General features: G+C 43.4%; 2 protein-coding genes across 10 annotated transcripts; both read right to left on the bottom strand.

Annotated features, from left to right (window-relative positions):
* Window positions 1-84,696: 84,696 nt before the first annotated feature.
* On the bottom strand, window positions 84,697-204,978 carry rbl1 (retinoblastoma-like 1 (p107)). Of its 3 annotated transcripts, XM_073062282.1 has the most exons (22): window positions 204,561-204,978; window positions 190,189-190,322; window positions 186,034-186,234; window positions 172,995-173,059; window positions 170,472-170,600; window positions 167,431-167,591; window positions 165,177-165,241; window positions 163,215-163,401; window positions 161,963-162,129; window positions 152,470-152,582; window positions 151,168-151,271; window positions 150,797-150,934; window positions 132,936-133,100; window positions 123,034-123,166; window positions 121,824-122,108; window positions 115,818-116,038; window positions 115,432-115,608; window positions 101,111-101,182; window positions 99,060-99,153; window positions 90,827-91,026; window positions 88,628-88,792; window positions 84,697-88,210 (listed from the first exon to the last, which is right to left on the bottom strand). In XM_073062282.1, the coding sequence occupies exons 1-22, from the start codon at window positions 204,693-204,695 to the stop codon at window positions 88,040-88,042; spliced, it is 3,282 nt and encodes a 1,093-aa protein (XP_072918383.1). In that variant the 5' UTR covers window positions 204,696-204,978; the 3' UTR covers window positions 84,697-88,039. The 3 variants fall into 3 exon arrangements, with proteins under 3 accessions (XP_072918383.1, XP_072918384.1, XP_072918385.1); XM_073062283.1 differs by lacking the exon at window positions 115,432-115,608; XM_073062284.1 differs by lacking the exons at window positions 165,177-165,241; window positions 167,431-167,591; window positions 170,472-170,600; ... (2 more) ...; window positions 190,189-190,322; window positions 204,561-204,978 and adding an exon at window positions 163,507-163,723.
* Window positions 204,979-206,248: 1,270 nt separating this feature from the next.
* chd6 (chromodomain helicase DNA binding protein 6) lies at window positions 206,249-556,495 on the bottom strand. Of its 7 annotated transcripts, XM_073062265.1 has the most exons (39): window positions 556,210-556,495; window positions 552,076-552,138; window positions 523,228-523,284; window positions 446,444-446,997; window positions 394,774-394,909; window positions 365,267-365,419; window positions 353,910-353,978; window positions 348,029-348,084; window positions 344,354-344,471; window positions 342,012-342,098; window positions 330,136-330,270; window positions 329,344-329,465; window positions 325,303-325,546; window positions 323,547-323,723; window positions 318,240-318,383; window positions 314,775-315,030; window positions 313,680-313,890; window positions 311,565-311,760; window positions 307,071-307,235; window positions 305,565-305,744; window positions 304,238-304,348; window positions 301,579-301,781; window positions 299,012-299,211; window positions 293,814-293,973; window positions 293,331-293,420; window positions 287,699-287,802; window positions 277,350-277,479; window positions 276,689-276,755; window positions 264,528-264,588; window positions 262,304-262,523; window positions 261,139-261,344; window positions 257,711-259,240; window positions 255,782-255,936; window positions 254,516-254,737; window positions 252,073-252,507; window positions 244,015-244,203; window positions 243,443-243,583; window positions 223,820-223,924; window positions 206,249-215,598 (listed from the first exon to the last, which is right to left on the bottom strand). In XM_073062265.1, exons 3-39 carry the CDS (start codon window positions 523,252-523,254, stop codon window positions 214,708-214,710), a joined length of 8,250 nt encoding a protein of 2,749 aa, XP_072918366.1. In that variant the 5' UTR covers window positions 523,255-523,284; window positions 552,076-552,138; window positions 556,210-556,495; the 3' UTR covers window positions 206,249-214,707. The 7 variants fall into 7 exon arrangements, with proteins under 7 accessions (XP_072918366.1, XP_072918365.1, XP_072918363.1 ...); XM_073062264.1 differs by lacking the exon at window positions 552,076-552,138; XM_073062262.1 differs by lacking the exons at window positions 523,228-523,284; window positions 552,076-552,138; window positions 556,210-556,495 and adding an exon at window positions 467,014-467,337.
* Between the last annotated feature and the right edge of the window lie 20,221 nt (window positions 556,496-576,716).

The following is a 576,716-nucleotide window of genomic DNA, read 5'->3' as shown; positions in this document are numbered from 1 at the left end:
CCATACCGAAGAGTATAACTGTAAGCAGCACACTGAGCAATGCTTCACTCCCTCAGAGTATAACTGTAACAGGCACACTGAGCAATGTTTCCATACCGGAGGGTATAACTGTAGCCAGCACACTGAGTAATGCTTCACTCCCTCAGAGTATAACTGTAACCAGTACACTCAGCAATGTTTCCATACCAGAGAGTATAACTGTAAGCAGCACAATGAGCAATGCTTCACTCCCTCAGAGTATAACCGTAACCAGCACACTGAGCAAAGTTTCTCTGTCTGAGAGTATAACTGTAACCAGTACACTGAGCAATGTTTCAATACCAGAGAGTATAACTGTAACCAGTACACTAAGCAATGTTTCAATACCAGAGAGTATAACTGTAACCACTACTCTGAGCAATGTTTCCATCCCGGAGAGTATAACTGTAACCAGTACACTGAGCAATGTTTCAATCCCTGAGAGTACAACTGTAACCAGCACACTGAGCAATGTTTCAATCCTTGATAGTATAACTGTAACCAGCACACTGAACAATGCTTCACTCCCTCAGAGTATAACTGTAACCAGCACACTGAGCAATGTTTCCATACCAGAGAGTATAACTGTAACTGGCACACTGAGTAATGCTTTACTCCCGGAGAGTATAACTGTAACCAGCACACTGAGCAATGTTTCACTCCCGGAGAGTATAACTGTAACCAGCACACTGAGCAATGCTTCACTCCCTCAGATTACAACTGTAACCAGCACACTGAGCAATGTTTCCATACCGGAGAGTATAACTGTAACCAGCACACTGAGCAATGCTTCACTCCCTCAGAGTATAACTGTAACCAGCACACTGAGCAATGTTTCCATACCAGAGAGTATAACTGTAGCCAGCACACTGAGCAATGCTTCACTCCCTCAGAGTATAACTGTAACCAGTACACTCAGCAATGTTTCCATACCGGAGATATAACTGTAAGCAGCACAATGAGCAATGCTTCACTCCCTCAGAGTATAACTGTAACCAGCACACTGAGCAATGCTTCACTCCCTCAGAGTATAACTGTAACCAGCACACTGAGCAATTTTTCCATACCAGAGAGTATAACTGTAACCAGCACACTGAGCAATGTTTCACTCCCAGAGAGTATAACTGTATCCAGCACACTGAGCAATGTCTGACTCCCGGAGAGTATAACTCTAACCAGTACACTGAGCAATATTTCACTCCCTGAGAGTATAACTGTAACCAGCACACTGAGCAATGTTTCACTCCCGGAGAGTATAACTGTAACCAGTACACTGAGCAATGTTTCACTCCCGGCGAGTATAACTGTAACCAGCACACTGAGCAATGTTTCACTCCCGGAGAGTATTACTGTAACCAGCACACTGAGCAATGCTTCACTCCCTCAGTGTATAACTGTAACCAGCACACTGAGCAATGTTTCCATACCGCAGAGTATAACTGTAAGCAGCACACTGAGCAATGCTTCACTCCCTCAGAGTATAACTCTAACCAGCACACTGAGCAATGTTTCCATACCAGAGATTATAACTGTAACCAGCACACTGAGCAATGTTTCACTCCCGGAGAGTATAACTGTAACCAGCACACTGAGAAATGTTTCACTCCCGGAGAGTATAACTGTAACCAGCACACTGAGCAATTTTTCCATACCAGAGATTATAACTGTAACCAGCACACTGAGCAATGTTTCACTCCCGGAGAGTATAACTGTAACCAGCACACTGAGAAATGTTTCACTCCCGGAGAGTATAACTGTAACCAGCACACTGAGCAATGTTTCACTCCCAGAGTGTAGAACTGTAACCAGCACACTGAGCAATGTTTGCATACCGCAGAGTATAACTGTAAGCAGCTCACAGAGCAATGCTTCACTCCCTCAGAGTATAACTGTAACCAGCACACTGAGCAATGCTTCACTCCCTCAGATTATAACTGTAACCAGCACACTGAGCAATGTTTCCATACTGGAGAGTATAACTGTAACCAGCACACTGAGCAATGCTTCACTCCCTCAGAGTATAACTGTAACCAGCACACTGAGAAATGTTTCACTCCCGGAGTGTATAACTGTAACCAGCACACTGAGCAATGTTTCCATACCAGAGAGTATAACTGTAAGCAGCACACTGAGCAATGCTTAACTCCCTCAGAGTATAACTGTAACCAGCACACTGAGCAATGTTTCCATACCAGAGGGTATAACTGTAGCCAGCACACTGAGTAATGCTTCACTCCCTCAGAGTATAACTGTAACCAGTACACTCAGCAATGTTTCCATACCAGAGAGTATAACTGTAAGCAGCACAATGAGCAATGCTTCACTCCCTCAGAGTATAAATGTAACCAGCACACTGAGCAATGCTTCACTCCCTCAGAGTATAACCGTAACCAGCACACTGAGCAATTTTTCCATACCAGAGAGTATAACTGTAACCAGCACACTGAGCAATGTTTCACTCTCTGAGATTATAACTGTAACCAGCACACTGAGCAATGTTTCCATACCAGAGAGTATAACTGTAACCAGCACACTGAGCAATGTTTCCATACCGGAGAGTATAACTGTAACCAGCACACTGAGCAATGTTTCACTCTCTGAGATTATAACTGTAACCAGCACACTGAGAAATCTTTCCATACCAGAGAGTAAAACTGTAACCAGCACACTGAGCAATGTTTCCATACCGGAGAGTATAACTATAACCAGCACACTGAGCACTGTTTCCATACCGGAGAGTATAACTGTAACCAGCACACTGAGCAATGCTTCGCTCCCTCAGAGTATAACTGTAACCAGCACACTCAGCAATGTTTCCATACCGGAGAGTATAACTGTAACCAGCACACTGAGCAATGTTTCACTCTCTGAGATTATAACTGTAACCAGCACACTGAGCAAAGTTTCACTCTCTGAGATTATAACTGTAACCAGCACACTGAGCAATCTTTCCATACCAGAAAGTATAACTGTAACCAGCACACTGAGCAATGTTGCCATACCGGCGAGTATAATTGTAACCAGCACACTGAGCAATGTTTCCATACCGGAGAGTATAACTGTAACCAGCACACTGAGCAATGTTTCCATACCGGAGAGTATAACTGTAACCAGCACACTGAGCAATGTTTCCATACCGGAGAGTATAACTGTAAGCAGTACACTGAGCAATGTTTCACTCTCTGAGATTATAACTGTAACCAGCACACTGAGCAATGTTTCACTCTCTGAGAATATAACTGTAACCAGCACACTGAGCAATGTTTCCATACCGGAGAGTATAACTGTAACCAGCACACTGAGCAATGTTTCACTCTCTGAGATTATAACTGTAACCAGCACACTGAGCAATGTTTCCATACCGGAGAGTATAACTGTAACCAGCACACTGAGCAATTTTTCCATACCAGAGATTATAACTGTAACCAGCACACTGAGCAATGTTTCACTCTCTGAGATTATAACTGTAACCAGCACACTGAGCAATGTTTCCATACCGGAGAGTATAACTGTAAACAGTACACTGAGCAATGTTTCCATACCAGAGAGTATAACTGTAACCAGCACACTGAGCAATGTTTCCATACCGGAGATTATAACTGTAACCAGCACACTGAGCAATGCTTCGCTCCCTCAGAGTATAACTGTAACCAGCACACTGAGCAATGTTTCCATACCGGAGAGTATAACTGTAACCAGCACACTGAGCAATGTTTCACTCTCTGAGATTATAACTGTAACCAGCACACTGAGCAATGTTTCCATACCGGAGAGTATAACTGTAACCAGCACACTGAGCAATGTTTCCATACTGGAGAGTATAACTGTAACCAGCACACTGAGCAATGTTTCCATACTGGAGAGTATAACTGTAACCAGCACACTGAGCAATGTTTACATACTGGAGAGTATAACGGTAACCAGCACACTGAGCAATGTTTCACTCTCTGAGATTATAACTGTAACCAGCACACTGAGCAATGCTTCGCTCCCTCAGAGTATAACTGTAACCAGCACACTGAGCAATGTTTCCATACCGGAGAGCATAACTGTAACCAGCACACTGAGCAATGTTTCCATACCGGAGAGTATAACTGTAACCAGCACACTGAGCAATGTTTCACTCTCTGAGATTATAACTGTAACCAGCACACTGAGCAATGTTTCCATACCGGAGAGTAAACTGTAACCAGCACACTGAGCAATGTTTCACTCTCTGAGATTATAACTGTAACCAGCACACTGAGTAATGTTTCACTCTCTGAGATTATAACTGTAACCAGCACACTGAGCAATGTTTCACTCTCTGAGATTATAACTGCAACCAGCACACTGAGCAATGTTTCCATACCGGAGAGTATAACTGTAACCAGCACACTGAGCAATGTTTCCATACCGGAGAGTATAACTGTAACCAGCACACTGAGCAATGTTTCCATACCGGAGAGTATAACTGTAACCAGCACACTGAGCAATGTTTCCATACCGGAGAGTATAACTGTAACCAGCACACTGAGCAATGTTTCCATACCGGAGAGTATAACTGTAACCAGCACACTGAGCAATGTTTCCATACCGGAGAGTATAACTGTAACCAGCACACTGAGCAATGTTTCCATATCGGAGAGTATAACTGTAACCAGCACACTGAGCAATGCTTCGCTCCCTCAGAGTATAACTGTAACCAGCACACTGAGCAATGTTTCACTCCCAGAGTGTAGAACTGTAACCAGCACACTGAGCAATGTTTGCATACCGCAGAGTATAACTGTAAGCAGCTCACAGAGCAATGCTTCACTCCCTCAGAGTATAACTGTAACCAGCACACTGAGCAATGCTTCACTCCCTCAGATTATAACTGTAACCAGCACACTGAGCAATGTTTCCATACTGGAGAGTATAACTGTAACCAGCACACTGAGCAATGCTTCACTCCCTCAGAGTATAACTGTAACCAGCACACTGAGAAATGTTTCACTCCCGGAGTGTATAACTGTAACCAGCACACTGAGCAATGTTTCCATACCAGAGAGTATAACTGTAAGCAGCACACTGAGCAATGCTTAACTCCCTCAGAGTATAACTGTAACCAGCACACTGAGCAATGTTTCCATACCAGAGGGTATAACTGTAGCCAGCACACTGAGTAATGCTTCACTCCCTCAGAGTATAACTGTAACCAGTACACTCAGCAATGTTTCCATACCAGAGAGTATAACTGTAAGCAGCACAATGAGCAATGCTTCACTCCCTCAGAGTATAAATGTAACCAGCACACTGAGCAATGCTTCACTCCCTCAGAGTATAACCGTAACCAGCACACTGAGCAATTTTTCCATACCAGAGAGTATAACTGTAACCAGCACACTGAGCAATGTTTCACTCTCTGAGATTATAACTGTAACCAGCACACTGAGCAATGTTTCCATACCAGAGAGTATAACTGTAACCAGCACACTGAGCAATGTTTCCATACCGGAGAGTATAACTGTAACCAGCACACTGAGCAATGTTTCACTCTCTGAGATTATAACTGTAACCAGCACACTGAGAAATCTTTCCATACCAGAGAGTAAAACTGTAACCAGCACACTGAGCAATGTTTCCATACCGGAGAGTATAACTATAACCAGCACACTGAGCACTGTTTCCATACCGGAGAGTATAACCGTAACCAGCACACTGAGCAATGCTTCGCTCCCTCAGAGTATAACTGTAACCAGCACACTCAGCAATGTTTCCATACCGGAGAGTATAACTGTAACCAGCACACTGAGCAATGTTTCACTCTCTGAGATTATAACTGTAACCAGCACACTGAGCAAAGTTTCACTCTCTGAGATTATAACTGTAACCAGCACACTGAGCAATCTTTCCATACCAGAAAGTATAACTGTAACCAGCACACTGAGCAATGTTGCCATACCGGCGAGTATAATTGTAACCAGCACACTGAGCAATGTTTCCATACCGGAGAGTATAACTGTAACCAGCACACTGAGCAATGTTTCCATACCGGAGAGTATAACTGTAACCAGCACACTGAGCAATGTTTCCATACCGGAGAGTATAACTGTAAGCAGTACACTGAGCAATGTTTCACTCTCTGAGATTATAACTGTAACCAGCACACTGAGCAATGTTTCACTCTCTGAGAATATAACTGTAACCAGCACACTGAGCAATGTTTCCATACCGGAGAGTATAACTGTAACCAGCACACTGAGCAATGTTTCACTCTCTGAGATTATAACTGTAACCAGCACACTGAGCAATGTTTCCATACCGGAGAGTATAACTGTAACCAGCACACTGAGCAATGTTTCACTCTCTGAGATTATAACTGTAACCAGCACACTGAGCAATGTTTCCATACCAGAGAGTATAACTGTAACCAGCACACTGAGCAATGTTTCCATACCGGAGAGTATAACTGTAACCAGCACACTGAGCAATGTTTCACTCTCTGAGATTATAACTGTAACCAGCACACTGAGAAATCTTTCCATACCAGAGAGTAAAACTGTAACCAGCACACTGAGCAATGTTTCCATACCGGAGAGTATAACTATAACCAGCACACTGAGCACTGTTTCCATACCGGAGAGTATAACTGTAACCAGCACACTGAGCAATGCTTCGCTCCCTCAGAGTATAACTGTAACCAGCACACTCAGCAATGTTTCCATACCGGAGAGTATAACTGTAACCAGCACACTGAGCAATGTTTCACTCTCTGAGATTATAACTGTAACCAGCACACTGAGCAAAGTTTCACTCTCTGAGATTATAACTGTAACCAGCACACTGAGCAATCTTTCCATACCAGAAAGTATAACTGTAACCAGCACACTGAGCAATGTTGCCATACCGGCGAGTATAATTGTAACCAGCACACTGAGCAATGTTTCCATACCGGAGAGTATAACTGTAACCAGCACACTGAGCAATGTTTCCATACCGGAGAGTATAACTGTAACCAGCACACTGAGCAATGTTTCCATACCGGAGAGTATAACTGTAAGCAGTACACTGAGCAATGTTTCACTCTCTGAGATTATAACTGTAACCAGCACACTGAGCAATGTTTCACTCTCTGAGAATATAACTGTAACCAGCACACTGAGCAATGTTTCCATACCGGAGAGTATAACTGTAACCAGCACACTGAGCAATGTTTCACTCTCTGAGATTATAACTGTAACCAGCACACTGAGCAATGTTTCCATACCGGAGAGTATAACTGTAACCAGCACACTGAGCAATTTTTCCATACCAGAGATTATAACTGTAACCAGCACACTGAGCAATGTTTCACTCTCTGAGATTATAACTGTAACCAGCACACTGAGCAATGTTTCCATACCGGAGAGTATAACTGTAAACAGTACACTGAGCAATGTTTCCATACCAGAGAGTATAACTGTAACCAGCACACTGAGCAATGTTTCCATACCGGAGATTATAACTGTAACCAGCACACTGAGCAATGCTTCGCTCCCTCAGAGTATAACTGTAACCAGCACACTGAGCAATGTTTCCATACCGGAGAGTATAACTGTAACCAGCACACTGAGCAATGTTTCACTCTCTGAGATTATAACTGTAACCAGCACACTGAGCAATGTTTCCATACCGGAGAGTATAACTGTAACCAGCACACTGAGCAATGTTTCCATACTGGAGAGTATAACTGTAACCAGCACACTGAGCAATGTTTCCATACTGGAGAGTATAACTGTAACCAGCACACTGAGCAATGTTTACATACTGGAGAGTATAACGGTAACCAGCACACTGAGCAATGTTTCACTCTCTGAGATTATAACTGTAACCAGCACACTGAGCAATGCTTCGCTCCCTCAGAGTATAACTGTAACCAGCACACTGAGCAATGTTTCCATACCGGAGAGCATAACTGTAACCAGCACACTGAGCAATGTTTCCATACCGGAGAGTATAACTGTAACCAGCACACTGAGCAATGTTTCACTCTCTGAGATTATAACTGTAACCAGCACACTGAGCAATGTTTCCATACCGGAGAGTAAACTGTAACCAGCACACTGAGCAATGTTTCACTCTCTGAGATTATAACTGTAACCAGCACACTGAGTAATGTTTCACTCTCTGAGATTATAACTGTAACCAGCACACTGAGCAATGTTTCACTCTCTGAGATTATAACTGCAACCAGCACACTGAGCAATGTTTCCATACCGGAGAGTATAACTGTAACCAGCACACTGAGCAATGTTTCCATACCGGAGAGTATAACTGTAACCAGCACACTGAGCAATGTTTCCATACCGGAGAGTATAACTGTAACCAGCACACTGAGCAATGTTTCCATACCGGAGAGTATAACTGTAACCAGCACACTGAGCAATGTTTCCATACCGGAGAGTATAACTGTAACCAGCACACTGAGCAATGTTTCCATACCGGAGAGTATAACTGTAACCAGCACACTGAGCAATGTTTCCATATCGGAGAGTATAACTGTAACCAGCACACTGAGCAATGCTTCGCTCCCTCAGAGTATAACTGTAACCAGCACACTGAGCAATGTTTCACTCCCAGAGTGTAGAACTGTAACCAGCACACTGAGCAATGTTTGCATACCGCAGAGTATAACTGTAAGCAGCTCACAGAGCAATGCTTCACTCCCTCAGAGTATAACTGTAACCAGCACACTGAGCAATGCTTCACTCCCTCAGATTATAACTGTAACCAGCACACTGAGCAATGTTTCCATACTGGAGAGTATAACTGTAACCAGCACACTGAGCAATGCTTCACTCCCTCAGAGTATAACTGTAACCAGCACACTGAGAAATGTTTCACTCCCGGAGTGTATAACTGTAACCAGCACACTGAGCAATGTTTCCATACCAGAGAGTATAACTGTAAGCAGCACACTGAGCAATGCTTAACTCCCTCAGAGTATAACTGTAACCAGCACACTGAGCAATGTTTCCATACCAGAGGGTATAACTGTAGCCAGCACACTGAGTAATGCTTCACTCCCTCAGAGTATAACTGTAACCAGTACACTCAGCAATGTTTCCATACCAGAGAGTATAACTGTAAGCAGCACAATGAGCAATGCTTCACTCCCTCAGAGTATAAATGTAACCAGCACACTGAGCAATGCTTCACTCCCTCAGAGTATAACCGTAACCAGCACACTGAGCAATTTTTCCATACCAGAGAGTATAACTGTAACCAGCACACTGAGCAATGTTTCACTCTCTGAGATTATAACTGTAACCAGCACACTGAGCAATGTTTCCATACCAGAGAGTATAACTGTAACCAGCACACTGAGCAATGTTTCCATACCGGAGAGTATAACTGTAACCAGCACACTGAGCAATGTTTCACTCTCTGAGATTATAACTGTAACCAGCACACTGAGAAATCTTTCCATACCAGAGAGTAAAACTGTAACCAGCACACTGAGCAATGTTTCCATACCGGAGAGTATAACTATAACCAGCACACTGAGCACTGTTTCCATACCGGAGAGTATAACCGTAACCAGCACACTGAGCAATGCTTCGCTCCCTCAGAGTATAACTGTAACCAGCACACTCAGCAATGTTTCCATACCGGAGAGTATAACTGTAACCAGCACACTGAGCAATGTTTCACTCTCTGAGATTATAACTGTAACCAGCACACTGAGCAAAGTTTCACTCTCTGAGATTATAACTGTAACCAGCACACTGAGCAATCTTTCCATACCAGAAAGTATAACTGTAACCAGCACACTGAGCAATGTTGCCATACCGGCGAGTATAATTGTAACCAGCACACTGAGCAATGTTTCCATACCGGAGAGTATAACTGTAACCAGCACACTGAGCAATGTTTCCATACCGGAGAGTATAACTGTAACCAGCACACTGAGCAATGTTTCCATACCGGAGAGTATAACTGTAAGCAGTACACTGAGCAATGTTTCACTCTCTGAGATTATAACTGTAACCAGCACACTGAGCAATGTTTCACTCTCTGAGAATATAACTGTAACCAGCACACTGAGCAATGTTTCCATACCGGAGAGTATAACTGTAACCAGCACACTGAGCAATGTTTCACTCTCTGAGATTATAACTGTAACCAGCACACTGAGCAATGTTTCCATACCGGAGAGTATAACTGTAACCAGCACACTGAGCAATTTTTCCATACCAGAGATTATAACTGTAACCAGCACACTGAGCAATGTTTCACTCTCTGAGATTATAACTGTAACCAGCACACTGAGCAATGTTTCCATACCGGAGAGTATAACTGTAACCAGTACACTGAGCAATGTTTCCATACCAGAGAGTATAACTGTAACCAGCACACTGAGCAATGTTTCCATACCGGAGATTATAACTGTAACCAGCACACTGAGCAATGCTTCGCTCCCTCAGAGTATAACTGTAACCAGCACACTGAGCAATGTTTCCATACCGGAGAGTATAACTGTAACCAGCACACTGAGCAATGTTTCACTCTCTGAGATTATAACTGTAACCAGCACACTGAGCAATGTTTCCATACCGGAGAGTATAACTGTAACCAGCACACTGAGCAATGTTTCCATACTGGAGAGTATAACTGTAACCAGCACACTGAGCAATGTTTCCATACTGGAGAGTATAACTGTAACCAGCACACTGAGCAATGTTTACATACTGGAGAGTATAACGGTAACCAGCACACTGAGCAATGTTTCACTCTCTGAGATTATAACTGTAACCAGCACACTGAGCAATGCTTCGCTCCCTCAGAGTATAACTGTAACCAGCACACTGAGCAATGTTTCCATACCGGAGAGCATAACTGTAACCAGCACACTGAGCAATGTTTCCATACCGGAGAGTATAACTGTAACCAGCACACTGAGCAATGTTTCACTCTCTGAGATTATAACTGTAACCAGCACACTGAGCAATGTTTCCATACCGGAGAGTAAACTGTAACCAGCACACTGAGCAATGTTTCACTCTCTGAGATTATAACTGTAACCAGCACACTGAGTAATGTTTCACTCTCTGAGATTATAACTGTAACCAGCACACTGAGCAATGTTTCACTCTCTGAGATTATAACTGCAACCAGCACACTGAGCAATGTTTCCATACCGGAGAGTATAACTGTAACCAGCACACTGAGCAATGTTTCCATACCGGAGAGTATAACTGTAACCAGCACACTGAGCAATGTTTCCATACCGGAGAGTATAACTGTAACCAGCACACTGAGCAATGTTTCCATACCGGAGAGTATAACTGTAACCAGCACACTGAGCAATGTTTCCATACCGGAGAGTATAACTGTAACCAGCACACTGAGCAATGTTTCCATACCGGAGAGTATAACTGTAACCAGCACACTGAGCAATGTTTCCATATCGGAGAGTATAACTGTAACCAGCACACTGAGCAATGCTTCGCTCCCTCAGAGTATAACTGTAACCAGCACACTGAGCAATGTTTCCATACCGGAGAGTATAACTGTAACCAGCACACTGAGCAATGTTTCCATACCGGAGAGTATAACTGTAACCAGCACACTGAGCAATGTTTCCATACCGGAGAGTATAACTGTAACCAGCACACTGAGCAATGTTTCCATACCGGAGAGTATAACTGTAACCAGCACACTGAGCAATGTTTCCATACCAGAGAGTATAACTGTAAGCAGCACAATGAGCAATGCTTCACTCCCTCAGAGTATAAATGTAACCAGCACACTGAGCAATGCTTCACTCCCTCAGAGTATAACTCTAACCAGCACACTGAGCAATTTTTCCATACCAGAGATTATAACTGTAACCAGCACACTGAGCAATGTTTCACTCCCGGAGAGTATAACTGTAACCAGCACACTGAGAAATGTTTCACTCCCGGAGAGTATAACTGTAACCAGCACACTGAGCAATGTTTCACTCCCGGAGTGTAGAACTGTAACCAGCACACTGAGCAATGTTTGCATACCGCAGAGTATAACTGTAAGCAGCACACAGAGCAATGCTTCACTCCCTCAGAGTATAACTGTAACCAGCACACTGAGCAATGCTTCACTCCCTCAGATTATAACTGTAACCAGCACACTGAGCAATGTTTCCATACTGGAGAGTATAACTGTAACCAGCACACTGAGCAATGCTTCACTCCCTCAGAGTATAACTGTAACCAGCACACTGAGCAATGTTTCACTGTCTGAGAGTATAACTGTAACCAGCACACTGAGCAATGTTTCCATACCAGAGAGTATAACTGTAACCAGCACACTGAGCAAAGTTTCACTGTCTGAGAGTATAACTGTAACCATCACACAGAGCAATGCTTCACTCCCTCAGAGTATAACTGTAACCAGTACACTGAGCAATGTTTCCATACCGAAGAGTATAACTGTAAGCAGCACACTGAGCAATGCTTCACTCCCTCAGAGTATAACTGTAACCAGCACACTGAGCAATGTTTCCATACCAGAGGGTATAACTGTAGACAGCACACTGAGCAATGCTTCACTCCCTCAGAGTATAACCGTAACCAGCACACTGAGCAAAGTTTCTCTGTCTGAGAGTATAACTGTAACCAGTACACTGAGCAATGTTTCAATACCAGAGAGTATAACTGTAACCAGTACACTAAGCAATGTTTCAATACCAGAGAGTATAACTGTAACCAGTACTCTGAGCAATGTTTCCATCCCGGAGAGTATAACTGTAACCAGTACACTGAGCAATGTTTCAATCCCTGAGAGTACAACTGTAACCAGCACACTGAGCAATGTTTCAATCCTTGATAGTATAACTGTAACCAGCACACTGAACAATGCTTCACTCCCTCAGAGTATAACTGTAACCAGCACACTGAGCAATGTTTCCATACCAGAGAGTATAACTGTAACTGGCACACTGAGTAATGCTTTACTCCCGGAGAGTATAACTGTAACCAGCACACTGAGCAATGTTTCACTCCCGGAGAGTATAACTGTAACCAGCACACTGAGCAATGCTTCACTCCCTCAGATTACAACTGTAACCAGCACACTGAGCAATGTTTCCATACCGGAGAGTATAACTGTAACCAGCACACTGAGCAATGCTTCACTCCCTCAGAGTATAACTGTAACCAGCACACTGAGCAATGTTTCCATACCAGAGAGTATAACTGTAGCCAGCACACTGAGCAATGCTTCACTCCCTCAGAGTATAACTGTAACCAGTACACTCAGCAATGTTTCCATACCGGAGATATAACTGTAAGCAGCACAATGAGCAATGCTTCACTCCCTCAGAGTATAACTGTAACCAGCACACTGAGCAATGCTTCACTCCCTCAGAGTATAACTGTAACCAGCACACTGAGCAATTTTTCCATACCAGAGAGTATAACTGTAACCAGCACACTGAGCAATGTTTCACTCCCGGAGAGTATAACTGTAACCAGCACACTAAGCAAGGTTTCACTGTCTGAGAGTATAACTGTAACCAGCACACTGAGCAATGTTTCCATACCAGAGAGTATAACTGTAACCAGCACACTGAGCAAAGTTTCACTGTCTGAGAATATAACTGTAACCAGCACACTGAGCAATGTTTCCATACCGGAGAGTATAACTGTAACCAGCACACTGAGCAATGTTTCACTCCCAGAGAGTATAACTGTATCCAGCACACTGAGCAATGTCTGACTCCCGGAGAGTATAACTCTAACCAGTACACTGAGCAATATTTCACTCCCTGAGAGTATAACTGTAACCAGCACACTGAGCAATGTTTCACTCCCGGAGAGTATAACTGTAACCAGTACACTGAGCAATGTTTCACTCCCGGCGAGTATAACTGTAACCAGCACACTGAGCAATGTTTCACTCCCGGAGAGTATTACTGTAACCAGCACACTGAGCAATGTTTCCATACCGGAGAGTATAACTGTAACCAGCACACTGAGCAATGTTTCCATACTGGAGAGTATAACTGTAACCAGCACACTGAGCAATGTTTCCATACTGGAGAGTATAACTGTAACCAGCACACTGAGCAATGTTTACATACTGGAGAGTATAACGGTAACCAGCACACTGAGCAATGTTTCACTCTCTGAGATTATAACTGTAACCAGCACACTGAGCAATGCTTCGCTCCCTCAGAGTATAACTGTAACCAGCACACTGAGCAATGTTTCCATACCGGAGAGCATAACTGTAACCAGCACACTGAGCAATGTTTCCATACCGGAGAGTATAACTGTAACCAGCACACTGAGCAATGTTTCACTCTCTGAGATTATAACTGTAACCAGCACACTGAGCAATGTTTCCATACCGGAGAGTAAACTGTAACCAGCACACTGAGCAATGTTTCACTCTCTGAGATTATAACTGTAACCAGCACACTGAGTAATGTTTCACTCTCTGAGATTATAACTGTAACCAGCACACTGAGCAATGTTTCACTCTCTGAGATTATAACTGCAACCAGCACACTGAGCAATGTTTCCATACCGGAGAGTATAACTGTAACCAGCACACTGAGCAATGTTTCCATACCGGAGAGTATAACTGTAACCAGCACACTGAGCAATGTTTCCATACCGGAGAGTATAACTGTAACCAGCACACTGAGCAATGTTTCCATACCGGAGAGTATAACTGTAACCAGCACACTGAGCAATGTTTCCATACCGGAGAGTATAACTGTAACCAGCACACTGAGCAATGTTTCCATACCGGAGAGTATAACTGTAACCAGCACACTGAGCAATGTTTCCATATCGGAGAGTATAACTGTAACCAGCACACTGAGCAATGCTTCGCTCCCTCAGAGTATAACTGTAACCAGCACACTGAGCAATGTTTCCATACCGGAGAGTATAACTGTAACCAGCACACTGAGCAATGTTTCCATACCGGAGAGTATAACTGTAACCAGCACACTGAGCAATGTTTCCATACCGGAGAGTATAACTGTAACCAGCACACTGAGCAATGTTTCCATACCGGAGAGTATAACTGTAACCAGCACACTGAGCAATGTTTCCATACCGGAGAGTATAACTGTAACCAGCACACTGAGCAATGTTTCCATACCAGAGAGTATAACTGTAAGCAGCACAATGAGCAATGCTTCACTCCCTCAGAGTATAAATGTAACCAGCACACTGAGCAATGCTTCACTCCCTCAGAGTATAACTCTAACCAGCACACTGAGCAATTTTTCCATACCAGAGATTATAACTGTAACCAGCACACTGAGCAATGTTTCACTCCCGGAGAGTATAACTGTAACCAGCACACTGAGAAATGTTTCACTCCCGGAGAGTATAACTGTAACCAGCACACTGAGCAATGTTTCACTCCCGGAGTGTAGAACTGTAACCAGCACACTGAGCAATGTTTGCATACCGCAGAGTATAACTGTAAGCAGCACACAGAGCAATGCTTCACTCCCTCAGAGTATAACTGTAACCAGCACACTGAGCAATGCTTCACTCCCTCAGATTATAACTGTAACCAGCACACTGAGCAATGTTTCCATACTGGAGAGTATAACTGTAACCAGCACACTGAGCAATGCTTCACTCCCTCAGAGTATAACTGTAACCAGCACACTGAGCAATGTTTCACTGTCTGAGAGTATAACTGTAACCAGCACACTGAGCAATGTTTCCATACCAGAGAGTATAACTGTAACCAGCACACTGAGCAAAGTTTCACTGTCTGAGAGTATAACTGTAACCATCACACAGAGCAATGCTTCACTCCCTCAGAGTATAACTGTAACCAGTACACTGAGCAATGTTTCCATACCGAAGAGTATAACTGTAAGCAGCACACTGAACAATGCTTCTCTCCCTCAGAGTATAACTGTAACCAGCACACTGAGCAATGTTTCCATACCAGAGGGTATAACTGTAGACAGCACACTGAGCAATGCTTCACTCCCTCAGAGTATAACCGTAACCAGCACACTGAGCAAAGTTTCTCTGTCTGAGAGTATAACTGTAACCAGTACACTGAGCAATGTTTCAATACCAGAGAGTATAACTGTAACCAGTACACTAAGCAATGTTTCAATACCAGAGAGTATAACTGTAACCAGTACTCTGAGCAATGTTTCCATCCCGGAGAGTATAACTGTAACCAGTACACTGAGCAATGTTTCAATCCCTGAGAGTACAACTGTAACCAGCACACTGAGCAATGTTTCAATCCTTGATAGTATAACTGTAACCAGCACACTGAACAATGCTTCACTCCCTCAGAGTATAACTGTAACCAGCACACTGAGCAATGTTTCCATACCAGAGAGTATAACTGTAACTGGCACACTGAGTAATGCTTTACTCCCGGAGAGTATAACTGTAACCAGCACACTGAGCAATGTTTCACTCCCGGAGAGTATAACTGTAACCAGCACACTGAGCAATGCTTCACTCCCTCAGATTACAACTGTAACCAGCACACTGAGCAATGTTTCCATACCGGAGAGTATAACTGTAACCAGCACACTGAGCAATGCTTCACTCCCTCAGAGTATAACTGTAACCAGCACACTGAGCAATGTTTCCATACCAGAGAGTATAACTGTAGCCAGCACACTGAGCAATGCTTCACTCCCTCAGAGTATAACTGTAACCAGTACACTCAGCAATGTTTCCATACCGGAGATATAACTGTAAGCAGCACAATGAGCAATGCTTCACTCCCTCAGAGTATAACTGTAACCAGCACACTGAGCAATGCTTCACTCCCTCAGAGTATAACTGTAACCAGCACACTGAGCAATTTTTCCATACCAGAGAGTATAACTGTAACCAGCACACTGAGCAATGTTTCACTCCCGGAGAGTATAACTGTAACCAGCACACTAAGCAAGGTTTCACTGTCTGAGAGTATAACTGTAACCAGCACACTGAGCAATGTTTCCATACCAGAGAGTATAACTGTAACCAGCACACTGAGCAAAGTTTCACTGTCTGAGAATATAACTGTAACCAGCACACTGAGCAATGTTTCCATACCGGAGAGTATAACTGTAACCAGCACACTGAGCAATGTTTCACTCCCAGAGAGTATAACTGTATCCAGCACACTGAGCAATGTCTGACTCCCGGAGAGTATAACTCTAACCAGTACACTGAGCAATATTTCACTCCCTGAGAGTATAACTGTAACCAGCACACTGAGCAATGTTTCACTCCCGGAGAGTATAACTGTAACCAGCACACTGAGCAATGTTTCCATACCGGAGAGTATAACTGTAACCAGCACACTGAGCAATGTTTCCATACCGGAGAGTATAACTGTAACCAGCACACTGAGCAATGTTTCCATACCGGAGAGTATAACTGTAACCAGCACACTGAGCAATGTTTCCATACCGGAGAGTATAACTGTAACCAGCACACTGAGCAATCTTTCCATACCAGAGAGTATAACTGTAAGCAGCACAATGAGCAATGCTTCACTCCCTCAGAGTATAAATGTAACCAGCACACTGAGCAATGCTTCACTCCCTCAGAGTATAACTCTAACCAGCACACTGAGCAATTTTTCCATACCAGAGATTATAACTGTAACCAGCACACTGAGCAATGTTTCACTCCCGGAGAGTATAACTGTAACCAGCACACTGAGAAATGTTTCACTCCCGGAGAGTATAACTGTAACTAGCACACTGAGCAATGTTTCACTCCCGGAGTGTAGAACTGTAACCAGCACACTGAGCAATGTTTGCATACCGCAGAGTATAACTGTAAGCAGCACACAGAGCAATGCTTCACTCCCTCAGAGTATAACTGTAACCAGCACACTGAGCAATGCTTCACTCCCTCAGATTATAACTGTAACCAGCACACTGAGCAATGTTTCCATACTGGAGAGTATAACTGTAACCAGCACACTGAGCAATGCTTCACTCCCTCAGAGTATAACTGTAACCAGCACACTGAGCAATGTTTCACTGTCTGAGAGTATAACTGTAACCAGCACACTGAGCAATGTTTCCATACCAGAGAGTATAACTGTAACCAGCACACTGAGCAAAGTTTCACTGTCTGAGAGTATAACTGTAACCATCACACAGAGCAATGCTTCACTCCCTCAGAGTATAACTGTAACCAGTACACTGAGCAATGTTTCCATACCGAAGTGTATAACTGTAAGCAGCACACTGAGCAATGCTTCACTCCCTCAGAGTATAACTGTAACCAGCACACTGAGCAATGTTTCCATACCAGAGGGTATAACTGTAGACAGCACACTGAGCAATGCTTCACTCCCTCAGAGTATAACCGTAACCAGCACACTGAGCAAAGTTTCTCTGTCTGAGAGTATAACTGTAACCAGTACACTGAGCAATGTTTCAATACCAGAGAGTATAACTGTAACCAGTACACTAAGCAATGTTTCAATACCAGAGAGTATAACTGTAACCAGTACTCTGAGCAATGTTTCCATCCCGGAGAGTATAACTGTAACCAGTACACTGAGCAATGTTTCAATCCCTGAGAGTACAACTGTAACCAGCACACTGAGCAATGTTTCAATCCTTGATAGTATAACTGTAACCAGCACACTGAACAATGCTTCACTCCCTCAGAGTATAACTGTAACCAGCACACTGAGCAATGTTTCCATACCAGAGAGTATAACTGTAACTGGCACACTGAGTAATGCTTTACTCCCGGAGAGTATAACTGTAACCAGCACACTGAGCAATGTTTCACTCCCGGATAGTATAACTGTAACCAGCACACTGAGCAATGCTTCACTCCCTCAGATTACAACTGTAACCAGCACACTGAGCAATGTTTCCATACCGGAGAGTATAACTGTAACCAGCACACTGAGCAATGCTTCACTCCCTCAGAGTATAACTGTAACCAGCACACTGAGCAATGTTTCCATACCAGAGAGTATAACTGTAGCCAGCACACTGAGCAATGCTTCACTCCCTCAGAGTATAACTGTAACCAGTACACTCAGCAATGTTTCCATACCGGAGATATAACTGTAAGCAGCACAATGAGCAATGCTTCACTCCCTCAGAGTATAACTGTAACCAGCACACTGAGCAATGCTTCACTCCCTCAGAGTATAACTGTAACCAGCACACTGAGCAATTTTTCCATACCAGAGAGTATAACTGTAACCAGCACACTGAGCAATGTTTCCATACCAGAGAGTATAACTGTAACCAGCACACTGAGCAAAGTTTCACTGTCTGAGAATATAACTGTAACCAGCACACTGAGCAATGTTTCCATACCGGAGAGTATAACTGTAACCAGCACACTGAGCAATGTTTCACTCCCAGAGAGTATAACTGTATCCAGCACACTGAGCAATGTCTGACTCCCGGAGAGTATAACTCTAACCAGTACACTGAGCAATATTTCACTCCCTGAGAGTATAACTGTAACCAGCACACTGAGCAATGTTTCACTCCCGGAGAGTATAACTGTAACCAGTACACTGAGCAATGTTTCACTCCCGGCGAGTATAACTGTAACCAGCACACTGAGCAATGTTTCACTCCCGGAGAGTATTACTGTAACCAGCACACTGAGCAATGCTTCACTCCCTCAGAGTATAACTGTAACCAGCACACTGAGCAATGTTTGCATACCGCAGAGTATAACTGTAAGCAGCTCACAGAGCAATGCTTCACTCCCTCAGAGTATAACTGTAACCAGCACACTGAGCAATGCTTCACTCCCTCAGATTATAACTGTAACCAGCACACTGAGCAATGTTTCCATACTGGAGAGTATAACTGTAACCAGCACACTGAGCAATGCTTCACTCCCTCAGATTATAACTGTAACCAGCACACTGAGCAATGTTTCCATACTGGAGAGTATAACTGTAACCAGCACACTGAGCAATGCTTCACTCCCTCAGAGTATAACTGTAACCAGCACACTGAGCAATGCTTCACTCCCTCAGAGTATAACTGTAACCAGCACACTGAGCAATGTTTCCATACCAGAGAGTATAACTGTAAGCAGCACACTGAGCAATGCTTCACTCCCTCAGAGTATAACTGTAACCAGCACACTGAGCAATGTTTCCATACCAGAGGGTATAACTGTAGCCAGCACACTGAGTAATGCTTCACTCCCTCAGAGTATAACTGTAACCAGTACACTCAGCAATGTTTCCATACCAGAGAGTATAACTGTAAGCAGCACAATGAGCAATGCTTCACTCCCTCAGAGTATAAATGTAACCAGCACACTGAGCAATGCTTCACTCCCTCAGAGTATAACTCTAACCAGCACACTGAGCAATTTTTCCATACCAGAGATTATAACTGTAACCAGCACACTGAGCAATGTTTCACTCCCGGAGAGTATAACTGTAACCAGCACACTGAGAAATGTTTCACTCCCGGAGAGTATAACTGTAACCAGCACACTGAGCAATGTTTGCATACCGCAGAGTATAACTGTAACCAGCACACTGAGCAATGCTTCACTCCCTCAGAGTATAACTGTAACCAGCACACTGAGCAATGCTTCACTCCCTCAGATTATAACTGTAACCAGCACACTGAGCAATGTTTCCATACTGGAGAGTATAACTGTAACCAGCACACTGAGCAATGCTTCACTCCCTCAGAGTATAACTGTAACCAGCACACTGAGCAATGTTTCCATACCAGAGAGTATAACTGTAACCAGCACACTGAGCAAAGTTTCACTGTCTGAGAGTATAACTGTAACCATCACACTGAGCAATGCTTCACTCCCTCAGAATATAACTGTAACCAGTACACTGAGCAATGTTTCCATACCGAAGAGTATAACTGTAAGCAGCACACTGAGCAATGCTTCACTCCCTCAGAGTATAACTGTAACCAGCACACTGAGCAATGTTTCCATACCAGAGGGTATAACTGTAGCCAGCACACTGAGTAATGCTTCACTCCCTCAGAGTATAACTGTAACCAGTACACTCAGCAATGTTTCCATACCAGAGAGTATAACTGTAAGCAGCACAATGAGCAATGCTTCACTCCCTCAGAGTATAAATGTAACCAGCACACTGAGCAATGCTTCACTCCCTCAGAGTATAACCGTAACCAGCACACTGAGCAAAGTTTCTCTGTCTGAGAGTATAACTGTAACCAGTACACTGAGCAATGTTTCAATACCAGAGAGTATAACTGTAACCAGTACACTAAGCAATGTTTCAATACCAGAGAGTATAACTGTAACCAGTACTCTGAGCAATGTTTCCATCCCGGAGAGTATAACTGTAACCAGTACACGGAGCAATGTTTCAATCCCTGAGAGTACAACTGTAACCAGCACACTGAGCAATGTTTCAATCCTTGATAGTATAACTGTAACCAGCACACTGAACAATGCTTCACTCCCTCAGAGTATAACTGTAACCAGCACACTGAGCAATGTTTCCATACCAGAGAGTATAACTGTAACTGGCACACTGAGTAATGCTTTACTCCCGGAGAGTATAACTGTAACCAGCACACTGAGCAATGTTTCACTCCCGGAGAGTATAACTGTAACCAGCACTCTGAGCAATGCTTCACTCCCTCAGATTACAACTGTAACCAGCACACTGAGCAATGTTTCCATACCGGAGAGTATAACTGTAACCAGCACACTGAGCAATGCTTCACTCCCTCAGAGTATAACTGTAACCAGCACACTGAGCAATGTTTCCATACCAGAGAGTATAACTGTAGCCAGCACACTGAGCAATGCTTCACTCCCTCAGAGTATAACTGTAACCAGCACACTCAGCAATGCTTCACTCCCTCAGAGTATAACTGTAACCAGCACACTGAGCAATTTTTCCATACCAGAGAGTATAACTGTAACCAGCACACTGAGCAATGTTTCACTCCCGGAGAGTATAACTGTAACCAGCAGACTAAGCAAGGTTTCACTGTCTGAGAGGATAACTGTAACCAGCACACTGAGCAATGTTTCCATACCAGAGAGTATAACTGTAACCAGCACACTGAGCAAAGTTTCACTGTCTGAGAGAATAACTGTAACCAGCACACTGAGCAATGTTTCCATACCGGAGAGTATAACTGTAACCAGCACACTGAGCAATGTTTCACTCCCAGAGAGTATAACTGTATCCAGCACACTGAGCAATGTCTGACTCCCGGAGAGTATAACTCTAACCAGTACACTGAGCAATATTTCACTCCCTGAGAGTATAACTGTAACCAGCACACTGAGCAATGTTTCACTCCCGGAGAGTATAACTGTAACCAGTACACTGAGCAATATTTCACTCCCGGCGAGTATAACTGTAACCAGCACACTGAGCAATGTTTCACTCCCGGAGAGTATTACTGTAACCAGCACACTGAGCAATGCTTCACTCCCTCAGAGTATAACTGTAACCAGCACTCTGAGCAATGTTTCCATACCGCAGAGTATAACTGTAAGCAGCACACTGAGCAATGCTTCACTCCCTCAGAGTATAACTCTAACCAGCACACTGAGCAATGTTTCCATACCAGAGATTATAACTGTAACCAGCACACTGAGCAATGTTTCACTCCCGGAGAGTATAACTGTAACCAGCACACTGAGAAATGTTTCACTCCCGGAGAGTATAACTGTAACCAGCACACTGAGCAATTTTTCCATACCAGAGATTATAACTGTAACCAGCACACTGAGCAATGTTTCACTCCCGGAGAGTATAACTGTAACCAGCACACTGAGAAATGTTTCACTCCCGGAGAGTATAACTGTAACCAGCACACTGAGCAATGTTTCACTCCCAGAGTGTAGAACTGTAACCAGCACACTGAGCAATGTTTGCATACCGCAGAGTATAACTGTAACCAGCACACTGAGCAATGTTTCCATACCGGAGAGTATAACTGTAAGCAGCTCACAGAGCAATGCTTCACTCCCTCAGAGTATAACTGTAACCAGCACACTGAGCAATGCTTCACTCCCTCAGATTATAACTGTAACCAGCACACTGAGCAATGTTTCCATACTGGAGAGTATAACTGTAACCAGCACACTGAGCAATGCTTCACTCCCTCAGAGTATAACTGTAACCAGCACACTGAGAAATGTTTCACTCCCGGAGTGTATAACTGTAACCAGCACACTGAGCAATGTTTCCATACCAGAGAGTATAACTGTAAGCAGCACACTGAGCAATGCTTCACTCCCTCAGAGTATAACTGTAACCAGCACACTGAGCAATGTTTCCATACCAGAGGGTATAACTGTAGCCAGCACACTGAGTAATGCTTCACTCCCTCAGAGTATAACTGTAACCAGTACACTCAGCAATGTTTCCATACCAGAGAGTATAACTGTAAGCAGCACAATGAGCAATGCTTCACTCCCTCAGAGTATAAATGTAACCAGCACACTGAGCAATGCTTCACTCCCTCAGAGTATATCCGTAACCAGCACACTGAGCAATTTTTCCATACCAGAGAGTATAACTGTAACCAGCACACTGAGCAATGTTTCACTCTCTGAGATTATAACTGTAACCAGCACACTGAGCAATGTTTCCATACCGGAGAGTATAACTGTAACCAGCACACTGAGCAATATTTCCATACCGGAGAGTATAACTGTAACCAGCACACTGAGCAATGTTTCACTCTCTGAGATTATAACTGTAACCAGCACACTGAGCAATCTTTCCATACCAGAGAGTAAAACTGTAACCAGCACACTGAGCAATGTTTCCATATCGGAGAGTATAACTATAACCAGCACACTGAGCACTGTTTCCATACCGGAGAGTATAACTGTAACCAGCACACTGAGCAATGCTTCGCTCCCTCAGAGTATAACTGTAACCAGCACACTCAGCAATGTTTCCATACCGGAGAGTATAACTGTAACCAGCACACTGAGCAATGTTTCACTCTCTGAGATTATAACTGTAACCAGCACACTGAGCAAAGTTTCACTCTCTGAGATTATAACTGTAACCAGCACACTGAGCAATCTTTCCATACCAGAAAGTATAACTGTAACCAGCACACTGAGCAATGTTGCCATACCGGCGAGTATAATTGTAACCAGCACACTGAGCAATGTTTCCATACCGGAGAGTATAACTGTAACCAGCACACTGAGCAATGTTTCCATACCGGAGAGTATAACTGTAACCAGCACACTGAGCAATGTTTCCATACCGGAGAGTATAACTGTAAGCAGTACACTGAGCAATGTTTCACTCTCTGAGATTATAACTGTAACCAGCACACTGAGTAATGCTTCACTCCCTCAGAGTATAACTGTAACCAGTACACTCAGCAATGTTTCCATACCAGAGAGTATAACTGTAAGCAGCACAATGAGCAATGCTTCACTCCCTCAGAGTATAAATGTAACCAGCACACTGAGCAATGCTTCACTCCCTCAGAGTATAACCGTAACCAGCACACTGAGCAAAGTTTCTCTGTCTGAGAGTATAACTGTAACCAGTACACTGAGCAATGTTTCAATACCAGAGAGTATAACTGTAACCAGTACACTAAGCAATGTTTCAATACCAGAGAGTATAACTGTAACCAGTACTCTGAGCAATGTTTCCATCCCGGAGAGTATAACTGTAACCAGTACACGGAGCAATGTTTCAATCCCTGAGAGTACAACTGTAACCAGCACACTGAGCAATGTTTCAATCCTTGATAGTATAACTGTAACCAGCACACTGAACAATGCTTCACTCCCTCAGAGTATAACTGTAACCAGCACACTGAGCAATGTTTCCATACCAGAGAGTATAACTGTAACTGGCACACTGAGTAATGCTTTACTCCCGGAGAGTATAACTGTAACCAGCACACTGAGCAATGTTTCACTCCCGGAGAGTATAACTGTAACCAGCACTCTGAGCAATGCTTCACTCCCTCAGATTACAACTGTAACCAGCACACTGAGCAATGTTTCCATACCGGAGAGTATAACTGTAACCAGCACACTGAGCAATGCTTCACTCCCTCAGAGTATAACTGTAACCAGCACACTGAGCAATGTTTCCATACCAGAGAGTATAACTGTAGCCAGCACACTGAGCAATGCTTCACTCCCTCAGAGTATAACTGTAACCAGCACACTCAGCAATGCTTCACTCCCTCAGAGTATAACTGTAACCAGCACACTGAGCAATTTTTCCATACCAGAGAGTATAACTGTAACCAGCACACTGAGCAATGTTTCACTCCCGGAGAGTATAACTGTAACCAGCAGACTAAGCAAGGTTTCACTGTCTGAGAGGATAACTGTAACCAGCACACTGAGCAATGTTTCCATACCAGAGAGTATAACTGTAACCAGCACACTGAGCAAAGTTTCACTGTCTGAGAGAATAACTGTAACCAGCACACTGAGCAATGTTTCCATACCGGAGAGTATAACTGTAACCAGCACACTGAGCAATGTTTCACTCCCAGAGAGTATAACTGTATCCAGCACACTGAGCAATGTCTGACTCCCGGAGAGTATAACTCTAACCAGTACACTGAGCAATATTTCACTCCCTGAGAGTATAACTGTAACCAGCACACTGAGCAATGTTTCACTCCCGGAGAGTATAACTGTAACCAGTACACTGAGCAATATTTCACTCCCGGCGAGTATAACTGTAACCAGCACACTGAGCAATGTTTCACTCCCGGAGAGTATTACTGTAACCAGCACACTGAGCAATGCTTCACTCCCTCAGAGTATAACTGTAACCAGCACTCTGAGCAATGTTTCCATACCGCAGAGTATAACTGTAAGCAGCACACTGAGCAATGCTTCACTCCCTCAGAGTATAACTCTAACCAGCACACTGAGCAATGTTTCCATACCAGAGATTATAACTGTAACCAGCACACTGAGCAATGTTTCACTCCCGGAGAGTATAACTGTAACCAGCACACTGAGAAATGTTTCACTCCCGGAGAGTATAACTGTAACCAGCACACTGAGCAATTTTTCCATACCAGAGATTATAACTGTAACCAGCACACTGAGCAATGTTTCACTCCCGGAGAGTATAACTGTAACCAGCACACTGAGAAATGTTTCACTCCCGGAGAGTATAACTGTAACCAGCACACTGAGCAATGTTTCACTCCCAGAGTGTAGAACTGTAACCAGCACACTGAGCAATGTTTGCATACCGCAGAGTATAACTGTAACCAGCACACTGAGCAATGTTTCCATACCGGAGAGTATAACTGTAAGCAGCTCACAGAGCAATGCTTCACTCCCTCAGAGTATAACTGTAACCAGCACACTGAGCAATGCTTCACTCCCTCAGATTATAACTGTAACCAGCACACTGAGCAATGTTTCCATACTGGAGAGTATAACTGTAACCAGCACACTGAGCAATGCTTCACTCCCTCAGAGTATAACTGTAACCAGCACACTGAGAAATGTTTCACTCCCGGAGTGTATAACTGTAACCAGCACACTGAGCAATGTTTCCATACCAGAGAGTATAACTGTAAGCAGCACACTGAGCAATGCTTCACTCCCTCAGAGTATAACTGTAACCAGCACACTGAGCAATGTTTCCATACCAGAGGGTATAACTGTAGCCAGCACACTGAGTAATGCTTCACTCCCTCAGAGTATAACTGTAACCAGTACACTCAGCAATGTTTCCATACCAGAGAGTATAACTGTAAGCAGCACAATGAGCAATGCTTCACTCCCTCAGAGTATAAATGTAACCAGCACACTGAGCAATGCTTCACTCCCTCAGAGTATATCCGTAACCAGCACACTGAGCAATTTTTCCATACCAGAGAGTATAACTGTAACCAGCACACTGAGCAATGTTTCACTCTCTGAGATTATAACTGTAACCAGCACACTGAGCAATGTTTCCATACCGGAGAGTATAACTGTAACCAGCACACTGAGCAATATTTCCATACCGGAGAGTATAACTGTAACCAGCACACTGAGCAATGTTTCACTCTCTGAGATTATAACTGTAACCAGCACACTGAGCAATCTTTCCATACCAGAGAGTAAAACTGTAACCAGCACACTGAGCAATGTTTCCATATCGGAGAGTATAACTATAACCAGCACACTGAGCACTGTTTCCATACCGGAGAGTATAACTGTAACCAGCACACTGAGCAATGCTTCGCTCCCTCAGAGTATAACTGTAACCAGCACACTCAGCAATGTTTCCATACCGGAGAGTATAACTGTAACCAGCACACTGAGCAATGTTTCACTCTCTGAGATTATAACTGTAACCAGCACACTGAGCAAAGTTTCACTCTCTGAGATTATAACTGTAACCAGCACACTGAGCAATCTTTCCATACCAGAAAGTATAACTGTAACCAGCACACTGAGCAATGTTGCCATACCGGCGAGTATAATTGTAACCAGCACACTGAGCAATGTTTCCATACCGGAGAGTATAACTGTAACCAGCACACTGAGCAATGTTTCCATACCGGAGAGTATAACTGTAACCAGCACACTGAGCAATGTTTCCATACCGGAGAGTATAACTGTAAGCAGTACACTGAGCAATGTTTCACTCTCTGAGATTATAACTGTAACCAGCACACTGAGCAATGTTTCACTCTCTGAGAATATAACAGTAACCAGCACACTGAGCAATGTTTCCATACCGGAGAGTATAACTGTAACCAGCACACTGAGCAATGTTTCACTCTCTGAGATTATAACTGTAACCAGCACACTGAGCAATGTTTCCATACCGGAGAGTATAACTGTAACCAGCACACTGAGCAATTTTTCCATACCAGAGATTATAACTGTAACCAGCACACTGAGCAATGTTTCACTCTCTGAGATTATAACTGTAACCAGCACACTGAGCAATGTTTCCATACCGGAGAGTATAACTGTAACCAGTACACTGAGCAATGTTTCCATACCAGAGAGTATAACTGTAACCAGCACACTGAGCAATGTTTCCATACCGGAGATTATAACTGTAACCAGCACACTGAGCAATGCTTCGCTCCCTCAGAGTATAACTGTAACCAGCACACTGAGCAATGTTTCCATACCGGAGAGTATAACTGTAACCAGCACACTGAGCAATGTTTCACTCTCTGAGATTATAACTGTAACCAGCACACTGAGCAATGTTTCCATACCGGAGAGTATAACTGTAACCAGCACACTGAGCAATGTTTCCATACTGGAGAGTATAACTGTAACCAGCACACTGAGCAATGTTTCCATACTGGAGAGTATAACTGTAACCAGCACACTGAGCAATGTTTACATACTGGAGAGTATAACGGTAACCAGCACACTGAGCAATGTTTCACTCTCTGAGATTATAACTGTAACCAGCACACTGAGCAATGCTTCGCTCCCTCAGAGTATAACTGTAACCAGCACACTGAGCAATGTTTCCATACCGGAGAGCATAACTGTAACCAGCACACTGAGCAATGTTTCCATACCGGAGAGTATAACTGTAACCAGCACACTGAGCAATGTTTCACTCTCTGAGATTATAACTGTAACCAGCACACTGAGCAATGTTTCCATACCGGAGAGTAAACTGTAACCAGCACACTGAGCAATGTTTCACTCTCTGAGATTATAACTGTAACCAGCACACTGAGTAATGTTTCACTCTCTGAGATTATAACTGTAACCAGCACACTGAGCAATGTTTCACTCTCTGAGATTATAACTGCAACCAGCACACTGAGCAATGTTTCCATACCGGAGAGTATAACTGTAACCAGCACACTGAGCAATGTTTCCATACCGGAGAGTATAACTGTAACCAGCACACTGAGCAATGTTTCCATACCGGAGAGTATAACTGTAACCAGCACACTGAGCAATGTTTCCATACCGGAGAGTATAACTGTAACCAGCACACTGAGCAATGTTTCCATACCGGAGAGTATAACTGTAACCAGCACACTGAGCAATGTTTCCATACCGGAGAGTATAACTGTAACCAGCACACTGAGCAATGTTTCCATACCGGAGAGTATAACTGTAAGCAGTACACTGAGCAATGTTTCACTCTCTGAGATTATAACTGTAACCAGCACACTGAGCAATGTTTCACTCTCTGAGAATATAACTGTAACCAGCACACTGAGCAATGTTTCCATACCGGAGAGTATAACTGTAACCAGCACACTGAGCAATGTTTCCATACCGGAGAGTATAACTGTAACCAGCACACTGAGCAATGTTTCCATACCGGAGAGTATAACTGTAACCAGCACACTGAGCAATGTTTCCATACCGGAGAGTATAACTGTAACCAGCACACTGAGCAATGCTTCGCTCCCTCAGAGTATAACCCTAACCAGCACACTGAGCAATGTTTCACTCTCTGAGATTATAACTGTAACCAGCACACTGAGCAATGTTTCCATACTGGAGAGTATAACTGTAACCAGCACACTGAGCAATGTTTCACTGTCTGAGATTATAACTGTAACCAGCACACTGAGCAATGTTTCCATACCGGAGAGTATAACTGTAACCAGCACACTGAGCAATGTTTCCATACCGGAGAGTAAACTGTAACCAGCACACTGAGCAATGTTTCACTCTCTGAGATTATAACTGTAACCAGCACACTGAGCAATCTTTCCATACCAGAGAGTATAACTGTAACCAGCACACTGAGCAATGTTTCCATACCGGAGAGTATAACTATAACCAGCACACTGAGCACTGTTTCCATACCGGAGAGTATAACTGTAACCAGCACACTGAGCAATGCTTCGCTCCCTCAGAGTATAACTGTAACCAGCACACTCAGCAATGTTTCCATACCGGGGAGTATAACTGTAACCAGCACACTGAGCAATGTTTCACTCTCTGAGATTATAACTGTAACCAGCACACTGAGCAAAGTTTCACTCTCTGAGATTATAACTGTAACCAGCACACTGAGCAATCTTTCCATACCAGAAAGTATAACTGTAACCAGCACACTGAGCAATGTTGCCATACCGGCGAGTATAATTGTAACCAGCACACTGAGCAATGTTTCCATACCGGAGAGTATAACTGTAACCAGCACACTGAGCAATGTTTCCATACCGGAGAGTATAACTGTAACCAGCACACTGAGCAATGTTTCCATACCGGAGAGTATAACTGTAAGCAGTACACTGAGCAATGTTTCACTCTCTGAGATTATAACTGTAACCAGCACACTGAGCAATGTTTCACTCTCTGAGAATATAACTGTAACCAGCACACTGAGCAATGTTTCCATACCGCAGAGTATAACTGTAACCAGCACACTGAGAAATGTTTCACTCCCGGAGAGTATAACTGTAACCAGCACACTGAGCAATTTTTCCATACCAGAGATTATAACTGTAACCAGCACACTGAGCAATGTTTCACTCCCGGAGAGTATAACTGTAACCAGCACACTGAGAAATGTTTCACTCCCGGAGAGTATAACTGTAACCAGCACACTGAGCAATGTTTCACTCCCAGAGTGTAGAACTGTAACCAGCACACTGAGCAATGTTTGCATACCGCAGAGTATAACTGTAACCAGCACACTGAGCAATTTTTCCATACCGGAGAGTATAACTGTAAGCAGCTCACAGAGCAATGCTGCACTCCCTCAGAGTATAACTGTAACCAGCACACTGAGCAATGCTTCACTCCCTCAGATTATAACTGTAACCAGCACACTGAGCAATGTTTCCATACTGGAGAGTATAACTGTAACCAGCACACTGAGCAATGCTTCACTCCCTCAGAGTATAACTGTAACCAGCACACTGAGAAATGTTTCACTCCCGGAGTGTATAACTGTAACCAGCACACTGAGCAATGTTTCCATACCAGAGAGTATAACTGTAAGCAGCACACTGAGCAATGCTTCACTCCCTCAGAGTATAACTGTAACCAGCACACTGAGCAATGTTTCCATACCAGAGGGTATAACTGTAGCCAGCACACTGAGTAATGCTTCACTCCCTCAGAGTATAACTGTAACCAGTACACTCAGCAATGTTTCCATACCAGAGAGTATAACTGTAAGCAGCACAATGAGCAATGCTTCACTCCCTCAGAGTATAAATGTAACCAGCACACTGAGCAATGCTTCACTCCCTCAGAGTATATCCGTAACCAGCACACTGAGCAATTTTTCCATACCAGAGAGTATAACTGTAACCAGCACACTGAGCAATGTTTCACTCTCTGAGATTATAACTGTAACCAGCACACTGAGCAATGTTTCCATACCGGAGAGTATAACTGTAACCAGCACACTGAGCAATGTTTCCATACCGGAGAGTATAACTGTAACCAGCACACTGAGCAATGTTTCACTCTCTGAGATTATAACTGTAACCAGCACACTGAGCAATCTTTCCATACCAGAGAGTAAAACTGTAACCAGCACACTGAGCAATGTTTCCATACCGGAGAGTATAACTATAACCAGCACACTGAGCACTGTTTCCATACCGGAGAGTATAACTGTAACCAGCACACTGAGCAATGCTTCGCTCCCTCAGAGTATAACTGTAACCAGCACACTCAGCAATGTTTCCATACCGGAGAGTATAACTGTAACCAGCACACTGAGCAATGTTTCCATACCGGAGAGTATAACTGTAACCAGCACACTGAGCAATGTTTCACTCTCTGAGATTATAACTGTAACCAGCACACTGAGCAAAGTTTCACTCTCTGAGATTATAACTGTAACCAGCACACTGAGCAATCTTTCCATACCAGAAAGTATAACTGTAACCAGCACACTGAGCAATGTTGCCATACCGGCGAGTATAATTGTAACCAGCACACTGAGCAATGTTTCCATACCGGAGAGTATAACTGTAACCAGCACACTGAGCAATGTTTCCATACCGGAGAGTATAACTGTAACCAGCACACTGAGCAATGTTTCCATACCGGAGAGTATAACTGTAAGCAGTACACTGAGCAATGTTTCACTCTCTGAGATTATAACTGTAACCAGCACACTGAGCAATGTTTCACTCTCTGAGAATATAACTGTAACCAGCACACTGAGCAATGTTTCCATACCGGAGAGTATAACTGTAACCAGCACACTGAGCAATGTTTCACTCTCTGAGATTATAACTGTAACCAGCACACTGAGCAATGTTTCCATACCGGAGAGTATAACTGTAACCAGCACACTGAGCAATTTTTCCATACCAGAGATTATAACTGTAACCAGCACACTGAGCAATGTTTCACTCTCTGAGATTATAACTGTAACCAGCACACTGAGCAATGTTTCCATACCGGAGAGTATAACTGTAACCAGTACACTGAGCAATGTTTCCATACCAGAGAGTATAACTGTAACCAGCACACTGAGCAATGTTTCCATACCGGAGATTATAACTGTAACCAGCACACTGAGCAATGCTTCGCTCCCTCAGAGTATAACTGTAACCAGCACACTGAGCAATGTTTCCATACCGGAGAGTATAACTGTAACCAGCACACTGAGCAATGTTTCACTCTCTGAGATTATAACTGTAACCAGCACACTGAGCAATGTTTCCATACCGGAGAGTATAACTGTAACCAGCACACTGAGCAATGTTTCCATACTGGAGAGTATAACTGTAACCAGCACACTGAGCAATGTTTCCATACTGGAGAGTATAACTGTAACCAGCACACTGAGCAATGTTTACATACTGGAGAGTATAACGGTAACCAGCACACTGAGCAATGTTTCACTCTCTGAGATTATAACTGTAACCAGCACACTGAGCAATGCTTCGCTCCCTCAGAGTATAACTGTAACCAGCACACTGAGCAATGTTTCCATACCGGAGAGCATAACTGTAACCAGCACACTGAGCAATGTTTCCATACCGGAGAGTATAACTGTAACCAGCACACTGAGCAATGTTTCACTCTCTGAGATTATAACTGTAACCAGCACACTGAGCAATGTTTCCATACCGGAGAGTAAACTGTAACCAGCACACTGAGCAATGTTTCACTCTCTGAGATTATAACTGTAACCAACACACTGAGTAATGTTTCACTCTCTGAGATTATAACTGTAACCAGCACACTGAGCAATGTTTCACTCTCTGAGATTATAACTGCAACCAGCACACTGAGCAATGTTTCCATACCGGAGAGTATAACTGTAACCAGCACACTGAGCAATGTTTCCATACCGGAGAGTATAACTGTAACCAGCACACTGAGCAATGTTTCCATACCGGAGAGTATAACTGTAACCAGCACACTGAGCAATGTTTCCATACCGGAGAGTATAACTGTAACCAGCACACTGAGCAATGTTTCCATACCGGAGAGTATAACTGTAACCAGCACACTGAGCAATGTTTCCATACCGGAGAGTATAACTGTAACCAGCACACTGAGCAATGTTTCCATATCGGAGAGTATAACTGTAACCAGCACACTGAGCAATGCTTCGCTCCCTCAGAGTATAACTGTAACCAGCACACTGAGCAATGTTTCCATACCGGAGAGTATAACTGTAACCAGCACACTGAGCAATGTTTCCATACCGGAGAGTATAACTGTAACCAGCACACTGAGCAATGTTTCCATACCGGAGAGTATAACTGTAACCAGCACACTGAGCAATGTTTCCATACCGGAGAGTATAACTGTAACCAGCACACTGAGCAATGTTTCCATACCGGAGAGTATAACTGTAACCAGCACACTGAGCAATGCTTCGCTCCCTCAGAGTATAACCCTAACCAGCACACTGAGCAATGTTTCCATACTGGAGAGTATAACTGTAACCAGCACACTGAGCAATGTTTCACTGTCTGAGATTATAACTGTAACCAGCACACTGAGCAATGTTTCCATACCGGAGAGTATAACTGTAACCAGCACACTGAGCAATGTTTCCATACCGGAGAGTAAACTGTAACCAGCACACTGAGCAATGTTTCACTCTCTGAGATTATAACTGTAACCAGCACACTGAGCAATCTTTCCATACCAGAGAGTATAACTGTAACCAGCACACTGAGCAATGTTTCCATACCGGAGAGTATAACTATAACCAGCACACTGAGCACTGTTTCCATACCGGAGAGTATAACTGTAACCAGCACACTGAGCAATGCTTCGCTCCCTCAGAGTATAACTGTAACCAGCACACTCAGCAATGTTTCCATACCGGGGAGTATAACTGTAACCAGCACACTGAGCAATGTTTCACTCTCTGAGATTATAACTGTAACCAGCACACTGAGCAAAGTTTCACTCTCTGAGATTATAACTGTAACCAGCACACTGAGCAATCTTTCCATACCAGAAAGTATAACTGTAACCAGCACACTGAGCAATGTTGCCATACCGGCGAGTATAATTGTAACCAGCACACTGAGCAATGTTTCCATACCGGAGAGTATAACTGTAACCAGCACACTGAGCAATGTTTCCATACCGGAGAGTATAACTGTAAGCAGTACACTGAGCAATGTTTCACTCTCTGAGATTATAACTGTAACCAGCACACTGAGCAATGTTTCACTCTCTGAGAATATAACTGTAACCAGCACACTGAGCAATGTTTCCATACCGGAGAGTATAACTGTAACCAGCACACTGAGCAATGTTTCACTCTCTGAGATTATAACTGTAACCAGCACACTGAGCAATGTTTCCATACCGGAGAGTATAACTGTAACCAGCACACTGAGCAATTTTTCCATACCAGAGATTATAACTGTAACCAGCACACTGAGCAATGTTTCACTCTCTGAGATTATAACTGTAACCAGCACACTGAGCAATGTTTCCATACCGGAGAGTATAACTGTAACCAGTAAACTGAGCAATGTTTCCATACCAGAGAGTATAACTGTAACCAGCACACTGAGCAATGTTTCCATACTGGAGATTATAACTGTAACCAGCACACTGAGCAATGCTTCGCTCCCTCAGAGTATAACTGTAACCAGCACACTGAGCAATCTTTTCATACCGGAGAGTATAACTGTAACCAGCACACCGAGCAATGTTTCACTCTCTGAGACTATAACTGTAACCAGCACACTGAGCAATGTTTCCATACCGGAGAGTATAACTGTAACCAGCACACTGAGCAATGTTTCCATACTGGAGAGTATAACTGTAACCAGCAGACTGAGCAATGTTTCCATACTGGAGAGTATAACTGTAACCAGCACACTGAGCAATGTTTACATACTGGAGAGTATAACGGTAACCAGCACACTGAGCAATGTTTCACTCTCTGAGATTATAACTGTAACCAGCACACTGAGCAATGCTTCGCTCCCTCAGAGTATAACTGTAACCAGCACACTGAGCAATGTTTCCATACCGGAGAGCATAACTGTAACCAGCACACTGAGCAATGTTTCCATACCGGAGAGTATAACTGTAACCAGCACACTGAGCAATGTTTCACTCTCTGAGATTATAACTGTAACCAGCACACTGAGCAATGTTTCCATACCGGAGAGTAAACTGTAACCAGCACACTGAGCAATGTTTCACTCTCTGAGATTATAACTGTAACCAGCACACTGAGTAATGTTTCACCCTCTGAGATTATAACTGTAACCAGCACACTGAGCAATGTTTCACTCTCTGAGATTATAACTGTAACCAGCACACTGAGCAATGTTTCCATACCGGAGAGTATAACTGTAACCAGCACACTGAGCAATGTTTCCATACCGGAGAGTATAACTGTAACCAGCACACTGAGCAATGTTTCCATACCGGAGAGTATAACTGTAAACAGCACACTGAGCAATGTTTCCATACCGGAGAGTATAACTGTAACCAGCACACTGAGCAATGTTTCCATACCGGAGAGTATAACTGTAACCAGCACACTGAGCAATGTTTCCATACCGGAGAGTATAACTGTAACCAGCACACTGAGCAATGTTTCCATATCGGAGAGTATAACTGTAACCAGCACACTGAGCAATGTTTCCATACCGGAGAGTATAACTGTAACCAGCACACTGAGCAATGTTTCCATACCGGAGAGTAAACTGTAACCAGCACACTGAGCAATGTTTCACTCTCTGAGATTATAACTGTAGCCAGCACACTGAGCAATGTTTCCATACCGGAGAGTGATACTGTAACCAGCACACTGAGCAATGTTTCCATACCGGAGAGTATAACTGTAAGCAGCACACTGAGCAATGTTTCCATACCGGAGAGTATAACTGTAACCAGCACACTGAGCAATGCTTCGCTCCCTCAGAGTATAACTGTAACCAGCACACTGAGCAATGTTTCACTCTCTGAGATTATAACTGTAACCAGCACACTGAGCAATGTTTCCATACTGGAGAGTATAACTGTAACCAGCACACTGAGCAATGTTTCCATACCGGAGAGTAAACTGTAACCAGCACACTGAGCAATGTTTCACTCTCTGAGATTATAACTGTAGCCAGCACACTGAGCAATGTTTCCATACCAGAGAGTATAACTGTAACCAGCACACTGAACAATGTTTCCATACCGGAGAGTATAACTGTAACCAGCATACTGAGCAATGCTTCGCTCCCTCAGAGTATAACTGTAACCAGCACACTGAGCAATGTTTCACTCTCTGAGATTATAACTGTAACCATCACACTGAGCAATCTTTCCATACCAGAGAGTATAACTGTAACCAGCACACTGAGCAATGTTTCCATACCGGAGAGTATAACTGTAACCAGCACACTGAGCAATGTTTCCATACCGGAGAGTATAACTGTAACCAGCACACTGAGCAATGTTTCACTCTCTGAGATTATAACTGTAACCAGCACACTGAGCAATCTTTCCATACCAGAGAGTAAAACTGTAACCAGCACACTGAGCAATGTTGCCATACCGGAGAGTATAACTGTAACCAGTACACTGAGCAATGTTTCCATACCGGAGAGTATAACTGTAACCAGCACACTGAGCAAAGTTTCCATACCGGAGAGTATAACTGTAAGCAGTACACTGAGCAATGTTTCACTCTCTGAGATTATAACTGTAACCAGCACACTGAGCAATGTTTCACTCTCTGAGAATATAACTGTAACCAGCACACTGAGCAATGTTTCCATACCGGAGAGTATAACTGTAACCAGCACACTGAGCAATGTTTCACTCTCTGAGATTATAACTGTAACCAGCACACTGAGCAATGTTTCCATACCGGAGAGTATAACTGTAACCAGCACACTGAGCAATGTTTCACTCTCTGAGATTATAACTGTAACCAGCACACTGAGCAATGTTTCCATACCGGAGAGTATAACTGTAACCAGTACACTGAGCAATGTTTCCATCCCAGAGAGTATAACTGTAACCAGCACACTGAGCAATGTTTCCATACCGGAGAGTATAACTGTAACCAGCACACTGAGCAATGCTTCGCTCCCTCAGAGTTTAACTGTAACCAGCACACTGAGCAATGTTTCCATACCGGAGAGTATAACTGTAACCAGCACACTGAGCAATGTTTCCATACCGCAGAGTATAACTGTAACCAGCACACTGAGCAATGCTTCGCTCCCTCAGAGTATAACTGTAACCAGCACACTGAGCAATGTTTCCATACCGGAGAGTATAACTGTAACCAGCACACTGAGCAATCTTTCCATACCAGAGAGTATAACTGTAACCAGCACACTGAGCAATGTTGCCATACCGGAGAGTATAATTGTAACCAGCACACTGAGCAATGTTTCCATACCGGAGAGTATAACTGTAACCAGCACACTGAGCAATGTTTCCATACCGGAGAGTATAACTGTAACCAGCACACTGAGCAATGTTTCCATACCGGAGAGTATAACTGTAAGCAGTACACTGAGCAATGTTTCACTCTCTGAGATTATAACTGTAACCAGCACACTGAGCAATGTTTCACTCTCTGAGAATATAACTGTAACCAGCACACTGAGCAATGTTTCCATACCGGAGAGTATAACTGTAACCAGCACACTGAGCAATGTTTCACTCTCTGAGATTATAACTGTAACCAGCACACTGAGCAATGTTTCCATACCGGAGAGTATAACTGTAACCAGTACACTGAGCAATGTTTCCATACCAGAGAGTATAACTGTAACCAGCACACTGAGCAATGTTTCCATACCGGAGAGTATAACTGTAACCAGCACACTGAGCAATGCTTCGCTCCCTCAGAGTATAACTGTAACCAGCACACTGAGCAATGTTTCGATACCGGAGAGTATAACTGTAACCAGCACACTGAGCAATGTTTCACTCTCTGAGATTATAACTGTAACCAGCACACTGAGCAATGTTTCCATACCGGAGAGTATATCTGTAACCAGCACACTGAGCAATGTTTCCATACTGGAGAGTATAACTGTAACCAGCACACTGAGCAATGTTTCCATACTGGAGAGTATAACTGTAACCAGCACACTGAGCAATGTTTCCATACTGGAGAGTATAACGGTAACCAGCACACTGAGCAATGTTTCACTCTCTGAGATTATAACTGTAACCAGCACACTGAGCAATGCTTCGCTCCCTCAAAGTATAACTGTAACCAGCACACTGAGCAATGTTTCCATACCGGAGAGCATAACTGTAACCAGCACACTGAGCAATGTTTCCATACCGGAGAGTATAACTGTAACCAGCACACTGAGCAATGTTTCACTCTCTGAGATTATAACTGTAACCAGCACACTGAGCAATGTTTCCATACCGGAGAGTAAACTGTAACCAGCACACTGAGCAATGTTTCACTCTCTGAGATTATAACTGTAACCAGCACACTGAGTAATGTTTCACTCTCTGAGATTATAACTGTAACCAGCACACTGAGCAATGTTTCACTCTCTGAGATTATAACTGTAACCAGCACACTGAGCAATGTTTCCATACCGGAGAGTATAACTGTAACCAGCACACTGAGCAATGTTTCCATACCGGAGAGTATAACTGTAACCAGCACACTGAGCAATGTTTCCATACCGGAGAGTATAACTGTAACCAGCACACTGAGCAATGTTTCCATACCGGAGAGTATAACTGTAACCAGCACACTGAGCAATGTTTCCATACCGGAGAGTATAACTGTAACCAGCACACTGAGCAATGTTTCCATACCGGAGAGTATAACTGTAACCAGCACACTGAGCAATGTTTCCATATCGGAGAGTATAACTGTAACCAGCACACTGAGCAATGCTTCGCTCCCTCATAGTATAACTGTAACCAGCACACTGAGCAATGTTTCCATACCGGAGAGTATAACTGTAACCAGCACACTGAGCAATGTTTCCATACCGGAGAGTATAACTGTAACCAGCACACTGAGCAATGTTTCCATACCGGAGAGTATAACTGTAACCAGCACACTGAGCAATGTTTCCATACCGGAGAGTATAACTGTAACCAGCACACTGAGCAATGTTTCCATACCGGAGAGTACATCTGTAACCAGCACACTGAGCAATGCTTCGCTCCCTCAGAGTATAACTGTAACCAGCACACTGAGCAATGTTTCACTCTCTGAGATTATAACTGTAACCAGCACACTGAGCAATGTTTCCATACTGGAGAGTATAACTGTAACCAGCACACTGAGCAATGTTTCACTGTCTGAGATTATAACTGTAACCAGCACACTGTGCAATGTTTCCATACCGGAGAGTATAACTGTAACCAGCACACTGAGCAATGTTTCCATACCGGAGAGTAAACTGTAACCAGCACACTGAGCAATGTTTCACTCTCTGAGATTATAACTGTAGCCAGCACACTGAGCAATGTTTCCATACCAGAGAGTATAACTGTAACCAGCACACTGAGCAATGTTTCCATACCGGAGAGTATAACTGTAACCAGCATACTGAGCAATGCTTCGCTCCCTCAGAGTATAACTGTAACCAGCACACTGAGCAATGTTTCACTCTCTGAGATTATAACTGTAACCATCACACTGAGCAATCTTTCCGTACCAGAGAGTATAACTGTAACCAGCACACTGAGCAATGTTTCCATACCGGAGAGTATAACTGTAACCAGCACACTGAGCAATGTTTCCATACCGGAGAGTATAACTGTAACCAGCACACTGAGCAATGTTTCACTCTCTGAGATTATAACTGTAACCAGCACACTGAGCAATCTTTCCATACCAGAGAGTAAAACTGTAACCAGCACACTGAGTAATGTTTCCATACCGGAGAGTATAACTGTAACCAGCACACTGAGCAATGTTTCCATACCGGAGAGTAAACTGTAACCAGCACACTGAGCAATGTTTCACTCTCTGAGATTATAACTGTAGCCAGCACACTGAGCAATGTTTCCATACCGGAGAGTATAACTGTAACCAGCACACTGAAGAATGTTTCCATACCGGAGAGTATAACTGTAACCAGCATACTGAGCAATGCTTCGCTCCCTCAGAGTATAACTGTAACCAGCACACTGAGCAATGTTTCACTCTCTGAGATTATAACTGTAACCATCACACTGAGCAATCTTTCCATACCAGAGAGTATAACTGTAACCAGCACACTGAGCAATGTTTCCATACCGGAGAGTATAACTGTAACCAGCACACTGAAGAATGTTTCCATACCGGAGAGTATAACTGTAACCAGCATACTGAGCAATGCTTCGCTCCCTCAGAGTATAACTGTAACCAGCACACTGAGCAATGTTTCACTCTCTGAGATTATAACTGTAACCATCACACTGAGCAATCTTTCCATACCAGAGAGTATAACTGTAACCAGCACACTGAGCAATGTTTCCATACCGGAGAGTATAACTGTAACCAGCACACTGAGCAATGCTTCGCTCCCTCAGAGTATAACTGTAACCAGCACACTGAGCAATGTTTCCATACCGGAGAGTATAACTGTAACCAGCACACTGAGCAATGTTTCCATACCGCAGAGTATAACTGTAACCAGCACACTGAGCAATCTTTCCATACCAGAGAGTATAACTGTAACCAGCACACTGAGCAATGTTGCCATACCGGAGAGTATAACTGTAACCAGCACACTGAGCAATGTTTCCATACCGGAGAGTATAACTGTAACCAGCACACTGAGCAATGTTTCCATACCGGAGAGTATAACTGTAACCAGCACACTGAGCAATGTTTCACTCTCTGAGATTATAACTGTAACCAGCACACTGAGCAATGTTTCACTCTCTGAGAATATAACTGTAACCAGCACACTGAGCAATCTTTCCATACCAGAGAGTATAACTGTAACCAGCACACTGAGCAATGTTTCACTCTCTGAGATTATAACTGTAACCAGCACACTGAGCAATGTTTCCATACTGGAGAGTAAACTGTAACCAGCACACTGAGCAATGTTTCACTCTCTGAGATTATAACTGTAACCAGCACACTGAGCAATGTTTCCATACCGGAGAGTATAACTGTAACCAGCACACTGAGCAATGTTTCCATACCGGAGAGTATAACTCTAACCAGCACACTGAGCAATGCTTCGCTCCCTCAGAGTATAACTGTAACCAGCACACTGAGCAATGTTTCCATACCGGAGAGTATAACTGTAACCAGCACATTGAGCAATGTTTCACTCTCTGAGATTATAACTGTAACCAGCACACTGAGCAATGTTTCACTCTCTGAGATTATAACTGTAACCAGCACACTGAGCAATGTTTCCATACCGGAGAGTATAACTGTAACCAGCACACTGAGCAATGTTTCCATACCGGAGAGTATAACTGTAACCAGCACACTGAGCAATGTTTCCATACCGGAGAGTATAACTGTAACCAGCACACTGAGCAATGTTTCACTCTCTGAGATTATAACTGTAACCAGCACACTGAGCAATGTTTCCATACCGGAGAGTATAACTGTAACCAGCACACTGAGCAATGTTTCCATACCGGAGAGTATAACTGTAACCAGCACACTGAGCAATGTTTCACTCTCTGAGATTATAACAGTAACCAGCACACTGAGCAATGTTTCCATACCGGAGAGTATAACTGTAACCAGCACACTGAGCAATGCTTCGCTCCCTCAGAGTATAACTGTAACCAGCACACTGAGCAATGTTTCACTCTCTGAGATTATAACTGTAACCAGCACACTGAGCAATGTTTCCATACCGGAGAGTATAACTGTAACCAGCACACTGAGCAATGTTTCCATACCGGAGAGTATAACTGTAACCAGCACACTGAGCAATGTTTCACTCTCTGAGATCATAACTGTAACCAGCACACTGAGCAATCTTTCCATACCAGAGAGTATAACTGTAACCAGCACACTGAGTAATGTTTCCATACCGGAGAGTATAACTGTAACCAGCACACTGAGCAATGTTTCACTCTCTGAGATTATAACTGTAACCAGCACACTGAGCAATCTTTCCATACCAGAGAGTATAACTGTAACCAGCACACTGAGCAATGTTTCCATACCGGAGAGTATAACTGTAACCAGCACACTGAGCAATGTTTCCATACCGGAGAGTATAACTGTAACCAGTACACTGAGCAATGTTTCCATACCGGAGAGTATAACTGTAAGCAGTACACTGAGCAATGTTTCACTCTCTGAGAATATAACTGTATCCAGCACACTGAGCAATGTTTCACTCTCTGAGATTATAACTGTTATCAGCACACTGAGCAATCTTTCCATACCAGAGAGTATAACTGTAACCAGTACACTGAGCAATGTTTCCATACCGGAGAGTATAACTGTAAGCAGTACACTGAGCAATGTTTCACTCTCTGAGAATATAACTGTAACCAGCACACTGAGCAATGTTTCACTCTCTGAGATTATAACTGTAACCAGCACACTGAGCAATGTTTCCATACCGGAGAGTATAACTGTAACCAGCACACTGAGCAATGTTTCACTCTCTGAGATTATAACTGTAACCAGCACACTGAGCAATGTTTCCATACTGGAGAGTATAACTGTAACCAGCACACTGAGCAATGTTTCCATACTGGAGAGTATAACGGTAACCAGCACACTGAGCAATGTTTCACTCTCTGAGATTATAACTGTAACCAGCACACTGAGCAATGCTTCGCTCCCTCAAAGTATAACTGTAACCAGCACACTGAGCAATGTTTCCATACCGGAGAGCATAACTGTAACCAGCACACTGAGCAATGTTTCCATACCGGAGAGTATAACTGTAACCAGCACACTGAGCAATGTTTCACTCTCTGAGATTATAACTGTAACCAGCACACTGAGCAATGTTTCCATACCGGAGAGTAAACTGTAACCAGCACACTGAGCAATGTTTCACTCTCTGAGATTATAACTGTAACCAGCACACTGAGTAATGTTTCACTCTCTGAGATTATAACTGTAACCAGCACACTGAGCAATGTTTCACTCTCTGAGATTATAACTGTAACCAGCACACTGAGCAATGTTTCCATACCGGAGAGTATAACTGTAACCAGCACACTGAGCAATGTTTCCATACCGGAGAGTATAACTGTAACCAGCACACTGAGCAATGTTTCCATACCGGAGAGTATAACTGTAACCAGCACACTGAGCAATGTTTCCATACCGGAGAGTATAACTGTAACCAGCACACTGAGCAATGTTTCCATACCGGAGAGTATAACTGTAACCAGCACACTGAGCAATGTTTCCATACCGGAGAGTATAACTGTAACCAGCACACTGAGCAATGTTTCCATATCGGAGAGTATAACTGTAACCAGCACACTGAGCAATGCTTCGCTCCCTCATAGTATAACTGTAACCAGCACACTGAGCAATGTTTCCATACCGGAGAGTATAACTGTAACCAGCACACTGAGCAATGTTTCCATACCGGAGAGTATAACTGTAACCAGCACACTGAGCAATGTTTCCATACCGGAGAGTATAACTGTAACCAGCACACTGAGCAATGTTTCCATACCGGAGAGTATAACTGTAACCAGCACACTGAGCAATGTTTCCATACCGGAGAGTATATCTGTAACCAGCACACTGAGCAATGCTTCGCTCCCTCAGAGTATAACTGTAACCAGCACACTGAGCAATGTTTCACTCTCTGAGATTATAACTGTAACCAGCACACTGAGCAATGTTTCCATACTGGAGAGTATAACTGTAACCAGCACACTGAGCAATGTTTCACTGTCTGAGATTATAACTGTAACCAGCACACTGTGCAATGTTTCCATACCGGAGAGTATAACTGTAACCAGCACACAGAGCAATGTTTCCATACCGGAGAGTAAACTGTAACCAGCACACTGAGCAATGTTTCACTCTCTGAGATTATAACTGTAGCCAGCACACTGAGCAATGTTTCCATACCAGAGAGTATAACTGTAACCAGCACACTGAACAATGTTTCCATACCGGAGAGTATAACTGTAACCAGCATACTGAGCAATGCTTCGCTCCCTCAGAGTATAACTGTAACCAGCACACTGAGCAATGTTTCACTCTCTGAGATTATAACTGTAACCATCACACTGAGCAATCTTTCCATACCAGAGAGTATAACTGTAACCAGCACACTGAGCAATGTTTCCATACCGGAGAGTATAACTGTAACCAGCACACTGAGCAATGTTTCCATACCGGAGAGTATAACTGTAACCAGCACACTGAGCAATGTTTCACTCTCTGAGATTATAACTGTAACCAGCACACTGAGCAATCTTTCCATACCAGAGAGTAAAACTGTAACCAGCACACTGAGTAATGTTTCCATACCGGAGAGTATAACTGTAACCAGCACACTGAGCAATGTTTCCATACCGGAGAGTAAACTGTAACCAGCACACTGAGCAATGTTTCACTCTCTGAGATTATAACTGTAGCCAGCACACTGAGCAATGTTTCCATACCGGAGAGTATAACTGTAACCAGCACACTGAAGAATGTTTCCATACCGGAGAGTATAACTGTAACCAGCATACTGAGCAATGCTTCGCTCCCTCAGAGTATAACTGTAACCAGCACACTGAGCAATGTTTCACTCTCTGAGATTATAACTGTAACCATCACACTGAGCAATCTTTCCATACCAGAGAGTATAACTGTAACCAGCACACTGAGCAATGTTTCCATACCGGAGAGTATAACTGTAACCAGCACACTGAAGAATGTTTCCATACCGGAGAGTATAACTGTAACCAGCATACTGAGCAATGCTTCGCTCCCTCAGAGTATAACTGTAACCAGCACACTGAGCAATGTTTCACTCTCTGAGATTATAACTGTAACCATCACACTGAGCAATCTTTCCATACCAGAGAGTATAACTGTAACCAGCACACTGAGCAATGTTTCCATACCGGAGAGTATAACTGTAACCAGCACACTGAGCAATGCTTCGCTCCCTCAGAGTATAACTGTAACCAGCACACTGAGCAATGTTTCCATACCGGAGAGTATAACTGTAACCAGCACACTGAGCAATGTTTCCATACCGCAGAGTATAACTGTAACCAGCACACTGAGCAATCTTTCCATACCAGAGAGTATAACTGTAACCAGCACACTGAGCAATGTTGCCATACCGGAGAGTATAACTGTAACCAGCACACTGAGCAATGTTTCCATACCGGAGAGTATAACTGTAACCAGCACACTGAGCAATGTTTCCATACCGGAGAGTATAGCTGTAACCAGCACACTGAGCAATGTTTCACTCTCTGAGATTATAACTGTAACCAGCACACTGAGCAATGTTTCACTCTCTGAGAATATAACTGTAACCAGCACACTGAGCAATCTTTCCATACCAGAGAGTATAACTGTAACCAGCACACTGAGCAATGTTTCACTCTCTGAGATTATAACTGTAACCAGCACACTGAGCAATGTTTCCATACTGGAGAGTAAACTGTAACCAGCACACTGAGCAATGTTTCACTCTCTGAGATTATAACTGTAACCAGCACACTGAGCAATGTTTCCATACCGGAGAGTATAACTGTAACCAGCACACTGAGCAATGTTTCCATACCGGAGAGTATAACTCTAACCAGCACACTGAGCAATGCTTCGCTCCCTCAGAGTATAACTGTAACCAGCACACTGAGCAATGTTTCCATACCGGAGAGTATAACTGTAACCAGCACATTGAGCAATGTTTCACTCTCTGAGATTATAACTGTAACCAGCACACTGAGCAATGTTTCACTCTCTGAGATTATAACTGTAACCAGCACACTGAGCAATGTTTCCATACCGGAGAGTATAACTGTAACCAGCACACTGAGCAATGTTTCCATACCGGAGAGTATAACTGTAACCAGCACACTGAGCAATGTTTCCATACCGGAGAGTATAACTGTAACCAGCACACTGAGCAATGTTTCACTCTCTGAGATTATAACTGTAACCAGCACACTGAGCAATGTTTCCATACCGGAGAGTATAACTGTAACCAGCACACTGAGCAATGTTTCACTCTCTGAGATTATAACTGTAACCAGCACACTGAGCAATCTTTCCATACCAGAGAGTATAACTGTAACCAGCACACTGAGCAATGTTTCCATACCGGAGAGTATAACTGTAACTAGCACACTGAGCAATGTTTCCATACCGGAGAGTATAACTGTAACCAGTACACTGAGCAATGTTTCCATACCGGAGAGTATAACTGTAAGCAGTACACTGAGCAATGTTTCACTCTCTGAGAATATAACTGTAACCAGCACACTGAGCAATGTTTCACTCTCTGAGATTATAACTGTTATCAGCACACTGAGCAATCTTTCCATACCAGAGAGTATAACTGTAACCAGTACACTGAGCAATGTTTCCATACCGGAGAGTATAACTGTAAGCAGTACACTGAGCAATGTTTCACTCTCTGAGAATATAACTGTAACCAGCACACTGAGCAATGTTTCACTCTCTGAGATTATAACTGTAACCAGCACACTGAGCAATGTTTCCATACCGGAGAGTATAACTGTAACCAGCACACTGAGCAATGTTTCACTCTCTGAGATTATAACTGTAACCAGCACACTGAGCAATGTTTCCATACTGGAGAGTATAACTGTAACCAGCACACTGAGCAATGTTTCCATACTGGAGAGTATAACGGTAACCAGCACACTGAGCAATGTTTCACTCTCTGAGATTATAACTGTAACCAGCACACTGAGCAATGCTTCGCTCCCTCAAAGTATAACTGTAACCAGCACACTGAGCAATGTTTCCATACCGGAGAGCATAACTGTAACCAGCACACTGAGCAATGTTTCCATACCGGAGAGTATAACTGTAACCAGCACACTGAGCAATGTTTCACTCTCTGAGATTATAACTGTAACCAGCACACTGAGCAATGTTTCCATACCGGAGAGTAAACTGTAACCAGCACACTGAGCAATGTTTCACTCTCTGAGATTATAACTGTAACCAGCACACTGAGTAATGTTTCACTCTCTGAGATTATAACTGTAACCAGCACACTGAGCAATGTTTCACTCTCTGAGATTATAACTGTAACCAGCACACTGAGCAATGTTTCCATACCGGAGAGTATAACTGTAACCAGCACACTGAGCAATGTTTCCATACCGGAGAGTATAACTGTAACCAGCACACTGAGCAATGTTTCCATACCGGAGAGTATAACTGTAACCAGCACACTGAGCAATGTTTCCATACCGGAGAGTATAACTGTAACCAGCACACTGAGCAATGTTTCCATACCGGAGAGTATAACTGTAACCAGCACACTGAGCAATGTTTCCATACCGGAGAGTATAACTGTAACCAGCACACTGAGCAATGTTTCCATATCGGAGAGTATAACTGTAACCAGCACACTGAGCAATGCTTCGCTCCCTCATAGTATAACTGTAACCAGCACACTGAGCAATGTTTCCATACCGGAGAGTATAACTGTAACCAGCACACTGAGCAATGTTTCCATACCGGAGAGTATAACTGTAACCAGCACACTGAGCAATGTTTCCATACCGGAGAGTATAACTGTAACCAGCACACTGAGCAATGTTTCCATACCGGAGAGTATAACTGTAACCAGCACACTGAGCAATGTTTCCATACCGGAGAGTATATCTGTAACCAGCACACTGAGCAATGCTTCGCTCCCTCAGAGTATAACTGTAACCAGCACACTGAGCAATGTTTCACTCTCTGAGATTATAACTGTAACCAGCACACTGAGCAATGTTTCCATACTGGAGAGTATAACTGTAACCAGCACACTGAGCAATGTTTCACTGTCTGAGATTATAACTGTAACCAGCTCACTGTGCAATGTTTCCATACCGGAGAGTATAACTGTAACCAGCACACTGAGCAATGTTTCCATACCGGAGAGTAAACTGTAACCAGCACACTGAGCAATGTTTCACTCTCTGAGATTATAACTGTAGCCAGCACACTGAGCAATGTTTCCATACCAGAGAGTATAACTGTAACCAGCACACTGAACAATGTTTCCATACCGGAGAGTATAACTGTAACCAGCATACTGAGCAATGCTTCGCTCCCTCAGAGTATAACTGTAACCAGCACACTGAGCAATGTTTCACTCTCTGAGATTATAACTGTAACCATCACACTGAGCAATCTTTCCATACCAGAGAGTATAACTGTAACCAGCACACTGAGCAATGTTTCCATACCGGAGAGTATAACTGTAACCAGCACACTGAGCAATGTTTCCATACCGGAGAGTATAACTGTAACCAGCACACTGAGCAATGTTTCACTCTCTGAGATTATAACTGTAACCAGCACACTGAGCAATCTTTCCATACCAGAGAGTAAAACTGTAACCAGCACACTGAGTAATGTTTCCATACCGGAGAGTATAACTGTAACCAGCACACTGAGCAATGTTTCCATACCGGAGAGTAAACTGTAACCAGCACACTGAGCAATGTTTCACTCTCTGAGATTATAACTGTAGCCAGCACACTGAGCAATGTTTCCATACCGGAGAGTATAACTGTAACCAGCACACTGAAGAATGTTTCCATACCGGAGAGTATAACTGTAACCAGCATACTGAGCAATGCTTCGCTCCCTCAGAGTATAACTGTAACCAGCACACTGAGCAATGTTTCACTCTCTGAGATTATAACTGTAACCATCACACTGAGCAATCTTTCCATACCAGAGAGTATAACTGTAACCAGCACACTGAGCAATGTTTCCATACCGGAGAGTATAACTTTAACCAGCACACTGAAGAATGTTTCCATACCGGAGAGTATAACTGTAACCAGCATACTGAGCAATGCTTCGCTCCCTCAGAGTATAACTGTAACCAGCACACTGAGCAATGTTTCACTCTCTGAGATTATAACTGTAACCATCACACTGAGCAATCTTTCCATACCAGAGAGTATAACTGTAACCAGCACACTGAGCAATGTTTCCATACCGGAGAGTATAACTGTAACCAGCACACTGAGCAATGCTTCGCTCCCTCAGAGTATAACTGTAACCAGCACACTGAGCAATGTTTCCATACCGGAGAGTATAACTGTAACCAGCACACTGAGCAATGTTTCCATACCGCAGAGTATAACTGTAACCAGCACACTGAGCAATCTTTCCATACCAGAGAGTATAACTGTAACCAGCACACTGAGCAATGTTGCCATACCGGAGAGTATAACTGTAACCAGCACACTGAGCAATGTTTCCATACCGGAGAGTATAACTGTAACCAGCACACTGAGCAATGTTTCCATACCGGAGAGTATAACTGTAACCAGCACACTGAGCAATGTTTCACTCTCTGAGATTATAACTGTAACCAGCACACTGAGCAATGTTTCACTCTCTGAGAATATAACTGTAACCAGCACACTGAGCAATCTTTCCATACCAGAGAGTATAACTGTAACCAGCACACTGAGCAATGTTTCACTCTCTGAGATTATAACTGTAACCAGCACACTGAGCAATGTTTCCATACTGGAGAGTAAACTGTAACCAGCACACTGAGCAATGTTTCACTCTCTGAGATTATAACTGTAACCAGCACACTGAGCAATGTTTCCATACCGGAGAGTATAACTGTAACCAGCACACTGAGCAATGTTTCCATACCGGAGAGTATAACTCTAACCAGCACACTGAGCAATGCTTCGCTCCCTCAGAGTATAACTGTAACCAGCACACTGAGCAATGTTTCCATACCGGAGAGTATAACTGTAACCAGCACATTGAGCAATGTTTCACTCTCTGAGATTATAACTGTAACCAGCACACTGAGCAATGTTTCACTCTCTGAGATTATAACTGTAACCAGCACACTGAGCAATGTTTCCATACCGGAGAGTATAACTGTAACCAGCACACTGAGCAATGTTTCCATACCGGAGAGTATAACTGTAACCAGCACACTGAGCAATGTTTCCATACCGGAGAGTATAACTGTAACCAGCACACTGAGCAATGTTTCACTCTCTGAGATTATAACTGTAACCAGCACACTGAGCAATGTTTCCATACCGGAGAGTATAACTGTAACCAGCACACTGAGCAATGTTTCCATACCGGAGAGTATAACTGTAACCAGCACACTGAGCAATGTTTCACTCTCTGAGATTATAACAGTAACCAGCACACTGAGCAATGTTTCCATACCGGAGAGTATAACTGTAACCAGCACACTGAGCAATGCTTCGCTCCCTCAGAGTATAACTGTAACCAGCACACTGAGCAATGTTTCACTCTCTGAGATTATAACTGTAACCAGCACACTGAGCAATGTTTCCATACCGGAGAGTATAACTGTAACCAGCACACTGAGCAATGTTTCCATACCGGAGAGTATAACTGTAACCAGCACACTGAGCAATGTTTCACTCTCTGAGATCATAACTGTAACCAGCACACTGAGCAATCTTTCCATACCAGAGAGTATAACTGTAACCAGCACACTGAGTAATGTTTCCATACCGGAGAGTATAACTGTAACCAGCACACTGAGCAATGTTTCACTCTCTGAGATTATAACTGTAACCAGCACACTGAGCAATCTTTCCATACCAGAGAGTATAACTGTAACCAGCACACTGAGCAATGTTTCCATACCGGAGAGTATAACTGTAACCAGCACACTGAGCAATGTTTCCATACCGGAGAGTATAACTGTAACCAGTACACTGAGCAATGTTTCCATACCGGAGAGTATAACTGTAAGCAGTACACTGAGCAATGTTTCACTCTCTGAGAATATAACTGTAACCAGCACACTGAGCAATGTTTCACTCTCTGAGATTATAACTGTTATCAGCACACTGAGCAATCTTTCCATACCAGAGAGTATAACTGTAACCAGTACACTGAGCAATGTTTCCATACCGGAGAGTATAACTGTAAGCAGTACACTGAGCAATGTTTCACTCTCTGAGAATATAACTGTAACCAGCACACTGAGCAATGTTTCACTCTCTGAGATTATAACTGTAACCAGCACACTGAGCAATGTTTCCATACCGGAGAGTATAACTGTAACCAGCACACTGAGCAATGTTTCACTCTCTGAGATTATAACTGTAACCAGCACACTGAGCAATGTTTCCATACCGGAGAGTATAACTGTAACCAGCACACTGAGCAATGTTTCCATACCAGAGAGTATAACTGTAACCAGCACACTGAGCAATGTTTCACTCTCTGAGATTATATCTGTAACCAGCACACTGAGCAATGTTTCCATACCGGAGAGTATAACTGTAACCAGCACACTGAGCAATGCTTCGCTCCCTCAGAGTATAACTGTAACCAGCACACTGAGCAATGCTTCACTCCCTCAGAGTATAACTGTAACCAGCACACTGAGCAATGTTTCACTGTCTGAGAGTATAACTGTAACCAGCACACTGAGCAATGTTTCCATACCAGAGAGTATAACTGTAAGCAGCACACTGAGCAATGCTTCACTCCCTCAGAGTATAACTGTAACCAGCAAACTGAGCAAAGTTTCCATACCAGAGGGTATAACTGTAGCCAGCACACTGAGTAATGCTTCACTCCCTCAGAGTATAACTGTAACCAGTACACTCAGCAATGTTTCCATACCAGAGAGTATAACTGTAAGCAGCACAATGAGCAATGCTTCACTCCCTCAGAGTATAAATGTAACCAGCACACTGAGCAATGCTTCACTCCCTCAGAGTATAACTCTAACCAGCACACTGAGCAATTTTTCCATACCAGAGATTATAACTGTAACCAGCACACTGAGCAATGTTTCACTCCCGGAGAGTATAACTGTAACCAGCACACTGAGAATTGTTTCACTCCCGGAGAGTATAACTGTAACCAGCACACTGAGAAATGTTTCACTCCCGGAGTGTAGAACTGTAACCAGCACACTGAGCAATGTTTGCATACCGCAGAGTATAACTGTAAGCAGCACACAGAGCAATGCTTCACTCCCTCAGAGTATAACTGTAACCAGCACACTGAGCAATGCTTCACTCCCTCAGATTATAACTGTAACCAGCACACTGAGCAATGCTTCACTCCCTCAGAGTATAACTGTAACCAGCACACTGAGCAATGTTTCACTGTCTGAGAGTATAACTGTAACCAGCACACTGAGCAATGTTTCCATACCAGAGAGTATAACTGTAACCAGCACACTGAGCAAAGTTTCACTGTCTGAGAGTATAACTGTAACCATCACACTGAGCAATGCTTCACTCCCTCAGAGTATAACTGTAACCATTAAACTGAGCAATGTTTCCATACCGAAGAGTATAACTGTAAGCAGCACACTGAGCAATGCTTCACTCCCTCAGAGTATAACTGTAACCAGCACACTGAGCAAAGTTTCTCTGTCTGAGAGTATAACTGTAACCAGTACACTGAGCAATGTTTCAATACCAGAGAGTATAACTGTAACCAGTACACTAAGCAATGTTTCAATACCAGAGAGTATAACTGTAACCAGTACTCTGAGCAATGTTTCCATCCCGGAGAGTATAACTGTAACCAGTACACTGAGCAATGTTTCAATCCCTGAGAGTACAACTGTAACCAGCACACTGAGCAATGTTTCAATCCTTGAAAGTATAACTGTAACCAGCACACTGAACAATGCTTCACTCCCTCAGAGTATAACTGTAACCAGCACACTGAGCAATGTTTCCATACCAGAGAGTATAACTGTAACTGGCAGACTGAGTAATGCTTTACTCCCGGAGAGTATAACTGTAACCAGTACACTAATCAATGTGTCACTCCCGGAGAGTATAACTGTAACCAGCACACTGAGCAATGTTTCCATACCGGAGAGTATAACTGTAACCATTACACTGAGCATAGTTTCACTGTCTGAGAGTATAACTGCAACCAGCACACTGAGCAAAGTTTCCATACCAGCGAGTATAACTGTAACCAGCACACTGAGCAAAGTTTCACTGTCTGAGAGTACAACTGTAACCAGCACACTGAGCAATGCTTCACTCCCTCAGAGTATAACTGTAACCAGTACACTGAGCAATGTTTCCATACCGGAGAGTATAACTGTAACCAGCACACTGAGCAATGTTTGCATACCCGAGAGTACAACTGTAACCAGCACACTGAGCAATGTTTCAATCCCTGATAGTATAACTGTAACCAGCACACTGAACAATGCTTCACTCCCTCAGAGTATAACTGTAACCAGCACACTGAGCAATGTTTCCATACCAGAGAGTATAACTGTAACTGGCACACTGAGTAATGCTTCACTCCCGGAGATTATAACTGTAACCAGTACACTAATCAATGTGTCACTCCCGGAGAGTATAACTGTAACCAGCACACTGAGCAATGTTTCCATACCGGAGAGTATAACTGTAACCATTACACTGAGCATAGTTTCACTGTCTGAGAGTATAACTGTAACCAGCACACTGAGCAATGTTTCACTCTTTGAGATTATAACTGTAACCAGCTTAGAGAGGAATGTTTCAATCCTTGATAATATAACTGTAACCAGCACACTGAGCAATGTTTCACTCCCAGAGACTATAACTGTAACCAGCACACTGAGAAATGTTTCACTCCTGGAGAGTATAACTGTAACCAGCACACTGAGCAATGCTTCACTCCCTCAGAGTATAACTGTAACCAGCACACTGAGCAATGCTTCACTCCCTCAGATTATAACTGTAACCAGCACACTGAGCAATGTTTCCATACTGGAGAGTATAACTGTAACCAGCACACTGAGCAATGCTTCACTCCCTCAGAGTATAACTGTAACCAGCACACTGAGCAATGTTTCACTGTCTGAGAGTATAACTGCAACCAGCACACTGAGCAATGTTTCCATACCAGCGAGTATAACTGTAACCAGCACACTGAGCAAAGTTTCACTGTCTGAGAGTATAACTGTAACCAGCACACTGAGCAATGCTTCACTCCCTCAGAGTATAACTGTAACCAGTACACTGAGCAATGTTTCCATACCGGAGAGTATAACTGTAACCAGCACACTGAGCAATGTTTGCATACCCGAGAGTATAACTGTAACCAGTACACTGAGCAATGTTTCATACCCTGAGAGTACAACTGTAACCAGCACACTGAGCAATGTTTAAATCCCTGATAGTATAACAGTAACCAGCACACTGAACAATGCTTCACTCCCTCAGAGTATAACTGTAACCAGCACACTGAGCAATGTTTCCATACCAGAGAGTATAACTGTAACTGGCACACTGAGTAATGCTTCACTCCCGGAGATTATAACTGTAACCAGTACACTAATCAATGTGTCACTCCCGGAGAGTATAACTGTAACCAGCACACTGAGCAATGTTTCCATACCGGAGAGTATAACTGTAACCATTACACTGAGCATAGTTTCACTGTCTGAGAGTATAACTGTAACCAGCACACTGAGCAATGTTTCACTCTCTGCGAGTATAACTGTAACCAACACAATGAGCAAAGTTTTACTGTTTGAGAGTATAACTGTAACCAGTACACTGAGCAATGTTTCCATACCAGAGAGTATAACTGTAACCAGTACACTGAGCAAAGTTTCCATACCGGAGAGTATAACTGTAACCAGCACACTGAGCAATGTTTCACTCCCGGAGAGTATAACTGTAACCAGCACACTGAGCAATGTTTCACTCCCGGAGAGTATACCTGTAACCAGCACACTGAGCAAAGTTTCCATACCGGAGAGTATAACTGTAACCAGCACACTGAGCAATGTTTCACTCTCTGAGATTATAACTGTAACCAGCATAGTGAGGAATGTTTCAATCCTTGATAATATAACTGTAACCAGCACACTGAGCAATGTTTCACTCCCGGAGACTATAACTGTAACCAGCACACTGAGAAATGTTTCACTCCTGGAGAGTATAACTGTAAGCAGCACACTGAGCAATGCTTCACTCCCTCAGAGTATAACTGTAACCAGCACACTGAGCAATGCTTCACACCCTCAGATTATAACTGTAACCAGCACACTGAGCAATGTTTCCATACTGGAGAGTATAACTGTAACCAGCACACTGAGCAATGCTTCACTCCCTCAGAGTATAACTGTAACCAGCACACTGAGCAATGTTTCACTGTCTGAGAGTATAACTGTAACCAGCACACTGAGCAATGTTTCCATACCAGAGAGTATAACTGCAACCAGCACACTGAGCAAAGTTTCACTGTCTGAGAGTATAACTGTAACCAGCACACTGAGCAATGCTTCACTCCCTCAGAGTATAACTGTAACCAGTACACTGAGCAATGTTTCCATACCAGAGAGTATAACTGTAGCCAGCACACTGTGCAATGCTTCACTCCCTCAGAGTATAACTGTAACCAGTACACTCAGCAATGTTTCCATACCGGAGAGTATAACTGTAAGCAGCACAATGAGCAATGCTTCACTCCCTCAGAGTATAACTGTAACCAGCACACTGAGCAATGCTTCACTCCCTCAGAGTATAACTGTAACCAGCACACTGAGCAATTTTTCCATACCAAAGAGAATAACTGTATCCAGCACACTGAGCAATGTTTCACTCCCGGAGAGTATAACTGTAACCAGCACACTAAGCAATGTTTCCATACCAGAGAGTATAACTGTAACCAGCAAACTGAGCAATATTTCACTCCCTGAGAGTATAACTGTAACCAGTACACTGAGCAATGTTTGCATACCGGAGAGTATAACTGTAACCAGCACACTGAGCAATGTCTGACTCCCGGAGAGTATAACTGTAACCAGTACACTGAGCAATATTTCACTCCCTGAGAGTATAACTGTAACCAGCACACTGAGCAATGTTTCACTCCCGGAGAGTATAACTGTAACCAGTACACTGAGCAATGTTTCACTCCCGGCGAGTATAACTGTAACCAGCACTCTGAGCAATGTTTCACTCCCGGAGAGTATAACTGTAACCAGCACACTCAGCAAAGTTTCACTGTCTGAGAGTATAACTGTAACCAGTACACTGAGCAATGTTTCCATTCCGTAGAGTATAATTGTAACCAGCACACTGAGCAATGTCTGACTCCCGGAGAGTATAACTGTAACCAGTACACTGAGCAATATTTCACTCCCTGAGAGTATAACTGTATCCAGCGCACTGAGCAATGTTTCACTCCCGGAGAGTATAACTGTAACCAGTACACTGAGCAATGTTTCACTCCCGGCGAGTATAACTGTAACCAGCACACTGAGCAATGTTTCACTCCCGGAGATTATAAGTGTAACCAGTACACTGAGAAATATTTCACTCCCTGAGAGTATAACTGTAACCAGCACACTGAGCAATGCTTCACTCCCTCAGAGTATAACTGTAACCAGCACACTCAGCAAAGTTTGACTGTCTGAGAGTATAACTGTAACCAGTACACTGAGCAATGTTTCCATACTGGAGAGTATAACTGTAACCAGCACACTGAGCAATGTCTGACTCCTGGAGAGTATAACTGTAACCAGTACACTGAGCAATATTTCACTCCCTGAGAGTATAACTGTAACCAGCACACTGAGCAATGTTTCACTCCCTGAGATTATAAGTGTAACCAGTACACTGAGAAATATTTCACTCCCTGAGAGTATAACTGTAACCAGCACACTGAGCAATGCTTCACTCCCTCAGAGTATAACTGTAACCAGCACACTCAGCAAAGTTTCACTGTCTGAGAGTATAACTGTAACCAGTACACTGAGCAATGTTTCCATACTGGAGAGTATAACTGTAACCAGCACACTGAGCAATGTCTGACTCCTGGAGAGTATAACTGTAACCAGTACACTGAGCAATATTTCACTCCCTGAGAGTATAACTGTAACCAGCACACTGAGCAATGTTTCACTCCCGGAGAGTATAACTGTAACCAGTACACTGAGCAATGTTTCACTCCCGGCGAGTATAACTGTAACCAGCACACTGAGCAATGTTTCACTCCCGGAGAGTATAACTGTAACCAGCACACTGAGCAATGCTTCACTCCCTCAGAGTATAACTGTAACCAGCACACTGAGCAATGCTTCACTCCCTCAGAGTATAACTGTAACCAGCACACTGAGCAATGTTTCACTCCCGGAGAGTATAAGTGTAACCAGTACACTGAGAAATATTTCACTCCCTGAGAGTATAACTGTAACCAGCACACTGAGCAATGCTTCACTCCCTCAGAGTATAACTGTAACCAGTACACTTAGCAATGTTTCCATACCGGAGATTATAACTGTAACCAGCACACTGAGCAATGTTTCACTCTCTGAGATTATAACTGTAACCAGCACACTGAGCAATGTTTCCATACCGGAGAGTATAACTGTAACCAGCACACTGAGCAATGTTTCCATACCGGAGAGTATAACTGTAACCAGTACACTGAGCAATGTTTCACTCCCAGAGAGTATAACTGTAACCAGTACACTGAGCAATGTTTCACTCCCGGAGAGTATTACTGTAACCAGTACACTGAGCAATGTTTCCATACCGGAGATTATAACTGTAACCAGCACACTGAGCAATGTTTCCATACTGGAGAGTTTTACTGTAACCAGTACACTGAGCAATGTTTCCATACCGGAGAGTAAAACTGTAACCAGCACACTGAGCAATGTTTCACTCTCTGAGATTATAACTGTAACCAGCACACTGAGCAATGTTTCCATACCGGAGAGTATAACTGTAACCAGCACACTGAGCAATGTTTCACTCCCGGAGAGTATAACTGTAACCAGTACACTGAGCAATGTTTGCATACCCGAGAGTATAACTGTAACCAGTACACTGAGCAATGTTTCCATACCAGAGAGTATAACTGTAACCAGTACACTGAGCAATGTTTCCATACCAGAGAGTATAACTGTAACCAGTACACTGAGCAATGTTTCAATCCCTGAGAGTACAACTGTAACCAGCACACTGAGCAATGTTTCAATCCCTGATAGTATAACTGTAACCAGCACACTGAACAATGCTTCACTCCCTCAGAGTATAACTGTAACCAGCACACTGAGCAATGTTTCCATACCAGAGAGTATAACTGTAGCTAGCACACTGAGTAATGCTTTACTCCCGGAGATTATAACTGTAACCTGTACACTGATCAATGTGTCACTCCCGGAGAGTATAACTGTAACTGGCACACTGAGTAATGCTTCACTCCCGGAGATTATAACTGTAACCAGTACACTAATCAATGTGTCACTCCCGGAGAGTATAACTGTAACCAGCACACTGAGCAATGTTTCCATACCGGAGAGTATAACTGTAACCAGTACACTGAGCATAGTTTCACTGTCTGAGAGTATAACTGTAACCAGCACACTGAGCAATGTTTCACTCTCTGCGAGTATAACTGTAACCAGCACACTTAGCAAAGTTTTACTGTCTGAGAGTATAACTGTAACCAGTACACTGAGCAATGTTTCCATACCAGAGAGTATAACTGTAACCAGTACACTGAGCAAAGTTTCCATACCGGAGAGTATAACTGTAACCAGCACACTGAGCAATGTTTCACTCCCGGAGAGTATAACTGTAACCAGCACACTGAGCAATGTTTCACTCCCGGAGAGTATAACTGTAACCAGCACACTGAGAAATGTTTCACTCTCGGAGAGTATAACTGTAACCAGCACAGAGCAATGTTTCACTCTCTGAGATTATAACTGTAACCAGCATAGTGAGGAATGTTTCAATCCTTGATAATATAACTGTAACCAGCACACTGAGCAATGTTTCACTCCCGGAGACTATAAATGTAACCAGCACACTGAGAAATGTTTCACTCCTGGAGAGTATAACTGTAACCAGCACACTGAGAAATGTTTCACTCCCGGAGAGTATAACTGTAACCAGCACACTGAGCAATGTTTCACTCCAGGAGAGTATAACTGTAACCAGCACACTGAGCAATGCTTCACTCCCTCAGAGTATAACTGTAACCAGTACACTGAGCAATGCTTCACTCCCTCAGATTATAACTGTAACCAGCACAGTGAGCAATGTTTCCATACCGGAGAGTATATCTGTAACCAGCACACTGAGCAATGCTTCAGTCCCGGAGAGTATAACTGTAACCAGCACACTGAGAAATCTTTCAGTCCCGGAGAGTATAACTGTAACCAGCACACTGAGCAATGCTTCAGTCGCGGAGAGTATAACTGTAATCTGTTCTCGCTGGCTGACGTCCACGCACTTCTTCAAACCGATGATTAAATAATTCCACTCTTTATGAAGTGAGAAAGGGAAAAGAAATTGTTGGCCAATTAGCCTAATCTCAGTGGTTGGGAACGTTTTGGAGTATATTATTAAGGATGAGGTTTTCTTGTACTTGGAGACGTCAAAGTCAGTATTGTTTCTGTGAAGGGAAATCTTGCCTGACAATCTGTATGAAATCTTTGAGCAACTAACAAGCGGGATGGACAAAGGAGAGGCAGTGGATGTCATTTATTTAGATTTTCAGAAGGCATTTGATTAGGTGCCACACAAGGCTGCTTAACAAGATAAAATCCTATGACATTACAGCTAAGATACTGGCAAGGATAGAGAATTGGCTGACAGTCAGAAAGCAGCGAGAGGGAATAAAAGGGGTATTTTCTGGTTCGCTGCCAGGGACTTGTGATATTCCTCAAGGGTCAATATTGGGACCACTGTTTTTCACATTTTTGTCAATGATTTGGATAATGGAATTGCTGGCTTTGTGGCAAATTTTGTGGATGATACAAAGATAGGTAGAGTGGTAGGTAGTGTTGAGGAAGCAATGTGATTGCTGCTGGACTTAGACAAATTGGAAGAATGGGGAAAATAATGGCAGATGGAATGCAGTGTTGGGAAATATATGATAATGCATTTTGATAAACGGAACAATAGTGCGGACTATTATCTAAATGGGGAGAAAATTTAAACATCACAGGTGCAGAGGGACTTGGGAGTCCTTGTGCAAGATTCCCAGTAGGTTAATTCATAGGTTGAGTCTGTGGTAAAGACGGCAAATGGAATGTTGGCATTTATTTCAAGGGAAACAGAATATAAAAACAAGGAGATAATGCTGAGGCTTTATAAGACACTAGTCAGGCCACAATTAGAGTATTGTCAACAGTTTTGGGCTGCTTATCTCAGAAAGGATGTGTTGTCATTGGAGAGAGTCCAGAGAAGATTCATGAAGGTAATTCCAGGAATGAAAGGGTTAACATATGAGGAGTGTCTCGCAACCTTGGGCTTGTACTCACTGGAATTTAGAAGGATGCATGGAGATCTCATTGAAACCTACCAAATGTTGAAAGGGCTAGAAGAGGTTGATGTGGAGAGGATGTTTCCTATAGTGGGGGTATCCAGAACTAGAAGGCACAGCCTCAAAATTGAGTGGCAGCTCTTTAGAACAGAAGTAAGGAGGAATTTTTTTTATCTGAAGAGTGGTGAATTTGTGGATTGCTCTGCCACAGACTGCAATGGAGGCCAAGTTCATGCGTATAGTTAAAGTGGATGTTGACAAATTCCTGATTGGTCAGGGGTCAGGAAATATGGTGAGAGGGCAGGTGTATGGGGTTGAATCGGGTCTGTGATCAGCAATGATGAAATGGCAGAGAAAACTCGATGGGCTGAATGGCCTAATTCTGCTCTGTTGTGCGATGGCTCTGAAGGTCTTGCCACTATCTGTATAACTGGTGAGGAAGGGGAAGACATTCCATAGACAACTGGTGGCAAGGATGGAAGCAGAGAGTTGTGGTATTGTCACACAGGGAGAGGACTCTCTGCAGAGATAACATGACTAAAGGTCCATGTAAGCCAGATGGAAGGACGTAGGAGCTGGTCAAAGAGCAGGAATGGACAGTGGATGCCCAGAGTCTGCTGACCATTGGTAATAAGAATACCAGAACAAACTGCAGATGCAACCAATCTGAAACAAAAACCGAAAATGCCAGAAGCACTCAGCAGGTCAGGCAGCATCTGTGGAGAGAGGAATAGAGGTAACATGTCAAGTCAAAGATCCTTCAGCTGAACTGGGAAAGTGAGAAAACAATACATACAAGAGATTCTCCAAATTCTGGAAATCCAGAGCAACGCACACAAAACGCTGGGAGAACCCAGCAGTCAGGTGGCTTCTACTGAGTAGAGTAAATGGGTAATATTTCAGGCCAGGACTCTTTGTCGGGACTGGAAAGGAAGGGGCAAAAGCCAAAATGGCTCCTGCCATTAATTCCTGCCTCTTTCCTTTGCAGTCCTGATGAAGGGTCTTAGACCAAACCATTGACATTTTGTTCCCCTCCATAAATGCTGCCTGACAGCAATTTTGAGTGTACTACTCAAGAGAGAAATTTGCAGACGTGGTGGAGAGGAACAAAAGGGCACAATGGAGTGAGGCCAGGATTTCTGTGTGGATAAGTTGGAGAAGAAATCTTTGAGGAAATCAGACAGATAAATGAAGAAAGTAAATAAAGGAAAGTTTGGGGCTTCACGGTTGCATAGTGGTTAGCCCAATGCCATTACAGGTCGGGGCATCAGATTTCGATTCCAATTCCAACATTCTCAGTAATGAGTTTGTATGCTCTCCCCATGACTGAGAGGATTTCCTCCAAGTGCTCCTGTTCCCTCTCACAGTCCAAAGACATACGAGTTAGAATCAGAATCAGGTTTATTATCACCAGCATGTTAACGCAGCAGCAGCAGTACAATGCAATACAAAATTCAGAAGAGAAAAAAAATAAATAATATAAAATAATAATAAGTAAATCAATTACAGTGTATGCATATTGAATACATTAAAAACATGCAAAAAGCAGAAATACTGTATACTTAAACAAATGAGGTAGAGTCCAAGGGTTCAATGCCCATTTGGGAATTGGATGGTAGTATCATAAGGAGGTCATTGGGAATGGACCCAAATGCAGGACACAGACACTGAAGCACTAGGAACAGGATGGGACAAAACTAAAGGATGGAACAGGTGCCGCAGACTAGGCTAGGGAAGCAGGACCAGGACGGGGTACTGGGAACAAAAAGCCTGGGCATGGACTCCAAGCCCGAGACTGGACAAGGACCCGGAACCTGGGTCTTGACTCGGGCTTGGACCACAAACCAGGCAAAAACATGATGAGACCTGGGTTCTTGGAGCTTGAGACTGGGGTCTTGAGGCTTGAGACTGGGGTCTTGGAGGCAGACTAGGAACTGTACATTAACATAGAGCCGGGACTTATCCTTCGACAAGACAGGACTCAACTTTCACTCCACACCAAGGTGGGGCAGGTCCATCGGTCGGGTAACGGCAGAACAGCCTGACTTACCCCCACAGGGTGAGGACAGGAAGAGACAAGCACTGAAGAATGACAGACAGTTCCATCTCTGCATCGGAGTTGCTCCAGGTCACAGGTACGTACGGCCAGCAACCTTGGCTGGCTACGGAAACAACCGGATCCCTACCTAGCTCGGAGTGGCTGACGACCACCTAGCTGGCCCGGGAAATGGCCAGATCCATACCACAATGACAGCTCTAACTACTGACAGCAAGGCTCCAAGAAGCAATGGTTCTCCAACGCAGCCTAAAGATGGCAAGTGGCCGTTCTAGCCTTCCACCGGCCATTTGCTCCCAGAGAATCTTGACAAGATGACCCCCCCAACCACACTCAATCTCAGGGCCACTGATATTCCCCACCCCAAGTTGAGCATCAGGTGCTTATGGTTTAAGTCCAACCGAAACAAGGGACAGCTGGATGACCCAGAGTCCGCGGACCAGAACGTGAACCGGAATGCAGACTTCGGACGGACCATGACAGGTAGAGGGGGAAGAAGCTGTTCCTGAATTGCTGAGTATGTGCCTTCAGGCTCCTGTACCTCCTTCCTGATGGTAACAGTGAGAAAAGGGCATGCCCTGGGTATTGGAGGTCCCTAATAATGGACGCTGCCTTTCTGAGATACCTGTCATAGAAACATAGAAAATAGGTGCAGGAGTAGGCCATTCAGCCCTTCGAGCCTGCACCGCCATTCAGTATGATCATGGCTGATCATCCAACTCAGAACCCTGTACCTGTTTTCTCTCCATACTCCCTGATTCCTTTAGCCACAAGGGCCATATCTAACTTCCTCTTAAATATAGCCAATGAATTGGCCTCAACTGTTTTCTGTGGCAGAGAATTCCAGAGATTCACCACTCTCTATGTGAAGAAGTTTTTCCTCATCTCGGTCCTAAAAGGCTTCCCCTTTATCCTTAAACTGTGACCCCTCGTTCTGGACTTCCCCAACATCGGAAACAATCTTCCTGCATCTAGCCTGTCCAATCCTTTTAGAATTTTATACATTTCAATAAGATCCCCTCTCAATCTTCTAAATTCCAGTGAGTATAAGCCTAGTCGATCCAGTCTTTCTTCATATGAAAGTCCTGCCATCCCAGGAATCAATCTGGTGAACCTTCTCTGTACTCCCTCTATGGCAAGAATGTCTTTCCTCAGATTAGGGAACCAAAACTGCACACAGTACTCCAGGTGCGGTCTCACCAAGGCCTTGTACAACTGCAGTAGAACCTCCCTGCTCCTGTACTCAAATCCTTTTGCTATGAATGCCAACATACCATTTGCCTTTTTCACCACCTGCTGTACCCGCATGCCCACCTTCAATGATTGGTGTACAATGACACCCAGGTCTCGTTGCATCTCCCCTTTTCCTAATCGGCCACTGTTCAGATAATAATCTGTTTTCCTGTTCTTGCAACCAAAGTGGATAACCTCACATTTATCCACATTAAATTGCATCTGCCATGAATTTGCCCACTCACCTAACCTATCCAAGTCACCCTGCATCCTCTTAGCATCCTCCTCACAGTTAACACCGCCGCCCAGCTTCGTGTCATCCGCAAACTTGGAGATGCTGCATTTAATTCCCTTGTCTAAATCATCAATATATATTGTAAACAACTGGGGTCCCAGCACTGAGCCTTGCGGTACCCCACTAGTCACTGCCTGCCATTCTGAAAAGGTCCCATTTACTCCCACTCTTTGCTTCCTGTCTGCCAACCAATTCTCTATCCACATCAATACCATACCCCCAATACTGTGTGCTTTAAGTTTGCACACTAATCTCCTGTGTGGGACCTTGTCAAAAGCCTTTTGAAAATCTAAATATACCACATCCACTGGCTCTCCCCTATCCACTCTACTAGTTACATCTTCAAAAAATTCTATAAGATTCGTCAGACATGATTTTCCTTTCACAAATCCATGCTGACTTTGTCCGATGATTTCACCTCTTTTCAAATGTGCTGTTATCACATCTTTGATAACCGACTCTAGCATTTTCCCCACCACCGATGTCAGACTAACCGGTCTATAATTCCCTGGTTTCTCTCTCCCTCCTTTTTTAAAAAGTGGGGTTACATTAGCCACTCTCCAATCCTCAGGAACTAATCCAGAATCTAAGGAGTTTTGAAAAATTATCACTAATGCATCCACTATTTCTTGGGCTACTTCCTTAAGCACTCTGGGATGCAGACCATCTGGCCCTGGGGATTTATCTGCCTTTAATCCCTTCAATTTACCTAACACCACTTCCCTACTAACATGTATTTCCCTCAGTCCCTTACTATTTCCGGAAGATTATTTATGTCCTCCTTAGTGAAGACAGAACCAAAGTAGTTATTTAATTGGTCAGCCATGTCTTTATTCCCTCTGATCAATTCACCTGTTTCTGACTGTAAAGGACCTACATTTGTCTTGACCAATCTTTTTCTTTTCACATATCTATAAAAGCTTTTACAGTCAGTTTTTATGTTCCCTGCCAGCTTTCTCTCATAATCTTTTTTTCCCTTTCCTAATTAAGCCCTTTGTCCTCCTCTGCTGGTCTCTGAATTTCTCCCAGTCCTCAGGTGTGCCACTTTTTTTTGCTAATTTATATGTTTCTTCTTTGGACTTGATACTATCCCTAATTTCCCTTGTCAGCCACTGGTGCACTACCTTCCCTGGTTTATTCTTTTGCCAAACTGGGATGAACAATTGTTGTAGTTCATCCATGCGATCTTTAAATGCTTGCCATTGCATATCCACCGTCAACCCTTTAAGTATCATTTGCCAGTCTATCTTAGCTAATTCACATCTCATACCTTCAAAGTTACCCTTCTTTAAGTTCAGAACCTTTGTTTCTGAATTAACTATGTCACTCTCCATCTTAATGAAGAATTCCACCATATTATGGTCACTCTTACCCAAGGGGCCTCGCACGACAAGATTGCTAACTAAACCTTCCTCATTGCTCAATACCCAATCTAGAATGGCCTGCTCTCTAGTTGGTTCCTTGACATGTTGGTTCAGAAAACCATCCCACATACATTCCAAGAAATCCTCTTCCTCAGCACCCTTACCAATTTGGTTCACCGAATCTATATGTAGATTGAAGTCACCCATCATAACTGCTGTATTTTTATTGCACGCATTTCTAATTTCCTGTTAAATGCCATCCCCAACCTCACTACTACTGTTAAGCGGCCTGTACACAACTCCCACCAGCGTTTTCTGCCCCTTAGTGTTATGCACCTCTACCCATATCGATTCCACATCCTCCAGGTGATGCACCATCAATAACTCTCTCTGAGACGTGAAGTCGAGATATCGGCTTTTATTGACTGGAAGAAAGAACAAGCAGTAGTTGACCACCATACTACATCCTGGAGAATGAGGCCGGGCTCAGGCCTCAATCGCCTTTATACCGGGGTCTGTGGGAGGAGCCACAGGAGCAGTCAGCAGGGGGCGTGTCCAGACAGGTATATGTAGTTCACCACACCAGGCTAATATCCTTACTTTCTATTGCGTTAATCTCCTCTCTAACCAGCAATGCTACCCCACCTCCTTTTCTTTCCTGTCTATCCCTCCTGAATATTGAATATCCCTGGTTGTTGAGCTCCCATCCTTGGTCACCCTGGAGCCATGTCTCTGTGATCCCAACTATATCATATTCATTAAAAACTATCTGCACATTCAATTCATCCACCTTGTTACGAATGCTCCTCGCATTGACACACAAAGCCTTCAGGCTTGTTTTTACAACACTCTTAGCCCTTATACAATTATGTTGAAAAGTGGCTCTTTTTGTTTTTTGCCCTGGATTTGCCTGCCTGCCACTTTTACTTTTCACCTTACTACTTTTTGCTTCTACCCTCATTTTACACCCCTCTGTCTCTCTGCACTTGTTCCCATCCTCCTGCCACATTAGTTTAAAGCCTCCTGAACAGCAGTAGCAAACGCTCCCCCTAGGACATTGGTCCCAGTCCAGCCCAGGTGCAGACCGTCCTGTTAATACCAGTCCCACCTCCCCCAGAACTGGTTCCAATGCCCCAGAAATTTGAATCCCTCCCCCTTGCACCATTTTTCAAGCCACATATTCATCTGAAATATCCTCCTATTTCTACTCTGACTAGCACGTGGCGCTGGTAGTAATCCTGAGTTTATTACCTTTGTGGTCCTACTTTTTAGTTTATCTCCTAACTCCTTAAATTCACCTTGTAGGACCTCATCCCGTTTTTTTACCTATATCGTTGGTACCTATGTGCACCACGACCACTGGCTGTTCACCCTCCCATTCCAGAATGTCCTGCAGCCGCTCAGAGACATCCTTGACCCTTGCACCAGGGAGGCAACATACCATCCTGGAGTCTTGTTTGCAGCCGCAGAAATGCCTATCTATTCCCCTTACAATCAAATCCCCTATCACTATAGCTCTCCCACTCCTTTTCCTTCCCTCCTGTGCCGCAGAGCCACCCATGGTGCAATGAACTTGGCTGCTGCTGCCTTCCCCTGATGAGACATCTCCCCCAACAGTATCCAAAACAGTATATATCTGTTTAGGAGGGAGATGACCTCAGGGGACTCCTGCACTACCTGCCTACTGCTACGCTGTCTAGTGGCCACCCATTCCCTTTCTGCCTGTGTAGCCTTTAACTGCGGTGTGGCCAACTCACTGAACGTGCTATTCACGACTTTCTCAGCATCGCGGATGCTCCAGTATGAATCCAATCGCAGCTCCAGCCGCTCAATGCGGTCTGCCAGAAGCTGCAGCTGGACACACTTCCTGCACACACCATCGTCAGGGACACTGGAAGTATCCAGCTGGTCTAAAGCCGTGTGGAGAGCCATTGAGATTGCATCTGCCATTGTCCTATTGTGACGATTGGCAAAATGTAATGGGTCCAGGTCCTTGCTGAGGCAAGAGTTCAGTCCAATCATGACCAACCTCTCAAAGCATTTGAATTGAATTGTCTTTATTTCTTACATCCTTCACATACACGAGTAAAAATCTCTACGTCCCCATCTATATGTGCAATCATAGTAATTTATAATAATTTAGAATAAATAGAACAGTGAACGTAGTATAGAGTGCACTCAAATCAGCACAAGTTAATCAGTCGGATGGCCTGGTGGAAAAAGCTGTCCCGGAGCCTGTTGGTCCTGGCTTTTATGCTGCGGTACCATTCCCAGATGGTAGCAGCTGGAATAGATTGTGGTTGAGGTGACTCGGGTCTCCAGTGATCCTATGGGCTGTTTTTACACACCTGCTCTTGTAAATGTCCTGAATCATGGGAAGTCACAACTACAGATGCTGTCCGCATCACTCTCTGCAGAGTCCTGTGATTGAGGGAGGTACAGTTCCCATACCAGGCAGTGATGCAGCCAGTCAGGATGTTCTCAATTGTGCCTCTGTAGAAAGTTCTTAGGATTTGGAGGCCCATACCAAACATCCTCAACCGTCTGAGGTGAAAGAGATACTGTTGTGCCTTTTTCACTACACAGCAGATGTGTGCATACCACGAGGTCCTCAGTGATGTGGATGCCGAGGAACTTAAAGCTGTTTACCCTCTCAACCCCAGCTCCATTGATGTCACTAGGGGTTAGCCTGTCTCCATTCCTCCTGTAATCCACAACCAGCTCCTTTGTTTTCGCAACATTGAGGGAGTGGTTGCTTTCTTGACACCACTGTGTCAGAGAGATGACTTCTTTCCTGTAGGCCACCTTGTTATTGTTTGAGATAAGGCCAATCAATGTAGTGTTGTTAGCAAAATTAATTAGCAGATTGGAGCTGTGCGTGGTGATACAGTCATGGGTATACAGAGAGCAGAGGAGGGGACTCAGTACGCAACTCTGAGTGCTACTGGGTGATAGTCATTAAGGCAGCATACATTATTCTTCTTAGGCATTGGTATAATTGTTGCCTTTTTGAAGCAAATGAGAACTACCATCCATAGCAGTGTGAGGTTGAAAATGTTCTTGCATTATTCCGCCAGTTGGTTGGCACAGGTTTTCAGAGCCTTACCAGATACTCCATCAGGACCTTCCAACTTGTGAGGGTTCACTCTCTTTAAAGGCAGTCTAACATCGGCCTTTGAGACAGAGATCACAGGGTCATCAGGTGCAGCAGGGATCTTCACAACTGTAGTTATTCTCTTTCAAAGTGTGCATAAAAGACATTGAGTTCATCTGGTAGTGAAGCATTGCTACCATTCATGCTATTGGGTTTCACTTTGTAGGAAGTAATGTCTTGTAAGCCCTGCCAGAGTTGTCGTGTATCCGATGTCACCTCCAACCTTGTTCAAAATGGTCTCTTCACCCTTGAAATCGTCCTTTGCAAATCATACCTGGTTTTCTGGTACAGGCCTGAGTAGCCAGACTTGAATGCCACAGACCTAGCCTTCAGAAGATGATGTACCTCCTGGTTCATCCATGGCTTTTGGTTTAGGAATGTACAGTAAGTCATTGTACGTAATTGGTCATTGCAAGTTGCCCTGTGATTAGACTTTAAATAGGTGGGTTGCTGGGAGGCACGGCTCATTCGGCCAGAAATGCCTGTTCCGTGCTGTATCTTTAAATAAATAAATAAATAACATTTCCCCTTCAGCACTCATGCCACAAAACTTTACCTTTTATAAGACACTACTTGGCTGAAAATGGGTCGATGCCTCTATTGGACTTCACTCAATGGACGCATCTCTATCACCTCCCTGTGGCAGTTTCAGGTGCTGCAGGCAGGCAAATTTGCCAAGCAAAAAGAACTGAGCGTGTTTCTGCAAGGATGTAACAGGTAAAAAGGTTAGTGAAGACAAATGGAAGTTGCCTCCAGTCAAAAGTGGGAGAATATATAATAGGGAACAGAAAAATTCCAGAGCAATTAAATACAATTTGGGTGAGTGTTGATGGACAAGTTTACAGGTCTCATTTCCTTTAATTGTCACTCCACTCTTCAAGAAGGGAGAGATGTAGAAGAAAGGAAATAGCAGTGTGGAGGATTAGAGGGATCTTGGGGTCTGAGTCCATAGCAGCTGCGTACGTTGACTCAGTGGTTAAGAAGGCATACAGTGCATTGGCCTTCATCAATCGTGGGATTGAGTTTAGGAGTCGAGAGGTAATGTTGCAGCTATATAGGATCCTGGTCAGACCCCACTTGGAATTCTGTACTCAGTTCTAGTTGCCTCACTACAGGAAGGATGTGGAAGCCATAGAAAGGGTGCAGAGGAGATTTACAAGGACGTTGCCTGGATTGGGGAGCATGCCTTATGAAAACAGGTTGAGTGAACTCGGCCTTTTCTCCTTGGAGCGAAGAAGGATGAGAGATGACCTGATAGAGGTGTATGATGAGAGGCATTGATTGTGTGGATAGTCAGAGGCTTTTACCCCAGGGCTGAAATGGTTGCCACAAAAGGACACAGGTTTAAGGTGCTGGGGTGTAGGTACAGAGGAGATATCAGGGTAAATTATTTTACACAGAGTGGTGAGTGCGTGGAATGGGCTGCCACCAACGGTGGTGGAGACAGATACGATAGGGTCTTTTAAGAGACATTTGGATAGGGACATGGAGCTTAGAAAAATAGAGGGCTATGGGGAAGTCTAGTTATTTCCAAGGTAGGGACATGTTTGGCACAACTTTGTGGGCCGAAAGGCCTGTATTGTGCTGTAGTTTTTCTACGTTTCTATGAAATGGTGGGTGAAGTTACTAGAGAGAAAGTTCTTGGGAAACTGAAAGGTCTGCAGTGGATAAGTCACCTGGACCAGGTGGGGTACACCCCAGGGTTCTGAAAGAGGTGGCTGAAGAGATTGTGGAGGCATTAGTAATGATCTTTCAAGAATCACTAGATTCTGAAATGTTTCTGGAAGACTGGAACTGTCACTCCACTCTTCAAAAAGAGAGAGAGGCAAAAGAAATGAAACTATTGGCCATTTAGTCTGACCTCAGTGGTTGGGAAGATGTTGGAGTCGATTATTATGAATGAGGTCTCAGGGTACTTGGAGGGATATGATAAAATAGGTCATAGCCAGCATGATCTTCTCAAGAGAGAATCTTTCCTGACAAATCTTTTGGAATTCTTTGAAGTAATAAGCAGGATAGACAAAGGAGGATTGATTGATGTTGCATACTTGGATTTTCAGGTGGTCTTAGACAAGGTGCCATACATGCGGCTGCTTAACAAGATAGGAGCCCATGGCATTACAGGAAAGATTCTAGCATGGATAAAACAGTGGCTGATAGGCAGGAGGCAAAGAGTGGGAATGAAGGGAGTCTTTTTCTGGCTGGCTGCCAGTGACTAGTGGTATTCCACAGGGTTCTATGTTGGGACCAATTCTTTTTACATTATACACAATGATTTGGATAGTGGAGTTGAATGCTTTGTTGCAAAGTTTGCTGATGATATGAAGATAGGTGGAGGGGCAGGTAGTTTTGAGGAAATAGAGAGGCTACAGAAAGACTTAGATTAGGTGAATGGGCAAAGAAATGGCAGTTGGAATACAGTTGTCAGGAAGTGTGTGGTCATGCACTTTGGTGGAAGAAATGAAAGGGTTGACTATTTTCTAAGTGGAGAGAAAATACACAAAAAATGAAGCACAAAGGGACTTGGGAGTCCTTGTGCAGGATTCCCCAAAGATTAATTTGCAGGTTGAATCTATGGGGAGGAAGGCAAATGCAATGTTAGCATTCATTTCAAGAGGACTAGAATATAAAAGCAAAGATGTAATGTTGAAACATTATAAAGCACTGGTGAAGCTCATTTGCAGCATTGTGAGCAGGTTTGGGCCCCTTATCTTAGAAAGAATGTGCTGAAACTGGAGAGGGTTCAGAGGTTCAAGAAAATTATTCCAGGATTGAATGGTTTGTCATACGAAGAGCATTTGATTGCTCTGGGCCTGAATTCACTAGAATTCAGAAAAATGAGGGGTAATATAATTGAAACCAATTAAATGTGAAAGGCTTTTATAAAATGGATGTGGAGAGGATGTTTCCTGTGGTGGAGAGTCTAAGACCAGTGCACACAACCTCAGGATAGAGGGGCGCCCCTTCAGAATGGAGATGAGGAGGAATTTCTTTAGCCAGAGAGGGATGAATCTGTGGAATTCTTTGTCACAGGCAGCTGTGAAGGCCAAATCTTTATGTATATTTAAGGCAGAGTTTGATAGGTTATTGATTGGTCAGGGCATGAAGGGACACAGGGTGAAGGCAGGAGATTGGGACTGAGAGGAAAATTGGATCAGCCCTGATGAAATGGCGGAGCACACTTGATGGGCCAAATGTCCTATTTCTGCTCCTTTATCTTATGGTCTTAATTCAGCTCTCTCATCACAACACGGACTGCTGAATGGTCCAAAAACCCATGAGGTAGTCCTCGTTACTCCTTTTTTTTGCATTTATTTCTGTAATTTATAGATTTGTCTTTGCACTGTACTGCTGCATAAAAATAACAAATTTCATTTGATATCAGTGAAAACAAATCAGATTTTAAATCCCACATGGTTAATTTGAGCTAAATGGTTCTTGTATATCCCTGGATGCACCATAAACCTTTACCACCCTGTATTTCTCCTTGGTTTGGCTGTGAATGAAATTCTCTTTTCCTTCTGCTGTGCTTTATGTCTCAGATGTTTATTTTCAATGTTACCATCTTGTGATGACACTCTCATCCACCAAATCCATTTACACCTATACAGCTTCCTGTCAGACACATTACCGCTTGGTACAGCAACTGCTCTGCCTGAAACTATAGGGTTGTACGCTTGGCCCAGCACATCACAAAGAGCAGCTTTCCCTCCATGGTCTCTGTCTTCACTGCTATGCTGAAGCAACAAGTGTAGACAATGAACCTCTCTCCCATCCCCATCTCAGACATTCTCTCTTCTCTCCTGCCCATCGGACAAGAGGCAAACAGCTACATCAGGGTGAAAGGCAGCTTCTATCCTGCTGTTGTAAACATTACTTAAGTTTTTTTTCCCACTTTAGCTTAGTGCATGTGAGAATAAGAATGCAACCAGTTAAAATCTCCCCAAAAATAACATTGAGACTTTCCAGGACACAGGTCTGAGCTTTGTTGAGAATGGCCCTTCAGTGTGTACAAATCCCACATCCTCAATCCAAGGAATAAAAAGCTCTCCTACCTCTACCATCTCTCCAGTCACATATTTATTAATAACTTTCCTTCCTATACTGACATCTGCCGTCAGAGTAATCGGAGATTCATCCCTTTCAGATACAGATTTTTCATCTCTGCTGATTATATAAAATCTGCCCACAGGACTTCATTTGAAACTGGAATTCTGAAACAAAGGGAAAATGCCAGTCTATTGTTTATGGCAGGACTCCATCTTTCTCTCCATGTCACTGGTTCTGATTTGGACCATGAGTTACACTTGTTTATCCTCTCCAGCCCTGTTAGTTAAGGACAATCTTCCAGTCCTCTGGGACCATGCCAAAATCAAGTGATTCTTGAAAGATCATGACCAATGAAACCTCTCTCAGAACCCTGGGATGTAGACCATTTGGTCCAGGTGACTTATCCACCTTAAGACCTGAGTTGCCTTCACTTTTTTTCTTTGTAAAAGCAATAGCACTCATTCTTGCTCCCTGACACTCAAGGACCTTTGGCACACTGCTAGAGTCTTCCACAGTGAAGACAGATGTGATACTCATTCTGCATTGTATTATTGGATATTATATTATCTGCCATTTCTTTGTCCCCCATTACTTCCTCACCAGCATCATTTCCCAGTGGTCCAATATCAAGTCTCACCTCCCTTTTACTCCTTATATAACTGGAAAAAAACCCATGATACCCTGCTTTATATTTTTGGCTAGTTTGTCCTCATATTTTATCTTTTCCCTTATAGCTTTTTAGTTGCCTTTTGTTGGATTTTAAAAGTTTCCCCATCATCCAACTTCCCACTCACTTTTGCTACCTTATATGCCCTTTTATGCATTCCTTAATTTCTCGTCAGCCACGATTGCCTACCCCTGCTTTCTGAGAACTTTCGTGGGACATATCTATCCTGCGTCTTGTGAACTATTCCCAGAAACTTCAGCCTTCTCTTCTCCGCTGTCATCCCCATGAGTATCCTCCTCCAATCCACCTGGACAAGCTCCTCTCTTGTGCCTCTGTAATTCCCTTTATTCCATTGCGATACTGATACATGTGACTTGCACTTCTTCTTCTCAAATTTCAGTATGAATTCAATTATATTATGATCACTGGCTCCTCAGGGTTCCTTTATATTAAGCTTGCTAATAAGATCTGGGTTGTTACACAACACCCAATCTAAGATAGCCTTTCCCTGAGAAGACTCAAGCACAAGCTGCTCTAAAAAAAAAGCCATCTCTTAGACATTCAACTAATTCCCTCTCTCGCGATCTGACACCAACCAGATTTTGTATGTTGAAGCTCCCCCATCACAAGCTCCCTCTCTTGTGATTCGACACCAATCTGACTTTGCAAGTTGAAGTTCCTCCATTACAATTGTGACATTATCCTTATTACATGCCCTTCCCAGCTCCCTTTGCAATCTCAACCCCACATTTGGCTACTATTTGAAGGCATATATATGATTCCCATAATGTTTTTAAAAAAATCCTTACAGTTTCTTAACTCCTCCCACAAATATTCAACATTCTCACACCCTATGTCACCTCTTTCTAAAGACGTAATTCCATCTCTTGCCAAGAGATCTTACCAGAGTCACATCACCACTGATGCCTTCCTGGCTGTTTTTCCTATACAAAGTATATCCTATGATGTTAAGCTCCCAACTATGGCCTTCTTTCAGCTACATCTTAGTGATGCCCACAATATCATACTGACCAATCTGAAATTGCGCCATGAGTTTGTCCACCTTATTCCAAAAGCTACGTGCATTTAAATACAGAACCTTCAGTCCTGCATCCTTCGCCCTTTTGAATTTTGCCTCTGTGGTACAATTTACTTCTTTGCTCTGTACTGAATACTTTGATTTATGAAGGTCAATATGCCAAAAGCTTTCTTTACGACCCCATCTACCTATGATTCCACTTTCAATGAATTGTGGACCTGTATTCCCAGATTCCTACTGTTCACTGTGTAAGACCTACCCTAGTCAGTCCTACCAAAGTGCAACACTTTGTATTAAGTTCTATCTACCATTTTTCCAGCTGGTCCAGATCCCACAAGCCACGATCTTCTTCCTCACTGTTCACTACACCCCCATTCTTGGTGTCATCAGCAAATTTGCTGATCGTTTTAACCACATTATCATCCAGATCACTGACCTAGGTGACATCAATGGGCCCAGTACCTCACTAGCTGAGTTCACCAGTCTGACTTGATAGAGCACTGTGTGACATTTTCCCTAACTAGTAACACCACCTGTCCTTTAATCTTTCCCACTGTTGCAACTAAAACAAAAGAACCCCAGAATAATGAGCTGCCAGTCTTGTCCCTCCTGCACCCAAGTCCCACGAATAGCTACAATGTCATAATTCCAGGTGTTGACCCATGCCTGAGATCACCCGCCTTTCCTGCGATACTTTTTGCATTGAAATATATGCAGTTTAGGACACTAGTCGCATCATTCAACAACATTCCTAAATGGACATAGAACCCGTGAACACTACTTCACTTTTTAAAATATATATTATTTGTGGGTTTTTTTTGCACGATTTTTAATCCATTTCCAGTGCACCAATTGTGAGTTGGAGAGTAGAGGCAATGCACAGGTCTGGGAGCTAAGTTTAAAAGGGGAAAGCTTTGCAGGAACTCAGCTATAACCAAAGCACCAATGTGTGTTGGAGAGCAGGGAAGGTTCAAGCATAAAAGGAAGACACTGCCTAGAGGAGCATCATCAATGGAGTGGTCCAAGTCAGAATGGGAGGGCTTTGTTTCATTCAGGCTTTGGCAAGGAAAGTGAGTAAGTGGACTACATTTTTCTTTGCCTTCTTTGAGGAATAGAGAGCATGTCTGTAGGGTTAGTACTTGGCTCTAGGTGTCAGATGTGGGAATCCTGGGAATCTTCCAGTCTCCCAGATGGTCACATTTGCGCCAGGTGCACCGAGATTTAGCTCCTGAGAGACTGTGTTAGGGATCTAGAGCTGTGGCTTGAGACCTACAGCTTATTAGGGAGAATCAACAGGAGACAGAGAGGAGCTACAAAGACTTAGTCACCCTGAGGCTGCAAGAGTTAGGTAAGTGGGTGAATGTCAGGGAAGGGATGGGAAGAGCTCAGATAGTAGAGAGCATCCCTGTAGCCATTCCCCTCAGGAATCGTTATCTCCTTTTGGATGCTGCTGAGGGAGGTGACCTGAGATGGGAATTGGGTCTCTGGCACTGAGCCTGGTTCCGTGGTGCAGAAGGGAGAGAAGATGAGGAATGTGGTAGTCATAGGGGATTCCACAGTGAGGGGAACAGACAGGAGGATCTGTCAGCTTGATAGAGTTACCCGCATGGTGTGTTCCCTCCCAGGTGCTAGGGTACAGGATGTCTCAGATTGGGTGCAGAAAATTCTGAAGGGAGAGGGTGAACAGCCAGAAGTCTTGGTACACATTGGTACCAATGACATAGGTAGGAAAAGGGAGCAAGTCCTGAAGAGAGAATTCAGGGAGTTGGGTAGGAAGCTGAAAAGCAGGACCTCCAGGGTAGTAATCTCAGAATTGCTGCCTGTGTCACATGCTAATGAGTGGAAGAATAGCATGAACAGGTTTATTAATGCATAGCTGAGAGACTGGTGTAGGGGGCAGGGCTTTGGGTTCCTGGATCATTGGGGCCTCTTCTGGAGGAGGTATGACCTGTACAAAAAGGTTGGGTTACACCTGAACCCAAATGGGTCCACTTTCCTAGCAGGCAAGTTTAATAGAGCTGTTCGAGAGGGTTTAAACTAATTTGGCAGGGGGATGGGAACCGGAGTTATAGGGCTGAGAAAGGGGAAAACAGAAATAAGTCAAAGGTAACATGCAACAGAGATGGTAGAAAGGAGATGAGGCATAATGACAGCCAGTGGGATGATTTACAGGGGAAAGAGGCATGATGTAGTTAAAATGGAAAGCAACAAATACCAGACTGAAAGTGTTATATTTGAATGCATGCAACACAAGAAATAAAACGGACAATCTTGAAATTCAGCTACAGATTGGCAAATATGATGTTGTAGCCATCTCTGAAACTTGGATAAGGGATGGCTGCCATTGGGAGCTGAATGTCCAAGGATACATGGTGTATCAAAAAGATAGGTTAGTAGGCAGAGGGAGTGGTGTGGCCCTGTTTATAAGAAATAATATTAAATCATTAGAAAGGGATGACATAGGATTTGAAGGTGTAGAGTCTCTATGGGTTGAGTTAAGAAATGGCAAGAGTAAAGGGACCCTAATGGCAGTTGTATACAGGTCTCCAAACAGCAGTCAGGATGTGGATTACAAATTACAGCAGGAGATAGAAAAGGTGTGTCAGAAGGGCAATGTTATAATTGTTGGGAATTTTAACATGAAAGTGAATTGGGAAAACTAGACCAGTACTGGACAAGAGAGAGAATTTGTAGAATATCTAAGGCGGGGTGGCCAATCTTTTACATTCCATGTGTCAATTTTTTCACGCACGAGTTCAGATGTGCCATACAACTCTCGTACCCCTATTCAATTCTTGTAAAAATATGTTAATATAGACACATTTAGCATTTTTACATGATATATTGATTTAATATAAAATAAGATAAACATTACTTACCTTAATGAGACTTCTAACAAATATATTTTGTCTTCTTTTGATTTCTTCCTTTTTCTTAATCACATATTCTTTCCGTAACTCAGACCCAAGCATTAGCTTCAGTTTTCCTTCTATTTCAGTCAGATGTTGTGTTTTATAGTGTCTATTAAGATCATGTCTTCTACTACGTGAGAAAGTGTTTTCACAAACAATGCACAACTGTTTTCCTGACGGACTGCTATAAATAAGAACTCATCTTCCCACTGTTCATTGAATTCATGCTAACTATCACTTTCTGCTTTTCTTTTGCACTGTGAGGGGCAACTGAATGTGAAAACAAGGCTTAATTTTTGATAAAGTACAAAACTGCAAATGTTCACAAAGGACGAACAAAGCACAACTCCGTAGCACATGAGTGTCATTTGTAAACTGACTGGCAAATGCCTGTGACGCACCGCTGGCACAGACGCCTCAGGATCAAACAAGTATCAAACGTGTAATGAACAGTTATGGAACGACTGCAGAACAGAAGTCCTTTTTTCCTAGTTTGATTCATTGAACATTTTTAAAAATTGAAAACACATTAATGTGAAAGTAGTAACATTCGCCAAAGATGTGCACGAAATAGTCGCTAAAAATAATTGCTAAGTTTTAGATTTATTCACATTAAAACCCACTTCTAGCTCTAAGCTACTTGAATTCCTGTTATAGATTCTTTTGCTACAAATTGGTTTTTGGCTAATACTTATTGCATGAGTATTATCACCAGAGTGCAATGCACCACTTCTAATCATCCAATGCTTTTTAGAACAGCTTGTTGTTGAGTCCACTAGGGGATCGGCTGTGCTGGACTGGCTGATCCGGAGATGATAAGAGAGCTTAAAGTTCAGAAACCCTTAGGGAACAGTGATCACAATATGATCAATGTGATTGAGGCTCTATAAAGCACTTATGAGAGCACACTTGGGAGTACTTTACGTAGTTTTGGGCTCCTTATTTTAGAAAGGATATACTGACATTGGAGAGGGTTCAGAGAAGATTCACGAGAATGAATCCAGGAATGAAAGAGTTACCGTATGAGGAACATCTGGCAGCTCTTGGACTGTATTCCCTGGAGTTCAGGAGAATGAGGGGGAAATCTCATAGAAACATTCCGAATGTTAAAAGGCCTGTACAGATTAGATGTGGCAAAGTTATATTCCATGGTAAGGGAGTCTAGGACAAGAGGGCACGACTTCAGGATTGAAAGATGTCCATTTAGAACAGAGAGGTGGAGAAATTACTTTAGTTAGAGGGTGATAAATCTGTGGAATTTGTTGCCATGAACGGCTGTGGAGGCCAAGTCATTGGGTGCATTTAAGGCAGAGATAGATAGGTTCTTGATTAGCCAGTGCATCAAAGGGTATGGGGTGAAGGCAAGAGAGTGGGGATGACTGGAACAATTGGATCAACCCATGATTGAATGGCAGAGCAGACCTGATGGGCTGAATGGCCTACTTCTGCTTCTATATCTTATGGTCTTATTCAATATATGTATAATGTAATTGATTTACTTGCTTATTATTATATTATATTTTCTTCTTCTATATTATGTATTGTATTGATATGCTGCTGGCTAAGCTAACAATTTCATGACAGATGCCGGTGATAAAAAACCTGATTCTGGTTCCTGACTTAGTCTGAGGTCTTAAGAACATCTGTCTCTACAACTTCTCCACGAACTGTTCTGGCACTTTGGTTCCCATCCCCTGCAACTCAAGTTTCCCACCCCCCGTACCAGTTGTAATTGCATCCACTTCTCCCACCTCCTCTGGCAGCTTATTTCATACAAGACCATAAGATATAGGAGCAGAAGTAGGCCATTCAACCCATTTAGTCTGCTCCACTATTCCATCATGATTGATTTATTATACTTACCACCCTGTGTGGAAAAGTTGTCTCTCAAGGTTCCTTTTAAATTTCTCCCCTCTCACTTTAAACTTATGTCCTCCACTACCCTGCAAAAAGACTGTGGTCAATTACCTTATCTGTGCCCCTTGTGATTTTATAAACCTTCAACACCCCACGCTCCAGGAACAGGCTGAGTCTGGCCACACACTAATAAATGAAAACCTACAGTCCGGCCTCAATTAGCCTTAAGTGAATGTTTTCTCTATCCTTTCCAGCTTAAAGACATCCTTCCTACAACTTGCTGACTAAAACTGTACACAGTACAGTACCTTGGGAGAAATTAAAAGAACAGATCTAGTTTATAAGTTCAGCAGTGCCAGGGGATACCCACTTTACAAAATGTTCTTGCCCACAACCCTAATGGAAACTCTGTATATTTTTACCAAGTGTTCATGGAATCAGAATCATCATGCACACAAAAAGCCCCAAGTCCTTCTTAAATTTCTTCCCCTCACCTGTGTTATCTAGTTCTCGACTACCCTGCAGGAAAAACTACCTACCCTATCTATGCCCCTCAGTTCTATACACCTCTTTAAGGTCACTCCTTGGTTTCCTATGTTCCAGAGAATAAACCAGAATCAGAATTGGGTTTATTATCACTGGCATGTGACGTGAAATTTGTTAACTTAGCAGCAACAGTTCAATACATAATCTAGCAAGGAGAGAGAAAGAAATAAAACATAATAATAAATTAACAAGAAAAACAATTATATATATATTGAATAGATTAAAAACATGCAAAAACAGAAATATTGTATATTTAAAAAGTGAGGTAGTGTCCAAAACTTCAATGTCCATTTAGCAATTGGATGGTAGAGGGGAAGACGCTGTTCCTGAATCACTGAGTGTGTGTCTTCAGGCTTCTGTACCTCCTACCTCAGGGTATCGGTGAGAAAAGGGCATGCCCTGGATGCTAGAGGCCTTTAATAATGGACACTGCCTTTCTGAGACACCGCTCCCTAAAGATGTCCTGGGTACTTTGTAGGCCAGTGCCCAAGATGGAGCTGACTAGATTTACAACCCTCTACAGTTTCTCCCATCTATCCAGTCTATCCCATCTCTTCTTACACACTGGTACCTCTTGTACTAGTAACACACTGATTGTGGACTTTAGGAAGGGTAAGATGGGGAACATGAACCAGTTCTCAGAGGAACATATTGGTGCAGCTATAAAGGTGGCAGAACAGCAGCTATATTTCATTTGGAGTTTGAGATTTGGTTTGTCTACTACAGTGGTCCCCAACCACCGGGCTGCAGACTGATGGTTGGGGACCACTGGTCTACTAAAACACTCAAAAACATCTGTAGATGTACCATGGAGAGTATTCTGTCAGGCTGCATCACTGTCTGGTACAAGGGGGGCTACTGCACAGGACTGAAAGCAGCTACAGAAGTCGTAAAATTAGTCAGCTCCATCTTGGATACTAGCCTCCATTGTACCTAAGACACCTTCAAAGAGCGGTGCCTCAGGAAGGTGACATCCACTATTATGGACCCCCATCACCCAGGCCATGCTCTCTTCTCATTAATGTCAGGAAGGAGGTACAGAACCCTGAAGGCACACAGATTCAGAAACAGCTTCTTCCCCTCTGCCATACGATTCCCAAATGGGCATTGAACACATGAACACCTCACTTTTTAAAATATGTATTATTTCCATTTCTGCACTTTTTTAAATCTATTTTTTTCCTCTCTATATTATCATGTATTGCATTGAACTGCTGCTGCTGAGTTAACAAATTTCACGACACATGCCTGTCGTGACCTTCTGATTTTAAGTGCATTACCTCACAGTTAGTCAGAGCACTACATCACAGAAAGTCTTTCTGCCCTTGCTGAACTTATCTGGATTAATTTCCAATTGTCAACATTTTGCCCAACTTTCCAGTGATCTATGTCCTGCTGTATGCTAGCTAGCATCCCACTAACTCCTGCAAACTTTCTAATCATACCACCTACATTCTCATCCAAATCATTTAGATGCTTTACTAACAAAGGTCCCAGAACCGATCGTTGAGATACATCACTTGTTACAGAACCACGCTTATCCACCACTACCCCAGTGTCCCTTCACCCAGCTGACTCAGGTTCATCAATGTGCCTTGAATTACTTGTGCCTCAACCTCTGGTCTAGCATATCATGGGGAACCTTGTCAAACACCCTACTTGAGTGCTCATATGGAGACAATTTACAAACATATATAAAGGCATCTTTCAAATCTTAAGGAATTGCTAAACACATTTTGGCTGATGAATTAGAGGGGCTTAGTCATTATTGTTGTATAGTAAAGACAGCAGCCAATTTTAACAACTTTTACAGCAGCAAGGTGGTTGTGGTGTTGTTGTTGGTCAAAGGATGGATAAGACCAAAAGAAGGAATGATCAACAAGTGTTCCCAAGGAACCTGCAGAGAGCCGACCAGGGACAAGACTATTCTGGATTTAGTGTTATGTAATGAACAGGATTTGATAAGCGATCTCGCAGTAAAGGAGCCATTAGGAGGTAGTGATCACAATATGATAAGCTTTTATCTGCAGTTTGAGAAGGATAAGGGCAGCTCGGAGGTGTCAGTGTTGCAGATGAACAGGGGAAACTATGGAGCCATGAGGGAGGAGCTGGCCAAAGTTGACTGGACGGATAGCCTAGCAGAAAAGACAGTGGAACAGCAATGGCAGGTATTCTTGGGAATAATGCACAAGGTGCAAAATCAGTTCATCCCCCAGAGAAGGAAGGATTCAAAGGGGGGAAAGGGGCCTCAGTGGTTGACAAAGGAAGTCAGAGACTGCATAGCATTAAAAAAAAAAAGGAAATATGACAGAGCTAAGGTGAGTGGGAGGACAGATGATTGGGAAGTTTTTAAAGGAACAACAGAACTTAACTAAAAAGACAATACGGGGAGAAAAAATGAGGTACGAACGCAAGCTAGCCAGGAATATAAAGGAAGATAGCAAAAGCTTTTTTAGGTATGTGAAGAGAAAGAAGATAGTTAAGAACAATGTTGGGCCCTTGAAGAATGAATTGGGTGAAATTGTTATGGGAAACAAAGAAATGGCAGAGATAATGAGTACTTTAGATCTGTTTTCACTAAGGAAGACACAAGCAATCTCCCAGATGTATGGATGGGCCAAGGACATAGGATAACAGAGGAAATGAAACAGATTGACATTCGGAAGGAAACGGTGATGAGAAGACTGATGGGACTGAAGGCTGACAAATCCCCAGGTCCAGATGGTCTGCACCTTAGGGTACTAAAGGAGGTGGCTCTGGAAATTGTGGATGCATTGGTAATCATTTTCCAATGTTCCTTAAATTCAGGATCAGTTCCTGTAGATTGGAGAATGGCTAATGTTATCCCACTTTTTAAGAAAGGAGGGAGGGAGAAAACAGAGAACTATCGACCTGTCAGCCTGACATCGGTGGTGGGAAAGATGCTAGAGTCCATTATTAAGGATGAAATAGTGGCATATCTAGATAGCAGTGATAGGATTGGGCCGAGCCAGCATGGATTTACCAAGGGTAAATCATGCTTGACTAATCTGTTGGAGTTTTTTTGAGGATGTAACCAGGAAGTTAGACGGGGGAGATCCAGTGGATGTAGTGTACCTCGATTTTCAGAAGGCATTTGATAAGGTCCCACATAGAAGATTGGTGGGTAAAATCAAAGCTCAGGGCATCGAGGGGAAGGCATTGACATGGATAGAAAACTGGTTGGCAGATAGAAAGCAAAGGATAGCGGTGAATGGGTGTTTCTCGGAATGGCAGGTGGTGACTAGTGGGGTGCCACAGGGCTCGGTATTGGGACCACAGCTGTTTACCATTTACGTTAACAATTTGGATGAAGGCATAGAAAATAACATCAGCAAATTTGCTGATGATACTAAGCTGGGTGGCAGTGTGACATGTGATGAGGATGTTAGGAGAATTCAGGGTGACTTGGATAGGCTGGGTGAGTGGGCAGATACTGGGCAGATACTTGGCAGATGGCGTTTAATGTGAATAAGTGTGAGGTTATCCACTTTGGGAGTAAGAACAGGAAGGCAGTTTATTATCTGAATGGTATAGAGTTGGGTAAGGGAGTAATACAAAGAGATCTCGGAGTCCTTGTTCATCAGTCACTGAAGGTGAATGAGCAAGTGCAGCAGGCAGTGAAGAAGGCTAATGGAATGTTGGCCTTTATTACAAAGGGAATTGAGTACAAGAGCAAGGAAATCCTCTTGCATTTGTACAGAGCCCTGGTGAGACCACACCTGGAGTATTGTGTACAGTTTTGGTCTCCAGGGTTAAGGAAGGACATCCTGGCTGTAGAGGAAGTGTAGCGTAGATTCACGAGGTTAATTCCTGGGATGTCTGGACTGTCTTACGCAGAGAGGTTAGAGAGACTGGGCTTGTACACGCTGGAATTAAGGAGATTGAGAGGGGATCTGATTGAAACATATAAGATTATTAAGGGATTGGACAAGATAGAGGCAGGAAATATGTTCCAGATGCTGGGAGAGTCCAGTACCAGAGGGCATGGTTTGAGAATAAGGGGTAGGTCATTTAGGACAGAGTTAAGGAAAAACTTCTTCTCCCAGAGAGTGGTGGGGGTCTGGAATGCACTGCCTCGGAAGGTAGTGGAGGCCAATTCTCTGGATGCTTTCAAGAAGGAGCTAGATAGGTATCTTATGGATAGGGGAATCAAGGGATATGGGGACAAGGCAGGAACCGGGTATTGATAAGGAATTGATCAGCCATGATCTCAAAATGGCGGTGCAGGCTCAAAGGGCCGAATGGTCTACTTCTGCACCTATTGTCTATTGTCTATTGCAGATAAAGGAAGGCCCTGCATTCAACTGAAGGTTTAAAATGCTCCTACATTCAACGGTGACATTTCATCCCAACATGAGAGGTTTGTAGGTTTAAGCCTCTCTTCAGTAAGTTGACAGGACAGTAGCAGGATTTGTTTTCACAATTGAGATGGACTTCATCAGAACTCAAACAGAATTAGTGGAAGAACTCAGATGGGAGAGAGAGAGTAACTTTTCGGGTAAGGTCACTGGTGAGAATTTCTCTGTTCTTCAAAATATTCTTCACCTCCATCTGTGGGATGGTGTTCGACACCTCATCTGCGCAATAGTCTGGGTGACTACAGTGTGACCAGCGACAGTGAGACCAGCAAGTGCCACAGCTTCATGCTTACAGCTTTAATGTGAAAAAATGAAGATGCCCAATAAGTGGTCAAATCTAATACTACTTCATATCGAGCACCCAGGGATGACAGCACAAAGCAGTATTCACTGAAAGAAATTGGCATATTGTGGAAAGATTGCAGGTAAATACTTTATTTAAAAACCATTCCTCAAAAGTAAAAGATATTTAAGATAAACAGTATTACTATTCTCATATGGGTAAAAACAAAACTCATTAACCAAAATGGAAAGTTATCACAAGGTGAGCAAGTATTAAAGTGTGCAATTTGGGTTCACTGTTGGACAATTCCTGTAGGAATCCAGTAGAGCACCGACAACTGCTGATTCCTGATGGGTCCAGGAGCAGAGACTTCCTCCACACATGATATGTTGGCAAGGATAAAGCAATATTCCTCTGGGTCATTACATCCTGGCAGCTCTAAACTTCGTGGCAATATTTAATCCGATTATAGTGTCACTGATCAATGCCATGTATGGAACAGTTCTCAACTGCATCAGAGACAATTTTATTGGGAACTGCATTCCCATGTGAGAATAGAGTAAACAGTACTCAACTGTTCCTCTGGCCATTCTGTTGTAGTTAATGCAGTCTGGAAACCCCTGCAGAACATTAGCCATAAGATATTTACATTATGGTACTGAACTAATCTAGGAAAATCATTCCCTTCAATGGGCCAAAGTATAACTGATACAAGAACACCACTATTGGATAGTAATGCCCAGGACCCAATGCTCAAAGCTGAGGCTTAGAGTGAAACTTTCACTCAACCAGGAAGGCAGAATATGAGGGACAAACCTGGTTCTCCAAACCCTCTGGCCTGAGATAAAGCTGGAAATAGCAGACTCGCTGTCAACATCTCAGAGAGGAACAAAAATCCCAAAAGGAACAAAATTCCAGAGGTAAAAATTTAAACTGATAATTTTCTTAACATTTTCATTCTCATTCAAAAGCAGAAATCGTCTCTCAATTCCATATATAAAGCGTTAACTCATAGAATAATCTAAACTATACAAATATACACTCTATTCTTCAAAACAGGAAATTAATGTAAAGGGAATTGTGTGTAGATGCTACACAATAGTTAAAAAAAACACAGCATATTGCAGACCATGCAGGAGTAAATTTAAAGCTTGTGTGAACCTTCTGAGATCTGGTACTTTTGCTGCAGGTTAGACCACCAGTAGAAGGCTGTAACATTTACATTAGACAAATACAGATTGAATCAGAGTATCTGAAATGGAATACTGGGATGTCAGTGAGACCTCCCTATGCACAGGGCAGGTGTGATTAATCTTGAGATCAAAAGGAACTGAAGTCCATATATTTTCTCTTGTTTCTGTTGTCCACAGAGGTTCGCACTGGTAGAACCCGACTTCCCTACAGGGGAAGTATCTCATTTCCTGACAACATGGAAGACGACCATTTGGGCCTTTGATTATATTTCAGCATGCAGAGCATTCCCATTCCCTCACCTAGTTTCTGATACGTCAACCCCCAATTCTCCTGGCATCCAGCTACACTGCAGATCATGGGAGGAAACCAGAGCTTCAGCAGAGAACAACATTCTCTGCAAACTCCACACAGAAGTAATGGAGTTCAGGGTGAGTTCCAGGTTGCTGAAGCCACAAGGCAGCAGCACTATCCGATGCACCAGTGACCCAGAAAGTTACAGAAAAGATCCCTATACAAATTTCATGACATATGCCGGTGATATTAAACCCGAATCTGATACTGTTAGTTCATCTATTTAATGCATTTTTGTGATAAAATCAGCCCCAAGCATTCCAGATCACGTTTGCCTTGGGCCCCAAAGTAAAGCAAAGCACTCCCTAAACTGTATCAACATTGTGGTGTGGTGCTACTCCCCAACCTGTGGTGACAGAGAGGTGAAGAATCTGGAGCAGCCTATGCCACAGACTGTGTTCTGAATGTGGATGTGAGGCTCTACCAGAGATTGGATCACTAGCTGGCTCACTGCCTGAGCTTCAAGGACTGTACCATGGCAAAGTCCAAATGGGCACACAACTATAAATGGATCAACTCGGAAGTGCAGCACTGGGCTAGAGAATCCATGAACACAAAAGATGGCACTTGGAATCCAAACTGTTGTCTCAATGCTCAAACTGTCCCTGATCGTATGATTAATAAATGGAAGTCGTCACACTTCCTATCAACCTGGTTTGCATTCAAGCACCAATTCCTGGCCTAACTCACTGAGTCACCATCACATACTGCAGATAGGCAGTGTCTATGACACTTTGGGACAACACATGCACAGGCCCTCGGGATGGAGAACCATGGTTACACTACGTTAACACACTACACTTCTGCAAGCTACACATCAACATTTCACAACGTTGGAAGTAAAGGGAAAGTGCACTCTCTTCATGACTGAGAACCTGGCATTATATTGCAGAAAGGTAAGACTTTCAGTAAAGTTCTGTCCTCAAAGCCACTGTGCAGGCAAACTCATTGCTAGAAAGCTGATGGACCCACTGAAGTCTCCATATAGTGAAGACCAAGTGCAAGTTGCACATTATTCTTGCTTTCCCCCTTAAAAACAGTGAAGGAAAGACAATAAGGCACTTTATAGCTAATGTCAGAGTGACACAATACTGACACTGGGCTCACAGGATGGGCTGGGAAATGAGAAAATGTCCCCCTGATGCAGTGTGTTCCAGTGTTGATGCTACAGGAAAAGTGACAGAACAGAGAACATCTATCTCCATTCTGCAGCACTGATTCTCTCTCCAATTAAATTCCACCAGACTTCCAATTCAGTGCTCCAAGGCACGTAAGAGTGACCTGTGCATCTGTGTTTATTTAAGAAATGGGAACCATTCATCTGCAGAATCCAAGAATTGGGGGACTATGTGGTTATTCTTTGGGATCTGGTTTGTAAAGTGCTTTCACTGCACCAGGTGTCGGTATAATGTTAGTGATTTACTGAGTACTGTTAATCTCCCAGTATGGCTATTATATCCTTTGATTCCAAACTCTAAACCCCTCTGTATGCTTTCAATAAAATACACACATCATTAAAAAATTCTGTGGATCGTCTTTGTACTTACCCAACAACCTAAATCCAACCTAGTCAGAGAACACACAAGTGGATCTAAGCCCAGCAAAGACTTGCTTGCTGACTGAAGCTGTTATTTAACAGTATACAAGGTTGAAACAAGCCAGTAGGTGATGGAGTAAACGACACCAAGATGAAATATTGACTGCCACTTCTTCCCAGACACATGCTGAGCTGTTTGAAGTGCGATGTTTGTTGATTGATCAGGAGAGATTTGTTTATTCCTGGCGACTCTGCGCATACAGAATCTGTACCTGAAGAACAGGAACCAGGGTTCTGGTAATGGTTGAATGTGGGAGGGAGTCTAGATTCTTTCCAGACAAACCTGATTCTAGCAACTCTACCTAATAAATTCTACATAGATGCTTTATGCTCTCAACGGTTTGCCCGCTCGCTGACAACATCCTGCAGCCGTTTCAACAAAATGTCGTCGTTTTCTTGGCAGAGGCATTTTGTTGGTGATTCACTGTCACTTTCCATTGTGAAGGCTCGCTTCCTGCTCAGTCGTTCCCCTTGCTTGATCATGCAGTTTATGTCCCTAAGGTTCTGAGGAAAACATCACAAATGGGAGAGTGAGCAATGTGTGGAGGAATTGGCTCTTTCACCCTTCAAGTCTGCTTTGTCATTCAATAAAACCATCACTGGTATGACCCTGGCTTCAGCTGTACTCTTTGCCTCCTCCTCATAACCCCTGCTTTCCCTGGCAGATCTCAAATCCACCTAGCCTTGAAAACATTTAACAATTCAGTCCACAACTCTCTCAGATGTAGAACTCCACAGGTTCACAGCTTCCAAGTAACCCTACCTGCAGGACAGCTTCAACATTCTTGTATAGAATAATTCACATAAGCATCTTATCACAACTCAAATCATGCTAGAATGTTTGACATTGACAGTCATCTCCCTGCTAAATAACTTCAAAACAGTAATTATGACCAATGAGGTATAGAAAGAAAGCCTCACCTTTGAGGGGCTCCTGTTAAACCTGTACATCATTGCAGTACGTGGAGTGAGAGAAGTGCCGTTCTTGTGGGGGGAGATATACACTGCGTGTTGTTGTGATATCCGTCGGGGAGACACGGGATGTGGTTTCACATTTGGAAAAGGAGAGAGTGGTGGTGCTTCCACCTGTCGAGGTAAAACTTAAAACTGTAGTAACTGTAGTTAACTGTACATACCAGCTGTGTGGTGAACTTCCCTCTATTCAGGACATTTACAGCAGGTGTGTAAAAAGGGCACAGTGGATCATCAAAGATTCCATCCACCCCAACCACAAACTGTTTCAGCTGCTTCCATCTGGCAAACAGTATCACAACATTAAGGCCAGGACCAACAGGCTATGGGTCAACTTCTTTCACCAGGCCACAAGATTTATCAATACACATTAATCTGACTGCATATCTGACTGTACATACATGTACACAAAACAATTATGTATACAATCCTAGTGTTTGGGCAATATCCTCTCACATTTCCTTTTCTTATTGCTTGTACATAGCAACGGAGAAGCAAAAATGATCTTTATTCCCTCATGTTGTGAGATGGATGTAAGAAATAAAATTCTAATTTTAATGTTGAAATATTGGAATGAAACCTGACAGAGACAGCCTCAAGGTGAAATTGCTCATCAATCCTAAATTCATGGTGTCTGGTCTGTGTGTCGTGGAATGCACAGGGTTCCAGTTAGAGATTTCCCAAACCAGACATCCTAAAAGCCCAGTCAATGATCACCAACCAGTTTCTAGAATCACTACCCATCAAAAGCTGAAGCCACTTCACTTATCAGGGCATCTTGCTAAAAGCTGGCTCAAAAAGGACAGTTTATGAGGTCAAGAGGCACAGAAGTTTGGGAGTACAATTCCAGATTTCAGATCGTGGCTTATGAAGACCAAGAGTTATAGAATTACAGAGATTGCATCAGTTGGAAGGAGTTTACATAGACAGGAAGGAAGAGGAAAGACCAGAAACTGTTTGAAAGCAATTGTAAAAAGGATGAGAGGTGAATGAAGTCCAGTATGAGTTAGGACATGACCGAGAGCGAGCTCAGGTGTATGGATAAGACAGCAAGGAAAAGCTAGGTGAATACTGGAAAAGTCTGTGCTGAATTTACACAGGATATACCACACAAAAACAGGTCAGTCCAACAATTCAATGCTGGGTTTATGCTCATTTTCTTTATTCAAGAACACTTGGTCCATTCCTTTTCCCCTCATGCATTTACCTTCGTGTTTCTAGTATCATGCTCGTTACTCTTCTCCGGTGTCTCAACTCTTGACAACCAGAATTGTACCAAGTGTCGTCTACCCAAGTTCTGATGTAGGTGTCACATAATTTCTCTACTTTTCAATTTCACTCTTTTAGAAGTAAGCCCCAAAAACTGGCACACTGCTTAGCATCCAAGCCATATTCTGAAGAAATAACGCGCTAACAGAATCAGCGATAAAAGGGATCATTATGGTGCATTATATGAGCCCCTGCCCACCCCATCTTCTCTATCACCCGATTTAAATCCCTGCTATTTACACTCACACAGGAATGAGAAGCACATGATCTGTTGCAAATGGTAGATGTAACACTCTTGAAATTGTTCTATCATATAGTTGATGAAATGTTATTTTTCCAGCTAGTAATTCCTAAAATACATGAATTAATATGGTTTGTGGTTATTATTAAAGGTTCTCACCTCTCAAGAAACATCCTTCTCCTTCAAAATCGACAGAATACATCCCTCCTCAGAAAGACAGGTTAACGTGTTACCTTCTAACACCATTCCATTTCCCACTCCAAAGGCCTTTAGCATTGATGTGCATCCTAAATCTCTAAGCTGAAACTCCTTCACAGCACCATTTGTAAGGGATGTAAACTATCCTTTGTCTTCATCTACTGGTCTGCAGACTGACAGTTCACCACACCATCCTTTACAAGCCTAATTTTAACATTTTCTTGACAGGTGACAAGCTGAAGACAAGAATCTTTGGCTGGAATTCACACTCTAAACATCTATGTTTCCTTACCTTCTAATGTTTTTAAATAACTAATCTTTCGCTCTCACCTTATGTCCTTATGTGGCTCAGTATCATTGCAACTATAGAAGTAATTATTTGCATGTTAAATATCGACATACACTCATTGTGGAATGCTAACAAACTCATGCTTGCTTACCCCACACTCCAGTTTTACACTGGAGTACTTCAATGCAAACTCTTTAATTCTATTCACATAGATAGTGTTATAGAACTTAATGAGATCACCACGCTCTTCTTCCATAGGGTCTGGACACTTGGATATGCTGGCAGGAGTCACTGGAGGGCTTCTCATCTCAAAACCGCCATTGTTATTTGTGCTGGGATCACAGCTGGATACTGAAAGTGTCATAAGAGAATTATTATTCTCAATTTTAAATCAGGCTCCCTAAAATAACTGATCATTCTATACTGAAAGATCTTTTGTTTCTCTAAAACCAGTGAAAGTCATAGTGATAGAAAATTACAAAACTTCTACACCTCCAACACCCTCAGATCAGTAAGGTGAAGAGCTTTAAACTTTGTCTCAATGATGCAACTTAGCTGCAGTATTAGAAAAGCAATCAGAACTATTAATTCCTCCTATCAGTCATCTAAATTGGTAGCTTGAAAACTGTGCTCCAAATGCTTAGGATGGAAAAAAGCAATATAATGATCAAACAGTGTAAAGGTGTCTCACTCCTTAAACAGTGATATGCAGAATTCTGTATATTGCAGATATGTAAAAGAAAAATATATAGATCATAAGTCTTCTGGTAAGATGGCAGCATACTTGGCTGTCCATCAAATGGTGCACGTGAGTCTTAAATGAAAAAGGATCTAGTGCTTTGCTGGTATAGATGACACAAACTCTTGCTTCCAGCAGGAACAAGTATCGATTTTAACTAATGTTTCGACAACAGACTCTGCCATCTTCACCAGGGATGATGCCTGGGTGTGTCTAGACCAATGGTACTTATACCCCCATCGTCTGTCCCACCAGGATAGTGGAAATGTGATTGGATGATTGGGCATTAGTTAAAAAAAACTGCAAGTCTGGTTCAACTGACTTGACCCAATTGTTATGAGAACAAGGGCCTCATGCTGAGGTATCATCTGTTACAGCCACTCAGTGGAGGAGGTGCTGTGGGAGAGAACAGCGACGCCGTTGGGCATCCTTGAATACGCGCTGGCCCCTGCAGGCCAGCATTACTGTTGGTGCTGCTCTTCAGTGTTCACTCACTGGAAGACAAGTTAGACTGCTTTTGTCTGTGGCTGATCCAGCGCGAGATAAGCTGATTTGCCTTTGTATGCAGCTGATCCAGTGCCATACTTGTCTTTGCAGAAACGTGCCTCCAGGACAACATCCCATAACACCAATAATCTTCAGGCCGTGCTACTCAGGAACTTGCTAATATTATGTTTGCGACATAGAGGGCGGGGAACATTATAAAGGACTCCTCCCATCCTGCGCACGGACTGTTTGATCTGCTTCCGTCTGGTAGGCGCTTCAGATCCCTCCAGACTAAGACTAATAGGCACTGGAGAAGTTTTTTCCCTACTGCGGTCACTTTGCTGAACAGTTAACTGCCGGTTAACTGTCGGCTAACTATTACTTGGATTGCACTACCTGTATGTATAATCTATATTTTCATTTATATTTATCATTATTATTGTTATGAGCAGAGAGACAACATCTGCCGGAAGTAAATTCCTTGTATGTGCATAGGTACTTGGTGATTAAAGTCTGATTCTGATTCTGTTATGTCTTATCATAACTGTGCTGTGTAACTGTATGAACTCTGTTTTCCTCCTTGGCTCTGGAGGAAAACTGTTTTGTTTAGCTGTATATATGTGCATATTTGAATGACAATTAAACTTGGACACGAGGTTCTTAAGTCTATTGCATGCTTGGTTAAAATCTGCATTTATAAAGCATTTGTATTTATAAAGTAAAACAAATTGCACCCCTTGAAAAAGCAAAATTTGAAATCCTAGAAAGTGTACATTGAGAGAGATGACAAAAGACTTGTAAAACAGGTGACAATTCAGGAGGGCCTCAGAGGGAGAAGTTGGCCAGATTTGATTGGAAAAGAACACTGGCAGGGAGAACAATAAAACAGCAATTTCTAGAAGCCATTCGGAAAGGACAGGATATATATGAGGGTTGATTGATAAGTCCATGGCCTAAGGTAGGGGGAATCAATTTTAGAAAACCTAGCACATTTATTTTTCAACATAGTCCCCTCCTACATTTACACAGTGGTCGTGGAGCATACGGATCTTAGACCTCCAGAAAGTGTCCACAGCAGGGATGATTGATAAGTTCGTGGCCCCAGAAGGGGATGAGTTATACAGTTCTTGTTACATGCACATACAGTTCAACTCCTTGAGTGATTATGCAGAAAGTTTGAAGTTAATAAGTCATCAGAGGTGATTGATGAGTTCGTGGCCTAAGGTAGAAGGAGATGGGTTATTAACATAGAACATAAAATAGTACAGCACATTACAGGCCCTTTGGCCCACAATGTTGTGCTGACCCTCAAACCCTGCCTCATATAAAACCCCCCACCTTAAATTCCTCCATATACCTGTCTAGTAGTCTCTTAAACTTCACTAGTGTGTCTGCCTCCACCACCGACTTAGGCAGTGCATTCCACGCACCAACCACTCTGAGTGAAAAACCTTCCTCTAATATCCCCCTTGAACTTCCCTCCCCTTAACTTAAAGCCATGTCCTCTTGTACTGAACAGTGGTGCCCTGGGGAAGAGGCGATGGCTGCCCACTCTGTCTATTCCTCTTAATATCTTGTACACCTCTATCATGTCTCCTCTCATCCTCCTTCTCTCCAAAGAGTAAAGCCCTAACTCCCTTAATCTCTGATCATAATCCATACTCTCTAAACCAGGCAGCATCCTGGTAAATCTCCTCTGTACCCTTTCCAATGCTTCCACATCCTTCCTATAGTGAGGCGACCAGAACTGGACACAGTACTCTAAGTGTGGCCGAACTAGAGTTTCATAGAACTGCATCATTACGTCGCGTCTCTTAAACTCTATCCCTCGACTTATGAAAGCTAACACCCCCAAAGCCACCACCATGGCTTGAAAAATGGTGCAAGGGGGAGGGATTCAAATTTCTGGGGCAGTGGAACCAATGTCCTAGGGGGAGCGTTTACTACTGCTGTTCAGGAGGCTTTAAACTAATGTGGCAGGGGGATGGGAACAAGTGCAGAGAAACAGAGGGGTGTAAAATGAGGGTAGAAGCAAAAAGTAGTAAGGTGAAAAGTAAAAGTGGCAGGCAGGCAAATCCAGAGTAAAAAGCAAAAAGGGCCACTTTTCAACATAACTGTATAAGGGCTAAGAGTGTTGTAAAAACAAGCCTGAAGGCTTTGTGTGTCAATGGAGGAGCATTTGTAACAAGGTGGATGAATTGAATGTGCAGATAGTTATTAATGAATATGATATGGTTGGGATCACAGAGATATGGCTCCAGAGTGACCAAGGACGGGAGCTCAACATCCAGGGATATTCAATATTCAGGAGGGGTAGACAGGAAAGAAAAGGAGGTGGGATAGAATTGCTGGTTAGAGAGGAGATTAACGCAATAGAAAGGAAGGACATTAGCCTGGAGGATGTGGAATCGATATGGGTAGAGCTGCATAACACTAAGGGGCAGAAAACGCTGGTGGAAGTTGTGTACAGGTCACCTAACAGTAATAGTGAGGTTGGGGATGGTATTAAACAGGAAATTAGAAATGCGTGCAATAAAGGAACAGTAGTTATAATGGGTGACTTCAATCTACATATAGATTGGGTGAACCAAATTGGTAAGGGTGCTAAGGAAGAGGATTTCTTGGAATGTATGCGGGATGGTTTTCTGAACCAACATGTCAAGGAACCAACTAGAGAGCAGGCCATTCTAGATTGGGTATTGAGCAATGAGGAAGGTTTAGTTAGCAATCTTGTCGTGTGAGGCCCCTTGGGTAAGAGTGACTATAATATGGTGGAATTCTTCATTAAGATGGAGAGTGACATAGTTAATTCAGAAACAAAGGTTCTGAACTTAAAGACGAGTAACTTTGAAGGTATGAGACGCGAATTAGCTAAGATAGACTGGCAAATGATACTTAAAAGGTTGACGGTGGATATGCAATGGCAAGCATTTAAAGATCGCATGGATGAACTACAACAATTGTTCATCCCAGTTTGGCAAAAGAATAAACCAGGGAAGGTAGTGCACCAGTGGCTGACAAGGGAAATTAGGGATAGTATCAAGTGCAAAGAAGAAACATAAATTAGCAAAAAAAATGGCACACCTGAGGACTGGGAGAAATTCAGAGACCAGCAGAGGAGGACAAAGGGCTTAATTAGGAAAGGGAAAAAAGATTATGAGAGAAAACTGGCAGGGAACATAAAAACTGACTGTAAAAGCTTTTATAGATACATGAAAAGAAAAAGATTGGTCAAGACAAATGTAGGTCCTTTACAGTCAGAAACAGGTGAATTGATCATAGGGAACAAAGACATGGCCAACCAAATGAATAACTACTTTGGTTCTGTCTTCACGAAGGAGGACATAAATAATCTTCCGGAAATAGTAAGGGACTGAGGGAAATACATGTTAGTAGGGAAGTGGTGTTAGGTAAATTGAAGGGATTAAAGGCAGATAAATCCCCAGGGCCAGATGGTCTGCATCCCAGAGTGCTTAAGGAAGTAGCCCAAGAAATAGTGGATGCATTAGTGATAATTTTTCAAAACTCCTTAGATTCTGGATTAGTTCCTGAGGATTGGAGGGTGGCTAATGTAACCCCACTTTTTAAAAAAGGAGGGAGAGAGAAACCGGGGAATTATAGACCGGTTAGTCTGACATCAGTGGTGGGGAAAATGCTAGAGTCGGTTATCAAAGATGTGATAACTGCACATTTGAAAAGAGGTGAAATCATCAGACAAAGTCAGCATGGATTTGTAAAAGGAAAATCATGTCTGACGAATCTTATAGAATTTTTTGAAGATGTAACTAGTAGAGTGGATAGGGGAGAGCCAGTGGATGTGGTATATTTAGATTTTCAAAAGGCTTTTGACAAGGTCCCACACAGGAGATTAGTGTGCAAACTTAAAGCACATGGTATTGGGGGTATGGTACTGATGTGGATAGAGAATTGGTTGGCAGACAGGAAGCAAAGAGTGGGAGTAAACGGGACCTATTCAGAATGGCAGGCAGTGACTAGTGGGGTACCGCAAGGCTCAGTGCTGGGACCCCAGTTGTTTACAATATATATTGATGATTCAGATGAGGGAATTAAATGCAGCATCTCCAAGTTTGCGGATGACATGAAGCTGGGCGGCGGTGTTAGCTGTGAGGAGGATGCTAAGAGGATGCAGGGTGACTTGGATAGGTTAGGTGAGTGGGCAAATTCATGGCACATGCAATTTAATGTGGATAAATGTGAGGTTATCCACTTTGGTTGCAAGAACAGGAAAACAGATTATTATCTGAACAGTGGCCGATTAGGAAAAGGGGAGATGCAACGAGACCTGGGTGTCATTGTACACCAATCATTGAAGGTGGGCATGCGGGTACAGCAGGTGGTGAAAAAGGCAAATGGTATGTTGGCATTCATAGCAAAAGGATTTGAGTACAGGAGCAGGGAGGTTCTACTGCAGTTGTACAAGGCCTTGGTGAGACCGCACCTGGAGTACTGTGTGCAGTTTTGGTTCCCTAATCTGAGGAAAGACATTCTTGCCATAGGGGGAGTACAGAGAAGGTTCACCAGATTGATTCCTGGGATGGCAGGACTTTCATATGAAGAAAGACTGGATCGACTAGGCTTATACTCACTGGAATTTAGAAGATTGAGGGGGGATCTTATTGAAACGTATAAAATTCTAAAGGGATTGGACAGGCTAGGTGCAGGAAGATTGTTTCCGATGTTGGGGAAGTCCAGAATGAGGGGTCACAGTTTAAGAATAAAGGGGAAGCCTTTTAGGACCGAGATGAGGAATAACTTCTTCACACAGAGAGTGGTGAATCTGTGGAATTCTCTGCCACAGGAAACAGTTGAGGCCGGTTCATTGGCTATATTTAAGAGGAAGTTAGATATGGTCCTTGTGGCTAAAGGGATCGGGGGGTATGGAGAGAAAGCAGGTACAGGGTTCTGAGTTGGATGATCAGCCATGATCATACTGAATGGCGGTGCAGGCTCAAAGGGCCAAATGGCCCACTCCTGCACCTATTTTCTATGTTTCTATAAGCTTTCTTAACTACCCTATCTACCTGTGAGGCAACTTTCAGGGATCTGTGGACACGTACCCCCAGATCCCTCTGCTCCTCCACACTACCAAATATCCTGCCATTTACTTTGTACTCTGCCTTGGAGTTTGTCCTTCCAAAGTGTACTACCTCACACTTCTCCAGGTTGAACTCCATTTGCCACTTCTCAGCCCACTTCTGCATCCTATCAATGTCTCTCTGCAATCTTCGACAATCCTCTACACTATCTACACCACCACCAACCTTCGTGTCGTCTGCAAACTTGCCAACCCACCCTTCTACCCCTACATCCAGGTCGTTAATAAAAATCACGATTAACTTCAAACTTAATAAAAAATTAACTTCAAACTTTCTGCATAATCACTCAAAGAGTTGACCTGCATGTGCATGTAATGAGAGCTGTATAACTCATCTCCTTCTACCTTAGGCCACAAATTTATCAATCACCCATCTATGGACACTTTCTGGAAGTCCAAGATCCGTATGCTCCACAACCACTGGACTAAGTGTGTAACTGTAGGAAGGGACTATGTTGAAAAATAACTGTGCTAGGTTTTCTAAAATTGACTCCTTCTACCTTAGGCCACAAACTTTTCAATCACCCCTCATACATCCCAAAGAGGAAGAAGTATTCCAAAACAAAGATGATACAACCGTGGCTAACAAGTCAAAGCCAACATAAAAGCCAAGGAGAGGGCACATAGAGCAAAAGTTAGCGGGAAGTTAGAGGATTGGGAAGCTTTTAAAAACCAACAGAAGGCAATTAAAAAATCATAAAGAAGTAAAGATGGAATATGGAAGTAAGCTAGCCAATTATATGAAAGATACCAAAAGTTTCTTCAGACATATAAAGTGTAAAAGAGAGGCGAGAGTGGGTATCGGGATGGCTGGAAAACAATGCTGGATGGGTAGTAAAGGGAGACAAGGAAATGGTGGACGAACTAAATAAGTATTTTACATCAGCCTTCACTGTGGAAGATACTAGCAGTATGGTGGAAGTTCTAGGTGTCAGGGGCATGAAGTGTGTGATGGTGTACACCACAGGATTCCGTAAGAGGTGGCTGAAGAGAATGTGGAGGCATTAGTAATGATCTTTCAATAATCACTCGATTCTAGCATAGTTCTGGAAGACTGGAAAATTGTAAATGTTACTCCACTCTTCAAGAAGGGAGAGAGGCAGAAGAAAGGGAACTATAGGCCAGTTAGTCTGATCTCTGTGGTTGGGAATATGCTGGAGTCGATTATTAAGGATGAGGTTTCAGGGTACTTGGAGGAACATGATAAAGTGGGCCATAGTCAGCATGGTTTCCTATTTTCTAAATGGAGAGAAAATACAAAAAACTGAGGTGCAAAGGGACTTGGGAGTTGTGGAGGATTCCCTAAAGGTTATTTTGTAGGGCGAGTCTGTGGTGAGGAAGACAAATATAATGTTAGTATTCGTTTCAAGAGGACTAGAATATAAAAGCAAGGACGTAATATTGAAACTTTACAAAGCATTGAGGCCTCACTTGGACTATTGTGAGCAGTTTTGGGTCCCTTATCTTAGAAATAATGTGCTGAAACTGAAACGGTTGAAACAAGATTCACGAAAATGATTCCAGGATTGAATGGCTTGTCATATGAAGAGCGTTTGATGGCTCTGGGCCTGCATTTGCTGGAATTCAGAAGAATTAGGGGTGACCTCAATGAAACCTATCGAATGGTGGTGAAAGGCCTTAATAAAGTGGATATGGAGAGGATGCTTCTTATGGTTGGAGTATCTAAGACCAGAGGAGACAGCCTTGGAATAGAGAGGTGTCCTTTTAGAACAGAGATGAGGAGGAATTTCTTTACCCAGAGAGAAATGAATCTGTGGATTAGTCAGGGCATGAAGGGATATGGGGAGAATGCAGGAGATTGGGGCTGAAAGGAAAACTGTAATCAACTATGATTAAATGGCAGAGCAGACTTGATGGGCCAAATGGCTTAATTCTGCTCCTATATCTTATGGCCTTAAAGAAAAAGCAGTCACGATGAAATGAACATCTTTTTTGAAATTCTTCCCCATGTTCAATCTGCACCAGAAACTGAGTAAAGTTCCAAAATGGTCAATGGATATTCAAAGTCTCAGTATAACTTACCACGGGTTTCCATGTCCACATCTCCCTCTGAATGTTCATTAATACTCATACTCCTTGACAAGCCTTTCTCTTTCAGCAGAACACTCCTGTACACCTGAACAACATAGATTATGTGAAGATGACATTGTTTCAACTAAAGTAATTAATGAGACTTTAGCTGATAAAAGTAATAGTCAATTAAGGACGAATGCAGAGGTGTGGTTAGCAAGGTTGCAGATGACACAAAGTGGCGTTCTGCATTGGGAAGACAGTCTTTGGTTACAGAATGATATTGATCAGCTAGACAAATTTAATCGTGAAAAAATGTGTGGAGTTACATTTTGGGAAGACTAATAAGGTTAGGATATACACAATGAATGGAAGGACCTAGAAGACGCTGAAGAGGGATCTTGGTGTGCATAAAGCATTCTTGAAGGCAGCACAGGCAGACAAGGTATTTAACAAAACATACAGCTTATGTCCTTTCATTAGCTAAGCATATAAGGCAGGAGAAGAGAAGTCATGGTACAATGGCATAAAACAATTACACTACAGCTGGAGCACTGTCTGCAGATTTAGTTACCACAGCACAGGGAGGATGAGATTGCATTGGAAGAGCTGCAGAGGAGATTCACCAAGATGTTGCCTAGAGTGGAACATTTTACCTATGAAAACACTGGTCTGAGTGTTTACTTTTGAGTTAAAAGGGTCAAGGGAGAATCCAATTGAACTATACAACATTATAAGGGGGATAGGTAGGTAAAACTAAATTATTTTTCACTGAGCAGAGGTGTCATAAGTTTATGGGGGAAGTTACAAGAGAGGGCATTTGAAGAATAGTTTGCTTCAGCCAGAAACTTGCAAATCAGTGTTAGGGTTGGTGGAGGTAGGTATTCTCACTTAATAGTGTTAGAACACCATGGCATAGAAGGCTGGAGCCTGGGGCAGAGATGTGGGATTACAGTGCCTACAAAAAGTATTCGCCCCACTCCTGTCCCAGAAGTTCTCATGTTTTTACAACATTGAATCACAGTGGATTTAATTTGGCTTCTTTGACAGAAAAATTAATTGTGTCAAAAAGACAACAAATCTCTACAAAGTGATCTAAATAAATTACAAATATAAAACACAAAATCATTGATTGGATGAGTATTCACCTCCCTTCAAGTCAGTAGTCCCCGAGTTACGAACGTCCGACTTACAGACAGCTCGTACTTACGAACTGAGGAAGGAGAACGCAGTCCGCCAAATTAAGTCGTTGCCATTGACACTGTGTTGAGTGTTTAACTTTATATTTGGCTTAAATTTTTTTTAGTAAGATTCACCCAGCCCCCCCCCGTTCCAGTCGGCTGGTGGCGCAGTGAGATCAGCAAGTTCGAGCCAGTGACAGAACGCTCCCGTGCTGGGTTGATGTCGATCCAGTGACTCCTGTACCATCTGTGCCGGGTTGATGTCGAGCTCGCAACTCAACCTCGTAAAAAACACTGCCACCTCCAGTTTAAATACCCATGCAGAATATTGTGGAGGATTAAATACCCAAGCCCAGCACAGCCCCCACTTGTCCCATTTAGCCTGTCTCTGTGTGGTGGTCCTTAGGACCCAGCGGACCTCGGGAGCCGGTGGAGGTTGGGACCCGCCGCCTGCAGTGTTTCTGTTCCATTGACGGGAAGTAATCGCGATTGAAAATAAAGTGGAAATAATAAAGCATTTGGAAAGAGGTGAAACGCCATCGGTCATTGGAAGAGCGTTAGTATACTGCCTGTATATTAAAGGGGGTGAATACTTATGCAACTATTTTGTATTTTAGATTTGTAACAACTTAGATCACTCGTAGAGATCTGTTTTCACCTCGAGTCTTTTTCTGCTGATTAGTGGCAAAAGAAGCCAAATTAAATCCACTGTGATTCAAATGTTGTAGAACAATAAGAATGAAAACTTTCGTGGGGGGTGGGAGGGATGAATACTTCTTATAGGCACTGTAGTACAGACTGTATGTGAGTCAGTGTTGGCACAAGAGCCATTTTCTGTGCTATATGAATCTATGATTATTTACATAAACAAGGCAAACTCACATGGCTGCTGGCTTGCGGTTGGCTTCTGTAACACTTCATGATATCCGTGAAAGACCTATCTTCCTTAGTAACCTATAAAGACAGATTATGCTGATGAAATACCATTGAACTCCTGTCACACTGCCGAGAAACCTTCAGAACAAAAATTGCAATGCCTACCCAGTACAAAATCTAATTATAAAATTAATTCTTCCCACTTTGGTTATTTCTTACCCTTATGATGGCACATTCTTTGTTACAACTTCTCATGTCTTACCTCCACAGAATTTTCCTTGGCGAAGAGTTCCCTTCAAGTCTAGCATCAGCATGTATGTGATAACAAGCTCCCTTAGCATGTTATTGCAGTCCAAATGAATCCAGACAATATGCACCGACTACCCAGATTTGTCAGTCTGAGAAACTGAATTAAAAGTGTGGATTCATCAGTGCTAATAAACTGTGTTAGAGAGAGAACTGCATACTTCGGGAGACCGCCTCAGTCTGTCGATGGAGTAGCAGTAATTTTGTGCTGCTCTTAAGTTTTCTCTCTCTCTCTCCCCAGTTTAAATTTTGAATTTAAAATTTTTAATTGCTGATTCTTGAAGGGGAGTAATAGGTCTATGTCTACGAGAAGTGGGAAGAATCTGTATGAACCTACTGACAAAGGTAATGGAAAAGGAAAGATGCCGAAGTAAAGATCTGATGAAATGCCATCATTGGCTGAAGATATCGTTCAGACACTGAATTCAATTCAAGATCAGAATAGGGCAATTAAAGATCAACTGGAAAAGAATAATAATGAAATGAAGTTATTTCTGGGAAAACTTAAAGATGTGGAAACTCAAGTTACTAAACATGAAGAGGAATTGAAGTTAACTAAGCAAAAATTGTCTGAAACTACAACCCGTTTGGAAAAACATCAAAATAAGATTATAGACTTGGAAACCAGGTCTCGCTGAAACAATATACGAATTGTTGGATTGCAAGAATGAGCTGAAAATGGAGACTTAACGGTTTACTTTGGTAAGCTCTTTCATACTCTATTTCCGACTATTTTATCACAGTCGCCTGCTACTGAAAAAGCATATGCAGCGTTTACTTCAAAATTTAAAGATTCAAGCAGACCAAGATCTATTCTGGTTTGTTTTCATCACTTTAAAATTAAAGATCAAATAATGCGACAGGCAAGAAAACAGAGAGTTTTCAGATTCAACGAGTCTCAGCTCCGTTTTTATGAAGATTATCCGAAAGGAGTAATGGAACAAAGATCAAGATTTGTATTGGTAATGAAATAGTGGTATACCTTTATGTGTTATGCTATAACATTTTGATCAACTTTATTACAATATATGAATGTACACAAGTTATGTTGAGATGCATCTATGTATTGCACTCTGTAAAATTTTTTTTCTTCTGAATAAAAATATTGTAAAAAGAAAAAGGTAATGAAACAAGCATATGATAAGAAACTACCGTAGATTCCGGATTTTAAGCCGCTACTTTTTTCCCACATTTTGAACAGCTTTGAACTCTGCGGCCTTTAATACGGAGCGGCTAATGCATTATTTTTTTCATGCCGCCAAAAACATTTTGCCTCGTAACAGTAGACCAATAAAATTGATGAGTAGTTCACAGAGGTCCAATGAAATTGTACGATAAATCAAGCGCACTTTCACAATTAAATTATTGTAAATCAGTCATTTGTACTCACCCTCATCAACATGGAAAACACTCGAAGAAAAGCATTGTGCTGCCTTTATGGCAGTTACTTAGTTTATAATATTTTCGCTTAGTAATTCATTTTCTAGTTAAAGTTAGAAGAGTTTTAACTATATTTGTTTTCTGTACTACATCGCGGGATGCTATGACGTCACACCCGGTTTCGCCGCGTCTTGTGGGAAATATACCGGTTTGCGATAAATGGGACGACGGGGGGCGAGCGGCGGAGCGGCATTAGACCCGAGCGAAACGCTGCTTTTAAGTTAAAGGCGATCAATAACTTTTCCTGGTAGGCTGCAGTATATATATTTTTTACCAGTCGTTAGGAGATATTGGAATGTTGTTCAGTAAAAAAGTATACACAACGTATATTTAAAAGTAGCCGCGTTACAGGCACGGTTCGAAAAAAAGCATTTGCAATATGTATTTGTTTATGTTACCATATGGATTTAATTAAAAGTTAAAAAATCCTCACGTGTAATATCTTTCTGTGTAAATATCTCATATTACAACGTGGGACACCTGCGGCCGAAAATCCGGTGCGGCCTGTACAAGTAAAAAATTGATTTTCTTTCTAAAATTAGAGCCAGCGGCTTTTAATCAGGTGCGCTCTGTAGTCCGGAATCTACGGTATTTCCCTCTCTGAGTTACCCAACAAGAATGAAAGTTTTTCATCCTAATTCTTCTCCACGCATTTTCTTTGACCCAAAAGCGCTCTGGATTTTTTTCAAGCTATACCTGTCACTACTACCCGATGAACTATCTGAAAAGCTGTTTGATTATCTCTATATTATTCACATTTCAAAAAGATATATGAAGGTTATTTGGATATTTCATTGAGAGATTAATAAAAGGTAAGAAAGCCTGCTCATTATTGCATCATATTGGACTTTTTTTTGGAAAGAAGATTTACGGTTCAAGCTTGACTGTGTAAATGGCTAATTAGATATTTGACTGAGAAAAGAGGATAAAAGGATTTGTTCCTTTTATCTAACATTTGGTTTGATGTTTCTTTTTGTTGCTTCTTAATTTACTAATTGGTAGTCTTTTCCTACTAATAGGGTTTATTTTTATATATGTCCCGGAGGATTTAGTAACTTATGATATCACTAATTAATATTTTTATAAATTTAGTTCGGTTAGATATACTACTAACCTCTTTTTTATCTGTTTTATTATAGCGTCATTTTATTTTTTTGTGTGCTGGCTGTGGGGGGGGGGGGGGGAGAGGGAGATAGGAGACTGACAGAGTGGCCCACGGTTTTGTAATCTATCTTAGTTCGCTTGCCTTTTTTTCGGGCTTTTGGGAGGGTGGGTGGGTCTAGAGTTAGTTTTTTCCCCATTGGGTGGTTCCGAAGCATGCCAATTTTTTATATGGTTGTACTCTTCATCACAGCCATCTTTGATAATCCCGTATTGGTATGTGTTCTGCGCATGTATAAAGTAAATTAGAATAAAATTATAATATGGATTAATATAATAAGTTGGAATCATCCTATTAAACAAAAAAAAAGACTTTTAAAATTATTAATCGATTCCAACCTAATATAATTTTTGCTCAGGAGACGCATATCAGGGCAGGAGATCAAAATAGGTTTTTTGGATGGTGGAATGGATTACAGCTCCAAGCTACTTTTTTTTTATTAGTTTTTCAAAACATTTTACAAAATTAAAAACCCCAAATCCCAATGAGGAGCATTAATACAGAGCAAGGTTAAGCATACAATAACAATATGCTACAGAGGAAGAGAATTTAACAAAAAAGCACCTAAATTAAAGACAAGTGAGCTTAGTGTCCTCCCCAAACCCCACAACACAAGAAAAAACAACAATTCCAGACCAACCACCACACAATATAGAGAGCATAAGTCCGGACAGTCAAACTCCCAGACTGTGAATACACTTAGCAACAGAGGATAATAATGCCTACTACCAGAAAAAAAAAGGGAGCTGAAAGCAAGGGACCGAAAAGAAAAAAAAACCCTAGTCAAGAGGAAGGTTATGAAAGTACTCGATAAAAGGCCCCCAGATCTTATGGAACTTTAAATCCGAATTGAAAACTGAATAATGAATTTTTTCGAGGTCCAAGCAGGCCATAAAGTCGTTAAGCCATTGCGCATGAGTGGGTGGGGCAACATCTCTCCATCTGAGGAGGATCAAGCGTCTCGCCAGGAGAGAGGCAAAGGATAGTATTCGGCATTTGGTCGGACCCAGACATAAATCTGTCTCGCCCCAAAAACCGAACAGAGCAATTAAGGGGTTAGGTTCTAGGTGCTGATTCAGAATACCCGATAGTGTAGTGAAGACATCTTTCCAGAATTTCTCCAAGCTAGGACAGAGCCAGTACATATGGATGAGAGAGGCCACGCCCCTCTTGCATTTATCACAGAGCGGACTAATGCCAGGGTAGAATCGAGATAGTTTAGATTTAGACATATGGGCTCTATGAACAATCTTAAACTGTAAGAGACAATGGCGAGCACAAAGAGAGGTTGAGTTAACCGATTTGAGAACTGAGTCCCAGCTCTCCTTGGATAAGGAGATATTTAAATCCTGCTCCCAGGCCATTTTAATTTTATCCACAGGGGCCCGTCGTAAGGCTGCTAGTTTATCTTGGATAATTGAAATTGAACCTTTACCTAGTGGATTAATGGAGAGAAATAGGTCTATAGCATTTTTCGCAGGCATTTCAGGAAAGTTAGGAATTAAAGGAGCAGTAAAGTGTCGGATTTGGAGATATCTGAAAAAGTGAGCGTTAGGCAGGTTGAACTTAACAGAGAGCTGTTGAAAAGAAGCGAAGCGGTTATCAATGAAGAGATCTTCAAAATGTCTAATGCCCTTCCTGTACCAAACATGGAATGCTGAATCGAACGTGGTAGGTAAAAAAAGGTGATTATGTGCGACAGGGCTAGAAATGGAAAACCCCTGGAAACCATAGCATTTCCTGAACTGAGCCCATATACGCAAAGTGTGTCTAACCAGAGGATTAGCTATTGATCTGGGCAGACTGCTAGGGAGTGCAGATATAGATAATTCTTTAGTGGAGCTCAACTCCATTGCCACCCAGTTAGGGCACTCAGGTTGACCGTGGAAGAAAGACCAGAAGGCAGCACAACGTATATTAGCTGCCCAGTAATATAAGCGAAAGTTAGGTAAAGCCATGCCACCCTCTTTTTTAGATTTTTGGAGGTGGATTTTATTTATTCTAGAGCGCTTATTCTGCCACAGATATGACAAAATAATAGAGTCTAAGGAATCAAAAAAAGATTTAGGAATAAAAATTGGGATAGATTGAAATAAGTATAAGAATTTGGGGAGAACATACATTTTGACAACATTGATACAACCTACCAAGGACATAGATAGAGGTGACCATTGTACCAGACTCTGTTTTGTAGCATATGAAAGATTGACAAAGTTTTCACGAAAGAGATCTTTAAACTTCCTTGTGACTGTAATTCCAAGATAAGTAAATTGACTATGGACTACTTTAAAAGGGAGATCACGAAATATTAGTTCTTGTGCTTCTTTATTAATTGGGAAAAGTTCACTCTTATGTAAGTTGAGTTTATAGCCAGAGATCTGGCTAAACTGGTCAAGAAGGGAAAACATTAGAGGTAAGGATGTAGATGGATATGAGAGAAAGAGAAGTAGGTCATCAGCATAGAGAGAGACTTTATGCTCAACACCCCCTCTCCAAATCCCGGTCAGTTCAGGACATTTTCGAAATGCTATCGCCAGAGGTTCTATAGCCAAATCAAAGAGAAAAGGACTTAAGGGGCATCCCTGACGGGTGCCACGTTTGAGATTGAATACTTGGGATTTCTGAAAGTTAGTTAGAACAGAAGCAGTAGGACACAGGTACAGCAATTGGATCCAAGAGATGAAACTTTGGCCGAGGTCAAATTTTTCTAAGACTGCAAAAAGGCAGTTCCACTCTATACGATCAAATGCTTTCTCCGCATCAAGGGAGATAACACATTCAGGGGTCCCAGTTGGAACTGAGTATAAAATATTAAATAGATGCCAAATGTTAAAAAAAGGGAGACGGTTTTTAATAAAGCCTGTTTGGTCATCAGAGATAATGGAGGGAATAACGGTTTCTAATCTATGAGCCAACACTTTAGCTAAGATCTTTACATCAACATTGAGCAGAGAGATCGGCTTGTACGAGGAACACTCTGTTGGGTCTTTGCCCTTTTTTAAAAGAAGAATAATAGATGCCTCATTGAAAGAGGGTGGCAATCTGCCGTAGTTAAACGAGTCAGATAATACTGAAAGTAACTGAGGAGAAAGAAGTGAGGAGAATGATTTATAAAATTCCACAGGGAACCCATCAGGTCCAGGAGATTTCCCTGAGGACAGTGCAGAAATTGCAAAAGATATTTCTTCTAGTGATATAGGCGCATTAAGTTTGGCTTTGAAATCAGATGAAAGTGAGGGGATATTCAGATTCTGTAAAAATTGATCCACAGAGATATTGTCATTCAGGGATTCAGAGGAATAAAGCCGAGAATAAAAATTTTTAAATGCGTCATTAATTTCTAAATGATCCGATGTAAAGTCTCCGTTCTCCTTCCGGATCTTTGTAATATGTTGTTTGGCTTTGGAACGCCTCAGCTGATTGGCTAGGAATTTACCAGACTTATCCCCATGAATGTAAAAACGGCTCTTGCTTTCGAGAAGTTGACGTTCGACAGGTTGAGTGGACAGAAGGTTAAATTTAGTTTGGAGTTCAACGCGCTTCTTGTATAATTCAGGGTTCTTAGTTTGGGCATATAATTGATCCACATCTTTAATCTGGTTAATGAGGTCTGCTCGATCTGCACGGGATCTTCTATTGAGATTTGCTGTGTAAGAGATTATTTGACCCCTCAAATATGCTTTCATGGCATCCCAGACAATCTGGGATGGCACTTCAGGTGATGTATTAGTGTTAAAATAGAAGGTTATCTGGTCTTTAATAAATTTTACGAAATCATCATCCGATAATAAAGTTGAATCGAACCGCCAGTGTTTGTTCCTCTGAGGGAGACCGGGAAAGTTCAGAGAGAGGGTAATTGGGGCATGGTCAGAAATCAGTATACTCTGATAGTCACAAGTGTGGGCAAATGGGATAAGTTGGTTATCGAGTAGGAAATAGTCAATTCTAGTGAAGGTATGGTGAACATGTGAGAAAAAGGAATAATTTCTCTCCGTAGGATGGAGGGAACGCCATATATCAGAGATACCAAAATTAGAGAGAAACGACTGAATAGCTAAGGCAGATTTGGTAGGTGGTCTGGTAACAGAGGACGATCGGTCCAGTTTAGGATCCAACCAACAGTTAAAGTCACCACCCAATATAAGAGAGTATGAGTTTAAGTCTGGTAGTGAGGAAAAGAACCGTTCAAAAAAGTTAACATCATCAAAGTTGGGGGCATACAGGTTTGCTAGTGCAACTTTAGTGTTATATAGTTTACCAGAAACAATAATAAAACGGCCATTTGTGTCCGATATTTTATTATGGAGTTCAAAAGGAATATTTGAGTTAATAAGAATGGAGACTCCCCTAGCTTTAGCGGCAAAGGATGAATGAAAATGCTGACCTGCCCACTTGGACAGAAGCCAGGAGTTATCGAAACAACGAATATGAGTTTCTTGGAGGAAAGCAATGTCAGCTTTGAGTTGTTTAATATGTGAGAATACCTTCCTCCTTTTAACAGGGTGGTTCAGTCCCTTTACATTCCAGCTCACAAATTTAAGTGCACTAGCCATTATCAATTACTAATGCATAGAAGGCAGCAGGCATATAAAAAATCAAGCGGTACAATAGCAGTCTGGGAGCAGAGATGTAAACATAGATTCGTAAGGTCAAAATATAAACATGTCCTAAACAATAAAGAAATGTTGGAACTGGAAAATCCACCCCACCCACACAACCCAAAACTAGACGGCTACCAAAACAAGTAGCTAGCTCTACCAAAAAAATTAACCCAAATACAACTTCCAGATCTGTGTCATTGACAGCAGTTCCGTATAAATGCTATAACAAACAGTAACTAGTTTATGCACTAGAAAACATAACTACAGATTAGAACACCTTCTGCCGAGATAAACAACTTAATACAGAGAAAATCGGAAGAAAACCAAAACTAACCTACCCGCGAAATATTATAGAAGGATAAAGTAAGAGAAAGGGAAAAAAAAAGGTAAGAAGGAAAAAGAAAAAAAGAGGAAGGGGAAAATTATAAATTCAAGACGAGTATTTATCAACCGTTTACCGAGAAGGGAAGAAAAAAAACATTCAGAGAATGGAAAAAAAGGGGGTGAAGAAAAGAAAAAGATAAAATAAATAAGTATTTAAAACAGAGGAAAAATAAATCAGCAGTTGAACTGTGAACCGACAAACAGGGAGGCCTTCACTAAAGACTTCAAACCTCCAAAACAAGTTAGATTTAGTTGTAGAACTCTGTAGGTAAAGTTATACAGAGGTGAAAATAGATTACTCACACACCAAATCCCGGGAGAGATTGTCAACAGCCTTTAGAGTTTCAGTGAATAATGTCTGAGTGATTCAAGTGAAGTCAGAGTCCAGAGAAAGTAATTTTACTACGAGGAGTACTTATCCACCATTTTAGGAAGTCCGATCAGATTCCGAAGATGACTGGATGACTGGATAGCCGGAAGACTTGCCACAAACGCTTCAGCTTCCCTCGCTGATTTGAACCACTTGAATTCCCCGGTATTAAACTTGATTCTTAGGTCAGCAAGATTAAGAAAGGTAGGTTTGAAACCACGATCAAAAAGCACTTTCATTACGCCTTTATACTCAGCGCGCATCTTTAAGGTCTGGGGTGCAAAATCTTCCACAAAGCGAATGGTTGTATCCTGGAAAGAAAAAGAGCCTCTGCGACGTGCCTCCACAATCAGACTGTGTTTTACCTGGTATTGATGGAAACACAAGATTACTGGTCGCGGACTGGTGCCCAGAATTCCGGGGGGGGGGACGTTAACTCTGTGTGCCCGTTCGAGCTCAGGCGGGTTTGGAAGCAGATCCTTCCCGAATATCTCACAGAGAAACTCGGCGAAAAACTTCACGGTTGACCCCTTCTGTTGCCTCTGGTAATCCCAGAATTCTGATGTTGCAGCGTCTGCTGCGATTTTCGAGATCCACCATTTTGGAAAGAAGTTTATTAGATTTTTCCTCTAAGCTGGAACAGAGAGTCTCCAAGTATCGAACCCAACTTTCTAAAGCTTCAGAAGTCGAATCGATGCAAGATAAGTGTTCAGCATGTTTGTCCACTTTATCGTTGATCCGATCCAGTTTGTCTTCTAACTGTTTGAAAGCGGTTTTAATTTCCTTTAAGATTTCGTCTCGGAGATTTGCAAGCGCCTCCATCGTCACGTCCGACGAGGTCGTAGTTTCTTTTCTCCCGGATTTAGAACTCTTGCTAGACATTGTAGGTTAGATATATTCACAGGCAAGTAAGAGATACCGAAATAGATAGATAGATAGATACTTTATTCATCCCCATGGGGAAATTCAACTTTTTTTTCCAATGTCCCATACACTTGTTGTAGCAAAACTAATTACATACAATACTTAACTCAGTAAAAAATATGATATGCATCTAAATCACTATCTCAAAAAGCATTAATAATAGCTTTTAAAAAGTTCTTAAGTCCTGGCGGTAGAATTGTAAAGCCTAATGGCATTGGGGAGTATTGACCTCTTCATCCTGTCTGAGGAGCATTGCATCGATAGTAACCTGTCGCTGAAACTGCTTCTCTGTCTCTGGATGGTGCTATGTAGAGGATGTTCAGAGTTATCCATAATTGACCGTAGCCTACTCAGCACCCTTCGCTCAGCTACCGATGTTAAACTCTCCAGTACTTTGCCCACGACAGAGTCCGCCTTCCTTACCAGCTTATTAAGACGTGAGGCATCCCTCTTCTTAATGCTTCCTCCCCAACAAGCCACCACAAAGAAGAGGGCGCTCTCCACAACTGACCTATAGAACATCTTCAGCATCTCACTACAGACATTGAATGACGCCAATCTTCTTAGGAAGTACATTCGACTCTGTGCCTTCCTGCACAAGGCATCTGTGTTGGCAGTCCAGTCTAGCTTCTCGTCTAACTGTACTCCCAGATACTTGTAGGTCTTAACCTGCTCCACACATTCTCCATTAATGATCACTGGCTCCATATGAGGCCTAGATCTAATAATTCCTATCTAAGCTTTATAAAATGGAGACATTTAGTGCAAAGGTAGCGACAGTAACGGAACAAAAGTTCGGAGCAGCTAAACAATCGCCATCTTACCGGAAGTCCCCCAAGCTACTTCTCAGAGTAAAACTAAAGGCATATCTATCTTTATTAAATCTAATATATTTACTCAAGAGGATATTGAATCAGATTCTAATGGCAGATTTTTAATTGTTAAAGGCGTGATTTGTAATAGAAAGGTTGTTTTGGTCAATTTGTATGGTCCTAATTTAGATGATCCTTTTTTTAAAAAAGTATTTGCTTTATTGCCAGATTTAAGTGAATATATGTGGATAATGGGTGGGGATTTTAACTGTTGTTTAAATCCTATGATTGACAAGAGCTCAACTAATCAGCAACTTCCAAATCGTTCTGCGTTAGTTATTAACTCCTTTCTGACCGATTTTGGGTTGATCGAATTATGGAGGCATTTGCACTCTGATAACAGAGAATATTCCTTTTTTTTGCATGTCTATAAAAAATATTCGAGGATTGATTATAATTGATCCCCGCCTTTTGCTTAATGTTAAAAACTGTGAATATGACACTATTGCTATATCTGATCGTGCACCTTTGAGTTTGTCCTTTGAATTTGATGATGTCTTTTTTGCCCGTCCACCATGGTGCATGTCTCGGACTTTATTGCAAAACTCTGATTTTATCAGTTTTATTGAAAGCCAGATAAAATAATTTTTTCTTTTTAATGATATAGGAGGTATGTCCGAATTAATTATATGGGATGCATTTAAAGCATTTTTACGTGGTCAGATTATTTCTTATTCAGCTAAACTTAAAAAACAGACTAAAGCAGAATTAGATAAAATTTCAAAACAAATTAAAGATTTAGATAATATTTATGCGGCTTCCCCTAATATTGACTTATTTTAAAAAAGGGTGGAACTTCAATCACAATATAACCTATTATTAACTCATCCAATTGAAGGTTATCTACTTAAGTTAAAGAGCCAATTTTATGTTTGGAGATAAAAATAATAAACGACTTGCATCTCAATTAAAATCGGCTGGAGCCAAAAGGCAAATTTTGAAAATTCGTAGAAAGGATAGTACCCTGGCTTGGGAATATGAAGAAATTAATAAGATTTTTCAAGATTTTTATACTGAACTTTATAAATCTCAATGTCCAGTAGATCCTTCTGAAATGAATGCTGTTTTACGAAAGATTGCTTTTCCTAAAATTTCTGCTGAGGATCAAAAAACTTTTGATGCCCAAATTACTGAATCCGAAATTCATAAAGCTATTTTTTCAATGCAATCTGGTAAGGCCCTGGGGCTTGATGGTTATCCTGTAGAATTTTATTAAAAATTTGGAAAATTGCTTTCTCCATATATGTTGGAGATGTTTAAAGATTCTTTTGGAAAAGTGATTTACCCTCTACTTTTTAATGAGGCTTCTATTTCTTTAATTCTCAAAAAGGATAAAGATCCTACTGATTGTGCCTCAGACAGACCTATTTCATTATTGAATGTTGATGCTAAGGTTCTCTCAAAGATAATGGCCAATCGTTTGGTGAGTATTTTGGGTAAAATTGTTTTTAAAGATCTAACAGGCTTTATAAAGGGTCGTTATTTTTCAAATGTTCGGAGACTATTTAACATTATATATTCGCCCTCTTCTGACACTCCACAATGCGTTGTATCTTTGGATGCTGAAAAAGCATTTGATTGAGTCGAATGGAAATATTTATTTAATGTTTTAGAAAAATTTGGTTTTGGTATTAATTTTAATAATTGGATTAAAATGATATATAAAGCTCCTATTGCTACTGTTGTCTCTAATAACTGTAGGTCTCCTTTTTTCCAGCTAACACAGGGGACAAGACAAAGTTGTCCATTAAGTCCTTTGTTATTTAATTTAGTATTAGAACCCCTTGCTATTGCTCTTCGTGAAGCCAAAAATATTCATGGGATTTTTGTGAATGAGACCATGCACAAGATCTCTCTTTACGCTGATGATTTATTGGTATATATATATCTAAGCCTGAAGAATCTATTCCTGCTTTGCTAAAATTATTTGACAAATTTGGAGATTTTTCAGGATACAAAATAAATTTTAGTAAAAGTGAATTACTTCCTTTAAATGAATCTGTCTCTATATATGATAATATTCCTTTTAAAGTTACGGATTCTTTTAGATATTTAGGTGCCATAATTACTAAAAAAAAAATAAGGATCTTTATAAAGCCAATTTTCCTCCTTTAGTGGACTCTATGAAATACTCATTTAGTAGATGGAGCCCACTTACATCTTCACTTGTTGGTCGTATTCATGTGGTTAAAATGATGATTTTACCAAAATTTCTATATTTATCTCAGAATATTCCTGTTTTTTTGACTAAGAAGTTTTTTTGATCGGATTGATTCTATTATTCTATCTTTTATTTAGAATAATAAAAGACCAAGAATTAGTAAATGTCATTTACAAAAGTTGAAAAAGGATGGAGGTCTCGCTTTGCCTAATCTAAGAATGTATTATTGGGCTGTTAATTTGCAATATATGTCCTTTTGGTTATACTGGGGTGATAGGAATGATCCACCAATTTGGGTAGACCTGGAACTGAGAGCTGTGAAACAGTTTTATTTAACTTCGTTATTAGGAGTTGCTCTACCTATACAATTAGCTAAAGTTGCTAATTTAAACCTATATCCTGTGGTTAAGCACCCTTTACAAATTTGGCTCCAGTTCCGCAATTTTTTAAATCTTAAAAAATTGAAACTTTGTAGTATAATTTATCGTAATTACTTATTTAATCCTTCCTAGAGTGATCCAATTTTTTTTTACTTTGGAAAAATAAAGGTATTAATTCTTTTTTGGATTTATTTAAAGAAGGCAGATTGATGTCTTTTGAAAATTAGTTGATAAATATTCTCTCTCATATTCATACTTTTTAGAATACCTTCAAGTTAGACATTTTTTACAAAAATATTTAAGTAATTTTCCTTACATATTGGAGGCTGACTTGTTAAGATACTATTATGAATATTAACCCTTTGATGAAAAGTTCTATTGGAAGAATTTATCATTTATTATTACAATGGGATAAGCATCCTTTACTTAAGATTAAACAGGATTGGGAGAAAGAACTCAATTTGACTTTTGTATGGGAGGATTGGACGCGGATTCTGAAGCTGGTTAACTCTACTTCGATCTGTGCTAGTCACTCACTGATTCAATTTAAAATTGTACATCATTACCATTTGACGAAGGAAAGACTTTCTAAAATATTTCCCAATGTTGACAAGTATTGTGATAGATGTAAAACTGAGATAGCTACACTGACATATATGTTCTGGTCATGTTCTATATTAAAACAGTTTTAAAAGTCAGTCTTTTTGACAATTTCTAAAGCACTCAGAATCAACTTACAACCTAATAAACTGACTGTGCTTTTTGGAATAATTCCTCAAAATATCCATGGTGTTTCTGTGTCTGACCAACATTTTATTGTTTGTTACAATGATAGTGAGGAGGGCCATCTTGCTGAAATGGAAGGATTTATCAGCTCCTACTTTGTCACAATGGTTCTCTCAAGTGATGCTGTGTCTTAGCTTGGAGAAAATTAGAAGTTGAACCTTTATTTGATTTTGAGAAGAGATGGGGCTCATTTGCTCGTTATTATCATTTCAGTTAACTGATAGAATTCCTCCACGATCTAAGTGTAATTTTTTTTTGATATATCTTTCTTTCTTGTTGGTGGTTTGATGTTTATTTTTAGAAGCTTTTTGTATGACGCATGACTCTGGGGTTGTACCCCCAATGGGTTCCTTTTTTTCCCCTCACTTGTCTTGCTTAGTAGGGTTTTTTTTAATTCACAAAAATTTTCAATCTTTAAGATGATTTTTTTTTTGAGGCATTGTAAGTGTTGTTACTTTGATATACCTGTTATTTTTGAATAATAATAAAAAGATTTAAAAAGAAAGTACTGCATACTTCAAATCTTCTCATCGTCCATTGAAAATGCAGATATTATTGTCAGTAGAAGTACATTTAGAAGCACTAAATGTTGTTTGCTACTACACATATTTCCTTTTAGTTGCCTCAATTTCCAAAGAAAAGGAAAAATTGGGCCAGCCAGGATTAAACCTAAATTGAAGGAAACACATCTAAAAATATATTATCAGAATATTTACATGAAAGTGTACAGAAAGGATCCTGGTAAGTTTTACTGAGACCTGGCTGTGCAAGTCATTCACTGTCCTTCCTGAAGGCCTGTTGCAGCTGAAGAGGTGCTGGAGACTTGGTGTTACACATTCTTGGTATAGACCTTCCCCACAACCTCCTCCTTGCTAAGCTCCAAATTCAATTAGCTCTACATTTGAATGAAAGAGCAACAAAAGCTGAAAATGTAAACATACCTTTGCCATTATGTAGACAGCACATAGGAGAAGTTGATCAAGGTGTCGGTCAGTCATTAAATCTGTGCAACTGACCAAAGAAAACTCAAAGCAAGTCCAGATCTTCCTGCGAAGCTCTGGTGACACATCCAGCTTCAGACACAGGTCACGCAGGCGGACGCTGGCCAGGTGATACACCTGGAAGAAAGGTATGCTCCAACACTTGGTCAATCAGTAAGAAGCAATGGAGTCATAGAAATTGGCTCGCTGGCTCAACTCATCCATGCCGCGTTGCCCAGTGAGCTAGTCCCATCTATCCACATTTTGCCCATACCCCTCTAGTGGAGCACCACAACTTAAGCATAGCAGTACTAAACCAATGTAAAGGTCGGTGTTTGGATGCTCACCTTTCTGAAGAATAATGCCAGTGAACCTGTCTTCTTTGGCTTGCTGATTGTTGCTACCTGAGGCTCTTGTGCTAATGCAATTCCCCCTGCCTTGGGGGAAGAGCTGAGTAACGCCTGGGCAGAGAGAGGCACTTGGGCCGGTTCTTCTGCAACCTGCGTTTGCTGGGGTACAGTCATCTGGACGGGGATGAAGGTGATCCCTCCAATCTCATTAGCAACACCTGAAAGATAAACAGATTTAAGGAACCTTTCCCTACTGAGGCTGAATGATATACTGCCAATCTAGTAGGAACGTGAAAATAGGAAAAAATTAATAAGACCATAAAATATAGAAACATAGAAAACCTACAGCACAATACAGGCCCCTTGGCTCATAATGCTGTGCCGAATAAGTCCTCACTTTAGAAATTACCCATAGTCCTCTATTTTTCTGAGCTCAATGTACCTATTCAGGAATCTCTTAAGAGACCCTATCGTATCCGCCTCCACAACTGTCGCCGGCAGCTTATTCCACTCATTCACCACTGTGTAAAAACTTACCCCTGACATCTCCTCTGTACCTACTTCCAAGCACCTTAAAACTGTGCCCTCTCAATGTTAGCCATTTCAGCCCTGGGAAAAAGCCCCTGACTATCAAAATGATCAATACTTCTCATCATTTTATACACTTCCATCAGGTCACCGTGCATCCTCTGTCTCTCCAAGGAAAGAAGGCCAAGTTCACTCAACCTATTCTCATAAGGCATGCTTCCCAATCCAGGCAACATCCTTGTAAATCTCCTCTGCACCCTTTCTATGGTTTCCACATCCTTCCTGTAGTGAGGTGATCAGAACTGAGCACGGTACTCCAAGTGGGGTCTGGCCAGGGGCATGATCCTATATAGCTGCAACATTACCTCTTGGCTCCTAAACTCAATCCCACAGTTGATGAAGGCCAATGCACCGCCTGCCTTCTTAACCACAGAGTCAACCTGCACAGCAGCTTTGAGTGCCCTATAGACTCGGACCCAAGATCCCTCTGATCATCCACACTGCCAAAAGTCTTACCATTAATACTGTATTCTGCTATTATATTTAACCTACCAAAATGAACCATCTCACACTTATCTGGGTTGAACTCCATCTGCCACTTCTCAGCCTAGTTTTGCATCCTATTGATGTCCCGTTGTAACTTCTGACAGCCCTCCACACCATCTACAACACCCCTAAGCTTTGTGTCATTAGCAAATTTACTAACCCATACCTCCACTTCCTCATCCAGGTCATATATTTTTTTAAAAAAAATCACAAACAGAAGGGTCCCAGAACAGATCCCCGAGGCACACTACTGGTCACTGACCTCCATGTAAAATATGACCCATCTACAACCACTCTTTGCCTTCTGTGGGCAAGCTAATTCTGGATCCACAAAGCAATGTCCCCTTGGATCCTATGCCTCCTTACTTTCTCAATAAACCCTAAGCCGTGCATGGGGTACCTCGTCAAATGCCTTGCTGAAATCCATATACACAACATCTACTGCTCTACTTTCAATGTGTTTAGTCACATCCACAAAAAATTCAATCAGGCTTGAAAGGAACAACCTACCTTTGACAAAGCCATGCTGACTATTCCTAATCATATTATGCCTCTTCAAATGATCATAAATCCTGCCTCTAAGGATCTTTTCCATCAACTTACCAACCACTGAAGTAAGACTCACTGGTCTTTAATTTCCTGGTCTATCTCTACTCCCTTTCTTGAATAAGGGAACAACATCTGCAACCCTCCAATCCTCCAGAACCTCTCATGTCCCCACTGATCATCAAGAGGACAACATCACCTGACTGTGCGGGTGATGCCTCCCTCCCAGATGCACTGAACAACTCATTTTGAGGTGGAAAATGACGTGGTGGCAAGGAAGTCCGCCCCTCCTCCAAATGACCAGGTGCTGTGTCTCACCGTGGCCCATGTGAGAAGAACCCTGTGCAGGGTCAACCCATGGAAGGCTGCTGGACCAGACAACATCCCTGGTAGAGTGCTTAGAAGATGTGCAGACCAGCTAGCAGATATTTTCACTGACATCGTCAACATCTCCCTGAATAGTGCCATTGTTCCAACGTGCTTCAAGGCCGCCACCATCGTCCCCGTGCCGAAGAAGTCTTCAGTGTCCTGCCTCAATGACTACCATCCCGTTGCACTCATATCCATCATCATGAAGTGTTTCGAGAGGCTCGTCATGATGCATATCAAGACCCTGCTGCCCCCCTCACTAGACCCCCTGCAGTTTGTGTACTGTCCCAACCATTCAACAGATGACACCATTGCCATCACCCTCCACCTGGACAAAAAAGACACTTACTTTCAAATGCTGTTCATAGACTTCAGTTCAGCATTCAACAACAATCATCCCTCAGAAACCGATTGGAAAGTTGAGCCTACTGGGCCTGAACACCTCCCTCTGCAACTTGATCCTAGACTTCCTGACTGGGAGACCTCAGTCAGTCTGGATCGGAGGCAGCATCTCCAACACCATCATACTGAGCACAGGGACCACCCCCCCCAGGGCTGTGTGCTCAGTCCACTGCTGTTCACTTTGCTGACCCACGACTGTGCTGCAACACACAGCTTAAACCACATCATCAAGTTCGCTAATAATACGACTGTGGTGGGTCTCATCTGCAAGAATGACGAGTCAGCTTACAGAGAGGAGGTGCAGCAGCTAACAGACTGGTGCAGAGCCAACAACCCGTTTCTGAATGTGAACAAAACAAAAGAGATAGTTGTTGACTTCAGGAGGGCACAGAGCAATCACTCTCCGCTGAATATCGACAGCTCCTCAGTAGAGATTGTTAAGAGCACCAAATTTCTTGGTGTTCACCTGGTGAAGAATCTCACCTGGTCCCTCAACACCAGCTCCATAGCAAAGAAAGCCAAGCAGCGTCTCTACTTTCTACAAAGGCTGAGGAAAGTCCATTTCCCATGCACCATCCTCATCACATTTTACAGGGGTTGTATTGAGAGCATCCTGAGCAGCTGCATCACTGCCTGGCTCAGAAATAGCACCACCTCGGATCGCAAGACCCTACAGTGGATAGTGAGGTCAGCTGAGGAAATCACCGGGGTCTCTCCTCCCGCCATTACAGACATTTACATTACACGCTCCATCTGCAAAGCAAACAGCATTATGAAGGACCCCATGCACCCCTCATGCAAACTCTTCTCCCTCCTGCCATCTGGGAGAAGGCACAGAAGCATTTGGGCTCTCACGACCAGACTATGTAACATTTTCTTCCCAAGCCATCAGACTCAATATCCAGAGCTTGGACTGACACCAATTTATTGCCCTCTACTGTGCCTACTGTCTTTGTTTATTATTTATTGTAATGCCTGCACTGTTTTGTGTACTTTATGCAGTTCTGACTAGATCTGTGGTCTAGTGTAGCTTTTTTCTGTGTTGTTTTTACATAGTTCAGTGTAGCTTTTGTACTGTTTCATGTAGCACCATGGTCCAGAAAAACATTGTCTTGTTTTTACTGTGTACCAGCAACTATGGTCAAAATGACAATAAAAAGTGACTTGACTATTGCCAGAGGCTCAGCAATCTCCTCCTTCACCTCCCATAGTAGCTTGGGGTACATTTAGTTCGGTTCCGGTGACTAATACAACTTGGATGCTTTCCAAAAATTCCAGCACATCCCTCCCATAATAGCTACATGCTCAAGCTTTTCAGTCCGCTGAAAGTCATCACTACAATCGCCATGTTCCTTTTCCATAGTGAAAACTAAAGCAAAGTATTCATTAAGTACCTCTGCTGCCTCCTCCAGTTCCATACACAACTTTCCCACTGTCATACTTGATTGGTTCTATTTTCTCAATCTTATCCTCTTGCTCTTCACATACTTGTAGAATGCCTTGGGGTTTTCCTTAATCCTGTCTACCAGGGCCTTCTCATGGCCCCTTCTGGCTCTCCTAATTTCATTCTTAAGCTCCTTTGTGCTGGCCTTATAATCTTCTAGATCTCTATCATTACCTAGTTTTCTGAACCTTACATAAGCTTTTCTTTTCTTCTTGACTAGATTTACAACAGCTTTTGTACACCATAGTTCCTGTACCTTACCATCCATATAACCATATAACAATTACAACAAGGAAACAGGCCATCTCGGCCCTTCTAGTCCGTGCCGAATGCTTACTCTCACCTAGTCCCCCTGACCTGCACTCAGCCCATAACCCTCCATTCCTTTCCTGTCCATATACCTATCCAATTTTTTTCCTGTCCTTTCCGTCTCACTGGAAAATACCTATGCAGAACTCCACGCAAATGTGGCAAATATCCCCTGAACATTTGCACATTTCTGCCGTACATCTGAGAACATCTGTTTCAATTGATGCTTCCAAGTTCTTGCCTGACAGCCTCATATTTCCCCTTACTCCAATTAAACACTTTCCTCACTTGTCTGTTCCTATCCCTCTCCAATGCCATGGTAAAGTACAGCCTGTCCTCTTGTAGGCTTATCTACATATTGTGTTAAGAAACATTGCTCCTTAGTAAACCCCTCACTCTAGGGAGATGCCAATCAATATTTGGGAAATTAAAATCTTCCACCACAAGAACCCTGTTATTATTACACCTTTCCAGAATCTGTCTCCCTATCTGCTCCTTGATGTCCCTGTTACTATTGAGTGGTCTATAAAAAACACCCAGTAGAGTTATTTACCTCCTCCTGTTCCTAACTTCCACCCACAGAGACTCAGTAGGCAATCCCTCCATGACTTCCTCCTTTTCTGCAGCCATGACACTATCTCTGATCAGCAGTGCCACGACCCCACCTCTTTTGCCTCCCTCCCTGTTCTTTCAGAAACATCTAAAGCCTGGCACTCTAAGTAACCATTCCGGCCCCTGAACCATCCAAGTCTCTATAACGGCCACACCATCACAGCTGCAAGTACTGACCCATGCTCTAAGCTCATCCACTTTGTTCACAGTACTCATTGCATTAAAATGGACACATCTCAGACCATCAGTCTGAGTGCATCCCTTCTCTATCACCTGCCTATCCTCCCTCTCACATTGCCTACAAGCTTTCTCTATTTATGAGCCAACTGCCCCTTCCTCCATCTCTTCAGTCCAGTTCCCACCCCCAGCAATTCTAGTTTAAACTCTCCCCAATAGCCTTAGCAAACCTTCCCGCTAGGACATTGGTCCCCATCGTATTCAAGAGCAACCTGCCCTTTTTGTACAGGTCATGCCTGCCCCAAAAGAGGCCACAATTATCTAGAAATCTGAATCCCTGACCCCTGGTCCAATCCCTCATCCACACATTTATCATCTACCTCACTCTATTCCTATACTCACTGTCACGCGGCACAGGCAGTAATCCCAAAATTACTACCTTTCAGGCCCTGTTTCTCAACTTCCTTCCTAACTCCCTGTAGTCTGTTTTCAGGACTTCCTCCCTTTTCCTACCCATGTCGTTGGTACCAATATGTACCACGACCTCTGGCTGTTCTCCTTCCCATTTCAGGATATCGTGGGTGTGATCAGAAACATCCCTGGTCCCTGGCACCTGGGAGGCAAACTACCATCCATGTTTCTTTCCTGTAGCATAATTCGGCCTATTGAATCTGCTCCACCATTCCATCACGGTTGATTATCCCTCTCAACCCCATTCTCCTGCCTTCTCCCCATAACCTTTGACACCCTTACCTATCAACCTTTACTTTAAATATGGCCAATGACTTGGCCTCCACAACCATGTGTGGCAAAGAATTCCACAGCTTCACTACCCTCTAACGAAAGAAATTCCTACTTATTTCTGTTCAAAATGGTTGATGTCCCTTTATTTTGAGGCTGCACGCTCTGGTTCTAGACTTCCCCCCACTATATGGAATATCTTCTGCACATCCACTCTGTCTAGGCCATTCAATACTTGATAGGTTTTAACGAGATCCTCCCTCATTCTTCTAAACTCCAGCAAGAACAGGCCCAGAGCAATCAAAAGCTCCTCACACGTTAACCCTTACCTTGCACAGGTATAGTCAGCATTTGACCATTGGTCGCGGTTACAGTAGCAGTTGCCATGGTTACAACAGTCTGCCCAGGAGCAAGAGCAATGTTTTCATTGTTCATACTTTGTGTTTGAAGAATCCTCAGTCCAGATGACTGGGTGACATTGACCTTATTCTGTGCTATAGTCACAGGAGCATCCAATGAACTATCATCACCAAAAAGTCTCCGTTTGGCACTTCCTGCAGAAGGCGAGGTGAATCGATCATGGACAGACAGTGGTGATGCTGGAGGAGGAAGATCTGGAAGGAAACAGATCAGCAAATAAACAGTAAATTGCTGCTTTTTCAAAATTTTGTCAAAAATCTTCAAGTTTTTTTTCATGGCTACAAATCATTGGCATTCACCATGAAGAACACTTGTACATACAAATACAAAACATTGGTCAGCTTGCACGTGGGAGCACTGTGTGTAGTTCTGGTTGCCACTTTACAGAAGGATGCAGTAGAATTAGAAAAAGTACAGAAGAGGTTCACCAGACTGTTGTTTGGAATGGAGGGCTCTGGACAGGTTAGGTGTATTTTCACTGTAAAGCAGGAGGCTGAGGAATGACCTTACTGAGGTTTATCAAATGAGAATCACAGACAGGATAAACAGAATCTTTTTCTAGGTTTAGAATCCCTCACCCCAAGAGTACACAGGTTTTATATGAGAAGGGAGAAACTTAAAGGAGATCAGAGGGGCAAATTCTTTGCAGAGGATGATTGGTTTATGGAATGAGCTGGCAGGTGGTAGCAGTAAGTACAACATCAGCATTAAAAGGGCATTAGGATACGTTGTAGGGATATAGACTTAATGTGGACTAATGGGATTGCATAGGCATTATGGTCAGCTTGGAAGAGTTGGGCTGAAGGGCCAGCCTGCTGTGTTGTACAGCTCTATGACTCATGGTTCAACACAGAAGATTTTTGGACACCATGGGTATCAAGCAGAAAACAGAGTTACAGTACAGATTAAGCTACGATTGTACTGAATAGCAAAGCAGACCAGGACTGCAGTCAATATTTGTTTGGGGCTGTTAGAGAAACAAATCTGATGTAGGATTTTATAATGATGGGCAGGAAAGGGATGCTTCAGTGACAGTTAGTCAAGGGTGCGTTTACTTCAGCAACTATTAATGGCAGTTTCAGAAAGAAGGGAGAGTCAAGAGAGAAAAAAAGTACTTACCACGTTTGTTAAAATTCCCAGCCATATCTGTGCGGACCTCCTTCACCCGCGGATGCATTATAGGAGACATAGGCATCAGTGGGAGGTGGGTGGGACCACTATTAGCACTTTCAAAATTGGACGGGAAGGTCACCTGAAAGCATATTTGACTTTATGATAGATAATAGTTAACAGTCAATAAGAGATACATTGCAAACAGAAAAAAGAGATTCTGCAGATACTGGAAACCCAGAGGAACACACACAAAATGCTGGAGGAACTGGAGTCAGGCAACATCTTTGGAAGAAAATAAGCAGTCAACATTTCAGGGCAATACCCTTCATTGTGAGTGATTCACTGAGTTCCTCCTGCATTTTGTGTGTTACACTGCAAACATGTTCCACATTAGTAATATGCATCAAAACTATTCTCATGTAGATCTGTGTTAACGTGGTGGACTGACAATTTGAAAAATTAACATCTCAGATGGAAGACAACTTCAGAAGCGAGGAAGAGGGAAGGGATACAATACCATAAGACATAGGAGCACAATTAGGCCATTCAGCCCATCGAGTCTGCTCTGCCATTCCATCATGGCTGATCCCGGATCCTACTCCATCCCATACACCTACCCTCTCACCATATCCCTTGATGCTCCAACTCATCAGGAATCTATCAACTTCCATTTTAAATATACCCACGGACTTGGCCTCCACCGCAGTCTGTGGCAGAGTATGCCATGGATTCACTACTCTCTAGCAAAAAAATCCTCCTTCTGTTCTACAAGGTTGGGTCTCAATTTTGAGGCTGTGCCCATAGTTGTGGACACCCCCACCATTGGAAACATCCTCTCCACATCCACATTATCTAGTCCTTTCAACATTCAGTAGGTTTCAATGAGATCCCTCAAGCATTTTTTTAAAATTCCACTGAGTACAAGTTCAAATCCACCAGAAGCTCCTCATGTTAATCCCTTAATTCCTGGAATCATCCTCATGAACCTTCTCTGGACATTAATGATCTGGAAGAGGGGGCCAAGTGTAGTGTATCTGAGTTCGCTGCTGATACTGAACTGAATGCAAAAGCAAATTATGCCGAAGACATGGAGAGCCTGCAGAGAGAAAAATAGGTTAAGTGAGTGGGCAAGCGTCTGGTAGATGGAGTATAATGTTGGTAAGTTCGAGGTCATCCACTTTGTAAGGAAAAATGCAAGATCGGGTTATTATTTAAATGGTAAAAAACATGCAGCATGCTGCTGTGCAGAGGGACTTGGGCGTGCTCGTGCATGAATCACGAAAGATTGGTTTACAGGTGCAGCAGGCTATCAAGCAGGCAAATGGAATGTTGGCCTTCATTGTAGAGGGATTGAATATAAGAGCAGGGAGGTTAAGACCATAAGATATAGGAGAAGAAGTAGGCCATTCAGCCCATCGAGTCTGCTCCGCCAATCATGGACTGATCCAATTCTCCCACTCATCCCCACTCCACTGCCTTCTCCCCATACCCTTTGAAGCCTTAGCTAATCAAGAATCTATCTATCTCTGCCTTAAATACACTCAATGACTTGGCCTCCATAGCCGCTCGTGGCAACAAATTCCACAGATTTACCACTCTCTGACTAAAGTAATTTCTCTGCATCTCAGTTCTATACGGACATCCTTCAATACTGAAGTTGTGCTCTCTTGTCCTAGAATCCCCATCATGGGAAATAACTTTGCCATATCTTATCTGTACACAACTTTTAACATTCTGAATGTTTCTATGAGATTCCCCCCTCATTCTCCTCAACTCCAGGGAATACAGCCCTCGAGCTGCCAGACGTTCCTCATACAGTAACCCTTTCATTCCTGGAATTATTCTCGTGAATCTTCTCTGAACCCTCTCCAATGTCAGTATATCCTTTCTAAAATAAGGAGCTAAAAACAGCATGCAATACTCCAAGTGAGGTCTCGCAAGTGCCTTATAGAGCATCAACATCACATCCCTGCTTTTATATTCTATACCTCTAGAAATGAATGCCAACATTGCATTTGCCTTCTTCACAACCAACTCAACTTCGAGGTTAACCTTTAGGCCATCTTGCACAAGGCCTCCCAAGTCCCTATGCATCTCTGCATTTTGAATTCTCTCCCCATCAAAATAATAGTCTGCCCGTTTATTTCTTCCACCAAAGTGCATGACCATACACTTTGCAACTCTGCATTTCATCTGCCACTTCTTTGCCCATTCCCCTAAACTATATAAGTCTCTCTGCAGGCTCTCTGTTTCCTCAACACTATCGCTAATCCACCTATCTTTGTATCATCGGCAAATTTAGCCAGAAATCCATTAATACTGTAGTCCAAATCATTGACATAGATCATAAAAAGCAGCGGTCCCAACACCGAACCCTGTGGAACGCCACTGGTAACCGGCAGTCAGCCAGAATAGGATCCCTTTATTCCCACTCTGTTTTTTGCTGACCAGCCAATGCTCCACCCATGCTAGTAACTCCCCTGTAATCCCATGGGCTTTTATCTTGCTGAACAGCCTCATGTGCGGCACCTCGTCAAAGGCCTTCTGAAAATCCAAGTACACCATGTCTACTGCATCTCCTTTGTCTATCCTCCTTGTAATTTTCTCAAAGAATTGCAGTGGGTTATGTTGCAACTATACAGTTGGCTGCACCTGGAGTACAGCGTGCAGTTGTGATCTCCTGACTTGGAGAATATACTGGCTTTGGTTCACCTGGGTGATTCCAGAGATGAGGGGGTAAGACTATGAGAAGAGGTTGAGGTGCTTGAGACTGTACTCACTGGAATTCAGAAGAATGAGAGGAGATCTTATAGAAACATATAAAATTATGAAAGAGATAGAAAAAATAGAGGCAGGAAAGTTGATTTCACTGGTAGGCGAGACTAGAAATAGGGGACACAGCCTCAAGATTCGGGGGAATAGATTTAGGACAGAAATGAGGAGGAAACTGCTTTTCCCAGACAGTGGTAAATCTGTGGAATTCTCTGCCCAATGAAGCAGTGGAGGCTACCTCAGTAAATATATTTAAGACAAGGTTAGATAGATTTTTGCATAGTAGGGAAATTAAGGGTTATGGGGAAAAGGCAGGAAGGTGGAGATGAGTCCATGGTCAGATCAGCCAAGACCTTATTGAATGGTGGAGCAGGCTTGACAGGCCATGTGGCTTACTCCTGCTCCTATTTATTATGTTCTTACGTTCTCTCCAATGACAACATCCTTTCTGAGATAAGTGGCCCAAAGTTATTGACAATACTCCAATTGCAGCCTGACAAAAGTCTTATAAAGCCTCAGCATTATCTCCTTGTTTTTATATTGTTTCCCTTGAAATAAATGCCAACATTGCATTTGCCTTCTTTACCACAAACTCAACCTGTACATTAACCTTCTGGGAATCTTGCATGAGGATGCCCAAGTCCCTTGCACTTCTGATGTTTCAATTTTCTCCCCATTTAGATAATAGTCTGCACCTTTGTTCCTTTTACCAAAATGTATTGCTAGACCATAAAACATAGGAGCAGAATTCAGCCATTTGTCCCATTGAGTCTGTTCTGCCATTTAATCATGGCTGATCCTTTTCCCCTCTCTTCAACCCCACTCTCCAGCCTTCTCCCTGTAATCTTTGATGTTGTGTCCAATCAAGCTCTGCCTTAAATACACCCAATGACCTGACCTCCACAGCTGCCCGTGGAAATAGAATCAGGTTTATTATCACCAGCAAGTGTTGTGAAATTTGTTAACTTAGGGACGTTGGTAACAAATTCCACAAATTCACCACCATCTGGCTAAAGAAATTTCTCCGCATCTCTGTTCTAAATGGATACGAGTCTGTGCCTTCTTGCTCTAGACTCCCCCACCATGGGAGACATCCTTTCCACACCTCCTCTGTCTAGGCCTTTCAACATTTGAAAGGTGTCAACGAGATCCCCCCCACCATCCTTCTAAATTCCAGGGAGTATATTCCTCATTTGATAATCTTTACATTCTTGGAACAATCTTTGTGAATATCTTCTGAACCCTCTCCAATGTCTGAACATCTTTTCTTAGATGAGCAGCCCAAAACTGTTAACAATACTCAAGGTGAGATCTCCAGTGCCTTATAAAGCCTCAGTATCACATCCTTGTTCTTGTATTCTAGACCTGTTGAGATGAATGCTAACATTGCATTTGCCCTCCTCACCACTGACTCTACCTTCAAGTTAACCTATAGAATGTTTTGCAAAAGGACTCCTAAGTCCTTTTGCTTCTCAGTCCTCTTCTCCCCTTTTAGAAAATATTCTGCACATTTACTCCTACTACCAAATTGCATGACCATGAATTTCCCAACATTGTATTTCATTTGCCACTTTCTTGCCCGTTCTCCTAATCTGTCTAAGTTCTTCTGCAGCCTACCTGTTTCCTCGACACTACCTGCCCCTCCATCAATCTTTGTATCTTCTGCAAACTTAGCAATAAAGCTATCAATTCCATCATCTAAATCATTGTTATACAGCATAAAAAGATGCAGTCCCAACACTGACTCCTGCAGAATACTAGTTACTGGCAGCCAATCAGACAGTGATCCTTTTATTCCCATTCACTGTCTCCTACCAATCAGCCAATGCTCCAACCATGCCAGTGACTTTCCTGTAATACCATGGGCTCTTAACTTGCTAAGCAGCCTCATGTGTGGCACCTTGTCAAAGGCCTTCTTAAAGTCCAAATATACAACATCCAGTGTATCCCCTTTATCTATTCTACTTGTAATCTCCTCTAAGAAATCCAACAGCTTCGCCAGGCAGGATTTTCCATGAAGGAAAACCATGCTGACTTTGTCCTATCTTGTCCTGTGTCACCAAGTACTCCATCAGCTCATTCTTAACAACTGACTCCAACATCTTCCCAACCACTGAGGTCAATTTCCTTTCTGCTGTCTTTCTCCTTTCTTAAGGACTGGAGTGACATTTGCAGTTTTCCAGTCCTCTGGCACCATGCCAGAGTCCAAGGATTTGTGAGAGATCATTCCTTCAGCAATCTCCAGTGCTATCTCTTTCAGAACTCTAGTGTACAGTTCATCTGGTCCGGGTGACTTGTGTACCTTGGGTCTTTCAGTTTTTTGAGCACCTTCTCCCTTGTAATAGTAACTGCACTCACTTTTCTTCCCTCACATACTACAACATCTGGCACACTGCTAGCATCTTCCACAGTGAAGACTAATGCAAAATACTCATTTAGTTCATCAACCATCTCCTTGTCCCCATTATTATTTCTCTGACTTCATTTTCTAGCGGTCCTGTATACACGTTCACCTCTCATTTATTTATTACATATTTGAAAAGATTTTCTTGTTTGCTAGCTTGCTTTCATATTTCATCTTTTCTCTTCTAATGATCTTTTTAGTTGCTCTCTGTAAGTTTTCAAAAGCTTTCCAATCCTCTAGCTTCCCACTAATTTTTGTTTTGTTGTATGCCCTCCTTTTTGTTTTTTTACATTAGCTTTGTGTTCCCCAGTCAGCAATGGTTGTACTATTTTGCCAATTGAGTATTTTTTCGTTTTTGGAATACACATGTCCTGAACCTTCCTTATTTTCCCCAGAAACTCACATCATTGCTGCTCTGCTGACATCCCTGCCAGCAGCTCCTTCCAATTTACTTTGGCCAACTCCTCACTCATACCACTGTAATTTCCTTGACTCCACTGAAATACTGCTAGGTCAGACTTTACTTTCTCCTCAAATTTCAAGTTGAACTCGATCATATTGTGATCACTGGCTCCTCAGGGCTCTTTTACCTAAGCTCCCTAATCTGCTACTATTTTTTGCCCCTGCTTCCAATTTTTCCAAGTCCTGCTGCAATCGCATTGCTTCCTCTTCATTACCTACCCCTCCACCCATCTTCGTATCAACCACAACTTTGCCAAAAGCCATCACTTCCAAGTAGTGGTCCCAAAACTGACCCTTGAGGAACACCACTAGTCACTGGCAAACAACCAGAAAAGGCCCCATTTTTGCCTCACTCGCTGGCTCCTGCTTGTCAGCCATTCCTGTCCATGCCAGTATCTTTCCCGTAACACCATAGAATTTTATCTTGTTAAGCAGCCTCATGTGAGGCACCTTATCAAATGCCTTCAGAAATCGAAGTATATGACATCCACTGCCTCTCCTTTGTCTGCCCTCATTACTTCCTCAAAGAATTCTAACAGATTCAAGAGGCAAGATGTCACTCGACAGAAATCATGCTGACTTTGACTTATTTTATGATTAGTCTCTAAGTAACCTGAAACCTCGTCCTTAATAATGGACTCCAACACTTTCCCAACCACTAAGGTTAGGCTAACTGGCCTACAATTCCCTTTCTTTTCCCTTCCTCTGTTCTTAAAGAGTGGAGGAATTTTCCAGTCCGCTGGGACAATGCAGGAATTAAGTGATACTTGAAAGATCATAACCAATGCATCAGCTATCTCTTCAGCAACCTCTTTCAGAACTCTGAGATGTAGTCCATCTGGTCCAGGTGACTTATCCATCTTAAGACCTTTCCGTTTGCCTATTAATATCAATGGCACTCACGGACCTCAGGCAAACAGCTAGTGTCTTCCACAGTAAAGACTGATGCATAGTACCTACTAAGTTCATCTGCCATTTCTTTGACCCCCATTACTACCTCACTAGCATCATTATCCAGTGCCCCAATATCAACCTTCACCTCCTTTTTATTCTTTATGTAACTGAAAATATTTTAGTATCATGCTTTATATTAGCAGCTAGTTTGCCCTCATATTTAATCTCATCCCTTCTTATAGCTTTTTAGTTGCTTTTTGTTGGATTTTAAAAGCTTCCCAATCATCCAACTTCCCACTCACTTTTGCTACTTTATATGCCGTTTCCTTGGCTTTTATGCAGTCCTTAACTTTCCTTGTCAGCCACGGCTGTCTAGCCCTGCCATTTAAGAACAACTTCTGTTGGACATATCTATCCTGAACCTTGTGAACTATTCCTGGAAACTTCAACCACCTCTGTTCTACCATCATCACCCTCCAATCCACCTGGGCAAGCTCCTCTCTCATGTCTCTGCAATTTCCTTTACTCCATTGTGATACTGATACATATGACTTATGCTTCTCCCTCTCAAATTGCAGTATGAATTTAATCATATTATGATCACTGCCTCATAAGGGTTCCTTTATATTAAGCCCCTTAATAAGATCTGGGTAATTACACAACACTCAATCTAAGATAGCCTTTCCTCGAGTAGGCTCAAGCACAAGCTGCTCTAAAAAGCCATCTCATAGACATTCAACAAATTCCCTCCCTAGCGATCTGACATCAACCTGATTTTCCCCATCCCCTTACATACTGAAGTCCCCCATTACAATTGTGTCATTTTATTACATGCCTTTTCCAGCCCCCTTTGCAATCTCAACACATCTTGGCTACGATTTGGAGGCCAGAATGTTTTTTTTCACCCATGCAGTTTCTTAACTCCACCCACAAAGATTCAACATTCTCTGACCCCATCACCTCTTTCAAAAGTTGCAAATCTATTTCTTACCAACAGAGCCACACCGACACCTGTGCCTTTCTACCCGTCCTTTAACATCTGCTGGACGATGCTGAGGATGTTCTACGAGGCTACGGTGGTCAGTGCTATCATGTTTGCTGTTGTGTGCTGGGGCAGTAGACTGAGGGTAGCAGACACCAACAGAATCAACAAACTCATTCGTAAGGCCAGTGATGTTGTGGGGGTGGAACTGGACTCTCTGACGGTGGTGTCTGAAAAGAGGATGCTGTCCAAGTTGCATGCCATCTTGGACAATGACTCCCATCCACTCCATAATGTACTGGTTAGGCACAGGAGTACATTCAGCCAGGGACTCATTCCACCGAGATGTAACATTGAGCGTCATAGCAAGTCATTCCTACCTGTGGCCATCAAACTTTACAACTCCTCCCTCAGAATGTCAGACACCCTGAGTCAATAGGCTGGTCCTGGACTTTATTTCCACTTGGCGTGATTAACTTATTATTAATTAATTAATTATGGTTTTATATTGCTGTATTTCTTCACTATTCTTGGTTGATGCGGTTGTAACGAAACCCAATTTCCCTCAGGATCAATAAAGTATGTCTGTCTGTCTTTCGATACAAAGCATATCCTTTGATGTTGAACTCACAACTATGACCTTCTTTCAGCCATGAATCAGCGATGCCCACAATGTCATACTGACCAATCTCTAATCGTGTCTCAAGTTCACCTACCTTATTCTGAATTCAAAGTGCATTTAAATACAGCACCTTCAGTCCTGCATTCTTTTGCCCTAATGATTTTTGCCTTTGTGGTACAACTTAACAATTTGCTCTGTCTGCAGTTGTACCCAAACATTGGCTTGTCCTTCCTCACACATTCATTACATAATCTATTTGAAAATCTACTGTTCCTCAGCTCTATCATACTGGTTCCTATCCCCCCTGCATATACAGAATATGATATACAAGAGAAGACAACAATGGAGAAATTCCCTTTATATCTGAATGGTTCTGACAGGAGCCATACAAGGATAGTTCTGTGGAATTAGATGAACTGACGGTTATTGTCGAGCAACAGCCTGATTAACCATCTTGAATGATTTGAGAGGAAAAGGGGCATGATTAATTGGTGACAGACCCACAGGTATGGCTCTAGTGCACAAAACATTTTGTAGTGAAGTGGTTTGCTGGCAGTAGCATTACTGGGGAAAGGCAAGTTTTAAAGCATCTGGGGAGGGGGAGGGCAGCTGGGTGTCAATTAGAATTAAGATAGATGAAGAATGGAGTTTTTAATGAGTAAACATTGAATTAACTTAATTTTTTGCATCCTTCACATACGTGAGTAAAAATCTTTATATTACATCTCCATCTAAATGTGCAATCATAGCAATTTATAATAAATAGAACAGTCATTGCAACATAGAAATACCCTCATATCAGCGTGAGTTAATGAGTCTGATGGGCTGGTGGAAGAAGCTGTTCCGGAGCCTGTTGGTCCTGGTTTTTATGCTGTGGTACCGTTTCCCAGATGGCAGCAGCTGGAAAAGACTGTGTGGTTGGGGTGACAGGTCCCCAATGACCCTACGGGCCCTTTTTTCATACTTGTCTTGTAAATGTCCTGAAGCAGGGGAAGCTCACAACTCCAGATGCACTGGACCGTCCACACCACTCTCTGCAGAATCTTATGATTAAGGGAGGTACAGTTCCCATACCAGGAAGTGATGCAGCCAGTCAGGATGCTCTCAATTATGCCCCTGTAGAAAGTTCTTAGGATTTGGGGGCCATACCAAATTTCTTCAACCGTCTGAGGTGTCAGAGGCACTGTTGTGCCTTTTTAACTACACAGCTGGTGTGTACAGACCACATGAGGTCCTCAGTGATGTGGATGCCAAGGAACTTAAAGCTGTTTACCGTCTCAACCCCAGATCCATTGTTGTCAATAGGGGGTTAACCTATCTCAATTCCTCCTGTAATCCACAACCAGCTCCTTTGTTTTTGCAACATTGAGGGAGAGGTTGTTTCCTTGACACCACCGTGTCAGAGAGATGACTTTTCCCCCTGTAGGCCACCTCGTTATTGCTTGAGATAAGGCCAATCAATGTAGTGTTGTTGGCAAATTTAAGTAGCAGATTGCAGCTGTGGGTGGTGACAGAGTCATGGGTATACAGGGAGTGAAGGAGGGGACTTAGTACACAGCCCTGAGGGGCTTTTATGTTGAGGGTCCAACACAGCAACCCAAAGAACCGCAATCATTTTAACTCAGTGAAGAAGTAAGTGGAAAATTTACCAGGCTACCTATGAATGAAAGGGAATTTCACTTTTTAACCCTCTTGAAACACTTTGTGTAGGGGATTGGATATAATACTACTATAACCCAGCAGGGATAGGCTACTGAAAGGAATACACGCACCTCTTCACATGTCGGAACCTGGCTGTGTGCTCCATGCAAAGCCTTCCAAAGGGCTGAATCGTGGACCCAAGCTCGACTTTCCAAAATCTGCTCTTCGATGTTGTTAAGGTGTTTCACCATATCACGGGAGAGACCCTCTTCTGCCCGAATCAACACTTCTATCACCTAATGAAGAGTATCATCAATGTTAGTTTTTCAGTTGGACATTAGCTCAAATGAACCTATCATAGTATGCCTCTTGGAACGCAGCAGGCCAGGCAGCATCTATAGGGAGAAGTGCTGTTGACGTTTTGGGCCGAGACCCTTCGTCAGGACTAACTGTTAGTGCTGATGAAGGGTTTTGGCCCGAAACGTCGATAGCGCTTCTCCCTATATATGCTGTCTGGCCTGCTGCATTCCACCAGCATTTTGTGTGTGTTGCTTGAATTTCCAGCATCTGCAGATTTCCTTGTATTTACATGGTATGCCTCTTGTCCAGTTAAGAATGCGGACAACACGGCAGTGTAGCAGTTAGTGCACAGCCACTGGGATTCAATTCCCATTGTTGTTGCTATGGAGTTTGTACGCTCTCCCTGTGATTGACTGCGTGAATTTCCTCCGGGTGTTCCAGTTTCCACCCACATTCCAAAAGACGAATGGGTTAGTTGTGGGCATGCTATGTTGGTGCCTGAAGCATGATGACACTTGTGGGCTGCTCCCAGCACAATCCTCACTGATCTGATTTGACACAAAAAACATATTTCATTGTGCGTTTTGATGTACAAATAAAGCTAACCCTCAAGTGTAGTTACCATGCACAGAACACAGCAGTCAATTTGCACAGCAAAGTCCCACAAAAATCAACAAAGTAACGACTGAATAATCTATTTAGCTCTGTTGGTTGACGATGTCTCCATAGCATTCACAAGTGCCTCAGTACTAGTACTGATGATATTGTCTCTGGCCCAGCACAGAGTACAAACCATTGAAGCTCAGCTGCCAATTTAAATCTGATAGCACACTACATCACCTCAAAGGCTTTGGTGCCAATTCTTTTTAACATCACTAGAATAAATTCCCAATTATTAAATTAAAGTTTACCTATTATTTAATTCTGGTGTCATTACTGAGGGTCAGCCTAACTCCAAGCCACTAGGGGAGGTTAGGCAAAGAAAGAGATTAATCCTATTTTCCCAGGCCAGACTGGAGGGACAGGTTCTTCAAATCACAGTAAAAATTAATCTCAAGCCATGCTGGAGATACTAGGCCTTGAATGCAAAAACTCACTGGTTTTAAGTGCAAGTTTGTGGAGCTAGCTAAATAAATCAAAAATCCCACTGAGTTATTAATAAATCAGATTAAAAAGATGCAACAAGCTCAAATTCTACAAGCAATAGAACAATGATTCTCAAACTGAAAATATTTAAAGTATCATAACGTCCAAAACAAAAATACTGTGATAAAATTGTACCATCAAAGCACAGGACTTAATTAGCAAAATTAGAAACACAGAAAACCTACAGCACAATACAGACCCTTCAGCCCACAATGCTGTGCCCTCTTGTGCTAGCCACTTCAGCCCTGGGGAAAAAGCCTCTAACTATTCACACGATCAATGCCTCTCGTCATCTTATACACCTCTATCAGGTCACCTCTCATTCTCCGTTGTTCTCCAAGGAGAAAAGGCCGAGTTCATTCAACTTATTCTCATAAGGTATGCTCCCCAATCCAGGCAACATCCTTGTAAATCTCCTCTGCACCCTTTCTATGGCTTCCACATTCTTCCTGTAGTGAGGCAACCAGAATTGAGCACGGTACTCCAAGTGGGGTCTGACCAGAGTCCTATATAGCTGCAGCATTACCTCTCCGCTCCTAACCTCAATCTCACGATAATGAAGGCCAGTGCAGTTTACCTTAACCCCAGAGTCAAATTGTGCAGCAGCTTTAAGTGTCCTATGGACTTGGACCCCAAGATCCCTCTGATCCTCCACACTGCCAAGAGTCTTACCATTAATACTATATTCTGCCATCATATTTGACCTACCAAAATGAACCACTTCACACTTATCTGGGCTGAACCCCATCTGCCACTTCTCAGCCCAGTTTTGCATCCTATTGATGTCACGCTGTAACCTCTGACAGCTCTCCAAACTATCCACAAGACCCCCAACCCTTGTGTCATCAGCAAATTTACTAACCCATACCTCCACCTCCTTATCCAGGTCATATATAAAAATCACAAAGAGAAGTGGTCCCAGAACAGATCACTGAGGCACACCACAAGTCACCGACCTCCATGCAGGATATGACCCGTTTACAACCACTCTTTGCATTCTGTGGACAAGTCCATCCTGGATCCACAAAGCAAGGTCCTCTTAGATCCCATGCCTCCCTACTTTCTCAATAAGCCTTGCATGGGGTACCTTATCAAATGCCTTGCTGAAATCCATTTACACTACATCTACTGCTCTACCTTCATCAAAGTCTTTAATCACATCCTCAAAAAAATTCCATCAGGGTTGTAAGGCACGACCTGCCTTTGCCAAAGCCATGCTGACTATTCCTAATCATATCATGCCTCTCCAAATGTTCATAAATCTTGCCTCTCAAGATCTTCTCCACCAACTTACCACCACTGAAGTAAGACTCACTGGTCTATAATTTCCTGGGCTATCTCCACTCCCTTCCTTGATTAAGTGAACAATATCTGCAACCCAACAATTCTCTGGAGCTTCTCCCGTCCCCATTGATGATGCAAAGATCATTGTCAGACAGTCAGCAATCTCCTCTCTCGCCTCCCACAGTAGCCTGGGGTACATCTCATTTGGCCCCAGAGACTTATCCAACTTGATAAATGGTTCGGCACAGCCAAGAAGGACCAAAAGGCCTGTTTCTGTGCTGTAATGTTCTATGGTTGATGCTTTCCAACAGCTCCAGCACTTCCTCTTTCCTAATGTCTATATGCTCAAGCTTTTCAATCCACTGTAAGTCATCCCTACAATCACCACGATCCTTTTCCATAGTAAATACTGAAGCACAGTAATCATTAATAATCTCTGCCATCTCCTCCAGCTCCAAACACACTTTTCCACTGTCACACTTGATTGGTCCTATTCTCTCGTCTTATCCTCTTGCTCTTCACATACTTGTTGAATGCCTTGGGGTTTTCCTTAATCCTGTCCACCAGGACCTTTCTCTGGCTCTCCTAATTTCATTCTTAAGCTCCTTCCTGCAAGCCTTATAATCTTCAAGATCTCTATCATTACCTAGTTTTTTTTTTAAACCTTTCATAAGCTTTTCTTTCCTTCTTGCCTAGATTTACAACGGCCTTTTTACACCACGGTCCTGTATCCTACCAAATATACCGTCTCACTGGAATGTACCTATGCAGAGCGCCACGCAAATATCCCCTCAACATTTGCCACATTTCTGCCGTATATTTCCGAGAACATCTGTTCCCAATTTATGCTTCCAAGTTTCTGCCCGATAGCCTCATATTTCCCCTTACTCCAATTAAAAGCTTTCCTCACTTGTCTGTTCCTATCCCTCTGCAATGCTACGGTAAAGGAGATAGAATTGTGATCACTATCCCACTGAGAGACCTGACACCTGACCAGGTTCATTTCCCAATACCAGATCAAGTACAGCCTCTCCTCTTGGAGGCTTATCTGCATATTGTGTCAGGAAACCTTCCTGAACACAACTAACAAACTCCACCCCATTTAAAGCCCTCACTAATCAGTATTTGGGAAATTAAAATCTCCCACCACAACAACCCTGTTATTACTACACCTTTCCAGAATCTGTCTCCTTATTTGCTCCTTCATGTCCCTGTTACTATTGGGTGGTCTATAAAAAAGCACCAAGTAGTTATTAACCTCTTCCTGTTTCTAACTTCCACCCACAGAGACTCAGAAAACAATCCTTCCATGACTTCCTCCATTTCTGCAGCCTTGACGCTATCTCTGATGAACAGTGTCACGCCCCCATCTCTTTTGCCTCCCTTTCTGTCCTTTCTGAAACATCTAAAGCATGGCACTCTAATGTAACCATTCCTGCCTCTGAGCCATCCAAGTCTCAACGGCCACAACATCTTAGCTCCAAGTACTGATCCACGCTCTAAGCTCATCTGCTTTGTTCATGATGCTTCTTGCATTAAAATAGATACATCTCAAACCATTGGCCTGAACACATCTTTTCTCTATGACCTGCCTATCCTCCCTCTCGCACTGTCTCCAAGCTTTCTCTATTTGTGAGCCAACACCCTCTTCCTCCATCTCTTCAGTTCGGTTCCCACCCCCCCCCAAGCAGTTCTGGCTTAAACTCTCCCCAACAGCCTTCGCAAACCTCCCTGCCAGGATATCAGTCCCCCTTGTATTCAAGTGCAACCTGTCCTTTTTGTACAGGTCATGCCTGCCCCAAAAGAGGTCCCAATGATCCAATGTCCCTTGCTCCAATCCCTCAGCCACACATTTATCATCTAGCTCATTCTATTCCTATTCTCACTGTCACATGGCACAGGCAGTAATCCCAAGATTACTACTTTTGAGGTCCTGCTTCTCAACTTCCTTCCTAACTCCCTGTAGTCTGTTTTCAGGATCTCCTCCCTTTTCCTACCCATGTTGCTGGTACCAATATGTACCACCATCTCTGGCTGTTCTCCTTCCCCCTTCAGGATATCGTGGATGCAATCAGAAACATCCCAGACCCTGGCACCTGGGGGGCAAACAACCATCCGTGTTTCTTTCCAGTGTCCACAGAATGGCCTATCTGACCCCCTAACTATAGAGTCCCCTATCACTGCTGCCTTCTTCCTTTCCCTACCCTTTTGAGCCACAGGGCCAGACTCTGTGCCAGAGGTGCAGCCACTGTTGCTTCCCCCAGGTAAGCAGTCTCCCCCAACAGTACTCGAACAGGAGTACTTATTGTTAAGGGTTACAGCCACAGGGATACTCTCTAGTATCTGACCTTTGCCTTTCCCTCTCTTGACTGTTACCCACTTATCTGTCTCTCGAGGCCCCAGTGTGACTACATACCTATAGCTCCTCTTTATCACCTCCCCACTTTCCCTGACCAGACAAAGGTCATCAAGCTGCAGCTCCAGTTCCCTAACACAGTCCCTAAGGTGCTGCGGCTCAACGAACCTGGCGCAGATGTGGCCTTCTGGGAGGCTGGGAGTCTCCCGGACTTCCCACATCTGACACCCAGCACAGAACACCGGCCTCATAGACATACTTCCTGTTTCTATTATACACAGGCAACCTACCTCACCCTTGACCCATTATTGCCAAAGTCCTCATACTCTGTCTACCTCTACCTTGTTGCCTGCTCTATAAAGCTGTCTTCTTTTTGAACTCTTCCCATTGGTCTAACTCGCTGTCATCCACGTGATAAACTGAGACTGATTTCCTTTGATCAGTGGATAAATAACAATTGTAATTGCATTCCTGGGAGCCTTTGATTAAAATGATTAATCTTTCACTGCCACATAAGCCTTCCACTTCCCCACATCTATAAACTCCTCCTGTTCCAGTGAGGTATTTTATGTTCGCCATTCTGACAGTTTCTTCTGGAGTCTCAAAGCAGAAGAAGAGCTGTATTACTAAACTAAGTAAGGAACAGCACATCGTTAAATGAACGCAGCAGAAAATGCATGGCTGTAAAAGACTTCATTCATTGATGTACAGTACTGTGTAGAAGTCTTAGGCACCCTAGCTATATACAAGCTATATACAGTACCATAGTAATTTTATATAATCACTGCCATAAAAAACTTTCATGACATACGCGAGTGGTGATAAACCAGATTCTGATATGGTCTCTATTATGGACTGAGTGGAAAGGGAACACAGAGAGGGGAATCTTTTCCTTCTTCAGCCCTTAGCTCCCAGTGGAGCACAGGCCATCGATGACCTCCTGTCTCCATCATCCTCTGTTCTGAGCCAGTTCCGAGGGTGGACAAGGAATGTTCCTATTGTGTAATTTTGGCAACATCTCTCTTCCATGTGTTCTTAGGACATCCCTTTTTCCACAGGTATTCCATTTTCACACCTGCCCGGTGATGTCAGTCGGCTTCCTGAAAGTGTGGCCAATTCACCTCCGTCTCTGTTTGCGTATTTGTATCTCTATAGATTCCTGGTTAGTGTTTTCCCCACCATGTCTGGTTGGTTACTTTGTCAGTCCACTGAGGTTTAGGATCCTTCTCAAGTACTGATCGATGAAAGCATGTTTTCTCCAGGTTTCAAAGCCATATAGGAGCACTGTTTTAACATTTGAGTTGGAAGATTCTGATCTTGGTTTACTTTAATCTGACTCTGGACGTCCACACATATTTAAAGATTTTGAAAACTACTCTGGCCTTGTTGATCCTGGCTTTGACATTCTCAACCATTCCACCACATATACTTACAATGTTTCCAAGATAGACAAGGAAGTCACCTCCTTCAGGGTTGTATCTCTCATCACTGTGGGTCTATTGCTGGTGCAGTCTATCTTCATCACTTTTATCAACATTTAGTCTTAGACCCAGTATGGTGGAGTTATTGTTCAAGAGTGCTGATTTCTCCTGCATCTGCTGGTTAGAGCTAGACAGAATCAGAATTAACCGGCAATGTTGTGAAATTTGTTAACTTTAGGGCAGCAGTACAATGAAATACATGATAAATAAATATAGAGAAAAGGAACTGAATTACAGTAATAGAGAAAACAAACTGAACTACATAAGTATGTATGTCTATGAAAATTGAGTGCAGAAAAAAAACAAATTAAAAAAAGCAGTGAGGTCGTGTTCATGGGTTCAATGCTCATTCAGAAAATGGATGGCACAGGGGAAGAAGCTGTGCCTGAATCACTGAGTGCATGCCTTAAGGCTTCTGTACCTCCTTCCCGATGGAACAGGGCACGTCTTGGGTGGTGGGGATCCTTAAATGATGTGCGCCACCTCCCTAAGGAATCACTACTTGAAGAGCGATGCCTTGCAGTGCAGGGTGATGTCACCTGCAAACTCTAGGCCATCAGGTTGCCGCCACAAAATCCGCTGGATTACATTTTGTTTTTCACTTGTCTGTTTCATTGTCCAGTGCACTGCCAACAGGAACAGGAAAGGAGCCATCAAAGGGCCCTGCTTCACCCAAGTGTTGACATTGAAGTTGTCTGACCGTTTTCCTACATGTATGACTTTGCATGATATCTTGTTGTAGGACTTCCAAATGATATAGATACATTTCTGCAGTAATCCACAATGTTTCATAAGTTTCCGTAGGGCGTTTCTGTCTAAGTAATCAAAGCCACTCTTGTAGTTGATGAAATTGACATAGAGAGAAGTATTCCATTTGATTGACTGTTTTATGATCATTCTTAAGGTAGCTATTTGGTCTGTGCAGCAGCCATCTTTCCAAAAGTTTGCTTACTGGTCCCTTAAGTGCTATGTCAATAGCTTGCTGAAAGTGCTGAAGAATAATTCTATTTAGCACCTTTCAGACCACACACATGATTGCCAGCATTATACGAAACAGCACATAATGATGATAATGAATCATAAATCACTATCAGATCTCCCTCGGCCTCCGCTGCTCCAGAGAAAACAACCGAAGTTTGTCTATTTTGATGTTAAAAATTAGTCTGTGGCATTGCAGCTCACAAAAGTAGTTGCTTTAAACTGGTTAATTTTGCATCAAGTTATTTTAGACCAGGTGGCAATTTTAAAGACACAAGAAACTTCCAAGGGTTGAGTTGTCCAATACCATTTAAAGACACATGCATATTTCTACAGATGTAATATGGACAGCATTTAAATGGTTCTATCACTATATGGCATGGATGGACTACTGTACCAGATAGAAGTAAGCTGCAAATTTGTAAATTTAGGTAGCTCCATCATTAAGGACCCCCATCACCCAGGTCACATCCTGTTCTCATTGTTACCATCAAGGAGGAGGTATCGAAGCCTGAAGACACATACTCAACAATTCAGAAAGTTTCTTTCCCTCTGCCATCCGATTTCTGAAAGGAGTATGAACCCATTAGCCCTACCTCACTAATATATTTTTGCACCACTTATTTAATTCAACTATTTAATATATACTAACTGTAAGTAATTTTTTCTATGACTATATATTGCATTGTACTGCTGCCAAAAAGTCAATAAAATTTCACAATGTATGCTGGTGACTTACGCCTGCTTCTGAACACTTGGTTGCAATTTGCTGCCTCAATTCATTGTTGGGAATGTAACATAGTGGTAGAGTTACCTGATTGATAACACACAAGATCCTACTTCAATAACCGATAAATCAAACCTTCTCCAGTAAACTAATTAAACCAAGTTTGCAATTGTAGTGCTGACAGTGAAATTAATACTTTATTGCAAAACTAGAGATGACTAAAGTGATAAAAGCAGCGGCTCTCTCGGTGGATGGGTGTAATAACCACCCTTGCTGTTGCTTCTCACATCTGGAGACAGAGAAAACTGCAGCAGCAGGCTCAATTCACAACACTCGAATTCATCCATCTCTGTTTACACTCCTGGCTCACCATAAAGAACTGGGGAGTTAGATTACAATCAAAACCCAGTCTAAGTAATCAGCCAGTTACAAAAGAATGAGATGACACATTTTGCCAGAGTCAGAAAAATACAGCACAGAAACAGGCCATGCAGCCCATGCCAAGCCATTTAGAAACATAGAAAACCTACAGCACAATACAGGCCCTTCGGCCAAGAAAATTGTGCTGAACTTGTCTTAACCGTAGAAATTACCTAGGGTTATCCATAGCCCTCTATTTTTCTGAGCTCTATGTACCTGTCCAGGAGTCCCTTAAAAGACCCAATCGTATTCGCCTCAACCGTCACGGCAGCCAATTCCTTGCGTAATCTCCCTGCGTAAAAAATTTACCCCGACATCTCCTCTGTACCTACTACCAAGCACCTTAAAACTGTATCCTCTCAATGTTAGCCATTTCAGCCCTGTGAAAAAGCCTCTGACTAGCCACACAAGCAATGCCTCTCATCATCTTTTAAACCTCCATCAGATCACCTCTAATCCTTCGCCACGCCAAGGAGAAAAGGCCAAGTTCACTCAACCTATTCTCACTAGGCATGCTCCCCAATCCAGACAACATTCTTGTAAATCTCCTCTGCACCCTTTCTATGGTTTCCACATCCTTCCTACAGTGAGGCGACCAGAACTGAGCACAGTACTCCAAATGGGTTCTGACCAGAGTCCTATATAGCTGCAACATTACCTCTTGGTTCCTAAACTCAATCTCACGATTGAAGGCCAATGCACCATATGCCTTCTTAACTATGGAGTCAACCTGCGCAGCAGCTTTGAGTGTCCTACGGACTTGGACCCCAAAATTCCTCTGATCCTCCACACTGCCAAGAGTCTTATCATTAATACTATATTCTGCCATCATATTTGACCTACCAAAGTGAAGCACCTCACACTTATCTGGGTTGAACTCCATCTGCCACTTCTCAACCCAGTTTTGCATCCTACTGATGTCCCGCTGTTACCTCTGACAGCCCTCCACACTATCCACAACAGCCCAACCTTGTGTCATTAGCAAATTTACTAACCCACCCCTCCATTTTCTTATCCAGGTCTTTTAAAAATCATGAAGAGTACGGTTCCCAGAACAGATCCCTGAGGCACACCAATGGTCACCGACCTCCATGCAGAATATGACCATTTCGCTACTCTCTTTCTTGAACAAGGGAACAACACCTGCAAACCTCTAACCCTCCGGAACCTCTCCTATCCCCATTGATGATGCAAAGATCATTGCCAGAGGCTCAGCAATCTCCTCCCTCGCTTCCCACAGTAGCCTGGGGTACATCTCATCCGGTCCAAGTACTGATCCACGCTCTAAGCTCATCCGATTTGTTCATAATACTCCTTGTATTAAAATATACACATCTCAAACCATCGGTCTGATCGTTTCCCTTCTCATCACCTGCCTATCCTCCCTCTCGCAAACTTTCTCCAGTTGTGATCCAAAAGTCTCTTCAGTTTGGTTCCCACCCCAACAAGCAATTTTAGTTTAAACTCTCCCCAATAACCTTTGCAAACCTCCCCACCAGGATATCTGTCCCCCTGTGATTCAAGTGCAACACGTTCTTTTTGTACAGGTCATGCCTGCCCCAAAAGAGGTCACAATGACTCAGAAATCTGAATCCCTGCTTCCTGCTCCAGTCCCTCAGCCACACATTTATCATCCACCTCATTCTATTCCTATACTCACTGTCATGTGGCACAGGCAGTAACCCCAGATGACTTGGTCCTGCTTCTCAACTCCCCCCCTTTTCAGGACCTCCTCTCTTTTCCTAACTATGTCGGTGGTACCAATATGTACCACGACCTCTGGCTGTTCTCCTTCTCACTTCAGGATATTGTGGACATGGTCAGAAACATTCTGGACCCTGGCACCTGGGAGGCAAACTACCATCCATGTTTTTTTCCTGCGTCCACAGAATTGCCTGTCTGACCCTCTTATCTATAGAGTCCCCTATCACTGCTGCCATCTTCTTTCTTTCCCTAACCATCTGAGCCACATTTAAACTGCCTATTCCCATCGAGCTGCACTGGAACCATAACCCTCCATTGCCCCTAACATCCATGTATCTATCCAAACTTCTCTTAAACGTTGAAATCTTGCTTGCTTGCATCACTTGGCAGCTTGTTCTACACTCTCATGATCCTCTCGAGTGAAGAAATTTCCCCTCATGTTCCCTTTAAACTTTTAATCTTTCATCCTTAATCCATGTTCTCTGGTTGTAGTCTCACCCAACCTCAGTGGAAAAAGCCTGCTTGAATTTACCCTATCTATACCCCTCACAATTTTGTGTACCTCTAATGAAACTTTCTCACTCTTCTATGTTCCAAGGAATACAGACAGACAGACATACTTTATTGATCCCAAGGGAAATTGGGTTTCGTTACAGTCGCACCAACCAAGAATAGTGCAGAAATATAGCAATATAAAACCATAAATAATTAAATAATAATAGGTAAATTATGCCAAGTGGAAACAAGTCCAGGACCAGCCTATTGGCTCAGGGTGTCTGACACTCCGAGGAAGGAGTTATAAAATTTGATGGCCACAGGCAGGAATAACTTCCTATGACGCTAGGTGTTGCATCTCGGTGGAATGAGTCTCTGGCTGAATGTACTCCTGTGCCTAACCAGTACATTATGGAGTGGATGGGAGTCATTGTCCAAGATGGCATGCAACTTGGACAGCATCCTCTTTTCAGACACCACCGTCAGAGAGTCCAGTTCCACCCCCACAACATCACTGGCCTTACAAATGAGTTTGTTGATTCTGTTAGTGTCTGCTACCCTCAGCCTGCTGCCTCAGCACACAACTCCTAACCTATTCAGTCTTTCCTTACAACTCAGGTCCTCCAGACTCAGCAACATCCTTGCAAATGTACTCGGTACTCTTTCAAAATTGTTTACACCTTTCCTGTAGGTAGGTGACCAAAACTGCACACAATACTTCAAATTAGGCCTTACCGAAGTCTTATACAACTTCAACTACCATCCCATCTTCTGTACTCAAAAAGCTTTCTTTCCTAACCTATTTACCTGTGATGCCATTTTCGATTAATTATGAACCTATATTCCCAGATTACTTTGCTTACCAGACTCGTCAGTGCCCTAGAGTTTACTGTGTAAGACTGATCCTGATCGGTCCTACTGAAGAGTAGCACCTCGTACTTGTCAGCATGGAATTCCATCTGCCATTTTTCAACCCACTTTTCCAGCTGATGCAGATCCTTTGGCAAGCCATGATAGGCTTCCCCGCTGTCCACTACACCTCCAATCTTGGTGTCAACTGCAAAATTGCTGATCCAGTTAACCACATCATCACCCAGATCATTGATATAGATGACAAACAAAGGACCCAGCACTGATTCCTGTGGCACTCCTCTAGTCACAGGCCTTAAGTAAGGATCAGCACATCATTAAATGAATACAGCAGAAAATACATGGCTGCAAAAGATAGAGGGGCATCCATTCAAAACAGAGATGCGGAGAAATTTCTTTAGCTGGGGGTAGTGAATTTGTGGAATTTGTTGCCACATGCAGCTGTAGAAGCCAGGTCATTGGGAGTAATTAAGGCAGAGATTGACAGGTTCTTGATTGAACACGGCATCAAAGGTTACAGGGTGAAGGCCAGGAAATGGGGTTCAGAAGGAGAAACCAAAAGGATCAGCCATGATGGAATAGTGAGCAGACTTGATTGGCCACATGGCCTAATTCTGCTCCAAGTCTGATGGTCAAGATAGCAAACACCTCCTCTATAATTGGTATAGGGTCCAAGAAATTGATACCGCTTTGCATCACTTCTGTAGACTCTGTCTGTCTCCCGAGTAAATACAGATGTAAAAAATTTATTTAAGATCTTCCCCGTCACTTTTGGCTCCATGCATTTTGATCTTCCAGAGGACTAATTGTCCCTTGCAATTGTTTATCTCTCATGCTTTGTTTTAGCCTTCTTGATTTCTCTCCTAAGTGTTCTCTTGCATTTCTTATACTCCATAAGCACCTCATTTGTTCCTACCTGCCTATACCTGCTATACACCACCCGTTTTTTTCTTAACCAGGACTTCAATATCTCTTAAAAGCCAATCATTAGGGTTTAATCTGATAGGCATATACAAGCTTTGTGTTCTCAAAATTTCACTTTTGAAGGCCTCCCACTTACTAAGTACACTTTTGCCAGAAAAACAGCCTGTCCCAATTCACACTTCCAGATTCTTTCTGACACCATCAAAATTGGCCTTTCTCCAATTTAGAATCTCAACCCAGGTAACAGACCTACCTTTTTGCATACTTACATTGAAACTAATGGTATTGTGGTCACTGGATACAAAGTGTTCTCCTTCACAAACTTCTGTCACTTGCCCTGTCTCATTCTCTAATAGCAGATCAAGTATCACGCACTCTCTTGTTGGGACTTCTACATATTGATTAAGGAAACTTTCCTGAACACATTTGACAAATTCTACCCCAATCAGTCTTTTTACAGCAAGGGAGTCCCAGTCAATATGTGGAAAGTTAAAAATCACCTACTATAACAGCCTTATATTTCTCACAACCGTTGGCAATCTCTCTGGAAATTTGTTCCTCTAAATCCTGTGGACTGTTGGATAGTCTGTAATATAGCCCCACTAATGTAGTCATGCCTCTCTTATTTCTCAGTTCCATCCATAACTTGATTCTTGATCTTTCAAGAATCACTAGATTCTGAAATGGTTCTGGGTGACTGGAAAATTGCAAATATCACTCTACTCTTTAAAGGAGAGAGGCAGAAGGAAACTATAGGCCAGTTAGTCTGACCTCAGTGATTGGGAAGACACTGCAGTCGACTATTAAGGATGAGGTCTTAGGGTACTTGGAGGCACATGATAAAATCAGCATGATTTACTCAAGGGAAAATTGTTTGGGTGGGTTTAAACTAATTTGGCAGGGGGATGGGAACTGGAGTGATAGTGCTGAAGATGAGGTAGTTGGCTTACAAATAGAGGCAATGTGTAGCGAGATTCCTAGCAAGGAGAGGCTGATGATAGGGCAAAATTGCAGTCAATAAGATGAGTTGCAATGTGAAAGGTGGACAAAATCAAAAAGGCTGAATGCATGACTAAAGGTGTTATATTTGAATCCACGCAGTATACAGAATAAGGTCAATGAACTTATAGCACAGTTACAGATTGGCAAGTATGATGTTGTAGGCACCACTGATTCACAGCTGAAAGATTACAGCAGGGAGTTAATGTCCAAGGAGAACTATTGTATCGAAAGGAGAGGCAGGAAGGCAGAGGGAGAGGGAATGGTTCTGTTGGTAAAAAAATGAAACTAAATCTTTAGAAAGAGATGACATTGGGTTGTAAGGTGTTGAAACATTCTGGATAGAGCCAAGGAACTTCCACAGTAAAAAGATCTTGATGGGAGTTATATGCAGACTCTCAAACAGCAGTAAGCATGTGGTCTACAATTTATAATTGAAGATAGAAAATACATGCTAAAAAGGGCAATGTTACAATAGTCACGGGGGATTTCCAAAATGCAGGTAGATTGGGAAAATCAGGTTGGTGCTGGATTCCTGGAGGGGGAGTTTTTAAAATGCCATTTCTACCAGATGACATTTGAGAGTAGCTCCCACTAGGGGATCAGCTATTCTGGATTGGGTGCTGTGCAATGAACCAGAATTGATTAGAGAGCTTAAGGTAAAAGGACTCTTAGGGCAGGTGATTATAATATGATCGAATTCACTCTGAATTTTGAGAAGGTAAAGCTAAAGTCAGATGTATCAACATTACAATGGAGCAAAGGAAATTACAGAGGCATGAGAGAGGAGTAGGCCAGAATTGATTGGAAAAGAACACTGGCAGGGATGATGGCAGAGAAGCAATGCTGGAATTTCTGGAAGCAATTCGGAAGGCACGGGATGGATATATCGCAAAGAGGAAGAAGTCTTCTATAAGAAAGATGACACAACAGTGGCTAACAAGAGAAGTCAAAGCCAACATAAAAGCCTAAAAAGGATATATAGAGCAAAGATTAGTGATAAGTTAGAGGATTGGAAAGCTTTTAAAGACCAACAAAAAGCAACTAAAAATTCATTAAAGATGGAATACAAAAGTAGGCAAGACAATAATATTACAGAGGATACCAAGTTTCTTCAGACATATAAAGTGTAAAAGAGAGGCAAGTGTGGATATCAAACCACTGGAAAACGATGCTGGAGAGGTAGTAAAGATGGACAAGGAAATGGCAGACGAACTGAGTAAGTATATTGTATCAGTCTTCACTGTGGAAGACACTAGCAGTATGGTGGAACTTCAGGGGTTAAGAAGTGACCATTACTAGAGAACATACTTGGGAAACTGAAAAGTCTAAAAGTAGATAAGTCACCTGGACCAGATGGTTTACACCCCAGAAATCTGAAAGAGATGGCTGAAGAGATTGTGGAGGCATTACTAATGATCTTTCAAGAGTCACTGGATTCTGGAATGGTTCCAGAAGACTGGAAAATCACAAATGTCATTCCACTCTTCAAGAAGGGAGAGAGGCAAAAGAAACTGTAGACCAGTTAGTCTGACCTCAGTGGTTGGGAAGATGTTGGAGTTGTTTAGTAAGGGTGAGGTCTCAGGGTACTTGGAGGATAGGCCAGTCAGCATGGTCTCCTCAAGGGAAAATCTTGCCTGACAAATACGTTGGAATTCCTTGAAGAAATAACAAGCAGGATAGACTAAGAAGAATTGTTGATGTTGCTTACTTGGATTTTCAGAAGGCCAAGGTGCCACGAGGTTGCTTTACAATCTACGTACCCATGGCATTAAAGGAAAGATTCCAGCATCAATAAAGCAGTGGCTGATTGGTAGAAGGCAAAGAGTGGGAATAAAGGGAGCCACTTTTGGTGGCTGCCAGTGACAGTTGGTGTTCCACAAGGGTCTGTGTTGGGACCGAATCTTTTTACGTTACAGTGCCTATAAAAAGTATTCACCTCCCCCCACCCCCGGAAGTTTTCATGTTTTATTGTTTTACAGCACTGAATCACAGTGGATTTAATTTGGCTTTTTTGATCAACAAAAAAAGACTCGTGTCGAAGTGAAAACAGATCTTTACAAAGTGACCTAAATAAATTACAAACATAAAACACAAAATTATTGATTGCATAAGTATTCAACCCCCCCCCCCTTCAAGTCAGTATCTGGCAGATATATACCTTTGGCAGCAATTACAGCCTTGAGTCTGTGTGGATAGGTCTCTATCAGCTTTGCACATCTGGACACTGCAATTTTCCCCATTCTTTACAAAACAGCTCAAGCTCTGTCAGATTGCATAAGGATCATGGGTTAACAGCCCTTTTCAAGTCTAGCTACAAATTCTCAATTGGATTGAGGTCTGGACTCTGACTTGGCCACTCCAGGACATTAACTTTGTTGTTTTTTAAGCCACTCCTGTGTAGCTTTGGCTTTAAGCTTGGGGATCATTGTCTTGCTGGAAAACACATCTTCTCCCAAGTCGCAGCTCTCTTGCAGACTGCATCAGGTTTTCCTGCAATATTTCCCTGTATTTTGCTGCGTTCATTTTACCCACTACCTTCACATGTCTTCCAGGACCTGCTGCAGTGAAGCACCCCACAGCATGATGCAGCCACCAAAATGCTTCATGACAGAGATGGTGTGTTTTTGATGATGTGTGGTGTTTGGCTTATGCCACAGTGTTTAGTCTGATGGCCAAAAAGTTCAATTTTGGCTTCATCAGAACATAGAACCTTCTTTCAGCTGAATTCACGTCTCCCACATGCCTTCTGGCAAACTAGCCGACATTTTATGTGAGGTTCTCCCCCCCCCCCCCCCCCCAACAGTGGACACTCCCCTGTAAAGCTGTCACTGGTGAAGTACCCGGGTAAAAGTTGTATGCCCAGTCCCTTCCATTTCAGCCACTGAAGTTTGTAACTCCTCCAAAGTTATCATAGGTCTTGCTGGCCTGCCTCACTAGTCCCCTTTTTGCTTAGTGTTATGTACCCCTAGGGTTCATATTTTCTGTGGACAATCACTTTAAAATGTCAGGAGAATGAGACTGGCTTTTGGACACTGTTTGAGCTGTATTAAGAGAGAAGGAGGCGTTCAATGCAATGGAGAGAGACATAAACTGCTCGAAAGATTGATGTTATGGTTTCTCTGAAAGTTGTTTACCTTTCCACAAGGACACTTGCCTGCTTGTTAAAGTTCCTGCAGAGAGAGGAGGGTGGAGCAGGTTGATGGACAGCTGGTGTCCAACATGTGGAGATAAAAAAACAGGTCTGCTGATACAGAGACACACACGGTTTTGGAGACGAGATGAGCTTGTTGTACCCACAGGAAGGTGGGGGTTTTGGAGGATCGATTCAGGGAAATCAATCAGCGGCTCTCGCAGTGCAAAAAGGGTGTGACGGTGGGGAGTTATTTGTGTGTCCACCCTTGCCTGGGTGATAATTCCACCACTGAAGAATGGTCGTACGTGTTGTGGTCACATTTGGTGACTTTAAAGGAAGAGAAGAGGGGAGAGGAAGGTTTGAAACAGAAGAAACCTAGTGACAAAGAGGTCACTGTTTGGAGTGTGGAATGAGCTGCTAGTTGAAGTGGTGAACGCAGGCTCACTTTTAACATTTAAGAAAAACTTGGACAGGTACATGGATGAGAGGTTTATGGGGGGATATAGTCTAGGTGCAGGTCAGTGGGACTAGGCAGAAAAATGGTTTGGCACAGCCAAGAAGGGCCAAAAGGCCTGTTTCTGTGCTGTAATGTTCTATGGCTCTATACCTTATGGTCTTATAACGCCTCTATCTGAGCACAGCTGTGACATTTTCCCTAACTAGTAATCCTTGCCACTCTTGTGACATCTAACACAACTGAACCCCAGGATATTGAGCTGCCAGTCCTGCCCTTCCTCCAACCAAGTCTCACTAATGGCTGCAATATCATAATTCAAGGTGTTAATCCATTCTGATCTCTCTGATTGGGCATTGTTCGAAGCTCCAAACTGCTGCGAGTCACTGCCTTTTCTACTCAATTGGTGAACCTGAGTGAACTATGTCTTCTCAAACATCCAGTCTCTCCAATTGGGCACTGTGCAAAGCAGTGCATATCATGTGCACATAAAAATAATGTATAACATTGTGTGTGTATATATATATATATACACACACACACACATATATGAATTATGTATCTTGTGATTACCTATGTCAAGGCAAATGGGGATGAGATTAGGATTGATGCTCTGACAAGCGTGCATAAAAAGGAGCAGAGGGAATTGCCCACAAGATGCTAACATCAAATGAACCTTCTCATCTATATTTCTTAAGGGCTCAATCTTTGGACTTGCCTTGTAGAAATAAAAAGGGCTAAGGTTCAGGATGTCAATAATCCATGGAAAGGTGCGCTGGGAATTGTAGGAGGACAGGATGATCTCAAGACAGCATGCCATCAGCGACGAATGGAAAATATCTTGCTCCAGTAAAACCTGGAAGATTTAAAATAAACTGTTAGTCTGAACAGAATGTACAGCATGGAGTCATGCTGAGGTTAATAGGTTCTTGATTAGTCAATGTCAAAGGTTATGGAGAAAAGGCAGGGGAATCGGGTTGAAAAGGATAATAAAACAGACATGATGGAAGGATGGAGCAGACACAATGGACTGAACAGCCTATTTGTGCTCCTGTGCCTTCATGATATGCAAAGCTGTCAGTTACTCACTGTCATGTCTTTCCCAGGGTTGCGTCGACTTTCCTGCACCATCACTGTCTCCAGAATCTTCCAGTACAAGATTTCAGCAAGCCGTAACCGTTTGATGGCAAAATCTGCTTCAAACAATCCCGATAAAAAGGAGGATTCCCATAAGTTCATAGCATTTTTTTTGAAGGCAATGTCAGACAGTTATATCAGGATAGTACAGTAGAGGTAAACTACTTTTAATAATCACATGCTAAACAATAACTGGTCAGAAACCAACTGGTTTGAAAACAGAAACAAGGATTACATGGGATAAAAAGAGAAACTGTTTCTAGCTGGACGGTGATATAGGTTGGATTCATTGCCTGGTAGAGTTTTTGCCTCCACCAATCACACTATAATAGCATTTGGACATGTATAACAGAGTCATTGCCAAATTAGGCTTGGGATTGAAACCTGGTAGGCAAGATGGGGCAAATCATCTCGTGTTGCTAATTTTCTAGGTTTCTAGTTGAGAGCTGTCTACAGAAATATTAGGCCAGTAGGTGAGGGCAAATCTAGAGACACGCAGACAGACAGACACAGAGCATTCCCAGTATTTTCTATTTCAAATGACAACACATTTTTGACTGGCACAAACAGGTCAAATGGCATCCTGTTGGAAGGTTTTTATGTTTCTAGGATAATATTTAAAAGCAGCACCCCCACAGCATACAAATTGCTTAGTGCAAATAAATTACTCTGCTTTACTCTTTGATCAAAAAGGGCACAAAATTTCTCTCATTTCACCTGTCCCATGGTAGCGTAGTGTCAGCGTGACTTTATTACAGCTTGGGGCATCTGAACTCAGTTTAACCCTGTAAGAAAGTTTGTATACACTGATCACTACGTTAATTGTTCTGTGATTAGGCTAGGCTTAAATAGGTGGCTTGCTGGGCTGGAAGGGCCTGTCTGTGCTGTATCTCTAAACTTAAAAAAAAAGATATCCTGCCTCAACCCAATTACTCAACCACTGGAAAGAAACCATGGCTCAATGTGAAGTGAGGGATTAAGTGGACTGCAGTTGAATGACCACTACACAATCAATGGCACATGGACAGTACGTAAACCAACGTAGGAGGTATTCAGGCAGCTCTGGGTGGTGGGGGGGGGAGGAGAGAGAGAGAACAGGTAACTGTTTCACATCAGCAGATTTCTAAATGTTTCTCCCTTCACAAATGCTGTCCACATCCTCTAGCACTGTCTGTTTTCAGATTTTCAACAGCTGTTTTCCAACACCGGTACTTTGGGAGAATATGAAAGCTTACGTCTCATTGAGTTTCTCACCTATATGAGAACCAGCCTGGTTTTCCGTAGATTGAGAGTAATGTTGGCAGAAGATGTCACCGATCTCCTTCACTCGGGCTGATATTGCTTCAATTGGGTTCCGTGAACAAGAGCTGAAATCAGTACATGAAGTTTTATAATTATTCAAAACTTGTACAATTGTCACATTTTACCTGATTTACCCTACAGGAGTGGAACCTGTATGGTCTTCTCCTGTTGTAACTCATCCACTTCAAGGTTCGATGAGTTGTGTGTTCAGAAATGCTCTTCTGCATTCCATTGTTATAACACGTGATTACTTGAGTTACTGTCACCTTCCTGTCAGCTTAAACTGCTGGCTATTCTCTTTTGACCTTTCTCATTAACAAAGCTTTTGAGCCACAAAACTGCACTCATTTGGATTTTTTTTTTTTGCTTTTCACACCATTCTCTGCAAGTCCTGGCGACTCGTGTATGAAAATCCCAGGAGATCAGAGGTTCTGAGATACTCAAACCACCCTGTCTAGCACCAATCATTCCATGGCCAAAGTCACTTAGATCACATTTCTTCCCCATTCTGATGTTTGGTCTGAACAATAAATGAACCTCTTGCCCATGTCTGCATTCTTTTATACATTAAGTTGCAGGGGTACAGGTGTACCTAATAAAGTGGCTACTGAATACAAGTAGGTGAAAGAAGTGCAGTGGATGTACAGGCTTTTTCCCCAGGGCTGAAATGGTTGCCACAAGAGGATACAGGTTTAAGGTGCTGGGGAGTAGGTACAGAGATGTCAGGGGTAAGTTTTTTTTTTACTCAGAGTGGTGAGTGCATGGAATGGGCTGCTGACAACGATGGTGGAGGCGGATAGGATAGGGTCTTTTAAGAGACTTTTGGATAGGTACATGGAGCTTAGAAAAATAGAAGGGCCTACATTGTGCTGTAGGTTTTCTATGCTTACTATGATTCTGTTAATTGGGACACATCGGGACCAGTAAGTATATTTTGCCCCAATTAGCCGAAGTTTCATGGAACTAGTTAAAGAGGTACAAAATAAAAAGACAAGCTACTCTTTAACTGAGTAACAATTTGTGTATTTAAATGACATAGAATAAATTAGAACACTACTAAAACTACTACAATACTATAACTATGTATTAGTTCCCAAGTTATCAACTGAGGAATTGATCTAGTGTACACTGCCGTGTTCTTTTAATTTACTGAAAATGAACAAAATCAATGCAGACACCTAGTGCAGATAGTTGTTTGCCTTCAGGCAGTGCATTCGAAAATTGCTAGCACCAAATCTTCATTTTAATTGTAACGTTCATTTGATTGTTGATAACGTCAAATTCTTTGTAGTCCCTAACTTGAAGTAGTGAAATTGTTTCATTTTCATTCCGGATGTTTCAGGCATCTTGAAGCTTGAGTAATTGAAACCACAAAGAGCAAAAGAGTTCTGAATTATCTTATTGTTTATTACTTGCCAACTATCAATAACAAGAATCTTTGCTTTTTGAGCACCATCACCCAACTGACACTATTTAAAAACTGTTCACTCTGAAGGCCAATTTATACTTCTGCGTTGAATCTACGCCATAGGTATGGCATAGCTGCGTACCCTACACCGTAGCTTGACGCGCACCTCCCAAAAAATGCAAATACGTGTTGTGGCGACGCAGACCACAACAATCGTGATTTGTCCGCTTGACAGCATTGCCATTTCTGGTTGCTTCTTCTTCTCTGCCATTTTCAAATTGAGAAACAAGAGAGAAGAAGAACGTGAGTTGGAAAATGGACTAAATCGAGCAGTGGTTAATTGAGGAAGTCCCAAAATATGTACATATGAACACGAAGAAACGCACAGTGGCACAGAAACCCCACCGCCAACTAGTGTTTTGGTGGTGAATCGCAGAGTGATGTAGACACACCAATGCACAAGTATAAATGCTCACAACAGCGTATGCCACTTGCGTAGACTATGGCATAGAGCCTACACAGAAGTATAAACCAGCCTTAAGCATGGTGTATTGCCTAACTGCCACACATGTGCATGTGATTTTCACAAGATGCAAAAAATTCAGCCTGACCCAATTAAGCAGCATAGTGTCTCAAATAATGTGATGGAAGATGCTGGAGGCTGGTCCTGTCTTACAATGGACCGCAGGTGAGATCTTCATTGGAACCTCTGCAGTTTGCCTACCAACCTCATGTGGGCATTATCTACCTGTTGCAGAAAGCTCACTCCCCCTGGATGATGCTGGTGGCACCGTGGGAGTCACATTTATTTGATTTCTCCAGTGCCTTCAATACAATCCAGCCACCTCTGAGTGAGAAGCTGCAAAGGATGGGTGTAGACAAATCCACTATCTCCTGTATTACTGACTACCAGACAGATAGACACCAGTTTGTATGGCTGGGTTGTTCGCTGTCTGAGATGGTGGTGAGTGGCATTGGAGTGCCACAAAGGACTGTCCTGTCTCCATTTCTGTTCACATTGTACACCTCAGGCTTTCAGTAGAAATCTGAGTCTTGTCACCTGCAGAAGTTCTCTGATGACTCTGTGGTGGTTGGGTGCATCAGCCATGGACAGGGGTCGAAGTACAGAGGACTTGTGGACAAGTTTGTAGAGTGCTGCAGGAGGAATCACCTCCTCCTAAGTGAGGCCAAAACCAGGGAGATTGATTTTAAGAGGAAGAGGACTGTGACAAGTTCTGTATACATTCTGGGAGAAGTTGTGGTGGGGAAGTACACATATTTGTGTGTTCACCTCAACAACAGACTTAACTGGAAACCAATACCAAGGTTGATTACAAAAAGTGGATGAGCAGCCTCTATTTTCTAAGGAAGCTGAGATCCTTCAATGTGTGCAGTAGGATATCGGAGCTCTTTTACCAATCTGTTGTAGCGAGTGCAGTCTTCTTTGCGGCTTTATGTCGGTGCTGGTAATGCAAAAAGACTAAATAAACTCATCAAAAGGCTGGATCCATCTGCAGCTACAACCCAGACTCTTTTGAGTTACTGGTGGAGAGGAGGTCACTAAACAAACTGTTACCCATCATGGACAATCAGACACATCCTCTCCAATGAATAAGCAGCAGAGCACCCTTTTGAACTGATTCATTCAGTTCTGCTGTTACAAGATTCATTACAGAAATTTCCTACCAAATGTAATGAGCACATACAACAGTTCACCTCTGTGCGACACGAGAACATACATCACAGAAGAATAGTCTGTTTTATTATTTCGTACATCATTATTGCACATTGGTAAATTGTGTACATTATTCTGTACTTTATTATTAGTTAACATTATATTCATTATTGCTAAGTGTACTTTGTTGCAGCTGCAACAAAATAGTTTCCGACTTGGGATCAATAAAATACTTATTATAATAAACAAAGGGAATCCTGGCTACTTCTGCAATTAGTTTTTGTTCTTTAAGAGTTGTCCCAAATAAGCGGCTGTCCCAATGAACTGATGGCCCAATATACTGGAATCCACTGTATTTGCGATAGCAAGATCTGTCAGCCAATTCCCTTCCAACTTAAGTTAAGTTCTTTACGCGTTTAAAATCTCTACTTGTATGGGTGACAAAGAGAATACTATGACTTACAAAATTCCACTCTGCCCTCAATTTGCCTTTGTTTCCATTTCTATCTCTACAGTTGCTACCTGGCCTTGTGAAAACTTCCATTTTATTGCAGTCTTTCAAGAACTAGAACAAGGGGTTTCGATGGGGTGGAGGTGTTAGTTGTGTTCAGGGAGGTTTCCTGACACAATATGTAGATAAGCCTCCAAGAGGAGAGATCTGGGAAATGAACCTGGTCAGGTGTCAGGTCTCTCAGTGGGATAGTGATCACAACTCTATCTCCTTTACCATAGTATTGGAGAGAGACAGGAACAGACAAGTGAGGAAAGCGTTTAATTGGAGTAAGGGAAAATATGAAGCTATCAGACAGGAACTTGGAAGCATAAATTGGGAACAGATGTTCTCAGGGAAATGTACAGCAGGAATGTGGCAATTCAGGAGATATCTGCCTGACGTTCTGCATAAGTATGTTCCAATGAAACATGGAAAGGATGGTAAGATACAGGAACTGTGGTATACAAAGACTGTTGAAAATCTGGTCAAGAAGAAAAGCTTACAAAAGGTTCAAAAAACTAGGTAATGATAGATATCTAGAAGATTATAAGGCTAGCAGGAAGGAGCTTAAGAATGAAATTCGCAGAGCCAGAAGGGGCCATGAGGCCTTGGTGGACAGGATTAAGGAAAACCCCAAGGCATTCTACAAGTATGTTAAGAGCAAGAGATAAGATGTGAGAGAATAGGACCAATCAAGTGTGACAGTGGAAAAGTGTGTATAGAACCTGAGGAAATAGCAGAAGTACTTAATAAATACTTCATTATTCTTCAGTATTTATTCAATATTCACTACGGAAAAGGACCTTAGCGAAAATAGGAATGACTTACAGTGGACTGAAAGGTTTGAGCATATACAGATAAGCTTTTGGAAAGCATCAAGTTGAATAAGTCACCCGGACCAGATGAGATGTACCCCAGACTACTGTAGGTGGTGAGTGAGGAGATTGCTGAGCCTCTGGCGATGATCTTTGCATCATCAATGGGGACGGGAGAGGTTCCGGAGGATTGGAGGGTTATGAATGTTGTTCCTTTATTCAAGAAAGGGCGCAGAGATAGCCCAGGAAATTATAGAGCAGTGAGTCTTACTTCAGTGGTAAGTTGATGGAGAAGATCCTGAGGGGCAGGATTTATGAACGTTTGGAGAGGCATGATATGATTATGAATAGTCAGCATGGCTTTGTCAAAGGCAGGTCATGCCTTACGAGCCTAACCGAATTTTTTGAAGATGTGACTAAACACATTGATGAAGGAAGAGCAGTAGATGTAGTGTATATGGATTTCAGCAAGGCATTTGATAAGGAACTCCATTGAGAACGTAAAGAGGCATGGCATCCAAGGGGACCTTGCTTTGTGTATCCAGAACTGGCTTCTGGATACCCACAGAAGGTAAAGAGTAGTTGTAGATGGATCATATTCAGCATGGAAGTTGGTAACCAGTGGCATGCCTCAGGAATCTGTTCTGGGACCCCTACTCTTCGTGATTTTTATAAATGACCTGGATGAGTAAGTGGAGGGATAAGTTAGTAAATTTGCTGATGACACAAAGGTTGCGGGTGTTGTGGAAAGTGTGGAGGGCTGTCAGAGGTTACAGTGCCACATCGAAAAGATGCAAAACCAGGCTGAGAAGTGGCAGCTGGAGTTCAACCCAGATAAGTTTGAGGTGGTTCATTTTGGTAGGTCAAATATAGTATTAAATGGTAAGAGTCTTGGCAGTGTGGAGGATCAGAGGGATCTTGGGGTCCAAGTCCATAGGATGCTCAAAGCAGCTGCGCAGGTTGACTATGTGGTTAAGGCGGCACACAGTGCATTGGCCTTCATCACCCTGTGGGATTGAGTTTAGGAGCCGAGAAGTAATGTTGCAGCTATATAGGATCCTGGCCCTGGTCAGACCCCACTTGGATGACTGTGCTCAGTTCTGGTCACCTCACTACAGGAAGGATGTGGAAACTATAGAAAGGGTGCAGAGCGGATTTACAAGGATGTTGCCTGAATTGGGGAGAATGCCCTATGAGAAAAGGTTGAGTGAACTTGGCCTTTTCTTCTCGAAGTGACAGAGGATGAGAGGTGACCTGATAGAGGTGCATAAGATGATGAGAAGCATTGATCATGTGGATAGTCAGAGGCTTTTCCCCAGGGCTGAAATGGCTAACACGAGAGGGCACAGTTTTAAGGTGCTTGGAAGTAGGTACAGAGGGGATGTCGGCGGTAAGCCTTTTATGCAAGGAGCGGCGAGTGTGTGGAATGGGCTGCTGGCAACAGTGGTGGAGATGGAAATGATAGGGTCTTTTAAGAGACTCCTGGATAGGTACATGGAGCTGGAAAAAAAAGAGGGTTATGGGTAACCCTACGTAATTTCTAAAATAAGTACATGTTTGGCACAAGATTGTGGGCCGAAGGGCCTGTATTCTGCTGTAGGTTTTCTATTTTTCTATAAATGTGTGGCTGCAAAGCTGGTGTGGTAGGGCAGGGCTTCAGGCTCTTGATCATCAAGATCTCTTCTGGGGGAGGTATGACCTGTACAAAAGGGACAGATTACACCTGAACCAGAGGGGGACCAATATTCTTGTGGGCAGGTTTGTTATAGTTGTTGGGGAGAGTTTAAACTAAATTTGGCAGGAGGAGATGAGAACTAGACTGAAGGGACTCAGGATAGGATGGATGGTAAAGAAGCAAAGATAGTGTGCAGTCAGACTGTCAAGATGGACAGGCAGATGATAGGACAAAATTGCAGACGGCAGAGTAAGTATCAGCGCATTAGGATGCAGAATCAAAAAGGGTAACAAATACATTACTTAAAGTGTTATATCTCACGCACAGAGTACAAGAAATAAGGTGGATGATCTTGTTGCACTATTACAGTGTGTCAATTATGATGTGGTCATCAATGAATCACGGCTGAAGTAAAGTAGGCAGATGGGGTGGCGTGGCTCTACTAGCAAAGAACAGCATCAAATCAGTAGAAAGATGTGACATAGGTTCGGAAGATGTTTAATTCTTGTGGGTGAGTTAAGAAACTGCAAGGCCTCCCAAAAGTAGCTGGGATGTGGACAACAGGAAATAGAAAAGGCATGTCAAAAGGATAATGTTATGACAGTCATGAGAGATTTTAACATGCAGGTCGATTAGGAAAATCAGAAACTGGTAATGGATCTCAGGAGAACGAGTTTGTTGAATCCCTACAAGATGCCTTTTAGAGCAGTTAGTCATTGACCCTACTAAGGATCAGCTATTCTGGATTGGATGTTATGTAATGAACGGGAGACGATTAAGGAGCTTAAGGTGAAAGTAGCAGAAAGGAAATAATAGACCATCAGCCTGACCTTAGTGGTTGGGAAGATGTTGGAGTTAATTGTTAAGATTGGAGTTATGAAGTACTGATGACAAGATGGGAGAAAACCAGTACGGTTTCCTAAAGGGAAAATCATGCCTGACGAACCTGCTGGAATTCTTTGAGATTACAAGTAGGAGAGATAAAGGGGATGCAGTGGATGTTGTATACTTGGACTCTCAGAGGCCTTTGACAAGGTGCCACATATGAGGCTGCCTACCAAGTTAAGAGCTCATGGTATTACAGGAAAGTTATTGCATGGTTAGATCAATGGCTGATTGGTAGGAGGCAGTGAGTGGGAATAAAAGCATCCTTTTCTGGTTGACTGCCAGTGACTAAAAGGTGCTCTGCAGGCATTGGTGTTGGGACTGCTTTTTATGCTGATATCAATGATTTAGATGATGGAATCGATGGCTTTGTGGCCAAGTTTGCAAATGATACAAAGATTGGTGGAGGGGCAGGTGGTGTTGAGGAAACAGGTAGGATGCAGAAGGACTTAGACAGATTAGGAGAATGGGCAAGAAAGTGGCAAATGAAATACAATGCTGGAAAATGCACGGTCACGCACTTTGGTAGGAGAAATAAACGTGCAGACCATTTTCTAAATGTGGAAAAAATCCAAAAATCTGAGATGCAAAGGGACTTGGGGGTCCTTGTGCAGAACACCCTAAAGGTTAACTTGCTGGTAGAGTTGGTGGTGAGGAAGGCAAATGTAATGTTAGCATTTGTAATGGCCTCTCTGTTTCACTGCTAATGTAATGGTTTCTCTGTAGCAACAATGTTTGGGTTATGACTAGAGATAACGGGGCTTTGGAACGTATGCTATCCAATAGGAAAAATGTTGTTCTTTCTTGCGAGTCTGGAAGACAGATTTTCCTGGTCTTTTGTCGGCAAGAGGAGGAGGAGGAAGAAGCATGTGGAGAGAGCTGGTACACCACTGTACGGAGTGGACTGCGAGCGAAGGTCAGAAGTGTGGTGATGCTCAGAAGGTCAATGGTTGATGCATAACTGTATAAGTGAGCTCCAACGTGCACTTTTGACTTTTTCCTTAAAATTGGCCTTTTTACTTTTTGTTTTCTTTACTAACCCTCTATCTAGATTAAGATTTATAAAGTTCAATCATTTAATTGCATATGGTGTACCGTTGGATATAATGTGGTGCGGACTTGTAACCGGACAACACATCACGCAGCATCCACACAAACGAGATTTCTCAGTTTGGCGGGGCCAGAAGATGTTTTCCCCTAGACGAACATGTGCTGGCTGAGCCTGAGGGTTACACATTCATTTCAAGAGGTCTTGAATACAAGAGCAGGGATGTGATGCTGAGGCTTTATAATGCACTGTGTGTGAGGTGTCATCTTGAGTATTGTGAACAGTTTTGGGCCTCTCATCTAAGAAAAGATGTGCTGGCATTAGAGAGGGTCCAGAGGCAGTTCACAAGGATGATTCCAGAATTGAAAGTGTTAACATATGAGGAACGTTTGATGGCTCTGGGTCTGAACTCACTGGAATGTAGAAGGAAGAGGGGGAGGAGGGATCTCACTGAAACCCTTCTAATGTTGAAAGGTGTTGACAGAGTAGATGTGGAAAGGATGTTTCCCATGGTGGGGGAGACTAGGACAAGAGGACACAGCCTCAGGATAGAGGGATGTCCCTCTAAAACAGATGCAGAGAAATTTCTTTAGCCAAAGGGTTGTGAATTTGTGGAATTTGTTACCAGAGGCAGCTGTGGAGGCCAGGATATTGGGTGTATTAATGGCAGAGCTTGATAGATTCTTGACTGGATACAGCACCTAAGGTTACAGGGAGAAAGGTGGGGAATGGGGTTGTGGAGGGGGAAAAAAGGATCAGCCATGATTGAATGGTGGAGTTAACTCGATGGGCCATATGGCCTAATTCCGCTTCCATGTCTTCTGGTCTTATGCCCACACTGTACAACGCCAATCTTTAAATTTCAATGTCTCAGAGAAACCAAGGTTGGCAATAAATAAACACAAAAAATTCTGCAATTGCTAGAAATGCAGAGTAACACAAAAATGTAGGAAGAACCTAGTAGGCCAGGCAGCATTTATTGAAAGGAATAAAGAGTCGATGTTTTGACCCAAGACCTTTCATCATGACTGGAAATAAATGCTATCTTTGGAACACTACTGTTGAATAAACAAATAATTTAAAAATATATTTATTCCCACCTTCCATGCCTTTCACACCTTCCTACCCAGACCACAACAGGTACAGGCAAGAACAATCAATCTGCTTCCTTGGTCACTGCTTAAAACAGACTCCATGGGCCAGATGGCCTAATTCTGCTTCTTTGTCTTATGGTCAGCACAATTCCATAGCTCTCCTCTAGAAGAACTAAACACTACAAGACAATGGCTAACAGCTAAGCCAGGAAAGAAAGGAAGGGGGTGGGGGGGGTGGGAAGAGACAGAGAAAGGCAGGGAGACATCTAAATGTGTTGTCTGTCAATGGCACAGCAACCAAAACTACTGCACTTCTCACTATGGGCAGGTGAAAAAAAAACAACATGCTTACTTGAATATTTGCAGCAGATGTTCACTAGGAGTATTCTTGAGTCCCATTACCATGGTCTGTAAACGGCTGACACTCTGCGTTGCTGAGGACACTGGTGTCACTACAGGCTCTTTCTCTTTCAAGTAACGTCTTCCCGTCAGTGGCGTTGAAGGCGTCAAAGATCTTGTCTATGAGAACATTCAAGAGATTCATTTATTTTGCTTCTTTCACCCAAAATATTCAAGGTGCAGGCCTCAGCAAAATGTTAGCAACTGCAGAGTGTATGTATATGAATCTTAACTGACACAAGGAATCAAGGGCTCAGTTTAGCATCTCATTCAAGAGTACTGCATTCCCTGGGATACATAATGAACACAGAGCCTTTGGATGAAGCTTCTATGACCACTTCCCAGTCTCAGAAATTCTGACTGCAAAGGACAGATTAATTGCCAGCCTACATCAATGGACAAACTATTCAGAAGATCCTCTGAGGGATTCTATTAATTGCCATTTACAAACCATGATTTGCCAAGGTCAGAAAGTATAGATTTGATATGGAAACACTATATCCAACTAAAAATAGAAGATCTTGAATATATTCAGTAAATCAGTTAAGCACCTATTGAGAAGACAGGACAAAGATCAGAGCCCAGAATAAGTTCAATGCTGGATCCAACGTTACCCCAATGCTTGGAAGGAAAGGGCAATAGTTGATGGCAATTTACTGACTGGAAAGCCTGCTTGTCATGGGGTTCCACGTGGTTCATACCAGACTACTTACTTTTTGTACCTCACTGAAAGATGAAGGAAATTGCAGGTAACTCAACAACTGTGTGTGTGAATGACAAGTAAGCAAATTGTGGACCAGAAAGGTATTTATGGATTGGTCAAGTGGGCAAATGTAATTCATTTCAAAACACATGACACTAATTCCAAAAGGAATTAATTTTGGACAGGTGTACAAGTAACTGGATGAACATCTGATGTGTCATGATACGAGGCTATGAAGCAACCTCAGTGGGAGGAGATTGATTTATTCTTGTTCTGCATGGTATAGATGCAACGGAACACCATCTTCTAGTTCACCGTACACTTATGATTCTGTAGAGCAGGACATGGGCAAGAGCATTCCATAAAATCAAGATTATAAAGGGAGCAGAAAGAGTTGGTTAAACAACATAACAAGTACAGAAGCTATGGGCACGACAACTCATTTCTTATCAGTATGGTGCAAAGGATAATTGACTGCTAAGAAGGTAGGTATCTGAGTTACTTTTTCAAAGTGCTGTTGCAGGTTGCACTCAACTTGCATTCTTGCCGACAATTTGCCAACTGGAACATCTGCTGCAGCTTTATGAGGTGTCCCTATCTCCTCATCCGCATCTTCTCCCAGAAATATTCGTTCATCAAAATCACCCACTGTCAGAACATATTCTTCATATTCCTTGTTTACTGCCTTGCTATACAAAAGAACAATGGCAAAAAAATTATGCAGAGAAAATGGGCTCATTTTGAGTAACATGTCTTTCAATAAGATCTTGCCTTAGCAAGATCACAGCACGTACTTATGAGGTGCAATGTTCCTCAGTCTCTCTTTACCGTACAAATCAGATTCTGTTAGGTGGGGATCTTGGCTGGGCCAAAGAGCCTGTTTCAGTATGACTGATAACTCCATCACCCCCTCAGAAAGCAATCTGGAGTAACATCAACTTTGAGAGAAGGTATATTTTTAACTAAATTAAATCAAAAATTGTTGATACCAGGAAATTAAAAACATACAAGTGCTGGAAATGTTCAGGTCAGACAGCATATGTATATGAAAAGAGACTGGTTTTGACTTCAAATCTTGAGCTTTTTCTTCCCCTCCCCCCCCCCGACTTTACTCTGAGTGTTTTCAGCATTCTGCTTTTATATTCCTCATTAACTCCAGAGCCAAAAACCACAACTTATTCCGAATGAGGTCTCACCAAAGCCCCGTACAACTGGAGTCAAACTTACCATACTTCTAACATTTTACTAATAAAGATCAACATATGATTTGTTTCCTTAAGTCTTTGTTTTCCTAATTATTTTGGCACTTTTTAAACCACTGGTTAGGAATACATTTTCTATTTTTCTTACCAAAATATGAAGCCTTGCATTTTCCCACATTAGATTCAATTTTCTATCTATTTGCCCATTCATTTGCTCATTTCCTTTTGCAGATTCTGTACTCAATTATAAAACATATCAATTTATCAAGTTTATTTTTAATAGCACTGTAGAGCCAAAAAACTCAGCTCCTTCACAAAATAGCAAAAGATACACGGGGACACCACCAGTTCTGAGTTTCTCTGCAAGTCACACACTATCCTGGCTTGGAGATTATATCACTCTTCCTTCATTGTTGCTCAGTCAATATCTTGGAAGTCCTAACCCAGCACAACCAACAAAGTATCTTCAGCAGACAACCTGCAGTAGTAAATGCAGCTCATCACCATCACCTTTTGCAGCGAATTTTGAAAGGGCAATAAAACCTGGTCCTGTCAGCCCACATGTTGTGTGAACAATTGAAAAAAAACCCTCAAGGTATATCTATTCTGTTTAATCATGTCCAAAGCAAAACAATTTCTATCAGTCAACACATATTCCTTATGGATCCAATGTAAAGCCGTATGAAAGTGAAAAGGAATGATAAACCAAGTGCAATTTGTAAACCATTTTGTTGTTAATTGACAGAACAAAGAAATTCCCAACATTTCAGACAAGTCCAAACTGGTAAGTCTTTTAAATTAATTTGAGCTCCCCTCCCCACACAATGAGACACAATAAACCTTACTTAGTGCTACCTCATTACAATAATCTTGGTTCTGCATTCAGAACATTCACAGGTACATACCAACTACAAATTTTAAAAAAACGTTCACTTAGGCCACACACTATGGTGCCCAAAATGTGGCTTTAACTCCTCCTCCCCACTGCTGTACACTAACCAATGCTTTCAAGATGAATGGTTAGATCGAGGTTTGGTTTCCATAATCTGAACCACAGACTCAGTCAGCTGAAATATTTGACTGAAAAGTCATCACTTTGCACGTTAAAAACAACTATCTTTTTCCACCAGGTTATCCATCGCAGGCAGATTTCCTTTTGATTCAAGCATATTCACTACCTTCAGTTCACCACCAACCATGCTACTGATGTGAGACACTGACCCTCATTCTACTTTATCTGTCACAATCACATTCAAACTCACTTGTTGTCTGTGAAGTTGGTAATGTCCAGAAGATCTACAAAGAGCTCGCTGTTTCCTTTCAGAATCTGCAATTAAAGCAAAAACAATCATCACAAACTGGATTCAAAATGTTCGTGCACCCGAAACATGTGGGTGTTTGCCAGATTAGTCCATCTCAAATAACAGCACAATATAGAAGAATCAGGCCCCATCATTCCCAGGGAAAAAAGGTGAAGTTCAAGTAAACTTATTATCAAAGTACACGTCACCACATACATGAAAAAGGCTGCAGATGCTGGAAATTCAAAGCAGCACACACAAATTACTGGAGGAACTCAGCAGCTCAGACAACACCTATGGAAATGAATAAACAGCTGATGTTTCAGACTGAGACCCTTCTTCAGGACCTAGAAGGAAGCAAGAGGATGCCAGAATAAAAAGCTGTGGGGAAGGGAAAGAGACTAGCTGGAAGATGATAGATGAAGCCAGGTGGGTAGGAAAGGTCAAGGGCTGGAGAAGAAAATATCCAACAGGAGAGGAGAGTGGACAATAGGAGAAAGGGAAGAAGGGAGACCCAGGGAAGAAATACGCAGGGGAGAAGTAGTAAAAGGTCACAGTGAGGAATAGCCTCACCTATCACCTTCTAGCTGACCTCTATCCCCTCCCCACACCTTTTTATTCTTATATAATCCCCCTTCCTTCTCAGTCCTGAAGAACAGTCTTGGCCCAGAATGCCGACTGTTTATTCTTTTCCATAGGTGCTACCTGACCTGCTGAGTTCCTCCAGCATTGTGTGTGTGTATGTCACCATATACTACCCTGAGATTCATTTTCTTGCAGGAACTCACAGTAATGTGTGAGAAAATAACAAAATTCTCAGCCCATTACCTCACCAGCACCAAGGTCCAAACTCTGCACTGACCTCCAACAGCCACAAACAGTTACAGCCATGAAACCAGATAGGCAGGCTCTGGTTTTCGAAGGACAATGGCAACAGAAAGGACGTTGAAAGTTTGGAAATACTTAAATAGCTAAAAATCAGGGGCACATTATTTCTAAATATGAGGCATAAAATGAAGTATTAAGCATCACAAATTTTTATAACTAGAGCATTAATGCATGATCAAAACATGGGCACTGAGCAAATAATTTATAAAACTATTTATAGACAATACTGTAGACTTGGAAAATTTAAACCCAATTAAATACTAATGGATAGACTGGACAAAATACCGTGATACCTATTGCACACCATCTGCTTGCATTTAACCACTTCATGTAGAGAGTGGCTAATGTGTGAATACACTGAAGGTCAATACAAGGAGTGAAGAATGTTTTTTCACACAATGTGTGTTAAAAGAGTGAACATGTATACAGTCGGCCCTCCTTATCTGTGGGGGATTGGTTCCGAGACCCCCTGCGGATACTCAAGTCCCTTATTTAACCTGTCTCAGTGCCGTGGTCTTTAGGAGCCAGCGGAACCCCGGACTTTATTTAACATGTTCAGTGTGGTGGACATTATGACCCGGTGGCGCAGCTCTGAATCCACAGTGTTTCTGTTCACGAAAATAATCACAATCATGATTGCAAATAAGGTGTAAGTAATAAAGCCATCCAAAAGAGGTGAACCGCCATCGGTCATTGGAAAAGCATTAGGCTACAGTCGGTCAACGATTGGAACAATTTCAATGGAGCATGTGAAAGGCCCTACCCCAATGAAAGCTACAATTATTACTAAGCAATGCAGTGATTTAATTATTGAAATACATATGTTTCTTAAGTGTTTTATAAGCATAGAAAGGTAAAACATGTACTATATTCTAAGAAAAATGTTTGACAGACTGATGCTAAATAATACCGGATGTACCTGTTCCGACTTCAAATCCGATTTAAAGACGGACTCAGGAATAGAACTCATTCATAACCCGGGGACTGCTCGTACTTTTAAGACATTTCTAGATTACTTATAATACCTAATACAATGTAAATCTACGTAAATAGTTGTTATACTGTATTGTTTAGGGATTAATGACAAGAAAAAGTAGTCTGTACATGCTCAAACGACAAGTGCTGGAGAGAGAACTTACGGGTTTTCCTCATCCACGGTTGGTTGAATCCGCACATGCGAATCCGTGGATAAGGAGGGCCAACTGTATGCACAGTATACTTCAAACACTAGAAGCAGCTATAACTCTTGCCTGATCATCTTTATTCCCAATAATGGCACAGTAGGTAGTGAAAGTGATTCAAATGTTTATTTCCCATTTTAGCTTACCTTCCTTTCAAATAACTTCTTAATGTAAGGTTTCCAGTAGTGCTCTTTGATACCCTTTGCTTCTACTATGAGCCCATCATGCAGGTCACATAGCTTCTCAATGATACATGGTGGTTGCACCGGGGGTTTATAGTCCTGGCTGCCAAACTCTGGTGGCAAACCTGTGCAATGTACAGAAGAATATACTTTAGAGAATTTAATTTACCGGGGGAAAATAAAACTTGACATTTCCAATTGAAAATCAAAGTTGAAGAACAATGTCATTAGGTGGCACAAAAATGAACTGGAACTGGACTACAAATTTGAGCTGGTTATTAGTTCTGAGCCCACCTGTTCCCCTACAGCTGATCCGCACCCAAACTCCGTTCACTTGCCTGTTCTACATTTTCCTGGATGTCATTGTAGAAGGGCTCAAATATTTAAAAAAAAAACCTGCATGAGAAACACTACTTCACAATTTTATTACTAGATTGCTCGATCACCTTGAGCTCACACTGCTGAGGCTAAGGCAGCAACTGATCAGCACCTTTTCAAGAGCCAAAGGGTAGAAAATAAAATCCAAGATACACCAGCAACAGCTAATAAACTGATTTTAAATCTTCTTCCAGTTTGCTGTGCTTAAAGTACTAAAGCCCAAATAGTCCCCTTTTACAAATAATCAAAAATTGTTTTACAAAGTAAACCATTGAGCCACAATTGATATGTTTTAGAAAGCAAGTTTAATTTAAAAAACAATGAGTTTAAAAATTCACCAGTGCCCTTCTCCAATGACTTTCATTTTAAACGTAGGTTGTGGAGAACTTCATTTCATGCACAACTCTGCAGTTTGAATTTACACCCTGATTTTAAACTTAAAATGAACTGGTAACACCCAGGAGTGATTTCTAAACCAGGGAGAGGGGACATTCTTACCAGAAACAAAATCCAATTGAAACCAGCCAGACTATACATTGCAGTCAAAACTGGCTCCGTTTCAAGATACCTGGATCAAATCTGCTGCTTCCGATGGCAAGCTAAATAGATTCAGTTGAAAAAATGAATCAATATTTCCTATTTTTTTGCAATAATAAGTCAATACAATCCTGCAAATCATACCAGAAGACACAGTAGTGCATTAAGATCTTGTGAATCAAATGTATGGAACCAGAGGTACTTAATGAATACTTCAGTATTCACTATGGAAAAGGATGTTGGTGATTGTAGTGATGACTTGCAGCAGACTGAAAAGCTTGAGCATGTAGATATTAAGAAAGAGGATGTACTGGAGCTTTTGGAAGGCATCAAGATGGATAAGTCGCTGGGACAGGATGAGATGTACCCCAGGCTACTGTGGGAGGCGAGGGAAGAGATTGCTGAGCCTCTGGCGATGATCTTTGCATAATCAATGGGGACAGGAGAGGTTCTGGAGGATTGGAGGGTTGCGGATGTTACTCCTTTATTCAAGAAAGGGAGTTGAGATAGCCCAGGAAACTATAGACCAGTGAGTCTAACCTCAGTGGTTGATAAGTTGATGGGGAAGATCCTGAGAGGCAGGATTTATGGACATTTGGAGAGGTATAATATAATTAGGAAGAGTCAACATGGCTTTGTCAAGGGCAGGTCCTGCCTTACAACCCTGATTAAATTTTCTGAGGATGTGACTAAACACATTGATGAAGGAAGAATAGTAGATGCAGTGTATATGGATTTCAGCAAGGCATTTGATAAGGTACCCCAATGCAAGGTTTATTGAGAAAGTAAGGAGGTATGGGATCCAAGGGGACATTGCTTTGTAGATCCAGAACTGGCTTGCCCACAAGCAGGCAAAGAGTGGTTGTAGACGGGTCATATTCTGCATGGAGGTCGGTGACCAGTGGTGTGCCTCAGGGATCTGTTCTGGGACCCTTACTCTTTGTGATTTTTATCAATGACCTGGATGAAGAAGTGGGGGGGGGGAATGGGTGAGCAAGTTTGCTGATGACACAAAGGTTGGAGGTGTTGTGGATAGTGTGGATGGCTGTCAGAGGTAACTGCGGGATATCAGTAGGATGCAAAACTGGGCTGAGAAGTGGCAGATGGAGTTCAACGCAGGTAAGTGTGAAGTGGTTCATTTTGGTAGGTTGAATATGATGGCAAAACATAGCATTAATGGTAAGGCTCTTGGCAGTGTGGAGGATCAGAGGGATCTTGGGGTCCAAGTCCATAGGACACTTAAAGCTGCTGCGCAATTTGACTCTGGGGTTAAGGTAAACTGCACTGGCCTTCATTATCGTGAGATTGAGGTTAGGAGCGGAGAGGTAATGTTGCAGCTATATAGGACTCTGGTCAGACCCCACTTGGAGTACTGTGCTCAGTTCTGGTCGCCTCACTACAGGAAGGATGTGGAAGCTATAGAAAGGGTGCAGAGGAGATTTACAAGGATGTTGCCTGGATTGGGGAGCATGCCTTATGAGAATAGGTTGAGTTAACTCGGCCTTTTCTCCTTGGAGCAATGGAGGATGAGAGGTGTATAAGATGATGAGAGTCATTGATCGTGTGTATAGTCAGAGGTTTTCTCCCAGGGCTGAAATGGTTGCCACAAGAGGACACAGGTTTAAGGGGCTGGGGAGTAGGTACAGAGGAGATGCCAGGGGTAAGTTTTTTACCCATAGAGAGTGGCAAGTGTGTAGAATGGGCTGTTGGCAACTGTGGTGGAGGCGGATACGATAAGGTCTTTTAAGAGACTTTTGGATAGGTACACGGAGCTTAGTAAAATAGAGGTATGTAGGTAAGCCTAGTAATTTCAAAGGTAGGGCCATGTTCGGCACAACTTTGTGGGCCGAAGGGCCTGTATTGTGCTGTAGATTTACTATATTTCTATGTAAATGCATTTAGAATGTGTAACTCAAGGAGAAATTTCCCCAAGCTTATACTAATACCAAGTACGAGTTGCATATTTAAAATGTTGCATTATGTGGGGAACTTACATGGCCTAGCAGAACTGATAAAATTGTTTTACATTCAGAGCTCATAACTGATACAACAGTATGCATCATAGTGTGGACTGAAACAGCAGCTCTTACCTTCAAACTCTGGGTTAAGTAGATCTTTTCTGTTAGGGCACAATAAAGCATTTCCAAAGATCAGATCCAGGCAACACAGCAAAAGGTGGTAGGAATTTACAAGGTCATCACCAATCATACTAAAATTACCTGAAACACAGCAATATCAGTGACATAAAATGAGGGCCTGAAGATTCTCCCTTTACAGATATTACCCAAGTAGCTGCTTCCAGCATTTTCTGTTTTTAAATTGCTAATTAAACATTCTTTTAGTAGAAAAGTAATTATCTCAGAATCATAGCTGGAATATTACAAGTGAAGCATTCCTTGTCATGTTAAAACAGTTGCTCATCTCCTAACATATCCAATTGCTTGGAAAGTAATGGTAAATTGCATAGATACACAGATGTACGTGTTCAGGAGCTGTAGTATCTTGGGTAGAAGTTGGAATTTGTTTGAACATTGGAAAAGGCAGAAGGGTAATTGCTTGACATGGGCCCAAGATGCACTCAGAGGGACAATGCTTCCCACTTGCAACTGCTTTGAGATGCTACCTTAAGCTCTTGTTTTCAAACCATCGGTGAATCATATGAACAAACACGAGGAAATCTGTAGATGCTGGAAATTCAAGCAACACACACAAAATGCTGGTGGAACACAGCAGGCTTCACATATGACTTCACATTTTCCAATTGACTCTTGTACATTTAGTTAAGCTACAAAGAATACAAAATGTCAGGAAACAATTTAGAGGAAAAGTGTCGAAAAGTTATAAAACAGAAAAATTTAAATTCAAATACATGATTTTCAAAAAATGCAAGTATAAAGTTTAAAGATACCAACAGAACTTGAGTGTTTATGAATGAAGCATAGAATACGAACAAAATTAACAAAGAAATAATCTAAAAACTGTTAGAGGCACTTAAATTTTCAGTATATCAAGTCTATTCCCAATCTGCGCTTTTCTAAAACAACAGTACAAATTGTTTTATCAACTGTGATAGCAAGCTTTGATATAATTTAAAGCATTTTCATGATAGGGGAACAGTGACAAATGGCTCCTAAAGATAGTATCTTTACATACTAGAGAAAGTATTGCGGAGTAGCAATTTAAAACTGGATATACTTTTGTAGGCTGATGCATGCACGTTGGCAAAACAGGGCAGGGGAGTGAGGGATGAGTTTCTACATTGGTAGGGTCAGCAAAAGTGAAATGGCTGAATGGTCTCATTCTACATGCCGAATTTTTTCGTATGTGTAGCAAGAAACCAGAGTTTTGTAGAGAGATCTTAGTTTTATTGGATAAAAAAAGAGAATCATAATCAGGTTTAATATCACTGGCATGTGTCATGAAATTTGTTGTTTTGTGGCAGCAATACATAATAAAATCTGTAAAAGCTATATAAAGAAGAAAAGTAAATTAAGTTGTGCAAATAGAGAGGAAGAAATGTAGAGAAGTAGTGTTCATGGGTTTGTTGCCTGTTCAGAAATCTGATGGTAGAGGGGAAGAGGCTGTTCCTAAAATATTCAGTGTGCACCTTCAGGCTCCTGTACCCCCTCCTTGATGGTAGCAATTAGATAAGGTCATGTCCTGGATGACGGGCGTCCTTAATGATGGATGCTGCCTTTTTGATGCTTCGCCTTGGGAAGGTTCGGGGAGGCTAGTGCCCATGATGGAGCTGAGAAGAGTTTACAACTTCCTGCAGTATTTTCCTACCCTGTGCAGCAGCCCCTCCATACCTGATGGTGCTGCAACCAGTTAGAATGGTCCATCTGTAGAAATTTTCAAGTGTTTTTGGCGACACATCAATTCTCCTCAAACCCTGAATGAAATATAGCTGCTGTCAATTACAATTTTTAAAAATTGTATCAATATGTTGGCACCAGGACAGATCTTAGAGATGCTAACATCCAGGAACTTGAAATTGCTCACCCTTTCTATTGCTAATCCCAGGAGGATCGTGTGTGTTCGCTTGACTTCCTCTTCCTGAAATCCACAATCAATTCCCTGATCTTAATGAAGTGCAAGGTAGTTGCCCCAACACCACTCAACCAGCTGATTTATCTTGCTCCTGAATGCTTCGTCATTATCTGATATTCTGCTAACAATAGTTGTCTCTCCAGAAAATTTATAGATTGGCGTTTGAGCAGTGCCTAGCCATACAATCGTGGGTGTAGATACAGTATAGCAGTGGGCAAGTATGCATCAATGACTTACATTTGTGTTGATTGCCAGAGAGGACAATTCTCACAGACCGTGTTCTCCTGTTTTAAGAAGTCAAGGATCCAGTCGCAAAGGTATAGAGATCCAGGGTGTGGTGCTCGTTGATTAGAACTGAGGGTATGATTGTGTGGAGTTCTGACATGTAGCTGCACAAGCTTTCAAAACGTAATTTAACTTCATATCTCCTACGTTAATAGTACCATCATTGAAATGTAGTGTGAAAGAAGGCAAACTGACAAAGTTAGAAGTTTACTCTATACCGTGCAAATTGTACACTGTTTGAAACTCACATAACTAATGAGAGAAACAAAACCCCGTACCTTTAATGTACACAAATAAGGTCCAGCAAAAACTGAAAGCATCTGATACACTGCATGGAAGACGCCTGTAAAATAATAAAAATCACAATATAAATCAAAAGCAAACAGTAGTTCGGCATTATTGCGAGTGGACTGCAACAGTAACCAACTGTAAATGTTTTTTCGACCAGCAGGTGGAGTTTAGATCTTAGTATTTAGGGAAGGCTACACCCGCCTTTGAAGCAATACAGTACAGATTTACTAACACAAGAAATTCTGCAGATGCTGGAAATCCAGAGCAACACACACAAAATTCTGTGGAGTATCTATGGAGAGAAATAAACAGCAGATGTTTTTGGCTGAGACCCTTTAATCAGGACTGGAAAAGAAGGGGGAAGAAGCCAGAACAAGGTGGTGATGGTGGGGGGAATGGAGAAAGAGGAGGAAAAGGAGTACAAACTGACAGGTTATAGGTGAATCCAGGTAAGGGGGAAATATGGGTAGGTGGATGTACTACACTGATTTCCAGGTGAGGATGTGAGAAACTGAGTATGACATGTTATGCCTGCAGCCCCCTCCTTTGTGAGAATCGCAAGATCACTATTGGGTTGGGTCAGGGGACCCAGGAAATGAGAGAGACGTGCAGAATGTCTCGTTCTCCGGCGATGTAAAGCTACGGGACATGGCCATTATCTCTTGGAGACAAATTTGTGGATTGAGATACTATGCTACGTGAACGCCCTCAGGCAAAGTGGACTGGGTGAGAAAGAGATTGCATCACCCCAACCTGATTGATATCTACGACCCTGCGAGTCAGGATAAAAGAGGGTCTGTAGGAACGGCCCCTCAGACGCACCAGAAGAAACGCTAGCGATCCCGTAATAGCGGGAAGCCATTTGAAGGAGGCCACGTGCGTTCAGTTCCGTTGCCTGGGACTGGTGGCTGGTACCACGGAAAACGGCTTTTAGCTAGCAACGGGGAAAATCAACTCCCCCGACTCAAAGGATTGGCATCATAAACGACCTGGGCAAGTTTAAAACCATCTCTCTCTTAAACCCAAAACGCTGCAGCTTGAACGAACTAACAGTGACTGTTATATTTCCATCGGACAATACATTATCCCCTAGACAACGATAGAGCTATTTCGTATTGATTATTATTATACCCGCGCTTTTAGATTTAGTATTGACGACGTATATTATCTGTATGTTTGCATTAATCTTATTTTTGTGCCCCTTTAAAAATAGTACCATCAGACTTCAACTGACCTCTCTATCTTTGCTGGTAAGTGACCCAGTTACGGGGTACGTAACAATTGGGGTTCTCATCTAGAGATTTGATACCAAATTGGAGGGTCAGTGAATCGGGTTTGTAAGTCCAAACTTGGATCTGGTTACGCGGGTAGCCAGACAGGAAACCAGCAAAGATGGACGTGGGGGAATTTATAGAAAACCCGACTCTGGAGGCGCTGGAGGCGGCCACCAAATCAGACTTGATAAATTTGGCGAAGGGGTTAAACCTCGCAGAGGTGAGGTTGTCAATGAAAAAACGGGAGGTGCGAAGGGCAATAACTCAGTATTATATTGGGGAGAATGTGTTTACAGCTGAGGTATTGGAAAATATCCCTGAAAAGGTACCAGCTAGTGGGACGGCTCAGTTAGAGTTGGAGAAATTAAGGTTGGAACATGAAATTAGGGTAAAGCAGCTGGAAGCAGCTGAGAAGGAGAAAGAAAGGGCCGACAAACAAAGGGAGCATGAGCTCCAGCTAAAGGAGTTAGAGCAGGACCGGGCTGAGAAAGAAAAGGGAGCATGCGCTCCAGCTAAAAGAGTTAGAGGTGAAACGGGAGCAGGACAGAGCTGAGAAGCAAAGACAGCATGAACTTCAGTTAAAACAGCTGGAAGCAGCTGAGAAGGAGAAGGAAAGAGCTGAGAAGGAGAAGGAAAGGGCCGAGAAGGAGAGGGAAAGGGCCGAGAAGGAGAGGGAAAGGGCCGAGAAGGAGAGGGAAAGGGCCGAGAAGGAGAGGGAGGCAGAGAAACAGAGGAAACATGACTTGGAGATGGAGAAGTTAAGGCAAGAGCAACGAGTTCAGGGGTCAGACCGAGAGGAGCGGTTTAATGTTAGTCGGGAGTTGAGGTTAGTACCTCCGTTCGAGGAGACGGATGTTGATAGTTATTTCTTGCTTTTTGAAAAGGTGGCAGTGAATCAGAAGTGGCCCAGAGAACAGTGGGTGGCGTTGTTACAAAGTGTGTTAAAAGGGAAGGCACAGCGGGCATATACGGCGTTGTTCATGGAGGAGGAAGAGGAGGAGAGTTATGACAAAGTAAAGGCGGCCATTCTCCGGAGTTATGAGCTAGTATCTGAAGCGTATAGACAAAAGTTCAGAAATTTAAAGGGTGGAATCAGACGTATACCGAGTTTGCCTATGAGAAGGGTGTGCTCTTGGACCGTTGGTGCACAGCAGAGATAGTGGAAGAGGATTATTGGCGTCTCAGGGTGTTAATTCTGATTGGGGAATTTAAAGGTTGTGTTTCGGAGGATATCCGGATGTATTTGAATGAGAAGCCGAATAAGTCCAGCTCAGAATTTGCTAGGTTCGCAGATGAATATGCCCTAACCCACAAGACAAAGTTTTCCTTGAATAAAAATTCCCAGAGAGACCGTGGGAACGATCGAGAAAGTCCGCCGGCAGAGGTAGAGGTCCCGCTGGGAGCTAGTGGTAAGGTTGAGGGGGAAAGGCCAGACGGCCAGAGATTTCCGGGCTTGACCTGTTTTAATTGTGGAAAGGGGGGGCATCTTGCATCTCGGTGCTTTGCTCCGAGGAAAGAGACAGGAAAAGGGAAAGCAGCAGTCCCTATCGGATGTGCCGTGGTAATCAGTAAATCGACAAGAGAGCCCCGGGTAGACAGAGTACGAGAAGGGTCTGAGACTTGTATGTCAAACGGAACCATGTCTGTGAGGGAGGGAGACACACCAGTTCCCGTACGGATCTGGAGAGACACGGGGGCTGAGCTGTCATTGATCAGCAGTAAGGTACCAGAGTTTGGTCGCAAGACGAGAATGGTAGCTGTGAAAGGAATAAGTAAAAGGACAGAAATGGTGCCCTTACATAAGGTCATTATGGATTGTGAGCTAGTCTCTGGACCCGTTGAAATGGGGGTGCGATCAGAATTCCCGAGAACTGACGCGGACGTCCTTCTGGGTAACGATTTAGCTGGTGGTAAGGTTTGGTCGGCAATGACGCTGACGAGACAGCCGGTGAGTGTTGAGGCTCCGCCCCTAGATTCCAAGAGCTATCCCGCATGTGCGGTCACTTGCAGCATGTCAAGAAAGGCAGCTGAGAACGAGAGCAGTTTAAATCTGGCCAGTATTGATTTGGCCAAGACGTTTTTACCGACCCTGTACCACGAGGGTTTAGAGGGTGGTAAAACGAAGAGTAGTAAAGTGAAAGAGGGTAAGGGAGAGGAGGTAGATCTGCCCTTAGCAAGGAGAAAGGTTCTAGAGGCAGAAAATAAAGATGAGGAACCGCTAGAGCGGTTAAGAGGTCCAGAGTTGGACAGGGATGATCTGTCTGGTTTGGCAGAACTGTTTGAAGAAGTTGAAAATTCTAAATGTGTTCCCGATAATGAAATGAGGGCAGTCCTAGATGAAAAGGGTGCCCTTGCCTTGAAGAAGTCTGCTGGGTTGGCAGATGATGTTGTTTCAGCCCGCGGGGTTGAGTTTACTCCGGAAGGGAGTTGCCCAGAAAGTAACTGGGAGGATCAGGGGAATTTAGAATTTGAAAAGGGTACGGGTATTGAAAGCCTGGAAGAGGCCAATGTCCCGTTTGAGTGTGTCCAAGATGTGGATGCACATGGTACTGAACCTAGTAACGGAGCTCAGAAAAAGTCTGAGGTATTTGATTCAGTTGAACGAGACGGCCGTTCTTGTGGGTCAGATAGACTTGGTTCAGTGAAGAAAGGGTTAACCTTGGTAATAGTGGGAAGTGAGAGTTCCCAGGTGTTTGTGCTCGAAGGTGTGTTAAAAGTTAATGGGGAGATGAATATTATCATTGAAGAAAACGGGAAACATGTAGTTCCCAAATCGAATGAAAAAAATTTAAAACCCACGGATCACTTACAGGTTGAGTTGGAAGATGACGGGGCCCCCCCATGCTATTGTTATTCCACAGTGTGGTGTGAAAAGGCAGAATTTAAAATGCTGCTTGAACAAGGAGTTCGAACTGAAAACTAATAGCCTGAAGGGTCCTGAAGAGAAAGCTAGCAACTTGTGTAAAATTAAAGAATTGGGTGGAAATTCAGAAGATGGTCTAAGTTTGGGACACAGTGTTGATAAAATAACTCCTATGAAAGAAGCGGGCAAAAGCCTATTTTGCCAGGCTACCTGAGCTCCCCACGTGGGAAATAACCGGAAAAGAGGCGAGGGTTAATGGGGGACGCCATTTTTAAATAGCAGAAACCGGTTTTAAGGGATTTCGACAAAGCCTGTGAATAATAAGACAACCCCCATGGAAGCCTGCCTGTTAAGTTTGAAAGCAACATAACGATTGGTATTTGCATGGACTTTTGTAGTATACACGTAAGCTTAAGATCACAACTCTTTAGTTTTGTTTGCTGAAAAAAAAATAGGTGGTTATTAAATTGAAGTCTGATGCTATAAGACTTTAGTAAAGTACAAGATGTTAAGCTATTAAAGGAAGTGACACTGTAATCGTTAACTGTTTGGATGCTGAATTGGATGTATAACTGTATTACTCTGTAGTGAAAAGGAAAAGCTTTTATATTGTGGTAGATTCCACAGTCCTGTAAGACTCTGTACTACTTCGTTTTAACCGCTGGTAAAAACGCGTTGAAGAAGGGGGGTGTTATGCCTGCAGCCCCCTCCTTTGTGAGAATCGCAAGATCACTATTGGGTTGGGTCAGGGGACCCAGGAAATGAGAGAGAGACATGCAGAATGTCTCGTTCCCCGGCGATGTAAAGCTACGGGACATGGCCATTGTCTCTTGGAGACAAATTTGTGGATTGAGATACTATGCTACGTGAACGCCCTCAGGCAAAGTGGGCTGGGTGAGAAAGAGATTGCATCACCCCAACCTGATTGACATCTACGACCCTGCGAGTCAGGATAAAAGAGGGTCTGTAGGAACAGCCCCTCAGACGCACCAGAAGAAACGCTAGTGATCCCGTAATAGAGGGAAGCCATTTGAAGGAGGCCACGTGCGTTCAGTTCCGTTGCCTGGGACTGGTGGCTGGTACCACGGAAAACGGCTTTTAGCTAGCAACGGGGAAAATCAACTCCCCCGACTCAAAGGATTGGCATCATAAATGACCTGGGCAAGTTTAAAACCGTCTCTCTCTTAAACCCAAAACGCTGCAGCTTGAACGAACTAACAGTGACGGTTATATTTCCATCGGACAATACATTATCCCCTAGACAACGATAGAGCTATTTCGTATTATTATTATACCCGCGCTTTTAGATTTAGTATTGACGACGTATATTATCTGTATGTTTGCATTAATCTTATTTTTGTGCCCCTTTATCAATAAATACTTTTTAAAATAGTACCATTGGGGTCTCAAGATGGCGCTCATGGAGTAAACCGCTTCTAGGCTTTGCTCCAAACCTTTTAAGTCTTTTTAACCTACAAACACCCCTTAAAGGATCTTCTTATACTTATTCTAAAGGGGTCTAAACATACAGAATTTTTCTTTTTAACTATTTGAATTATTCTCAACTTGCTGAAATGTCTAGAGCAAAAGAATCGAAACAGACGAAAGAACCGATAACTTTAGAAACAATTGTGAAGCTTATAGAAGACAAATTTGAAGAACTGGAGAGAAAAATAACCGCAAAGCTTTTTCAGTTTGATGAGCGTTTGAAGCTGTTCGAAGAAAAACTCCAGACACTTACACTGGAATCACAAAAACAACAAGCAAGTATTTTGGCTCTTGAAGAAGCCGCTCGCAAGAAAGATCGTATAATTGAAAAAATACAAGAAGAGCAAACTTCGACTTCTCAACAGATGGATCGTTATAAAGTTAAAATTACTGATTTGGAAAATCGCTCTCGAAGACAAAATCTTCGGTTAATTGGGATTCCAGAAAAATTTGAGAGCGGTGATCTTACCATTTTCTTCTCTAAATTTCTAATGGATGTCTTGGGTCCAGAGGTACTGGACTCTCTCCCGATAATCGATCGGGCACACCGTGTCTCCCGTTTTCGGTCTGATTCAAGTTTGAAACCGCGACATGTAATTCTCCGGATCCATTACCCTCATACCAAAGAGCGTTTGATTCGGGCGGCTCGGAAAAAGGGTATGATCAGCTTTCAAGAGTTTAAATTTCGTATTCTGGAAGATTATAGCCCTGAAGTCTTAAGGGCAAGAATGGCTTTTAGATCGGTTATGTCGAAATTTCACCAGAAAGGTGCAAGCAAGCGCTGTTATTTCCAGCACACTTGAGAGTCACTCTTGATGACGGAACTTTTCGGCTGTTTAAATCTCCAGCGGATGCTCAAAGTTTTCTGGAACAATGACATTCTATCGGGTTGACTAATGTAATTTAGTCTATAGATTTGGATCTGTTACAGAATGATGTTTGGTTTTTTTTGGGTATGGCTTACATGTATTTTTTATATACGGTTAAAGCTCTTTTTGCTTGGCTTATTTTGACTTTATTATTTTTCCATATTATTAATCTATTAGCGTTGAAAATAACTTATTAGGGTTTTTTTTTCCTTTTTTGTTTTTCTTTTTGAAGCTGATATATGCTTTTTTATATTCTTAACATTTAAATATTAAGATTTTTAAAAAAAATAAAATGTCGTTTCTTCTTCCCGACAGACTTTAGTGCTTGGAACGTCATATCCGTTTTGATGTGTATGAAAACTTTCATTTAAAATACCAATCCAGTATTAGTCATTTATGGGTTTTATCGTTTTAATTCTTTTTTTAACCCTTTTGTTTATATACATTTATAATACTAATTTTATATTTTAACTTTTGTTACACCAACCCTCTCTTATAATGTGGGTTGTTTGTATTTTTTTTTTTAACTTTGTTGTGTCTGAGTTGCCGTCTTGAGACACGGGGGTAATTTTAGTGTTAGATTGCCTGCTTGCCTCTTTTTGGCTTTTTTCCTGGGGCTTTGAGGGTGGAGGGAGGGGGATTTTTCTTTTTTCTTTTCTTTTTGCTTGCTTTCTGCTTAGTTTTATTTCATGGGCTTATATGAAACTACAAAAATGGTCGCAGTGCCGTGACTTCTGGTTTCTCCTTGAACTTACTTCCTTCTTCCGGGTTCATGAGTTCACTTTTTTTTCAAACTTATGTGTTAACTGTAATAAATATTGTCAATATGGATAGGACTATTAACTTTGTTTCTTGGAATACTAATGGTTTAAATCATCCGATCAAACGGAAAAAAACATTCAAAGTATTCCATAGAATGAATGCCAATGTTATTTTTGTACAAGAGACTCATGTAAGGAAGGTGGATAGTCAACGGTTGTTTAGGTTTTGGCAGGGCCAACAGTATCACTCAAATTCGCAAGCCAAAGTAAGAGGTGTTTCCATTTTTATAGATTCATCAACTTCTTTTATACATCATGAAACAATTTCAGATCTGCAAGGTAGATTTTTGCTTATTACTGGTCTACTTTTTAAATCAAAAAGTTGTTTTAGTTAATGTTTATGCTCCAAATACTGATTGTCCTGAATTTTTTAAATGTTTATTTACATCCTTTCCTAATTTGAATCAATATAGATTGATAATGGGTGGGCATTTTCTACACCCTAATGACAAAGAGTTTTCATACTTTTCCCATGTTTATCATAATTACTCAAGAATTGATTACTTTTTCATTGATCACCATTTACTTACAGATGTTATGGATTGTAAATATGACTCTATTACCATATCTGATCATGCACCTTTGAAGTTATCTATTAAGATGACGGATTCATATATTAATGCTAAAAGTTGGAGGTTCAATCCTGTTTTATTGCAGGATTCTGACTTTGTTAACTTTATTAAACAGCAAATTGATTTGTTTTTCTCAACAAATTCTACAGCAGAGATCTCTAGTGGAATTTTATGGGATACTTTTAAAGCATATATTCGTGGACAGATTATTTCATATTCTGCTAGAGTTAGGAAACAAACTAATTCTAAAATATTAACACTAGTTGATAAAATCAAAGCAATTGACAAGATTTATTCAATGACCCCTAGCAAAGAACTTTATAAAGAAAGAGTGGAACTTCAAATGGAGCATAGCTTATTATTATCCTCCTCGATTGAAAGTCAGTTAATTAAATCAAAAGCCCAATTCTATATATATGGAGACAAGTCTGGTAAATTACTAGCTAACCAATTGAAAATTGTTTCGGATAAACGACAGATTACTGGGATTCGTAAACAAGATGGTACTTTGACGATCGATCACAAAGAGATAAATAAAGCCTTCCAAGATTTTTATAATTCCTTATATCAATCAGAATGTACTAAGGACTCTTCTATAATAAATGAATTTTTAAGGAAATTGAATATTCCAAAAGTAACTGTTGAGGATAGTGTATTTTTGGATACACCTATTACGGAGTCTGAAAAAGAAAAGGCTATTTTTTCAATGAATTTGGGTAAAGCTTCTGGTCCAGATGGTTTCTCTACAGAATTTTTAAAATCTTTTTCTTCCATACTTTCTCCTTGGCTTTGTAAAATTTTTAAAGATGCATTAAGTATAGGCAAACTACCACAATCTTTTTATGAAGCTTCTATTTCTTTAATTCTTAAAAAAGATAAAGACCCTACTGAATGCACATCCTATCGACCTATATCCTTGTTGAATACGGATTTTAAGATTTTTAGTAAAATTTTGGCTATTAGATTAGAAAATATATTACCTCGAATTATTTCTGAAGATCAGACTGGATTTATTAAAAATCGCTATTCATCTTTTAACATTAGAAAATTAATTAATATTATTTATACCTCTTCATCTAAAATACCAGAATGTGTCATTTCTTTAGATGCTGAAAAAGCATTTGATAGAGTCGAATGGCCATATTTATTTAATACAATGCAACATTTTAATTTTAGTTCAAAATTTATATCATGGATTAAATTAATATACCATAAACCCTTAGCTTCGGTTTTTACCAATAATCAAAGATCCCCTTTTTTTCAGCTATTTCGTGGTACAAGGCAAGGTTGTCCTTTAAGTCCTTTACTATTCGACATTGCTTTAGAACCCTTGGCTATAGCTATTCGTGAATCACCCAATATTCTCGGTATTACCCGTGGGGAGACGACGTATAAGGTATCATTATATGCGGATGACTTGTTATTATATATATCTGACCCTGAAAGATCTATTCCTGCTATTTCTTCTTTGCTCGCTCAATTTAGTAACTTTTCTGGTTATAAATTGAATTTTAATAAGAGTGAACTATTTCCATTAAATATGCATGTTCCAATTTATAATCATGTACCATATAGAATTGTTACAGATTATTTTACTTATTTAGGTATTAAAATTACTAAAAAACATAAAGATTTATTTTAAATTAATTTTCTACCTTTAATTGACCAAATTAAGCAACTTGCTATTAGGTGGTCTCCACTATCTTTGTCATTGGTAGGCAGAGTTAATGCTATTAAGATGATGATACTACCTAAATTTTTATATTTATTTCAAGCATTACCAATTTTTATTCCTAAATCTTTTTTTGATATGGTTGACTCTAAAATATCTTCTTATTTGTGGCAGAACAAAAATCCTAGACTAGGCAAAAAATATTTACAGAAGCCTAAGAAGGAGGGCGGCTTGGCTCTACCAAACTTAAGATTTTACTATTGGGCAGTTAATATACGGTATTTAATATTCTGGACACAAGAATCGACTACAGCTGCTTGCCCACAATGGGTAAATTTGGAATGTAAATCTGTGCAAGATTTTTCACTGATTTCAATCTTAGGGTCTTCACTTCCTTTTTCGTTATTCAAAATGAATAAACAGATTACTAATCCCATAGTCAAGTATACATTACGAATTTGGTTTCAATTTCGTAAATTTTTTGGCTTGAATAAGTTTATGCTGTCATGTCCTATAATATCTAACTACCTCTTTCGGCCTTCATCTATAGATCAAGCTTTTTTTTTATGGAAAACAAAAGGTATAACATGTTTTCGTGATCTGTTTTTGGATGATAACATTATGTCCTTTGAACAGCTATCTAATAAATATAATTTACCTAAAACCCATTTTTTTAGATAATTGCAAGTCAGAAATTTTTTGTATAATGAATTAAAGTATTTTTTGAAAGAATGTCCATTGGACATTACAGAAAGAATTTTAGCCCTCAATCCTTGTCAAAAGGGTTTAGTAGCTATCATTTATAATATGATTATGAGTGTACATCCAGATGTATCAGAAAAAATTAAGAAGGAATGGCAAGAAGAATTGCATTGTCCTATATCTACTGAGCAATGGGAAAATTTTTTATCATTGGTAAATTCATCCTCTATTTGTGCTAAACATGCCCTAATACAATTTAAGGTTGTACATAGAGCTCACATGTCTAAAGATAAACTTGCTCGATTTTATTCTTATGTTAATTCAACCTGTGACAGATGTCATTCTGATGTTGCTTCATTAACTCATATGTTCTGGTCTTGTCCTTGTTTACAAAATTATTGGAAAGATATTTTTAATATTATTTCAAGAGTTTTAAATATCAATTTCCAACCGCATCCTTTTACTGCAATTTTCGGTTTACCAATGATAGATAATAATCGTCTATCCGCTTCATCTCAACGAATGATTGCATTTGTTACATTAATGGCTAGAAGATCTATTTTACTGAATTGGAAAGAAATTAACCCTCCAACTGTATTTCAGTGGTTTTCTCAAACTATTTCTTGTTTGAGTTTAGAAAAAATTAGAAGCGTGGTTTTTGATTCTTCAGTTAAATTTGAGGAAACTTGGAGACCATTTATTCAACATTTTCATATGAGTTAAATGGTCTGATCCTAAACCTTACTGTTATTATCCTTAATTATTTGGATGGAGGTTCGGAGTTATCGGCATTACTGTATGTATTTAACATTATGCAATTGCCCATGTTGGTTAGTTCTTTTTTAAAGTTTTTTTAAAAAAAATTTTTGGGGTTTTTTTTCTCTTTTTTGATTCTTTTACATTAATACTTTGAGTTTGGGAGGCCTTATATATATTGATTATTATATATCTGATTGTCTATTTAAACTATTAATTATGTACTCTCAAACGTTTTGTATTCATATTTCACTTATGTTTTTCTTAAAATTAATAAAAAGATTTAAAAAGAAAGAAAAATAGTACCATCAGACTTCAACGGACCTCTCTATCTTTGCTGGTAAGTGACCCAGTTACGGGGTATGTAACAGACATGTCTAAGCTCCCTAGGGTTTAAAATATGATTTTATTTAAATTACCAAGTTGAGAATGCAGCTGCCAGATCGGGGCATAGTCTCATAAGATGCTGTTCTACCAGGAATGAGAGGAGAAAATTATATTGTGAAGCTTTGGAATTTTCTCTGCCCAAGGGCGGTGGGCACTCAGTAGCTTTCCCTTTTCAAGACTGAGATCAATACAGTCATCGTACATTAAAGAGATACAAAATTGTACAATATATGGATACAAAATTGAGCAGGGAGGTGGGCGATGCACAAGATCAACTTGAAGGGTCATACGAACTACACTGGGTTCTATATTTTATGAATAAATGTCTTCTTTGTGGTTGTACTGTCCACTTCCTCATTGTCAAAAATGAGCCTTCACACTGTCTAGCAGGCAGCACATCATTAGTTCCAATCACAAACAGAAGAAAATCTACATAAGTTGGAAATCCAAGTAACACACAAAATGCTGGAGGAACTCAGCAGGCCAGGCAGCATCTATGAAAAAGAGCACAATTGATGTTTCAGGCCGAGACCCTTCAACAGGACTGGAGAAAAATGATGAGAAGTCAGGGTTAGAGGTGAGGAGAGGGAGAAACACAAGGTGATAGGTAAAACTGGGATGGTGCGGGGGGGGGGGTAAGTGAAGTACTGTAAAGAGTTGGGAGATTGATTGGTGAAAGAGATACAGGGCTGAAGAAGGTGGAATCTGATAGGAGAGAGGACATAAAGCCATGGATGAAAGAAAAAAAAGGGGAAGAGCTCCAGAGGGAGGCAACGGGCAGGCAGGGAGATGAGGTGAAAGAGGGACAAGGGGATGGGGAATAGAGAGGTAGAGACCTCGTGGACATTACCAGAAGTTCAAGAAATCGATGTTCATGCCATCTGGTTGGAGGCTACCCAGACAGAATACACGGTGTTGCTTCTCCAACCTAAGTGTGGCCTCATCACGTCAGTAGAGGAGGCCATGGAAGGACATGTAGGAATGGAAATGGGAAGTGGAATTAAATTGGGTGGCCACTGGGAGATTCTGCTTTTTCTGGCAGATGGAGTTTAGGTGCTTGGTGGAGTGGTCTCCTGATCTATATTGGATCACACCGATATACAAGAGGCCACATTGCCAGAAAAAGTGGGATCTGCCAGTGACCACCCATCTGCCCCACCTCCTCAATTCCCTTTCCCATTTCCCTCTCACTTCATCTCCTTGCCAACCCATCACCTCCCTCTGGTGCTCCTTCCTCTTTTTCTTTCTTCCATGGCCTTCTGTCCTTTCCTATCAGATTCCCCCTTCTCCAATCCTGTATTTCTTTCACCAATCAACTTCCCAACTCTTTACTTCATCCCTTCCCCTGGTTTCACTTATCACCTTGTATTTCTCCATCCCTCACCTCTAATCCTAACTCCTCCATTTTTTCTCCAGTCCTGCCAAGGGGTCTCAGCCTGAAATGTCAACTGTACTCTTTTCCATAGACGCTGCCTGGCCTGCTGAGTTCCTCCAGCATTTTCTGTGTTACATCATTAGGTCCTATGTTTTAGAACCAAGATTTAAAGTTGTAAGTTGGCAATCTTAGCTGTAAAACTGAAACGACGATTAAGATACCAAGCCAAAACAGATAAACAACTTGCCTCTGCTTTCGGCTTCTCTGAAACCGAGGCTGATCCTGGTGACGATTTTGAAACATGTCCAAAAATATAGGTTGAAACTTTCTGAAGATAACAGTGGAAACTTCAAAATTCCTTTCTAATTGTTCTACTCGCTTTCGGAAGTCTTGGGATAAGTTGGCCATATCTGCCCATTTCTTCATCTTGCTGAAGAATTCAATTAGGCTGTAAGAACATAGCACAAAATTTACAAGATATTAGATCTTCATGCAGCTGCAGAAAGTTAATTTATTAAGCAATGAAAAGGAAATGCCAACCAACGGGATGTGGGGGAAGGGGAAAGGGGAAAGTCTTATGATGAGATCCAAATATCTGTAAGCATGCTGAGTCCCTTCTATGGTTTACCCCTCCCCAGCTGTGCAGAAATAGAAACAAAGAACATAGAAAACCTACAGCAAAATACAGGCCCTTCGGCCCACAATGCTGTGCCAAACATGTTCTTACTTTACCTAGGGTTACCCATAGCCCTCTATTTTACTAAGCTCCACGTACTTATTCAGGAGTCTCTTAAAAGACTCCTGTTGTTTCAACTTCACCACCGTCGCTGGCAGCGCATTCCATGCACTCAGCTCAGTCTGTGTAAAAAACTTACCCCTGACATCTCCTCTGTACCTACTTCCAAGCACCTTACAATTGTGCCCTCTCGTGTTAGCCATTTCAGCCCTGGGAAAAAGTCTCTGACTATCCACACAATTGATGCCCCTCATCATCTTATACACCTCTATTAGATCACCTCTCATCCTCCGTCACTCCAAGGAGAAAAGGCCAAGTTCTCAACCTATTCATCATAAGGCATGCTCCCCAATCCAGGCAACATCCTTGTAAATCTCCTCTGCACCCTTTCTATAGTTTCCACAACCTTCCTGTAGTGAGGTGATCAGAACTGAGCACAGTACTCCAAGTGGGATCTGACCAGGGGCAGGATCCTATATAGCTGCAACATTACCTCTCAGCTCTTAAACTCAACCCAAAGACTGATGAAGGCTAATGCACCGTGTGCCTTCTTAACCGCAGAGTCAACCTGCGCAGTAGCTTTGAGTGTCCTATGCACTCGGACCCCAAGATTCCTCTGATCCTCCACACTGCCAAAAGTCTTACCATTAATACTACATTCTGCAATCATATTTGACCTACCAAAATTAACCACCTCACACTTACCTGGGTTGAACTCCATCTGCCACTTCTCAGCCCAGTTTTGCATACTATCAATGTCCCGCTGTAACCTCTGACAGTTCCACACTATCCACAACAGCCCCAACCTTTGTGTCATCAGCAAATTTACTAACACATCCCTCCACTTACTCATTCACATCATTTACAAAAATCACAAAGAGAAAGGGTCCCAGAACAGATCCCTGAAGCACATCACTGATCACCAAACTCCATGCAGAAAATTACTTGTCTACAACCACTCTTCGTCTTCTGTGGGCAAGCCAATTCTGGACCAACAAAGCAAGGTCCACTGGATCCCATGCCTCCTTACTTTCTCAATAAGCCTTGCATGGGGCACCTTATTAAATGCCTTGCTGAAATCCACTGCATCTACTGCTCTGCCTTCAATGTATTTAGTTACTTCCTCAAAAAATTCAATCAGGCTCGTAAGGAACGACCTGCCCTTGACAAAGCCATGCTGACTATTCCTAATGATATTATGCCTCTCCAAATGTTCATAAATGCTGCTTCTCAGGATCTTCTCCATCAACTTACTAACCACTAAAGTAAGACTCACTGGTCTATAATTTCCAGGGCTAACTCTACTCCCTTTCTTGAATAAGGGAACAACATCCACAACCCTCCAATCCTCTGGAACCTCTCCCGCCACCATTGATGAAGCAATGATCATCACTAGAAGCTCAGCAATCTCCTCTCTCGCCTCCCACAGTAGCCTGGAGTACATCTCATCCGGTTCCGGTACTTATCCGATGCTTTCCAAAAGCTCTTTCTTAATATCTCACATGCTCAAGCTTTTCAGTGCACTGCAAGTCATCCCTACAATCGCAAAGATCCTTCTCCATAGTGAATACCGAAGCAAAGTATTCATTAAGTACCTCTGCTATCTTCTCCGGTTCCATACACAATTTTCCACTGTCACACCTGATTGGTCCTATTCTCTCACATCTTATCCTCTAGCTCTTCATATACTTGTAGAATACCTTAATCCTGTCCATCAAGGCCTTCTCATGGTCCCTTCTGGCTCTCTTAATTTCCTTCTTGAGCTCCTTCTTGCTAGCCTTATAATCTTCTAGATTTCTATCATTTCCTAGTTTTTTGAACCGTTGGTAAGCTTTTCTTAACTAGATTTACAACAGCCTTTGTACACCACAGTTCCTGTACCCTACCATCCTCTCCCTGTCTCATTGGAATGTTCCTACGCAGAGCGCCACACAAATATCCCCTCAACATTTGCCACATTTCTGTCATACATTTCCCTGAGAACATCTGTTTCCAATTTATGCTTCCAAGTTCCTGCCTGATAGCTTATTTCCCCTTACTGCAATTAAACACTTTCCTCACCTGTCTGTTCCTATCCCTCTCCAATGCGATGGTAAAAGAGATAGAATTGTGTTCACTATCTCCAAAATGCTCTCCCACAGAGAGATCTGTCACCCAACCAGGTTCAATTCCCAATACCAGATCAAGTACAGCTTCTCCTCTAGGAGGCTTATCTACATATTCTGTCAGGAAAAATTCCTGAACACAACTAACAAACTCCACCCCTTCTAAAGCCCTCACTAATCAGTACTTGGGAAATTAAAATCTCCCACCATGACAACCTTGTTATTATTACACCTGTCCAGAATTTGTCTCCCCACCTACTCCTTGATGTCCCTGTTACTATTGGGTGGTCTATATATATATATATATATATATAAAAAAAAGCCAGTAGAGTTATTGACCCTTTCCTGTTCCTAACTTCCAGCCACAGAGACTCAGTAAGCAATCCCTCCACGACTTCCTTCTTTTCTGCAGCCATGACACTGTCTCTGATCAGCAGTGCCACGCCCCCACCTCTTTTGCCTCCCTCCCTGTCCTTTCTGAAACATCAAAAGCCTGGCGCTCTAAATAACCATTCCTGACCCTGGATCATTCAGGTCCCTGTAATGGCCACAACAATCTATCTCCAAGTACTGATTCACACTCTAAGCTCAGCTGCTTTGCTCATGATGCTTCTTGCATTAAAACAGACATAACTCAATCCATCGATCTGAGCGCATCCCTTCTCTATCACCTGCTTATCCTCCCTCTCGCACTGTCTCCAAACTTACTCTATTTCCTCCAGCAATTCTAGTTTAAACTCTTCCCAATAGCCTTAGCAAACTTCCCCACCAAGATATTGGTCCCCCTTGGATTGAAGTGCAACCCATCCTTGTACAGGTCACGCCTGTCCCAAAAGAGGTCCCAATGATACAGAAATCTGAATCCCTGCTCCAATCCCTCAGACATACATTCATCTTCCACCTCACTCTATCCTTGTACTCACTGTTGCATGGCACAGGTAGTAACCCCGAGATCTCTAATCTTTGAATGGTTTCTTACCTACCTTCTTCCCAACCTTCAACCACCAATGATAGCTATGACCGATACACTATAATCCTTCCTTAAACTTCTGTCTAGCTGTTTCAGCAATTACTGTTCCTCCATATATTGTGTTATTGTCCACAAGTCCCCCCTGCACTCAGTGAAGAATCTATTCAAATAATTCATTATAAAATGAGCAATGTCAAAGTTTCCCCATACCTTGTAATAAACATTATAAACTACAGTCACTTCACACATTGACAAACAGACAGAAATCCCACTGCACTTTGAACCCCAAAACAGAATGTCAAAAAATATATAAGCATTCTACCAGTTTATTCAGTCAGAAATGAGTGTCATTCCAACAATCAACTGCTCCACAATAAACATAGTAGGGGAATTAAGGGTTATGGGAAAAAGGCAGGTAGCTGGAGCTGAGTTTACGAACAGATCAGCCATGATCTTATTGAATGGCGGTCAGACTCGATGGGCCGGACGGCCTACTCCTGATCTTAATTCTTATGTTCTTATGCAAACAAAGTGGGACTGTGTTTATTGCACTAGCTTGCTTCTAGCTCTAGAACATGAGATAACTGTTACCTTAACTTTGATGAGCGAAGAATTCTTGTCAATGAAACACCATTTCCTTCCATCATTCCCTTGCCAACGGTTGGGGTGATGCTTTTTCGACAGGCCACATATAAGGCACAAGCCACCCAATGTAGAGTTTCCCCCTAAGAAAGAGAGATTTATGAAAACACTGGCTGACTCTTCAAAGGAAATGCCAAGAGTTCTGCAGTGCACTACTAGCACTCACTCAGATAAAAGTCTTGAGATCTTGAAGACAAGAGTTTGACAATCTGCAAACATGGAGTCCACCAACAGAAGCAGCATATACTTGCCCAGATTTCAGCATTTACACTTATGGTGACGCTATGAACCCTCAAATTATATCCAGATTTAACCTGGAGCATGATTTGCAAACTATATAGTCATACTGGATGAAACTGGCACTTTTGCCAAAGTTCCTACCTATAATAACCATCTTTCCTATCACTCAGCCCAGACATATCAAGTACTCATCTAAATATTGCTTAAGTGGTATGAGAGAATTTGCTTCCATTATTTCCACTGTCAGCTTGTTCCAGATTTCAGCCATGCTCTCAGTCCAGAAGTTCCTCCTCAAACCCCTTAAACACCTAGTTTTAGACACCTTTCGTGAGGGGAGGGAGAAAGCTTATCATTTTTACCTTATCTAGAACACAGCACAATACATTATGGGCCCTTCGGCCCATGACGTTGTGTTAGCCTATCTAAACATACCGTAGATGTCGGATTATAAGCCGCTACTTTTTTCCCATATTTTGAACAGCTTTGAACACTGCGGCCTTTACTACGGTGCGGCTAATGCATGATTTTTTTTCATGCCGCCAAAAACATTTTGCCTCGTAACAGTAGACCAATAAAATTGATGAGTAGTTCACAGAGGTCCAATGAAATTGTACGATAAATCAAGCGCACTTTCACAATTAAATTATTGTAAATCAGTCATTTGTACTCACCCTCATCAACATGGAAAACACTCGAAGAAAAGCATTGTGCTGCCTTTATGGCAGTTATTTAGTTTATAATATTTTCGCTTAGTAATTCATTTTCTAGTTAAAGTTAGAAGTGTTTTAACTATATTTGTTTTCTGTACTACATCGCGGGATGCTATGACGTCACACCCGGTTTCGCCGCGTCTTGTGGGAAAAATGCCGTTTGCGATAAATGGGAAGGAGGGGGTGAGCACATTATGCGAGCGGCATTGGATCTGAGCGAACGCTGCTTTTAAGTTAAAGGCCATCAATAACTTTTCCTGGTAGGCTGCAGTATATATATTTTTTACCAGTCGTTAGGAGATATTGGAATGTTGTTCAGTAAAAAAAGTATACGCAACATATATTTAAAAGTAGCCGCGTTACAGGCACGGTTCGAAAAAAAGCATTTGCAATATGTATTTGTTTATGTTACCATATGGATTTAATTAAAAGTTAAAAAATCCTCACGTGTAATATCTTCCTGTGTAAATATCTCATATTACAACGTGGGACACCTGCGGCCGAAAATCCGGTGCGGCCTGTACAAGTACAAAATTGATTTTATTTCTAAAATTAGAGCCAGCGGCTTTTAATCAGGTGCGCTCTGTAGTGCGAAATCTACGGTAGTTGATGATCAATCCAATGCATTCCAGGCACTTGCCATTCTGTGTAAAAACCTACCTCTGACATCTTTCCTCAACTTTCCTTCACTTCACATGCCTCATATCAGGTCCACTCTGGAGATTTGCTACTGCAAAGAAATCAAACACAGGCTGTGCAGACTACAACAGCCTGGTAAATCTAGTCTACATGCTCTCCTTTCTAGTATGGCGACCAGAACCAACGTTCACTATAGTATCACATGACTCCCTTGTTCTCTATGCTACACATTGGTTAATTAACACAAGTATCCCATGTGCCTTCTTAACAAATTTAACTACCAGCGCCACTGCCTTCAAGAATCACTGGATACACAAGGACCCTCCCTTCCCACTCCTAAAACTTCCCAGGGCCTTACCATCAAGTACCAAAGTAAATTTATTATCAAAGTACATATACTATATGTCACCATATACAATCATGAAATTCATTTTTTTTGGGGCATTCACAATAAATATAAGAAACCTAATAGATTCAATGAAAGACTGCACCTAACAGGATGGACAAACAACCAATATGCAAAAAACAACAAGTATCAAGAACATGAGATGAAGAGTCCTTGAAAATGGTTGTGGGAACATTTCAGGACTCTTGATAGAACAAGATGAGTGAAGTTATCCCCTTTGGTTCAAATGCCTGAGAGTTGAGGGGTAATAATAGTCCCTGAAACTGATGGTGAAAGTCCTGAACGCTCCTGTACCTTCTTCCTGATGGCAAAAGTGAGAAGACAGCATGTCCTGGATGGTGGGGTACTTGATGATGCATGCCGCTTTCCTGTGACAGCACTCTATGTAGATGTGCTCAATGGTGGGGCAACCTTCATCCGCAATGGATTGGGTTGTATTGACAATTTTGCAATTCTTATTAATTTTCCCAAAGGGTACATGTCAAGGGGGAGGTGATAGGCAGGTGAGAAGAGGTTTCTGTGCTGTAATGTTCAAAGTGCAAAGGCTTTTATTTTTCAAGATTAAATCTAATCCATCTTTGTTCTGCCTAGTTTACCAACTCATCAAATTTACCCTCTAGCAATGCAACCAATATTTGCGTCATCTGGAAACTTACAAATATTGTAAAATATAGATATTGACTTCCGGTAAGATGCAGCAGCTTCTTGGGGACCATCCAAAGGTGCTTTTTTCTTTATTAAATGTATTTTTATACATACTAAGACAATTCTTGACTCATCAATAAGAGATGTCCCATTCGTTAGGCCGTTGGGCCACAGAAGTCGAATTGGGTTCGGAAGAGCTGAGCTGGGTGCAGGCACTTGCAGTGAAACGGTAAGCCACAGTCTCGGATGTTTCTTTTGTGATCACAAGACTCTGCTGGACATTGATTGCCACAGGGCTGCTTCCATTGTTTGGTGGCGAGGTAGCAGTGTCACCTCAGTTGTAGCAAAGACTAGGTCCCAGGCCTCGGGCTTGCGTTGTAGTGTGGCGGTCTGGGCTCATTTGGGGGGTGGCCTCTTCTGATGCTGCCCTCAGTGTTGGAACAGTGGACCACAGGGAACTATCAATTTGTGGGATGTCGCTCAGGGTCTTGGACTAAAAAGTGTTTTCTTACATGACTATAGTCTTTTTTCCTTTCTCGTTATTTTGAATGTGCATGTATGCTTTTGCGTCTTGCCCCACAGAAAAGCTGTCTCAATTGGCTGTATCCATGTATGCTTTGAATGACAATTAAACCTGATTTGATTTTCTACTTTTGGAATCAGAATCTCAATATGAGATAATAAAAAAATAAATAAGAAGTGCAGAAAGTGAAACAGAGTTCATTGTCTGTTCAGAAATCTGATGACAGAGGGACAGGAGCTATTAGTAAATTGCTGAGTGTTCGTCTTCATGCTCCTACACCTCTTCTTTGATGATAGTAATGAGAAGACGGCATGTCCCAGATGGTGAAGGTTCTTAATAATGGATGTCACCTTCTTGAGGCATTACCCATTGAAGGTGCCCTCAATGTTGTAGAGGCTTGTGCCCATAATGGAGATGGTTGAGTTTAAACTTTCTGCAGCTTTTTCCAATCATGTGCTCCTCCAAAGCAGACAGTTATGCAAACAGTCAGAATGCTCTCCACAGTACATTTGTAGAAATTTGCTAGATTCATATGCAGATTGTTCATAATAGAACCTAACAAACAAACCCAGGATTGATCCCTTCTATAGCCTTCCAATTTCAAAAATTGCCATCATCTGCTACTAAGTCAATTCTGCATCAAATTTGCCAAATTTCCTCGCATCCTATGGACTGACTCACTTGTATTTCATGGTAAAAATTACTTAAAAATATGCATCTGTAACATGTTTAAATTTTCACTCAGAGGGTTAGCAGAATGAGCTGTCAGCACAAGTGGTGCAGCAAGCTTGATGTCTACGTTTAAGAGAAGTCTGGATAGGTTTAAGCAGTCCCCAGGTTACAAACGAGTTCTGTTCCTGAGTCTATCTTTCAGTCTTATTTGTACGTAAGTCAGAATAGGGACATCTGGTATTATTTAGCGTCAGTTAGTCAACTGTCTTAGTACAGGGGTGTCAAACTCATTTTAGGTCACGGGCCGGATTGAGCAAAATGCCGCTTCTTGCGGGCCGGATCAGTCGGACGCGTGCGAACGCAGCTTTCGTTGCCTCCGTTTTTTCAGCCTGCTCTCATGTGTCTCAGTCTCTGCTATAACTACAAAGTGTTTCACTTTACAAATTCCGTTTCTTATGAAGAAGACTGCCGAATATACACTAAAAACCCTGAAAACCTGGTACCTGAATAAACTCAGCATTAGCCATATCACACGCCATTGGCGCTTCGATTACTGGGGCCAGCTTTAATAGTAATTAGATATTATCTCGCGGGTCAAAGATAATTCCACCGCGGGCCGGATTTGGCCCGCGGGCCATGAGTTTGACATATATGTCTTAGTATATATATTACTCTTCTATGCATATAAAACTTAAGAAACATATGCATTTCAATAACTAAACCACTGCGTTGCTTAGTAGTAACTGTAGTTTTCATCGGGGCAGGGCCTTTCACATACTCCATTATTCTCACTTTATCCTTTACCTGTATCCTTTAAAGTTGTTCTGATCGTTGACCGACTGTAGCCTAAAGCTTTTCCAATGACCGATGACGTTTCACCTCTCTCCAGTCGCTTTATTATTTCCACTTTATTTTCAATTGCGTCATTTTCCATCAACGGAACAGAAAACTGCGGATTTTATGTTCTATCGCTGAGCAGCAGTGAATCGTCTGATTGGACTATCAGATTTCTCTTTAGGAACTAGTTGACTTGATCAGCATTTCTGATCTGGCAACTGTTCATGATTGCACTTAATAAAATAAAACAGTAGCCATGATCAGCAGGTCTTGTGCTGCTCTGGGTCCTAAAGTCCACCTGCACTGAAACAGGTTAAATGGGACAAGTGGGGGCATTGCTGACTGGAAAGTTGGGGGGGGGGGGGGGGGTCAGGGTATATCTTGCTAAGAAATATTTAAGCCAAATACAAAGTTACACATTCAACACAGTGTTAATGGCAATGACTTAAAATGATGGATGGCGTCGTGATCCAACTTAAAATGGCGGACGACATTCTCCTCCCTCCGCTCGTAAGTATGAGTTGTCCGTAAGTCGGACGTTCGTAACTCAGGGACTGCCTATATACGGTTGGTAGGGGTATGGAGGGCTATGGTCCCAGTGCAGGGATAGGAGTAGACAGTTTAAATGGTTCAGCACAGACCAGATAGGCTGAAGGACCTGTTTTTGTGCTGTACTTTTCTGTGAGTCTATAATACTTTTTAAGCAATCAGAAACTCTTCAACTATGTCCAATGGCAAAAGAATGTGGATTTATCAACTGCCAAAAATTTACTCGGTAGATCTGTGGAGAGATTGCTATTATATGGTCTCATAAAGCCAGTCACAAATATCAAGGAATTAGGTATCTTTCAGAAGACAAATTTCTCTTCATCTAATTGCCTTAGGTCTTGCATCAGATGGTGACTCTTAGTTCAAGATGGTCCCCTAACCTTGTAACTATGTGTTGAGCAGAAAAAGGGTGGAGATCTTAAATGGATTCATAAATACATCAGTATTTACTGAGGAGACAAACATAGAGTCTACAGAAGGAAGGCACAGTAGAAGCCAGGCCACTGTAACCCTATACAGATTACAGAGGAGGAGGTGTTTGCTGTCTTGAGGCAAATCAGGGTGGATAAATCCCTAGGACCTGACAAAGAGTTCCTTCTGACCCTGTGGGAGGCAAGTGCAAAAATTGCAGGGGCCCAAGCAGAGATACTTAAATCACCTTTAGCCCAAGGACTGGAAGATAGCTAATGTTGTTCTGCTGTTTAAGAAAGGCTCAAAGAATAAGCCAGGAAATAATAGGCTGGATACTTGGATAGACCGGGACTAATTAGGCATGTCTTTGTGCATGGCAGGTCATGTCCAACCAATCTTTTGAGGAACTTTCCAGGAAATGGATGAAAGCAAGGCAGTAGATGTTGTCTACAGGAACAACAGCACTGTAGATGTACCTACACCTCAGGGACTGCAGCAGTTCAAGAAGGCAGCTCATCACCTTCTCAAGGGCAACTAGGGATGGGCAATAAATGCTGGCTTAGCTGGTGATGTCCACATCCCGTAAATAAATTTTGAAATACTTTAACAAGGCCCCACATGGGAGGTTGGCAGGAAGGTGTGGTCACTTGGCATTGTGATGAGGTAGTAAATTGGTGCCACAGAGATCGGTGCTAGACTTGTTGTTTGTCACCTCTGGGTGATCATGTAGTAAACTGGATCAGCAAGTTTGCAGATGACAGCAAGAATAGCGATGTAGTTGTACAGCGAAGGAGACTATCAAGGATCGCAGCGGGATCTGGACTAGCTGGAAAAATGGCAGATGGAATTTAATGCAGAAAAGTGTTACATAGGGATCAGTAGGACACTGAGTGCAGATGGATAGAATAATCTGGGTGTACAGATCCACAATTCCATGAAAGTGATGTTGCCGGTCATAAAGAAAGTTTTTAGCTCAAAGGCCTTTATAGATCCAAGTACTGAATATAGGAGATGGATATAATGTTGAAGTTGTACAAGACATTGATGAGACCTAATTTAGAGTACAGTGTGCAGTTTTGGTCACCTATCTACAGGAAAGATGTAAATAAGATTGAAAGACTGCAGACAGAATTTACAAAGATGTTGCTGGGACTAGAGGATCTGAATATAGGGCACAGTTTGAAAAGGGACTTTATTGTGTAGAACGTAGAAGAATGAGAGAAGATTAGATTGAGATATATTAAATTATGAGAGGCATGGGTAGGGTAAATGTAAACAGGATATTTCCACTGAGGTAGGGTGAGGCTAGAACTAGAGGTCATGGGTTAAGGATGAAATAATTAAGAGGAACATGAGGGAAACTTCAGAGGGCGATGTGAGTGTGGAATGAGCTGTCTTTACAAGGGGTGGATGCAGGTTTGATTTCAACATTTAAGATAAATTTGGATAGGTACATGGATGGGAAGGGTATGGAGGGCTATAGTCTGTGTCCAGGTGAGTGAGACTAGGTAGAGTAATGGTTCAGCACTGACTAGCTGGGCCAAATGGCCTGTTTCTGTTCTATTTTGTTCTTCCAAAACTTTTTTTTAAAAATCGATTTAATTTGCTGTTTATGACAAGACAACCCCCTCATCTCATAATTTAGCTAGTGAAAAAATTAATCTCCTTTGGAGTTTCTTCAATGCCAGTGTATTGTTTAACTAAGGGGACTAAAACTATTCCTAGCACTCCTGGTGTGGCTTCACTAGTACCCTACAATCAGACTTTTATTTCTAAACTCCAACCTCTCTGTAAACATGCCAGTTGCCTTCTTAACCACATGTTCTATGTTTACTAATTTATGCACAATAACATTTCAATCCATTGAAATACTGTAACTGTGTCTTCTTCAAGTTCCGCCTACCAAAATGCACAACCCATTTGACAAGTTTTCGCCCACGCATTCAGCGTACCTCCTGCTGGTAAATTGGATCAGCAAGTTTGCTGATGACACTAAGATTGGAGGTGTTGTGGACAAAGAAGGCTTTCAAAGCTTGCAGAGGGATCTGGACCAACTGGAAAAATGGGCCAGAAAACAGCAGATGGATCTTAATGCAGACAAGTGTGAGGTGTTGCATTTTGGAAGGACAAATCAAGGTAAGATATACACAGTAAATGGTAGGGCACCGAGGAGTGCGGAGGAACAAAGGGATCTTGAGAGTTCAGACAGATAATTCCCTGAAAGTAGCGTCACAGGTAGACAGAGTTGTAAAGAAGGCTTTTGGCATCCTGGCATTCATAAATCAAAGTACTGAGTATAGCAGTTGGGATGTTATGGTGAGGTTGACATTGGTGAGGCCAAATTTGGAGCATTGTGTACAGTTCTGGTCACCTAACTATAGGAAGGATATCAGTAAGATTGAAAGAGTACAGAGAAGATTTACTAGGATGCTGTCGGATCTTCAGGAGTTGAGTTACAGGGAAAGATTGAACAGGTTAGGACTTTATTTCTTGGAGTGTAGCAGAATGAGGGGGGATTTTTTAGAGGTTTACAAAATTATGAGGGGTATAGGCAGAGTAAATGCAAGTAGGCTCTTTCCACTTAGATTAGGAGAAATAATTACAAGAGGACATGGCTTTAGGGTGAAAGGGGAAAGGTTTAGGGGGAACATGAGGTGGAACTTCTTCACTCAAGAGAATGGTGGGAGTGTGGAACGAACTGCCATCTGACGTGGTAAATGCGGGCTCACTCTTAAGTTTTAAGAATAAATTGGTAGATACATGGATGGGAAAGGTCTGGAGGGTTATGGACTGGGTGCAGGTCAATGGGACTAGCGGAATAAAATTTTGGCACAGAAGGGCCAAATGGCCTGTTTTCTGTGCTGTGGAGTTCTATGGTTCTGTAGGGTCCCCATATATTCACCCTATTCCAATCAAAATGGAAGGATAGAGACATTGAGTAGGCAGAGCGGATTAGTTTAGTTGGCCATTTGACTACTAATTCAATAAGTTTGGCACAACATTGTGGGCCGAAGGCTATGTTCTATCCTGGCACACTCTTGCATCTGTCTTTGAGTCACTGACAAGTGAGGGAAACGTTTAACTGGAGTAAGGGGAAATATGAGGCTATCCGGCAGGAACTTGGAAGCATACAGGTAGTCCCCGAGTTACGAATGTCCGACTTACGGACAACTTGTACTTGAACCGAGGAAGGAGAATGCCGTCCGCCATTTTAAGTCGTTGCCGTTGACACTGTACTGAGTGTTTAACTTTGTATTTGGCTTAAATTTTTTCCTTAGTAAGATTCACCCTGACCCCGCGCCCCCCGTTCTGGTCGGCTAGTGGCGCAGTGAGATCAGCGCCGGGCTGAAGAACGGAGGTTCTCGAGTTCAATCTAGTGACAGACCACTCCCGTGCCGGGTTGATGCTGATCCAGTGACTCCCGTATCATCTGTGCCAGGTTGATGTCAAACTCACAAATCAACCTCGTTAAAAAAAACACTGCCACCTCCAGTTTAAATTCCAGCGCGGAATATTGAGGACGATCAAATTCCCAAACCCAGCACAGCCCCCATTTGTCCCATTTACCCTGTGTAAGGGGGTTTCTTCTTGGTGTAAGGAGCAAGTCTGAGGCTTGCCAGGGGGTTACACCTGTTTCAGTGTGGTGGTCCTTAGGACTCAGCGGACCTCAGGAGCCAGCGCAGCTCGGGACCTGCCGCCCACAGTGTTTCTGTTCCACTGACGGGAAGCGATCGCGATTGAAAATAAAGTGGAAATAATAGTGTTTGGAAAGAGGTGAAATGCCATCGGTCATTGGAAAAGCGTTAGGTTACAGTCAGTCAACGATCGGAACAATGTTAAAGGATAAACTGAGAATAATGGAGCATGTGAAAGGCCCTGCCCCGATGAAAGTTGCAATTATTATTAAGCAACGCAGTGGTTTAATTATTGGAATACATCCCTTTCTTAAATGTTTTATATGCATAGAAAGGTAAACTATAAACTATATACTAAGACAAATGTTTGACTAACTGACGCTAGATAATACCGGATGTACTTGTTCCAACTTACATACAAATCCGACTTAAAGACGGACTCAGGAACGGAACTCGTACATAACCCGAGGACTGCTTGTATATTGGAAACAAATGTTCTCAGGGAAACGTACTGAAGAAATGTGGCAAATGTTCAGGGGATATTTGCATGGAGTTTTGCACAGGAATATTCCAATGAGACAGGGAAAGGAAGGTAGGGTACAGGAACCATAGTATACAAAAACTGTTGAAAATTTAGTCAAGAAGAAAAGAAGAGCTACAAAAGGTTCATAAAGGAGCTTAAGAATTAAATTAGGAGAGCCAGAAGGGGCCATGAGGCCTTGGCAGACAGGATAAAGGAAAACTCCAAGGCATTCTACAAGTATGTGAAGAGCAAGAGGATAAGACGTGAGAGAATAGGACCAATCAAGTGTGACGGTGAAAAAGTATGTATAGAACCAGAGGAGATAGCAGAGATACTTAATGAATACTTTGCTTCAGTATTCACTACAGAAAAGGATCTGGACAATTGTATGGATGACTTGCAGTGGACTGAAAAGCTTGAGCATATAGACATTAAGAACCAGGATGTGCTGGAGCTTTTGGAAAGCATCAAGCTGGATAAGTCACCAGGACCAGATGAGACATACCCCAGACTACTGTGGGTGGTGAGGGAGTAGATTGCTGAGCCTCTGGCAATGAACTTTGCATCAACAATGGGGATGGGAGAGTTTCCATAGGATTGGAGGGTCATGAATGTTGTTCCTTTATTCAAGGAAGGGCGCAGAGATAGCCCAGGAAATTATAGAGCAGTGAGTCTTACTTCAGTGGTAAGTTGATAGAGAAGATCCTGAGAGGCAGGATTTATGAAGATATGGAGAGGCATAATATGATTAGGAATAGACAGCGTGGCTTTGTCAAAGGCAGGTCATGCCTTACAAGCCTGATTGAATTTTTTGAGGATGTGACTAAACACATTGATGAAGGTAGAGCAGTAGATGCAGTGTATATGGATTTCACCAAAGCATTTGATAAGGTACCACATGCAAGGCTTACTGAGAAAGTAAAGAGGCATGGCATCCATGCCTGGATGTTGCCTGGTTGGGGAGCATGCCTTATGAAAATAGGTTGAGTGGGAGGTTCCGGTGATGTCATCATCGAGAATGGCAGCTTAAGTCACAAGCTCCTCCGGAAAAACGCGAATTAAGCCCTGTTATCCCATCAAATATAATATTTTTCGAAAAATATTTGAACTGAAAAGAGGGGCAAGAATGGGGAGAAGAAATGGAAATAAAAAAAGCGACACTGCGGAGGCTGCGTTCGAGAGGAGTGCAGCGAGCGGCTCTCCGACTCGACCGCATGCGAGCGAGGCGGCCACTGGGCCTCGTTCAGACGAAGCGGCGAATATCTTCGAAATCCTGAAAGAAATAATGGAGGTCCAGAAAGATATAAAGCAGCAGCTCCGTGATATTAAGGCAGAGCTCGCCAGCGTTAATCAAAAAATATCGGTGGCAGAGACTCGCATTGAGAAGGTAGAAGATCGCATTCAAAACGTGGAACGGATACCGAGCAAGACAATAAAGATAATACATCACCAAGAAGGTAAACTGCTTGACCTGGAGGGAAGATCACGGTGGAAAAATATCAGAATCTACAACGTTCCTGAAGGAGCGGAGGGCTCGTCTATGATAGAGTTTGTCAAAAAGTTACTGCGGGATGCGCTGGATCTTCCCTCGGTTATGGAGCTGGAAGTCGAGAAAGCCCACTGCGCGTTCATTCCGAAACCTACTCAGGATAGAAAGCCACGCTCAATAATTAAATTCCTGCGGTACAGCACCAAGGCGCAGATTCTACAAAGGGCCTGGGGTAAGAAGAGAGTGTTTTACAACGATAAATTGATATATTTCGACCAAGATTACCCCCCCGTGGTCCTGCAGAAACGCAAAGAATACTCTGAAGTAAAGCGACTACTAAAGCAAAACAAGATTAGATTTCAAACTCTGTACCCTGCTGAACTTCGAGTGTTTTATGACAACGGGACGTGGTTGTACCAGACGGTGGAAGAGGCGACTACAGACATGAAGGCCAGAGGATTGCCCGTTAGCGTCACCAAAACAAGGGAAAGTCTGACTGAGGAATTATCCCACTCTGCTTGGGAAATAGTGCGAGAATTGAGAAGGCAGGAGACGGGAGGAAGCCGAGAGAAATATATCAGGAAGAGACCGGGAGTTTCCCAAAGACAGTCCTCACCCCCTCCAGAAGAGCCATAAGGTTTGGCTAACTTTAAAAATGTTGAGAAGCTAAACGGAAGCAAAAGTACACGGTGATATACCTATCTCGAGAAATACTTATTATAACGTGGATTTTATATTATTTAGTTATTTTTTATTCTCTCACTTACTTTTTCCCCACCAAAATGAGTATATGTGTATGTAATGTATGTGTGTATGTGTGTATGTATATGTATATATATATATATATATATATATATAGAGGAGGAGTACACAGGGAAATCTTTTCTGTGTAATGGATTTGTTCACTGACTTTTATGAATACTGCAATGGGGGCCCTCAACTCACAAGTAGGAGGGGTTATCCCAACGCAGGGTCATCTACTAGGGACCTCAGCCTTGGAATCACACGTTCCTTGCCATTTTTGTTGTTATTTGCATTTCTTGGTTCTTATTTGTTCAGGGAGTAGATCGATTAAGTTTTATTCTAATTTCAATCGTACATTGACAGATAAATACAGATGGCTAAGGACAAAGTAAAATTCATTTCTTTTAATGTCAATGGGCTATTAAATCCAATCAAATGTAAGAGAATTTTATCCAATTTGGAACAATTTGATTCATACTGGGAAAAATGGTTTAACTACATAATGCCTCATAGGCCTGATTTTATTCTCACAAATCAATGAATCTGATGTTAAAAAAAAAAATCACTCTCTATTTGTACATACTTCTTTCCTTTTGCTTGTTTTTTCTTTCCACTCTTTTCTATAAATGTATACCTCAGATAAATACTTTGTGGAGATTTGTGATATATATATATATATATATGATATATGTACAATGTCTGAAATACATCTTATGGAAATGTTTGTTTGATGATGAACTTCAATAAAATAAATTACAAGGAAAATAGGTTGAGTGAACTTGGCCCTTTCTCCTTGGAGCGACAGAGGATGAGAGGTGACCTAATAGAGGTGTACAAGATGATGAAAAGCATTGATTGTGTGGATAGTCAGAGGCTTTTCCCCAGGGCTGAAATGGCTAACACGAGAGAGAACAGTGTTAAGGTGCTTGTAAGTAGGTACAGAGGGCATGTCAGGGTAAGCTTTTTTTTAAAAAAAAAAGGCAGAGCGGTGAGTACATGGAATGGGCTGCTGGAAACGGTGGCAGATACGATAGTGTCTTTTAAGATACTTTTAAAGCCCTCACTGTTTTGTGCATTTTATGCAGTCCTGGGTAGGTCTGTAGTCTAGTTTGTTTTTTTTTCTCTGTGTTCTTTTTCACATAGTTCAGTGTAGTTTTTGTATTGTTTCATGTAGCACCATGGTCCTGAAAAACGTCGTCTCATTTTTACTGTGTACTGTACCAGCAGTTATGGTCAAAATGACAATAAAAGTGACTTGACTTGAGACTTTTGGATAGGTACATGGAGCTTAGAAAAACAGAGGGCTATGGGTAAGCCTGGGTAATTTCTAAGGGAAGGACATGTTCGGCATAGCTTTATAGACTGAAAGGCCTGTATTGTGCTGTGGGTTTTCTATGTTTCTAAGGTCAGATACCTTACATTTTTCTCATCATCTGGGATATTAATATAAATTGGAAATAATTGTAAATCAAAGCTGCAGGAGCCCCATCAAATGGAAAGGGAAAACAGAAGGCGAATACTGGGTTTCCAAATCATTGGCTAGCAGATTATTGGGGTGTTACTGTTGTAGGGTAATGTCTGGAATCAAACTGGTATTAGGGTCATTCTTCCCACAACTTGCCTGTTTAAATATCTTCAACATTGTGACTGTATCTAGTTATACAGAACTACCTCTGACAGCGAGTTCCAGATATCCTCTATAATAAATTAAAACTTTTCCCTCAAAATTCCTTTAAAACACCTGTTACCTTGTTTTTGATCCCGATCCATCTGTTGTAAACTTATGCAAACTTCTTCACTGTCTAATTGTAATACCAAGTCATTAACCAGGTTAACAACATCCTTGTCCCAATCGTTGATGCAGATGACAAACTGTGGACCTGGCGTAAGGACACCTCGTTAGCCTGAACAAGAACAGGGACAGGACCAGGATCAGCCCACTACCCCGTTCAGAGAGGGGCCAAAGAAGTCGGATGGGACCCCGCCCCCTCACGGCCACCAGGAACCCCTTATCTAGGCCGTGGATAGGCATCGAATATTGGGGGGAAAACCCGGTACTTCATCGTGGAGGACCCAGATTCACGACCCGATTCAGGGGAACCAGGAATGGGACTGCACCCCGCCTACCTCCAGGGGAGCCGAGCATTCCTACCCGTTGCCTCAGGACCCCACCAAAGGGGAATTCGGCACCTCTCCACAGGGACCTCCGGGACCGCCCACCCCTCAGCTGAACCAGCATCCCCTTCCACCGGGTCCGCTGAAGGTGACAGGAACGGGATCCCTCCCCACATTCCTTACCTCCAGGGTGTAGGTGCTTCCGATCCGCTGGAAACTGCCCCAAGCCTCGGCGGCCGTCTCCCGGTCCAAGTTTAGGTCCTGACACAATCTGTCAAAGCAGTCATTCGCTTGCCGCTGCTCCTCGCCGTTCGGCATCGCTCCGACACGGCTAAGCTCGTTGCCCGCCCTCCTACCAGACCTACGTCGAAATTTCGCCCGATTTACGCCGGGTTTTCTCCCGTTTAAATCCCTAAGCGGCCCGCGATCCCAGGCTGCCCCGCGCGTCAGTGGCGCCAAAACCGCCTCACTCTCCTCTCCACGGCAGAGCACCTTCCACCCCCATACTTCGCCCTCAGTCCCTCACATCCCACAGCGGTTTCCTTCGAGGTCAAGTTTAATTCGACTCATCACGACGTTTAGTCGTCACGATCTCTGACTGAGTCCGAAAGAGATGGAGAGAGAGGAGGCAGCCGCGGAGCGCATGGATTCAGCGGTAGGTGCGGCTTTCCGGACTACTTTTCGGCAGGGGATGCAGGGATGTGTAGTTAATTTCTCCCCGAGGTGAGGTCAGGGAGGGAGGTTAAAGATTCGGGCGAAGTGGAGGGGAGGAATGGAACACACCAGAGGGCGGGGAGGGGGCAATGTGGAATTTTATAGTGGGGAAAATGAGGTGTCAGAGAGGAGGGTAGTGAGTGATTGGTGGGATGGAGACGAGAGTACTCAACATAGTGATGGCAGTATAGGGTGCGAGGTGTCTTCTGGATGGATCGGTACGATTGTTGGGCTGGGTTATCCGCTCACTTGCTGGTGTTAGTGGTGTGACACAAACTCTGCCTGAGACAGTTTGTTACAAGAGACAAACAGCCCCACATCCTCTCAGAATCTGGAAAAGAGCGAAGGGAAAAAAGTAGGCACTCATAATTAGAGCCCGAGACATAATGTTTGTAAAATGCCAACTAGGAAAGTTGAAGGTTAAATTTTTAAATTAAAAAAAATCTGTTAATGATAAGAAGTGGATTAATTCAAATGTAGGATGGAAACACTGAGTTTTAATTATAGAGGAATATGCAAGAAACGTACAAGGGAGGTGTAGACAATGATCGGAATGAAATGACAGAATGGATTCAAGGGGTTAAATGGCAATTTCCATTTATATGAAATCACAGCACTTAGTATACTGATCACATACATAGATTGTGACACTCTTAAGTTTAAAAGAGGCCACAGGTTTGAGGTGATAGGACAGTCTTTCAAAGGGAATTTGAGGGAAGTCTTTGGGTAGAGACTATAAATGTATTTCCTGTGTTAGTTGGTATCTGTTATAGGGAAGTGTTTTCATCCAGGTGCCTTGCTCAGATGGTAAAACATGAGTATCTGGGACAGGAATATTCCATTTTTGAGCATCTGTATTCCAGACCAGGCAGTACTGTAGGTACGTCATCATGGAGACAAAAATGCTCAGTACTTGTGTTAGAACTATAATTTCACCATATTCAGGATAGCCTGCAGCCATTCTCCCCTCAGTCATTAAGCTGTTCTGTACCAGTGAACAAAAGAACATTCTGTAATAAAGACTAAGCTGTCACTGCTGCAGAGACAAGCACAAACAACTCCTGTACCCATTATGTGTCAGACTGAAAGATACACCCAAAGCATAGTCTTCAAACATTCAGGAAACTCTCACATGAGCCAATACCAACACTACTCTATACCAGGATGTTAACATTTTATTGAGGCTTTCAACAAGTCAGGTACAGGATTAGGATACAAGAGCAATCATATCAGTAGAACTGGGGATACTGTTACAAAATAAATGAGGTATTCAGTACTTCAGCGTAGTATTGCAACTAAATTTGAAAACAATGTATTCTAAGGCTTAATGTTAAGAACAGGAAAGTGGTAAACGATCGAAGAGCAGAGAGAATCCCAAGCCATGATGCCTTTAGTGGAGACGAGGGCAACCACAATTAGAATAAGCCTTGGTTGCCATACATATTCTTCACACCCAATGCCTAGATGCTCCTACATTTGGAAGCCAGCTCCAACTGGTGACCTAGGTCCATTGGGGAGAGGGTGTGGAATGGGGGAAGAGATCTCTCGTACTTGGACTTAGAAACTATTCAATCACAAGAGTATAAAGCAAAATAAGTCATAATTTGTCTGACAACTGTCTCAGAAATCTGCTACTTGATTCTCTTCTTTTTGAGAATTTCTTGCCACACAGCTGTCATGCCAGAACAGTGGTGCTGGCCACAGGCATGACCATGAACCTTGACCAACCACGACCACCAGAGAAGACCTGACAGGACAAGCAAACTCTAGAATACTCATCCCCCATTTTCTCCAGGCAGTTATTACTTTCAGGCTATCTAAATTATTGATTTGGGAGAACAGGTAAAATATTTTCTTAGTTAATAGGGACAGATTCAGCTGATCACACCTGGAAGGGGAAGCTGAGCTTGATGAACCTGAAGACAGTCTTGTACCCATCAGACAACGGAGGCACACGTTTTGAAGATTGTAACAATATGGTCTTTAGAATAGCTGTACATCAGACAGCATATAGTAATAATTCAGAAATTAAGACATCTAAAATATAAAAGTTATGAACTTCCATTTATCTTTTCTTTTATTGATAATTAAATTTTATTCTGTTTCCAACACAATGGAAACAACAGTGGAAACAAAAATTTAATAAACACAGTGTTTGAATAATCACTGAACAGTTTATACCTAATGCCAGGTTACTGGAATTGCTCGACTGAAAAAAAAAGACTTTCAGGGCTGATTGGAATATTCCAAAGTCAAACTACACTATCACGAAGCAAGTTCTGCAGGACCCAATAAGCAGTCATGGGTAAGTGATGTCTGTTTCACACCTCAAGGTCCAAACAACTTTTGGAATGGAATGATAGAGGAGACACGCCACACTTTATAGAAACCAACATGTGGAAGAGAGTGTTGTGTGACAAACTTCAAAGCTACTACCAGCCTTTGGTTGATGGACAACAGCTCAGCTGTAAGAGTAAACAGCAGATCAACCAGTGTGATGGAGATGTGAAACAGGTACAGTGGTAAAATACATTAGTTAGGTCATTCCTGCTGTGATATTTTCTCTATTGCCAGTTTAACATGCAATAATTTCAAAAGGGTTGAAGATTTATCTTCCAGCTTCACTTGAAACGTTTGACTCATTTCCCACCCCTCCTCCAAAACCAATAAAGCAAACTGCAAATGCAGTTAGAAATTAACTCTAGCTCTTCCAGCTATTTCTGGGTCTAGTTAGCACAAGGTAACAAGAACACACATACCTTTCATGAACACTGAAACATTGAAAATCGTTGATTTAAGTGGGGCGGTCTACAAGAAGACATAATTTTTCAGTGCTGCCATCTGATCCAAACAAAATCAGTACATCAAACTAAAAACATTTCTCAAAGGGAAACTGTGTGGAACCAGTGACCAGCATATAGTCTGTACACCTATATATAAATTACACAAAAAGAATACCTATAAAAAAGTAAAACTCAACAAATTAATAGGATAAATAGAAGAAACTACACACAGTCTAGTTTCACTTTCCACTGCCATTGTGTAACAGAGTGTCTAAGCAGTTCTAAAGTTTTTTTTTAATTTTTCTTTTTACTCATTATTCTACAGTGGCCTCATTACAAAACAAAGCCTGCCGAAATGAACAGAGGAACAGAAATATACTTCACAAATTCTTTATACAACACATAACAGTTCTCTAATTTATTGCTATAATTTTCTAGAGTCCCTCTGCATTTTAAATAAAGAATGTCAAGTATATTTTTATATTTACAGAAGGTCTGGCCTTGTGATATGTAGCCCACTCCCCTTCCCAATCTCAATTTGTGCTCGTTTTCCCATAATATACAGTTTGCCTTGTGATATAAATGCAACTTGTTTCAAACACAGCTTTTAAACCACTGCAGTTCATTCACCCTGGTCTGCTTCTGCTAACTGACATGTCCCATCCACACAATCCCTTCACAGGTACCTAGTTACTGGTTTCATCAGCATTTGATCAATTTACCAGAAAGAGCAAAAACAAAATGATGAACTGAAGCCACCTTTCTATAATGTGCTCTTTAGACAGGGATCCAGACCCATAAAATTAAACTTTGTGAGATTACTTTGTAGAGTTCAAGTAAAAGGATACGTCCCAACCAGATCTGACTCAAAGTAGCTCCCTAGTGCGCATTCTGCATCAAATTCTCATTTTTTTATTTTTAAAAACACATAATTACATAGATAACTATAGGGCTTATCTGCAAACAGGAATGGTTTCAGAAGTTTTCACCTTTTTTCCTCTTTGCCAAGCTTTTAGTGTTAAAATCTTGTAGCAGGAAATGGCAAGTCTGCACAGGGCACTACACAGTAAGAGCTATCATGTTATAAAAAGACACTCCCAGTTAATGGTTTGCTCAAGCCATATAGACACTCCTCCAAAGCAATTTGAAAAAATATTTATGTCTGTTAAACTGTATCATTTGGAATAGACTTGCACTATTTTTGTCCTCAATAAAACAATGATGGAGACTAAAATAATAATGAAAGATGGGAGGGCCATTAGAAGTACAAAAATTTACTCCAAGAAGTGTTGCATTTTGCTCCAGTAACTGCCCATCAATCCTTGTAACAATTTGTGGCAGTTGGTTATCTAGTCTGCCACCTGCGATTTTCACTGACAATTCAAAGCAATGTCCACTGAGGTCTGCCTTTGCCTGTCTCTGTGAATCTGCATTACCACTGAAGAACACCAGTAATTGCAACACATTATTGTGGCTGCTGACAAGAAGAACTTGGGGCTCAGAGTTATGTCATCTAATTTTTTTCAATCCAGAGCAAAAACAAATTGCTGGAAAAATTCAGCAGGTCATGCAGCACTTGAAGTAAGGCCTCAACACAAAACACATACCCACCCTTTGCCTCTGCAGAGGTTGCTCGACCCACTGTAGTCTGTGTCTCCAAATTGAGGACTGATACAAGCATGATCAAAATTAACTCAAAGAATTGGACAGCGTAATTTACAAAATGTTGAACAATCTTCCCTTAAGATTGACTATTGTTGCAAGATTCAGGTGGAAAACCAAACACTACTAGCCATATTTGAATAAGGGACCAAAGATTCCTCTAAAATTCAGTGGATCCAATTTTACATTTAAGCAAAAAATACTCAATGAGGAAAAGGCTTTGCTCAAATGAAAGTTGGGAACCTAACAGAAGAAAGAAACATATAGAAAAGGGTGTAGAAAAAGAATAAAGAAGTTCTTTTGAATTTTTGAGATTTGTTAAAATGAATATGGGCTGGTTAGAAACGAGATTCTGCAGATGCTGGAAATCCAGAGCAGCACACACAAAATGCTGGAGGAATTCAGCAGGTCAGGCAGCATCTATAGAGGGAAATAAATAAATGGTAAACATTTTGAGCTGACACCTTACATCAGGCCCCGAGGAAGTATCTTGGCCCAAAACATTGGCTGTTTCTACCCCTGGTGTTTGATCTGCTGAGTTCCTCCAGCATCTTCAATGGGCTGGTTAGAATTGACAAAGTACAGTGGACCATAATGAAATGGCAGGCAAGTTAGTTAAGTGCTTTGTGCTCTTATCACTGAAAGAGGAAAAATATCAGTTACACAGAAAATCAAAATGAAAATTTTGTATATTTAGATATATGAATTAGACAATGTGTCAATAATGGAACTTATGTTAGACAAAGATTTGTATCCCAGAATATAATAAGAAACATGCAAAGAAAGTTCAAAATGTCAGCCTTAGTTTCTCAACGCTGCAAAGATACATGAATTATGCTTCTGGATGGAAAATTGCAAATATCACTCCAACATTGGAGGCACAAATTATGGAATTGCAGATGTGACAGTTCACTCCTGGTTGCTGGAATCTATTTGCAAACTCTGCAAGGTAGGGGTGAGATAACTGAATTGTGTAGAGTGATCTCCTCTGTTCTAGTGTCTCACTTTTCACTGGGATGGGGGAGAAGAGAGGCAGGTTTGGGTGGTGACCAGGAAGGTGAAAAAAAGCAAAATTGAAGGTCAACATCAAGATTCACTTGAAACTATTTGTTTGGAAGTCATACTGATGGGGTAGCCTGATCAGGAGCTGGAGGCTGTGTGGACTAGAAAGTTTTTCCAGTGTTAGTAGAGCAGTGGTGGATTCTGGCCCCAGTGGTTAGGCCCAGCACCTGCTCTGTGTGCCTCCACCCTACTCCAGTGTAGTCACCGCTATATGGTGCTAACCTGAGTTACAGAGAAGGGACTTTATTCCTTGGAGTGTAGGAGAATTAATAGGGATCTTATAGAGGTATACAAAATTATAAGGGGTTATAGTGCAAATGCATGTAGACTTTCTCCCCCTCATATTGGGTGAGACTAGAACTAGCAGTGATAAGCTAAGAGTGAAAGGTGAAATGAACCCAAGGGTGAACTTCTTCACTCAGAGGGTGGTGAGAGTGTGGAATGAGCTGCCAGTGGAAATGGTGGATGTGGGTTGAATTGTAACATTTAAGTTTGAATAGGTACATGGATGAGAAGAGTTTTATGGGATATGGTCCAAGTGCAGGTAGATGGGACTAGGCAGAAGATCAGGTTGGCATGGGCAGGGTGGACTGAAGGGCCTATTTCTGGTGCTGTAATGCTCTAGGTCTTAAATTCTTTCAGCCATCAGTAACTACCATTTGAAAGACATTGGTCCTCCATCCAATTTTTAAGTTATTTAAACTTAACCTTGAAAGAGGAAGGCTACCTGCATCCAGGCCTTTACCCAAGTCCTGCTTGATTAACCCTCTATGATGAAGATATGAAACACAAGCTGACTAGTAGACATGTCCAAACTGAATTCAAAATTGTATCAGAAGTATCATAAAGTAAACAAATACAAGGGGATTTGGCCTCTTCTCACAATTTTAAACACAAGAGATTCTGCAGATGCCGGAAATCCAGAGCAACGCGCAGAGAATACTGGAGGAAATTATCAGGGCAGGCAGCATCTATGGACAGGAATAAACAGTTGATGTTTTGGTCCTGATGAAAGGTCTCAGCCTAAAACCTCAACTGTTTGTTGCTCTCCATAGATGCTGGATTGACCTACTGAGTTCCTCCAGTGCTTTGTGTGTTGCTCTTTTCACAACCATCTGTGTGACTTAGGCCTTTCTTTGCTCGATGAGTTCACCTATGAGCTCATATACAGCAGATGGGCAGGACTGTAACAGATGCAACCGAGCTGGAGGGAGGCAATGGCTAGAGCAGCAAAATAGAGTATAGTCACCCAATTTCTGATACCTTTAACTCTTTTATGTCAATTTTGTACAAAGCAGCATTATTTATGAAACAATTAACAAACAGATCCACATTTACCATGCTATTGTTTGTAGAATCTTTGGATTGTTTCAGGAAGATTCAGGGTTAATTGCTGCATAATATATCACAGAGAGCAACTCTGCACAGTAAGAGACCAGCTACAGTGTACAATTTCCCAGAAGTGATTTGGATTAATATAACTGAGGGCAGATAAACATGGGATACTGTCTCATCCAATACAGTGCATTTTTGTAAAACATCTCCAATAAAAGATTTTGGAATAGTTTTCTAACTTCAAACTGCTGAATACACCGTGCAAACATCAGGCCATTTGCTTGCCTTTTAGGGTTTAAAAAAAAACAAGACAGAATTTTATAGTTAGTGATTCAGAATAATTATTATATATAATAAAAACACATAGACATTCAACAGATGAATAAATAATGTAGTAACGAAATATATGACTCAACATTGGACCTCGGCACAAATCCATAAGTTATGTAAGGTTGTAACAGTAAAGAAAATGAAAATCAATGTTTTTCAAAAAAAAACTTCAATGGACAGTAAACTTTGAATACTTCAAAACTTGATATTCCCTTTGGAAATAAACCATCATCAAAAGCTTCATGTCCAAGCTCAGTCATGGAACCCAGCACCAGGACTCCTTGCCAGGTTGAACGGAGGCCAGTGTCCACCTCTTGCCTCAGTATGCTGGTATTGTCAAAGCAGCAAACGGTAGGCGAAGAGGAAGGGAGTGTAGTTAAAATCTCTTTCCATTCATGCTGCCACTGTAATATCACTTCATTGTAGGATATTCCTCTGTTAATCAGCCACAATTAAAACTGCATTCCGGCATCTTCTAAGCTAAATGTTGGAAGTGCAGGCTGCAGAGAAAAGGGGTATTTTATCATTTAATACTAACCCAGGCTCACTGATCCTCCAAGTTAACGAAGGACTCGCACTGCCACCCACTCTGAAAACAAGAGACCAACTTGTAATGGAGTGGGTTCAGAAAGTCATCAATAAAATTGGTCTTTAGTGACCGTTCTAAAAGTTTTTCTTGTCGCTTAAAAATCAATAAAAATTCACTAACTAAAGGCTAAAAAGGCAGAACATATTTGATTATAACCTGGCTCCCTCCCCACCCTCATAAAACAACTAAAATACAAAAAAATGTGTCATACAGTAACAGAAAAACCTCATCTTCCATTCACACACCTACTCAGTATTTCATTTTTAAATTACTACAGTAGGATTCAGAATCTTGCAACGTGGAAACCAGTGTGCCAACACCTCACTACAGGGGTCAGCAATACCATCTAAAGGTGTTACATAATTTGATAAGCCAAGACTTTGAATTCCAGGATACTGTCTTGTGGATTTGGCGCAGAGGTGGAGGTGTGCACAAGGGAAGGGAGATGGAACCTGTGGCAAGGTTGGCTACTAAATACCAGCCTGCTGGCACATTGGCAGGATGAGCAGACAGAACTGATACAGATTCTGGTTGCTGACAGCACACAAAAGCAAGGCATGATATCTGTCAGTTCCTTAGCAGGTGATCTTCAACTAGTACTAGTTACAAGCAACTATTTAAAAACCAAAGGCTGCAGATGAACTTTGAAACTGAACAAGCCGAAAATACTCATTGGATCAGGTTGCAGCTGTGGAGAATAAGAGTGAATGATTCAGGTTGATGACTTTTTCAAGAGAGGTCACAGACCTAATACAATACCATCTTACTCTCTCTCGATAGCTGCTGTCTGACCTGTAAACTTCCAGCGTTTTCTGTATTTACGAAAAGCAACTAATCTATGATTGGAGTTTCACGTCATTAATTTACCTTTATGGATCAGCACCAGTATTTACATCTGCTTGGCTCAAAATAACCTGTTTTGTGCATCACACAGGGCTACAAAGTTACACATCTTGGTATACATGTTGAGAATGTCAGTCATACAGTGTAGCTCCCCTTGGTTTCTCACTGAGCTTTCTAACTGGTTCCTCAGTTCATAGAAAGAATAATTCTGTTCATGCTTTGTTGTAAATTTTAATCTATCTTTTAAAACTCCAATTTTCAAACTTTTCAAGGGGATTTGTCCTAAAGAAGAATCACTTTAACTTTTATTTGCATATTCTCTTCTGCCAACATTAAACACTTTAACTGATTCTAGTGCAACAGAAAGTGGAACAGCTATTGTGTGAAGTATGCACTCCTATAAAGAGTTTACTAGAGTGCGATACAAAGCCACGGGGCCGTGCCTAATAACAGACTCACCAACAGACTTCTGGTACTGCGTAAAGGCAGAACAAGCACAAACTCTCAATCTTGTTGGCCAGGGAGTTAACCTGGTAGAATCTTCTCTCCTTTCCTGTGGCCAGTGTTTATAAAAAAAAAAGGGGGGGGGGTGGTGAAATACTTACAAAACTAGAGCCTAGAGCAAGAGGCACCAAGTAACTGCTGACAATACCCTTGTGTGATAAGTCTAAGTGGTGGAGGATTGGGACATTTTTGCCTCCTAACTTCTCTCTCCTCCCATCTCCAAGGATTAGCTCACCATAATCTCTGAAGCAAGAACCCAAGCATAGCTCATGCTGTGGAGAATGCAGTCACCAATTAAAACTTGCAATCAAAGCAACCTCAGAGATGTATTTTAACACAATTGCTTTAGATTCCTAAGCCCCACACAGTGTGAGTGAGGAGGAGGATTGGTGGATGGAATTGAAAGTAGTTTGGGGAGAGAACAGTTTGAGGCAGGAGGGGATCATAAACATGGTTTAAATTTTTAAATCAAGAAAATCTAAAGTTGACCTAAAAGTAAATATAAATTCTACTCGGCATTCTGAGTACCATCTACAGAGTTTTTCTCAGTCTCCTGCACAGAACTGTCCTGTACAGCAGTGGTGTCTGCCGAGTTTCTCGTGCTCTCTTCTGTGTTTGTTAGCTGTGGGCAGGGTTCAGTTCCATCACTTGCAGCCTCTTCCTTGGCTTTCTTTCTCTTTTTCTTTGGGCTTCCAGTGCTGTCTCCCTCAGTGTGTCCTGCTTGCGCAAAGCCAGGCATTGCCATGCCGACACCATGTGGAAGGAACATGGAAGGGTAAATTAATCCAGCAGGCATACTGTGCAGTAGGAATGGGTTGAAGGGCAACACATTGCTGGTGGTAACTCTGGCTTCCCCAGAGTCAGGGAAAGATGTACTCGGACCTGGCTTCTCTGCTGACAGAGAACCTTCCTCGTGTTTCCTCGACTCGGCAGCACTGCCCTGCTGTTCGCTGCCTTTACTCGCTTTCGAAGAAACACTTGTGGTCAGTGTGGACGTACATGAAGTGCTGGTACCTGATACCACCGATGGGCTGTTCAGTAATCCCCCTACCCCGAACACATGGGACATTCCAGCCATCCCAGGCAACATCATGGGCAACATGTTCAGGCTGTTCTTGCCGTCCTCTCCAGAAGGGATTGCAGCAAATCCAGCTGGAAACCCCATCAGTCCGGCCAGCTGAAGGTTATGAATATTTCTGAAGTTCTGAAGGCTCACTAGATCCATCCCAGCGATAAGCCCGTTCATGAACATTGGTCCCATTGCTGAGGTGGTGTCACCGACAACCCCGCCGGGTTTGACCATTTCACTCCGTGGTCTCCGCCCCCGCTTTCTGGCACCAGCCTCTTTCACCACAGGCTCAGTCAGGATACGACTGAACTTGTTCTCTGGTAGAAAGCCCTGAACACCAAAGAAAAGAGTGATAAGATGATTGCAGTGACACACTTCAAAGCTCTCCAAAAGCAGCACTACTAATTTATGTGACTTCCATTTGTTAGGTAACAGAATTGGGGTAAGACTGATCAGAATGGACTTTCGACAGTATTGAGAGCAGTTCTGACTCTTATTTAAAAGATACATTGACATTGGAAAGGGTCCAGGGTTGTTCACAAGTATGATTTTGAGAATGAAAGGGTTAATATGAGGATCATTTGATGGCACTGAGCCTGTACTCACCAGAGTTTGGAAGAATGATGGGGATCTGATTGAAACCTATCGAATATTGAAAGGCCTAGGAGTGGATGTGGAGAAGATGTTTCCTATAGTGGGTGAGTCCAGGACCAGAGGGCACAGCTACAGAATAGAGAGATGTCCATTTAGAACAGAGATGAGGAATTTCTTTAGCCAGAGGGTGGTGAATCTGTGGAATTCACTGCCACAGACAACTGGGGAAGCCAAATCATTGGGTGTATTTAAAGCAAAGGTTGATAGGTTCTTGATTAGTAAGGGTGTCAAAAGTTGTGGGGAGAAGGCTACGCCAAATTGAGCAGGGCACAGGTAATTGGGTTACCACCATGCGAGGGAAGGGGAAAGGGCAGGCAGAGCAGTGTTCCCCTGTGGTCATTCTCCTCAACAAGAGCTGCGGCAGCTGGATCTCTGGCACTGAGTCTGGTTCTGTAGTGCAGAAGGAAGGATGGAAGAAGAGGAGAGTGGTAGTGATAGGGGACTCGCTAGTTAGAGGTACAGACAGGAGGTTCTGTGGTCGTGACAGAGACTCCCAGATGGTTTGTTGCCTCCTGGGTGCCAGGGTCAGGGATGTCTCTGATCACGTGCACAGCATTCTGAAGTGGGAGGGTGAGCAGCCAGATGTCATGGTACACATCGGTACCAATGACATTGGAAGAAAGAGTGAGAAGGTCCTGAAGAGTGAGTATAGAGAACTTGGCAGGAAGAAGCAGGAGCTCAAGGGTAGTAATCTCAGGATTGCTACCTGTGCCACGTGCCAGTGAGGGTAAGTGTAGGATGCTCTGGAGGATGAACATGTGGCTGAGGAACTGGTGTAGGGGGCAGGGCTTCAGATTTTTGGATCATTGGGACCTTTTCTGGGGCAGATGGGACTTGTACAAGAGAGATGGGTTACACCTGAACTAGGGGGACCAATATTCTTGCAGGGAGGTTTGCTAGTGCTATTGGGCAGGGTTTAAACTAGATTTGCAGGGGGATGGGAACCAGAGTGCCAGAGCAGATAGTGGAGCAGGGGTGAAAATAAATTATGTTAAAAGTTCATGCAAAGTCAGAAATAGAAGGGTTGTGTGTGGTGGTAATAATCTTCTGAGGTGTGTCTATTTCAATGCGAGGAGTATTGTGGGGAAGGCAGACGAGCTGAGGGTGTGGATTGACACGTGGAATTATGACATTATAGCCATTAGTGAAACTTGGTTACAGGAGGGGCAGGACTGGCAGCTCAAAGTTCCAGGGTTCTGATGTTTCCAACGTGATGAGGCAGAGGGATGAAGATTTGGGGGGTGGCATTGCTAGTCAGGGAAAATGTTACAGCGGTGTTCAGGCAGGACAGATAAGAGGGCTTGTCTATCGAGGCCATATGGGTGGAGCTGAGAAACAGGAAAGGTATGACCACATTAACAGGGTTGTATTATAGACCACCCAATAGTCGGCGAAAATTGGAGGAGCAAATCTGCAGAGATAGCAGACAACTGCAGGAAACATAAAGTTGTGATTGTAGGGGATTTTAAATTTCCACATATTGATTGGGACTCCCATACTGTTAAAAGTCTAGACGGGTTAGAGCTTGTAAAATGTGTTCAGGAAAGTTTTCCAAATCAATATATAGAGGTACCAATTAGAGAGGATGCAATATGGGAGACTGTAGGTCTGACACGGTGGTCAGCAGCACAGGGGCGCCGCAGGGAACCGTACTCTCTCTGGTCCTGTTCACCCTGTACACATCAGACTTCCAATATAACTCAGAGTCCTGCCATGTGCAGAAGTTCGCTGATGACACGGCCATAGTGGGGTGTGTCAGGAATGGACAGGAGGAGGAGTATAGGAAACTGATACAGGACTTTGTGATATGGTGCAACTCAAACTACCTGCGTCTCAATATCACCAAGACCAAGGAGATGGTAGTGGACTTTAGGAGATCTAGGCCTCATATGGAGCCAGTGATCATTAATGGAGAATGTGTGGAGCAGGTTAAGACCTACAAGTATCTGGGAGTACAGTTAGACGAGAAGCTAGACTGGACTGCCAACACAGATGCCTTGTGCAGGAAGGCACAGAGTCGAATGTACTTCCTAAGAAGGTTGGCGTCATTCAATGTCTGTAGTGAGATGCTGAAGATGTTCTATAGGTCAGTTGTGGAGAGCGCCCTCTTCTTTGTGGTGGCGTGTTGGGGAGGAAGCATTAAGAAGAGGGATGCCTCACGTCTTAATAAGCTGGTAAGGAAGGCGGACTCTGTCGTGGGCAAAGTACTGGAGAGTTTAACATCGGTAGCTGAGCGAAGGGCGCTGAGTAGGCTACGGTCAATTATGGATAACTCTCAACATCCTCTACATAGCACCATCCTGAGACAGAGAAGCAGTTTCAGCGACAGGTTACTATCGATGCAATGCTCCTCAGACAGGATGAAGAGGTCAATACTCCCCAATGCCATTAGGCTTTACAATTCTACCGCCAGGACTTAAGAACTTTTTAAAGCTATTATTAATGCTTTTTGAGATGGTGATTTAGATGCATATCACATTTTTTTTTTACTGAGTTAAGTATTGTATGTAATTAGTTTTGCTACAACAAGTGTATGGGACATTGGAAAAAAGTTGAATTTCCCCATGGGGATGAATAAAGTATCTATCTATCTATCTATCTATTAGATGATCTATTGGGAAACCAATTAGAACAAGTGACGGAAGTGTGTGTAGGGGAACACTTTGGGTCTAGTGATCATAACACCATTAGTTTCAACTTGATCATGGATAAAGATAGATCTGGTCCTCGGGTTGAGATACTAAACTGGAAAAAGGTCAAATCTGAAAAAATGAGAAAGGAGGTAAAAAGCGTGGATTGGGACAGGTTGTTCTCTGGCAAGGACGTGATTGTAAGTGGGAGGCCTTCAAAGGAGAAATTTTGAAAGTGCAAAGTTTGTATGTTCCTGTCAGGATTAAAGGCAAAGTGAATAAGAATAAGGAACCTTGGTTTTCGAGGGATATTGGAAATCTGATAAAGAAGAAGAGAGAGATGTATGGCAGGTATAGGCAACAAGGAGCAAATAAGGTGCTTGAGGAGTATTAAAAAGTGCAAGAAAGTACAAACCCCATTTCCAATAAAGTTGGGATATTTTCCAAAATGCAAAAAAAACAAAAATCTGTGCTATGTTAATTCACGTAAACCTTTATTTAACTGACAAAAGTACAAAGAAAAGATTTTCAATAGTTTTACTGATCAACTTAATTGTATTTTATAAATATACACAAATTTAGAATTTGACGGCTGCAACACACTCAACAAAAGTTGGGACAGAGGTATGTTTACCATTGTGTTACATCACCTTTCCTTTTAATAACACTTTTTAATCGTTTTGGAACTGAGGATACTAATTGCAGTAGATTTGCAATTGGAAATTTTGTCCATTCTTGCTTGATATAAGACTTCAGCTGCTCAACAGTCCGTGGTCTCCGTTGTCTGATTCTCCTCTTCATGATGCGCCATACATTTTCAATAGGAGATAGATCTGGACTGGCAGCAGGCTAGTCAAGCACATGCACTCTGTGTCTACAAAGCTACGCTGTTGTAGCCCATGCAGAATGTGGTCTGGCATTGTCCTGCTGAAATAAGCATAGACGTCCTGGGAAGAGACATCGCCTTGATGGCAACATATGTCTCTCTAAAATCCTAATATATGCCTCAGAGTCAATGGTACCTTCACATACATGCAACTCACCCATGCCGTGGGCACTGATGCACCCCCATACCATCACAGATGCTGGCTTTTGCACCTTTCGCTGATAACAATCAGGATGGTCGTTTTCATCTTTGGCACGGAGAACTCGATGCCCATTTTTTCCGAAAGCTAGCTGAAATGTGGACTCATCTGCCCACAACACATGGTTCCACAGTCTTTCGGTCCATCTGAGATGAGCTCGGGCCCAGAGAACTCACCGGCATTTCTACATAGAGTTGATGTATGGCTTCCTCCTTGCGTAATACAGTTTCAAGTTGCATTTCAGGATGCAGTGATGGACTGTGTTGTGACAATGGTTTTTCGAAGTACTCCCGAGCCCAGGTGGCTATAATTGTCACAGTAGCATGACGGTTTCTTAGGCAGTGCCGCCTGACGGCTCGAAGATCACGCACATTCAACAGTGGTTTCCGACCTTGCCCTTTACGCACTAAGATGTCTCTGAATCTTTTCAGAATATTATGTACTGTAGATGTTGAAAGACCTAAATTCTCTGCAATTTTGCGTTGGGAAATGTTCCTTTTGAACTAACAATTCTCTCACGAATTTTGCCACAAAGGAGTGAGCCACGACCCATCCTTGCTTGCAAAGACTGAGCCTTTGATGGACGCTACTTTTATACCCAGTCATGATACCTCACCTGCCACCAATTAGCCTGCTTAATGTGGAGTCTTCCAAACCGGTGTTACTTGAATATTCTGTGTTACTTTTCAATCTTATTTTATCTCTGTCCCAACTTTTGTTGAGTGTGTTGCAGCCATCAAATTCTAAATTTGTGTATATTTACAAAATACAATTAAGTTGGTCAGTAAAATTATTGAAAATGGGGTTTGTACTTAAGAAAGAAATCAGGAGGGCTAAAAGAAGATATGAGGTTGCTTTGGCAGTCAAGGTGAAGGATAATCCTAAGAGCTTCTATAGGTATGTTAAGCGCAAAAGGATAGTAAGGGATAAAAGTGGTCCTCTTGAAGATCAGAGTGGTTGGCTATGTATGGAACCAAAAGAAATGGAGGAGATCTTAAATGTTTTTTTTGCATCTGTATTTACTAAGGAAACTGGCAAGGAGTCTATGGAAATAAGGCAAACAAGTAGTGAGGTCATGGAACCTATACAGATTGAAGAGGACGAGGTGCTTGTTGTGATATGGTGCAACTCAAACTACCTGCGTCTCAATATCACCAAGACCAAGGAGATGGTGGTGGACTTTAGGAGATCTAGGCCTCATATGGAGCCAGTGATCATTAATGGAGAATGTGTGGAGCAGGTTAAGACCTACAAGTATCTGGGAGTACAGTTAGACGAGAAGCTAGACTGGACTGCCAACACAAGGCACAGAGTCGACTTCCTTAGAAGGTTGGCGTCATTCAATGTCTGTAGTGAGATGCTGAAGATGTTCTATAGGTCAGTTGTGGAGAACGCCCTCTTCTTTGTGGTGGCGTGTTGGGGAGGCAGCATTAAGAAGAGGGATGCCTCACGTCTTAATAAGCTGGTAAGGAAGGCGGGCTCTGTCTTGGGCAAAGTACTGGAGAGTATAACATCGGTAGCTGAGCGAAGGGCGCTGAGTAGGCTACGGTCAATTATGGAAAACCCTGAACATCCTCTACATAGCACCATCCAGAGACAGAGAAGCAGTTTCAGCGACAGGTTGCTATTGATGCAATGCTCCTCAGACAGGATGAAGAGGTCAATACTCCCCAATGCCATTAGGCTTTACAATTCAACCGCCAGGAGTAAGATATGTTAAAGTGCCGGGGTTGATTGTATTTAATGTATTTAAGTAAACTACTTAAGAACTTTTTAAAAGCTATTATTAATGCTTTTTGAGAGAGTGATTTAGATGCATATCATATTCTTACTGAGTTAAGTATTGTATGTAATTAGTTTTGCTACAACAAGTGTATGGGACATTGGAAAAAATGTTGAATTTCCCCATGGGGATGAATAAAGTATCTATCTATCTATCTTGAGGCAAATCAGAGTAGATAAATCCCCAGGACCTGACAGAGTATTCCCTCGGACCTTGAAGGAGACTAGTGTTGAAATTACAGGGACCTTGGCAGATATATTTAAAATGTCGGTATCTACGGGTGAGATGCCAGAGGATTGGAGGATAGCTCATGTTGTTCTGTAGTTTAAAAAAAGTAATCTGGGAAATTATAGACAGTAAGTTTGACGTCAGTAGTAGGTAAATTATTGGAAGGAGTACTAAGAGATAGGATCTACAAGTATTTGGATAGACAGGGACTTATTAGGGAGAGTCAACACCACTTTGTGCATGGTAGATCATGTTTAACAAATCTATTAGAGTTTTTCGAGGAGGTTACAAGGAAAGTGGATGAAAGGAAGGCACTGGATTTTGTCTACTTGGACTTCAGTAAGGCCTTTGACAAGGTCCCGCATGGGAGGTTAGTTAAGATTCAGTCGCTAGGTATACATGGTGAGGTAGTAAATTGGATTAGACGTTGGCTCAATGGGAGAAGCCAGAGAGTAGTAGTGGAGTGGTGTGCCACAGGGATCAGTGCTGGGTCTATTGTTTTTTGTCATCAATATCAATTATCTGGATTATAATGTGGTAAACTGGATCAGCAAATTTGCTAATGATACAAAGATTGGAGGTGTAGTGGACAGTGAGGTAGGTGTTCGAAGTTTGCAGAGGGATTTGGACCAGCTGGATAAATGGGCTGACAAATGGCAGATGAAGTTTAATGCAGACAAGTGTGAGGTATTGCACTTTGGAAGGACAAACCAAGGTAGAACATACAAGGTAAATGGTAGGACACTGAGGAGTGCAGTAGAACAGAGGGATCTGGGAATACAGATAAATAATTCCCTAAACATGACATCACAGGTAGATAGGGTTGTAAAGAGAGCTTTTGGCACATTGGCCTTTCTAAATCAAAGTATTGAGTATAAGAGTTGGAATGTTATGGTGAGGTTGTATAAGATGTTGGTGAGGCCAAATTTGGAGTATTGTGTGCAGTTTTGGCCACCTAATTACACCAAGGATATTATTAAGGTTGAAAGATTGCAGAGAAGGTTTACAAGGATGTTGCCGGGACTTGAGAAACTGAGTTACAGAGGAAGGTTGAATAGGTTAGGACTTTATTCCCTGGAGCGTAGAAGAATGAGGGGAGATTTGATAGAGGCGTATAAAATTATGATGGGTGTAGATAGAGTGAATGCAAGCAAGCTTTTTCCACTGCTAGGGGAGAAAAAAACCAGAGGACATCGGTTAAGGGTGAAGCGGGAAAAGTTTAAAGGGAACATTAGAGGGAGCTTCTTCACATAGAGCAGTGGGAGTGTGGAATGAGCTGCCAGATGAAGCGTTGAATGCAGGCTCACTTTTAACATTTAGGAAAAACTTGGACAGGTACATAGATGAGAGGGGTATGGAGGGATATGGTCCAGCTGTAGGTCAGTGGGACTCGGCAGAAAACTGTTTCAGCACAGCCAAGAAGGGCCAAAAGGCCTGTTCTTGTGCTGTAATGTTCTATGCTTCTAAGGCAGGAAAATGGGATTGTAAGGGATAATAAATCAGCCATGATGGAATGGTGGAGCAGAGTCAATAGGCCAATTAGTCTAATTCTACTCCTGTGTTTTATGGTCTTGTGGTCTTAACACCTGGATTCCCAGGATACATTCAGTGTTCTTCCCTGCCTCCTGGAGAGGGGTCTGTTCCAGTGCCCTGAACACAAAACCAATTTGAAGCATTCTACCTGGCACCGACTAAAGTTAAATAGACAACGGTGAGGATTACTGTAAACAACAACACACACAAAATGCTGGTGGAACACAGCAGGCCAGGCAGCATCTATAGCAGAAGCACTGTCGACGTTTCGGGCCGAGACCCTTCGTCAGTCCTGACTTTGAAAATATAATAAAGAGGAATACAAGGTGATCAACCCTGCGAGAAAAAAACAAGAAGTAGAGTAGCTTCTGAATAGTGAGGGAATTGAAAGATGTTGGTGTTCGGATGCACCCTAGCATCCTTGTACATCAATAACTGAAAGTTAACCTGCAGACTCAACAGAAATGAGGAAGGCAGATGGTACGTTGGTCTTCACGATGGTTGGATTTCAGTATGAATGAGATCAGAGACATGGTGCTGTGATTACACAGATCCCCGGTGAAGGAACTGAGTGATCTGGAGTCAGTGTGAAAAAGATGCTGAGGTAACAGATCTACAGCAGGACCAGATGAACTTACCGAGTGCTTCACAATTTCAGCCCACTCGGGCGCCACAGCATACTCTGGGTTTGCATCCAGCCACCTTGCCAGCTCTTTCATCAGTGGGGCCATAGCACCTCCCAGCTGAGTGGGCACAAAGTAAACTGAAGCTGTGTAATGGTATTTGTACATCCCTCTGTCACACTGTGACGACCCCTCTGCCCACACCCTCCCCCATACAAACAACCTGCACTGATTCCCCTCATACTGACAACCCTCCCTCACTGTAACTAATACCTCCCCCACTGTGACTGACCCCCACCCACTCCCCCAAACACACCCCACTGTGACCGACCCCCCCCACCCACTCCCCCCATACAAATACTCCAGTGTTACTGAACCCCCTACCCACTTCCCCATGCACTCTGACTGTGACTGAACACCCCACCCACTCCCCCCATACAAACACTCCCTGTGACTGACCCCCCCAACCCACTCCCCCCATACAAATACTCCACACTGTGACTGACCCCCCACCCACTCCCCCATACAAACACTCCCTACTGTGACTGACCCCCCACCCACACCCCCATACAAACACTCCCCACTGTGACTGACACCCCACCCACTCCCCCCACACAAACACTCCCCACTGTGACTGACCCAACCCACTCCCCCCATACAAACACTCCCCACTGTGACTGACACCCCACCCACTCCCCCCACACAAACACTCCCCACTGTGACTGACCCCCCACCCACTCCCCCCACACAAACACTCCCCACTGTGACTGACCCCCCACCCACTCCCCCATACAAACACTCCCCACTGTGACTGACCCCCCCACCCACACCCCCATACAAACACTCCCCACTGTGACTGACACCCCACCCACTCCCCCCACACAAACACTCCCCACTGTGACTGACCCCCCACCCACTCCCCCCACACAAACACTCCCCACTGTGACTGACCCCCCACCCACTCCCCCATACAAACACTCCCCACTGTGACTGACCCCCCCACCCACACCCCCATACAAACACTCCCTACTGTGACTGACACCCCCACCCACACTCCCAAACACTCCCCACTGTGACTGACCCCCCCACCCACACCCCCACACAAACACTCCCCACTGTGACTGACCCCCCACCCACTCCCCCATACAAACACTCCCCACTGTGACTGACACCCCACCCACTCCCCCCACACAAACACTCCCCACTGTGACTGACCCCCCACCCACTCCCCCCACACAAACACTCCCCACTGTGACTGACCCCCCACCCACTCCCCCCACACAAACACTCCCCACTGTGACTGACCCCCCACCCACTCCCCCCACACAAACACTCCCCACTGTGACTGACCCCCCCACCCACACCCCCATACAAACACTCCCCACTGTGACTGACCCCCCACCCACTCCCCCCACACAAACACTCCCCACTGTGACTGACCCCCCACCCACTCCCCCCACACAAACACTCCCCACTGTGACTGACCCCCCACCCACTCCCCCCACACAAACACTCCCCACTGTGACTGACCCAACCCACTCCCCCCATACAAACACTCCCCACTGTGACTGACCCCCCCACCCACTCCCCCATACAAACACTCCCCACTGTGACTGACCCCCCCAACCCACTCCCCCATACAAACACTCCCCACTGTGACTGACCCCCCCACCCACACCCCCATACAAACACTCCCCACTGTGACTGACCCCCCACCCAAACCCCATACAAACACTCCCCACTGTGACTGACCCCCCCCACCCACACCCCCATACAAACACTCCCCACTGTGACTGACCCCCCCACCCACACCCCCATACAAACACTCCCTACTGTGACTGACCCCCCACCCACACCCCCATACAAACACTCCCCACTGTGACTGAGCCCCCACCCAAACCCCCATACAAACACTCCCCACTGTGACTGACCCCCCCCACCCACACCCCCATACAAACACTCCCCACTGTGACTGACCCCCCCACCCAAACCCCCATACAAACACTCCCCACTGTGACTGACCCCCCACCCACTCCCCCCATACAAACACTCCCCACTGTGACTGACCCCCCACCCACACCCCCATACAAACACTCCCCACTGTGACTGACCCCCCCCACCCACACCCCCATACAAACACTCCCCACTGTGACTGACCCCCCACCCACTCCCCCCATACAAACACTCCCCACTGTGACTGACCCCCCACCCACACCCCCATACAAACACTCCCCACTGTGACTGACCCCCCACCCACACCCCCATACAAACACTCCCCACTGTGACTGACCCCCCCCCACCCACTCCCCCATACAAACACTCCCTACTGTGACTGACCCCCCACCCACTCCCAAGCACTCCCTACTGTGACTGACCCCCCACCCACACCCCCAAACACTCCCCACTGTGACTGACCCCCCACCCACCCCCAAACACTCCCTACTGTGACTGACCCCCCACCCACACCCCCATACAAACACTCCCCACTGTGACTGACCCCCCACCCACTCCCCCATACAAACACTCCCCACTGTGACTGACCCCCCACCCACACCCCCATACAAACACTCCCCACTGTGACTGACCCCCCACCCACTCCCAAACACTCCCCACTGTGACTGACCCCCCACCCACTCCCAAACACTCCCTACTGTGACTGACCCCCCCACCCACACCCCCACACAAACACTCCCCACTGTGACTGACCCCCCACCCACTCCTCCCATACAAACACTCCCCACTGTGACTGACCCCCCACCCACTCCCAAACACTCCCTACTGTGACTGACCCCCCCCACCCACTCCCAAACACTCCCTACTGTGACTGACCCCCCCCCACCCACTCCCCCATACAAACACTCCCCACTGTGACTGACCCCCCACCCACTCCCAAACACTCCCCACTGTGACTGACCCCCCCACCCACTCCCCCATACAAACACTCCCCACTGTGACTGACCCCCCCACCCACTCCCCCATACAAACACTCCCCACTGTGACTGACCCCCCACCCACACCCCCATACAAACACTCCCCACTGTGACTGAGCCCACCTGCCCACTCCCCCCATACAAACACTCTCCACTGTGACTGACACCCCACCCACACCCCCAAACACCCCCCACTGTGACTGACCCCCCACCCACACCCCCATACAAACACTCCCCCCTGTGACTGACCCCCCCCACCCACTCCCCCCATACAAACACTCTCTACTGTGACTGACCCCCCACCCACTCCCAAACACTCCCTACTGTGACTGACCCCCCACCCACCCCCAAACACTCCCCACTGTGACTGACCCCCCACCCACTCCCAAACACTCCCTACTGTGACTGACCCCCCCCACCCACTCCCCCATACAAACACTCGCCACTGTGACTGACCCCCCACCCACACCCCCAAACACTCCCCACTGTGACTGACCCCCCCACTCACTCCCCCATACAAACACTCGCCACTGTGACTGACCCCCCACCCACACCCCCAAACACTCCCCACTGTGACTGACCCCCCACCCACTCCCAAACACTCCCTACTGTGACTGACCCCCCCACCCACTCCCCCATACAAACACTCCCCACTGTGACTGACCCCCCACCCACTCCCAAACACTCCCCACTGTGACTGACCCCCCCACCCACACCCCCATACAAACACTCCCCACTGTGACTGCCCCCCACCCACACCCCCATACAAACACTCCCTACTGTGACTGACCCCCCACCCACACCCCCATACAAACACTCCCCACTGTGACTGACCCCCCCACCCACACCCCCATACAAACACTCCACACTGTGACTGACCCCCCACCCACTCCCCCATACAAACACTCCCCACTGTGACTGACCCCCCCACCCACTCCCCCATACAAACACTCCCCACTGTGACTGACCCCCCCACCCACACCCCCATACAAACACTCCACACTGTGACTGACCCCCCACCCACTCCCCCATACAAACACTCCACACTGTGACTGACCCCCCACCCACACCCCCATACAAACACTCCCCACTGTGACTGACCCCCCCACCCACACCCCCATACAAACACTCCCCACTGTGACTGACCCCCCACCCACTCCCCCCACACAAACACTCCCCACTGTGACTGACCCCCCACCCACTCCCCCCATACAAACACTCCCCACTGTGACTGACCCCCCCACCCACTCCCCCATACAAACACTCCCTACTGTGACTGACCCCCCACCCACACCCCCATACAAACACTCCCCACTGTGACTGAGCCCACCTGCCCACTCCCCCCATACAAACACTCCCCACTGTGACTGACCCCCCACCCACTCCCCCCATACAAACACTCCCCACTGTGACTGAGCCCACCTGCCCACTCCCCCCATACAAACACTCCCTACTGTGACTGACCCCCCACCCACTCCCAAACACTCCCTACTGTGACTGACCCCCCACCCACACCCAAACACTCCCCACTGTGACTGACCCCCCACCCACTCCCAAACACTCCCTACTGTGACTGACCCCCCCCACCCACTCCCAAACACTCCCTACTGTGACTGACCCCCCACCCACACCCCCATACAAACACTCCCTACTGTGACTGACCCCCCACCCACTCCCAAACACTCCCCACTGTGACTGACCCCCCACCCACTCCCCCATTCAAACACTCCACACTGTGACTGACCCCCCACCCACTCCTCCCATACAAACACTCCCCACTGTGACTGACCCCCTACCCACTCCCAAACACTCCCCACTGTGACTGACCCCCCACCCACTCCCCCATACAAACACTCCCCACTGTGACTGACCCCCCACCCACACCCCCATACAAACACTCCCCACTGTGACTGACCCCCCACCCACTCCCCCCATACAAACACTCCCCACTGTGACTGACCCCCCACCCACTCCCCCCATACAAACACTCCCCACTGTGACTGACCCCCCACCCACACCCCCATACAAACACTCCCCACTGTGACTGACCCCCCACCCACTCCCCCCACACAAACACTCCCCACTGTGACTGACCCCCCACCCACTCCCCCCACACAAACACTCCCCACTGTGACTGACCCCCCACCCACTCCCCCATACAAACACTCCCCACTGTGACTGACCCCCCACCCACACCCCCATACAAACACTCCCCACTGTGACTGACCCCCCCCACCCACTCCCCCATACAAACACTCCCCACTGTGACTGACCCCCCACCCACACCCCCATACAAACACTCCCCACTGTGACTGACCCCCCCCCCACCCACTCCCCCATACAAACACTCCCTACTGTGACTGACCCCCCACCCACTCCCAAGCACTCCCTACTGTGACTGACCCCCCACCCACACCCCCAAACACTCCCCACTGTGACTGACCCCCCCAACCCACTCCCCCCATACAAACACTCCCCACTGTGACTGACCCCCCCACCCACACTCCCAAACACTCCCCACTGTGACTGACCCCCCCACCCACTCCCCCCATACAAACACTCCCCACTGTGACTGACCCTCCACCCACTCCCCCCACACAAACACTCCCCACTGTGACTGACCCCCCACCCACTCCCCCCACACAAACACTCCCCACTGTGACTGACCCCCCACCCACTCCCCCCACACAAACACTCCCCACTGTGACTGACCCAACCCACTCCCCCCATACAAACACTCCCCACTGTGACTGACCCCCCCACCCACTCCCCCATACAAACACTCCCCACTGTGACTGACCCCCCCAACCCACTCCCCCATACAAACACTCCCCACTGTGACTGACCCCCCCACCCACACCCCCATACAAACACTCCCCACTGTGACTGACCCCCCACCCAAACCCCATACAAACACTCCCCACTGTGACTGACCCCCCCCACCCACACCCCCATACAAACACTCCCCACTGTGACTGACCCCCCCACCCACACCCCCATACAAACACTCCCTACTGTGACTGACCCCCCACCCACACCCCCATACAAACACTCCCCACTGTGACTGAGCCCCCACCCAAACCCCCATACAAACACTCCCCACTGTGACTGACCCCCCCCACCCACACCCCCATACAAACACTCCCCACTGTGACTGACCCCCCCACCCAAACCCCCATACAAACACTCCCCACTGTGACTGACCCCCCACCCACTCCCCCCATACAAACACTCCCCACTGTGACTGACCCCCCACCCACACCCCCATACAAACACTCCCCACTGTGACTGACCCCCCCCACCCACACCCCCATACAAACACTCCCCACTGTGACTGACCCCCCACCCACTCCCCCCATACAAACACTCCCCACTGTGACTGACCCCCCACCCACACCCCCATACAAACACTCCCCACTGTGACTGACCCCCCACCCACACCCCCATACAAACACTCCCCACTGTGACTGACCCCCCCCCACCCACTCCCCCATACAAACACTCCCTACTGTGACTGACCCCCCACCCACTCCCAAGCACTCCCTACTGTGACTGACCCCCCACCCACACCCCCAAACACTCCCCACTGTGACTGACCCCCCACCCACCCCCAAACACTCCCTACTGTGACTGACCCCCCACCCACACCCCCATACAAACACTCCCCACTGTGACTGACCCCCCACCCACTCCCCCATACAAACACTCCCCACTGTGACTGACCCCCCACCCACACCCCCATACAAACACTCCCCACTGTGACTGACCCCCCACCCACTCCCAAACACTCCCCACTGTGACTGACCCCCCACCCACTCCCAAACACTCCCTACTGTGACTGACCCCCCCACCCACACCCCCACACAAACACTCCCCACTGTGACTGACCCCCCACCCACTCCTCCCATACAAACACTCCCCACTGTGACTGACCCCCCACCCACTCCCAAACACTCCCTACTGTGACTGACCCCCCCCACCCACTCCCAAACACTCCCTACTGTGACTGACCCCCCCCACCCACTCCCCCATACAAACACTCCCCACTGTGACTGACCCCCCACCCACTCCCAAACACTCCCCACTGTGACTGACCCCCCCACCCACTCCCCCATACAAACACTCCCCACTGTGACTGACCCCCCCACCCACTCCCCCATACAAACACTCCCCACTGTGACTGACCCCCCACCCACACCCCCATACAAACACTCCCCACTGTGACTGAGCCCACCTGCCCACTCCCCCCATACAAACACTCTCCACTGTGACTGACACCCCACCCACACCCCCAAACACCCCCCACTGTGACTGACCCCCCACCCACACCCCCATACAAACACTCCCCCCTGTGACTGACCCCCCCCACCCACTCCCCCCATACAAACACTCTCTACTGTGACTGACCCCCCACCCACTCCCAAACACTCCCTACTGTGACTGACCCCCCACCCACCCCCAAACACTCCCCACTGTGACTGACCCCCCACCCACTCCCAAACACTCCCTACTGTGACTGACCCCCCCCACCCACTCCCCCATACAAACACTCGCCACTGTGACTGACCCCCCACCCACACCCCCAAACACTCCCCACTGTGACTGACCCCCCCACTCACTCCCCCATACAAACACTCGCCACTGTGACTGACCCCCCACCCACACCCCCAAACACTCCCCACTGTGACTGACCCCCCACCCACTCCCAAACACTCCCTACTGTGACTGACCCCCCCACCCACTCCCCCATACAAACACTCCCCACTGTGACTGACCCCCCACCCACTCCCAAACACTCCCCACTGTGACTGACCCCCCCACCCACACCCCCATACAAACACTCCCCACTGTGACTGCCCCCCACCCACACCCCCATACAAACACTCCCTACTGTGACTGACCCCCCACCCACACCCCCATACAAACACTCCCCACTGTGACTGACCCCCCCACCCACACCCCCATACAAACACTCCACACTGTGACTGACCCCCCACCCACTCCCCCATACAAACACTCCCCACTGTGACTGACCCCCCCACCCACTCCCCCATACAAACACTCCCCACTGTGACTGACCCCCCCCACCCACACCCCCATACAAACACTCCACACTGTGACTGACCCCCCACCCACTCCCCCATACAAACACTCCACACTGTGACTGACCCCCCACCCACACCCCCATACAAACACTCCCCACTGTGACTGACCCCCCCACCCACACCCCCATACAAACACTCCCCACTGTGACTGACCCCCCACCCACTCCCCCCACACAAACACTCCCCACTGTGACTGACCCCCCCACCCACTCCCCCCATACAAACACTCCCCACTGTGACTGACCCCCCCCACCCACTCCCCCATACAAACACTCCCTACTGTGACTGACCCCCCACCCACACCCCCCATACAAACACTCCCCACTGTGACTGAGCCCACCTGCCCACTCCCCCCATACAAACACTCCCTACTGTGACTGACCCCCCACCCACTCCCCCCATACAAACACTCCCCACTGTGACTGACCCCCCCACCCACTCCCCCATACAAACACTCCCCACTGTGACTGACCCCCCACCCACACCCCATACAAACACTCCCCACTGTGACTGACCCCCCCACCCACTCCCCCATACAAACACTCCCCACTGTGACTGACCCCCCCAACCCACTCCCCCATACAAACACTCCCCACTGTGACTGACCCCCCACCCACAACCCCATACAAACACTCCCCACTGTGACTGACCCCCCCCACCCACACCCCCATACAAACACTCCCCACTGTGACTGACCCCCCCACCCACACCCCCATACAAACACTCCCCACTGTGACTGACCCCCCCCAACCCACTCCCCCATACAAACACTCCCCACTGTGACTGACCCCCCACCCACAACCCCATACAAACACTCCCCACTGTGACTGACCCTCCACCCACTCCCCCATACAAACACTCCCCACTGTGACTGACCCCCCCACCCACACCCCCATACAAACACTCCACACTGTGACTGACCCCCCACCCACTCCCCCATACAAACACTCCCCACTGTGACTGACCCCCCCACCCACTCCCCCATACAAACACTCCCCACTGTGACTGACCCCCCCACCCACACCCCCATACAAACACTCCACACTGTGACTGACCCCCCACCCACTCCCCCATACAAACACTCCACACTGTGACTGACCCCCCACCCACACCCCCATACAAACACTCCCCACTGTGACTGACCCCCCCACCCACACCCCCATACAAACACTCCCCACTGTGACTGACCCCCCACCCACTCCCCCCACACAAACACTCCCCACTGTGACTGACCCCCCACCCACTCCCCCCATACAAACACTCCCCACTGTGACTGACCCCCCCACCCACTCCCCCATACAAACACTCCCTACTGTGACTGACCCCCCACCCACACCCCCCATACAAACACTCCCCACTGTGACTGAGCCCACCTGCCCACTCCCCCCATACAAACACTCCCCACTGTGACTGACCCCCCACCCACTCCCCCCATACAAACACTCCCCACTGTGACTGAGCCCACCTGCCCACTCCCCCCATACAAACACTCCCTACTGTGACTGACCCCCCACCCACTCCCAAACACTCCCTACTGTGACTGACCCCCCACCCACACCCAAACACTCCCCACTGTGACTGACCCCCCACCCACTCCCAAACACTCCCTACTGTGACTGACCCCCCCCACCCACTCCCAAACACTCCCTACTGTGACTGACCCCCCACCCACACCCCCATACAAACACTCCCTACTGTGACTGACCCCCCCACCCACTCCCAAACACTCCCCACTGTGACTGACCCCCCACCCACTCCCCCATTCAAACACTCCACACTGTGACTGACCCCCCACCCACTCCTCCCATACAAACACTCCCCACTGTGACTGACCCCCTACCCACTCCCAAACACTCCCCACTGTGACTGACCCCCCACCCACTCCCCCATACAAACACTCCCCACTGTGACTGACCCCCCACCCACACCCCCATACAAACACTCCCCACTGTGACTGACCCCCCACCCACTCCCCCCATACAAACACTCCCCACTGTGACTGACCCCCCACCCACTCCCCCCATACAAACACTCCCCACTGTGACTGACCCCCCACCCACACCCCCATACAAACACTCCCCACTGTGACTGACCCCCCACCCACTCCCCCCACACAAACACTCCCCACTGTGACTGACCCCCCACCCACTCCCCCCACACAAACACTCCCCACTGTGACTGACCCCCCACCCACTCCCCCATACAAACACTCCCCACTGTGACTGACCCCCCACCCACACCCCCATACAAACACTCCCCACTGTGACTGACCCCCCCCCACCCACTCCCCCATACAAACACTCCCCACTGTGACTGACCCCCCACCCACACCCCCATACAAACACTCCCCACTGTGACTGACCCCCCCCCCACCCACTCCCCCATACAAACACTCCCTACTGTGACTGACCCCCCACCCACTCCCAAGCACTCCCTACTGTGACTGACCCCCCACCCACACCCCCAAACACTCCCCACTGTGACTGACCCCCCCAACCCACTCCCCCCATACAAACACTCCCCACTGTGACTGACCCCCCACCCACACTCCCAAACACTCCCCACTGTGACTGACCCCCCCACCCACTCCCCCCATACAAACACTCCCCACTGTGACTGACCCTCCACCCACTCCCCCCATACAAACACTCCCCACTGTGACTGACCCCCCCACCCACTCCCCCATACAAACACTCCCCACTGTGACTGACCCCCCCCACCCACACCCCCATACAAACACTCCCCACTGTGACTGACCCTCCACCCACTCCCCCATACAAACACTCCCCACTGTGACTGACCCCCCCCACCCACTCCCCCATACAAACACTCCCCACTGTGACTGACCCCCCCAACCCACTCCCCCATACAAACACTCCCTACTGTGACTGACCCCCCACCCACAACCCCATACAAACACTCCCCACTGTGACTGACACCCCACCCACTCCCCCATACAAACACTCCCCACTGTGACTGACCCCCCCACCCACTCCCCCATACAAACACTCCCCACTGTGACTGACCCCCCCAACCCACTCCCCCATACAAACACTCCCCACTGTGACTGACCCCCCACCCACAACCCCATACAAACACTCCCCACTGTGACTGACACCCCACCCACTCCCCCATACAAACACTCCCCACTGTGACTGACCCCCCCACCCACTCCCCCATACAAACACTCCCCACTGTGACTGACCCCCCCAACCCACTCCCCCATACAAACACTCCCCACTGTGACTGACCCCCCACCCACAACCCCATACAAACACTCCCCACTGTGACTGACACCCCACCCACACCCCCATACAAACACTCCCCACTGTGACTGACCCCCCACCCACACCCCCATACAAACACTCCCCACTGTGACTGACACCCCACCCACACCCCCATACAAACACTCCACACTGTGACTGACCCCCCACCCACACCCCCATACAAACACTCCCCACTGTGACTGACACCCCACCCACACCCCCATACAAACACTCCCCACTGTGACTGACCCCCCACCCACACCCCCATACAAACACTCCCCACTGTGACTGACCCCCCACCCACACCCCCATACAAACACTCCCCACTGTGACTGACACCCCACCCACACCCCCATACAAACACTCCCCACTGTGACTGAGCCCACCTGCCCACTCCCTCATACACCCACTCCCATTGTTATTAACCCCACCTACCCACTCCCACTGTGACTGACCCCCCACCCACTCCCTCATACACCCACTCCCACTGTGACTGATCCCACCCATAGAAACAGGAACCCATTTCCATTGATTCCCATTCCACAACACTCCTCGCACTGTGACCAAGCCCTCACCATTCTGTGCTGTAGTGCTCTAACACTATAAGCGAATACCACCTCACCCCCTCCCACATTATGACTGCCACCCACCCCGTGCCACACTGTGAATAAAGTAAATCTCAACAGTGTGATACTCCCTCAGTACTATGCAACCATTTATTTTAGAAGCAGGAGGCTACATAAGGAAGGAATAGGTCTTCAAAGGAACCAGAAGGCTGAGCAATGAATGCAGTCAGAGTGAATATCACATGATCCTAAATGAATACTTCTGATCAAGGGAGAAACTAGAGAGTAAGTGGATATCCTAGAGCACATCTGTATCCAGGAGGACGATGTATTGGAGCACATTAAGGTGGATAAGTCCCCAGGCCTGATGAGATCAAATGCCAGGATACTGAGTGAAGTGTTCCCGAAAGAATATTACTGAGGCTCTGATGGATATTTTTATATCTCTGTTTGCTACAGTGTAGATGAAGACTGGAGAATTGCTAATGCTTCCTTGTTCTACAAGTGCAGTAGGGATAAACTATAGACCAGTGGGCTTTCCATCAGGGGCAGGGACAGGATTTATGCTGATTAGGAGTCAGCCAGATGCAGGGAAGATCATGTCTTACATATCTTGATTGATGAAGGAAGAGTGTAGACACAGTGTAAAGGACTTACAGTGGCTATAAAATGTATTCCCCCCCCTCCCCCCGGAAATATTCAAGTGTTATTGTCTTACAACCCTAATTTGGCTTTTTTTGTCAGAAAAACAGAAAAGGACTCTTTCGTATCAAAGTGACAACAGATCTCTACAAAGTGATCTAAATTAATTAAAAATATAAAACACAAAATAATTGATTGCACAAGAATTCGCCCCCCCCCCTTTAATATGACACACCAAATCATCACTGCTGCAGCCAATTGGTTTTAGAAGTCACATAATTAGTGAAATGGAGATCACTTGTGTGCAGTCAAGGTGTTTCAATTGATTGTGGTAAAAACACACCAGAGTCTGGAAGGCCCGACTGCTGGTGAGTCAGTATCCTGGCAAAAACTACACAATGAAGACAAAAGAACACTCCAAACAACTCCACAAAAAGATTATTGTAAAGCATGTCAGGAGATGGATACAAGAAAATTTCCGAGTCACTGAATATCCCTTGGAGTACAGTGAAATCAATCATCAAGAAGTGGAAAGAATATGGCACAGCTGTAAATCTGCCTAGAGCAGGCCATCCTCAAAAACTGAGTGACCATGCCAGAAGGGGACTAGTGAGGGAGGCCACCAAGAGACCTATGACAACTCTGGAGAAGTTACAAGCTTCAGTGGCTGAGATGGAAGAGACTGAGCATACATCAACTGTTGCCCAGGTGCTTCACCAATCACAGCTTTATGGCAGAGTGGCAAAGAGAAAGCCACTTTTGAAAAAACTAACGTGAAATCTCAGCTAGAGTTTGCCAGAAGGCACGTGGGAGACTCTGAAGTCAGCTGGAAGAAGGTTCTATGGTCTGATGAAACCAAAATTGAGTTTTCCGACCATCAGAATAAACACTGTTTGGTGTAAGCCAAACACTGCACATCAAAAACACACCATCCCCTACCATGAAGCACGGTGGTGGCTGCATCATGCTGTGGGGATGCTTCACTGCAGCAGGACCTGGAAGGCTTGTGAGGGTAGAGGGTAAAATTTATGCAGCAAAATGCAGGGAATTCCTGGAGGAAAACCTGATGCAAGAGAATGTGAAAGAAGTTTTTTCCCCCAGCAAGACAATGACTCCAAGCATAAAGCCAAAGCTACACAGGACTGTCTTTAAAAACAACAGTTAATGATCTGGAATGGCCAAGTCAGAGTCCAGACCTCAATCCAATTGAGAATTTGTGAATGGACCTGAAAAGGGCTGTTCACTCACAATCCCCATGCAATTTAACAAAGTTTGAGCAGTTTTCTGAAGAAGAATGGGGGAAAATTGCAGTGTCTAGATGTGCAAAGCTGATAGAGACCTATCCACACAAACTCAAGGCTGTAATTGCTGTCAAAGGTGCATCTACTAAATACTGACTTGAAGGGGGTGATTAATTATGAAATCAATTATTTTGTGTTTATAATTATTGTAATAAATTTAGACCAATTTGTAGAAATTTGTTTTCTCTTTGACATGAACAAGTCTTTTCTGTTAATCAGTGTCAAAAAAGCCAAATTAAATCCATTGTGGTTCAATGTTGTAAAACAATAAAATATGAAAATTACCAAGGGGGTGAATACTTTTTATAGGCACTGTAGGTAAGGCTTTTGACAAACTACTACATGGTCAGCTGGCCCTTGGTTAAGGCACAAGAGGCCCGTGCCATATTGGAAATCTGGATGCCAAATTGGCTTTGTGATAGGAAGTAGAGGACAGGTGCTTTTCAGATGAATAGTGTACGGTAGGGATCAGTGTGGGACTTGGATCAGCTGGGAAATTTGACACACATGTTACAAATGGAATTTAATCTAGAAGTGTGAAATAATCCACTTTGGTATGTCTGCTGGGTGATAAAAAAGGGAGTTTAGGTGTGTTGACAGTAAAGTCCATAGCTTCCTTGAAGTGACAACAGATTGAGGTATTGAGTACCAGAGTTGTGATATCACGTTACTGCTGTGAAAACATTGGTTAGACTGAGACCACGCTCCCGTTCGCCACACTGCAAGGGGAATGTGATAGCAATAGGGAGAGTGCAAGGGAGATTCACCAGGAGGGAGGAGTGAGTTTGACAGACCTGTCAGGGGAGGGGAGGGAAGGAAGGGGTGTGTGTAAGGACCTGTGAGGGAGGGTTTCATGTGCCCTTTCAGTCAACCACTCATTTTGTATGGCCTGTATGCCTTTTGCACTTTCCTCCGAGCTGCCTGCCAGTGCTATCTGATGCTGATGGATGATGGGTTATCTAAAGTTGCTAGGTGTGCTTTGTGCACATCCTTAAGCAAGTTGTGAATGGTATCTGAGTTATCGTCAAACCAGTCTTGGTGGTTTCTGCTCTTATGGCCGATGGATTGGGCTGCTGCCTCATAGAGTGCAGAGCTGATATAGGTCCACTGTTGTTTCATGGTATTTTCTGAATTCAGACAAGCTTCCAGCTCCCTTAGTTTCTCAGCTAGGATGCTTCAAAACTCACTTCTTGCTTCTGTGTTTCTCAGGTAGTTGCAATTTATTGGGCTTTTGCAGCTGCAAGAGGGGATGCACTTTCATATGCAGCTTGGCCACAATCAGTTCAGCACTCTGCACCTCTCATGGCACGGGTGATGAGAACATCCTTGATGTCACCACGTCTCACAATGATGAAGACGATCATGTCGAACATGAAATCCAGTCCTTTACCAATAATAAATGACATGCATAATTTTTACAATGCTGTCAAAACCATCTACGGCCCAATAAATCGATGTGTTACTCCCCTGAAAACAGCAGATGGTCAAGCACTTCTGAAGAATCAGAATACCATTCTGCTGAGGTGGGCTGAGCATTTTAATACCCTGCTTAATCAGGATTCTGACGCAGACCCCACCATCCTGGACGAACTGCCTGAACTTCCTCCTATCCATGACCTCAGTCTACCACCAACCTTCCAGGAGGTTCTATCAGCTGTCCATTCCCTCAAGAACAATAAGTCCTCTGGCACTGACAATATCCCTGCCGAGTTACTGGAGAACAGAGGGTACATGTGTATGCGCACCCTCTACCAGTACATCATCAAGGCCTGGACTGACGAGAACATCCCACAGCAATAGAGAAATGCAAACATCATTGTAATTTATAAGAACAAGGGTGACAAGGCCATCTGCGGCAATAGTAGGGGCATATCACTCCTTTCTGTTGCTGGTAAGGTCCTGGCTAAGGTGATGCTTCAGAGGCTCATCAGCAACATCACTGAGTTAATGCTGCCTGAATCGCAGTGTGGATTTAGGAAGAACAGGAGCACGATTGACATGATTTTCACAGCCCGGCAGCTTCAGGAAAAGTACTGGGTGCAACATCGAGACCTGTTTATGGCCTTTGTCAACCTCTCCAAAGCATTTGACACTGTGCAAAGAGAGCTCTTAAGGGATGTCCTCCTCAGGTTTGGCTGTCCCAATAAATTTGTTAACATCCTCCGCCAGTTCCATGATGGGATGACTGCTCGGGTGACCATAGGAGGACAAGAGTCTGAGCCCTTCCTTGTACACACAGGGGTGAGGCAGGGGTGTGTGCTAGCGCCAGTGCTCTTTAACATCTTCCTCTTGTGTGTTACCAAGCTTCTCCACAATGAGATTGAGGATAGCAGTGTGTGGCAGTGGACATCAGATTAGATGGCAACCTATTTAACATAAGGAGGCTCCATGCAACCACCAAACTCCATAGAGAATGGGTCCTGGAGCTGCAGTATGCAGGTGACTGTGCTCTTGTGGTCCATACTCCAGAGAAACCTTCAGACTGTTCTTGCTGCGGCAGTGAGAGTGTACAGCAGGATGGGGCTGACCATCAATACCACCAAGACAGAAGTGGTTTGCCAATGGAGTACTAGTGTCCCACCCACCCTACCTGCCTTCACTGTTGGTGATGAAAAGCTGTCAGTAGTGTCATCTTTCAAATATCTGGGGAGCATTCTCTCTGAGGATAGCGGCTTTGACAATGACATCCAGAGCCGCATTAAACAGGCATCAGCTGCCTTCAGGAGACTTTGGCGTAGAGTCTTTCAGAACAGGAGCCTTCGTCCCTCCACAAAGGTCACTGTATACCAAGCGGTCTGTGTCACCACCCTCCTTTATGGCTGTGAAGCTTGGGTAACCTACAGCCGTCACATCAAGTCCTTGGAGCGCTTCCACATAAGCTGCCTTCAGCGCATCCTGGGAATTACCTGGCGTGAGCGGGTGACTCATACTGAAATACTTGTAAAAACCAACTGCAGAAGTATTGAGGCCATGATCACCCAGTGTCAGTTGCGGTGTCTGGGGCACGTGATAAGGATGCCCCCATCTCGACTACTCCGCAGAGTGTTATACGGCCAGCTACATCATGGTCGACGCTCAGCTGGAGGGCTGAAGAAGCGCTATGAGAATCAGATGAAGAATGCTTTAAGGAAGTGCAAGATCAGACCTGAGGACTTGGAGGATGTTGCTGCTGACCGAAACACTTCGCAACAGCTGTGTAGGGACGGGGTTCGTATTCTGGAGATGGAAAGATCAACCAGAAGACAGCAGAAGAGAGCCAGGAGAAATGCAGCCATGGCTGCCATCACTACCACATATACATGTCCCACCTGCAATAGAACTTGTGGGTCCAGGATAGGACGGTATAGCCATAGAACAGTACAGGCCCTTCGGCCCACAATGTTGTGCCGACCCCCAAACCCTGCCTCCCATATAACCCCCTACCTTAAATTCCTCCATATACCTGTCCAGTAGTCTCTTAAACTTCACTAGTGTATCTGCCTCCACCACTGACTCAGACAGTGCCTTCCACGCACCAACCACTCTCTGAGTGAAAAACCTTCCTCTAATATCCCTCTTGAACTTCCCTCCCCTTACCTTAAAGCCATGTCCCCTTGTACTGAACAGTGGTGCCCTGGGGAAGAGGTGCTGGCTGTCCACTCTGTCTATTCCTCTTAATATCTTGTACACCTCTATCATGTCTCCTCTCATCCTCCTTCTCTCCAAAGAGTAAAGCCCTAGCTCCCTTAATCTCTGATCATAATCCATACTCTCTAAACCAGGCAGCATCCTGGTAAATCTCCTCTGTACCCTTTCCAATGCTTCCACATCCTTCCTATACTGAGGTGACCAGAACTGGACACAGTACTCCAAATGTGGACTAACTAGAGTTTTATAGAGCTGCATCATTACATCGTGTCTCTTAAACTCTATCCCTCGACTTATGAAAGCTAACACCCCATAAGCTTTCTTAACTACCCTATCTACCTCTGAGGCAACTTTCAGGGATCTGTGGACAGGTACCCCCAGATCTCTCTGCTCCTCCACACTACCAAGTATCCCGCCATTTACTTTATACTCTGCCTTGGAGTTTGTCCTTCCAAAGTGTACCACCTCACACTTCTCCGGGTTGAACTCCATCTGCCACTTCTCAGCCCACTTCTGCATCCTATCAATGTCTCTCTGCAATCTTTGACAATCCTCTGCACTATCTACAACACCACCAACCTTTGTGTTGTCTGCAAACTTGCCAACCCACCCTTCTACCCCCACATCCAGGTCGTTTATAAAAATCACAAAAAGTAGAGGTCCCAGCACAGATCCTTGTGGGACACCACTAGTCACAACCCTCCAATCTGAATGTACTCCCTCCACCACGACCCTCTGCCTTCTGCAGGCAAGCCAATTCTGAATCCACCTGGCCAAACTTCCCTGGATCCCATGCCTTCTGACTTTCTGAATAAGCATACCGTGTGGAACCTTGTCAAATGCCTTACTAAAATCCATGTAGATCACATTCACTGCACTACCCTCATCAAAGATCTCACCTTTAAAGGAGTGGATGTTGTCATCGGAAATTTGATGAACAACCTAAGAACAGGGAGGGTCGAAAGTGACAAACTTATGGGGGGAGGGAGGGGTGAGTGTGACAGTCCTGTGGGGGGGGGGGGGGGAGGAGGGAGGAAGTTATGAGTGTGATAGAGCTGTGGGGGGAGGGAGGGAGGTGTGAGTGTGACAGACCTGTGGAGGAAGGGAGGGAGTTATGAGTGTGATGGACCTATGGAGGAGGGAGGGAGGGAGGGGTGAGTGTGACAGTCCTGTGGGGGGAGAGGGAGGGGTGAGTGTGATGGACCTGTGGGGGGGAGGGAGGGATGAGTGAGACAGTCCTGTGGACGGAGGGAGGGAGGGGTGAGTGTGACAGTCCTGTGGGGGGAGAGGGAGGGGTGAGTGTGACGGACCTGTGGGGGGGAGGGAGGGATGAGTGAGACAGTCCTGTGGGGGAGAGGGAGGGGTGAGTGTGACGGACCTGTGGGGGGGAGGGAGGGATGAGTGAGACAGTCCTGTGGGGGGAGAGGGAGGGGTGAGTGTGACGGACCTGTGGGGGGGAGAGAGGGATGAGTGAGACAGTCCTGTGGGCAGAGGGAGGGAGGGGTGAGTGTGACGGACCTGTGGGGGGGAGGGAGGGATGAGTGAGACAGTCCTGTGGGCAGAGGGAGGGAGGGGTGAGTGTGACGGACCTGTGGGGGGGAGGGAGGGATGAGTGAGACAGTCCTGTGGGCAGAGGGAGGGAGGGGTGAGTGTGATGGACCTGTGGGGGAGGGAGAGTTGGGATAAGCTGGGTTTATTTTCACTGAAATATAAGAGGAGTAAGCTTTTCAAACAGAGGTTGCTGAATATCTGTAATGAGCTGCCAGAGCAGTGGAATAGTATTTGAATAGGAAAGGCATGGACAGAAACAGGTCAACTGTGGCCAGCTGCCAGGCATTACTGTTGGCATGTTTCAGTGCTGCATTGTTCTTGAATTTATTTATTACCTTATTTATTAGTATTATTATTTTGTTTTATTCTTTTTGTATTTGTACATTGGTTGTCATTATTTGTGTGCACTTCTTCATTCATTCTATTATATTACTTTGCATTTACTGTGAATGTCCACAAGAAAATGAGTCTTAGGACTGTATGAGGTCAGTTATGTACATTGATAATGTTTTCTTTTACCTTTCCCCTCTGTTACTCAAAAGGATTTGCCATAGAGCTGAGTTCCCACCTCAGAGAGCCTCAGATTTTAGTTACAGAATCAAGCCCATCACTTGGAGTTCATTTACAGTTCTTTATCCCCTCAGACTTACCTTCCTTCCACTTCCCTTATGAACAACAGGTACCCTTTCCTCCCCAGTCAGCGAATTGATGTCCAGTTTACTGGGGTCCTTGCAGCGATGCCTCCTCTGCTTCGGCCGCTCTGAAAGGCCATGTAAAATTGCAGTGCAATTCTGTCACAGAAATAGAACCATAAGATAGTTTCACCTTGTGATAGACAGGGTGGAAGGGAAGCTGTTGATTTGATAGCTTTCAGATCTCTCCTCCCCCTCTCTAAGATGATGACAATGTACAGATACCTGCTGCTCACTGGCAACACACAAGTGGCCATTGATCATGAAATGTATTCTGGCCTCATGAGATTCATGACAATAACATCATTAGGATGCTGCACCTCAAGTATGAAGTTAGGAGATACATGCCTAACTCAATATTAGCCATCCCTGCTTTGTCAAGGAATGTCACATCAGCAGTGTGTCACTTGGATGGAGTGTGGCTCCTACCAAAGCAGAGGTCCACCCAGAAGGTGGATATCACAGGGACATGAGCTACCTATGCATCTCAGGGACAGCATTGGCTGCAGCCACAGAAACAGCATACTCACAGGAGCCAGGTTGGACACATCCATGGTGTATGTGGGATGCTGCCTCAACCACTCAATCAGACTCTTGTTTTTCTCTTCTTCCTCATTTGCCAGTTGTTGCTTGCCCTGAGGGAGTTTAATCATCATACTGGCCATGTTGTCAGCCGAGTGAGCTGCCCCGGAAAAAAGCTGCTTCGATAGGCCCGTGTCCTTCATTAAAGAGAGAACCCTGAATGAGAATCATACAGCACAGAAAAGGCCAACGGGGCATGGGCCTGCCCTTCCGTGCCTGCTTGGGCTTTCGCAAACATCATGTGCTTAGTCCCACCACCCATCTTTCCTCCATAAGCAGCTGACTTACCATTCTCCAACATGAGAAGCTGCCTTTGAGAACCAGTTTCCAACTCAAATCTACAAATGAGGAGCAGGAATAGGCCTCTAAGCCCTTTATACCTGCCCTCCATTGAACATGGTCAAAAATGATCTGATTTTAAAGTTAATCATTTACCTGCCTGTCTTTCCATGGCATGGGATACATGTCATGCTCCCTTCTCATTGCTGCCATCAGGAAGGAGGAAGAGAGCCTTAAGTTCCACACCACCAGGTTCAGAAACATTTATCACTCCTCAACCATCAGGCTCTTGAACCAGAGGGGGTAATTTCATGCACCTCAACACTAAAATAATTCCACAACCTATGCACTCAGCTTTAAGGACTCTGCAACTCATGTCCTCAATATTCATTACTTATTATTATTATCATCTTTTTTCTCTTTTATGCATTTGCAGTTTGTTATCTTGCACACTGGTTGTTTGTATTTGCTGTGTGCGTTTTCTATTATGTTTCTTTGTATTTACTGTGAATACCCGCAAGAAAATGAATTTCAGGATGGTATATGATGATATATGTACTTTGATATTTTACTTTAAATTTAAATCAGATGCATTGGTCATGATCTTTCAAGAATCACTTGATTCTGGCATAGTCCCGGAGGACTGGAAGATTGCAAATGTCACTCCACTCTTTAAGAAGTGAGGAAGGCAAAAGAATGGACATTATAGACCAGTTAGCCTAACCTCAGTGGTTGGGAAAGTCTTTTAGTAAGGATGAGGTTTTGAGGTACTTGGAGACGAATGATAAAATAAGTCAAAGTCAGCATGGTTTCTGTAAAGGGACAAATCTGTTTAGAGTTCTTCGAGGAAGTAACAAGTAGGGTGAACAAAGGAGAGGCACTGGATGTCATTTACTTGGATTTTCAGAATGCGGTTGATAAGGTGCCTCACATGAGGCTGCTTAACAAAGGAAAGATACTAGAATAGTTAGAGGAATGGCTGACAAGCAGGAAGCAGTGAGGGGGCCTTTTCTGGTTGGCTGCCAGTGATTAGTGGTGTTCCTTAGAGGGTCAGTATTGGGACCACTGCTTTTCACATTATTTGTCAACAATTTAAATAATAGAATTGATGGCTTTGTGGCAAAATTTGTGGATGATAGGTGGTGGGGTAGGTAGTGCTGAGGAAGCAATGCGATTGCAGCAGGACTTAGACAAATTGGAAGAACAGGCAAAAAATTGGCAGATGGAATACAGTGTTGGGAAATGTACGATAATTCATTTTGGTAAAAGGGACAATAGTACAGACTATTATCTAAATGGGGAGAAGGTTCAAACATCAGATGTGCAGAAGGACTTATGAATCCTCATGCCTGACTCCCAAAAGGTTAATTTAGAGGTTGAGACTGTGGTAAAGAATGCAAATGCAATGTTGGCAGTTATTTTAAGGAGAAAATAATACAAAAGCAAGGAGATACTGCTGAGACTTTATAAGATACTAGTCAGGCCACACTTAAAAGTATTGTCAACATTTTTGGGCCCCATATCTTAGAAGGGATGTCCTGTCATTGCAGGGAGTCCAGAGGAGGTTCATGAGGATGATTCCAGGAATGATAGGGTTAACATATGAGGAGTATCTGATAGCTTTGGGCCTGTACTCACTGGAATTTTGAAGTATACAGGGGGATCTCATTGAAACCTACCAGCTGTTGAAAGGACCAGATAGGATGGATGTGGAGAGCATGTTTCCTTTGGTGGGGGTATCCAGAACTAGAGAACTCAGCCTCAAAATTGAGTGGCAACCTTTTAGAACAGAGGTAAGAAGCATTTTTTTTAGCTGCAGAGTAGTAAATCTGTGGAATTCTCTGCCACATACTGCAGTGGAGGCCAGGTCTGTGTGTGTATTTTAGACAGAAGTTGATTGCTTCCTGATCGGTCAGGGCATCAAAGGATATGGCAAGAAGGCAGGTGCATGGGGTTGAGTAGAATCTGGGATCAGCTCTGTTGAAATGGCAGAGCAGACTCGATGGACTGAATGGCTGATAATTCTGCTCTCAAGTTTTATGGTCTTATTTTGAACCACTTTGCTTATTAAGACTGTATCTACTTTTGCCTAAAATATTCAGAGGCTATTGTTGGCAAATCACATCAACATTCAGTGAAAAACAAAAGTCACTCATTTCCACTACAGATCTTCAGCCTCTGATTTTAAATGCATACCCTTTGCTTACTCAATGACTTTATTCAAACCTCTCATGTTGAAACCATTTATCAAACTTAGCAAACTCACAGCTAACACCTAGTTAAAGAACTAGGCTACGAATTAGTCCTGGAATGAGAACATCACTGCTGAGATTAGTATTTACTGTCCATCCCAGGTTATACTTTAGCCGACCTCAAACTGTTGTAGTCCATCTGGTGAAACACTGCCACAGTGGTACTGGGAAAGGAGTTCCAGCGCACAGACCCAATAATAGTGTATTCTCCAGCCAGCGAGGTGGATGAACTGCAGAGAAATCTACAAGGTGCTGCTGCTTTTTGTCCTTGGGGGCAGAAACCAGAAGTTTGGGAGGAGCTGAGATAGAAAACTGCAGTACATTCCACAGAAGGCGCACACTGCAGCCACAGTGGAAATGTGGACCTCTCTCTCACAGGAACAGAGAGTAACTACAATCAATCATTTCAAATCTGATGCTGATCAGCTTTCTGCTAAATGAGGGTACAGAACCATGGCAACTGGAGTTAATATAGAGATCATTCATGATCTCACTAAATAGACTGAACAATCTCTCCTATTCTGACATGCAGATAGAGTATTCAAGATCTTCATGTATGTCAGTATCTTCCCCACACACCAACCACCCTGTCTGTGGAAGCCTCTTCAGCCTTGTGTTGTGCTGTATTGACCTGCTGGTCCGAACTTGAATATCCTTTTCTCAATTTCTCCCACTGAAAACTGAAAAATCTTTTTGTTGCTTTAGACAACCCTCTTCCACTATTCCACCAAACCTGATGTCATTGCACATAAACTAATCATGCCACCATCCCAGTCTTTACATAGATGATACAGAGCAGTAGACCTGGCACCAATCTCTGCTACACACCACTGGTCACACCTTCAATCCAAAGAACCACTCTCCATCCCGTCCCACCAAATAAATGTTGTATTTGATTGGCTAGCTAACCCTTGATCCTGTGTGATCTAATCTCCCAAACAAACTTACCATATGGGACTTGTCAAAAGCCTTGCTAAAGTCCATGTATAAAATAGCTATTGCCCTGTCCGCATCAATTTTCGTAATCATATTTTCAAAAAAAAACTCAAGCAAATTTGTGACACATGAGTTTTCACACACAAAGCCTTGCTATCTTTAATCAGCGCTTGCTTTTTCAAATGCAGATAGAGCCGGTCTCTCAGAATCCCTTCCAATATACATCTCACCTCTAATGTTACACTCATCACTGTGCAGCCTCGGCCACCATACAGACTTCCAGTACCTCACCTGTAGCTAAGCAAGATGCAAATATCTCTGCCACAGTCTGCACAGTTCCTTCCCTCATTTCCAATAACACCCTAGCATATACTTGTCAGGTTTCAGGGATTTATCCACCTTTATACATTTCAAAAATGCTAGCACCTCCTCTTTTGCAATGGGGATTTGTTTCTAGGCATTCCATGCGCGTGCAGAGAACAGAGGGATATGGACCTTGTATAGGTCCATATAGCTTAGTTATGTGTTTAATTACAACAGCACAACATCATAGTGCAACAGAGGGATACGGGCCTTGAATAGGTCCATATAATTCAGTTAGGTGTTTAATTAATACCACACAACATCAGGGGGTGAAGGATCTGACCCAGTGCTGGACTGTTCTAATCACTTCTAATTCTCAAATTCCCTAACTTTCACGACCTTCTCAAAGGTAAATAAATAATGTGATTTTATTAACCCTTCCCAGCTATTGCGTTCCGTATCTCAGTTAATGCAGGTTACTGTTCAAAATGCTTTCTTCACCTCCTTTAGGGATTCTTGGACATGAACAGCAAGGCCCCCCTTGTCCTCAGCCCTTGGGTCCTGTCATTTATCATGCCATTTCATGTTTTTCAGGACTAAATTTCACCTGCCACATCACTGTCCACCTTACCAACTGATCAATATAGTTAACATAGAACATTGAACAGTACAGCACAGTACAAGCCATTCTGCCCACAATGTTGTGCCGACCCTTAAAACCTGCTTCCCATATATCCACCCCCCCCCCAACTTAAATTCCTCCATATACCTGTCTAGTAGTCTCTTAAACTTCACTAGTGTATCTGCCTCCACCACAGACTCAGGCAGTGCATTCCACGTACCAACCACTCTCTGAGTAAAAAACCTTCCTCAAATATTCCCCTTAAACTTTCCACCCCTCGCCTTAAAGCCATGACCTCTTGTACTGAGCAGTGGTGCCCTGGGGAAGAGGTGTTGGCTTTCCACTCTGTCTATTCCTCTTAATATCTTGTATACCTCTATCATGTCTCCTCTCATCCTTCTCTCCAAAGAGTAAAGCCCTAGCTCCCTTAATCTTTGATCATAATCCATAATCTCTAAACCAGGCAGCATCCTCTGTACCCTTTCCAATGTTTCCACATCCTTCCTACAGTGAGGCGACCAGAACTGGACACAGTATTCCAAGTGTGGCCTAACCAGAGTTTTATAGAGCCGCATCATTACCTCGTGACTCTTAAACTCTATCCCTCGACTTATGAAAGCTAACATCCCATAAGCTTTCTTAACTACCCTATTTACCTGTGAGGCAACTTTCAGGGATCTGTGGACATGTACCCCCAGATCCCTCTGCTCCTCCACACTACCATGTATCCTGCCATTTACTTTGCACTCTGCCTTGGAGTTTGTCCTTCCAAAGTATACAACCTCACACTTGTCCGGGTTGAACTGCATCTGCCACTTCTCAGCCCACTCCTGCATCCTATCAATGTCTCTCTGCAATCTTCGACAATCCTCTACACTATCTACAACACCACCAACCCTTGTGTCGTCTGCAAACTTGCCAACCTACCCTTCTACCCCCACATCCAGGTCGTTAATAAAAATCACGAAAAGTAGGGGTCCCTCCAATCCACCGGTACCATTCCCGTGGACAACGAGGACAAAGATCCTAGCCAGAGGCTCAGCAATCTCTTCCCTCGCCTCGTGGAGCAGCCTGGGGAATATTCCGCCAGGCCCCGGGAACTTATCCATCCTAATGTATTTTAACAACTCCAACACTTCCTCTCCCTTAATATCAACATGCTCCAGAACATCAACCTCACTCATATTGTCCTCACCGTCATCAAGTTCCCTCTCATTGGTGAATACCAAAGAGAAGTATTCATTGAGGACCTCGCTCACTTCCACAGCCTCCAGGCACATCTTCCCACTTTTATCTCTAATTGGTCCTACCTTCACTCCTGTCATCCTTTTGTTCTTCACATAATTGAAGAATGCCTTGGGGTTTTCCTTTACCCTACTCGCCAAGGCCTTCTCATGCCCCTTCTTGCTCTTCTCAGCCCCTTCTTAAGCTCCTTTCTTGCTACCCTATATTCCTCAATAGCCCCATCTGATCCTTGCTTCCTAAACCTCATGTATGCTGCCTTCTTCCACCTGACTAGATTTTCCACTTCACTTGTCACCCATGGTTCCTTCACCCTACCATTCTTTATCTTCCTCACCAGGACAAATTTATCCCTAACATCCTGCAAGAAATCCCTGAACATCAACCACATGCTCATAAGTACATTTCCCTGCAAAAACATCATCCCAGTTCACACCCGCAGTTCTAGCCTTATAGTCTCATAATTTGCCCTTCCCAATTAAAAATTTTCCTGTCCTCTCTGATTCTATCCTTTTCCATAATGCTAAAGGCCAGGGAGCGGTAGTCACTGTCCCCCAGATGCTCACCCACTGAGAGATCTGTGACCTGACCCAGTAACTACCCTCCATTATTAATTACACATGTGTCATTTGTACAGTTACTAATCATACCTCTAACACTCACATCCAGATTATTAACATATGTAACAAACACTAAAGTGCCAACACTGATTCCTGAGATGCATTCCTAGTCACAGGTTTCCGACTGCAAAAGCTCTTAACCATCAATCTCTTCCTCCTATTATCAGGTCATTTTGGATCCAAACTGCCCAGAACCATGGAAATAAGAACAGGAGCAGGCTACTCAGTCACTCAAGCCTACCCTGCCATTCAAAATTATTTTGGCTAATCTAGTTCAAGCCTCACTTCCACAATGCCCTCATTCCCAATCTTTAAAAAAAAAAATCCAGCTATATTGCCTCTTGAAAATACTTGCAGTGACCCTGCCTCCACAACCCTGTCAGGTAGAGAATTCCAGAGAGTCACTGCCCTTTGCTAGAAGACCAGTCTCCAATGTTGGACCATGCCAAAGGTACATACTGACCACGCTGACCACCACTGATTAATCCCAGTCTGCACAAGTGCAGCTTAACCTTTCTCTGGGCTAATTCTCAATAAAATTAACTTTGAAATATTTACTTTATAGCTCTATGGTAGAGCATCAAGGAGTGTGGTGGTACAGGGGACCTGGGAATACAGATCTGTAACTCCTTGAAAGTGAAGGTAGATAAGGTTGTAAAGAGAACTTTTGGCACATTGGCCTCATAAATCAAAGTACTAAGTGCAGGAGTTGGGATATTATGTTGAAGTTGTATAAGACGTTGGTGAGGCCAAATTTGGAGTATTGCGTGCAGTTCTGGTCACCTACCAATAGGAAATATATCAATAATAAAATAACGCCAAGAAAACTTTACAAGGATGTTGTTGGGACTTGAGGATCTGAGGAAAAGTTGAATAGGTTAGGTCTTTATTGCCTATGCTGCAGGAGATTTGAGGGGAGATTTCATAAAGGTATACAAAATTATGAGAAGTATAGACAGGGTAAATGCAGGCAGGCTTTTTCCACCAAGGTTAGGTGAAACTACAACTAGAAGTCATGTGTTAAGGGTGAAAGGTGAAATGTTTAAGGGGAATCTGAGGGTGAATGTCTTCACTCAGAGAATGGTGACAGCGTGGAATGAGCTGCCAGCAGAAGTGGATGGAGGTTTGATTTCAACATTTAAGAGAAATTTGGCTAAGTACATAGTTGGGAGGGGTATGTCCTGGTGTGGTTTGATGAGACTAGACAGAGAAATGGTTTGGCATGGACCAGATGGGCTAAAGAGCTTGTATCTGGATCTGTGATGTATTCTATGACAATCAGCCTGCCTGAACCAAGCCCTTCACTCCCATGTGGGCCGAAGGGCCTGTAATGTGCTGTACTATTCTATGTTCTATGTAAGCCTTGCAGTGGTCAGAAGATTTGAGATGTGGACTATCTCAGCAAGCAGCAACATCTCCAAACACCAGAGGGAGCTCAGATACACTAAAACAAGGGATGCTACAGGGAGGAGAAGTTGATACAGGGATACTCATAATGGGATAGTGAAAGAGTGAATGTTACCGCCAAAGGACTGAAGAAATAATTTGGAATGTATTCACAACACAGTTTTTGTTTGTAATTGTTCCATGGGGTTCAGGTTTCTTAATCTAACACATCTCAAACTCATTTACCAAAGGGGAGAGATACTATGCAGTGCTTTACGTAATCACAGGCTGCTGAGGACAAGGCTGTTTCCTTGTGTTACTGGTTCTCATGGCTAAGCCCTACTGAGCAGACTGTTCTTCACCTACCAGATTCTCTGGCTTTTTCTCCTTCATGAAGAGGATATCAACACCTTCAACATTCTTTCGTCGCCCTCTCCTCCTCCTCGATGAGTCATCTCCTCTACAGGTGCCGTTTATCACCTGTCCTGTGACTGGATGGACGAGGCCTGCCTGCAGGATACCGGCCATGTCCGCCCTGAAAGCAGTCGAGGGGTCCAGTGAGCCCAACTTCGGGGTGCTTGTACTAATAATGACTGGCACAGAGCCAGGCGCCTCTTCAGATGCCTTTGAAAGGTCCATGGCAGTTTCCTGCCACCCATTGAAAATTATAGGAGAGCGAGTGAGAACAGGGACAGCCTCCTCCTGGCTCTTCCTCTTTGCACCTCGATCTGTCTCAAACTCGTATTTCCGCCTTCTCCTCCTCTGATCCCTCGGGAACGTTAATGCAAGTAAGCTCTCCTGCTATCCAAATAGAATTGCAATGTGTCAGCAACACTCATGACAATCTTAGAGAGAATAAAACCCTACAGCAGTTGTACACACACCAGGAGAGATGTAACCCACTTCACAGTAGATACTGACATGGTACATGTCAAGGAAATGCATCGACCGTCTCTAGCAAGGCAAATTCTAGCCACCTACCCCTGCCATTACTGCCAAGTCCCCAACCATTATTGTCCAAGAGGGGCACCAGCAAGGAGGAACTTAACTGGGTCAGCCACACAGAAGCAGTGGCTCTAAAAACAGGTCCAATGGATGTATAGCCTGTAGTGTGTGACTCACCTCCCCATTTCTAACAGTTATAAATTACCAGTCCGGAGTATAATAGAATATTCCCCACTTGCCTGGATGAGTGTGCTTCCAACAACTTCTAAAAAACTTGACACTATCCAGGACAAAGCAGTCCATTTGATGAAACCCTTTCCTAACGTGAGCATTGACTCCCTCCAGCAAAAGTGCACCACAGCTACAGTGTGTGCCATCAACATAACACACTACAATATCTGCCAGGACCACTGAGACAGAGCCTCCCAAACCCAGCAGCTCTACCACAAAGGAGAAGGAAAGCACGGAAGCAGCAGCAACCTGCACATCGCTCTGACCTGGAGATGCATCACTATTCCTTCATTGATGTTGGACCTGCATCTTGGAACTCTCTACCTAAAAGTGTTCTTAAGTACTGTCACCAAAAAGACTGCAGCGGCTCAAGGAATCAGCTCACCTTTCCAAGGGAATTAAAAACTGGCTTTGCCAGAAATAGCTCCCTCCCTCAAAAATTTCTTTAAAATAATCCGTAATTCACCTGTTACCCTAGGTTTTCACCTATGGCATGAGAGCACAGGCCATGAATGGGCTAGAAACCAAAGTTCGAATCTGTCTGATGTTCAGTGAGATGATCATGCATCGGTGACAATGCAAGCTATGACAGAGGGGAAGGACTTTCTGAAGTATGTCCCAATAAGCATGGTTCTGGCCTAACATGGGAAGGAGGAGAATGAGCCAGGTAGTGTGGAGTGAGGGAGGATTTCAGAGTCAGAACATCATAATGTTTAGTATTGTGAAGAAAGAAAGATCTAGACCATCTGCATATTTTGGGGATATAACAAGGCAGTGGGACTGATTGAAAAGCTGATGTGGCTGTTGAGGGATCTCCATTACTTATAAACATACAGGCAGACCCCAAGTTACGCCAGGGTTTCATTTCGGAGGTCTGCCCATAAACCAAAATTCCCTAACTCAGAAACCAAGTTTCCTCCAAACCAAGACCTGTGCATGTTTTAAATTCTGATTTATGAACTTAGAAAAATACTTGGGCAGCAGATTGGCAGCAAACGTATGATGTTAATTATTACTAATTAATTGAATTTCCATTCAAAAATGTCCTCAGAAATTGTATTGCTGAGTTCAGACTTTTGACTATTTCTGATTCTTACCTAAAACTGATGTTTGAACTAAGGATTTCTACTGTTGTTTGATCTGGGGAAGCAATATGAAACTATTTTATTGTGGGGTGGTAATACGTTCACTTCTTTAGTCTGCGTGGATTAATACGTATAGCACCAACAGTATCTTGGGATTTCTATAGACATCACTACTGTGTTCCTTTCATTGTGAGTATTTGATAAGGGGAGAAATCACTTAACATCTGGTTCTGAAAAACACTCACTGTTCTTTTGAGATGGTAGTGTAGTTTTTTCCCCCCAAAAGGCTGAACGATAGGTTATTTTTGACAAGGAAGAATTTGTGTCGACAAATCTCTGCAACTCAGATCTTCCAAAACCTAGGGTTGCCTGTGCAACATAATTCCAGCCTAATTCATCCCTGTGAGTAGCCCAAGGGACATATAGGTTCCTGACTCCTACCTCTTCACTTCCTCCTCACTCCACACACCACCCTCCACCTCTTGGTACCCTGTTACATGGGAAGTTAGAAGTTGCATTCTGAGAGGGAGACAGCCTGCAGGACTTGCCTTTGCAAAATGATGGGAGGAGACAGAGCTGTCAGCAAAGCTGAGAGTGTGTGCAGCCTGCAAGGGGACACTGAGGCAGCTCCTCACGTTCAGAGTCTCTGCTGGGGCCGCCATGGAATACATCACACCAGCAGGTTCCAGGTTCTGTTGCTGTGCTGACGGCCATTTCCCCTTCAGCACGGCGTGACAGATGTTGTCAATACGATTTATGATAACTCGATCCTAAGAGAATGAAAGAAGAAAAGTGCAACAAGTCAATGAAAAACTGTCAGGTCCAAGCAGAGAGATATACTCAGTTCCAGTTACAGGACAGAGTCAATGAACAGTCTGAACAGGTGTAAAGAAAGAGCTTGTATTATTGTAGAATTTTCCACAAAACATGATGTGTCCATCTTTAGGATCCCTGTCACCTGGGACCTGCACTCTTCCCATTGCTATCATCAAGAAGGTTCAGGAGGCTAAAGACGTGGAGTTAACACGCCAGGAACAGCTTCTTCCCCTCTGTTCATTCAGAAATCTGATAGCAATGAAACCATGAACACTACCTCAGTATATTTTCGCACTACTCACTTAATTTTATATACATTTTTATTGTAATTTATAGTTTAAAATGTATTACAAGGTACTGCTGCTGCAAAACAACAAATTTCATGACAAATGCCAGTGATATTAAACCTGATTCTGAACCTCTGCATATTCCGAAGTGCTTAACATTTAACAGTTAATGTTAATCGCAATCTCAAGATTAGCTTTATTTGTCACATGTACATCAATACATACAGTGAAATGCTTTTTTTGTGTCAAATCAAATCTGTGACTATTGTAGAGGCAGCCACTAGTGTCACCATACCTCCAGTAACAAGATAGTACGCCTACAACTCACTAACCCCAACTGTACGCCTTTGGAATGTGGAAGGAAACCCATGCAGTCACAGGGAGAACATTGGAACTCCTTACAGACAGTGGCAGGAATCGAAACCCGATCTTGTAGCTGGCACTGCAATACCATTACACTAATCGCTATGCTACATAAGGCAGCAAATTAAGTGCTCAAAATGCTCAGGTAATTTGTTTACAAGGTGCTGGACTGGATATAAATATTGGCCATGACAGTGGGGAGAATGCTATTTTCCAATTAATGCCAAGAGATTTTTCTCTTCATCACAAAGGATAGTTGGGGTCTCTATTTACTGACTCATCTAGAAAATGACATTGAAGTGCACTGGGAAGTAGTCTTATGAAGCTGGTGACTGTATTTGGACTCACCTTGGGCCACTCAGCTGAAGAGTACAGAGTTTTCTCCTGTAAGAGCTGAGCAATGGTCGGTTCTCGGATATCATGAAGGAGGGTGTCTTGGATCTCATCTTGGACCAGGCTGGTAGATGTATTGCTCTCCTCATCAAAGTTCTTCAGTGGGATGGCTGAGGAGACCAACATGCTCAATGTAACAACAGCTGGAGTTGTCTAACAAGAGTCAGTTATGACCCTGCTCAGAGATTTCAAGTTGAAATCTTGTACTGCCAAGTTATAAAGTTGAATTTCATAAATATGATAATCTGTCAACTAATGAACATTCATAGAAAAATACCACAAACAGCCCAGTCCCACACAGTGTGCTTGAATCAGTACAATGAGAGATGGGCAGTTCAATGCCACCCTGCTTGCCTTTGTCTCCTTGTACCACAAATACTGCACTCTAAGACAACTTTTCCTTCCTTAGGTACAGAAATTCAAGTTTTACTCCCGGCAAAATCATGTCCAATTTTAGTATGATTAGTTATTAATGAATCTATGAATGCATGGACACTACCTTGTTATTTGTCTTTTGCACTATTTACGTATTTTGTAACTTTTTGATTTTTATGTCTTACCATCTACTGTTGCCCCAAAACAACAAATTTTACAATATCAGTGATTATAAACTGTTTCCGATTTGTACACTCTAAATATCTTACTAACAACTCAAAAGGATATTATGAGGTTGGGACATGGCTGGCCAGAAAATCTCCTCATCCATTACAACCTCTACCTCTGTCTCCATGTAACATTTAAAACAATGGATCCATCGGATCTTCACAATAGTGGGACATGCAGCAGAGGCATGGCTGTTTTATACACACAGGTTTCTGTGTTATGGGTGTTTCTCCTATGCTAATAACATGTACAAATGCAGGTTATTCCTTTAAAATGTGCACTACCTTATCACACTTTGCCCTTGACACCAACTGGTGACCATTTTGGTTACTACCTGCTCTGATAGAAGGGGAGAATTCAGCCTCAATCATTCTGTTTGGCTGATATGTACCTGCCTTGGCTACAAAACCTTGAATGGCTTTACCTAACATTCAATAACAGATATGAAATTTCATGTCAGACCCTCAGGTTTTGATGGTGGAAGTAGGGGTGGGGACAGGTGTGAATAAGTATCTCCTGAACATCCCAGATGTAGCTGGTTTTAACTTTCAGGTTTTGCCTTGTCCTGGACTCCTCCTCAAGGGTTAATACCATTGTAGGGTAGTGTAATGGGTGACTGATGACATATAATGTTCATTAATAGAAACTGTCCTATATAATTCACAAATATAGTTATTGAGTTGTGTTCACTGTAAGAGATGTAATGACGTCAGTGTAAGGCGACTGCTTTTGGTTTGTTTGTAATGGAAGTAAAGGGCTGTAGCTTTTGTTTAAGCACATAACACTACTCTTGCATGTTTTATTAACAAAATCCCACACCATCACTCCAATTAATCATAACTCAGTTTGATCACTCCTCTAACCGGCTATATACTGGCCAGTGCAAGGCCAATGCATGCAATCCTCTCCCACATTTCAACTGGGATCCAGCTTAAGTGTTAATTCTCTTAGCTTGTAACACACAAACACAATGAGAAACATTCAAGTCATCTGAAGCAAACTCAAAACTCTAACAATTACTTGAGGAAATTTAGGGGAAATTGTCAGGCACTTTGAGCCTCATGAATTTAAGGGAAATTTGGATAAGTACATGAATGGGAGGGTTATGACCTATGATCTGTTTGCAGGTCGATGGGACTAGGCATATTAACAGTTCTACACAAACTGGATGGGTGAAAAGGCCTGATTCTGTGCTGTAGTGCTCTGTGACTCTACGACTATGACTCTACAATCCCTGACAGTTTTTTGATAGATTTTTTCCCCAGATTGAAAGGCAGCTACCTTCAGGTTGTGAATTATCTTCCTCAGACTTCTCTTCTGTTTCACAGAGACTGTCCTTCGTGCAGTCCTCGAGGAGATGCCTCACTGTCAGCTCCCTCTTTAAGGGAACAGTGCCTTCCGGGGCTGATGATGATTCTGGCTCATCTTCCGCTGCCTTCACTGCCGAGTACACAGTTCCAAGCGACTGTGTTCTGCTTAGCAGGCTTTTTGTGGTAACTGCCTCAAAGTCCAGCTGGTCTGATTCAGCCTTTGCAACAGTCAGGATCCCCACCGACTCTGCTGAGTTAGCCTCACCCACAGCCACTCCTTGCTGACTGCTGCCTGAAACCACTTCAGTCAGCTTGAAGCCATTGGCTGCTCCCGAACTAGTGGGCACAGCAGCTGACGAGTTTGATTCGGCCATCTGGCTAGCTTGGCTCCACATTTTATCGGTGCAATTGGTTGTAGTCTCTGTATGACACATGCTTGGACAGTCAATCTGCATGTTGTAAATGTGTTCACTCATGGGGCTCTCACCATCGGTAACACCTGTTGACCTCTGAGCCACTATACATTCATTTTCCTCTTTTATCTGCATGTTCTGTATGAGGTTGCACTTCAAGGTGGTCCCATGGGCTGCTTCCAACAAAGACTGCATTCCCGCAGCACCACATACTGGTGCTGAGCTATCCACTGGCTCCTCACCTACAGGCTGCATTTCTATCACACCATTGGATTTCACCTGCAGCACGTTTACGCAGTTCACTGGTGACAGGGCAACACCAGCACAGACAGGCTGCAAATTTCTCACTAGTGTAGGAACTGCACCACTACAAGGTTCAAGCACAGGCTGCTGTGAACTTTCTACTGCATCAGCCTCTGCACAGATACCACCTGTGTCATTTACCTCCTTGGCGTGTGCTTTTGGCACAGTGTAACACTTGGTCTGTGTGCAGTTGACAGCTACCCAGTCATTGCCCACCACCACCAAGTCAGCTTGGGCAGAGCTGCACTTGGTTCCAGAGTCAGCAGCATTCTCTTCATTCTTCACTTCTGAGCAGTCGCCCATTATTCCTGCCTGGGAGCTTGAATCATTCAGAGCCTCCTCCATCTTCTCCTGCTCCACATCCATCTGCTCTATGTTGTCCTTCTCCCCCAGAGTGAGCACGGTGGACGCAGGTGAAGCTGACTGGCTGAAGTTGAGGGACGACTGGCTGCAGGGTGCTGGCACGCTCTGGAAGTAGGTGCTCCCATTCTGCACGTAGTTTCTGTGCGCCTCCCGGAAGGAAAGCTGAGGATCATTCAGGATGTAGTAGTCTGTCCTGCTTAGACCGTGCTTGGCAGTGCCAACCAGGAGGTCGCGGTCATGTTTACCGCATTCCCACCACACAGGCAGGTACAGACTGGGCCGGCAGAGTTTTAGACGTTCATTCAGCTGTGGGCTCCGGAGGACTTGTTCCCGTACTTTGCGCAGCAACTCTATCCGGTACAGAGTCCTTGAAGCTCGTTCTTCAGTGATAGGCTCAACAAAGATGTTTGGGTCTGAAGCCTCTGAAACAAAAAAAAAGTGAGTTAGAAAATGAAGCCTGCAATTTCAATGTGCACAGGGCAGTCTGATGTTCATGCCTTAAGAACAGTGAACAAAACCTTTCCCAGACAAAAGAGAATGGAAATCCAAGAAACACACACAAAATGCTGAAGGAACTCAGCAGGCCAGGCAGCATCTATGGAAAAAAGTACAGTTGACGTTTCGGGTAGAGACCTATCGGCAGGACTACACATCATGCTTTCCATCATGAGGAGGTACCTGGATTCTCTCTCCACTGCCTGTAATGGATCTGTCTGCTACTTTATACTCCGCCAGATTCATGCTTTCAATACCTTTCCCAGGGCACAAATGGCTAAACAGGAGGTGTTTAAAGTGTTTGCAAGCAGGTTCGAGGTAGGAGACTAGTGGGTGGGTGGAATGTCCTGCTAAGGTGGTGGGTTATGTAGGAAGGAAGGGTTGTATTGATCTTAGAGTAGGTTAAAAGGTCAGCACAACATTGAGGGCTGAAGGACCTGTACCGTGTTGTTCGGTGCTATGTTCTAATATCCTTGCATTGTACTAGCTCTAATTCTACAGAAATGTCAAACATGTACACAAAAACAGAAATGGTAAACCTATACACACTCCCGTACTGCATGCTCAGTAATCAATGGCAAAATTCCAGCACTTATTCCACCTGCCACTATTTGTCATTACCCAAACTTTCTCCTTTTCACTTCTGAACAACTCCTCATCCAAAACATTAACTACTTTTCCTTCCACGATGCTGCCTGACATGATTAGTTTTTCCAATATTTTCTATTTCTTGTTTTTATTCTATATGTGCAAGTCTAACCTACTGGGCAAGTCTCACCATCATGCCAGGAACAACTTAGATTCCTGATTTAAGGGTCTTGTCCTGAAGAGTCGACTATTTATTCCTTTCAATAGATATTCCAGGCCTTCTGCGTTCCTCCAGCATTTTGTCTGTGTTACTCTGGATTTCCAGCATCTGCAGAATCTCTTGTATTTTATCATTACATAGACCTGGAGGTTTTTATTCCCATTAAGCCATTTTATCTCATCCTAGCATGGACACATCCTGTTCTATACCCCTCCTATCTTTGCTCCTAATAGAGTCAATCAGTAACAGACCCTTCAGCCTATCTAATCTGTGTGAACCATTTAAAAACTAATTTACACTTCTACCTTGCCCAGGTTGCACAATGGGCCAAGAAGCCAGGAGGCAGCCTGCCCTGGGGTTGGAGGCTTGTCTGTGTGAGTGAGTGAGAAAGCGATTTGTTTTGTAGCTGCTGTTGTTGTTGCTGCAAGTCCCACCATCTTGCCTGTAGCAACTTTTTACATAGATTTAGATATTGTGCTGATCCCCTTTAAGCCATTTTATCTCATCCTACCATAGACAGCAGACATCAGTGATGAATATTCAACACCCCACTCTTCTCTCATAATGAAAACTTGCACCCTTGCCTTGCCCAGATTCCACAAAAGATTGTAAACCCAAAATTTTGATAGATTTTTTGTTGCTTGACATGCCGAGTTTTTTCAGCATTACCTATTTTTTATTTCAGAATTCCAGCATCTGCAGTTTTTTTTTCAAATTTTCTATCCCGATGTGGTTTCTTTCACTGCTCTCACTTCCCTCACTGATGAACAGCCACCTGCCAGATTACATTGTGCCAAGCAATTGAACCGTAGGAACAATCCATCACACTGCTGAACTTCCCACACCCACACTCAGGGTCATGTTATAACTGACGGCATCCCTTCCTCTGCTCTGTCAGGAATTGGCCAACTCAGAAGATAGGAAGAAATGGTGCCACACTTCCTCAGCTAGTCACTACGTTTCTTCAGCTGGACTGAAATTCAACAAACTTTGTAACAATGATGTCAGAATTCTCACCGTCCTTCCTTTGAGGCAGCCTGCAAACATTTCGGCACATAGCCACGAAGCTTCGGAAATACCTCTCCAGACTCCCGTCCGTTTTCCTCTCCAACCTGGCAAAACTGCGGAACTGGTTCCAGTCAAACTGCTTCTTGTCTGGATCATATACCACACCAAATGTCGAGACTACACGGTAGAAATCTGTCTGCTCCCTCCTTGTCCACCTTAAAAAAAAAGGTGAGAGTGACTCTCTGAGAAAATGTAAACCAACAATTCTTTCTGAAAATGCCCCACTGTGAATAACCCAGATGATTGGTGAGCTGCCTTTGAAATCAGCAACCCAATTCAGGTTCAACCCTGAGCTATGTGTGTGAAGTTTGCACACCTTTCACGAGGTGCTCCAGGTCGTCCTCCCACCTCCCCAAAGAATGGACTGGCTTCTCTCAACTGGAAAAGTTCACAGCACAGATTTGTGTGTGATTTCATGCCCAGGACCATCTAGAGGCGAAGGTCAACAATGGTTCTCCCACAAAACATTTATTCTTGTAAACCATCAGAGTCCATTGTTCAAAGCAACCGTATAACATGCAGATATAGAGAAAACTCATGTATTTGACATATGTTCAATTTAATTCAATCAAATTATTCCAATAACAAAAAGTTCCATTGCAAAAAATCTGCATCAAAACCCATACTGTTTCTAAAAGCAAGCTGTTTAACTATGAGATGTTGCCTGTATAAATTAATAATTCTTCAAGTTTGGCCAAAACCCACAACAGCACAGTAGCATAGTGGTTATCACGAGCTGTAAGATCAGGGTTCGATTCCCACTGCTGCCTGTAAGGAGTTTGTACATTTTCCCTGTGACAGCGTGAGTTTGCTCCGGGTGCCCTGGTTTCCTCCCACATTCCAAAGACATACGAGTTAGGGCTAGTGAGTTGTGGGCACGCTATAATGGCGCAGGAAGCTTGGTGACACGTGCGGGCTGCCCCCAGCACACCCCCACTGATTTGATTTGATTTGACACAAATAGCGCATTTCACTGTATGGTTTTGATGTACATGTGACAAATAAAAGTATCTTTTATTTATTATAAAACAACAAGCTAAGCTGTAACCCCATTGCCGGCCATGCTTTTTCCCAGATCAGAAGAATCACAACAGAATATGAGCCAAACATTTACCTTTGCTGGACTTCCATGTTAATAATGTCCATTTCTGGTATCCTTCCCCAGATCTCATCCTGCCGATACCAGCGACGTTGGTTATTGCGAGCCAGCGATTCCATCCTCACCAGCTCCTTGCGATTGCAGCGTTGGTAGACGGTTATGAGGCGGCGAAGACGGGCTGTGAGCACCGATGCAACTGGCCACTGTGGACGGTCAATGTCTGTACCATCCTGACCTTGAATGGAACCAAAGGTTAAAGGTACTGGACAGGACGTCTAGGTAATCAGATCCTATAATATTCTACTGTAACAGAATTAAAATTGAAAATACACGTGGACTAAGATGTTAACTGTCCTGTGCTATCATCAGTTGATCTGCCACCTGTCTTCAGGAGTTTCGGCCCGCTTATGATCAAGACTCCCTCAAGGTGGTGGGCCAGCAGTGCTAAAGCACCACCTCCCACTGGTGAGCTTAACAACTTGGCATCTGCCTCTATCACAGTTGTTGGTCGCTTCCATCCAACAGATAGTCTACTCTTCAGGTAACTATGCAGCTACTGAAGAGTTTACAAAAGATGGATACACTGTCCGACTATCTGCCCCTCTGGACGTACTTGGTCCACACCCATGATGATCCTGCTTCTGCTGCCTCAGCTACAGCCCTGCTAGTTGACTTGATCTCTCTTCTAGTAAAGCCAAGGTCACGCAGCCACTTCTGGAAAGTGAACGCAATAAAGCCATGGCACCCTACTTCGAATGGATAGCATGAGACCTTCCACCCTCTGTCTCTGCACTCTGATCTTAATTCTGCATACTTGGTTAACTTGCGCTCATGGGCTTTAGTGTAATAGTGTGAGGCCTAACAGTACAGGAAAGAGGACATTCAGCCTTTCATACATTGGTGTTTGCACTTTGAACTGGAGGTGTGACTTTGTCCCATGCCTTGCTTTGTTCTCTTTACCTTCCAATTTCTTCTTCATCTTTCAGGATCTGAGAACTACAGACAAATCAAGCATTTCATGCCTAGCACAGCACACACAAAATGCTGGATGAATTAAGGAGAGATTGCTTCAGGTCGACCCTTCATCATTTTATGTGTGTTGCTCTGGATTTCCATCTCTTGTGCTTGTCAGTTAAAGCCCAGCTCATTGTGTCCTCCAAATGGGTGTCTGGTAGAGTATTTCACAGGACATTTCGCCAACAAGCATGGAGACATCCTCTGAAGGACCTTCATGCACCACAAGGCTTTACAAGAAATGTGTTGATCATTCCTAACAACTAAGTTTGCGTATTTCTAGATTATGAACTGAATTTATATTTACTTTTGCTATGGTGGAATTTGAACTCGGGTCTCTATATCTGGGTTACTGGCCACAACTGCAGCATCACCATTTTAATCCTGACAGCTGATAAACAGAAACCGTGGCGTTCCAGTTCACCACCCCCTAAAAGTGACAACAAGGATAGATAGGGTGGTAAAGAAGCTGTGTGGCTGTGGAAGAAAAATAGTAAGACATTGTGACAAATGCTAAGGGGTTAATGACCTTCTTCTAGTATGTGAATTCAAAGTCTCTAATCACTTATCTGTGACTAATGTACACTGTGTGACTGAAATGTGCTTTGTAGATGGGATGGGAAAATAACTATGTCTGTGCTTCCTTGTTCTAAGAATCATCACATGTCTGTGCTTGGGAAAGCCTGATACACTGTCCTAAGAACTAACACTTAAGAAAATGTATAACTGCTCAAGGACATATACTGCAACTTCGCGATTCGAACAAGTTGTAGTTGAAGTTCCCTCCTTTTTCAGATTTAAGTGCTTCTTGTCACGTACGCCTGGGGTATAAATAGGAGTATAATCCATTGTTGAGCAGAGTCTCAGAACTCCGCTTTAGGTGTCTGGGCTCTCCATGATATCATGTAATAAAACCCTTTAGTCTGAAACAATTCTCTGAGTCGGCCTGATCTATTCTATCTGCTGCTCCTGATTTTTTTCCACAACAGTGGCATGCTTGCTTTCATAGGTCAGGACATTGACTTAAAAGTTAGGAATTTATAAAAATCTGGTTAGCTTGCACTTGGCAGTACTGTGTGCCATTCTGGTTGACACAGTACAGGAAGGATATGACTGCAGCACAGACAGCGAAAAGGACATTCACCAGGATGTTGCCTGGACAACTTGGACTGAATGGTCTCTCTCTGTAACTGGATACCTGATGTCACTAACACAAGCCACTTACCTAAAATTGAATCCTCTCCTTTCTCCATAATTGCAGATTCAATGCAGGAGTTTGCGTCCTCCTGTAAGACAACACAGACATTAGAATAGCAGAATGGTGAAATCAGAGCTCATGGTACGAGAAACACTTTAAAACATTTCTTATAATGCTGTTTACATTGTAAACTCATGCTGAAATTTATGTATTTTTATTCTATTTTATTTTATTCTCTATCTGTACTTTAACCTTTAACTTTATTTTATATATTTCTTTATTTATAATTGTTGAATGTTATTTTTTGTTGCATTGCCCTGACCAACAGACCACAGCAAATTCCAGATACACCCTATCCTCGTTATATGCATCTTCAGAGTTATGTGAGGAACCTATTTCTACCAATGTCTCCTTAATCTGCGTCCAAAACTCACAGTTATGTGAGGAGCTCTGCTTTCCTGCCAGTACAAGACACGTGCGCACGCCTCACAGTCTCACTGTTGGGACGAGAAGCACCACTTTCCCGCCAATACAAGTCAGGTGTGCGCGCCTCACAGTCTCACTCCTGCCAGTCTCGCATTGGTTTTGGCAAGGTGTGGATGTGCAATCTTGAGCTCTTAAAACTTCTGTTGACTGTACCTATGGTGCAGTGATTTTATGCTTGAAATATTTAACTATGTCTCCTAAGCGTCCGATTTCATGTCCTGGGCCATCAGCAGAGCATCAGAGAACCACTTTAACATTTGAAAAAAAATTGGAAATTATAAACAGCGCATCATCAGGTAAAGGTAACACAGCTCTGGGACGCTACTACCGGGAAAAGAATTTTCCTAAACATTTGGAGTTTAAAGTTTAAACCCTTTAAAGTTCTTCTGTTGCTTGACAATGCGCCAGCCCATCCTAAACATTTGGGCAGCATTCATCGTAATGTAACAGTGCGTTTCCTGCCGCCTGAAACAACATCACTGATTCAACCACTCGACCAAGGTGTGATCCACATTCAAGTTTTTTTTATGGTGAACTATCTCTCAGATGCTGCAAGCAACAGATGATTTTGAAAATCCTGGGAGTTTACCATTGGTAAGGGAATGGTGGAAGTCGTAACACTTGGCACAAATGGGGATGGACATGGACCCAAGTTTAGAACGGAGTCAGCATTTCAGTCATTCCCTGCCGTCAACCCTTCTTCCCTACAAGCAAATTTATGCTGAAAAACAAAATGCTGCCAAGCAAACAACCCTCACCACTTTCTTCAAACCAGTGTCAAATCCTGCTGCTGTTCTGTGAGTCTTCCTTCACCCCGTGCTGTGCTCGATGTCCACCTTATCCATGTAAAGCTGCCCGACACCACAACAACCACTCATCTCCCAGAGCGAACACACCTGCCACTGTTGGTGAGTACTGTACACCCTAGTATGTTAACTTTCTATGATTTATTACATTGAATATTACCTTAAATTGATGAAATATAATCTAAATGTGGCCTTGTGGTACTGCTTTTGTGTCATATTGGTAGGAAAATGTGAATAAATTACAGATAAAACATACTTAGGAAGCCCTCTGGAACGCATCCCCCGCATATAACGAGGATAGGATGTATATGTAAAATGTATATGGTGAATAAAGGTGATGCTTGAAACAGTTTCCCACCCTCCGCTCCTGCTAGCCACGCCTACAGTGGCATGCAAAAGTTTGGGCACCCCTGATCAAAATTTCTGTTACTGTGAATAGCTAAGCAAGTAAAAGAAGACCTGATTTCCAAAAGGCACAAAGATAACACATTTCTTTAAAATTTTAAGATTATTTTTTAATTTCCATCTTTTACAGTTTCAAAATAACAAAAAAGGAAAAGGGCCTGAAGCATAAGTTTGGACACCCTGCATGGTCAGTACTTAGTAACACCCCCTTTGGCAAGTATCACAGCTTGCAAATGTTTTCTGTTGCCAGCTAAGAGTCTTTCAATTCTTGTTTGGGGGATTTTTGCCCATTCTTCCTTGCAAAAAGCTTCTAGTTCTGTGAGATTCTAGGGCCATCTTGCATGCAGGGCTCTTTTGAGGTCTATCCACAGATTTTCGATGATGTTTAGGTCGGGGGACTGTGAGGACCATGGTAAAACCTTCAGCTTGCGCTTCTTGAGGTAGTCCATTATGGATTTTAAGGTGTGTTTAGGAGCATTATCCTGTTGTAGAAGCCATCCACTTTTCATCTTCAGCTTTTTTTTTTAATTAATTTTTTTATTAGTTTTTCAAAACATTTTACAAAATTAAAAACCCCAAATACCAGTGGGGAGCATTAATACAGTGCAAGATTAAGCATACAATAACAATATGCTACAAACGAAGAGAATTTAACAAAAAAGCACCTAAATTAAAGACAAGTGAGCTTAGTGTCCTCCCCAATCCCCACAACACAAGAAAAAAACAACAACAACTCCAGACCAACCACCACACAGTATAAAGAGTATAAGTCTGGACAGTCAAACTCCCAGACTGTGAATACACTTAGCAACAGAGGATAATAATGCCTACTACCAGAAAACAAAAGGGAGCTGAAAGCAAGGGACCGAAAAGAAGAAAAAAAAAGAAAAAAAAAACCCTAGTCAAGAGGAAGGTTATGAAAGTACTCGATAAAAGATCCCCAGACCTTATGGAACTTTAGATCCGAATTAAGAACTGAATAATGAATTTTTTCGAGGTCCAAGCAGGCCATAATGTCGTTAAGCCATTGCGCATGAGTGGGTGGGGCAACATCTCTCCATCTGAGGAGGATCAAGCGTCTCGCCAGGAGAGAGGCAAAGGATAGTATTCGGCATTTGGTCGGACCCAGACATAAATCTGTCTCGCCCCAAAAACCGAACAGAGCAATTAAGGGGTTAGGTTCTAGGTGCTGATTCAGAATACCCGATAATGTAGTGAAGACATCTTTCCAGAATTTCTCCAAGCTAGGACAGAACCAGTACATGTGGATGAGAGAGGCCATGCCCCTCTTGCATTTATCACAGAGCGGACTAATGCCAGGGTAGAATCGAGATAGTTTAGATTTAGACATATGGGCTCTATGAACAATCTTAAACTGTAAGGCAATGGCGAGCACAAAGGGAGGTTGAGTTGACCGATTTGAGAACTGAGTCCCAACTCTCCTCGGATAAGGAGATATTTAAATCCTGCTCCCAGGCCATTTTAATTTTATCCACAGGGGCCCGTCGTAAGGCTGCTAGTTTATCTCGTATAATTGAAATTAAACCTTTACCTAGTGGATTAATGGAAAGAAATAGGTCCATAGCATTTTTCGCAGGCATTTCAGGAAAGTTAGAAATTAAAGGAGCAGTAAAGTGTCGGATTTGGAGATATCTGAAAAAGTGAGCGTTAGGCAGGTTGAACCTAACGGAGAGCTGCTGAAAAGAAGCAAAGCGATTATCAATGAAGAGATCATCAAAATGTCTAATGCCCTTCCTGTACCAAACATGGAATGCTGAGTCGTACGTAGTAGGTAAAAAAAGGTGATTATGTGCGACAGGGCTAGAAACAGAAAACCCCTGGAAACCATAGCATTTCCTGAACTGAGCCCATATATGCAAAGTGTGTCTGACCAGAGGATTAGCTATTGATCTGGGCAGACTGCTAGGGAGTGCAGAGCCAAGAAGTGCAGATATAGATAATTCTTTAGTGGAACTCAACTCCATTGCCACCCAGTTAGGGCACTCGGGTTGACCGTGGAAGAAAGACCAGAAGGCAGCACAACGTATATTAGCTGCCCAGTAATATAAGCGAAAGTTAGGTAAAGCCATGCCACCCTCTTTTTTAGATTTTTGGAGGTGGATTTTATTAATTCTAGAGCGCTTATTCTGCCACAGATATGACAAAATAATAGTCTAAGGAATCAAAAAAAGATTTAGGAATAAAAATTGGGATAGATTGAAATAAGTATAAAAATTTGGGGAGAACATACATTTTAACAACATTAATACGACCTACCAAGGACATAGATAGAGGTGACCATTGTACCAGACTCTGTTTTATAGCATATGAAATATTGACAAAGTTTTCACGAAAGAGATCTTTAAACTTCCTTGTGACTGTAATTCCAAGATAAGTAAATTGACTATGGACTACTTTAAAAGGGAGATCACGAAATATTAGTTCTTGTACTTCTTTATTAATTGGGAAAAGTTCACTCTTATGTAAGTTGAGTTTATAGCCAGAGATCTGGCTAAACTGGTCAAGAAGTGAAAACATTAGAGGTAAGGATGTAGATGGATTTGAGAGAAAGAGTAATAAGTCATCAGCATAGAGAGAAACTTTATGCTCAACACCCCCTCTCCAAATCCCGGTCAATTCAGGACAATTTCGAAATGCTATCGCCAGAGGTTCTATAGCCAAATCAAAGAGAAAGGGACTTAAGGGGCATCCCTGACGGGTGCCACGTTTGAGATTAAATACTTGGGATTTCTGAAAATTAGTTAGAACAGAAGCAGTAGGACACAGGTACAGCAATTGGATCCAAGAGATGAAACTTTGGCCGAGGTCAAATTTTTCTAAGACTGCAAAAAGGTAGTTCCACTCTATACGGTCAAATGCTTTCTCCGCATCGAGGGTGATAACACATTCAGGAGTCCCAGTTGGAACTGAGTATAAAATATTAAATGGACGCCGAATGTTAAAAAAAGGGAGACGGTTTTTAATAAAGCCTGTTTGGTCATCAGAGATAATGGAGGGAATAACGGTTTCTAATTTATGAACCAACACTTTAGCTAAGATCTTTACATCAACATTGAGCAGAGAGATCGGCTTGTACGAGGAACACTCTGTTGGGTCTTTGCCCTTTTTTAAAAGAAGAATAATAGATGCCTCATTGAAAGAGGGTGGCAATTTGCCGTAATTAAACGAGTCAAATAATACTGAAAGTAACTGAGGAGAAAGAAGTGAGGAGAATGATTTATAAAATTCCACAGGGAACCCATCAGGTCCAGGAGATTTCCCTGAGGACAGTGCAGAAATTGCAAAAGATATTTCTTCTGGTGATATAGGCGCATTGAGTTTGGCTTTGAAATCAGATGAAAGTGAGGGGATATTCAGATTCTGTAAAAATTGATCCACAGGGATATTGTCATTCAGGGATTCAGAGGAATAAAGCCGAGAATAAAAATTTTTAAATGCGTCATTAATTTCTAAATGATCCGATGTAAAGTCTCCATTCTCCTTCCGGATCTTTGTAATATGTTGTTTGGCTTTGGAACGCCTCAGCTGATTGGCTAGGAATTTACCAGACTTATCCCCATGAATGTAAAAGCGGCTCTCGCTTTCGAGAAGTTGGCGTTCGACAGGTTGAGTGGACAGAAGGTTAAATTTAGTTTGGAGTTCAACGCGCTTCTTGTATAATTCAGGGTTCTTAGTTTGGGTATATATTTGATCCAAATCTTTAATCTGGTTAATGAGGTCTGCTCGATCGCAAATCAAGCGGTACAATAGCAGTCTGGGAGCAGAGATGTAAACATAGATTCGTAAGGTCAAAATATAAACATGTCCTAAGCAATAAAGAGATGTTGGAACTGGAAAATCCACCCCACCTGCACAACCCAAAACTAGACGGCTACCAAAACAAGTAGCTAGCTCTACCAAAAAAATTAACCCAAATACAACTTCCAGATCTGTGTCATTAACAACAGTTCCGTATAAATACTATAGCAAATAATAACTAGTTTATGCACTAGAAAACATAACTACAGATTAGAACACCTTCTGCAGAAATATACAACTTAATACAGAGAAAATTGGAAGAAAACCAAAACTAACCTACCCGCGAAAAATTATAGAAGAATAAAGTAAGAGAAAGGGGAAAAAAAAGGTAAGAAGGAAAAAGAAAAAAGAAGGGGAAGGGGAAAATTATAAATTCAAGACGAGTATTTATCAACCGTTTACAGAGAAGGGAGAGAAAAATTCAGAGATTAGAAAAAAGGGGTGAAGAAAAGAAAAAGATAAAATAAATAAATATTTAAAGCAAAGGAAAAATAAATCAGCAGTTGAACTGTGAACCGACAAACAGGGAGGCCTTCACTAAAGACTTCGAACCTCCAAAACAAGTTAGAATTAGTTGTAGAGCTCTGTAGGTAAAGTTATACAAGAATAAAGATAGGTTACACACACACCAAATCCCGGGAGAGATTGTCAACAGCCCTAAAAGTTTCAATGAATAATGTCTGAGTGATTCAAGTGAATTCCGAGTCCAGAGAAAGTAATTTTACTACGAGGAGTACTTATCCACCATTTTAGGAGGTCCGATCAGATTCCGAAGATGACTGGATAGCCGGAAGACTTGCCACAAACGCTTCAGCTTCCTTTGCTGATTTGAACCACTTGAATTCCCCGGTATTAAGCTTGATTCGTAGATCAGCAGGGTTACGAAGGGAAGGTTTGAAACCACGATCAAAAAGCACTTTTCTTCAGCTTATTTACAGACACTGTGATGTTTGCTTCCAGAATTTGCTGGTATTTAATTGAATTCATTCTTCCCTCTACCAGTGAAATGTTCCCCGTGCCACTGGCTGCAACACAAGCCCAAAGCATGATCGATCCACCCCCATGCTTAACAGTTGGAGAAGTGTTCTCTTCATGAAATTCTGCACCCTTTTTTCTCAAAACATACCTTTGCTCATTGCAGCCAAAAAGTTCTATTTTAACTTCATCAGTCCGCAGGACTTGTTTCCAAAATTCATCAGGCTTGTTTAGATGTTCCTTTGCAAACTTCCGACACTGAATTTTGTGGTGAGGACGCAGGGAAGGTTTTCTCCTGATGACTCTTCCATGAAAGTCATATTTGTGCAGGTGTCGCTGCACAGTAGAAAAGGGGAACACCACTCCAGTCTGCTAAATCTTCCTGAAGGTCTTTTGCAGTCAAATGGGGGTTTTGATTTGCCTTTCTAGCAATCCTACGAGCAGTTCTCTCGGAAAGTTTTCTTGGTCTTCTAGAACTCAGCTTGACTTCTGCCATTCCTGTTAACCATCATTTCTTAATTACATTACCAACTGAGGAAACAGCTACCTGAAAATGCTTTGCTATCTTCTTATAGCCTTCTTCTGCCTTGTGGGCATCACTTATTTTAATTTTCAGAGTGCTAGGCAGCTGCTTAGATGTTATGCTGCTGATAGTTGGAACAAGGTTTGAGGAGTCTCAGGGTATTTATAAAGCTTTGAAATTTGCATCACCTGGTCTTTCCTAACGCTGACTGTGAACAAGCCATAGCCCTAACAAGCTAATTAAGGTCTGAGACCTTGGTAAAAGTTATTTGAGAACTCAGATCTCTTAGGGTGCTCAAACTTTTGCATGGCACTCCTTTCCTTCTTCTCACTCTAAAATTGTAGAAGGTAAAAATAATAACAAATCTTGCTTAAAATGTTGAAAAAATGTTTCATCTTTAACTTTATGACTTTTGGACATCAAATAATCTTCTACTCACTTAACTATTCACAGTGACAGAAATTTTGACCAGGGGTGCCCAAACTTTTGCATACCACTGTATAACTGAGGATACTCTGCTACTATTGCTGCCTACAGTATTAACATCAGACTATAGGTTTGCCCTTCAGAACAAACCGTTAATAACACTTGATAAATTACTGCAGATGGAGACAATTACTACTTATTTTCTTTGTATACATATAACATTGTTTATAAATCCCTGGCTCTTCACCGTGGTTATAATGAACAGCAGGAAATGGCCAGTTGTCTGTGTACCCACAAGCAGGTGTAGGAATGAAGAACTCCAGGGATGACCCCCCTTGGCCATTCGTCCCTCCCGGTAATTATCCTTGCAAGTGGAACAAGTGCCATACCTGCCCCTACACCTTCTCCCTAACTACCATTCAGGGCCCCAAACAGTCCTTCCAGGTCAAGCAACACTTCACCTGTGAGTCTGTTGAAGTCCTCTACTGTATCTGGGGCTCCCGGTGGGGCCTCCTGTATACTGGTGAGACCCGGCGTAGATTGAAAGACCACTTCACTGACCACCTACACTCCGTCCACCAGGCAAAACTGGATTTCCCGGTGACCACCCATTTCAATTCTACTTCCCATTCCAACATGTCAGTCCACGGCCTCCTCTATTGCTGCAATGAGGCCACACGCAGGTTGTAGGAGCAACACCTTATATTCCATCTGGATAGCCTCCAACTGATGGCATGAATATTGATTTCTTAAACTTCCGATAATGTCCTCTCCCACCCTCCTCCCTCACCATTCCCATTCCCAGTTCCCTCTCACCTCTTACCTGCCCATTACCTCTTTCTGCTGCTCCTCCCACTTCCCTTTCTTCCATGGCCTTCTGTCCGCTCCTATCAGATTCCCCCTTTTCCAGCCCTTTATCTCTTTCACAATCAACTTGCCAGCTCTCCCAGTTTCACCTACCACCTTGTACTTCTTCTTCTCCTCCCCACCCCCCACCCGTTTCTTACTCTGACTTCTCATCTTTTTTTCCCCCCAGTCCTGATGAAGGGTCTTGGCTCAAAACATTGACTGTTTACTCTTTTCCATCGATACTGCCTGGCCTGCTGACTTACTGCAGCATTTTGTGTAAGTCCAGTGAAATCCTGTTACTGTGAAGTACACCCAGTGACCACTTTATTATGTTCACCTGTTTGTGAATACAAATATCCAATCAGCCAATCATGTAGCAGCAACTTAATGCATAAAAGCAACACACAGAGTCAAGAAGTCCGTTGTTCAGATTGGGGAAGAAATCTGATCCAAGTGACTGTGACTGTGGAGTGATTATTGGTGTTTCTCAGAAACTGCTGATCTTCTGGCATTTTTTCTAGAGGTTACAGAAAATGGTGTGAAAAACAAAAAAAATCCAGTGAGTGGCAGTACTGTGGGTGAAAATCTTGTTAATGAGAGAGGTCAGAGGAGAATGGCTAGACTGGTTCAAACTGACAGGAAGGTGACAGTAACTCAAATAAACACGTGTTACAGCAGTGGTGTGCAGAAAAGCATCTCTGAACACACCACAGAATGTACAGCACGTGCCTAATAAAGTGGCCACTAAGTATAAATTACCCTGAAAACCTATCAGAGTGGGCAGTGCAAAGGGGTTCCAGGGGGCAGTGGACAGATATTCAGACTGCACAACCTGTCTATTACTGGGTAATTTGTTGTACACTAGATTCCATCCTGGACTTTTCACCACCTGGAGGTAATGGCCTAGAAGGGGCTACAGTACAGATTGCATTATGAGAACAAGTTGCAAGGATTGTTTCTACTTCCTCGCCCAAAAGGCTGAGGGAAGATTTAACTGAACTACTGATGATTTAACAGAATGGGTGGAAGTAGATTTGGAAAACGAAAAACAAGGACATCTGAAAATTTGTAAATACAAGAGACCTTGCTGATGCTGGAAATCCAGAGTAACACATACAAAATGCTGGAGGAACCAGCAGGTCAGGCAGCATCTATGGGAATGTATGCACAGTCAATATTTCGGGTTGATCCCTTCATCAGGACCAGAAAGGAAGCGGGAAGATACCAGAATAAGAAGGGAGTAGGGGGGTGAGGACATGCTAGAAGGTGATAGGTGAAACCAGGTGGGTGGGGGAGGCAGGCTGAAGTAAGAAGCTGGGAGATAAGTGGAAAGGGGCCGGAGAAGGAGGGATCTGATAGGAGAGGAGAGCGGATTGTGGAAGGAAGGGAAGGAGGAGCGCTAGTGGGAGATGATGGGCAGGTGAGGAGAAAAGACAGGAGGACAGAGTGGGGAAAAGAAGAAAGGGGAAGGGGCAAAAATTACTGGAAGATGGGGAAATGGATGTTCATCCCATCAGGTTAGAGGCTACCTAGATGGAATATGAGGTGTTGTTCCTCCAACCTGAGAGTAGCCTCATCATGGCAGAAGAGGGGCCATGGACTGACATGTTGGATGGGAATGGGGATGGAATTGAAATGGTTGGCCACCAGAAAGTTATGCACATTACAGATGGAGCTGAGGCGTTCCGACAAAGTGGACCCCCAATCTACGTTGGGTCTCGCCAATGTAGAGAAGGCCACATTGGGAGCAGTGGATGCAGTAGATGGCCCCAATAGAGTTGCAGGTGAAATGTTGCATCACCTGGAAGGATTGCTTGGGGCCCTGAAAGTAGGTGAAGGAGGTGGTGAATAGGCAGATGTAGCACTTCTGCCACTTGTAGGGATGTGCCAGGAGGGAAATTAGTGGGAGGAATGAATGGACAAGAGAATCATGGAGGAAGCAATCCCTGAATAGAGCAGAGAGTGGATGGGGGTGGGGATGTTGGGGAGGTCCTGAATGGAGGGGAGGGTGGAGGTGAATGGGCTCCCTGCCACCTTAACAGGGATAGAGTTCCTCTGGTCCTCACCTACCACCACATCAGCCTCTGCATCCAACACTGTAATCTCCACAACTTCCACCATCTTCAAAGGGATTCTACCAGCAAAATACATCTTTACCTCCCCACACTCTCTGCTTTCCACAGGTATTGCTCTCTCCATGATCCCCACATTTCCCTCTCGACACTTACCCATGCAGTTGAAGAAGTGCTACACCTGCCCATTCACCTCCTCTCTCACCTCCATTCAGGGCCCCAAACATTTCACCTTCAAATCTTTTGGGGTCGTCTACTGTATCAGGTGCTCCAGATGCAGCCCCCTCTACATTGGTGAGACCCAACATAGATTGGGGGACCACTATGTCAAGCACCATCTGCAAAAAACAATGATTTCCTGGTGGCCAACCATTTCAATTCCAATCCCCATTCCCATTCCAACATGTCAGTCCACTGTCTCCTCCTCTGCCACAATGAGGCGATTCTCAGGTTGGAGGAGCAACACCTCATATTCTGGACACAAAAATGCTGGAGGAACTCAGCAGGCCAGACAGCATCTATGGAAAAGAGTACAGTCAATGTTTCAGGCCGAGACCTTTCAGTAGATCCTGTTCAGCATTTCGTATCTGTTGCTTGGATTTCCAGCATCCGTAGAGTTTCTCTTGGTTGTGACCTCATATTCCAAATAGATGGCCTCCAACACGATGGTATGAACATTGATTTCTCCAACTTCCAGTAATTTCCCCCTACCCCTTCCTTCCTTATTCATTTCCCCTCTCTGGCATCTTACCTCTTCTCCTCAACTGCCTATTACCTCCCACCAGTTCCTCTCCTCTTCTCCTTTCTCCCATGGTCCACTCTCCTTTCCTATCAGATTCCTTCTTCTCTAGCCATTTACATTTTCACTTATATAACCATATAATAATTACAGCATGGAAACAGGCCATCTCGGCCCTTCTAGTCCATGCCGAATGCTTACTCTCACCTAGTCCCACCTACCTGCACTCAGCCCATAACCCTCCATTCCTTTCCTGTCCATATACCTATTCAACTTTTTTTTGAAATGACTTATCACCTCCCAGCTTCTTACCTTATATCCCTTCCCCCTCCCACTTGGCTTCATCTATCACCTTCTAGTTTGTCCTCCTTCCCTCTTCTTTGCCCATCCTGATGAAGGCCCTTGGCCCGAAATGTTGACTCTTTATTCATTTTTATCATCAGTGCCCAACCTGCTGGGTTCATCTGAAAATTTCTCATTTAGAATTCATTTCAATCTTACATCCATCCCACAACGTAAGACAGTAAAACCTTTGCATTATGACTCCCAGAATAACAGAAGATCCACAATTCTCTCCCACAGAATGATGTGATGCAGAAGATGTGTTTAGTTTGCTTCACATTGACATTACCAGACAATAACCTGCCTTACCTCTGATATTTATGGCATTTCCTGGTGGTTATCAATGGGATTAAGAGGATTAACAAAACCAAAACAGGAATAACCTGATGAAGTAGGAAAACAGACACAGGCTCTGTTTTAAAGATCTTGAACCACAATACCAGTAACAGGGCTATGGCTGGCGTTGGTATTCATGCTAGGGATTAAAGCTGTTCTCAACCACTACTTACTAACACCCTGTTGAATACCCTCAGCCAACAGTCAGAACCAGGCTGACTGAGGAAGCAGCTTCCACAGTGCCATGGCAGGTAAAGACTGCAGTGCTGTACCCAGGGGCACTTGCCCCTTCAGGAAGAATAGGGAGAATTTTGAAGGTAAACACACAAGCGAAGACATTTATAAGATATAAGAGACAGTACATTTGTAAAATAATCATGCAGCAAATAGCCTCAAGACATCTTACTCACATCTGGCTGGTCTTTAAACTGTCCATCAGACTTTAGCTCAGAGTCTTCACCTTTACAAAGGTCAACCCTAGAAATCATGACACAGAGGATTAGCCACTCACAGAGAATAGAGAGCAACCCTCACTCTGAACTGCCAAACCCATCAAAGTACATAAGCTGTTTTAAACCCTGAGCTCTAGCACACCATGATTCACGCTGCTTTTTTCTCCTCGTGCTTTTTGTAGCTATTTTTCCTGGCTGGGAAGAGAGGTGGATGAACATGAGTAGGTCAGCACACATCGTGGGCTATATGTGCCACACTATGCTCAGAGAAGGAGGGGAGCTCTTCCTACTGTAAGCTGCAGGGGTCAGAGATGAAAACCCATGAGCAAAATACCAAAGTGATAAGCAGTTACTCTCACAGGGCTGACAGGATTTGAAATCGTCTGAGAAAAGTTGCAAACTGACACCAGAGGTAATTGCAAATGGGAGTTGGCACTGCCTCAGGACAGAGAGCTGACAGTTACGGTATAATGAGCTGAAGAACGCCCTCCTGTACCAGATCTATCTATAACAAGTTCTGGAATGGAGCTTGATCCTAGCGGCCATGAAGATTCCTTAAAAGAGCTGCTGTTTGGGGTTAGTGCTCAAGTGAATGCTGTAAATTTCTCCAAGGATTTACCCTTCGCTCATGTCTGCTGACAGGTCGACACCTCCTTGCTCAGCAGCCAGCGAGGTCTCATCAGGCATGCCCACCCTCTCGAGGAAACAGAGTGCTGGGTCAGCTCTCATGGCATTATATCGTTCATAACCTGGAAAGAGACAGAGGCAGATCTCAGTGGGTGAGTAAAGCTAACAACAGCTTCGCAGTCAGAGAAGAGCTCATTAACAGTAAATGGGTGCATCAGGAATCAGAGACTTCACAATATTATCACAAATAGTTTTCCATTCCCTGCAGTGTAGGCATGTCATCATCCTACTCCAAATGGTTTCCTTCTGATAGGCTTGGGCAGGAAGACCACCATCGTACCAAATGTGGGAGCAGGGATGACGGGGTGCATGCTGAAATTCTGCTTCTAATCTTCTAATAATCACAATGGAATACTTACTGTGTGACATGAGGCAGTGTCACAATGAAGACAAGCAACGTGCTCAGGTACGTACAGACAGGGAAACAATGGTAACATACTGTAGGACAGTTAGATAGATTTTTCTACAGCAGTGAATTAAGGATTATGGGTAAAAGGCTGGTGCATGGCCAGATCAGCCATGATCTTATTGAATGGCAGAACAGGCTTAACGGGCCAGATGGACAATTCCTGCTCCTCGTTTTTATGTTGTTATGCAAGTCAAGTAACAGGTTAGCATTTCACTTCCCTTCTCGACACTGCTAGACCAACTGAGTAATTCTGAACTATACACAAGCACAGCCAAGATTCACTGGGGACAGTATAAAGAAGGATCTCAAACTACAGACATCATCTTCTGCAAAGTCACATATGCCAGAAATGCATGCGGCTGGCGATATGGAAGACAGTGTAATGAATCTGGAACAACAGCTGGATGACCTTCAACTCATAAGGGAGAATGAGGCTGAGCTACAGGGAGGAAGTCACACGTAGGCTGCCGGAAGCAGGTCGTTGGGTGACAGTCAAAGGGGGGAAAGCAAAAGTGAGGAGACAAGTAGACACTCCTGTAGCCATTCCCCTGAATAATAAGTATACTGTCGTAGATACTGTTGGCGGGGACGACCGACCAGGGGTGAGCCACATTGGCAGGGCCTCCAGCACTGAGTCTGATCCTGTGGTGCAGAAGGGTGGGACGCAGAAGAGGAGAGCTGTCGTCACTGGAGACTCTACAGTCAGGGGAGCAGACAGGAGATTTTGTGGATGTGAGGAGGACATCCACATGGTTTGTTGCCTCCCGGTGCCAGGGTCCGGGATGTCTCTGACCGGGTGCACGACATCCTGATATGAGAGGGAAAGCAACCAGAAGTCGTGATACATGTTGGTACCAACGACATAGGCAGGAAGAGGGATGAGGTCCTGAAGTGAGTTTCGGGAACTAAGCAGAAGGCTGAAGAACAGGACCTCAAGGGTGGCGTTATCAGGTGCTACGTGATAATGATGGTAAGAATTGGAGGAAATGGCAGTTGAATGCGTGGCTGAGGAGCTGGTGCAGGGGGCAGGGTTTTAGATTTTTGGACAATTGGGATCTCTTCTAGGACCTGTAGAAGGTGGGACCTGTACAGATTGGATGCGTTGCACCTGAACTCGAGGGGGAGAAATATCCTTGTTGGTAAGTTTGCTAGCATGGTTCGGGAGGGTTTAAACTAATTTGCAAGGGGGATGGGACCTGGAGCAATAAAGCAGTGGAAGAAGTGCATTGTGTAAAGCCAGATCTAACACATAGAGAGACTTTGAGGAAAGAGAAGCAGAATAAAGGGTATAAAGGTAGTAAGGTAGAAGGGCTAAAATGCGTGTACTTCAATGGAAGAAGCATCAGGAACAAAGGAGATGAACTGAGAGCTTGGATACATACATGGAATTATGATGTAGTGGCCATTACAGAGACTTGGCTGGCACCAGAGCAGGAATGGATTCTCAATATTCCTGGATTTCAGTGCTTTAAAAGGGATGGGGGGGGGGGGGGGGGGGGGGAGAGGGGAGGAGGGGTGGCATTACTGGTTAGGGATACTATTACAGCTACAGAAAGGGTGGGTAATGTAGCAGGATCCTCTTTTGAGTCAGTATGGGTGGAAGTCAGGAACAGGAAGGGAGCAGTTACTCTATTGGGAGTATTCTATAGGCCCCCTGGTAGCAGCAGAGATACCGAGGAGCAGATTTGGAGGCAGATTTTGGAAAGGTAAAAAAATAACAGGGTTTTTTATCATGGGTGACTTTAACTTCCCTAATATTGATTGGCACATGATTAGTTCCAATGGTTTAGATGGGGTAGAGTTTGTTAAATGTGTCCAGGACAGATTCCTGTCACAGTATGTTGACAGGCTGACTGGGGGGAATGCCATACTAGGTCTAGTATTAGGTAATGAACCAGGTCAGGTCACAGATCTCTCAGTAGGTGAGCATCTGGGGGACAATGACCACCACTTCCTGGCCTTTAGCATTTTCATGGAAAAGGATAGAATCAGAGGGGACAGGAAAATTTTTAATTGGGGAAGGGCAAATTATGAGGCTACAAGGCTAGAATTTGCGGGTGTGAATTGGGAGGATGTTTTTGCAGGGAAATGTACTATGGACATGTAGTCGATGTTTAAGGATCTCTTGCAGGATGTTAGGAATAAATTTGTCCTGATGAGGAAGATAAAGAATGGTAGGGTGAAGGAACCATGGGTGACAAGTGAGGTGGAAAATCTAGTCAGGTGGAAGAAGGCAGCATACACGAGGTGTAGAAAGCAAGGATCAGATGGGTCTATTGAGGAATATACGGTAGCAAGAAAGGAGCTTAAGAAGGGACTGAGGAGAGCAAGAAGGGGGCATAAGAAGGCCTTGGCGAGTAGAGTAAAGGTAAACCCCAAGGTATTCTTCAATTATGTGAAGAACAAAAGGATGACAGGAGTGAAGGTAAGACCGATTACAGATAAAAGTGGGAAGATGTGCCTGGAGGCTGTGGAAGTGAGCAAGGTCCTCAATGAATACTTCTCTTTGGTATTCACCAATAAGAGGGAACTTGATGACAGTGAGGACAATATGAGTGAGGTTGATGTTTTGGAGCATGTTGATATTAAGGGAGAGAAGGCGTTGAAATTGTTAAAAAAACATTAGGACAGATAAGTCCCCGGGGCCTGATGGAATATTCCCCAGGCTGCTCCACGAGGCGAGGGAAAAGATTGTTGAGCCTCTGGCTAGGATCTTTATGTCCTCATTATCCACGGGAATAGTACCGGAGGATTGGAGGGAGGTGAATGCTGTCCCCTTGTTCAAAAAAAGATAGTAGGGGTAGTCCGGGTAATTATAGACCAGTGAGCCTTACGTCTGTAGTGGGAAAGCTGTTGGAAAAGATTCTTAGAGATAGGATCTATGGGCATGTAGAGAATCATGGTCTGATCAGGGACAGTCAGCATGGCTTTGTGAAGGGCAGATCATGTCTAACAACCCTGTTAAGAGTTCTTTGAGGAGATGACCAGACATATAGATGAGGGTAGTGCAGTGGATGTGATCTACATGGATTTTATTAAGGCATCTGACAAGGTTCCACACGGTAGGCTTATTCAGAAAGTCAGAAGCCATGGGATCCAGGGAAGTTTGGCCAGGTGGATTCAGAATAGGCTTGCCTGCAGAAAGCAGAGGGTCGTGGTGCAGGGAATACATTCGGTTTGGAGGGTTGTGACTATTGGTGACCCACAAGGATCGATCCTGAGACCTCGACTTTTCGTGATTTTTATTAACAACCTGGATGTGGGGGTAGAAGGGTAGGTTGGCAAGTTTGCAGATGACACAAAGGTTGGTGGTGTTGTAGATAGTGTAGAGGATTGTTGAAGATTGCAGAGAGACATTGATAGGATGCAGAAGTGGCAGATGAAGTTCAACCCGGAGAAGTGTGAGGTGGTACACTTTGGAAGGACAAACTCCAAGGCAGAGTACAAAGTGAATGGCGGGATACTTGGTAGTGTGGAGGAGCAGAGGGATCTGGGAGTCCATATCTAAAGATCCCTGAAAGTTGCCTCACAGGTAGATAGGGTAGTTAAGAAAGCTTATGGGGTGTTAGCTTTCACAAGTCGAGGGATAAAGTTTAAGAGTTGCGAGGTAATGATGCAGCTCTAGAAAACTCTGGTTAGGCCACACTTGGAGTACTGTGTCCAGTTCTGGTCGCCTCACTATAGGAAGGATGTGGAAGCATTGGAAAGGGTACAGAGGAGATTTACCAGGATCCTGCCTGGTTTAGAGAGTATGCATTATGATCAGAAATTAAGGGAGCTAGGGCTTTACTCTTTGGAGAGGAGGAGGATGAGAGGAGACATGATAGAGGTATACAAGACATTAAGAAGAATAGATAGAGTGGAAAGCCAGCGCCTCTTCCCCAGGGCACCACAGCTCAATACAAGAGGATATGGCTTTAAGGTAAGAGGTGCGAAGTTCAAGGGGGATGTTAGAGGAAGGTTTTTTACTCAGAGAGTGGTTGATGCGTGGAATGCATTGCCCGAGTCAGTGGCGGAAGCAGATACACTAGTGAAATTTAAGAGACTACTAGACAGGTATATGGAGGAATTTAAGGTGGGGGCTTATATAGGAACAAACACGAAGAAATCTGCAGATGCTGGAAATTCAAACAACACACACAAAATGCTGGTGGAACACAGCAAGCCAGGCAGCATCTATAAGGAGAAGCACTGTTGACATTTCGGGACGAGACCCTTCGTCAGGACTAACTGAAAGGAAAGATAGTAAGAGATTTGAAAGTGGTGGGGGGGAGGGGGAAATGAGAAATGATAGGAGAAGACCGGAGGGGGTGGGATGAAGCTAAGAGCTGGAAAGGTGATTGGTGAAAGTGATACAGAGCTGGAGAAGGGAAAGGATCATGGGACGGGAGGCCTGGGGAGAATGAAAGGGGGAGGGGGGGAAGCACCAGAGGGAGATGGAGAACAGGCAAACAACTAAATATGTCAGGGATGGGGTAAGAAAGGGAGGATGGGCATTAATGGAAGTTAGAGAAGTCAATGTTCATGCCATCAGGTTGGAGGCTACCCAGCCAGTATATATGGAGTTGTTTCTCCAACCTGAGTTTGGATTCATTTTGACAGTACAGGAAACCATGGATAGACATATCAGAGTGGGAATGGGACGTGGAATTAAAATGTGTGGCCACTGGGAGATTCTGCTTTCTCTGGCGGACCGAGCGTAGGTGTTCAGCGAAATGGTCTCCCAGTCTGCGTCGGGTCTCACCAATATATAAAAGGCCACACCGGGAGCACTGGACGCAGTATACCACACCAGCCGACTCACAGGTGAAGTGTCGCCTCACCTGGAAGGACTGTCTGGGGCCCTGAATGGTGGTGAGGGAGGAAGTGTAAGGGCAGGTGTAGCACTTGTTCCGCTTGCAAGGATAAGTGCCAGGAGGGAGATCGGTGGGAAGGAATGGGGGTGACGAGTGGACAAGGGAGTCACGTAGGGAGCAATCCCTGCGGAAAGCAGAAAGAGGGGGGGAGGGAAAGATGTGCTTGGTAGTGGGATCCAGTTGGAGGTGGCGGAAGTTACGGAGAATTATATGTTGGACCTGGAGGCTGGTGGGGTGGTAAGTGAGGACAAGGGGAACCCTATCCCGAGTGGGGTGGCGGGCGGATGGGGTAAGGGCAGATGTGCGGGAAATGGGAGAGATGCGTTTGAGAGCAGAGTTGATTGTGGAAGAAGGGAAGCCCCTTTGTTTAAAAAAGGAAGACATCTCCTTTGTCCTGGAATGAAAAGCCTCATCCTGAGAGCAGATGCGGCGGAGACAGAGGAATTGTGAGAAGGGGATAGCATTTTTGCAAGAGACAGGGTGGGAAGAGGAATAGTCCAGGTAGCTGTGGGAGTCTGTAGGCTTAAAGTAGATATCAGTAGATAAGCCGTCTCCAGAGATGGAGACAGAAAGATCAAGAAAGGGGAGGGAGGTGTCGGAAATGGACCAGGTAAATTTGAGGGCAGGGTGAAAGTTGGAGGCAAAGTTAATGAAGTCAATGAGCTCAGCATGCGTGCAGGAGGCAGCGCCAATGCAGTCGTCGATGTAGCGAAGGAAAAGTGGGGGATGGATACCTGTATAGACTTGGAACATGGACTGTTCCACAAAGCCAACAAAAAGGCAGGCATAACTGGGACCCATACGGGTGCCCATGGCTACACCCTTGGTTTGGAGGAAGTGGGAGGAGCCAAAGGAGAAATTATTGAGATTAAGAACTAATTCCGCTAGACGGAGGAGAGTGGTGGTAGAGGGGAATTGGTTAGGTCTGGAATCCAAAAAGAAGCGAAGAGCTTCGAGATCATCTCGGTGGGGGATGGAGGTATATAGGGACTGGACGTCCATGGTGAAAATAATGCAGTGGGGGCCAGGGAACTTAAAATCATTGAAAAAATTCAAAGCATGAGAAGTGTCATGAACATAGGTGGGAAGAGATTGAACAAGGGGGGATAAGACAGTGTCAAGGTATGCAGAAATGAGTTCAGTGGGGCAGGAGCAAGCTGAGACAATAGGTCTACCTGGACAGGCAGGTTTGTGGATCTTGGGTAGGAGGTAGAAACGGGAAGTGCGGGGTGTGGGAACTATGAGGTTGGTGGCAGTGGATGGGAGATCCCCAGAGCTCATAAATCCCCAGATCCAGTGAGATCGTAGCCTGACTGCCCAGCCTTCCTGCAAAGACAACCCCTAATAATAGGTACATGTCTGGTAAACATCTGAAATGCTTCCAATGCATACCACTCTCAAACCATATGCTTTCCTACCATGAATTTTCATATGGCACCTTATCAAATGGCTTCTGGAGACCTAAGCATGGAATATCCACCAGTTCCTCTCTGTGCCTGACACTTGGTATTTTTCAAAGAACTGTGATAAATTTTGAATATCTCAAAGGGCCGTGATCTTTCTTTCTTCAAACTAAGATAATTTTGATTATCTTGAGTTTTCTGAAGTGTTCAGCTATTAATATTTTTTAACAAATCCTTCTAACATTTTCTCTTTGATCAGTGTCTCCTTTTTAGCTATTTTCTAACTTCATGGAATCTTCCTTGAATTTAGCAATCTTGGATAACTAAAACCAACAAGACCAACTAAGATGATGTCTGTCAGCCTGCAACTCCTCAGAAGGGTCACCTTCCCTCAGTAATTAGTGTAAGGATTGCAGAAAGGTATGTTTCACTAAGAAGGTGCAGTACAGTGGAACTAAGGTGGTGAAGACAGGTACCTACATCTTAGACAAACAGTACTTGGATATGTACAAGCATGGCGATGGATCCAGTGCTGGAAGGCTGCTTTAATTAGTACAGATTTAATAGGCCCAATGGTTCCCTGTACCATGAGCTTGCTATGATTCTCTTCAGAGTGCATGACACTGACTCCCATTGATACACTTTAGGGAATAATCATTAATAATGTACAGTTTGGAGGTCCCCCTCTCCACACTAATGCACACTTGCCAAACATTAAAACACTCCCAGGAACCCCTGCTAAATCAGGACACACTCTTGGAGAGCCTGCTTAAATATTGATATAATTCCAGGGAAACCATGAAGAGGGAGGAGCTTAGTTATGATAGTGCTAAACGAATTACTTGGACAAAGGCTGTAATAAATCGAGTCAAGAAGAAAAGCTTACAAAAGGTTCAGAGAGCTAGGTAATGTTAGAGATCTAGAAGATTGTAAGGATAACAGGAAGGAGCTTAAAAAGGAAATTAGGAGAGCCAGAAGGGGCCATGAGAAGGCCTTGATGGACAGGATTAAGGAGAACCCCAAGGCATTCTACAAGTACGCGAAGAGCAAGAGGGTAAGACGTGAAAGAATAGGACCTATCAAGTGTGACAGTGGGTAAGTGTGTATGGTACCAGAGGAAACAGCAGAGGTACTTAATGAATACATTACTTCAGTATTCACAATGGAAAAGGATCTTGGTGGTTGTAGTGATGACTTGCAGCAGACTGAAAAGCTTGAGCATGTAGATATTAAGAAAGAGGATGTACTGGAGCTTTTGGAAAGCATCAAGTTGGATAAATTGCTGGGACAGGATGAGATGTACCCCAGGCTACTGTGGGAGACAAGGGAAGAGATTGCTGAGCCTCTGGCAATGATCTTTGCATCATCAATGGGGACAGGTGAGGTTCCGGAGGATTGGAGGGTTGCAGATGTTGTTCCCTTATTCAAGAAAGGGAGTAGAGATAGCCCAGGAAATTATAGACCAGTGAGTCTTACTTCAGTGGTGGTAAGTTGATGGAGAAAATCCTAAAAGACAGGATTTATGGAACATTTGGTGAGGCATAATATGATTAGGAATAGTTAACATGGCTTTGTCAAAGGCAGATTGTGCCTTACGAGACTGATTGAATTTTTTGAGGATGTGACTAAACAGATTGATGAAAGTAGAGCAGTAGATGTAGTGTATATGGATTTCAGCAAGGCATTTGACAAGGTACCCCATGCAAGCCTTATTGAGAAAATAAGGAGGCATGGGATCCAAGGGGACATCGCTTTGTGGATCCAGAATTGGCTTGCCCACAGAAAGCAGAGTAGTTGTAGATGGGTCAGATTCTATATGGAGGTCGGTGACCAGTGGTGTGCCTCAGGGATCTGTTCTGGGACTCTTACTCTTCGTGATTTTCATAAATAACCTGGATGAGGAAGTGGAGGGTAAGTTTGCTGATGACACAAAAGTTGGAGGTGTTGTGGATAGTGTGGAGGGAGGTCAGAGGTTACAACGGGACATTGATAGGATGCAAAACTGGGTTGACAAGCAGCAGATGGCGTTCAACCCAGATAAGTGTGAAGTGGTTCATTTTGGTAGGTCAAATATGATGGCAGAATATAGTATTAATGGTAAGTCTCTTGGCAGTATGGAGGATCAGAGGGATCTTGGGGTCCGAGTCCACAGGACGCTCAAAGCAACTGCGCAGGTTGGCTCTGTGATTAAGAAGGCATATGGTGTATTGGCTCTCCTTAATCGTGGAATTGAATTTAGGAGCTGAGAGGTAATGTTGCAGTTACATAGGATCCTGCCCTGGTCAGACCCCACTTGGGAGTACTGCGCTCAGTTCTGGTCGCCTCACTACAGGAAGGATGTGGAAACCATAGAAAGAGTGGAGAGGAGATTGACAAGGATATTGCCTGGATTGGGCAGCATGCCTTATGAAAACTGGTTGAGTGAATTCGGCCTTTTCGCCATGGAGCGACGGAGGATGAAAGATGACCTGATAGAGGTGTACAAGATGATGAGAGGCAGTGATCGTGTGGATAGTCAAAGGCTTTTTCACAGGGCTGAAATGGTTGTCACAAGAGGACACAGGTTTAAGGTGCTGGGGAGTAAGTACAGAGGAGACGTCAGGTAAGTTTTTTTTTACGCAGAGAGTGGTGAGTGCATGGAATGGGCTGCTGGCAACGGTGGTGGAGGCGGATATGATAGGGTCTTTTAAGAGACTTCTGGGTAGGTACATGGAGCTCAGTAAAATAGAGGGCTATCGGTAAACCTAGTAATTTCTAAGGTAGGGACATGTTCGGCACAACTTTGTGGGCCGAAGGGCCTGTATGGTGCTGTAGGTTTTCGATGTTTCTGTGATGACTCCTTTGCTTGCATCTTTGTAAACAGCTCTATTTCCATCTTTATTATCTCTATTTTCCCTTTCAAGGTACTTTTGAAGACCCTGAACTGGAGTTACATGCTGAATTCAGTTGTTCGCGGGAATGGGACCCGCTCTCGGGATTTCATGACTGGCCACTAGTCGACATGCCAAAGATGCAGCCCAAGAGCTTAGCTCGCCTTTGGAGGTCGAAGAATTTGTGGCTCTGGAGACGGTTGGGGGGTGGTATCGGAGTTCGGAGCCTCATCAGGAGATTGGTGTTTCGTTGGAGACGGAAGTCTCTGGCTGTGTGCCCAGAGACCCAAGATCTTTGGGTACAGAGCTCAGAAAAGGTAACGGGGGGGGGCGGGGGGGAGGGGGGTGTGAAGGGGGGAGGAGGAGGGGGTAAGGGGAGGGGGAGAGTGAGACACACAGAGACAGACTGTGGTATGTCGAATACCGGGCGAATGAGTAGCCTTTGGGGTACTGCAAGTCCGTATCTTTGCTATTGTTTTGCTGCACACTTGACTGCTCAATGGTGGGTGCTGATGCTTTTTTTGGTGGTGGGGGTGGCAGGATTGTTGCTTTGCTGCTGCTTAAGCATGGGAGGGGGTATCCGTCTGTTACTCTAATTATAAGGTCAGCTCAACATCTCAGGCCAAAGTGCCTATAGTCTGCTGTACTGTTCTATGCTGTCACTGGATTCAGACAATTAAATTCTTTTTTTCTGCACCAGGCGTATTGCCAGAAGTTCGACAAAATCATGAACACATGCTTACCGTGTTTATAAACGCCAATGAGCAGGGACTTGTCTGAGTCTCCATCCCACCAGTCGACTGGTATATCGTTGTAGTCAACCTCAGGAATCCAGACTTCCAGCTTACTGTACCCCAAGGTGTGACGGAGAGAGAGAGGGAGGCACAAGGCAGAAAGGGTAGGAGAATGAGAGATACGGACAGGCAGAGACATGATGGCAAAGATGACAAAACAACAGAGAAAACAAGGGAGAGAAGGACAAAATAAATCAATGTTAATAATAAAAATAATTTGTAGGTATGGATTGTTCATTCATCATCCCTCGGTGTAGCAGAGGATGTCTTTACTTAGCTTTATTCCTATAAAAACCTACAACGTTTTCCACAGGGTTTTAGGAGAAAGTAGCAGATTTCTACTTTCTTCAGTGGGGCATGTTTCTGACATCACCTTCAATGTCCTGACTCTAATGATAAAATTATGACTAAGTGGATCTGAGGTTACCTGTAAAATAGACCCTCTTTGTGTCTGATTATTTAAAGCATCTCAATTAGATCATCCCTAAGCCATTAAAACATAAGCACTCAAAAGGGTTAGAAAAGAGCATTCAACACATTTGGGAAATTTAGACTTTGCCCGTACACCAGCAGTCCTTCCAGGTGAGGCAACACTTCACCTGAGAGTCTGTTGAGGTTATCTACTGTATCCAGTGCCTCCTGTATATCAGTGAGTCCTGACATAGATTGGGAAACCACTTCACTGAACACCTATCCTCCATCTGCCAGGAAAAGCGGGATCTCCCGGTGGCCACCCATTTCAATTCTACTTCCTATTCGAACATGTCCGTCCGTCCGTGGTCTCCTCTACTACGACAATGAGGCCACACTCAGGTTGGAGGAGCAACATCTTCTATTCCATCTGGGTAGTGTCCAACTTGATAGCATAAACATCGATCTCTCAAACTTCCGGAATTCTCCCCCCCCCCCAACCAATCCCATTTGCTTCTCTCATCTTAATTCCTTACCTGCCCATCTGGTGGTACTCCCTCTTCCTTTTCTTCCATGTTCTTCAACACTCTCCCATCAGATTCTCCCTTCTCTGACCCTTCAGCTCTTTCATCAATCAACTTCCCAGTTCTTTACTTCACACCACTCCCCTCTCCCAGTCTCACATTTCATCTACAACCTTGTACTTCTTTCTCCCTCCACCTTCTTGCTTTAAGGTCTCATCTTTTTTTCTAGTCCTGTTGAAGCGTCTCAACCCGAAACATCCACTGCTTACTCTTTTCCATAGATACTGCCTGGCCTACCGAATTCCTCTGGCATTTTCAATATAGTTCCTTTCATCTACTTTTCTTCAATTTCCCTATCCTTGAGTGGGGTTCCTAGCCTTTCATCTGGGCTTTAGTGAGGTATTCAACAACAGTAGGCATGATGTGGCACACTTACTCATTCAGCTCATTATGTCGATGCCTGCTCCTTAAACGAATTCTTAATGAACCCACACATTTGCTGCGTTCCTAACAGTGACCAAGATGGCGGCACGACACAGTTTGCAGTGGCCACTCCGGAGCTGATATCTGTTCTTTGTTAAGCGGGGTGCCATGCACAATCCTAATCTGATGAAAAACAGACGTGGGAGCACAGAGGAACATATAGAAATCTCCAGGAAGGCCTTCTTCGTTGCTGCTGCTGTTGTGAGGTCTGGGTCGCTGCTGAGAAGAACAGGCCCCCAGTCCTTAGGGTCACGTTGCAGGTGACGATCGTAGTGCGCTCGGCAGAGCATGGTGCTCAGAGAGGCTGTGCCAGAGGGGATAGTCAGAGGCTCGACGGATTTGGAGTCTGCTGTGGTCGGAGCGCTTCACTGTGTGCTGCGTCTGCGAGGCTGGGTCTGACGGAGCTTTAATCGTGTACTGTGTCTGCCTTGGAAGTCCATAGCTGGGGTATTCCCTTCTGCCGCCTGCGTGGGATGACGAGTCTATCGGGACCCTGAGGACTTGTGGAAACTGTGTGGTGGTTTCTTTCAAACTTATAGTCTTTTAACATTTTTGGACTATTTTTACTGTTTCCATGGTCTTTTTTTTATCAATTATGGTATTGTCTGCACTGTTGTAACTATAACTATATGTAACTATGTGGTTTTGTGTAGGTCTTGTAGCTTTAGTTTTTGGTTTGTTGAGTGGTAGAGTTGGTCTCCTGACTTGGTGTGTCTGGGTAGTCTTGTTTGTCTGGTAGGTTTGGAGCTCCTTTCCGGGGTACACGCTAAGATGGTAGCGCGATACGCAACAGCCTCTCTGAACTCTGGATTTGGGGATTATCAAACGTTATGTGGATTTTCTGGTGTAGTCGGTTTTGTCGTGTGCTTTTGTGATATCATTCTGGAGAACGTTGTCTCATTTGTTAACTACGTTGCATTTGTGGTTTCTAAATAACAATAAACTGAAACTGAACTGAACACACTGTTTTGGTTTCCAGTATTTATTCAGTCTCTTTTTGAAAATCTGTTTCTGCAGAGATCATGGGGATGTTTTGTATAAGATTCTTTGAATCTTCCTCTATGGATAATTTCCCAATCGCTACTGTATGGGTAACCACTTGGGTGCCACTGGAAACAGTTTCCCCTTTTCCCAGGATGTCACATGGAAACACAAGTGGCAAAAGAAATGGACAGAACTGTGCAGCCCAACCCCATCACATTGTGATCCAGCATTATATACCATTCCCAAGAGAAGGAGGCACCCCAACCAAATGTCAGCACAAGATTTAAATCCCAAGAACTTCACTCAGAACCGAACACCATACTCTAGATTGGGAATAAAGGGAGTCTTCTCTGATTGGCTGTGGGTGACTAGTGGTGTTTTTGTAGGGGTCAGTGTTTGGTACTACTTTTTACATTATGTGTTAATGATTCTGAGGATGGAACTGATGGCTTTGTGGCCAAGTTTGCAGACAATGCAAAAAAAAGATGGAGGTGCAGGCCGTGTTGAGGAAGCAGGGGTTCTCCAGGACTTGGACAGATGGAGATCTTTGAGCCAGACCTTATTAGGGGATCAGAGGTGGAGAGTGTCAGCAAATTTAAATTCTTCAGTGTTACCATTTCAGAGGATCTGTCTTGAATCCAACATGTGAGTACCAATATAAAGAAAGAACGGCAGTGCCTTTACTTTCTCAGACATTTGCAAAGATTCAGTATGTATCTAAAACTTTGACAAACTTCTATAGATGTATGGTGGAGAGTATATTGACTGGTATCATCACACCAATGCCCTTGAATGAAAAAGGTTACAAAATGTAGTGGATACAGCCCAGTCCATCATGGATAAAGCAGTGGATCACTGATTGTATCCACTACTTTTTGTAGGATTTTCCATTCAAGGGCTGTCAGTGTTTCCATATCAGGCCATGATGCAACCAGTCATATACTCTACACCACACATCTATAGAACTATACAAGTCCAGGTACAACCTACGGAAGATTATTTTTAAAGACGGAAAAACAATTCCAATTGAGATTAGTGACGGAATCAGATGCATGTCAGCTCTGGCAAGGTTTGCAGGCCATTATTTCCTATAAAGCAAAACCTAACATCATGAATGGTTGTGATGCTTCACTCCCAGATGAGCTCAATGTCTTTTATGCACATTTTGAAAGCTGCAGAAATTCACATTTGCAGCATCTGATAACCCTGTGATCTCTGTCTCAGAGGCCAACATCAGAAGTTCCATCAAGAGGGTGAACCCTTGCAAGGTGTCAAGCTCTGATGGTCTACCTGGTAAGTCTCTGAAAACCTGTGCCAACCAACTGGCAGGAGTGTTCAAGGACATCTTCAATCTCTCACTGCTGCAGATGGAGGTTCCCAACTGCTTCAAAAGTGCAACAAGAGGAGGGTGAGCTGACTCAATGAACTTTTGCACAATGACACTCACATATACTGTGGTGAAGTTCTTTGAGAGGTTGGTCATAGCTAGAATCAATTCCTGCCTAAACAAGGACTTGGACCCACGGCAATATGCCCAATTGCACAATAGGTCTACAGAGGATGCAATCTTACTGGTTCTGCACTCTGCCTTGGATTATCTAAACAATAGCAACTCCTTCATCAGGCTGCTGTTTATTGACTACAGCTCATGGTTCAACACAATCATACCCTTAGTTCTAATCAACAAGCTGCAAAGCCTAGACCTCTGTACCTCCCTCTGCAACTGGATGCTTGACTTCCTCAGCAGGTGACCACAGTCAGTGCAGATCGGTAATGACATCTCCTCCCCGACAACTAACATTGGCACAAGGATGTGTGCTTAGCCCACTGCTCTATTCTCTCTACACCCATGATTGTGTGGCAAGAGCAGCTCAAACGCCGTCTACAAATTTGCCGATGACCACAATTGTCAGAATTTCAGATGGTGACGAAGAGGATCACAGGAGTGAGATAGGTCAGTTAGTTGAGTGGTGTCACAGCAACAACCTTGGACCCAAAGTCAGTAAGACCATTGTGGACTTCAGGAAGGGGAAGTTGAGGGAATACATATCAATCCTGGGTGTCAACATCTCTGAGGATCTACATGGGCCCAACATTTTGATGCTATTACAAAGAAGGCATGGCAGTGGCTATATTTTATTAGGAATTTGAGTAGAATTGGTATTCACCAAAGACACATGCAAATTTCTACAGGTGTACAGAGCATTCTAACTGGTTCCATCACCGTCTGGTATGAAGCAGCCACTGCATAGGTTCTGAAGAAGCTGCAGAAAGTTGTAAACTCAACCAGCCCCATCATTATATTCTTCTTCTTATACTTTATGGTTTGAATATTATGTATTGTAGCCACAAAACAATATTGATGACATATGCCAGTGATACTAAACCTGATTCTGATGCTGAGCACACTTACTCAAAGTGTTGTTGCAGGCAAACAGCAATCATCATCAAGGATCTCACAATACCCAAGCCATGCTCTTGTTTCGCTTCTGCCATCACAAAGAAGGTACAGCAGCCTCAGGAACAACATTACCAGGTTCAGGAGTAGTTATTACCCCTCAACCATCAGGCTCCTGAACCAGAGGTGATAATTTGCTTCATCACTGAACTGTACCCACAACCTATGGACTTACCTTCAAGGACATTTCATCTCACGTAGTTCATATATATTGCTTGCTTATTTATTTATTAATTATTATTCCCCTTTTTTTCTCTTTCTTTTTATATTTGAAGTACTTTGGCTTTTGTACATTGGTTGTCTGTCCTGTTGGGTGCAGTCTTTCATTGATTCTATTGTGTTTCTTGTATTTACTGTGAATGCCCGCAAGAAAGTGTACTTTGACAATAAATTTACTTTGAACTTTAATTAGGAAAACAGACAAATAAGTAACAGATGGAATATAGTGTAGGGAAGTGTATGGTCATGCACTCTGGTAGTAGGAATAAAGGCGTATAGACTACTATTCTAAGAATATGGACTTAGGTTCTTGATTAGTAATCGCGTCATATTTTACAGGAAAAAGGTAGGAGAGTGGGACAGAAATGGATGATAAATCAGTTATGATTGAATGTCGGAGCATAGTCAATGCTTAATTCTGCTTGTGTCTCATGGTAGTCCGGTACCAAACCAGGCCACCTCTTTACCCTCCACAGTGTAGTAGCTTTGCTCTTTGACGTACCTTGCATCAATACCATCCAAAGCTTTATCAGCAGCCTCCCCCAGCACTTCCTGCTTGAGATAATACAACATTCGGACTCTCAGCAAGACCCTGCGAACAACAGGAAGAGACAGAAACAATTTCTCTTTTCCTGCACATTGTTTCGTGCTGAAGTGAGTTTTACCAAGATGACAGGGTGTCATTGTGCATCAGTGAGATCCATCCCTTAACAGCATAAGAGATTCTCAAGTGGCCAAATTCTCAACAGCATCAAATTATTCAAAATGGTGTGGAGTTTATGAACGAATCTCACCCCTTTACATGCCACCAAGGGGGAAATTACCCAAGTACCACACAAACAACTACTGTGCATCCCAACCTGCATATCCACCTCTCCCATCTCAATTTATGCCACATGTACCCAACCACCACCTGACTCACTCTCAGGTCTATCCTGCGTGCAGACTGGGTCCTCACACACAAAGGAGTCTTGCAAGCACTTACTTGTTGCAGTGCTGTTTGAGATGTTTCTTGTAACCATCATCGTGGAAGAGCACCTCTGGGTTACAGCTAGCCACCCAGTCAGCATTCTTCAGCTCCGGCTGTGACAGAGGCGTCTTCATCTTCTTCCCTTTTCTCCCCCTGGGCACGGGTGCTGACAGCCCTGGAGGAAGTTTCCAAATCTTTGTATCATTATGAGTTCTTGTGGATGGTACGAATACTACTACCGCAAATACTGCCACACTCCCTAATCAAAATGCCAAACCAAACACATGCTTGGCAACCTGCCCCTCCCAACCATCTGAGTGATGGAACCCTCAGAGAGGAACTGGACAAAGGGAAGGAGCGTGAACTGTCACGGCAACAAGGCAAGAGTGGAAGAAGCTGGGGAGCTTCTCTCAATAGTGCTCAGCAGTGGCATCAGGCTGAACACCCTCCTTCCATACAGTAATATTCTGTGGATCTTATCTCCACAATGCAAATCAGGGCTCAGCGACCTCCCTCTCTACAGTAATAATCTAGCCCCCACAAGAAAATAGGTATGTACCATGAAGAATCTATGCAAAATGGCACCAATGAAAAACATGACCAACGGGCAAAATCCTGCAGACAGTTCATAAAACTACTTTCAAATATGATTCTGCTACTAAGTTGTGTGTGATTGGAACCTGTGAGTTACATTTTGATGGCGCGTTATTGGGTCGACTGAGTAGCTTGGCACTTTGCTGTCTCCAAGGGAGTTTGGTGAGGTTTGGAACAGAGAGTGCGGCCTGAAGCCTGGAAGACAGAGTCCAGAGGAGGTTCACGAGGATGATTCTGAGAATCAAGGGGTTAACATATGAGGAGCATTTGGCAGTCTTGGGCCTGTACTGACTGGAATTTAGAAGAACGTGTGGGGATCTTATTGAAACCTACCGGATGTTGGAAGGACTAGATAGGGTGGATGGGAGAGGATGTTTCCTATGGTGGAGGTGTCAAGAACTAGAGGGGACAGACTCAAATTGAAGGGCAACCCTTCAGAGGGAAGTCCATCTCCCACCCCCCATCCTCATCACATTCTACAGGGGTTGTACTGAGAGCATCCTGAGCAGCTGCATCACTGCCTGGTTTGGAAATTGCACCATCTCGGATCGCAAGACCCTGCAGCGGATAGTGAGGTCAGCTGAGAAGATCATCTGGGTCTCTCTTCCTGCCATCATGGACATTTACACTGCACGCTGCATCCACAAAGGAAACAGCATTATGAAGGACCCCATGCACCCCTCATACAATCTCTTCTCCCTCCTCCCATCTGGGAAAAGGCTCCGAAGCATTCGGGCTCTCACAACCAGACTATGTAAGTTTCTTCTCCCAAGCTATCAGACTTCTCAATACCCAGAGCCTGGACTGACACCTTACCGCCCTATTGTCTTGTTTATTATTTATTGTAATGCCTGCACTGTTCTGTGCACTTTACGCAGTCCTGGGTAGGTCTGTAACCTACTGTAGTTTTTATTCTGTGTTGTTTTTTTACGTAGTTCAGTGTAGTTTTTGTACTGTGTCATGTAACACCATGGTCCTGAAAAACGTTGCCTCGTTTTTATTATGTACTGTACCAGCAGTTATGGTCGAAATGCCATTAAAAAGTGACTTGACTTGACTAGAGCAGAGGTAAGGTGGAATTTTTTTTTAGCCAAAAAGTAGTGAATCTGTGGAATGCTGTGCCACAGACTGCAGTGGAGGCCAAATCTGTGGATATATTTATAGCAGAAGTTAATAGTTTTCTGATTGGTCAGGGCATCAAAGGATATGGTGAGAAGCAGGTGTATGGGGTTGAATAGCATACAGGATTAGCCACGATGGAATGGCAGAGCAGACTTGATGGGCTGAATGGCCTAATTCTGCTCATATGTATTATGGTCTAAGCCTGGAGACAGGGCACAAGCCCATGATTGACTCCAACTCCTCTCTCGATTGAGGCATTGAGCAAGTTGGTGGGTGCTCAGCACCGTCTGCCTGCGTTTGACCGGTCTTCCTCTCCCTCTCGCTAGCTGCTGTAGGAGGAAAGAGCAGGAACCTTGGGTTCCATGCTGCAAGGATTGATCAGCGAGGCTGTGGACTCATTTTGGGGGACTTTGAGGTTCATGGTGCATGCATTTCTGGATTCTGGTTCCTTTTGTTTTCCCTTGGTTTTGAACAGTTTGATTAGGGTGATCAAAATGGACTAGGGCACTTCAGCAAAGACTGGCTCTGTGGCCTGCAGTCACAGTGGTGAGGCCCTGAACTGAACACTACTGCAGTCCTGTTTTGAAGTTTGATATTCCACATGTTGTTTGTTCACTTTTTGCCCTTTGCGCAATTCGTTCTTTTATCGTGCATTGGGTGTTTGATGTTTTCTTGAATTGGTTCCATCATGTTTCTTTGTTTCATGGCTGCATACAGGGGGACAAATCTCAGAGTTGTACTGCGTATACAGATGTTGATCTTCGGACACTACCTCACTTTTGTTTAAATATACAGTATTTCTGCTTTTACATTTTTTTAATCTATTCAATATATGTAAGTGATTTACTTGTTTATTTTTTTCTCTCTGCTAGATTATGTATTGCATTGAACTGCTGTTGCTAAGTTAAAAAATTTCACATCTCAAGCCAGTGGTAATAAATCTGATTCTGATAATAAATGTACTTCGAATCAACTTTATTCAATACACACATGTATTAAGAATTTGCTGTGGTGTGTTGGCCAAAGCATGGCAGGTAACAAACAGGTAACATTCAATTAAAAAAATTACATAAAAATTATAAAGCTAATCAAATTGGAGGTTAAGGGACAAGTATGGAATAAAATGTCCATAACTAAATAAATCCCAGCATGTATTTACAATGCAAACAGCATTATAAACCATGGTTTAAAGTGTTTACTGTGCAGTGACGGGGGTAACAGACAAAGATAAATAGAGGGGGGCTAGAATGGTTGATCAGTTATTCACTTAAAGACCAGCAGTAGTCTGCTTTGGAACAGTCATTTGTATGAAATGCTGTCCACCTCTACCACCATGTTGGTGTACACAACTTGTTCAGGAGCGTTTCCAAGCCCCCTAGCACACCCATCTCCACCTCCCTCTCCTCAGCTCCTCCCATCCCTGGCCCTACCTGTCACTATCTATCCCCCACTCCTCCAGTCCCCACTTTATCCCACTTCATGTTAGTCAATGCCCTGCCCACTGCTCTCAGTTCCTTTGATGTACACATTGTGGATGTCAGGGGTAAGTTTTTCCACACAGAGATTGGTGGATGCGCGGAATGCACTGCTGGTGACGGTGCTGAAGGGAGCTACAATAGGGTCTTTTAAGAGACTCCTAGATAGGTACATGGAGCTTAAAAAATACAGGGTTATCCAGTAGGGAAATTCTAGGCCGTTTTAGAGTATGTTACATGGTTGGCACAACATTGTGGGCCGAAGGGCTTACAATATGCTGTGGATTTCTATTGTCTATTTCTATGGTTCTATTGTCAACTCCCATAATCTGTAGCGCACCCACTTCAGGTAAGTGTTCAAACATTTCCTCAAAATTGAGGTCTTTTACACCACTTTCTTTATATTAAAAATTCAGTGGTGAGCGGTGTGCCGCAGGGGTTGCTACTGGGCCTGCAACTGTTCACCATAAACATTAACGATTTGGAAGAGGGGACTGAGTATAGTGTATCTAAGTTTGCTGATGATATTAAATTGTGTGGAGAAGCAAATTGTGCAGAAGATACAGAGAGTCTACAGAGAGATATAGATAGATTAAGTGAATGGGCAAGGGTCTGGCAGATGGAGTACATTGTTGGTAAAAGTGAAGTCATCCACTTTGGAAGGAAAAATGAAAAAGCAGATTATTATTTAAATGGTAAACAAATGCAGCATGCTGCTGTGCAAAGGGACTTGGCAGTGCTCGTGCTTGAATCGCAAAAGGTTGGTTTGCAGGTACAGCAGGCTATCAAGAAGGCAAATGGAATGTTGGTCTTTATTGCTAGAGGGACTGAATTTATGAGCAGGGATGTTATGCTGCAACTGTACACAGTATTGGTGAGGCCACACCTGGAGTACTGTGTACAGTTCCGGTCTCCTTACCTGAGAAAGGACATACTGGCTTTGGAGGCAGTGCAGAGGAGGATCACCAGGTTGATTCCAGAGAAGAGGGGGCTAGACTACAAGGAAAGATTGAGTTGCCTGGGACTGTACTTGATGGAATTCAGAAGAATGAGAGAAGATCTAACGGAAACATACAAAATTATGAAAAGGATAGGTAAGATAGAGGGAAAAAAGTTTCCACTGATAGGTGAAACTAGAACTAGAGGACATAGACTCAAGATTTGGGTAAGTAGATTTAGGACTAAGATGAGGAGGAACTGCTTTTCCCAGAGAGTGGTGAATCTGTGGAATTCTCTGCTCAATAAAGTAGTGGAGGCTACCTTAGTAAATATACTTAAGACAAGGTTGGATAGATTTTTGCATAGTAGGGGAATCAAGGGTTATGGGGAAAAAGGCAGGTAGGTGGAGATGAGTCCATGGCCAGATCTGCCATGATCTTATTGAATGGCAGAGCAAGCTTGACAGGCCAGATGGCCTACACTTGTTCCTATTTTTTATGTTCTTATGTAACAGCCTTCAATCTCATGCATTTGTTGAAGGGCCTTTTAGCTACAACTCATTCAACAGATACTGTGGTAAAGATTTCACATTTTGGGCCAGGAAAGTAAACTGTTCTTCCATTCCTCAGGCATAATGGAAATTAACTCTGAACAGAGAACATAGAACATAGAACATTACAGCATTGTACAGGCCCTTCAGTCCAATATGTTTGCTGACTTTTAATCTAACTGTTTCTTTCCACATAGCCCTCTATTTTTCTATCAGCCATGTGCCTATTTAAGAGCTTCTTAAATGCTCTTAACGTATCTGTCTTTACTACCACCCCTGGCACGGCGCTTCACACCTATCACTCTCTCTGTAAAAATTTACCTCTGACATAACCCCTGCATCACCTTAAAATTATGCTCCCTCATATTTCTGCTGGGGAAAAGGTCTCTGGTTATCCACTTGTTTTATGTCTTCTGCACCTCTATCAAGCCACCACTCATTCTCCTTCGCTCAAGAGAGAAAAGCCCCAGCTGATGAGCATGAGTCTGAGCTTACAATGGATACTGTCAGACCTACCTCGAAAGATCTCCTACCTGAGTGATTGTGTAGTGCCTGATTCTGTCCATCTTTTGTCGGAGTTATAAGGTCCCAGATGAAGCTTTTGATCTTCTCGTCGCCCTTATAATGCTTCAGGCAATATACCAGGAGGGTGCGACAAATGGTCTCCATGTCCTTCTCTGTCAGGTGCCATTTAAACCGTCCATGTGACAAAATGTCCTTCCATCGGCCCCACCTACAACACAGGAATTGAGGGCCCACTGGCACTTTAGACAACAGAAGTCCAGGATTCTCCGCGAATACAAAACACAATCCTTGCACAACTTCAGTAAGAATGCTGCAAGTTGCAATAAAATCAGTGCAAAACAAAATGCTGGAACAAGTCAGCGGGACAAACAGCATCCTAACACCCTGCATCAGGACTGAAAGTGCAGAGGGAAGAGATGAGAGCTAGGGTGAGACAGTAGGGTGCTAAGTGATCTTTGGAACCAGATGAAGTTGGGATGATGGGGCAGATGGAGCTGAGTGGGGAGGCAATAGGAAAGGTGAATCTAGGGAGGAGAAAACCAGGTGGACAGATATATGGGTGGTGGACAGATGGACTCAGGTGGGGAAGAATAAGAAGCATTGATAATGGTGGGGAGGGGGGAGGTGAAGTGAGAGATGAAAATAGTGAACAGAGGAAGAGAAACAAAGATCTTTTTCCTTAACTGTTTCCACTTACTACATATGAGCCTCTATCTCAGCCCATCTATCTCTTCTCCCATCTGCCCATCATCCCACCTTCATCTGGTTCTAAAGATCACCTACCACCCACTTGCCTGCCCTTCCTCTATACTTATAAAACACTACACCAAAGAAACAGACCCTATGGCTCATCTAGTCCATGCCAAATGATTATTCTTCCTAGTCCCACCGACCTGCATCTGGACCATAGCCCTCCACACCCCTCCCATTCATGTATCTCAAAAATTCTCTTAAAAGTTGAGATCAAATCCGCATCCGCCACTTGCACTGGCAGCTCGTTCTACGCCCTCGCCACCCTCTGAGTGAAGATATTTCCTTAAACATTTCACCTTTCACCCTTAACCTATGACCTCTAATTCTAGTTTCATCCAACCTCAAGGTACTCCGAGTCCTGATGCAGGATCCCAACCCAAAATGACGAGCATCTCTTTGTCCCCACAGATGCTGCTTGACCTGCTGAGTTCCAGTATCTGCAGTTTCTTGCTTCCATGCAATAACATTTGGAAGCTTAAACCCAGCAGCAGTCTCTCCTTGGAAAAGAGTCAAAGCTCAGAACAAGCTCCCCCTCAGTAAATTTTTCTGATTCTAATTTATCACAATGAACCATATTTGTAAATGGACAAAGCCTTTTTCCACTGCTAGCAGTGTTAGAGAGTTTGAAGATAGCCAAGAAGGACCTTAAGAGGGACTTAGGAGAGCTAGAAGGGTCAAGGAAAGGTCTTAGTGAATAGGATTATGGAAAACGAAGGCGACAGGGAAACCAAGGCATTCTACATGTACATGAAGGAAGATGACCAGAATGAATAGGACCATCAGGAATACAAGGGAAATGTGCCTGGAGTCAAAGGAATTAGAGGTGGTCCTTGATGAATGCTTTGCTTCAGTATTCATCAGTGAGAGGGACTATGACAAATGTGATGTTAGTGCAGAACAGGCAATTACCCTGGAGCATGTCAAGTATTATATCTTTTGAAAAACATTGTGATAGATAAGTCCCTGGGGCTAGATGAGTTATACCCCCAGATTACTACAGGAAGTGAGGGAAGAGATTGCTGGTGCACTGATGATGATGATTCCTTCTATCCTCACTGGTCACAGGAGTAGTACCAGAAGATATGAGTGTGGCAAATGTTGTTCCTTTGTTCAAACAAGGTATTATGGATAATCCTAGGCATTACTGACCAGTGAGTCTTACATCAGTAGTGGTCAAACTCATGGAAAGGATTTTTAGGGACAGAATTTACAAGCACTTGGATAAGCATAGTCAGCTTGGCTTTGTGAGAGGCATGACCTGCCTGATAAGACTTTTTTGATGAAGTAACAAACTGATGAAGTTAAAGCAATGGATGTGGTCTATATGGATTTTAGTAAGGTATTTGACAAGGTTCCCCACGGTAGGCTCACCCAGAGAATCAGGAGACATGACTGTGGACTCAAAACTGGCTTGCCCATAGAAAGCAGAAGGTGGTAGTATACGGAGCATATTCTGTCTGCAGGTCATTTCTGACCACTGCTCTTTGTGATTTGTATATATAACTTAGATGAGGAGGTGCAATGGTGGGCTATTGATTCTGCAGATGACAAAGGTTGGTGGAATTGTTGACAGTGCAGTAGATTGCCGTAGGTTACAACAGGACATTGACAGGATGCAGAGCCAGACTGACAAGTGGCAGATGGAGTTCACTCCATGTCTGTGTGAAGTGATACACTTTGGAAAATCAAATGGGAAGTGACCCATCAGTTAGGGAGTGTAAGGGATGGACCTACAGTCCACACCTTAAGTCAGTAATGGAACAAAGGGGTCCAAGTCATTTCAGTTTATATTCAATAAATCCAGTCCAAATCACACATTTACCCAAATATCAACAGGTTCTTCTCCACCCGAAAGCATTCTGCCCGGAGATAGCGACGGGTCTTGTCGTGAAGACGACGAGACCTTGAAGGTTTATCTTCACTGTCACTGTCCAGCTCAGAGAACTCCATCAATTCATCATCCTCAAATGAGTTGTAGTGTTTGGTCTGCTTCCTGATGCGTGGTGTGTCAATGACCAAGCTGTCCTGAGAGCAAGACGTACAACCGGGACAAGTATCAGTATCTTCCAGGAACTGACACCCTGCATCTCCTATGACTCTTCATTAAGATTTAACAAGATGATATGCAACAAGTGAATGCTGTTATAGCTAATCTTCTAAATTCCAGTCTTTCCATCAACAAAGCCTCAATTCCATTCTTCCTTTTGCATAAGCATCTTGTTCTCATCATCTGCACTCCATAAGGTCCGGTTTATCTAGACCTAACCACACACTCTAGTCTTGGCCAAAAGGTGCTTACCTTCTGAGCTCTGCTGCACCTAACGTTGGTAAGCTCCAATCTGACCACCCATCCACACCCACAAGTCCACTCCCTCTCCTCCTCACCAGTGTAGTTTAGCTTTCAGTCACTCCCTGTTCACATCCCTCTCTCCTCACCTTAATTTATGTAACAATTCTGTCCAAACAATATTTTAGAGATCAGATAGGAGTTAGCCTTCTGGTTCATTGAGCCTGCTCTGCCATTCAATAAGATCACAGCTGATCCGGCTGTGGATTCAGCTCCACCATAACCCTTAATTCCCGTTATGCAAAAATCTATCAAACTGTGTCTTGGTATATTTAATGAAGTAGCCTCTATTGCTTCCTTGTGCAGAGAACTTCACAGAGAAAAGCAGTTTCTCATTTCTATCTTAAATCTATTCCCCCAGATTTTAAGACTCTGTCCCCTCATTCTAGTCTCGCTCACCAAGGGAAACAACTTTCCTGCCTCTGTCTTATCTATCCCTTTATATGTTTTGATAAGTTCCTGTCTCATTCTTCTCAATTCCAGCAAATATAGTCCCAGGTGACCCAATCTCTCTTCATAGCCTAACACCATCATCTCTGGAATCAACCTGGTGAACCTCCTCTGCACCACTTCCAAAACTAGTATATTTTCCCTCAAGTAAGGAGACCAGAACTGCTTGCAGCACTCCAGATGTGGCCTCTCCAGTACCCTGTACAGTTGGAGCATCACCTCCCTGCTCTTAAATTCAATCCATCTAGTAATTATGGCCAACATTCCATATGCCTTCTTGATAACATGTTGCACCTGCAAACCAACCTTTTGTGATTCACACACAAGCACTCAATTCCCTTTACACAGCAGAAGGCTGCAGTCTTTCACCATAATCCTATCTTCTATTTTTCCTTCCAAAGTGGATGACCTGACATTTACCAATGTTGCAATCCAACTGACAGTCCCTTGTCCACCCACTTAACCTATCTGTATCTCTGTACAAATTCTTCGCAGCCTCTGCAAATTTGCTTTTCCACTCAGTTTAGTGTCATCAGTAAGCTGAGATACTCTACACTCTGTCCCTTCTTCCAGTTCGTTAATGTATATCATGAAAATTTGTGGCCAAGCACTCAGCACTGACTGGCAACCAGAGAAACATCCATTTGTCCCAAACTTCCACTAGTTACCCAGTTGTCATTGAATGCTAATACATTACCCATAATACCATGTATCCTTATCTTACGGATAAGTCTTTTATACAGCACCTTATCGAAAGTCTTCTGGAAATCCAGTATACAATATCCACCTGTTCCTCCCTAACCACTGTGCTCATTAGATCCTCAAAGAACTCGTGTAGGTCTGTGAAGAAGGAGCTGCTCTGTATGAATGCATGCTGTGTCTGGCTGATGGAACCACTTCTATCCAGATGAAGAAGTAGTATTCCAGTGGTCTGGCTGAGGGGTACTAGACATTCAGTGTCTATCCAAGTAAGAAACCGAGCACATGCTGAATATTTTAGCAGGACACACATTGATCAGCTGAAGCTTCAGAGGTCCTGACAGCAGATACATACCCCAGCAGCAGGCTCGCTTGCACAGCATGCTGCACTGATGTGCAGTTCACGTACTTGGTACAAAACACAAAGAGAGGCAATGACATGCTGCACTGATGTGCAGTTCACGTACTTGGTACAAAACACAAAGAGAGATAATGATTAAAATAATGGCTGAACAGTTCTAACTGGAGTGGTTGCTCCATTACAGAAGCCCAGGTGAGTCATTAGGTTGGGGATAATGCAGGAACATATGAAACTTAGCCACAACCAGTTACCGCACTCACTGCCAAAAGTGTCTATCAATACCTTCTGAAATTATGACAAGTGAGCACCTGCTCGAGGAAAGACCACAAGACATATGAGCAGAATTAGAACATTCAGTCCATTGAGTCTGCTCGACCAATCCATTATGGCTGATTTATTTTCCCTCTCAACCCTATACTCCTGACTACTCCCTGTAATCTTTGATGCCCTAACTAATCAAGAACCTATCAACCTCTGCTTTAAAATATACCAAATGATGTGGGCACCACAGCTGTCTGTGGCAATGAATTCCACAGATTCAGCACCCTCTGGCTAAAGGAATTCCCTCTCATCTCTGTTCTAATGGGATGTCCCTCTATTCTGAGGTACCTGGCATGTACTTACTTTTCCATTTTTCGACTCTATATCCAGCTCTGCAATTTTAGCCCATTTCTGCCAGAAGTTGGGATCATCTAAGGAGATATCCGTCCTGTTTCCTGAAGCTACGAAGCTGGCCTGAAGCAGAAATAAATCACAGAAGAATACCAAAAGGGGTTTTTGTTAAGGAGTTTCAAGCAACCAACAAAGAAATTAAATTGATATTTAAATGACACAGCTGGAACACAGGATGACAGGGTGGTCAGAGGATTGCTCAGATCTGGCTCTGAACACACAAGTTTAGCAGAATGCTGTAAACAAACTTGAATCAAGGCACTGAGCTCAGGCAGCTACTTTCATAAGATTCGCAAGTATAGATGAGACCAATGCAAATCTCACTGCGATCCCAGGGTAACTCATGATGTAAGCGCAACTGCATTACCATATGGCCCCAGATTCAAGGCCAAGTCAGCACAATGTTTCCCTCTTCCAAGGGTAACTGTGTATGTGTAGGTGACTCCCAATAACCTGGCTGAAATTCACTGTATCAATATTTCAGGATAGACAGATACTTTATTGATCCCAAAGGAAGTTACAGTATCACAGTAGCATTACAAGTGAACAGATATAAATAATAGAAGTAGAAAGAATAAAAAAGGTTACCACAAACAGTCTAACAGGAAGGGATCATCACTTCCCCAGCTATAGGTTTACCCATTATAGACGCTAATGGCCGAAGGTAAGAATTACCTCATATAGTGCTCTTTGGAGCAGAGCAGTTATCTTGTCTTTTACTAAAAGCGCTCCTCTGTTCAGCCAAGGTGGCATGCAGAGGGTGGGAAACATTGTCCAGAATTGCCAGGATTTTCCACAGGGTCCTTTGTTCTATCACAGCCTCCAGTATGTCCAGTTTGACTCCTATAACAGAGCCAGCCTTTCTAATCAGTTTATTGAGTCTGTTGGCATTGCTTGTGTTGATGCCATTGCCCCAGCACACCACCACATAGAAGACTGTACTGGCAACAACTGACTGGTAGAACATGTGAAGGAGAGGCCTGATGATTTATTAAATGAGGAAAATCAGTCGTGTTTGTGCCAGTTTAATTGCTGCCCCTTTTTTGTGCTAAAAAGCATTGGTCGAGAAGTCACCAGGAAGAAGACAATTATTTAAAAGAGCTGAATAAAAACCAAGTCTCATGCAACAGCAAACAAGGTATTGTCATGCTTCTGCACGTCCCTCTCTATCCATTCATACAGCATTTAAATTATTCTGCTAAGCCATCAAATGGCTGTGCAGTGAACCATTTGCTCCCGAGTTGGAGCCATTAAGCCGTGCCTTAAAATTGCTTCTAACCTTCGCAAAAGTGGAGCCCTTCCCTTCTGATTCAATGGTGATAGTGCGTGTTCGGCGAAGCAGGATCTGGTCAATGTCTTCTTCACAGAACTTTGAGCCCTCATCCTCCTCATCCATTAGGGCTCCATACGCTCCTTTACGAAGTAGGTCTTCAACTTCAATCTTAGACAATGGCTGCACCTGCACAGGAAGGTACACAGTCAGAGAGACAGTCATTTCAATACAGAGCAGGATCAGAACCACCGCTCTAAGCTGCGCAGGTGCGAGGCCATGTAGTAAATGAAATGCTCCTGCACACAGCTTGGTTGTAGCACATATAATGTGCTACATAGTTTTCAGGCCATGTAAAAATTTCCTGCTTGGAGCAATGGTTGGTCCACGCAGCTAGATAAAAATAAGAGCAGGAATGTTGATTATCACTGACATACTGAATGTTGCGAAATTTGTTATTTTGTTGCAACAGTACAGTGGAATGATTAAGCCACAATAGGAAATACAATAAACAATAAGTACTGCAAAAAGAGGGCAAAATGTGTGGTAGTGTTCATCAGTTAATGGACTGTTCAAAAATCTGATGCCATGACCATCAGAGCAAATAGCATCTGGAAAAGGGTGGATTGTGATGCACAGAACAGTCCTGTGAAGATTTTAATGGAACTGTCTTTTAGTTCCCATTCCCCTCATTTCTCTCCCTTCAAATAAGAGAACCAAAAGCTGGATTTTTTCTTGTTATCAAGATATCTGTAAAAGTTTTATGTTCTTTAATTTAATTCTATAGTTTCTCTTTGTTCCTACAGGACAGCTTCTTTCTACAAGCCATTAGACTTTTAAATTCACATGTACTTCCTCACGTTGTGGGATGGATGTAAGATTTAAATAATTTCAAAGTACTTCTAATTGCTTCTTTCACTCCTGCAGCATCTTGGAAATCACTGCTATAGTGTGCTCCTGGCTGTGTAGGTCGTTAATAATGCCTCCTTTTTTCTACCTGATGACCCCTTATTTATTTATGTTTCTGGAGTTTCATGAGTGTGCATTTTGTTCTTTCCTTTTCTCATCCACTCTGTTAACACCATCTGCCTTTGCTGTTTGTCAATACTGTCGTACATTTTATCTTCCCCACTTCTCAGTCTTTATCCAGTCTTAAAAAAAGCCAAGGCTCTCATTATTCCGATAATATATTGCGCTGTTACAATCACATTTTCTTTCCTTATAGCTGCATTCCTTGCCCCACTGCCACTGATGTCACTAATAATTAATTTACTTACTTTAGTTTCTGCTTAATCTGCATCCTGAAATATTTAATACCCAGTTGTGACTTTAAAGTAGCCATGTCTTAGTGGTCCCTAATGTGTTGTTTTTTATATCCCCCACACTTAACTGGTTCTACTGTTGGTGGCAAAGCCTGACTTGCTGAGTTGGGCTTTGATGTAGTGGGCCCTTCCACTTCACGCCAACACCACCCTCACCTCACAAAGCACAACCTGTCAAACATGGAACACTTACCCCATTAGTGTTTCCTCTACGATTCATTGCTTGCAGTACAGCTCTGTCCAGACCCAGCTTAAGGCTGGCCTTGTCAAACATTTCTCGCTCGTATGAGTTACGGGTTATGAGGCGATACACTTGAACGGCTTTACTCTGTCCTATCCGGTGACAGCGAGCCTGAGCCTAGAAGAGAGGTTGAGGCAGTGTCAAAGATGCAGAGCAAACAAATCATGAAATGCTTGAATGAGGGCAAAACACAGTGCTGAAGGGAACACTGTAGCTTTATATTGTTTACTTTTTAAACTTGAGTTGTAAATGTACCTTATTTGTTAATTTATTTGTGCTAATTTTTTTTTTGTGTTGTGTTGTGCACCCTGCTCCAGAGAAATGTTGTTTCATTTGGTGGTGTGCATGTATACAGTTGAATGACAATAGACTTGAACAAGTAACCTAATATTCATGGTTCTAACCACAGCTTCTGTGCACACTGCCTTATTTGGGTACGAACATGTCAATATTTCCTTCATCTTTCCTGTGACAGCAGAGGGAAAACAGCTAGTACCTCCCCACATTTTGTCAAACCAGTGAAGAAGCAAAGGCTAGCCCTTCGACATCTCTCTCTCTCCCCCTCCCAAAATCTAGCCCCTTCACTCACTGACTCTTGTTGGACAATGATGCACTTCCCAGCTTCCTGACTGATGGAAGATGGAACTTTAGCCCTGAACTACAGTTCTATGAAGAAGTCTGAGGCGCACACACACACTGTCTTCGTCAATGTGGAGCGAAGAGCATGTCTGTAACGGAGGCAAAGGATGTTGGAAATGTATGGAATGCTACGTTATGGGCGTGAAATAAGTGGCAGAGAAATAATGCCATGGGCGGGGGTGGTGCAGGTACAAACACACTCAGACTTGAGACACCAGACAAAGTTATTTAATTCCAATTGGTTTATTAACCACTGAAGAATGTCTCTTGTACTTCCCAATCCCTATCCTCTCCCTTCCCTTTTCCCTGCCCACTTCTCACTCTCAGTCCATAATAGAGACCCATATCAGAATCAGGTTTATTATCAGTAATGTCATGAATTTGTTTTATTTTTGTGGCAGTGGTACAGTGCAATACATAAAATACTACAGTACGGTGCAAGTGTTAGGCATCTTCGCTATAAATATGTGCCCAAGACTTTCGCACAGTCCTGTACCTTCACATCATTCTTTCATTTGTTCTCTTGACTTAACAATCTTATATCACCAACAACTTGCCTTGTTAGTCCTGAATAATAAATGCATATTATACCTTTACATCTTCAATTGTAATTATACAAATAAAAGCAGAGATTGAGAGCAGAAAGGTCCTCCTTCACTGGCACTGTGTGTCCACACCAGCCAAACATGGACAACATTATTCCCACGTGTCACCTGAATCTTGTGGCAAGGGATTTAATTCCCACCACTGTCTGCAAGGAGTTTGTACATTCTCCCTGTGACCTCCAGGTGGACCAGTTTCCTCCCAGATTTCACTGACCAACGGGTTGTGGGCAAGCTAGAACAATCCTCACTGATTTGATTTGATGCAAATGACACATTTCACTGTATGTTTCGATGTAACAAGCTAACCTTTTTTTTTCTTCTTCAAATGCTCATCCAATTATGTACAAATGAGAAGGGTTTGTGTCTGCATTACCAATTCAGGCTCTCACTAGATGAGTGATTTCTCTTTATTCTTGAACAACCCCCACCCACCACTCAAAACTTCCTGCTCATCACCTTAAATCCCTGCCCCCCCGATCACTACCCAGCTACATAGAAACACAGAAAGCCTACAGTACAATAAGGGCCTTTCGGCCCACAAAGCTGTGCCGAACATGTCCCTACCTTAGAAATTACTAGGCTTACCCATAGCCCTCTATTTTTCTAAGCTCCATGTACCTATCCAGGAGTCTCTTAAGCGATCCTATCGTATCCGCTTCCACCACCGTCGCCAGCAGCCCATTCCACATACTCACCGCTGTCTGCGTAAACTTACCCCTGTCATCTCCTCTGTATCTATTTCCAAGCACCTTAAAACTGTGCCCTCGTGTTAGCCACTTCAGCCATGGGAAAAAGCCTCTGACAATCCACACAATCAATGCCTCTCATCATCTTATACACCTCTATCAGGCCACCTCTCATCCTACGTCACTCCAATGAGAAAAGGCCGAGTTCACTCAACCTATTCTCATAAGGCATGCTCCCCAATCCAGGCAACATCCTTGTAAATTTCCTCTGCACCCTTTCTATGGCTTCCACATCCTTCCTGTAGCGAGGCAACCGAACTGAGCACAGTACTCCAAGTGGGGTCTGACCAGGGTCCTATATAGCTGCAACATTACCCCTCCGCTCCTAACCTCAATCTCACGATAACGAAGGCCAGTGCAGTTTACCTTAACCCCAGAGTCAAACTGCGCAGCAGCTTTAAGTGTCCTATGGACTTGGACCCCAAGATCCCTCTGATCCTCCACACTGCCAAGTCTTACCATTAATACTATATTCTGCCATCATATTCAACCTACCTAAATGAACCACTTCACACTTACCTGGGTTGAACTCCATCTGCCATTTTTCAGCCCAGTTTTGCGTCCTATCAATGTCCTGCTGTAACCTCTGACAGCCCACCACACTATACACAACACCTCCGACCTTTGTGTCATCAGCAAATTTAGTAACCCTTCCCTCCACTTCCGGCTCATTTATAAAAATCACGAAGAGTAGGGGTCCCAGAACAGATCCGAGGCACACCACAGGTCACCGGCCTCGATATAGAACATGACCCATCTACATACATTCTTTGCCTTCCATGAGCAAGCCAATTCGGGATCCACAATGCAATGTCCCTTTGGATCCCATGCCTCCTCACTTTTTCAATAAGCCTTGCATGGGGTACCTAGCAAATGCTTGCTGAAATCCATATACACTACATCTACTGCCCTACCTTCATCAATGTGCTTAGTTACATCCTCAAAAAATTCAATCAGGCCCGTAAGGCACGACCTGCCCTTGATAAAGCCATGCTGACTATTCCTAATGATATTATGGCTCTCCAAATGTTCATATCCTGCCTCTCAGGATCTTCTCCATCAACTTAACAACCACTAAAGTAAGACTCACTGCTCTATAATTTCCAGGGCTAACTCTACTCCCTTTCTTGAATAAGGGAACAACATCCACAACCCTCCAGTCCTCCGGAACCTCTCCCGTCCCCATTGATGAAGCAATGATTATCACTAGAAGCTCAGCAATCTCTCGCCTCCCACAGTAGCTTGGGGTACATCTCATCCGGTTCCAGTGTCTTATCCAACTTGATACTTTCCAAAAGCTCTTTCTTAATATCTACATACTCAATCTTGTCAGCACACTGCAAGACATCCCTACAATCGCCAAGATCCTTCTCCGTAGTGAATACCGAAGCAAAGCATTCATTAAGTACCTGTGCTATCTCCTCCAGTTCCATGCACACTTTTCCACTGTCACACTTGATTGGTCCTATTCTCTCACATCTTATCCTCTTGCTCTTCATATACTTGTAGAATGCCTTGGGGTTCTCCTTAATCCTGTCCATCAAGGCCTTCTCATGGCCCCTTCTGGCTCTCTTAATTTCCTTCTTGAGCTCCTTCTTGCTAGCCTTATAATCTTCTAGATTTCTATCATTTCCTAGTTTTTTGAACCGTTGGTAAGCTTTTCTTAACTAGATTTACAACAGCCTTTGTACACCACAGTTCCTGTACCCTACCATCCTTTCCGTCTCATTGGAATGTACTTGTGCAGAATGCCACACAAATATCCCCTGAACATTTACCATATTTCTGCTGTACATTTCCCTGAGAACATCTGTTCCCAATTTATGCTTCCAAGTTCCTGCCTGATAGCCTCTTATTTCCCCTTACTGCAATTAAATGCCTTTCTAACTTGTCTGTTCCTATTCCTCTCCAATGCTATGGTAAAGGAGATGGAACTGTGATCACTATCTCCAAAATGCTCTCTGAGAGATCTGACACCTGACCAGGTTCACTTCCAAACACTAGATCAAGTACAGCCTCTCCTCTTGTAGGCTTATCTACTTAGGAATATGGATCCTTTCTGTTTAGATGGCCTAGAGCAGAGGATCCCAACCTGGGGTCCACGGACCACTTGCTTAATGGTATTAGTCCGTGGCATAAAAAAGGTTGGGAACCCTGGTCAAGAATAGGGTTAGTTTTATACTCCTCAATTAAACCTCATTATTTCTTATTTGCTTGCATATCTTAAAGAATTCTTAATTAGCCTTTCTGACTTGTAGTTAATTTAATGCAATAAAATCTACCAGGATTACAAAATCCCCACAGGATTTCAGAATTTGATATAGGTGGAGATAGTTCTGCACTGAGCATGTGGTGGGTGCTCAGTTATGGTAGAGCAGAAACCAGTGTCTAGGGGCAGACTGATTAGCTTTTCCTGGTACAGGAACTTTCCTAGTGTGTCTCTCTGCAAGACTCACCTGCAAGTCATTCTGAGGGTTCCAATCCGAATCGAAGATGATACAGGTATCTGCTGCAGTCAGATTAATTCCAAGACCACCTGCCCTGGTGCACAGCAGAAACACAAAGCGGTCGGAGTCTGGCTTGGAGAAGCGATCAATCGCAGCTTGTCTCAAGTTCCCCCTCACCCGGCCGTCAATTCGCTCATAGGTGTACCTAAAAGAACCACAGGTTGAATGTGTCAACCAGCATGTTTGTACATAGAAACTTAGAGCATTAAAAGAGCCTCTTCAGTTAATTACAAGTGCTGGCCTTCAAAAATTCATAAATTTTTCCAAAAATATTCCCTCAATTCACAACTCCCTTTGCTTCTTCCCCAACACATCTGTGGGATATAGCTGTTGTTGTAAAGGCCTCCCTGCCCCACAGCAGAGAGCAGCCCTTTGCTACAGGACTCACAGCCAATGATGGTAGAGAATGGGATACATCTCCAAGTCAGGTGTAACATATTAGCTATTGCAAATCCCAAGTGTGGATCACTTTACTCACCTCAATACCAAACTGATTCCATAGCCTATGGACTCACTTTCAAGGCTTCTACAACTCATAATTTATTTACTTGTTTATTTATTATTTTTTTCTATTTGCACAGCTTGTCTGATTTTGTACATTGGTTGTTTGTCAATCCTTGTTTGTGAGTACTTTTTCATTGACTCTTATTGTATTTCTTTGTTCTACCACGAACACCCACAAGAAAATTAATCTCAGCGTAGTATAAGGTGACCACATACGTAATTTGAACTTTGAAGATATGCTGTCCTTCCCTCACTAGGAGCTAAAGATCACAGGTTAGGGAGCAACCAAAGGGGAAGGAAAAGTGTTCCTGAAGTTAACTGGAGACCCAAGTGACTGCAGATGCTGGATATCTGGTGTAACACACTGGAAGAACTCAGTAGGTCAGGTAACATCTATGGAGGGGAATGGACAGTTGGCATTTCAGGTCAAAACCCTTATTGAAGTGTCATAGATACTGCCTGACCTGGTGAGTTCCTCCAGGATTTTATGCGTTGCTCTTTGAAGTTAAAATCCATTCTCTCCATTACCATCACTCCATGGAGCCAGTGATTCTGATATACAGGATACACTTGAAGTTACTTTTACAGCCTTCCCCATCTCAACTACAAGGAAAGCCAATGACAACACAGCTATCAGATTCAGACTGAGATGGGTAAGTATTATCGTTTCTCTATTACTGTTAGCATTGTAAGCAGTTTGGGCCCCATATCTAAGAAAGGATGTACTGGCATTGGAGAGGGTCCAGAGGTAGTTTGCAAGAATGATCCCGAAAATGAACTGGTTAACGTGCAAGGAATGTTTGATGGGTCTGGGCCTGTACTACTGGCGTTTAGAAGAATGAGGATCTTATTGAAACCTACCGAATATTGAAAGCCTAGGCAGCGTAGACATGGAGAGGATGTTTCCTATGAGGGAAAGAGTCTAGAACTAAAAGACACAGGCTCAGAATAGAGGGACGTCCATTTAGAACTGAGATAAGGAGGAATTTCTTTATCCAGAGGGTGCTGAATCTGTGGCAGTCAAGTCATTCTGTATATTTAGAGAGGAGTTTGATTAATTCTTGATTAGTCAGGGTATCAAAGGTTACAGACAGAAAGCAGGAGAATGGGGTTGAGAGGGATAATAAATCAGCCATGATGGAATGGGAGTACAGATACAATGGGCTGAATGGCCTAACTCTGCTCCAATGTCTTATGGCTTCTTGATTATATAGGTCAATATCACATCCACCATCCAGCAGGTGTCACTAAGTGCCTGTTGGCAAAATACAGTAAGATCGTTTCTGTCCACTCACAAGGGATCCATCAAATGCCTCTTCCAGCTTGCTCAAGCAAGTTACACTCTTTGATTCACTTGGATTACTGCCAAAGAGCAAGGAAACTTCAATTATACCATCTGAATAGGATCAAGTGTTCTTCTCATCTCCATCAAAAATTTTAAGGATTCATATTTAACAGAATAGCAGGCATTGAAATTAGCTTAACTCGAATAAGCAGTAACCTTAACAGAGGCAAGGCCTTGCTCTGTCTGACAAAGACAAGCAGCTTGTCGCAGCTCACCGTCTGTGGATGAGGTAATCTTCAAGTATATCCAGGCAGCGAACCATCTGGGAGAAGATGAGCACTTTGTGCCCGCCAGCAATCAGTTTAGGCAGAAGCTTATCGATCAACACCAGCTTTCCTGCAGCCTGAATCATGGCCTGAAGCTGGAAATTAGGAGCCTCAGGATTGTGCACCTCACGGAATTCATCCAGGATTTTCTCTTCAGCACCTGGAAGGAATCAAAATTCAAAGCTTTCATTACATATTCTCTCCAAAAGCAGCTCTATTTCAAGAGTTCTAACTGCTGCCCTCTGCATTCCAATTTGCAATAACAGTGGTGCACATAGGGCCCCAACACTGAAAACAGCACAGGACATGCTGTACCTGATCTGTCCATGTTGGACACTGCACCCATCTATTAACATTAACAATGGGACCCAATGAGGACAATATCCAACAGGAGAGAGAACCAGTTCTTACAATGTCTGCAGATGTGATGACACTTGAGATGTTAGTTAACACTATCTGTTAGAGACTAAACCTGGAGCATTCATTTTGTACAACTCAGTGAAGCAATCAGGGGAACAATTGTTCTGTTCTTAAATGTCTTACATGGTCATATAGGATACAAGTTTGAATAGACTGTGTTACAAAGAGATACAGCATTGAAATAGACCTTTCGCCCATTTAATCTGCACCAACCATCAATCACCCATTTACAAAAGTCACAGTTTTCAGTCCCAAAACGGAACACTTAATGTAAAACATTCTGGTTGCATTTTGGAAACAGACACTTAAAGAGCAGTTTCATTAAATAAAGCCTTAACCCAAGCTACCTAATGAGATAGTAGAGAGGGTGACAAAAGGATAGGATGTATATTTTAAGAAGAGTTTTAAAGGAGAAGCAAGTAAATTGAGAGATTTAGTCACTAGTATGAATGCACAGCTGCCAGTGGAAGAGCAACAAAATGGTTGATGGAAGAAAAGCCAGAGGTGGAGGAGGTCAGAAATTGTGGAGGAATTTAGAGATGAGCCCTGCAGAGGCTGAGGAGGCATCCTGATACAATGATGAGGCAGTAACAGTATGAAGTTAAGCGTAATACATGGACTTACCATTTATCAAGTAGGGGTGGTTACAGCATTTTCTCAGCTCCATCATGGTATTCAGCAGGTTTGGCATGTTAGCCTGGTTAGCCCCTTTGGCCAAGAAAGAGAAGTTCCTCTCCAGGATGGCCCTGTAATATTTTTTCTGGATGTTGGTCAGTTCCACTTCAATAATGGTCTCCTCCTTTGGAGCCAGATTTTTCTCCACATCATCCTTCAGTCTTCGAAGCATCATGGGTTTCAGCACAGCCTGCAGCTTCTTCACCTACCATAGGGGAAGGATTCTGTTACAACTCTGTCAATAACTTCTTCCTGGGCATTTTTCCAGCCCAACCAATCCAAAACCAATGCAAAGCAAAGGAAATTCTTAACATTTTAGACTTGGAAGGCTGGAGGCAATTTCAAACTGCAGCAGAAGGGTCAGAGTGACAGTGCACAACCCAGACTACAGACACAGTTAAATAAAAAGTGGAGAGAAGCCCAAATTATTTGGTAGGTATTGGTTTACAGCAATAAGGCAGCAGTAAGTGTATAATGGAAGAAGGAATGGGAAACAATAAACCATTTTGACTCCAACACAGTGAAGATACATGGCTGTAGATCGATGTAGCTGGAGAAAGGAGGGAAAATGTCAGCAGACATAACAAATTCTCTGATTTTCATCGAGTACACACATGCTGATTTGACCATAGACTTTACACTGGAGCTTTCAAACCACTGCACTTTCTCAGCATGAGGATGAAACCTTAGATCTCAACCACTGAATTCTTGACCACTCTAATTCTAGCAGCTCTGGAATATTGTAACCTGTCTTGCACAGTTTGTCACTGGGCATGGTGGCGAAACCTTGTTTCTCAAAACAAGCTCTTCAGGTATTTACAACCACCCCTTGAGCAAAACATGCAGGGAGCATTAAAGTCAAGGTAAATACACCTGTCAACCTGGGCACCGCAAGGTTCAAAAGCAAGACTGAGACATTCTGGACAACAGACCCTGCTCATTTTCACATTCTGTTTATGAACACATGTGCTCAGGTTAACTTCTCATTTGAGAGGTTGCACTTTCACCAGTGGAGAGCTTGCTAAGCCCTGCATTGGCAGCAGTGAGTTTGATTCAGTTTACATAAACCAAATGTCAGAAGCTTGAATTGTGCAAGCAGTCTTGTTGAGGTTTGAACTAGCTATGTAGCTATGAGACTGAATTCCACCACAGCAGCTAGGCAACTTGAATTCAAGAAATTAAGTTTATCTAGATGCACAATAAAATTTTCTTAGTGATACAAACATAAGCAGATGTGCAGAGGTAGGCTCACTGGATCCTTGGCTCCACAATGTTGCCTCTTCCCTCTCACCCGACACCACTATTAATCAAAATTCTGCCAGTTTCAGTCTTGAACATATTCAACCCTACAGCTAAGTCCAAAAATTAATGGCACTCAGAATAAATTCACTTCATAAATGGACATCCTTATTGTTCAAGTATGTACCCTTAAGGGGAAACATCATTTCAGTTCCTACCTTGTTACGCCCAGGTTTTCTTAGATCACCCCTGCCTCATATTGATGAGCACAAGTACAGACCCAAACTCCTCAACATTTTTTTATAAAACCATCACTTAATCCCTGGAACTATCCTGGTGATTCTGTTACTGATACATCTATCCAGTGCATTTCTGGTGCCTAGAATGAAGGATGTTTTGGTCACTCCTCAATGTAGTTGGCAGGTCTTTCAACAGTTCAAAGTAAATTTATTATCAAAGTACTTATATGTCACCATATACTACCCTGAGATTCGTTTTCTTACTGGCATTCACAGTAAATACAAAGAAACAATAAAATCAATGAAAAACTCCACAAAGATAGTCAAACAACGAATGTGTAAGGCACAAAATTGTGCAAATTAAAAAAAGGGAAAAAACACAAAATAATAATGAATAAGTAATAAATATTGAGAACATGAGTTGTGGAGTCCTTGGAAGTGAGTCCATAGATCGTGGAATCAGTTCAGTGTCAAGATAAGTGAAGTTACCCACTCTATGGGGTAATAACTGTTCCTGAACCTGGTGGTATAGGTCCTGAGGCTCCTGTACCTTCTTCCTAATGGCAGCAGCAAGAAAAGACAATGGCTTCAATGGTGGGGATCTTTGATAACGGACAATGCTTTGCTGCGACAGTTCTCCATGTACATGTGTCAATGGTTGGGAGGGCGTTAACCATGATGGGCTAGGCTGTATCCATTACTGTTTGTAACCATATAACAATTACAGCACGGAAACAGGCCATCTCAGCCCTTCTAGTCCGTGCCGAACGCTTACTCTCACCTAGTCCCACTGACCCGCACTCAGCCCATAACCCTCCATTCCTTTCCTGTCTATATACCTATCCAATTTTACTTTAAATGACAATACCGAACCTGCCTCTACCACTTCTACTGGAAGCTCATTCCACACAGCTACCACTCTCTGAGTAAAGAAATTCCCCCTCGTGTTACCCTTAAACTTTTGCCCCCTAAGTCTCAACTCATGTCCTCTTGTTTGAATCTCCTCTCAATGGAAAAAGCCTATTCACGTCAACTCTATCTATCCCCCTCAACCTTCTACGCTCCAAAGAATAAAGACCTAACTTGTTCAGTCTTTCTCTGTAACTTAGGTGCTGAAACTCAGGTAACATTCTAGTAAAACATTGTAGGCCTCAAATGTACAGAGGACCCCAGGATTTTCACCTTTGCTTCCATTACCTTGGCCAGCCTCATTTTCTAACATTTCAGTACATCCCTTCTTTAATAAAGAGACCAAAACTCCAGGTGTGGCCTCACCAGTACCCTGTATAACTGCCCAAGACTTACTTTTATGCACCAGAAAATAAAGACAACATTTGTTTAATTATTATGAGACAGGATGTAACCATTCAGTCAATCTGCAACTGAGAAATCCCCCTCCTGCAACGTTTTCCTCTCTCCACAAGTCTATCAATTCTCCTTTTGAACCTTATGCTGCTTACCTATGGTGTACTTGAGTAAGAAAGTGAAACTTCAGCTGTACACTGCCGTGTATAGATCCCACTGGAAGTAACTGCAGTATTTAGGGCACTAGACCGCAGGTAAACTGGCCTTAGAGGCAGGGCACCACATATTCACCAGAAATACATCAGAGCTTAAAAGGATAAATTTGAAGCACTGTTAACATTGACAAGCCTTATATTTTCTGAAGTATCAAACATTAGAAGGTAAACCTACTTGAATTGTTCAAGTTTACACAAGGATTTGATAAGGTAATGAAAGAAAAAGTATTTCCCCTGCTAGGAGAGTCTAAAATATTAAAATTAGAGTCTTGTGATAAGAGTAAGCATAAAGGAATCGGTGTGAGTATAAACTACCCATGATGAAACTGACTGACAGCCAGTGGGAGGCTGATGGCTACCTTCTATTCTTGCCCTTCCAAGATGGCCAACCACCACTACAGCATGATCTTGCATACCTGCTCATCAGTCTTCAGGTCTCCAAACTCCTCCATGAAGGTAGACTCAGAAGGGAAGTGAACAGGTTCCAGAAAATTTAACAAGCTGAAAAGCTCTTCCACTGTGTTCTGCAAAGGAGTTCCAGTCAGAAGGACTTTATGTTCCTAAATAGGAAAGGAGAAAACAAGACAGCAAGAAAGGGCAGGTGAGAGGGTAAAATTGTGTCTGACACTCCCACATTATAACATTAAATCACCACTTAGATTCCATTAATTACTTTTCACCTTGAAGAAAATTAATCCAGAGTTGAAGATTAAACATGCACAACCTATGATTGACTGGCACTTCAGAAACGTAGAAACGCCGGAGCTTAATTTACCCAATCCTAATGATTTCTATGTCTGACATAAACAGAACACCTGGTGATCACCCCGGGACACAATTTAACTCTCAAAGCCACCCAGGTTTCACCTAATTTGTTGCTTCCTCATAATTAGACTGACTGTTTATACAATATTAAGCAGATCTCAGATGCTGTTGAACATTCTCAGCAGAGCTTGTGGTTTTCTATTTTTCAGCACATTAAAATATCCCCTTAGCTCCAAATGAATTGACTCAGCTTTAGACCAAGTGATTATTTTCCACCTAATACAGGCATGACCTGACCAGTCCAATGCCTCATCTTACACTTGCCAAAAACATTATTTCCCACATTCAACCTCACACTAAATCCCCATTTAACCATTGTGCTCAAAGATCTACAGTAGCTTCAGGTCTCGTAACGCCTTTTAGAACTTACATCATTTTTACAAATCCCCCTCACTGCCTCAGCCCTCTCTATTTGTAATTTCTTCCAATCTAACCACTACTCTTATTTGGCCGTGTGACCATGTCCAAATATACCAACTTCACAAATACTGATTGTGTTTTCAGCTGTTATTCCCTCCTTAAAACCTTCCAACAGCTTCCCCCCCCCTTCATGACATAAAACTTAGCTCCATGTTCTAAAGCACATTAGGGTACTTGATTCCTTTAAGATGCTACTTAAATGCAAAGTGATATTTAATATCAAAGCCTAAACTGATTAAAGATACAAGCAACATTTACATGCAAAAGATTTTAAAAAATTACACGGATGTTAGCAGTACTTGAGAACCTGAGTTATAGGGAAAAACTGAATAGGTTTAGACTTTATTCACTGGAGTGTAGGGGATACAGTTGCAAGAAAAAGCTTGTGAACCCTTTATAATTATCTAGTTTTTTGCATTAATTAGTCATCAAATATGGTCTGATCTTCATCTAAGTCATAAAAATAGACATAGACAATCTGCCTAAACTAATAACACACAAACAATTGTACTTTTCATGTCTTTATTGAGCAATGGTTTCCTCCGTGGTGTGTTTCTATGAACACCATTGCTGTTCAGTGTTTTTCTTATAGTGGACACATAAACAAAGACTTCAGCACATTCTAGAGATTTCTGCAGGTCTTTTGCTGTTACCCTTAGGTTCTTTTTTGCCTCCTTCAGCATTGCACATTGTGCTCTTGGTGTGATCTTTGCAGGACGCCCACTCCTAGGGAGAGTAGCAACAGTACTGAGATTCCTCCATTTGCAGACAATAATTTCTCTTACTGTGCAGTGATGAACACTCAGGTCTTTGGAAATGCTTTTGTAGCCTTTTTCATCTTCATGCATCTCTACAATTCTTCTAAAGTCCTCTGAAAGTTGTTTTGATAGACGTACGGTACACATAAATAGATCTTTCATGAGAAGAGCAGGCTCTGCCAGGAACCTAATTTTGAGTGTCCTTTTTTTAATAGGGCAGGGCCCCTCTACAACCCACACCTCCAATCTCATCTCATTGATTGGAACACCTGACTCCAAATAGATTTTGTAGACGCATTATCCCAGAAGATTACATACTTTTTTGAACACAGACTATGATTGTTTAAATGGTGTACTCAGTATTGACAAGTAGTACAACTGTCTGTGTGTTAAAAGTTTAAGCAGATTGTGTTTGTCTATTCTTGTGACTTAGATAAAGATCAGACCACATTTTATGAGTAATTAATGCCGAAAACCAGTAATTGCAAAGTTTCAAACTTTTTCTTGCAACTATATACAAAACTATGAGGAATATAGATAGGGTAAATGTAAGCAGACTGAAACTACAACCAGAAGGGGGAAATTTCATGGTGAAAGTATGGAATAAGCTGCTAGTGCAAGTGGTGCGTGCAGGTTTCTCTTACTGTGGACTAATAAACACTCATGTTTTTTAGAAATGCTTTTGGAGCCTTTTCCAGAAATTTGAATAGATATGTGGATCGGAGGGGTATGGAGCTGTGGGTCAATGGGACTAGATGGGCTTTTTTTGTGCTGTAGTGTGCTATGACTCTATGAGCATGTGGAATAGCAAGTTGAGTGGGCTATGTTGGAGGTTCCTGGGTATGGTGGGGACATCAACTAGGAGCCTTGTCTTTAGACAATGACTGGGGATTCTTCAAAGCTCCAGGCAGGAAACTGGGACCTGACATTCATGTGTCATGTAATGAAAGTGACTTCTGGCAATGTGATGCCCCATCGGGATCATCAGCCAACATTACCCAAAGCCAGGACTGCAATGCAGAACACTGAAAGATACTGTACATGAGAAAACAATTACAGCACCATGATCTCAAGAACAATTAGGGAGGGGCAATAAACACTGCCCTCAGCAATGTTTATTCATTGATGCTTATCCATTGACTAAAAGTGACTGCAGAAGATTCAGCAAGGTAAATCCCTCAGAAATGACCTCCCCACCACTCTGCCCCGACCAAAGAGTTCCAGGGTCAAAGAACATGCCTCTCGTTGAGAAGAACATCACAATCCCCAGACCACTCAGCCTGAAGCCTGAGGTACCAGGAAAGCTGCAGCAGTTCAAGACTACCTTCTCATGGCCTGCTAGGAAGAGACAATAAATACTGGCCTTGCCTGTGTTGCCTAGATCCTGCAAGTGAATAATTAAAACACAGCAGACAGGTGTGGGAGGACAGATGAACCTGGTTCACCAATCCTTTCTGAAAAAACTCAATTACATCTCATTTGGTAAAAGGAATTTAAAGCTGTGCATGGCACATCAAGTTCCTGATCACAGTGTAGCAAAAGGCTCCTATCCACAATCTTCAAATCCATCCTCACATCCCCAAGCACTACCAAACCCTACTAACTTTCTCTGAACATCTTATCTGTCCATTCCGCCATCCATCTCCTTTGCCCTCTCCCTTCTATCGTTAACAATGCACCATTCTCCAAAATTTTCTTTCTACCCACTCTCCCGCATCCCACAGCTCATTCTGAACACCTCACTGTCAATGGTCCACACTATTGCTTTTCTGTAATTGAGGCATTGGCCATTTACCAATCTCAAGGAAGGCTGGGCAAATCTCTGGATTGTGCTCCTGACTTTGAGGTTCTTGAACTAGATGGGTTCCTGGCATCTTCAGCCTGCAGTTTAGCTGGACTGAATAAGAATGAGAGATAGGAGGAACAGACTATATAGCCTCACGAATTGTCATTAAGATAGTAGCCAATCTTGTCTCAACATCCATTCAGTCATCAAGAATTTTGATTTTCAAGCCTATTTCAGCCTCGAATAGACTCCAGCATCTAGAGTAGTGGTCGCCAACCCATCGATTGCGATCGAATGGTTGATCTTTGAGAATTTTCCAGTAGATCCCGAAAAAAAAAGAAAAATAAATACACAAATACTGTTGAGAGATTGTTTCTGGGTTGCAGGGTTTTAGTCCCGTTCTTTCTGCCCAGTGCGCATGCGTGTAGCTCCCCACTGTTGAACTTGAATGCATGCGAGGTCATCAGTCACCTAGACACCGCGCCAGGGATCACTGGCCGCCTCATATGGCTGGCAGGAAGTGCCATTGCTGCTGGCCTGGAGCGCGGACAGATGGGCGCCGCCTCTAAACCTGTTTAGCACACCGGTGCTGAAATATTCGCAGACAAACTAATTCGGGCTCAGGGCTTCGTAAGTAGCAGAGCAGCTACCTCGCTGTGATCTACTGAAACAAAGTTTTGTCGGCTGATAGATCCTACAATGGGGGCGGGCAGGTGCCCTGTCGCATTCTCACTTGGTCAGTAGCTCTCTCCGGACTATGACCGCCGCGGACCTGGCATGGGGACCTCCAGCCCTGACCTTGTCCTCTCACCCCACCCACGACCAGCCACACCTGGCCAAGGCAGCTGGCGGCCGGCGGGCGGAAAGCTGGAGTTCGGGCTGGAAGGCTATTTAATGAGGCAATGAAGCACTCAAAACTGCTTTGGCACCTTGAGTCCAAGCACCCTGCACTTAGAGACGAACCTGTTGAGCTTTTTCAGCGGAAAAAACATGAGCAAGCGGGACAGAAGCTAACTGCCGGGAGCCGCATAAACTAAATTGCGGAATAGACTGGACATAAGGAACCTGCTTCGAGTATCACTGTATTCTGGTCGTGTTTAACACCACCACCACCCCCCACCCCCCGTCAGTCGGTCCACAAGAATATTGTCAATATTAAACCGGTCCGCAGTGCAAAAAAGGGTGGGCACACCCGGTGTTTATACATTATTTCTACTTCAGCGTTGCGGGGTTTTACTTCCGGTCTCTTCTGCTCCAGTGCACATGCATGTAACTAATTGATCTGGGGTCAATCTTGCCTTTCACTAAGGCCGAGGTAGGGAATCTTGGGCATAAAAAGGTTGGTGACCACTAATTTAGATGGAAAGTGATGCTGAGTCATCTCAAGGCTGAAACAGACTGTTCACAAACCTCTGCAGGAGGACATTTCTCACCTTAGTTGCAAACAATCAATATAAGAATATAGAATATAAGACATAGGAGCAGAATTTAGCCACTTGGCCCATCAAGTCTACTCCACCATTGCATCATAGCTAATTTATAATTCCTCTCAACCCCATTCCCTGCCTTCAACCGATAAACCTTTGATGCCCTGACTAACCAAGGACCTATTAACCTCTGTTTTAAATATACCCAATGACTTGGCCCAACACCTGCTAATTCTAGAGTCCTCAGCCAACAGAAACAGCTTCTGAACATCATATCTCATCAATTTGCCTAAAATTTTACATTCTAATATTTTTCATTCTTCTAAATACTAGAGAATACAGGCTATTCATTTTCTTTGTCTCTATAATCTCTCATTCACTGCAAGCCTATTCAATTCTTCACAATCAACCCAGGAAGAGGACAAGTTTGTCATGATCTAGTGTACACCACCCTTGTCCTTGAATTTGCTCTTCATATGAAGGTCAAAGGGTCATCAGGATCCTCACCAGAGCCATGAGCTTGAGACCCTCCAGCAGCTTACAGTTCCTGTTCTTCAGCCTGTGGGCCTCGTCAATGATCACACAACTCCAGTGGATTTTTCGCAGCTCAGGACAGTCAGCCAAGATCATTTCAAAGGTGGTAATTATTGCATTGAATTTGAAAATTCCCTGGATGGGAACACCCTGCAAGGTTGAGGAAAAAACAATGAAGTCACATTAGCCAGAATCTGAGTGTTAAGCCTAGATACAAGCAAGAACTAAAAGACTTGGGTTTCCACAGAGCCTTTCACGATCATAGAATTCTCAGAAATATGCAACTGATGAGGATCCTCTGAAATGTGGACACAATAGGAAGGTAGACATGTCAATTTTGCACACAGCTAGTTACCAAAAACAGTAATGTGTTAGCAACCAGATAATTTGCTATTTTTATTTAAACTGTTGTGGACTGAATGATGAATACTGGTCTCAGGTGTCAGGGATAAATTCTATTCATCTCTCCATCCATCTGGTAGCAAACCTCTCCTCAACACTGGCCATATGTGTGTGGAACTCCCTTAATACGTCAGACAGTGCAGCATGTGCTGTCAGACACCCCACTGTAATACCCTCTTAGTACCATGCTCCTTCAGAAAAGCTCCTCCAACAATGCAGAATTCCATCTGCAGCCCCTCTGACAAGGCAGAATTCCTTCCAAATTGCCTCTCAATGTGTGGCATTCCCTCACCACACTCAGTGTAACCACGCAGTTTTCTTTTAAGTAGGATTTGAATGCAACACTTCCAACTCAAGACTGGTAAGACAGCTAGGTCACTGAACTACAGCTGACATATAAGCACACCATTCCTGTTCAGTTTTTTTCTTTAGACCAACAGCCATCACAAGTCTACATCTCTAATGATGATTCAGATTCAGTGAAAAGAAAAGGCAGCTATTCTGCACCATCAATAATATCCTGAGTTGTTGCTGCCAATAGTCAGAAGGCAGTCCTAATTCAGCACACTCAGCTTGGTGACCCAGTGGCACTCACTAGAATGCTAGAATAGCAGCAGAATTATTCCTGTCATTCTTATCGCCTACAGTCCTCTTTCCGTGAGAAACAAATGCTGCTTCAAAGATTCAACCACCCTAACCTTGTTTTACTGATGAAGTCAAACATCAACACGTTCTGCCTTGTGTTTAACTCTTCCTAAATTATCAGGAACTTCAGAGTGGCTATCATAGGAATAAAACAGTACAGCACAGGAACAGGCCTTTAGAGCCACAAGGTTGTACCAAACTAATTAAATTAGTAATCAAATGGTCAACTGAGCTAATCTCTCCTGACTACACAATGTTCATATCCCTCCACCTTCCTCACATCCATATGCCTATCTAAACGTCCCTAATGTATCTGCCTCTGCCACCACCCCACCTGGTACACTCCAGGCACCCACCATTCTGTAGCACAAAGACTTCTTTTACAATCCCGGGTAATAAGAATTTAAATTTTCACAGGTCCCAGAATGAGGTTGATGACACTTTGTAAACAGGAATACAAGTTCTAAAAATGCATTACATGTCTATAAATACAAGTTGTTGCAATTTGGCTCAAAGCATTAACCTTTCAGAGTTTCCTATGCATTTCTATTTTAGATTTCCAGTGTTTACACAATTCCCTTTTATTTACAAACAGGATTATATTGCAGTAATAAAAACTACAGCCATGCAGAAAAACTACTGAACATCCGTGGTCACCCATCTGCACGACAGAAAGCCTCACCTCAGAGTCCTTGTAGTGCATTTCATACTGGTGAATCATCTGCCGACTGATCTGACTCCCGTGGTATACGATGACATTTACCTCCGTCCACGTGCGGAACTCCCGCTCCCAGTTGGCTATTGTGGAGAGAGGTGCAATAATGAGGAAAGGGCCCCGGATTCCCATCAAGTATATTTCATACAGAAATGTAATTGATTGGATTGTCTTCCCCAGACCCATTTCATCCGCCAGGATGCAATTTTTTCTGAAAAATATAAATTTTCAAAAACTTATAAGCCGGGAGGGAAAATAATTGTAACAGTGGGAAGAAGAGAAAGACAGAGGTCAAAGGAGACGCGGAGCACCAGGAGGCCACAGTGCTGGAGGTGGGGGGGTCGGTGGGATTCCACAGAGCCCAAAGCCCAGGGGGTACAGAAATGGGAAGGCCCACAGCACCACGGGTAAGACCCACAGAGCCCAGGAATAGAGAAACGGGATGGCCCACAGTACCAGGGCAACAAAGCAAGCAAATTACAAGATACATCACATCAGGGAATCTATGATCAATGACGACTGGACACAAGGTCACTATGCTCCTCCCTTCTCCTCTCCTCACAAAATAACTCACTTTTTTCTTCCAGGCTGTGTCCTCTCCATCTATCCAAGCATGCACCAGCACCACACTGAGACAGGGTGTGCAGACGGTAGATAACTGCAGCTACGTGAGGGAGAATGCTAAATCACAGTAGGCTTCCCAACACTTGCTGTGGGGCAGGGGACAGGAGAGCCATGATATATTCCCCCCTTCACTGCTGGATAGGTACACCAAAGGCCCTATTATCACTGGAACCCCATTACTGCCCCTTTAGAACAGATCTCCTCACATTATTCAGTTACCAAGCAACCATGTTTTTAAATGCAAATTTTACACCAAGTCCTACAGTGTTATGTCATACAATGAGCTCAATCAGGGGGAAGAGGCAACCAAATAGAACTGAGAGTACAACTATACATTTCCCTGGTAACCGAGGATTCAGGGGAAGGGGGCACCTGTATCCTTCCACAGAAACTGAAGGGGACACCAGCAAACTTCCTGTGGATATGGTGGGGGGCGGGGGGTGAGGCCTGGATCTTTCCAATGGAAACCCGGGAGGGGGTGGGGTGGTTGCCTGTATCCTTCCTATGTAAACCTTCTATGGAAATGGGTTGGGGGGGGTAGCTTCTCACTCTTGTCTATTTTTATTAAAACCTTGCTGTATGTGTCCCATCCCTGCAGTACTACAGTGAAGTGATGAAATTCCTATCAAAACTCAACCAATCTAGTTATTTGAGACTTGTACCTACATCGAAATTGGTTTTCTGAGGTCCTTCAGAGAAGCAACCTTCTATTCCTCTGTATGAGCAGAGCTCTGCACACCCTGCCTAACTTGTAATATTACCCTTGTATCCAGCACCATAACTATTGGGAAAGTAAGGCAGCTTTGCCACCTTAACTCGCACAATAAAAACTACAAGCACAGATGCATCAAATCCTTTCTTCCATGATTACAAATGACAAGTGATCTAAGAAAAGTGGAGCAAAAAGCTGCAGTTGCTGGAAATGCAAAACAAAAAGACAATGAAGCACTTGGTAGGTTGAGTAACATCAACAGGAACAAAACTGAGTTACAGTTTCAGCTCAAAGACCTTGAATGGAATGAGAAAAAAAGCATGTGAACAGGAGAGCAACACACAAAATGCTGGAGGAACTCTTAGGCCAGGCAGCATCTACGGGAAAAAGCACAGTTGATGTTTCGAGCTGAGACCCTTTGGCAGGACAAAATTGACTGTACTTTTTTTCCATAGATGCTGCCTGACCTGCTGAGTTCCTTCAGCATTTTGTGTGTGTTGCTTGGATTTCCAGCATCTGCAGATTTTCTCTTGAATGTGAACAGGGGAAAATGAGAGGATGAAAAAGAAGGAATGTCTGTGATAGGATTAGACACAGCAAAGAAACTTCTCACTGTCACGTTAACCCATTTGGTCTCACCCTATCAGGATATTCCCTTTCTTTTATTGATCTTTCCACCACCATCTCGGCGACTGAAACGAACTCGCCTTTCTCTCTTTCCCAGTTCTGAAGGGTCCCAGACTGAAACAGTAGCTTAGTTTCTCTTTCTACAGATACTGCACAACACAGTCTCAGTTTTTACTACTTCAGACTTTTTATTAACTGCAGTTATTTTTGATTTTAATTCTGTAAAAGTTTTAAAGGAAGTAAACAAAGAGGATTTTAGCATGAAGTCCGGAGTCATTCACTGGCATGGTCAGTCACCTTGCAAAGAGAGGCAAGAGATAACAACTGAGATTGGGCACATCAGAAATATTAACCTATCCTTTTCAAGCTTCACCTGTCCCACGAAGCGATTCACACACATCTACTTCACATTTCCAGTATCTGCTATTATACACCCTATCCTCGTTATATGCGTCTTCAGACTATGTGGATTCACAGTTACGGGAGTAACCTATTTCTACCAACGTCTCCTTATACGCGTCCAAAACTCACTCTGCTTTACTGCCAGCACAAGTCATGTGCACGTGCCTCACAGTCTCAATGTTGGGATGAGAAGCGTTCCTTTCCCGCCGATACAAATCAGCTGCACACGTTAAAAGTCTCACTCCCGCCAGTCTCGCACTGGTTTTGGCAAGCTGTGGATGTGCGATCATGAGCTCTTAAACTTTTGTTGGTTTTACCTACGGTGCAGTGATTTCGTGCTTGAAATATTTAACTGCCTCCTAAGCGTCTGCTTTCATGTCCTCTGCCATCAGCCAAGCGTCAGAGAACCGCTTTAACATTTGAAAAAAAATTGGAAATTATAAACAGCGCAGCATCAGGTAAAGGTAACACAGCTCTGGGACGCTACTGCCGGGAACAGAATTTTGCCTTTAAAGTTCTTCTGTTGCTTCACAATGCGCCAGCCCATCCTAAACATTTGGGCAGCATTCATCGTAATGTAACAGTGCGTTTCCTGCCGCCTGAAACAACATCACTGATTCAACCACTCGACCAAGGTGTGATCCACATTCAAGTTTTTTTTTTATGGTGAACTATCTCTCAGATGCTGCAAGCAACAAAGGATTTTGAAAATCCCGGGAGTTTACCATTGGTAAGGGAATGGTGGAAGTCAGAACACTTGGCACAAATGGGGACGGACATAGACCCAAGTTTAGAACTGAGTCAGCATTTCAATCATTCCCTGCCGTCAACCCTTCTTCCCTACAAGCAAATTTATGCTGAAAAACAAAATGCTGCCAAGCAAATAATCCTCACCACTTTCTTCAAACCAGTGTCAAATCCCGCTGCCGTTCTGTGAGTCTTCCTTCACCCCTTGCTGTGCTCGATGTCCACCTTATCCATGTAAAGCTGCCCGACACCACAACAACCACTCATCTCCCGGAGCGAACACACCTGCCTCTGTTGAGTACTGTACACCCTAGTATGTTAACTTTCTATGATTTATTACATTGAATATTACCTTAAATTGATGAAATATAATCTAAATGTTGCCCTGTGGTACTGCTTTTGTGTCTTATTGGTAGGAAAACGTGAATAAATTACAGATAAAACATATTTAGGAAGCCCTCTGGAACACATCCCTATTTTCTTCATTTAAATAATTATCCACATTATGCGTCAACTGTGAGGAACGTATCCCACGCATATAACGAGCATACGGTGTACATTGTTTACTTGGAAAGGCATCTTGTCTTCATGTGATGTGAACAAAATAAAACAGTACAAATGTTGCGTGTGCTGGAGTCACTTCACTAAGTAAATGAGCAAAGTAGAGAATTTCAACAGAAGCCGATGCTTCTCAGGAGATTCACTCTAAGCATACAAAGACCTGGTCTCATGAAGAGAGGACAGAGGGAGAAGGGCAGGGGCAGCAGTGAAAAGAGAGCACGGCGTGGGAATCCAGGAGTAAGAGAAGACACCGAGTAGGAAAGAAAATTAGAGAGTAAGCAAGCATAAGATTGCATACAGAAAATGGGGAGGAATATGGGAAACCACATGCTCACCTGTTGTACCAGTTGAAGAGCAGCCAGTTCATTCCCTCCAGCTGGTATTCCCTGAGTCTGTTGTCTGCTTTGTATGGCCGTGACAACTCCATTTTCTTCCATGTTTCAGCGGGAGGACGTTCCTATTTCAAACAAAAGGGAACAGTTGATAGTAACAAAAAAGGTGTGGGCAGCACATCTTTCCTCTGTTTCCAGCAGAGTTTAAACACTAATCCCTACTATCCTGCCATTTAACTGAGACATAATATATAAAAGCACAATTCTTATCCTCAGTTTCACCACCAGTGTGACCCAGAGGAACGACTATTAAATTAAAGGCCAGAGTTAATTGTGAACCATCCTGTTAGATACAGGAGGCGATCACTCTGGAGCTGATTTCTCATCCCAACAATCAATCTCTACCAACAACCCCACACAAAAAAAGATATGGGGCGAGGTATCTAACAATGGGATGGGAGAATGTGGTAAGGGGTGAAAAAAATCATCTGTTCCTTGCTCTGTACTGACTTTGAATTAGAATAAATAATCAGCTTTCCTTAAGATACTAAATTCAGAAAGAAATGTTCGTTTTACCTATTTTTGTTTTCTGATTAAAAAAATTAACTTCCAAATTCAGTTACCGAATTCACTTTCAAATTAGTTTGCACATATTACCCTTCTAACTCTCAAATGTAAGATTGCCTTGGTTTTAAGAAATTATTGATTTTTTTAGTTAATGAGATCTCTCATTAATTAGCCACCTCTCATTAGCTAACAATGGTATGTGTACACAAACAGGCTAAATGTCATTACCACATGTGTGATTTCAGGCACAATCTGCAACTCCTCATATTCTTGTATCTTTACTGGGTCGATGTCTTCCACCAGCTCCCAAGTGCTTTCTTCATAGGGTAGGGAGCACCACTTCACCAAGTAATGAGTCACAGGCTTGGGAAACAGATCATCAAATATTAAACAGTGGCAAATTATCTGTGACATTACCAGTACAAGAAGATCTGCAGTTGCTGGAAATCCAAGCAACACATGCAAAATGTTGAAGGAACTCAGTAGACCAGGCAGCATCTATGGAAAAGAGTAAGCAGTTGACGTTTCGGACCAAGACCTTTCATCAGGATTGGGGGAAAAAAGATAGAAGTCAGATTAAGAAGTTAGGGGAGACAAAAGGAAGAAGTAGAAGGTGGTAGGTGATAAGTGAAACCGGGAGAGGGGGGAAGTGGGAAGAAAAGAGCTATAAAGTTGATAGGTGAAAGAGATAAAGGGCTGGAGAATGGGGGAATCTGATAGGACAAGGCAGGCAACCATGGAACAAAGGGAAGGGGGAGGAGCAGCAGAGGAAGGTGATGGACAATTCATGATCTTCTACCTTCTCCCATCAGATTCCCCCTTCTCCAGCCCTTTATCTCTTTCATCAATCCATTTTCCATCTCTTTATTTCACCCTACCCTCTCTCCTGGTTTCACCTATTACCTACCACCTTGTACTTCTTCCCCTCTACCCCACACCTTCTTACACTGACTCCATATCTTTTTTTTCCAGTCCTGATGAAGGATCTTGGTCTGAATCATTGACTGTTTACTCTTTTCCATATATGCTACATAGCCTGCATTTTATGTGTATTGCTATATTACCAGATCCACTCAGATCTGTACTAGCTCCTTCAACCAGCTATATTTACATCCCTCAAAACTCATAGCCAACAAAAATCCATCTAACAATTTCAAACTTGTCATCAAGACCAAGTTCAATTATCATTCAACCATAAAAACATATTACCATCAATGCCTTGCATAGAGCACCTGGTTATGATTCCAGAAAAACATGCAGTCAGAAAAAAAATTTACAGTCAAGTTCCTGAGTGACACAACTGTAGATGGTCCTGGCCCAGCTTGTTCATCCACTGAGCAAACACCAGAGAAAAGCAATGAGTGAACACTGGAGGGCAGCACCGAGCTAGAGAAGATGGCGCAAGATGTTTCTGCAGAGCCAACGACTTCTTCCAATTTGTCTGTGAAACAGCTTCTTTTCTCAGGTCTTTCTTTTCTTTTCAAGATGGCTGGGGTCCTATCAGAGTCCATGATCCACAGATGTAGCACAAATTACGGTTCTTCTCAAGAAGTGGGTTTTTGTTTTCAGACTCGACTTACGGCCAGGCATTTTGATGTCTCCAGGTGCAGCTTGGGGAGCTGACCCATAGACAACCCAGTTCTTTGTTGGTGACCGAAATAAGCAGAGACAGCAGGCAGTACGCGCTGCTGTTAGAAGAAGGCCCCTGCACTTGAGCGATCCCTCTGTCTCTCGCCTGCTGGTCCTTGAGTTGGGGACTCAGAGAAGCGATGTGGCAGACTGTAACGTCAAAACAGCGAAATGCTGATCTCCTGCTCTTGTTTGTTGTGGGAAGGATATCCCTCTCTCCCTTGCTAGTGAGGAAGAAGCTGTCTGAAATGTTGAAGTGTTGGGATGAATTTTTTTATGGATTCTTGATCATGCTCTTTGGGGGGACTTTGCTGTTGCTTGCATGGTGGGAGGAGGGGGAATGGAGCTTTTGCTGGAGCAAGCAAGGGCAGGGGGAGGGTTGATACCTCTGCTGTTGCTTGTGCACAGGATGGGAGCTTTGAAGTTCTAACGTTTCTGTCATTCATTCCTTGTGTTTTTTTCTGATATTAAATTCAACCACTGAAACACTGGGCAGCAGCAAAGGGAAGGGCCAACCCCCAACACAGCACAGATTCCAGTGCACCCAGCAGAGACCCCAGCTCAAACCACACCACCTCACCTTTCCTTCCCGGGGCAACTGCAAAAGGCCGCTACTTCCAACGTGACCCTATACCAGGACCTCGCCACAACCGAAGCAACTCAATCCCCTGCCATTGGCCTCACCAATGAGCCAGACTTGCATGTCCCTCAGCACTCAGGACATGGCCTCTTCTCAAGGTTCAAAGTCATAGAGAAGTACAGCACAAAAACAGGCCCTTCAGCCCATCTAGTCCACACCAAAATCATTTAAACTCCCTACTCCCAATGACCTGCAACTGGACCATAGCCCTCCATCCCCCACTATCCATCTATCTATCCAAAATTCTTTTAAATGTTGAAATTGAGCTCGCATTAAGCCACTTGTGCTGGCAGTTCACTCCACACTCTCACAACCCCCTGAGTGAAGAAGTTTCCCCTCATGTTCCCCTTAAACTTTCCACCTTTCATCCTTAACCAATGACCTCTGGTTGTAGTCCCACCCAATCTTAGTGGCAAAAGACTGCTTGCATTTACCCTATCTATACCCCTCACTGTTTTCTATATATCTCTCGTCTCCTCTCAATCGTCTATGTTCTAAAGAATACAGTCCTAAATGATTTAATCTTTCCTTATAACTCAGGTCCTCCAAACCCAGAAACATCCTTGGAAATTTTCTCTGCACTCTTTCAACCTTATTTACATCTTTCCATAAGACCACAAGCTATAGGAGCAGAATTAGGCCGTTCAGCCCATTGACTCTGCTCTACCATTCCATCGTGGCTGATCATGTATCCGACTCATCCCCACACACCTGCCTTCTCGTTATATAATTTGATGCCCTGACCCATCAGGAAACTCACGGACTCAGCCTCCAAAGTGAACCACTTCATGCTTATCTTGATTGAATTCCGTCTGCCACATGTCAGTCGTGATCTGCATCCTATCAAAGTCCTGCTGTAACCTCTGCAACCTTCCAGACCATCCACAACACCCCCAACCTTTGTGTCATGAGAAAATTAACCAACCAACCCATCCTTCTACTTCTTCATCCAGGTCATTTATAAAAATCAGAGGAGGGTCCGAGAATAGATCCCTGCTGAACACCACTGGTCACCGACCTCCATGCAGAATACGAACCATCTACAACCATCCTTTGCCTTCTGTGGGCAAGCTAATCCTGGATCACAAAGCAAAGACTCCTTGGATCCCATGCCTTCTTATTTTCTGAATGAACCTTGCATGGGGAACCTTATCAAATGCCTTACTGAAATCCATATACACCAGATCCACTGCTCTACCTTCATTAATGTGTTTTGTTACATCCTCAAATAATTCAATCAGGTTCATAAGGCATGACTTATGGAGTCAAGTTAGGAAAAGGGGAAGTACAACGAGATCTAGGTGTTCTTGTACATCAGTCAATGAAAGCAAGCATGCAGGTACAGCAGGCAGTGAAGAAAGCTAATGGCATGCTGGCTTTTATAACAAGAGGAATTGAGTATAGGAGTAAAGAGGTCCTTCTGCAGCTGTACAGGGCCCTGGTGAGACCCCACCTGGAGTATTGTGTGCAGTTTTGGTCTCCAAATTTGAGGAAGGACATTCTTGCTATTGAGGGAGTACAGCGTAGGTTCACAAGGTTAATTCCCGGAATGGCGGGACTGTCATATGTTGAAAGATTGGAGCGACTGGGCTTGTATACACTGGAATTTAGAAGGATGAGAGGGGATCTGATTGAAACATACAAGATTATTAAGGGATTGGACACGCTGGAGGCTGGAAGCATGTTCCCGCTGATGGGTGAGTCCAGAACTAGAGGCCACAGTTTAAGAATAAGGGGTAGGCCATTTAGAACAGAGATGCGGAAAAATTTTTTCACCCAGAGAGTGGTGGATATGTGGAATGCTCTGCCCCAGAAGGCAGTGGAGGCCAAGTCTCTGGATGCATTCAAGAGAGAGTTAGATAGAGCTCTTATAGATAGCGGGGTTAAGGGATATGGGGAGAGGGCAGGAATGGGGTACTGATTGTGTATGATCAGCCATGATCACAGTGAATGGTGGTGCTGGCTAGAAGGGCCGAATGGCCTACTCCTGCACCTACTGTCTATTGTCTATTGACTTGTCCTTGACAAAGCCATGCTGAATTAGATTATGTCTCTCCAAATGCTTATAAATCCTGCCTCAAGATCTTCTCCAACAAACTGCCCACTACTGAAGGAAGACGCACTGGGTCAATAGTTCCTGGGTTACTTCTGCTCCCTTTCTTGAACAAGGAAACATTTGCAAACCTCAAATCCTCCAGTACTTCTCCTGTCTTTTTTGATGACACAAAGATCATCACCAGAGGCTCAGCAGCCTCCTCCCTCGCTTCCCACAGTAGCCTGGCGACTTATTTAACTCATTTTCAAAAGCTCTAAGCCATTCTCTCTCTTAATGTCTATATGCTGAAGTGTTTCAACCCACTGTAAACCATCCCCACAATTGCCAAGGTGAGTACTTTTCCTTGGTGAATACTGAAGCAAAGTATTCATGAAGTACCTCCGCTATCTCTTCTGATTCCATGCACACATTTTCAATTTGGCTCCTGATTTGATCCTATTCTCACACGGCTCATTCTTTTGCTCTTCACATACTTGTAGAATGCCTTGAGGGTTTCCTTAATCCTGCTCATCAAGGCCTTTTCATGGCCCCTTCTAGCTCTCCTAATTTCATTTTTGAGCTCCTTCCTGTCATCCTTGTAATTTTCTAGAACTTGTAATTTTTAGTACCTAGTTTTTTGAACCTTTCATAAGCTTTTCTTTTCTTCTTAACTAGATTTTCCACATACTTTGTACACCATAGTTCTTTTATCCAACCCCCTTTCTCTACCTTAATGGAACATACCTATGCAGAATGCCATGCAAATATTCCCCGTAGGGTTGAAGCCTTACGATCCTGATTGAATTTTTTGAGGATGTGACTAAACACATTGATGAAGGTAGATCCGTAGATGTAGTATATATGGATTTCAGCAAGGCGTTTGATAAAGGTCCCCCATGCAAGGCTTATTGAGAAAGTAAGGTGGCATGGGATCAAAGGGGACCTTGCTTTGTGGATCCAGAATTGGCTTGCCCACAGAAGGCACAAAGGGTGGTTGTAGACAGGTCATATTCTGCATGGAAGTCGGTGACCAGTGGTGTGCGTCAGGGATCTGTTCTGGGACCCCTTCTCTATGTGATTTTTATAAATGACCTGGATGAGGAAGTGGAGGGATGGGTTAGTAAATTATCTGGTATTATGAGTGATGGACAGACCTGATGGAAATGGGGTGCAGAGTTAACCATTCCCAACCTCCCCCCCCCCCCCGAGAACTATGAACTGTTGCTGTTGCTATGCTGCTACTGAGAGAGAGAGATGACGCCCAGGCAAGAACATCTGCTACAGATAAGAGGGAGAGAGAGACTGTTGATTTATTGTATTTTGACTCTTCCTGGATTATTTATCTTTCACTACAAGGACTTTACTTTGCTTGTTAACATTCCTCAGGAGACAGCAGGAGTGGCCTGATTTGATGGACACAGTCATTCAGAGTTGATGGATAGCTGAGACCCCATCAGTAGGGATAAAAGATAGGTCTGGAGAGACACCCTTCAGACACACCAGTGGACAGTGACTGAGTGTTATGAACCCACAGAAAGGTGGGGGTTTCGGAGACCGCATCAGGAGATCAGTCAATAAAGTTCACAGTGTTACGGCAGGGCCGGTGGGGACTTGGGTGTGTGCCCACTCATGCCAGAGTGACGAGTCCACCACAGAAGAACGGTCTAGCTGAAGAAGAGGGGTCATAACTGAACGGCCACTACGACCCAACGGAATCAGAAAGCAATAGAAGGTTTGTCTGTTGCAGCTGTCTCTCTCTCTCGCTCTCTCACTCTCTCTCCAACGATTACAACACAACAACCATAACTACCTCAGCATGTATGAACTGCACTGAACTTTATACTTTTCTATGACAATTCATTTATCCCTAGACATCGATTGAGCTTGTTTATTATTGCTTATTATTATTCCTACACTTTTAGGTTTATTACTGCTAACTTGTTTTATATGTATATTTGCATTTTTGATACTGTATTGTGTAGTTTACTAATAAACATCTTTAGTTTTGGTACCACCAGACTCCAACAGATACTTCTATCTTTGCTGGTCTGACATCCAGTTACGGGGTACGTAACAATGATGACACAAAACTGTGCTGAGAAGTGGCAGATGGAGTTCAACCCAGATAAGTGTGAGGTGGTTCATTTTGGTAGGTCAAATATGATGGCAGTATATAGGATTAATGGTAAGACTCTTGGCAGTATGGAGGATCAGAGGGATCTCAGGGTCTGTGTCCATAGGACACTCAAAGCTGCTGTGCAGGTTGACTGTGTGGATAAGAAGACACACGGTGCATTGGCCTTCATCAACTATGGGATTAAGTTTAAGAGATGAGAGGTAATGTTGCAGCTATATAGGACCCTGGCCAGACCCCACTTGGAGTACTGTGCTCAGTTCTGGTCACCTCGCTACAGGAAGGTTGTGGAAACTATAGAAAAGGTGCAGAGGAGATTTACAAGGATGTTGCCTGGAGTGGGGAGCATGCCTTATGAGAATAGGTTGAGTGAACTTCGACGGAGGATGAGAGGTGACCTGATAGAGGTATATAAGATAGGTAGATAGATAGATAGATACTTTATTCATCCCCATGGGGAAATTCAACTTTTTTCCAATGTCCCATACACTTGTTGTAGCAAAACTAATTACATACAATACTTAACTCAGTAAAAAATATGATATGCATCTAAATCACTATCTCAAAAAGCATTAATAATAGCTTTTAAAAAGTTCTTAAGTCCTGGCGGTAGAATTGTAAAGCCTAATGGCATTGGGGAGTATTGACCTCTTCATCCTGTCTGAGGAGCATTGCATCGATAGTAACCTGTCGCTGAAACTGCTTCTCTGTCTCTGGATGGTGCTATGTAGAGGATGTTCAGAGTTTTCCATAATTGACCGTAGCCTACTCAGCGCCCTTCGCTCAGCTACCGATGTTAAACTCTCCAGTACTTTGCCCACGACAGAGCCCGCCTTCCTTACCAGCTTATTAAGACGTGAGGCGTCCCTCTTCTTAATGCTTCCTCCCCAACACGCCACCACAAAGAAGAGGGCGCTCTCCACAACTGACCTATAGAACATCTTCAGCATCTCACTACAGACATTGAATGACGCCAACCTTCTAAGGAAGTACAGTCGACTCTGTGCCTTCCTGCACAAGGCATCTGTGTTGGCAGTCCAGTCTAGCTTCTCGTCTAACTGTACTCCCAGATACTTGTAGGTCTTAACCTGCTCCACACATTCTCCATTAATGATCACTGGCTCCATATGAGGCCTAGATCTCCTAAAGTCCACCACCATCTCCTTGGTCTTGGTGATATTGAGGAGAGGCATTGATTGTGTGGATAGTCAGAGGCTTTTTCTCAGGGCTGAAATGGCTAACATGAGAGAGCACAGTTTTAAGGTGCTTGGAAGTAGGTACGGGGGCGGGGGGGGAATGTCAGGGGTACGTTTATTTTAAATGCAGAGAATGGAGAGTGCGTGGAATGTGTTGCCAGCGACTGTGGTGGAGACAGATAAGATAGGGTCATTTAAGAAACTCCTGGATAGATGCACGGAGCTTAGAAAATAGAGGGCTATGGGTAACCCTAAGTAATTTCTAAAGTAAGTACATGTTCGGCACAGCATTGTGGGCCAAAGGGCCTGTATTATGCTGTAGGTTTCCTATGTTCTATGTTCTAACCCTATTATTATTGTACTGTTCCAGAATCTGCCTCCCTATCTGCTTTTTGATGCTCCTGATACTATCAGGGGGTCTATAAAAAATACCCAGTAGTTATTTCACCCTCTCTGTTTCTGACTTCCACCCACACTGACAGAGTAGATAATCCCTCCATGATTTCCTCCTTTTCTGTAGCCGTGACACTATCCCTGATTAGCAATGCATGCCCCCACCTCTTTTGCCTCCCTCCCCGTCTCTTTTGAAATAATATAAAGCAGTCATTTCTGCCTGAGACATCTGTAAGGGCCACAATGTCATAGATCCACATACTGATCCATGCTCTGTTCATCGACTTTGTTTATGATACTCCTCGCATTAAAATATACATATCTCAAACCATTAGGCTGAGTGCATCTTTGCTTTATCATCTGCATATCCTTCCTCACAAACTCCCTATAAGCTGTGTGCCAAACGCCTCATCCTCTACCTCTTCCCGCACCCCCCCCCCCACAAATCTAGTTTAAACCCTTCCCAATAGCATTAGTACACCTCCCCAGCAGGATTCAAGTGCAACCTGTCCTTTTTGTACAGGTCACACCTGCCCCAAAAGAGGTCCCAATGATCCAGAAATCTGAATTCCTGCCCCCTGCTCCAATCCTTCAACCATGCATTTATCCTCCACCTCATTCTATCCCTATACTCACTGTTGTGTGGCACAGGCAGCAATCACAAGATTACTACCCTTGAGGTCCTGTTTCTCAGCTTCCTTCCTAACTCCCTGCATTCTGTTTTCAGGACCTCCTCCCTTTTTTTAAAACCTATGTTGTTGGTACTAATATTTACCACGATCTCTGGCTGCTCACCCTCCCATTTCAGGATATTGTGGATGTGTTTCTTGCAGGCATTTACAGGAAATACAACAGAAAGTTATGAGAAACTAGACATAAATAAAGACTGAAAAACAATCAACATGCAAAAGAAAATAAACTATGCAAATAAAATTAATGCTGAGAACATGAGTTTGTAAGAAGTCCTTAAAAGTGAGTCTGTAGGTTGTCGAATTAGTTCAGAGTTGTGGTGAGTCAAGTTATAAACGTTAGTTTAGGATTACCACCATCAAGATTGTACAGGAGCTTGAAAACACACTCAGTGTTTTAAGAACAGCTTTTCTCCTCGCCATCAGATTTCATGAATGTTTCATGAACCCATGAACACTACCTCACTATTAATCTTTTGCACTATTTACTTTTATTATAACTCATAGTAATTTTTTTTATGTATTGCACTGTACTGCTGATACAAAATAACAGATTTCATGACAGACCTCCGTGATAATAAACCTGATTATAGAGGGCTGAAGATGATTTAAGTATCCACAGCCTTTTCACAGTGATACTTAACTTCTCCCTGCCAATAAGATCTTTGATTTCACTTTCACTAATCTCGGCCCAATTATGGGATGATGCCACCTGTTCTAGATTCACCCCAGAAAGAAAAATGTCAAAATTAAAATCAAACTGAACCCCTTCATCACTTTAACAAACACCCTCATTAGATGAGGCATCAAGTGTCCTCTTCAATCATGGGTATACTGTTATGATACCAGCCCCCTCCTTTGTGAGAATCACAAGAGCCCTAGTGAAGGGGGGGGGGGGGGGGTCAATGACCCAAGGGAGAGAGAGAGACGTGCTGAATACCGCGTTCCACCGGGATGCAGAATAAGGCGACCTTGACTATTGTCTCATGAAGACCACGTGTAAAGCCCTCGGGCAAAGTTGGCTGGTTGAGAGAGAGAGATTGACACCAGCAACCTGATTGACACCTGCGATCCCGTGAGGAAGTATAAAGGAGGGTCTGGGGGGGGGACAACCCCTTGAGACGCACCAAGGAGACACGATAGCGATCCCGTCGTAGCGGGAAGCCATTTTGAAGGAAGCCACGTGCGTTAGATTCCGAATCGGGAGTCTGTGGCTGGAATCACGGAAAACCGCTTTTAACTAACAACAGGGAAGCCTGCTCCCCTGATTCCACGGCTTTGCTTCGTAAAGACCCGGGCAAGTGTTCCTTTTCTCACCAATCTCTCGCTCGCTCTCTCTCTCTCCAACACGGGAAACCCAGCGGTTCCCAAAAGGCTGAAGCCTGCAGACTTTTGAATGACTTTTATATTTTCCAATGAACAATATATTCTCCCCTAGACAACAATAGAGCTTATTTCTGATTGATTATTACTATACCTGCGCTTTAGATTGAGTATTGACAACGTATGTTATCTAAATGGTTGTATTAACCTTACTTTTGTGCCCCTTTATCAATAAAAACGTTTAAAAATGGTACCATCAGACTTCAGTGGACCTCTCTATCTTTGCTGGTAAGTGATCCAGTTACGGGATATGTAACAATACAAACACAATTTTACAGAATTGTTTTCTTCAATGACTCGAGCTTTGCTATCATTCTGGTGACCCTATGCACGCTGAGTATGGGAATTGCAATGCAAAAATGAACAATGATTCTCAAAGACATGTCTATTTTTGATTATTTTGTACAACACATTAATATATGAAAAGTAAGGAGTAAGGGGCAAGACTGTCTCAGATATGTAATGAGTACTGGGTCAAGTAAAGTCGGGAGGACTGAGACAACACTTTGTCAACAAGGTGGGTTTTAAGCAGCATACTAATTGCAATGTAGGAAGGGTTTAAGGAACTGTATAATTGCCATAACCTTTATAATATTATTCACACAGGTCAAAGAAACCTACATATGATACGATTTTAAAGATTATACATGAATGATAGCTGAAATGTGACAAACAGTGAGGAGGACAGTAATAAGGCAGGAAACCAGGACAGATGTGGCAGAGGAAAGTGAATGCAGCGAAACAGGATGAAATACATTTTTGTAAGAAAATAGGAGCATGCAAGACTGCATGCACAGCATTGTTTGTTTTGCACAGAGAATGCCCTAACCCTAATGCGAGCAGAATCATCGGCAGCTTAATGTGAAAAAGACTAAGGAGCTGGTGGTGGACCTGAGGAGGGCTAAGGCACCGGTGACCCCTGTTTCCATCCAAGGGGTCAGTGTGGACATGGTGGAGGATTACAAATACCTGGGGATACGAATGGACAATAAACTGGACTGGTCAAAGAACACTGAGGCTGTCTACAAGAAGGGTCAGAGCCGTCTCTATTTCCTGAGACTGAGGTCCTTTAACATCTGCTGGACAATGCTGAGGATGTTCTATGAGGCTGTGGTGGCCAGTGCTATCATGTTTGCTATTGTGTGCTGGGGCAGCAGGCTGAGGGTAGCAGACACCAACAGAATCAACAAACTCATTCGTAAGGCCAGTGATGTTGTGGGGGTGGAACTGGACTCTCTGACGGTGGTGTCTGAAAAGAGGATGCTGTCCAAGTTGCATGCCATCTTGGACAATGGCTCCCATCCACTCCATAATGTACTGGTTAGGCACAGGAGTACATTCAGCCAGAGACTCATTCCACCAAGATGTAACACTGAGCGTCATAGGAAGTCATTCCTACCTGTGGCCATCAAACTTTACAACTCCTCCCTCGGAGTGTCAGACACCCTGAGCCAATAGGCTGGTCCTGGACTTTATTTCCACTTGGCATGATTAACTTATTATTATTTAATTATTTATGGTTTTATATTGCTATATTTCTTCACTATTGTTGGTTGCTGCGGCTGTAACGAAACCCAATTTCCCTCGGGATCAATAAAGTATGTCTGTCTGTCAGAATGGCAGGTGCCTGGAATGAGTTACTAGGGATAGTGGTGGAATCAGGCAGTTTGGTGAAGTTTATAAAGATGTGACATGTCTATGTGAAGGGAATGGAGGGATATGGCTGATATACAGGATGAGGACATTTAATATAAAGAGGCATCAGGATCGACACAGCTTTATGGGGTCGAGTGGACTGTCCATAGCTTGAATCGACTCTCCCAGCACACAGAGTTGTGAGTTTGTATTGTTGTTTCTGTGGGGGAAGAACTTTCTGGTTACACTTCAAAACAACTCGCTCTGAGTTAAAGATTTTTCTGGATTTCATGAACAGTTTCCCCCTTTACCATTGCAGTGCATTTAATAGATTTCTTTATAACCTTCCAAGTACCAGGAATGTACTTACCTCGGACGTTTCAGAGTCTATTGTATGTGCTACATCCAAGATTCGGTCAACCTCGACATAATCTGGATTAAAGGGCTCCTCGTCAGGCTGTGTGGAGAACATAGAAGATGCAAACAGTCTAATATCACAGCTACCCAAGAAAGTACCATGTCACCTTCACCCCATCTGGTACATTGAGCCAGCCAGTATCCCAGTGTCAAAGTGAATGGTGCTGGTGACTAACAGTGATGCCACAGATAGATATCAGGCAGGATACTTAAGGGCTTGAGGTGTGGGTTGGGGTGAAGTAGAGAAAAATGATCAGGGATACAGGTCACATATCAGCACAGACCCCCACTCATGTGGACACAGACTGGAGACCCGGGTCTCACACACACACACACACACACACACAGCCGCCACGTAAGACAGGAAAGTTTTCAGGGATATCAGACAAATGGGAATCTTGTCAGCCTGGACCGACTTGGCCTGTTTCTGTGCAGTGTGACAGTGTGACTCTACTTCATTGACCCAGCATTGTGTCGGAAAGTTCTATTGCTTCAGACAGCTGGGGGCGGCGGGGGGGGGGGGGGGGGGGTTATTTTCAGAGCAATTTCAAAGTTTGTAGCAAGTACAAGACCATGATCAGTATTTAACAAAGCAACAAATGGCCTGTTGAAAAAAATCAGCAGGTCAAGGAGAATCTATGGAGGAGAAAGGAACTTCAATGTTTTGAGTCGAAACCCTTCATCGAGAGGCATGGGGAGAAGGTCAGGATAAAGTGGAGAAACCCAACTACTCCAGTACCCTACTCAGTGTAACTGCAACAACACCCTGTACAAATGTAATTATTAGAACAGTACAGCACAGAACAGGCTTTCAACCTGTAACGTCTGTGCCAACCACAATGCTAATTTAAACTGTTCCATCAGCCAGAAATTGTGTATCCCTCAATATACTGCTGTTCACAAGTAAACGAAAATCTCAGATTTCCTAGTGTGCAGATCTTCCTTGCTTCAGTACTGAAAGACCTAGCTTTGAACTATAGCAAGTCCAAGCTGTCCAAAGCAGAAGGAACCGTTTCACTCTACCTGCCCCAGCTACTGTAATGCTGGAAAACTTCAATCATTCTAAATTCTAGGAAACACAAGTTTTGGTACCTGTGCAGAAATGAGGCGAGAGGGCACAGGCTTAGGATACGGAATAGGAAGTTTAGAAGAGATCTGATAAAAGAATTTTTCCACTACAGGGTGGTTGCAGTCTGGAACACACTGTCTGATTGGGCGGTAGTGATGGGTACTTCAGGAATCACCAGGGCACATTAGGCCTCAGAGCAAGTGCTGAGTTTAATAGACAGGAACCTGACAGTCAGCTTGGACAGGGAGGCTGAGTGGCCTGTGTTGGTGCTGTGTGACCCCATACTCTCATGCAGGCTTTTAAAATTTTTATTGATTTAGAGATATGTACAGAACAATGAGCCACACCACCCAGCAACCCATGTATTTAACACTGGCATATTACAGGACAATTTACAACGACTAATTAACTGACTAACTGGTATGTCTCTGGATTGTGGGATGAGCACCCAGAGGAAACCTGCATGGTTCACAGGGAGAATGTACAAACTCCTTACATATGCTGAAGGAGTTGAATTCTGGAACACTCCAACCTACGTCAGCATTGCACTAACCACTACACACTGGGCCATTTTCTTCATTAGCTTCCAAAGTCACAGCAGAGAAGGAGGGAGTTTATGTGAAGAATCCAGTGGAAGCTTTGGGAATTGATGCCAAGCTGTCCAGAACCACAAGCTCCACGGTTATGGCAATGTAGCAGTTGAAGTGGTATAGACAACACCAGCTCCAGCAGCAGACCGAGGGAACACCTTTCGGGAGGGTCTTCACTCCACAGTTTCAGCCTAAACTTCAGGCACTGTTGCAGAAGTTTCAGCAAGGCAACTGTCATGGTGTGGGCTGTGACCCACTGCAGTCAAAACATGGGAAGCTGCAGTCAATGAGCTATTGTCATTTGTGATCACATCAGAACCCTGGGCCCAGATCCTTTCTATCCTCCTTGTACATTAACAAATCAGACAGCCTGATAAACCTCCAGTTCACCATAAAACATATGAGCAGAATTGGGCCATTCAGCCCATTGAGTCTGTTCTGCCATTCCATCACAGCTGATTTATTATCTGTCTCAATCCCCTTTCTCTTGCCTTTTCCCTATTACCTTTACACCCTGACTTATCAGGAACCTACTTTAAATACACTCAATGAGCTGGCCTCCACAGTCATACGTGAAAATGAAATCCACATATACACATCCTAAACCACCTGACGACCACCAATCTTCCTCCTTACCTCAACAAAAAGATTCTTCATCTGTGCCTGCTTGGCTCTGAAACGCTTGATCTTCTGGTGAATCCTTTTATCCTTCTGCAGCTCCTCCACCGTGGCCCATTTACAGTGCAGGTACGAGCTGAAACATATACGCACTTTGTAATACATTCACTTAGGAAAGCAAAGTGCAACATTTCAGTTATGAGGGGAGACTGAAGAGGCCAGCTCTCTTCACCCTGGAGTGTAGGTTAAGAGGGAACATAAAAATATGAGGGCATGGTGAGAGTACAGAACGAGCTGACAGTGCAACTGGTGGATGTGGGGTCGATTTCAACACTTAATAGAAAATTAGTACATGGATGGGAGGGGTATGGAGGGCTATGGTCCAAGGTGCAGGTTAATAGTACAGCATGGACTAGCTGGGCCTAAGGTTGTCATAGCCGGGGGTGGTAGTGGGGATAAGCTCCCAGTACCTATAAAGTGTTCCAAATGGTGTGCGACTCTAACGGCCTCTGACAACTAAGTCCAACTCTTGGCCTTTATGTGTGGCTCAGCTACTAGGCCTGGCAGAACTGTTTTTACTGACATGAGAAGGGGCAAAGGTGGATCACTGGCACCACAAAACCAAGGGCTCATCAGCCTTGGACAGCAACCAGCCTAGGAGCAGGAAAACTCTGATTTTAAACCTTCATTGCTTTGCTGTCATATCCACCCATGGAAAAGGCTTCGGGAGTAAACCCCGAGGAAAAATCCAGAGCTGGGGATCCTCAGGCAGTTTGGTGCTGTTTACACCTTCACTCTGGCAACCTCTGTGATGACACTGGTGCCAAGCTGTATCAACGCTTACCCTTCCCTTGGACTACATCAGTGACGTGGAGAGGGGGAACCCACTGCATGGGCAACAGCCAGTTCTTCAAATCTTCCTGCCCAGGCTTACACTCTGGAGAGGACAAGTCCACCAGAGGCACAAACCCATGATCCCCTGGGATCGACAGCTGCCTACTACTAGGTGGGCCAAAGGGCCCTTTTCTGTGACTGTAAGATAGGGGCTCCCAACCTGGGATCCACAGAATTCCAAGGGTCCACAGCATTAAAAAGGTTAGGAGCGCTTACTCTATGACATAGGGTAGACTGCAGGAAACCTTTCTTCATATCAGGGTAGATAAAACTAGAGGTAAGTGGGGGAGGAAAGTTAGAGGGGAGGTGAAGGGAGCTCTTATTTATCCAGGGAATGAATGTAGTGTCCAAGAGAGTTCATCATCACAGACACATTTAATGCCAGAATGAGCAGCAGGATCACTGAGATATAGAAAGTCACAAACTGCTGAGGGATGGAATTAATACAGAAGGCTTATCATTTGTCAATGTGCACAAGATAGGCCAAATAGCCTGTTTTCATGCTGTAGAATTCTATGATTCTATGACAAACCTATGTGTATACTAAGTTAACCTTGAAGATATCCCAAAGGTACTGCAACATGGGCTCTCATTGGTTTTAAGTCTCAGAGTCATATAGAAGCACAGTACAAAAACAGGCCCTTCAGCCCATCTAGTCCATGCCAAGACAATTTAAATGCCTACTTCCAACAATCTGTAAATGGACCATAGCCCTCCATATCCCTATTATCCATGTACCTATCCAAACTTCTCTTAAATGTTGAAATCAAGCTCATATGCATCACTTGTGCTGGCAGTTCATTCCACAGTCTCACGACCCTCTGAGTGAAAAAGTTTCTCCTCATGTTCCCCTTAAACATTTCACCTTAAGCTATGGTCTCTGGTTGTAGTTTCACTTGACCTCAGTGGAAAAAGCCTGCTTGCATTTGCCCTAACTATACCACTCATATTTTTGTATACCTCTATCAAATCTTCTCTCAATCGTCTATGGTCTAACGAATGCAGTCCTAACCTATTCAATCTTACCTTATAATTCAGGTCCTCCAGACCCGGGAACATCCTTGTAAACTTTCTCTGTACTCTTTCAACCTTACTTACATCTTACCTGTGCACAAGTGACCAAATTGCATACAATACTCCAAGTTAAGCCTTACCAACATCTATGCCTGTATCTACATCCCATCTCCTTATTCAATACAGGTTTCCCCCACTACCCGAAGGTACAGCGTTCCAACGAAACCGTTCGTAAGCCGAAATGTTGTAAAGCGAAGAAGCAATTACAATTAATTTATACAGGGAAAATTTTTGAGCGTTCCCTGACCTAAAAAATAACCTACTAAATCAAACCAAATAACACTTAAAACCTAAAATAACATGAACATATAGCAAAAGCAGGAATGATATGATAAATATACAGCCTATATAAAGTAGAAATATTGCATGTACGGTGCAGTTATACTTATCAAAATCAGGAAGACAGCGAGCCAAAATCGATTTCGGAGAAAAAAAATCAGCACGTATGCGCATGCGCACACAACTGCCTGCCCAAGGTTTCACGGTCATGGTAGTCTTTCTCAGAGTAAACACACGTATAAAGCTGTCGTCTATTTTTCGTAAAAGCTAAAATCCTCTTTGGTTAGCGAAAACACATACTAACGTAGGTCTTTTGTAACAGCGAGCTGTCGTAAAGCGAACGCTCGAAAAATGAGGGCCACCTGTACATTGATTTATGAAGGCCAATGTGCCAAAAGCTTCATTTATGGCCCTGTCTACTTGTGATGCCACTTTCAATGAATTATGGACCTGTACTCCCAGAACTTTTTGTTCCACCACACTCCTCAGTGTCCTACCATTCACTGGGTAAGATCTACTCTGGTTGGTCGTACCGAAGTACAAAACTTCACACTTAGTTGCATTACATTCCATCTGCATTTTTCAGCCCATTTTTCCAGCTGATGCAGATCCCTCTGCAAACCATGATAACCTTCCTCACTGTCCACTACACCTCCGATCTTGGTGTCACCTGCAAATTTGCTGATCCAGTTGACCACAATATCATCCAGATCATTGATTATGGATGAAAAACAACAGACCCAGCACTGATCCCTGCAGCATTCCACTAATCACAGGCCTCCCATAGAGAGACAACCATCTACTACCTCTCTCTGGCTTCTCCCACAAAGCCAAAATGTCTAATCCAATGTACTACTTCATCTTGAATGCCGAGTGACTGAACCTTCTTGACTAACCTCCCATACAGGGCCTTGTCAAATGCCTTACTAAAGTTCATGTAGACTACTTCTACTGCTTTGCCTTCATCCACTTTCCCAGCATCAGAAGTATTTTCATTTGAAAGGCTATTATGGAAACAGTAAAATTACCTTTCAAAAATGGAATACACTGAAAGGGAAACAACTAAAAGAAAGCAGGGAAGTGTAGACACAGCAGATGACCATTCAGCCTGTTGTACACGCACCAACTCTTTGAAGAGCTGCCTAATAACTCCTCTCATTGGCTGAAAATGTCTCCCTGGTATAAAAAGCAGGAAAAAACTTACATATTCTATGACAGAAAATTCAAGGACTCAGCGTCTGGTGAACATAGATTACAGAATAATTTTGCAACAAAGTCTTTCTGCTCTATTTTGCTTTGCCTACCAAACACCATTCTACCATCTTCTCTTCAAGGGCTAGATATGTTGATGAGGACTAAACCAAGATGTCCAAGCCAAACTTTGCATCAAGACTGCAGAGGAGTCTCAGCAGAACACAATTAGAAGAAAATACCCTCAATACTTACTAATTCCTGTATTTGACATAGAATTCTTCCACCTCCTGTGTGGTCCCATCAGGGGTCTGTTGAAACACAAAATAGCTGAAGTGAACGAAGGAAAAAAGTTATTTAATTGTTCAGTGCTCAGCACACTGTTTCTTGTCTCAGAGATTTCAATATAAGCCACACCCAGTCTGTTCATGTCACCCCCCTCCAGAATTCTACACAATTACCTTTACTCTTAACCCTCCATTCTTGTTCAGAAAGGCGATGAACTAATCATCTAAAGAGTATAATTTACGAAGCACTAAATTAGCAGCAACACATCTTTTACAATACTGATGCCTTCTACACTTCACCCTCTCAAGTTCCACTTGAACATCAAATCAACAAAAACCCTTCCTGCTTTGCCTCACATATGAACATTTACATTAAATTCATGATTTTTATCAGTACAGCCTGAGTTCTCTTCACTCACAGAGATGTAGGTGGATGTCCCACCAGTGTTCTGGATTACAGACAGACTACCTGTCCAGACGGCCACATAATGTGAGATTGCAGAGCTGTGTATCAGATGCTGTGGTTAGCAGCATGGGACTGTTCACCATCTGCACCTCGGACTTCAGATACAACTTGGAGTTCTGCCACCTGCAGAAGTTTTTAGCAGTAGTGGGCTGTATCAACCAGGGTCAAGAGGCTGAGTACAGAATAGTGGTGCACAACTTTCTTTAAGTGAATCACCTGCAGCTCATCATCACTAAAACAAAGGAGTTGGTGATAGACTTCAGGAAAGTGAAAACACCCTTAGTGGGACTTCATAACATTCCCATCTCCATCAAGGGAACTAATGTGGAAGTCATCTGGGACTACAATAATCTGGAAACTCACCTGGGCAATAAACTGGACTGGACTAAAGATACAGGGGCTCTGTACAAGGAAGAACAGAGCCGACTGTACTTCCTGAGGAGGCTCTGGTCATTCAACGTCTGCAGTTCTCTGCTGCAGATGTTCGACGACTCAGTGGTGGGTGGCATTCGATTCTGTGCCATAGCCTGCTGGGGCAGCAGGGTGAGAACAGCTGATGTCAAGAAGATGGATAAGCTTGTCAGGAAGGCTGGTTCTGTTCTGGGGGTGGAGCTGAATTCCCTGATGGTTGTGCCTGAGAGGAGGATGCTGCAGAAGCTACGGAGCGTTATGGAAAATCCCTTTCACACTCTCCATGACATATTGGACAAACAGAGGAGCATCTTTAGTAACAGACTGATTCCACCGAGGTGCACCACTGAACGCCACGGGAGATCCTTTCTCCCTGTGCCTATAAGACTCTACAATTTCCCCTCCTCAAGTATATGGTTTCATTGCACATCTGTATTTTGCACCATAACTTTTTCATGCACATTTTGTATTTTTTTTGTACTTCAAGGCTTACATTTTGTATTTTAAAGTATATATTTCTGACTGAGAAACCTTGTACCAATAATTTCCTATAGGATAAATAAAGTTTTATCTCATCTTATAAATCCCACTGTCCATGTACATTGTGTTCACTTCAATTGGCAAATCCCGCAACCTCATTCAGAATTACCATTCAGTGAACCTTCAACAAGTAGAAGTCATCGGTTAAGGGTGAAAGGTTTAAGAACCTTTCTTTATTCAAAGTGTGGAACAAGCCACCACTGGAAGTGGTGGATGTGGGTTCAATTTCAATGTTTAAGAGAAGTTTGGATAAGTACATGGATGGGAGGGGTATGGAGGGCTTTGGCCGGGTGTAGGTCAATGCAGTAGATGGAGTGAAGGGCCTGTTTCTGTGCTGTGGTGTTCTACGACTCTAACTTATCATTATCCAACTCCTTTAACTTCAGAAATTCCACCTAGAACTCCACAAGGAATTGTGCAGGATAGATTTAAGGGGAGGCTGAACATATATAGGAGGGAGGTGGGAAACAAGGATAGTGTTGCTGGATTTAGCTGAAAAACCTGACAGAAGACTCTGGTGGAGCATAAACATGATACGGACTGGCTGGGCTAAATGGTGAGTTTCTGCACAATTTGTATGTTCTGTGTGCTGTGTGCATTTCCTCCAGGCACAAGTTTCCTCACACATTCCAAAGATGTACAAGTTAATAGGCTAATTGGTCCATAAGACCACAAGACATCAGGAGCAGAATAAGCCAGCTCGGCCTGTCATGGCTGAATTATATCATACCCAACTCCATTCTCCTAACTTCTCCCCATAACCTTTGACGCCCTAACCAAAATCCAATCAACTTCCACTTTAAATATACTCAATGCCTTTGCCTCCACAACCATCCATGGCAATGAATTCCACAGATACACCACCCTCCAGATAAAGAAATTCCTCCTCATCTTTTTTCTAAATGGACGTCCTTCTATTCTGAGGCTGTGCCCTCTGGTCACAGACTCACCAACTAAAGGAACCATCCTCTCCACATCCACTCTAAGACTTTCAATATTCAGGAGGTTTCAACGACATTACCCCTCATTCTTCTGAAGATCAACAAGTGCAGGCTCAGAGACAAACTCTCATCATACATTAACCCTTTCATTCCCAGAATCATTCTTGTGAACCTTCTCTGGACCCTCTCCAGTACACATCTTTTCTTAGATATGGAGCCAAATGGCTCACAATACTCCAACTGCAGTCTGACCAATGCCTAATAAAGCCTCAGCATCACATTCTTGGTTGTCCTGCTACCATTATGTTTGTCCTCCCTATCTGCAAGTTAACCTTTAGAGAATCCTGCACAAGGACTCCAAAGTCCCTTTGCACATCCGATTTTTGAATTTTCTCCACATCTAGAAAATAGTATACACCTTTATTCCTTCTATCAAAGTACATGATCATACACATACCTACACTATATTTCATCTGCCACTTCTTTGCCCATTCTCTCAATATGTCCAAGTCCTTCTGCAGACTCCCTGCTTCCTCAACATTACTTGTCTCTCCACCTATCTTTGTATCACCTGCAAACTTCACCACAAAGCCATCAATTCCATCATCCAAATTGTTGACATATAATGTGAAAAGAAACGGCCCCAATACCGACCCCTGGGGAGCACCTCGAGTCACTAGGAGCCAACTAGAAAAGGCCTCCTTTATTCCGATTATTTGCCTCCTGTCAGTCAGCTAATCTTCTATCCATGTTAATATCTTTCCTGTTAACAGTCTCATGTGTGGCACCTTGTCAATGGCCTTCAGAAAATCCGAGTATACAACATCCGTTGACTTTCCTTTGCCTATCCAGCTTGTTATTTCCTCAAATAGTTCCAACAGATTTGTCAGGGAAGATTTCCCCTTAAGGAAGCAATGCTGACTTTGGCCTACTTTATGATGTGTCTCCAAATACCCCAAAACCTCATCCTTAACAATGGACTTCACAATTATTAAGGGACATCTTTCCCAATCACTGAAGTCAGGCTAACTGGCCTATAGTTTTCTCTCTTTTATCTCTCTTCTTTCTTAACATTACAGGCTTCTTCTACTTCCCATTGAAATTTATATCCCACATCCTGGCTATTGTTTGGGGCCCGTATTCAACTCTCATCAGGGTCTTTTTACTCTTGTAGTTTCTTAATTCTATCCTGAAGGATTCTACATCATCTGATTCTACGTCACATGGGAGTAATTGGGTGATGCAGGATTATTGGGTTGGAAGGGCCTGTTACTTTGCTGTATTTCTAAATTTAAAATAAACAAATATCCTAAAGATGTTTCACAAAAGTGTGATAGGATAAGAACGGATGACACATCAAACACAATTACACAGAGAGTGATCCAAGATGTTGACAAACTAGAGCAAGAAAATTATGACCAATCGACGACTCTCATACAGTACCATAATAATACTGTGATAGATAGCATGCACTACAATTTGCCAATGTTTATGATCAATACAAATCTTTTTCCACCCCACAGTATTTACCCCATTAGCCTGGCCTATTCCTTTCTCCCTTGTGAGTTTATCAGTTTCCTTTAAACACATTTCTGTCTTTTACTCCAACTGTGGTATCGAGATTCACTTTGTCACCACACCAGAAACTGAAATTTATCCTGATTTCCTTTGGAATTTTTATGGCTGTCTTCTGCTCATCCCAGAGTGGAAGCATCTACCCCACACCTTCTCTCTTTTTATATTTTAATTATTTCCACCTGATTATCAAGTTAAGGTTAAGAACCCTGACCATCCAGGACATGCCCTCTTCTCATTACTACCATTAGGAAGGAGGTACACACTCTATGTTCTACACTTTAGACTTCTGTCCATGAACATTACCTCATTAATTTGCTCTCTTTTGCACTATTTAATTTCTACATATTTCTTATTGTGACTTACAGTAATTTTTATGTTTTGCACTGCAGTGCTGCTGCAAAACAACAAATTTCATGTCATACTGTACATCAGTGATAATAAACCTGATTCAATTCATCAGTGGAGTCCAAGCATTTCTCTACAGGCAGAGAAATCTCTTCACAAGCTTACCACTTCAAAGTTGAACAGAATGGACCACCCAGGTTGGCCCTATACTTATGTCCCAACAAGCCGCACCCACCCAGCAACCTGCCAATTTCACCCTGGCCTAATCACAGGACAATTATAATGATGGGGGTGGAGCTTAGGAGGAATGATGGCACCTAACGGCAACTCCTTTGCTTGCATCTTCGGAAGCAGCTCCCTTTTTTCCCCTTTCAGGGTTCTTTTGAAGACTGCAGGCTTCAGTTCTTTGTGAGAATGGGACCCTTCCTCGGGGTTCCACGACTGGCCGCTATTTGACATGCAAAGGGTTTGGCCTGAGAATCTTGACTGTGTTCGGGAGCCTAAGATCTCGGGGCTCTGGAGACGGGTGGATCGAGGGTCGGTGTCACAGCCGGAGACTCATGTGTCGTCGGGGAGGCCGGAAAATCTTTTGCTGTGGGCCTGAAGACTCAAGGTCTTTGTGATCTTCAGACACAGAGTTTGATAAAAGCGACGAAATGGACTTTTAAGATCGTAAATCAGCAGGAAGTTGTTATGTCTCCTGCTCGCTGTGAAAATGGGGGACATGTCCCTCTCCCTTGCCGGGGGAGAGAGAACCTGTGGGTGGGGTGGTCGAATTCAGATGAAATGCAAAGCTTTTGGGGTAACTGAAAGGTCTGTGTCTTTGCTATCACTCAGCACACGCTTGGGCTCAGTGATTGTACCGATGCACGTTAATTTTTGCTGCTGGGGGAGGGGGTATCGTTGTCTACTGCCGCTTATGCATGGGGGAGGAGGAACTTTGGGGTTCTCACATTTAACTGTAGTTCATTCTTTGGAGCACTTATCTGTTTTCATGGATATTTTGCAAAGGAAAAGCATTTCAGGATGTATATTGTATACATTTCTCTGACATTAAACTTGACCTTTGAACCAATTAGCTTACTAACCACTACATCTTTGGACCGGAGCACCTGAAGGAAACACATGCACGGTGCCGGAATTAACCTCCAAACTCCGATGCCCCAAACGGCAATAGTGTTGTGCTAACCGCTACACTGCCATGGAGCCCCAACGTAGAAACATCTAGGATGTTTTCACAGATTATTAAACTCCTTATCAGATCATTCCATGATCTTTCCAGACCCTTCCACCATCTGCGCAGCTTCACACTCCTGTTTAGATGCAGTGGGAACAGAAGCAGGGCTTTATTTCCTGGACAAAACGGGAGATACATGTTAATCCAGTTTAGCACCATTCCTGTGCCAGCAAGTTATAGCACCATGTCAGTAAAATCATTATGGATTTAAGTATGTGCACTGGTAAACCATAATCTTCAGTCAGAGGATTCCGCAGGAATAAGAAACTAATAAAGTGTAAGTGGAGCCCTGCCCTGACTGCCATTTATCCCTTTACGCAGATTGTCTCACCTCTCTCTGTGTTATTCGCTGAGCCAGAATCTTCTCAATGACAGCAGACTCATCCTCCTCCTGACTTTCCTACAATAAAGAAAACAGTATGATCAATGATGCACAATGTTCCACGCTCGTGGGCAGGATACCAAGAAAGGAAGGAACCGTATAGTTAGGATGAAGAAAGACTGAAGACTAAATGGGGTAGCAGGGTGTGGGTGGGGAAGGGAACCAAGAAAGGAAGGAACCGTATAGTTAGGATGAAGGAAGACTGAAGACTAAATGGGGTAGCAGGGTGTGGGTGGGGAAGGGAACCAAGAAAGGAAGGAACCGTATAGTTAGGATGAAGGAAGACTGAAGACTAAATGGGGTAGCAGGGTGTGGGTGGGGAAGGGAACCAAGAAAGGAAGGAACCGTATAGTTAGGATGAAGGAAGACTGAAGACTAAATGGAATAGCAGGGTGTGAGTGGGGAAGAGAGAGGTGCTGTGAACGTGGGCAACTGGGAGCAACAAGCGAGGAGGAAACAGAAGTAGGGTGGGTGGGGGGGAACACGAACAAGGGAGGCACAAGGGGCAGAAGCAAAGTGGGTAGAAGCGCGCAAGAGAAGCAAGGATTACAATGTAATAGCACAAGAAACAATAGAAAAAGGGAGATGTAGAGAGAGAGAGAGAGAGAGTCATTAGATTAATGTAGCAAATTCCTAACAGTGTAAATGTACAGTGGCATGCAAAAGTTTGGGGACCCCTGGTTAAAATTTCTGTTACTGTGAATAGTTAAGTGAGTAGATAGATAGATAGATAGATACTTTATTCATCCCCATGGGGAAATTCAACTTTTTTCCAATGTCCCATACACTTGTTGTAGCAAAACTAATTACATACAATACTTAACTCAGTAAAAAAAAGATGAACTGATCTCCAAAAGTCATAAAGCTAAAGATCAAACATTCTTTTCAACATTTTAAGCAAGATTAGTGTATTATTTTTGTTTTGTACAATTTTAGAGTGAAAAAAAGAAAAGGAGCACCATGCAAAAGTATGGTCACCCGAAGAGATTTGAGCTCTCAGATAACTTTTACCAAGGTCTCAGACCTTAATTAGCTTGTTAGGGCTATGGCTTGTTCACAGTCATCATTAGGAAAGGCCAGGTAATGCAAATTTCAAAGCTTTATAAATACCCTGACTCCTCAAACCTTGTCCCAACAATCAGCAGCCATGGGCTCCTCTAAGCAGCTGCCTAGCACTCTGAAAATTAAAATAAATTATGCCCACAAAGCAGGAGAAGGCTATAAGAAGATAGCAAAGCATTTTCAGGTAGCCGATTCCTCAGTTGGTAATGTAATTAAGAAATGACAGTTAACAGGAATGGCGGAGGTCAAGCTGAGTTCTGGAAGACCAAGAAAACTTTCCGAGAGAACTCTTCATAGGATTGCTAGAAAGGTAAATCAAAACCCCCGCTTGACTGCAAAAGACCTTCAGGAAGATTTTGCAGACTCTGGAGTGGTGGTGCACTGTTCTACTGTGCAGCGACACCTGAACAAATATGACCTGCATTAAAGAGCCATCAGAAGAAAACGCTTCCCGAGTCCTCACCACAAAATTCAGCGTCAGAAGTTTGCAAAGGAACATCTAAACAAGCCTGATGCATTTTGGGAACAAGTCCTGTAGACTGAAGTTAAAATAGAACTTTTTGGCTGCAATAAGCAAAGGTATGTTTGGAGAAAAAAGGGTGCAGAATTTCATGAAAGGAACACCTCTCCAACTGTTAAGCATGGGGGTGGATCGATCATGCTTTGGGCTTGTGTTGCAGCCAGTGGCACGGGAAACATTTCACTGCTAGAGGGAAGAATGAATTCAATTAAATACCAGCAAATTCTAGAAGCAAACATCACAGTGTCTGTAAATAAGCTGAAGATGAAAAGAGGATGGCTTCTACAACAGGATAATGATCCTAAACACACCTCAAAATCCATAATGGACTACCTCAAGAGGCGCAAGCTGAAGGGTTTGCCATGGTCCTCACAGTCTCCCAACCTAAACATCATCGAAAATCTGTGTACAGACCTCAAAAGAGCACTGCATGCAAGACGGCCCAAGAATCTCACAGAACTAGAAGCCTTTTGCAAGGAAGAATAGGCGAAAATCCCCCAAACAAGAATTGAAAGACTCTTAGCTGGCTACAGAAAGCGTTTACGAGCTGCGATACTTGCCAAAGGGGGTGATACTAAGTGTAGGGTGCCCAAACTTTTGCTTCAGACCCTTTTCCTTTTTTATTATTTTGTAACTGTAAAAGATGGAAATAAAAAAGTAACGCACAGAAAATGCTGGTGGAACGCAGCAGGCCAGGCAGCATCTATAGGGAGAAGCGCAGTAGACATTTTGGGCCGAGACCCTTCGTCAGGACTAACTGAAAGGAAAGATTGTAAGAGATTTGAAAGGCGGGGGAGGGGGAAATGCAAAATGATAGGAGAAGACCGGAGGAGGTGGGGTGAAGCTGAGAGCCAGAAAGGTGATTGGCAAAAGGGATACAGAGCTGGAGAAGGGAAAGGATCATGGGACAGGAGGCCTAAGGAGAAAGAAAGGGGGAGGGGAGCACCAGAGGGAGATGGAGAACAAGCAGAGTGACGGGCAGAGAGAGAAAGAAAAAAGGGAGGGGGGGGAAAAAACCTAAATATATTAGGGATGGGGTTAGAAGGGGAGGAGGGGCATTAACGGAAGTTAGAGAAGTCAATGTTCATGCCATCAGGTTGGAGGCTACCCAGCCGGTATATAAGGTGTTGTTCCTCCAACCTGAGTTTGGATTCATTTTGACAGTACAGGAGGCCATGGATAGACATATCAGAATGGGAATGGGATGCGGAATTAAAATGTGTGGCCACTGGGAGATCCTGCTTTCTCTGGCGGACAGAGCGTAGGTGTTCAGCGAAATGGTCTCCCAGTCTGCGTCGGGTCTCACCAATATATAAAAGGCCACACCGGGAGCACCGGACGCAGTATACCACACCAGCCGACTCACAGGTGAAGTGTCGCCTCACCTGGAAGGACTGTCTGGGGCCCTGAATGGTGGTGAGGGAGGAAGTGTAAGGGCAGGTATAGCACTTGTTCCGCTTGCAAGGATAAGTGCCAGGAGGGAGATCGGTGGGAAGGGATGGGGTGGGGGGATGAACGGACAAGGGAGTTGCGTAGGGAGCGATCCCTGCGGAAAGCAGAAGGGGAGGGGGGGGGGAAGATGTGCTTGGTAGTGGGATCCTGTTGGAGGTGGCGGAAGTTACGGAGAATTATACGTTGGATCCGGAGGCTGGTGGGGTGGTAGGTGAGGACAAAGGGGACCCTATCCCGAGTGGGGTGGTGGGCGGATGGGGTGAGAGGAGATGTGCGGGAAATGGGAGAGATGCGTTTGAGAGCAGAGTTGATGGTGGAAGAAGGGAAACCCCTTTGTTTAAAAAAGGAAAACATCTCCTTCGTCCTGGAATGAAAAGCCTCATCCTGAGAGCAGATGCGGCGGAGACAGAGGAATTGTGAGACGGGGATAGCATTTTTGCAAGAGACAGGGTGGGAAGAGGAATAGTCCAGGTAGCTGTGAGAGTCTGTAGGCTTATAGTAGATATCAGTAGATAGGCCGTCTCCAGAGATGGAGACAGAAAGATCAAGAAAGGGGAGGGAGGTGTCAGAAATAGACCAGGTAAATTTGAGGGCAGGGTGAAAGTTGGAGGTAAAGTTAATGAAGTCAACGAGCTCAGCATGCGTGCAGGAGGCAGCACCAATGCAGTCGTCGATGTAGCGAAGGAAAAGAGGGGGATGGATATCCGTATAGGCTTGGAACATGGACTGTTCACACAAAGCCAACAAAAAGGCAGGCATAACTGGGACTCATGTGGGTGCCCATGGCGACACCCTTGGTTTGGAGGAAGTGGGAGGAGCCAAAGGAAAAATTATTGAGAGTAAGAACTAATTCTGCTAGACAGAGGAGAGTGGTGGTAGAGGGGAATTGGTTAGGTCTGGAATCCAAACAGAAGCAGAGAGCTTTGAGACCTTCCTGAGGGGGGATGGAGGTATATAGGGACTGGACGTCCATGGTGAAAATAAGGCAGTGGGGCCCAGGGAACTTAAAATCATTGAAAAAATTCAAAGCGTGAAAAGTGTCACGAACATAGGTGGGAAGGTATTGAACAAGGGGGCATAAAACAGTGTCAAGGTATGCAGAAATGAGTTCGGTGGGGCAGGAGCAAGCTGAGCCAATGGGTCTACCTGGACAGGCAGGTTTGTGGATCTTGGGTAGGAGGTAGAAACGGGAACTGCGGGATGTGGGAACTATGAGGTTGGTGGCAATGGATGGGAGATCCCCAGAGCTGATAAGGTTGGTGATGGTATAGGAGACAATGGCCTGGTGCTCCTTAGTGGGGTCATGATCAAGGGGTAAATAAGAGGAAGTATCAGAGAGTTGTCGCTGTGCCTCGGCCAGGTAGAGGTCAGTACGCCAGACAACAACAGTTCCCCCCTTATCAACAGGTTTTATAGTGAGGTTGGGATTGGTGCGGAGGGAGCGGAGAGCAGAGCGTTCAGAAGGAGTGAGGTTGGAATTGGAACAGGGTGTGGTGAAGTTGAGACTGTTGATATCCTGTCGGCAATTAGCAATAAAGAGATCCAGAGCAGGGTGTCCATGAAGAGGAGGAGGGTTGAAGATGGGAGAAGGGGTCATCGGTGGGGGTAGGAGAGTCCTTGCCAAAGAAGTAAGCTCGGAGACAGAGCCGGCGGAAGAAGAGTTCAGCATCATGCCGTATGCGGAACTCACTGAGGTGTGGGCGAAGGGGGACAAAAGTGAGGCCCTTACTGAGGACAGAGCGCTCTGCCTCAGAGAGTTGAAGGTCAGAGGGAATGGTAAAGACCCGGCATGGATGAGAGATGGGATCGGAGGGGGGAGGGAGGCTGGTAGTGTCTTGCTTAATATATTAAAGAAATGTGTCATCTTTAACTTTATGCCTTTTGGAAATCATGTCATCTTTTACTCGCTTAGCTATTGACAGTAACAGAAATTTTGACCAGAGGGTGCCCAAACCTTTGCATACCACTGTGTATATAGTGAATAAAGTTGATCTTTAATACAGGGGTCACCAACCTTTTTTTTTTGCAATATTGACAATATTCTTGCAGACCAGCCAACTGGGGTGGGGGGGGAGCGGGTGGCAGGTTCATCACAACCGAAATATAGGTGATAAGTCAACTCTAAGTCACTTATAAGTGGCTATTACACTCAATTTCATTTCTAAAAGTGTTTATCTAACGAATTTAATATTAAACACACAGCTCATATTTTCCTCGCATGTATATAGTGATAAGTCAATTATAATTCACTTATAAGTCAATAGCATCATAACATTTTAAGTAACATTTGGATATTAAACACACAGCGCATATTTTCCTTGTATGAACATATAAAATTGTTGCAACACACCAATATCGCTGAATCAGTGGGAGCCCTGGGCTTGTTTCCCTGGAACAAGACGGTCCCATTGAGGGGTGATGGGAGACAGCGATACTTGAAGGGGATTCCTTATGTCCAGTCTATTCCGCAATTTAGTTTTTGTTGCATTCATTGCAGAAAACCCCACTTCGCAGAGAAATAATGTTGGAAATGGAAGCAACATTATCAGTGCTTTCATGGCCATCTCAGGATATTCAGCCTTGACTTTGATCCAGAATGCCGGCAAAGATGTTATGTCAAACATACTTTTCAGCCCTTGCATTAGAAGCTGTGAGAAGGATGGTGCAGCCTCAGTCTCTCCCAAAATCCCAGCTAACATTGGGAACATGTCAAATATGCCCCTGTCCACTCGCCGACCCCATAGTTCCAGTTTGGCTTTGAAAGCAGACACTTTATCTGCCAACTTGAAGACAGTTGCCATTCTCCTCTAAAGTGACAAATTGAGTTCATTGAGCAGGTTGAAGATGCCACACATATAAGCAAGTTTTGCTATCCACTTCTCGTCACTGAAGTGTGCTGCCAGTGGTGACTTTTTTCCTGAAAGAAATCTCTGTGGCAGCTCTCTTAACTCAAAAACCCTGGCCAGGGCTCTCCCCCCGACAGCCACCTGACTTCAGTGTGTACGAGAAGGCGTTTGTGCTCTGCATCCATTTCCTCACAAAGCTGCTCAAACAGACGTGAGTTAAGGGCTTTTGCTTTGATGTGATTGATAACTTCAACAACGTCACTCAATACGCTGTTAAGATCAGGTGACATTTTTCGGCTAGCCAGCATTTCCCTGTGTATGACACAGTGTTGTAGACTGGCATTCAGGAGCAACCTCTTTTACTCGGGTAGTGAAACCAGACAGCCGTCCAGTCATAGCTGCAGCCCCGTCTGCGCATATTCCAACACAGAATGACTAGTCCAGTTTGCCTGACATGTAGTCATTCAAAGACTTGAATAGCTCTGCCCTAGTTGTGTTAGTTGACAGCGGCAGTGCACACAACATATCCTCATGCCCATCAGCTTGAAATATATACCACACATGAACCAGCAGAATTGCCTTGTTGTCAACATTGGTAGACTTGTCGACCTGGATAGCATACCATGGTGACTTGTTAAGCCATTCCAACAGCTGTGCTTCGATGTCCTCCGCTATGTCATCAATTCTCCTTGAACCTGTCGTAGCTGAAAGAGAAACCTGAGCCATCTTGTTAGCTGCAGCTTCTCCCAACAGTACGGCACATGTCCTTGGCAGCAAGCAGAAAAAAATTCTTCACCAACAGTGAAAGGCTTCTTAGCCTTAGCAATACGGCTAACCACTAAGAGCAGCAGCATTTGTGGAGATGGCGGCTCTCAGCACTTGCTTCTGTCCCGCTTGTTCACGCTTTTTCCGCCCAAAAAACTCAACGGGTTTGCCTTTAAGTGCAGGGTGCTTGGACTCAAGGTGCCGAAGCAGTTTTGAGGGCTTCATTGCCTCATTGGACAGCTTGTCTCCACATATCACACACAGGGGGCTTGGAGCGTGTGAGTCACCAGTCGCATTAAAGCCATATTTTATGTACGACTTGTCGTATTTTCTGTTGAAGGAAGCTTTCCTTTTTTTGCAGTCTTGGCCTCAGCTGTCTCTGCATTATCATCATCGTTTGGCCTTTTATGTCCCCTACCACCTCTTCCAAAGAAACTCTCAAGCGACATTTGTTTTTACTCATCAAGCAGTTGTAGGTTAATGACCAACTGATGACCTCACATGGGTAATGACCTCGCGTGCGTTCAACAGTGGGCGTGTCAAGGGATGAGGAAAGGTGCAGCTGATTCACATCGTTTCATATCACCAAATCATATCATTTCCTCACGGCCCAGTACCGGTCCGCAGCCTGGTGGTTGGGGACTACTGCTTTAATAGACCTGAAGCTTATAACCTCCCTGGTGCTAATCACCAATCTCTCCTCACACAGGCACTAGACATTGCAGGTGGAGTGGCCACAACATTTTTAATTGATTTAGAGATACAACACACTAAATGGCCCTTCCAGCCCAATGAGCCCACATCGCCCAATTAACCTACTATCCAGTACACCTTTGGAAAGTGGGAAGAAACCAGAGCACCCTGTGGAAACCATGCAGTTACAGAAGGAACATGCAAGCTCCTTACAGATAACAGTGGGAATTGAACCCAAGTCACTGACACTGTAATAGTGTTACACTAACTGCTACACTACCGTGCCATTCTAACATGGATGGAGCATTGTCTCTCTCCTCACTTGAATGAAACACAAAGCACAGCACTAGGTACTGGATTTGGCAAAGGAGACTATGGGTCTAAGTGTAAGAACACTGGGTAGGAGCAGGCATTTCCGTCCATCTCTGCCATTTAATGAAATCATGGCTGATTGATATTTATTCGCCTTTTGACAATTTCATCCCAACTGTTTCTCCATTTCAATCCTGGATTCTAATTAACAGTCACGCCCTCAAAGGAAATAATTTCTCTCACTCTACCTTATCAAATCGTGATATTGGGGAACTGGTGCTGAAAAGGAGAGGAGGCCTGGGCAGATCATACTGAATGGTGGAACTCAATTGGCCTTATCCTGCTCCTCTTTTCTTATGCTCAGTGTCCAAACTCCTCAATGAGATCACTCCTTGGTCACCTTCAGGCAAAGAATTACAAGCTACATTTAACTAACACCCCCCGGTAAGCTGCAATAACGCTGTGGATTCCGGTGTTTGCATTTCAAAATCAGGGACATGGTGATCAAATACGGCTGGAATATGAAGCATTACTATGTTCAATTCCCTCAGCTCACTGCTCTAATAAAAATACTGTTGCTTCCAAAGACCTGCAGTATTAAACTGAGGACGAGCTTAAATCAGCAGCTGGGGCGATTTAAATAATCTAAAATTTAAAGCAAAAAGTAGTATCAGTGTTATTATAAAACTGTTCATCTGATAGAGAAATGCCAATCGAGGAAGGAAATCTGACACCCTTAACCCTATTTAAGACAGACACAAAATGCTGAAGGAATTCAGGTCAGGTGGCATCTACGGAGAGGAATAAACAGTCATTGTTTCACTCCGAGACCAGTCATCAGGACTGGAAAGGAAGGGGGTAAGAAACCAGAATAAGGAGGTTGGGGGGGTGTGGGAAGGAGTACAAGTTGGTAGGTGAAAGGTGAAGCCAGGTGGGGGGGGCGAACATGGGTGGGGGAAATGATATGAGAAACTGAGAGGTATTACATGGAAGAGGTAAAGGGCTGAAGAAGCAGCAATCTCATAGAAAAGGATAGTGGACCATGGAAGAAAGGGAAGGGGGGGAAACCAGAGGAACACAACAGGCAGGTGAAGAGAAATGGTGAGTGAAGAATGAGAATGGGGAATGGGAAAAGAGAAAAAGAGAAGTGGGGGAGAAATTACCATAACTTTGAGAAATCGATGTTCATGCCATCAGGTTAGATGTTATCCAGATGGAACAGAAGGTATTGTTCCTCCAAGCTGGCTGTAGCCTCACCATGACATAGAGGATAGCCATGGACAGGCATATGAGAATGAGAATGGAAGTCGAACTGAAATGGTGGCCACCAGGAGATCCTGCCATTTGCAGCAGATGGAGTGGGAGTCCAGTCCCACAGATAGAGGTTAAGTCTGAAGTATGCTCTGAAGCAGCCCAGCAGGCCGTTTATACAGCTGTATCAAAACCACTACAAGAATGATATTCTCCATGGCACTTTCCAGGGTTCGGAAGTATGGTGAGGGACATAATGAAGCTGTGCACAGCCACCACAAAGACTGAGTAAGGACCACAAACCAGGACCCTGTCCTCACTGGACACTGACAGCCTGCGTCTCCTCTAAGAGCCTCTCAAACACTTCATAGACATGTATTGTTTCAATACGTGGCACTGGTTTGATGGCTCCATGAATATAAAGATATGTTCATACTGTATGTCATATGATCATATGGACTATACTTTTATGAATAGTTTGTTTCTGAACAAAATCCTCACCTGCTTCTGAGCCAGGAGAGTATGACTTGATAACTTGCCTCCACACACTGGGAGATGTCTCTGCATGAATTTGTTAACACAGACTGGCTCAATAGGCTACCACATAGACATAACTCTTGGTCCAATGACAAAAAGATCCCAGATGATTAGAGATGAGGATTCTGCCACACAGACTTGCTTCAAACATAATCTTGCTCATGTCCTCTTCCTCGGCCCTTTCCTTGAATCATCCCCCGTCCTGTCCTTCCTCCTTCAGGCCTCTTCCACCCCCCCCCCCACCCCTGCTCATCCCCATTCCCTTTGGTCCACTCTGCATTCATTCCCCTCTTAATTCTCAAGCTCTTTATCCCCCTCACCCATCCACTCTCCCAACATCACAAACAATTACATACCTCTTCAATGAGGGAGAATTACCTGACGGAGATGAAACCAGACAGGTCTAGGCATCAAGCTGCTGAAATTTACAAGGATGGGACAAAGAATTTGGTTGAGTAGTGACTTTGAGGACGAGAGAGGTAAAAAAGCCAAGCCTTTTAGAAAGGGAATTCCAGAAGCTACATGCTGAAGAGCTCAATGAATTTACATTGAGCAACAGAGAGCAATATGAAAGATCAGAAATCTGTCTTTTTCAAACCCACACAATGGCTTTTAGACCCATCTGGATGTAGTACAGCTTGGTAGATTACAGAGTTGTGAGTGAGGCCCAGTCCGTCACATAAAGCTGCCTCTCCTGAACTGATTCTGCCTCAAGAAAAAGCCAACGTAATCAAGGATCCACCCACTCCAGTCATTTTCTCCTCTTCTCTCCCCTTTGAGGCAGAAGATACAAAAGCTTGAGAACATGTACTACGAGACTCAAGGGCAGATTGTATCTCACTGTTGAATGGATGTCTCATGTACTAGCGGATACATTTTTGAACCCCCATTCTACCTTGCTATGGCCCTTGCAACTTACTGGTTTACCTGCACTGTAACACAATATCCTGCATTCTCTTTTCCTTTTATTACCTTGATGTAATTAGGTATGGAATGATCTATTTAGCTTTTCACTGTGTCTTGGTACACATGACAATAATAAACCAATACCGTACAGACAATAATACTGATTTCAAGCAGAAGATATAAGCACAAGATGAACAAGTGCTCAATGTGGTCAAAGTGTGCCAAAAAAATTCAAGGCTGTGGAGATAACAGACCATTGAGTCACACATTGAACTAATTAAATCTAATTGGCGTTTTCCTAAGAATCACACAATGATTCCACTTTGTGTGTCAAGCACCACATAAACAAACAAGTCACCTTGAATTCTGCCAGAAATCTTCACACCACATTTGCTATAAAGTCATCAATTCACTGAGGCTACAACAAAATCAAACACGGTACCTGGGCTACCTTGTGATTCAATATGATCACTTGGCCAAACATTCCTTTTACACAGGAGGAACAGTACTGACAATGCTTTCGAAACACAGATTACACCTTCCAACTTCAGTCACAACAAACTGGTTTAAAAACATCTCAGTTAGTCCATAGTCTGGTTAGATAAAAGCCCTAGATCCAATGTGAAAAACTGCTCAAATATTTTCCTGTGGAGTAATTTGATCAGCAAAAATACAGATCTATGAAACACCTGTTTCAAATTCAAGTACTTATCAGAAGAAATCTTCATACTTGATTGTCTGAGCACCCCTACCCTGATACTGTGCCTCAATGGAGAGATCAGGACTCACACCCCACACTAACAGACAGCAAGAGTGGAAACATGGTGTTCCAAACTCACACAATATAGTTCTGATGTAACTTGGTGCTCTTTGCTTGAATCCTTGAAAAATTGGCCACATTTGCCCCAAGTGGCTCACCGATTTAGTGACATCCCTATCTGCTCTAAACTTCACCGTCTTACCGTCGTCTGGTTTCCTTTCTGTGAGGAGCCAGAGTTCGGAGAAATCCGCCCTGTTCCCAGTACAGCAATTGTTTCACCGGCATCATCGACAACTTTGAAGTCCAAGTCTTCATTGTACTTCCTTCGTTTTACTTGACGGCCTGATCGTCGCTTCTACCAAACAAACAAGAAACTGGCGTCATTAAGACAGCATCTCAAACTGTCACAGCTCTGCTAAACAAGGCTTAGCTTGGGAGGGAGGCTCGATCAATGCTAAAATATTTCATTCACGGTGTTGAATGACCCGGACTCCTAGCTGGCTGCTGAGAGACAAGAATCTGCTTCCATTCACTCCACAGGAATTCTAATTATCTAAAGCCATAATTCCTCTACCATCTCTGCAACTTCATTCTTAATGTCTATAAAGTTTTAAGAGCAGACTGCTTCTTTGGAAGGGTATTCACTTTAGCTGGTCTTCTTACTACAATAGATCCTTTGAAAGTTACTAGGGAAGTGAAAAAACACTGCTCCCTTCAACTAACTTCCTAAACACAAACACCGTGAGGTCAGAAGGTTTAGTAATGAAGACGTCTGCCTGAAATTTGATTTCCCCACCCCACCCCCCCATCAGCTCACCATCTCTACTGCCAACCCCGTTTCCAATCTAATGACTTTGGCATCAATAACTTCTCCAATTAGATATCACAATTAAACATACATCAGTTAACTAATGTACAGATTTTTGAGATAAAATGACAAAGTCAGAGCAGTAATAACTGATCTAACTGAATCCTCTCCCTAAACAAAATGACCGCAGAATACATCAGCTGCACTAATGTGCAACACAAGCTGGGTATACAGAGAATACAGACAGTATCACAGCAGGCCACTGGTCCCGAATGGTCTATACTTGACTCAGGCTTGATGGTCACGCAGTCCTCATTCCACACCATCCCAACCTTTCCTTTCAGTACGTAGAACACAGAAAAGGCCTTTCAGCCCATCCTGTCTATGATGCCCACTCAGGAACTTCTATATTAATTCTATTTATCAATACCTAGTGCTCTAAGCATTGGTGATTTCATGCTTATTTAGATCCTTCAAAAAATGGTGTGACAATTACCTCCACTTAAACAGTGCATTCTAAATTCCACCTCAGAGTGAAAAAGTTCCTCATTATATCCCCTCTAAATTTCTTCCCCTCTTACCCTACACAATGCCGTCCAGTTTCAGATGTCTCTGTTTTGAGGGAAAGTTTCTTACTATCCATTATCTATTCCCTACAAAATGTTGTAAGCCTCTATTAGGTCTGCCAAGCCTCCTCTTCTCCAAGGAAGATTGACCTAGCCTCTCCACATAACTCAACTGTTCCATCCCAGGCAACACCTTGGTGAATTTTCAGTACAATCATATCCTTCCTAGAGTGTAGTGACCAGAATTGTATACAGTAGTCTCTGATGTTTCATAAAGTTACACCATTATCTTGTTTCTCTTATATTCTGGGCCCTGGCTAATGAGGCTGGTACTCCATGTCAATCTTGGTTCATGTAAATTCTATTGCATTTTTTTTAAACTTTCCTGTAAATCTCCCATGGTTTCCTATAAACTGCAGAGATTTCCAGGATCATTTTGATAGCGGTATACATTCCATCTCAGGCCAATGTCAATCAGGCTTTAGGTAATCTGAGCAATGGCGTCAATATGCACAGCACAGCGCACCCTAATGCCTTCATCATCGTTTTGGGGGATTTTAACCAGGCCAGTCTGAAAAAGCAATTACCATCAACAATCACTTGTAATACCAGAAGAAACAACATACTGGACCATTGTTACACCATCATCAAGAATGACTACTGTGCTATTCCATGCCCTCACTTCAGGAAGTGTGATAACCTGGTTGTACTTCTCCCTGAGTACAGGCAGAGATTGAAAACTGCAGCACCAGTAGTGAGAACCAAGAAGGTATGGACAAGGGAAGCACAGGAGCGCTTACAGGACTGCTTTGAATCGGTGAAGTGGACTGTAGTCAGGGATTCATCTTTGAATCTGGATGAGAATGCTGTAATTGGTACCGACTTCATTAAAACCTATGTGGATGAGTGTATGCCTACAAAGAATTATTGTATATTCCCAAACCAAAAGCTGTGTATGAACCATGAGGTACATTACCTGCTGAAGGCTAGATCTGTGGCATGTAACGCTGGCGTTCCAGGTCTGTACTAGAAAATCAGGTATGACTTGCAGAGGGCTATTTCAAGGGCAAAGAGACAACTTTGAACGAGGATGGAGGCAACAATGGACGTACAACAACTTTGGCAGGGTTTGCAAGACATTACGTCCTACAAAGCGAAACCCAATAGCATGAATGGCAATACTTCACTACCAGATGAACTCAATGCTTTGCCTGTTTTAAAAGGGAGAACATAAGTACAGCTGTGAAGATCCTTGCTGCACCCGGTGACCCTGTGATCTCTGTCTCAGAGGCCGATGTTAGACTGTCTTTAAAGAGAGTGAACCCTCGTAAGGCGAAAGGCCCTGATGGAGTACCTGGTGAGACTCTGAAAACCTGTGCCAACCAAACTGCCGAGAGTATTCAAAGACATTTTCAACCTCTCACTGCTATGGGCTGAAGCTCTTACTTGCTTCAAAAAGACAACAATTACACCAGTGCCTAAGAATAATAATATGAGCTGTCTTAATGACTATTGCCCAGTAGTGCTCACATCTACAGTGATGTAATGCTTTGAGAGGTTGGTCATGATTAGACTGAGCTGCTGCCTTAACAAGGACCTGGACCCATTGCAATTTGCCTATCGCCACAATAGGTCAATGGCAGATGCAATCTCAATGGCTCTTCACACAGTCTTAGACAACCTGCAGAATACAAATACCTATCTCAGAATGCTGTCCATCAACTATAGTTCAGCATTAAATACCATAATTCCCACAATCCTGATTGAGAAGTTACAGAACCTGGGCCTCTGTACCTCCCTTTGCTATTGGACCCTCAACTTCATAACCTTCAACCACAATCTGCGCAGATTGGTGATAATATCTCCTCCTCACTGACGATCAACACTGGTGCACCGCAGGCATGTGTGCTTAGCCCACTGATCTGCTCTCTACATACACATGACTGTGTGGCTAGGCATAGCTCAAACACAATCTATAAATTTGCTGATGATACAACCATTGTTGGTAGAATCTCAAATGGAGATGAGAGGGCATACAGGAGCAAGATGTGCCAACTAGTGACGTCTCTCTTCCAGACAGGCTCAACAATTTCTTTGCATGCTTTGAAGCATCAAACACGACAGCAAAGGGGAGAACCAGTCCCTTCTTACCATCTGACCAGCTGGCTCCGATCATTGATTCAGAGCACACACGGAGGACCCTTGCCAGGGTCAACCCATGAAAAGCGGGAGGTCCCAACAACATCCCTGGACATGTGCTCAAGGAATATGCTGATGTATTAACAGATGTCCTGACAGACATTTTCAACATCTCCCTTAGTCAAGCCATTGTCCCCAGATGCTTCAAAACCTCCACAATCATCCCTGTAGCAAAGAAATCAGTTGTAGCCTGTCTGAATGATTACCGTCCCGTCGCCCTGACCCCCACAGTGATGAAATGTTTCGAACGACTTGTCAAGCCTCATATCACAGCCTCCCCTCATCACTGGATCCTCTACAGTTTGCTTATTATCCAAATTGCTCTACAGAGGATGCAATATCCACCACACTGCACACAGTTCTCTCTCACTTGGACAATAAAGACACTTATGCCAGAATCCTGTACATTGATTTCAGTTCAGCGTTCAATACCAGCATCCCGCAGAGACTACTGTCGCTGCTTGGCCATAACACTGCCATGTGTCGCTGGATTCTAGATTTCTTGACAGAGAGACCACAGTCAGTCCGTGTTGGCAGGAACATCTCTGACTCCATCACACTGTGCACTGGATCCTCACAAGGCTGTGTGCTCAGCCCACTGCTGTTTACACTGCTAACACATGACTGTGCAGCCAGATTCAAGGGGAACCTGATCATTAAATTTGTTGATGATACCACAGTGGTGGGGCTCATCAGCAAAAATGATGAAACAATGTACAGGGAGGAGGTCAAACGCCTAGAGAGCTGGTGCAGTGACAACAACTTGATGCTTAATGTCACCAAAACCAAGGAGATGATCGTCGATTTCAGACGGTCTCAGCCTGAGCACACACCCCTCAGCATCAGCGGCTCCACAGTGGACAGAGCGGAAAACATCAAGTTCCTTGGGGTGCAGGTCTCGGACAATCTCACCTGGTCCAGGATCACTACTGGGATTGTGAAACAGGCCCAGCAGAGATTGCACTTTCTGAGGAAACTTAAACAAGCATCACTCCCCACTAACATCTTAACTACATTCTACAGAGGTGTGGTTGAGAGTGTGCTGACCTTTTGCATCACAACCTGGTACTCCATCTGCAGTGCTGCCGACAAAAAAGCCTTGCAGAGGGTGGTTAGGGGAGCAGAGAAGGTTACTGGGGTCTCCCTACCTTCTGTCCAAGACCACTTTCAGAGTCGATGCCTCCAGAAGACACAATACATCATTAAAGACCCCTCACACCCTCTCCATGAACTGTTTGTTCTTCTGCCTTCAGGTAAACGTTACAGGAGCATCAAAACAAAAACCACAAGGCTACTAAACAGCTTCCTCCCACAGGCAGTCAGATGGCTAAATAGCTGCTCTACCTGACTCTGCTTTGGACACTTTTAACTTGCACTGGATACTTATAACTTGATTTTAACTGACATGTGGCTATTGTGTTTTACTATTTATTGTTGAGTTTACTATTTATTGTTGCGTGTGTTATGTTATGATTGCACTTGCCCCTGGGAAACGCTGTCTCATTCTGCCCTGCAGAGCTGATGTATGGTTGGAATGACAATAAAGTTTTTGAATCTTGAATCTAGTGGAGTGGTGTCATAGCAACAACCTTGCACTCAACATCAGTAAGACAAAAGAGCTGATTGTGGACTTCAGGAAGGGTAAGATGAAGGAACACATACCAATCCTCATAGAGGGATCAGAAGTGGACAGAGTGAGCAGCTTCAAGTTCCTGGGTGTCAAAATCTCTGAGGACCTAAACTGGTCCCAACATATCGATGTAGTCATAAAGAAGGCAAGACAGTGGCTATACTTCCTTAGGAGTTTGAAGAGATTTGGTACGTCAACAAATACACTCAAAAACTTCTATAGATGTACTGTGGAGAGCATTCTGACAGGCTGCATCACTGTCTGGTAAGGGGGCGGTTGAGGAGGGAGAGGGGGCTACTGCACAGGACCGAAAGAAGCTGCAGAGGGCTGTAAATTTAGTCGGCTCCATCTTGGATACTAGCCTACAAAGTACGCAGGACATCTTCAAGGAGCGGTGTCTCAGAAAGGCAGCGTCCATTATTAAGGATCGCCAGCACTGAGGCCATGCCCTTTTCTCACTGTTACCATCAGGTGGGAGGCACAGAAGCCTGAAGGCACACACTCAGTGATCAGGAACAGCTTCTTCCCCTCTGCCATCCGTTTCCTAAATGGACATTGAACCCCTGAACACTACCTCCCTTTTTAAATATGCAACCATTTCTGTTTTTTGCACGATTTTAATCTATTCAGTATATGTATATGCTGCTGCTAAATTAACAAATTTCATGATACATGCTGGTGATAACCTGATTCTGAAATGCCCACAAGAAAATGAATCTCAAGGTAGCATATGGTGACAGATACATACTTTAGTAATAAACTTACTCTGAACTTTGGCCTCCTCCTTCTGAAATACCTGTGCTGACATTTTCTCCTGTATAGCCACATCCCACTGTTCCTCAGTACTCCCTAAGTGCCTCCCATTCATTGTAAATGTCCTATTATGCCTCCAAGATGCATCACTTCACACTGACCAGGGTTACATCCCGGCTGCCAACATACTGCCCATTCTACCAACTGATCAGTGTCGTCCTGTTGCCCAAAACTATGCTCCTCATTATTAACAACGCCACCATTTTTTGTGTGATCTGCAAACTTACATATCATATCTCCTACATTCATATCTAAACTGTTAATGTATGCATCAAACAGTATGAGTCATAGATAGCCAATCATATTAACAACCCTCTGCCTCATATTACCATGCCAATTTTGAATCCAATTGTCTGTGGCCTCTAACATTGGGGCCATTTCCCATGTGGAGCCTTAGTCTTGGAATCAGAGAAATACCAGAGACCATAAGATACACGAGCAGACTTAGGCTATTTAGCCCATTGAGTCTGCTCTGCAATTTCATCATGGTTGATTCATTATTCCTCTCAGCCCTAATTTCCTGGTAACCCTTCATGCACTGACCAAACAAGAATCTATCAGCCTCTGCCTAAATATACATACAGCCTCGACCTCCACAGCTGCCTGTGGCAAAGAATTCCACAGATTCACCACTCCCTAGCTAAAGAAATTCCTCCTCATCTCCATTCTAAAAGGCCTCCCCTCTATTCTGAGGCTGTGTCCTCTCGTCTTAGACTCTCCCACCATAGGAAACATCATCTCCCCATCTACTCTGCCAAGGCCTTTTCATCATTCAATAGGTTTTTAATGATGTCACTCCTCAGTCTTCTGAATTCAAGCGAATACAGGCCCACAGTCATCAAACATTCTTCATGTGACAAGCCTTTCAATTCTGGAATAATTTTTGTGAATCGTATTTGGACTCTTAACAGATTCTGCACATCCTTTTTAAGATAAGGGGCCCAAACCTGCTCCCAATACACCAAGTAAGGCATCATCAGTGCTTTATAAAGTCTTACATCCTTGCTTTTATATTCTAGCCCTCTTAAAATGAATGCCAACATTGCATTTGCCTTAAAGTTAATTTATACTTGTGCATATGGGCTGTGTAGCCTATGCCGTAGCCCTGATTTTTACTTCACCGTAATGAGCATGCGTTGGTGTGCGCCAAAACGCTAGTTGGCAGTGGGGTAATAGTCAACACTTTAATTAGTCAATAGAAAATAGTCAACCCTTTCATTTCTTCTACAATACACTTCTTGACACTGTATGCCATCAGCAACTTCATTGCCCATTCTTGTAATCTAAGTCCTTCTGTAGCCTCTCTACTTCCTCAAAACTATCTGCCCCTCCACCTATCTTCATATCCTCTGCAAACTTTGCAACAAAACCATCAATTCCATCATCCAACTCATTGATATATAACGTAAAAAGAATTGAACCCAACACTGACACCTGTGGAACACCATTACTCACTGGCAGCCAATCAGAAAAGGCTTCCTTTATTTCCACTCTTTGCATCCTGCCAATCAGCCACTGCTTTATCTATGCTAGAATCTTTCCTGTAATACCATGGTGTCACAGCTTGTTAAGTGGCCTCATGTGTGTGGCACCTTGTCAAAGGTCTTCAGAAAATCTAAGTACATAACATCAACTGATTCCCCTTTGTTTATCCTGCTTGTTATTTCTTCAAAGAATTCCAGCTGATTTGTCAGGCAAGATTTTCCCTTGAGGAAGCCATGCTGACTATGACCTACTTTATCATGTGCCTCCAAGTACCCCGAGGCTTCAGCCTTAATAATCAACTCCAACATCTTCCCAACCACTGAGGTTAGACTAACTGACCCATAGTTTCCTTTCTTATGCTTCTCTCCCTTCTTGAAGAGTGGAGTAACAGGCCCTATGGCAATCAATTCCCCAAAGACCATCAACCATATCTACTTCACCACCACACTTTGATATCACTACAAAATATTTTATTTAATTGGCCAGATAGGATCTCCTTCTAACAAAGCCATGTTCTCAATCTTTCACAAACAAGAGAAAATCTGCAGATGCTAGAAATCTGAGCAACACACACAAAATGCTCGAGGAACTCAGCAGGCCAGGCAGCATCTAGTGAAAGAAGTCGATGTTTCGGGCTGAAACCCTTCAGCAGGGCTGGAGAAAAAAACTGAGGAGTAGATTTAAATGGTGGGGGGAGGAGAGAGAGAAACACCAGGTGATAGGTGAAACCTGGAGGGGGAAGGAGAGAGAGAAACACCAGGTGATTGGTGAAACCTGGGGGGGGAAGGATGGAGTAAAGAGCTGGGAAGTTGATTGGTGAGAGGAGACAGAAGGCCATGGAAGAAAGAAAAGGGGGGAGAAGCACCAGAGGGAGGCGATGGGTGGGCAAGGAGATAAGGTGAGAGAAGGAAAAGGGGATGGGAAATGGTGAAGGAGAGCATTACCGAATGTTAGAGAAATTGACGTTCATGCCATCAGGTTGGAGGCTAACCAAACAGAATATAAAATGTTGTTACTACAACCTAAGTGTGGCCTTATCATGACAGTGGGGAAATCCATGGATGGACATATCGGAATGGGAAGTAGAATTAAAATGGGTGGCCACTAGGAGATCCTGCTTGTTCTGGCAGATGGAGCATAGATACTCGACGAAGTGGTCTCCCAATCTATGTAGGGTCTCACGGATATACAGAAGGCCACACCGGAGACACTGGACACAGTATATGACCCCAACAGACTCACAGCTGAAGAGTCACCTCATCTGGAAGGACTGTTTGGGGCCCTGAATGGTAATAAGGAAGGAGGCGTAGGGACAGGTGTAGCATTGTTCTGCTTGCGAGGATAAGTGCCAGGAGGGAGATCAGTCAGGAGGGACGAATGGACAAGGGAGTCACATAACGAACAATCCCTGCAGAAAGCAGAAAGTGGGGGGGGGGGGGGGGGGGGCGGGAAAGATGAGTTTGAGGGTGGGACTCATTGGAGGTGGCGGAAGTTTCAGAGAATTGTGTGTGCTGGATGTGGAGGCTAGTGGGGTGGTATGTGAGGACAAGAGGACAGGGCGGCTGAGGATGGGGTAACAGCAGACGTGTGTGAAATGGAAGAGATACAGAGGGCAGTGTTGATGGTTGAGGAAGGGAAGCCCCATTCTTGAAAAAGAAGGACATCTCCTTCGTTCTAGAATGAAAAGCCGGATCATGAAAGCAGATGCAGTGGAGACAGAGGAATTGAGGGAAGGAGATGGCGTTTTTACAAGTAACATGGGACAAGGTACAGTCCAGGAAGCTGTGAGAGTCAGTAATAGACATCAGTGGATAAACTGTCTCTGTAGATAGAGACAGTGATAGTTCCCTATCATTCATTAACCTCTGCCGTCCCTCAGAACTTTATAATAGAAACTTCCCTAAAGTCTTCTACCTTTTAAACCTTATATCATCTCCATTACATCCTGTGACATGCCTGCATTTGTGTTTCATGCACTAGGCCAGATCTTTCTGTACTGCAACATTTTTTAGTGTCACTTTGCTTATAATGGGTGCTGCAGTGGCGTAGCAGTTAGTGTGACACTATTACAGCTCGGGGTGTTCTGAAATTTGGAGTTCAATTTTGACGCTGTTCTGTAAGGAGTCTCCGTACGTCCTCCCTGTGGAATGTATGGGTTTTCTTCAGGCCTCCAGTTTCCTCCCACAATCCAAAGCTCAACCAGGTAGGTTAAGTTATGATTGTAGATCTTCCCACATTTTGGTTCGGGTTGATCGGGGATGTTAGGGGTTGGTGGTGTGGTGTGGTGTGGGATGGATAGATAGATAGAAATTTGCTTTTTTATTCTTTCTCTGACATAGATCATTACAGCACAGTACAGACTCTTTGGCTTTCAATGCTGTGGGGACCTTTTAATCTACTCAAAAAATAATCTAAAACTTCCCTCCCACATCACCCTCCATTGCTCTAACACCCATGTGCCAAACTAAGAGTTCCTTAAACATCCCTAATGTATCTGCCTCTACCACTTTTGTTACTATCTGTTTATTCCATTGAACTCTTTCCTAAATCAACCTCGATCAAGTTTCCTTGTTCTAGAGAAGTTTCTTGATCATCGAGTTTGCAGAAAATGACATCATTCTTTAAATGGCACAACAGACAAACTGAAGGGACAACTGATTAAATATGTCCCACAATTCCAGCACTGATCTTCCTCCTATTCTGATTCATGATGGTTAACAACTCATCCAGACCAGCTCCTTTAATCCACACTCACTGATATCCTTCACTGCCCTCCAGATAGTGGTCCCCCAAACATGAGAAGCCAGGGGCACGAGCTGTTAACAAACCCAATGGCTTCCTTTCTGTCATGGAAGTTTCCAGCAAAGTGGCCAACTTTGATCAAGCTTGCTAGAGCTAATGAGATGGGCAGCACTTCCACCTTCCATCCGACTCCAGTAGCACTTTTACTTGGTGTCTTGCAATTAACTCTGGCACAGCTCCTTACCATGACCCATCCGAGCCACACTTACTATTGCTGATGAAAGAGAACCTGGTCTCATCAGATATTTCACTGAGTCGTTGATTTTCAAGGATATACCAGAGAGATAACTCCTGATTAATCCAATCATCAGACACTAGTCATCAAGAAGGTGTCATTTTCAAAACATTCTTCCTCAAGAAACATTTATATCAGAGCAGGCTTTTTAATTCCGACAGATTCATAGAAGATCTTCTAAAAACATGCACATAAACACAGTTAACATTTACATCATGATTCTGGGCAAAGCAAAGGGGAAATATCACCATCAATTAAATATATTCCAGCACAAATTAGAAACAAAGCAAGAGCAAACAGAAATTTCAGATGATGGCAAAATAATTCATGTACTGGATCACAATTCCAGCTTCTGTGCAGCTCAGAACAAGTCTTGTAAGCAAAAAGCAGAAACTGGAAATGCTTCAACATGTAGTGTTTCAGGTCTCTGACCTTTTACCAGAACTGCAAAAGTGCAGAGACAAACTTTTCCTGACTGTGGCTCACGCTGCCTGATCTGAGAACTTGTTGCATTCTCTTTTATTTCAGACTTACAACTGCTGTGTTCTCTGCTTTGCATTCATTCCTTTGCCTCAACTTACACCTGCTACAGGCACTGTAGCAGCCTTCACCACTCTTTCTCACACGTCATCAACAGCATTTGTGTCATCAGTGTTTCACCCTCCTCTCCTCCTTTGCAATTTAAAACACATTTTATTCCTCGCTTTTTAGATCAAATGTCATTGTCCTGAAATGTTCATTCTGTTTCTCTTTTGTCTTTTCTGCTGAACATTTTCTGTTTCTAGTCAGTCTGGGAAAGTCAGGCACAGGAGCCCCTGCACATCTGAAACTTATAAACAGACATTTCTGGAGAAAGGCACCAAGGTAAATTGATGGATTTGATGTATAGATCATCCCTGATATAATGGACGTGTGAAACAGTGTCTTGGTGAATTAATGACTTTCTATTCTTTCATACAATTGAACCTGTCAAATCTTTCCCAGGGTTTCAAGGTTCAGATTTTGATCAGAATACTAAGGTGGTGCAACCCTGAATGATAACTACTTGCACTGGCAACTTCAATTCCAGAGTTCAGGGACATGGCGGGTAAAGACAAGGTATGGTAGAGTGATGTACAAGAGTCTCAAACTGAAGTACGAGAGAACACGAGGAATAGGACAGAAGTCGGTCACTCTGCCCTCACTGATTCTCTATTCAATATGAGCTTGATTGATTTTTCATTTGAAGGCTATAGGGATGGAGCTCACAAAGACAGGCACAGAGGCAGAGATTAAAGAGATGAAAGTCGGTGCACTCGGACACAGTGGCTTCTATGGGGCCAACCAAAGGTGTTACTGTCTTTTTTTAAATATATTTTTATGATCACAAGACTGCTGAGCATTAAGAACTTTTAAGTACTGCAGGTTTACCCCATCAGAGAGTTATTTGTTAGCAGAGAAACAGAAGAAGCTGGACTACGTGCGGATTGTGCTGCTGCCTGCATCGGAGAGTTGGATTTGGTGTGTAAGAGAGGTGTACACTCTAACAAAGAGTGATTGCCTTGGTCGCTTTTCGTCTGATCGCAAGACCCTGTTCAACTTTGTTGTACAACGCTGCAAGTCCAATTCATTGATTTGTTGCTGAATGACAGGGGCGGGTGGTGGGGGAGCTGCACGGCCTCAGTTGTGGTGAGCACTAGGCCGTAAGCCGCAGTGTCGCCTGTTTGCAGCCGCCCAAGGGGGAAGGTGTCAGAATCAGTGTGCTTCACCAGAGTGCTAGAGGCAGTGTGGATTGGAGTCAGTGGTGCTCCCCACAGTTCACTTGGCAGAAGACAAGCTAAAGTGTGTTCAATTGCAGACTGCTACAGCATTCATGGACTCAAAGACACTTCGATGATTGCTTTCGTTTGATTGTATTTGACTGAAATCTTATATGTGCTATGTGTGCCTTGTACTTTGTATGACTGTTGGTTCTGTGTTTTGCACCTTGGCCCTGGAGTAACACAGTTTTGCTTGGCTGAATTCATGTAGGGTTGAATGACAATTAAGCCTGAACTTATATTTTAAAATTAAGCGTTTGTCAGATCAGAAACCCATTGGGTAATGGGTGAGCAGGATATGATGCTGGTTAAAACACTACAATCAATGAATTATCCCAAAACAAGCTGTCTGTAAGCTGAAGTCAGAAACCTTTGCTTTGTATAGCTACCCATATCCATCCGCTCAAGATATACTTTCTACTTGCAGTATGGTAGTGTAATGGATAGCAAAACACTTTACAGCACCAGCTGTAATGGCAGGGTTCAATTCCTGCCACTGTCTGTCAGGAGCTTGTACTTTCTCCTCAGGACCATGTGGGTTTCCGGGTGCTCCTGTTTCTTCCCACATTCCAAAGTCATACAGTAGGTGTTAGTGAGTTGTTTGCATGCTATGTTGTTGCTCAAAGCATAGTGATACTTGCAGGCTGCCCAGCATAATTCTCACTTATTTGATTTCACACAACAACACATTTCACTGAATTTTCTGACGTGCATGTGACAAATAAAGCTAATCTTTAAACAACCAGACCAACAACCGCTAATGAAATGGGACAGAAAGGGAGATAACATTCTGAAACTGGCAAAACATTCACAAATCCCATCTAAGAGTGTAGTCAAGCCAGCCAAACGAGCCAAAACTTTCACAGCTTCCCTCCAGCACAAACATAAATAAGATGCAGGCTTAGTCTCATTTATCTACTAAGCTCAGGTTCCAGTGACTCAGGTGAGACACAACACTATCTGTGTCTCCCCGTAGCTCCTGCTCTTTCTCAGGTGCTAACCTACCACGTTGCAAATATCATTCCAGATACACACAAAGACAGACAATCCCACATGATACCTTCAAAAATAATCTCCTTAACCAGATCACTTAGCAGACTGCCAGGATGGAAAACACACAAGAGGAATAAAAACATGATTCACATGCAGGGGGAAGGCTCACTATTCCTGAATCAGCAGCCACTCTATGAATCCCTCTCACCCACATACCATTTCCATTTTAGTTATTCCCACATTTAAAGCCTTGGAACAGTGCTAAAGACTAGCTTGAAGCACAGATGTAAATAGCACAAATGTCACAGCTGCAAGGAAGTTTCTATAGTAGAGTGTTTTGCTGGCAAGATCCCAAGAAACACTGTCCATCCTAAACTTCTCTTTCCCCTAAAATTCAGTGAGTTTTTGTGGCGAGTTGCCCAGTGCCTGCATAGCACCGGATCTCCCCAGACTGCAATAGTAGTAGGCAAGCATCCATCCCAGAGGATCATGGGTTTGCGCCTTTGGTGTAGCGTGTCCTCTTCAGGGCTCAAGCCCAGGCGGGAAGATTTAAAGAACCGGCTGTTGCCCATGCAGCGGGTTCCCTCTCTCCACGTCACTGATTTAGTCCAAGGGAAAGGCAAGCATCGATACAGGTTGGCACCAGTGTCATTGCAGAGGTTGCCTGAGTGAAGTTTTAAAGACTGCAGTAGATGTACAAGAAAGTAAACAGCATGGTGGAGCAAGCAAGATTACAGCAACTCAACAGCATCAACACAGAAACTCAAAACAATCTTTCGAATATCAGGGGTCCATTTGCTAACCAGAGCACACAAATTGCTATTCATTCTAAACAACAATGCTCTTTGTGATGACTCCAACTTTGCAGTGCAGAACTCTAAAGCAGCCAATTCCCTAACATACTCACCCAAAAGCATTTCTAAACTAATCGAACTTCAGCACATCCTCTCCCACAACACGTCAATTGCAACACCCATAGGGAACTTGTCAGTTTCATCATCTTGGCCTTGAATTTCCACTCCTTCTATTCCTCTTGTTCACACTCTGTGCTCCAATCAGAAGCTCCTGTATACCACCCTATCCTAGATTGCTGTGTCTTTAGCTGCCAAGCCCTTGAACTCTGAAACTGAAGCTGGCAGTGTAAATTGGTGTCATTCAAAGTTGTATCACCTTTGTACTGATGTACATCTTGCTATCAAAATCTGACCTGAGGTCTTCGGAAGGATTCGCTCTGGTTCAGTTGTATGAAAAGACCAGGTCTATTGCAGACATTTTCCGTTCTTTTCTGAATCTGTCTCCAGCTCAGGAGACTTTGACATCTTCTATAAACAAATTTAATCACCGTCACACAGTCTCTTTTGGGTGTGGGAGATCAAACGCTCAGTTTTGGTCTCCATGTGACAGAAAAGATGCCATTCAACTGGAAAGAGTACAGATGAGATTTACAAGAACGTTGCTGGGACTTGAGGGGCATAAGACATGGGAGCAGAATTAAGCAATTTGGCACATCGAGGCTGCTCCGCCATTCAATGATAGCTGGTCCTTTTTTCTCCTCCTCAGCCCCAATCCCCAGCCTTATCCTTGTGTCCAATCAAGAACCCATCATGCTCCGCCTTATATACACCCAACGACCTGGCCTCCAAAACTGTCTGTGGTAACAAATTCCACAAATTCACCACCGTCTGCCTAAAGAAATTTCTCTACATCTCTGTTTTAAATGGATGCTCCTCTATTCTGAGGCTGTGCCCTCTTGTTCTAGACTCCCCACCATGGGAAACACCCTTTCCACATCTACTCTGTCTAGGCCTCTCAACTTTTGAAAGGTGACAATGAGACCCCTCTCATCATTTTAAATTCCTGCGAGTGCAGACCTAGAGACATCAAACTTTCCTTTTATGATAACCCTTTTATTCCTGGAAACGTCCTTGTGAACCTCCTCTGGACCCTCTCCAAAGCCAGCATGTTTTCCAAGATGAGGAACCCAAAACTGTTCACAATACTCAAAGTGAGGTCTCACTAGTGTCTTATAAAGCCTCAACATCACTTCCCTGCTCTTGTATTATAGACCTCTTGAAATGAATACTAACATTGTGTTTGCCTTCCTCACCTCTGGGTCTACCTGCAAGTTAACCTTTAGTGTTTCACACACAAGGACCACCAACTCCCTTTGCATCTCAGATTTTTGGATTTTCTTTCCTTTTAGAAAATAGTCTGCACACTTATTTCTATTACCAAAGTGCATGACCATGCATTTTCCAATATCTTATTTCATTTCTCACTTTCTTGCCCATTCTCCTAATCTAAGTCCTTCTGCAGCCTACGTGTTTCCTCAACACCACCTGCCCCTCCACCCCATAGAAACATAGAAAACCTACAGCACAATACAGGCCCTTCGGCCCAGAAAGTTGTGCCGAACATGTCCCTACCTTAGAAATTACTAGGCTTACTTATAGCGCTCTATTTTACTAAGCTCCATGTACCTATCTAAAAGTCTCTTAAAAGATCCTATCGTATCCGCCTCCACCACCATTGCCGGCAGCCCATTCCACGCACTCACTACTGAGTAAAAAACTTACCCCTGACATCTCCTCTGTACTTACTCCCCAGCACCTTAAACCTGTGTCTTGTGTCAACCATTTCAGCCCTGAGAAAAAGCCTCTGACTATCCACACAATCAAGGCCTCTCATTATCTTATACACCTGTATCTGCATAGGTACATTGCAATGAGATAGGAATGTTATGGTAGGGTACAGGAACCATGGTGTACCAAAGGCTGTAATAAATCTAGTCAAGAAGCAAAGAAAAGCTTACAAAAGGTTCAGAGAGCTAGGTAACGTTAGAGATCTAGAAGATTATAAGGCTAATAGAAAGGAGCTCAAGAAGGAAATTAGGAGAGCCAGAAGGGGCCATGAGAAGGTCTTGGTGAGCAGGATTAAGGAAAACCCCAAGGCATTCTACAAGTATGTGAAGAGCAAGAGGATAAGACGTGAAAGAATAGGACCTATCAAGTGTGACAGTAGGAAGTGTGTATGGAACTGGAGGAAATAGCAGAGGTACTTAGTGAATACTTTACTTCAGTACTCACTATGGAAAAGGATCTTGGTGATTGTAGTGATGACTTGCAGCGGGCTGAAAAGCTTGAGAATGTAGATATTAAGAAAGAGGATGTGCTGGAGCTTTTGGAAAGCATCCAGTTGGATAAGTTGCCAGGACCGGATGAGACGTACCCCAGGCTACTGTGGGAGGCAAGGGAGGAGATTGCTGAGCCTCTGGTGATGATCTTTGCATCATCAATGGGGATGGGAGAGGTTCCAGAGGATTGGAGGGTTGAGAATGTTGTTCCTTTATTCAAGAAAGGGAGTAGAAATAGCCCAAGAAATTAGAGACCAGTGAGTCTTACCTCAGTGGTTGATAAGTTGATGGAGAAGATCCTGAGAGGCAGGATTTATGAACATTTGGAGAGGCAAAATATGATTAGGAGTAGTCAGCATGGCTTTGTCAAGGGCAAGTCATGCCTTACGGGCCAAACTGAATTTTTTGAGGATGTGACTAAACACATTGATGAAGGAAGAACATTAGATGTAGTGTATATGGATTTCAGCAAGGCATTTGATAAGGTATCCCAAGCAAGGCTTATTGAGAAAGTAAAGAGGCATGGGATCAAGGGACATTGCTTTGAGGATCGAGAACTGGCTTGCCCACAGAAGGCAAAGAGTGGTTGTAGACTGGTCATATTCTGCATGGAGGTCGGTCACCAGTGGGGTGCCTCAGGGATCTGTTCTGGGACCCTTACTCTTCTTGATTTTTATAAATAAGCTGGATGAGGAAGTGGAGGGATGGGTTAGTAAGTTTGCTGATGACACAAAGGTTGGGGGTGTTATGGATAGTGTGGGGGGCTGTCAGAGGTTACAGCGAGACATTGATTGGATGCAGAACTGGGCTGAGAAGTGGCAGGTGGAGTTCAACCCAGATATGTGTGAAGGGGTTCATTTTGGTAGGTCAAATATGATGGCAGAATATAGTATTAATGGTAAGACCCTTGGCAGTGTGGAGGATCAGAGGGATCTTGGGGTCCAAGTCCACAGGATGCTCAAAGCAGCTGTGCAGGTTGACTCTGCGGTTAAGAAGGCATACGGTCATTTGGCCTTCATCAATCGTGGAATGGAATTTAGGAGCCGGGAGGTAATGCTGCAGCTATATAGGACTCTGGTCAGACCCCACTTGGAGTACTGTGCTCAGTTCTGGTCGGCTCACTACAGGAAGGATGTGGAAACCATAGAAAGGGTGCAGAGGAGATTTACAAGGATGTTGCCTGGATTGGGGAGCATGCCTTATGAGAATAGGTTGAGTGAACTCGGCCTTTTCTCCTTCGAGCAATGGAGGGTGACCTGATAGAGTTGTATAAGATGATGAGAGGGATTGATCGTGTGGATAGTATTTCTCAGAGCTGAAATGACTAGCATGAGAGGGCACAGTTTTAAGATGCTTGGAGATATCAGGGTAAGTTTTTTTATGCAGTGAGCTGTGAGTACCTGGAATGGGCTGCTGGTGATGGTGGTGGAGCTGGATATGATAGGGTCTTTTAAGAGACTCCTGGACAGGTATATGGAGCTCAGAAAAACAGAGGGCAATGGGTAACTCCAGTAATTTCTAAGGTAGGGCAATATTCAGCACAACTTTGTGGGCCGAAAGGCCTGTATTGTGCTGTAGGTTTTTTATGTTTCTATTCCATCATCTAAACTGATCACATTCAGCATAAAAAGGAGTGGTCCAGACACCAACACCTGCGGAATACCCTTACTCACTGACAACCAACCAGAAAAGGTCCTTTAATTCCCACTCTCTGCCTTCTACCTATCAACCAATTCTCTAACCATGCCAGTAACATTCCTGTAATAATGATTCTTTTAGTTACTGTCTGTAGATTTTTAAAAGCTTGTCAAAGGTCTTGTGATATTCTGAATATACAATATCCGCTGCATCCCCCTTATTTATCCTACTTGTAATTTCCTCAACGAATTCCAGCAAGTTCATATGGCAAGATTTTCTCTTAAGGAAACCATGCTGACTCTACTATCTTGCCCTGCGTCACCAAGTGCTCGATAACCTCTTATGTGTCTTTCAGCTTTTTGAGCATCTTCTCCCTTGTAATGGTAGCTGCACTCACTTCTCTTCCTTCACACCATTCAACATATGGCACACTGCTTGTGTCTTTCACAGTGAAGATTGATGGAAATTCATCTGTCATCTCCTTGTCTCCCCTTATTATTTCTCCAGCCTCATTTTCTCATGGTCCAAAATCCACTCTCATCTCTCTAATTTTTTTTACATATGAAAAAGCTTTTACTATTAACTTTGATACTGTTTCCAGGTTTGCTTTCATATTTTCCCTCCTAATGATTCTTTTAGTTACTGTCTGTAGATTTTTAAAAGCTTCCCAATTCTCTATCTTCCCACTAATTTTTGCTTTGTTGTATGCCCTCTCTTTTACTTTGACTTACCCTGTCAGCCACAGTTGTAGTATTTTGTCACTGAACATAGAATAGTACAGCACATTACAGGCCCTTCAACCCACAATGTTGTGCCGACCCTCAAACCCTGCCTCCCATATAACCCCCCACCTTAAATTCCTCCATATACCTGTCTAATAGTCTCTTAAACTTCACTAGTGTATCTGCCTCCACCACTGACTCAGGCAGTGCATTCCATGCACCAACCACACCCTGAGTGAAAAACCTTCCTCTGATATCCCCCTTGAACTTCCCTCCCCTTACCTTAAAGCCATGTCCTCTTGTACTGAGCAGTGGTGCCCTGGGGAAGAGGCACTGGCTAGCCACTCTGTCTATTCCTCTTAATATCTTGTACACCTCTATCATGTCTCCTCTCATCCTCTTTCTCTCCAAAGAGTAAAGCCCTAGCTCCCTTAATCTCTGATCATAATCCATACTCTCTAAACCAGGCAGCATCCTGGTAAATCTCCTCTGTACCCTTTCCAATGCTTCCACATCCTTCTTATACTGAAGCGACCAGAACTGGACACAGTACTCCAAGTGTGGCCTAACTAGAGTTTTATAGAACTGCGTCATTACATTGTGTCTCTTAAACTCTATCCCTCGACTTATGAAAGCTAACACCCCATAAGCTTTCTTAACTACCCTATCTACCTGTGAGGCAACTTTCAGGGATCTGAGGACATGTACCCCCAGATCCCTCTGCTCCTCCACACTACCAAGTTTCCTGCCATTTACTTTGTACTCTGCCTTGAAGTTTGTCCTTCCAAAGTGTACCACCTCACACTTCTCCGGTTTGAACTCCATCTGCCACTTCTCAGCCCACTTCTGCATCCTATCAATGTCTCTCTGCAATCTTCGACAATCCTCTACACTATCTATAACACCACCAACCTTTGTGTCGTCTGCAAACTTACCAACCCACCCTTCTACCCCCACATCCAGATCGTTAATAACAATCACAAAAAGTAGAGGTCCCATCACAGATCCTTGTGGGACACCACTAGTCACAACCCTCCAATCTGAATGTACTCCCTCCACCATGACCCTCTGCCTTCTGCAGGCAAGCCAATTCTGAATCCACCTTGCCAAACTTCCCTGGATCCCATGCCTTCTGACTTTCTGAATAAGCCTATCATGTGGAACCTTGTCAAATGCCTTACTAAAATCCATGTAGATCACATCCACTGCACTACCCTCATCTATATGCCTGGTCACCTCCTCAAAGAACTCTATCAAGCTTGTTAGGCACGATCTGCCCTTCACAAAGCCATGCTGACTGTCCCTGATCAGACCATGATTCTCTAAATGCCCATAGATCCTATCTCTAAGAATGTTTTCCAACAGCTTTCCCACCACAGACGCAAGGCTCACTGGTCTATAATTACCCAGACTATCCCTACTACCTTTTTTGGACAAGGGGACAACATTCGCCTCCCTCCAATCCTCCGGTACCATTCCCGTAGACAATGAGGACATAAAGATCCTAGCCAGAGGTTCAGAAATCACTTCACTCGCCTCGTGGAGCAGCCTGGGGAATATCCCGTCAGGCCCCGGGGACTTATCTGTCCTAATGTATTTTAACAACTCCAATACCTCCTCTCCCTTAATATCAACATGCTCCAGAACATCAACTTCACTCATATTGTCCTCACCGTCATCAAGTTCCCTCTCAGTAGTGAATACCGAAGAGAAATATTCATTGAGGACCTTGCTCACTTCCATAGCCTCCAGGAATATCTTCCCACCTTCATCTCTAATCGGTCCTACCTTCACTCCTGTCATCCTTTTGTTTGTCACATAATTGAAGAATGCCTTGGGGTTTTCCTTTACCCTACTCGCCAAGGCCTTCTCATGCCCCCTTCTTGCTCTTCTCAGCCCCTTCTTAAGCTCCTTTCTTGCTACCCTATATTCCTCAATAGACCCATCCGATCCTTGCTTCCTAAACCTCATGTATGCTGCTTTCTTCCACCTGACTAGATTTTCCACTTCACTTGTCACCCATGGTTCCTTCACCCTACCATCCTTTATCTTCCTCACCGGTACAAATTTATCCCTAACATCCTGCAAGAGATCCTTAAACATCAATCACATGTCCATGGTACATTTCCCTGCAAAAACATCATCCCAATTCACACCCGCAAGTTCTAGCCTTATAGCCTCATAATTTGCCCTTCCCCAATTAAAAATTTTCCTGTCCTCTCTGACTCTATCCTTTTCCATGATAATGCTAAAGGTCAAGGAGCGGTGATCACTGTCCCCCAGATGCTCACCCACTGACAGATCTGTGACCTGACCCGGTTCGTTATCTAACACTAGATCTAGTATGGCATTACCCCTAGTCGGCCTCTCAACATACTGTGGCAGGAATCCATCCTAGACACACTTAACAAATTCTGCCCCATCTAAACCCTTGGAACTAATCAAGTGCCAATCAATATTAGGGAAGTTAAAGTCACCCATGATAACGACCCTGTTATTTTTGCACCTTTCCAAAATCTGCCTCCTAATCTGCTCCTCAGTATCTCTGCTGCTACTAGGGGGCCTATAGAATACCCCCAGTAGAGTAACTGCTCCCTTCCTGTTCCTGACTTCCACCCATACTGACTCAAAAGAGGATCCTGCTACATTACCCACCCTTTCTGTAGCTGTAATAGTATCCCTGACCAGTAATGCCACCCCCCTCCCCCCTCTCTATCCCTTTTAAAGCACTGAAATCCAGGAATATTGAGAATCCATTCCTGCCCTGGTGCCAGCCAAGTCTCTGTAATGGCCACTACATCATAATTCCATGTATGTATCCAAGCTCTCAGTTCATCACCTTTGTTCCTGATGCTTCTTGCATTGAAGGAGACACACTTTAGCCCTTCTACCTTACTACCTTTATACCCTTTATTCTGCTGCTCTTTCCGCAAAGCCTCTCTAAATGGCTTTACTCCATGCACTTCTTTCACTGCTCTATCACTCCGGGTCCCATCCCCCTTGCAATTTAGTTTAAACCCTCCCGAACCATGCTAGCCATTTAAGTATTTCTTTGTTTTTGGAATACATCTATCTTGCACCTTCCTCATTTTTTCCAGAAACTCAAGCGATTGCTGCTGTGCTGTCATCCCTGCCAGCATCTCCTTCCATTTACTTTGGCCAACTCCTCTCTCATACCACTGTAATTTCTTTTACTCCACTGAAATACTGTTATGTCAGACTTTACTTTCTCCCTGCTAAATTTCAAGTTGAACCCATCATATTGTGATCACTGGCTTCTAAGGGTTCCTTTACCATAAGCTCCCTAATTGCCCCCGGTTCATTACATAACACCCAATCCGGTAAAGATGATCCCCTAATGGGTTCCACGACAAATGCCATCTTGTAAGCATTCAACAACCTCACTCTCTTGAGATCCATTACCAACCTGATTTTCCCAACCAACCGGCAGGTTAAAATCTCCCATGACTATCATTACATTGCCCTTTTGACATGCCTTTTCTATTTCCTGTAGTAATCTGTAGTCCACATACCACCTACTGTTGGGAGTCCTGTATAACACTGTCATCAGTGTCCTTTTACCATTGCAGTTTCTTAACTCCACCCACAGGGCTGTATTTGCTACCCTTTTTGATTCTGCATCCCTAATACACTGATACTTACCCTGCTGGCTGCAATTTTGTCCTGTCATCTGCCTGCCCTTTCTGACAGTCTGACTGCACGCTGACTTTGTTTTTGTTACCATCCATCCTACCCTGAGTCCCTTCACTCCAGTTCCCATCCCCCTCCAACAAATTAGTTTAAACCCTCCCAACAGCCCTAACAAACCTGCCCGCAAGAATATTGGCTCCCCCTCAGGTTCAGGTGCAATCTGTCACTGTTACTTCTCCCAGAAGAGATCCCAATGATCCAAGAACCTGAAGCCCTACCCCCTGCACCAGCTTCTCAGCCACACATTTATCTGCCAAATCGTCCTGTTTCTACCCTCACTGGCACGAGGCGCAGGTAGCCTACTGCCCTGGAGGTCCTGCTTCTCAGCTTTCTGCTTAGCTCTTTAAATTCTCTCTTCAGGACCTCTTTGCTTTTCCTTCCTATGTAATTGGTACCAATACGTACCCAGAAATCTGGCTGTTCTCCCTCCCCTGTGGACGCGATCCAAGACATCCCTGACCCTGGCACCTGGGAGGCAACATATAACCATATAACAATTACAGCACGGAAACAGGCCATCTTGGCCCTTCTAGTCCGTGTCGAACGCTTACCCTCACCTAGGCCCACCGACCTGCACTCAGCTCATAAACTCTCCATTCCTTTCCTGTCCATATACCTATCCAATTTTTAAAAAAAAATGACAATATTGAACCCGCCTCTGTCACTTCTATTGGAAGCTCATTCCACACAGCCACCACTAACTGAGTAAAGAAGTTCCTTCGCATGTTACCCTTAAACTTTTGCCCCTTAACTCTCAACTCAGGTCTTCCTGTTTGAATCTCCCCTACTCTCAATTGAAAAAGCCTATCCACGTCAACTCTATCTATCTCCCTCATAATTTTAAATAGCTCTATCCAGTCCCCCCTCAACCTTCTACTCTTCAAAGAATAAAGACCTAACTTGTTCAACTTTTCTCTGTAACTTAGGTGCTGAAACCCGGGTAACATTCTAGTAAATCTCCTCTGTACTCTATTTTGTTGACACCTTTCCTATAATTCGGTGACCAGAACTGTACACAATACTCCAAATTTAGCCTCACCAATGCCTTGTACAATTTTAACATTACATCCCAACTCCTATACTCAAAGCTCTGATTTATAAAGGCGAGCATACCAAAAGCTTTCTTCACCACCCTATCCAGCACCTCACACTTATCAGCATACCATCTGGGTGTCCCGTTCATGTCCACAGAATCTCCTGTCTGTTCCTCTGTTGAATCCCCTATTACTACCTGTCCCCTCTTCTCTCCCTTTCCCTTCTGCACTACGGATCCATGTTCAGTGCCAGTAACCCGGTCTCTGTGGCATTCCTCTGGGAGGCCATCTCCCACAACAGTATCTAAAACAGTAAACTTATTATTGAAGGGAATGGCCACAGGATGTTCTGCGCTAACTGACTATTCACATTTCCATTTCTCCTGACAGTCACCCAGCTACTCACCTCCTGAAACTTAGGGATGACCACTTTCCTGTAACTCTGATTGATTACCTCCTCACTCTCCTGTCTGTATAAGCCAAAGGTCATCCAGCTGTTGCTCCTGATCCCAAACACGGTCTTCAAGGAACTACAGCCGGATACACCTCATGCAGATGTAGTTCCCTGGGAGACTCTGGGTTCACTAAAGGAATTTATTCAACAGAAATTGTAAAAATGAGGAATGGTCTTACAGGGGAGTATAGAAAGGACATTGCCAGGACTTGGGAACCTGTGCTACAGGGAAAGGTTGAACAGGTTAGAACTTTATTCCCTGGAGCATAGGAGAATGAGAGAAGATTTGATAAAAGAATGTCTGAACCAACAGGCTCAATCCCATCATCTGTCTTTTGGAGTCTTCCACTGGCCACAATGATAGCTCATCCAGTCCCAGGAGAGTTTCAAACACAGGATAGAAATTATACAACTACTAAATAAATAGCCACATAAAGACAACATGTTCAAAATTAGAGAGCAAAAAAATGAACAATTGTGACAATTGCCAATGGCCATTGTTGTCCAGGGGCAGGCGTGCTTTTCCTTGTTCCCCTTAGAACAACATCTGGTGAAATGTCAAGCGAGGTTCATCATTTGGTAAAAGTTTGAAATCAGAAATCAGAGTCCAAATGAGATATCTTCATCTTCTTCAAACACTTTACACATTTCCCAGGTCTGCAGTCAACTAGTGCTCTATGTGACTCATGCATCAGCATGCAGAACTCTAAAACACACTCTAACCAAACTGGCAAAACGCGGCTGCATAACAGTACATCACTGAGCAGACATTTACTTTTCGGGTTTGTCACATCAAGTAAGCCAAAAATAAAATAAAATAAAATGATTAGAAATCAAATAAAGACCTGATTGGTAGATGAAGAGAAACAGTACATTTAAGATAGATTGGAATAATTTGACTTACTAGTAGTGTTTTCCATTCAGGAGAACTATTCCATTATCATATTGTCATTTGGAACAGAACCACAACAATTAAAACCCCAGGTAATATCAGCAGAGCAATAGCAAGCTCCAGAACATGCAACAGTACAGCACAGAAACAGGCACTTTGGTCCACGAGGTCTGTTTGACCATTGCCAAATTAAACTAATCCCAATTGACAACATAATCTGTATCACTCAACTCCCTTTAAGTTCGTGTATATATCTCTTAAACATCTCTATCGTATCTGCTTCCAGCCCTAGTAGGGTGTTCCTGGGAGCACCACTGTCCTGTGTAAAAAAAAAACTTGTCCCACACACCTCCTTTAAACTTGTCCTCACCATAAGGTATGCCCCCTTGAATCTGACATTGAGACAGAGACTCTTGACTATCTATGCATCGTATCTTCTATCATGTCTCCTCTTAGTTTCTGGCGTTGCAGAGAAAACAGTCCAAGTTTGTCCAACATCTGCTAATACTCTCCAACCAGGCAGTGTCCCAGTAAAACTCCTCTGCACCCTCTCCAAAGTCTCCACACCCCTCCTGTAAAGGGCGACTAGAAATGCACACAATATACCACAAGGCCTGAACAGTTTTATAAAGCTGCAACACAATTTCCCGACTCTTATACTTAATGCACTATTTGATCAAGCTATCTGGCCATATGCTTATTTTCAATTACCCTTATCTACCCAAGTCACCCTCATGTATCATGTGGCCAAATACTGTGCCTCTAGAGGGCTCATCATCAGGGTTACCACTCACTGCCAGCAGCACATTCCTCTAATGCTCACAAGAGGGCAGCCTCCTCAACAATGTTTTTCATCTCCTGGTCCATTATGAAGTTGGTCACTGACATGAGTAGCAACTCAGGGCTGAATAACCCTCAACCAGAGAGTGCACATGACAAACATCCACAAACTTTGCTTTTAATTTTGTGAAAGGTATTTCCATTTATGTGGAATCTTCCACAATCACCAAAAAGTTATTAATGTAGAAATGTGGTCACTATTATAATGTAAGAAACAGGATAGAGAAAGAGATCTAAAACAGTAACTTTTTGAGTGACGGGAGGGATAAATATTGACCAACATACCAAAGTTAACTACACAACTCTTCCAAATAGTGGTCATGGCATCATTATGTCCATCTAAGAGGCAAGCAGGTTTAATGTTTCACTGAAAGTCAAGCTTCTCTAACTAGAATCTCAGGAATACATCTTAAAAATAACCAAAGCAAGATCTTTTGTGGTTAGTTTAACCATAGTACAGCAAAATCAATTCACAATCTACACATTTTATTTCCTGGAGATCTGATCTTTCCTAACAAACTGAGATGGACAATCTGGAAGGCATATAACACCATCTGCAAAGGTACCTGACAACAATCACAAAACCTTCACATCAGGCATTCAGCGATGACCATTTTCTAGAAAATGCAGCATCACTCTTCTGCTGTGATGGGAGGTGATGGGTGACATAACATGGAGAACAGGGACAGGGTGGGATCAGAACCCACATCTGGGGTGTCAGGACAGGGGCATTATCAGCTCTTTCTTGCAGAGATTCTGTATGTGTGTGCATGCATATGTAAGTAAAAGGATTGCCAGTACCAATCTTCCCTTGAAGGTTGGGGGTAGATGATTTGGTGATACATCTCCAGTGATTTTTGAGGGTGATTTGCAGCAGGTGGGCTGGAGTCCTTGCTGAGTTGGGCGCTGGCCCCTGCCACTGGCACTGCCACCCTAGTGTTCGCTCAATGGAAGAAAAGCTGGATTACGGCCATCTGTGGCTGCACTAGATGATCAGACTGTTCTTGCCAACAACATCCTATGCACCATCAATCTACAGGACATGACTCTCAGAATTAGGCCTCATTATATGTTTTTTGCATGACTGTATGTTTACTGCTATCTTATATGTGCCTTGTACTGTGAATGACTGTGTTTTGCAGCATGGCCCCAGAGGAACACTGTTTTGTTTGGCTGTATTCATGGATATTCATGTATAGTTGAATGACGATACTTTAGCAATTGCCATAGAGTTCTCAGTTCACCTAGAAATCAGCAAGTGTGGTGGTGGTGGTGGTGGGTGGGGGTGAGGGGTTAAACATTTGAAAGGAATCAGCAGATCAAGCAACATCTATGGTGGGGACAAAATAACAGTCGATGTTTCAGGATGAGACTCTTTACCAAGGCTGATTGGGTGGACAGACGGGGGAAGTGGGGTTGAATAAAGGAGGAAACAGAGGCTGGTAGATGATAGGTGGAACCCAATGATTGAGGGATATGGAGCCTGACGGGGAAGATGAGGGCAGCTGCACTCTGTCCATACAAACTTTCAGAGTTTCCAGATACACGTCATTTCAAGTCCCCTCTGCTTCCTCATAGACCTGTCTGTCCTCAGCCTTCTTGACAGCCATAGCGAGGCCAACCACAAACCAGAAGAACAACATCTCACATTCTACTTGTCTACAAACATGTGGTATGAACACAATTTCAACAGACAACAGATGCAGGAATAGGCCCTTCGGCCCTTCGAGCCAGCACTGCCATTCACTGTGATCATGGCTGATCATCCACAATCAGTACCCCGTTCCTGCCTTCTCCCCATATCCCTTGACTCCACTATTTTTAAGAGTTCTATCTAACTCTTTCTGAAAGCATCCAGAGAATTGGCCTCCACTGCCTTCTGAGGCAGAGCATTCCACAGATCCACAACTCTCTGGGTGAAAAAGTTTTTCCTCAACTCCAATCTAAATGGCCTACCCCTTATTCTTAAACTGTGGCCTCTGGTTCTGGACTCCCCCAACATCGGGAACATGTTTCCTGCCTCTAGAATGTCGAATCCCTTAATAATTTTAAATATTTCAATCAGATCCCCCATCGTCCTTCTAAATTCCAGTGTGTACAAGCCCAGTCACTCCAAACTTTCAATATATGACAGTGTCACCATCCTGGGAATTAACCTCATGAACCTACGCTGCACTCCTTCAATAGCAAAAATGTCCTTCCTCAAATTTGGAGACTAAAACTGCACATAATTTCCCACACCCATCAGTGATAAGAATCCTACGGCACAGCAATAGGGTCCATACTGACCAGGATTCCCATCTATGCGAATCCCATTTGCCTGCATTTAGTCCATATCCCTCTAAACTATGTGTTCCCAACCGCAGGCCCACAGACCCCTCAGTTAGTGGTAGGGGTTCATGGTATAAAAAGGTTGGGAATCCCTGCTCTAAACCCTTCCTATCCACAGACCTGGCCAAGTATCTTTTAAATGTTGCTATTGTACCTGCCTTTGACAGCTCATTCTATATAAACACCACCTACTGGGCAAAAATAAGTTACCTCTCAGGTTCTATTATATTTCTCCCCACTCACCTTAAACCTACACCTTCGAGCTTTTGATTCCTGACCCTTGAGAAAAAAGACTGTGAGCACTGACTGTATCCATGTCCACACTCACTTCTCTTCCTTTTGTTCACTCGTTACTTGCCCTCCGTCCTGGTTACCAAGAGTCATTACCCTCCTCCATCTTGTTCCATCGGTGCATCTTCCCCTTCATGTGATTCCACCTATCACCTCTGCCTCATCCCCCTTCCACTCTCAATTCTAAATACTGACCATCCTCCCCAATACTCCCATCTCTCTCTCTCTCTCTCTCAATTCTATATAAGACTATCCTCCCCAATATTCCGCTCTGCCTCATCCCCTCCTCCTCTCAATTCTATACACTGGCTACTCTCACCCAATACTCATCTCTGCCTCATCCCCTCCCCTCTCAATTCAATGTACAGACTATCCTCCTCCAATACTCCCGTCTCACGCCCCCCCTCTCAATTCTATGTACTATCCTCCCTCAATACTCCCCTCTGCCTCATGCCCCACTCTCAATTCTATATACCGACTACCCTCGCCCAATACTCACCTACCTCAACCCCTCCTCTCTCAATTCTATGTACTATCCTCCCTCAATACTCCCCTCTGCTTCATGTCCCCTCTCAATTCTATATACCGACTACCCTCGCCCAATACTCACCTACCTCAACCCCTCCTCTCTCAATTCTATGTACAATCCTCCCTCAATACTCCCTTCTGCTTCATGTCCCCTCTCAATTCTATATACCGACTACCCTCGCCCAATACTCCCGTGCTCACACCCTCCCCTCTCAATTCTATTTACTATCCTCCCCTAATACTCCCATCTCATTTCAATCCAATGACTGTCCTCCCCACTACTCCCGTTACAGCATCCCTCTCAATTCTATACATTGACTACACTCCCCTCTGCCTCAGCCCTCCTCCCCTCTCAATTCTATATACTAAATATTCTCCCAATACTTCTCTCTGCTTTATCCCCCTCCATTCTCAATTCTATATACGGACTACCCTCACCCAATAATCCTTTCTGCCTCAACATCCCTCTTAATACTACATATTGACGATCCTCCCGGAATACTCCTCTCTGCCTCAAAACCCACCCCTCTCAATTCTATATACTAGCTATTTCCCCCAATATTACTGTGTCTTCCCCCTCCACCTCAATTTTACATAATGGCCATCCATCCCCAATATTCTTATTCCTGATAAGATTCTCAGTCAAAACACACCAACCACCCCCTTTGTCTCCACAAAGTTACTTGGTCCACTGAGTTCTTTGGGAATTTGTGCTTGTGCTGCAGGTTCCAGAACTGGCAGTTTCTCACATGGAGAGACACCAGGGTTAATTCTCCCTGGGAATGGCTGCAGAGGCCTGCCTTACCTGAGCATCTGTCAGCTCCTCTGTAGCCAAAGGTGCCTTCTCTGCTGAATGCTCCTGTTCAGAATTCTCCACAGGAACACCATTTTTCCTTTTCCCTTTCTTCTTCTTTTCAGTTGGTGTTGGGCCTTGTTCTTTGCTGCAAGAAAGTACACTCCTTGAAAAACTTGTGGTCAACTGATATCAGTTCTACTTTCCACTCTCAAAGATGGAACAGAAGACAATTGAACTCAAAGCTGGGGGAATGTGAAAATCAAAGATATCATCAAGGCACGGAACCCGGGTGGACGTACCGTGCGGAGCGGACGGAGCCCGGGTGGACGTACCGTGCGGAGGGGATGGAGCCCGGGTGGACGTACCATGCGGAGGGGACGAAGCCCAGGTGGACGTACCGTGCGGAGGGGACGGAGCCCGGGTGGACGTACCGTGCGGAGGGGACGGAGCCCGGGTGGACGTACCCGATAGAGTGGACAAAACAAGGGTGGATGTACTGTGTAGAGTGGACAGAACTCAACAGTGTCAGTACTGATACTGTTTAGAGTGGACAGAGCTTGACAATGTCAATACTGATACCGTCAATCAGAGATGTTACCCACTTCAACAACCATAGAGGTGTTAGGATGCCTGAATTATTTGCAAAACCATCAACTTATTCTCTTATAAAAGTACTGGTATTTCAATGAATGACAGCTTTTAGTGTTAGAATAAAAAGTTATTCACAATCAGCAGCTTACAGAAAATACCAAATGAAGCCATCACCAGCAAACTCCAACCTAACTGTCTAATCTACAGAAAAAGTAATGCAGGTAGTATATTATATAAAAAGTAGAAGCTGATTCTTTTTTAGTTTACGGTTTACTAGCACTGTTAGCGTTTACAATTTAGCAGATCAGTGAGTCATTGGTAAATGGTTACCATACTGTAAACTGCTAGAGGTCTTTATGAAACAACACTTCTGGAGGAGAGTAGATCTACAGTCATAGATATAAGATAGTCACTAGTAATCCAATAGGAAATGACAGAAAACGTCTTCATCTACAGAGCAGTGATGACATGGAAGTTGCATCAAATGGAGTGGTTAAGGCAAATAGCACAGATATGTTTAAGAGGAATAGGAGACTGAAATGGACAGAAGGAGATGTTGGTAGCACGAGATGGATTGAGGTGTGAAGTGGTGATGTGGAGCAGAAACAATGACATGAACCACACAAGGAAATAGGAGCAGGAATCCTGGCCCCTCAGACTAGTTCTGCTGGTCAATATGACTCGAGCTGTTCTGTCCCAGCTGTCAACTCCTCACTTCTGCGCTATTCCCACGTAGATCTCATTGCAAGTGTAGTTTTGTTTTAGCTTCAGGATAGGAAAACACTTTCAACTTGTCTTGTTTCTATATACATTATATGGTTATATACATGTATACAATTAAATGACAATGAACTTGACTTGATCTTAGGAATTAGATCAGTAATTGCTACTGACTGTTTGCAAAGGAGCAACTGAGATGAATGGCTTCTTTCTGTACATAATTACATCACTTCAATACTTGGTCCTCAGGGCTTCCCAGAATGCTGGCACCAGAACATGTGGCAACGCTTGCAGGCTGCCCCCTCGAGTGTGTTGGTTGTTTACACAAGTGACACACTTCACTGTAGGTTTCAATGAATCTGTGGTAAATAAATCTGAATCTGATTATCCATGGGAAATACCCTTTAAGCAAAATGCCCAGGAAGATGAGGCAGTTGGAGAGACAATACACAATAAGGCAGAAAGCACTCCAAGTTTTAATTAAGTGCATCAAATTAACTGGTACGAGATGAAAAATAGGTGAACCTTAGTTGTAAAATGCGCAAAAACTGCTTCAACAGCCATAAAATAAGATTTATATCTCACCAGTGCACTGACCTGGCAAACACTGGTGAATATAGCAGGTTGTGGTCATTGTCATTAGTATCCTATAAATTTAAGCTAATGCCTTTAAAATGCATTGTATATCTGTCATAGATTTTTTTTTAAATTACAAGGATAGCGTTAATGATCGGAAGCTTTTAAAAATTTAGTAAATGCAGTATTTTCTGAGTGGTTTTGTTCTAAGTGCATTATTTACAGTGTCTTGCAAAAATATTCAGCCCCAAACCCTTTGTTCACATAAATGAGTCCTACAACCAGGGATTTTGATTAATTTAACTGAGAATTTTTATGGAAAATTGTGAAGTATGAAAAACTAAGATATCAAAAACAGAAATGTCAGCAGTTTAAAAGCATTCATTCCCCTTTGCTCAGTACTTAGTTGAACCACCTCTTGCAGCTATTACAGACAGTAATTTTGGTTTAGTCTCTATTAGCTTTGCACAAAGTGATGGAGCAAGATTTGCCCATTCCTCGTTGCAAAACTGCTCAAGCTGTGCCAGGTTAGCAAGCAGTGCTGTACAGCAATCTAGAGGTCTTTCCACTGATGTTCAATCACGCTAAGATCAGGACTCTGACTGCTCCAGTCAAGGACATCAATTTTCTTCATTTGAAGCTACTCCATGGTTGCTCTAGCAGGGTGCTTTGGATCGTTGTTCTGCTGAAAGATGAACTTCCTCCATAGTTTAAGTTTCCTGGCAGAGGCTGGCAGGTTTTTATTCAAGGTCTATCTGTATTTAACAGCATTCATCTTCCCATCAATCCTGACCAGATTTTCAGCCCCTGCTGCTGAAAAGTATCCCCATAGTATGATGCCACCTCCACTATAATTTACAGTGGGGATGGTGTAATCTTGCTTAAAATATTAAAGAAATGTGTCATCTTTAACTTTATGCCTTTTGGAAATCAGGTCATCTTTTACTCACTTAGCCATTCACAGTAACAGAAATTTTGACCAGGGTTCTCCAGACTTTTGCATGCCACTGTATATATGGCATCTTCTCTGTTGATTGTCAACTTGTCATGGTGGAGAAGCCTGTGTGGTCCTGAGATCCCGAGAGCGATGCCGTCTTGGCGGTAAGGTTGAGGGTGAGGTCCCTGACAAAGAACAATCGAACCAAGACCTCAACAGTGGAACAGACGGACGAAATTACTTCGAACTCAACGGCTCTGAAGGCGGATGAAGACTGCAACAAATCCATCAGCTCCAATCATCGTGGCTTCCATGCCATCGGAATCAGTTGTTTGATTTGTGAAGTATCGTGTGCTTCTTGGAGTGCAGTATCAAGTACACGTTAAACAAATACACACATAGGCGTCTTTGCTCTGTGGGCAACGAAATGAAGACCATCATCCTCAACCTTGAGGGACAGCCATGACGACGACGACGACATACATATAGCTAAGCTACCTAAGACTTTTGCAGAGTACTGTAGTAATTTTATGTATTGCATGGTACTGCTGCCCTCAAAAAATTCTGATATGGGTTTCTATTCTGAACTGAGGGGAAGCAGCAGGAAGCACCAGAGAAGCATTCTGTAATAATCAATAAACCAATTGTTTGGAATCAAATGACCTTGCCTGGTGTCTCAGAGCTGGACCCATTCCATACCTTCGCCCGACACAACTTCTTTGCCACCTGGCCCACACACCTCCCGCGGCACTCCACCCTTACCATTTCCAGCATCCTTTGCTCCCGCTAGATTTACAAATTTGCTCTCTGCTCCACGTTGACAAAATACAGTACTGTACAAATGTCTTAGGCACCCTCGCTATATAGATGTGCCAAAGACTTTACACAGTACTATACTGTTTAGTGTTGTGGCCAAAAAGTTCCACTTTAGTCTCATCCAAAAATAAGGTCTTCTTCCACAGCTTTACAGTATCTTCTAAGCGATGCTTTAGAAGTCTTTATGGGCAAGAATACGCTTATTTTGTGCAAGGCCTTAGAGATTGTGGAGCCATGAAGTTCATCTCCAATTGCAGCTCAGTAAGTGACTGTTGGCGTCACAGTAGCCTCTCTTACAAGTGCCATTCTTCTCCGCCAACTAAATTTAGAGGGGGTGACCTGACCTCAGCAGTGGTTTCATATCCTGACAGGATATTCCCCAGGACCTTGAGGGAAGTTTGTGTAGAGATAGCAGGAGCTCTGACGGAGATCTTTCAGATGTCATTAGAAACGGGGATTGTGCCGGAGGATTGGCGTATTGCTCATGTGGTTCCATTGTTTAAAAAGGGTTCTAGAAGTAAGCCTAGCAATTATAGACCTGTCAGTTTGACATCAGTGGTAGGTAAATTAATGGAAAGTATTCTTAGAGATAGTATTTATAATTATCTGGATAGACAGGATCTGATTAGGAGTAGCCAGCATAGATTTGTGCGTGGAAGGTCATGTTTGACAAACCTTATTGAATTTTTTGAAGAAGTTACGAGGAATGTTGATGAGGGTAAGGCAGTGGATGTAGTCTATATGGACTTCAGTAAGGCCTTTGACAAAGTTCCACATGGAAGGTTAGTTAAGAAGGTTCAGTCGTTAGGTATTAATGCTGGAGTAATAAAATGGATTCAACAGTGGCTAGATGGGAGATGCCAGAGAGTAGTGGTGGATAATTGTTTATCGGGATGGAGGCCGGTGACTAGCGGGGTGCCTCAGGGATCTGTTTTGGGCCCAATGATGTTTGTAATATACATAAATGATCTGGATGATGGGGTGGTAAATTGGATTAGTAAGTATGCCGATGATACTAAGGTAGGAGGTGTTGTGGATAATGAGGAGGGTTTTCAAAGCTTGCAGGGAGATTTATGCCGGTTAGAAGAATGGGCTGAACGTTGGCAGATGGAGTTTAATGCTGAGAAGTGTGAGGTTCTACATTTTGGCAGGAATAATCCAAATAGAACATACAGGGTAAATGGTAGGGCATTGAGGAATGCAGTGGAACAGAGAGATCTAGGAATAACAGTGCACAGTTCCCTGAAGGTGGAGTCTCATGTAGATAGGGTGGTGAAGAAGGCTTTTGGAACGCTGGCCTTTATAAATCAGAGCATTGAGTACAGAAGTTGGGATGTAATGTTAAAATTGTACAAGGCATTGCTAAGGCCAAATTTGGAATATTGTGTACAGTTCTGGTCACCGAATTATAGGAAAGATATCAATAAATTAGAGAGAGTGCAGAGACGATTTACTAGGATGTTACCTGGGTTTCAGCACTTAAGTTACAGAGAAAGGTTGAACAAGTTAGGTCTCTATTCATTGGAGCGTAGAAGGTTGAGGGGGGATTTGATCGAGGTATTTAAAATTTTGAGAGGGATAAATAGAGTTGACGTGAATAGGCTGTTTCCATTGAGAGTAGGGGAGATTCAAACGAGAGGACATGATTTGAGAGTTAGGGGGCAAAAGTTTAAGGGAAACATGAGGGGGTATTTCTTTACTCAGAGAGTGATAGCTGTGTGGAATGAGCTTCCTGTAGAAGTAGTAGAGGCCAGTTCAGTTGTGTCATTTAAGGTAAAATTGGATAGGTATATGGACAGGAAAGGAGTGGAGGGTTATAGGCTGAGTGCGGGTAGGTGGGACTAGGTGAGATTAAGAGTTCAGCACGGACTAGGAGGGCCGAGATGGCCTGTTTCCATGCTGTGATTGTTATATGGTTATATTTTTTCCACTTTTTCAAGAATGACTGCACTGAGCTCTAAGGTATATTCGGTGCCTTTGAGATGATCTTGTACCCTTCTCCAGATTTGCACTTCTCTAATATAATTTCCCTGACTTGTCTTGAATGTTCTTTTGTCTTAAGTTTGGTTTCATCTGTTGAAAATCTACCATACTGTTGGACCTTACAGACAGGAGATATTTATTCTTATAAATTCATTTTAAAAAAGTGATCCTCCAATTTTCCACATCAACAAATGGGGTGTGTTGGTAACACAGTATATTGCACCTGAAGAAAGTTACTGTAGCAATTACAAAGGGATGAATACTTTTTCAGCCACATAATTTTGGTTTTTAATTTTAGGTAAATGGTTGACAAGTTTTGGAATTTTTCTTTTGATTTGACATGATGCACTATGCTTCGTAAATTAGCTCAAAAAATCCTACGTCAGTATATTTTAAATGTACAAAATGAGACAGTAAAATGTGAAAATAGTTGTGGGGGCTGAATACTTCTACAAGGCACTGTATGTTCATACGAAGAATAGAGCAAACCTTTTATGTCCAGAAGTTGGAAGAATAAAAGGTGGACACAAAAAATATGCTAAAGAGCCTTGACAAGATAGATGCTGAGAAGCTGGTTCTCCCAGAGCTAATGGTCATCACCTCAAGACAAGGGGGTCAACTATTTAAGACCAAGAAGAATGTTTTCCATTAGGGGTCTGTGTCCTTAACATTGTAGAAGTAGTACCTTTGATGACTGGCAGCTGCATGCTACCTAGTAGGGTGGATGGGTATCACTGGTCCTCATCCATCTCCTAAATCTCTCATGTCTGCCTACAAGTGGCATACCCCACTACACTGCTTCAACAGGCAAGCTAAACAACGTGAGGAAGTGATGTTAACATGTTCGAGCCACCGAGTGGGAGGATATCAGCTGTGGTCTGCCTTGGAGAGGGATGGGTGCTACCAGGCTTCACCAGCCCAAGAAACACAAAAGCTCTGACCACCCATAGGCAGGTTGCAGGATCCAAAATGAACTGCTTTGAAAAAATAAACCCCAGGAGGCTACACATGCTCATTTGCAGAAGATACATATTCAGGACAGACACCGAGATTTTTGGATATAAAGGGAATCAAAGGATATGGGGATAATACAGTGAAGTCAAGCTGACACAGAATGTGAAAGGTAAATTGGCAAAAGGAAGGTTGACTACATATTCCTGTTCCTATTTGCTACAATAAGCAAACTGTGGAATGCCACCTTCATGAGATACAGATGATAAACTCACCAGAACACCCCACTCAATCCCCGAGAATCCCAAGAGCATTAGAATAGAACTTTGACCAGTGGCCAATCTGGAAGTTTTGTGAGGAGGGACTTCAATCAATTCCATTGCCCAAGGATAAAAGACAACAGCAGGTCGCTGCAGCAAGAAAAATAGTTTTGACCAGTGGGCAATCTGGACATCAGAAGTTTTCAGGCGAGGGGACTTCAATCAGGTTCACAGCCCAGCAATAAAACGCAGCAGCAGGTCACTACTGCGAAAGAGCTTTGACCAGTGACCTATTGGCTTTAGGATTGACTAGTAAGAGCAAATTAAAGAAAGACAAGGCAAGTGCAGCAGCCGTAATCTGAGTGGACATAGTCAGAGTGGTGATCCTGAGGCTTTAGCTCTTTGGGGCTTCCGTGAAGACAGGCTTCAGTCAAAGAAAGCAAAGGAAAGAAAAGCTCAAGTTTTTTCATTCTCTTCTTTATATCTACTCAGCTAGGACAGTAGAAATAACAGGCAGAATAATGGAATGCATCTTTTGTGGGATGTGGGAAGGCAGGGAGACCTCCAGTGTCCCTGACAACTACAACTGTGAGAAGGGCACCCAGCTGCAGCTTTAACAACACACACTAAATGTTGGAGGAACTCAGCAGGCCGGGTAGCATCTATGGAAAAAAGAACAGTCGACACTTCAGGCTGAGATCCTCTAGCATTGTGTGTGTGTGCTTGGATTTCCAGTATCAGCAGATTCTCTCTTGTTTGCAGCTTCTAACAACCATGTTAAGGAGTTGGGGATGGAACTGGATGCACTCCAGATCACTTGGGAGGCTTAGAAAGGATATATAGAGAGGTAGTTACACCCAGGGTTGTAATGTTGAATCAGGTTCACAGGTCTGGCAAGTGAGACAGGAATTGCACTTACTTCAAATAGGTGTATTAATCATTTATTTACAAACAGTAAAACTTCGACCAAACATTCATGCTCCGCAAGTTACAGACACGACAAAGCTGAATATTCAACAAACATACTTAGTTGAAAATGCACGTAGAAAATTAGAGAATAGCTTCCCAAATCACGTTGTGCCTTAAACAAAGGAAGAGGAGAGAAAGCCCCTTCCACGTGCTATTTTATATACCCAGGATATCTGAAACTGGACACCAGGCTGCTATCCAATGGGGCAAACAGCTGCAGCTTCTAAATTAACCAATCACAACAGAAGCAACTTTCGGCAAACAGAATAAGGCAACCCCCACAGAACACAGGAAACTGGGTGACAATCAGGAAGGGGAAAGGGCTTAAGGAGCCAGTGCAGAGTACAGGTAGTCCTTGAGTTACGAACATCCGACCTACAGACAACTCGTACTTACAAACCGAGGAAGGAGAACGCTGTCCGTCATTTTAAGTCATTGCCGTTGACACTGTGTTGAGTGTGTAACTTTGTATTTGGCTTAAAATTTTCTTAGCAAGATTCACCCTGACCCCGCCCCCCCCCCCCCCCCACTGTTCTGGTCAGCTGGTGGCGCAGTGAGATCAGCAGTGGGCTGGAGAATGGGGTTTCCCCGAGTTCGATCCAGTGACAGACCGCTCCCATGCCAGGTTGATGTCGAGCCAGTGACTCCCCTACCATCCGTGCAAGGTTAACGTCGAGCATGCAACTCAACCTCGTTAAAAAAAAACACTGCCACGTCCAGTTTAAATTCCCTCGCAGAATATTGGGAAGGATCAAATACAGTACCCAAACCCAGCACAGCCCCCACTTGTCCCATTTAACCTGTCTCATTGCGGTGGACTTTCAGACCCAGGGAATTCAGTGCAGTGGTCCTTAGGACCCAGCGGATCTCGGGAGCCGGCACAGCTCGGGACCCGCCACCCGCAGTATTTCTGTTCCATTGACGGGAAGCGATCGTGATCAAAAATAAAGTGGAAATAATAAGGCGTTTGGAAAGAGGTGAAACGCCATTAGTCATTGGAAAAGCGTTAGGCTACAGTCGGTCAACAATCGGAACAATTTTAAAGGATAAAGTGAGAATAATAGAGCATGTGAAAGGCCCTGTCCCGATGAAAGCTACATTACCAAGCAATGCCGTGGTTTAATTATTGGAATACATACGTTTCTTAAGTGTTTTATATGCATAGAAAGATAAAATATATACTATATACTAAGACAAACGTTTGACGAACTGACGCTAAATAATACCGGATGTACTTGTTCCGATTTACGTACAAATCCGACTTAAAGACGGACTCAGGGACAGAACTCGTACGTAACCCAGGGACTGCCTATACCCTTGTGGTCATCCGCCGCCTCCCCCCCCCCACAAACAACTGTGATATCACTTTGGATACTGTCGGTTGGGGGGGGGGGGGCGGCGGGCGATGACCTAACAGAGGAAAGTCACAGTGGTTGGGTCTCTGGCACTGTGTCTGCCTCTTTGACTCAGAAGGGAAGGGGAGAGAAGAGGCACACTGTGGTGATAGGGAATTTGTTAGGGGAATGAGCAGGAGGTTCTGTTGGTGAGAACCAGACTCCCAGGTGGCATGTTGCCTCCCAGGTGCCAGGGTCTGGGATATCTCAGACCGAGTCCTCAACACTCTTAGGTGGGAGGGTGAACAGCCAGAAGTCATGGCCCACATAGGTACCAATGACATGGGTAGGACAAGTGATGATGTTCTGGATAGAGGGTTCAGGGAGTTAAAGAGCAGGACCTCCAGGGTTGCTACTTGTGCCATGTACCAGTGAGGCCAGAACTAGAAAGATTATACAGTTTAATAAGTGGCTCAAGAGTTGGTGTAGGAGGGAGGGATAAGATTTTTGGATCACTGGGCTCTCTTTCAGGGAAAGTGGGACGTGCAGAATATCCAAGCTGGAAGATTTGTTAATGCTGCGCGATGGGGTTTACACTAGAGTTGCAGGGGGATGGGAACCAGAGTGACAAAACAGTAAGTGGAGAGGTTGTGGAGGCAGATCTTGGTAAGACCTCAAATTAGGAATCAAAAAGTTGAGCATGGTGCAACTAGTGTCCTGAGATGCCTATATTTCAATGCAAGAAGTACCGTACGAAAGGTGGATAATAGTGCTGAAGATAAGGTAGTTGGTTTACAAACAGAGGCAATGTGTAGTGAGGAGAGGCTGTTGATAGGGCAAAATTGCAGTCAATAGGATGAGTTGCAACGTAAAAGACGGAAAAAATTGATAAGGGTGAATACAAGACTGAAGGTGTATTTGAAAGCGCGCAGTATATGGAATACAGACAGACATACTTTATTGATCCCGAGGGAAATTGGGTAAGGAATAAGGTAGATAAACTTGAAGCACAGTTGAAGACTGGCAGGTAAGATGTTAAAGGCATCACTGAATCATAGCTGAAAGATTATAGCTAGCAGCTTAATATCCAAAAATACACATTGTATTGAAAGAACAGGCAGGAAGAAAGAGGGGGTGGTATTGCTCTGTTGGAAAAAAAATGAAATCAAATCATTAGAAAGAGGTGTTGAATCATTGTGTATAGAGCTAAGGAACTGCAAGGGTAAAAAGACCCTGATGGGAGTTGTACACAGACTCCCAAATAGTAGTAAGCATGTGGTCTACAAATTACAACATGAAATAGAAAATGCACGCCTAAAGGACAATGTTACAATAGCCTTGGAGGACTTCAATACGTAGGTAGATTTGGAAAATCAGGTATTCCAGGAAGGGTAATTTCTAGAGAGTCTACAAGGTGGCTTTTTAGAGCAGCTCATGGTTGAGCCCACTGGAGGATCAGCTGTACTGGATTGGGTGTTATGCAATGAAACAGAACTGATTAGAGACCTTAAGGTAAAAGAACCCTTCAGGGAAAGTGATCATAATATGATCAAATTCACCCTGAAGTTTGAGAAAGAGAGGCTAAAGTCAGGTGTATTAGTATTAAAGTGGAGTAAAGGGAATTACAGAGGCATGAGAAAGGAGTTGGCCAGAATTGATTTGAAAAGAACACTGGCAAGGGTGATGGCAGAACGGCAATGGCTGGAATTTTTGGAGGCAAGTTGGAAGGTATAGGATATAGACATCCCAAAGAGGAAGATGTATTCTAAAGGAAAGATGTCACAACTGTGGCTAACATGAGAAGTCAAAGCCAATGTAAAAGCCAAAGAGAGGGCATATAATAGAGCAAAAAATTAGCAGGAAGTGAGAGGATTGGGAAGCTTTTAAAAACCAACAGAAGGCAACTAAAAATCCTCAATAAGGTAAAGATAGAATATGAAAGTAAGCTAGTCAATAATATTAAAGAGGATACCAAAAGTTTCTTCAGATATATAAAGTATAAAAGAAAGGCAAGAGTGGATATCAGACTATTTGGAAAATGCTGAAGAGGTAGTAATGAGGTCAATGAAACAGTGGATGAATTGAATAAATATTTTGCATCAGTCTTCACTGTGGAAGACACTAACAGTATGATGCAAGTTCCAGGGACCAGGGTCATGCAGTATGTGAAGCTACCATAACTAGAGTGAAGGTTCTTGGGAAACAGAAAGTTCTGAAGGTAGATAGGTCACCTTGACCAGATGGTGTACACCCCAGAGTTATGAAAGAGGTGGCTATAGAGCAAAGGGAGGTATTAGTAAATGATCTTTCAAGAATCACTAGATTCTGGAATGGTTCCATAAGACTCGAAAATTGAAAATGTCTCTCCACTCTTCAAGAAGGGAGAGGGACATAAGAAAGCAAACTATAGGCCAGTTAATCTGACCTCAGAGGTTGGGAAGATGTTGGAGTCGATTATTAAGGCTGAGGTCTCTAAGAGTACTTGGAGGCACATGATAAAATAGGCCATTGCAGCATGATATCCTCAAGGAAAAATCCTGCTTGATAAATTTGTTGGAATTCTTTGAAGAAATAACAAGCAAGATAAACAAAGGAGAATCGGTTGATGTTGTGTACTTGTATTTTCTGAAGGTCTTTGACAAGGTGCCACATATGAGACTGCTTAACAAGCTGTGAGCCCATGGTATTATATGAAAGATTCCAGCATGGATAAAGCAGTGGCTGACTGGCACGAGGCACAGAGTGGGAATAAAGGGAGCCTTTTCTGGCTGGCTGCTAATGATTAGTGGTGTTCCAGAGGGGTCTGTAATGGGACCATTTTTTTTACATTATACGTCAATGATTTGGATGACAGAATTGATGACTTTATTGCAAAGTTTACAGAAGATACGAGGGGCAGGTAGTTTTGAGAAAGCAGAGACGCTACAGAAGGACAGACAGATTAGGAGAATGGGTGAAGAAATGGTAGATGGAATACAGTGTCAGGAAGTGTATGGTCATGTACTTTAGTAGAAGAAATGAAAGGGTTGACCATTTTCTAATTGGAGAGAAAGTTCAAAACAGTGAGGTGCAAAGAGACTTGGGAGTCCTTGTGCAGGATTCCCTAAAGGTACATTTGGAAATTGAGTCCGTGGTGAGAAAGGCAAATGCAATGTTAGCATGCATTTCAAGAGGACTAGAATATAAAATCAAGGATGTAATATTGACACTTTATAAAGCACGGGTGAAGCTTCAGTTGGAGTATTGTGAGCAGGTTTGGGCCCCTTACCTTAGAAAGGATGTGATGAAGCTGGAAAGGGTTCGAAGGAGGTTCACGAAAATGATTTCAGGATTGAATGGCTTGAATGAGCTCACTGAAACCTATCGAATGGGGAAAGGCCTTGATAGAATGGATGTGGAGAGGATGTTTCCTATGGTAGAAGAGTCGAAGGCCAGAGGACACAGTCTCAGAATAGAGGGGAGACCTTTTAGAACAGAGATGAGGAGGAATTTCTTTATCCAGAGAGGGGTGAATCTGTGGAATTCATTGCCACAGGCCATTGTGGAGGACAAGTCTTTATATATATTTAAGGGAGAGGTTAATAGATTCTCGATTGGTCAGGGTCTGAAGGGATAAGGGAAGAAGGCAAGAGATTGGGGCTGGGAAGGAAAATTAGATCAGCCATGATGAAATGGCAGAGCAGACTTGATGGGCCAAATGGCCTCATTCTGCTCCTCCACTGTTATGATGAGGCCACACTCACTCAGGTTGGAGCAACACCTTATATTCCATCTGGATAACCTCCAACTTGATGGCAGGAACATCAATTTCTTGAACTTTCGGTAATATACAACCCCCAAGAATTCCCAACCCTCTTTCCCTCTCTCACCTTATCTCCTTGCCTGCCCATCGCCTCCCTCTGGTGCTCCCCCCCTTTTCTTTCTTCCATGGCCTTCTGTCCTCTTCTATCAGACTCCCCCTTCTCCAGCCACGTATCTCTTCCACCAATGAAATACCCAGCTCTTTAGTTCATCCCTCCTTCAGGTTTTATCTGTCATCTTGTGTTTCTCCCTTCCCACCCCCCACCTTTTAAATATCCTCCCCAGTTTTTTTCTCCAGTCCTGTCGAAGGGTCTCAGCCCGAAATGTCGACTGTACTCTTTTCCATCGATGCTGCCTGGCGTGCTAAGCTCCTCCAGCATTCTGTGTGCTGCTTAGAACATACATAAGAACATAAGAGATAGGAGCAGGAGTAGGCCAATCGGCCCCTCAAGCCTGCTCTGCCATTCAACAAGATCATGGCTGATCCAATCTTAACTCTAGTTTTCACCGAATCCCACAAGGCAACAGTGCCAACCAACAGGGCACCATGCCGCCCATTTTATTTTATTATTCATCCCGCCCAAACCCATGTGATCACCCGGGGGAAAAAAACCGAGTTGCCAATTGAGGAGAAAAAATCTGGAAAATTCCTCTCCGACCCATCCAGGCTATCGAAATCTGGTCCAGGAGATCACATGGCTGATCTAAACCTAGCCTCATGTCCACTTACCTGCTCGCTCACCGTATCCCCTAATGCCATTTTTATCCAGGAAAATGTCTATCTCCGTTTTGAATTTATTGAGTGTAGTAGCGTCCACAGCTCTCTGGGGCAGTAAATTCCACAGCCCCACCACCCTCTGAGTGAAGAAATTTCTCCGCATCTCAGTCCTGGAACGGCATCCCCTTATTTTAAGATTATGCCCCCCTAGTCCTAGTTTCACCCATCATTGGGAACATTCTCCCCGCATCCACCCGATCAAGCCCCTTCACAATCTTATATGTTTCAATAAGATCGCCTCTCATTCTTCGGAACTCCAATGAGTAGAGTCCCAATCTACTCAACCTCGCATCATACATCAACCCACCCATCCCCGGAATTAACCTAGTGAACCTTCTCTGCACTGCCTCGAGAGCCAGTATGTCTTTTCTTAAATATGGACACCAGAACTGCACGCAGTACTCCAGGTGTGGTCTCACCAATACCCGGTACAACTGCAGTAAGACCTCCCTGTTCTTATACTCCATCCCCCTAGCAATAAAAGCCAGCATTCCATTGGCCTTCTTGACCACCTGCTGCACTTGCATACTAACTTTTTGTGTTTCCTGCACCAGGACCCCCAGATCCCTTTGCACAGAAGCACTTTCCAGTTTCTCTCCATTTAGATAATAACTTGCTCTATTATTTTTCCTGCCAAAGTGCAAGACCTCACACTTGTCAGTATTATATTTCATCTGCCAAATGTCTGCCCAATCACTCAGCCTATCTATGTCCCCCTGCAGGGTTTCAATGTCCTCCGCACTCATTACACTCCCTCCCATCTTTGTGTCATCAGCAAACTTCGATACGTTGCACTTAGTCCCTTTCTCCAAATCATTAATATAGATTGCGGAACACCACTAGTCACCAACTGCCAGTCTGAGAATAAACCATTTATCCCAACTCTCTGTTTTCTGTTAGAAAGCCAATCCTCCACCCATGCCATAATATTATCCCAATCCCATGATTTTTTACTTTAAGTAATAATCTTTGGTGTGGCACCTTGTCAAATGCCTTTTGGAAGTCCAAATACACCACATCCACTGGTTCCCCTTTATCTACCCTATATGTTATGTCCTCAAAGAACTCCAACAAGTTTGTCAAACATGACTTCCCTTTTGTAAAGCCATGCTGACTTTGTCCTATTAAGCTATGTTTATCCAAATGCCCTGTTACTGTTTCCTTAATTATCGATTCCAACGTTTTGCCAACCACAGATGTTAGGCTAACTGGCCTATAATTCCCAGCCTTCTGTCTATTGCCCTTTTTAAATAAAGGAGTTACATTAGCATTTTTCCAATCTGCCGGGACCATTGCCGAGTCCAGCGAGTTTTGAAAAATTATCACTAATGCATCCACAATCCCGACCGCCACTTCCCTTAAGACCCTAGGATGCAAGCCATCCGGTCCAGGGGATTTATCCACCTTCAGTCCCATTAATTTATCAAGTACCATTTCCTTGGTGATTTGAATCGTAGTTAGCTTCTCTCCCCCTAGAGCCCCCTGTTTATCCAGTGTTGGGATATTTTGAGTGTCCTCTACTGTAAAAACTGATACAAAATATTTGTTCAGCGTTTCCACCATCTCCATGTCCCCTACCATTAATTTCCCGGTCTCATCTTCTAGGGGACCAACATTTACTTTAGCCACCCTTTTTCTTTTTATGTAACTATAAAAACTCTTACTATCTGCTTTTATGTTTTTCGCCAATTTACTTTCATAATCTATCTTCCCCTTCTTAATCAATCTTTTTGTTATTTGCTGCTGATCTTTAAAAGCTTCTCGATCTTCAATCTTCCCACTAGATTTAGCTACCTTATTTTTTAGTCATATACTTTGCTTTATTTCTTTACTTAGCCACAGATAACTATTTTTTCTTTTACACCCTTTTTTCTTCAGTGGAATATATTTTTCTTGATAGTTGTAAAATAACTCCTTAAATATACACCACTGATTATTCTGCTTATTCTGCTCCTGTATCTTACAAAGAACACAGAACTCAGAAACAAACATTCAGGACACCTGGTCCATGCCAGTGTTTATCCTTTGAATAAGCCTCCTCCCACACCAAGCAAAGATGTGTCTCTCTTCTCAGGAGGATGAGAAGTGCTTAATAGAAGTGTATAAGATGAAATAAGGCATAGACAGAGTGGATAAGCACAGGGCTGAAATGGCTAATACAAGGGTGTTGTGTGTCCAATACTTCAATAGTATTTGAGTAATATTGAAAATATATTGCTTGATTAAGCATTCCTGGCGGTTTAAACAATTCATCACCGGTTATATGTGAAAATAATTGAATTGCATACATCATCACATGTGTGCCTCACTTAAAGGGAAAAAATCAGATCAAATCAAGTTTAATTATCATTCAAACCATATGTGGATACAGCTGAATAAGACAGCGTTCCTCTGGGACCAAAGTGCAAAAAACATACACGCGCATTCAAAACAATGAGAGAGGAAGAAAAAAGAAACATAGTCACACAAGGAAACACATTTTTAATCCAAGACCCAGAGCGACAAGTCCTGCAAATTGATGGATCCCGGCAGTCCAGCCTGTTATTCCACCGATCCAACACTTGTACATACAGGTAGTGCAATCCAAGTAATAGTTAGCTGACAGTTAACCGGCAGTTAACTGTTCAGCAAAGTGACCGCAGTAGGGAAAAAACTTCTCCAGTGCCTATTAGTCTTAGCCTGGAGGGATCTGAAGCGCCTACCAGACGGAAGCAGATCAAACAGTCCATGCGCAGGATGGGAGGAGTCCTTTATGATGTTCCCCGCCCTCTTCTTCAACCTGGAAGAGTACAGGTCCACAATAGAGGGCAGGGAGGCTCCAATAATGCGCTCGGCAGTCCTCACTGTGCGCTGTAGTCTGGTTCTATCCTGCTTGGTGGCGGCTCCAAACCACATAATGATGGAGGTGCACAGGACAGACTCAATGACTACAGTGTAGAATTGCAGCAGCAATTCCTGAGGCAGACCGTATTTCCTCAAGAGCCGCAGGAAATACATCCGCTGCTGGGCCTTCTTCAGGATGGAGCTGATGTTCTGCTCCCACTTCAGATCCTGAGAGATGGTGGTTCCCAGGAACCTGAAGTTCTCCACGGTGGATACAGGGCTGCTGAGGACTGTGAGGGGAGACATAGCGGGGGGATGTCTCCTGAAATCCACTATCATCTCCTTTGTCTTGAGCGTGTTCAGCTCCAGATTGTTCCGACTGCACCAGAGTGCCAGTTGGTCCACCTGCTGTCGATATGCAGACTCATCACTATTCTGGATGAGTCCGATGACGGTAGTGTCGTCTGCAAACTTCAAAAGCTTCACATAGGGGTTGGAGGAGGTGCAGTCATTGGTGTAGAGGGAGAATCTGAAGATGGAATCTCAAGTGGATAGGGTGGTGAAAAAAGCTTTTGGTATGTTGGCTTTTATAAATCAGAGCATTGAGTATAGGAGTTGGGATGTAATGTTAAAATTGTACAAGGCATTGGTGAGGCCAAATTTGGAGTATTGTGTACAGTTCTGGTCACCGAATTATAGGAAAGATGTCAACAAAATAGAGAGTACAGAGAAGATTTACTAGAATGTTACCTGGGTTTCAGCACCTAAGTTACAGGGAAAGGTTGAAAAAGTTAGGTCTTTATTCTTTGGAGAAATAGAAGGTTGAGGGGGGACTTGATAGAGGTATTTAAAATTATGATGGGGATAGATAGAGTTGACGTGGTTAGGCTTTTTCCATTGAGAGTAGGGGAGATTCAAACAAGAGGACGAGTTGAGAGTTAAAGGGCAAAAGTTTAAGGGTAACACGAGGGGGAATTTCTTTACTCAGAGAGTGGTAGCTGTGTGGAATGAGCTTCCAGTAGAAGTGGTAGAGGCAGGTTTGGTAGTGACATTTAAAGTAAAATTGGATAGGTATATGGACAGGAAAGGAATGGAGGGTTATGGGTTGAGTGCGGGTCAGTGGGATTAGGTGAGAGTAAGCATTCGGCATGGACTAGAAGGACCAAGATGGCCTGTTTCCGTGCTGTAATTGTTATATGGTTAATGTCAGAGGTAGAGTTTTCATTTTTAGGAAGTGGTAGATGCATGAAATACACTGCCAGAGGTGGTAGGAGGGGCAGATATTAGGAGACAGTCACATGGATGAAAAAGAAAGGAGAGCTGATAGCGAAGCAAGTGTTAGATTGATTTCAGTGTATATTAAAGGGACAGCACAACATTGTGGACTGAAACATCTTACTCTGCTATACTATTCTATGTACTTCACTGGCAGTGAAGACACAGGAACATCCTGGGATCTTAATATTTAGAAAACATCTCCTTGGGGCGTGTATTGCAGCTTTAAGCTGAGCCCTACAGCAGTGACAGGGTTTTGGAATATCATTCTGTAATGCAAATGCCTGTCCTTTCTTTCCTCACTGGGAGGAACAAAAGGAATGCAGGCAGTAACCCTGGGGGAAGTCAGCACCTATCAATCCCTCTGAAACCGTACATGCAGGAAGTTAGCTCCTCAAGTAACTGGACAATTCAAGCACCTCATGGTTCCCTTGTATTCCAAGTACAAACTATGCAGCAGGCATCATTCATCCAGATGCATTTCTGTGAAAGTGGTCATTACAAACTGGTGAAGACAGTCGTCACTAACCTGTAAAGAAACTGGCAGCCCAGTCAAACACATTTAGCAGTTCCTCTAGGTCAAAGATTGCTCATTTGTTGGTTCAGAGATGGCAGATATGGGTTTCTCAAACTGTGCCGCAGAACTGAGCGCGCGTGGATTAATGGAATCCTTCATGCAATGCCAGAAAAACCCAAAATCCTTAATGCATTTTCACCACGAGGGCCAATTTGTGCATGGTTAATTGTTTTCAAAGAGATTCTGAAAATGCCCCTGAAATATTTTCTCTATCCTTGTGACCAACTCGGAGTGGGCTATCCACTTCAGCAGTTTACAAACAGGCTTGTAGACAAAGTGGACAATCACAGCTTGGAAGTAAGGAACTCTGGCCTGTGGACACTGACATCAAGCTATTGGATTGCTGGAGACTGGTACTTCAAAGGAATCCTACCACCAAACACATCTTTACCTCCCCCCGTCCCCCAATTCTTGCTTTCCACAGGGATTGAGGGATTGCTCCCTCCATGATTCCCTTGTCCATTTGTCCCTCCCCACTAATCTCCCTCCTGGCATATATCCCTGCAAGCAACTGAAATGCTGCACCTGCCTATCACCTCCTCTGGTGCCCCTCCTTCTTCCCTTTCTTGCACAATCCACTCTCCTCTCCAATTCCTTCTTCTCCACCAGCCCTTTGCCTTTCCCACACACCTGGCTTCACTGATCAGCTTATAGCTAGTCTTCCTTCTCTTCTCCCCCACCCTTTTATTCTGGAATCTTCCCCCTTCCTTTCCAGTCTTGAAGAAGGGTCTCAACCCAAAACGTCGATTGTTTATTCCTTTCCATAGATGCTGCCTGATTTGCTGAGTTCCGCAGGATTTTGTGTGTGTTGCTCTGGATTTCCAGCATCTGTAGAATCTCTTGTGTTTATAAAGTGTAAAGGCTACCAAAAAAGCAAAAGATAAAGCACAAGATCATAATGAGGTAGATTGTGTGGCCAAGAGTCTAGGACCATTCAAGAGTCTGTCTTTGAGCCAGGTGGTACATGCTTTCAAGCCTTTATTATCTTCTGCCCAATAGGAGAGTGGAGAAAAGAGAGGCAACAAGATGCATAGACAGAGTCCATAGAGGTTCCTGTGGTGTGCTGTGCTATGTTCACAATTCTTTACCCTCAGGGCTCCCCACAACACAGCATTATCCACTGCTGTTACTGACTGGCTCTTTCGTGAGTGGGTTTTCAGATCTTTCAGTTTCATAAATCAACACCTTATTTCTTTTTTCTTCCCTAAATTTCAGTGGGATTCCTGTAAAGACCTAAATAATTCTAATAACTGCAAAAGAGCGCCAAAAACATTTGACCTGAATCCCACCAATTTGTTCAATAATGATTCATTTTGTATGTGGAGACAGACAATGAAGCTTAGAAAAGTCAGAATCCTGCAGGATACAGCAGCAATTCCTAATCCACATGGAAAATAATCCATAGCCAAAATCTTGGTCAATGTTTCTTCTCCCCTGGCCACAAATATGGATCCAACTGCATCCCAGATGGCAAATGAGTTAACCTCATCAAGCAGGTACTGCCTTTACCACTCCAGGCCACAATGAAATAGACTCAGGCTAAAAATCACTCTTTGTCATTTTCAACTGATTAATATTCCAGAGGTTAGAAACATAGAAAACCTACAGCACAATACAGGCCATTCGGCCCACAAAGTTGTGCCGAACATGTCCCTACCATAGAAATTACTAGGCTTACCTATAGCCCTCTATTTTAACTAAGCTCCATGTACCTATCTAAAAGTCTCTTAAAAGACCCTATTGTATCCACCTCCATCACCATTGCCGGCAGCCCATTCCACGCACTCACCACTCTCTGAGTAAAAACACTTACACCTGACATCTTTGAGGATTGGCCATAAAAAAAAATCCGAGGATAAACACTAACTTGGCATTTAGCGAGTGTGTCCCTGTCGGAAGTTCGGGACTGAAGGAGTGTCGCACTGTCAGAGGGGTCACAATGACGAAGTGTGGCACTATCAAAGGGGAGCAATGTGGGAATGTGGCCCCATAAGAGGGGTAATACCGAGGGAGGGTTGGACAGGACGGTGGGAGTGTGGCCCATTTGGGGGGACTGCACTGAGGGAGTGTGTCCCTGTTGGAGCTTAAATGCCTACAAGATGGTTTTTTAAGAGCAGTTTTTTGTTGAGCCTACCAGGATATCAGCTTTACTGGATTGAGTAATATGTAATGAACTGGAGATAATTAGGGAGCTCAAGGTAAAGGAACCCTTAGTAGCCAGTGATCACAATATAAATAAGTTCAACTTGAAATATAGTAGGGAGAAAGTAAAGTCTGACATAGCAGTATAACAGAGGAGTAAAGGAAATTACAGTGGTATGAGAGAGGAGTTGGCAGAGCAGCAATAGCTTGAGTTTCAGAGGAAAATGAGTAAAGTGCAGGATAAATGTATTCCAAAAACAAAGAAATACTCAAATGGCAAAATAGTATAACTGTGGCGGACAGGAAAGTCAAAGCTAATGTAAAAGCAAAAGTGAGGGCATAAAACACAGCAAAAATTAGCGGGAAGATGGAAGATTGGGAAGCTTTTAAAAACCTACAGAGAGCCACTAAAAGAAACATTAGCAGAGAAAAGATGAAATACGAAAGCAAGCTAGCAAATAATATCAAAGTGGATAGTAAAAGTTTTACCAAGTACAGTGGCATGCAAAACTTTGGGCACCCCCGGTCAAAATTTCTGTTATTGTGAATAGCTAAGTAAAAGATGACCTGATTTCCAAAAGGCATAAAGTTAAAGATGACATATTTCTTTAATATTTTAAGATTACTTCTTTATTTCCATCTTTTACAGTTTCAAAACAACAAAAAAGGAAAAGGGCACGAAGCAAAAGTTTGGGCACCCTGCATGGTCAGTACTTAGTAACACCCCCTTGGCAAGCTTACAGCTTGTAAAAGCTTTCTGTAGCCAGCTAAGAGTCTTTCAATTCTTGTTTGGGGGATTTTCGCCCATTCTTCCTTGCAAAAGGCTTCTAGTTCTGTGAGATTCCTGGGCCATCTTGCATGCACTGCTCTTTTTGAGGTCTACCCACAGATTTTCGATGATGTTTAGGTCGGGGGATTGTGAAGGCCACTTGAGGAAGTCCACTGTGGATTTTGAGGTGTGTTTAGGATCATTATCCTGTTGTAGAAGCCACCCTCTTGTCATCTTCAGCTTTTTTTTTTTTACAGACAGTGTGATGTTTGCTTCCAGAATTTGCTGGTATTTAATTGAATTCATTCTTCTCTCTACCAGTGAAATGTTCCCCGTGCCACTGGCTGCAACACAAGCCCAAAACATGATCGATCCACTCCCCTGCTTAACAGTTGGAGAAGTGTTCTTTTCATGAAATTCTGCACCCTTTTTTCTCCAAACATACCTTTGCTCATTGCAGCCAAAAAGTTCTATTTTAACTTCATCAGTCCACAGGACTTGTTTCCAAAATGCATCAGGCTTGTTTAGATTCCTTTGCAAACATCTGATGCTGAATTTTGTGGTGAAGATGCAGGGAAGGTTTTCTTCTAATGACTCTTCCATGAAGGTCATATTTGTGCAGGTGTCGCTGCACAGTAGAACAGTGCACCACCACTCCAGAGTCTGCTAAATCTTCCTGAAGGTCTTTTGCAGTCAAACAGGGGTTTTGATTTGCCTTTCTAGCAATCCTACGAACAGTTCTCTCGGAAAGTTTTCTTGGTCTTCCAGACCTCCACTGTTATTGTTTACTGCCATTTCTTATTTACATTATGAACTGAGGAAATGGCTCCTTGAAAATTCTTTGCTATCTTCTTATAGCTTTCTCCTGCTTTTTGGGCATCATTTATTTTAATTTTCAGAGTGCTAGGCAGCTGCTTAGAGGAGCCCATGGCTGCTGATTGTTTGGACAAGGTTTGAGGAGTCAGGGTATTTATAAAGCTTTAAAATTTGTATCACCTGGCCTTTCCTAACAATGACTGTGAACAAGCCATAGCTCTAACAAGCTAATTAAGGTCCGAGACCTTGGTAAAAGTTATCTGAGAGCTCAAATCTCTTGGGGTGCCCAAACTTTTGCATGATGCTCCTTTCCTTTTCTCACTCTAAGATTGTACAAAACAAAAATAATAACTAATCTTGCTTAAAGTGTTGAAAAGAACATCTTTACCTTTATGACTTTTGGAGATCAGTTCAACTTCTACTCACTTAACTATTCACAGTAACAGAAATTTTGACCAGGGGTGCCCAAATTTTTGCATGCCACTGTATGTAAAAAAAAGAGAGTGGATTTAGGATCACTAGAAAATGAGGCCAGAGAAATAATAAAGGGAGATAAGGAGATGGCAGATGAACTAAATGAGTACTATGCATCAGTCTTCACTGTGGAAAACACTAGCAGTGTGCCATATGTTGAAGGGTATGAGGGAAGAGAAATGAGTTCAGTTACTATTACAAGGGACAAACATGAGAAAATCTGCAGATGCTAGAAATCCAAGCAACACACAAAAAAATGCTGGAGGAACTCAGCAGGCCAGGCAGCATCTATGGAGAAAAGTACAATCGATGTTTCAGGCTGAAACCCTTCGGCAGTCCTTGTGCAGAGCACCCTAAAAGTTAACTTGCGGGTAGAGTAGGTGGAGAGGAAGGCAAATATAATGTTAGCATTCATTTCAAGAGGTCTAGAAGACGAGCAGGGATGTGATGCTGAAGCTTTATAAGGCACTGGTGAGGCCTCACCTTGGGTACTGTGAACAGTTTTGAACTCCTTATCTCCGAAAAGATGTATTAGCACTGAAGAGGATTCGGGAGGTTGACAAGGATGATTACAGGAATGAAAGGGTTATCACATGAGGAACATTTAATGGCACTGGGCCTAGACTCACTGGAATTTAGAAGAATGAGGGGTGATCTTATTGAAACCGTTTGAATGTTGAAAAGTCTAGACAGAATAGATAGCAAAGGATGTTTCCCATGGTGGGGAGTCTATGACAAAAGGGTACAGCCTCAAGATAGAGGGACATCCACTTAAAACAGAGATGCGGAGAAATTTCTTTAGCCAGAGGGCGCTGAATTTGTGGAATTTGTTACATAACGTAAGAGCATAAGAAATAAGAGCAGGAATAGGCCATCTGGCTGCTGTGCCATTTAATAAGATCTGGCCATGGATTTATCTCCACCTACCTGCCTTTTCCCATAACATTTAATTCCCCTTCCACAGGCAGCTGTGGAGGCCAGGAAGTTGGGTGTATTTAAGGCAGAGAATGATAGGTTCTTGATCGGCCACACGGTATTAAAGGTTATGTAGACCAGCCCACGGAGTGGGGTGGGGGGAGGGGGGGAGAGAGATCAGCCATGATTGAATGGTGGAGCAGACTTGATGGGCCAAATGGCCTTAATTCTGCTCCTATGTCTTATGGTCTTCTGATCTGTCGGCTGCCACTCTCACAGTTGCATATTTCAGTTGAAACATTAAACTGAGCTCCCTGTAAAACTGATTCCATGGATTTAAATGATCCCAATTCTCTTTGCTAGCTTAACCATTGTTTATCCTTTATGAAACATCATTAGAAGAGATTAGATAATTATCAGATAGCTATTTGCTTTCTCTTTATTTTCATATCCTCAAATTCTTATCAAACACCTCAGTGAAATGAGGGGATGAGTTATGAGCCATTGAATCTGAGGCTGTCTTTTTTTTCTTTTTTCAATCTTTTTATTGATTAAAAAAAAGTGTGTATACAAACAGGAGGGGAATATCTCTGGTATATATGTCAATAGCAGTACACACAGAAGGTACAATAAACAATATCAGAATCACACATAGTGTTGATCTACAAAGTATAAATTTGATATAGAATGTATAATTCTCTTATCAATTTATGAAGAATGGAAAACTATTAGAAATTTTTATATAAAAGAAAAAAAACACTATTTCTACACAGAAAAAAAAGGACTGGGCAGTCCATCCTGAGAGAAAAACCAAGAGATGAGAGATTTTCTGATTAAATCCAAGGTTCCAAAAAAAAATAGCTGGAAGAGAATCAGTACAAAAATCAGATCATGAAAATATTGAATAAAAGGTCACCAGATTTCTTCAATTTTAAAGGATGTATCCAATGTCCAACTACTTATTTTCTCTAGACTTAAACAGGACATGATAGAGGAAAACCAACAAAAGGCGGTAGGAGGGTTAGGGTCCTTCCATTTAAGTAAAATGGCTTTCCTAGCCAATAAGGTTGAAAAGGCTATCATCCGCTGAGCAGAAGCAGGAATATATCCTGCTTCTAATGGAATAATCCTAAAAATAGCTGTAAATAAGTTTGGTTGTAAATCCAGATCCAGCACTTTTGATAAGGTTTTAAAAACATCTTTCCAAAAATTCTCCAACTTTATGCAAGACCAAAACATGTGAGTTAAAGTGGCCACCAGAATATTACCGTAGATTCCGGATTATAAGCCGCTACTTTTTTCCCATGCTTTGAACAGCTTTGAACACTGCGGCCTTTACTACGGTGCAGCTAATGCATGGTTTTTTTTCATGCCGCCAAAAACATTTTGCCTCGTAACAGTAGACCAATAAAATTGATGAGTAGTTCACAGAGGTCCAATGAAATTGTACGATAAATCAAGCGCAATTTCACAATTAAATTATTGTAAATCAGTCATTTGTACTCACCCTCATCAACATGGAAAACACTCGAAGAAAAGCATTGTGCTGCCTTTATGGCAATTATTTAGTTTATAATATTTTCGCTTAGTAATTCATTTGTTAGTATTTTCTAGTTAAAGTTAGAAGTGTTTTAAGTATATTTGTTTTCTGTACTACATCCCGGGATGCTATGACGTCACATCCGGTTTCGCCGCGTCTTGTGGGGAAAATACCGGTTTGCGATAAACGGAAAGGAGGGGGCGAGCGCATTAGACGAGCGCATTGGACCCGCGCGAGAACGCTGCAAAGCATATGATGCAGCTTTTAAGTTAAAGGCGATCAATAACTTTTCCTGGTAGGCTGCAGTATATATTTTTTTACCAGTCGTTAGGAGATATTGGAATGTTGTTCGTGCACTGTTCAGTAAAAAAGTATGCGCAACGTAATTTGTGTGTTACCGATACGTATGTATATTTAAAAGTAGCCGTGTTACAGGCACGGTTCGAAAAAAAGCATTTGCAATATGTATTTGTTTATGTTACCATACGGATTTAATTAAAAGTTAAAAAATCCTCACGTGTAATATCTTTCTGTGTAAATATCTCATATTACAACGTGGGACACCTGCGGCTTAAAATCCGGTGCGGCTTGTACTAGTACAAAATTGATTTTCTTTCTAAAATTAGAGCCTGTGGCTTTTAATCAGGTGCGCTCTGTAGTCCGGAATCTACGGTACATCTATCACAAACAGGATTAATACTGGGAAAAATACGGGCTAATTTGTCCTTTGACATATGTGCCCGATGCACTACCCTGAACTGTATCAAGGAATGACGGGCACAAATAGATGAAGTATTTACCAGATGAAAAATTTTACCCCATTGATTATCTGAAAGTAACTCTTGAAATTCCAACTCCCAGGCAGCTTTAATTTTATCATTAGGTATCATTCATAAATTCAATAACCATTTATAAATTGTAGCTATTGATCCTTTTTGGAGTGGTTTAACCTGGAAGAGGATATCTATTATATTAGATGGATAAGTGGAGAGATAATTTGGAAGCAAAGTACGTAAAAAATTCCTAATTTGTAAATATCCAAAAAAGTATACATTGGATAAATCAAATTTATCCGCTAGCTGAGTAAAAGACATTGACCAAACTCCTATAAACAAATCCAAAAAAGTTATTATTCCTTTGGTTTTCCAAATTTAAAAAGCCTGAACTAAAACTGATGGTTTAAAAAAAAGTTACGATATATTTTACTGGAACGGACAAAATTATTTAATTCAAAAAATTAAAACCAAATTCTTGATGTATGTTTAATAATAGGATTAAGGTCTTGACTACCAAACTTAGAGAGCAGGAAAGGAAGAGGAGCTCCCAGTAAAGAGGCCAAGGAATACCCCTTCACCGAGTTTTCCTCCAATTCCACCCATAAAGGACAGTCATATATGTCTGAATAATGAATTCAACAGGTAATATATCGAATATTAATTGCCCAGTAGTACAGTCTAAGATTTGGCAAGCCATACCACCGTCCTTTTTTAACTTCTGAAATAAAGGTTTACACAATCTAGGATTTTTATTGTCCCAAATATAGGATAAAATTTTAGAGTCTATTCTGCCAAAAAAAACATTTAGGAACAAATGAAGGATCTGCTTGAAATATATATATGAGAATTTCTGTAGAACTATCATTTTAATAGCATCAATTCGACCAATTAGTGAAATTAATGCCTCATAAGAAGTTTTCGGGAGAGTCCCAGAGGATATAGAATCAGTGAAAACTTGACATAAATGAGGTGTAAGTATCTCAGTAAATGTCTTAAAAAATTCCACTGTATATCCATCTGGTACCAGAGCCTTACTGACTGAAGAGAGGATATAGCCTTTGTTATTTCCTCTTGTTTAATAGGCGCATCTAATGTATTCATATCTTGAGTAGAAATTTTAGGTATATTCAGCTTTTGCAAAAATCTATTCATAGAAATAGTACTGTCTGAAAAATTAGATTTATAAAGGTTATAGTAATCCAGAAATACCTTATTAATTTCCTGACCAACTGATGTTTCAATTCTATTAGCTCTTTGTATTTTCAAAATCTTGTCTTCTAGCCATATCTGCTTTTAATTGACCAGCCAAAATTTGCCTAACTTATCCCCATGTATGTAAAATTGACTTTTAGATTTGAGAAGTTGCTACTCAATGGGATAGGACAAAAGCAAATCATGCTGTGTTTGAAGTTCCACCCTTTCCTTATAAAGATCTTGATTAGGTATTACTGAATAAACCTTATTTATTTCTTTAATCCTGTTAGTAATCACTGAAAGTTCCACTTCGGTTTTCCTTCTTAAACCTACTGAGACTTGGGACTCGATTCTCAAATCGGTTAATTCAACCGCTCTTTGTGCTCGCCATTGCCTTTTACAGTTTAAGATTGTTCATAGAGCCCATATGTCTAAATCTAGATTATCTCGATTTTACCCTAACATTAGTCCGCTTTGTGATAAATGTAAAAGGGGCGAGGCCTCTCTCATTCATATGTACTGGTTTTGTCCTAGCTTGGAGAAATTTTGGAAAGATGTCTTCATAACGTTATCGTATATTCTGAATCACCACCTAGAACCTAACCCTTTAATTGCTTTGTTCGGTTTCTGGGGCGAGACAGATTTACGTCTGAGTTCGACTAAGTGTCGAATATTATCTTTTGCCTCTCTCCTGGCTAGACGTTTAATCCTCCTTAGATGGAGAGATGTTGCCCCGCACACGCATGCTCAATGGCTTAACGATATTATGGCCTGCTTAGACCTTGAAAAAATTCATTATTCAGTTCTTAATTCGGATTTAAAGTTCCATAAGGTCTGGGGACCTTTTATTGAGTACTTTCATAACCTTCCTCTTGACTAGGGTTTTTTTTTTTTCGGTCCCTTGCTTTCAGCTCCTTTTTTTGTTGGTAGTAGGCATTAATATCTTCAGTTGCTAAGTGTATTTACAGTTTTGGGGGTTTGAATGTCCTGATTTATATTCCCTATACTGTGTTGTGGTTGGTCTGGAGTTTTTTTTTTGTTTATTGCGGGGCTTGGGGAGGATACTAATTTTACGTGTCCTCAATTTGGGTGCTTTCTCAATTATCTTTCTTTGTATTATATTATTAATGTATGCTTATTTTTGCACTGTATCAATGTTCTTCATTTCGATCTGGGTTTTTTTATCTGTAGTTATGCAGAAAATGTATTAAAAAACTAATTAAAAAAACCTACTGAATATGAAATTATCTGTCCCCTGAGAAAAGATTTCATCGTATCCCAAATAATCAAATTTGACATTCCGTCAGTTGTATTTAATTCAAAAAAAATTTTTAAAAAAGTGTTCTTTAATAAAACTTACAAAAGCTAAGTCCTGTAATAATATAATATTAAATCTCCACTGAGAAGAATTTGAAATGTTATCAGGAAATCTAAACATTAATTTCATGGGTGTGTGGTCTGACAATGTGATGACATCATACGTGCAATCAGCAACAAAAGGCACCAATTGCGTGTCCAGCAAAAAATAATCAATTCTTGAGTATTTATGATATACATGCAAAAAGAAAGAAGAATCCCTATCTTTAGGATATATAAATCTTCAGATATCTACCAAACCGTATTCCAATAAGAAAAATAGTTAATACAAGTTGCCGCCTTATTAGGAAGCAGCAGATTGGTTGATGACCTATCAATCGAAGGATTTAAGCAACAATTGAAGTCACTGCCCATAATCAACTTGTGTTCATTTAAACTTGGTAACGCTGAAAATAGTTTCTTAAAAAATTGAGGACTATCTATATTAGGTGCATAAACACACACTAGAGCCACCTTTTATCCACATAACAGACCAGTAACAATTAAATATCTTCCAATTGAATCAGTAACAGTATTACAATGTATGAAAGGGATTTTAGATTTAATAACAATGGATACCCCTCTAATTTTAGTTACTGATAAAGAATAAAATTGATAACCTCTCCAAAATTTTAAAAAAACAAATTTCATCTTCCCTACGAATATGGGTCTCCTGTACAAAAATAATATCAGCCTGAAGTGTTTTTAATTTCTTAAAAATTCATACCATTCAAATTCCAAGATATTAGATTAATTTTATTGATATCCACATTTAAACTTTAATATAAGATTTTGTAAAGTAAGTTATTGCATAAGCACAAATCAGATCTACCAGGAAAAACAAAGCATAAACTCGATCAAAGATAAAAAAAAAAATTCAACATGATCGACAGAAAAACCTCTCAGAATTGCCCAGTCGGAAAACACCTAATCTAATAACCCCACCCCCTCCCCCCAAAGCCCGAAAACTGTCCAATAGATGGACAGCATGCTAAACTACTATCCCCCTATCTCCGATTGGCAGGCTCTTCTCAGTCAGTTATGTATTGACACCACTAACTAAAGACAAAACCAAAAAAAATGAAGTAGTAAACAATTTCAAATATTTTGATATTATGTCTAACAAAGGTTAGAACCTAACTAACATCGGCCATCTTAAATTCATTTAAAATAAGTTAGTCATATATTCAAAAAAGGATAAATCCAACCAGTTAATGTGTTATGACTAGTGCTAGCCACTTACAAGTTAATAAAAAGTAAGTAAATATGTGTATATTAAATCCAAAACTATATTAAGTATTAAAGTTTTCCCATTTCAATGACTCCCAGCTAAGGATTAATCGTTCAAATTGCTTGCGAGACAGATTTGAACTCCTTTATGAATCTCCAACCCTCTTCTGGAGTGTCGATCCATTTGGGGCAACCATTAGGTGGAGAGATTCTCAGACGAGCTGGGAAGCACAAAGAAGGACGATAATTATTCTTATAAAGTTCAGCCATCACTTCCTGATATTTAACTCTTTCAGCATAAACCTCTGGAACAAAACCTTCAATTATGTGAATGGCTGCCCCATTAAAGATTAGTTTCCCTCGCTTCCTTGCATTTCGGAGTCACTTCTTTAGTTGTAAAATAATGCAGGCATAGTATCACATGGCAAGGTTTCATCTCAGGTGAAGGCTTTGAGCAGAGAGAACGATGGGCTCTATCTATCATCGGAGGGGCTTCAAGTATCTCACTAAAAAGTGAATGTAACATATCTGTAAAATATTTTAATGGCTCACTGGATTCTGTATTTTCAGGCAAACCCAGTATGTGTAAATTCATCTTGCGGTTTCTACTTTCCAGAGCAACCATTTTCTTCTTAATTCTCAATATTTCTGAAGTAGCCTCATTAATTTTCTTTTCCAGAGCCGATATCTTTAATTCTTGTTGATTAATAACTTGATTCATTGCCTCCTGTTCTGTTTTGATTCTGTTAGTAGTCTTCTTGAGCGCCTTGAATTGGATTTCCAGATTGCCACAAGATTCCTGGACGACGGAAATAATTTTTTCAAACTTTTCATTAGCCTTCACCAAGCTATCAATCTTAGTATTCATATCTTTCATTAAAGAGAGCATTCTTTCTGAAGTAAGGACTTCCGCTGATTGCTCTGTTGGATCAGTTTCAGCAACAGTTTTTCCAGCTTTTGTTTTAATCCCTGCTATCGTAATTAACTCGTAAAACCTTTAGTAAAAGTAATAAATCTTCAAACTTTAAACGGATCCAGCAGTGTGAAGTAGGTTATCAAAGTTAGGAGCAGCGCATGCGCGTCCTACTCCATGGACTGCCAACGGGAGACTCCTGAGGCTGTCAAACAGTCTTTGCTGAATTAAATGAACTCACACTGAGAGAAAATCATTATTACTAAGAGAAAGTTAGCTTTAAGTACAATTCAGCAACCAATTTCTGATGGCTCTGTGCATCTGAGAAACAGAGGAATGAAAGAAATGCAGTGTACAATATCTCTATAACCTCAAAATATCCGAAAGTTAATCAAGTACTTTCTTTTAAAGTTTAATTGCCTGTTGTATTGTAGAAAGCACGACAGGCAATTTGAGGATTGTGAGCTCTTCCTGATGATAAAATGATAAATGTAGAATTTGGTGGAAGGAAAGGAACAAAGTCCATCTTGTTTAACTTCCACCATTCTGGTGTGACATTTCATTCCAACACAGTGACCCCTGTGTTCATGTTATAAAAATCTCCCCTATATCTATCCAATAATTTGAGTTAAAGAACAAAATTTGCTCCACAGAAATTATGCAGAAAAAAGTAAATAAACATAGAATATAAGAAACAGGAGCAGGAGTCATCCATCTGGCCCATCAACCCTGCTCCAACTTTCAATAAGATCACGACTGATCTGACCAAGGGCTCAGCTCCACCTACGGGCCTTTTCCCCATAACCCTTAATTCCTCTGCTATGCAAAAATCTATCCAACCTTGTCTTATATATATATTTACTGCGGTAGTTTCTACTGCTTCCCTGGGGAGAGAATTCCAGATTGACTACTCTCTGGGAAAAGCAGTATCTCCTATCCTCTCATTTCCGTTTGAAATCTAATCCCCCAAGTCTTGAGCTTGTATCTCCTAATTCCAGTGTCACTTACCAGTGGAAACAACTTCCTTGTCTCTATCTATTCCTTTTATAATTTTATATGTTTCTACAAGAGCCCCTCTCATTATTCTGAATTTCAGCAAGCATAGTCCCAGGAATCTCAATCTTCACCCCTCATCTCCGGAATCAACCCGGTGAACATCCTCTGCATCATCTGCAAAGCTAATGCATCTTTCCTCAAGTAAGGAGATCAGAACTGCACACAGTACTCCAGGTGTGGCCTCACCAGTACCCTGAAGAGCTGCAACAGAACCTCAATGCTCTTAAATTCAATCCATCTGGGAATTACGGCCAACATTCCATTTGCCTTATTGATAACCTACTGTACCTGCAAACCAACCTTTTGAGAGTCTTGTAGAAGTGCTCCCAAGTCCCTCTGTACAACAGCATACTGAAGTTTTTCACAATCTAAATAATAATCTGATTTTCTAATTCTCCTTCCAAAGTGGATGACTTTGCAATTAACAACATTGTACTCTATCTACCAGACCCTTGCCCACTGACTTAACCTATCTATATCTCTCTGCAAACCCTCCGCATCCTCTGCACAATTTGCTTTCCACTCAGTTTAGTCCCATCAGAAACCTTGAATATGCTACACTTGGAAACCTCTTCCAAATCATTACTGAACAGTTGCAGGCCGAGAATTGACCCTTGTGGCACTCCACACACCACACACCACTGATAGCCAACCCGAGAAACACCCATTTATCCCAACTCTCTGCCTTCAATTGGTTAACTATACACATCCTTACCATAAGGGTAAGTCTTTTATGCAGCACCTTATTAAACGCCTTCTGGTAATTAACACAAACTTTGTTTAATGTGTGCTCATAAGTGCAAATAATATGGCTTCCATTATACAAAAAAAATCCCAAAACAGGCCATTTCTAGTGAAACCACCTTGGTTTCCTTGGCTGTGGAAGTCTAGGGAAGACAGCCTCTGGTCCCGCCAAACTTGTGAGATTGAGGTGCGCTTGATCCCACCCCAAACCTGGAAGCTGTGTCATTTGCTACCCTGTTACAAATTAATGCCATGAAATAACAGACCGTACACGGCATATAATTAAAGGAAATATATTTATGAATCTTACTGAAAGGTTAGTAAAGAACAACAAACAAAGGGCCCATTCTAATTAAACAGTCAAATGTGCACAAGTTGGAGCTAATCTTGAACTTCTCTGTCACTCACGCGCTGGGCCCTCGGTCAATGTGAAAGCACACACCAACTTGATGGATCCAAGATGGTGGCGCGAGCTTGCCACTCCGGAGCTGATTATCTGTTATTTGTGAAGTGGGTACGGTGCGCAATCATAATCGGATGAAAAACAGACGTGGGAGCACGTAGGAACATCTGGAAATCTCCAGGAAGACCTTCTTCGTTGCTGCTGCTGCGAGGTCCGGGACTCTGCTGGGAAGAACAGGCCCCCAGTCTTCGGGGTCGTGTTGCCAATGGCCGTTGGCGGGGGTGTCTTAATACGCTCAGCAGAGGATGGTGCTCGGAGAAGCTGTGCCGGAGGGGATGGTCGGAGGCTCGGAGGTTTGACGGACTCGGAGTTCGCTGCGGTTGGAGCGCTTTCAGTGTGTGCTGTGTCTGCGAGGCTGGGTTCAACGGAGCTTTCACTGTGTGCTGCGTCTGTGAGGCTGAGTCGGGCAGCGCCGTGGAAGTCCATAGCGGGGGTATTCCCTTCTGCCGCCAGCGTGGGATGATGAGTCTATAGGGACCCTGAGAACTTGCGGAAACCGTGTGGTGGTTTCTTTTGAATTTATAGTCTTTTAACATCTTTGGACTATTTTTACTGTGCCCATGGTCTGTTTTTATCAATTATGCTATTGTTTGACCTGTTGTAACTATGTGGTTTTGTGCAGGTCTTGTAGCTTTAATTTTTAGTCTTGTTTTGCCTGGTGGATTTGGAGCTCTTTTCCAGGGAACGCGCTAAGATGGTAGTGCGATATTGATACGCAGCAGCCTCTCCGGAATCTGGATTGGGGATTGCCAAACGTTATGTGGGTTTTCTGGTGTAGTCTGTTTTGTCATGTGCTTTTGTGATATCATTCTGGAGGAACGTTGTCTCATTTTTTAACTGCATTGCATTTGTGGTTTCTAAATGACAATAAACTGAATCTGAATCTGAACTTCTGAACGTCTCTCACAATCCATCTCCAACAATCGGGTCTCCCATCGGATTGTGCGCCACAACCAGTTCTCCCCAGCATTTTCTCTCTTCATCTCCACTCAAACAAAAGTCCCAAGCCTAACCTTATTGTCCTTCACCAAGAAAACCTCCTGCTAATTGGATGGCACACATTCCACATCATCCCAAACCAATAACCCAATCCAGCTGAACAGCAGCTCTCACAGAGTCGCTAAGTGAAATATCTACAGCATTACCGTAAAGATGTGAATAGGGCATCATACTAGGAACATAACCGTAACACAAGGGCAGCTTGTACTCAAATGTCTAGGCTCAGGAATCCACATGGATGAGGTCTCAGAAACAGCTTACTAAATGGGGTAAGGGGAAAAAATTGCAGAAGAGGGAGATCTGGAGTTGTCTTTTGTTAAAAATATTTTAATATTCTTGGTTTGTTACAAGTGGGCTTAAAAATCATATTGTCATAAGACTCAAACCAATTAAGGGTCTAATCACAACCTGTAATACACAGTTAATGTAGTTATTTGTCATTTTATTCAGAATATTATCAGAGCTTTATTCAGTCAGTAAGTGCTAGTCCTTATACTGAAGTCCTGGATTGCTGGAAATAAAAATTACATGTTTATTTTTATCAGTCTAACCACACTTGCCATCTAAAGTTATATTAGAAGATTGGCCAAAGTTGGTAAAATCACTTCTCCACTGATGGGGTGAGAGCCTGGGGCACCCTAAAGCTGGACAAACCTTAACAAGATCAAGTTCGTGGCTACTTCAAATGACCTGGAACAAAATTCCAATAATCTCCAGATGATTATATAGAAATCCCAAAGATACAGCAGCCAGCTCAGCAGGTAACATATTTTGTGTTTCTCCTGAAAGAAGGAAATCTTCCACCTCAACTATCTTCCACCTCAACTGTCATAGTGAGATGACAGTCTCTGGAATGACCTTGGAAGTTACTCAATTCTTGACCAGTTACAAATGGGCAACAAATAATAGTAATAATTAGTTTATTAGATTATTATAAACAGAAGGGTTCCTTGTGGCAATAAAGAACCAGGTCGTTAACACAAAAAAAATTCAAAATCCTTAATAAAAGACCAACAAATTCAAAGACCATAAATGTAGAAAATGCCAAGAAAAAACAGAAATCATCTAACACATTACATCTCACACTAACAATCCAAGTGGGAAACATCACTCACCAAAATCTTGCTTTAAAATATAAACTTACGCAAACCACACATTACTATAACTACAAACCTGATACAGTTTTAGAGAGAGAATCCTACAATTTATATTACGACCAGTCGAATCCGTTATTACAGATAGGGCAATCCGTATTAACCATACAGATATGATAAAATAGGATAAACAAGCAAGAACAACTCGCAGAGTATCCATTTCCCAATAGTAATATCTACAACTATCATCCCAAAGTCATCACACAGTAGCAATAAACAACTAGGCCTACAGAGCAAAATTTATGTAAATCTCCAGAAAGCCACAATACTAAACACCACTAAAATAGTTCAAAGGTTTCTAGCAAATGTGAAATGATTATGCTTGGCTATAGCCATACCTCAGGTTTTACCAGCTTAGGAATACAAATAATAGTAAAAGTAATCATCATCAAAAGGGTATGATAGGATGTAAAGAACAGCTGATAATAGATTACATAATTCTAAATCACACCTAGCAAAAAAGCAGAAATATTTCATGTTGTTATATTGAATTAGAATTAGAATTGACTTTATTACTTATATCATTCATGTACATGAGAAGTAAAAATCTTTACGTTACGTCTCTGTCTAAACGTGCAATGTGCAATTTATAGTAATTTATAATGAATAGAATGTATAACAATATAACATAGAAATATAATTGTATCAGCATGAATTAATCAGGCTAATGACCTGGTGGAAGAAGCTGTCCTGGAGCCTGTCGGTCCTAGCTTTTATGCTGTGGTACTGTTTTCCAGATAGTAGCAGCTGGAACAGTTTGTGGTTGGGGTGACTTGGGTCCTTTGGGCCCTTTTTACACACCTGTCTTTGTAAATGTCCTGAATAGTGGGAAATTCACATCTACAGATGCGCTGGGCCGTCCGCACCGCTCTCTGCGGAGTCCTGCAATTGAGGGAAGTACAGTTCCCATATGAGCCAGTGATGCAGCCAGTCAGGATACTCTCAATTGTGCCTCTGTAGAAAGTTCTTACGATCTGGGGGCCCATACCGAACTTGTTCAACCATCTGAGGTGAAAGAGACGCTGTTGTGCCTTTTTTACCACATAGCCATTATGTACAGACCAGGTGAGATCCTCGGTGATGAGTATGCCGAGGAACATATTCACCTTACCATCCCCAGATCCATTGAGGTCAACAGGAGCTAGCCTGTCTCCATTCCTCCTGTAGTCCACAACCAGCTCCTTTGTTTTTGCGATGTTGAGGGAGAGATTGTTTTCTTGACACCACTGAATCAGGGTGATCTCTTCTTCTCCGTAGATTGCCTTCTTATTTTTTTGAGATTAGGCCAAACAGTGTAGTATTGTCAGCAAATTTAATTAGCAGATTGGAGCTGTGGGTGGCAACACAGTCATGGGTATACAGAGAGTAAAGGAGGGGGATGAGGACATGGCCCTGAGGGGCACCTGTGTTAAGGGTCAGAGGGGCAGAGGTGAGGGAATCCACTCTTAGCATCTGCCGGCAATCTGACAGGAAGTCCATGATCCAGCTACACAAGGCAGGGTGAAGGCCAAGGGTTTTGAGCTTCTAGTCGAGCCTGGATGGAATTATGGTGTTGAATGCTGAACTATAGTCTAAGAACACCCAAAAAGCATTTGATTCTGGCCCACACTCATGGTTAATGGAAGCTCTGATTATATATAAACTACACCCAATACTTGTGAAATTCCTACTACGTCTGATGAAGCACTGGCGTACTATAATCACTCTATCTATTAACAACCAAAAAAGAACAACCACTGTTATCAAAATAAACTGAGGCATTTTCCAGGGCAACTCTCTAAGCCCACCATGGTTTTGTCTAGCTTTAAACACACTTTCTAATTTATTGAATCAGACAAAAATAGAATATCAAATCAGAAGCAACCAAATAAGCTATATCTTGACACACTATAGACGATTTGAAATGATCTGTCCCTTCTTAAGTACAGTGATTCATATAATTCATATAGTAGAACTATTTTCAAAAGATATAAACATGAACTTTGGGCTAGAAAAGTGCATTGCATTAAACAAAGAAAGTTACAATAGAGCTAGTAGAATACAAGACAGAGCACCAAGATACAATACAACCGATGGATGAATATGACACATAAACATATCAGGGATATCAACAAAGCAAAGAAAATAGATCAGAGTGTGATAAAGGGAAAACTTTCATCAGAATTTACTTCAAGGCTTAAGAAAATTTGCCAAAATACTCTGAAGGCTGTCTTAAGAGAGAAAATTATAGCGATATCTTCATATAAGAACAAAATAAGGAATAAAACATTACAGGAATTACAAAATGGGCTGAAGGAACTAGAGAAAAAACACAAATTGAATTTGGCACAGGATACATTAGGGGAAATTAAAAGAATTAGGAATGAAATTAATAGTTTGGCTACGCAAGAAATCAGGAAAAATTTAATGTTTCTGAAACAGAGGCATTATGAAAGCGGATCAAAATCTATGAAAATACTGGCGTGGAAACTGGAAAAAAAGATAGCAGAAACTACAATTCATAGAATTAGGGACCTAAGAATGAAAATGATAAGAAAATAATAAGCTAAGTGAAATTCAAGAAGCTTTTGAAGTATTTTACAAAACTCTATATTCCAAAGTTCCAGGGGGAAACATAACCCAAATTGACACCTTCTTGAATTCTCCAGAGTTACCCACTTTAAGCGAAGAACAAAATAGAACGATGACTGCAGACATAACTGAGTTGATTAAAAGCTGCAATTAGTAGGTTTAAATTAAGCAAGTCACCAGGATCAGATGGGTATACGGCAGAGTGGTACAAAGAATTTAAAAATGAGTTAATTCCTGTTTTACTCCCTACACTGAACTGGGCTCTAAAGAAGGCACAAATGCCACCCAGTTGGAAGGAAGCGATAATCTCAGCTATACCGAAAGAAGGCAAGGATAAAATGGAATACGGGTCATTCACACCAATATCCGTTCTTAATGTAGATTAAAGATTATTTACCTCCATCATGGCCAAACAATTAGAGGAGTTTCTACCCATAATGATACATAACGATCAGACAGGTTTTATACGACAACGCCAGACACAAGACAATATGCGAAGGACACTTCACATTGTGGATCATATACAAAAAAAAATCAAAGCAATAGTGATAAGCGTGGATGCTGAAAAAGCATTTGATTCGTTTAATTGGAATTTTCTTTACAGAGTTTTACATAGATTTGGTTTCCAAGACACAATTATTAAAACTATACAGACACTATATGACAATACTACTGCTAGGATTAAAATCAATGGATATTTATCAAATAGTCTTACCCTAGAAAGGGGTACAAGACAGGGTTGTGCATGGTCACCGCTACTCTTCGCGTTATATCTGGAACCATTAGCTCAATACATCAGACAAAATGAAGATATCAGGGGAATTACTATTAAAGGGACAGAGCATAAATTGGCTTATTATGCAGATGACATTTTGATCTATCTAGGGCAATCAACATACTCTTTACCTAAATTGATGCAATCCTTTGAACAATATGGTCAATTATCAGGATACAAAATCAACATAGATAAAACCCAATTACTTTCATATTACTATAGCCCACCAAGAGAAATTGAAAGTAGATACCCCTGGGCATGGCACATAGAGTCTTTCAAATATTTGGGCATCATTTTGTCAAAAGATTTGGCAAAATTATCAGAATGTAATTATCAGCCTTTATACAAAAATATTAAGGAAGATGTGGCAAGATGGAACCTGATTCCTTTTTTCAGTCTCAGTTCAAGGATTGAGTCTATTAAAATGAATATACTGTCCAGACTGTTATATCTCTTTCAGACCCTACCAATAGAGACTAATCAAAATCAATTCAATGAATGGAACAAGATGTTATCAAGGTATATTTGGCAGGATAAAAGGCCTAGAGTTCGTCTCAAAACTTTGCAACTAGCAAAGGAAAAGAGGGGATGGGGCCTACCTTCTCTTGGAGATTATTATTTTGCAGCACAGTTGAGAGCTGTGATATGTTGGTGCAACCCATCATATGACGCTCAATGGAAAAACATTGAGGAGCGGGTATTTCCCATCCCCATACAAGCAATTTTGGCTGATAACAACCTGCAAAGGTACATAAATACTATTGATAACTCATGGGTGAAATTGACTCTTAAAATATGGAAAACTACTATAAAAGAATATAATCTAGAGGGAGATTTTGCAATTCATAAATGGTGTGCATATGACTCAGATTTTACACCAAATAAACTGGATGCTAGATTTAAGGACTGGACAGCTAAAGGAATAACAGTTCTTTGCAACATAATGAAAGAAGGAACACTGTTCAGTTTTGAAATGCTTAAAGAGAAACACTTATTAGAAAAACAAGATTTTTATCAGTATTTACAGATGCGACAATACGTTAATAAGACGCTTAAAAATGTAACCAAGGCAAGTACATGCTTGGTAGAGCTATTTAGAAAAGCATATAATTCAGATAATGGTAGTAGAATCATTTCAAGCATGTATAAGGGGTTGTCAAATCTTAAAACACATTCGACTTCATACATTAAAACAAAATGGGAGAAGGAAGGAGGGATAATTATATCCGAGGAAGAATGGACAACAATATGGAGGTATCAATGGAAGTGTACCAGTTCACAGAAATGGAGGGAGTTTGAATGGGAAAACTTGATATTTTATTACACCCTCTCAGAAATCCCATTATGATAGTAACCTCCCTGTTTGCTGGAGAAATTGTGGAAATCAAAATGCAAATCATTATCATATTTTTTGGGACTGCCCTGTTATCAAGAACTGTTGGAGCAGGATATACAATGCCCTACAAGACATCTTTAAATGTGAAATACCCTTAGAGAGTAAGACCATATATTTTGGATATATACCTCAAGAATGGTTGAAAAGAGATAAATATCTAATGAATATACTGTTGGTGGCTGGTAAAAAGAATCTTACTAGGAAATGGTTATCACAGGAGAGCCTAACTTTAAATACATGGATGGAAATTACAATGGACATTTACAAAATGGAGAAGATAACAGCATCTGTTAATCATAAGCTGGAACAATTTGATTCATACTGGGAAAAATGGTTTAACTACATAATGCCTCATAGGCCTGATTTTATTCTCTCAAATCAATGAATATGTTGTAAAAAAAAAAAGATCACTCCCTACTTGTACACAGTTTTCTCCTTTGGCTTGTTTTTCTTTCCACTCTTTTCTATAAGTGTATACCTCAGATTCAGATTCAGTTTATTGTCATTTAGAAACCACAAATGATAAATACTTTGTGGAGATTTGTGATATATGTGATTATATGATATATATGTACAATATCTGAAATACATCTTATGGAAATATTTGTTTGATGATGCACTTCAATTAAAAAAATAAATTGCAAAAAAAAATTTGCCAAATGGAGCTCAACAGTAAAAACATAACAAAGATAATAAAGACTTCCACTATACCCATATTAATGTATCCTTTTGGCATAGTATCTTGAAACCGATCTGGAAAATCTACAAAGTAAAATAAGAACTGAAATGGCAAATTTTAGAAAACACTGTAGACTTGAACACACTACCTAGGACAGGAGGAGGAAGTGGACAATCACCCTGTTTAGGACAATCTCCCTCCTTAGCATGGAGTGCAAGATATTCTTCTTAGTGTTTGTGAGAAGGCTGACCTCTTACTTAATGGAAAACCACTACATCAACACATCCATCCCAGGTTTTTCTGGGTGCCTTGAACACACCTCAATAATCAGCCAATTGATCCGTGAGGCTAGGCAGAAGAAAGGTGACCTAACAGTCATCTGGTCAGACCTAGCCAATGCCTATGGATCAATTCCACACATCCTCAGCCAGGTTGGCCTGGATCACTACCATATCCCACCAGTAACACGAGACATGATCACCAGTTACCTACGAGAATTCAAGCTATGCTTCACTTCAGCACACTTTACAACCAGTTGGCAAGACCTCCAAAAAGGGATTCCAACTGGCTGTACCATCTTGTTTGTCATGGGTATGAACCTCCTCTTATCAGCAGCAAAAGACGTAACGTGAGCCCCAGAGTTGTAGCCTGGCATCCGACAACCTGCAATATGGGGAGTTACTTGGATGGCATTGCAGTAACCGCTGTAACCCATATACAAGCAAGATGGGTATTGGAAACCTGGATAACGTAGCTACCTGGACTAGGATGACCTTTAAGGCTAGGAAGACCAGATGCAAGGTGATCAAAAAGGGCAAGGTTACTAGCAAATTCAGTCTTCAAGTACAGGAAGAAGTCATTCCATCCATTGAGAACAACCCAGTAAAGTCTCTTGGAAAGTGGTCTAATGCAGCAATGACAGACAGCGCCAACATAACTGACACTGTAAAGCAGACTGAAGAGTGGCTGAAGAAGCTTGACAAAACTGGACTCCCTGGTAAATTTAAGACATGGTTGTACCAACATGGTCTTCTACCACAGCCACTCTGGCTTTTCACTGTGTACGAGTTTCCCCCTGACCACTGCAGAAGGCACTAAGGGAAAAGTCAACAAGCACCTGGGGAGGTGGCTGGGGATCCCCACAAGTTTTTCTTCCATGGGGCTCGACATAAGATCAGGTCAGCTACAGCTCCCGTTGTATCAGTAGTGGAGGAGTTCAAGGTGGTAAAGTGTAGAGTGGTGTGAACACTGAAGTGCTCCATTGATAAGTTGGTAAATCAAGTAGGAGTCACAAAATTGGGCTTAAAGTGGGCCGCCAACTTGGCCATAGACCAGGCAGTAAGCTCACTGCAACTGACAGACATCATTGGCAATCCAAGGCCTCGGCTCAGCACGCTTCCAATGATGGGGGAGTGCAAGTGCAAGGGATAGGCATGGCATAGTCCAGGCAGAAGTACAGAACCGTGAGGATTATTGAAGGCCGTGAAGTTGAGTTCTCAGGGCGCCTGGACAAAATAGGATCTTTCCAAGTGCAAGGTCACCTGGGCAGAGCTTTGGAGACTGGAGCCCTTCTGCGGTTTGTGTATGGCACTCTCCCTACACCATCACAGCTGCAGATATAGGGGCTGAAAAAGGACTTTAACTGCAAGCTTTGTGAACAGCGGCATTCACTGGAACACATACAGGCTGCAAAACAGCTTTACACAAGGATGGTACAGGTGGCACTTTTGACAAGGTCCTGCAGTCCCTTGCTGACACATTGGAGTGGTAGAGGGGTATAAAGAGACCAGCTGGCAAACAGGGCAGTCATTTTCATCAAGGAGAGGGACAGGCCAGTCATATCAAAGAGGCCTAAATCCAATCTGCTGCAAACTGCCAAATCATGGGAGCTGAAGGTCGATGTGGGGAGGAAACTGCAGTTCCCAGGGCTAGTGCAAACCAAACTTCGACCACACATTCAGTTTCAGCGACAGGTTACTATCGATGCAATGCTCCTCAGACAGGATGAAGAGGTCAATACTCCCCAATGCCATTAGGCTTTACAATTCTACCGCCAGGACTTAAGAACTTTTTAAAAGCTATTATTAATGCTTTTTGAGATAGTGATTTAGATGCATATCATATTTTTTACTGAGTTAAGTATTGTATGTAATTAGTTTTGCTACAACAAGTGTATGGGACATTGGAAAAAAGTTGAATTTCCCCATGGGGATGAATAAAGTATCTATCTATCTATCTATCTACATCTTACTGTGGTCCACTGAAGACAAGAAAATCATCCTGGTGGAGCTCACGGTACCGTGGGAGGATGCTCACAAGAGGAAGGCCCTTAAGTACCAGTCCTTAGTCCAGAAGTGCAGGGACAAAGAATGGCAGATGTGGCTATTCCCCGCGTAGATTGGCTGCAGAGGGTTCCCATCAAGGACATTACTGTCTGTGCTGGCCTTTTATGAAAAGAACAAGAACCAAGCAGCTTGCAGGATGGGGGAGGAAGCAGAGAGAACCTCTTGCTGGATATGCAGCAGAAGAGAGGAGTTGAGCTGGAAGTCAGGAGCAGATGGGCGGTGACTTGGCCACCACTACTGATCCGCCAGCTGGAAAGTGTAGTGGTTAAGGGTAGAAACACTCTATGAAGGTTGGGCACCACCTGACAACATCTGCCTCTGGCCAAAGGCTACGGTTACATCATGCACCCTGATGTATGATAGAAGCAAGTGTACACTCAAACACACTTAGATTAACATTACCTAGGACAGAAGGATGAATTAGAATAACAAACATTTAAAAAAATTACACAACAGATAAAACTTCTAAGGATATAGTTTCATCAATGAAAACAGGATTCAGCACTCTACATGATAATATGCAATTCTGATAAGAAATACACACCACTAAACTTAAATGAAAGCACACCTCAGAAATTATCACTGCAGAAGAAAAGTTAACCAATGGAAGAGTATGATCTCAGTGGAAGACATCCCCACAATTTGAGCAGACTAGAAGTCTACAAGGAAGTGTCAAACGCCTGGCTCAGAGTTGGAGACCTCTTCCCAGCAACAGAGGGGTTCCTTGAGGCAGTACAGGACCAGGTGATTGACACAAAAATGATTAAAAATACATAATAAAAGACCAACAAATTTAAATGTCACCAAGACCAAGGAGATGGTGGTGGACTTTAGGAGATCTAGGCCTCATATGGAGCCAGTGATCATTAATGGAGAATGTGTGGAGCAGGTTAAGACCTACAAGTATCTGGGAGTACAGTTAGACGAGAAGCTAGACTGGACTGCCAACACAGATGCCTTGTGCAGGAAGGCACAGAGTCGACTGTACTTCCTTAGAAGGTTGGCGTCATTCAATGTCTGTAGTGAGATGCTGAAGATGTTCTATAGGTCAGTTGTGGAGAGCGCCCTCTTCTTTGTGATGGCGTGTTGGGGAGGCAGCATTAAGAAGAGGGACGCCTCACGTCTTAATAAGCTGGTAAGGAAGGCGGGCTCTGTCGTGGGCAAAGTACTGGAGAGTATAACATCGGTAGCTGAGCGAAGGGCACTGAGTAGGCTACGGTCAATTATGGAAAACCCTGAACATCCTCTACATAGCACCATCCAGAGACAGAGAAGCAGTTTCAGCGACAGGTTGCTATCGATGCAATGCTCCTCAGACAGGATGAAGAGGTCAATACTCCCCAATGCCATTAGGCTTTACAATTCAACCGCCAGGAGTAAGATATGTTAAAGTGCTGGGGTTGATTGTATTTAATGTATTTAAGTAAACTACTTAAGAACTTTTTAAAAGCTATTATTAATGCTTTTTGAGAGAGTGATTTAGATGCATATCATATTTTTACTGAGTTAAGTATTGTATGTAATTAGTTTTGCTACAATTGTATGGGACATTGGAAAAAATGTTGAATTTCCCCATGGGGATGAATAAAGTATCTATCTATCTATCTATGTCAAGAAAAACTATAAACAATCCAACACATTACAGGATCCTGCAGCAGTTTAACTCAATCTGATTACTTACACTGGAACAATCAAGTAGCAAAACATCATTCACCAAAATCTACACAGTATGATAATTAGGGAGCTAGAATGCAGGAGCCATGCATCTGCTCTTTACTTGCTTTGTATTCTGTGTTACACGTTTATTGCATTTGTTATGGTAACTACCGTAGATTCCGGATTATAAGCCGCTACTTTTTTCCCACATTTTGAACAGCTTTGAACTCTGCGGCCTTTAATCCGGAGCGGCTAATACATGGTTTTTTTTCATGCCGCCTCGTAAACATTTTGCCTCGTAACAGTAGACCAATAAAATTGATGAGTAGTTCACAGAGGTCCAATGAAATTGTACAATAAATCAAGCGCACTTTCACAATTAAATTATTGTAAATCAGTCATTTGTACTCACCCTCATCAACATGGAAAATACTCGAAGAAAAGCAAGACCCGAGCGCGTCAGACCCGATTAGACCCGATCGCGTTACGCAAGCGCGTCTGACCCGATTAGACCCGATCGCGTTACGCAAGCGCGTCAGACCCGATTAGACCCGATCGCGTTACGCAAGCGCGTCAGACCCGATTAGACCCGATCGCGTTACGCAAGCGCGTCAGACCCGAGCGAAAACGCTGCTTTTAAGTTAAAGGCTCGCAGTATATATATTTTTACCAGTCGCTAGGAGATATTGGAATGTTGTTCGTGCTGTTCAGTAAAAAAGTATATGCAACGTAATTTGTGTTACCGATACGTATGTATATTTAAAAGTAGCGATGCGGCCTAAAATCCGGTGCGGCCTTTACAATTAAAAAATTGATTTTATTTCTAAAATTAGAGCCAGCGGCTTTTAATCAGGTGCGCTCTGTAGTCCGGAATCTACGGTAGTCAAATGGGAAGGAATGTGGTAAAAGTGAAGGAAGTAAGTTACGTATTTATGGTTTGTTCTGGGCAGTTTGGCTCTGGGAACTGCCAGGTGTCATACCTTTTGTTGACCATTTAATTTATGATTGGAGGGCGCGTCATACAAGGATAACAAATTGTGCTAGGTCGCCAGCAACGCCATTGGTTTGTTCAAGTTACTGCTACATCTTGCTTTAAAATACAAACTCAAACACCATACCTTACTATAAATACAAGCCTGCTCCAATTTTAGAGTCAGGGTCCTACAAATTATATTATAACCTGTTATGACCCCAGCCCCCCTCCTTCCTGAGAATCGCAAGATCGCTATTAATTCGGGTCTGGGACCCAGGAAATGAGAGAGAGACAACGCAACAGATTTGACCATTGTTCTTAGAGACACCTGTGTGGATTGTGACTCTATGCTACGTGCCAGCGATCAGGGCTGCATGCACACCCTCGGGCAATGTGGGGTAGGGATCGCATCACCCCACCTTGATTGACATCTACAACTCTGCAAGTCAGGATAAAAAGGGGACTGCAGGACGCACCAGAAGGAGACACCATCGCTCATCGCTCCCGTGATGACGGGAAGCTATTCGGAAGCCGCGTGTGGTTTGTTTCCCATAGCCTAGGGAGCGAGTGGCTGATAACACCAAAAAGGACTTCGAACTGACAACGGGGAACCCACGTTCCCGATTCAACGATTTGAGTCCAAAAGGCTGGCAAGTTTATTTTCTCACCAAAAGTTCTCTCTCTCTCCAACACGTGAAACCCAGTGGTCCCAAAAAGGCTAAAAGCCTGCATGAACTCCAGAGACTTTGATATTTCCATCGGACAATATTTTTACCCCTAGACAAACGATAGAGCTATTTCTTATTGTTGATTATTACTATACCCACGCTTTAGATTGAGTATTGACGACGTATATTATCTGAATGTTTGTATTAACCTTACTTTTGTGCCCCTTTATAAATAAAACATTTAAAAATAGTACCATCAGACTTCAGCAGACCTCTCTATCTTTGCTGGTAAGTGACCCAGTTATGGGGTTCTTAAACAACTTGGGGTTCTCGTCTCAGGATTTGACACCAAATTGGGAGGCCAGTGAATCGGGATTGTAAGTCCAAACTTGGATCTGGTACGCGGGTAGCCAGACGGGAAACCAGCAAAGATGAACATGGAGGAATTTATGGGAAACCTGACTCTGGGGGCGCTAGAGGCGGCTACCAAATTAGACTTGGTAAATCTGGCGAAGGGGTTAAGCCTCACAGAGGTGAGGTCATCAATGAAAAAGCGGGAAGTGCGAAGGGCCATAACTCAGTATTACATTGGGAAGAAGGTGTTTACAGCTGAGGATTTGGAAAATATCCCTGAAAAGGTACCAGCTAGTGGGACGACTCAGTTAGAGTTGGAGAAATTAAGGAGGGAACATGAAATTAAAGTAAAAGAGCTGGAAGCAGCAGAGAGAGAGGAGAAGGAAAGGGCCGAGAAGGAGAGAGAGTATGAGGAAGCAGAGAAACAGAGGAAACCTGACTTGGAGATGGAGAAGTTAAGGAAAGAGCGAAGGGATCAAGGGTCAGACCGAGAGGAGCGGTTTAATGTTAGTCAGGAGTTAAGGTTAGTACCTCCGTTCGAGGAGATGGATGTTGATACTTATTTCTTGCTTTTTGAAAAGGTGGCAGTGAATCAGACGTGGCCCAAAGAGCAGTGGGTGGCGTTGTTACAAAGTGTGTTAAAAGGGAAGGCACAACGAGCATATGCGGCGTTGTCCATCGAGGAGGGGGAAGCGGAGAATTATGCCAAAGTAAAGGAGGCCATTCTCCGGAGTTACGAGCTAGTACCTGAAGCTTATAGACAAAGGTTCAGAAATTTACGAAAAGGGTGGAATCAGACGTATACCGAGTTTGCCCATGAGAAGGGGGTGCTCTTGGACCGTTGGTGCACCGCAGAAACGGTGGGCGAGGATCATGGGCGTCTCAGGGAGTTAATTTTGATTGAGGAATTTAAAGGTTGTGTTCCGGAGGGGATCCGGATGTATTTGAATGAGAAGCCGAATAAGTCCATCTCAGAAATTGCTAGGTTCGCAGATGAATATGCCCTAACCCACAAGGCAAAGTTTCCCTCGAATAAAAGTACCCCAAGAGACCGTGGGAACGATCGAGAAAGTCCGCTGGCTGAGGCAGAGGTCCCGCCGGGAGCTAGTGGTAAAAATGAGGAGGAGAGGCACGACGGCAGGAGAGGTCCTGACTTGACCTGTTTTAATTGTGGAAAGATGGGTCATATTGCATCTAAGTGCTTTGCTCCGAGGAAGGAGCCAGAAAAGGGGAAAGCAGCGGTCCCTATCGGGTGTGCAGTGGTAATCAGAAAATCGACAAGAGAGCCCCGGGTAGGCAGAGTGCAAAAGGGGTCTGAGATTTATCTGTCACACGGAACCATGTCTTTGAGGGAGGGGGACCCACCAATTCCCGTACGGATTTGGAGACACAGGGGCGGAGCTATCATTGATTAGCAGTAAAGTGTTAAAATTCGGACCTCAGACGGGAGAGGTAGCCCTGAGAGGCATAGGAAAATGGATAGAAATGGTGTCCTTACATATGGTCATTATGGATTGTGAGCTGGTGTATGGATCAGTTGAAATAGGGGTGCCATCAGAACTCCCGAGAACCGACGTGGACGTCCTTCTTGGCAACGATTTAGCAGGGGGTAAGGTTTGGTCAGCCATTACTATGACCCGCCGACCGGTGCGTGTTGAGGCCCCGCCCCTAGCGTCCCCGAGCTATCCCGTATGTGCAGTCACTCGCAGCCTGTCGAGAGCGGCAGCTGAGACCAAGAGCATTTTAAAATTGGCCAGTTTTGATTTGGCCGAGACGTCTTTACCGACTCTGTGCCACGAGGGTTTAGAGGGTGGTAAAGCGAGGAGTAGTAAAGTGAAAGGGAGTAAGACAGAGGAGATAGATCTGTCCTTAGCAAAGAGGAAGGTCCTAGAGGTAGGAAATAAAGATGAGAAACAGATAAAGCTGTTAATAGGTCCAGAGTTGGACATGGATGATCTGTCTGGGTTGGCAGACCTGTTTGAAGAAGTTGAGAGTTATAAAGGTGTTCCAGATAATGAGATGAGGGCAGTCCTAGATGAAAAGGATGCCATTACCTTGGAGAGGTCTGCCGGGTTGGCAGATGAGGTTGTTTCAGCCCGCGGGGTTGAGTTTACTCCGGAAGGGAGTTGCCCAGAGAGTTGCTGGGAGGAGCAAGGGAATTTGGAATTTGAAAAAGGTACGGGTATTGAAAGCCTGGAAGAGGTCAATGTCCCATTTGAGAGTGTCCAAGACGGGGATGCACATGGTCCCGAACCTAGTCACGGAGCTCAGAAAAGGTCTGAGGTATCTGATTCAGCTGAACGAGACGGCCGTCCTTTTGGGTCAGATAGACTGGGTTCAGTGAAGACAGGGTTAACCCTGGTAATTGTGGGAAGTAAAGGTTCCCAGGTGTTTGTACTCGAAGGGGTGGTGAAACTTAAGGCGGAACTCGAACATGGGGGGATAAATATTATTATTGAAGGGAACGAAAAGTTTGTAGTTCCCAAACCAAATGAAGAAAATTTAAACCCTGCAGATCGCTTACAGAGTAAGCCGGGAGCTGCCGAGGCACCACACACTATTGTTATTCAAGGGTGTGGTGTGAATCAGCCGAATTTGAAATGCTGTTTGAACAAAGAGGGATCGCTTGCAGATCTTAAATTGAAAACTAATAACATGACGGTTCCTGAAGAGAAAACTAAAGAATTGGGTGGAAATGACCTAAGTCTGGGACACGGTGTTGATAGAATAACTCCTATGAACGAGACGGGCGGGAGTTTACCTCGCCAAACTAATCGAGTTCCTCCCGTATGAACTCACCGGAAAAAGGGTGACGGTTAATGGGGCGCCATTTTTAAATAGAAAAACTGGCTGTAGGGGATTTTGACAAAGCATGTGAATAACAAAGACAACCTGCCTGTTAAGTTGAAATCTGATGCTACCAGCCTTTAGTCAGGTACAAGAGGGAAAAATATTAAAGGAAGTGCCACTGTAATCGTTACCTGTTTAGATGCTGAATTAAATATATAACTGTATAGCTCTGTAGTGAAAAGAAAAGCTTTTGTATTGTGTTAGATTCTAAAATCCTGTAAGTCTCTGTACGAATCCCTTTTTAACCGCTGGTAAAAACGTTTTTTTAAAGAGGGGAGGTGTTATGACCCCAGCCCCCCTCCTTCCTGAGAATCGCAAGATCGCTATTAATTCGGGTCTGGGACCCAGGAAATGAGAGAGAGAGACAACGCAATGGATTTGACCGTTGTTCTTAGAGACACCTATGTGGATTGCGACTCTATGCTACGTGCCAGCGATCAGGGCTGCGTGCACACCCTCGGGCAATGTGGGGTGGGGATTGCATCACCCCACCTTGATTGACATCTACAACTCTGCAAGTCAGGATAAAAAGGGGACTGCAGGAGGCAGTACCCTGAGCAACGCACCAGAAGGAGACACCAACGCTCATCGCTCCCATGATGACAGGAAGCTATTCGGAAGCCACGTGTGGTTCGTTTCCCCTAGCTTGGGGAGCGAGTGGCTGATAACACCGAAAAGGACTTTGAACTGACAACGGGGAACCCACGTTCCCGATTCAACGATTTGAGTCCAAAAGGCTGGCAAGTTTATTTTCTCACCAAAAATTCTCTCTCTCTCCAACACGTGAAACCCAGTGGTCCCAAAAAGGCTAAAAGCCTGCATGAACTCCAGGGACTTTGATATTTCCATCGGACAATATTTTTACCCCTAGACAAACGATAGAGCTATTTCTTATTGTTGATTATTACTATACCCGCGCTTTAGATTGAGTATTGATGACATATATTATCTGAATGTTTGTATTAACCTTACTTTTGTGCCCCTTTATAAATAAAACGTTTAAAAATAGTACCATCAGACTTCAACGGACCTCTCTATCTTTGCTGGTAAGTGACCCAGTTATGGGGTTCATAACAACTCAATGCATTATTACAGATAGGGCAATATATAATAACCGTCCAGATATAATATTATGGGATAAAAAAGCAAGAACAATTTACTTAATGGATATAGCCATTCCAACCGCACATAACATGCAGAAATCAGTAAGTAAAAAACAATAAGTAAAAAAAATGCTGAATTAAAAGAGGAAATTGAAAGACTATGGAACATGAATAGGGTATACAATATCCCAATAGTAATATCTACAACTGATATCACCCCAAAGGCACTACACAATAGCATTAAACAATTAGGCCTGCAGCAACATTTATGTAAGTCTCCAGAAAACCACAATACTAAACATCACCAGAATAATCCAAAAGTTCCTAGCAATTGAGAAAGGAGTATGTCCATACCTAAGGTTTTACCAGCTTGAGCTGAGAAACAAAAAATAACTGATTTATAGAGCACTTTTCATACAATATTGTTCAAAGTGTTTTACAATGGGATAGTGCAAGAATGAAAATAAAAGACAAAAATATGTTAGTTAAAAGCAAGTTAAATAAATAGATTTTGAGCTAATGTTTAAAAAAGACAATCAAGTCTGTATTCCTTATAGGTTTAGCTATTGAGTGTCACAGTTTAGGAGTGTAGTTCAAAAAATTATTTTTTGAGGAAGATTGTTTAAATTTAAAGACAAACACAAGACAACCTGAGAGTTCGAGCAGTAATTGATGTACTCCAGTCCCAGGCCATTGGTAGTTTTAAAAGCAAGATAGTTTTAAAATCAGTTCTAAAAGATACAGAAAACCAATGCAGAATAGGTAGGATAGGAGTGAAATTCACCCTCTTCCTGGTTTTAGTTAAAAGTCCAGCAGCTATGCTCTGAATGAGTTGAAGTTTGACAATAGATTGTTTTGGAAGGCCAGAAAAAGTGCATTGTAGTAATCTAGTCTATTGGATATAAAGGTGCGAATTAGACTTTCAACATCATTACAAGACAGAAACAGTCACACCTTTGCAATATTTCTTAAATGTAGAAATGCTGCTCTGTAATGTCCTTGCCATTGACATCTATATTCCATGAATTAGAGCGATAAGGTGGAAAGACAATGTAAGGAACCATGTAGAGCCAAGGACCAGTTGAAATGAGGGGTACAGTTCTATACTGTACGCTGGATGCAATGTAATTGAGAGATGTTTAAATGCTAGCATTTACTGTGTTATACAGAATTTCAACAGCAGTAAACAGGAATAAGCTCACATATTTAACTAAGCAGCTTGAAAGTACCAACAGAAAGACGTTAAAAAACTTCACTGCAACTGAATGACTTACTCCTCCAGAAAAATACAATGAAATTATTGCAACAAATGCACCAAGCAATAGTGAACTACCAAGGGAAAATAAATATTCAGTGTACATAATGGAAACTCCATACCTGGCTTTCTTGCTGCTCTTGGATTTGGGTGTGGTGTTGGATTTACATTTTGGCTCTCTCAGCTGCTTCAGTTCCTTAGCACCCTTAGATTCCTTCAGCTCTTTGGCCCCCTTGGTACCTTTAGGTTCTTTAGGCTCTCCACGGTTCCTTGACCCTTTAGAGCCCTTGGGCTCTTTTGCTCCTTTGCCCTCTTTTGTTTCTTTATCACCCTTGGGCTCCTTTCTCTTCTTCTTTGGTTTGGGTGCGTCTGTTACTGTTTCACCACCTGCTTCCTCCTTTGGTTCTTTTTTCTTTCTTTTTTTCTTAACCCCTGTACTGACATCCTCAGCCTTGGTAAGAGGCAGTGGTTGGTCCACACTCACTTCCAACTGTGTACCATGTACAACTTTCTTGCTGCTGGTCTCGATCAGATGACCAGCAGCTTCTGGACTGCTGGCTGGACTGTAGGGGCTTGGTTGGTCCTTGGTGCTGCTGTGAGAGAGCTGTAATGCATGTTCACCAACTGGTGAGGCACTGGGTATCAGAGGCTGTTTGGAAGTCTTTGAAGTAGAAGGCTGCAATATACAAAACAATCTTTGAGAAAACAGTTAATTCCAAAAGTTTTAAACACTTTCATCAACTTGTTAATCATTTTAAAACTTATTTTATTTCAATGCTATAAATCATCGAAATGTTACAGAGAATCTTTGGGAAAGTCATGTTGAATTTGGCTAAGTACTGGCCATTATGACATAATATCGCCCACGTGTGTTTGCATTTTCAAAATTCCACAATAAATTCTCTTGCCTGGGTTAATAATGTCAACTGCCTGTAAAAACAGGTTACTGTGTAATTTTAACTTTCAGCTATTGATGACACATGTGCATTCTTCCAAGGTATGGGTCCAATTATAAAACAAAACATTTATGTGGGCCAATTCTGTGAGTACAAAGTACTCACAGGCACTATAACATACAAACTCCTCTTGTCATTTACTTAATTTCTCTTGTTTTTCCAGAGGTAACTAGTAATGAAGAGGACCCACAGAGCTCCCATACGTCTGTTCAGAAGATATTCCTTGTATTCAAACACAATGAGTGACTGAATCTTCCCTCTATCCAAGAAGACTGACTCAACAACAGAACTAGTTTTATAAAATTCCCATCTTTGTTGGCACACCTCTCTTTAGCTTTATACTCCGTAGGTTCTATATCCTCTTTCAGAAGCAAAATCTTCTGTGATCTCTGTGTCCCTGAATTTGTTTAAGACCTGACTAAATCTCTTTATTTATTTTTTATTTATCTTTGAGATACAGCGTGGAACAGGTTCTTCCAGCCAACAAGTTGCACCACCCAGCAATCCACCTATTTAACCATGGCCAAAACTCAGGACAATTTACAATGACAAAGTAACCTACTAACTGGGATATCTTTGGACTGTAGCAGGAAACTGGAACACCTGGAGGAAACCCAGGCATACAAACTCCTTACTAAGGATTCTGAACTCTAACACGTATCACACTAACTACTACACTACTGTGGTATTCTACTACCTCCCTCTTACGTGCAAGGCTTCTCAAACTCTAACTCTAGAAATAAGAAATAGTAAAGGGAAAAAAGCAGTGGTGGGAGTAGTCTATAGGCCTCCAAACAGCTGTAACTCAGTTGGTCGGAGCATAAATCAGGAAATAGTTGGGGCTTGTAATAAGGGAACAGTTATAATTATGGGGGATTTTAACTTTCATATTGATTGGACTAATCAAGTTGGACACGGCAGCCTTGAAGAAGAGTTTATTGAGTGTATTCAGGATGGGTTCCTTGAACAATATGTTACTGAGCCGACAAGGGGGCAAGCAGTCTTAGATCTGGTCCTGTGTAATGAGACAGGACTAATAAAAAATGTCCTAGTAAAGGATCCCCTTGGAATGAGTGACCATAACATGGTCGAATTCCATATTCAATTAGAGGATGAGAGGGTTGGATCTCAAACAAGCGTACTGAGCTTAAATAAAGGAGACTATGATGGTATGAGAGCGGAATTGCTAAAGATGGATTGGGAAAATAGATTAAAGGGTAGATCGGTACTTGATCAGTGGTGTATATTTAAGGAGTTATTTTACAACTATCAAGAAAAATATATTCCACTGAAGAAAAAAGGGTGTAAAAGAAAAAATAGTTATCCGTAGCTAAGTAAAGAAATAAAGCAAAGTATACGACTAAAAAATAAGGTAGCTAAATCTAGTGGGAAGATTGAAGATCGAGAAGCTTTTAAAGATCAGCAGCAAATAACAAAAAGATTGATTAAGAAGGGGAAGATAGATTATGAAAGTAAATTGGCAAAAAACATAAAAGCAGATAGTAAGAGTTTTTATAGTTACATAAAAAGAAAAAGGGTGGCTAAAGTAAATGTTGGTCCCCTAGAAGATGAGACCGGGAAATTAATGGTAGGGGACATGCAGATGGTGGAAACGCTGAACAAATATTTTGTATCAGTTTTTACAGTAGAGGACACTCAAAATATCCCAACATTGGATAAACAGGGGGCTCTAGGGGGAGAGAAGCTAACTACGATTCAAATCACCAAGGAAATGGTACTTGATAAATTAATGGGACTGAAGGTGGATAAATCCCCTGGACCGGATGGCTTGCATCCTAGGGTCTTAAGGGAAGTGGCGGTCGGGATTGTGGATGCATTAGTGATAATTTTTCAAAACTCGCTGGACTCGGCAAAGGTCCCGGCAGATTGGAAAAATGCTAATGTAACTCCTTTATTTAAAAAGGGCAATAGACAGAAGGCTGGGAATTATAGGCCAGTTAGCCTAACATCTGTGGTTGGCAAAACGTTGGAATCGATAATTAAGGAAACAGTAACAGGGCATTTGGATAAACATAGCTTAATAGGACAAAGTCAGCATGGCTTTACAAAAGGGAAGTCATGTTTGACAAACTTGTTGGAGTTCTTTGAGGACATAACATATAGGGTAGATAAAGGGGAACCAGTGGATGTGGTGTATTTGGACTTCCAAAAGGCATTTGACAAGGTGCCACACCAAAGATTATTACTTAAAGTAAAAAAATCATGGGATTGGGATAATATTCTGGCATGGGTGGAGGATTGGCTTTCTAACAGAAAACAGAGAGTTGGGATAAATGGTTTATTCTCAGACTGGCAGTTGGTGACTAGTGGTGTTCCGCAGGGGTCGGTGTTGGGACCCCAACTCTTTACAACCTATATTAATGATTTGGAGAAAGGGACTAAGTGCAACGTATCGAAGTTTGCTGATGACACAAAGATGGGAGGGAGTGTAATGAGTGCGGAGGACATTGAAACCCTGCAGGGGGACATAGATAGGCTGAGTGATTGGGCAGACATTTGGCAGATGAAATATAATACTGACAAGTGTGAGGTCTTGCACTTTGGCAGGAAAAATAATAGAGCAAGTTATTATCTAAATGGAGAGAAACTGGAAAGTGCTTCTGTGCAAAGGGATCTGGGGGTCCTGGTGCAGGAAACACAAAAAGTTAGTATGCAAGTGCAGCAGGTGGTCAAGAAGGCCAATGGAATGCTGGCTTTTATTGCTAGGGGGATGGAGTATAAGAACAGGGAGGTCTTACTGCAGTTGTACCGGGTATTGGTGAGACCACACCTGGAGTACTGCGTGCAGTTCTGGTGTCCATATTTAAGAAAAGACATACTGGCTCTCGAGGCAGTGCAGAGAAGGTTCACTAGGTTAATTCCGGGGATGGGTGGGTTGATGTATGATGAGAGGTTGAGTAGATTGGGACTCTACTCATTGGAGTTCCGAAGAATGAGAGGCGATCTTATTGAAACATATAAGATTGTGAAGGGGCTTGATCGGGTGGATGCGGGGAGAATGTTCCCAATGATGGGTGAAACTAGGACTAGGGGGCATAATCTTAAAATAAGGGGATGCCGTTCCAGGACTGAGATGCGGAGAAATTTCTTCACTCAGAGGGTGGTGGGGCTGTGGAATTTACTGCCCCAGAGAGCTGTGGACGCTACTACACTCAATAAATTCAAAACGGAGATAGACATTTTCCTGGATAAAAATGGCATTAGGGGATACGGTGAGCGAGCAGGTAAGTGGACATGAGGCTAGGTTTAGATCAGCCATGTGATCTCCTGGACCAGATTTCGATAGCCTGGATGGGTCGGAGAGGAATTTTCCAGATTTTTTCTCCTCAATTGGCAACTCGGTTTTTTTCCCCCGGGTGATCACATGGGTTTGGGCAGGATGAATAATAAAATAAAATGGGCGGCATGGTGCCCTGTTGGTTGGCACTGTTGCCTTGTGGGATTCGGTGAAAACTACAGTTAAGATTGGATCAGCCATGATCTTGTTGAATGGCGGAGCAGGCTTGAGGGGCTGATTGGCCTACTCCTGCTCCTATCTCTTAAGTTCTTATGTTCTTTGACCTCATGTTTGGTCACACTTCTGTAAGGTTTGGTGTCAAATTTTGTTCATTAAATCTCATGTAGATATCTTTTAGACATTTTAATGAAACACTGACTTGCACTTGTTATTATTTTCACTTCTTCTGGATGTTCCAAAAATACTTTACAACCCATTAAGTGTATTGTGAGTGAGAATCATGTCCAACTAAACAGCAAAATTGTACTTTTCATGCCTTTATTGAATATGTTGTTTAATCATTCACATAATGTAGAATTAGTGGGTTTAGATTCCAATTCAGAGAACTGATACATATGTTGAAAATAATATGGGAATGCAATACAAATCAAATTAATAACTATACAAAAAGAACACTAACATCCATTACCAGAAAACACCCATTCTGAGCTCCAACAACGAATTTTCCCTCAACGTGAATGGTCCAGATTTGTGCATATTAACTAACATTTGAGGTGCCACCTTGGTACAAAGACAGGAAATGACAGCAGCTGACACCTAACTCATTCACAGGTCATCAGCTGCTCAGCAGTTCAGTTTTTGAGCGTAGAAAAAGATGTTGAAGAAAATGTCAGAATCAAATCAGAATCAGGTTTAATATCACCTGCATATAGTTGTAAGAAAAAGTTTGTGAACCCTTTGCAATTACCTGGTTTTCTGCATTAATTACTCATAAAATGTGGTCTGATCTTCACCTAAGTCACAATAACAGACAAACACAATCTTCCTAAACTAATAAAACACAAACAATTGTACTTTTCATGTCTTTATTGAATACATTGTTTAATCATTCACAGTCCATGCTGGAACAAGTATGTGAACCCTTGTATAATGGTGCTAGAAAGTTCGTGAACTCTTTAGAATTTTCTCTATTTCTGCATGAATATGACCTAAAATTTGATCAGGTCTTCATGCAAGTCATACAACTAGATAAAGAGAACCCAACTTAATAAATACCGCAAAAACATTATACTTGCCCATTTGTTTATTGAGAAAAAAATCCAATATTACATGTATTTGTTGGAAAAAATGTGAACTTCTTGGAATATCAGTTCATTTAAAGGGGGGAATTACAGTCAGGTGTTTCAATCAATGGAATGACAATCAGGTGTGAGTGTGGGAGGCCCTGCCTATTTAATTAACATAAATCTGGTGTTCACAATCACTAGGCTAGGGTTAAATCAGGGTGTGCTGGTCGTCATGACCCAAAGGGCTGGAAGGACCCGTTCCACGCTGCATCTCAAAAAATAAATAAGTCCGTCAGCATAGGTGAGGGAGTTTCTTCCTGTGAGAGAACTTAGATGTAGAGGTCACTATTTAAAAGGACAGGATTGCTCATTTATGGAGTTAAAGGGAAAGTGAAAATAAGAAAAGTTAAAAAGGACAACAGAATCAATGGAGTAGAAAGCTCAAGAAGAGATCATACAGTATGGCCAAGTGCAATAGGAATTGATATGAAAGGAGAGGGGAGTACCGAATTAAAAGTATTATATATGAATGCACGAAGTAAAAGGAATAAAGTAGATGAGCTTGAGGCTCAGTTGGAAATTGGCAAGTACGATGTTGTGGGAATAACTGAGACATGGCTTCAAGCGGACAGGGCCTGGGAAATGAATATTCAAGAGTATACATCTTATCAAAAGGACAGACTGACTGGCAGAGGGGGTGGGGTGGCTCTGTTGGTGAGGAATGATATTCAGTCCCTTGCGAGGGGGGACATAGAATCTGGGGATGTAGAGTCAGTATGGATAGAACTGAGAAATTCTAAGGATAGAAAGACCCTAATGGGAGTTATCTACAGGCCCCCAAACAGCAGTCTAGATGTAGAGTGTAAGTTGAACGAAGAGTTAAAATTGGCATGTCGCAAAGGTAATGATACTGTTGTCATGGGGGATTTCAACATGCAGATAGACTGGGAGAATCAGAATGGTACTGGACCCCAAGAAAGGGAGTTTGTGGAGTGTCTCTGAGATGGATTCTTAGAACAGCTTGTACTGGAGCCTACCAGGGAGAAGGCAATTCTAGATTTTAGTGTTGTGCAATGAACCGGATTTGATCAGGGACCTCGAGGTAAAGGAACCATTAGGAGGTAGTGACCATAATATGATATGTTTTAACCTACAATTTGAGAAGGAGAAGGGAAAATCGGATGTGTCAGTATTACAGTTGAACAAAGGGAGCTATGGAGCTATGAGGAGGAGCTGGCCAAAGTTCAATGGAACAATACCCTAGCAGGGAAGGAAGACAGTGGAACAACAATGGCAGGTATTTCTGGGAATAATGCAGAAGGTGCAGGATCGGTTCATTCCAAAGAGGAAGAAAGATCCTAAGGGGAGTAAGGGGTGGCTGTGGCTGACGAGGGAAGTAAAGGGCAGTATAAAAATAAAAGAGAAGTATAACATAGCAAAGATGAGCGGGAAACCGGAGGACTGGGAAGCTTTTAAAGAGCAACAGAAGATAACAAAAAAGGCAATACGCCAAGAAAAAATGAGGTTTGAAGATAAACTAGCCAAGAATATAAAGGAGGATAGTAAAAGCTTCTTTAGGTATGTGAATAGCAAAAAAATAGTTAAGACCAAAATTGGGCCATTGAAGATAGAAACGGGTGAATTTATTATGGGGAACAAGGAAATGGCAGATGAGTTGAACAGGTACTTCACACAAACAATCTCCCAGATGTAATAGTGGTCAAAGGAACTAGGGTAAAGGATGAACTGAAGGAAATTTATATTAGGAAAGAAACGGTGTTGGATAGACTGTTGAGTCTGAAGGCTGATAAGTCCCCGGGACCTGATGGTCTGCATCCCAGGGTACTTAAAGAGGTGACTCTAGAAATCGTGGACGCATTGGTAATCATTTTCCAATGTTCTATAGATTCAGGAACAGTTCCTGCTGATTGGAGGGTGGCCAATGTCCCACTTTTCAAGAAAGGAGGGAGAGAGAAAACAGGGAATTATAGACCGGTTAGCCTGACATCAGTGGTGGGAAAGATGCTGGAGTCAATTATAAAAGAGGAAATTACGACACATTTGGATAGCAGTAGAAGGATCAGTCCGAGTCAGCATGGATTTATGAAGGGAAAATCATGCTTGACTAATTTTCTGGAGTTTTTTGAGGATGTAACTATGAAAATGGACAAGGGAGAGCCAGTGGATGTAGTGTACCTGGACTTACAGAAAGCTTTTGATAAAGTCTCACATAGGAGATTAGTGGGCAAAATTAGGGCACATAGTATTGGGGGCAGAGTACTGACATGGATTGAAAATTGGCTGGCTGACAGGAAACAAAGAGTAGTGATTAGCGGGTCCCTTTCGGAATGGCAGGCTGTGACCAGTGGGGTACCGCAAGGTTCGGTGCTGGGAAGCTGTTTACAATATACATTAATAATTTAGATGAAGGGATTAAAAGTAACATTAGCAAATTTGCTGATGACACAAAGCTGGGTGGCAGTGTGAAATGTCAGGAGGATGTTATGAGAATGCAGGGTGACTTGGACAGGTTGGGTGAGTGGGCAAATGTATGGCAGGTGCAGTTTAATGTGGATAAATGTGAGGTTATCCACTTTGGTGGCAAGAACAGGAAGGCAGATTACTATCTAAATGGAGTCAAGTTAGGAAAAGGGGAAGTACAACGACATCTAGGTGTTCTTGTACATCAGTCAATGAAAGCAAGCATGCAGGTACAGCAGGCAGTGAAGAAAGCTAATGGCATGCTGGCTTTTATAACAAGAGGAATTGAGTATAGGAGTAAAGAGGTCCTTCTGCAACTGTACAGGGCCCTGGTGAGACCACACCTGGAGTATTGTGGGCAGTTTTGGTCTCCAAATTTGAGGAAGGACATTCTTGCTATTGAGGGAGTGCAGCGTAGGTTCACAAGGTTAATTCCCGGAATGGCGGGACTGTCATATGTTGAAAGATTGGAGCGGCTGGGCTTGTATACACTGGAATTTAGAAGGATGACAGGGGATCTGATTGAAACATATAAGATTATTAAGGGATTGGAAATGCTGGAGGCAGGAAGCATGTTCCCGCTGATGGGTGAGTCCAGAACTAGAGGCCACAGTTTAAGAATAAGAGGTAGGCCATTTAGAACAGAGATGCGGAAAAACATTTTCACCCAGAGAGTGGTGGATCTATGGAATGCTCTGCCCCAGAAGGCAGTGGAGGCCAAGTCTCTGGATGCATTCAAGAGAGAGTTAGATAGAGCTCTTATAGATAGCGGGATCAAGGGGAGTGGGCAGGAACGGGGTACTGATTGTGTATGATCAGCCATGATCACAGTGAATGGCAGTGCTGGCTAGAAGGGCCGAATGGCCTACTCCTGCACCTACTGTCTATTGTCTGTTGACATACAAGATGAATTTTTTTCTCTGAGACTTAAGAGTCTTTGAAATTTCCTTTCTCACAGAATAGTGGATGCAGAGCACCACTGTCAGAAACAGGATAGGACTCAGAATCAGAATCAGGTTTATTACCAACAGCATGTGTCATGAAATTTGTTAACCTAGCTACAGTTCAATGCAATACATAATATAGAAGGGGAAAAAACCAAAAAAAAAAGTAAACCTTCAGTGGTTATTTCTTCAGCAGTTTGAACGGGGCACAACTGCGCAAGCGTGTGGAGGTCAGCCAATGAGAACAGCAGGAAGAGTTTAAAAGGAAGACAGATTTACAAAGCGGGCAACGGAGTGGTGGGAGACAGAGTAGGAATGCCTTGGCTCAACAGGGCTTTGGCAATAAGGGGTCGAGGCCAGCTAGGTTATCTGTTTAAAATATAGACAGAAAGTATGTGTGTGAGTCTGGTTTTCTGTGCTCGGTATCAGATGTGAGAGGTCCTGTAGACTCCTGGCCTCCCGGACAACCACATCTGCACCAGGTGCGCCGAGCTGCATCTCCTTAGAGACTGCATTAGGGATCTGGAGCTGCAGCTCGTTGACCTTTGTCTGGTCAGGAAGAGTGAGGAGGTGATAGAGAGGAGCTATACGTTGGTAGTCACCCCAGGACCACAGAAGAGAGAGAAGTGGGTAACAATCAGGACAGAGAAGGGCAAGAAGAAGGTACTAGAGAGTACCCCAGTGACTGTCCCCCTTAACAATAAGTATTCCTGCCTGAGTACAGTTGGGATGGACAGCCTACCTGGGGGAAGCAACAGTGGTTGTGCCTCTGGCACAGAGTCTGGCCCTGTGGTTCAGAAGGGTAGGGAAAGGAAGAGGATGGCAGCAGTGATAGGAGACTCTTTAGTTAGAGGGTCAGATAGGCAATTCTGTGGACACAGGAAAGAAATGTGGATGGTAGTTTACCTCCCAGGTGCCAGGGTCCGGGATGTTTCTGATCGCGTCCATGATATCTTGAAGTGGGAAGGAGAACAGCCAGAGGTCATGATACATATTGGTACCAATGACATAGGTAGGAAAAGGGAGGAGGTCCTGAAAACAGACTACAGGGTTTAAGGAAAGAAGTTGAGAAACAGGACCTCAAAGGTAGTAATCTCAGAATTACTGCCTATGCCACGTGACAGTGAGTATAGGAATAGAATGAGGTAGATGATAAATGTGTGGCTGAGGGATTGGAGCAGGGGGCGGGGATTCAGATTTCTGGATCATTGGGACCTCTTCTGGGGCAGGTGTGACATGTGCAAAAAAGACAGGTTGCACTTGAATCTGAAGGGAACCAATATCCTGGTGGGAAGGTTTACTAAGGCTATTGGGGAGAGCTTAAACTAGAACTGCTGGGGGGTGGGATCCGAACTGAAGTGACGGAGGAAAGGGAGTTTGGCTGACAAATAAAGAAAGCATGGAGACAGTGCTAAAGGAAGGACAGGCAGGTGATAAGGAAGGGACGCGCTCAGTCCGAAGGTTTGAGATGTGTCTACTTTAATGCGAGGAATATCATGAATAAAGCAGATGAGCTTAGAGCGTGGCTCAGCATTTGGAGCAATGATGTTGTGGCCATTACAGAGACTTGAATGGTGCAGTGACAGGAATGGCTACTTCAAGTGCCAGGCTTTAGATGTTTCAGAAAGGATAGGGAAGGAGGCAAAACAAGTGGGGGCGCGACACTGTTGATCAGAGATAGTGTCACAGCTGCAGAAAAGAAGGAAGTCATGGAGTCTCTGTGGGTGGAAGTTAGGAATAGGAAGGGGTCAATAATTCTACTGGGTGTTTTTTTTATAGACCACCCAATAGTAATAGGGACATCGTAGAGCAGAGATAGGTAGACAGATTCTGGAAAGGAGTAATAATAACAGGGCTGTTGTGGTGGCAGATTTTAATTTCCCTAATACTGATTGGCATCTCCCAGAGTGAGGGGTTTAGATGGGGTAGAGTTTGTTAGGTGTGTTCAGGAAGGTTTTTTGACACATTATGCAAATAAGCCTACAAGAGGAGAGGCTGTACTTGATCTGGGAAATGAACCTGGTCAGGTGTCAGGTCTCTCAGTGGGATAGTGATCACAATTCTATCTCCTTTACCATAGTATTGGAAAGAGATAGGAACAGACAAGCTGGGGAAACATTTAATTGGAGGAAGAGGAAATATGAGGCTATCAGGCAGGAACTTGGAAGCATAGATTGGAAACAGATGTTCTCAGGGAAACATACAGAAGAAATCTGGCAAATGTTCAAGGTATATTTGCGTGGGGTTCTGAGTGGGTACGTTCTAATGAGACATGGAAAGGAGGGTAGGGTACAAGATCTGTGGTGTACAAAGGCTAATGTAAATCTAGTCAAGAAGAAATGAAAAGCTTATGAAAGGTTCAAAAAGCTAGGTAACAATAGGAATCTAGAGATTATCAGGTTAGCAGGAAGGAGCTTAAGAATGAAAATAGGAGAGCCAGAAGTGGCCATGAGAAGACACTGGCAGACAGGATTCAGGAAAACCCCCAAGGCATTCTACAAGTACGTGAAGAGCAAGAGGATAAGACGTAAAAGAATAGGACCAATCAAGTGTGACAGTGGAAAAGTGGGTATGGAACTGAAGGAAATAGCGGAGGTACTTAAGGAATACTTTTACTTCAGTATTCATTACGGAAAAGGATCTTGGCGATCATAGGGATGACTTACAGTGGACTGAAAAGCTTGAGAATGTAGATCTTAAGGAAGAGGATGTGCTGGACCTTTTGGAAAGCATCAAGTTGGATAAGTCACCAGGACCGGATGGGATGTACCCCAGGCTACTGTGGGAAGTGAGGGAGGAGATTGCTGAGCCTCTGGCAATAATCACTGCATCATCAATGAGGACGGGAGAGGTTCCAGAGGTTTGGAGGGTTGCGGATGTTGTTCCTTTATTCAAGAAAGAGAGTAGGGATAGCCCAGAAAATTATAGGCCAGTGAGTCTTACTTCAGTGATTGGTAAGTTGATGGAGAAGATCCTGAAAGGCAGGATTTATGAAGATTTAAAGAGGCATAATATGATTAGGAATTATCAGCATGGCTTTGTCAAGGGCAGGTCGTGCCTTACGAGCCTGACTGAATTTTTTGAGGATGTGACTAAACACATTGATGAAGGTAGAGCCGTAGATGTAGTGTATATGGAGTTTAGCAAGGCATTTGATAAGGTAGCCCATACAAGGCTTATTGAGAAAGTAAGGAGGTATGGGATCCAAGGGGGCGTTGCTTTGTGGATCCAGAACTGGTTTGCCCCCCAGAAGGCAAACAGTGGTTGTACACTGGTTATATTCTGCATGGAGGCCGGTGACCAGTGGTGTGCCTCAGGGATCTGTTCTGGGACCCCTACTCTTTGTGATTTTTAAAAATGACCTGGATGACGAAGTGGAGGGATGGGATTAGTAAATTTGCGGATGGCACAAAGGTTGGAAGTATAGTGGATAGTATGGGAGGGTGTTGTGGATAGTGTGAAGGGCCATCACAGGTTACAACAGGACATTGACAGGATGCAAAACTGGGCTGAACAGTGTCAGATGGAGTTCAACCCAGATAAGTGTGAGGTGGTTCATTTTGGTAAGTCATATATGATGGCAAAACATAGCATTAATGGTAAGGCTCTTGGCAGTGTGGATGATCAGAGGGACCTTGGGGTCCGAGTCCATAGGACACTCAAAGCTGCTGCGCAGGTTGACTCTGTGGTTAAGAAGACATATGGTGCATTGGCCTTCATCAATCATGGGATTGAGTTTAAGAGTCCAGAGACAATGTTGCAGCTATACAGGACCATGGTCAGACCCCACTTGGAGTACTGTGCTCAATTCTGGTCGCCTCACTACAGGAAGGATGTGGAAGCCATAGAAAGGGTGCAGAGGAGATATACAAGGATGTTGCCTGGATTGGGGAGCATGCTTTATGAGAATAGGTTGAGTGAACTCGGCCTTTTCTCCTTGGAGCGATGGAGAATGACAGGTAACCTAATAGAGGTGTACAAGATAATGAGAGGCATTGATCGTGTGGATAGTCAGAGGCTTTTTCCCAGGGCTGAAATGGCTAGCACGAGAGGGCATAGTTGAAGTAAGTACAGAGGAAATGTCGGGGTAAGTTTTTTTTTTAAACACAGAGAGTAGTGAGTGCGTGGAATGGGCTGCCGGCGGCGGTGGATGCCAAAACAATAGGGTCTTTTAAGAGACTCCTGGAAGGCTACATGGAGGTTAGAAAAATAGAGGGCTATAGGTAAAGCCTAGGTAGTTCTAAGGTAGGGACATGTTCGGCACAGCTTTGAGGGCCGAAGGGCCTGTATTGTGCTGTATGTTTTCTATGTTTCTAATTACAGTATACGTATATTGAATAGATTTAAAATTGTGCAATATCTGTTTAAAAATCCAACCTTCAGATTAACTAAAATAGCAGCTTCATTCAGGCTCTCTGCCCAGGATAAAGTATGTTAGATCGATGTGAAGTGGCTAAAGGAGCTTGTACAAGTTGCCACAAGTTTTACTGAACACGTGGATCTATGTAGGAAAGTGCGTATTAAACCAAAAAAGGTTATTTGGTCTGTCGTGTCTACGTCAACCATTCGTATAGGATATACCCATCTATGCTAATCACACTTACCTGCGCTCTGTCCATACCCTACTGCGCATGGGTAATTCAAATGCTTATCCAAATCCTTCTTAAATGTGAGAATGAAAAGTTTCTCCATCTCTACTAAATCTCTCTTCAACCTCATCTGCTTGAAGGAAAAGCTCAATCCATCCATTCTTTCAACATGACTGAAACATTCTGTCCCAGGCAACACCTTAATGAATCCCCTCTGCACCCTTTGCAATGCAATCACATCCTTCCTATAAAGCAGTGGCCAGAACTGCACGATATTCTAGCTGTGGTCTAACCAATATTTTATACAATTGTGCCAAGACCCCCCTGCTCCTATATTCTATGGCCTAGCTAATGAAGGCAAGCTAGAACATTGGTCAAGGTGCCTCATGGTAGATGAGTAGATTAAGTCACATGGTAAATGGGATCCAAAACTGGCTTGATCACAGAAAACCGAAGGTAGTGTTAGTGGGATGTTTATCTCAATGGAGGTTTGGGAACTGTTGTTTGTAATGTAAATTAGTGATCTGAATAAAGATGTGGGTGGTCAATTAGTAAAATGGCAGATAACACAACATTTGATGGCGCTGTGGATCGCAACGAAGGTTGTCAAAGGATATTGCAGAAGTACTATGCAAACATCTTACGCACAGGTTGCCTCTGTATTTAGCAACATTCATCTTCCCATCAATCCTGACCAGATTTCCAGTCCCTGCTGCTGAAAAGCATTCCCATAGCATAATGCCACCTCCACCTTACTTTACAGCAGGGATGGTGTTACCTTGCTAATGTGCAGGTTTAGATTTCCCCCACACCTACAGTACTGTGCAGAAGTCTTTGGCACATACTCACATACATACATACATATAGCTAAGCTGCCTAAGACACTTGCACTGTACTGCTGCCACACAAAAAAAATAATTTCATGACATATGTGAGTGATGATAAACATGATTCTGATATGCATCTCTTATGGACTGAGAGTGTGAAGAGGGCAGGGAGAAAGGAATCGTGGTTCGAAAAGGATTGAGAAAGGAGGGAGTGGGAAGCACCAGACAGACATCCTGTATGACGAGTAAACCAATTGAATGAAATCAATAAAAACACAAAATGCTGGCAGAACTCAGCAGGCCAGACAGCATCTATGGGAGGAGGTAGTGACGACGTTTCAGGCCAAAACCCTTCATCAGGAGTGAAATCAAATGACCTTGTCCGGTGCCTCAGAGCTGGGTGTATCTGAACTCACACTCCCTCCCCTGCTCCTGGCACTCTTTCTCTGCCACCTGTCCCACACCCCTCCCGCAGCACTCCACGCTCACCAATCCCAACATCTTTTGTTTATCGAGCAAACACGAAATCTGCAGATGCTGGAAATTCAAACAACACACACAAAATGCTGGTGGAACACAGCAGGCCAGGCAGCATCTATAAGGAGAAGCACTGTCGATGTTTCGGGCCGAGACCCTTCGTCAGGACTCAGGAAGGGTCCTGGCCTGAAATGTCGACAGTGCTTCTCCTTATAGATGCTGCCTGGCCTGCTGTGTTCCACCAGCATTGTGTGTGGTGTATCTTTTGTTTATGCCACATTTACAACCTTGCTCTCCACTCCATGTATCACCCTAGCTGAATGTGTGCATGTTTGCACATGCATACACGCCTAATAGTACACAATACTGTAGATCAGTTGGGAACTCAGTCAGAGAAATGGCAGAGTTTCATCTGACCAAGTGTGAGGTGTATTTTGGGAGGTGTAATGCAATGGAAAGTAAACAGTTCATGGCACAACCCTTAGGAGCATTGATGTACACAGGTATCTTGGGATTGCAAATCCATAGCTCCTTGAAAGTAACAAGAAGAATAGATTCAGTGATAAAGAAAGCATACAGCACACTTGCCTCGATCAGTCAGTGTATTGCGTATAAATGTCAGCAAGTCATGTTGCTGTTGTATAAAATTTTGATTAGGCCATATTTGGAGTATTGTATTCAGTTCTGGTTGCCACACTGTAGAGGGTACAGAAGAGGTTCATCAGGATGTTGACTGGATTGGAGTGCATCAGCTAAAAGGAGAGGTTGGACAAACTTGGACTGCTTTCTCTGAAACATCAGAGGCTGAGGGAATATAAAAATATGAGAGGCAGAGATGGGGTAAATAGCCAAAGAGTTGTTTTCCAAGAGCAGAAATGAGAAATGCTAGATAGCATAGGTTTAAGATGAGAGGGAAAAATTAAAGGATTCAAGATTGTGTACAATATCTCCTCAACATGTTTTCACCTTATCTCACATATTTTACCCTGCTCATTCATCTCCCTTCTTCTCTGTCACCTATTTCTTATATTCCTACAAAGGTTTCAAGGTTAAATTCTCACTAAACAGCTCCAAGGCCTTGGCGCTCATCGCCATCTCAAGTTCTACAAATATTTGGTAACATTGGAACTTTAACTCCGCCATAGATATATGAAGTCATATGGTAAAAGCAGAAGCTGATCCACCTTCTATTGGCCCAGGACAGAGGACTCTGGCCTGTGCCCCAGTAGGGGTGCGGGGCTTAAGAACAGACTGGAACTCTAACTCTCCCTACTCCACTTCTTCCAATCACCTATCATAATAATGATGCCTTTAGCAATGTTGGTCCCAAACCCCTCTTCCCTCTTTGGAGCTATCACAAGCTTGCATCTCCCACTAACAGTTCTTTATTTGATGAATAATCCATTGTTCAACGAGCCTTAGTACATTGCCTTGCAATTTTTTTTGAAAGCAGCACAGTAGTGAAGTGGTTAGCACAATGCTTTACAGTACAAGCGACCCAGGTTTATTTCTTGCCTCTGTCGGTAAGGAATTGTACCTTCTTCCCAAGACTGTGTGGGTTTCCTCCCACAGTTCAAGGGTGTACCAGATGGTAGGTTAATTGGTCATTGTAAATTGTCCCCTGATTAAGCAAGGGTTAAATCGGGGATTGCTGGGCCAGAAGGCCCTGTACCATGCTGAATCTCAATCAATCAATCAATAAATAAATAAATTTCAAGGCTTTGCTGCTGTTTATCACTCTAGGTCATGACATAAAGGCATAGAATTTGATTTTTATCAGAAAAAAAGAGAACTGGCCTGACAAGACCAAGCTCTGTGTGAGGAATCCAACTAGTTTTAATGCCCTGCTCTTCATCTACAAATTGTTTTCATTTAGACAATTCTCCAATTCTATTTTAAAAGCTACGAGGCCAGTTCTACAGAAATGAAACATTAAAAAGCCTTTTCTCATCAGCTGTCTTTTGCAAAACACATTAATTCTATATCCCTACAACATCAAAGCAAACAACTGAAGCACCAAGGCATAGGAGGCCATGGATTTAATGCAAGTAAGAGGGATTTGTGTACATGCATACAATGGTCATAGTGCACTGATGGGCCTATTTCTATGCTATACAACTTCATAACAAAACAAAGCACCTATATTTCTCAGCATTGAAATGCATAACCCATCCCTTCACTTGCTCCATCTGCCTGCCTACATCTCCACCTATTACTCCACCTCACCGTCCACTACTCCTCTGAGTCTTGTAACAAGTCCTGATACCTTGCTGATTCAGCAGAAATAATTCTGCCCACTGGGCCAATTAACTGAAGAATCTGAAACAGGGCCACTCAATAAGATCATGACTAACCATCTATCTCCACAGCTCCTTCCTGCAAATTTTCATTTCTCTCAATTCTTTTAAGACCACATATCTATTGTCCTTAGCGCTGAATATTTACAATTACTTGAGATTCACAACCATGACATTTTGCACATCAGCCAAGTTTCCCAAGCTATGCGGTTAACCAACTATCCAAAAGGCCATTGATTCCCTCTGTTGGTTGGGGACCATGGATATTGCGACCTAGCTGTCTACATAATACACAAGTAAGTACGCAAGCAAGGGAAGTACGATATGGAGAACCAACTGTTGCCCATGCAACAGGCTCTCTCTCCACACAGCTGATGAATCCAAAGGAGCCTCAGAGACTGATACAATTTGGTACCAGAGGCATTGCAGGGATTGACTGTCAGTGTTGAACTCCCTGCCTTAGGGACTCCAGCTCCAGATTTTTCCTCAGGGTTTACTCCCAAAGCCTTCCCCATGAATGGATAGAGCTGCTAGGTAGCGGAGGCTTGAGATCAGTTTTCCTTCTCCTCGTCGGCTGCTAACCACAGCTGACGAGCCCCATCTGCTCGAAGCAACTGGTTTTAAGGCACCAGTAACCCACCTTTGCCCTTTCTCCTGTCAGTAGAAACAGTCCTACCAGGCTTAATAGCTAAACAACACATGAAGGCCAAGAGCTGGACTTGTTGTCAGAAGTTATTTGAGACACATGCCATTGGGAGCATTTAATAGACAGTGAGAGCTTGTCCCCCACTACCACCTCCGGCTATAACAACCTTAAGGAATCCAAGACACCATTAGATATAGGGCATTAGGCCATTTGGCTAGTAAGCCTACTCTCTCATTCAAACATGGCCAATTTATTTTCCCTCTCGACACCATTTTCCTGCATTCTCCCTGTAACCTTTGACAACCTTATTAATCAGAATCGATCAACCTCTGCTTTAAATGACTTGGCCTCCACAACCATCTGTAGTAATGAATTCCAAAAAATTAACTACTCTCCTCCTCATCTTCGTCCTAAAGGGAAATCCTTCTATTCTGAATCTATGCCCTCCCAGACATCCCCATTACTGGAAACATCCTTTCCACATCCACTCTATCTAGGCCTTATACAGTTTTATCCCAAGATTACGAAGACCCTGCAGTCAGAGGAATGAGCCTATTAGCATCTACCCTGACAATCCCTTGTATGTTTCAAATGAGAAAAGAACCATGAGAACTGCATTAATTCTATTCAATCTTTTGTTATAGTTCAACCCTCTCACCCCACATGATCAACGCAATAAAAATTTTTTTTGCATCATCTCGAGGTTGAGAACGTGCATATTTGTCTATGAAAACAACATTGCAAGCAATGCTCTACGTTTGGTCTCATTAAAACCCTATACAAATGCAATATGCCTTCTTCACTATGCACCTTATTTTATTTATCAACTTATTTAGAGATACTGCGTGGAACAGGCCCTTCCAGCACTTCGAACCGTGCTGCCCAGCAACCCACTGATTTAACCCTAGCGTAATCACAGAACAATTTATAATGATCAATCAACCTACTAACCAGCATGTCTTTGGAATGGGGGAGGAAAGCAGAACACTCAGAGGAAACCTATGCAGTCCACAGGGAGGACGTATAAACAGAAGACACCGACCGGGTTTGAACTCTGAATTCAGATGCCTTGAGTAGTAATAGCATCATGCTGACCACTACCCTACCATGGTGCCCTTGGTTATCTTAGACTATCTTTCAATTAACGCCATCCTTCCACTTTCTTCCTAACTGTACTGCTTGGTACTGTAGGAACATAATACTAAGCAAATCCAGAAAAAAAATCTCCACTCTGGGTAGTCTTAACAATATACTTTGAACTACTTCTAACAATACAACATCTAGTAAAGTGCAATTAAATAGTGCTTTTATTATTACCATAATACACAACAACCATCTGTGGTACAGGCCACCAACTTCCCAGCTCTTTACCTCACCCCTCCCCCCCCCTTGGTTTAACCTATCACTTATCATCTTGTACTTATTCCTTCCCTCCCCCCACCTTCTTACTCCGACTTATCTTCCTTTCCAGTCCTGATGAAAGGCCTTGGCCCAAAACGTCAACTGTTTACTCTTCTCCATGATGCTACCTGGCCTGCAGATTTCCTCCAGCATCTGTGTGTTGCTGGGGATCTCACTGAAACCTACCAAATATTGAAAGGTCTCAATAGAGTGGATATGGAGAGGATATTTCCTATAGTTTGGGGGGGGGGGGGGGGTCTAAGACCAGTGGGCACAACTTCAGAATAGAGGGGTGTCCCTGTAGAAAAGAAATAAGAAAGAATTTGTTTAGCCAGAGGATGGTAAATATGAGGAATTAATTGTCATACACAGCTGTGGAGGCCAAATCATTGGGCATATTTAAATGGAGATTGATAGGTTCTTGATTAGTCCGGGCATCAAAGGTAACAGGGAAAAGGCAGGAGAATGGGGTTGAGAAGGATAATAAATCAGACATGATGGAATGGCGGAGCAGACTCAATGGACCAAATGGCCTAATTCTGCCCCTTTGTCTTATGGCAAATGTATAAAACATTGGTCCAGGCAGTTAATTGTAAAGGGCTTCTTAAAAGGAAAAATAAATCAAGTTTGAGAGGAAATTTCAGAGAACAAGGCCCAGCCCCCAACCACCCATGATAAACTGGAGAAAATAGATGAACAAGGGGGTAGAAATAGAGTAACACTGTTACTGGGGCAGGAGGAAGTTACAGAGATGACAAAGGACAAAGCTAGTGCCATTTGAAGGAGGAATGCTTGAGCCCACACCAAAATCTAGTACTGACACTGCTGGGTCAATGGACTGTTTACACAGCAGGTATAAATTACAATTACCTACACTTGTGAATCAAGAGAAATCGAAAACAACTCTGGTTCTAGACAACCAAACTTTACATAAATGATCAAGTCTGACTATCACCTTTCCATCTTTATATTCCAATAGCTTATCCAAGTAAAACTGTTTCTGCACAAAAAGGATCAGAGACCGACAATAATAATCTGAACATAAAGCACATCTGAGCAGCACATATTACAGTTGACCCAGATTATATATAAACACCATTCCAAAGGCAGATTAAATCAACAGCACAGGCAGTAGCTGAACAAGTGCCTTAAAAACAGTCACTGACCTAATAGCAACGTAGCAAGCTCAGGAAATCCTGAAATGGATCACTCTTGTTCGCTGGGTCACCATCTCCACACTGGGCAAAAACCCAGAAAATCACTCCAACTTTTTGAAAGAACAGCCCTGTGGTGCCCTATTTAGAAAAAATCTTACATTGAATCGGTCGAACGAGACTCTGATGAGGAGATCTCTCAAAGAGCCCTGCACTTGTTTTTGTTTGCAAGGCCCAGAGGGCCTCACGCTCCAAATGAGGCTGCTATAGCTCTCTCTCTCTTCCCTCCACCCCCTCGCCTTTTCGCTCTCCCTCACACATACACACACAAAAGAACACCTCGGTCACCACTGTAATCTAAACAACAATACTCACCTGATATCGAACCTCACTGGGGTAAGCTAGAGCAGTGTCTGCCCCCATTAAAAAGCAGGCCATTTCCAACCATCCTTAGTCAGACTCGTCTCCAGTTCAGCAGGGAAAAACCAGACGTCTGCATCACAGTCAACACTTGATGCTTTCGCTCACTCACGCTCTCTCTCTCTCTCTCTCTACATCACTGCACAAATTGCTTTTCTTCCCCTCCTCCTGATATACTGCAGCATTACGTTGCATGCACAGTAGGGGACAAGAATCAATGCAGGACCCAGCACTTAAAATCAATATCTTGCCGGTCAACACAAACAGGCTTCGATCTGCCCACCCACCTCCAAAAAATAAATCTAAATTATCTGCATCTATACCCACTTCTCTCCAAAAAAAAACAGACTGGACTCACAAAGTATTCTTGCTACAAATGAAATGTCTCGTTTAAATGGTGTCCTCGTCAGGAGTTCAAGCTGGGTCGAGCATGCTAGAAAGAATTCCAGGGCAGCTCCAACACAGCAAGTGCGGGGGAGGGTACACAAAGCTAGCATCAAATATTTTCTTGCACATATACAACTTCCCACAGAAAATCAAGAAGCTATTTTAAAAATAAATACACTAATTGCTGAAGCAGAAGTGAGCAACGACATATTTTGCGGGAGGGGTGAAGACTCAATTCTCTTGGATACACTATCAGCTGAGGTCACTGAAGGAAGTATTCACTCTGACAGTAGGACTCTTTCAGCTAACTTGTGGGCTCCAGTCACATTCCAAACACTGAGCACAAAGGAAGTGTTAGTTGCAGGTTTAGTTGTAACATTTGTAAAGTTTGGATAGGTACATGGATGAGAAAGGTATGAGCATAAGAAATAGGAGCAGAATTAGGCCATTCAGCCCATTGAGTTGGCTCCGCCATTCCATCATGGCTGATCTCAGATCCCACTCAGCCCCACACACCTGCCTTCTCGCCATATCCTTTGAAGCCCTGACCGATCAAGAAATTATAAACTTCCACCTTAAATATATGCACAGACTTTGGCCTCCACCGCAATCTGTGGCAGAGAATTCCACAGATTTACTACTCTCTGGCTAAAATAAATTCCTCCTTACCTCTGTTCTAAAGGGTTGCCCTCCCAATTTTGAGGCTGTGCCCTCTAGTTCTGGATACCCCCACCATAGGAAAGATCCTTTCCACATCCACCCTATCTAGTCCTTTCAACATTCGGTAGGTTTCAATGAGATCCCCACAGACTCAACTTGTAAATTAACTATTGGGAGCCTTGCATGGGACTCCTAAATCACTCTGTGCCTCTGATGTTTGAACCTTCTCCCCATTTAGATAATAGTCCACACTATTGTTCCTTCTACCAAAATGCATCATCATACATTTCCCAACACTGTATTCCATCTGCTACTTTTTTGCCCATTCTTCCTTTGTCTAAGTCCTGCTACAATTGCTTTGCTTCCTTAGCACTACCTATCCATCCACTTACCTTCATATCATCCACAAACTTCATCACAAAGCCATCAATTCCATTATCTAAATCATTAACAAACAATATGAAAAGTTGTGCCCCCAAGACTGACCCCTGAGGAACACCATTAGTCACCAGCAGCCAACCAGAAAAGGCCCCTTTTATTCCCACTTGCTGTCTCCTGCCTGTCAGCCATTCCTCTATCCATGCCAGTATCTTTCCTGTAACACCATAGGATTTTATCTTGTTAAGCAGCCTCACAGTTGAGGCACCTTATCAAATGCTTTCTGAAAATCAAAGTAAATGACATCCACTACCTTTGTCCACCTTGTTTGTTACTTTCTTGAAGAACTCTAACAGATTTGTCAGGCAAAAAACCATGCTGACTTTATTTCCAAGTACCTCAAAACCTCATCCTTAATAAAAGACTTCAACACTTTCCCAACCACTGAGGTTAGGCTAACTGGCCTATAATTTCCTTTCTTTTGCTTCCTTCCTTCTTAAAGAATAAAGTGACATTTGCAATCTTCTAGTCCTCTGGGACCATGCCAGAATCAAGTGATTCTTGAAAGACCATCACCAATACATCCATTATCTCTTCAACAACCTCTCTCAGGACTCTGGGATGTAGTCCATCTGACCTAGGTGACTTATCCACCTTTAAGACCTTTCAGTTTGCCTCACACTTCCTCCTTTGTAATAGCAACAGCACTCATTCCTGCTCCCTGACACTCACAGAACTCTGACACACTGCTAGTGTCTTTACAGTGAAGACAGATGCAAAGTACCCATTAAGTTCATCTGATATTTCTTTGTCTCCCATTACTACCTCACGAGCATCATTTTTCAGTGGTCCAATATCAACTCTCACCTCCCTTTTACTCCTTATATAACTGAAGAAACTTTTGGTATCCTGCATTATGTTATTGGCTAGTTTGCCCTCATAGTTCATCTTTTCCTCTCATCACATTTTTAGTTGCCTTTGTCGGATTTCAAAAGCTTTGCAATCATCCAACTTCCCACTCACTTTTGCTACCTTATGTGCCCTTCTTTGGCTTTTAAGCGGTTCTTAACTTCCTTTGTCAGCCACAGTTGCCTACTCCTGACATTTAAGAACAACTTCCTCAATGGGACATATCTATCCTGTGCCTTGAGAACCATTCCCAGAAACTTAAGCCACTTCTGCTCTGCTGTCATACTCGTCAGAATCCCTTTCCAATCCACCTGAGCAAGCTCCTCTCATGCCCCTGTAATTCCCTTTATTCCATTGCAATACTGATACATGTGACCTCTGCTTCTCCCTCTCAAACTGCAGTATGAATTCAAGCGTATTATGATTACTACCACCTGAGGGCTCCTTTACGTTAAGCTCCCTAATGAAATCTGAATTATTACACAACACCCGATCTAAGATGGCCTTTCCCCAAATAGGCTCAAGTACAAACTGCTCTAAAAAGCCATCTCATAGGTATTCAAATTCCCTCTCTAGTGACCAACACCAAGCTGATTTTCCCAATCCCCTTGCATATTGAAGTACCCCCATTACAATTGTGTCATTACCCTCACTACATACCTTTTCCAGCTCCCTTTGCAATCTCAACCCCACATCTTGGCTATTATTTGGAGGCCTATAACATGATTCCTATAATGGGTTTTTTTACCCATGCAATTTCTTACCTCCACCTACAAACATCTCTGACCCTAGTCACCTCTTTCTAAAGATGTAATTCCATCTTTTATCAACAGAGCCACAACACCGCCTATGCCTTCCTCCCTGTCCTTTCAATAAAGAAATATATCCTTTGACGCTAAGCTCCCACCTGTGGCCTTCTTTCAGCCGTGACACAGTGATGCCCACAATGTCATACTGACCAGTCTCTAATTGCGCCCTCCACGAGTTCAGGTACAGGTAGATGGAATCTGACGTACTCTCTCTCCAAGTGCAGTCCTACAACAGGGCTGTAGGGTCAGAGTGCTAACTTGCAGATGAGGCATTAGAGTCCCTTAGGTGGATGGTAATGATTCCATGGTCAGTGTCCTGAGCATTGGTGATCCCATACCATTTCACTGACAGCAGGTGAACTTATCATTTATATTATTACTGGATTGGGAGCTTAATACTGGAAAGACACCTCAAAAGTGGATGAAAAGAATACAAGTTTCAGGAACGATGGTGAATGGTTGGATAAAACAATATGACTATCTCTGATACACACTCAATGCTTCTTCCCTCCACCATCGAATTTCTAAAGTTCAAAGTTCAAAATAAGTTTATTATTAAAATACATATGGGTCATCATATACAACCCTGAAATTTATTTTCCTGTGGCATACTCAGTAAATACAAGAAAAACAATAGAATCAATGTAAAAAAAAAGCACCCAACAGGCAACCAATGTGCAAAACAAAACTGTACAAATGTCACAAAGGTTAGGGATGCTGTGGATAGTGTGGAGGGCTGTCAAAGAGGTTACAGGGGGACATTGATAGGATGCAAAACTGGGCTGAGAAGTGGCAGATGCAGTTCAACCCAGATAAGTGTGAGGTGGTTCATTTTGGTAGGTCAAATATGATGGCAGAATTTAGTATTAATGGTAAGACTCTTGGTAGTGTGGAGGATCAGAGGGATCTTGTGGTCTGAGTCCAACAGATACTCAAAGCTGCTGCACAGGTTGACTCTGGTTAAGAAGGCGTACGGTGTATTGGCCTTCATCAATCGTGGGATTGAGTTTAAGAGCCGAGAAGCAATGTTACAGCTATATAGGACCCTGGTCAAACCCCACTTAAAGTACTGTGTTCAGTTCTGGTCACCTCACCTCAAGAGGGATGTGGAAACAGTAGAAAGGGTGCAGAGGAGATTTACAAGGATGTTGCCTGGATTGGGGAGCATGCCTTATGAGAATAGGTTGAGTGAACTCTGACTTTTCTCCTTGGAGCAGCAGAGGGTAAGAGGTGACCTGATTGAGGTGTATAAGATGATGAGAAGCATTAATCATGTGGATAGTCAGTGGCTTTTCCCCAGGGCTAAAAATGGCTAGCACAAGAGGGCACAGTTTTAAGGTGCTTGGAAGTAGAAACAGAGGAGATGTCAGGGGTAAGTTTTTAACGCAGAGAATGGTGAGTGCATGGAATGGCCTGCCGGCTGCAGTGGTGGTGGTGGATGCGATAGGGTCTTTTAAGAGACTCTTGGATAGGTACAGTCAGCCCTCCTTATCCACAAGGGATTGGTTCCCAGACCTCTCGCGGATACCAAAATTCGTAGATGCTCAAGTCCCTTATTCAACCTGTCTCATGCGTTGGACCTTAGGACCCAGCGGAACCCCAGACCTTATTTAATCTGTTTCAGTGCCATGGATATTAGGAGCCGGTGGTAGATATCTGAATCTGCAGTGTTTCTGTTCGCGAAAATAATCAAGAATACGATTGAAAATAAAGTGGAAATAATAAAGCCATTGGAAAGAGGTGAAATGCCATCGGTCATTGGAAAAGCGTTAGGCTACGTCGGTCAACGATTGGAACAATTTTAAAGGATAAAGTGAGAAAGGCTCTGCCCCAATGAAAGCTACAATTATTACTAAGCAATGCAGTGGTTTAATTATTGGGTTTTGGGATTTTGGGTTTTTGATTCTCCACATCAACCCGCCACGGTGGAGAGCGCACTCGGGAGTGGTCTGTCCCGAGTCGCAAGAACTTCCGTTCCCGAGCCCGGCACTGAAACATACGTTCTTAAGTGTTTTATATGCATAGAAAGGTAAAATATATACTATATACTAAGACAAACATTTGACTAACTGACGCTAAATAATACCGGATGTACCTGTTCCGACTTACTTAGTAAAAACTTCCTTTTTTTCGATCCCGATCCACGATAACCCACACACATCCTCCCGTATACTTTAAATCATCTCTAGATTACCTATAATACCTAATACAATGTAAATGCTATGTAAAATGGTTGCTATACTGCATTGTTTAGGGAATAATGACAAGAAAAAAAAGTCTGCACATGCTCAAACAACAAGTGCTGGAAGAGCACTTCCGGGTTTTCGCGATTCATGGTTGGTTGAATTCGTGCATGCGGAATTCACGGATAAGGAGGGCCGACTGTACATGAAGCTTAGAGAAGTACAGGGCTATGGGTAACCCTAGGTAATTTCTAAAGCACATGTTCGGCACAGTATTGTGGGCCAAAGGGCCTGTATTGTGCTGTAGGTTTTCTATGTTTCTAAAACCAAAAAGGTAAGAAAAACAATAGTAACCGTAATAAATATTGAAAAGATGAGATGGAGAGTCCTTTGAAAGTGAGATCATAGGTTGTGGTAACAGTTCAGTGAAGGGGTGAGTAAAATTGAGTAAAGTTATCTCCTCTGGTTCAACAGCCTGTGTAGATGTGCTCAGTGGTGGGGAGGGCTTTACCCGTGATGGGCGAGGCTGTATTCACTCCTATTTGTAGGATTTTCTGTACAAGGATATTGGAGTTTCCATACCATACATGCAACCAGTCAATATACTCATCACCACACATCTATAGAAGTTTATCAAAAAGTTTTAGATGACATTGAAAATCTTTGTTAACTTCTATGAAAATAGAGGCTCTGTCGTGCTTTCTTTGTAATGCCATTTATGTGTTGGACCCAGGACAAATCCACTGAAATGATAACACCAAGGAATCGAAAGTTGCTAACTCTCTCCACCTCTGATCCCCAATGAGGAATGACTGACTCAGGGAATTCCGCTTTCCTCCTCCTGAAACCAACAATCATTTCCTTGGTCTTGAGCTGACATTGAGTGAAAGGTTGCTGTTGGAGCACCACTCAGTAAGATTTTCAATCTCCCTTCTATATGCTGATTCACCACCAACTTTGATTTGGCTAACAACATTGGTGTTGTCAGCATACTTAAATATGGCATTGGAACTATGTTCTGCCTCGAAGTCATAAGTATAGCACTAGCAGATCAGGGAGCTAAGCACACAGCCTTGTGGTGCACCTGTGCTGAGGGAAATTGTGGAGGTGATGTTGTTGCCAATCCAAACTGACTAGTGTCTGCAAGTGAGAAAATCGAGAATCCAGATGCATAAGAAGGTATTGAGGCCTAGAACTTGAAGCTTATTAATTAGTTTTGAAGGGATGATAGTATTGAATGCTGAGCTGTAGTCAATGAAGAGCATCCTGATGTATGCATCTTCGCTGTCCAGATATTCCAGGATTGAGTGACAAGCCAATGAAATGGCATCTGCTGTGGACCTGTTGTGACAGTTGGCAAATTGGAACAGATCCCAAGTTGCTTCTCAGATTGATATGCTTCAGAACCAACTTCTCAAAGTACTTCATCACAGTGGATATAAGTAATATTCCCTCTCATTTGTAATGAGTGCGCAAAAATCTTGTGCTGGGCAATTTTTTGCCCAGTGACAACATGTGCTCACTGAATAATTTCTTCAATAAAAACAGTATAATTTAGCCAGTGCGAAAATCTGCAGACAAATCATTGTAAACTTCACATTGTCAACACTACCTGAATCAGAAACCAGAAAAGGAAATGTGACTGTGTACGATTGTGAAAAATACTTAACATCTCAACTAGGTAGAGGGTGACGACCTTTTGTGTGCAGTTTAAATTCCTTTGTGTTCTAGCAGCAAAAGATATGCGCACATGTACACACTTTCGAACATTGGGTGTAATTGCTACTAGATGATAGTCATTGAGGCAGATTACTACATTCTTCTTAGGTACCAGTATAACCGAAACCTGCTTCATACTGCCAAAGCAAAAGGTTAAAAGATATTTGTAAAACCTCCCAGCCAAATGATCAGCATAGACCTTTAGTACTTGATCAGGTACCCTGTCTGAGCTGGATACTTTCCATGGGTTCACCCTCCAGAAAGACACTCTCTAATCGGCCTCAGAGACTGAAATCACTGGGGGAACATAGAAGTTCGTGAAATTGCCTCCATGTTTTGATGGTCAAAGCAAGCATAAATAGCATTGAGCTCATCTGGCAGCAAAGCCTTATTGTCACCTCTATTGCTTGGTTTCACTTTGTACGAGGTGACAGCATTTAAGCCCTGCCACAGCTGTTGAGCATCCTTCAGTGATTCAAGTTTGGTCCGGAATTGCCACTTCGCACCTGAGATGGCTTTCTAGAGATCGCACATGGATATCTTAAATCTAACTTGGTTGCCAGTCCTGAGTGCCACTGATCTGGCCCTCAGCAGATTGCGCATCTCATGGTTCATCCAGGGATTCTGGTTAGGGAAGACTCTGAATGATTTTGTGGGGACACACTTGTCTGTGACTGTTTATATAAAATCCGTGACAACAGTGATGTATTCTTTCAGATCCTCTGATGAGTCCTTACACACAACGCAGTGCACCGACTCAAAGCAATCCCACAGCCGCCCCTCCGCCTCCTTCGACCACCTCTTTCTCATCCTTATCTCTGTAGCCTTGTTCTTTATCTTTTGCCTGTATGCAAATAGGAGGAGGACAGCTAACTGAACAGATTTTCCAAAATACAATATAGGGAATGGAGCAGTAAGCATTCCTAATGAGTCGAGTTCCAATGGTCGAGTGTGAACAGACCATGAACACTACCTCACTATTTCACTCTGTTTTTGCACTTCATATTTATTTCTTTGAAAATACAAGATTTCATGTGTTACTCTTATTTTTTTTATTATGTACTCCACTGAACAGCTGCCAGCAAACAACAAATATCACGATATATGTCAGTGATAGCAAACCTGATTCTGATTGTGAGGCTAGTTATCCAGATAGAAATGAGGTCATCGGATGAATGGGTTAATGAGGGCAAGTTAGAGAACATGGTACTTTGTTCATTAAATCTGTGAAATTAAGACATTTAGAGGGGGAGAACACAGAGACAGGGACACAAAACTTGCAGGACAAGTCCAGCAGGAGTGGAAACACTGAGCTGACCTAATCCGACAGGTCCCACCTCAACTCTAACATACAGTGTCTGTCTGTGGTCTCAAAGTAAAGTTCAAAGTAAATTTAATTACCAGAGTACCTATATATCACCATATACAATATAGACATTCATTTTCTTGTGGGCATACTCAACAAGTCTATAGAATAATAGTTATATTAGAATCAATGAAAGACTGCAGCAACTTCGGCTTTCAACCTGAGTGCATTGAACAACTTCGTATGACAAGCTGTTTAATCCTGGAATAATTTTTGTGAACCTCTTTTGAACCCTCTCCAGTGTCAGCACATCTTTTCTAAGATAAGGGGCCCAGGAAAGGTCCCTGATGATGGATAATGCTTTTCTGCACAGCATTCCATGTAGATGTGCTCAATGGTTGGGAGGGCTTTATCTGTGATGGACAAAAGCCATATTCACTACCTTTTGAGAATTTTCCATTCAGGGCATTGATGTTTCAATACTTGGCTGTAATGTAACCACTCAATATACTCTCCAACACACATCTAAAGAACACTTGAAATCTGTAAACATCACTCCACTCTTCAAGAAGGAAGGGAAGCAGAAGAAAGGAAATTATAGGCCAGCTAGTCCGACCTCAGCAGTTGGAAGGAATTGGAATTGATTGTTAAGGATGTGGTTTCAGGATACTTGGAGGCATATGATAAAATAACCATACTCTCGTAGTCAGCTTGGTTTCCTCAAGGGAAAATCTTGCCTGACAAATCGACTGGAATTCTTTGAAGAAATAACAAGTAGGACAGACAAAGGAGCATTGGTTGATGTTATGTGCTTGGATTTTCAGGCCTTTCACAAGGCGCTACACATGAGGCTGCTTAATAAGCTACGAGCCCATGGTATTACAGGAAACATTCTATCAGTGGCTCATTGGCAGGAGGCAAAGAGTTGAAATAAAGGGAGCCTTTTCTGGTTGGCTGCTGGTGACCAGTGGTGTCCCACAGGATCTGTGTTGGGGCCACTTCTTTTTACGTTATACGTCAGAGGATGAGGGGGTGTCTCACAGAAACTTTTCAAATGTTGAAAAGGCCTAGATGGAGTAGATGTGGAAAGGATGTTTCCCATAGTGCAGGAGTCTACAACAAGAGGGCACACCCTCAGAATAGAGGGACATCCATTTAAAACAGAGATGCCGACAAATTTCTTTAGCCAGAGGGTGGTGAATTTGTGGAATTTGCTACCACAGGCAGCTGTGGAGGCCAGGTCGTTGGGTGTATTTAAGGCAGAGATTAATAGGTTCTTAGTTGGACACAACATCAAAGATTACTGGGAGAAGGAAATAGAGCTGAGGAGGGAAAATATGGATCAGCCATGATTAAATGGCAGAGCACTCTCGATGGGCCAAATGGCCTAGTTCTACTCCTATGTCTTATGGTCTTATGTCAATGGCCTAATCATTTAAAGTTGCTAATACTCTCCATCTCTGATCCTCCCTGGATTGGCTCTTGTACCTCTGGTTTCCTTCTCCTGAAGTCAATAATCAGCTCCCTGACGTTGAGTGAGAGGTTGTCATTATGACAGCACTCAGCCAGATTTTCAGTATCTCTCCTATATGCTGATACATCACCAATTTTAATTCGGCCTATGACAGTGGTACACTGAAAACCTGAGTATGGCATTGGTATGTGCTTAGCCACACAGTCAGGTGCAAAGAAAGAAGAGCAGAGGACTAAGCACACAACCTGTGCTGATGGAGTTCATGAAGAATATGTAGCCAATCCAATCTGACTGGGGTCTGCAAGTGAGGAAATTGAGGATACAATTGCAAAAGGAGATGCTGAGGCCAACTTCTTGGAACTCATTGATTAGTTTTGAAGTGATGATGGTATTGAATGCTGAACTGCAGTCGATAAAGAGTATCCTGAAGTACATATGCATCTTTGCTGTCCAGATGTTCCAAGGTTGAGTGAAGAGGCAATAAGATAACATCTGCTGTGGACCTATTGCTCTGGTTCTCAGTCAGGAATTAATATGTTTCATCTCCAACCTCTCCAAATACTTCATCACTATGGATATACAAGTGCCTACAAAAAGTATTCAAAACTTCCCCTCGGAAGTTTTCATCTTTTATTGTCTTATAACATTGAATCACAGTGGGTTTAATTTGGCTTTTTTGACACTGAAAAACAGAAAAAGATTCTTCCATATCAAAGTGAAAACAGCTCTCTACAAAGTGATACAAGTTAATTACAAATATAAAACACAAAACAATTGCACAAGTATTCACCCCTTTTAAAATGACACATCAAATCATCACTGGTGCAGCCCATTGGTTTAAGAAGTCACATAATTAGTGAAATGGAGATCACCTGTGTGCAAAGTGTTTCAATTGATTGTAGTAAAAATACACCTGAATCTGGAAGGTCCCAACCGCTGGTGAGTCAGTATCCTGGCAAAAACTACATCATGAAGACAAAAGAACACTCCAAGCAACTTCGCGAAAAGGTTAGGGAAAAGTACAAGTCAGGAGATGATACAAAAAAATTTCCAAGTCACTGAATATCAGAGTACAGTTGTCAATCATTAAGTAATGGAAAAAATATGGCACAGCCATAAATCTGCCTAAAGCAGACAATCCTCAAAAACTGAGTGACCGTGCAAGAAGAGGATGAGTGAGGGAGGCCACCAAGAGACCTGTGACAGCTCTGGAGAAGTTATAAGCTTCAGTGGCTGAGATGGGAGAAACTGTGCATACAACTATTGCCTGGGTGATTCACCAGTCGCTGCTTTATGGGAGAGTGGCAAAGAGAAATCATCCACTGTTGAAAAAAACTCTCATGAAATTTCAGCTTGAGTTTGCCAGAAAGCATGTGGGAGACTCTGAAGACAGCTGGAAGGTGATTCTGTGGTCTAATGAAACCAAAATTCAGCTTTTTGGCCATCAGACTAAACACTATGTTTGGCATAAGCCAAACACTGCACATCCTCAAAAACACACCATCCCTACACGAAGTGTGGTGGTGGCTGCATTATGCTATGGGGATACTTTACTGCAGTAGGCCCTGGAAGGCTTGTGAAGGTAGATGAAATGAATGCAGCAAAATACCGGTAAACCCTGGAGTAAAACCTGAAGCCATCCTCAAGAGAACTGTGAAGAGAACTCCCTCGGTAAATCATAATGTAAACTCGCTAGGCAAATAGAATTTGACGGTTAGTGGTTCCAAATCTGGGGAACAGGAGTTCGACAAAACCGCCACAATAGAGCACAACCGGGATTTTGACAAAATGGCCCCCACTGTCAGAATAAGAAATAAGTACCGAGAACCATGGCTATTGGTAAAAAGTAAATAGAGGAATGAAAATGAGCTGGTTCTGCTGTTCAATCAGGATACAGCTGATCTGATGTTGACCTCATCTGCACTTTTGACGCTGGGTCCTCCCAGCATCAAGGACATCTTCAAAAGATGATGCCTTAAAAAGGCGGTATCCATCATTAAGGACCTCTGTCACCCAAGGCATGCCCTCTTCTCATTGCTACCATCAAGGTGGTGGTATAGGCGCCTGAAGAGACACACTCAATATTTCAGGAGCTTCTTCCCCTCTGCCATCAAATTTCTGAATGGACAATGAACCCATGAACACTACCTCATATTTTTTTTTTGCTCACTTTTTGCACTACTTATTTAATTTTATATACATATTTCTTACTGCAATTTGTAGTTTTATTATGTATTGCAATGTACTGCTGCTGCAAAATAACAAATGTCACATCATATGCCAGTGATATTAAACCTCATTCTGATAATCTCAATAACCCTTAGATCTTCAATAATCCATCAATCTCACCCTTGAAATTATTGAGTCCATCCATTTCTCAGTAATGCATGGCATACTCTTTCCCAGTAGGGAGGTGACCCTCACCGCAGTCCTCCATCACGACCCTCAAGATCCTGGTGGTTTTAATGTGATTAATTCATTCTTTAAAACTCAATGCCATTGACCCATTGTGTTTCATTTTTCACATAGGTGAGACATTACCTCATTTACAGTGAGAGGAACATCATAAACTGTTGCCACACTGCAGACAAGACAGACTAAACTGAAGAGAAGAAATAGTTACTTTTATTAATAGTGGAATCCGCAAATGTCAGTGTGCAATTAACTCAATGGTGGTGGGAGTGAAATTTAAATTCTGTTTTAAAATATTTAGAATCAGAATTATTATTGTTGACATATGTCATAAAATTAGTTATGTTGCGGTAGCAGTACATTGTAAAACATTAAAGAAATACTAAAATTACAATTAAAATGAAATACCAGGAATAGTGAGATGGTGTTCATGGACTGATCAGGAATCTGATGGTAGAAGGTAAAAAGCTTGCACTCAACATTTTAGGATGAATCTTCAGGTTCCTGTATTGCCTCCTGAGATGAGGGCATGTCCTGGGTGGTGAGGAACGATGAATGCTGCCTTCTTGAAGCAATGTCGATTGAAAATGTCCTTGATGGTAAGGGTGCCCATGATGGAGCTGGCTAAATCTGTTACTAAATATCTATGACGTCTTGGTTTAGTTACTATGGTGTTTTTCACTTGACAAAATACAGTTCACTGCTCCATTCAAAAAAAATGTCTGATTTAATTTGTAGGAGTTTGCTACCAAAATATTGGGATCTGGGATCGGGAGGGGAGCAGCCGACTCTGGGAGCTGCTGTGGGGGGGGGAAATCAGAAACCCCGGAGGGGGATGCAATGAAGACCAAAATAGATGACTGGGAAATCCTATCAAAACATTAGATTCTGAGAGGATGGCTGCCCTAGTGGGAGTACACAGAACTAAGGTTGTCTTACTGACAGAGATAAAAAGTATTTTTTTCTCACCACAGAACTGTGATCACTGAACAGATGCTAAGCAGAGATAGACAATTATTTACAAGGAACTGATAGGGTTATCAGTATTACAGTGAAGTAAAGGGAATTACAGATGCTTGAGAAAAGAGTTGGCCAGAATTGATTAGGAAAGAACACTGGCAGGGATGATGGCAGAGCAGCAATAGCTAGAATTTCTAGAAGCAATTCAGAAAGCAGAAGATATAATCATCCCAAAGAGAAAGAAATATTCTAAAGGAAAGATAACATAAGCTTGGCTAACAATAGACCATAAGATATCAGAATCAGAATCAGGTTTATTATTCACCGGCATGTGACGTGAAATTTGTTAACTTTGCAATAGCAGTTCAATGCAATACATAATCTAGCAGAGTAAGAGAGAAAAATAAAACATAATAATAAACAAGTAAATCAATTACATATATTGAATAGAATTTAAAAATGTGCAAAAACGGAAATACTGTATGTTGAAAAAAGTGAGGTAGTGTCCAAAGCTTCAAAGTCCATTTAGTTATTGGATAGCAGAAGGGAAGAAGCTTTTCCTGAATCACTGACTGTATGCCTTCACTAACCCTAACCCTTCAGGTTCTGTACCTCCTACCTGATGGTAACAGTGAGGAAAGGACATGCCCTGGGTGCTGGAGGTCCTTAATAATGGACGCTGCCTTTCTGAGACACCGCTCCCTAAAGTTGTCCTATGTACAGTATGCCCTCCTTATCTGCGAGTTCCACATCCGCAAATTCAACCAACCGCAAATTGAGAAAACCCAGAAGTGCTCTTCCAGCACTTGTTGTTCGAGCATGTACAGACTTTTTTTCCTTGTCATTATTCCCTAAACAATGTAGTATAACAACTATTTTACGTAGCATTTACATTATATTAGGTATTATAAATAATCTAGAAATGATTTAAAGTATACGGGAGGATGTGCGTGGGTTATCATGGATCGGGATTGAAAAACATCGGAAGTTCTCTTACTAAGTAAGTCGGAACAGGTACATCCGGTATTATTTAGCGTCAATTCGTCAAACATTTGTCTTAGTATATAGATTATATTTTAACTTTCTATGCATATAAAACACTTAAGAACGTATGTTTCAGCGCCAGGCTCGGGAACAGAAGCTCCCGAGTTTAATCCAGTGACAGATCGCTTCCGAGCATGCTCTCCATCCGTGGCGAGTTGATGTGGAGAATCAAAAATTCAAACCCCAAAACCCAATAATTAAACCACTGCATTGCTTAGTAATAACTGTAGCTTTCATCGGAGCAGGGCCTTTTTCACTTTATCCTTTAAAATTGTTCCGATCATTGACCGACCTAGGCTAACGCTTTTCCAATGACCGATGGCATTTCACCTCTTTCCGATCGCTTTATTATTTTCACTTTATTTTCAATCATGATCATGATTATTTTCGTAAACAGAAATGCTGCAGATTCAGAGCTCCGCCAGGTCCAAATATCCACCGCACTGAGACAGGTTGAATAAGGGACTTGAGCATCTGCGTTTTTTTGGTATCTGCGAGGGGTCCCGGAACCAATCCCTCGCAGATAAGGAGGGCTAACTGTACTTTGTAGGCTAGTGCCCAAGATGGAGCTGACTAGATTTAGAACCTTCTGCAACTTCTTTTGGTCCTGTGCAGTAGCCCCTCCATACCAAATAGTGACACAGCCTGTCAGAATGCTCTCCACGGTACAACTGTACATATTTGTTGACAAGCCAAATCTCTTCAAACTCCTAATAAAGTATAGCCGCTGTCTTGCCTTTATCAGTACATCGAAATGTTGGGACCAGGTTAGATCCTCAGAGATCCTGACACCAAGGAACTTGAAGCTGCTCACTCACTCCACTTCTGATCCCTCTATGAGGATTGGTATGTGTTCCTTCATCTTACCCTTCCTGAAGTCCACAATCAGCTCTCTCATCTTACTGACATTGAGTGCCAGTTTGTTGATGTGGCACCATTCCTCTAGTTGGCATATCTCACTCCTGTATGCCCTCTTATCACCACCTGGGATTCTACCAACAATGGTTGTATCATCAGCAAATTTACAGATGGTATTGATCCAATTCTCCCAGTCATCTCCACTCCACTGCCTTCTCCCCATACCCTTTGATGCCCTGGCTAAACAAGAGCCGATTAATCTCTGCCTTAAATACACCCGATAACTTGGCTTCCACAGCCGATCGTGGCAACAAATTCCACAGACTTACCATCCTCTGACTAAAGTAATTTCTTCGCATCTCAGTTCTAAAAGGACGTTCATCAATCCTGAAGTCATGCCCTCTTGTCCTAGACTCCCCTACCATGGGAAATAACTTTGCCATATCTAAGCTGTACAGGCCTTTTAACATTCGGAATGTTTCTACGAGATGCCCCCCTCATTCTCCTGAACTCCAGTGAATACAGCCCAAGCTGCCAGACATACAGTAACCCTTTCATTCCTGGAATCATTCTCGTGAATCTTCTCTGAACCCTCTCCAATGTCAGTCATATCCCTACTAAAACAAGGAGCCCAAAGCTGCATACAATACTCCCAAGTGTGGTCTCACAAGTGCCTTCAATACAAGATAAAAGCCAATGAGAGAGCCTCAAGTACAGCCTCTCCTAATGTAGGCTTATCTACATGTTGTGTCAAGAAACCTTCTAGAACACACCTAACAAACTCCACCCCATCTAAATACCTCATTCTAGGGAGATGCCAATCAATATTTGGGAAATTAAAATCTCCCACCACAACAACTCTGTTATTCAAGTCAAGTCACTTTTTATTGTCACTTCGACCATAACTGCTGGTACAGTACACAGTAAAAATGAGACGATTTTCAGGACCATGGTGCTACATGAAACAATACAAAAGCTACACTGAACTACGTAAAACAACACAAAAAAACTACACTAGACTAGATTATTACACCTTTCCAGAATCTGTCTCCCTATCTGCTCCTCAATGTCCCTGTTACTATTGGGTGGTCTATAAAAAACACCCAGTAGAGTCATTGACCCCTTCCTATTCCTAACTTCCACCCACAGAGACCCCGTAGACAATCCCTCCATGACTTCCTCCTTTTCTGCAGCCATGACGCTATCTCTGATCAGCAGTGCAATGCCCCCACCTCTTTTGCCTCCCTCCCTGTCCTTTCTGAAACATCTAAACTTCTAAAGCATGGCACTACCATTCCTGCCCCTGAGCCACCCAAGTCTCTGTAAAGGCCACAACATCACAGCTCCAAGTACTGATCCACACTCTAAGCTCATCCATTTTGTTCATAATACTCCTTGGATTAAAACAGACATCTGAAATCATTGGTCTGAATGTGTCCCTTCTCTATCACCTGCATATCCTCCCTCTTGCACTGTCCACAAGCTTCCTGTATTTGTGAGCCAACCTCCTCTTCCCCAGTCTCTTCAGTTCAGTTCCCACCCCCCAGCAATTCTAGTTAAAACTCTCCCCAACAGCCTTAGCAAACCTCCCCACCAGGAAATTGGTCCCCCTGTGATTCAAGTGCAACCCATCCTTTTTGTACAGGTCACCCCTGCCCCAAAAGAGGTCCCAATGATCCAGAAATCTGAATCCCTGCCCGCCGCTCCAATCCCTCAGTCAAGCGTTTATCCTCCACCTCACTCTGTTCCTATACTCACTGTCACATGGCCGAGTCAGTAATCCCGAGATGACTACCTTTGTGGTCCTGCTTCTCAACTTCCTTCCTAACTCCCTGTAAGTCTGCTTTCAGCACCTCCTCTCTTTTCCTGCCTATGTCATTGGTGCCAGTATGTTCCACGACCTCTGGCTGTTTTCCTTCCCACTTCAGGATATTGTGGACACAATCAGAAACATCCCGGACCCTGGCACCTGGGAGGCAAACTACCATCCGTGCTTCTTTCCTGCGTCCACAGAATCGCCTGTCCGACCCCCTAACTATAGAGTCCCCTATTACAGCTACCTTCTTCCTTTCCCTACCCTTTTGAGCCACAGGACCAGACTCTGTGCCAGAGGCGCAGCCACTGTTGCTTCCACCAGGTAGGCAGTACCCCCCCCCCCCCAACAGTACTCAAACAGGAGTACTTATTGTCAAGGGATACAGACACAGGGGTGCTCTCTTGCCTTTGACTCCTGCCCTTCCCTCACCTGACTGTTGGACCCACTTATCTGTCTCCCCAGGCCCCAGTGTGACTACCTGCCTACAGCTCCTATTTATGACCTCCTCACTTTCCCTGACCAGACGAAGGTCATCGAGCTGCATCTCCAGTTCCCTAAGGAGCTGCAGCTTGACACACCTGGCACAGATGTGGCCGATCAGGAGGCTGGGAGTCTCCCAGACATCCCACACCTGACACCAAGCACAGAACACCAGCCTCACTGAGAGGTTGTTGTTATTACACCACTTAGCTAAGTTTTCAATCACTCTCCTAAATACTGATTCATCACCCCCTTTGATACAGCCCACAACATTGGTGTCACCAGCAAACTTGAAAATTGTCTGAGAGCTGTACTTAGTCCCCTGCTCTACTTGCTCTACACATATAGCTGAGGGGCTAAGTACAGATCACTGGGTGCTCCTGTGCTGATGGAGATTGTGGAGGAGATATTTTTGCCAATTTAAACTGACTGGAGACTACAAGTGAGGCTTCGATGAAGATGTTTGTGTCTTCATTAACTGTAAGTGAGGTATCAGAAGTGGAGGATATCCAATGTTGCTCCCTTGTTCAAAGTGGACAATAGTGGTAAGCATGGAAACTACAAGCCATTAAGCATCACATCAGTCAGAGGGAAGTTGTTAGAAGGTAGAACATTGAAACCTACAGTACATTACAGATCCTTCAGCCTGCAATGTTGTGCCAACAATGTCGTGCCTAAAAATTCCCTACCACATAGCCTTTCATTTTGTAAAGATCCATACGTCTTGTATCTGCCTCCACCACCATCACCAGCAGTGCATTCCATGCACCCACCATGCTGTGTGTGGAAAAACTTACCCCTGACATCCCTTCTGTACCTACTTCCAAGCATCTTAAAACTATGTCCCCTCATGTTAGCCCTTTCAGCCCTGGGAAAAAGCCTCTGGCTGTTCACACAATCAATGCCTCTCATCATCTTATACACCTCTATCAGGTGATCTCTAATCCTCCATCACTCCAAGGAGAAAAGGCCAAGTTCACTCAACCTATGCTCTTAAGGCACACTCTCCAATCCAGGCAAAAATCCTTGTAAATCTCCTCTGCACTCTCTCTATAGTATCAAGTCCAGTCCTAGCAACTTATCTAACTTTTTAGCAGTCCCAGTACCTCCTCTTTCTTAATGTCTATATGCTCAAGCATTTCAGTATACTACAATTCATCCCTACAATTACCCAGGTCCTTTTCATTGGTGATTACTGAAACAAAAAATTCATTAAATACCTGTGCTACCTCCTCTGACTCCATGCACACATTTCCACTATCACACCTGATTGGTCCTATTCTCACACAGCTCATCCTCTTACTCTTCACATACCTGTAGAATGTCTTGGGGTTTTCCTTAATCTTGCTGGCCAAGGCCTTCTCATGGCCCCTTCTAGCTCTCCCAATTTCATTCTTAAGCACCTTCCTGGCAACCTTGTAATTCTCCAGAACTCTATCAGTTCCTAGTTTCTTGAACCTTTCATAAACTTTTCTTAACTAGATTTCCTACATCCTTTGTACACCATGGTACTTCTTACCCTACCATCCTTTCCCTGCTGCAATGGAACATAACTATTCAGAACACCACTCCCTGAACATTTGCCACAATTCTGCTGTACAATTCTGCCCTGAGATCTGCTCCCAAGTTCCTGCCTAAAAGCATATTTCCCCCGCTTCAATTAAATGTTTGCCCAAATTGTCTGTTCCTATCCCTCTCCAGCACTATGATAAAGGAGATAGAGTTACAATCACTACCACCAAAATGCTCTCTCACCAAGAGATCTGATAGCTGACCAGTTTCATTTCCCAATACCAAGTCAAATACAGCCCCTCCTCTAGTTGGCTTCTACCTAACAAACTCCACCCCATCTAAACCCCTTGCTCTAAGGAAATGCCAGAAAACTGGAGCAACAGGAAAGTTAAAATCACCCATCACAACAAGTCTATTATAGAACATAGAATAGTACAGCACATTACAGGCCCTTTGGCCCACAATGTTGTACTGACCCTCAAACCCTGCCTCCCATATAACCCCCCACCTTAAATTCCTCCATATACCTGTCTAGTAGTCTCTTAAACTTCACTAGTGTATCTGCCTCCACCACTGACTCAGGCCGTGCATTCCACGCACCAACCACTCCCTGAGTGAAAAACCTTCCTCTAATATCCCCCTTGAACTTCTCTCCCCTTACCTTAAAGCCATGTCCTCTTGTACTGAGCAGTGGTACCCTGGGGAAGAGGCGCTGGCTTTCCACTCCATCTATTCCTCTTAATATCTTGTACACCTCTATCATGTCTCCTCTCATCCTCCTTCTCTCCAAAGAGTAAAGCCCTAAGCTCCCTTAATCTCTGATCATAATCCATACTCTCTAAACCAAGCAACATCCTGATAAATCTCCTCTGTACCCTTTCCAATGCTTCCACATCCTTCCTATACTGAGGCAACCAGAACTGGACACAGTACTCCCAAGTGTGGCCTAACTAGAGTTTTATACAGCTGCATCATTACATTGCGACTCTTAAACTCTATCCCTCGACTTATGAAAGCTAACACCCCATAAGCTTTCTTAACTACCTTATCTACTTGTGAGGCAACTTTCAGGGATCTGTGGACATGTACCCCCAGATCCCTCTGCTCCTCCACGCTACCAAGTATCTTGCCATTTACTTTGTACTCTGCCTTGGAGTTTGTCCTTCCAAAGTGTACCACCTCACACTTCTCCAGGTTGAACTCCACCTGCCACTTCTCAGCCCACTTCTGCATCCTATCAGTGTCTTTCTGCAATCTTCGACAATCCTCTACACTATCTACAACACCACCAACATTTGTGTCATCAGCAAACTTACAAACCCATCCCTCCACTTCCTCATCCAGGTCATTTATAAAAATCACGAAGAGTAAGGGTCCCAGAACAGATCCCTGAGGTACTCCACTGGTGACCGACCTCCATATAGAATATGACCCATCCACAACCACTCTTTGCCTTCTGTGGGCAAGCCAGTTCTGGATCCACAAAGCAATGTCCCCTTGGATACCATGCCTCCTTACTTTCTCAATAAGCCTTGCATGGGTCATTATTCTATAGATTTATTGCGTATGTCTGCAAGACAATGAACCTCACGGTTGTATTTTCTGTCATATATGTACTTTGATAATAAATTTAATTTGAACTTTTTGAACCTTGTATGAATGTATTACAAACCCTAAGTTAAGAGGAAAACCTGTTCCAAAACAAGTAACGGTGGTCAACGTTTCTTCATTTACTCCATCGTGTATTAAATGATCTCAGTAGTTCTGGTGCTTCATTTAGCCTCGGATACAGTTGTGAATTGAAGCTAAACCCAAAAATTCAGCAGAACACTCAAAGTACAACATAGACTCAAGCAGTTAACTGATGTTAGTTTCTATGCTTCACACGTGGGACAAGATCTTGCAAAGCTGTGTTCAAACCTTGGGTGGTAATGTCTCTATGGAGAGTCTAACACACTGTCAGGCACAAGGAAACAATGCATATGCAGAGTTCACAGAAGCTTATTTTGGAACCTCAAATACAGACTAATGTTGCTTGGTTTAAAAAAAAAGTGCATCTCTATACCAAATCTTTGACAGGAGCAGGAGGAAGAACCTTCTGCTGGGTGCCCTACAGTAACATTACAGAGCCTGAAGCCAGTATGCATGCAACACAATCAGGAAAGGCTACGGTCTCTCTGCTGTCATGGGTTTCCACATTGCCTCTGGTTCTTTTACAAATGACCTTAAATCTGTGTTCTCTGCTTAGAAACCCACCTGCCATTAGAATCAGCTTCTCCTTACTTTCACTATCAAAATTATTCATGGCTTTCAACACTTCAAATTTCCCTCACTCCCAATATTTGCTTAAAATTGCTGAGGTTATTTGTGTTATATTATTGCCGCAAACAGTGAAGGAGCAAGTGATGATGAGGCGAGTTCAGCGGATGAGGCAAGATGGGGTGCTGCAGAATCATTGGCTGGGTGCGAGTTTGTTTGCTCTGGACAACAAGAGGAGAAGTTGGGGCATTGGGCAACGGAGATTCGGTGCCCATACAATTGGCTCGGGTGTGAGGTTGGATTACTCTGGGCACCAAGTCAATTTGAAGAGCCTGACAGAGGTTTTGGGCTGGGCGTCGAAATCTGGGCCGGAAGTGAGTCACTGGTGGCATGGTGCAGGCCTGAAGGTTTTTGCTGCAGTCGGGTCCTAGTGCAAGGTACACTTCGCTGTTTAGGCAATTTAAACACTGGCCCACATCAGAGGCAAGAGCCAATTTCTCTCGCTCTCCATGATGTTCACTCCTCTCTCCAGGGTGCCGAAGCCTTCCGCTAACCGTTGTCTGGTCAATTTAAACACCAGCCCAGATAGACTGAAAAGACAGGATCTGAGACGAGAGTCAGGTTTCACTCATTCTCCACGATGGTCAGTTCTCTGTCTCTATGGCACTGAGGCTATGAAGACTGCCCCGGCTGCTGTGCTCAATGCTCGCTAACATGATAAAATGATAAGTGAAGCTTTGGGCTTACTCTGGAGGCTGCTCCAGGAGGCGGTGCAGCACACAGCAGCAGCGGCCTTTCAGATCTGGGGCTACTTTAATTTAGTTTTTTAATTTAATTTAATTTAAATTTAATTTAATTTTAATGCACAATTAGGGTTTAGGGCAACGGATAACAGAGCAACTATCTAACATCGCCAGTTACTGCTACAATACAGAGATTGCCCAAAAATGAACCTTCATGAAAATCTGCTGGTTAGATTGCGCGACCTCAGCTTGCTGACGGAACTAGGCCTGCAGTCCTGGGAGTCACCTGCTGCCAGTAGCTGGAGGTGGGGACAGCGTAAGCGGTGTGCGAGGAAGCAGAAGCGAGGCGAGCGGGCAGGAGTCCGTGCCAGGAAAAAAGCAAGTCCTAGCCAGCCGGCTCTCCCGTCTATTCTCTCTCCAATGGACATTAAATTGACTACATCTGTGACAACCAAATACTCGGTGGTTGTACAGAAATGGACAGAATCCCGGGCGCCACCATTCAGCTGATTATTTATTTAACAGTTTTTTCCCCCAAGCCATCAGACTACCAACCTACTGCCCTCTGCTGTGCCTATTGTCTTGTTTATTATTTATTGTAATGCCTGCACTGTTCTCTGTACTTGATGCAGTCCTGGGTAGGTCTGTAGTCTAGTGTAGTTTTTGTTTTGGTTTACGTAGTTCAGTGTAGTTTTTGTATTGTTCATGTAGCACCATGGTCCTGAAAAACATTGTCTCATTTTTACTGTGTACTGTACCAGCAGTTATGGTCGAAATGACAATAAAAGCAACTTGACTTGATTCAGTTCTGAGGACTCAATTTTATTGCAGAATGTTGTTGTTTGGTTCAATTGTTTGCATGATACTTTTTTTTTCTTTTCTCTTGCGCATCAAGTGTTGATCTTTTATTTTTTAATTCTTTTGTTTCTTTAATTGGGTTCTTTCTGGATTCTTGCTTTGTGGCTACCTGTGAGCAAGCAAATCTTGAGGGTGTATAATTTATACATTCTTTTGATAATAAATGTACTTAAATGTAAACGTAAAGTATCTGATATACACCTGAAGATTTACACATCTATTGAACCACAGGACATGCCCAATATATATCATAATCTACTGCATTAATGGGATTTAAATCTTTAAACATGGTTTTCAACAAGAAGGCCTGCTGTCCTTGGGGCAAAGGTGTTCCCACTGTGCAACCAGGTCAGGAATTCCACCATTTCAATGAAAGAATGCCAATTAATTTTCTGGCTTGATCAGGAGCACGCCTCATTAAATATACAAAGAAATAAGATAAATTCGGATTGATACTTTATTCATTTTGATTCACCTAGGATACCCACCCTAATACAGAACCTAACCACGTTCAACTAGAACCTACCCTCTACCGGCTAGCTTTATGGAAGTTACCCAAACATTGCAAATCACAGAACAGTTACGACATGGAGAAGCCATTCAGCCATCAATTCCATGCTGACTCTATGCAATAGCACAGCCCTGCCTTTTCCGTACAACCTTATAAATACTTTCAGATACTGAATCAGCAATGTTTTGAACACTACAATTGAATCTGCCTTAATTTCAATGCCAACAACACATCTCAAACCATAACCACTTGCTGCAGGGAGTTTTTTTTCCATATGCCACTCACCTTCATTCTGTGTTCCTTGTTCCTACACATTCCTCCAATGACAAGCTTCCCTATCTATTATGTGTAAAAGCCTCGAGATTTTAAACACCTCTTATCAAATCACCACCTAACCTCTATTACAAGTAGAACAACCCCAACTTCTATATAATTGAAGCTCTTCATCCCACAAATAATATTGTTAAATATTACCAACGATTATGGAGGAGGTAGCACTGGGACTTCTGAAAAGCATTAAAGTGGATAAGTCCCTTGGACCTGATGGCATATATTCCAGAATATTGAAAGAAGTGAGAAGACTGCTAGGGCTTTGACAAAGATCTTAGCGTCCCCACTAGCAAAAGGAGAGGGCCCTGGAGACTGGAATGCAGTAAATGTGCTTTTGTTCAAGAAAGAAAATGGGGACAACCCAAGTAACTACTGGCCAGTGAGCCGGATATCCATAGTACAGAATCTGTTGAAGAGAATACAGAGAGACAGTTTTTATATGCATTTGAAAAGGGACAGTCAGCATGGCTTTGTATGAGGCAGGTCATACCTTACAAACTTCATCAACTTTTTTTAAAGAAAGTGACAAATGAACTTGAAGGCAAGGCAGAGGACAGTGGTTTGTCCAGTGATGTACTATGTTCCATTTCAATCTCTTTTGCCCACTCTTCAAAGCCCTCACATCCTTCCAAAAGTGCAACACCTCAATCGTCCTGACCAAGGCCATAAATGTTCATTACAGGTTCCTTACTCTTACATTCAATGTCCAATTTCCAAAGCCAGCTTCTGTTTAAAAATCTGCCATGCCACAACCACTAAGCAGATATATTACTGGCCTTGCGCCCCATTAGAAATGCACCATCTAACTTATATTGCCTTTTGGCCCAACTGGTACATGCCAACCAAGATTCCCATCTAAGCTAGTCCCATTAGCAAGCAGTTCACCCATATCCTTTCCTATCCATGTACCTGTCCAAGTTACTTTTAAATGTTAGGTACCTGCCTCAATTACTTTCCCAGGCAGTTCATTCCATATACAGGTTTCCCCCGCTATTCAAAGGTAGAGTGTTCCTATGAAACAGTTCGTAAGCCGGAATGTCGTAAAGTGAAGAAGCAATTACCGTTTATTTATATGGGAAAAATCTGTAAGCATTCGCAGACCCAAAAAATAACCTACCAAATCATGCCAAATAACACATAAAACCTAAAATAACAGTAACATATAGTAAAAGCAAGAATGATCTGATAAATACACATCCTATATAATGTAGGAATACTTTTCTACAATTATTGCAGCACTGTCCACCGCAGCGAAAATCTCACGCAAGCACTCTCAGCAAAAACACACAGCACAAGCACTCCTAGCAGAAACACATGGCGCAACTGCTCCCAGCAGAAGCACTCTTTCCAGTAACCTTTAAGCTATGAAGCTACCAAATAACACATAAAAATACACAGCCTAAATAAAGTAGAAATAATGTACGCCCAATGTAGTTTCACTTACCGGAATCAGGAAGACAGTGAAGTCACTGATGATGGTGTGTTAGGCTGAGTCGCTGGAGGTTGGGGTGGTGGGAGGTAGTGGGGGTGTCATCTTATCGTTGTCTGTTTCCAACCAGGCAGGCAGGTCACCTTCTTCTATGTCTGCCTGCCTTGAAGTCAACGGTTGAGTTTCGTCGTCTGCTGTGGCTGATATGAATGGCTTGAAAAACGACAGTATGCTTGACTGCTTAGCCTCGCGCATTTTTCTATCATACAGTTCTTTATAAGCACTCAAACCATCCTGCAAATATGCCCTAAACCTACATACCCTTTCAAAATTAAAGTCATACTTTTCTGCAATCATTGCAGTGTTGTCAATCGCAGCGAAAATCTCACAAAATTGCTTCATGTTCAGTTCCTGGACGTCTTCACTTTCGGGCCGTTCACTACTGCGTTCGGTTTCAATTGTTATCCTTTCCTCTTCATCTGTCAGTTCTTGGTTATGGGATGCCAAAACCTCTTCAACATCATCTTCATAAACTTCCACAAACCCTTAGCCAAACTCACTATTATCCTTACTTCATTCAACATGATCGAGATGCTTAATTATGTCTAGTTTTACGCAAAGTGTAACACCCTTATGCGCTCTTTTAGGCTTTTCCGATACCTTAGAACTCATCTTGCCAACAGATGCACAAAACAAATTGACATAAAGCACAGATGCTCACAGGCACGTGCTTAAGCAATGCCGGCTAGAATGCAGTTCTGGGGGAGGAGTTCGGCTGCTCGGGGCACACTGCCTTTTTCTGTAACAGTGAAAACACCTTCTGTTAGCGAAAACAGGTAACTAATGTAGGTCTTTCGTAACAGCGAGTTGACATAAAGTGAACGTTCAAAAAACGGGGGACACCTGCATAAACCACCCTCTGGGTGAAAAGGATGTTCCTCAGGTTCCTATTAAACCCATCCCCACTCTCATTCGCTAGTTAACTATTTCATTGGGAATAAAGTCATTTCATCATTCCAACAAAAGGTAACACTTTTCACAGCATTAAATTTCATTTGCCACACATCTGCCTATTCCACCAAATCATCAACATCTCAGTCATCTTTATCTGACCACTCTACTGGATCATCAATACCTCAGAATCATCTTCATCTGTCCATTCCACCGGACTATCAATATCTCAGAGTCATCTTTATCGGTCCATTCCACCAGATCATCAATACCTCAGAGTCATCTTCATCTGTCCATTCCACCAGACTATCAATATCTCATCAATATCTCGTAGAACCATAGAATATTACAGCACAGGAACAGGCCTTTTGGCCCTTTTGGTTGTGCAGAACCATTTTTCTGCCTAGTCCCACTGACCTGCACCTGGCCCATATCCCTCCATACACCTCTCATCCATGTACCTGTCCAAGGTTTTCTTCAATGTTAAAAGTGAGCCCACATTCACCACTTCATCTGGCAGCTCATTCCACACTTCCACCACTCTCTGTGTGAAGAAGCCCCCCCCCCCTTAATGTTCCCTTTAAATTTTTCCCCCTTCACCCTTAACCCATGTCCTCTGGATTTTTTCTCCTCTAGCCTCAGTGGAAAAAGCCTGCTTGCATTCACTCTATCTATACCCATCATAATTTTATATACCTCTGTCAAATCTCCCCTCATTCTTCTACGCTCCAGGGAATAAAGTCCTAACCTATTCAACCTTTCTCTGTAACTCAGTTTCTCAAGTCCCGGTAACATCCTTGTAAACCTTCTCTGCACTCTTTCAACCTTATTAATATCCTTCCTGTAATTTGGTGACCAAAACTGCACACAAAACTCCAAATTCGGCCTCACCAATGCCTTATACAACCTCACCATAACATTCCAACTCTTATACTCAATACTTTGATTTATAAAGGCCAATGTACCCAAAGCTCTCTTTACTACGCTATCTACCTGTGATGCCACTTTTAGGGAATTTTGTATCTGTATTCCTAGATCTCTCACTGCACTCGTCAGTGCCCTACCATTTACCTTGTATGTTCTACCTTGGTTTTTCCTTCCAAAGTGCAATACCTCACACTTGTCTGTATTAAACTCCATCTGCCATTTTTCAGCCCATTCTTCCAGCTGGTCCAGATTCCTCTGTAAGCTTTGAAAACCTTCCTCACTGTCCACTACACCTCCAATCTTTGTATCATCAGCAAATTTGCTAATCCATAGTCATCTTTATCTGTCCATTCTACCGGACCATCAATATCTCAGTCATCTTCATCTGCCCATTCCACCGGATCATCAATACCTCAGAGTCATCTTCATCTGTCCATTCTACCGGACTATCAATATCTGAGTCACCTTTATCTGACCATTCTACCGGATCTTCAATAACTCAGGGTCATCTTCATCTACCCATTCCACCGGATCATCAATATCTCAGTCATCTTTATCTGCCCATTCCACCAGATCATCAATATCTGAGTCATCTTCATCTGTCCATTCCACCAGATCATCAATATCTGAGTCATCTTTATTTGCCCATTCCACCGGATCATCAATAACTCAGGGTCATCTTCATCTGCCCATTCCACCGGATCATCGATAACTCAGAGTCATCAAGTTGATTGCTGACAATTAACACTGGTACACCTCAGAGGTGTGTGCTTTGCCCACTGCTCTACTTTCTCTATACCCATGACTGCGTGGCTAGGCATAGCTCAAATATCATCTATAAATTAGCTGATGATAACAACCACATTAGTAGTAGAATCTCAGATTGTGATGAGAGGGCATATAGGAGTGAGATATGCCAACAAGTGGAGTGGTGTTACAGCAACAAACTGGCATACAACATCAGTAAGCCGAAAGAGCTGATGATTCTGGACTTCAGGAAGGGTAAGACAAAGGAATACATAACAATCCTCATAGAGGGATCAGAAGTGGATAGAGTGAGCAGTTTTAAGTTCTTGGGTGTCAAGATCTCTGAGGATCTAACCTGGTCTCTACATATCGACGCAGTTATAAAGAAGCAAGACAGCGACCATGTTTCATTAGGAATTTAAAGAGATTTGGTATGTCAACAAATACACTCAAAAACTTCTATAGATGTACTGTGGAGAGCATTCTGACAGGCTTCATCACTGTCTGGTATTGGGGGGTGGGGCTACTGCACAGGACTGAAAGAAGCTGCAGAGGGTTGTAAATTTATTCGGCTCCATGTTGGGTACAAGCCTACAAAGTACCCAGGACATCTTCAAGGAGCGGTGTCTCAGAAAGGCAGCGTCCATTATTAAGGACCTCCAGCACCCAGGGCATGTCCTTTTCTCACTGTTACCATCAGGTAGGAGATACAGAAGCCTGAAGACACACACTTGCAATTCAAGAGTACTTATTGTTAAGCACATGGCCGTGGCCACCTCTGCTGTCGCGTTGAAGTAACACTCAGTTTGGAGAAGCAACACCTTATATTCAATCTGGGTAGCCTCCAACCTGATGGCATAAACATCAATTTTTCAAACTTCCGATAATGCTCCCCCTTCTCTATTCCCTTTGTCCTTGTCCTTCTCTCACCTTACCTCCTTGCTTGCCTATGCCTCCCTCTGGTGCTCCTCTCCATTTTACTTTCTTCCTTAGGCTTCTGTCCTCTACCATCAGATTCTCCTTTCTCCAACTTTGTATGTCTTTCACCAATCAACTTCACTCCTCCCAGTTTCACCTATTACCTTGTGTTTCTTCCACCGCTCTCCCCACCTTCTTAACCTGACTCCTCATATTTTTTGTCCAGTCCTGATAAAGGGTCTCAGCCCAAAACGGCAACTGTACTTTTTTCCATAGATGTTGCCTAACCTGCTGAGTTCCTAAAGCATTGTGTGTGTGAAGCTCTTCCTAATCTCATCCAATTTCTTGCAGCTAACTTTTTCCTAAAGTAGTTCACAACTGGGGTAAAATCCATGATTGATGAATCAATGCTAACTAAGCCTTACCATGTCCCTTCTCATTTTATCCTACTGTCAGGTCCCTCTATTCCTGTGTAAAACAACAACCAACTCCCATACATCTCCTTTAAACTCTCCCCTCTCACTTTAAAAGCATGTCCTCTAGTATAACCATTTCTACCCTGGGAAAAGGATTCTGACCATCTCCCTCAACGACCCTCAGTTTTATAAATTTCTCTCTGCCATTGTACTTGTGTCACCTCAAAATGGAAACAGTTTCTCCATGACACCTTTGCAGCAAATTCAGGACCAGAATGTTAAATCCATTTAGTAGAAATGAGGCTCCCTGCATTACAATGGCTTAAATCAGAATCTAATGTCCTGATTAAATACCGTAGATTCCGGATTTTAAGCCGCTACTTTTTTCCCACATTTTGAACAGCTTTGAACTTTGCGGCCTTTAATACGGAGCGGCTAATGCATTTTTTTTTCATGCCGCCTCGTAAACATTTTGCCTCGTAACAGTAGACCAATAAAATTGATGAGTAGTTCACAGAGGTCCAATGAAATTGTACGATAAATCAAGCGCACTTTCACAATTAAATTATTGTAAATCAGTCATTTGTACTCACCCTCATCAACATGGAAAACACTCAAAGCATTGTGCTGCCTTATGGCAGTTATTTAGTTTATAATATTTTCGCTTAGTAATTCATTTTCTAGTTAAAGTTAGAAGAGTTTTAACTATATTTGTTTTCTGTACTACATCGCGGGATGCTATGACGTCACACCCGGTTTCGCCGCGTCTTGTGGGAAAAATGCCGTTTGCGATAAACGGAAAGGAGGGGGTCGAGCGGCGGAGCGAAAACGCTGCTTTTAAGTTAAAGGCGATCAATAACTTTTCCTGGTAGGCTGCAGTATATATATTTTTTTACCAGTCGTTAGGAGATATTGGAATGTTGTTCAGTAAAGAAGTATACGCAACGTATATTTAAAAGTAGCCGCGTTACGGGCACGGTTCGAAAAAAAGCATTTGCAATATGTATTTGTTTTTGTTACCATATGGATTTAATTAAAAGTTAAAAAATCCTCACGTGTAATATCTTTCTGTGTAAATATCTCATATTACAACGTGGGACACCTGCGGCCGAAAATCCGGTGCGGCCTAAAATCCGGTGCGGCCTTTACAAGTAAAAAATTGATTTTATTTCTAAAATTAGAGCCAGCGGCTTTTAATCAGGTGCGCTCTGTAGTCCGGAATCTACGGTAACTTCATTATGAGAGATGAATGGAACTGCTTTAATTACAGTGGCAGCTTCATGCCACTAGAGGAGTTGTAGTCTAGCCCATTGAGTACAACACACACTAAAAGGCAACCTCAACAGCATCACCTGGATTCATAGAGGCAGTGGCTGTGTAAGAAAGACATGACAGAGGAGATAGAATCTGGCTGTACTTAAGTACAGAAACTGGAACATTTTGGATAGGTACTTGGATGGGAGGGCTATGGTCTGGCTGCAGATTAAGAGTTTGCCAAGCACTAGATGGGCCAAAGGGCTTGTTTCTGTGCTGCAGTGTTCCATTACTCTTCTATGACTCTACGAATAATTAGAAAAGGATGCTAATATCTGAGATCCAATTCTCAAGAAGTTGATACAGAATAGCTTGTACCTAAGTAGAACAAAAAGGAGAGAGGAAAATAAATGTACAAAAGAAGCTGTAAGTCTGGGGATAGGGGATGATGAAGTGACAGAAACAATAGCAGCAATAGTATCCACCGCGACATAGGAGACCAGTGCCAAATGTCCAGGGATTCACTTTGAAAAATCATTAACACCAAGAGATTCAGGTCATGCAGAAACTTTTCCACAATCTATGCATTTCTAGGTGATCACAATCCACCCAGTGAAGATACCCAACTGCAAAAGAAGAACAAGACATCTGCCAACTCTACAGAGTTGTGCCATAAATGAAGGTGTTATGTTCAGTTGACTGCCAAGCTCTAACCAAATGAACAAGGACCTTACACAAAGTGTTTTTTGTGTCATGAATGCTAATGCTGGAATACATAAGGGACAGCCAGAGGGTGAAGTGTATTGAGACTTCTAGAAGATCTCTGATAAAGTCCCCACATAAATTATTGTGTAAAATATTTTCATATGGGATTGAAGGTAATAAACCGAAAACAAAGTGAAAGTTAATAGGAATTACTCAGGGTCGCAATGACTGGCAGTGAATGCAGTGATTAGTGCTTGGGCTTCAACTATTCACAATCTACATCACCAATTTCACAATGGAACCAACTGTAATTTTTCTAAGCTTGCTTGGTGGGATTGAGAATTGAGAGTCTTCGGACAAGTTGAGTAAGTGACAAGTGCAAAATACAAAATTGTTAAATGTGCAGTCATGCATTTTGGAAGGAAGAACAGAAATGTATTATGTAAAGGGTGACAGATCAGTAAATGTTAATGTACATTTGATGTTCTTGTACTAAAAACAAACATGTCTGTACAGGAAACAGCTAAGACAGTATATGGTATGTTATCTTTCATTTTTGAGCATAAGAATAGGGATGTCTTGCTGCAGTTGCACAGGGCATGTTGAGACCAAATCTGGAATGATGTATCCAGTTTCCGTCTCCTTACCCAAGAAAGAATTACATCCACTGGACTCCCTCTGAAGCAGACGGATTCCTGGCTGTCTGTGGAGACACTGGGTCAATTGGACAAGTATTAAAAGAACAAGAGGGAATTTCATTGAAATGCCCAAAATTCTGGAGAACTTAGCAGATCTAGCAGCATCTATGGACAGGAATAAAGAGTTGATGTTTCAGTCTGAAAATCCTTCTTCACTCAGTCTATATGAACTTGCAGAAACTTCTATCACAGAGGCCAATATACTGAAGCTGAATATATTTCAGGACAGATTTCTGGACACAAAAGCCAAAAGGGTATGGGAAGAATGCGAGAGCACCGCATTTAGATCAGCTGTAATCATACTGAATGGTAGTGGCCCATTCCTATCCTTTTTTCTATTTCTATTCCTTCAGATATCTTCCTCCATCATCAAGGTCTATCTTAAAGGATATCCCTTTTATTCAATCACCCTGGTTATATCGTTGCGTAGCTCAGTACCAAGTACTGTAGTGAAGTTTCTTCTGAGGCTTTCTGGTAATGGCACTATATCAATAAAAGCTGCTGGTAATTCATTATCTCATTGGCATCACCTTACCAGCCACTTACATGCTCAACCTTTCACAATCTTGTTGACATTATCTTACCAGCCATTTGCATGCTCTGCAAAGACTTCTTTTGTAAAGACAAGAGATTACGGACAAGAACTTACTGCAGTTGAATGCAAATCTCCAGTCTGCAGCTCAGGTCAAATGTGATGTTAAAATCTTGGGACTTTCTGGCTGGATTTTCTAAGAAGTATATGCAACCTACCACTAAATGGTAGTTATTTATCAAACAAATTAGCACTGTCAATCCATAAGGAAACCTTTTTCCAGTTCATCATCAACCAAATAAAATTTAGTAACATCCAAGTCACTGAGAAAGTTCAGACAACTGTCAGGTAATTCAGCAAGATTCAGCCTGGATGACAATTGGAATATTCAAACAGGATTATCGTATTTCTCAGAAAATAATCCTGCTTTTATATTAAAGACAATACTTAGCAAAACTTCCCCACACACCTAATATAACTAACTCCAAACCATAAGGGATACACAAGGGCAAATGATGAAATGCTTGGTCACAAGGACAGATCAAAGCAAGGAAGAGTTAACAGGCCAGGAGGGATAGTTACAAAATTTCAGAGTGGAGGGCTGCTAAAGGGAGTGGAAAAAGATACTGGTGAAGAGCAATGTCTATTACTGGAATTCACCATTTCAAACCATGTCTGTCTGGAGGTTGAGTTCAGGGTATGATTTTGTCAACTGCAATCTAATAATCCAACAGCTTTACAGTTACTTTTAAATTTTTTTAATATATTATTTATATAGTCAGGATCTAGACATCACTGGCAAGACCAGTATTTAATGCCCTTGAGAAGGTGCTGGCCATTTCAGAGGGCATTAAGAGTCAACAACATTAGTAGGTGAAGAATCCCAGAAAGACCACAGCAGGCAAGGATGACAGATTTTCTTCTTTGGGTTATATTCATGAACTGGATGGGTTTTTGTGATGGTCATTACTAAGAGCAGTTATTATTACAGATTCAAACTTATAAATTGAATATAAATTTGACAGCTGCTATGGTGGCATTTGTGCTTGGGAACAATCCAGGGATGGTTAGTCCAGGTCTCTAAAGTACCAGTGCAGACATAACACCAAATTTGAGTAACACACACAAAATGCTGGTGGAACGCAGAAGCCCAGGCAGCATCTATAGGAAGAAGTACAGTCAATGTTTCGGGCCGAGACCCTTCCTCAGGACTAACTGAAAGAAGAGATAGTAAGAGATTTGAAAGTGGAGGGGACAGAGATCCGAAATGATAGCAGAAGACAGGAGGGGGAGGGAGGAAGCTAAGAGCTGGAAAGTTTATTGCAAAAGGGATAAAGAGCTGGAGAAGGGAGAGGATCAAGGTACGGGAGGCCTAAGGAGAAAGAAAGGGGGAGGAGAGCACTAGATGGAGATGGAGAGCAGGCAAGGAGTGATTGTGAGAGGGACAGAGAGTGGGGGGGGGGGGAAAGGAGAGATAAATAGATAGATAGATAGATAGATAGATAAGGGGTGGGGTAAGAAAGGGAGGGGAGCATTAACGTAGGTTACAGAAATCAATGCCATCAGGTTGGAGGCTACCCAGACAGAATATAAGGTGCTGTTCTTCCAACCTGAGTATAGCTTCATCTTGACAGTAGAGGCGGCCATGGATAGACATATCAGAATGGGAATGGGACGTGGAATTAAAATGTGTGGCCACTGGGAGATCCTGCTTTCTCTGGCGGACAGAGCGTAGGTGTTCAGAGAAACGGTCTCCCAGTCTGCATTGGGTCTCACCAATATATAGAAGGCCGCACCAGGAGCACCAGACGCAGTATACCACACCAGCCAACTCACAGGTGAAGTGTCGCCTCAGCTGGAAGGACTGTCTGGGGCCCTGAATGGTGGAGAGGGAGGAAGTGTAAGGGCAGGTGTAGCACTTGTTCCACTTACAAAGTTAAGTGCCAGGAGGGAGATTGGTGGGAAGGAATGGGGGAGACGAATGGACAAGGGAGTCACGTAGGGAGCGATCCCTGTGGAAAGCAGAAGGGGGGGGGGGGGAGGGAAAGATGTGCTTGGTGGTGGGATCCCGTTGAAGGTGGCGGAAGTTACAGAGAATATGTTGGATCCTGAGGCTGGTGGGGTGGTAGGTGAGGACAAGGGGAACCCTATTCCTAGTGGGGTGGCAGAAGGATGGGGTGAGAGCAGATGTGCATGAAATGGGAGAGATGCGTTTGAGAGCAGAGTTGATGGTGGAGGAAGGGAAGCCCCTTTCTTTAAAAAAGGAAGACATCTCCTTCGTCCTGGAATGAAAGGCTTCATCCTGAGAGCAGATTCAGCGGAGACAGAGGAATTGCGAGAAGGGGATGTGAGTGAAGTGAGCAATTATTGCCCATCCCCAATGTCCCTTGAGAAGATGGCAGTGAGCTGTTAGGTTTTGTAACTCCAAAACATAAAAACTAAATGAAAGGAAGACAAGGGAGCTGGGAGATGCATGACAAACTTTGTTTTTTTGTGCACATATAATGCAGAGGTATGATGACATACAGTGGCATGCAAAAGTTTGGGCACCCCGGTCAAAATTTCTGTTACTGAGTATAGCTAAACGAGTAAAAGGTGACCAGATTTCCAAAAGGCATAAATTTAAAGATGACACATTTCTTTACTATTTTAAGCAAGATTATTCTTTTATTTCCATCTTTTACAGTTTCAAAATAATAAAAAAGGAAAAGGGCCCAAAGTAAAAGTTTCAGCACCCTGCATGGTCAGTACTTAGTAACACCTCCTTTAGCAAATCTCACAGCTTGTAAACTCTTTTCTGTTGCCAGCTAAGAGACTTTCAATTCTTGTTTGAGGGATTTTCACCCATTCTTCCATGCAAAAGGCTTCTAGTTCTGTGAGACTCTTACTCTGTCTTGCATGCACTACTCTTTTGAGGTCTATCCACAGATTTTTGATGATGTTTAGGTCGGGAGACTGTGAGGGCCATGGCAAAACCTTCAGCTTGCACCTCATGAAGTAGTCCATTGTCAAGTCAATAAAAACACAAAATGCTGGCAGAACTCAGCAGGCCAGACAGCATCTATGGGAGGAGGTAGTGATGAGGTTTCGGCCCAAAACGTCGTCACTACCTCCTCCCATAGATGCTGTCTGGCCTGCTGAATTCTGCCAGCATTTTGTGTTTTTATTTATTTCCAGCATCTGCAGATTCACTCGTGTTGCCATTGTCAAATCAAGTCACTTTTTATTATCATTTTGACCATAAACTGCTGGTACAGTACATAGTAAAAGCGAAACATTTCCCTCCAGGACCCTGGTGCTACATGAAACAACACAAAACTACACTAGACTACGTAAAACAACATAGAAACTGCACTAGACTACAGACCTACACAGGACTACATAAAGTGCACAAAACAGTGCAGGGCAGTACAATAATTAATTAGTAAATAATTAATAAACAAGACAATCGGCATAGTAGAGGACAAATTTCAATATAATAATAAATGATGCAGATGTCAATCCAGACTCTGGGTATTGAGGAGTCTGATGACTTGGGGGAAGAAACTATTGCACAGTCTGGTCGTGAGAGCCCAAATACTTCAGTACCTTTTACCAGATGGCAAGAGGGAGAAGAGTTTCTATGAGGGGTGTGTAGAGCCCTTCACAATGCTGTTCGCTTTGTGGGTGCAGCATGTGGTGTAACTGTCTGTAACGGCAGGAAGAGAGACCCCGATGATTTTCTCGGCTATCTCCTATCTGCTGCAGATCCGCTGCAGAGTCTTGCGATCCAAGATGGTGCAATTCTCGAACCAGTATGCAGCTGCTCAAGATGCTCTCAATACATCCCCTGTAGAATGTGGTGAGGATTTTGGGGGGGGGGGGGGGGGGGGGATGGACTTCCCTCAGCCTTCGCAAAAAGTAGAGATACTGCTGGGCTTTCTTGGCTATGGAGCTGGTGTTGAGGGACCAGGTGAGATTCTCTGCCAGGTGAACACCAAGAAATTTGGTGCTCTTAATGATCTCAATGGAGGAGTCATCAATGTTCAACAGACAGTGGTCACTCCGTGCTCTCCTGAAGTCAACAACCATCTGTTTTGTTTTGTTCACATTCAGAGACAGGTTGTTGGCTCTGCACCAGTCTGTTAACCACTGCACCTCCTCTCTGTAAGCTGACTCGTCGTTCTTACTGATGAGACCCACCACGGTCATGTCATCGGCGAACTTGATGATGTGATTCGAGCTGTGTATTGCTGCTCAGTCATGGGTCAGCAGAGTGAACAGCAGTGGACTGAGCACACAGCCCTGGGGGGGGGAGGGGGGGGGCATGGTCAGAGTGATGGTGTTGGAGATGCTGCTCCCAATCCAGACTGACTGAGGTCTCCCAGTCAGGAAGTCTAGGACCCAATTGCAGGGGGAAGTGTTCAGGCCCAGCAATTTCAGCTTTCCAATCAGGTGCTGAGGAATGATTGTGTTGAATGCTGAGCTGAAGTCTATAAACAGCATGCAAACATACATGTCCTTTTTGTCCAGGAGGGTGAGGACCAGGTAGGAGGGTGGTGGCAATGGCGTTGTTTGTTCAGCAGTTGGGATGATACGTGAACTGCAGGGGGTCCAGTGAGGGAGGTAGCAGGGTCTTGGTGTGCCTCATGACGCGCCTCTCGAAACACTTCACGATGATGGATGGGAGTGCAACTGGACGGTAGTCATTGAGGCAGCACACTGAAGACTTCTTCGGCACGGGGACGATGGTGGCAGCCTTGAAGCATGTTGGAACATTGTGGATTTTGAGGTGTGTTTAGGATCATTATCCTGTTGTAGAAGCCATCCTCTTTTCACCTTCAGCTTTTTTTTTAAACAGACGGTGTGATGTTTGCTTCCAAAATTTGCTGGTATTTAATTGAATTCAGTCTTCCCTCTGCCAGTGAAATGTTTCCCATGCCACTGGCTGCAACACAAGCCCAAAGCATGATCGATCCACTCCTGTGCTTAACAGTTGGAGAGGTGGTCTTTTCATGAAATTCTGCGCCTTTTTTGTCCAAACATACCTTTGCTCATTGTGGCCAAAAAATTCTATTTTAACTTCATCAGTCCACAGGACTTGTTTCCAAAATGCATCAGGCTTGTTCAGATGTTCCTTTGCAAATATCTGACACTGAATTTTGTGGTGCGGACACACGAAAGGCTTTCTTCCGATGACTCTTCCATGAAGGTCATATTTGTGCTGGTGTCGCTGCACAGTAGAACAGTGCACCACCACTCCAGAGTCTGCTAAATCTTCCTGAAGGTGTTTTGCAGTCAAATGGGGGTTTTGATTTGCCTTTCCAGCAATCCTACGAGCAGTTCTCTCAGAAAGTTTTCTTGGTCTTCCAGACCTCAACTTCACCTCCACTGTTCCTATTAACTGCCATTTCTTAATTACATTACAAACTGAGTAAACAGCTACCTGAAACCCCTTTGCTATCTTCTTATAGCTTTCTCCTGCTTTGTGGGCATCATTTATTTTAATTTTCAGAGTGCTAGGCAGCTGCTCAGAGGAGCCCATGGCTGCTGATTGTTGGGACAAGGATTGAGGAGTCAGTGTATTTATAAAGCTTTGAAATTTGCATCACCTGGTCTTTCCTAACACTGACTGTGAACAAGCCATAGCCCTAACAAGCTAATTAAGGTCTGAGACCTTGGTAAAAGTCATCTGAGAGCTCAAATCTCTTGGGGTGTCCAAACATTTGCATGCCACTGTATATCATTCATGTACTTAGTACATATAACCATCATCATTTAAACAAAGAATGTTTGATCAATTTACAATATTACTGAAATACAACTGATATATTAAATATATAACATTCCTCCCTGCTTAGCTATAGAATGCATCTCAATTTGTATACATATACTATACAGGTGGCCCCCGTTTTTCAAACATTCGCTTTATGACAGCATACTGTTATGAAAGACCTACATTAGTACCTGTTTTCGCTAACCAGAGGATCTTCGCTTTTACGAAAAAAAGACACCCACTTTATACAAGTGTTTATCCCAAGAAAGACTACCATGACCATGAAGCCTTTGGCAGGCAGTTGTGTGCGTGCGCGTGTACGTGCGTAGGCGTGTACTTGCCGATTTTTTTTCTCCAAATCGATTTTGGCTCGCTGTCTTCCTCATTTTGATAAGTGAAACTACACCGTACATACAATATTTCTACTTTATATAGGCTCTATATTTATCATATCATTCCTTCTTTTACTATATGTTCATGTTATTTTAGGTTTTAGGTGTTATTTGGTTTGATTTGGTAGGTTATTTTTTGGGTCTGAGAACACTCAAAAATTTCCCCATATAAATTAAAGGTAATTGCTTCTTTGCTTTACACCATTTCAGCTTACAAACGGTTTCATAGGAACACTCTACCTTCAGATAGCAGGAAAAATCTGTATAATACAACTGCTATTATAGACATCCACAGCAGAGTAAATTTTAAATTGTTCTGTTCAAGCCTGAAGTTTTAATCACCATAGAGGATTTCCTACTCTTGTGGGATAACATCTTTCCTGATGAGGGAGATCACTCTGCTTGGCAGGTGAGACTTGTGGTTGTGAGAACCATCTCAGGTTGTGGGGACTCCTCCATGGTGGCAGTGGGCACTGACTCAGACTGCAGGATGTGGCTCTGACTGCTCTGGGCACCTTTCTCAGAATTTTCTTTATGTTGCTAAATCTACTCTCCTCTTCAACTTTTTATCTTCCTTTTTCTCACTTTCCTTTCTTTTCTAGTTTCTGGTGAATATCTCTGATTTATTGATTTCTCAAGAAACTGGGTCTCATTTATCCTCTTATATTTCCGTAGCAGTTGTGTCATCCTTCCCTTCCTTTTCCTTTTTTCTAGGATGTGCATCTTGATCTTGGAAAGGTGCATTTATTTCACTGGAGTATCTCTCTAATTAATCCTTCTAGTGCTCCCTTTACAATCTGATCTCTCCTCTTGCTTTCCTCATCCACAAAATCTGATGAATCCTCTGTTTTTGTATCTCCATTGACTCCTTTCTTTATGGCTTTCCATTCATCCAGCTGAGCTTTGGTCTTTGCATATACTTTCACAAGCAGCTTTTTGTCTCCCACTTGAAGTTCATGCAATAACCTTAATGCTCGCAAAGTAGATTCAAAAGCCGAATGCTTGCATAAATTGAATATCTGCAGGCTTCAGTTTAGTTTCTTTAAAATGCTGTTCAAACTGATTTTGTGGAATGACTGAAACAACTAAACCAGTGTTCAATTCCATTTTAATTAATTTGCCACTCATTTCTGGTATAAACCATATTGCTTGTCTATTATGAGTTTTCACATTATAAATTTCAAGGCTACCCAGTCCTGTATCACTCTCATCAGATTTTTCAACAGCATGCAGATTAGAGTTCTTCTTGAAACTACAACGTGACTCCTTGGAGCGACGGAAGATGAGAGGTGACCTGATAGAGGCGTATAAGATGATAAGAGGCATCAATCGTGTCGATAGTCAGAGGCTTTCTCCCAGGGCTCAAATGATTGCCACAAGAGGACACAGGTTTAGGGTACTGGGGAGTAGGTACAGAGGAGATGTCGGGGTAAGTTTTTTTACTCAAGAGAGTGGTGAGTGCGTGGAATGGGCTGCCGGCAATGGTGGTGGATGCGGATATGATAGGGTCTTTTAAGAGACTTTTGGATAGGTACATGGACCTTAGAAAAATAGAGGGCTGTGGGTAAGCCTAGTAATTTCTAAGGTAGGGACATGTTCGGCACAACTTTATGGGCCGAAGGGCCTGTATTGTGCTGTAGGTTTTCTATCTTTCTATGACTTTTTATTGTTTTCTATTCCCTGTGCAGTCTATTTTTGTCTGCCCAACATGCCCTATTTTGTTGGATTTTCTGCAAGTTTTGCCTTTAAATTTGTATTGGTCTGATGTATGTGAGTCCCTGCCACAAAGGTAACACAATTTGTTCAGCCAGGCCAGTTTCTAATTAGACGCTGCAATTTTGTTCACATTCACTTTCATTCCTACCTGGAACTCATTTGAGTCTCTATCTGCAGTCTCCATGATGACCATAAGACAGAGGAGCAAAAGTGGGCTATTCAGCCCATCGAGTCTGCTCCGCCATTCAATCATGGACTGATCCAATTCTTCCAGTTATCCCCACTCCCCTGCCTTCTCCCCATACCCTTTGATGCCCTGGGTAATCAACAACCTATCTATCTCTGCCTTAAATACACCCAGTGACTTGGTCTCCACAGCTGGTTGTGGGAACAAATCCCACAGATATACCACCCTCTGACTAAAGTAATTTCTTTGCATCTCTGTTCTAAATGGACATCCGTCAATTTTGAAGTTGTTCTCTCTTGTCCTAGACTCCCCTACGATGGGAAATAACTTTGCCATATCTAATCTGTTCAGGCCTTCTAACATTTGGAATGTTTCTATGAGATCCCCCCTCATTCTCCTGAACTCCAGGGAATATAGCCCAAGCTGCCAGACATTCCTCATATGGTAACCCTTTCATTCCTGGAATCATTCTCATTGATCTTCTCTGAACCCTCCAATGCCATTATACCCTTTCTAAAATAAGGAGCCCAAAACAGCACTCAATACTCCAAGTGTGGTCTCACGAGTGCCTTATAGAGCCTCAACATCACATCCCAGCTCTTATATTCTATACCTCTAGAAATGAATGCCAACATTGCATTTGCCTTCTTCACCACCGACTCAACCTATCTAAATAGTCTGCCCATTTATTTCTTCCACCGAAGTGCATGATCATACGCTTTCCAACATTGCAATTCATTTGCCACTCCTTTGCCCATTCCCCTAAACTATCTAAGTCTCCCTACAGGCTCTTGTCATGTGCCTCCAGGAATTCTGTAATCTCATCCCTAACAATTGATTCCAACAATTTCCTGACCACCAATGTCAGACTAACAGGTCTATCGCTTCCTTTCTGCTGTCTCCCATCCTTCTTAAAGAGCGGAGTTAACATTTGCAATTTACCAGTCATCTGGTACAATGCCAGAATCTATCGTTTCTTGAAAGATCATTGTTAATACCTCCGCAATCTCTTCAGCTACTTTTTTCAGAACTCAAGGGGGCATTCCATCAGGTCCAGGATATTTATCTACCCTCAGACCATTAAACTTCCGGAGCACCTTCTCAATTGTAATTTTCACTGCACCTACTTCACTTACCCAACACTCTTGAGTGTCCGGTATACTGCAGATGCCTTCCACTGTGAAAACTGATACAAAATACTCAATGAATTCTTCTTCCATCACTGTGTTGCTCATTACAATATCTCCAGCGTTATTTTCTATTGATCCTATAGAGAACATAGAATAGTACAGCACATTTCAGGCCCTTCGACCCACAATGTTGTGCTGACCCTCAAACCCTGCCTCCCATATAACCCCCCACCTTAAATTCCTCCATATACCTGTCTAGTAGTCTCTTAAACTTCACTAGTGTATCTGCCTCCACCACTGACTCAGGCAGTACATTCCACGCATCAACCACGCTGAGTAAAAAAAAAACCTTCCTCTAATATCCCCCTTGAACTTCCCTCCCCTTAACTTAAAGCCACGTCCTCTTGTACTGAGCAGTGGTGTCCTGGGGAAGAGGCACTAGCTAGCCACTATCTATTCCTCTTAATATCTTATACACCTCTATCATGTCTCCTCTCATCCTCCTTCTCTCCAAAGAGTTAAGCCCTAGCTCCCTTAATCTCTGATCATAATCCATACTCTCTAAACCAGGCAGCATCCTGGTAAATCTCCTCTGTACCCTTTCCAATGCTTCCACATCCTTCTGATAGTGAGACAACCAGAACTGGACACAGTACTCCAAGTGTGGCCTAACCAGAGTTTTATAGAGCAGCATCATTACATCGTGACTCTTAAACTCTGTCCCTCGACTTATGAAAGCTAACACCCCATAAGCTTTCTTAACTACCCTATCTACCTGTGAGGCAACTTTCAGGGATCTGAGGACATGTACCCCCAGATCCCTCTGCTCCTCCACACTACCAAGTATCCTGCCATTTACTTTGTACTCTGCTTTGGAGCTTGTCCTTACAAAGCATACCACCTCACACTTCTCCGGGTTGAACTCCATCTGCCACTTCTCAGCCCACTTCTGCATCCTATCAATGTCTCTCTGCAATCTTTGACAATCCTCTACACTATCTACAATACCACCAACCTTTGTGTCGTTGCCAACCCACCCTTCTACCCCACATCCAAGTCGTTAATAAAAATCACAAAAAGTAGAGGTCCCAGAACAGATCCTTTTGGGACACCACTAGTCACAACCCTCCAATCTGAATGTACTCCCTCCACCACGACCCTCTGCCTTCTGCAGGCAAGCCAATTCTGAATCCACCTGGCCAAACTTCCTTGGATCCCATGCCTTCTGACTTTCTGAATAAGCCTACCTTGTGGAACCTTGTCAAATGCCTTACTAAAATCCACGTAGATCACATCCACTGCACTACCCTCATCTATATGCCTGGTCACCTCCTCAAAGAACTAACAGGCTTGTTAGGCACGATCTGCCTTTCACAAAGCCATGCTGACTGCCCCTGATCAGACCATGATTCTCTAAATACCCATAGATCCTATCTCTAAGAATCGTTTCCAATAGCTTTCCCACCACAGACTTAAGGCTCAATGGTCTAAAATTACCTGGACTATCCCTACTACCTTTTTAAACAAGGGGACAACATTCACCTCCCTCCAATCCTCCGGTACCATTCCCGTGGACAACGAGGACATAAAGATCCTAGCCAGAGGCTCAGCACTACCCCTCACATTTCTCCGGGTTGAACTCCATCTGACACTTCTCAGCCCACTTCTGCATCCTATCAATATCTCTCTGCAATCTTCGACAATCCTCTACACTATTTACAACACCACCAAACTTTGTGTCGTCTGCAAACTTGCCAACCCACCCTTCTATCCCTACATCCAGGTCATTAATAAAAATCATGAAAAGTAGAGGTCCCAGAACAGATCTTATATCTACTCCTTATATACTTAAAAAAGCCCTTAGTATCTTCTTTGATATTAGTCACCAGCTTCTTCTCATAATTCATGTTTTCCTTCCTTATGACCTTTTAGTTTCCTTCTGCAAGTTTTTAAAAGCTTCCCAATCCTCTATCTTCCCACTAACTTTGGATTCTTTGTATGCCCTCTCTTTTACTTTGGCTCTGACTTCACATGTCAGCCACGGAAAAAATTACTTCTTATTTGGAATATATCTGTCTTGCACTTCCCTCATTTTTTGCAGAAACTCCAGCCATTGCTGCTTTGCTGTCCTTCCTGCAAATGTCCCTTTCCAGTCAACCTTGGCCAGTTCCTCTCTCATGTCATTGCAATTTCCTTTATTCCACTGAAATACCGACAAATTGAAGTTTAGTTTCTCCTTCTCATATTTCAAAGTGAACTCGATCATATTGTCATTACTGCTTCCTAACGATTTCTTAACTTTAAGTTGTCTTATCATCTCTGGATCATTGCTCAACACCCAATCCAGCACAGCCAATCCCCTAGTGGGCTCAACAACAAGCTGTTCAAAAAAGCCATATAACCTATAACCATATAACAATTACAGCACGGAAATAGGCCATCTCAGCCCTTCTAGTCCGTGCCGAACGCTTACTCTCACCTAGTCCCACTGGCCCACACTCAGCCCATTACCCTCCATTCCTTTCCTGTCCATATACCTATCCAATTTTACTTTAAATGACAATATCGAACCTGCCTCTACCACTCCTACTGGAAGCTTGTTCCACACAGCTACCACTCTCTGAGTAAAGAAATTCTCCCTCTTGTTACCCTTAAACTTTTGTCCCCTAAGTCTCAACTCATGTCCTCTTGTTGGAATCTCCCCTAAATGGAAAAAGCCTATCCACGTCAACTCTATCTATCCCCCTCATAATTTTAAATACCTCTATCAAGTCCCTCCTCAACCTTCTACGCCCCAAAGAATAAAGACCTAACTTGTTCAACCTTTCCCTGTAACTTGGGTGCTGAAACCCAGGTAACATTCTAGTAAATCTTCTTTGTACTCTATTTTGTTGACATCTTTCCTATAATTCGGTGAACAGAACTGTACATAATACTCCAATTTCGGCCTTACCAATGCCTTGTACAATTTTAACATTACATCCCAACTCCTATACTCAATACTCTGATTTATAAAGGCCAACATACCAAAAGCTTTCTTCACCACCTTATCCACATGAGATTCCACCTTCAGGGAACTATGCACCATTATTCCTAGATCACTCCGTTCTACTGCATTCTTCAATGCCCTACCATTTACCATGTATGTCCTATTTGGATTATTCCTACCAAAATGTAGCACCTCACACTGATCAGCATTAAACTCCATCTATATATATACCATCTCTAAGAATACTTCCATTAATTTACCCACCACTGACGTCAAACTGACAGGCCTATAATTGCTAGGTTTACTCTTAGAACCCTTTTTAAACAGTGGAAGCACATGAGCAATACGCCAATTCTCCAGCACCATTCCCGTTTCTAATGACATTTGAAATATTTCTGTCAGAGCCCCTGCTATTTCTACACTAACTTCCTTCAAGGTCCTAGGGAATACCTGGTCAGAACCCAGAGATTTATCCACTTTTATATTTCTTAAAAGCTCCAGTACTTCCTCTTCTTTAATCGTCATAGTTTCCATAACTTCCCTACTTGTTTCTCTTACCTTACACAATTCAATATCCTTCTCCTTAGTGAATACCGAAGAAAAGAAATTGTTCAACCCTTAGGATATTCTACAAATTCTCTCCCTTGAGGTCCAGTACTGGCCTGGTTTTCTCAATCCACTTTCATGTTAAAATCCCCAACGATTATCAAGACATTGTTCCTTCTGACATGCCTTTTCTATCTCCTGCTGTAATTTGTAATCCACATCCCGACTGTTGTTTGGAGGCCTGTATACAACTGCCGTTAGGGTACTTTTACCCTTGCTGTTTTTTTTAAACTCTACCCATAGAGACTCTACACCTTCTGATCCTATGTCATCCCTTTCTAATGATTTAATATTATTTCTTATAAACAGGGCCACACCAGCCCCTCTGCCTACTAGCCCATCTTTTTGATACACCGTATATCCTTGGACATTCAACTCCCAATGGCAGCCATCCTTTAGCCAAGTTTCAGAGATGGCCACAACGTCATACTTGCCAATCTGTAGCTGAATTTCAAGATCGTCCATTTTCTATCTCATGGTGTGTGCATTCAAATAAATACTTTCAGTCCAGTATTTGTTGCTATCTGTTGTAAATCATCCCATTGGCTGCGATTATGCCTCATCTCCCACTTCTACTTCCCATCATCTCTGTTGCAAGCTATCTTTGATTTATTTCTGTTTTCCCCTTCCTCAGCCCTATCACTCTAGTTCCCATCCCCCTGCCAAATCCATTTAAACCCTCCCTAACGGCTCTATTAAAACTGCCTTTTAGGATATTGGACCCCTTTGGGCTCAAGTGTAACCCATCCTTTGTCTGCAAGTCGTACCTCCTCCAGAAGAGGCCCCTGTGATCCAGGAACCCAAAGCCCTACCCCCTCCACCAGTCTCTCAGCCATTAGCCATGCATTAATATACCTGATCATGCTATCCTTGTAGGCAGCAATCCTGAAATTATTACCCTGCAGGTCCTGCCTTTCAGCTTCCAACCCAACTTCCTAAATTCCCTCTCCAGGACCTCCTCCCTTTTTCTACATATGTCATTCATACCAACGTATACCAAGTCTTCTGGCTCTTCATCCTCTCCCTTCAGAATACTCTGCACCCGATCCGAGACATCCCATACCCTGGACCTGGGAGGCAACACATCATGCGGGTATCTCTATCAGGCTGACAGAACCTCCTGTCTGTTTCCCTATGACTACTACATTCCTCATCTTCCTCTTTCCCTTCTGCACACAGAACCAGACTGAGTGCCAGAGACCCAATCGCCAAGGTCGTACTCTGTCAGGTCACCCCCCTCAACAGATCCAAAACAAGATAACGATTACTGAGAGGGATGGCCACGGGGTGCTCTCTACTACCTGAGCTTTTCTCTTCCCTACCCTGGCAGTCACCCACTTGTCTAACTCCTGCAGCCTTGGGGTAACTAACTCCCTGTAACTCTTATCTATTTCCTGCTCACTTTCCCTAATAAGCGGTAGGTCATCAAGCCGCAGCTCCAGATCCTTAACACGGTCTTTCAGGAGCTGCATCTCGGTGCACCTGGCACAGATATGGCTATCTGGGAGACTGGAATATTCCCAGGATTCCCAAATCTGACACCTAGAGCCAAGTACTAACCCTACAGACATGCTCTCTATTCCTCAAAAAATGCAAGGAAAAATGTAGTCCACTTACCCACTTTCCTTGCCAAAGCCTAAATGAACCAAAGCCCTACCACTCTGACTCAGACCACTCCATCGATGACCACTCCACTAGGCAGTGTCTTCCTTTTATGCCTGAACCTTCCCTGCTCTCCAACACATGATTGGTGCTTTGGTTATAGCCGAGTTCCCACGAAGCTTTCCCCTTTTAAACTTCGCTCCTGGACCTGTGCGTTGCCTCCTCTCTCGTAGCTCTCTAACTCGATTGGTGCGCCGGTTCAAACAGGAATTTCAACTGCTCTTTTAATGTAAATTGTGCTTCAGTTAGTTGTTTTTGAATGCTTTCTTGTAAGAATTCCACAAACTAAACAATCCCTCAGTGCATCATTAAGTCCGTCATTGAAATAACAATGCTCAGACATTTTCTTCAATTCAGCCATTTATGTTGAAATAGACTCCCTTTCCTTCTGATTCTGATTATGAAACCTAAAGCATTCTGGAATCAACAATTATTTCAGTTCTAAATGTTCCTGCATTTCTTTCATGACATCAGTAAAGCTCACTTCAGTTGGTTTGGTTGGAGCAGTCCAACTTCTAAACTATATGCCTTTAAATCCAATGCACTCAGCAAAATTGGTGCTTGTTTCTCATTAGCTATTCCATTTGCTTTAAAACACTCTTCAATATACAAAATCCAGCTATCGCTTCTGCAATCCAATGTAGCCAACCATATCTGCTTTATTTATTTATGATTATTATCACCCAGTACTCACTGTTTATGAATCCATGAATTGTCCATTTCTTGCCTTTATATATAAAAAAATTGAACATCTTCTCTGCCCGAAGCACATGCTTCACTGTTTTTTTAAAACTCTACTGTTTTCTCATGCTGCAGTTATTTTTAAAATTCAAACATTTCACTGCGCTTCAACAGGAAGCAATCTTGGGTTTGTTTAAAACTTCCTTGTCACCGTTATGTTTTGTAACTCCAAAACAAAATCTAACTGAAAGGAAAATAAGACAGCCAGCAGATGTGAGCTGAGTCTTCTTTTAAATTCTAAGCGAGGCACCACGTATGACACGGTGGGTGACGAGGTATGCCATTCACGTATTTCGCACTTATAACCATAACAAATTATTTAAATAGCAATGAATGCTTAATCAAACAATATTACTCAAACATTACTGATATACTAAATACACAATATGACCCTCTGCCTTTGCCCAATGATGGAGATACTGACACAGTTTCCAATACAACTAAATAGCTCACAGAGCTACTTCAGAAGAGACAGCTTTGGGTTTGAAGCCACAGGACAGAATACACTAAATGAATGGTTTTCTTTTATGAAGGGCACTACTGAACCAGACAGGTTTTATGACAATCTTGTGGTTTTGCAGTGATCAGTACAGATTAATTTACTGAAGTGAAATTTCCCAGATTTCATGATGGAATTTTGATCATCTCCACACTGTCAGCCCTTGCCCCTGGATTACTATTCCAAATACCTCTGCTTCACTATTACCCAGTTTCCAAGCTCCACATATTAAACTGCAATGATCATTTCATTGAGAGGTTCCGTAGTGGCTCAAGGTGCAATACACTGACTGGGTCAAGGTGATGTTTACTATTCATTATAGGTTCCTACAATCCACAAGGTGGGCTGGCTGGTTTCATTCATCACAGATGAGACTGTACATGAAGTTTGATGTACTTCAAACATCATTTGGCTACAACATGCTTTAAGAATCTTTAAAAGGTGCTATAGAAATGAATCATTCTATCTGCTTTTTAGCCAGACTCTTAGGACAAAAACCAAATTCTTTCCTGCAGAAGGGTTTCAGCCCAAAACATCAGCTGTTTATTCATTTCCGCAAAAGCTGTCTGACCTGCTGAATTGCTCCAGCACTTTTTCAAACTTCGAAGTACATTTATTATCAAAGTATGTATACATTATACAACCTTGAGATTCGTCTCCTTACAGGCAGCCACGAAACAAAGAATCCCAAAAGAGCCCATAAAAAAGACCGTCAATCACCCAAATTGCAGAAAAAAAACAAATCATGCAAACAATGAAAATAAGCAAATAGCATTCAGAATGAAAGTGAGACCACAGATGCAAAGCCAGGCATCACTGCACCCGGAACAGGCCATAGCATTTCTCTGGATTTCCAGAATATGGAGAATCTCGTGTTTCTAACTTCTTTCCACTCTGGTTGCATGGGTTCTGAGCTGGTTTATGTGGCTGATACAGGAATCTCTGACTTTTCCACAGACAAGGCAGGAGGTGCCTAATGGGGCAGACAGGCAAGTTGCTTGCACTTCCCCCCCCCCCCCCACACCCCCATTCACACAAGGTATCTGTGTGCTCCGAATGCTGCAGTTCAGGTTCTCACCATCATCCCAAGTATTCCTCTTCCTCTGGGGATGCTACACTCTTTCTTTCAAGGTTTGAGCACATCTTTGAATAATTTCCCCTGCCCGCTAAATATTCTCATCCCAAGAGAGCTCAGGGTAGCATGTCTGTTTCAGGATTCTAGTGCTATCTACATTAAACCTGTATTATCTGCTGCAAGATCTTTAATAATTTGAAGTCCCATAAAACTTTCCATTTCAAACTATCAACCTTACAATATCAGCAAATGATTTTGTTAATACCTCAGTATCAAAGTAATTTTTTTTTAAATCTTTTTTTTTTAAAAACACAAACTAGGACCAGAAGTTCACAATGTCTTGCTTCACATACTCTGAGCAGGACCTATTTCCCCTTTTATCATTCAGCTTTCTATGACACTACTACATTTCCCCTCGTGCACTTTGCTGGACTAATTCCAACCAGGCTTGTGTGTAACGCCATTGTCAAATCCTTTCTGAACATCCATATTCACCAACTGCTCTGCATTCATCTCAAAATCAGAGATCTTTAAAAGGGAAGACAAAGGTCTAGAATTTGCAGCTGTACAGCATTTGCTCCATTACTGTGAAACTTCCTGGCATCCTCACCCATGCAGATAAACAAAGGTGTCAATGATGGCCTGTTCCTCCATGATGCAATGTTAAAGCCTTTGCAGATGCAATCTGCACAGAATCAGAGATCTGACATGAATTTCAGTTGTTACACAATACTCTCACCATATAATAATACTGTTGAGGTTCACTGAAGCCTTAAAGATATTGCTGTAACAATGTGCTACACACAGCGCTGAAATAACGACACGCAGTCGGTAAGTCGTTTCGAGACTAGTTTATTCAAACTTCGCAGCGCTGGCATTTAATCCCTAGCGCCTGCCCTCTCCGGGCGGAAATGACATCAGAGGTGCATTCCCAAAGTCTCCCCCCGCGCGCTGGCTATTTGTGAGCCAATTCGCCTGCGCAGAAAGTGGGTCGTCACATTTCCATCTTTTTTGTGATTTCCCATTCTTAAAATTCAACAGTTTTTAAAACAATGCATTTTACATTTACAAACTGAGCTTCAGCCAACTTACTCAGAATCTTTATGTAAAATGTTTTAAAACTAAACCTTGAAATTATTGCTTTTTGCTTCCTGCTTTGCAGCCTGCGAGAATTCTTCAATTCAATTGGCCGCTTAACTTGTGACATTCTTTGCTGCTGAACACTATGTGGGGGGGAGGGCAGTAAGCAGTACCCTTACTTGAGGCACGAGACCTGACCGACTGTTGTTAGAGCGGGCACTTCCAAAATAAAAGGATGAGGCACTGGAACAGAAAGAACCATAGCTCTGCAGGTGAAGAGCACTCATCATCACAATGCATCTTAAACTCAGCAATATCATCCGACCTTACCAACCAAACCATATCACTACCATCATTCCATCCATGTTAACTCTCTACCATCATCAACATCCAATAGGCATTCCCAGTTTGTGTTTATATTTTATTTTAATGTAGCCCTGTTAATGATAGATAAATACATATAGCACTATACGAGTCTTATGCCAGTGAAGCCTTGAATTCTAAACCTGCTAAGAAACAAAAACTACAGAAGTTGGTTCAATACAATGTTACATACCTGGAGTATGGTTTATTATATTCCCATCAGATCAGCAACGCCTCCATGCGTCTTATTTGTAATACTGTACTGTCTAATGAAGCCATGAAACCATCAAGATTGCAGGAACACTTCTGTAAAAGACACCCTGAAAAGGCTACTTATAGTATTTCTCAGTTCCACAAGATGAAAGAAGCATTTGAAAGGCGTTGCACACTTATCACTTGCCAAGAAAGCTAAAAATGGTCTTGATAGTGGTCCCACTGCTCCTTATAACACTTCCAAAATATTAGTAAGTGGGAAAACCTCATATAATTGCACTTAAATTCATCATCATGAAGTGTTTCGAGAGGCTTGTCATGAGGCATATCAAGACCCTGCTGCCCCCCTCACTGGACCCCCTGCAGTTTACGTACTGTCCCAACTGCTCAACCGATGATGCCATTACCACCACCCTCCACCTGGCCCTAACCCACCTGGACAAAAAAGACACACACGTTCAGATGCTGTTCAAAGACTTCAGTTCAGCATTCAACACAATCATCCCTCAGAATCTCACTGGAAGGCTGATCCTACTGGGCCTGAACACCTCCCTCTGCAACTGGATCCTAGACTTCCTGACTGGGAGACCTCAAGTCAGTCTGGATCAGGAGCAGCATCTCCAACACCATCACACTGAGCACAGGAGCCCCCCCAGGGCTGCGTGCTCAGTCCACTGCTGTTCACTCTGCTGACCCATGACTGTGCTGCAACACACAGCTCGAACCACATCATCAAGTTCGTTGATGACACAACCGTGGTGAGTCTCATTAGCAAGAACGACGAGTCAGCTTACAGAGAGGAGGTGCAGTGGCTAACAGACTGGTGCAGAGCCAACAACCTGTCTCTGAATGTGAACAAAACAAAAGAGATGCTTGCTGACTTCAAGAGGGCACGAAGCAACCACTTCCCACTGAACATTGACGGCTTCTCAGTAGAGATCGTTAACAGCACCACATTTCTTGGTGTTCACCTGGCGCAGAATCTCACCTGGTCCCTCAACACCAGCTCCATTGCAAAGAAAGCCCAGCAGCATCTCTACTTTCTGCAAAGGCTGAGGAAAGTCCATCTCCTATCCCCCATCCTCATCACATTCTACAGGGGTTGTATTGAGAGCATCCTGAGCAGCTGCATCACTGCCTGGTTCGGAAATTGCACCATCTCGGATCGCAAGACACTGCAGCGGATAGTGAGGTCAACTGAGAAGATCTCTCTTCCCGCCAACACGGACCTTTACACTACACGCTGCATCCACAAAGGAAACAGCATTATGAAGGACCCCATGCACCCCTCATACAATCTCTTCTCCCTCCTGCCATCTGGGAAAAGGCTCCGAATTATTCGGGCTCTCACGACCAGACTATGTAACAGTTTCTTCCCCCAAACTATCAGACTCCATAATACCCAGAGCCTGGAATGACACCTTGCCCTACTGTCCTGTTTATTATTTATTGTAATGCCTGCACTGTTTTTGTGCACTTTGTGCAGTCCTGTGTAGGTCTGTAGTCTAGTGTAGCTTTCTCTGTTTTTTTTAAAAATGTAGTTCAGTCTAGTTTTTGTACTGTGTCATGTAACACCATGGTCTTGAAAAACGTTGTCTCATTTTTACTATGTACTGTACCAGCAGTTATGGTCGAAATGACAATAAAAGTGACTTGACTTGAATTGGTGAAAGATTAATAATGTCTGCTGTATCAGAAGTGCTCATCATTGTTCTCAAAATGGATACCAGTATCTTAAAATCAATGCCTCTGAGTAACAACTCTGTAGCTTGTCGTATTGACAAAATGAGTGAAGACATCAAGTATCAGCTATGCACAGAGCTACAAAAAGCAGAATTTGGGATACAACCAGATGAAAGTCTTGACTGTTTACTCTTTTTCCATAGATACTGTCTGGCCTTCTGAGTTACTCCAGCATTTTGAGTGTGTTAACTGGATACATCAGCTGTGCAAGAAAACAGGCATTGCTAATGGCTTATGTACGGTTTATCAAAAATGGAAAAGTTTATGAAGAGATTCTCTTTTGTAAAAAGTTATAAACAAATATCAACAGAGAATCAATCTACAACAAGGTTAAAATGTATAATTAAGGATAAAAGTATTCTGATTAGGAACATGATTTCTTGTGCAACAGATGGAGCACCATATACGACAGGTCACCATGCACTTTTGAAAAAAGAAATTCCAAGTCTGTTTGCAATCCATTGTGTAAATTCATCATCAACATCTCGCAGCCAGCAACTTTTTCCAAGCATGACTTTTAAAATACTTGCTATCAATAAAATTAAAGTTCATCCATTAAAGAGAAGAATATTTCCCCAGTTATGCCAAGATAATGATGAAGAGTTTGAATGCTTGCTTCTTCATACTGAAGTGCATTGGCTGTCAAGAGGCTGGGCTTAAAATGTTTCTTTGATTTCCATCCTCCTACCTTGCAAAAAGAGGCTTCATTGCAGTTAACTACATACTCACGAAAAACAGAAACCACTTGAACATTCTTATGCATGGGGACTCAAGGCTTTTGCTATTACAACTTGAACAAGATATTTCAAATCTCGTTAAACCCATCAAGCTCAAGGATCATATTGATATCAAAGCTGCTATATAATGCACAGGTACTCTGTAAGCTAGGTTTAACGGTAAATAAAAATTTAATGCAGAATAATTTTTCTCATGTTAGCATATATTTGCAGTGTCACTGGTTAATCTGTTCCATACCTTGCAATATTTAATATTATTGCACTTTGTTATTTATGTGTAATTCACCCACAGATTTTATCCTTACCTTCACAAGTTATTGTGTGTAATATGTATTATGTGTACAACTGTGCTTTACACCCTGGTTTGGAGAAACATTGTTTCATTTCTATATACATTATGTGGTTATATATGTTGCATACACGTATATAGTTAAATGACAATACACTTGACTTCACTGCTGACTAGAAAATTGGGGGCATATTTGTCCATCATGATCCTTGTCACGATGAATAGGGATGGCAAAAGACATCTTTACGAGAATGAAGAATATACTGACCAACACTAAACTAGGCATGACAACCCCCCTCAGAGTACTGAAATGTTACGTTTGACCAGTTATGTTATATGGTTCAGAATGTTGGATAATATCTAGTAACATAAGGAAACAAATTGAAGCAGCAGAGATGTGGTTTTTGAGGAGGATGCAAAGAATATCATGGATGAAACGAATATCTAACGAGGATGTCATGAACAGAGCAAGCACAAAAAGAGAAATAATGTATTAAATCATGAAAAGGCAACGTAACTTCATTGTACATGTGATTAGGAAAGAGAAGTTGGAATGCATGGTAATTATGGGAAAGATAGAAGAGAAGAAAGCAAGAGGAAGGCAAAGACAAATGATGATGGAGACAGCAGCCAGAGAACTGGAAATGAATACCAATGAATTGATCCACTTGACCTGAAACAGGAGTGTGTGGGCCGTGGCAGTCAAAGCTCAAACTGGGCACAGCACCTGATGATGATGATACTTGTCAACTCACTATGGATGGTCCCAAGCCCAGATGCACAAAGAGAAAGCAGGGCATGGAGCTAGCAACCCCATCCCATAACTGCAGAAACATCAACAGAAGCTCCTAATACCTCATCCTTGAGAAAGGAAGGATCTATCATGGGCTACACTTAGGGATAACTTAAAAGACCGGCCTAGGACAGAGAACTATGGCGAGCTGCCGTCTACAGCCTATGCCCCAGAAGGGGTGATGGGCTTAAGTAATGACCCTTCTCCTTGATTAAGCACAGCAGCCCTTGGTTAATCTACATCATTTCCAGTTAGACTTTTCAAATAGTTTGCTCAACTGTCATTAAATTAACCAGTTGGTAATTAGGTGGCTCGTGCTTTCTCGCTTCTGGAACTGTACTACAATGACCATTCTCTAGTCTCTATACGGTTAATAAAATATGGACCCCTCCATTATTTCTTCTCACAAGCTTCTAAGCAAATAACTTTATAAACTTTTGAAAACAGATGGAGCAGTTAAGCCACATCTATAGGTTGTGGAAATCTCTGTTACCCAACAGCACTAATGAGAAAGTTAAGCAGTCACTACATTGTTTTGTACAAGATGTTCACCCTTCAGATTAATTAACTTTGCAAAGCCACTAGACCTGATCGAGCAGTATAAAATGCTTACACAAAATCATGTAGCAAAGGAAGCCCTTTGGTGCCTCATGCATTTCTGCCAACTGCACATTCCAATTTTTCTCCCTCCCCTTTCTCACTACTAATGTTTTATCTTTGAATGTTTAACCAAATTTTGCTTCAATGCAACTTTTGAACCATTGTCCATCACCTCTCAATTGCACATAATTCCCAAATCCTCCAATTCTCCTGCAGATGGTTTTATAGTCCTCTGGTTACCAACCATACTTCAAATGACAACGGCATCTCTTTACTTAAAGAAAACTCTTCACAATTTTGAACACTAGACACTAGAATACTACAGCACAGTAAAGGCCCTTTGGCCCTAAATTAACATCCAAATTAAACCTCTTCTGCTTCAGTGATAGCAATCCCAGCATCTTCAGTCCATCCACATTAACTGGAGTTTGTTATCCATGAAACCCTTCCAATAAATGTCCCCTAGACACAGTAATTTATAAAGGATTTAGAATTACTTTACTTTTGCATCCTATAACCATTCAAAAACAATCTTTCCTTGTCTTTGTTACAAAGTTAAACATTCCTATCAACATAAACCTGCAAGATTTTTTATCAATTTCCCCTTTAAGTAAATAAGTTTTAAAAATTACACATTCAATGTGATAGCCTAGCACATCAGGCAGACAAGAAAGGAACTGCACATTAGTGCAGCCAACCTCAGCTACTCCCATCATACCCTGCGCTGAGATTGCTCTAAGCTGTTTCCATGGGAAACCAAAAGTCGTGACAACAACTGCAATTAAACACACAGATAATTATTGAATCATTGACGAGTGTAGCACCGACCATTCAGCCATCAGGTCTATGCAAGCTCCTTGAAAAAGCAGTTATTCTCACTCCCTAAAGATCTTACAATATGTTTCCCCCTTGAAATATATGAAAAATTATCCAATTGATAAGTTGAAAAAATGAAATTTCTCCAGTTTCATTTAAGTCTACAACTGAATTTATATCCTGCCAGGGATACAATCGTAGGTGATACAAGCAGGTAGATTAATGCAAGCAAATGAAGATGGGGTGCCATGGTTGATCTTACTGCTCCAGCTTTAAAAGTGAAGGGGGAAAAAAACTGATTAAATATTCAGTTGACTTATCTGCTTTCAGAATGCAGCACTCAGTCAGAAATACAATACAGGGAATCCAGGTGAGCAGCAGATCAGAGTGCTTATGAGGCACCACTCTAGGAAATTCACACTTGTTCACATAAGAAGATTAGTATTGGACAGCAGACAGCACATAATAAGTGCAAGTGAAACTGTGGAGGAAATAGCACCAAGAGGCAGAAGCACATCAGCTGAAATGTGTGTACTCCACTAGAAGAGGGCACGTGATGAAGGTTTACATTAAAGGTTGATGATGGCTGGCCACTCACCGGTTTCTCTTTCTTCTGTATTTTCATGGTCCAGTGTACAGACAGCCAGCTTAGTTTCTGTAATGATAAAGCCACAAGATATGTGTCAAACAGTAATGAAATTGTATGCATTTTAAAGATATATAATTATTTGTAAAGTCTCATGTTATTGGATATGATTTAAAATTCATATTCAAAATGGTATGCTTCACTAATCCATAATGCAAGCACATCTTGACAGCTGAATTGAATAAAAAATATTGACATAGCCATTTACAATACTTAACAATACATATTATGACTGCAGGAAATAAAGATTGAGAGCAGGAAGCATTTGCCAGACAACCATAGATATCTGAAGATCAATCAGATGGTGGCCAAGGATCACAGAACAGTGAATAAAATGAAATAAAGTGATGGGACATGCCGAAGAGTAGGAAACACATTGAGGAGCAGAATTAGTCTGCACTGAGAGGCTAGGGCTGAACAAGGGTGGTCAGTGTGGTCATAAGGAGACATCTTGTATGAATAAATTTAACTAATTTTTGTTTTACAGAGAAGGTGACCAAGTATGTCAATAGACAACAAACAATCTAATAGAGGTCAAGCGCACCTGTGGGAGGAAAGGTTGAACCCTGGTATCAGGACTACGAGTACAGGGGAGATGGCCAGTATTGAGTGCTGAAATAGAGGCCAGAGATGACTGATGGAGAGGGAGGAGGACAACAGACATTTGAAGAGAAATTGTTCTGGATAAGAACAAGTTCATCCTGTTAGATAAGTTTGTTAGTGGAAGGGAATTGATTGCATCTTTGTTCTAAAAATGCTTTAAGACTTTCCTAATGGAAGATGGTGGTGTATAAAAACTGGGCATCCATAGCGAAGATGGGGAAATCAGAAGCTGTTAAAATGAAGTAATGCTGGTACTCTCACAATATTTTAAGTATTTGGATGAACACTTGAAATGCAATGGTACAGAAGGCTGAGAAGTGAAAAACAGAATCAGTATTTAATGGCCTGCATGGGCAGGCAGGGTAGAATGTGACTTCATGACTAAATATTCAGTTAGAATTGAAGCTATAAGATTAATTGAAAATTCAAGCCTTTCTGGTACATACTATAGCACAACGGAAGAATCCAACAAGAGTAATTTGAAGAATACGATAAACCACTGCAACCCAAAATGTCCATCCAACTTCAGACATGTACTACCTTTCAGTTTATAGTCTTTCTGTAGCTTGTAATATGAGGAGGAATCATTCATCCATGCCGCTCTGCCTTCAGTATCCACACCATCACTCAGCTTTGTCTACTTTCTTGACCTATCTCCAAATCCTTTGATTTCCTTAAAAAATATTCACTGAAAACTGCTGACAACTCTTCAGGTAGTGAATTTCAAAGAATAACAACCTTCAAAGCAATGTGTCACTTCAGTCCTAACTGGCTAAGCCATTATTCCAAGACCATATTCCATTCTGAGAAAACAGTCTCTCAACATCCACTTCATGAAACTTTCTCAGAATTTTATACATCAAAGTGAGATCAGCTCTATGCAGGATTCAGCTACTCATTCTCTGGTCAAAGGACAGCCTCCTCATTCCAGAATTAATCCATAACCCTCAAAGCTGAGTACTTCTGAGCTATGCTAGGAGACCTAACTGCACACAATACTTTCCTAGCTTCATCCCAATGTCCTCTGCAGGTTCGCCAAGTTTGGCACCTAGAACTGCGGACAAAATTTCAACAGAATTCCAGTACCATGTCCAAACACGGATTATACATTACTTACTATCATTGTGTTAAGTTTTACACTGTACACCCATTTAGAAAACCATGGATTCTCCCAAGTCCTGTTTTTTACAGATACTAAAAAAACATGTACAATCAGAACAAAACTTGCTTGCTTTACATTCATACACTAATGCCATAAAAGGCAAGCAATTTAGGCACCTGCTTTCAATGCTTGCTGTACTTCTGTGTCAACCATTATCTTAACTTCAATTTATATTTTACTACTCTACCTGACAGCATCCCAGGGCAAGTACTCAGGATGTGTACGGCACAATTGACAGGTGTGCTTGCAGACATTTTTAATCTCTCCCTCTCCCAGTGTAATGTGCCCTCTTGCTACCATTGTTCCAGTACCTAAAAAGACCAAGGTAGCATGTATGAACAACTGCCATCCTGTCACATTCACCTCAATAATAAACAGATGCTTTGAGAGGCTGGTCAAGGACTACATCAGCAGCATGCTACCACCCAAACTGGATCCCCTACAATTCACCTACCGACATAAATGATACAGATGATACAATAGCCACTGATCTACACACCATCCTTACACTTCTGGAGAAGAAAGATGCTTATATGAGAATGCTGTTCTTGGACTACAGTTCATCATTCAACACCATAAATCCCTCCAGGCTTGACAAAAAGGTCAGAAACCTCAGCCTTCACCCTGCCTTGTGTAGCTGGATCCTGGACTTCCTGTCAGATCGCTGGCAGGTGGTAAGAGTGGGCTCCCTCACCTCTATCCATCTGACACTCAACACAGGAGCCTCCCAGGGCTGTGTACTAAGCCCCCTCCTTTACTCTCTGCATATCCATGACTGTGTCGCCACCCACAGCTTCAATCTGCTAATTACAGTGCCATGCAAAAGTCTGGGCACCCCTGGTCAAAATTTCTGTTGCTGTTAATAGTTAAGTGAGTAGAAGATGAACTGATCTCCAAAAGTCATAAAGTTAAAGATGAAACATTCTTTTCAACATTTTACAAATACTAAAAAACATGTACAATCAGAACAAAACTTGCTTGCTTTACATTCATACACTAATGCCATAAAAGGTTAGTGTATGATTTTTGTTTTGTACAATTTTAGAGTGAAAAAAAAGGAAAGGAGCACCATGCAAAAGTTTGGGCACCCCAAGAGATTTCAGCTCTCAGATAATTTTAACCAAGGTCTCAGACCTTAATTAGTTTGTTAGGGCTATGGCTTGTTCACAGTCATCATTAGGAAAGGCCAGGTGATGCAAATTTCAAAGCTTTATAAATACCCTGACTCCTCAAACCTTGTCCAAACAATCAGCAGCCATGGGCTCCTCTAAGCAGCTGCCTAGCTCTCTGAAAATTAAAATAAATGATGCCCACAAAGCAGAAGGCTATAAGATAGCAAAGCGTTTTCAGCTAGCTGTTTCCTCAGTTCATAATGTAACTAAAAAATGGCAGTTAACAGGAACAGTGCAGGTCAAGTTGAGGTCTGGAAGACCAAGAGAACTGCTCGTAGGATTGCTAGAAAGGCAAATCAAAACCCCCGTTTGACTGCAAAAGACCTTCAGGAAGATTTAGCAGACTCTGGAGTGGTGGTGCACTGTTCTACTGTGCAGCAACACCAGCACAAATATGACCTTCATGGAAGAGTCATCAGAAGAAAACCTTTCCTGTGTCCTCACCACAAAATTCAGCATCAGAAGTTTGCAAAGGAACATCTAAACAAGCCTGATGTATTTTAGAAACAAGTCCTGTAGACTGACAAAGTTAAAATAGAACTTTTTGGCCACAATGAGCAAATGTATGTTTGGAGAAAAAAGGGTGCAGAATTTCATGAAAAGAACACCTCTCCAACTGTTAAGCACAGGTGTGGATTGATCATGCTTTGGGCTTGAGTTGCAGCCAGTGGCACGGGGAACATTTCACTGCTAGAGGGAAGAACAAACTCAATTAAATACTAGCAAATTCTGGAAGCAAACATCACACTGTCTGTAATAAAGCTGAAGATGAAAAGAGGATGGCTTCTACAACAGGATAATGATCCTAAACACACCTCAAAATCCACAATGGACTATCTCAAGGGGAGCAAGCTGAAAGTTTTGCCATGGCCCTCACAGTACCCCGACCTAAACATCATAGAAAATCTGTGGGTAGACCTCAAAAGAGCACTGCATGCAAGACGGCCCAATAATCTCACAGAACTAGAAGCCTTTTGCAGGGAAGAATGGGTGAAAATCCCCCAAACAAGAATTGAAAGACTCTTAGCTGGCTACAGAAAGTGTTTACAAGCTGTGAGACTTGCCAAAGGGGGTGTTACTAAGTACTGACCATGCAGGGTGCCCAAACTTTTGCTTCGGGCCCTTTTCCTTTTTTATTATTTTGAAACTGTAAAAGATGGAAATAAAAAAGTAATCTTGCTTAAAATATTAAAGAAATGTGTCTTCTTTAACTTTATGCCTTTTGGATATCAGATCATTTTTTACTCACTTAGCTATTCACAGTAACAGAAATTTTGACCAGGGGGTTCCCAAATTTTTGCATGCCACTGTAAATTTGCTGACAACACAACACTGATGGGCTTAATCTCAAAAAATATTGAGGCAGCCTACAGAGAAGAGGTCATCACTCTGACAGTCGTGTCAAGCAAATAACCTCTCCCTCAATGTCGAAAAAAAACAAAGGAGCTGGTTGTGGATCACAGGAGGAATGGAGACAGGCTAACCCCTATTGACATCAATGGATCAGGGGTTGAGAGGGTAAACTGCTTTAAGTTCCTCAGTATAAACATCACCAAGGATCTCACGTCTTTTTCACCTCAGGCAGATGAAGAAGTTTGGTATGGACCTTCAAATCCCAAGAACTTTCTACAGGGGCACAACTGAGAACATCCTGACTGGATGTATCACTGCCCGGTATGGGAACTGTACTTCCCTCAATCGCAGGACTCCACAGAGAGTGGTGCGGACAGCCCAGCGCATCTGTTGATGTGAACTTCCCGCTATTCAGGACATTTATACAGACAGGTGTGTAAAAAGGGCCCGAAGGATCATTGGGGACCCAAGTCACCCCAACCACAAACTGTTCTAGCTGCTACCACCCAGGAAACAGTAACACAGCATAAAAGCCAGGACCCACATTCTCCAGGTCAGCTTCTTCCACCAGGCCATCAGACTAATTAATTTATGCTGACACAAATGTACTTCTATGTTATACTGACTGTCCTATTGTACATACCATTAATTATAAATTACTATAAATTGCACATGTAAACGAAGACATAACGTAAAGATTTTTACTCCTCGTGTATATGAAAGATGTAAGTAATAAAGTCAATTCAACTGAAAGATCACACCAAGTGGGCGTACAACCAGTGTGCAAAACACAACAAATACAAAAAGGAAATGGTAATAATAAATAAATATCAAGAACATGAGATGGAGAGACCTCAAAAGTGAGTACATAGGTTCTGGGAACAGTTCAATGATAGGGCGAGTGAAGCTGAGATGAAGTTATCCCCACTGGTTCAAGTGCCTGATGGCTGAGGGATAGTAACTGTTCCTGAACTTGTTGGTGAGAGTACTGAGGTTCCTGTGTCTTTTTTCTCATGGCAGCAGTGAGAAGAGAGCACGACAATGGATGCTGCTTCTGTGTAGATGTGCTCACTGGTGGGGAGTGTTTTACAGGTGATGGACTGGGCTGTACCCACTACTTTATGTCGGATTTTCCTTTCAAGAACATTGGTGTTTCTATATCTGGCTGTGATGCAGCCACTCAATATACTCTCCAGCACACATCTACAGAAGTTTGTCAAAGTTTTAGAGGTTATGCCAAATCTTCACAAACTCCTAAGTAGAGGCACTGCCATGCATTCTTCATAATTACACTTCAAAGTTCTAAGTAAATTTATTATCAAAGTACATATATGTAACCATATACAACCCTGAGATTCATTTTCTTGCAGGCATACTCAATAAATCCATAATAGGATAATAACCATAATCGAATCCATGAAAGACCTCACCAACTTGGATGCTCAACCAGTGTGAAAAAGGCAACAAACTGTGCAAATATAAAAGAAAATAATAGTAATAAATAAACAATATGCATCAAGATCATGAGATGAAAGTGAATCCATGGGTTGTGGGAATACTGTGCCTATACAAAGTATTCACCCCCTGCCCCAGAAGTTTTCATGTTTTATTGCCTTACAACACTGAATCACAGTGGATTTAATTTGGCTTTTTGACACTGATCAACAGAAAACAACTACTTTACGTCAAAAGTGAAAGCAGATTTCTACAAAGTGATCTAAATTAATTGCAAATATAAAACACAGAATAACTGATTGCTTAAGTATTCCTAAGTATTGTAGTCACCCCCCCCCCCTTTAATATGACAAACCAAATGATCACTGCTGCAGCCAATTGGTTTTAAAAGTCACATAATTAGTGAAATGGAAATCACCTGTGTGCAGTCAAGGTGTTTCAATTGATTGTAGTAAAAATACACCTGAATCTGGAAGGCCCAACTGCTGGTGAGTCAGTATCCTGGCAAAAACTACATCATGAAGACAAAAGAACACTCCAAAAAACTCTGTAAAAAGGTTTTTGAAAAGCACAAGTCAGGAGATGGATACAAGAAAATTTCCAAGTCACTGAATATCCCTTGGAGTACAGTTGTCAATCATCAAGAAATGGAAAGAACATGGTACAGCTATAAATCTGTACTGTATTTCAGTAATAGCAAAATGAAGTTATCTCCTTCGGTTCAAGAATCTGACGTCTGAGGGCTAATAACTGTTCCTGAACCTGGTGGTGTAAGTGCCAAGGCTCCTGTACCACCTTCTCCATGGCAGCAGCAAAAAGACAGCACAGCCTGGGTGCTGGAGGTCCTGATGAAGGATGCTGCTTTCCTGCGACAGTGCTGCGTGGACATGTTCTCATGGAAGAGCTTTATTCATGATGAACTGGCCTGTATTCACAACCTTTTGTAGGATTTTACATTCAAGGGTATTGGTATTTCGATTCCAGGCTGTGATGCAGCCAATATACTCTCCATCCCATGTCTACAGAAGTTTGTCAAAGTTTTAAATATCATGCCCAACCTCCATGGAAAAAGCTGCTTGTATTTACCCCATCTATAACCCTCATAAGTTTGTATACATCTATTATATCTCACCTTATTCTAAGCACCAGGAAAAGTCAAAGTTCAAAGTATATTATCAAAGTTCATATACAACTTTAAGATTCGTCTTCTTGCAGGCAGCCACAAAATAAACACAATAGAACCCAATAAAAAGCTCCAGACAGCAAAGACCATCAAACACCCACTGTGTGAAAAAAGAACAAATTGTGCAAACAATAAAAAGTAAACGATTAACACAGAACTTTAAACGCAAGAGTCCCTTAGAGTCCACATTTACAGAGCCAGTTCAGCACTGAGACAAGTGAAACCAGTGCTCAGTGGTGGGGAGGACATTACCCATAAAAGACTAGGCCATATCCACTACTTTTAGTAGGATTTTCCATTTAAGGGTATTGGTGTTTTCAAACCAGGCTATGATGCAGCTGGTCATCAAACTCTCTAGCACACATCTACATTGGTGCTACAAAGTTTGTGAACCCTGTAAAATTTTTGCTATTGCTGCATAAATATGACCTAAAATATGATCAGATGTTCATGCAAGTCCTAAATCTAGGTAAAGAGAACCCAATTAAATAAATAACACCAAAAAACATTACACTTGTTCATTTATTTGTTGAGAAAAATTATACAACACTACATGTATTTGTTGGAAAAAGTATGTGAACTTTTGAGGTAATGCCTCCTTCAAAAAGCTATTTGGAGTCAGGTGTTCCAATAAATGAGATGAGTTTTGAGGTGTGGGTTGGAGAAGTGCCCTGTCCTATCAAAAAGGCACAAAGAAAAAACACATCAGGATGTATATTATATACATTTCTCTTACATTAAATTGGACCTTTGAACAAAGTCAGGTTACTGACAGAGCCTGCTCTTCAAGAAAAAAATGTTTATGTGCACCATGCCTCAATCAAAACAACTTTTCAGAGGACCTTAGAAGAATTGCAGAAATGCATGAAGATGGAAAAAGCTACAAAAGTATTTCTACAGACCTGAGTGTTCATCACTCCACAGTAAGAGAAATTATCTACAAATGCAGGAATCTCAGTACTGTTGCTCTTCTCCCTAGGGATGGGCATCCTGCAAAGAACACACCAAGAGCACAATGTGCAATGCTGAAGGAGGCAAAATAGAACCCAAGGATTACAGCAAACAACCTGCAGAAATCTCTAGAATTTGCTAAGTTCATGTGTTCATGGAAGGACACCACAGAGGAAACCACTGCTTTCCAAAAAAAATTGTTGCATGTCTCAAGTTTGTAAAAGACCACCTGGATGTTCTACAATGCTTCTGGGACAAATGAGGCAGAAGTTGAACTTTTTGGCAGAAATGTACACCGTTGTGTTCAGAGGGGAAACCAACACCAAAACCTCATCCCAACTGTGAAGCTGAAAGACCTAAAGGTACACAAGTCACTCAGACCAGAGGAACTGCACCCAAGAGTTCTGAAAGAGGTAGCGTTAGAGATTGTAGTGACATTAGAAATGATCCTTTAAAAATCGTTGGACCCAGAGGATTGGAAAATTGCAAATGTTACTCCACTCTTTGAGAAAAGAGGAAGACAGCAGAAGGGAAATTATAGACTTGTTACCCTGACCTCAGTGGTTGGGAAGATGTGGAGAGTCAATTGTTCAGGATGAGCTGATGAAGTACTTGGTGATACAGGACAAGATAGGACAAAGTCAGCAAGGTTTCCTTTGGGAAAATCCTGCCTGACAAACCTGTTGGAATTCTTTGAGGAGATTACAAATAGGATAGATAAAAGGGATGCAGTGGATGTTGTATATTTGGACTTTTAGAAGGCCTTTGACAAGGTGCCACACATGAGGCTGTTTACCAAGTTAACAGCAAGAGCAAGGATGTGATGCTGAGGCTTTATAAAGCACTGCTGAGGCCTCACCTTGAGTACTGTGAACAGTTTTGAGCCCCTCAGCTGAGAAAAGATGTGCTGGCACTGGAGAGGATCCAGAGGAGATTCACAAGAATGATTCCAGGAATGAAAGGGTTATCATACGAGGAATGTTTGATTGCTCTGGGTCTCTACTCGCTGGAATTCAGAAGGATGAGGGGGATCTCATTGAAATCTTTCCATTGTTGAAAGGCCTAGACAGAGTAGATGGTGGGAGAATCTAGGACAAGAAGGCACAGCCTCAGGATAGAGAGGCACCCTATCAAAACAGAGATGCGGAGAAATTTCTCTGGCCAAAAGGTGGTAAATTTGTGGAATTTGCTGCCACATGCAGCTGTGGAGGCCAGGTCGCTCGGTATATTTAAGGCTGAGATTGACAGGTTCTTGATTGGACATGACATCAAAAGTTACAGGGAGGAGGCCGGGAACTGGGGTTGAGGGGGAGATAGAAAAAAGGATCAGCCATGATTGAATGGCAGAGCAGACTCGATGGGCCAGATGGCCTATACTGCTCTTTGTCATATAGTCTTATGAAGCATGGTGGAAGAAGCATCATGGTTTGGAGCTGCTTTGCTGCCTCAGGGCCTGAACAGCTTGCAATCGTTAAGAGAACAATGAATTCAAAACTGTATCAAGATATTTTACAGGAGAATGTCAGAGTATCAGTTCGTCACCTGAAGCTTAATAGAAGTTGGATAATGCAACAAGACAATGATCCAAAAGGCAAGAAGAAATCAACAACAGAATGGTTTAAAAAGGAAATTTGTGTTTTGGAACGGCCAAGTCAAAATGCTGACCTTAATCCTATAGAAATGTTGTAAAAAGACCTGATGCAAGCAGTTCACGAAAGGAAGCCAACCAACATCCCAGAGTTGAAGCAGTTTTGTAAGGAGGAATGGCCTAAAATATCTCCAAGCCAATGTGCAGACTGATCAACAATTACCAGAAACATTTGGTCAAAGTTATTGCTGTACAAGTACCAGTTACTGAAAGCAAAGGTTCACATACTTTATCCAACAAATACATGCAATGTTGGATCAATTTTTCTCAATATATGAACAATAATGTTTTTGGGTTATTTATTTAATCAGGTTTTCTTTATGTAGTTTTAGGACTTGTGAAGATCTGATCACATTTTAGGTCATATTTATGCAGGAATAGAGAAATATCTGAAGGGTTAGGGTTCACACACTTTCTAGCACCATTGTATAGAAATTTGTCAGAATTTTAGAGTCATGCTGAATCTTGGCAAACTCCTAAGGAAGTGGAGGCTCCGCCATGCTTTCTTCATAATTGCATTTGTATGCTGGGTCCAGGACAGGTCCTCTGGAATGATAACACCCAAGGAATTGAAAGTTGCTAACCCTCTCCACCTCATATTCACTGATGAGGGCTGGTCCATTGACCTTTGGTTATCTCTTCCTGAAGTCAAAGAGCATCCTGAAGTATGTATCTTTGCTGTCCAGATGTTCCAGGGTTGAGTGAAGAGCCAATTAAGATGGTAATTGCTGTGGACTTGTGGCTGAGCCCGAGGAATCCAAAGTCACTGACCCCCTCCACCTCTGATCCCCGATGAGGACCACCGCATGGACCTCCCAGGTCTTGCTGGCATTAAGTGAGAGGTTGTTGCTGATTCATCACAACCTTTACTTGCTAATTCATCACAACCTTTGATTCACCCACAGGTGTGGTATTGTCAGCAAACCTGAACATGGCATTGGAGCTTGGCCTAGCTATACCTATCCATTACCTGAATTCCTCATTTTCTTTTGCACCCACCCTTCACCTCTTCCAACTTCCTAGGGATCCAAACATTGCTTTCAGTGCAGCTCCTGCACTTCCTCCAATCTAATGTATGACAGTGTTGACAATGTGGTTTCACTTACAGTGAAGAAACCACATGGTCTCCCACAGCCACCTTGATTATACTTTGTATGATCACTTTACTGGGCACCTGCGCTCAAGTCCACAGAAATGATCCTGAGTTTTTCTATTGCTGCCATTTTAATTCTTTACCCCACTCTGACCTCAGTCTGTGGCTTCTTTCACTGTAGTTACATTAAGAAACATTTCATCTTCCACCTGGACAAACTACAACCTTCTGGACTCAATAATGGATTTTCTGACTTTAGGTAGCTCATTCTTCATCTCTTTCAGAATTGTCCTGTTCTGCCTGTCATCATTTTGTTTTGATGTTTCGTATGTTTGTTTATTCTGTTCCTTAACTTTGCCATTTACGACACACTGCACTGACAAAGCAGCTTAAAATGCCACCCCCAAATTAACCCTTTTGGTCTTACCCTACCAGAGATATTCTCTTTGTACTTCCCATCCCTCCTTCACCCTCTCTGCCATGGAAAAATAACTTTTTTCTCTTTCCCACTTCTGAAGGAGGATTCTGAACCTGAAGTGTTAGTTCCTTCTCCTCCTACAGATGCTGCCTGCCCTGCTGAGTGTTTTCAGCGTTTTAACCATATAACCATATAACAATCACAGCACGGAAACAGGCCATTCCGGCCCTCCTAGTCCGTGCCGAACTCTTAATCTCACCTAGTCCCACCTACCCGCACTCAGCCCATAACCCTCCACTCCTTTCCTGTCCATATACCTATCCAATTTTACCTTAAATGACACAACTGAACTGGCCTCTACTACTTCTACAGGAAGCTCATTCCACACAGCTATCACTCTCTGAGTAAAGAAATACCCCCTCGTGTTTCCCTTAAACTTTTGCCCCCTAACTCTCCAATCATGTCCTCTCGTTTGAATCTCCCCTACTCTCAATGGAAACAGCCTATTCACGTCAACTCTATGATAGATAGATAGATAGATAGATACTTTATTCATCCCCATGGGGAAATTCAACTTTTTTCCAATGTCCCATACACTTGTTGTAGCAAAACTAATTACATACAATACTTAACTCAGTAAAAAAAAATATGATATGCATCTAAATCACTATCTCAAAAAGCATTAATAATAGCTTTTAAAAAGTTCTTAAGTCCTGGCGGCTGAGTTGTAAAGCCTAATGGCATTGGGGAGTATTGACCTCTTCATCCTGTCTGAGGAGCATTGCATCGATAGTAACCCTCTATCTATCCCTCTCAACATTTTAAATACCTCGATCAAATCCCCCCTCAACCTTCTACGCTCCAATGAATAAAGACCTAACTTGTTCAACCTTTCTCTGTAACTTAAGTGCTGAAACCCAGGTAACATCCTAGTAAATCGTCTCTGCACTCTCTCCAATTTATTGATATCTTTCCTATAATTTGGTGACCAGAACTGTACACAATATTCCAAATTTGGCCTTACCAATGCCTTGTACAATTTTAACATTACATCCCAACTTCTGTACTCAATGCTCTGATTTATAAAGGCCAGCGTTCCAAAAGCCTTCTTCACCACCCTATCTACATGAGACTCCACCTTCAGGGAACTGTGCACTGTTATTCCTAGATCTCTCTGTTCCACTGCATTCCTCAATGCCCTACCATTTACCCTGTATGTTCTATTTGGATTATTCCTGCCAAAATGTAGAACCTCACACTTCTCAGCATTAAACTCCATCTGCCAACGTTCAGCCCATTCTTCTAACCGGCCTAAATCTCCCTGCAAGCTTTGAAAACCCACCTCATTATCCACAACACCTCCTACCTTAGTATCATCAGCATACTTACTAATCCAATTTACCACCCCATCATCCAGATCATTTATGTATATTACAAACAACATTGGGCCCAAAACAGATCCCTGAGGCACCCCACTAGTCACCGGCCTCCATCCCGATAAACAATTATCCACCACTACTCTCTGGCATCTCCCATCTAGCCACTGTTGAATCCATTTTATTACTCCAGCATTAATACCTAACGACTAAACCTTCTTAACTAACCTTCCATGTGGAACTTTGTCAAAGGCCTTGCTGAAGTCCATATAGACTACATCCACTGCCTTACCCTCGTCAACATTCTTCGTAACTACTTCAAAAAATTCAATAAGGTTTGTCAAACATGACCTTCCACGCACAAATCCATGCTGGCTACTCCTAATCAGATCCTGTCTATCCAGATAATTATAAATACTATCTCTAAGAATACTTTCCATTAATTTACCCACCACTGATGTCAAACTGACAGGTCTATAATTGCCAGGTTTACTTCTAGAACCCTTTTTAAACAATGGAACCACATGAGCAATACGCCAATCCTCCGGCACAATCCCCGTTTCTAATGACATCTGAAAGATCTCCGTCAGAGCTCCTGCTATCTCTACACAAACTTCCCTCAAGGTCCTGGGGAATATCCTGTCAGGACCCGGAGATTTATCCACTTTTAAATTTCTTAAAAGCGCCAGTACTTCCACCTCTTTAATTGTCATAGGCTCCATAACTTCCTTACTTGTTTCCCACACCTTACACCATTCAATATCCTTCTCCTTAGTGATTACCGAAGAGAAGAAATCGTTCAAAATCTCTCCCATCTCCCTCGGCTCCACACATAGCTGACCACCCTGATTCTCTAAGGGACCAATTTTATCCCTCACTATCCTCTTGCTTTTAATATAACTGTAGAAGCCTTTCGGATTTACTTCCACCTTATTTGCCAAACCAAACTCGTAACTTCTTTTAGCTTTTCTAATCTCTTTCTTAAGATTCCTTTTACATTCTTTATATTCCTCGAGCAATTCCTTTACTCCATGCTGCCTATATCTATTGTAGACATGCCTCTTTTTTCGAACCAAGTTTCTAATATCCCTTGAAAACCATGGCGCTTTCAAACCTTTAACCTTTCCTTTCAACCTAACAGGAACATAAAGATTCTGTACCCTCATAATTTCACCCTTAAATGACCTCCATTTCTCTATTACATCCTTCCCATAAAACAACTTGACCCAATCCACTCTCTCTAAATCCCTGCGCATCTCCTCAAAGTTAGCCTTTCTCCAATCAAAAATCTCAACTCTAGGTCCAGTCCTGTCCTTCTCCATAATTATATTGAAGCTAATGCTATTGTGATCACTGGACCCGAAGTGCTCCCCAACACATACATCTGTCAACTGACCTATCGCATTCCCTAACAGGAGATCCAACACTGCCCCATCTCTAGTTGGTACTTCTATGTACTGTTGCAAAAAACTATCCTGCACACATTTCACAAACTCTAAACCATCCAGCCCTTTTACAGAATGAGCTTCCCAATCTATGTGTGGAAAATTAAAATCTCCCACAATCACCACCTTGTGTTTACTACAAATATCTGCTATCTCCTTACACATTTGCTCTTCCAACTCACGCTCCCCATTAGGTGGCCTATAATACACTCCTATCAGTGTTACTACACCTTTCCCATTCCTCAATTCCATCCAAATAGCCTCCCTAGAGGAGCTCTCTAATCTATCCTTCCAAAGCACCGCCATAAGATTTTCTCGGACAAGCAATGCAACACCTCCTCCTCTGGCCCCTCCTACTCTATCACACCTGAAGCAACTAAATCCAGGAATATTTAGTTGCCAATCACACCCTTCCTGCAACCATGTTTCACTAATAGCTACAACATCATAATTCCAGGTATCAATCCACGCTTTAAGCTCATCCACCTTTCTTACAATGCTCCTAGCATTAAAACAGATACATTTAAAATACTCTCCACCTCCTCCTCTCTTTTCATCCCTAGCAATGCATTCAAATTTATTATCCTTTTCTTTCTTCTCCCCTACATCTTTGGGCTGAGCGCATCCCTTCTCCATCACCTGCCTTTCCTCCCTCACACACTGTCTACTTACTTGCTCTACTGGTGAACTAACCTCCTCTCCCATAGTTTCCTCAAATTGATTTCCGCCCCCCCATCTTACTAGTTTAAAGTCTGCCCTGTAGCCCTAGCAAACCTCCCCGCCGTTTTCTGGTTTCACTTTTGCTTTCGCACCCAAAGAGTGAAAATTATCAGGACAACAGCAGGCAAACTCTCTAGTCAGAGGATAGTGAATCTGTGGAAATCATTGCCACAGACAAGGGTGGAAGCCAAGTCAATGGGTATATTTAAAACAGAGTTTGATAGGTTCTTGATTAGTCAGGGTGTCAAAAGTTAGAGAGAAAGCAGGAGAATGGGGTTGAGAGGGGTAACAAATCAGCCATGATAGAATAGCAGGGCAGACTCCATGGGCCAAATGGCCCAATTCTGTTCCTGTGTCTTATGGTCTTAAACAGCTTTGCAAATTGGGTGAAACAGACAGTTGAGTGCAGTGAACAAGGTAGCTGCATGTGCTGGAGGAGAGTGGTCCACAGTTTATGATCAGTTTGCAGATTACTTCTAGGAATCTAACATGCAGCTGTTTATTGTGGACAAGCACAGACACAGCTGAACTTCTTCAGTATATCTTGCAATCATCTCACTCATTTGCCCATTAACAAGAACAATTCAACATTTCAGTACTGAGGGAGTGACAAGAGTTTCCATTTCACATAAAAGTTAAAATGAGGACCATCGGTCCTCACCAGTGATCGCAAAAGATTCCCTGACGTAGCTTGCAGACGTAGAGCAACAGGGAAAACAAGGAAGTGTGTGACAAGAAACACAGTCAGGCAAGGAGCAAAGTTTGGGGGAAGATCTCTCACTATATAAAAAAAAGTGGATGGCCTCTCATTTGTCTATAATATCCTTGTTGATTCACGTAGTCTGGACCACATGGGTTTCCTCCCACAGTAGGTTAGTAGATGAATTGTAAATTGTCCTGTGATTAGGCGAGAGTTAAATAGGTGGTTGTTAGGCAGAACAGCTTGGTGGGCCAGAAGGGACTGTTCCATGTTGGATCTCTAAATACATTTTTAACCCCCTTAGCACCCCATTATTCACAGCCTCCAAACCCAAAAATGTCCTTTTGCTGGTACTTTGCTCTCCATCATTTAATCAATCTGAAGGGCCTTGGCATAAAACATCAATTCTTTATTCCTCTGCGTTGATACAGCCCGACCTGCTGAGTTTCTCCAGCATTTTTATACATTTCTTTGGATTTCTAACGTCTGCAGAATTCTGCAAATTCAATCTGCAATCCATGCCAGTATACAACTCCCAGTACCATTTGCTCTAATTTTGGTTAATAATCTCATGTGAAGCCTTATCAATTGCCAAAAGCCCATCAACTCTCTCCTCTCATTTCTCCTCCTAGCTCTAACCTTAAAAGATTCAACAACAGCTTTAAAAAAAATCAAAGTTGATACTGCAAACAAGAGAAAATCTGCAGATGCTGGAAATTCAAGCAACACACACAAAATGCTGGTGGAATGCAGCAGGCCAGGCAGCATCTATAGAAAGAAGTACATTTGACATTTCAGGCCGAGACCCTTCGTCAGGACTAACTAAAAAAAGAGATAGTAAGCGATTTGAAAGTGGGAGGGGAGGGATAAAGCTAAGAGCTGGGAAGTTCACTGGCAAAAGTGATACTAGGCTTTCAAATCCTTACTATCTCTTTTTTCCATTAGTCCTGATGAAGGGTCTCGGCCCGAAACTTCAACTTCTTATAGATGCTGCCTGGCCTGCTGTATTCCACCAGCATTTTGTGTGTGAAAGTTGATACTGCTTATTATTCTATTATTATTTTAAATGGCTCATTACCACTTCCTTGGTAGTACATTCCTATCGCTTTCCTATCCACTGAGTCCGGGTCACAGGTCTACAGTTCCCCCTTTACTTACTCGCTCCTTTCCAAAATAATTGGTTACATTTACTACCTTCCAACCCGAGAAAACAATTCTGGATTTTATGGAATTCTACAAGGTGACAACTGGTGCATCCTCTGTGAAATCATGTGAGAATCATACTGATAACAGAAAGCACAAAGAGGTCAAACAAAAAGCATTCTGGTTGCTAAAGGAAGGAGGAACTAGAGGCCTCAGGCATACCCTTCCAAACATCTACAGATTCAGGTGTGGCATTCAAGCTGTGGAAAACAGGAATATTAAACTTTCATTCAAAAAGAAGGAATAGTGTGTTTTATCCCTGTACAACAGAGTTTAATCTCAGCATTGAGAAAATTCTAGGAACAATCAGCTAGAAATATGGATCGAGAACGTACAGATGGAGCTTAATCCAGACAGGAATACGGAGTTGCACTTTGGGGGTCAAATACATAAGGTGATTATACAGTAAGTGGCAGGATCGCTGTACAGAGAGATCTAGAGGCACAAATCCACACCTCCCTGAACATGGCAACACAATTTGATAGGTGGTTGAAATGTTAAGCATATGAAAGCTGAGAAATCATGATGCCACTGAATAAAACTTTATATAGTTAGTATTGTAGGCACTCTGATCACTGCATTACAGGATTGATGTGGAGGCTTAGGAGGGAGCAGAAAAGGTATACCTGGAGTGATTGGACAAATTTGGACTGGAGTGTCTGAATCAGAGGGGTGAACCTATAGAAGTTAATAAAATTATGAGAGGAAGAGGAAAGGCAGGAAGCCCGAGTCTATAGATAGGGTAGGAAGGTAGTGTCTTTTTCAGTAGGGTGGAAACATCCAATACTAGATGCCACAGCTTTAAGGTAAGAAGGGGATGGTTCAAAGACTTGTGCAGTAAGTTTTTTTCTTGTTTACACACAGGTGCCCAGGAAGTACTCCAGAGGTGCTGGTGGAAGCACTTGCAATATCAATATTCAAGAGGCATTTATATAGGCACATGAGCAGGCAGGGATGGAGGAATATGGACCACCTGCAGTACTTTAATTTAGCATCACAGTTGGCACAGAAATGATGGGCCGAAGGGTCTAACCATATTCTATAATCAAGAACAGAACTGGCTACACACACAAAATCCTGGTGAAACACAGCAGGCCAGGCAGCATCTACAGGAAGAAGCACTGTCGACATTTCGGGCCGAGACCCTTCATCAGTACTAACTGAAAGAAAAGATAGTAAGAGATTTGAAAGTAGGAGGGGAGGGGGAAATGCGAAATGATAATAGACCGGAGGGGGTGGGGTGAACCTAAGAGCTGGAAAGGTGATAGGCAAAAGGGATACAAAGCTGGAGAAGAGAAAGGATCATGGTACAGGAGGCCTAGGGAGAAAGAAAGGAGGAGGGGAGCACCCGAAGGAGATGGAAAACAGGCAGAGTGAAGGGCAGACAACAAAAAGGAAAGGGGGGGAAATAAATAAATTAGGGATGGGGTAAGGGGAGGAGGGGCATTAACAGAAGTTAGAGAAGTCAATGTTCATGCCATCAGGTTGAAGGCTACCCAGACGGAATATAAAATGTTGCTCCTCCAACCTGAGTGTGGCTTCATCTTGACAGTAGAGGAGGCCATAGATAGACATATCAGAATGGGGATGGGACGTGGAATTAAAATATGTAGCCACTGGGAGATCCGGCTGTCTCTGGCAGACAGAGCGTAGGTGTTCAGCAAAATGGTCTCCCAGTCTGTGTCGGGTCTCACCAATATACAAGAGGCCGCACTGGGAGCACCGGACGCAGTATACCACACCCACCAACTCACAGGTGAAGTGTCGCCTTACCTGGAAAGACTGTCTGGGGCCCTGAATGGTGGTGAGGGAGGAAGTGTAAGGGCAGGTGTAGCACTTGTTCCGTTTCCCAGGATAAGTGTCAGGAGGGAGATTGGTGGGGGCGAATGGACAAGGGAGTCGCGTAGGGAGCAATCCCTGCAGAAAGCAGAAAGAGAGGGAAGGGAAAGATGTGCTTGGTAGTGGGATCCCGTTAGAGGTGGAGGAAGTTACAGAGAATTATACATTGGACCTGGAGGCTGGTGAGGTGGCGGGAGGATGGGGTGAGGGCAGAAGTGCGGGAAATGAGAGAGATGCGTTTTGAGAGCGGAGTTGATGGTGGAAGAAAGTAAGCTCCTTTGTTTAAAAAAGGAAGACACCTGCTTCATCCTGGAATGAAAAGCCTCATCCTGAGAGCAGATGCAGCGGAGACGGAGGAATTGCGAGAAGGGGGTGGCATTTGGTGCTCCCCTCCCCTTTTCTTTCTCCGTAGGCCTTCCGTCCCATGATCCTTTCCCTTCTCCAGCTTTGTATCCCTTTTGCCAATACCTTTCCAGCTCTCGGCTTCATCCCACCCCCTCCGGTCTTCTCCTATCATTTCGCATTTCCCCCTCACCCTCCTACTTTCAAATCTCTTACTATCTTTTCTTTCAGTTAGTCCTGACGAAGGGTCTCAGCCCGAAACCTCGACAGTGCTTCTTCCTATAGATGCTGCCTGGTCTGCTGTGTTCCACCAGCATTTTGTGTGTGTTGCTTGAATTTTCAGCATCTGCAGATTTCCTTGTGACAGAATTGGCTGCCACTTTGAGAAGTGGGAATCGATCAGAGAAAGCCAACATGCATTTGTTTAAGGTAAATCACGTCCAATTAAAAATACAGTCATGGAACACTATAGCACAAAAACAGAACCTTCAGCCTATCTAGTCTGTGCCAAACTATTATCTGCCTGGGTCCCATCAACCTGCACCAGGATCACAGTACTTCATACTCTTCCCATCCATCCACTTATCCAAACTTCTCATAAATATTGCACTTGAACCCTCATTGTTTTCAAGAGAGACAATGAAGTACTTGCAGTTGTTCTTGTATGCAGAGGATCCAAAAGGCATATGATAAAGTGCAATGAGATGGAATCACCATTATGACTGAAGATCATAGCAGCGTGGATGGAAAATTGGCTGTGTGACAGGAAACAGAGCATTGCAGGGAAGACTAGCATGAAAGTGTACAGTGCATTTCTTCAGGAGTGGTATTTGGATCATGCTTTTAATATGTACAGTTTTAATGGATTGGATTTGGTTGTGCATCATTAAGGACCCCCACCATCCAGAACATGCTCTCTTCTCACAGCTTCCATCAGGAACTTCAGGACCCACACCACCAGATTCAGGAACATTTATTACCCCTTAACCAAAAGACTCTTGAACCAGGAGTTAAATTCCCGCAACTTCACTCACCGTAACACTGAACTGTTCCCACAACACTTGGCTCACTTTCAAGGATCCAACAACTCATATTCTCAATAGTTATTGCTCATTTATTTATTTATTTTTATTATCTTGGAGTTTTTTTTCTTTTTGTATTGTATTTACAGTTAGTTGTCTTTTGTACATCGGTTATCTTGTATGCAGTTATTCATTGATTCTATTTTGTTTCTTTATATTTAAACCACAGGACATGAGCAGAACTGGGCCATTCAGCCTATCTCTACCATTCCATCATGGCTGATTTATTATCAACCCCATTCACTTGCCATCACCTCATAACTTTTGATGCCCTCAATGACCTTACTAATCAAGAACCTATGAACCTCTACTTTAAATCAAAACAGGGCACCGCAGTAGCGTAGCAATTAGCTCAGAGCAGAGATTCCAGTGTCTTGTGAGGAATGTCTGTACATTCTCCCCATTGAATGCACAGGTTTTCTCCATGTGCTCCGGTTTCCACCCACAGTCCAAAGATGCACTGGGTAGGTTAATTGGTCATTGTAAAATTATCCCATGATTGGGTTAGGGCTATACTGGGATTGTTCAGGATCACTGGGTGGTTTGGCTCAAAGTACCTGTAAAAAAATTAAATAAGTATACCCAATGACTTGGCCTCCACAGCTAACTGTGGCAATGAATTCCAGAGATTCACCACCCTCTGGCAAGAACTTCCTCCTCATCTTTGTCCTAAATGAATGTCCCTCTACTCTGAGGCTATGCTGACTGGTCCTATTTACTGTGTACGCCCACAAGAAAATGAATTTCAGGATAGCATATGGTGAAATATATGTACTTTGATAAGTTTACATTGAATTTTGAACTTTATCCATTTCTAAATCTGCCGATAACAAAATTCAGAACCAAAATGCAATGAAAAAGATTGTGGCAGACCTCAAGGAGATGTCAACAGGCTGGTGGAAGGAGAAATTCAATGCTGAGAAATCTAAAGTGTTACATTTTGCAGAAAGAATGGAAAAGACAATATAAATTTGAGGGCAAGATGCTCAAGTGTGTAAAAGGACAGAGAATACGTGCACCGTTCATTGGCTGTGGTAAGACAGGTTGAGAAAGTTATTAAAAAAGGATCCTGGGCACAAGTTCAACAAGGAAATTGCAATAAATGTATCATACACTGATTTGGCCACAACTGGAGTATTGTATCCTGTTCTAGGTGCTGAACATATAGGTGAGATATACAAGTTTTAGAAAGGGTGCAAAAATTACAGACTTCAGTTATGTAGGTGGTCTGGTGAAGCTGGAAAGAAGTCATTGCTGCTGGTAGATGGGTGAAGAACAAGTACACACAATGAAGGTAACTGACAAAAGAAGCAAATGGAATGCAAGTAATTTTTTTTAAAGAGAAAAAAATTCACAGCAAATGGCGAGAAAATGGAATGTACTGCCACAGGTAATAATAGAGGTAGATTTAACTTTTGCATTCAAAAAGAAAGCTGGGTAACATCCGATAGGAAAATATTTTCACAACCACGGGGATGATGGGACTAGCAAGATTGCTCACACGTGGAGATGGTTATTGTTAGGCAGAGGGCCTCCTTCTGCACTGCAATTCTGAATTGATGTTTTCCTCTGCCATCTCTTTAACTTTTTGTAAAAGTATTAACTCCAGAATTCCTTTGAAAAAATTGTGCAAATTTGGGCTTTGTGTTATCAGATTATAGATGACAGGATTTTCATTACATTTTATTGCCATGTAATAAAAGCCCAAGTGTTACTGCTGAATGGAAAACCTGAGAATTTGCATTCCAACCTCCTGATGCCTTCATTGATAAGAGTCAGAAACTAGTAAAAGGCAGAAAGGAAAATCAGACCTGCTCCACATACCCAAACAAGCCTTTCATCTCTAGAGCAAGGCATCCCAAAACATTGCCCAGATAGTGAAAAAACACACACACACACACACAAACACAATGCTGGAGGAACTCAGGTCAGACAGCATCCATGGAAGGAAATAAACTGTCGACATTTCGGGCTAAATCCTTCATCTGGACTGGAAAGGAAGGGAGAAGAAGCCAGAATAAGGTGATGGAGGATAGGAAGGAGGACAAGCTGACAGACGGCAGAGGAGACCAGATGAGATTGAAAGTGGGTAGGGTGGGGGAGGCGGGTGAAGTAAGACTGTTAAAAGAGAAAGTGCTGAAGAAGGAATCTAATAAGAGGATAATGGACCATGCTAGAAAGGGAAGAGCACCAGGTGGAGGTGGTGGGCAGGTGAGGAGAAGAGTAGTAGTAAAATGGGAATCAGAATTGGAAATAGAAAGAGAAGAGGGAGGGGGAGAAAGTACTGGAAGTTAGAGAAATCGACTTTCAAACCTTCAGGTTGGAAGCTACCCAGACAGAATACAAGATGTCGCTCCTCCAACCTGAATGTGGCCTCATCGTAGCAGTAGATGAGGCCATACACTGACATAGAACCATAAGATACAGAAGCAGAATTCGGCCATTCAGCCCATAAACTCTAATCCACCATTCGATCATCATCCCCCTCAACCCGATACTCCAGACTACTCCCTAACTAATCAAGAACCTATCAATTTCTGCTTTAAAATATACCAAATGATGTGGGCACCACAGCTGTCTATGGCAATGAATTCCACAGATTCAGCACCCTCTGGATAAAGAAATTCTTTCTCATGTCTGTTCTAAAGGAGCATCCTTGTATTCTGAGAATGTCTCTTCTGGTCCTACACTCACCCACTATTGGAAACATCATTTCAATCTCGGCCTTCCAATATTCAATAGGTTTCAGTGAGATTCCTCCTCATTCTTCTAAACTCCAGTGAGTACAGGCCCAGACCCATCAAATACTTTTGATTCCCAAAATCCTTTCAACTCCCAGGGTCCTTCTCATGAACCTCCACTGGTCTCTCTCCAATGCTAGCAATTATTTTATTAGATAAGGGGCCCAAAACTGCTCTCAATACTTCAACCGTGGTCTGACCAATACTTTATAAAGCCTCAGCGTCACATCCTTGCTTTTATGTTATGTTGGAATGGCAATGGCAAGTCGAAATGAAGTGAACCAGGAAATCCACTTTTTGTGAACGGAGTGAAGATATTCCACAAAGTCCTTCAATCTTGGCCATGCCTCACAGATGTAGAGGAGGCGACAGCAGCAAGTTCTGGATAGTGTAGACGACACTGAAAGATTTGCAGGTGAAGTGTCACCTCATTTGGAAGCACTTTTGGGGCCCTGAATGGTAGTGACAGGTGTAAGTGGCAGGAGAGAGATCATTGGGGAGGGACAAATGGACATGGGAATGGAATGAAACAAGACAATGAAACCACAGTAGCACATAGCAAGGTCATAACACATAACAAACTAGATGTGTTGCAATGATGTGGGTAAAAAGGTTAACCACTGGCTCCAATGCAACTGGGAGAAATTTCCAATGTAGATAACGCTGGTCTGGTACTGTTATGGTAAATTACCCACCACTAGCCTTTTGCAGACACACAGGACTCTTGGCTTATTACTCACATTGGAAAATACAGATAATTTATCATAACGCTGCCTGGACTAGACAGCCCAAGTTAGAGGGAGAGGTTGGCCACACAGGATCGTATTTCCCTGGTGTGCAGGAGAAAGTGAGGTGGCCTCAGAAGTGTATAAAATTATGAGGAGGTATGGATAAGGTAGATAACCTCAGTCTTTTCCCCCAGGATTGGGGGTTCCAAAATCAGAAGGCACAGATCCCAAGACAAGACTTGAAAGAGACCTGAAAGGAAGCTTCTTTACTCAGATGGCAGTGAGTACCTGGAATGAGCTGCCAGAAGTGGCTGAAGGGGAGTACAATTGCAATGTTTAAGAGCCATTTTGATAGTTACTTGGAGGGTTATGGGTCGAATGAGGGTAATTGGGTATAGCAGGGAGGATGCTGTGATCAGCATGGACCAGTTGGGCCAAAAAGCCTGTTGCCATGCTGTATATGAATACAAGATAATTCCTAATACAATCATAAACACAAGAGATTCTGCAGATACTGGAAATCCAGAGCAACACGCACAAAAAGCTGGAACTCAGCAGGTTGAGCATCATCTTGGAAGGGAATAAACAGTTAACATATCAGTCCCAGACCCTTCATTAGGACTCATGAAGGGTCTCAGCCCAAAATGTCAAATGTTTATTCTTTCCATTGATGCTGTCTGACTTGCTAAGTTCTTCCAGCATTTTGTGTATGCTGCTCTTAATACGATCACTTCATTCAAATAGTCTCATCATTCACAACTAATACCAAATTATTAGTGTCAAACCTTTAGTGCTTATTCAAATCAAGGGATGCATCAAACACTAAGTAGCCTAAAAATTATTCAGAACAGACTTCAATTTTTTCTTAAATTCATTTCAGAAGATGCTGTTGACTAAAGCAGCATCTCTATCCATCTCTGCTTCTTGAATCACGTCACTTGATTGGTCATTTCTGAGGACAGACAACAACACTTCAAGTCTAAAGCCAAGACCAGACTGAGTTAAGATAGCAAATTTCCTTCCTTGAAAGACATTTATAGAAAGGACCAGATTTAATGACAATCTGGTAATTTCAAGGTCACTTTAACTGAAACCAGATTTTTATCCTAAATGTATTTAATAATTTAAATTGAAATCTGTCAGATGTCATATTGGAAATCAAAATCATATCTCTAGATCAATAAACTACATATCTAGGTACTAATCCAGTAATCTAACAAGGTTACTAAAGCCCTACAATAGCTGATCGAACCAACAAATCAATCTCTGCCGCCTCTGGCCTAAAACCCATCTGAAAAACTTAGACCATAAGACATAGGAGCAAGATTAGGCCATTCAGCCCATTGAGTCTAGTCTGCCATTCCACCATGGTGGATTTATTATTCCTCTCATTCCTTGTTAAAGAACTGCAGCACTGGAAACTATTTCAAGTTGCTGATTTCTTGTACGCTCAGATTAAAACTTCTCAATCCCTCAGGTAGCTCATATCATGTAAACCTCACCAATCTGTTTAACCTGTAACCCATTCAGTTATCCAGCATTCTAGATTGAGGAAATTCAAGCAATCATATTCTTCAAGTTAGATCTCCCAGTCAGGTATATGTTTCAGTTAGTAAGCTACCTCAAACATTGCCAATTCAGCCTTGACGCAGAGTGAAATGCTCCTACACTCTCAAAAAATTCTGTTGATAAAATCAAAGCTATCTTCAGCACTGTACAAGAATCTGAATTAAGAAGTGTCACAATGGCACCGGTGAACCACTTTAAAATATATCACTAAATATACCTCTTTCGAATTACTCTCACTGCATTCTGCAGTACATAATTTCCCTCGAAGCAATGTACTTTTAAATCAACTTAATGATCTACAGATTTCAAGATTGTCTGAAGGTTTTGGCGGACCAGACAGGTACAGCACCTTTACGTGGATGGAGGTTTATTGTCAAGGCCAGAAGAGAGGCAGAGAAGGAAGCTTAAAATCAGGCTGAAACACAGAGAGATGAGGCCTTCTGTACACATCTTGTTAACAAATATGCAGTTGATGGAGTACAAAATCGAGGACCTGAGGGCAAGATTGCTGTATCAGAGGGAAATGAGAGATTGCTATGTCCTACATCTGAGCAAAACAGCCATCTCCCAACACGCCAGATACAATGGTCAAACTGAAGGCTTCTCAATTTACTGAATGGACCGAACTATTGATTTGGATAAGGCAAAAGGTGTTGGTGTGTTTCATAAAAACTCTTGGTGGTGCTCAGATGTGGTGCTTTTGTCAAACTCATGTTCCCCCAACGAACAGTCAAATGTCAGCCTTTCTATTTACCTAGGGAGTTCTCCTCCATAATCTTGACTGCAGTTTACATATCACCAGCAGCCAACTATAATCAAGCACTTGAGCTACTGTATGATGCCGTCTCCAAACAAAAAATAGTCCGTTCTGTTGCATTTCAAATCATAGTGGGAGACTTCAACCAGGCTTGTTCGAAGAAATCCCTTCCCAATTACCATCAGCACACATCTTGGAGCAACAGCGGTTCCAACACACTAAACCATTGTTATACTAAGATAAGGAATGCCTACCATTTCATGCCTAGACTGCATTTTGGTAAATCTGATCACTTGGCTGTCCTTCTCCTACCTACGGACAGACACAGGCAACAGAGCAAAGCTCCAGAGATGAGGACAACAAAGAGGTGGTTGCAGGAGACGAAGGAGCAGCTACGGGATTGCTTTGAGTCAGTGGACTGGGCCGTGTTCAAAGGCTCCTCTGTGGATCTGAATGAATTCATTATGTCTGTAATGGACTTCATTTCGACAGTTGTCGATAAGCATGTAACTACAAAATCAGTCTTCCCCAAACAAAAGCCCTGGATGAACTATGAGACCCTTAATCTGCTGAGAGCCAGATCAAAGGCATTCAAGTCTAATGACCAAGAAAGTTACAAGTGGTCCAAGTACATCTGTGAAAAGCCACCTCACATGCAAAGTGGCAACTCTGGGCTAGAATCAATGAAGGATGCTGAGCAATTGTGGCAGGGCTTGAATACTATCACACATAAAAAGTTAAATTGAGCGATATAGGCAACAACAGGGCTTTGCTTCTAGTTGAGCTCAATGCCTTCTATGCTCGCTTTGACTGTCAAAACGTGGAGGAACCATCACGAACTCCCACATCCCCCAATAATAGATTCCACTCTCTGAGAAGATGTGCAAGCAGCCTTCAGGAGGGTGAACCCACGAAAAGCATTCAGCCCAGACGGGATACTTGGCCAAGTACGAAAGACTTGTACTGATCAACTGGCTGGAGTGGTCACCGAGACCTTCAACCTCTCGCTTCAGCAGTCTGAAGTACCCATCTGCTTCAAACAGGCTTCAATCATACCAGTGCCCAAGAAAAGCATAGTGGCTTGCCTCAATGATTATCACCCAGCTGCACTCACATCCACAGTGATAAAGTGTTTTGAGAGGCTGGTGATGAAACATATCAACTCCTACCTGAGAAGTGACCTAGATCCACTGAAATTTGCCTTTTAGTGGAACAGGTCCACAGCAGATGCCATCTCATTGCCTCCCCACTCAATGGTGGAACATCTGGACAGCAAAGATGCATACATCAGGATGCTCTTTGTCAACAACAGCTCAGCATTCAATATCATCATCCTCTCAAAACTAATCAGTAAACTCCAAGACCTTGACTTCCATACGTCCGTGTGCAATTGGATCCTTGATTTCCTCACTTGTAGACCCCAGTCAGTTTGGATTAGCAACAACATCTCCTCCACAATATGCATCAGCACAGGTGCACCACAAGGTAGTGTGCTTTAGCCCCTGCTCTACTCGCTTTACACTGAGAACTGTGTGGCTAAGCACAGCTCCAGTGATATATTCAAGTTTGTTGATACCCCTGTCATCAGCCAAATCAAAGATGGTGATGAATCAGCATATAGGAGGGAGATTGAAAATCTTACTGAGTGGTGCCATTACAATAATCTCTCACTAATGTCAGCAAAATCAAGGAGCTGAGGTACATGAGCCAGTCCTCATCGGAGAATAAGAGGTAGAGAGGGTCAGGAACTTGAAATTCCTCGGTGTTGTTATTTCAGAAGACCGGCCCTGGGCCCAGAACACAAGTGCAATTATGAAGAATGTACAGTAGCTCTGCGACTTCCTTAGTTGTTTGCAGAGATTTGGCATGACGTCTAAAACTTTGACAAACTTCTATAGACATGTAGTGGGGAGTATATTGATTGGCTGCATCACAGCCTGGCATGGAAAAACTAATGCCTTTGAATGGAAAATCCTACAAAAACTGCCCAGTCCGTCACAGGTAAAGCCCTCCCAAATATTAAGTACACCTACATAAAACACTGTCACAGGAAAGCAGCATCCATCATAACTTCACTCGCCCTATCATTGAAATGTTCCCATAACCAATGGACTCACTTTCAAGGACTCTTCATCTCATGTTCTCAATATTTTTTGCTTATTTATTATTTCCTTTTGTAATTGCAGTTAGTTGTCTGCACTCTGGTTGAATGCCCAAGTTGGGCAGTCTTTCATTGATTCTATTATGGTTGATCATTCTATAGATTTATTGAGTAAGCCCACAAGAAAATGAATCTCAGGACTGTATACGGTGACATATCAAGTCAAGTCAAGTCAACTTTTATTGTCATTTCGACCATAACTGCTGGTACAGTACATAGTAAAAATGAGACAACGTTTTTCAGGACCATGGTGTTACATGACACAGTACAAAAACTAGACTTAACTACATATTTAAAAAAAAAAGAGAAAGCTACACTAGACTACAGACCTACACTGGACTGCAAAAAGTGCACAAAAACAGTGCAGGCATTACAATAAATAATAAACAGGACAGTAGGGCAAGGTGTCAGTCCAGGCTTCGGGTTTTGAGGAGTCTGATAGCTTAGGGGAAGAAACTGTTACATAGTCTGGTCGTGAGAGCCCGAATAATTCGGAGCCTTTTCCCAGACAGCAGGAGGGAGAAGAGATTGTATGAGGGGTGCATGGGGTCCTTCATAATGCTGCTTCCTTTGTGGATGCAGCGTGTAGTGTACATGTCCGTGATGGCGGGAAGAGAGACCCCGATGATCTTCTCAGCTGACCTCACTATCCGCTGATGTGCAATTTCCGAACCAGGCAGTGATGCAGCTGCTCAGGATGCTCTCAATACAACCCCTGTAGAATGTGATGAGGATGGAGGGTGGAAGATGGACTTTCCTCAGCCTTCGCAAAAGTAGAGACGCTGCTGGGCTTTCTTTGCAATGGAGCTGGTGTTGAGGGACCAGGTGAGATTCTCCGTCTTAATATATAAAGACGTCAAATATGTACTTTGATTATAAATTTACTTCAAACTTTAAAGAGCGGTGCTCAAAATAATAACTTTTCTGATAAAGCAGCTCAGTAGAAGTAGGTACAGCTTGGAAAAATTAAAATAGTTTGGAGATAACTGCTTAATAAACTATGATACCCCAAGGCCAGGATTGTTATCATACTATATCCCCTTCCCTAACACCCCAAAACTGGTTAAAACCCCTGAGAGAAATGACAGAAAGAACCTACAATCAGTATAATGAAGAGGCCGGATCACAGGGCATCATTAAAATGACACTCATCCTTCCACACCTGGAAGTTAGAACACAAGGCAGATTTAGAGAATAACCCGAACTGCCCAAGGTAACTTGGAATATATTCCCACTATCACTTTGTGTTCCTCCAAATCAACTGTACAAGCAGAAAGAACAGAAAAGCTCTCAGCCCAAAAGGCCAGTGCCAGATGAAAGATCTAGTCCATTAGCCCTGTCCTCCTCCTGCCAGCTGTCCAGCATCCCTCTTTCCAACTCACGAATGAGAGCAACTTAACTGCCCTCCAACATTGCACAATGAGCCATCATATGTAGAGGTCAATTAGGAACACTGAGCACTGGCATCCACAGCCTATATCAGAACAGATTAAAGATTTGCTCTTTAAAATGTTCCTTTTGAACCTGATTCCACATCCCTTTCATGCCATGCATTCCAGATTATAATAAATTCATGCATACAACTTTCCTCTTTTTCACCTACACCTCTGCTTCATTTGCCAACTCACTCTGGTTATTGACACTAACTAAAAATAGTTGCTTCTTTGCTCCTTAAAACTTAAAATCCCTCTCCTGATATCTACTTAACCACAGAGAAGAACAACAAAGATGGATGGTCAAGGGCAGGAGAGTTTACGACTAGATGGCACAGATTTAAGATGGGTGGGGAAAGATATGAAGGAGGTCTTAGGGACAAGATTCTCCCATTTGGGGTGGTGACCACAAGACATAGCAGCAGAGTTAGGCTGTTCTGCCCCTCAAGTCTACTCTGCCATTCCATCATGGCTTTCCCTCTCAACCCCGTTCTCCTGCCTTCTCCCCATAACCTTTGATGCTCTTGCCAATCAGGAACTTATCAACCTCCACTTTAAATATATCCAATAACTTGACCTCCACAGCCACCTGTGGCAATGAATTCCACAGATTCACTACCTCTGACTAAAGAAACTCCATATCAACTCTGCTCTAGGGGATGTTTCTCTACTGAGACAGCACCCTCTGGGCCTAGACACCCCAACAACAGGAAACATCCTCTCCACATCCACTCGATATAGGTTTTCAATATTCAATGAGAATCTTCTTCATTCTTCTAAACTCCAATAAGTACAGGTCCAGAGCTATCAAACACTCCTCAAACATTAATCCTTTCATTGACAGGATTATTCTTGTGAACCCTCCTCAATGCCAGCACATCTTTTCTTAGATAAGGCCCAAAACTTCCAAGTGCAATCTGACCAATCCCTCAGAAAGCCTCAGCAGAACTTCCTTGCTTTTATAATCTAGTCCTCTTGGAATGAATGGTAACACTGCATTTGCCTTCCACACCACTCATTGTGAGAGGGAAGGGCCAAGCGTGTGGAACAGGAGCCACAAGAAGGGCAAGAGGTATTGGGAGGGGCTGTAAAGGGGGGAAAAAAAACGGGCATGGTGCATGATGCCAAAAAAAAGTGTGATGAGTGAATGAAAGGTGGGGGGGGGGGTATTGGGACATCATGAGGAGGGACATGGGGAAGGGAAGAGGAAATTATTGGTATACAGATAGAGCTGCCGGGGAGGTGTGAGAGGTGGGTACAATTACAACATTTTCACAGGTGGATGGATTGGAAAACTTCAGACCAGGGTTCCTAACTATTTTTATGCCATGGACCAATATCATTAAACAAGGAGTGAGTGAACCCCAGGTTTAGAGGAATATGAACCAAATACAGATAAATGAGACCAGCTCAAGAAAGCACCTTGGTTGTCATATGGACAAATTGAGCTAAAGGATCTGTGCATAGCACTGGTTCCCCAGTTCACATCCCTGAAATTGCTCTCCTGAGCTTGCAAGGGTTTAAAACCAACAAAAGAAAGTTTATGTCCCATAATTCCAATTCCAGTTTTTTTTTAAGATCACTTAAGAAATTTTGACATCTGGTCTGCTGAGCTTCAGTCATAGAGCACTAGAAACAGAAACTGGCCCTTTGGCCCATCTCTCTGGTGAATTATTATTCTGCCTGCCTCTAAAGTCTCCAAATGTTCTCTAAATGTTGTAATTGTACCCACCTCTGTCACCTCCTCTAAGATCTCTTTCCATATACCCACCATTTTCTGTGGGAAAATCTTGTCCCCAGATCTCCCACCTTAAACCTGTGCCCTCAAGTCTAAAATTCTCCTACACTTGGTAACCGTCTGTGACATCCATTCTCGTTTCCCATCTTGCTCTTCCAAATGCTCCTGCCTGAACTGGACTTCATTATTTTACAAGGCCTTGTTCATTAATGTTGACGTCACCAACTGTCAGAGAGTTGACAAAGTGTCACTTACAAAATTACTGAACACTGTCTGGGCACACAATCAGCTTTCAAATGGTCACACAAAACCCTCCTCCTCAGAATGGACCAGTGCCTAAATTAGGATGCTGAGGACACCACCCTCTTGAGTTTACAGAAATATATTCCTGTTGCCCACAGGATTTACTGTCCTCCTTAATCCCAATTTCAAAGGCTATATGAGAAAGAATCTTCAAATTCCTCACATTTCTTCTACTCCATAATGTACGTTAATTCAAACCTTGGCAAGGAAAAAATTGTAAAGCAACTTAAAAGGAGAACATGAGGCAACAGAAGACAAACAAAGAATTGACACAATGAAGACTCGTCACAAGAGGAAGATGACAAGGGGGTGGAGCAAGCACCAGTGTATGGTAGGGGGCAAGATGATGAGAGGGGTAAGAAAGAAAGAGACTATAAGACAAAAGAGCAGAATTAGGCCATTTGGCCCATCAAGTCTGCCATTTCTTCGCGGCTGATTTACTATCCCTCTCAATCCCATTCTTCTGCCTTCTCCCTGTAACTTTCGACATCCTGATTAATCAAGAATCCATCAACTTCCAAGTTAAGTTCATCACATGACTTGGCTTCCACAGCCATCTGTAGCAATGAATTCACCATCCTCTTGCAAAGAGGGAGGGGGCTAGAAAGGAAAAGGAGGAGACCTGGAACATGATGCCAACAGAGAGGGGTGCGATGAGTCGGTGAAAGGGGGGTAATGGGGATGCCAAGTGGAGGGGCATTCAGGGGAAGGCAAAGGACTGAGGTAGTGGGCAACAGAGGACTGGAATGGGCTGATATTGAGAGCCAAGGATGAGAGCAGGTTATGTGGTGAGTTGATTGGGATGGGTCTGGGGACCACAGGCATCACAGCTAGTGAGTATTAGTTGCAAATCCAAGCATGTGCTGGGATTGCAGGAGCAACACAGAACAGCAGTGGGAAAAGGCCATAGTTCAGGGTAGGGGTAACAGGAAGAGGGGTGACTGTGGATGAAGGATATAGCGGAGAAGGAAAGCAGGGTTACCAGACAATAAGCATCATTTGCAGAAATGAGGGGAACAGGTCTAGGGACCAGGTCACCAGAGATGAGAATAGAGGTGACAGGGATAAGAGTGAAGTCAATACGAGATGGATAACATGGGCAGGTAGGGGACAAAGGTAATGGAATTAGGGAAGCTGAGCATAATAGGAACAATGGAGTGATAGGCTAGAGTAGGTGGTGACCTGGATTGGGAACGAGGGGGAGCTGGTTTAGAGACCAATGCGTAACAGATTCGAGCTGGTCAGACCATTGAGTTCATGCAAACCACACTGTCTACCTAGAAAAGCCCAACTTCTTTCATGTACAGTCATAAAGAAGCTCCACCACAACCCCTGTCTCTGATGGTCTCCAAAGAGGCACTGAGCCAACTGGAAGGGTCAGGTTTGGGGGCATGCAAGGGGGGTGCAAGGTGGGGACATGTGGAAGAACTAGGAGGTTGGCGAGTGGGGAGAGAAGCACTGAGGGGGTGGATCATGTGAGAACACGGTGAGGGATTTGGGGAGATTCGTGGTGACACTGACAGAGGGGGGGATGTGGTGGGGACACAGGGGGCGATGGTATTACAGGATGGGGGTGATATGGGGGTCCGGGAAGGTGGTGTGGGGGGAGGGGATGTTCCCGGCCTGGGGTCCAGCCCGCTCCATCCCCGCGCTCCCTCAGGTAGGCTGCACACTTGGTGAAGGTGGAGGAGGGTGGGGGAGAGAGAGGCAACGGGTAGCAGCAAGTGGGTGGGATTAAAAAGTTACCACAAGTACTTACCTAAAATGGCCCCTGCCGCGGCCAAAACACAAACAGCTTTTATTTGGGAACTTTACTGCCGACGGTGCTCACACAGGCTCCAGCGCAACCCAACCTGCTAGCGGAAGCCCGCCCCCGCGAACTCACCGCCCGCCCACCAAAGGCAGTGGCCGGGATTATTGGCTACGCTGCCCGCCCTTCACCGCGCCGACGACGCTGATTGGTGGGCGCGCACCGTCCGTCAGAGCGGCATGGCAGCGTTTCCCGTTGGCAGCGGGTGCGGGCGGCGCGCGGGGGGCGGGGGCGGGGCCTGGCTCCGCTGCATGTTCCATTGTGCATTTGCATTAGCGCCGGCCGCAGCAGGTACGGCTTCTGAGTGCAGACAAAGGCACCCTCCACCTGCACATCCCCTCGGTCACACACACCCGTCTTTGCCCCCCGGTTTAGCTGCAGCCGATTCCTCCTTTTCTCTCTACCACATTGCTTCAGATCCACCAATCCCGTCCGCTTTTACTCGTTTACAGCTGCACAGCAGCACTCCACAGAAAGCAGAAAAACACATTGCGATCCACGTCCTGCTCATGTTTCATTTCCCGGATGTAAAAAATGTCCTGCATTTTGTTGAAGGGTTGCGAAGAAAGCTCCGGGAAGTTTAAACTCCGGTGGCTGGAGTTCCAGAGACAGCGCTTGGGCTTTCCATTCGAGGTACAGAATTCAGTGCAGTCGCTGCTCTGTGAACTGTTCCCTACAGTCCCGGGCGACAACTTCAGACACTGGGAGATCTTACTGGGTCTAAAATTAATCCTTAAGTACAGAAACAAAGACACGATTTTCACTCACATTGCCTTACAAATAGAAAGGATACGTCACAGATCTAATATCATACACTATAATAACCAGAAGAAAACTTTCCCTTGGCTATGTTTAACTTGGTTTGGTTTCAGTCAAGATTCTGGGGTTCCTTGTCAAACTGACCACAGAACGAGTTGAGGTAGCATAAGAACAGGAGTAGGCCAACACCACCATGGCTGATGTGCTTTTTGCAGATACTCACAGAAATGGTGAGGGGGAGGGGAGTCTCATCACTTGCCGATAGGGATTGCAGACTCAGCTCATCACGGGCACATCCCTCACCATCCAGGACACCTCAAGAAGGCAGCACCCATCATAAACACAAGAGAATCTGCAGATGCTGGAAATCCAGAGCAACACACACAAAATGCTGGAGGAACTCAGCAGGTCAGGCAGCCTCTATGGAAATAAACGATCAGCCGATGTTTCAGCCCAAGACACTTCATTAAGGATCCTCATCATCAGGACATGCCCTCTCCTCATTCCTACCATTAGGGAGGAGGAACAGGAGTCTGAAGACATTCACTCAATGATTTAGGAACAGCTTCTTTCCCCCCTACCATGAGATGTCTCAATGGACAGTAACACATCCTCACTATTCCTTTTGTCTACACTATTTATTTATTTTGAAACTTATGGTACTTTTATGTCTTGCATTGCTGCCCCAAAGCAACAAATTTCATGACTGTAAGATTTAGGAACAGAATTAGACCATTTGGCACATCGAGTCTGCTCCACCATTTCATCATGGCTGATCCAATTTCCCTCTCAGCCTCAATCTCCTGCCTTCTCCCCGTATCCCTTCATGCTCTGACCAATCAAGAATCTATCAATCTCTGTCTTAAATATTTGTAAAGACTTGACCTCCACAGCTGCCTGCAGCAACAAATTCCACAGATTCTCCACTCTCTGCCTAAAGAAATTCCTCCTCATCTCCATTCTAAAAGGACACCCCTCTATTCTGAGGAAACATCCTCGCCACATCCACTCTATCAAGGCCTTTCTCCAGACAGACATACTTTATTTGATGGTTTTCAATGAGGTCACCCCTCATTCTTCTGAATTCTAACCCAGAGCCATCAAACACTCTTCACATGACAAGCCATTCAATCTGGGAATCATTGTCGTGAACCTCCTCTGAACCCCCTCCAGTTTCAGCACATCCTTTCTAAAGGGCCCAAAACTGTTCACATTACTCCAAGTGAGGCCTCGCCAGTACTTTATAAAGTCACATCATTACGTCCTTGCTTTTATATTCTTTTATGCTCTATGACGTACATCAGCACGTACAACCGAATTTCAGAATCAGGTCTATTATCACAAACATGTGACGTGAAATTTGTTAACCGAGCAGCAGCAGCAGTTCAATGCAATACATGATATAGAAATCTATCAATTGCAGTATATGTTTATTGGAGATTTAAATGTCCCATGAATACTAACTATGTATTTCTTTTTAGACACTATTTTGTAATTTACAGCAATTTTGATATCTTACACCATACGACTGCTGCAAAGCAACAAGTTTTACAATGTAAGTCAGTAATAATAAATCTGATACTGATTTCAATATCTGGATGCCCCAATAGTTCGTTTCTTTCTGCCAAACTACCTTCTGCTGAAATCTGCTTGCTTTTGGAGGCCGCCATTGGCCAGGGTAAACGTTCAATCCAGCAGTCCATATACACAAGCCAGGGCAGTACTATACTGAGAGCAAGCTGTTGCCCATGCAGCAAGCTCCCGTCTCTACGGGGTTGGAGATGAGTGCCAAGGAACAGCAGAAACCAATACAGCAACATCCTCAACGTAGGACAGTCTTCGGGAGTCTCTGGAGCTTTCCTCGGGGTTTTCTCCCGAGGCCTTCCCCATGAGCAAGACAGCAGAGGACTGAGATCAGAGTTTTCCTTCTCTGAGATGAGCTGATGAGTCCCATCTCCTAAAGTGACCAGTTTTAAGGTATCAGTAACCCATCTTTGCCCTTTCTCTTGCCAGTAGAAACGGTTCTGCCCTACTTGGTATAAAACATTACATCACAGGAAGTAATCCTTCCCACCATATCAATCCAATCAAACTAATCCCAGCTGCCTGTACATGGTCCATGTCGCACCCCCCCCCACCCAATCCTGCCTGTACATGATCCACAATCGCCACAATTCCTGCCTGTACATGGTCCATATCCCCCCCAATCCCTGCCTGTACATGGTCCATATCCCCCACTCCCAATCCCTGACTGTACATGGTCCATATCCCCCCCAATCCCTGCCTGCACATGGTCCATATCCCCCCCCAATCCCTGCCTGTACATGGTCCATATCACCCCCAATCCCTGCCTGTACATGGTCCATATTCCCCCCCAATCCCTGCCTGTACATGGTCCATATTCCCCCACAATCCCTGCCTGTACATGGTCCATATTCCCCCCCCCCAATCCCTGCCTGTACATGGTCCATATTCCCCCACAATCCCTGCCTGTACATGGTCCATTCCCCCCCCCAATCCCTGCCTGTACATGGTCCATATTCCCCCCCAATCCCTGCCTGTACATGGTCCATATTCCCCCCCCAATCCCTGACTGTACATGGTCCATATTCCCCCCCCCAATCCCTGCCTGTACATGGTCCATATTCCCCCCACAATCCCTGCCTGTACATGGTCCATATCCCCCCCCAATCCCTGCCTGCACATGGTCCATATCCCCCCCAATCCCTGCCTGTACATGGTCCATATTCCCCCCCAATCCCTGCCTGTACATGGTCCATATCACCCCCAATCCCTGCCTGTACATGGTCCATATTCCCCCCCAATCCCTGCCTGTACATGGTCCATATCCCCCACTCCCAATCCCTGCCTGTACATGGTCCATATTCCCCAACAATCCCTGCTGTACATGGTCCATATTCCCCCCCAATCCCTGCCTGTACATGGTCCATATTCCCCCCCAATCCCTGCCTGTACATGGACCATATTCCCCCCCCCCCAATCCCTGCCTGTACATGGTCCATATTCCCCCCCAATCCCTGCCTGTACATGGTCCATATTCCCCCGCCCCAATCCCTGCCTGTACATGGTCCATATTCCCCCACAATCCTGCCTGTACATGGTCCATATTCCCCCACAATCCCTGCCTGTACATGGTCCATATTCCCCCCCAATCCCTGCCTGTACATGGTCCATATTCCCCCCCAATCCCTGCCTGTACATGGTCCATATTCCACCCCCCAATCCCTGCCTGTACATGGTCCATATTCCCCCACAATCCCTGATGGTACATGGTCCATATTCCGCCCCAATCCCTGCCTGTACATGGTCCATATTCCCCCCCCCCCAATCCCTGCCTGTACATGGTCCATATTCCCCCCCAATCCCTGCCTGTACATGGTCCATATCCCCCACTCCCAATCCCTGCCTGTACATGGTCCATATTCCCCCCCCAATCCCTGCCTGTACATGGTCCATATTCCCCCCCCAATCCCTGCCTGTACATGGTCCATATCCCCCACTCCCAATCCCTGCCTGTACATGGTCCATATTCCCCCCCCCAATCCCTGCCTGTACATGGTCCATATCCCCCACTCCCAATCCCTGCCTGTACATGGTCCATATTCCCCCCCCCATTCCCTGCCTGTACATGGTCCATGTTCCCCCGCCAATCCTGCCTGTACATGGTCCATATCCCCCACTCCCCAATACCTGCCTGTACATGGTGCATATTCCCCCCCAGTCCCTGCCTGTACATGGTCCATATTCCCCCCCCCAATCCCTGCCTGTACATGGTCCATATCCCCACTCCCAATCCCTGCCTGTACATGATCCATATTCCCCCCCCCAATCCCTGCCTGTACATGGTCCATATCCCCCACTCCCAATCCCTGCCTGTACATGGTCCATATTCCCCCACAATCCCTGCCTGTACATGGTCCATATTCCCCCCCAATCCCTGCCTGTACATGGTCCATATCCCCCACACCCAATCCCTGCCTGTACATGGTCCATATTGCCCCCCAATCCCTGCCTGTACATGGTCCATATTCACCCCAATCCCTGCCTGTACATGGTCCATATCCCCCACGCCCAATCCCTGCCTGTACATTGTCCATATTCCCCCCCCAATCCCTGCCTGTACATGGTCCACATCCCCTCCAATCCCTGCCTGTACATGGTCCATATCCCCACACTCCCAATCCCTGCCTATACATGGTCCAAATTCCCACCCAATCCCTGCCTGTAACATGGTCCATATCCCCCCAATCCCTGCCTGTACATGGTCCATATCCCCCCCCCAATCCCTGCCTGTACATGGTCCATATTCCCCCCCAATCCCTGCCTGTACATGGTCCATATCCCCCCACTCCCAATCCCTGCTGTACATGGTCCATATTCTCCCCAATCCCTGCGTGTACATGGTCCATATTCCCCCCCCCCCCCAATCCCTGCCTGTACATGGTACATATTCCCCTCCAATCCCTGCCTGTACATGGTCCATATCCCCCACTCCCAATCCCTGACTGTACATGGTCCATATTCCCCCCCAATCCCTGCCTGTACATGGTCCATATCCCCCACTCCCAATCCCTGCCTGAACATGGTCCATATTCCCCCCAATCCCTGCCTGTACATGGTCCATATTCCCCCCAATCCCTGCCTGTACATGGTCCATATTCCCCCCCAATCCCTGCCTGTACATGGTCCATATTCCCCCACAATCCCTGCCTGTACATGGTCCATATTCCCCCCCATTCCCTGCCTGTACATGGTCAATATCCCCCACTCCCAATCCCTGCCTGTACATGGTCCACAGTCGCCACAGTCCCGGCCTGTACATGGTCCATATTCCCCCCCCCCAATCCCTGCCTGTACATGGTCCACAGTTGCCACAATCCCTGACTGTACATGATCCATATCCCCCCCAATCCTTGCCTGTACATGGTCCATATTCCCCCCAATCCTTGCCTGTACATGGTCCACAGTTGCCACAATCCCTGACTGTACATGATCCATATCCCCCCCAATCCTTGCCTGTACATGGTCCATATTCCCCCCCAATCCTTGCCTGTACATGGTCCATATTCCCCCAATCCCTGCCTGTACATGATCCACATTCGCCACAATTCCTGCCTATACATGGTCCATATCCCCCCCAATCCCTGCCTGTACATGGTCCATATCCCCCACTCCGAATCCCTGCCTGTACATGGTCCATACTCCCCCCCCCAATCCCTGCCTGTACATGGTCCATATTCCCCCCCAATCCTTGCCTGTACATGGTCCATGTCCCTCCCCCCATCCAATCCCTGCCTGTACATGATCCACATTCGCCACAATTCCTGCATGTACATGGTCCATATCCCCCCCAATTCCAGCCTGTACATGGTCCATATCCCCGAGACCCAATCCCTGCCTGTACATGGTCCATATTGCCCCCAATCCCTGCCGGTACATGGTCCATATCCCCCACTCCCAATATCTGCCTGTACATGGTCCATACTACCCCCCCAATCCCTGCCTGAATATGGTCCATATCCCCCCCAATCCCTGCCTGTACATGGTCCATATTCCCCCCAATCCCTGCCTGTACATGGTCCATATTCCCCCCCCCCAATCCCTGCCTCTACATGGTCCATATCCCCCCCAATCCCTGCCTGTACATGGTCCATATCCCCCCCAATCCCTGCCTGTACATGGTCCATATCACCCACACCCAATCCCTGCCTGTACATGGTCCATATTCCCCCACAATCCCTGCCTGTACATGGTCCATATTCCCCCCCCAAACCCTGCCTGTACAAGGTCCATATTCCCCCCCAATCCCTGCCTGTACATGCTCCATATCCCCCACTCCCAATCCCTGCCTGTACATGGTCCACAGTCGCCACAGTCCCGGCCTGTACATGGTCCATATTCCCCACCAATCCCTGCCTGTACATGGTCCATATTCCCCCCCAATCCCTGTCTGTACATGGTTCATATCCCCCACTCCCAATCCCTGCCTGTACATGGTCCACAGTCGCCACAGTCCCGGCCTGTATATGGTCCATATTCCCCACCAATCCCTGCCTGTACATGGTCCATATTCCACCCCCAAACCCTGCCTGTACATGGTCCACAGTTGCCACAATCCCTGACTGTACATGATCCATATCCCCCCCAATCCTTGCCTGTACATGGTCCATTTTCCCCCAATCGCTGCCTGTACATGGTCCATGTCCCTCCCCCCATCCAATCCCTGCCTGTACATGATCCACATTCGCCACAATTCCTGCCTGTACATGGTCCATATTCCCACCCAATCCCCGCCTGTACATGGTCTGTTATCCCCCCCCCAATCCCTGCCTGTACATGGTCCATATTCCCCCCCAATCCATGCCTGTACATGGTCTATATCCCCCACTCCCAATCCCTGCCTGTACATGGTCCATATCCCCCACACCCAATCACTGCCTGTACATGGTCCATATTCCCCCACAATCCCTGCCTGTACATGGTCCATATTCCCCCCCAATCCCTGCCTGTACATGGTCCATATTGCCCACCCAATCCCTGGCTGTACATGGTCCATATTCCCCCCAAAACCTGCCTGTACATGGTCCATATTCCTCCCCCCCAATCCCTGCCTCTACATGGTCCATATCCCCCCCAATCCCTGCCTGTACATGGTCCATATCCCCCCCAATCCCTGCCTGTACATGGTCCATATCACCCCACACCCAATCCCTGCCTGTACATGGTCCATATTCCCCCACAATCCCTGCCTGTACATGGTCCATATTCCCCCCCCAATCCCTGCCTGTACAAGGTCCATATTCCCTCCCAATCCCTGCCTGTACATGCTCCATATCCCCCACTCCCAATCCCTGCCTGTACATGGTCCACAGTCGCCACAGTCCCGGCCTGTACATGGTCCATATTCCCCACCAATCCCTGCCTGTACATGGTCCATATTCCCCCCCAATCCCTGTCTGTACATGGTTCATATCCCCCACTCCCAATCCCTGCCTGTACATGGTCCACAGTCGCCACAGTCCCGGCCTGTATATGGTCCATATTCCCCACCAATCCCTGCCTGTACATGGTCCATATCCCCCCCCCCAATCCCTGCCTGTACATGGTCCATATTCCCCCCCAATCCCTGCCTGTACATGGTCCATATTCCCCCCCAATCCCTGACTGTACATGGTCCATATTCCCCCCCCCCAATCCCTGCCTGTACATGGTCCATATTCCCCCACAATCCCTGCCTGTACATGGTCCATATCCCCCCCCCCAATCCCTGCCTGCACATGGTCCATATCCCCCCCAATCCCTGCCTGTACATGGTCCATATTCCCCCCCCCAATCCCTGCCTGTACATGGTCCATATCCCCACTCCCAATCCCTGCCTGTACATGATCCATATTCCCCCCCCCAATCCCTGCCTGTACATGGTCCATATCCCCCACTCCCAATCCCTGCCTGTACATGGTCCATATTCCCCCACAATCCCTGCCTGTACATGGTCCATATTCCCCCCCAATCCCTGCCTGTACATGGTCCATATCCCCCACACCCAATCCCTGCCTGTACATGGTCCATATTGCCCCCCAATCCCTGCCTGTACATGGTCCATATTCACCCCAATCCCTGCCTGTACATGGTCCATATCCCCCACGCCCCAATCCCTGCCTGTACATTGTCCATATTCCCCCCCAATCCCTGCCTGTACATGGTCCACATCCCCTCCAATCCCTGCCTGTACATGGTCCATATCCCCCACTCCCAATCCCTGCCTATACATGGTCCAAATTCCCACCCAATCCCTGCCTGTACATGGTCCATATCCCCCCCAATCCCTGCCTGTACATGGTCCATATCCCCCCCCAATCCCTGCCTGTACATGGTCCATATTCCCCCCCAATCCCTGCCTGTACATGGTCCATATCCCCCACTCCCAATCCCTGCTGTACATGGTCCATATTCTCCCCAATCCCTGCGTGTACATGGTCCATATTCCCCCCCCCCCCCAATCCCTGCCTGTACATGGTACATATTCCCCTCCAATCCCTGCCTGTACATGGTCCATATCCCCCACTCCCAATCCCTGACTGTACATGGTCCATATTCCCCCCCAATCCCTGCCTGTACATGGTCCATATCCCCCACTCCCAATCCCTGCCTGAACATGGTCCATATTCCCCCCAATCCCTGCCTGTACATGGTCCATATTCCCCCCCAATCCCTGCCTGTACATGGTCCATATTCCCCCCCAATCCCTGCCTGTACATGGTCCATATTCCCCCACAATCCCTGCCTGTACATGGTCCATATTCCCCCCCATTCCCTGCCTGTACATGGTCAATATCCCCCACTCCCAATCCCTGCCTGTACATGGTCCACAGTCGCCACAGTCCCGGCCTGTACATGGTCCATATTCCCCCCCCCCCAATCCCTGCCTGTACATGGTCCACAGTTGCCACAATCCCTGACTGTACATGATCCATATCCCCCCCAATCCTTGCCTGTACATGGTCCATATTCCCCCCCAATCCTTGCCTGTACATGGTCCACAGTTGCCACAATCCCTGACTGTACATGATCCATATCCCCCCCAATCCTTGCCTGTACATGGTCCATATTCCCCCCCAATCCTTGCCTGTACATGGTCCATATTCCCCCCAATCCCTGCCTGTACATGATCCACATTCGCCACAATTCCTGCCTATACATGGTCCATATCCCCCCCAATCCCTGCCTGTACATGGTCCATATCCCCCACTCCGAATCCCTGCCTGTACATGGTCCATACTCCCCCCCCCAATCCCTGCCTGTACATGGTCCATATTCCCCCCCAATCCTTGCCTGTACATGGTCCATGTCCCTCCCCCCATCCAATCCCTGCCTGTACATGATCCACATTCGCCACAATTCCTGCATGTACATGGTCCATATCCCCCCCAATTCCAGCCTGTACATGGTCCATATCCCCGAGACCCAATCCCTGCCTGTACATGGTCCATATTCCCCCCAATCCCTGCCGGTACATGGTCCATATCCCCCACTCCCAATATCTGCCTGTACATGGTCCATACTACCCCCCCCAATCCCTGCCTGTATATGGTCCATATCCCCCCCAATCCCTGCCTGTACATGGTCCATATTCCCCCCAATCCCTGCCTGTACATGGTCCATATTCCCCCCCCCCAATCCCTGCCTCTACATGGTCCATATCCCCCCCAATCCCTGCCTGTACATGGTCCATATCCCCCCCAATCCCTGCCTGTACATGGTCCATATCACCCACACCCAATCCCTGCCTGTACATGGTCCATATTCCCCCACAATCCCTGCCTGTACATGGTCCATATTCCCCCCCCAAACCCTGCCTGTACAAGGTCCATATTCCCCCCCAATCCCTGCCTGTACATGCTCCATATCCCCCACTCCCAATCCCTGCCTGTACATGGTCCACAGTCGCCACAGTCCCGGCCTGTACATGGTCCATATTCCCCACCAATCCCTGCCTGTACATGGTCCATATTCCCCCCCAATCCCTGTCTGTACATGGTTCATATCCCCCACTCCCAATCCCTGCCTGTACATGGTCCACAGTCGCCACAGTCCCGGCCTGTATATGGTCCATATTCCCCACCAATCCCTGCCTGTACATGGTCCATATTCCACCCCCAAACCCTGCCTGTACATGGTCCACAGTTGCCACAATCCCTGACTGTACATGATCCATATCCCCCCCAATCCTTGCCTGTACATGGTCCATTTTCCCCCAATCGCTGCCTGTACATGGTCCATGTCCCTCCCCCCATCCAATCCCTGCCTGTACATGATCCACATTCGCCACAATTCCTGCCTGTACATGGTCCATATTCCCACCCAATCCCCGCCTGTACATGGTCTGTTATCCCCCCCCCCAATCCCTGCCTGTACATGGTCCATATTCCCCCCCAATCCATGCCTGTACATGGTCTATATCCCCCACTCCCAATCCCTGCCTGTACATGGTCCATATCCCCCACACCCAATCACTGCCTGTACATGGTCCATATTCCCCCACAATCCCTGCCTGTACATGGTCCATATTCCCCCCCAATCCCTGCCTGTACATGGTCCATATTGCCCACCCAATCCCTGGCTGTACATGGTCCATATTCCCCCCAAAACCTGCCTGTACATGGTCCATATTCCTCCCCCCCCAATCCCTGCCTCTACATGGTCCATATCCCCCCCAATCCCTGCCTGTACATGGTCCATATCCCCCCCAATCCCTGCCTGTACATGGTCCATATCCCCCCCAATCCCTGCCTGTACATGGTCCATATCACCCACACCCAATCCCTGCCTGTACATGGTCCATATTCCCCCACAATCCCTGCCTGTACATGGTCCATATTCCCCCCCCAATCCCTGCCTGTACAAGGTCCATATTCCCTCCCAATCCCTGCCTGTACATGCTCCATATCCCCCACTCCCAATCCCTGCCTGTACATGGTCCACAGTCGCCACAGTCCCGGCCTGTACATGGTCCATATTCCCCACCAATCCCTGCCTGTACATGGTCCATATTCCCCCCCAATCCCTGTCTGTACATGGTTCATATCCCCCACTCCCAATCCCTGCCTGTACATGGTCCACAGTCGCCACAGTCCCGGCCTGTATATGGTCCATATTCCCCACCAATCCCTGCCTGTACATGGTCCATATCCCCCCCCCCAATCCCTGCCTGTACATGGTCCATATTCCCCCCCAATCCCTGCCTGTACATGGTCCATATTCCCCCCCAATCCCTGACTGTACATGGTCCATATTCCCCCCCCCAATCCCTGCCTGTACATGGTCCATATTCCCCCACAATCCCTGCCTGTACATGGTCCATATCCCCCCCCCAATCCCTGCCTGCACATGGTCCATATCCCCCCCAATCCCTGCCTGTACATGGTCCATATTCCCCCCCAATCCCTGCCTGTACATGGTCCATATCACCCCCAATCCCTGCCTGTACATGGTCCATATTCCCCCCCAATCCCTGCCTGTACATGGTCCATATCCCCCACTCCCAATCCCTGCCTGTACATGGTCCATATTCCCCAATAATCCCTGCCTGTACATGGTCCATATTCCCCCCCAATCCCTGCCTGTACATGGTCCATATTCCCCCCCAATCCCTGCCTGTACATGGACCATATTCCCCCCCCCCAATCCCTGCCTGTACATGGTCCATATTCCCCCCCAATCCCTGCCTGTACATGGTCCATATTCCCCCGCCCCAATCCCTGCCTGTACATGGTCCATATTCCCCCACAATCCCTGCCTGTACATGGTCCATATTCCCCCACAATCCCTGCCTGTACATGGTCCATATTCCCCCCCAATCCCTGCCTGTACATGGTCCATATTCCCCCCCAATCCCTGCCTGTACATGGTCCATATTCCCCCCCCCAATCCCTGCCTGTACATGGTCCATATTCCCCCACAATCCCTGATGGTACATGGTCCATATTCCGCCCCAATCCCTGCCTGTACATGGTCCATATTCCCCCCCCCCCCAATCCCTGCCTGTACATGGTCCATATTCCCCCCCAATCCCTGCCTGTACATGGTCCATATCCCCCACTCCCAATCCCTGCCTGTACATGGTCCATATTCCCCCCCAATCCCTGCCTGTACATGGTCCATATTCCCCCCCCCAATCCCTGCCTGTACATGGTCCATATCCCCCACTCCCAATCCCTGCCTGTACATGGTCCATATTCCCCCCCCCAATCCCTGCCTGTACATGGTCCATATCCCCCACTCCCAATCCCTGCCTGTACATGGTCCATATTCCCCCCCCCATTCCCTGCCTGTACATGGTCCATGTTCCCCCGCCAATCCCTGCCTGTACATGGTCCATATCCCCCACTCCCAATACCTGCCTGTACATGGTGCATATTCCCCCCCAATCCCTGCCTGTACATGGTCCATATTCCCCCCCCCAATCCCTGCCTGTACATGGTCCATATCCCCACTCCCAATCCCTGCCTGTACATGGTCCATATTCCCCCCCCCCAATCCCTGCCTGTACATGGTCCATATCCCCCCACTCCCAATCCCTGCCTGTACATGGTCCATATTCCCCCACAATCCCTGCCTGTACATGGTCCATATTCCCCCCCAATCCCTGCCTGTACATGGTCCATATCCCCCACACCCAATCCCTGCCTGTACATGGTCCATATTGCCCCCCAATCCCTGCCTGTACATGGTCCATATTCACCCCAATCCCTGCCTGTACATGGTCCATATCCCCCACGCCCAATCCCTGCCTGTACATTGTCCATATTCCCCCCCAATCCCTGCCTGTACATGGTCCACATCCCCTCCAATCCCTGCCTGTACATGGTCCATATCCCCCACTCCCAATCCCTGCCTATACATGGTCCAAATTCCCACCCAATCCCTGCCTGTACATGGTCCATATCCCCCCCAATCCCTGCCTGTACATGGTCCATATCCCCCCCCAATCCCTGCCTGTACATGGTCCATATTCCCCCCCAATCCCTGCCTGTACATGGTCCATATCCCCCACTCCCAATCCCTGCTGTACATGGTCCATATTCTCCCCAATCCCTGCGTGTACATGGTCCATATTCCCCCCCCCCAATCCCTGCCTGTACATGGTACATATTCCCCTCCAATCCCTGCCTGTACATGGTCCATATCCCCCACTCCCAATCCCTGACTGTACATGGTCCATATTCCCCCCCAATCCCTGCCTGTACATGGTCCATATCCCCCACTCCCAATCCCTGCCTGAACATGGTCCATATTCCCCCCAATCCCTGCCTGTACATGGTCCATATTCCCCCCCAATCCCTGCCTGTACATGGTCCATATTCCCCCCCAATCCCTGCCTGTACATGGTCCATATTCCCCCACTCCCAATCCCTGCCTGTACATGGTCCACAGTCGCCACAGTCCCGGCCTGTACATGGTCCATATTCCCCCCCCCCAATCCCTGCCTGTACATGGTCCACAGTTGCCACAATCCCTGACTGTACATGATCCATATCCCCCCCATTCCTTGCCTGTACATGGTCCATATTCCCCCCCAATCCTTGCCTGTACATGGTCCACAGTTGCCACAATCCCTGACTGTACATGATCCATATCCCCCCCAATCCTTGCCTGTACATGGTCCATATTCCCCCCCAATCCTTGCCTGTACATGGTCCATATTCCCCCAATCCCTGCCTGTACATGATCCACATTCGCCACAATTCCTGCCTATACATGGTCCATATCCCCCCCAATCCCTGCCTGTACATGGTCCATATCCCCCACTCCGAATCCCTGCCTGTACATGGTCCATACTCCCCCCCCAATCCCTGCCTGTACATGGTCCATATTCCCCCCCAATCCTTGCCTGTACATGGTCCATGTCCCTCCCCCCATCCAATCCCTGCCTGTACATGATCCACATTCGCCACAATTCCTGCATGTACATGGTCCATATCCCCCCCAATTCCAGCCTGTACATGGTCCATATCCCCGAGACCCAATCCCTGCCTGTACATGGTCCATATTCCCCCCAATCCCTGCCGGTACATGGTCCATATCCCCCACTCCCAATATCTGCCTGTACATGGTCCATACTACCCCCCCCAATCCCTGCCTGTATATGGTCCATATCCCCCCCAATCCCTGCCTGTACATGGTCCATATTCCCCCCAATCCCTGCCTGTACATGGTCCATATTCCCCCCCCCCAATCCCTGCCTCTACATGGTCCATATCCCCCCCAATCCCTGCCTGTACATGGTCCATATCCCCCCCAATCCCTGCCTGTACATGGTCCATATCACCCACACCCAATCCCTGCCTGTACATGGTCCATATTCCCCCACAATCCCTGCCTGTACATGGTCCATATTCCCCCCCCAAACCCTGCCTGTACAAGGTCCATATTCCCCCCCAATCCCTGCCTGTACATGCTCCATATCCCCCACTCCCAATCCCTGCCTGTACATGGTCCACAGTCGCCACAGTCCCGGCCTGTACATGGTCCATATTCCCCACCAATCCCTGCCTGTACATGGTCCATATTCCCCCCCAATCCCTGTCTGTACATGGTTCATATCCCCCACTCCCAATCCCTGCCTGTACATGGTCCACAGTCGCCACAGTCCCGGCCTGTATATGGTCCATATTCCCCACCAATCCCTGCCTGTACATGGTCCATATTCCACCCCCAAACCCTGCCTGTACATGGTCCACAGTTGCCACAATCCCTGACTGTACATGATCCATATCCCCCCCAATCCTTGCCTGTACATGGTCCATTTTCCCCCAATCGCTGCCTGTACATGGTCCATGTCCCTCCCCCCATCCAATCCCTGCCTGTACATGATCCACATTCGCCACAATTCCTGCCTGTACATGGTCCATATTCCCACCCAATCCCCGCCTGTACATGGTCTGTTATCCCCCCCCAATCCCTGCCTGTACATGGTCCATATTCCCCCCCAATCCATGCCTGTACATGGTCTATATCCCCCACTCCCAATCCCTGCCTGTACATGGTCCATATCCCCCACACCCAATCACTGCCTGTACATGGTCCATATTCCCCCACAATCCCTGCCTGTACATGGTCCATATTCCCCCCCAATCCCTGCCTGTACATGGTCCATATTGCCCACCCAATCCCTGGCTGTACATGGTCCATATTCCCCCCAAAACCTGCCTGTACATGGTCCATATTCCTCCCCCCCAATCCCTGCCTCTACATGTTCCATATCCCCCCCAATCCCTGCCTGTACATGGTCCATATCCCCCCCAATCCCTGCCTGTACATGGTCCATATCACCCACACCCAATCCCTGCCTGTACATGGTCCATATTCCCCACAATCCCTGCCTGTACATGGTCCATATTCCCCCCCCAATCCCTGCCTGTACAAGGGTCCATATTCCCTCCCAATCCCTGCCTGTACATGCTCCATATCCCCCACTCCCAATCCCTGCCTGTACATGGTCCACAGTCGCCACAGTCCCGGCCTGTACATGGTCCATATTCCCCACCAATCCCTGCCTGTACATGGTCCATATTCCCCCCCAATCCCTGTCTGTACATGGTTCATATCCCCCACTCCCAATCCCTGCCTGTACATGGTCCACAGTCGCCACAGTCCCCGGCCTGTATATGGTCCATATTCCCCACCAATCCCTGCCTGTACATGGTCCATATTCCACCCCCAAACCCTGCCTGTACATGGTCCACAGTTGCCACAATCCCTGACTTTACATGATCCATATCCCCCCCAATCCTTGCCTGTACATGGTCCATTTTCCCCCCAATCCCTGCCTGTACATGGTCCATGTCCCTCCCCCCATCCAATCCCTGCCTGTACATGATACACATTCGCCACAATTCCTGCCTGTACATGGTCCATATCCCCCCCAATCCCTGCCTGTACATGGTCCATATCCCCCCACTCCCAATCCTGCCTGTACATGGTCCATACTCCCCCCCCAATCCCTGCCTATATATGGTCCATATCCCCCCCAATCCCTGCCTGTACAATGTCCATATTCCCCCCCCCGCCAATCCCTGCCTGTACATGGTCCATATTCCCCCCCAATCCCCGCCTGTACATGGTCTGTATCCCCCCCCCAATCCCTGCCTGTACATGGTCCATATTCCCCCCCAATCCATGCCTGTACATGGTCCATATCCCCCACTCCCAATCCCTGCCTGTACATGGTCCATATCCCCCACACCCAATCACTGCCTGTACATGGTCCATATTCCCCCACAATCCCTGCCTGTACATGGTCCATATTCCCCCCCCAATCCCTGCCTGTACATGGTCCATATTGCCCCCCCAATCCCTGCCTGTACATTGTCCATATCCCCACCACTCCGAATCCCTGCCTGTACATGGTCCATATTCCCCCCCAATCCCTGCCTGTACATGGTCCATATCCCCCACTCCCAATCCCTGCCTGTACATTGTCCATATTCCCCCCCAATCCCTGCCTGTACATGGTCCATATTCCCCCCCCCAATCCCTGCCTGTACATGGTCCATATTCCCCCACAATCCCTGCCTGTACATGGTCCATATTCCCCCACAATCCCTGCCTGTACATGGTCCATATTCCCCCCCAATCCCTGCCTGTACATGGGTCCATATTCCCCCCCCCCAATCCCTGCCTGTACATGGTCCATATTCCCCCACAATCCCTGCCTATACATGGTCCATATTCCACCCCAATCCCTGCCTGTACATGGTCCATATCCCCCCCCCCAATCCCTGCCTGTACATGGTCCATATTCCCCCCCAATCCCTGCCTGTAGATGGTCCATATCCCCCACTCCCAATCCCTGCCTGTACATGGTCCATATTCCCCCCCAATCCCTGCCTGTACATGGTCCATATCCCCCCCCCCCAATCCCTACCTGTACATGGTCCATATCCCCCACTCCCAATCCCTGCCTGTACATGGTCCATATTCCCCCCCCCAATCCCTGCCTGTACATGGTCCATATCCCCCACCTCCCAATCCCTGCCTGTACATGGTCCATATTCCCCCCCCCAATCCCTGCCTGTACATGGTCCATGTTCCCCCGCCAATCCCTGCCTGTACATGGTCCATATCCCCACTCCCAATTCCCTGCCTGTACATGGTCCATATCCCCCCCCCCCCAATCCCTGCCTGTACATGGTCCATATTCCCCCGCCAATCACTGCCTGTACATGGTCCATATCCCCCACTCCCAATCCCTGCCTGTACATGGTCCATATTCCCCCCCAATCCCTGCCTGTACATGGTCCATATTCCCCCCCAATCCCTGCCTGTACATGTCCATATCCCCCACTCCCAATCCCTGCCTGTACATGGTCCATATTCCCCCCCACCCCCCAATCCCTGCCTGTACATGGTCCATATCCCCCACTCCCAATCCCTGCCTGTACATGCTCCATATTCCCCACACCCAATCCCTGCCTGTACATGGTCCATATTCCCCCACAATCCCTGCCTGTACATGGTCCATATTCCCCCCCAATCCCTGCCTGTACATGGTCCATATCCCCCACACCCAATCCCTGCCTGTACATGGTCCATATTGCCCCCCAATCCCTGCCTGTACATGGTCCATATCCCCCACTCCGAATCGCTGCCTGTACATGGTCCATATTCCCCCCAATCCCTGCCTGTACATGGTCCATATCCCCCACTCACAATCCCTGCCTGTACATTGTCCATATTCCCCCCCAATCCCTGCCTGTACATGGTCCACATCCCCTCCAATCCCTGCCTGTACATGGTCCATATCCCCCCCAATCCCTGCCTGTACATGGTCCATATCCCCCCCCCAATCCCTGCCTGTACATGGTCCATATTCCCCCCCCCCAATCCCTGCCTGTACATGGTCCATATCCCCCCACTCCCAATCCCTGCTGTACATGGTCCATATTCTCCCCAATCCCTGCGTGTACATGGTCCATATCCCCCCCAATCCCTGCCTGTACAATGTCCATATTCCCCCCCCGCCAATCCCTGCCTGTACATGGTCCATATTCCCCCAAATCCCCGCCTGTACATGGTCTGTTATCCCCCCCCCCAATCCCTGCCTGTACATGGTCCCATATTCCCCCCCAATCCATGCCTGTACATGGTCCATATCCCCCCACTCCCAATCCCTGCCTGTACATGGTCCATATCCCCCACACCCAATCACTGCCTGTACATGGTCCATATTCCCCCACAATCCCTGCCTGTACATGGTCCATATTCCCCCCCAATCCCTGCCTGTACATGGTCCATATTGCCCCCCAATCCCTGCCTGTACATGGTCCATATTCCCCCCAATCCCCGCCCTGTACATGGTCCATATTCCCCCCCCCCAATCCTGCCTCTACATGGTCCATATCCCCCCCAATCCCTGCCTGTACATGGTCCATATCCCCCCCAATCCCTGCCTGTACATGGTCCATATCACCCACACCCAATCCCTGCCTGTACATGGTCCATATTCCCCCCACAATCCCTGCCTGTACATGGTCCATATTCCCCCCCCAATCCCTGCCTGTACAAGGTCCATATTCCCCCCCAATCCCTGCCTGTACATGCTCCATATCCCCACTCCCAATCCCTGCCTGTACATGGTCCACAGTCGCCACAGTCCCGGCCTGTACATGGTCCATATTCCCCACCAATCCCTGCCTGTACATGGTCCATATTCCCCCCAATCCCTGTCTGTACATGGTTCATATCCCCCCACTCCCAATCCCTGCCTGTACATGGTCCACAGTCGCCACAGTCCGGCCTGTATATGGTCCATATTCCCCACCAATCCCTGCCTGTACATGGTCCATATTCCACCCCCAAACCCTGCCTGTACATGGTCCACAGTTTGCCACAATCCCTGACTGTACATGATCCATATCCCCCCCAATCCTTGCCTGTACATGGTCCATTTTCCCCAATCCCTGCCTGTACATGGTCCATGTCCCTCCCCCCATCCAATCCCTGCCTGTACATGATACACATTCGCCACAATTCCTGCCTGTACATGGTCCATATCCCCCCCCCCAATCCCTGCCTGTACATGGTCCACAGTTGCCACAATCCCTGACTGTACATGATCCATATCCCCCCCAATCCTTGCCTGTACATGGTCCATATTCCCCCCCAATCCTTGCCTGTACATGGTCCACAGTTGCCACAATCCCTGACTGTACATGATACATATTCCCCCCCAATCCTTGCCTGTACATGGTCCATATTCCCCCCCAATCCTTGCCTGTACATGGTCCATATTCCCCCAATCCCTGCCTGTACATGATCCACATTTGCCACAATTCCTGCCTATACATGGTCCATATCCCCCCCAATCCCTGCCTGTACATAGTCCATATCCCCCACTCCGAATCCCTGCCTGTACATGGTCCATACTCCCCCCCAATCCCTGCCTGTACATGGTCCATATTCCCCCCCAATCCTTGCCTGTACATGGTCCATGTCCCTCCCCCCATCCAATCCCTGCCTGTACATGATCCACATTCGCCACAATTCCTGCCTGTACATGGTCCATATCCCCCCCCAATTCCTGCCTGTACATGGTCTGTTATCCCCCCCCCAATCCCTGCCTGTACATGGTCCATATTCCCCCCCAATCCATGCCTGTACATGGTCTATATCCCCCACTCCCAATCCCTGCCTGTACATGGTACATATCCCCCACACCCAATCACTGCCTGTACATGGTCCATATTCCCCCACAATCCCTGCCTGTACATGGTCCATATTCCCCCCCAATCCCTGCCTGTACATGGTCCATATTGCCCCCCCAATCCCTGCCTGTACATGGTCCATATTCCCCCCAATCCCTGCCTGTACATGGTCCATATTCCCCCCCCCAATCCCTGCCTCTACATGGTCCATATCCCCCCCAATCCCTGCCTGTACATGGTCCATATCCCCCCCAATCCCTGCCTGTACATGGTCCATATCACCCACACACCCAATCCCTGCCTGTACATGGTCCATATTCCCCCACAATCCCTGCCTGTACATGGTCCATATTCCCCCCCCAAACCCTGCCTGTACAAGGTCCATATTCCCCCCCAATCCCTGCCTGTACATGCTCCATATCCCCCACTCCCCAATCCCTGCCTGTACATGGTCCACAGTCGCCACAGTCC

The sequence above is a fragment of the Hemitrygon akajei genome, chromosome 11, assembly GCF_048418815.1.
Source record: "Hemitrygon akajei chromosome 11, sHemAka1.3, whole genome shotgun sequence".
Lineage (NCBI taxonomy): Eukaryota > Metazoa > Chordata > Chondrichthyes > Myliobatiformes > Dasyatidae > Hemitrygon > Hemitrygon akajei.
Note: the sequence above shows the minus strand (reverse complement) of the source record. Positions and strands in the feature narration are given on the sequence as shown.

Bases quoted from the DNA above. Each gene is read 5' to 3' on its own strand.
- rbl1 (XM_073062282.1), bottom strand. From the start codon at position 204,695: ATGCCGAACGGCGAGGAGCAGCGGCAAGCGAATGACTGCTTTGACAGA. The intron at 122,109-123,033 runs GTAAGTACTTTT...GTTTCCTTCCAG, and splicing joins TGGGAATTTTAACAAACGTG to ATCTTCCTCCTCCAGCATCA. The intron at 88,211-88,627 runs GTGAGGCTTTCT...TGTTTTCCTCAG, and splicing joins TTAACAGGAGCCCCTCAAAG to AACCTTAGGGACATAAACTG.
- chd6 (XM_073062262.1), bottom strand. From the start codon at position 467,076: ATGGCCTGCTTTTTAATGGGGGCAGACACTGCTCTAGCTTACCCCAGT. The intron at 276,756-277,349 runs GTAAATCCTTGG...CATGATTTCTAG, and splicing joins TCAGCAGACATGAGCGAAGG to GGTTGACCTTTGTAAAGGTG. The intron at 252,508-254,515 runs GCAAGTCCTGCA...CTATTTGGATAG, and splicing joins CCTCCCATCATTTTGCAAAG to CAGGAGAGCTTACTTGCATT.